The sequence below is a fragment of the Manis javanica genome, chromosome 6 (assembly GCF_040802235.1).
Source record: "Manis javanica isolate MJ-LG chromosome 6, MJ_LKY, whole genome shotgun sequence".
Classification (NCBI taxonomy): domain Eukaryota; kingdom Metazoa; phylum Chordata; class Mammalia; order Pholidota; family Manidae; genus Manis; species Manis javanica.
The window spans coordinates 81,814,848-82,391,563 of NC_133161.1; the positions used below are offsets into that span (position 1 = coordinate 81,814,848).

Below are 576,716 nucleotides of genomic sequence, written 5' to 3' on the forward strand. Positions count from 1 at the left end.
ACCTGTATCTGGATGTATCTAATCAGATGTCTGCATGGAACTCTTTGACAATTTGTCAATGACCATATTAGTTATCATTATTATCTATTTGCGCTGAAGAAATCTACTGGACCAGCCATGGCAAAAATGTTCCCAGTTTTTAAATTCAACATTTGATCATTTATAACATAAGCTCCTTTGTAAGTCCATCTTGTTAATGTGGCATAGTGATTTGCAAAAATGAATTGCAGTATCTTCTGTTTCCAGTAGTAGTACCATTGCCAAGAAAATATTAAATGGAATTCACTAAAATGTATGTGATATTGAAATAATGAATCAGGGTTTGATCTGGACAGAGTATACCCATGCTTGGAAAAACAAACATCATGAGGAGAAAGTTAGGAACAGTAAATGATGAGTTTGGCTCTAGGAAGTTTGAGCATGTCTAAGAGGAACACATGGATAAAAGTATTCTACAGTACTAGTTGTGAATCTGAACCTTAGGAGTGATTGGAACTAAAAAATATAAATCATGTTAATATTTGTGGGATTATTGTAGAGAGTGTGAGAGGTGATAAGATCAAACAAAGATGAGAACATAAGAATGGAAATGAAGTGTAAGAGGATATAGAGGAGAAAGGAAAAGACAAGGGAGACACTTGGAAATATTCCCTTTTAAAGAACAAGAATGAAAATGAAAAACTAGGGAAAGTGGTGTCAGGGATATAATAGACAGACATACATAGCACACAACCTAAGAGCTAATGGGAGTGTTATATACTGAACTGTGTCCCTCCCAAATACATATGTTGAAGTTGTAGCCCCCAATCTGACTATATTTGGAGACAGGGACTTTACAGAGGTAATTAAGGTTAAATTAAATCACATGGGTCTAGCTATAATCCAAGAGAATTTGTGTCCTGACAAGAAGAGACATTACAAGTTATGTGAGCACACAAAGAGGCAGCTGAGGATGCAGCAAGAAGGTGGCCATTTGCAATCCAAGAAAAACAGCCTCAGGAGAAACCAAACCTGCTAACATAATCTTGGACTTCCAGCCTCCAGATCTGTGAGGAAATAAATATCTGTTGTTTAAGCCACCCATCTGTGGTATTTGTTATGGCAGTCTTAGCAAACTAGTACAGGGGGCAAAAGGTATTCTAGGACAAAAGTGCTGCAGAGAAATAAAAAAAGAGGAAAAATGAAGAAGATTATTTTCATTTGAATGTCAAATCCGATAGTTCAAAGAACTAAAGCTGTGGCCTGAGTGGATGGAAATGGAAATAGACCGAATGGAAAATGATTTTATAAAAGCTTGGTGGAGATAACTGGAAAATAAAGAACTCTGGTAAAGGGATACTTCCAGAATATTTGTGAGTAGATAAATGGCGGAATACTAATAACAGAGTAGAAATGACAAATTTTGGCATTTTTGAAGTTTTAATTTGTTTGTACAAGAAATACATATTGAACGAATTTATGTTCTTGTGTGTCTCTCAAACACAATATTACTAGATCTAAAAACCGTAGTAATAATAATGAAACAAAGCATAGTAGCAATAATCCATTTTTTCTAAATAAAATTTATTTTATTATTTATTAGTCAGTAACAATTTAAGATTTAAGTTATATTAAATATTTTTAATTTAATTAGTGCACTTGTGAAGAGTAAATGAAGTAAGTGAATAAAATTTTCTCTTTTCCATAAACAGTAAATGAAGATAATTGTATCACTGCAATCAGGAAGTAGAGTCTTGGAGCCATTCGTCATAGCCATTAATCAGTTAGTTGTTTTACTCTTACTATTAAGAGTATTTAAACATAAAGGTGGAGTTTAAATAAATAAAGTTAGTGGCATTCTTAACTTTTTCTTAACTTTCACTTTCAGTGTAAGCTTTAAGATGGAATAAATTGTGTTTTTCTTCTTCCCCTCTTGATAAATTTAGTAAATATAAATTTAGAAAAAACAGTATCAGAAAAAACTGTGAGACTTTTAAGAGGATCAAAAAATTATTTGGTATCTTCAATGAAAACCTATACATATTCTAATGCATATCCTTCTGCTTTATCTGTTTCTGTGGCATTTATACCACTTTCTTTGAGCTATTTCACAACTCTATGTGTTATATACAACTGAGAGCAATGTAAAGGATACTTGTCTAAAGACATGAAAATAATTCTGTCAAGTAGGGGACAATCGATTTTCCTTCATCCCCCATGTAAAAAGCCAGTTTTGTATCCTGAAAATGAATTCACACATTCTGATTTACTTATATAAGTGTGGTGCTTTGAAATAATTGTAACATTTTACTGATTGACTCACTAATTAATGTGTTAAATAACATGTGATATGTTTGTTTTATATTTGTATAAGAATCATTATTTTACCTTTGAAAATTATCTTTTAATAAAGTTTAGAATATTCTAATGAAAGTAATATGCTGAAATTGTGGCTAGCCATGCAATGACCATAAATGTTTACATATTATTTAAAGAATTATTTATTTTCAGGACAATAAATACAGAGAAATTATATGAGTATAAGATAGACTGACTAATGACCTCCCTAAGATGTCCATGTTTTAATCTCTGGAATCTGTGAAAATGTTACCTATATATGCAGAAGGGATTTTGTAGGTATAAATATGGTTAAGAATCTTGAGATTAGATGATAGATAATCCTTGATTATCCCGGTGTGCCCAATGCAACCAAAAGAAGTCCTTAAAAGAGAGAAGCAAGAGAGTGTGAGTCAGAGAAGGAGAGGTAAAGATGGAAACAGATGGCAGAGAGGAGAAAAATTTGAAGATGCCACACTGTTGGCTTTGAAAATGGAGGAAAGGCTACAAGCTAGGAAATGTAAGCGGAGTCTACAAGCTGGAAAAGGCAAGCAACAGATTTTCCCCGAGAGCCTCCAGAAGAAATATTACTCTGTCAACAGGTTGATTTTAGCCCATAACACCTAGTTCACACTTTTGACCTCCAAAATAAATCTCTGTTGTAAAACGTGAGTTTTTATAAGTCACTAAGGTTGTAGTAGTTTGCTATAGCAGCAGTAAGACGTCAGTAGAAAGCATGACAAGTTCACACAAAGGGCCAATTCCATTGCTTGTGTAAGCACTAAAGTTATTAAAAAATAAATATAATCAAACATAGCATTGTTTGCCTATTATAATTTTAGATGTTTATAAATGACAGCACAATTTATTTCATGTTTTACTGGAGTTCTAGAATTCAGTATCTGTCCTTATTTATACTAATTATTAAAATGTATCAGAAGTCCTTATGATGTTAGTTTTATGTGTCAACATGGTTAGGCTATAACATCCAGTTATTTAACTAAACACCGATCTAGAAGTTCCTGAAGAGGTGTTTTATAGATTTGGTTAACATAAAGACATGGTTTAAATAAAGGAGGATACTTTTATTTTTAATTTTGGTATCATTAATATAAAATCACATGGGCAACACTGTAGCTACTATATTCCCCCCATTATCAAGTCCCCACCACATACCCCATTACAGTCACTTCTGCTAATTAGCATAGTAAGATGCTATAGAGTCACTACTTGTCTTCTCTGTGCTATACTGCCTGCCCTGTGCCCCACCCCCCCATGTTATGTATGCTAATCGTAATGCCCCTTAGTTCCCTTCTCCAACCCTTCCCACCAACCCTTCCCAATCCCTTTCCCTTTGGTAACTGTTACAATTTTTCATAGTATTCTCTCATAATTCTTTGTATTTCTGTGGTATCTGTAGTGATTTTTCCTCTCTCATTTCTGATTCTGTTCATGTTTGCAGACTCTCTTTTTTTCTTGATAAGTCTAGCTAGGGGTTAATCTATTTTATTTATTTTCTGGAAGAACCAGCTCCTGCTTTCATTGATTCTTTCTATTGTTTCATTCTTCTCAATTTTATTTATTTTTGCTCTAATATTTATTATGACCCTCCTTCTACTGACTTTGAGCCTCATTTATTCTTCTTTTTGTAGTTTCTTTAATTGTGAGTTCAGACTGTTCATTTGAGATTGTTCTTCTTTCCTGAGGTAGGCCTGTATTGCAGTATACTTCCCTCTTAGTACGGCCTTCACTGCATCCCACAGATTTTGCAGTGTTGAAATATTGCTCTCACTTGTCTCCATATATTGCTTGATCTCAGTTTTTATTTTGCCATTGATCCATTGATTATTTAGGACTATATTATTAAACCACCATGTGTTTGTGGGCTTCTTCATTTTCTTTGTGTAATTTATTTCTAGTTTCATACCTTTGTGATCTGAGAAGCTGGTTGGTACATTTTCAACCTTTTTTAATCTACTGAGGCTCTTTTTGTGGCCTAGTATATGATCTATTCTTGAAAATGTTCCATGTGTACTTGGAAACATTGGTAATTCCCTTACTATCTAATAGTCAAATTTAGCTCACTTAGTATTCTATTATGAACACAACCTAAAGGTTCTTTGTTTTGTTTTGTTTTGTTTTTCCTCCTTTTTCTTCCTCCTCCATTTTTTTATATGTTAGATACCATATTCTGTACTCCTTGTCTATCCTTTGATTGACTTTGGGTGTAGTCAATTTGATTTTGCATCTGCTTAGTAATTGTTCTACTTTTAATTGATCTATAGCAGTCCCTCCAAAATGTACTGTAGAAGTGGTTTGCAGGAGGTAAATTCTCTCAGTTTTTGCTTATCTGAAAATTGTTTAATCCCTCCTTCAAATTTAAATGACAATCTTGCCAGGTAGAGTATTCTTCATTTGAGGCACTTCTGTTTCATTGCATTAATATATCATGCTACTCCCTCCTGGCCTGTAAGGTTTCTGCTGAGAAATCTGATGTAGCATGACAGGTTTTCTTTTGTATGTGATCATTTTTCTCTCTCTAGCTGTTTTTAATAGTCTGTCCTTTCTTTGCTATTTTAATTATTGTATGTCTTGGTGTTGCCTTCCTTGGGTCTCTTGTGTTGAGAGATCTGTACACCTTCATAGTCTGAGAGACTATCTCCTTCCCCAAACTGGGGAAGTTTTCAGCAGTTACCTCCTCAGTAACACTTTATGTCCCTTTTTCTCTCTCTTCTTCTTCTGGTACCCCTATGATACAAATATTTTTCTGTTTGAATTGGTCACACAGCTCTCTCAATATACTTTCATTCTTAGAGATCCTTTTTTCTCTCTGTGCCTCAGTTTCTTTGTATTCTTCTTCTCTAATTTCTATTCCATTTACTGTCTCTTCTACTACATTCAATCTGCTTTTAAATCCCTCTGTTGTATGTTTCATTTCAGATATGGAATTTCATAATGATTGAATCTCCATCCTAAACTTGTCCCTGAGTTCTTGAATACTTTTCTGTACCTCCATGAGCATGTTTATGATTTTTATTTTGAACTCTCTTTCAGGAAGATTGGTGAATTCAGTTTCATTTGGCCCTTTTTCTGGGGTTTGTGAGATTTTGGTCTGAACCAGATTCTTTTATCATTTCATATTTCTATGTGGCATCTTCTAGTGCACCAAAGCTCTAGTCTCTAGAACTGTTCACCCCATGGAGTGAGGTTCTGGGTCTTAGGAAGCAGCACTGATGCCTTGGGGGAGGAAAGACCTGTTTCCTGTTTTCCGGCTGCAGTGCCTGCCTGCACTCTCAGAACCAGTGGGCCAAGCATACAGGTGTAAGCCTCTGTGCTTTGCATTTGTAGCTGTCATAGGTGGGGCCTCCCTCTGGCTGGCCTGATGCCAAGGCAGTTACTGCTGGTTTGTGTGCCAGGGCTGGCAGGCCAGGAGGAAGTTGCAGCAGGCTGCGTATACCAGTTGGGGGCACCAGATCTGAGTATCCAGCCAGGGGCATGGAGAACTGAAGCTCCTGAAAGTTCCCAACATGCTAGGCAGAGCGGGCCCAGACAACCTTGTGCACCTATCCTTTCTCCCATGCAGCAAGCTCCATGCAAACCTGACCCCTTCAGCAGCCCTGTCACTGCTAGGAAGTCTCAGCCCACCCACCTTTACTTTGTCCCAGAGTGGCCAGATGTGGATCTCTGGCCTCAACAAATGGCTGGAATCTCAGTCTCTCAAGTATTCTGCCTGTCTTAGCTTTCCAACCCCACTAATAACCAGAGCACCATGCAATGTAAGTTTGTGCTCACAAAGCAGAACTTCAGAGCTGGGTGTTCAACAGTCCTAGGCTTCCAACCCCTCCCCGCTCTATTTCTCTTCCTCCTGCCGGTGAGCTGAGGTGAGGGAAAGGCTTGGGTCCTGCCAGATCAAGGCTATGGTACTTTACCCTGTTTTGTGAGGTCTTCTCTGTTTTCCAGGTGTATGCAGTCCGGCGCAGCCTTCTTTCCTGTTGCTCTTTTAGGATTAGTTGTATTAACTATATTTTGTATTATATGTGGTTTTGGGAGGAGTTCTCTGTTTCACCTCCGACACTGCAATCTTGAATCCAATGAGGTTACTTTTTAATAGTGTAGATGGAATCTCATCCAATCATTTGAAGGCCCTATGAGCCAAAACTGAGGTTTCCTGGACAATAAATTCTGCCTCAAGTCTGCAGCACTCATTTCTGGATTTCAGCCTGCTGCCTGTCCTATAGATTTCAGACTTTCTAGCTCCTACAATGCTAAAATGAAGATAATCATCCTTATTCTCAAGAGTATACTTCCCTTATCTTTCAGTGCCATAACATCCTTCACTGAAATGTGTAAAAAATGTTCAGTGTAAGATCAGACTCTCAGACAACACTAAAAGAACAAATGTGTCCAAAGAGAAGTTAGTGTATTTGTTAGAATGTATTGCTAGTAGTATATATTCTATATAGTTTTTCTTTTATTACCCTCTGATTTAATAAAGATAAACAATTTCTACTTGATACTTGATGAAACATCTAATGTAAGCCTGACATTAATTTATGAATTGTCTGAGATGACTAGGAATATATATTTAATTAATGAAATGCATTGCTATTTGTCTCAAAGATATAATTTCTTTGTTCTGATTATTTCTAGAAATTTATTTAAAGGAAATAATATTGTGTGTATGTTTAAATATTTTATAAAACTGTTTATCAAAACATATGTATACATGTCATAGTGGCCAGCAATAGGGAGTTGGTTAAATAAATGATGGTATAGCCATATAAGGAGACATACTGCAATTAATAAAATGAGTTTGTAGAAAAATGCTTAATTACATGGATAGGTGTATATAATATAGTGATAAGGGGGAAAATTAGGTTAAAAAGGAAAACATATTTTAACAATTTGAAAGAAAATTAATACATTATGTATTAAAAATAGTGAAAGAATAGTTTACAGAATGTTAACATTTATGTCTCTAAATGATGAAATGATAGACATTTTTTGTGCTTTTAACTAGTAATGAGCTTTTTAAAGAAAATATGTAACAATTTTAAAATAAAAATTATTTATCAAAGTGTGATAATAAGCTAACAATATTATGAGACATTAATTTCTATTTCCAAATTATTTCCAGAGAGGCTAGACCTTTTGAGTAGCCATGGTATCTTTTAATAACCACATATCTTTCTGGGAATGAAATGTCTTTAAGAGTAAACCATTAATAATTAAAAATCAAAGAGTATGAATACTTAAATGCTCCCTAAACCATATGTGGTGTTTTTTTTTTAGCTCAGATTATTTCCTTTAACTCTCTGCCTTTTTCTTGGTCATATCAAGGTTTCTGTTACTTCCTTATCTTCCCCTATATAACTAAGCCTCTCTTGGAATAAAGCTGAGTTTTGCTGCGCCCTTGAGGCTGACACTGCTTCCTAATGTCTTAGCCATAGCAGATGGCTCAGGGTCAGCACTAGACACAGTCTGGAGCAATCAGAGACTTTTCCTGGATAATATTCTATGTGGAGCTAATTAGAGTATTTTATATATATTCATACATTTTCTTTTTCACTCAGTACTACTTTAAATAATGTTAGCTGCTAATATGATTTTAAGATGATGAAAACCCATGGGAAAAAGAAATGACAGATAAAGAAAGAAAATACAGAGAAAATTCAAGTCCACAGACCAGTGACCAAGCTTCAAGTGGTTGGTATGGTTCCTGTTGATCTGTTTTAATTTGGTGAGGTACCACATTATAGGTCTAATATATATTTTTCTTGCTTAAAACATCTTTAATAGTGCTGGCAAATTAAAATATGCATTAAAATTTTTATCTTAATTTTTAATTTTAAAAATGAGTCCTATTGAAAGTAGAAGTTACAACTGATACCACAGAAATATAATTATAAGGAATTACTATGAAAAATTATATAAGAACAAATTGGACAACCTAGAAGAAATGGATGAATTTCTGGAAATATGCAGTTTCCCAAGAATAAACATGAAAGAAATAGAAAATCTGAAGAGATCGATTACTAGTAATGAAAATGAAACAGTAATCAAAATCTTCTAACAAACAAAATACTCGATCAGATGGTTTCACAGTAGAATTCTACCACACATTTAAAGAAAAGTTAATTCTTATCCTACTAAAACTACTCCAAAAGATTTAAGAGGAAGGAAAGCTTCCAAATGCATTCTACAAGGCCAGCACATCACCTTGATGCTAAAATCAGAAAGACACTACTGAAAAACAAAATTGTAGACCAATATCCCTGATGAATATAGATGTAAAAAATCCTCAATAAAATATTAGCAAAACAAATTAGAAAATATATTAAAAAGGTCATTCACCACTACCAAATGGGATTTTGTGCAGGGATGCAATGACAGAACAATATCCACAAATCAATGTGATACACCACATTAACAAAAAGGATAAAACCAGTATTGTCATCAATCAATGCTAAAATAGTATTTGACAATATTCAGCATCCATTAATGATAAAAACTCTCAACAAAGTTGGTATAGAGGGAACATACCTCAACATAGTAAAGGTCACATATTATAAACCCATAGATAACATCATATGCAATGGCAAAAAGCTAAAAGTTTTTCCTCTAAGATCAGGTGTTGGGACCTTTTGCCTCTTTTAGGCCTGTGATGGCCGCAGACTGGAGGTTTCCATCCTCCCTCATTATTTCTGCATTCATGGCCTAACTAGCTTCCTGTGCACGTGTTCTTGGCCATAACTCCACCTCCCCACCTAACCCGAAACCTACCTAAACACCCTAGTGACAGATGAGATAATCAATTCCCATTGGTTTCTGTTACTTCCTTATCTTCCCCTATATAACTAAGCCTCTCTTGGAATAAAGCTGAGTTTTGCTGCGCCCTTGAGGTTGACACATCTCCTGGCTTGGTGTGGTTCTGCTTTTTCCTGGATCTCAGGGCAGGATGTCCAAGCCGCCAACACTTGCCCTCTCGCTCAGCCCCGGGGATAACAGGCTGGTCCTGCTTGTCCCCCTGCCTTCTTGTTGCTGAAGAGCAACAACTGGTGCCCCGTGTGAGGAACAAGGAACTTCGCTGATGAGCTAATTGGACTATGGGTAAGTGTAATCCCATAAAATATGGGACATTTTTCTTCCAAGTCTGATCACTCTCTTGAATCCCTTAGGGTCCTCCTCTGAAGTAGAGGCCTAGAGCTCTCTGACAGCCAAGCTATCAAAACCTGGGAGACCTTAGTTAAGTTCACCCCATGGCTACCTGGAAGTAATTTGTTTGACTGGGAAACTTGGGACAGGATGGAGCAACTCATACACAAAGCTCAAGTTAATCAGGGTGATATCCCCCCTCTGGGGACCTTCCCCACTTTAGCAGCCCTTAAGAGTTGCTTCCCTCCTTGGTCATCGAAGCTAGCTGCCAAGAACTTCATAGACAGGGAAACCACCAGGTCTGGAGCCCCTTCCCGGGGAGATTCTGATCCCCTTCCTCAGGCTGAGTCCACGCCAGCAGGACAAGAAAGCCATAAAGAGCCAGATGAGAATCATGGCAATGGCGCCCTCGACCCTTTTGATGCTGCCCCCTGGCCCCCCAAACCCACAGCTCCCTTGTACCCACCACTTCCTGGTGCTAGTTCCCCTTCTAACCCTTTCAAATCACCATCAGCTCCCACTCCCCCATACCAATGGGCAGGGGTTTTAGCTCCTCTCCCATATAAGTACTTAGGCTCTCATATTGGCTGCCAACCTCAAGAGAATCCAGAGCTCCACCCACAACCCGACCCAGGGCCATGTCAGCTATTTCCTGTCAATGTTAATCTTGGAGGTAACTGCCCTCCCCCCTGGTACCCTTGGGAGCCGGGTGACCTTAAGGAGTTAAAGAAGGCTGTTCTTGAGGACGGCTCCAATGCTCCTTGGACTGAGACCATCCTCCAGGGACTTGCTCACCATCTGTGCACTGCTACAGATTGGAGGGCTCTTGCCTGGGCAGTTCTCCCTGGCCCCCTTTATATTAAGTGGTGTGCTATGTATAAAGAGGAATGCCAGCAACAAGCTGAGAGGAATCTGACATACTCTTTTACATATATATGGATGATGTTATCTTGGGGGCCACTTTAAAAGATGCCTTTCCCTGCTCAAAAACTACAACTTTCAAATTGCCGCAGATAAAGTTCAACAGATAGCTCCTTTTAAAAGTTTGGGGACTACTTTAACATTAGATGTTGTTTCACCTGTTAAGCCCCAGTTATGTATTCAGGATGCATATATGCTACCACAGCTCCAGAAACTGCTGGGGGAAATCAATTGGATGAGGCCCTAGATTCCTATAACCACAGCTGATCTTATCCCTCTTTTCGACCTATTAAAAGGCTTTAACCTAGCTTCAACAGTGACTTTAACCCCTATACATAGAGACACATTGACAAAAGTTCAACATGCCATTGATAATGCTGCCTTAAAAAGATATAATCCAAACTTGCCACTGATCCTCTATATTATAGTGGGAGAGACCCTCCTCACTGCCTTTTTGGCTCAGAAGGGGGATCCCGTACATTGGATACATCTATCTGTGGGAGGGGCACCCCGAGTGTACTCTATAGTGGATCAAATGGCCGACTGCATTGTTAAGGGACGAGATCTTTCTGTCCGTCTTTTTGGGTGTGAACCCCACTTTTTGATCACCCCTTTTCAGGTCAATGATTTCTCGTGGCTACAGAGAAATAATTCCAGATTGGCAATGGCCATGGAGGGCTTTCCGGGGATAGTCGATTGTCACTATGGTCCCTATAAGTGGATGAGTTCTTTTGGCCAGTTGGCATGGCAGATGCCAAAAATGTTCCTCACTTAGACAAACCCCTCTTTCCCCTCTGTTTTTACCAATGGGGGTAAATGGGGAGCCTCTATGGTAATGGTCCCCCCAGGCACAAGTGAGTGCCCTCCGGCCGTAACCCTCTTTTATGAGGTACAGGGCTCTGCCCAGTTTAAAGAGCTTTATGCTGTTGTTTTAGCTCTATCTGAGATCCAAGGCCCTCTTAATCTGTTTTCTGATAGTCTTTACGTTGTCAATCTACTGCCCAACCTTGTGGGCGCACACATCAGACTTGACAATAATCTCATCACTCCTTTGATGATTCAAGCTCGCAATTTGTTAAAACAGAGACTAGTTCCCCTTTTTGTACAACATTTAAGGGGACATCAAGACTTGCCAAGTTTTTTGTCAAGAGACAATGCTCTTGCTGACTGACTAGCTTCAGCCTACACAGTACAGGAGGCCACCTCTTTTCATCAACTTACACATGTAAATTGGAGGGGACTACACCATTGGTTTCCTCAGGTCCCTGTCAGAGACTTAAAAAAGATCATTAGGACATGTAAGTCATGCCAGCCTTTTCTATAAGTTCCTCCACTTCAAAAGGGAGTCTCCTCAAGGCCTGAGGCCCAATAACCTTTGGCAGACTGATGTCACACATTTTGCCCCTTTTGGGAAGCTTAAATACATATTTCTAACAGTTGATACCTTCTCCCATGCATGTTGGGCTACAGCCCATATGGGAGAAAAATCTAAACATGCCATAAGCCATTTTCTCCAGTGCTTCACCGTTCTTGGCCTGCCAGATCACATCAAAACTGATAATGGTCCCTGTTTTATTAGTAAATCTTTCACTGAATTCTTGAGTAAATGGCAAATTTCCCATACCACTGGAATTCCTCATAACCCTAAAGGACAAGCAATCATGGAAAAACACAATCATACCTTCAAAGGTCAAGTAATAAAACAAAAAGGGGAGCACTCCCCCCCCCATGATCAACTAAAGATGGCATTATTTACTCTATATATTTTAAATTTTGCCAAAGGCGAACACTTGTCGCCCTTCCAAAAGCACTGGACAACAACCGTTTATTATCGGACGATTAGAGCCCGATGGAAGGACGCCCTTACTGGAGAATGCAGGGGCCCAGACCCCTCATTACAGCTGGAAGGGGATTCGGCTGTGTCTTTCCGACCAATGAAAAAAGGCCAATCTGGGTCCTTGCAAGGGATCTCAAGTATTACTCCCCTAAGGAGGGAGAGTTCACTGATGTCAGTGATGACCAAGAAGGCCCCCCGCCTCCTGAGGATATCTCTCTTCTTTCTCTCTTTCAGGGTCTGCAATGAACCCAATGATACTGGTCTTCCTGTTAATGGCAATAAATCTCCCATTAGCTAGGACAGGATTTGGAGATACCGGTCAAGCAAGAGCCATACTATGAAAAACCAACGGAGACCCCTGCACAGCCTGCGCTCACTCCAAGGCCCTTCCCCCCACACACTGTTATACTTCTACCAAAACCTGCCCTAATGGGCAATGGGCAGTTACACTTATGCAAGGGACAGAAAATGGATGCCCTGGGAGAGTTCTCTCTCACCACTGTTGGCCAGGCCCCAAAATATCTTCACATGCCCAAGGGAAATCCCCCTCTGAGTGTCCTTGCACCACTTTTCTTGCCTCTGTACATGCTCAATGCTATCAGGAGGTTATCCCCTGCACTCATCGGAACAAAACATACTGGTATGCAACTCTGATAAAAGGCAAGGATGAATATGCTGACTGTTGAAAGAATAGGGGAGAGAACATCTGCTGGAATAAATTTGCCCCTATAGGTGCCTCTGATGGGGGCGGAGTCCAAGATCAGGCTTGACAATACCAAAATTTAAAAAACTGGTAGACAGGCTGATTGAAGACCCAAATCCCCCGATTTACCACCCTCTTAGCCTCCCGGAGATCAGGGGAGAATTGCTTCTTGATCCTGAAACACAATCAATCATACAGGCTGCTTTTACCTTACTCAATAGAACCAATCCTGATTTAGCGCAGGATTGCTGGCTGTGCCTCAAGCCGAGACCATTACAAATCAATGCTCTTCTTGTTAACCTGTCACAGACCGGGCCCCAGTGCCAGCTGTCACCCACAAGTTCTAGAGTCTATCTAGACCCTCTTTCCCCTAAAGGCCCATGCTTCAAAGCTGACCCCAGTTCTGATAAAACTAGTAGGATAGATGTAGGTCAAATCCACTATTCTTTTTGCCAACAATATATTACTGTGAACAATACTCTTCTCTGTCCCCCTAATGGAACAGTCTTCATTTGTGGGGAAGATGCGTTTGACTTTCTCCCAAAAGAGTGGACGGGGCTTTGTGCTCCAGCTGTAATTTTCCCTGACATTGGAGTGCTCCCTAATAATCAGAGCCTCCCTATTCCTACTTTAGACCACATTGGAGGTTGATCAAAAAGGGCCATCCAAGTTATCCTCCTGCTTATAGGCCTTGAGGTGGCCACCGGAGCTGCCACTGGGGAAGCAGGATTGGGGACCTCTCTGCATTATTATAAAGCTCTTTCTTAACAGATGATCGATGATATACAAGCTGTAGCCAGCACAATTCTTGACCTCCAAGCACAATTGGATTCCCTCGCGACACTAGTCCTACAGAACAGTAGGGGGCTTGATCTCCTCACAGCTGAAAAGGGAGGCTTATGTCCCTTTTTACAGGAAGAATGCTGCTTTTATGTGAACCGCTCCAGCATAGTCCAAAATAAGGTCAAGCAACTTCAAGAAGACCTCGAGAGACGCCAAAAAGAATTACAAGCCAATTTTCTTTGGACTGAGTTACACGGGTGGTTGCCCTATACTCTGCCCTTCCTTGGTCCTATCCTTCTTTTGCTCCTACTTTTCACTTTTGGGCCCTGCATTATTAACAAGATTATCCAGTTTGTCCAAAATAGAATTGAATCAATTCAGTTGATGTGGATGCAGGTACATTACCAGAGAGTTGCCACAGAAGCCAGTGACCCCTACAATCACTGTGAACCTTATGATGAGGCCGTGTCCATTAATTCCCCGTAACTATCTCCCTGTGCGCCCATGATGGGTAAGATCTCCAAGGTGGAGACAACCTAAGACAGGCCACGGAGGATGAGTAAGCTTGGGACAACCGAAGAGCTGCAAGGTACCCAGTGACGGGTAAGATCCCCAGAGGGGGACAACTTAAGATAGTGGCCTTGCCTGCCGGGACATCCCAGAGCATTTATAAAACAAAAAGGGGGAATTGTTGGGACCTTTTGCCTCTTCTAGGCCTGTGACGGCCGCAGACTGGAGTTTCCATCCTCCCTCATTACTTCCGCATTCGTGGCCTAACTAGCTTCCTGCGCGTACGCTCTTGGCCCCAACTCCGCCTCCCCACCTAACCCGAAAGCTGCCTAAAGACCCTAGTGACAGATGAGATAATCAATTCCCATTGGTTTCTGTTACTTCCTTGTCTTCCCCTATATAACTAAACCTCTGATGGAATAAAGCTGAGTTTTGCTTCGCCCTTGAGGCTGACACATCTCCTGGCTTGGTGTGGTTTTGTTTTTCCCTGGATCTCAGGGGAGGGTGTCCAAGCCGCCGACACTTGCCCTCTCGCTCAGCCCCGGGGATAACAGGCTGGTCCTGCTTGTCCTCCCTGCCTTCTTGTTGCTGAAGAGCAACAATCAGGAACAAGACAAGGTTGCCCACTATCAATACTTTTATTCAACATAGCACTGAAAGTTCTAGGCATAATAATCAGTGGAGAAAAAGAAATTAAAGGCATCCAAATTTTTGGACTAGGAAGCAAAATTCTCACTATTTGCAGACTGCATGATACTATCTATAGAAAACCCTAAAGACTCCACCAAAAAACTACAAGAATAAATGAATTCAGTAAAGTCACAGGATACAAAATCAATATACAGAAATCTGTTGTGTTTCTATATAAAAATAAACTAACAGAAAGAAAAGTTAAGAAATCAGTTGCATCTACAATTGCATCAATAAGAATAAAATACCTAGGAATAAATTTAGTCAAGGAGATGAAAGACCTATACTCTGAAAACTGTAAGACATTGATGAAAGAAATTGAGAACCAAATAAATGGAAATCTATTCCATCTTCAGGCATAGGAATGTCCTATGTTAAATTGTGAAAATGTCCAATAACCCAAAACAATCTACAGATTCAGTACAATACTTATCAAAATACCAATGGTGCTTTTCACTGTACCAGAGCAAATAATCCTAAAATTTGTATGGAACCACAAAACAAAACAAATAGCCCAAGCAATCTGAAGAAGGAAAAATAAGCTGGGGATATCATGCTCCCTGATTTCAAATTATACTACCAGCTACAGTAACCAGTAAACAAACAGCATGGCACTGGAACAAGAACAGATACATAGACCATTCACAATAGAGAGCCCAGAAATAAATGCACATCTATATTGTCAATTAATATATGACAAAAGAGGCAAGAATATACAGTGGGGAAAAGACAGTCTCTTCAATAAATGGCATTGAGAAAACTGGGCCACTACATGAAAAAGAATGAAACTAGATCACTGTCTTATACCATACACAAAAGTAAATTCAAAATGGATTTAATACCTAAATATAACACCTAAAACCATAAAACTCTTAGAAGAAAACATAGCCAGTAAACCACTGAATATCAGTATTCGTAATTTTTGTTGGTTATATTTCCCCAGACAAGGGGAAAAAAAGGAAAATATGCAAGTGAGACTATGTCATATTACAAAGTATGCAGCAAAGGAAATCATCAACAAAATGAAGAGGCACTCTACAGAATGGGAGAAGATATCTGCAAATGGTGTATCCGATAAGATGCTCATATCAAACATATATAAAGAATTCATATGACTCAACACCAAAACAACAAATAATCCAATTTCAAAATGGGAAGAGACTTCAATAGACATTTTTCCAAAGAAGACATATGGAGGGCCAGCAGAAACATGGAAAGATGCCCCAAATCACTAATCATCAGGGAAATGCAAATCAAAACTTCAATGAGATATCACCTCACACAGTTCAGCATGGCTACCATCCAAAGGACAAGAAATAACAAGTTTTGGTGAGGATGTGGAGAAAAGGGAACACTTGTCACTGCTTATGGGAATGTAAATTGGTATAGTCTCTATGGAACGCAGTATGGATGTTTTTCAAAAAACTAAAAATAGAAATACTATATGACCCAGCAATTCCATTTCTGGGAATTTACCCAAAGAAAATAAAACCACAACCTAAAAAGTTACATGCATGCCTATATTTATTGCTGCATAATTTACAATAGCCAAATTATGGAAACAACTGAAATGTCCATCAACAGATGAGTGGATAAAAAAGATGTGGTACATATACACAATGAAATATTATTCAGCCATAAAAAAGAATGAAATCTTGCTATTTGTGACAACATGGGTGGGCCAAGAAGGTATTACACTAACTGAAATAAACGGAGAAAGACAAATACCATACGATTTCACTTATATGTGGAACCTAAAAGACAAAACAAATGAACAAACAGAAATAGATTCATAAACACAGAGAACAGAATAGTAGCCACCATAGAGAGAGGGGTAGGGAGGTTGGTGAAATAGGTGAAGGGGGAAAAAAATTGTAAGAAGGTTGATATCTTGATCTGGGCAATGGTTACATGAGCAAATACACATGTCAACATTCATCCAGCTGTACACCAAGATTTGTGCATTTTATTGTATGTATCTCAATATAAACCTTTTAAAATAAATTTTTTTTGCAAAAAAAAGGACTTATTCAATAATATTTTTAAACCAAAGTAATATACAATCATTGACAATTGCCTATTTAATAGATGGGAAAAAAAAACCTGCTTGATCACATAGCAGATAAAAACTTCTCATTACTCTTTTATTCTGCAAAATTAGAAATTAGGGCAAGGAAAAAAAGAGAATACATCTAACATTCATATTTAAGTTTCAAATACAATATTTGTCCATTTCCTCTTCTAATTCAAATGTCTATCCAAATAACTGGAAAATTTTCTTCTGTGGGCAAAAATATAAGTCTAGGTTCTGGTTGGAGACTTAAATCTAGTAAAAAAATGTTTAATTCTCACTTCATATATTACAATTGAAATATACCATTTAAAATTCCTAATGTAAAACTAAGGTAATAAAGGAATAATTTTCTGTTCTAGGATTTTAAAATAAACTCTTACAGGTGACATACATTGGTTGACTTTGCTAGTGATCAAGCAAAAGTAAGAGAGTTTCTCTTTCCTTTTAATTAGGTAACAGCCGCTGTAAATCTGTATTCTTCATTAAAACTCACAAAGAGTTTATAACATGGTAGAAAGGAGAATAAAATAATTCCAAACGACATGCAAGCAAGATTAGATTATGCTATGTTTCCACTAGAATATTCTCAATAAACAATAAAATAAATATCGCTGGGTTTCAGTATAAAATGAACTGTTCCAAAGAGGAACTTAAATGAGTCTCAAATTATCAAGATAGATACCCTGGAGAGATTGTACTGCATCCTGAAATAACAAAAAGCCGCAAACCTTAAAACTAAAGGACACTTTATAAGGAAGTACTGTAGTTTATTCAAAGAAAGATTAGCATACATACTCAAGTACCGTTTTTTGGGTATATTTTTAAAATAATACCTCATAAATATGTCATATTACTGAAACCTGAAACCTCATAAATATAACCCCAAATTTATGTATTTAGGTGAGCCTTATAGTATGTCTAGGTGTTCCTGATTTATAAATAAGAGAGGTTGATTTAGTTTGTCAAAACAATTGCCTTGTAAACTGAGGCAGCTGAAGACCAGGGTATATGGTCTCAATGCTTTTCTCCACTGTCATTGAACATGATCCCCAATGTGTTGGTAAGATCGATGCCACCTAAACAGGATAAAATTTCAAGGCCAGATATTTTATGACACATGGCATAAATTTTGGTCACTGTAATTATTAACAGTTTCCTGCTTAGTTATTGAAAGTCTGTTTCCTCAGAGTCGCATTCTTGGTAAATTGTGTCCTAGCACTTCACACCACTAATTATATCTTCTTTGAGTGCCCTTAGAAAGAATCTGCTCACTGGTGTTTCCTTTATCCCAGGGATTTCCTGATCCCTCAGAAAAGTTATTTTTATCCTCGAGTTTATTATTTTATCTGTTCTCTCAAGTCTTTTTCATTTTGAGTGTTTTGGTTATTCTTTACATCAAAGGTGTCTTAGAAATGAGAAGTACGTATTTTTTTCTCCACTTGAAAATGATCAAACCACAATATTGAGATAAACAGCATATATCTTATGAATAAATATCTCCATATCGATGGCACACAGATGGATATCTGATTAATATTTTTAAATAGCATGTATGCATAAGGCAAAATATTAACAGAAAAATTAATGTATTTGACCCACTACATAATAGGAGTGCTAGTATGTTATTTTTATTTAGTACCATATGTAACCTTTATTTATATACTACCTTGATATTTCACCTTCATATCCAAACATTCAAAATAGCCTATATAGTCTTGACACATTTGAGGGTCCTATTAACAGCTATAAATAACCTTATTCAGCATCCCTGCAATATGTGCTTCAATCACTAAAGTAGGTCTTTTCTCTAAATCAAGAATATTTGGATTTTTGTTTTCAAAATCCTTTTACAGCCTGCTCTATATGCCAGGGGGCACTGTCGTTCAATGCTAATGCTTCTAGTCGATCCCTATCTTGTTAGGATTCAGTTGCTCATGGATTCTCATAGCATTCTGCTTTTCTTTTTCTTTCATGGTGAGAACATCCCTGAGTGAATTTACAGCAATAAAATACAATCTTGTTGATGGGTTGCTTATGTCTTGCCAGTCTATTGCTGTTAGCCAAAGAAAAATACTTCGGTACAGAGAGCATATTCCTGTTACGTAATATGAAAGGATTCTGTATAACTCACTGTAAAATTACTTTTAGTGAGCTACTGAAATTTGTTTTACTCTGAAATATAAACCAGCTCTCTGATTAATCTAAATACTTGGGAGCATCTCTGATTGATATAATACTTGAAAAGTTTGAGCTCTGGTTACTTTTTAACATTCATTGCTAACAGGCTTGTGTTCTATTGCTAAACAAATAGAGAGTCTAGAATTAAAGGCTCCTATTATAGACTCAACATAGTATTAATTCTTAGCTTTTCCCGAAGTTGTTGCATCAAATACCCCATTGGTATAAAAACAAGAGAAAGGTTAAATTAGAACATTGAAAATTACATTTTCAGACCTCAGCCTTAATACTATTGCTATTCACCTGGCCTCACATGTATACTTAATTCTAATGCAACAATTTAAGCTTCTCATATTTTTCTTCTACAGAAAGTATTGGATTGCTGAGCTAAATTATCATTGCTTGGGTGACTGGTAATCCCCTTGTGTAGACTTGGCACTTGGTGGGGTGCTTCTGAAATGCAAACTATCTAGTTTCCAACTTCTCAGTCTTCACTGATGACTACAGTGACCAATATGTCTAAGAGAAAACATCTTAATTTAGCAGTTAGTCTTGGCCAATAGATATTAAATACTACTTGGGCAAAAACTGTGAATTGATTTGATCAGTCTCCATACTTTAGAGTGCCTTCCTGTTTTAGACATGCTGCCAAACTAGAAATTGCATCTCCCATAATCTCTTACACTTAGGATTTTGGAGACGTAAATTAAAATTAGAAGTGTTCTCATGAGATTTGGAAGTGAGGTGAAAAAATATCTGCTGGCATTATTTTGTCTAGCAGCTATCAGATTAGATAATGACATGTGGAAATGACCTGGTACCCAGCCATATCGTAGCAACATGGCCTTCTAATTAGATTTGGAGTATATTCTTCCAAAATAATCATACTCTCATTTTTTTTTACTTCACATCAAAAAGTAACTTTAATAGTTTCTGTGTGAGTATGCAGGTAATATATTCTGTGGCTCATATTCTTTCTAAATATTAAGACACAAATTCATTAAGCCACCATGGTTTTCAATTTTAACTGAGGTTGTGGAGTCTGTGTCATCCAAGACCCTTAGTGAAGCTGAACCAAAATGTTACAAACACTCTGATCATATTTAACCTTATCCTCCAAGGGTGATTTCCCAATTCCAATGCTAGTAGAAGACATACCTTTTCAGTGCTATGAGGCATCAAGTTTGGGACAAAAACTGCTAGGGAGTCATTCAAGTCACTATGCATCATTTCTCACGTTCTGTCCTCTTCAGTTTGTTTGCTACAGTCAGAATGAAAAGCTGAAACTTTGAAAAGGGGAATTACCTTATTAATATATATTAGCTAATGGTGTGGAGAAGATTATAGGTACTGAGTCAGTGGCTGGGACAAGGTTGGGAGAAGGAAACTCTCGTGCCCCACTAGCCCTTCTGTCATTTGAACTCCCTGTAGATGTATGTTGTATTATTTTTAGGAAAGTCTTGTGTCCCTTTTTAATTTTGTAGTGATAAACTATCTTGTCTAAGGCCAATTCTTTTCTTTCTTATTTACTGCTGCTAGCAAATATAACCTGTTTACAGCTTTAATGGGAGGAGGTTGAGTTTGATAGATTATTTGTCCAGTAAAAACAAGGACTGTTTGCTATTTTTGGAAAGCTGACCTAGGAAAAGAAACGGACAGCATTGTTGAACAGACACCATAGGGCAAAGTGGGTGTGAACATGACTCTTATTAAGTGGCCAGACATTCATGGAAATCATGCTTATATAATGTAATAATTTGCCAATCTTTTTAGATTGCATTGGCAGTAAAGAGCTAAACAGATAGTTTCAACTAACAGGTCTATTTTCAGCATTGTATTCTAAAAAAATTTTTACATCATTCTATTTATAATATAAGATATATAGGATTGAACTTTTGTAGAAAAGGGCCTTAGTGGCCAAAGAGAGAAATGAGTATCACTATGAGAAGACACTTGCTTAGAGAAACCAGGACCCAAAGGAAGTGAATTTCTTAGGCACCTGGGCTTTCATATGTAGTTAAATCAAATTAGAACCAGAAGCTTGGTCTGTGATTGGCACTAAATTTAATAAATGAATAATTCTGGGGGTGATCCCACCCTTTGACTGAATAGACTTGGGAGTAGGTGACTTCAAATCCTGTCTGTCATCATATTTAACTAAGACTGAATACATACATAGTTTAGGAATTTTTAGTGGGTGAGTTAATTTAAAGACAGATAATCCTATAAGACTGGAGTTGATGGGAAAGGTTTCTGCTGGAAACATAGTCAGTCGTAATGCAACTCTTTCTAGACTATGTTTCAGAGCAATCTTAACTGGCATTTTTTGCTGAGGCATCTTTCCAATTTCCTACAGTATTTAGGGACTGGTTACCCAAACATCTTTAGCAGACTCTTTGGTTAGGGTTTTAAGATGAAGACAACAAAAGCCAGTCTATTTTAAGCAGAAAGATATTTATCAGAGAATACTGTTTGGCTCACAGAATGTGTAGAGGAGTTAAAGGTGGAAGGGTAGCTAAATACAGCCCAATACAAGGCAGCCAAGGGAAACACTCAACTCCAAGGCCATTCTGGTGGAAACTGTAGGGAGAATGACTCAGGCCACTTGGTACCTATGATAACTGGAACCAGATGCTTGATTCACTGCTTGAGCTGCCACAGAAAAAAAATGCTTCCTCTTATGTGTCTGTGCAATGCACCTATCTTCTCATGTAGCTCGAGTTGTTCCCTCTCTTCTAATTCTCCATTAGAGCTTCTGCCTGGAAGATTCTGAAACAGTGGTCACAAAAATGTTAAATTTACTTTTTTATTTCTATTTTTTTAACACTGCCTCATATTTAGAAAGGCATAATAGGAGGAGATTGAATGGATATTGAAGAATTCAATCTACTAAATTTAGTCCATGTCAGCTTCTCTGCTTATGCAGGGTAGTCTAAGGAGGGAGAATGTAATCAAAATAGTCCACCTAAATATTATAAATATTTTCCAGAGGGAATAAGAACCCAGCTACATAAATTGATAAATTATCCAAACTAAAGTAGACTTGTTTGTGAATATTAAAGCTTAATAATAGTTTTTGCAATGGGGAGTTCTGTTGAATAGATCAAGCTATATTGAAATATAGGTACTTTTTGTATAGGCATGTTAAAAATTACAGGTTAACACATATAAAAATGGTTGAAGACATGAATAAACCATATCTTAAAAAAATTTAACAATTATGAATTCCTTTTAACTGTTTTCTTTAAAATTATAAATCATTCAAGAGATTATTTGTATCTATCACATTAATATTTCCTTCATCAATTGGGATTATACCATTTTCTTAATTTTATGTTTTTTAATCTTTTCCTTTTTAGCCTTTTCACTCATAAGTTTTGAAAGCTTTATTGAATAAAATAAGTGAAAGACCAATATCTACAAAATCTAAGTGAGGCACTTGATAAATGATGAGGGAATGCAGAAAAACACAAGGAATGCAACTCCATCCTAGAAAACTACTTAATACTGTGTAGAAATACCCTTCAGTTTATGTAAAGAGAATTTTATGAAGATGAGTAATACGTTTTTCTGTATTGGTGGTGATTATCTTTTCCCTAGATAACTTTAATATTAAGTTACTGTGGGTAAAATTGCAGTTTTTCCCAAATCTTTAGCCTGGCCTTAGTGCATCTCCATATCAATAGGTGTTTCCAACAGGTGGAGAGAAGTAGTCTATCTCCATATCAATAGGTAACTACAAGGGCAAGTGAGGGCTTATCTGGACCAGAGAGGTTGGGTGGGGTCCCTTCTTCTGGCAGCCAGTCTTGAGAGACTTTGTTTGGTTTCAAAGGTATTTTATCATGGGATTTTATCCCCCCAGAGTTACACCTACTAAAATAAAAATTCATTAGTGTTTATAGTATACAATACACTATGCTAGATGTTGAATATTAGAAGAATTCATATTTAGTTTCACAAAAATGTTAACAATTTCCTTAGATATTGTATCATAATTAATTCCACAGCGTCTATTTTTATTTAATATGTAATAATTGAAAAACATTAGAAGAATGTATATCTTTAATAAGATATTAGATTTAATAAGATACAGCCAATTTTTAATAGACCATATTTTATTAATGATGTATAAAAACATTTTTCTTAAATCATAGAAATTACCTTACTGAAAGTTTTTTCCAAAATATAATGCCTTTTGTCCAAAGAAATGTATACATCAGTCCTTGCAAAAATGAATTTCCATCCTTAAAATTAATTTCAAACTGTGGGTAAACGTGAAATATTTCCAGAATATCTCGCCTGGCTTTAGTATATCTGCATATCAATAGGCATTAAGAGGTGGAAAGAAGTATGGCTTTAGTGCATTTGCAACAGAGGGCTTATCTGTACCTGAGAGGTGATAGGGAGGGCCAGTGTGCTTGCTGCTGGAGCAGAGAAGAAAGACGGCCTGGAACTGCAGTTTGTGAGCAATAAATGGGTTTTAAACTTTATTTCTCCCTTTGACTGATTTTGGTTTTTAGGGGTATTTTGTCCTGGGATTTCCTTTCCCCAGACTTACAATTGGCATAGTCAGCAGGATTCCTATGAACCTGAAATCTGTCATAATGGATGTGACCTTTGGGAGGGTTACCTCTAGAAATGATGGGGAGAAGCAGCGCTTGAGCCGAGGGACATGTGTCTACACTCATGTGGTCGTGGAGGTGCCACCACCGTTGCTGGCCACGCCGACCCCAGCCTGTGGCCCAAGCCTAACGCTACTGCTTCTGCCACTGCTGCTGCTCTTGCTGCTGGCCAGAGCCTGGCCACAACCATGGAAAGGAGCAGAGGTCCAGGTCACCTTGAAGCAACTGGCTGCTATGTACCACACCTTGCTGGCTGCAGAGCCCATCACCAGAACAGCCCCAACCAAGGTAATAACCTCCTATCCCATTGTGGGGTGGGTGCAAGACTGGACCCAAAGGCCATGGAGTGGTGTGGCACAGATACCTCAAAAGACAATCTGGGCCCATTGGTGTGGCTTGTCTTTCACCTTTGAAGAGGTCAGCTGAGCCCGGATGGGGTGCCCTGCACGTTGTGCAGATCAGCAAATCACCAAGAAGGGCCTAGAGCATCTCTCTGCAGCCTACAGTCAGTCACCATTTACTGAGAGTGATCAAGGTACCCACGTTATTGGACATGTGTTGTAAGGAAGGGTAAGCAATTAGGTGTAAAACGGACATGGCCCTGGACATTTCAACACATGGACAGGTGATGGCTGGCTCTTCTGGCACCTTGGGAAAAAGGCCTGGAAGTTGGCCTTCTGTGTATTCCTGTAATAACAGCAAATTGGCCCCAAACAATCACGGTTATTTGCTTCTACAGTCTTTGCATGATGGCTGGAATGGATGAGCTTTGGACTTAATCTGCATGGGACTTTGGACCTAGCTGAATCCTCTGGCTTGAGAATTATGATTGTGTTTCTGTTGTCAAGAAAATAATGTTTAAAGAGAGGCTTGACTTTGTCTAATGTTTGGTAAAAGTTTTGTGAGCAATCTAGCATGATTATTAAGAATGAGTAAACAAGTGTAGAAACGTGTTTTGTTTTTAGTGAGAGATTGTGCTGTAAAGTACATTTACTTAATCTGCATAGGCTGAATCCTCTGGCTTGAGGATTATCAAAATTTTATTGCTGTTGCTATTGAATGTTACTAGATTGGTCGGAAGAGGAGGATCAAGTAAATTGTAAGGCGAGATTTCTGGAAGGGTGGATTGTGGGTAAAATTGAAACATTTTCAGAATATCTCACCTGGCTTTAGTATATCTGCATATCAATAGGCATTCAGATGTGGAAAGAAGTATGGCTTTAGTGCATTTGCATCTTTCCTCAGGGGTGAAGAAGTTCATCTCCATATCAATGGGTAATTACCTGGGCAACAGAGGGCTTATCTGTACCTGAGAGGTGAGGGGGAGGGCCGGTGTGGTTGCTGCTAGAGCAGAGAAGAAAGATGGCCTGGAACAGCAGTTTGTGAGCAATAAATGGGTTTTAAACTTTATTTCTCCCTTTGACTGATTTTGGTTTTTAGGGATATTTTGCCCCAGGATTTCCTTTCCCCAGACTTACACAAACCAAATCTGGTTTGTGTTTGTAAATTATTCCATATAATCTCCCATTTATAACCTAATTTGTCCTTTTCTTACCTTTAAAAAATGTTATTTGTTACTATTGGATAACTGGATGCTTTCTTTTTCTTTCTGAATGAATAAAGTTGTCCAAATCAAATATTTGGTGTGATCAAAATCATAGGTATGTTATTTTTTAGTGAAAATGTACTTAGAACTATTATAGCTCTCTATATATTCCATTTTTAATAATAATAATAAATTCTATTTTAGATCCAACCCATGAGTTCAACAGGCTTCCAGTTTTTATTTAATAGAGATGTGTTTCCAGAAGGACTGATTTTCATGCTGAACCAAAGATGAATGCTCAAACTGGATTCATATTAAATCTACCCATGGATCTTTGTGCACCCAGAAATTCTTTTTTTTCTTCTTCTGCCTGCTCCTCCAGAAATTCTGAATGAATTAGGAAATCAAGGAAATAGTCTGGGCATTAGTATTTTCTTTAAACTTCTTTAAGTGATTATACTAGCAGCCAGAGTTGAGAGACGCTGTTATGGCCATAATCTCAAAAGCTTATGAATATAAAACCTAAAACATCTTTTATTCAGTTAATAAACTTACCACTCATCTATGAATGAACCTAAGCAGTTCTCTCTAAGTTTTAGAATCCAATATGCATTTATTTTCAGCATTTGTCACAACCAATTAACAAATGTAACATTACTATTTAGATTACATAGATGATTTTACCTAATCATTTGGTGGCTTGCAGTTTGGTGGCTGTTGTAGTTGATATAAAATATGTTTTCAGATTTTTATAAAATATTACAGCATCCTGTTTGACTATGGTACTCAAACGTATTCTTTCCTTTTAGTACCTCTTGCACCTACATGTTGGAAAACTATAGACTGCACTTTGCAGATCTCTTTGGAGCTGGGGTTTCAGGTGGGATTTAAATTCAGGCAATAAGATTGGCCTTGCATGATATTTGGCAGGTGGATACAAAGAGAGACCAAGCTTTTGATGCAACTACCATTTCTGCTACCAATATAGATATGGAGGTGTTTAGTTTTGTGCTAGCAAGTGTAGATATGGATGCATTTAGTTTTCTGGAGCAAATGAACAGTGGTTTCAGTATCCAGTCTTACGTTTTGCAAGTATCAAGAGGCAAAGCCTGGAACATCTATCCATTTTACCAGTGTGGTTTATAATAAGCAAGATAGAGTTATATAAATGTCATCAATAGCAGCTGAGTCTTTCTGCTTATGAAGACTGCCTGACTATGTCAGGCTCCAGATTCTGGCAATGAAAGTATAATTCTGGATGTGGTAACTGTAGCAGAAGTGGCTCTGGCCACCTTGGTGACCCAACTGAGTGGGTGTCTTTGGTTGTCATCTCTGAAAAGTAAACATAGAATATATATTTATTGAGTCCTCCCAATGATTTGGTAATGTATTATTTCATTATCTCTAATAAACTTCCTGCTTAAACTAGGTAGCATGGATAATGCATACTAAAATTCTGAGTGATATCTATCTTCCTATATATGACCTATTTTCACACACACACACACACACATCTTAAAAAGAGAAGTAGCATTTGGTTTCCTTAATCTGAAACTTCCTTCAGTTCTATCATACTTTTACTGAGGTACTGCAACCAAAAATTAATGCAGTATCCATGTTTTGGTTATACCACATAACTTTATTAAATTGTGATATAATGCCTCTTATTCCTGAGTAGTAAGCTGGAGGGATAAGGCATGGAGGCAAAATTAGACTAAAGCCATGTCTCCAGATAACAAGTTATAAATGATTCATATGATCCTGCCTTGGTCATAACCCACCTTTAAAATTAACTCTTCAAACTACCTTATTGATTTGAGAGGTTTATCATTCATCCATACTGAAAAGGTTATTACAGTTACTTACTATGGCAATCTAAAGTACATTTGATATAAAACTCTGCTTTTGACTCTAAATTTCATGTCAGGCCAAGACAGGTAAACAGAGAAGATCCTAGAAGAAGCTGCCTAGACACTGATGGCAAAAATAAGCTTCCTCTTCTTCTTAGTATTATTACATTATTAATATTATATAACATTATTAATGATATTATATTATTGAATAATGTTAATAATAACATTCTTATTATTATAAGAAGAAGCTGCTAGACACTGATGACAAGATTCAGGGGCTGTTGGCTGGTTCTAACTGGTCTAATACGTGAGCTCTAGGTAATAAGCTGAGGACTAAACTGGCTGTCAGTGCCAGTTAGGCCTGATGGTAGGGATGCCAGATTCAGAAAATAAAAATACAGGACACCTAGTTAAATTTGACTTTCAGATAAACAACAAATAACTTTTAGTGTCAGCAACATTTGAGACATACTTGTAATAAAATATGTACCACTGTTTATCTGAACCCAAATTTAATTTGGTGTAGTGTTTGCTCTCTGGTAACCCTACCATGCAGCTAGTAACAATAACCAAATCATAAGGACCAGGTTCATATGCAATATCGCCATCTCTAAAGAAAACAGAGTGCTGCAGTTCCATAGAAAATTCAGTTCTCATCAGAATTTCAAAACTACATATGGGAATCAAAGTGTACTCAGTGGTGGAGCTTGGACACTAATGAAGGTAGGGAACCAGGCTAATCATTGCATTTGAAAATTGCTGAATTTTAACAATTTACCTGGATTTTATTTGTTGCCCTGCTCTGGTTTCTCCATATACATGGGTACTAACTATTTCCTTGACTGTTTCTCATTTGTTATTTATTCTGCTACCTTGCAGAATCTTATCCTGAATTTTAATCTTTCCTAGCGACTGTTACCAATAGCCAGGTATGACATCTAGGATATAAGAAATCAAAGCCCATTCATTTATAAATATAGAATGGACATTTCCCCCCTAATTGCACTATTTCTGCTACTTTTTACAAAAAAGCTCATTGGCTATCTTGCACCTGCCCTTCATCTCATATACAGTGTTTTGCAAGATCCAGGGTAATATATTTTCCTGAACTATATTTAAGAGCTTTTAACAGCCTTGAGATCTCACTTTTCATTTCATCTTATGCATCATTTATAAGATTTCTGTATAAAACTATGACAAAGAGTATTGTTTACAGTCCTTAGAGTGTTTTCTACCTTAAAATTCCTCTGTGCATCCCATTGCTTTGATTTTGGCAATAGTCCTCCATAGTCCTTCCTTTCTGATTCCAAGTTTAAATTAGTTTTGGTACAGAAATTTGTCAAAATTTTTGAAAGTCTAAATACATTTCCTCTTTACACATAATTATTTTTCTTTTTAATAAAAGTGGTCTGTTATTTAAGTTAGGCTGTATCAGAAAAAGAAAAAGCTGTATTTCCATTTTTGTCCTCATAAGAAACTAAAAGAATGCATATATGTGGCAAATGTATGTGACATTGAAAAGTCTTAATTGTTTTTAGATCTTAAATCAATCTCCTAATTACTTCCAATAATACATTCCCAGCTTATACCTCTCCCCTGAATTGCAGATTTGTATATAAACTATTAGACTTTTCCTTTTGTATCATAATAGAAATCTCAAATTTAGTATGTCAAACTGAGTTCTTGATATTCATTCACAGCTTGTCTTTTTGAGATGCTCAATGTCAAAAGATTGAAAACATATTTCCCCTTCCTCTAAATCACTATAATTACGTTTTTTTATGGGTGCTGCCTTTTCCAAAGAGTTGATCATATCTGCCCACATCTTCTGTTTCTACTACTATCAACCCATGTTTTATTAAGTTCTTGACATTGAGTTTTTGATTGTTGAGGCATTCATTTCAAAAACCATCCATATTGAATAAACACACTGCCAGCTATATGAAATAGCTACTAGAAAAACAGATAATGAATTAGGCTGCCCCACGCATAGAGTTTCCTCTTTCAGAAAGCCCTGGGTAACCTAGATAATTGACTTTTTGTGTGACCCTATTTCTCCCTTCTTGCACTCTAATTCTTGCACTTATGCTTTAAACTAGCCAGTAAAGAGTGATTCCTCAAAACTCTAAACACCGCTTCCTCAGACTCTAATAAAGGCAGAACCCTGGGTCCATGCTGTCTCTCTACTTATAACCTCATTGTGTGGCCCTTGGACATGCTCTAGGACTTGGGAGTAATTAATCTTGTTACTGAAAGTTGACGGTTTTTGCTGAAGTGGGTTCTGCAGTCACAAAATCTACAAGGGCCTGTCCAGCCACAACATTGGCCCCATGGAGCAGACATCTGTGGATACTAGCTATGAGTAATGGGGGCAAGGTGACTGCCTTAGGCACTCCTAAAAGCATCACCATCAATAGACTAGGACTCAAGCTATACCTGAATGTGGGTCATACTCCACATTCCCAATTCATTTGTATTCATCACCTGTAGGAAGCTTTAAGAACCACAATGAGTTCATGACAACCCACCTCCATCCCCCAACAAATGCTTTAGTAACTTTCATTGCACTTAAACTCCTTTCCAAAGCTGTGCATGAGCTGCCTTTGGTCCACCCCGCCAATAGTAAGCACGTAGCATTTTACCTGTGTGTTCACACTGCTTGAGCCACACTGGCCTCTTTCTGATCTTTAAAAATATAGATCCTTTTACTCCCTTTCAGCCTTGAAACTTGCTGTCCCTTAAGCATAGGATGCTATTGTCCCAGAGCTTTGCAAGGCTGGCTGAATTCTTGTCTTTCAGATCTCAATACAAATATCACCTCTAAAAAATTTCCACCAGTTACATTCTATCTCATTAACCTGTTTATTTTTCTCATTGCCCATATTACAACCTGCAATTATCCTGTTTGCTTACCTGTTTAGTTATTATCTCTATTCTTAAAGAGAACATATGTTCTATGTAGACAGGAAATCATATCTGCTTCATTTACCATATTGAACTCAATCTCTAGAATCCTGTCTTGAACATAATTGAGAATCAATATGTATTTATTCAGACTATGAGTGAATAAATTCTAAAAAATAGAGTACTCTGTGTTGCATACTTAAATGTTCATATGTTTTCTCTAAATGTCAGAAATACTGTAATCAGTAATAGATTAACAAAAGTAGATTAACAATTATTAAATTTTAAAATATATACTTGTATTTAATTGTTAACTATTGTGCAAAAATAATTTTAAAATAACAAAGAAAAATAACTTCAATAAAAATAAGGAAATACAAAAAATTTATATTTCAATAGTAGTAATAAATAAATTCTCTTTAGTTTTTAAAGTACTAAAGTTGATTTTGTGTCTTAAAAAGCACATTTTGTTTTTCCGAAAGTTAAGTACCAAATGCTATATTTACTACCTGAGGTTTCTTGAAATGGAGCAATTTGAATTTAATCTGATATCTTGAATAACTTAATACCCATTTTGTATTAAAAATGTCATTCAAATTTTGTATGACTTCTTTAGGTATTGCCTATGATTCTGTAAATATTTGAGTTCAGTTTATTATGTTCTTAAGTTTCATTTGAGGCTCAAAGCATCATGCACATTTTTAGATATTTTTTTCTTTAGCTTTAAAATGAAATATTTTTTGACATACAAATGTTTTAGTATCATACACTCATTTAATAATTATAAGTAAATAAGGGCAGTAGTTGCCAAAAAGCCATAATTCTATTAATCTCTGAAATACAACCCTTTATGTAAGTGGGATATATATAATTATTATTATCTATTCATCATGAAGAATTATCTTGTATTAACCATATAAAAATATCTATAATCATCTTCTTCTTACACAAAAATATACTTCTAGGCATTTAATTATACTAGTTATATAATTTAAAAGTTATAAATTAAACTTGAGCAGTAAGTATAGGGTTAGTATAACATAATGTAAACAAATACACTTTTCATCATACATTTGTTATACTAGGTTAAAATACAAGTAGTGGTTTTGACATCTGCTTCCTTTAATAGTCAGCAAAATCAAACATATGCTTTAAAATAATGCAAGAAAAAAATGTATATCACTTATGTCTAAAATTTGGCCCTAGCCAGACTCTCAAAATATTTCTTTTGTAGTTGCCAGTGACTCTACATGTCAAAATTAAAGTCCCAAGTGCACAACATAATATATTGTGGCAGAACAATACAGACAATATGATTGGTGAAAAAAGTGGATTATTTAAATGACTAGCTAATAGTTCAAAATTTTAGACAAAGATAAATGGTTAATTGACATCACTCAGCAACTGCTTAAGTGATTTTCAGTCTTTTTAAAACACTCATAGGCCACACATGCATTAATAGTAGTTACTCATCAAGAGAACAGTTCTTCAGGGCATGGAAGACAGACAAGGTACCCTACACAGAACTGAAGCCAGCTCTTCTGGGCAAAGCATAAAATGAAAATAACTATTTTAGTGCTTCTAAACTCTCCACCTATGCTCTATTCCACTTCCCTTCTCTACTGAGTATGACCGTTGATTAACGAGAGGCTCTGTCATATAAAAACTGAGGCTATGATATGTCTGAGAAGTTGAGTCAAATGCAGTAATTTATATGGGTGGTGGATCCTCATGGAAACGAATTGAGGTTTCAGATACAAACATGTCTACTGTACCCAGGGGTAGGAGGCTCTGAAAAGCAAAATTTAAGATGGGCTATGGCAGCGTGAAAGGTATGGATTAACAATGAAATCCTTTTGGAAAATCCCCATATTAAAAAGAAGGAATCCTGCCTGATGGACTGTCTGTGACAAGATCTAAGAGAGAAAATATTTTCAGGTTCAATGTCGATAAATCTCTTATTACTTGTTAAGTGGAAAGGTACTTACGTGAGAAAACAGAACAAATATAAAACATAAAATACTATTAATAAATATATATATATATAAAAAAGAATAACAGGCCCAAACTCTTTTGTGGAATATCCACAAAAAAATGAGGAAAGAAGGTAGTATCCTATTAGAGTGAGGTGATGCTGGTTAACTAGAACAATGGGACAAGTCACAGCACTATGGATATGATCACATCCTTATAGAGACAAAGTAGCTCCTTGCTAACAAGGAGTCCTGAAAGGGTGGCTTGTGTATGGGGCTCTTTAGGAGAATAAAGCTGAAGACTTGAAGAGAAGTGAGAGGGTAATTCCAATAGTGATTCAGATTGGCATAAGAGAAGATCTCAGTTAGTCCTAATGTATTCCCTGAGAGAAGATAAAAAGATCTGTCATGTGCTACAAAATCAGAGGCCTTTGCAGCTAACTGATAAGGAAACATCATTTTTATTCCCATAATAGGGGAGAAATGGAGGATATTTAGTTAACGCTTGATGTTTTGAGTTATACTAGAGAAAGTGCTTAGCCTGTGGTTCATTCCATATTAAGAATAAATTAGGTTTTCATGCTTAAGTATCTATATTTGTCAAACAGAATATAAAGAGCTTTTTAACTTAAAAAAAACTTTTAAACAATCTCATCTCTGATCATAACTTTCTTTTCATAAATTCCTTTTTGCTATTTGTCCACCAATCAAAGTGAAATTTTTAGTTCATGATTTAACTACACTAACATGACAACTTTATAATTCTTTACTTGAAATTCCAAAATCCAAAAAACCTGAAAGCCTTATTTTTTATGTGTTTCATTGATAGCAGAAACTCAAGTAATGTCTCACTTATGAAAAAAGAAAAAAGAAAGAAAGAGAAAGGAAGGAAAGAAAACAAAGAAAGTGGATCTGATTTGGACTGATAGGAGACTTGTTACACATCCTAGTATAAATATTGGTATATTTCACTGTTTTAACTTACAGCAGTGCTTATACCCCTATAAAGAGGTGTTCATAAAATATTATATATAACTTTCTAAAGTATAAAAAATTGAATTTTGAAGCATCTTAAGGTTGAAGAACTAGGGTGTTTGGACCTACTGCTGAAGTGGATTATGGAGAATCAGAATTAAGTAAATGAGAGATTGAGTATTAGATTTAACACATGAATTAATAGCTGGATAATCTGCCTGCTTGCCTTTTATTTCTACCTAAATATTTAGCAAGCAGTCCATCATTGCTAGCCATTTGACATACAACTATAAACAATATGGTCACATTTCATGTCTTAGTGGATCTTAAAGACTAGTATTTAGGTCATTTTAACAGAGTGTATTACATAAGAAGTTATTCAGGTTATAGAAACATATAAGAGAAATACACAACCTAGATGAAAGTGCCTGGAGAGTTTAATTACTTTGCATAATAGAGTGAGAAGAATTTGGAGTTCCTAGGAATAATCAGAGAGGAAAAAATGGAGAAATGGGGCCATAATCATGGTTATTACTTACATAGCACATTATCTATGAAACAGGTACTATTCACAGGAACTCTACAGATAGGTGCTATTAATATCCCTATTTTACAGGGACTTGATAGCATGAAAAAACAGGAAAGATAATGACATATAATATTTCACATGCAAGTCTGTTCTGGCAGTAGCTCTTTCTTCTTGCTGTGTTCTTTTGCAAGGTTAAAGGGTCCTCTCCTACATTAAATTTGATCCACCAAAACTGGATTAAGAGCTGAGTTTCTGAAATGCTAATGAATGATTGTGACTATGATTCCTGACAAGCTGATGTTCTCTCTTTACAAAATCATATAATCAATAGCAAGAGACCCAGAACCATTTGTCTCAAATTGTAATCCTATGTACAATTACTGGAACTGATTTAATGGTATGAAAGTTATAACAATTCTAACACCAATTTGAAGGCAAAGTAACTTTGCTTGTTTTCAGGGGTGGTGATGAGTCAAACACAGTATTTGTTATATTTCTTAGAAACTGATTTTGAGTGTGTAAAAATGCTTGACATTCTTTGGAGATTTTAAGAAAACATAAAAGGGCTTTGTAAGCAACACTGAAACAAAATTTCTATTAAACATGATTGTAAGGACAAATATAAAATCAAATAGTTTAAATAACATTTAAACTTATGATACTTTTATGATTGACTTTTTATTAAGAGAACTCCATTTAGAATCCTATTTGAACTATGACACCCCTACAATGTGTATCATAAAAGGTAACATTGATGCACCCCTATGTTGATTGCTGCATTTGTGCAACAGCCAAGATATAGAAGCAACCAAAATGTCCAGCAATATAGATGAATGGATAAAGATGAGTTACATATACACAATGGAATATTATTCAGCCATAAGAAAGAAAGAAATCCTGCCATTTGTGACTGCATGGATGGACCTAGAAGGTTACTATGCTAAATGAAATAAGCCAGGCAGAGAATGACAAGTACCATATGATTTCACTTATTTGTGCAATCTAAAAACAAAACAAAACAAAATTAACAAAACAGCAGTTGACTCACAGACACTGAGAAATGACTGGTGGTTACCATTGGGGAACGGTTGGGTGGTAAGAGTGAAGGGGATAAAAGGGCACAAAAATCTCAATCATATAAGCTGGTTACAGGGATGGAAGTGGAGCATGGGTAATATAGCCAATGATTCTGTAACATCTTTCTATGTTGACAGTAACTGTACTAGTTGGGGTGAGGATTTAATAATGTGGGTAACTGGTGAATCACTGTATTGTACACTTGAAACTAATATAAGATTATATATCAACTATATTTTAATTAAAAACAAAAGAAAACACTGTTTTATCCTATATAAAATTCATAATACAAAAATTATACTTCTTATAACTACTGAAAGTTAAAGGCACAGTGTATTCAATCTCAGTATTTGATAGTTCTCTTACAGACCTGAGATACAGTTCAGTTCATTGGATTTTATAGAATCAAAAGAGTATTAAAAACCTTATTCACATGTTTTCACAAAAACTATTTTTATAATTAATTGTCAAATACAAACAACTATGTCAACTTTCTAAGTTATTTAGATTTCAGCAGAAGAGAAAGCTTGTATGTAAAAAATGAAAGAGACCTTCCTTGGAATAAAAAATTTCTCTTTTTTAGTATGTATTATGAAAAGCTGGCTGTGTTCTCCTTTAATCTCATTGTATTATATCATACTTAGATGTGGTTCTGAGAAATCATTTACTCTGAAGCCAATTTCTTAAAACACTTTAATAATAAAATCCCATATGAACCATTATATTTGAGATGAGAGAAAAGCCATATGGTTACAATGCATGTTGTCAGTACTCCTTTTAGTGAAGCAAGACAATGCTGATAAAATTCAACCTGACATAAAAAAAAACCTAACAAATGTGTTTCAATGAATGCATTTTCATGATCTGTAGCAAAATTACAAGGATAAGTGTTATATGTAGATAACTATTAAACTTTACTTTTCCTTGTGGTTTGCCAATGAAGTTTTTAAGACAACTTTAGGAGACATTTCTAAGAAATGTCTTTTTCTCTAGTTGCATTTTTTAAATATTTAAATAAAATTATTAGAAATGCATAAAAAATGAATGCATAGTGCATTGATTCCATTTTGCACTGAACTCTATCCACAGGTAGAGTTGATCAATGCTTCTTTTGTGCTACACTTGAATACTTCTATATTTCTTTTTTTCACTGATAAATTTAAATTGCAATTCAGTGGTCTTACAAGCAAATTTCTATTAAATATACTCTTTAAGGATTGACAATATACATTTTTCTTTATCTCCGCCATTGTGTCTAGTATGTAGAAAACATTCTATAAATGTTTGTTTACCTAAATTTAAATCTTTCTTTAGTCATGGAAAGCTGATTGTTTAATAGCAAATACAAGTTGTCCCTTTGCTTCTTGTAGTGCTTTTCTTTTTCTTCCTCCAGGCAGAAATACGCAACAGTAGTCTACAATGAGACCTCTAACTAGGTATGATCACTGAGTCTTGAAAAATCAATTAAAGAGCCATAGCAGAACCAAGGCAATAGCACAGTGGGAAAAATATGTTTACTAAAATAAAAATACTGGCTGGTGATGGATAACATTGGGAAAATCTAAGAGGTGAATTTATATGAAACATAGTTTTTAATTGGTAATTAATCATAATTTCTTTCCTGAGCTCTAGATGTCTAAATTTCCTACTAGATATCCCCACCTGAGTATTTTATAGGTTCTTCAACCTCCACCGCAAGATTTTTAAAACTAAATTCACAATCTGCCTTCCAATTTTGATTCTCCTCCTATATTTCTTGTTTGAGAAATGCTATCACCACTAGGATATTTATTCTCCATCAGAACTCTGGGGAATCATCTTTAACCTATTCAGCTCACTTGACCTCCTGAATATCTCTTTTGTCTTTCTCTTCTTCTGAATATTTCTTGAATTTGCCTTCATTTAGGTCTTTATCATTTCTTGCTTGGCTTATTACACAGTCCTAAACTGTCCTGTTGCTTCAGGTATGATAACTCCCTAATCCATTCACATCATCAAAGCAAAAGTAATCATTCTGAAACTCAAATATAACTCTCTACTTAAAACTTCCCTACCACTATCAGTAGAATCTCAAAATTTATAAAAATATATTCTATCACATTCAAATCTCAAATTTTGTGTACACAACCTTCCATGACATAACTTTCTTAGCTACCTCCACTCCTTTGCTATCTGCAAACATATACTCTATCCTGCAGTCAGAACTGAAGCCACATTTTTGCCCTGGAATGTTCTGTTCATTTTCTGGGAATACAGCAACCCCACATTCTTTCTTCCAACCATCCTTCATCTAGACTCAGCCAAACATCTTTAAAACATCTCCCTTGCTTCCAAAGACACATTTTTCCCCTCACATATGCTCTTATGGAATTTTATGGATGCCTATTATTAAGTTATACTTTATTTAAATATCTGTTTAATTTTATTAGTCTTCTCACTGGAATGAGCCTTTCAAGGACAAGGAATGAAATGTAATTTTTTCATTCACAGTGTTCAGCAAACTGACATTTCATAGATTGACGTCAATGCCTTCAAGATTCATGTTGATGACACACTTTCTTTCTTTAACCTGTATATACTCTTCCTTATATTTCTTTTACATATTTACCATCTACCAAAATTCTACCATTTTACTTTTTTTTACATAAAAACTCTGAAAGCACAAGTGCTTATGTCTATACCTGTGAGAACACAGAATGCAAAACTCACTTAGCCCACACACACATTATTGCATAATAAAAAATTATTTTTGTCTATTACGATTTCTTTTTCCAACTTAAATGCTTCAAATATGTTCTGTTTTTGCCCTTTATTGGAGCTACATAATCAGGGTGTCCATGCAAGGCAGTTTGCCTGGCAAAATAAATCCCACTTTACTTACAATGTCCAAAACTATCTATTAACATCTCTCATTTTTCCTTTCCACTCTCAAAATTGTTCAAGTTTAGATAATAAATAAATTTAATGCAACAATTAATACTTATTTCACTGTTATTTATTTGTGTTTATTAGTTTGGGATATAAATATTTGTAAAATAGGTGAAGAAATTACTTAATCTGTTGGCCTCAGTGTGATACAAGTGCAAACAGAAAGAAAGAAAAATATTCAGAGAAAAAAATGGGTACTAATTGAACTGAACTAGGAATATGAATTTTGGACAAGTCATAATTCTTTAAGTGGGAGTAAGTAGCAATTCAGTGGTGGAACAATTCAGAAGGGTGGAGATAATATGAAGAATGCCTATAATGGTGAAGAATCTCAAATTTTGATAATACCTCTGATTTCAATGACTAGGTATTTACAATAATATGCATATTTACTAAAATTATCTGTGCTTTAATAATAGATTGTAATACACTAATAGTACAGAAATAGTAGTCTCTCATAAAACAAATTAAACTGCCTCAGAAAGCTATCTTTATATTATATCAAGGCTGTGAGGACATTCATTTACCACTTTTGGTTCTTTCATTCTTTTCCACATTAAGTAAGTTTTATATCAAAACTTTGGGATAGAAGAATATAAGTTATATAGACTTAATATTGAGCAAAAGCAAATGATCAAGTTATATAATAATATTCTTTTATGAAAGGTGTAAAGGATATAGTTTACAATTGTTACTTTCTCTCTTTGGTTTCCATATTGCTAAGAAAATATTTTGAGACTTTTAAACTGAGTAGCTATATAGATAAGTGTTTTATAGAAAGCCAGATCTAGCTGATTCATCAGAAAAATCTGTTAACCATAGGACAGATATTTATTTTTAAATAAACTATTTTTTATGGCTCTAAGCCATAAAATGATGAGTAATTTTTGATCAGAAGGAGGTAACTTTCTGCTAGTATAGACTGGTATCTTGGATTCAATAGAAATACTTTCTCTTAGTGGTTTTCTGAAACTTTTCAAAGATTTTCTCTAATATAAGGGATTAACAAATGTATGGAAGCACACTTTTGTTTAATATAATTTTGTCTTGGCATAGATTTCTTATTTTGTGAGAAAAAAATATCTGCATTTTCCATTGTTGTTACACAACTCAACAGTTTTTAATTATTTCAGGATTATCAACTTTACCATTCTACTGCAATCCTCTTCAAGATATGCTCAAAGTATGCATCAAGGAAATGATTAGTAACAGTAATTTAGTCATCTTGGCATGAAATGTGTGTGTGTGTGTGTTAGATTGAGTAATCAACCATTGGAAGTCAGAGAGGAGAGTGGAGAGTGTGCCTTTTCTTCACTCAAGACTCACATCAAAGTCCACAGTATACCCTGAAGCCCCTTGTGGAGTTATTCTAGACTCAAAGGGACATATACTTCTAGATGGTTTCAAGAGGATTTTTCTTAAGACTAGATAATGTTAGTAAATAGAAGTTTTTTCAAAGATCTAGGTGGAGATTAAAATTGAGATGTGTTGAAGTTTATCTCAATCTAGGGGAAAAGTTATACCTTAGCATTCTACAATAAACATAATTCTCTTTTTTTCTCAATGTAAATGAACAATTTGATGTTTGAGGGTATTTTCTTATACACATGTCACTTATAAATCTCAAGTGCACAAGCCAGTCCCATAGACAAGTCAATTTCTATGAACAAAATGATGTTAGGTCTATAAAGCTGGTCCAAAATATTGACTCTGATAAATTAACTGGGGTTATGTTCCTTTCTGAGAGTGGCTAAATTTCCACCTGATATTTTTCTCACATCCCTTTATCACTACTACATCTTGGAGGAAAGACAAGTTTCAATTTCAGCCCTTAAAAAGACACTGTAGAGAACAATGTCTCAGACATATTCTTTAACATATACCTTTCAGATTCTTATTCTCTATGAAAATAGAAAGTACTCCAATTTTTAAGTAAAAGTGGTTTGTATTCCTCATTTCATAAAAATATAACATGAAAGTTGTTAGGACAAGAATAATTTAACCTGTATCAATCCTACAGAACATTTTGCAGGGCTCAATTATTTAATCAGCTCCTTGTATACTGGCTATGAATACTGGCACTGAATGACCATTAGAGTGAATCAAACATTCCTGTATATTCTTTGAGAATCTTTTAGTGCCAATAATATGATTGCTTGAGTTATTCATTCAATCTGAAAAAGATGCAAATATACAGGCCTCATATAAACTAGACCAAGTTGTCCTGTACATTCAGTTACAGTGGAAATATTCCATATGTCTATTAAAATCTACAGATAATTTTCAATTAAGCCTAGGATATCTAAACAATTTGATGAACTTGGATTAGACAATTTCCATTCTTTAAAATCCTCATCATTCATGTATTCTCCTTTCCTCACTGGAGTTTTACCAGAGTGGCACTGCAGTCCCTAGCTTGATTGTCTTTTTCTGTTAAATCTAATTAATAATTAGCATATCAAGCATGAATATCACTTGCCCTATAAGTGAAAAAGAAATTCACTATTATTTAAATGGGAGAATATCACACAGGTAACAAATATAATGCAAAAGTTTATTAAAATTAACTCAACTTTACTCAATTTGCACTGATAAGACCCTGTTCTCTGCTTACAGTATCTACATGTCATGCTAATAAGTATCCTAACCAAAAATGTTATTATAATAGCAAAATGATCTCTCGAGAGAACTATCATTTATTCATTGACATTTAATTATATGTCATTACTGTACCAGCCTTTTATGTACCTAGTTTTTATGCATATAGTTTTATTTAACAATCATTGTAATTCTGTACATTCTATTAGTAAAGAAAAAATTGGGTTTCCAAGAAGTTAGAAATTTTTCCCAAGATCATACAACTCTATTGTGGTTGAGTCAAGAGTAAGTTACAGGACTGTCTAGTCTGAATGAGTGAGATCTTTGTATAGTGGTATATATCCCTCTTTCTGGAAAATAAAATTAAAAGTTGGTTATTGAACATAGAAAATTTGATGTATTTGATAAATACAACACTCAACCCTGAATCAAGAGCATTGTTCCCTACAATTAATTCGATTTCTGATGTAGTTTGTTACTACATGATATCCAAATCACAATAATTTGGAAGTGTGTGTGTGTGTGTGTGTGTGTGTGTGTGTGTGTGTATTTTTGATAGACATGAAGACAGAAACCAATGTGACTTTTTATTCTGTGGTACACTATGAATTTATGAGTGTCTTAGGTACCTGTAGAGAAAGTCATACCCTTTCTCCTCCATAACTACTAGAATGGGGGTAATAATTAAGGTATAAATAGAAGTTAATATCTGTGCCTACTTTTAATCTATCTTCAGAATCCTCAGAGATGTGACATTTAATTGTATGAGATTAGGGAGGGGAGAGGGGTACACAGCTCATAAAAGGCAAAAATGTAATATGCCATTTATGTTTCACCACATTGGCAATGAAAGTAGGCAAATCTTAAAATTAAAACATGTACCCTTTTAGGTAGGGTTTTGACAAAAATGCATGTCTAAGACTCTATTGGACAGAACATGATGTCAAAAGTCTCTTCTCTTATTATCTCAGTCTTTGTGGTCTCAATTTGCTATTATAAAATACTGTTCTAAAGAAAAAGAAATATGAATTTGCTCTGATAAGACTGAAATTAGCTTAGAATCCATGAGTCAGGTTATATATCTAACTAAAATTAATTCTTTCTTTTTGATGCTTTACAGTCAAAAAGGAATACTACCTCCATGTGAGACTTTGGCCTGCCACCACAAGCCATAATTGTAAGAATTAAAAGAAAATTGAGAACTTTCAGATACATTTTTGTAACATTTTATAAATGTGCTACCTTTTTAACGAAGTAGACTAAATATCTACTCTATTTCTAGGGTTTGTTTGTTTTTTGCAGTCTATCTGAGGATTTCTTTCATTGTTTGTTAGCACACACAAGCTCCCCTTCACACACACACCATATACACACATAGAACACAAATATAGTTCATTAGGTATAGCTTCCTAGAACTCTTTTACCATCAAAAATGATTGGACAGGATTACAGATTGGAATATAATTAATTGAATTCAGTGTTTATTGTAGACTGGCAACATTTTAAATAACTTTACTTAAGTCAAAAATCTAGGAAATTGTGGATTAATCCCCCTTTAAATGACTATGACCAATTCTGAAAGTGGACAACAGTAAAAATTATCAAGGAACCTTATATTTTGCAAAGTAAGTCTGTCAACCATAGGTCTTTTCCTGTAACACAAAAATAACATATTTCAAATCACACACACAAACAGGACATATAATAGTTTAGCATCCATCTAAAGAATGTATTCTTCTTTCTATTCTAGGAATTAAACTGCATGACTATAAATATAAAATGGGCATCTGTGTAAATTATTTCTAAACAGCAGTATGGAAGAAAATCTCATAGCTGCTACTGTGTGATATTTGTATATATGTGTTTGTGTGAATGTGTGTTGGGGGGATAAGACAGAATTTTAATACCCATTGCAAATTCCCTGGAAGTAATGTAAATGTTCAGAAAAAGTATTGGAGCAGGAGTTGAAAACTGTTTCCATGTTCTAACCTCGAAGTTTTATGTAATTAGGTGGCTACTTGATCTCTTTGAGATGCATTCTCCAATTGGAAGAGGTCATGTCTGAGATTGTCATCTAAAACTCAACTACGTAAGTTTTATACTGGGGTCTTTTTTTTCCCATAGTTATTTTTGAAGACATTATTGAATAGGGAGAAAAAAATGCATAAAGAGCTTCTGGTAGGAGTTTGAAAAACACAGAAAGCAAGAAGAAACAAACAAGCAAATTAAACAAGAATTATTGACTCTTAAAGAATGGTTACAAATACATGTTCAACTAAAGTTAAATTATCACTTAAAAATGCCACCACTGTTCTAAAATAAAGTTAGTCATAAACTTCCTTCATGACTCTCCTTAAGTTACATTTTGATTGAGTGGGAATCAATCATGAAAAATTGAGAGAAGTTTTGGCCATTATTAATAATAAATGTACTAATGAAACTACAGGACCTTAGAATATAGATATTTCATAGAGTGATGGAAGTTAAAAAAAGTATGGTTGCCAGAAAAATGTGTGTACCTTCCACTCATATTTAGTGATGTAATATTCTTCCCTTTAACTCTATGCAAAGTTTCCACTAGCTGATTAATACTGCTCTATTAACTGGTTCTGTAACATGCAGTAGAAGGAACACTGAACTCTGAATCATGAAAGACTGGGTGGTAGTTGCAGTCAGCTTACTGAAATATAGTTACCTCAATTTTTTTATCTGGATAAATAAAAAAATTGGAGTAGTTAATCTCTATGACCACTATCAGTTAAAATTGTGTAACTGTGTTGCTAAGAAGAAATAGTACTTGAATTCATAAATATCATACACATAGATCCACCTATATATAAGACATGAATATCACACATGTTGTAATATATTAAGTAGATTCTTTTCCAAATTATAAGCCTATTTCACATTTGAAAGACTAAATTCTGTATTATATGGGAGAAATAGACAGTAAAAATAAGTTACAAACACCTTTATACATTATCTCTAATATTAAGAAACACCTTTCTAATGAACGAAAAAATCCATTTTTAGATTTATTTTAAGAATTCTGAACCGTACAATTACAAAGATTCCCAGTTGTACCCAGACTATTCTAAAAAATCCAAGAAGTAATCAGATACAGTACACTGTTGAAAAAGCCAATTCATTGAATTTATAGTTTAATTATGGAATTAAAAAAAAAATAACAGGATACAAAGCCATGTTATTTTTAAACCAGGAAATTATACTGAGATCAATAAATAAAATATTCAAATGTAAATAAATCAACAGAGGTATTTTTAACTTTTTAATTTTTTTCTAGAAGAAAATTAATTATTTTATGTTTAAGTTTCCGAACTTTATTATAGCATGCATTATGGAAACATATTTAAGTGTATGTGTATTATTCAACCAAAAGTATATTGTAATAAACTTCTTATATTAAAACTATTTTGGGCCTATGGATTTATTATGAGGATACTACAGAGAGTTTTCATATATCCCACACCTAATTTTCCCTGTTATTAATATATTCTGCTAGTATGGAACATATATCACAATTAATGAACCGATACTGAGTCATTGTTATAACTAAAATCCTCACTTTATTCATATGTCCTCAGTTTTAGCCTACTGTCATTTTTTGGTTCCAGAATCCTATCCAAGATACTACATTACATTTAATAATCATATCTCCTTAGGCTTCTCTTGACTGTGACATTTTTCAGAAGTTCCTTGTTTTTGATGACCTTGAGAGTTTTGAGGATACTGTTCAGATGTTTTGTAGAATGTCCCTCTACTTGGATTTGCCTGATGTTTTCTCATGAGTACACAGGAATAATGTGTTTTAAGAGGGAGACCAGAGAAGCCAAGTACCATTCTCATCACATCATAAAAGGATACATGGTATCAGTATGACTTACCACTTACCATTTGTTCACCTTGATTACCTAGCTTGAAGTAGTGTTTGTCTGATTTCTCCATGTGAAGTTCTTCCTTTGTTTTCTCACTTTTCATACTGTACTCTTTGGAAGAAAGTCTCTATATGAAGGCCAGACTTGAGTGGGAAATTATGCTCCCCCTCCATAAAAGTGGAGTAGCTAAATAAGTCTTTTGTATGGGTGATTATCTATTCTCCTTTATTAATTAACTAAATAACTAATTAATACATTATTTTATATCATTATGAATTTATGGATTTTTATTTTATACTTTGAGTTATAATTCAGTACTACTTTATGTATTCTTTTGCTCAAATTTTTCCATCTTTGGCCGTTGGGTACTCTTTGGGATGCCCCTTGTATCCCTTTTATATAATCCATCATTGTGGGTTTTTGAATTTTTATGATCATTACCTTAGTTTCTGGCACTGTAAGATGTTTCAGGCTCACCTTGCAAATTTCTTTCCCCAGTTCTAGATTCAATTATTTCTCCAGGAAGCCCTAGTTCCTCTTACTAAAGAATTGTATTACAAACCAAGATCTAGAAGGTAGGTGTCAAGAGAATTAATAAGCAGTGTTAAATATTTTTTTCAAATATTTTTAATCACAAAATTAAAAATAAAGGTTTAGTTTCTATTCATAAACTGCATTTGTATAAATAATATATTCCATAATTATTTCATAATTTTGGATCTCTATAACTTTTACCTTCTCCCTATTTACCTAAAGCAAATCCCACAACAGGGTAAAAAACATCAAAGACCTCTAACTTTTAAAGGGAACTTCTTCAGTTACATAAGGGCATATAGTGCACTTGGATATTCCCCTGGAGTGATGATTTTAGACCATGTTCCAGTGACATGTGCCTTCATTCCACAGATCATGGGAAGCTGTCTATGGCCTCTGTGGACATTACAACCTATCACTCTGAATTAGACATAGGAAAACACTGACAATTCCATAGAATCAAATCCAATTATTATATCTATTCAGAATTTATGCTTAATTCTCTTACATAGTTTTTTTTTTTATAAAAACATTGCCCAAATAAGCCAGGAAATAGCACAGGGGACTTATTTAAAGCAAATAAGAGCCAAATTTAAATAAATCTTCTTCCAATATAATGAATGCAGGAACTTAAAACAATTGTTTTATGAAGTGTTTTAGCAGAAATATTTTATGAAGTATTTTTTCAGAACTAATTAAGAGCTTGTCCATACATATCTGAGTTTACCAAGTTAGTTTCATAGCAAGCATTTCCGAAGGGATTTCGTTATAATTATATGGAACTTGAAAGAACACTAGCCTGGAAATTGGGAGCTCAGGTGTTTGGCCTGGACCTTTGGACATTTTCAAGTTGGGTGGTATTCAACAAATCCCTCAAATCCCTAAATCTCCCCGACAATTTCATCTGAAAAGTGAAGAGGTTGAACCAGATGTCTTCTTTCAGTTTTCAAATGTTATGATAACATTTTCCTGAAAAATTTACTTAATGTTAAATATGTCATTTTATTAATGACATCAAAAGCTACAAAATCCCAAATATACACACACATAGAGGATATTTCCTGTCTCGGTGTAAAAGCTTGACTCCATTTTTGATGTTTTACCATTGACCTACCAACAAAAATCACTCAGGATTCTATGCTTCTCTTGTCCACCACTACACATCCAGTACTTTACCTAAGGAAAACCAGTGTGTCTGCTGATCTGTTGGCACTGGTGGTGTCAATTCTTCAGTACTTGTTCTGCACGTCCCCGCCCTACCCCCTAGCTATCATAAAAGCCTATCTCATTTTCTGATCTTTGAACGTGCCTTTCCACATTGCTTTGTACCTACCCTTCTCTTTCCAAATGTTCCTTGTATGAGCAATAGACCTTCTTTCAAAGTCTCTTGCTGTGTAAAGTGACATCAGTCTCCAAATCCAATCTGTTAATTGGAAGGAGGTCCATTCCAGCTCTGTAGAGAGATCACAAAAGATTTCTTAATAAATATTACTTCATTTATGATACAAGAGCAATTATACTAATCCACATTATGTTCTCAAATGATAGCATTATCTCAACAAATTGAAATGAAACATAATTTAAACTCCTTTTCCATTTCAGAAAAAGAAGGAATTACTTTGCTGTTGCCCTTGAATTGTAGAGTAACTTTGCTTTTGTGAACATTATTCTACTGTTCACTCAATTCCACTCATAGTCAACTTATTCCAAATTTATATTCCTAAAAGATGAAGACAGTGCACTCTTAAGCAGATGCTCTAAATAGAACTCCCCCTGGGAAACTGTCCATGACTTTACAGTCAATGAACAGTTTAATAAATTTATTTGTTGATGCTTTTATTCAAGGTAAGAGGAAAAAAGTAAGCATGAATTTATGCTACATTATACTAGTCTGATTTTTCTGATTCTAGAATGCTATTCCTTAGTGAGAGAAGAAGCACTACCTTATAGTTAATTTTCATTCCCTTAAAACCATTAGAGAGTTGTTCTAAATGTTTATCAACAGTGAGAATTTCCAGGACTTTGGTAAATAACACTCAGTTAGTGTAACTAATGACTTCCACACAACAATTTATACCTACCTCATGGTTCATGTGAAATTCTGATACCCAACTCTTCAGTCAGACCAGAAAAGTGAAAACAACAGGCATTTACTGAACTTTAGATGAAATGTCACAAAGAAGAAAGCAGAGTGAGATAACTTCAAGATGGTGTGAAAAAATAAAAATCCTATGTATCCTGGACTGGAAAGCCAGGGCAAACTGAACATCATGACTGATGATGGTAAGCAAAAATGCTAAAATTTCACATATGTTATTTGTTTTTTTGTATAAGCATTATTATAATAATCATTTAATTTATACTAGTAATTATAAATTGAGTATTTTAATATGTAAGTTATATGACTAAATCATGTAACCATATCTTTTGTTACATTCACTGCTATGATTGCTTGATTATTTAGCCAAAGCTCAAGTACTTTATGGTGATAGCTTCCCAAATTGCAGGTTTGAGATAAAAGAAGGATAATCCACTTGAGTCTGTAATGGACTTGACCTAGACTTTTAAATCAATTCTTCTTGTTTATATATCTATAATCAAAGTTCAGACTCTGTTTTCTCACTTTTGCCTTTATCTCCTATTCTGTTTTAGTTAACTGCTTTAGAGTCTACTAATTCATTTAATTGTACATTATAGTTACTTGTCACAAATTCCAACCTATATTACTTGACTCCCTTTCTTTCAAATCAAAAAACTCAGTTTACTGTCCTTAAGAACTTCAGAATGTTTACTCTTGCATTTACTTTTTATTTGTATTTGATCTTTCCAAGGAATGGAGGAAGAAAAACTTGAGTAGAAGATGTTTTACATTGAAATCACTACAAATGTGCATTTGAGGTGTGCCTACTGTGACCAATACTATGCAGAAGAAAAATGGTATTAATTAAATCTCTTGTTCTTTCCCTTCTTCTCAATGAAACATTCCTTTCTGTCTCTTGATGTTTATCCCTTTGAAGAACATTGATGGACTTTAGACCAACCCTTAGTGCCACTAGGCTTGGCACTTCAACTGACTATAGATGCCTTACATTACACCCTACTTCCTCATGGCTATTTTCCAAAATAACCTGAAATATTTAAAAGTACATTTTAGTACTGGCTATAAATGTTTTGCTTTATGGAAATGAATGAACAATCTTTATTACATAGGTTTATAAGCTAAAAGAGATAAAGGAGACACAAGTAACAGAAGCAGGTGAATGAGAGACAACCAGATGTGCATTTTTGGAATGGGAGTAGATAAGGAGAAAAGGGAAGATTATATTGCATCAGTACCTTCTGACACCAGTTTAAAAATACTTCAGTCAATAAGTGCTCTACTATAACTTAATGAAATTTTTAAAGAACTTTAAAAAAACTTAAAAATAGTTTATTTGAAACATACAACTATTGAAAAAGGAGTGGGAGAGATCAAAGGGAATACAGCATTACATGAAAGAGAGAAACAAAATTCCCCGTCAATACAGCGGCAAATGTACTGTGCCTCCTCTTCTTGGACATGTACCAAGTCAAATACTTACATCAATAAATGGTAGTTAAAGATTGTGCTTAAGTGGTTTATTGTGTTTCAGTGTTGCATAAAAAACATGTTCGTTAGGTTTAAGTGAGTATTAAAGAGCTAACAAAGGTTGGACCTGCCAGTGGAGTCACCTGGTTGGAATTCAGAAAAAGAAAACACAAACTAAGAAAAAAAAACTCCATGTTTAAAATCAAGGGTTTTTTCCTGCCATATTAAATATTCTTAAAATAATTTTAATTATTTTTGGACATATTATGTTTAGCCTCCTAGAGGAAAATATATTCCACTAGACTTAGATGAAATTTATATTTTACAAGCATATGGAAGTCAATAAACAATAGATAATAATGTCTGTGGGTTTAGTAGAACTCACAGCATCTGGGTACATGATGACAATTGGAAAAAATGATTTAATTTCTATAAAATACACAGTGGTGCAAAGTAATATAAAAACTCAAGGTATTATCAGTAAGAACTGAACATAGGTTTTGATTGTTTTGTTTTTTTCCTTAATTATGAAGGATCCCATTATATTATCTTCCTTCAAGGATGGGCCCTAGAAACTTTAGCTGAGATATTCAGATAGTTTAGTTTAGTAAATTTAAATTAGAGCAGGAGAGTTATTTTTCCGCTCAAAGTCAGTATTATTCACAAAGACATTACTTTATGTTATTAAATATGTTTTAAATAAATGATTAATAAAGTAAAGATTATATAGCATGTCATCAGTAAACTGCATATGCATCATGAATTCATTCCTCCACTCAGACAGTAATTCACTCAGTTGATTAATACTGTCTTATAATTCTATCTTTCCTCCCAATCTATGACCCTTTCTTGGAGAACTTGAATCTGTAATCACAACCTGGAATCGGTAAAACTATACACTACACAACTCTTGCGTCAACTCCTTCTAGCAGCAACCCCGATTTCTTCTGAATCAAGATGGTTAGTTTCTGGCTGACTGAGCTACCCAGATTTCCTAACCTAATTATTTGAATGTGGGACAAAAATTTAAGTTCCTTGGCTGTGATGAGTTTACTGTGAGGAGAATGAAGTGTGAGGACTGCTACTTTCAGGCAGCAATAATGAGCTGATCTGCCAAACGAAAGGACAATAAACAGAGAACAGGCATAAAGGAACAGTTTAGATCACAAAGAACATGAAGCCTAAGAGAGAGCAAGTGAGCGAGAGAGAGAAAATCTCTGTATAGTATTCCAATTTCTGTTGGAGTCAACTATGTTTTCAATAATTGTTTCATTACATGCTTTGTATGCTTAAAATGAAATTACTTTTCTAGACCTTCACTAAATGAGTTTTTATTCCCTGGACCCAAACTAAGGCTCAAATACCAAGATAGCTTCATAGTAATAGAACACTGGCTATTGCGAGGCTCATTTGTACATTAACTGCCTGTAGTCTGCTGTGAGTTAAGCAATCAATAGAAAATGGAAACTGATCTTTCTTTTGGCAGTTTGAAGATGTTTAAAACTTTTCTTCATGTAATTAGAAATATTTAAAGATTTAAATCTGATTTAAAGATGTATTTTTAGCAAGAACTGTTTGAGAAATAAAATTGAAGAACAAAAATTGGAGTATATACAATCTATACTAATATGTATTCCTATATTAATAATTCATTATAATTTGGGTGGTTCTATCTAGATGCTCATGCTCTGAGTGCCACCCACCTTCCATAGACCTCAATTCTGCTATCAGATGATGACTGAAGCAGAGACCCTCAGAGTACCTCATTTTCCTGGAGAGCCCCACCAACACTCGCAGCTTTAAGAACAATTATTTCTCTTAATCAGTCTTGTAAATATTCTCCCTGATTTCAGTATACATGGAAATGATGCTTCCATTCCTGTCATAGTACCATTTCCTGATCTACTGCCTGCCAATAATGCTATCCCCAATCCCTTCTCAGGGTTTTACTTCCACAGTCATATGATAGATTTTGCTAGAGATGGCCTCTACCTTCCCAAGACCTACATATTTTTCACTGTTTCTCTCCCCTGTTTTGTTCTTGAGCCCTTCAGACACAGCTTAGATGGCCCACTTTTCTAAGAAGATCCTCGTATGCCTTTTCAACTCTCTTGACAAACTCTGCATACCACCATGTTGACTTTAAAGTCATGACAGCCCAACATCAATTTAACTTTTGCTACTACAAGCAATCAAACTAAATTTCTTAGTTAATTCACTCTCTGACTCTCTGTGATTTAATCTCACAGCTTCTCCTTCCCCCTCAAATATCTATTAAGCCTTCTTCTCTCCTTGCTCTCAGCCCGTGAATTAGCCTCAGAAGCAATCAGAAGAGAAGTGCTACATTCCACCATCTTTCTATTACTTTGATGATTCTTAATACCGATCTAAGAGCAACCTCTCTAATTAGATCTCACTCCTTTCCTGACTACCTAAAGATATCAGTCTTGCAGTTGCCATCTTTCTCTGGAACATCAGGGTTTTTTTCCTTTTCTTTTTTTGATATTTTTTTATTGAAGTATAGTAGATTATGCAATATTATATTGGTTTCAAGTAAACAACATAGTAAGTCAACAGTTATATACATTATTAAATCCTCACCCCAACTAGTGTAGTTACTGTCAACATGCCAAGATGTTACAGAAGTTTTGACTATATTCTCTATGCTGTACTTTCATCTCCATGATAATTTATATTATATTTGAGATTTTGTGCCCCTTTGTCCCCTTGACTTCTTCACCACCCATTCCAACTCCTCCGCCATTGTAACCACCAGTCATCAGTTTTTCTTTATACTGAATCATTCCCCTAAGCCTACAGATGATGTAATATTTTCCATCTTAAATTTAAAAACAAAAAGTGTCCCCCAAAAGTTGAACATGAAATGGCCTGAAATACATTTTAATATAATTCCAAAAAGTTAGTTGAACTGAATTCTTCAAATAATAAAAAATAAGTTCCAGGAAAATAAAGGGCAGACGACTCATTACAAAAATTATTCATAATTCATCTCACCCTACGAACATGTGTTTTCCACATTTCATTCATATACTAACAATATTTTTATAGAAACTAGCACAGAGTGATTTCAAAATCAGCATTTTATAGAAATATAAGGATATCATGAATGTTAGGTACAGATATGATATGAACAATTTACAAGTAATAAAAGTAATAAAATACAATTCTAGTAATCACACTCTAATCCAATGTCTCTTTTTACTTTGTGCAGAACCAAGATTAATGTGGTTTATTACTGTTTTTATTTAGAAACTTTAAATATACTTAGAGTGATGTGTGATGTTAGTTCAGTCTTAGTAAAGCAGTTTTTATTCTTTAAGAGCTGGTGACCTATGTAAACAGCCTATTTTCATATGTCCCCATTAGTCTTGGACAAATTAAATTTTTAAAAAATTGAGTGTGAAACTAAACAGATAAAATCAATACAGAACATAATTCAGCTTCTAGATTCTGAATCCAGAATTAACACCTTGTATTACTTGCTTCCTCTGGTCTTTCTCCTACTTGCTTACTATGTTATTTTGTTCACATACATAATCTTTTTATTCCAAATGTAGCTATGAAGGTGGATATGTATGATTAGTCAGGACACGAATCAGAGATTTTGATTTTTCCAAATCTTATTCTCCAAGGATATTTGAGCTTTAAATAAAGAATATAGAATTCTAGTCCATTCCCATTTTCAAAGGTATTTAAGAGTTGAATCAAAAATTTCTTATAATTTTATATTTTAATGAATTTCCCATATTGAGTGCTGATAATATATAAGGAACACAAATAAGGGTTTGTAAAAGGCTCTAAGTGGACCTCTGGTTTCCAGGTCTGTACATAAGGATCTCACAAGTCGCCATTCTGTCCTAACAGCAATAGAAAGTTGAACAGACTAGTAAGTCAGCAACTTCTGGCTCCCTAAGACAAGTGAGGACAAAGGACAACCTGCTGCCTCAGGACTGGGGAGACAGATGGAGAATACACGGCATTGTGGTTTACCTGGGCAGAGAGCCGTGAGTGGAAACTGCCGTGGCAACCAGTATTGGGGTAGGTAAACATCCGCACTGATGAACTGCTGGATGTTCAGTACGGACACGTCTGAGAACTAAACATTCTAAGGGTTCCAGTCATAGGGGAACCCCCACACTTTCACAGGGATTTACCTGCAGGAGCTTGACCAGGTTCTCACAGTAAATGTAAGAGAAAAATCCCCTCGTGTTTCCAGCAGGAAGAAGGGAAAAGAACCATTTTGAAATATCCCAAAACACTCTGTTCTTCTGAACAAGGCCTGCTCTCAGGAGAAACTAGTTATCTAGAGCCTAACCTGCTGGAGTATTATCAGAGCTTAACTGACCTGGGAGAAGGGAAATATACAACTTCACTCAGCGTTAGCCTTCCACATGGGAAAAAGGAAATAACCCAACTCCAGCCAACTCAAGCCATGCTGCCCCAGCTAAAAGTGGAGAATAAAAAAAAACACTTGGGCTGTTTATAGTCCAAAGGCATAGGTTCCCTAAAATACGAGCCCTAGTCACAGAACAACAGAACACTTCCCCTGCTCCTCCACCTCACCACCAGCTCCTTTGACTTGGTACCTCATATCTTGCTCTCGGTAAAAAATTAAAAGATATATGAAAGGCAAAAAACACTATTTGCAAAGAGAGCAAGCATCAGAACCAGACATGGCAGGGATGTTAGAATTCCAGACAAGGAATTTAAAAAAAATTATCGTTAATATGCTAAGGGCTCTGATGGATAAAACAAATAGCATGCAAGAACAAATGGACAATGTAAGTAAAAAGATGTAAATCTTAACAAAGAATCAAAAGAAATTCTAGAAATCAAAAACACTGTAACATAAATAAAAAATGCCTTTGATGGACTTACTGGTACACAGGAGATGGCTCAGGAAAGCAAAACTTAGCTTGAAGATATTATTAATAGAAATCTCCAAAACCGGAAAGGAAAGAGATCAAACATTGAGAAAACAGAACAGAATATTCAAGGACTGCAGGACAGCTGCAAAAGTGCGATGAATGTGTAATGGGAAAACCAGAAGCAGAAGAAATAAAGAAAGGAACAGAAGAAATATCTGAAACAACAAAGACTGACAATTTCCCCAAAATAATGTCAGACAACAAACCACAGACCCAGGAAGCTCAGAGAACACCAACCAAGATGAATGCCAAAAAAAGACTTAAGAATATCATTTTCAAACAACAGAAAAATCAATGATAAAGAAAAAATTCCCGAAAGAAGCTAAAGGAAAAAGCACCTTAGTTATACAAGAACAAAGATAGGAATTACATCCTATTTCTCCTGAAAAACCATACAAACAACAGAAAAATGAAATATTTAGTGTTCAGAGGGAAAAAAAGAAAATGCTCACCACCTAGAATTCTGTACCCTGTGGAATTACCCTTCAAAAGTGAAGGAGAAATAAAAACTTTCTCAGAGAAAAAACTGAGGGAATTTGCTACTTTAGACTTGCCTGGCAAGAAATGTTATGAGAAGTTGTTTAGAACATGATCAGCATTTTGGAAGCACACCTTCATGCCCCATCCAGTCAGAAATCCTTTTCCTAGAGTAACCACAGTGAGTCCTGACATTCAGCTGCATAGATTCACTTTACCCATTTTTTTAAACATTTTTATGCATGGAATTACACACTATATTGTTTGTGAAATACATAAAGCCATACCTTTAAGATGCATGTACTTTTTTATTTAGTTAATAATATTGTACCAATGTCAACTTCCTGGTTTTGGTGTTTAATCAAAGGAGCTGCAAATTTATTTGCACGTGGAGGTTTATGGCAGCTTTGTTTGTCACTGCCAAAATTTGCAAGCAACTGAATATCCTTCAATATGGTTAATGGATAAACTGTGATACATCCAGACAATGGAATATTATTCACTGTCAAGAGTTTTCAAGCAATGAAAGGACATAGAGGAAGTTTAAATGTATATTACTAAGTGAAGGAAGTCACCTGGAAAGGCTATATACTACATGATTTCAACTATATGACTTTTGGTAAAGTAAAAACTATGGAAACTATAGTTTCCAGGGGTTGGGATCATGAGGAAGGGATGAATAGGAAGAGCACAGAGGATTTTAGGGCAGTGAAAATACTCTGTGTGATATTATAATGAAAGATATACATTTTTGTACATTTGTCCAAAACCATAAAATGTGTAACACCAAGAATCCTAATATAAACTATGGACTTTGGGTGATACGGTGTGTCAGTATAGGCTCATCAATTGTAACAAATGGACCATGTGGGTGGGGGATGTTGTTAATAGGGAAGACTGTGCATGTGTAGAGTTAGTGGTTATATGCAAAATGTCTATACTTCCTGTCAAGTTTGCTGTGAACCTAAAATTGCTCTAAAAAGTGTTCTTTAAAAAAAAGGATGTAGGAAATTGTCTTCATTTATAGGAAATATAAATCCTAACCTTGGCTTTTGCATTTAGTGAATAGGATGTGTCAAAATATGCAATACAGAGCCACTTTTTTTGATGCAGGTTATTATTAAATGTAAAAAAGAAATCTGCTTCTGAAGCATCAGTCAATATATTCATATGCTCATTCTAACACTTTGAACAGTGCAAAATCTTTTCCTCATGAAAATTTCAATAAAATTATTTTTCTTGGCATCTTGTCATTGTAAGTATCCACAGTAGAACCTAACACAGTGTACAACTGAACAGAATAGGATGCAAAAAATTTCCAAGAAAAGCTAAATATTAATATTCAAAATGCCTAAATAAAAAAATCCTAACATGTACAGCTAGAAGAGATATTCAATGTTTATAATCATTTAAAAAATCATTAGTCATTTAAAGTCCTAATTTTGAAGACTGTACATCTCTTTCTGAAGGATTACCTCAGAGTGATTCTCTATATTTAACATAGCATCTTTCTTTAAAGTTTGCACCCTATTCTAGAAAAATAATTTTCCAATTAGGGGCAATGAAAACTTTCATCAAAGAATGAAGCTGTGAGAAATTGTGATGTCTTAAGATGTTTTGGTCCCTTTTCATCACCATATTTTGTGTTGTCTTCTTAATCATACATAAAAACACAATGACTTAAAGATGCAATTTATCTTTTTAAAAATCAAATCCATGTGGGGCTTTATATAAACAAAAGGTAACTATTATATAAATAATCATACTTATGCCAAATAACCTATTAAGTTATTATGTGACATTATTATAAAACAAAGTTTACACAAAAAAATCCTGAACATATTTAAAGCATTGTTATGATTTTCTAAAGGAAAGGCTCCTTATATCACAAAACATTAAAGATATATGCTTGACTGTCTCTGTCAACTAAATAGATTAAGTATATAGTACTCAGTAAGAAATCAATCCTTGCTAAAGCTAGTGCTTCTAATAGATTAAATACAACACAACCTGTATAATTTCCTTTCAAGCATTATTATGAGTTGGCTGGTGGCTTAAAAAGATAAGAAGTACATTTTAACAAAGTTTCAGCATCTATTTTATCTGGATTTCCTTTGAAGACATAAGAATATTTTACTTGAGAAGAGTATATTTATAAAAATGATTTATAGCTCTGATTTAAGTTGATCTTACATATGCATGAGGTTTTAAATATCTTCCAGCTTATCTTGTTAAATATGTATTTAACATTAACATTTAAAGATATTTTAATATTAATATTAAACTAATAGTACCACTTTAGTATATAGATTTTATTTATGTCATTTCTCAATTCATACATATTGTTAATAATGACAATAGAAGCACTGACCTCTCAACCTATAATTCAAATCTCCCTGTATCTACACTAAGGTACTGCATTAAACTAATATCTGCCCTTAACTGGTCTCTTTACTTCTAAGTCCATCCTATCCAATTCTTCCCATTGTCCAAATTATTTAAAGAATTAAATCCATTGGAGAATATTTTGATTGTACTGTTTTCCTGATCAACCACTGGCTCCTTAATATTTATAAATTTAAGTTTAATCTTTGTCATCACAGGTTCCAAAACCTCTCTAACTGAATCAAACTTCAAAAGAAAACCAGGTTTACTATCACCTAAAAGCATATTGCTTTCTCTTCTTTATCTCTTGCTTTTACTATTTCTCTGTTCTAAGTGTTTATACCTTAACCATACCCATTCTTGAAACAAACTCAGGAAAAAAGTTCCTTGCTTTTTCACAAAGCACCTTTTCTCTACTATAATAAGCAGTGTTTTCTCTTTTTCTGGATTCTAAAGGATTACATGAATCTTGCAATGTGCATTATTGTTAATTGTTTTAAAATTTTTTTATCTCTCCACTGTAATTGAAAAGTATTAAGATCAGATGTCTTATATTTCTTCACATCTGCATTATCAAACACAGATTAGAGCTACATTAAGCTTTTTTTGGTATTAGTTAATTATCCAATTAATCTGTATTTTGATGAATCTTTTTTGTAATACACACTATTACATGTGTGATTTGACTTCTAGTGTCATTAATCATATTATTTACCTATACATTATAATTTGCTGAAGAGAAAAGTATTTTGATAATAAAATAAAACTCTAAAATTGAGATTCTTTAGCTTCTTGTGATGATATATACAATGTTTAGTTATTATAAGATAGAGACAATTATTTTATTAACCATTCATTACAACTGGAAACAATATACAGACAGGAATTAAAATAATTCTATGGGAGGGCGGAGCCAAGACGGCGGCGTGACTAGAGCAGCAGAAATCTCCTCCCAAAACCACATTTATCTATGAAAATGTAACAAAGACAACTCTTCCTAAAATAGAGACCAGAGGACACAGGACAACATCCAGACCACATCCACACCTGCGAGAACCCAGCGCCTCCCGGCGGGTGGAGAGGAGTCAGCAGGGAGGGAGAAGGAGCCAGAACTGCTGAACACCCAGCCACAGCCATCCAGACCAGAGTGCAGACACAGTGCATGTGTGGGGTCCTGGATACTAGGGAAACAGGGCAGCAGGACTGGTGAGCAAGAGCCTGAGGCTAACACTGGAGAACAAAGAAACGGGAGCGGCCTTTTTTTTTTCTTCTTCTTTTTTTTTTTTTTTGGCGAGTGCTTTTTGGAAGTCTTAAAGGGACAGGGACCCTAATACTAGGGAAACAGGGAAGCAAGACCGGTGAGTGGGTGCCTGCGACCGGCGCCTGAGGACAAAGAAAATCATGCATATTTCTTTATTTTTTTTAAATTACGTATTTAATTTTTTTTTCTTTTGTAGTTGCTGTTATTGTTTTGGTTTGGAGAGTGCTTTTTGGAAGTCTTAAAGGGGCAGGGCAGGACACTTAGTCCAGAAACAGGGAATCTGGGGATCTCTGGGCACTCTAACCCCATGGGCAGCAGGGAGCACAGAGGCTCGTTACGGAGATAAATAGCCTCCCAGCCGCTCCCCCTCCAATGGGGCTCCACCATTTTGGAGCAGCAGCCCGAGCCAGGCCACGCCCATGGCAAGAGTGGAGATAAACTCCATGGCAGCCAGGCAGGAAGCAGAAGCCCTGTCTGCACACAGCTGCCCAGCACAAGCCACTAGAGGTCGCTATTCTCCCAGGAGAGGAAGGCCACAAATCAACAAGAAGGAAAGCTCTTCCAGCTGTCACTTGTACCAGCCCTGCAAACTATCTCTATCACCATGAAAAGGCAAAACTACAGGCAGACAAAGATCACAGAGACAACACCTGAGAAGGAGACAGACCTAAATAGTCTTCCTGAAAAAGAATTCAAAATAAAAATCATGAACATGCTGACAGAGATGCAGAGAAAAATTCAAGAGCAATGGGATTAAGTCCAGAGGGAGATCACAGATGTCAGGAAGGAGATCACAGAAGTGAAACAAACCCTGGAAGGATTTACAAGCAGAATGGATAAGATGCAAGAGGCCATTGAAGGAATAGAAACCAGAGACCAGGAACGTATAGAAGCTGACATAGAGAGAGTTAAAAGGATCTCCAGGAACAAAACAATACTAAGAGAACTATGAGACCAATCCAAAAGGAACAATATCCATATTATAGGGGTACCAGAAGAAGAAGAGAGAGGAAAAGGGATAGAAAGTCTCTTTGAAGAAATAATTGCTGAAAACTTACCCAATCTGGGGGAGGAAATAATCAAACAGACCATGGAAATACACAGAACCCCCAACAGAAAGGATTCAAGGAGGACAACACCAAGACACATAATAATTAAAATGGCAAGGATCAAGGACAAGGAAAGAGTTTTAAAGGCAGCTAGAGAGAAAAAGGTCACTTATAAAGGAAAACCCATCAGGCTAACATCAGACTTCTCAACAGAAACCCTACAGGCCAAAAGAGAATGGCATGATATATTTAATGCAATGAAACAGAAGGGCCTTGAACCAAGGATACTGTATCCAGCACGACTATCATTTAAATATGATGGTGGGATTAAACAATTCCCAGGCAAGCAGAAGCTGAGGGAATTTGCTTCCCACAAACCACCTCTACAGGGGATCTTACAGGGACTGCTCTAGATGGGAGCACTCCTAAAAAGAGCACAGAACAAAACACACAACATATGAAGAATGGAGGAGGAGGAATAAGAAGGGAGAGAAGAAAAGACTCTCCAGACAGTGTATATAACAGCTCAATAAGTGAGTTAAGTTAGGCAGTAAGATACTAAAGAAGCTAACCTTGAACCTTTGGTAACCACGAACCTAAAGCCTGCAATAGCAATAAGTACATATCTCCAAATAGTCACCCTAAATGTAAATGGACTTAATGCACAAATCAAAAGACACAGAGTAATAGAATGGATAAAAAAGCAAGACCCATTTACATGCTGCTTACAAGAAACTCACCTCAAACCCAAAGACAAGCACAGACTAAAAGTCAAGGGATGGAAAAACATATTTAAGGCAAACAACAGTGAGAAGAAAGCAGGCATTGCAGTACTAATATCAGACAAAATAGACTTCAAAATAAAGAAAGTAACAAGAGATAAAGAAGGACACTACATAATGATAAAGGGCTCAGTCCAACAAGAGGATATAACCATTCTAAATATATATGCACCCAACACAGGAGCACCAGCATATGTGAAACAAATACTAACAGAATTAAAGAGGGAAATAGACTGCAATGCATTCATTTTAAGAGACTTCAACACACCACTGACACCAAAGGATAGATCGACCGGGTAGAAAATAAGTAAGGACACACAGGCAGTGAACAACACACTAGAACAGATGGACCTAATAGACATCTATAGAACTCTACATCCAAAAGCAACAGGATATACATTCTTCTCAAGTGCACATGGAACATTCTCCAGAATAGACCACATAGTAGCTCACAAAAAAAGCCTCAGTAAATTCCAAAATATTGAAATTCTGCCAACCAATTATTCAGACCACAAAGATATAAAACTAGAAATAAATTCTACAAAGAAAACAAAAAGACTCACAAACACATGGAGGCTTAACAACATGCTTCTAAATAAACAATGGATCAATGAACAAATCAAAATAGAGATCAAGGAATATATAGAAACAAATAACAACAACACAAGCCCCCAACTTCTGTGGGACGCAGTGAAAGCAGTCTTAAGAGGAAAGTATATAGTGATCCAGGCACACTTGAAGAAGGAAGAACAATCCCATATTCATAGTCTAATGTCACAATTATCGAAACTGGAAAAAGAACAAATGAGGCCTAAAGTCAGCAGAAGGAGAGACATAATAAACATAAGAGAAGAAATAAACAAAATTGAGAAGAATAAAACAATAGCAAAAATCGACGAAACCAAGAGCTGGTTCTTTGAGAATATAAACAAAATAGATAAGCCTCTAGCCAAACTTATTAAGAGAAAAAGAGAATCAACACACATCAACAGGATCAGAAATGAGAATGGAAAAATCACAACAGACTACAGAAATACAAAGAATTATTAAAGACCACTATGAAAACCTACATGCCAACAAGCTGGAACACCTAGAAGAAATGGACAACTTCCTAGAAAAATACAACCTGCCAAGACTGACCAAGGAAGAAACACAAAAGTTAAACAAACCAATTACGAGCGAAGAAATTGAAATGGTAATCAAAAAACTACCCAAGAACAAAACCCCGGGGCCAAACAGATTTACCTCAGAATTTTATCAGACACACAGAGAAGACATAATACCCATTCTGCTTAAAGTGTTCCAAAAAATAGAAGAGGAGGGTATACTCCCAAACTCATCCTATGAAGCTAACATCACCCTAGTGCCAAAACCAGGCAAAGACCCCACCAAAAAAGAAAATTACAGACCAATATCCCTGATGAATACAGATGCAAAAATACTCAATAAAATATTAGCAAACAGAATTCAACAGTATATCAAAAGGATCATACACCATGACCAAGTGGGATTCATCCCAGGGATGCAAGGATGGTACAACATTCGAAAATCCAACCACATCATCCACCACATCAACAAAAAGAAAGACAAAAACCACATGATCATCTCCATAGATGCTGAAAAGCATTTGACAGAATTCAACATCCATTCATGATAAAAACTCTCAGCAAAATGGGAATAGAGGGCAAGTACCTCAACATAATAAAGGCCATATATATGATAAACCCACAGCCAACATTATACTGAACAGAGAGAAGCTGAAAGCATTTCCTCTGAGATCAGGAACAAGACAGGGATGTCCACTCCCCCCACTGTTATTCAACGTGGTACTGGAGGTCCTAGCCAGAGCGATAAGACAAAACAAAGAAATACAAGGAATCCAGATTGGTACAGAAGAATTTAAACTGTCACTATTTGCAGATGACATGAAATTGTACATAAAAAACCCTAAAGACTCCACTCCAAAACTACTAGAACTGATATCAGAATACAGCAAAGTGGAAGGATACAAAATTAACACACAGAAATCTGTAGCTTTCCTATATACTAACAATGAACCAATAGAAAGAGAAATCAGGAAAACAATTCCATTTACAATTGCCTCAAAAAGAATAAAATACCTAGGAATAAACCTAACCAAAGAAGCGAAAGACCTATACCCTGAAAACTACAAGTCACTCTTAAGAGAAATTAAAGGGGACACTAACAAATGGAAACTCATCCCATGCTCATGGCTAGGAAGAATTAATATCATCAAAATGGCCATCCTGCCCAAAGCAATATACAGATTTGATGCAATCCCTATCAAATTACCAGCAACATTCTTCAATGAACTGGAGCAAATAGTTAAGAAATTCATATGGAATCATCAAAGAACCCAAAAAGCCAAAGCAATCCTGAGAAAGAAGAATAAAGTAGGGGAGGATCTCACTCCCCAACTTCAAGCTCTACTACAAAGCCATAGTAATCAAGACAATTTGGTACTGGCACTAGAACAGAGCCACAGACCAGTGGAACAGATTAGAGACTCCAGACATTAACCCAAACATATATGGTCAATTAATATTTGATAAAGGAGCCATGGACATACAATGGCGAAATGACAGTCTCTTCAACAGATGGTGCTAGTAAAACTGTACAGTTACATGTAGGAGAATGAAACTGGACCATTGTCTAACCCCATACACAAAAGTAAATTCAAAATGGATCAAAGACCTGAATGTAAGTCATGAAACCATAAAACTCTTAGAAAAAAACATAGGCAAAAACCTTTTAGACATAAACATGAGTGACCTCTTCTTGAACATATCTCCCAGGGCAAGGAAAACAACAGCAAAAATGAGCAAGTGGGACTATATTAAGCTGAAAAGCTTCTGTACAGTGAAAGACACCATCAATAGAACAAAAAGGAACCCTACAGTATGGGAGAATATATTTGAAAATGACAGATCCGATAAAGGCTTGACATCCAAAATATATAAAGAGCTCACATGCTTCAACAAACAAAAAACAAATAATCCAATTAAAAAATGGGCAGAGGAAGTGAACTGACAGTTTTCCAAAAAAGAAATAAAGATGGCCAACAGACACATGAAAAGATGCTCCACATCGCTAATTTTCAGAGAAATGCAAGTTAAAACTACAATGAGATATCACCTCACACCAGTAAGGATGGCTGCCATCCAAAAGACAAACAACAACAAATGTTGGCGAGGCTGTGGAGAAAGGGGAACCCTCCTACACTGCTGGTGGGAATGTAAATTAGTTCAACCATTGTGGAAAGCAGTATAGAGGTTCATCAAAATGCTCAAAACAGACCTACCATTTGACCCAGGAATTCCACTCCTAGGAATTTACCCTAAGAACGCAGCAATCAAGTTTGAGAAAGACAGATGCACCCCTATGTTTATCACAGCACTATTTACAATAGCCAAGAATTGGAAGCAACCTAAATGTCCATCGGTAGATGAATGGATAAAGAAGATGTGGTACATATACACAATGGAATACTACTCAGCCATAAGAAGAGGGAAAATCCTACCATTTGCAGCAATATGGATGGAGCTGGAGGGTATTATGCTCAGTGAAATAAGCCAAGTGGAGAAAGAGAAATACCAAATGATTTCACTCATCTGTGGAGTATAAGAACAAAGGAAAAACTGAAGAAACAAAACAGCAGTGGAATTACAGAACCCAAAAATGGACTAACAGGTATCAAAGGGAAAGGGACTGGGGAAGATGGGTGGGTAGGGAGGGATAAGGGGGGGGAGAAGAAAGGGGGTATTAAGATTAGCATGCATGGGGGGGAGGGAGAAAGTGGAGGGCTGTACAACACAGAGAAGACAAGTAGTGATTCTACAACATTTTGCTATGCGGGTGGACAGTGACTGTAAAGTGGTTCATAGGGGGGACCTGGTATAGGGGAGAGCCTAGTAAACATAATATTCTTCATGTAAGTGTAGATTAAAGATTAAAAAAAAAGAAAGAAAGAAAGAGAGAAAGAAAAGGTGGATTACTCCTTGATAGGATAAAACTAATGGTAAATCAACAATTAATGCATTCTTTAAATATCCTTAATTTTGATCACTTAAAGGGTGTCAGATGATCAGTTATGGAGGTACACTTTTCTGATAATATTCCTTTCTCTTAAATAAAAAGCAGTTCCTGTGTGTTGATTTCCAATGAGTTATACACAATGGTATAAAGGGCATATAAAAGTGTGGGCAAAGGGTCTATTTGTTGTACAGAAGATCAAAGCCTAATTTGGCTACCCAGAAAATGAACTAAGATACGATATGAAGAAGAACTTCCAACATCAGCACTCTCTGGAAGACTCATAACAGAAGATGATCATCAAAAATCCTCCACAAAGATCCAGGCGATGCTGCAGTTGTAGCTGCATCCATCCCACCATTTCCTGCACTTGCCATTGGAATGAAGAAGAAGATATGTAAGCTGGCCTGTGCATACAGTAAAACAACAAATTTGACTGGATCTATACTGTTGGAACTCAACCACGAATTAGGAGAAGTGCAAGTTGTAGCACTCCAAAATCTTACGACTACGAACTATCTACGGTTAAAAGAACATATGGGATGTGAACAGTTCCCAGGAATGGATTGTTTTAATTTGTCTGATTTCTCTCAGACTGTTCAAGTACAGTAGGACAATATCCATCATATCATAGACAAATTTTCACAAACACCTAGGGTGCCTAACTGTTTTTTTTGGCCTCACTGGAGATGGCTGGTAATTATAGATGTGCTTTGGTTATGTAACTGTATTCCTATTATGTTAATGTGTGTGTGCAATTGTTAGTAGTTTAAAACCTATACATGCTTAAGTTACTCTACAAGAAGATATGTCAAAGAAGTAATCAATCCTCCCATGTTTTCTTCTATATGCTACCTCTATAACTTTTCTTCTTCCTTCCTAATTACAACCCTTAAATAGAATTCATGCCTCATATCGAATTTAGCAAGTATCATAATTCCTCCAAGTGGTAAAGATACCTCAAGACAAATGCTGGGCATAGAAGCCACAGGACATAAATCGGCAAAGAAGTAAAAAGCTAACCTTTTCAAACAATATGGCTTCTCTCTCACTTACCAACTTTACATCTCCCTGTATGGCCCTGGAAGATGACTGGTTAGCCAGAGATGGGTAAGATTCCTCAAGGGAGGAACAACCTAAGACAGGCACAGTTGCAGGGGGGCCATCAGGTGAGAAATTGGGGATCAAAAGAGGTGAGGCTTAGAACCTCACCCTCCCTGTTTTGAGAGATATCTTCTGCATCTGTGGATGTTTTAATGCCCTTTTCTAGCTTGGATTAACACATAGTCTACAGGCACACACCTGATCATCTATAATTGCTCTCTTACAACACTAAACTATGTTTTCTACCTTTATCTTGCATCAACCTACCATTTCAGCATTTTATTAAAAATAAAAAAAATAATAATAATAAAGGGAGAAATGTGGGATCCACATATAAATCAAGTATAAAAATCAAACAAATATTCATATTTGACCTGATTGTTTATAGTTCATAATGCGTGATCAAAACCGAAAGTTTCTGTGATGACTGCCCTTGTACTGTTCACCATGTAAGAACTTATTCACTATGTAAGAATTCGTTCACCATGTAAGAACTTGTTCATTATGCTTCAGAAGATTGGAGACTGACGAGAATTAGGGTTGAGATGGATTAATGATTGTGCATTGAGCATTGACTCCCCTATACAGAATTTTATTGTTGTTAACAACTGTTTGATCAATAAATATGAGAGATGCCCTCTCAAAAAAATATATATATGTAGATCATTCATTCCTCAAAGAAAAGAAGGAATTATATGACTTCAACAATTGTCAAAGTTAGAAAAGTATTACTAAAAGCAAACTAAATCTAAATGCATCCCATATGTCTTGATTCTAACACCAAGAAAAGAATCCTAAAAAAAAAGCAACATGTTTTATAGATGGCTTCATGCTACAGTACTATTACCCCTTGAGAGTCTACAGTGATACTGAATAATATTTTGGCAAGGACTGTAGGATGAGCTCATTATACTATACAAAACCTAAATCAGAGAAGATACTGAATTTCTTGTTGGTTATAAGTGGCTGTAGTGAATAGATCTGTCTAGAGACATATTCTTTAAAAGTTAAAATTATCATCAATCCAATCATTAATCCATAGTTAACTCAAATATGAATCAAAAACATATGAAGTCATTCATATGCAAAGCAGGATAAAAACCACTGGAGCAAAATTCACTTTCAGTTTCCCAAGCAATCATTTCTAATACCCAGGGACTTGATATATGAATTCTTTTTCCTCTGCCAATTTTGCTTTTGTGTCTTTGATATGGGTTTAATTTTTGATGACTGATTTTGCCTAAACTACTGAAAATTCAAGTAGTCCTAAATATAGCACCTATTAATTTGAGATTTGTTGAGTAGTTAAAATTCATTTGGGGCTATATTTTCTGACAGCTATGTTTTTATTTATATTTTATTTTCTAAATAAGTCTTCAAATTAAGAGCCTTTTCCAGAATACATGAAACCATTCTATAGTAAATGAATCAAGACAATGAACATTTCACTGAAGAACCAGACAACACAGTGATGCTTATCACAACTAATCAATTAAAGTTCTAGATAATTCTTAGGTTGCTGATTCTGCAGATTGGTTTGATAATAAATAAGACAAACAGAAATTGTGTTGAAATGAGGCACAGATTTCCATTGAAAGAATAGACACAGCCAATTTCACCATATATGTTATGATACATAATCTTTAAAACACAATTGCCGGGGGATCATGGGAAGATAGCGGCATGAGTATTTCAGAGGAAATCTCCTCCCCAAAACATATATATTTATAAAAATACAATAAATACAACTTTTCCTAAAAGAGACACCAGTGGATGCAGTACAACAGCCAGGATACATCTACATCTGCAAGAATTCAGCATCACACAAAGGGGGTAAGATACAAGCCGCAGCCAAGTGGGACCTGAATGTTTCCCACTCCAAAACCCGGTGGGAAGAAAGGAGTTGAAGTGGGGAGGGAGTGAAAGCCCAGGACTGCTAAACAACCAGCTCTAGAAATCCACACTCAGAACGCAGACACAAGGTGCATGGGGTGCTGGATATTAGAGAAAAGGTAAAGCAAAAGATGTGGGCAGGTCCCCGCAACCGGTGCCCCTGAAACAAAAGAAAAGCAAGTGCTTTCTGCAAGTCTTAAAGAGACAGTGACTCCATAGCTGGACAAAGTTGTCCCGGCAGCTGGGAATACCGGGGAAACTTAGGCACCCTAAACGGAGGCAGTGGAGCTCTGAAGCCCCTCACAGGACTAGGCAGCCTGCCAGTCGTTCCTCCCAACTGGCGTGGACCCTGACACATGGGCCCAGTAGCAGGAGAGTGGGAGAGTGCGCCAGGGGCGGAAGCGCTGGAAGGAACCGAGAGCAGATCTGTGCGCTGCAGGAGAGGCTTGGGCTAGCCTGCAGTGGTGTGACTGAACAGCATGGGAGCGGACCGAATGCACCGGCGGCAGTGAAGCCAGAGCCTGGTAGAAGCCTGCACGGAAAAGCCCCGCATGCACTGGCAGCAGAGCCAGAGGGAGCAGGCATGCGCCCAGGAGCTGATTGGAATCCCAGTCCAACACACAGCCGCCCAGGCCAGACCCAAAGGTCACTGATGTTACACAGCTGCCCAGCAGGGTCACCACTAGCACGGAGGAGCGAACCTGGCATGCCTGCCACTCCCCGCAGGGCTCCGCTCTGCTCTGATGGACACCCCGCCCACAGCAGTTTAGGAGATTAACCAGGTGGCTGCTCCAGGAGTGCAGGTAGCATTACAGGCAGCAGAGAAGGGCAAGGCATCCAGCAAGCAGGAAAGGACTTTCTTCTCCCAGCTGACACACCCGCAATCTGCATACAGCCACTGCAATCACCATGAAAAGGCAAAAAAATCTGGTCCAGTCCAAGATAGTTACATCTGAGAAAGGATCTGCAGAGGCAGACCTAACCAGTCTCCCTGAAAAAGAATTCAAAATAAAAATCATAAACATGCTGACAGAGCTGCAGAGAATTATGCAAGAGCTAAGGGATGAAGTCCGGAGGGAGATTACAGAAGTGAAACAAACTCTGGAAGGATTTATAAGCAGAATGGATAAATTGCAAAAGGCCATTGATGGAATAGAAACCAGAGAACAGGAATGCATAGAAGCTGATGCAGAGAGAGATAAAAGGATCTCCAGGAATGAAACAATATTAAGAGAACTGTGTGACCAATCCAAAAGGAACAATATCCGCATTATAGGGGTACCAGAGGAAGAAGAGAAAGAAAAAGGGATAGAAAGTGTCTTTGAAGAAATAATTGCTGAGAACTTCCCCAAACTGGGGGAGAAAATAGTTGCTCAGACTACGGAGGCACACAGAACTCCCTAGAGATGGGATCCAAAGAGGTCAACACCAAGACACATAATAATTAAAATGGCAATCATCAAGACAGGGACAGAGTATTAAAGGCAGCCAGAGAGAGTAAAAAGGTCACTTACAAAGGAAAACCCATCAGGCTATCATCAGACTTCTCAACAGAAACCTTACAGGCCAGAAGAGAATGGCATGATATATTTAATGCAATGAAACAGAGGGCCTTGAACCAAGGATGCTGTATCCAGCACAATTATCATTTAAATATGAAGGAGGGATTAAACAATTCCCACACAAGCAGAAGTTGAGGGAATTTGTCTCCCACAAACCACTTCTACAGGGCATCTTACAGGGACTGCTCTAGATGGGAGTACTCCTAAAAAGACCACTGAAAAAAAACACCTTAAAAATGAAGAATGGAGGAGGAGGAAATAGAAGGGAAAGAAATAATCATCAGATTGTGTTTATAACAGCTCAATAAGCAAGTGAGGTCAGACAGTAAGGTAGTAAAGAAGCTAACCTTGAACCTTTGGTAACCACAAATCTAAAGCCTGCAATGGCAATAAGTAAATATCTTTCAATAATCACCCTAAATGTAAATGGACTGAATGCACCAATCAAAAGACACAGAGTAATAGAATGGATAAAAAAGCAAGACCCATCTATATGCTGCTTACAAGAGACTCACCTCAAACCCAAAGACATGCACAGATTAAAAGTCAAGGGTTGGAGAAAGATATTTCATGCAAACAACAGAGAGAATAAAGCAGGTGTTACAATACTAGTATCAGATGAAATAGACTTCAAAATAAAGAAAGTAACAAGAGACAAAGAAAGACATTACATATTGATAAAGGGCTCAGTCCAACAAGAGGATATAACCATTATAAACACATATGCACCCAATACAGGAGCACCAATATATGTGAAACAAATACTAACAGAATTAAAGGAGGAAATACAATGCAATGCATTCATTTTGGGAGACTTTAACGCACCACTCACCCCAAAGGACAGATCCACCAGACAGAAAGTAAGTAAGGACATGGAGGTACTGAACAACACGTTAGAACAGATGGACCTAATAGACATCTATAGAACTCTACATCCAAAAGCAACAGGATACACATTCTTCTCGAGTGCACATGGAACATTCTCCAGAATAGACCACATACTAGGCCACAAAAAGAACCTCAGTAAATTCCAAAAGACTGAAATCCTACCAGCCAACTTTTCAGAGCAAAAAGGTATAAAACTAGAAATAAATTGTAAAAAGAAAGCATAAAGGCTCACAAGCATATGGAGGCTTAACAACATGCTCCTAAATAATCAATGGATCGATGACCAAATTAAAATGGAGATCCAGCAATATATATGGAAACAAATGACAACAATAACACAAAGCCCCAACTTCTGTGGGATGCAGCAAAAGCAGTCTTAAGAGGAAAGTATATAGCGATCCAGGCACACTTGAAGAAGGAAGAACAATCCCAAATGCATAGTCTAATGTCACAATTATTGAAATTGGAAAAAGAAGAACAAATGAGGCCTAAGGTCAGGAGAAGGAGAGACATAATAAAGATCAGAGAAAAAATAAACAAAATTGAGAAGAATAAAACAATAGAAAAAATCAATGAAACCAAGAGCTGGATCTTCGAGAAAATAAACAAAATAGATAAGCCTCTACCCACATTTATTAAGAGAAAAAGAGAGTCAACACACATCAACAGAACTAGAAATGAGAAAGGAAAAACCACGATGGACCCCACAGAAATACAAAGAATTATTAGAGAATACTATGAAAACCTATATGCTAAGAAGCTGGAAAACATAGGAGAAATGAACAACTCTTAGAAAAATACAACCTTCCAAGACTGACCCAGAAAGAAACAGAAAATCTAAACAGACCAATTACCACCAACGAAATTGAATCAGTAATTAAAAAACTACGAAAGAACAAAACCCCTGGGCCAGATGGATTTACCTTGGAATTTTATCAGACATACAGAGAAGACTTAATACCCATTCTGCTTAAAGTGTTCCAAAAAATAGAAGAGGAGGGAATACTCCCAAACTCATTCTATGAAGCCAACATCACCCTAATACCAAAACCAGGCAAAGACCCCACCAAAAAAGAAAACTACAAACCAATATCCCTGATGAACGTAGATGCAAAAATACTCAACAAAATATTAGCAAACTGAATTCAAAAATGCATCAAGAGGATCATACACCATAACCAAGTGGGATTCATCCCGGGGATGCAAGGATGGTACAACATTCGAAAATCCATCAACATCATCTACCACATCAACAAAAAGAAAGACAAAAACCACATGATCATCTCCATAGATGCTGAAAAAGCATTTGACAGAATTCAATATCCATTCATGATAAAAACTCTCAACAAAATGGGCATAGAGGGCAAGTACCTCAACATAATAAAGGCCATATATGATAAACCCACAGCTAACATCATACTGAACAGTGAGAGGCTGAAAGCTTTTCCTCTGAGATCGTGAGCAAGACAGGGATGCCCACTCTCCCCACTGTTATTCAACGTGGTACTGGAGGTCCTAGCCAGAGCAATAAGACAAAACAAAGAAATAGAAGGAATCCAGATTGGTAAAGAAGTCAAACTGTCACTATTTGCAGACGACATGATATTGTACATAAAAACCCTAAAGACTCCACTGCAAAACTACTAGAAGAAATATCAGAATTCAGCAAAGTTGCAGGATACAAAATTAACACACAGAAATCTGTAGCTTTCTTTAACACTAACAATGAACTAATAGAAAGAGAAATCAGGAAAACAATTCCATTCACAATAGCATCAAAAAGAATAAAATACCTAGGAATAAACCTAACCCATGAAGTGAAAGACCTATACCCCGAAAACTACAAGACACTCTTAAGAGAAATTAAAGAGGTCACTAACAAATGGAAACTCATCCCATGCTCCTGGCTAGGAAGAATTAATATTGTCAAAATGGTCATCTTGCCCAAAGCAATATACAGATTTGATGCAATCTTTATCAAATTACCAACAGCATTCTTCAATGAACTGGAAAAAATAGTTCAAAAATTCATATGTAACCGTCAAAGACCCCAAATAGCCAACACAATCCTGAGAAGGAAGAATAAAGTGGGGAGGATCTCGCTCCCCAACTTCAAGCTCTACTACAAAGCCACAGTAATCAAGACAATTTGGTACTGGCACAATAACAGAGCCACAGACCAGTGGAACAGAATAGAGACTCCAGACATTAACCCAAACATATATGGCCAATGAATATTTGATAAAGGAGCCATGGACATACAATGGGGAAATGACAGTCTCTTCAACAGATGGTGCTGGCAAAACTGGACAGCTACATGTAAGAGAATGAAACTGGATCACTGTCTAACCCCATACACAAAAATAAACTCCAAATGGATCAAAGACCTGAATCTAAGTCATGGAACCATAAAAGTCTTAGAAAAAAACATAGGCAAAAATCTCATGGACATAAACATGAGTGACTTCTTCATGAACATATCTCCCTAGGCAAGGGAAACAAAGGGAAAAATGAACAAGTGGGTCTATATCAAGCTAAAAAGCTTCTGTACAGCAAAGTACATCCCTACAGTATGGGAGAGCATATTCATAAATGACAGATCCGATAAAGGATTGACATCCAAAATATATAAAGAGCTCACATGCCTCAACAAACAAAAAGCAAATAATCCAATTAAAAAATGGGCAGAGGAGCTGAATAGATAGTTCTCTAAAGAAGAAATCCAGATGGCCAACAGACACATGAAAAGATGCTCCACATTGCTAATCATCAGAGAAATGCAAATTAAACCACAATGAGATATCACCTCACACCAGTAAGGATGGCTACCATCCAAAAGACAAACAACAACAAATGCTGGCGAGGTTGTGGAGAAAGGGGAATCCTCCCACACTGCTGGTGGGAATGTAAATTGGTTCAAGCATTGTGGAAAGCAGTATGGAGGTTCCTCAGAATGCTCAAGATAGAAATTCCATTTGACCCTGGAATTCCACTTCTAGGAATTTACCCTAAGAATGCAGCACTCCAGTTTGAAAAAGACAGATGCACCCTTATGTTTATTGCTGCACTCTTTACAATAACCTAGATATGGAAGCAACCTAAATGTCCATCAATAGATGAATGGATAAAGAAGATGTGGTACATATATACAATGGAATATTATGCAACCATAAGAAAAAAACAGATCCTACCATTCGTAACAACATGAATGGAGCTAGAGGGTATTATGCTCAGTGAAATAAGCCAAGCGGAGAAGGACAAGTACCAAATGATTTTACTCATATGTGGAGTATAAGAACAAAGGAAAACTGAAGGAACAAAACAGCAGCAGAATCACAGAACCCAAGAATGGGCTAATAGTTACCAAAGGGAAAGGGACTGGGGAGGATGGGTGGTAAAGGAGGGATAAGGGCGGGGAAAAAGAAAGAGGGCATTTCGATTAGCATGTATAGTGTGTGTGGGGCACGGGGAGGGCTGCGCAACACAGTGAAGACACGTATTGATTTTACAGCATCTTACTACGCAGATGTACAGTGACTGTGAAGGGGTATGTGGGGGGGACCTGGTGAAGGGGGGAACCTAGTAAACATAATGTTCTTTCTGTAATTGTAGATTAATGATACCAAAAAGAAATAAAAGCAATGAGTAATACATTAAAATTTAAGTTCATATTCAATAAAAAAACCCCACAATTGTCAATTAGGATTATTAAGAGTATTTTAAAGTCAAAGAAACTGAATGTAAGGAATTTTGAAAACTCTACCATGACTTCAAATCTGGTAGATATCTACTTACAGAAAGAAAGCAGTCTTCCATTGAAAAATGTGTTCAGTTTAAATGCCTCAGTTTATTAAATAGATATCAGCCTTAAGTTGAATATACTCAGCCCATCAGGGGATCTTGTATTTGGAATGTATCTTTGTAGTATCCTCTAAAACTTATTTTATTAAACTGAGCTTGATACTATCTTATCAGCCTATAGTCTAAGATTTTTGATAACCAAGAAAATTCTTGTATTCAGTAGGAGCAAATATTGTTGAAGACATATATTATCCAGCTAGATCATATACACTTTTATCTCACCTTGCCCTCTGAGTTTTTACATGTGGAACTCTATCCTCACTCTTTAGTTCTCATGCTAGACTTAACTAACATTCTTTAATGATGGCCTTAATGGCTTTCTAAAATGGGAGAGCCATGTATTCCCATAGCATACTGCTTAATTTGCACCTCCCACTGAACAAGTAATACATACTCGAAACATTAAGGATTTTCCTCCAACTGCACCTCCATGAAATTTATAGTAAACATTCCACTAGGGAATCTTTCACTCCCTAAACCCTTGGCTCCTGCCCACCTTGAATGATAGAATCATTGTTTCGATGTGAATGTCATTGATGCAAACACATTGTGTCCTTAAGATGGACTGAAACAGATAATAGACCAATAACCTCTCTCAAGCTTATTTAGTTCCACTGGCACCTTTTTACTTTCTGGGTAATCAGTATGGTCTTAACTTCAAAGGCACAACCTGAAAATGCATAATATGTACAGGGTGACCAACCATCTTAGCTTGCCCAGGACAATCTTGTGTTTAGCCCTCTAGTCTTGTGAGCCAGGAAACATCAGTACTGGACAAATCAAGACAGTTGAGTTGACATCTTATTTGGATGGAAAACATTGTTTTGTTTGAATTTGAAACATTTAAAAATCATATGATTCACATTTTTAAAAGTCAGGATTTTTGTTTCTTAGAAAAGGCAGATTTGGCAACTTTGATGGTCACTTTTATGTTTTGATCTGGCTATCCTATAGTCCCCAGTTAGTCAATCGAACTCTAATCTAGGTGTTGCTGTGAAGTAATTTTGTAGATTTGATTAACATTAGCAATCACTTGACTTTAAGTAAAGGAGATCATCATGTATAAACAGGGAGTGCCTGGTCCTTTCAGTTGAAAGGATTTAAAAGCAAAATTTAAGTTTCCTGAAAAGAAATTAAAAGCAAAATTAAGTTTCCTGAAAAGAAATTCTCTCTACAGTATCAGCTGTTGCCAGAGTTCCAGCCTGCCCTTCTTACGGCCTTCCGACAAATGCATAAACCAAGTCCTTACAATAAGTCCCTCTCTTGTTCAATAGATGATAGACAGATTAGATAGGTAGGTAGGTAGAGAGATAGATATAGATGATAGATAGATAGATAGATAGATAGATAGATAGATAGATAGATAGATAGATGATAGATAGATAGATAGATAGATAGATAGATAGATAGATAGATAGATAGATGATAGGTAGGTAGATAGATAGATAGATGATAGATTAGATTAGATAGATAGATAGATAGATAGATAGATAGATAGATAGATAGATAGATAGATAGATAGGTGATAGATTAGATAGATAGATAGATAGATAGATAGATAGATAGATAGATAGATAGATAGATAGATAGATAGATAGATAGATTCTATTGGTACTGTTTCCATCTTGGCTGATACAGCAATACCGGCTGAGCATTTCTTCAATGACTATGAGTCATCTGAAGCATTTCTTCTTTAAATAAGTTGCAAGGTCTGAAATCACCATAATCAGCATCAGACTGGGTTGAGAAAATGAATGTTGAGCCATGCACACAAATTATTAAAAGCCAGGGTGATAAAACAATATCACAGATTATTTCAATACTTCTGACTTTTCAATATTTCAATACTTTTTTGGAAGAAGATAGAAAGGGAAAGGTTGGGTTTACTATTCAAGAAGTTCCTAAGAAAAATTAAGAGTTGATGTTCTCGAGAAAAGGATCGTGCTGCAGTCTTGGAATCAAAAAGGGAGACAGTCTAACCCCAGAGAATCTGATACATATTTTTCTATCCTTAAAAAACTAACAGCCATATAAAAGACAAGAGCAAAACAAAATAAAAAAAAATCACTTGGGAGAGAGGCTTGGTGCTTCTTGGGTACTACATCATATTTAAAAAAATTCATATTCAGGAACAATCATGTAAGCTTATTGCATCTTCAACTGACTAAACCACCAACTCCACAAAACCAACCAAGCCCTGTCCTTTCTCTCTGTATTTTCTCATAAACCTTTCTAATCAAGTACTAAAAATGTTTCAAAAGTCACGATTTACATTTCACAATTATGATAAAAGCTAATAAACAGAGGAGAAAAGCAATGACAATTTTACATCATAATATTATAGTTTCCTTTATGAATTGACATGTTCTCATTAATTATTAATAAAATGTTTATTTAGAACATGAGATTGACAATTTTAAATGGCAAAGTGTGGATTTTTAATATAATTTTCCCAGGAGGACAAGTGTATATATACATGACTTACAAAATTTGTTTCTCTCGAAATTTGACATGACTATTTATTTGATCTAGTAATCCCATTTATAGAAATTTCCTTTACAAAAGTCACATCTAAATATTATGTTCAAGATTAACTTCAAATTTTGTGCAATGACAAAAAATTAAAATGCCCTAAGTATCCATCAAAAAGCAAATGATTAAATAAGTTGTGGTATATCCACATTTTCAAATAAAATGCTATGACCTCAAAAAGTTATATGTAATGAAGTGAAAATTTCACAAAGATACATTTTTTATGAAATGATTATAAAATGACATGTGTAATAAAACCCTGTTTATGAAAAGAACTTGAATTTATGAAATGAAAACATATTTAGATAGTAAGACATATTAAATAGTTGACAATAAACTTTTAGGGAAGAGTGTGGAATTGTGATAATGCAAATAGGTCTTTATATTACTTCTATATTATTTGAATAGTTTTATAATATTCATAAATTAATTAGACTTCTTACAAAATATGTTGAAAGAATAAATATGCTTATGGATAACATTAAATTTTGCTAGAGAAGTATAAGCAAGTAAGTGTAGGCATTCAATATTTTGAGCTAAAATTCAGTTGGTAATCATCACCTTATCCACCTAAATTCAGAACAAATGGCTGATTCAGGTACTTTTCAAAAACAAGTCAATTTGTGTGACATCATCAGCCATGCTGACAGACTGACCATGACTTTCCAAATGGATATTTTGTTATAAAGCCAAGGAAACTCTTCACATTCCCAATTAATGATCCATATAATTTCAGATCCAGTAAAGCCTGGATTTCTGAATGCACAATGAGTCAACTGTCTCAGTTTAACAGGTTTACAAAAATGAAGTTTCTAAAGCCTCGGAAGAAAGAAGATCCAGTGGAGCATCAAAGGAGTCAAATTCCCACACACCTCCTTGTACAAAGGTTTTATCTCCATCAGTGCTTAGCTAAAAGAAGCATCCTTGAAGGCTCAGCTCTCACCTGAAGTTTGGTGATACAGGTAAGAAGGGATAGAAAGTATAAGAAAATGGGAGAAAGGAAGGAAAAAAAATCATAAATCAGGAAAAGTAACAATCATAAGCCAGAATTAAAGCAGGGCACAGAAATCTATCCCAACTTATAGGCATGTGTACTATACAAGGTAGAAAAAAAAGTCAAAGTTCAGACAAAGGGTATGGCAATTTCAAGCAACGGAAAGGTAAGATAAAAGGATTTTCTCCAAAAAGTTGGGAAGGGAGGCCTATAATCCAGTTTCCTAAAATTTTAACCACTAAGCAGCTGAAAAAGTAGACCACAGATTGAATATTAGAAGGCAGGGTCCTCCTAAGAGTGAAAGGCCCACTTGGAGACTGTGGAGGGGATGGACATTAATATCCCACTATAGCTGATTTGAAGCTACCAGTAATTTACATACTGTTTGGTAAATTTCCTGAAAACTAACAATCAGCTTTTGCAAGCTAGTATGTGCTAGATCCAGTATACCATTTAGAGTAGGTGTTCAAAAAATCCTACATACACAAGTGACCCAGGCAGAAGGCACTATGGAAGCTGAAAGGCACTGAGGAATATGTGAAAGGCAGATGCCGATTAACACAGCTGTGTAGACAAAAAGCAATTCCATATCCTACCCGAAAGGAAGTGCAATATGCAAATATTTTCTCTGTTATTTCTTTAAAATTCTATAGGAGAGTATATAGAAGCTTGTAAGTAAATGGTTATTTACCAGAGACTTTATCAAACAAAATAAAAGCAGACAAAAGAGGGTATATATATGTATTCAGTAGTATGTTATTCTGTTTATCTGGAATTTGCTGTAAAATATTTATGAGTCTGTAAATTACTGATTTAAAACAAAGAACAGAAGTGAGCCCTATTAGCAAATTCTTATTTTGAACTAGACTGATGATGACAAATTTCAGAACAGACAGTTGAAGGCCAAGGATAACAGATTGGATTAGACAACAGAAGGTGATTATTATGTGAAAGATATAGACAAAGCACTTGGAATGTGTTATGTGTTCAGAAAGAAAACAAGGTAGTTGACTATCCACGTTATCCTGGACATTATTTTTTCTAGGTTTGCAATACATATATATAAAGAACTTCCATCTCTGCAATACAAATCTTCCTCCTTCTTTTAAGTTGCAGCAAAATATTTAATCATAAGAATGCAATATGTTTAAATTAACCAATAACCTACTGTTGCATATTTTGATTGCCTTTTTTACTAGTATTTTGCTATTACAAAAAAATACCACAAGGTTTGTTCTTGAACTTTATCTTTTGGGAACATATTCATTGGGTAAATGCCCAGCTGTGTTACTGTTGTGACCAAACATGCATATTTTCTAAAATTTGATAAATATTGTCAAAAATGCCATGCAGAAAGACTGCACCAATTCACATTGCACTGCAGACAAGAATGAGCATTTATCCAAAAGTTTTGCTATCACTTATCAAAACTTTCAGCATACTTGTCAGTATGATAGATGAAACCTACTTTAATTTGTATTTAATTATTGGTGAAATTTAAGTATTTTCTTTACATATATATATGTTTGTGTATGTGTGTATATATATATATGTGTGTGTGTGTGTATGTATGTGTATATATACATATATATATATATATATTAGCCACCAGACTCTCTGCTTCTAAAAAGTGTCTGATCCTTACACTGCCCATTTATACTATTGAATTATTTACTTTTGTCACATGCACTTATATGAAATTTTTTATGTATGAGCTATTAATTGAGCTTCTTGTCTACCTTTAGTTATGGGTAGGTTTTTGTTTGATTTTTTGTTTTTGCCACAGAGAGGATTTTTTTAGTTTGTCGCATTTACTTGGATTGATCAATCTTTTTCAAAATTTTTTCTGAGTTTTGCTGTGTTGCTTAGAAGAAATTTCTAGACTGAGAATATGTATAAATGAGAGAGAAGGGATACAGTTATATATGACTAGGTATCCAGACCTGAATATATTTCATGGGTAGAAGTGGAATCAATATTGAGAGACTCTTTAACGTCAAGGCAAGTAAAGTTTATTGTCCCAAAGCACAGAAAGACTTAAGAAAGTTTTTCTATGCATTCAGCAACCAGTGAGCACCACCCATCTCTAGTGTCACTGAGGGTGCTAGGAGTACTAGTACTTCACCAGCAGTTGCCCAGCAATTACCCAGTAGGACTGATAATTAACATTGACTGAAGATTTTATACAGTTTTGTTAAATTAATCTTTCTAGAAAACCATCTTTTCCAATAGCCCAGGGAACACATATTTTCCCAAAATTAGTGGTAAAGCATGGGTATCTAGAGCAACGATGAAGGTGTAATAAGGAAAAGTGCCTGCATTTTGTGAGACTAAAGTAAACAGCATATGATTGCCAGCTCATTAAGTCAGTGTATAGTGGAACACTTTCTGTTCCAACGTATTTTCTTGTTTCATAAATTATTATAAAATATTGTGTTACAAATTATTTCTCCTGTTTTCTCTATTCATTCAGACTTCCCTTTGTCAATCGCCTTTTTCATTTTTACTCACTGGTGTATACGTAAGTCTCTCACTAACCTGCCCTCCCTCCCTCCCTTCCTTCCTTCCTTTCTTCCTTCCTTCCTTCCATCCTCCTTTTCGTCCTTTCTCTATTTCCCTTGCTCTGATATTTTTCTTCCAAGAGAATATTAAAATGTCTGTATAAAGAGTATCACAGGACACAGTAAACTATAGAAATTAACATATATGATAAAAGCTTATATTTGAGTCTAGGGCTCAGTATTTTACTCTTTTTATACCCAATATTTAATCTGAAGCAGAGTGGTATAATAGAAGAAGAATGGATTTTTAGACAAAGTTAATCTCTGGGAATCTATACTGTCTTATTGTAAAATCTGTATTACATCAACTTCTAGACTTTGGGTGAGAATTAAATAATATTTTATAATAGATTGACAGCATTTTTTAAGAATTCAGACCTTGATTCATAGTTATAAATTTATATTGTAAGATATAACTAGTTTAAAAACAAACCTCAATAATCCCCAATTTTATTTTTCATTATGTATAGAAATTATAGAAATTATAGAAAATTATAGAAATATAGAAATTATAGAAAATATAAAAGTTTTCTCATTTAATCAAAGTATTAATTAGTATATTACTTTAGATAGAGGTATTTTTCTAAGTTAAACAGTAAAATATAAATTATATTTAAAATAATGATCAACACTGATTTTTAAAAGGGGTATGTCTATAATAGAAATATCACAATATAAACATTTTCTACCTGTATTTAATTCATAAGTGAGTATCTCAATTTTGTGCCACAGATGTAATGCAATTATTTTTCTAGATAATTATGTTATTTTAAGATAACTGGACGTATATGAAAATTTTTAAAAATCCAGTACCGTCGGTTCCAGAAAAAAACAATGCTAGTTTGGAGGAAAGGTAATTCTTCTTAAAATGGAGAAAATGTTGGCCTTAGCAATTTAAAATTGTTTAGAGGTAAACTTCTATCATTTTCAACAATTTCATTATCCAATTAATTCATGAAAATGATAACAGGCAAACATTACCAAATGAATCCATGGAGTCTGTCTGGATACATTAATAATCGAGTCCCTTTCCCAAGTTCTGACTTCGGAAGGTCGGTCCTTACTATAGAAACCCTCACTGGCACTTACTGGGCAAAGACAAGGAAGACCCACAGTTCATGTTTAATACACAGGTAGACTAGACTTCGTCTTTTCTTCTGAGAATGGAATGAGATGACAATGACAACTGAACCGGAGAGGCTGTGTCTAATATTATTAAACCTAAGCAATAACCCTGTGGGATGAATTATTAGCCTCATTTTTCAAGTGAAGAAAGTAAAGTAAAATAATTTACTAAAGCTAGTTTCTGCAGTTGCCTTCCAAAAACCCTTACAATGTTATCCAGTTACTAAATGGTCCTTTAGTAATTTGTCATCTTCAAGAGTGGTTGAAATTATGAGTAGATATAGATGTAGAATTTTCAGGTGTAGAAATTCTTTTCTTTTTACTGACAGAGTTGTACAGGTATGGAAGGAAAGAAAATATTTTAACAATGCAACATTTGAGCCATGATATTTAGGTAATTTGGAGAATTATAAATGGCAATATTTAAAGACCACTTTTGTATTCCATTTTTTTTATATATGTTCCATTTGATCCAATAGTTCCACTTCTGGAAATTTGTTCTTTGAAAGTAATGATATGAAAATAAAAATCTCAAGATATCCATTATAGCTATATTTGGAAACCTCTAAATGTACAATAATACAAGAATTATTAAAAAATAAATTTTGTATAACTATTTATAAAGAACTGAAGAAAATTTATAATCACATGGATTATTTTGTAATGTTAAGGCAAAAAGTAGGATACAAAGTTATATATATGGAATATAATCACTTAAGCTAAGTAAAATAGCTTTAAACACTATTTTAAAATATGAACAGTGATTTTTTTCTGCTTTTTTGTCATTTTGTAATTACTAAATGTTCTGTAATGGAAAATTGTTATTTGTAAAAGTGGACTTTTTTTTTTCTTTTAATCAAAAGAGTGTCTCTTTTCCTTTATTTTGTAGATTTTGTAAGATGTTTAGGAATTAAAATAAAATCTAACCAGCTTTATTGCCATTCACAGATATAAACTCTGAATTATTTCTTTCAGATATATCCTAGGCAGTATTATTTTCCAAATACATATTTTTCAAATAACTCAACAGTAATACATCACTATAAAGTTTATCCTAACTTGATGATTAATTGAAAAATTTGTTTTGTAACAAGTTTCTCATAGTATAGCAGACTCAATAATCAAAGGAGCTCTTTTAAAATAAAGAATCAGAGGGAATGTTCTTCAGTGTAAATGTTCTAGTAAAAGTCCACACCACCAAAAAGATCCTCAAGATATAGAAAAACTGTGATGACTGTGACTGCATCTGTGAATTTCACATCAGTACATTTTGTGATCTATAACATGAGGTGATACACACCACAAACACACACAGACACTTGTATTCTATTTGCTTTCTTGTTTGACCATGGAACTGTTATTCTTTTTTTAAAGGAAGACTGTGTCATTATTCTTATTCTTTTTAATTTTAACCTATTACTGTTCTGTATTTGAAACAAGATTTCCCTATGATGTGTAAACTTAAAATTCTAGTTTGATAAGAAATCCGTAAATTTTCAAATATGAAATTCTCACTTCAAATATATAGGTCCCTGGGAATAGCTGAAGATGCCTATGATGTCTACAAGATAACTGTGGATTTAGGGAGATAGGTAGATCAAGAAATTAGGAAAGAATTCTCACTGAAACTACTTTCATTACTATTTGAATTCAAAGTCAATAAATAATATATTCCAAAAGAACAAAATTGACTTTCAACATGGCAAATAGTAACAAATGGAACTCAAACTCCCTTTAATTTTTTTAATGTACAGAAGTCATCAATCAGCTTTACAGAGTTATAATTTACACACTATAAATGTACCCCTTTTAAGGTGTATAGTCTGAAGAGTTTTGTCAAATGTGCACTACTAGTAATCCTTAGCATCAAGATATACGACATTTCCATCACTCTAAAGGTTTCCTTATGTCCCTGTCAGTCCCCCGACACTCCCACCCCAGGCATGCACTGAACTGCTTTCCGTGATTATGAATTACATTTGCTTTTCCTAGAGTTTCATATTATTGAACCATATAATACATACTCTTTTGTATCTGGCTTTGTTTATTCAGCATAATTTGGAGATTCATCCAATGTTGTGTGCAGTTCAATCCTTTTAATTGCTGACTGGTATTTGTATGGATATACCAAGTTTTGTTTATCCATTTACTTGTTGATGGACTTTTGAATTATTTCTAATTCTTGGCCAGTATAAATAAAGCTGCTATGGATATTTGTGTATGAGTTTTTCCATGACTGTGGTATTTATTGCTGCTGGGCAAATTTCTCTTCAATTGTAAGGACTGTATGTTTAACTCTAGGAAAAATGTCAAATAGATTTACAAAGTGGTTGTACCATTTTACCACCAGCAATGTATGAGAGTCCAGTTACTACACATCCTGCTCAACACAATTTAACCATTCTAGTGCATATATTATGGTACCTCATTGTAGTTTAATTTTCATTCCTCTGAAAATAAATGATGTATGTTTTTCCTTTTAGTCTTTGGCCCATTTTTAAATTGGTTTGTCTTTTTATTATTGAGTTGTGAGAGTTCTTTATATATTCTAGATGCATGTCTTTTCTCAGATGTATATATTGCAAAAGTTGTCTCCCAGTTGCTTGACTTTTCATTTTCTTAATGGTATGTTATTACGGTTGCAGCACTTGAAAATAATTTGTCATGTTTTGTAGTAATATTTAAGGTGGTGTTAACACATGCTTTAATATTGACCATCAATATCTTTTTCTGAGAAAGGAAGAAAACCAAGCGTTGATAAAAAACTAAGCCATATACAAATCATTTCATTCTAACGATACTATGGGGGCTAATCCTTGATGTAGGAACACCGAATTTTGGCACTGAAGTGAAATATTCAGGTATCAAGTTACTGAGCATATCTTTAACTTGCATAGTACTTGTTATTTGAAGCAACAGAATATCTCACTAGAGAATATTTGCTTTAAGACATAGTCACAGTTCTGTGTTTCAAAGTTACCTGAAATAAACTATTTTCCTGCATATATATGTTGTTAACCGCATTTTTTTCTTTTTTCTTTTTACCTACCAAGTTTGTAACATTTACATGCTTCTAAAGAAAAAATGATACTAAAAATAATTATCAGACTCTTGCTTTCATCCTCATTATCATACATTATTGTTTGTTTTTTCTTTCTTGAGTGCATGTGCAAGTGTTTGTACATGTGGGTGTATGTTCATGTATCCATAAAAATAAACAAATCTCTATATGCCTAATCTTATTTGCCCTTTTTATAAATGAAAGATAGCATTCTACATTTGTTTTGCTGTTCTTGTGCACCTTATATATTTTCAAATAAATATTCTTTCAGTGAGTAAAGACTGGAACAACTATTTTATAATAAAAATAATACAGCATTTGGGCAATTTATGGAATTCACCAACATTGTATATTTTGCTTGATAACACAATGTTGATAACAATGCTTTACAAATTCACTTTATCCTAAAACAACTGATTCTAGACCGATAGAAAACACTTATTTCACAAGAGGACTCAGACAATGCAATTGTAAAGATAAAATAATGAAAGGTAAGTTTTTGAGTGTTCAAATACCACCTGCCATTCTAAATATTTTATGTGTGTTATCTCATTAAATCCTTACATATACCTTGTGAGGCAAATGCTATGATTAAACACATTTTTTAGCTAGGAATGTTTAGTTACTTGAACACGGTCACAATGCAGAACAGAATCTTAAATCTTAACCTAATTGCACTGCTTCTCAAAAAATATTAAGTTACAGAAGAAAGTATATACATATACACATGTGTGCATATATATGTATAAAATATGTAGTAATTGAATGTATATAGTAGTAGATTGGTGGCAACAACCAAAAGATTCAGAATTAAACTAACATCTTTCAAGTATAAACAGTTTACTTTAAACCATTTTGAATTATACCAATAAATGTTTAAGACAATAGCGATAGCAATTAAATTGTGCATAAATCTTACACGTGTATATTTTGTAGAAAGCCACACTCTTTTTTATTAAAGATGGGTATAAATGATCACCTAACCTTTTACACACTCACTATAGCAAGTGCCAAATAGAACCAGATGTAAGAAAACTACATGATCAAAGTTTAAAGAAATAAGAATTCTTAAATATACACAATAAAAGGCAGAACCCAGCTGTAGGCTGTTGCAAAGAAATGAACACAGAAGAATAGTTTTCACTCTACTTTCATATTATTATTAACCCTGTAAGATGAGACTCAGTATTCCACCTTAGTATTTATTTTCTTGCAAGAATAGTACCAGATGGAAGAATTTTATGTAATTGAAAACACTGATTGGATGTCCCTCTGTTAAGATGTATTATCACCAAGACAAATCTACTTTCTTAGTAAATATTTGTATTAAGAAATATTTCTTGGTAAATATTTGCATCTTAGTAAATGTCTTTTTATTTCATGCCATTTTTCTGTTGTTGTTATTATGTCATACTATGCAACCCTTTCAATATAGCCCTTTCATATATTCTGCACATCTTCTCAAGGTTCGAGCCACCTATGAGTCATATGTCCACTGTTAATATCAAATAGGATAACCCAAAATGTTGTCACATGACATAACCAATCTAGCAAGCAAGAAAGCAAAGATAGAGTAAAATGGGAAAGACCTGCTGTCAGATTCTTAAATACATATTTATGGAAAAAAGTTTGGAACAAGAGTATTCCAGAAGTTCAAATGGAATGCTATAAGGAGATAATAACAACTTCATTTAATTGAGTAGAAGGAATATAGGAGGTTGAGGCATTAATACATCAACTAAGGGGTACACAAAGTAGAAGTGGGGGTACATAAGGAAGTATCTCATGAAGCAAAAAATTCAGAATCACAAATCAGCTTCTTTAAACTTCAGATGCAAATGAAGAACAACATTTACAAGTTTAAGAGTGTTGAAAGAACTGTTGGGGATGAAGCATTTATGTACAAGGATACCAGGAAAAGGTTTCATACATGTTTGTGATTATGAAAGGCACAGATAAATTTATTAAAATATTTAACTGTGAATGTCACATAAAATGTACTCCAACAGACAGGACTATATTACATTTAATATTAGCAAATGGAAATAAAAAATCCACACAATACCAATAGTAGCCAGTACTCAGAGATTCAGGGATTCAGACTTCTTGGTAAAAATTAATTGACTAGTAGGAGAGGCTCAAGATGGCAGCATGAGTAGGGTGGCAGAAATCTCCTCCAAAAATCATGTATTTTGTTGAAAATACAACAAATGCAACTATGCCTAAAAGAGAGACCAGAACAGCCAGGCTACATCTACATCTGCAAGAACTGAGCATCTCACAAAAAGGGTAAGATACAAGCCGTGACCTGGTGGGACCCGAGCACTGCCCCCCACCTCAGCTCACTGGCGGAAGAAAAGAATCAGAGTGGACAGGGAGTGGAAGCACAGGACTGCTAAATAACCAGCCCTAGTAATCTGCACTGGGAGGACAGACACACATTGCATGGTGTACTGGATATTAAAGAAAAGTAAAAGTAAAATCCGAGACAGAGACTGCGAGTGGGTTCCCAAAGCTGGCGCCCCTGGGGCAAAAGAAAAGTGGATGCTTTTTTAAGTCTTAAAGGGACAAGGGCTTAACAGCTGGACAAAATCGTCCTGGCACACTCAGCAGGCTGGGAATCCTAAGGAACTTAAGGTGCCCCATCCCCCTGGGGGGTAACTCAGCCCTGAAGTCCCTCACGGTGATTAGCACCCTGCCATTCATTCACACCAGCTGGCTCCGTAAGCAAACCGGCTGAACAGCCATAGTGGCAGAGCAGCCGGAGAGTGGCCCCACCCACAGCAACCACACAGTCTCCTTCCAGTGCTCAGCTAACCACAACAGACCCAGAGGCTGCTGCTGATGTATAGCTGCCCAGCACAGACAGAGGAAGCCAGAGCAAGGTCCAGAAGGCACGAAGGGGCACCATTCTCACAGGAGAATACACCCTACATTCTTGCCACTGCCCCCAGGGCTCTAGGTTATCTCGAGGGCTGTCCTGCCCACAGCAGTTCAGGAGATTGCTCCCTGTCTGTGGTTAACTGACACAGGCAGCAGAGAAAGGCAAGGCAACCAGCAAGCAGAAAGGGACTTTGATCTCCCAGCTGATGCATGTGCCACTTGCCAGCAATCAATTCTATCACCATGAAAAGGCAGAAGAATCTGGTCCACTCAAAAATCATTCAGACAACCCCAGAGAGAGAGCTTGGTGAGACAGATATAACCAATCTTCCTGAAAAAGAATTCAAAATAAATGTCATAACCATGCTGATGGACCATGCTGATGCAGAGAAATATGCAAGTGCTAAGGGATGAAGTCAAGAGGGAGATAAGAGAAATGAAACAATCTCTGGAAGGACTTAAGAGAAGACTGGATGAGGTGCAAGAGACTTGGAAGAAACTGTAAATGGAATAGAAATCAGAGAACAAGAATACAGAGAAGCTGAGGAAGAGAGAGATAAAAGGATCTCCAGGAATGAAAGAATATTAAGAGAACTGTGTGACCAATCCAAATGGAACAATATTCACACTATAGGGGTAACAGAAGAAGAAGAAGAGAGAGATAAAGGGAGAGAAATTGTCTTGGAAGAAATAATTGCTGAAAACTTTCCCAAGCTGGGGGAGGAAATAGTCTCTCAGACCATGGAAGTCCACAGATCTCCCAACACAAGGGACCCCAGGAGGACAACACCAAGACATATAATAATTAAAATGGCAAAAAGCAAAGACAAGGACAGAGTATTAAAGGCAGCCAGAAAGAGTAAAAAGAACATCTATAAAGGAAAATCCATCAGGCTATCATCAGACTTCTCAACAGAAACCTTAAAGGCCAGAAGAGAGTGGCATGATATATTTAATGTAATTAAACAGAAGGGCCTTGAAACAAGAATACTATATCAAGCATGATTATCATTTAAATTTGAAGGAGGGATTAAACAATTCCCAGATAAGGAAAAGTTGAGGGAATTTGCCTCCCACAAACCACCTCTACAGGATATTTTTAAGGGAATGCTCTAGATGGAAGCACTCATAAGGCTAAATAGATGTCACCAGAGAAAATAAAATCACAGCAAAGAAAGCATACCAACCAAACACTAACTAAGGCAAAAAATAAAATCAAATATTCACAAAAGCAGTCAAAGGAAACACAAAGGAGTACAGAATAAAATACCTAACATATAAAGAATGGTGGAGGAAGAATAAGAAGGGAGAGAAATACAGAATCATCAAACTGTGTTTATAATAGCTTAATAAGAGAGTTAAGTTAGACAGTTAGATAGTAAAGAACCTACCCTTGAACCTTTGGCAACCACAAATCCAAAGTCTGCAATGATGAAGAGTACATTTCTATCAATAATCACCCTAAATGTAAATGGACTGAATGCACCAACCAAAAGACACACTCACCTTAAACACAAAGACACACACAGACAAAAAGTGAAGGGATGGAAAAAGATATTTCATGCAAACAATAGGGAGAAAAAAGCAGGTGTTGCAGTACTTGAATCAGACAAAATAGCCTTCAAAACAAAGAAAGTAACAAGAGATAAAGAAGGACATTATATAATGATAATGGGGTCAGTCCAACAAGAGGATATAACCATTATAAATATATATGCACCCATTACAGGAGCATCGACATATGTGAAACAAATCCTAACAGATTTAAAGGAGGAAATAGAATGCATGCATTCATTTTAGGAGACTTCAACACACCACTCACTACAAAAGACAGATCAACCAGAGGCACTGAACAACACACTAGAAGATGGACCTAACAGACATCTACAGAATTCTACATCCAAAAGCAACAGGATACACATTCTTAAGTGCACATGGAACATTTTCCAGAATAGACCACATAATAGGCCACAAAAAGAGTCTCAGTAAATTCAAAAAGATTTAAATTGTACGATCCAACTTCTCAGATCATAAAGATATAAAACTCGAAAAAAATTGTACAAAGAAAACAAAAAGGCTCACAAACACATTGGGGCTTAACAACATGATCCTAAATAATCAATGGATCAATGACCAAATTAAAACAGAGATCAAGCAATATATGGAGACAAAGACAAGAACAGCATAAAGCCCCAACTTCTGTGGGATGCAGTGTTTGCAGTTCTAAGAGGAAAGTATATAGCAAAACAGGACTATTTAAAGAAGAAAGAACAATTCCAAATGAATAGTCTAAAGTCACAATTATGGAAACTGGAAAAGAAGAACAAATGAGACCTAAAGTCAGCAGAAGGAGAGACATAATACAGATCAGAGAAGAAATAAGTAAAATTGAGAAGAATAAAACAATAGAAAAAAATCAATGACACCAAGAGCTGGTTATTTGAGAAAATAAAGAAAGCAAATCAACCCCTAGTGAGACTTATTAAGAGAAAAAGAGAATCTACACACATAAACAGACTCAGAAATGAAAAAGCAAAAATCATGACAGATCCCACAAATATACAAAGAACTATTAGAGAATACTATAAAAATCTATATATTAACAAACTGGACAACCAAGATGAAATGGACAACTTCTTAGAAAAATAAAATCTTCTAAGACTAACCCAGAAAGAAACAGAAAATCTACACAGACCAATTATCAGCAATAAAATTGAATGGATAATCAAAAAACTACCCAAGAACAAAACCCCTGGTCCAGATGGATTCACTGCTGAATTTTATCAGACATATAGAGAAGATGTAAAACCCATTCTCCTTAAAGTTTTCCAAAAAATAGTAGAGGAGGGAATGCTTTGAAACTCATTCTATGAAACCAGCACCATGCTAATACCAAAACAAGGCAAACACCCCATTAAAAAGAAAATTACCAATATCCCTGATGAACATATATGCAAAAATACTCACCAAAATATTAGCAAACTGAATTAAAAAATACATCAAGAGGATCATACACCATGACAAGTGGGATTCATCCCAGGGATGCAAGGATGGTACAACATTCAAAAATCCATCAACTTCATCCACCCCATCAACAAAAAGAAGGACAAAAACACATGATCACCTCCATAGATGTTGAAAAAGCATTTGACAAAATTCAACATCCATTCATGATAAAAACTCTCAACAAAATGGGTATAGAGGGCAAGTAGCTCAACATAAAAAAGGCCATATATGACAAACTCACAGCCAACATCATACTTAACAGCGAGAAGCTGAAAGCTTTTCACCTAAGATTGGGAACAAGACAGTTCCCACTGTTATTCAACACAGTACTGGAGGTCCTAGCCATAGCAATCAGACAAAACAAAGAAATACAAGGTATCAAGATTGGCAAGGAAGAAGTTAAACTGTGCCTGTTTGCAGATGACATGATGTTGTACATAAAAAATCCTAAAGACTCCACTTCAAAACTACTAGAACTAATATCTGAATTCAGCAAAGTTGCAGGACAGAAAATTAATACACAGAAATCTGTTCCTTTTCTATATACTTACAATGAACTACAGAAAGACAATTCAGGAAAACAATTCCATTCACAATTGCATCAAAAAGAATAAAATACCTAGAAATAAACTTAACCAAGGAAGTGAAAGACTTATACCCTGAAAACTTGAGGGAAATTAAAGAGGACACTAACAAATGGAAACTCATCCCATGCTCTTAGCTAGGAAGAAATAATATTGTCAAAATGGCCATCCTGCCAAAAGCAATCTACAGATTCAATGCAATCCCTATCAAAATCTACAACGAACTGGAACAAATAGTTCTAAAATTCATATGGAACCATAAAAGACCCAGAATACCCAAAGCAATCCTGAGATGGAAGAAAAACACTGAGGGGATCTCGCCTCCCAAATTCAAGTTTTACTACAAAGCCACAGTAATTAAGACAACTTGGTACTGTCACAAGAATAGACCCATAGAACAGTGAAACAGAATAGAGAGTCCAGATATTAACCCAAACATATACGTTCAATTAATATACTATAAAGGTGCCATGGATATACAATGGGGAAGTGACAGCTTCTTCAACAGCTGGTGTTGGAAAAACTAGACAGCCACATGTAAGAGAGTGACACTGGATCATTGTTTAACGTCATAGAGAAAAGTAAATGCAAAATGGATCAAAGACCTGAATGTAAGTTATGAAACCATAAAACTCTAAGAAAAAAAATAGGTAAAAATCTCTTGGACATAAACATGAGCAACTTCTTTATGACTATATCTCCACAGCAAGGAAAACAAAAGCAAAAATGAACAAGTGGAACTATATCGAGTGGAAAGGCTTCTGTACAGCAAAGGACACCATCAATAGAACATAAAGGCATACTACAGAATGGGAGAATATGTTCATAAATTACATATCTGATAAAGGATTGACATCCAAAATGTATAAAGAGCTCAACAAATGAAAAGTAAATAACCCGATTAAAAAATGAGCACGGGATCTGAACAGACACTGCTCCAAAGAAGAAATTCTGATGGCCAACATACACATGAAAAGATGCACCACATTACTAATCATCACAGAAATGCAAATTAAAACCACAATGAGATATCACCTCACAACAGTAAGGAAGGCTACCACCAAAAGACAAACAACAACAAATGTTAGCGAGGATGTGGAGAAAGGGGAACCCTCGTATGCTGCTGGTGGGAATATAAATTAGTTCAACCATTGTGGAAAGCAGTATGGAGGTTCCTCAAAACACTCAAAATAGGAATACCATTTGACCCAGGAATTCCACTCCTAGGAATTTACCCTAAGAATACAGCAGCCCAGTTTGAAAAAGACATATGCACCCCTATGTTTATGACAGCACTATTTACAATAGCCAAGAAATGGAAGCAACCTAAGTGTCCATCAGTAGATGAATGGATAAAGAAGATGTGGTATATATACTCAATGGAATATTATTCAGCCATAAGAAGAAAACAAATCCTACCATTTGCAACAACATGGATGGAGCTAGAGGGTATTATGCTCAGTGAAATAAGCCAAGCAGAGAAAGACAAGTATCAAATCATTTCACTCATCTGTGGAATTTAAGAACAAAGAAAAAAACTGAAGGAACAAAGCAGCAACAGACTCACAGAACCCAAGAATGGACTAACAGTTACCAAATGGAAAGCGACTGGAGAGGAGGGGTGGGAAAAAGGGGAAAAAAAGGGGTCATTACTATTAGCAGACATAATGTAATAGGGGGTGGAAACAGGGGGAGGGCTGTGCAACACAGAGAAGACAAGTAGTGATTATATAGCATCTTACTACACTGACGGACAGTGACTGTAATGCGGTATGTTGGGGGGACTTGATAATGAGGGGAGTCTAGTAAACATAATGTTGCTCATGTAATTGTAGATTAATGATACCAAAAAAAAACAATGAGGAAATGTGGTGGTGGTTTGGAAGCATCTTCAAGCCATGTTCTTACTCAGAAAAGTTAAAATATAAATCAGTAAGTATGTCAACTTCTGTGAAGAAATAAACCCAGGTTTGTATTTGCTCGTGTGTACCTATGGAAAACTGAAGCACAGGATGGACAGTGGTCACAGATGTGGGCTGCAGTAGTCCTGGGTGGAGGGACATGGATGGAAGACTTTTCACTGCCTATTTTATTTTTTGGGGGGGCTTGTGAATTGATTTACCAGAAAAGTTTAAATTAGAAATTGAATGAAAGAAAAAAGAATCAGCAATTTCAAATATTCTCAAATGTGATTTATTTTGTAATATATACTGCATTTATATGGTTTGTCATTGGAACTGCCTTAGAAAACAAAATATATACACTAAAAATTTGTTGAATCTGACATGAAGAGAACACATTTTCTAACAATTTCAGGTTTGCTCCTGTCTTCCAGTCTGACTCCTTATTCCTACTATCGCTAGTTGACACTTTCGTCATCATGAGATTTATTACTGGCAACATTTCTTTATCAAGTCTCAATGTTACAGAACCATTCTTCCCTTTTTAGTGAAGCAATTTTGAAAGACACTTCCAAATGCAAGGGGAGGAATCCCCATAAGTCACCAACCCAAAGAACAATACAGGAGTCCCAACAGTTTTGGCTTGTTTTTTCTTTTCTAATGTTTTTCACGAGAAGCTTCCTTCGTTGTTTTTGTCAACTGTGCACTGCCTTATGCGCATACAACTGCCTTTTTAACACCAAGTTCCAGGATTGGCATAAGGCCGTCTTGAGTACAGAGGTTCTTCTGGAAGCAGTTTCATCACCAAACTATTCTCTGCTGATTAACTTATCACAACCAAGTTCTTCTACCAGAGGGTCGATCACTGCAGATGCAGTCAGAGTTAGGATCCCTGTTAGAACATCAAAATCCATCCTCTGGTGATTCCGCGGATGCTCGGCATCAAACTCTTCTTCCAGAAATCTCCCATGGCGTTCAGGCCCCTGCATTCTGACCACAGCCCTCACGTAGAGCTGCTGAAACTGGCGGAGGAACTGCTGGGAAGTCATTTCCCAAACGCTCAACGCGCGATAAACGTCAGGAGGAAACGCAGCCAGGCCGGGGCCGTTCCCGGGCCAGCCCTCTTGACCCTCTTCCTCCGCAGGCTCCGCCACCAGTCGGGCGACCTCCGCCATCCCAGCTGCCCCGGCCGCCGCCACTGGAACTTCCCCGGCCGCCGCCATCGGACCTTCCCTGGGCTCCTCAGGCTGTGCCCGGACCGGCTCCGGCGGCCCGCCGCCTACCTCCGCCTGCGGGGCGTCGCGGTCCCCATCCTCCGCGTTGGTGGGCGGGACACTGCAGTTTGCCGGCAGCTCAGACATTTCAGGCCGCTGGATCAGCTCGCTCGCTCCCAGAGAAAAAGGAATATGGCGGGATTACGGTAGCGCACGTGAGGGCGGTGTTCGAACGTGTGGGCGCGAGCGTGGACCCAATGGCTAAAGCTAGGAGCACTGCGCATGTGTCCCCACCACGCCTGCGAGCTTTCAGTTGCCACCTAGCGGCTGGGAGCGCCAAGACGTCTGAAACCGAACCGGGTCCAAGGAAACGTTGGAGCGGGAGTCATATTTTGCATTTCCACCAGCTTCATGTTTATCAGAGTCTTACAGAATTGTTCCTGTAGGCTCCCCCAGTATTTCATCCTAAAATGTCTCTAAGCTCGTTGTTCTCCGGTGATTAAAATCCCACCTCTATTATACACCAAGGTAAAAAAAAAAGAAAATTAATTGACTATATTTTGTATTTGTTTCTATCTTGTATTCTTTTTCCTCACCTACTCATTTACTTTAGCTAGTATTATTTGCTATAATTTATAAGCTATGATTTACTAAACATTAAAACTGTCCATGTTACCACTCAGAGATTATTATTGTTAGTTAACAATCTGTTATACAGGCCCAAACAAACATATAAATTGCTATTGTATGTATGTACAAATGCACGAATGAATGTTTGCATACACTTATTTCTTATAAAAAGATCATTCTGAAAATATTTTTGATCATTTGAAAGCTAACAGTGTAGCATGCACAAATTTCCATGATAATAAATACAAATCAAAAGCCTTATTCTTTAATAGCTATTTCCATTGCTCAACATAGTTTAAGCATACATTGCATAAAGTTAGAATTAATAGATGTAGAGACATTTTACGGCTGTTGCACACTTTGCTATTTTTGTTTTTGTTATTTGAAAGGCTGCCCTCCACATTATCACCTCACCGTAGGTACAGGAGGAGGATCTTTCTTCTGGATGCTTTGTCACCTCTTAACAACTCTGCCAATAAAATACAAGTGTTTTTGCTTTAATTTGAATTTTGATTATATTTTTAAGTATTTTTTGACTTTGGAGTTGTTTTTCTTTTTCTTTTTGGAATGTTTATTAATGTTTTTCACTCCTTTTAACACCTGTAGCATTTGTCACTTTTCATTTTGGTTTGTGAGCATTTCAGAGACTTTGGAATTATTGTTTGGAATAAATTAAGCAAACAATTTTTCTGGTTTGGTTTTGCACTGTTAGTGTTTTATTATTTTTTTAGATAGACATCTAATATTAATTTTTATCAAGTTAAAGCCATCAATATTTGTGTTAATGGTTCCAACTTGTGCAGTTATTCTTCAAAAGGCTTTCATATGTATACCTCACTTACCACCATCATATTTATACAATTAATTTTATGTTATTAAGTACAAATATATATTATATATAATTTACAAATTATATATAAGTATGTCATTTATATAATTTTATATGTATTATATTCTTATCAATTTACTCAATTTGCTTGATCATGAATAGTCTACTCACTCAGTAGGCTTCTTTAAGTTCAATGAAATGTTTACAAACACAATATTGCCATTCTGTTAATTGTTTATTTATGTCTAATATATACAAGCTTTCTGAATATTGAACATCACATTATTATTATCTCTTTTTTGAACATTTACGTTGTTGACCCACGCTCAAAAAAAAATTCTCTGACAATTGTCATAAGCTAGGAAGTATATCGCAAAATCCCATTTCACAGATAAGGAAACACAGACTCAAATAACTTGAATACTTGAATGAGTCTTGATACCAGGTATATTTAGTGTTGTTTTCTTTACTGCTATGAAATCCTGCTTTTATGCTGTTTTAGTCATTTACTTTAACAAAATCTCAAATTCGTAAAAAAGGAAAATAATTTTAATGATATATCCTAACAATATTTTAGGTTAAGTCATTATATTTTCTTAGTGTAGCACTCTAAGTCCTTTCCTCAAAATACAAAGAACTGCATTGAACACCATAAGCCTACAGTTCCAAGCTAATTTTTGACAGTAATCAAATCTGCCAATAAGTTATTGAACTAGAAAAAATTTCATCCATTATATAATAATTTATCATATACAAAATTAACAAAAATATTGTAAAATTTGTAGGGCATATTTTCACATAAAACCTATTTCTCCATAGGGTGTAGAGTTTGTAAGCAAACAAGATTTGTTAACTCATTGAATATGGAAATGTCAATGGCTTTATTGATTTTCCTGGAGTACACCATTCCAGGAAAACCATATTCAGTTTTGATCCTCCACTTTCAATGCACATAGGTAATTTTAAATGAATAAATTTAAATACCTCATTGTAAATACTAGACACTTATCTATTTGAGACCATTGATCTAATTCCTTTCTCCTTTATATCTGCAAAAGTTCCATCCCTTCTAAAGTTTACATGTTTTAAACCATCCATGTGGGACAGATATACAATAATGTGAAGCAGATGAATCTGAGCACTGTGGGAATTTGCACTGAGTAGAAGAGAGTTGTTTTATCAAAGCAATAATGCACATGAATGTCAGAATACCTGATTTGAAGCTCATAAATGAGAAACACTAAGTAAAGAACTTAGTTTAGAAGTCAGAGAGGGAAAGAGAAACAACATATGATTTCACTTATATGTGCAATTTAAAAACAAAACAAGAAAACATACAAAACAAGGAAGAAACAGACTCACAGACACCGGAAAAAAAAACTTGGTTACAAAGAGTGTAGCAACTGGGAGATGGGTAAGATATATGAGAGGGATTAAAATGCAGAAACTTGCAATTATAAAATAAACCATGGGTATGTAATGTACAGCACAGAGAATATAGTTGCATTAGAATGTAATGTTGGGAATAATAAAATAGGGCATCATACTGTAATAAATTTGTATGGCATATGGTAAGTAGATATACCTTGGGGATCATTTCATAATGTACAAAAATACCAAATTACTAGGATGAACTTAATGAAACATAAGGTATTTTATGTTAATTATACTTCAATAAAAATATTCTTAGTAACTTTGCTTATTATCTGCATAACTTAATTGAGTTAACTTCACTATTCCTTAGATTTTATTTATAAAATTATAATAAAAATATTGCCAATGTCATGGATTATCAGCTTTAAAACATATAATACCTGTACAAATTTAGAACACATCAAGTAATATGAAATTCTAGCCATGATTTAACCTAAGGAAGTTTTTTTAAAAAGGTACATAATTGATATTGATACAAGATGGCAGCATGACAGGTGAGACAGGAAACTCCTCCAAAAACCACATATAGTATGAAAATAGAGTTAATACAACTAATCCTAAAACAGCAGCAGGAAAGAAGTCTGCACCAGACTGTATACACCTGGGAAACACAGCAGACATCATGAAACAGGGTAACATACCAAAGCCTTGATCTGGTATGGCTCAAGCCTTTCCTCCTCCCCAGTTCATAGGCAGGAGGCAGAGAAATGGAGTGGGGAGGTGGTGGAAGCATAAGACTGCTGAACACCCAGCCCTAGAGATATGCTTTGGAGCACAAACCTACATTGTGTGGTGCTCTGGAGGTTGGTGGGGTTGGGGAGGTGGGACAGGCGGAATGTGTGAGACACAGAGATTCTGGCCATTTGTGGAGGACAGGAATCCACATTCGGACGCTCAGGAACAAAGAAAAGGTGGGGGGTCTGAGAGGCTTCCTAGTAGCAAGAGGGCTGATGAAGGGAAGAGGATTGCACGGAGCTTGCTGTGTAGAGGAAGGGATGGGTGGACAAGGTTTTCTGGGCATGCTCTGCCCAGCAGGTTGGGAACTTTCAGGAGCTTCATGTGCTCCATCCTCCTGGCTGGTTCCTCACTTCAAAGGCCCCCCACTGTGATATGCAGACTGCTGTGCCTTACACCTGGCCTTCTGGCAACAGTTTGCAAACCGGCAGTTACTGTGCTGTCATCAGGCCAGCCAGAGGGAGGCCCCGCCTACATAGCTGGAGAGACAAAGCACAGAGGCATATACCTGTGTGTTCACTCCACTGGCTCTGACAGTGGAGACAGGCACTGCAGCCGGGAGGTAGGAAACAGCTCTTACCTCCCACCAAGCACCAGTGCCACACCCCTCTGACCCTCAACATCACTCCAGGGTCTAGAACTTCTGGGCTCTAGATGGTGCCACATAGAAATATAAAATGTCAAAGAAATCTGATTCCCAGCAAAATCTCACAAACCCCAGAAAAAGGGACAAATGAAACCAAACTCATCAATATTCCTGAAAGAGAGTTCAAAATAAAAATCATAAACATGCTCATGGAGGTACAGAAAAATATTAAAGATCTCAGGAACAAACTTTAGAGATTCAATAATTAAAGAATTCCATATCTGAAATTAAACATAAAATGGAGGGATTTAAAAGCAGATTAAATGTAGTAGAAAAGTTGGTAAATGGAATAGAAATTAGAGAAGAGAAATGCAAAGAAGCTGAGGCACAGAGAGAAAAAAGGATCTCTAAGAATGAAAGACTATTGAGAGAACTGTGTGGCCAATCTAAATGCAACAATATTTGCATTGTTCAGACACCAGAAGATGAGAGAGAAAAAGGGATAGAAAGTATTATTGAGGACATAAGTGATGAAAATGTGCCCAATCTGAGGAAGGAGATAATCTCTCAAGCCATGGAGGTTCACAGATCTCCCAACACAAGGGACTCAAGGGAGACAACACCAAGACATATAGTAATTAAAATGGCAAAGATCAAGGATAAGGACAGACTTTTGAAAGCAGCCAGAGAGAGAAATAAGATCACATACAAAGGAAAGCTCATCAGGGTATCATCAGATTTCTCAGCAGAAACCTTACAGGCCAGAAGGGAGTGGCATGACATATTTAATGCAATGAAAAGGAAGGGCCTTGAATCAAGAATATACTACCTGGAAAGGGTATCATTTAAATTTGAAGGCGGGATTAAACAATTTTCAGATAAGCAGGAACAGAGAGAATTTACCTCCCACAAAGCACTTCTACAGTGCATTTTGGGGGTCTGCTATAGATGGAAGTTTTGGAAAGTTAAATAGCTGTCATCAGGGAAAATAAAACCACAGAAAAGTAGAACAATTAATTACTAAGCAGATACAAAATTAAATCAAGTACCCCCAAAGGCAATCAAGGGATAGACAAAGAGTACAGAATATGACACCTAATATATAAAGAATGGAGGAGAAAGAAAAAGGATGGGAAAAAAACCCTTTAGGTTGTGTTTGTTATAGCATACTGAGTTAAATTAGACTGTTAGTAGTAAGGGAATCACCCTTGAACCTTTGGTAACCATGAATCGAAAGCCTGCAATGGCAGTAAGTACTTACCTATCAAAAACCACCCTAAATGAAAATGGTCTGAATGCACCAATCAAAAGACATAAAGTCACTGAATAGGTAAAAAACCAAGACCTGTCTGTATGCTGCCTACAATTGACTCACTTCAAACCCAAAGAAATACACAGACTGAAAGTAAAGGGTTGGAAAATGTTATGTCATGCAACTAATAGGTAGAACAAAGTAGGAGTTGCAGTATTTGTATCAGACAAAATAGTCTTCAAAACAAGTAAATTAAGAAGAGACAAAGAAAGTACATAATGATAAAGGGGTAAGTCCAACAAGAGTATATAACTATTATAAATATCTATGCACCCAACATAGGATCACCTGCATATGTGAAACAAATACTAACAGAATTAAAGGGGGAAACAGAATGTAGCGCATTCATTTTAGGAGACTTTAACACACCACTCACTTCCAAGGACAGATAAACCAGAGAGAAGATGAGTAAAGAGACAGAGGGACTGAACAACATATTAGATAAGATGAACCTAATGGACATGTACAGAACAATCCATCCCAAAGCAATAGGATACACATTCTTCTCAAGTGCACATGGAACATTTTCCAGAAAAGATCATATACTAGGCCACAAAAATACCCTCAGTAAATTCAAAAAGATTGAAATTGTACCAATCAGCTTCTCAGATCACAAAGGTATGAAACTAGAAATGAATTACACAAAGAAGATGAGAAAGTTGGCAAATACATGGAGGCTTAATAACATGCTCCTAAATTATCTATGGATCAATGACCAAACCAAAACAGAGATCAAGCAATATATGGAGACAAATGACAACAATAATTCAACACCACAAAATCTGTGCAATGTAGCAAAGGTGGTACTTAGAGTGAAGCATATTGCAGTACAGACCTACTTTTGGAAAGAAGAAAAATCCCGAATGAACAGTCTAAACTCACAATTAATGTAACGGGAAGAAGAACAAATGAGGCCCAAAATCAGTAGAAGGAGAGACATAATAAAGATTAGAGCATAAATAAATAAAATCAAGAAGAATAAAAAAACAGAGAGAATCAATGAAAGCAGGAGCTGGTTCTACAAGAAAATAAACAAAATAGATGAACCACTAGCCAGACTTATCAGGAAGAAAAGAGAGTCTACATACATAAACAGAATCTGAAATGAGAAAGGAAAACTCACCATGGACACCATAGAAATACAAAGAATTATGAGAGAATACCATGAAAAATTATATGGTAACAAACTGGATAACCTAGAAGAAATGGATAACTTTCTAGAAAAATGCAACCTGCCAAGGCTGATCCAGGAAGAAACAGAAAATCTGAATAGACCAATTATCAGCAAGGAAATTGAACTGGCAATCAAAAACTACCAAAGAAAAAAATTCCTGGACCAAATGGTTTCACTGCTGTATTTTATCACACATTTAGTGAAGAACTAATACCCATCCTAGTTAAAGTTTTCCAAAGTAGAAGAGGAGGGAATACTCCCAAACTCATTCTACAAGGCCAACATCACTCTAATACCAAAACCCCACAAAAAAGAAAATTACAATCAATATTCTTGATGAACACAGATGCAAAAATACTCAACAAAATAGTACCAAACCAAGTTAAAAAATTCATCAAAAATATCATCCATCATGATCAAGTGAGATTTACTCCAGGAATGCAAGGATGGTACAATATTCGAAAATCCATCAACATCATCCACCACATAAATAAAAAGAAGGACAAAAACCAGATGATCATCTCCATAGATGCTGAAAAAGCATTTGACAAAATTCATTATCCATTTATGATAAAAACTCTCAACAAAATGGGTATAGAGGGCAGTACCTCAACATAATAAAGGCCATATATGACAAACCCACAGCCAACATCATACTGAACATCGAGAAGCTGAAAGCTACTCCTTTAAGATCAGGAACAAGACAAGGATGCCACTATCACCACTTTTATTCAACATAGTTCTGGATGTCCAAGCCCCATCAATTAGACAATGCAAAGAAATAAAAGGCATCCAGACTGGAAAGGAAGAAGTTAAACTGTGCCTGTTTGCCAATGACATGATATTGTACATAAAAAAACCCTAAAGCATCCACTCCAAAACTACTAGATCTCATATCTGAATTCAGCAAAGTTGCAGGACAGAAAATTAATACACAGAAATATGTTACATTCCTATACATTAATGATGAACTAGCAGAAAGAGAAATCAGGAAAACAGTTCCATTCGCAATTGCATCAACAAGAATAAAATACCTAGGAATTAACCTAACCAAGGAAGTGAAAGACCTATACTCTGAAAACTATAAGTCACTCATGAGGGAAGTTAAGGAAGATACCAATAAATGGGAACACATCCTGTGCTTTTGGCTAGGAAGAATTAATATTGTCAAAATGGCCATCCTGCCTAAAGCAATCTATAGATTCAGTGCAATCCCTATCACAATACCAACAGCATTCTTCAATGAACTACAGCAAATAGTTCTAAAATTCACAGGGAACCACAATAGACCCTGAATAGCCAAAGCACTTCTGAGATGGAAGAGTAAAGCAGGGGAGGATCTTCCTTCCCAACTTCAAGATCTAGTACAAAGCCACAGTGATCAAGACAATTTAGTACTGGCAGAAGAACAGAAAATTAACCCAATGGAACAGACTAGAGAGCCTATATATAAACCCATGCATATATGGTTAATTAATATACATTAAAGGAGCCATGGATATACAATGTGGAAATGAGCCTCTTCAACAGCTTGTGTTGTCAAAATTGGACAGCTACATGCAAGAAAATGAAACTGGATTATTGTCTAACCCCATACACAAAAGTAAAGTCAAAATGGATCAAAGACCTGAATGTAAGTCATGAAACCATAAAACTCTTAGAAGAAAACATAGGCAAAAATCTCCTGAATATAAACACGGGCAAATTTTTCCTGAATACATCTCCTCGGGCAAGGGAAACAAGATCAAAAGTGAACAAATGGGACTACATCATGCTAAAAAGCTTCTGTACAGCAAAGTACACCATCAGCAGAACAAAAAGGCATTCTACAGTATGGGAGAATATATTTGTAAATGACATATCTGACAAGGACATGCCTCAACACCCAAAAAGCAAACAACCCTATTAAAAAATGGGTGGAGGATATGAACAGACAATTATCCAAGGAAGAAATACAGATGGCCAACAGGCACATGAAAAATTTCTCCACATCACTAATTATCAGGGAAATGTAAATTAAACTCACAATGAGATATCACCTCACTCCAGTTAGAATGGCCAGCATAGAAAAGAATAGGCACAACAAATGCTGGTGAGGATGCGGAAAAAGGGAAACTCTCATACACTGCTGTTGTCAATGTATAATAGTTCATCCTTTCTGGAAAGCAGTATGGAGGTTCCTCAAAAAACTCAAAATAGAACTACCATTTGACCCAGGAATTCCACTCCTAGGAATTTACCCTAAGAATGCAGCAGCCCAGTTTTAAAAAGATATATGCACTCCTATGTTTATTGCAGCACTATTTACAATAGCCAAGAAATGGAAGCAATCTAAGTGTCCATCAGTAGATGAATGGATAAAGATGTGGTACATATACACAGTGGAATATTATTCAGCCATAAGAAGAAAACAAATACTACCATTTGCAACAACATGGATGGAGCTTGAGGGTATTATGCTCAGTGAAATAAACCAAGTGGAGAAAGACAAGTACCAAATGATTTCACTTATCTGTGGAGCATAAGAACAAAGCAAAAACTGAAGGAACAAGACAGCAGCAGACTCACAGAACCAAGAATAGCCTAACAGTTGCAAAGGGAAAGGGACTGTGGGGCAGTTGGGAAGGGAGGGAGAAGGGAAATAAGGAGCATAATGATTAGCGTACATAATGTAGCTGGGAGGCACAGGGAAGACCATATAGCACAGAGAAGACAAGTAGTGATTTTTTAAAAATTTTATTTTGGTATCATTAATCTACAGTTACATGAAGGACATTATGTTCATTAGGCTCCCGCCCTTACCAAGTCCCCCCACATACCTGTTCACAGTCACTGTCCATCAACATAGTAAGATGCTGTAAAATCACTACTTGACAAGTAGTGATTCTATAGCAACTTACTACATTGACGGAGAGTGACTCTAATGGAGTATGTGGTGAGGACTTGATAATGGGGTGAATCTAGTATCCACAATGTTGCTCATGTAATTGTATATTAATGACAACAAATAAATGAAAAAAAGGTACATACTTATAATACGTTTCTTAAAAGATAGGTCATAAAATGTGAACTGGTGGTTCAAGAAAATTGTAGAACATGCAGCAGCAAAAGTCCAATTTTTTGTGCATTTGTTAAGAAATTTTTTCTGATGCAATTCCTGCTATTTCCCTGATTAATGAGCATTTCTTGAGTCTACAGATAGCCAGTTATGTATAACTCTCTATTTGTAGATAAATGAATATATAGATGCTTGATAGATTGATAGATGTAGAAGGAGTCAGAGTTGAGGTTTTCTCTTTTCTTAAGCTTATCCCTACCTAGAGTGCTCTAGTTTTTTAGAATTATTTTAAAAATTATTTTCAAATGTAGTATGTGGAATGTATACTTTCATTTCTTTAAATATGTCCATTTTTACAGGGAAAATAATTGTCTGGTATATGATTCTTAGTTTGTAATATTATGAAGATGCTATTAATTGTGTTCAAATTTTCCTGGTTTCAAATGTGAAGTCTGATGTGAAGCACTGAGGTTGTATTTCAGTCTGCTGCTCTGAAGTGCCCTGGGAGTGATGGTCTGCCCAGAAATTTATTTTCTATTGTTACAGTTCTGTGGAGCACTGGAACACGAGCCCTCTTGGTCACCCAGACCACATGATCAATTGTTATCCCTTGTATGGATAACATACATTGGTAAGCAGGAATACATACACTGTATATGCCCACTGACTTTAACAAGGCAGCTTTTACGAGGAAGTAAAAAAATGGTATCAATGTTCCTGGTTTAAACAATCAAGAGAGGAACAGAGTTGCCATGTATTGATATGAAGAAGAAATTCGGGAAGAGCAAGTGTCAGGGAATGACTAAAGGTTTGTTTTGCTTTTGGATGTGGTAAATTTGAGATCTCAGACATTTACATGTAGATGCGAAGTCAACAGTTGGATATCTGAGCCCAGAATGTATTAGAGAGATGATACCAAATATATTTGAGATTTATAAGCCTTTAGATAATATTTAAAGCTATAAGACTAGGTGATATGAGTTAATGAGTGAACAATGATGGAAAATTTGAGTTTCAAAGACTGAATCCTGTGGCATTGTTAACCTGTGGATATTGGGAAGATGAGAAAATCAGAAATCTTCTTCTGAAGGAGGGGGTATAGTGTAAAGGAAACAGTGTAAAGAAGGAGGGGATGTCAAGGAAAACCAGATTAGTGTTGTGTACCAAAAGCAAAGTGAATAAAAATTTTCAAGAACTTCATTAAATGCTGTTTATAGATCAAAAATGATGAGCACAGATAACTGACCACTGGATTTATAAACATAGAAATCATTGACATCTTTATGAAGACCAATTTGGGTAAAGTGCTGGGTGGGGGGACAGGGGTGAAAGTCTAATTAGAATAGATTTAGGAGAGACTGGTAGCAGGGAAACTGGAGAAAACCAGTGTAGCTGGTTCCTTCAAGGGGTGTTAAAAGGGATCAGAAAAATGTGTCCCATATATTCCTGCGTACCAAGCTCTTCCCATTCTCTACTTTCATATACAATCACACCTGGCATTCACCCAGCCTGCATGACAGTAAATTGTTACTATTTCTATTGTCCTCCTAATCCCCATTTCATCATAACCAATATTCAGATCTCCTTTATATCTTGCTGATCTTAAAAATTTTTAATTGAAAATTTTGAAATATAAATCATGGCATTTTTTTAGAAACAGATTTATGTATTATTATTCTGTAAAACAGTGATTCTCAATATTTTTCTATCTCAATGCACACATACATATGAAATAATTTGTACATCACATTCAGGAACAACCTTTATTTTTCCCCACTTATGGAAACAAATAGGAAATTTGCTAACTTATTTGAAAAATAAAAGTAAGTGATCTCTAAAGATTAGTGTACTTTGACTAGAATTAACTTCCTTCCTCCTTTACATCCAGTCATGACAATCTAAGTATGTGTTGACACAATATGAATACTGCCTTTATTAGTGATGACATTTAGAAGTTAGAAAAATACAATCTGGATGGATAAAACAACCCACTAAAGCTGCTAATTCTGAAAGTGAACAGCTTAAACTAGGACTCAGTTCTCCTAGAAGACAGAGATAGCAGAAGTAGCTGGTAGGTAAATCCTGAAGGAAATGAAATATGCTTGGGAGTCATTTCCTGACTGAAAATTCTTTTTCTTGGAGGGAATTTCTGCGATCTTTAACCTTTATAAAATAAAGTAGCTAACAAAGAACTGCTATACCTGGGGAAGGAAACTGGGTCAAAGTTACATGCTGCAATGTGCTAGAAGCTGGAAATAACAGAAGCTAATATTAGCTCCATAGAATTTTTTAAGTCCCAAGGGAGACTTCAATGTAAAATTATAATATTTTACAGTTTAGTAATAGAGCTTTCTAACTTCCAAAGGCTTTCACTGAGACTATCTTATTTGATCCCCATGGCAAACTATGAAACAGGCAAATTTTTATATTTCCATTTTACCAGTGAGGAAATGAGTCACAGAATATACAACATTTACCTAACATCACAAAACCAGCAAACTGTAGACTGCGACTGAACCCAGGTTCCCTGCTAATAAGTATAGCACTGTTTTCTACTAAATAAAGTTTAAGTCAACACTGAGAAGTGGAAGACTGTCAAGACATTACATTATATATAAATTTTCAATTGGTAAATGATCTAGGGACACTATGTCTGAAGTTTAATTGTGTTAAACTCATTGCCATTCATCTTACCAACAAACAAAAATGATATATCAATTAACATTTTGTGCTTTTTTATTTTCATTCTGGAAGATAGGCTATGACTGCCTAAGTGGTTAACAGGGTACTGTGGATTTTGCGTATCAGTAACATACTTAAAAGATATCTCCAACACCCATTTCCACACTGTTTCACAATAGCTTCATAACCTTGGTTGCATTAACTAATTGTGAATTCGTTTTCTAACTTTAAATTAGAGAAAGTTTTATCTATCATAAACCATGACTGTGAATAATAAATATTGAAAAGTACAATGATTGTTATAAATGTGTTTCAATTTGAATCCCCAGCCACACTATAGTGGCCATACTGGCTTAGCCTTAAATAACATATTTTGAAAACTCTGTCCTAATTCAGCAACACAAATGGTGACTCAATTAGAAAGAATAATATAAAACAATGGAAATTTTAAATTGAGAAACTGGAAAATTAATATAGAAGAAACAGAATTTCAAAGCAGGAAAGAAAAGACAAACCCAGTTAGTGTAACATTAAAATATTTTGAATAATAAAGGGAAAAATCATATAATGTGAAAAAAGCTATTTCATCTTATTAATACTTTTCTAACACCTTCATTCAGAATCTCCAAAAATTCTATAAGGAGATAATAAAAATATATAGAGTTAGGCCTTAGTTGTACTTTAGTCATGAGTTATACAAATAAATAATCCAGGTCCTGATTGTCATGGCTAGGCTTCCAGTACTCTGGAATAAAAGTGGCTAGAGTGGGAACCCTTGTCTTGACCTTAGAGGAAAAGCCTCCAGTTTTCACCATTCGGTATGTTAGTTGTGGGTTTGTCATATATGGCCTTCATTATGTTCAGATACATTCCATTTATACCTACTTTGTTGAGACTTTTTATCATAAACAAATATTGAATTTTATCAAATGATTTCTCAGCATCAATTGAGATGGCCATATGGTTTTCATCTTTCCTTTTGTTAATGTTGTGTATCACATTTATTGATTTGTGGATATTAAACCATCCTTGCATCCTTGAAATAAATCACACTTGAACATGGTGTATGATCCTTCTATTGTATTGTTGAATAATGCTTGTTAATATTTTGTTGAGGATTTTTACATTTATGCTCATCAGGCATATTGGCCTGTAATTATTTTCTTTCTTTGTGTGTGGTGTCAACAAACTGTCTTTATTTTCATTTGTATGAAATACGTTTTTCCATTCCTTCATTTTCAATCTGTGTTTGTCCTTGCTTCTGAAGTCAGTTTCTTGTTGGTAGTATACAGAGGTGTTCTTTCTTTGTTTTGTTTTGTTTTCCAATCCAGTCAGCCACAGTATGTCTTTTAATTGGATAATTTAGTCCACTTACATATAATTATTGATAGATATGCACTTATTATCATTTTGTTATTTGTTTTCTTTCTGTAGCTCTTCTTTGTTCCTTCTCTTTCTCTCCCTGTGGCTTGATGACTTTCCTTCATGTTTAGATTCCTTTCTCATTTTCTTTTGTCTATTTACTATAAATTTTCACATTATGATTACTGTGTGTTTCATATATATCATCCTATGTATATAATGGTGTATTTTAAGAGCATAGCAACTTAAATTTCAACACATTCCAAAACTGTTTTTCTTACCACCCTCACATTTTGTTTTTGATATCACCTTTTACACCTTTTTGTTTTATGTATCCCTTGTTTATTTAACTTTTTTACTAAGCTGAATTATTGTAGTTTTAGTTAATTTTACTACCTTATCCTTAGTAGTGTTTTAAGTGATTAATCTACTACCATAACTATATATTTGCCTTTTCCAGTGAGATTTTTACTTTCATATGTTTTTTAGTTATTAATTAGTGCCATTTCCTTTCAGTATGAAGAAGTCGCTTTAATACTACTTGTAAAGATGATTTAGTAGTGATGAACTCCTTTACTTTTTATTTATATGGAAATCTCTTTTGCCTTTTCATAGGAAGGGGTGAAGCACTGAGGTTGTATTTCAGTCTGCTGCTCTGAAGTGCCCTGGGGGTGATGGTCTGCCCAGAAATATATTTTCTATTGTTACAGTTCTGTGGAGCACTGGAACACGAGCTCTCTTGGTCACCCAGACCACATGATCAATTGCTATCCCTTGTATGGACTGTATATGCCCACTGACTTTAACAAGGCAGCTGGGTAATTCAAGGGGTGAGGCATGCTCACTGGCTTCAGAAAGGCAGTGGGAAAATGTCTTGACTTCACATGCCCATGGGATTCAGTAATACGGTGGTAGGGTGCCTTATGTGTGCACACATGCCAGCTTTAAGCTGGGAGTAGGAGAATGCTACAATCACTTGTGCTTGCCAATCCAGCCAGGGAAAAGGGTGCTTGACTTGGGGCACCAACCCCTTATTCCTCCAGGAGAAGTGAAATTCCTCCTTATTTGTGTCAATGCCAGGAGTAGGCTCTTTTGTGAGGCTATGTCTCTGCCTCTCCTACACATCTGAATGTGGTCCTTTTTGCCTTTGTTGTATAGAGAAGTTCATCTAATTTTCAAATGGAAATGATCCATATGTAGCCATAGATCTGGTGTATCTATAGGAAGAGGTGAGTTCAGAATCTTTCAACACTGACATCTGGGAGCCCCTCCATCTTAATAATTACTTATTCAATCACTACCCTAGTTCAATTCTGTTGCCTACTTACAAAATCAGCAGACTCCTAAGGAGATTCGCAGGCTTTGAGAACAAAAAGATGTGCTTGAATCATGAAGAGGTTGAAGGAGAAAAACAATGGCAAATTTCAAGGGATATTTTAAAACTTGAGAACAACCTGGATTCTGTTATTGGACTAATTAGTCAATGAGAGAAGTTTGATGGGAAAGATTGTTGGTTTTGACTGATGCCTCATTGTTATCTCTATATATATACTCCTGAAACAGAGATATTTTTCCTATAAGATCAAATTCAAAAGCCCTAGTGACATTACCTAGTAACAATACTTAGTGACATTAACAGAAAATGGAGCGAGTAAAAAATGTTAGACAAGTGTTCCTGACATAAAGATCTGAAGTTTCTGGTTTTTAAGTAGCCATAAAACAATTAATGGGGTAGAATAAGTACCACTTCAAGTACCTATTTCAAATTCCACTGTAAGTCACTTAGAAATCTTAGCAGAGATAGTTTACCATTCTGCTTAATCATGAGAAAATGACTAGATAACACCTTAATGTCTTTACCAGAACTGTTATTTCTGTGAAGGAAAATTACACATATCAAATCAAATTTTAGGGTAATAATGAGCTCTTTACTATTATTCTAGTGTTTTATTTTGTAATAGAAAGTTCCTTCCACTGTTAAAAAAATTCATACAACTGCATTTTTCCATAAGGTCTTTGAAGACATTTATGTTTGGACAGTTAACAAGTCATCGTGGAGTTTATCAATGAGAAAATGCACAACCCTAATAGTAAGTCCATGTTACTATAAAGAATGCCTGCTGGTTTAAGGTCATAAGCTGTGAAACTGTGGTTAGTGAAGAAATTAGTCATGAAAACACAGCATAACACAGCAGGGATTTATTATACATGAACCAGTTCCATTTTTTGTTTATTTGAAATGAGCTAGGTTGTGAAAGTGTTGGTATTTCTTCATGGCACATAATTTTAGGGGAGTGCCCCTCTTCTCCTCAACACCTAATGCTGATTGAGATTATTCAGAAGGTATGATCATTCTCTAGAACTAAACATAAAGCAAGGATTTCAAGACATGGGAAATTCCAGATGTGCAAATATGAAAGTTACCCGACCCATAACTAAATATTCAGCTTGTTTTTCTGAAAATTAGCACAGCACACCTTAACATCTGAGTTTTAAGATTAAAGTGGATATACCTCCCCAAACATGAATGATAAATGCTGAATTTGGTGCAAATAGACTTACTCAGAATTAAAATCTTAATGGGGAAATTTGAAAACATGTTCTGTATTCATTCTTCAGAGAAATAATTTTGAAGCTCATTAATACTTTTAACATACTAATAAGCTTTGGAGGAATTTGATAAGGGATTTAAATTTTTTAGAATGAGTTTCAAATAACTGTCTTGATCTTGATGTGTTGTAAAAGCGAGCCTCCTTCCTCCAAATTAACCTTTAATCTAGGAGACATATTCTGTTAAGATACAGATATTATTCTAAAGGTTTCTTTTTAAGTTTAGAGAGCAAATCCTACAAAGTTGGTGACATTAAATCAGGAACACCTTGTGGAAAATTTTCATGAATTTCTTCCTTTTAGTCAAGGCTAGGGCACTAAAAGGACATAGAAGACTAGAAGAGAAGGAAGATTGATGTGGGGAAAGGGTTTTGAAAAGGAATAGAGATATAATATCAAAGACAAACATAAATAAATAAAATAATAACTATATGAATAAATGAAGCTAGAAACAAAAGAGTACTTATTGTTTGGGTTTACTCATATTGAGACCAAAAAGAGGTGAAAGAAGTCTATAGTGATAGAATTTTTAAAAAATAATTAACTTTGGCAAGAAAGATGATGACTGGAAGGAGGCAGTGTTAACATTCTTTATTTATATAGAATGCTATCCTATATCATATTATACAGTTACAAGTAACTGATTTATCTTAAATGCTCTGAGAGCCAAGTATGGCAAACAGACTTTAATGGCCTCCTTTGGTCCCCATTTCCTGCTATGTATGTCCTTGTATAATTCCCTCTCCTTGAGATGGATTGAACCTAGTGACTTGTTTTTAATGAATAAAATACAGCAAATCACTTCTTTGTTTAGGTTACATACATTATGACTTTTGTTTTGCTAGTAAACTTACTCTTTTGCTGATTGTAATAAAGCAAACTGACATGTTGGAGAGGTCCACTGGCATGAAAGAGGGTGGCCTCCAATTTGAGGCATTCAGTCCAAAAACTAAGTTGTGCCATATTCCTGACCTTGTAGGAACTTAGATAATAAATGCATGTAGTCTTAAAATGGTGTTAGGGCAATCTGTTATATAGCAATAAATAACACATCAAGCAAAACATGTCTGCAACCCAAATTAGCCAATGAACTGACAGTTCTGGATAACCAAAAAATATAATGGTATAAAGCAGATTATTTGAACTTAGTTGTTTTATACAATTATGTTCTGACTATCAGTGGTAGGTATGCAATTAGTTATACTATGGGTGTGCCATGGACTAAGGAGTTCCTTAGGATGTGGGTCTTTCAGTTTTAAAAGCAGGATGGTCTTGGGTGAACCAGAACAGTTGGTCACCGTAGGTATAGACTGTAAAGTCATTTTAGCTGTGTGTTTTATTCTTAGAACATAATAGAGGCTTAGTATTTATTATTTGAATTTTCAAAATTATTACTTCTGAGCTAAACTTAAGAGTCAAGAAAGATGATAATAGAGATTTTTTCCTTTTTTCATCTCCTTTTTCTTTTCATTTTCTCTCCTTCTCTCTGCATAAACCAAGATATAAGAAGTCAGTTACTGTAATCCAATAAAATAAAGCTTTGGGAACCTATTTTAAGGGATCTATCTGAATACATTGCTGCTAATGATGGTAAAACTTGCTGAGATGTCATGAATTAAGTCAGTAAAGGTCAGTTTTGACCAGAGATGTCATCACTACTCAGTCTCACTGCAATAATTTCCATTTCAATGACACTTATGGAAGGAAAAACAAATAATGAGCTCTCCAAACAGTTGATCTTATACAGGAAATTGCATATTTAACTGTAAAACTTGTAGAAAAGACTAAGTCACTTTCTCAGATTCACCCTCTTTAACATATAGTCTCTGTCTCTGTTTCTCTGACTCTGATTCTCTCTCCCTCTCCCTTCTCTCTGATGCATGCACACACACACACACACACACACATATACACACACACACACTTCCCAAAAGCCTATTTTTAATTCCACAATACCCTTTTATTTCATGTTATAAATATTGTGCATGTACTTTTGAAATGGGTAGAAACCAAACAATTGTTCAATGATGATTATATATCCTTATATATGGCTAAAGAAATATGAAGTAAATCACAATTACTTTAAATTTATTTCAAACTGCCCTACATATATGGTTTCATATGTTTGTTTAAAGAGTACCATATATTATTAAATATATTGAAGTTGGTGACTTTCTAGGAGAACTAATTAAATCTAATAATGACCACAAATGTGCAGTTGAAGTCCCCTTGTGTCAGATTATTTGGAATGGTACACACTCTAATTTTCTGAAGTAATTTATCCCATTAACCTGAAGATTGTCTATAATTACTATTGCTCTTATCTTAATGTCTTGGATTGTGACATTAGACAACCTAGAAAATTAGAAAGCCCTGTTAAAATGCAGTAAGGAAAATATATTTAGTTGTTAGTATCCATTCACCCATTAGTATAGATAAAATAATCATAAGTTTCTTATTTATATCTTTGAAAAAACAAGCTGAAAGAAAATAAGACCAGTGCATTTTTCTGAGAAGAAAAATCTGAAGTATCAGTGGCTTCTTTGTTGAAGGACTAGATAAGAAGCACCAGGAATAATCTGGAAACTTAAATGGATGATGTATCCCAAGGAAAGAACAATATTGAATATTAAAAATAAGATTTTTGCATTACATTGAACTTGGATTTTAAAGTCATTAATAACTTCCCTTAAATTAATTATTCTGTGATATGGGATTCATGTATGCACAAGTGGGAAAAAAGAAACATAGAATTAAATGCTTACACAGAAATTTCACTTGTAGGGGTTGGGATCTCCTCAAATACGATTACTAGTATTATACATGTTCACAACATCTTGTCAGTATGCATACAACCTCTACTTTTTCTTAACCAAGCAGCAGATTCTCTGATCTTTATGGCAATCTAGTGAAAGGAAATAATTTCCCTATCTGAACTAAAATTCTAGAACACTGGAGTGCACAAGTTTTGCATTTGAAAAACAGGTTTAAAATCCCTGGAGATGAAGAAGTTTTTTAAAAATACAAATGACACTTATATTTCAGTAAGAGCATATCTAAAATAATTCATAATATGATAATCTCAAGTAAATCTTTTGAGTAACTTCCTTGGAGAATGGTGCTTAGCTGTACCAACTGTAAAGATGTCCACATAGCTCACATCTGTCCGGTTTTATGAAAAGCAAATGAGCACCATCATCAAGAAAGCAGTAGAAGACAATGTTTAACTGTGCAGAGTCTGGAGCCACTGCCTGAGTTCAATGCCCAGACTCAGAACATTGTTGTTGTTGTTGTTGTTTTTGTGATCCTGGGAAAATTACTTAACCTCTCAATTTTCTCAACTGTCAGAAGAAACATACTCATGGTTAAAGCTCTGAATAGACTAGGGTGACACCTAGGAAGACCTGTCAACTGGACAAAATGCCTGGTGTATGTGTGTGAAAACTAAAAGTGTGTTCCTAAAATGACTGATAAGCACAAGCTTAAATGGAAAGATAGAGGATCTGAAGGAATGGGCAAAGAAATATATCAGATTAGTGAATTATATTATGAAAGGAGTAATGTGTATAGTTATTGAATAAAGAACTGACAATTAAACACATATCTACTAAATTTTCTAGAGAACTGTACTGCCAACAGAACCACAAGCTGAGACCATAAGAAATTATACCTTAAAATAACCACTGTATCAAGCTTCTAAGTACAGAAAGGCTAAGGGGTTGGTCAGCCTCCAAGGAATTTTTGTTACAGCATAGTCACTTCCCATGTGACTAAAGATGATAAAGGCAAAGAAAAAATCTCTTAATGAGAATGATGAACAAGGAAGCTACTCCAGGGAGCTGTATCAGAGGATTATCAAGGAACATTCCCCATTGCAAGGATGGAAAGTCCTTAAAATATCTACCCAAAAAATTTCAGAATTTTCAATGACCAGTTACTGCTCTGTTTCTCTGATTTTTTTACCATTCCAAGTAAAGTATTTGTTGAATTTTCCTTGTCCCTGTTTCAACATTATATATCAAGTGTGTTGAAGGCAGCACAACTGGTGTCTTTATAGTACGAAGTTCTCTGGTTCAAGAACTGCTGTTATGTGAGCCTGATTTTGAGACTACTAGACATTATCCCTTCAAATGCAAACTGCTGTACATTACCCAAGGATCTTGGACTTTGATCTTGATAATGTGACTCAATGGGGCTTTCTCTTCTTTGAGGAGAGAATATGTGCATTTGGCACAAAAAATGAAAATAGAAAACATGATGCATTGATCAATTGGAAATGGTAGTTTACTAAGTCATGTAGATCTTACAAAGAAGGTTGACATATTTCCTTATACAATATAATAAAACCACATTCTTAATATCTCCACCAATCTCATTAGATAAGTCTTTAAGTATGAGAAAGTATCAACCTCGCAGTGGCAGAACAAATTTCTCCAAATTTTTTTGATTGGAAACTCAAATTTTACCATGGACAACAATCACTGCCAATTATTTCCCTTAAAATGACAGGATCATATCATTTATTTGCAAGAAAATGTCTGCCAAATACCCAAGTCTAAATAACCAGTTTTGCCACTCATTCTTTCAGGAAAACATGTTTTATGAAAAAAAATATCTTTGAGTTTACAACTCAATCATTTAAATGCTTTTCTTCAAGATAACATTTGAGGTTTAATATGCAGCAGAAATGATCTTTGTGTGTTTTCAATTTCATGACACAGAATACTAAAAAAGATATGATCAAGGGTCAAGATTTAGTGAAACAAAAGTTTTGCTGCTTCATCAAGGACATTCTGAATCGAAATTGGCTTGTCTTATTTATCTATTTATTTGTTTTCCTGCTCACTTCATAATCTGGACTTTATTTATTTGATCTGAACTGAGAACCCAAAGTGTAACAGTCAGACAGACTGCTAAAGCCAGACATTAACTTGCCTGCTTCCTGAGAACAGGATGATTGGTGCATTAAGGACTGTCAGCCAAGACCAGAGGAGTACAACACTTCTTAAAACAATACCATCTGCAGTCTTCAGGCGACTGAAGCTATCCTTAATTACCAGGAGGAGTTGCTGTTAGGATAGCTGACTTGTTACTTCTGCATACCCTTTGGAAAATTATCTCGATCATGGAATTATCCAATTAGAATATGTTATATAAAATTTGTCCCTGATTTTAGGTATTACGATCAATGATGGAATACATACAGGTCAGCCTCAACTCATGATCCACACTTGTTTTTGATGCAGGAATTGGTTTAAACTTCTTTATGGGTCAAGGTAGTGTTTTGCAAACATTAAAATATCCTGCTATATCTGGATTAAGGCCTTTGGCCAAGTGGAAACATTTGTACAGAAAATTAAATAGGAAGACATTGGGTTTCTAAGGTAAACTCTAAAGGTTTATGACATTTGTTCAGCTGATTGGATTGATGACCCTGTGGGCCTCACTGAGGTTAACACTGCAGGTTTGCCTCATCCCGCTCTTTGTTGTCATGTTGGTGGAAGCTTTAGTTAAATGCTGTATGAAATATACTAAACAGACTTTGTTCCAGTCTCTTTGTTGATCAGATTAATTATTATGGCTGACATAGTAAGTTAATAAACTATACTTTTTCATCTCTGTGGGGAAGGGAAGGTTTTGGTGGAGGTAGAAGTGGGGGAGCAGGCAACTGACCTAACGTCCTGGGCAGGATGGTGGGTTGCATGCAGATGTCTGATGTAGCTGTGGTAAGAGGTCAGGTTCTGTTCACTCTAATGGTGAAACAGCAGGACTTTTTCACAAAACAAAAGGTGACTCAGGCAGGAGGATGAGTTCTATTGTGGAGAGTTCCTGAGATACTTACTTGGGAGGTGGTAACTCAGGCTGGGATATACCTGGACGGAAGGCATGGGGCATCCAGTGTTTGTGACTGCTGATGGGATACTGCCTCGTAATGGTGGGAATAAGATACTGGCTGGGACTCCCAGGGTGCAGGAGCAAGAAGGAGCCCCAGTCTCAGCCTCTCCCTTCTGAGAAAAGCTGGGTCCACTTGCAGGACACACTGCTCTGAGGGCTGCATCCCCTGCCTTCTCTGCAGAAAAGTCTTTCACAAGCTGTGTTTCTGTGTCTGGAAGGTGAATATCTGAGATCTGGCAGCCGTCATGCTAGAGGTCATTGAATACGTCTTGTGTGCACTGAGGGAAAAGATGGAAGATGGTTCTGTTGAAAAGGACAATACGGTCATGGGGAAATTCACTGAAGGCAAGAAGAAACTATAGAAACAAGTGAAGTAGTTGCTGGGAGTCATTCTCTGAAAGTCTCTCATTTTCTTCACATTTTCTGAGTGAGGCACTTTTTCTCTTTGTTCCAGATTATTTTTTCAAGTATGTTTTTAATGGTGAAAATCCTTGGAAGATACAGGCAGTGATTCCCTCTGAACTTAAAAGAATTCAATGTGATAAACTCAGAATTCCTCTCCTGTTTGTAGCATCATTCCCTGTATGTGCAGGTATCATTTGGCCCTCTTTGCACTGCCTTGTGGGACTTGAGACTGGAGGGACAAGTCTAAGCAAATGCTCATATTCTGCTTTCTATAACTATTGCTCTGAGTAACAAACCACACTTTGTCTCTGATCCATGAGTCTTGTGTCTTCCACTACTTAAAACTGTGACTGGTTAACTTGCTAACTTTCAAATAGGGTGAAAAATCCTAGACTTGTCATAAATTGTGACTGTTATATTGCAGAGCATATATGATGTCATTTGGTAGGGCAAAGCATAATCACCTCATAATATGTTCTGTAACATGAAATTGTGTTTGCTGATTTTATCATTCTATTTACCTAGCTCATATGAACAAATTCATACAGGCAAGGACTAAAACGAAATAATTATATTATATATATGTATAAGTTCAAACTTTATCAATTATTTAATATTCTATATCTTTACAGATTTTTTAAAAATTGTCTAGTATTAGAAATGTTAAATCTACCAATAAGATGTATTTTCATAGTACTCTATAGTTTTGTTAATTATTTGTCATGTTTATTTTGAGACTGAATTAATTGATGTATAAAACTGACACATTTTTATTTCGTTGGTGAATGGAGCCATTTATCATTATGTAGTGACCACCTTTCTTTCTGACTTTAAGTTTAAAATTGCTAAGAAGTTAATATATCTATGCTATCTTTTAGTTAGTATTTAACTGTTAAATATAAAAATATGCACTTAAGTGTATAATTGTGTGTGTAATTATTTTATTCTCAAACTTGGTAATATACATGTTTCTTATAAGCAGCACCATATTGCATTGGTTTCTGTTCTACTTAGTTCTAGTCTAAAATATTTGTATTTTGAGTCATTTATTTGATGTTGTTACACATTAACTTAGATTTATTTCCTAAATCTGTTTTGTTTTGTATTTTTTAGTAAACAACAGAATTTATTTCTCATAGTTCTGGAGGCTGGAAATACAAAATGAAGGTACTGGCAAATCTGGGGTATAGTGAAAGCCCACTTCTGGGTACATAGATGACTGGCTGTCTTTTTTGCTATATTATCACATAGTAAAGGACAAGGGGTCTTTCTGAGGTCTCTTTTATAAAGGCACCAATCCCAATTATGAGGGCTTCACCCTTATGATCTAATCACCTCCCAAGGCTCTACCTACCCCTTAATACCAGCACATTAGGCATTAGGATTTAGCATGTGCATGGGGGACACACACATTTATAGTAAAGAACATTCTCTTATACAATCAGAGAACTCTTATCAAAATCAGGAAATAAGCATTGATAAAATACTACTCTCTAGTCTGTGAAACAGTTGTTTCACTAATCCCTGGTTGATCCAAAGCCCAGTCTGAGATCACATGTTGCAGTCAGTCGTCATGTTTCCTTAATGTCCTTTAACTGGAAGAGTGCCTCAGTCTTACTTTGACTTTCATAATGATACCAATTATACATATACATATATGTACATAATTCTTTTTATTTTGGTAACATTAATATACAATCACATGAGCAACATTCTCATTACTAGATTCCCCCATTATTAAGTCCCCACCACATACCCCATTACAATCACTGTCCATCAGCATAGTAAGATGCTATAGAGTCACTACTTGTCTTCTCCATGATATAATGCCTTTCACGTGCCCTGCCACCCCTATGTTAAGTTTGCTAATCATAATGCCCCTTATTCCCCTTCTCCCACCCTTCCCACTCATCTCCCCAGTCCCTCTCCCTTTGGCAAATATTAGTCCATTCTTGGGTTCTGTGAATCTGCTGCTGTTTTGTTTCTTCAGTTCTTGCTTTGTTCTTATGCTCCACAGATGAGTGAAATCATTTGATACTTGTCTTTCTCTGCCTGGTTTATTTCACTGAGCATAATACCCTCAAGCTCCATCCATGTTGTTGCAAATGGTAGGATTTGTTTTTTTCTTATGGCTGAATAATATTCCATTGTGTATATGTACCACATCTTCTTTATCCATTCATCTACTGATGGACACTTAGGTTGCTTCCATTACTTGGCTATTGTAAATTGTGCTGCAATAAACATAGGGGTGATTATGTCTTTTGAAACTGGGATCCTGCATTCTTAAAGTAAATTCCTAGGAGTGGAATTCCTGGGTCAAATGGTACTTCTATTTTTAGTTTCTTGAGGAACCTTCATACAGCTTTCCAGAAAGGATGAACTATTTTACATTTGCAACAGCAGTGTAGGTGGGTTCCCCTTTCTCAACATCCTCCCCAGCATTTGTTGTTCCTTGTCTTTCCTATGTTGGCCATCCTAACTGGTATAAGATGATATCTCATTGTGGTTTTAATTTTCATTACTCTAATAATTAGTGATGTGGAGCATCTTTTCATGTGCCTGTTGGCCACCTGAATTTCCTTTTTGGAGAAATGTCTGTTCAGATCCTCTGCCCATTTTTTAATTGGGTTATTTGCTTTTTGGGTGTTGATGTGTGTGAGTTCTTTATGTATTTTGGATGTTAACACCTTGTCAGATATGTCATATACAAATATATTCTCCCATACTGTAGGATGGCTTCTTGTTCTGCTGCTGGTGGCCTTTGCTGTACAGAAGCTTTTGATCATGATGTAGTCCCTTTTGTTCATTTTTTTATTTTGTTTCCTTTGCCCAAGGAGATGTGTTCAGAAAAAGTTGCTCATGTTTATATTTAAGATTTTTGCCTATGTTTTCTTCTAAGAGTTTATGGTTTCATGACTTACATTCAGGTCTTTGATCCATTTTGACTTTACTTTTGTGTATGGGGGTCAGACAATAATCCAGTTTCATCCTCTTACATGTAGCTGTCCAGTTTTGCCAACACCAGCTGTTGAAGAGCCTGTCACTTCCCCATTGTATAACCATGGCTCCTTTATCATATATTAATTGCCCTTATATGTGTGGGTTTATATCTGATCTCTCTAGTATTTTCCATTCATCTACGGGTCTGTTCTTCTGCCAGTACCCAATTGTCTTGATTATCGTGGCTTTGTAGTAGAGCTTGAAGTTGGGAAGTGTAATCCTCCCCACTTTATTCTTACTTCTTAGGATTGCTTTGCTTATTCGGGGTCTTTTGTCATTCCATATGGATTTTAGAACTATTTGCTCTAGTTCATTGAAGAATGCCATCGGTATTTTGATAGAGATTGCATTGAATTTGTAGATTGCTTTAGGCAGGATGGCCATTTTGACAATATTAATTCTTCCTATCCATAAGCATGGGATGTGTTTCCATTTATGTGTATCTTCCTTAATTTCCCTCATGAGTGTCTTGTAGTTTTTGGAGTATAGGTCTTTCACTTCCTTAGTTAGGTTTATTCCTTGGTACTTTATTGTTTTTGATGCAGTTGTAAATGGGTTTTCCTGATTTCTCTTTCTCTAGTTCATCGTTAGTGTATAGGAATGCAAAAGATTTCTGTGCATTAATTTGGTATCCTACAACTTTGCTGAATTCAGAAATGAGATCTAGTAGTTTTGGAATGGATTCTTTAGGGTTTTTTTATGTACAATATCATGTCATCTGCAAACAGAGAGAGTTTAACTTCTTCCTTGCCAGTATGGATGCCTTTTATTTATTTGTGTTGTCTGATTGCTCTGGCTAAGACTTCCAGAACTATGTTGAAAAAAAGTGGGGAGACTTGGCCACCTTGTCTTGCTCCCAATCTAAAAGGAAAAACTTTCAGCTTCTCACTGTTTAGTATGATGTTGGCTTTGGGTTTGTCATATACAGACTTTCTTATGTTGAGGTACTTGCCCTCCATACCCGTTTCATTAAAGTTTTTATCATGAATGGATGTTGAATTTTCTCAAATGCTTTTCAGCATCTATGGAGATGATCATGTGGTTTTTGTCCTTCTTTTTGTTCATGTGGTGGATGATGTTGATGGATTTTTTTAATGTTGTACAATCCTTGCATCCCTGGAATAAATCCTACTTGATCATGATGGATGATTGTTTTGATGTATTTTTAAATTTGGTTTGCTAATATTTTGTTGAGTATTTTTGCATCTATGTTCATCAGGAATATTGGTCTGTAATTTTCTTTTTTTGTGGTGTCTTTGCCTGGTTTTGGTATTACAGTGATGCTGGCCTAGTAGAATGAGTTTTGGAGTAATCCCTCCTCTTCTACTTTATGGAAGACTTTAAGGAGGAAGTGCATTAGGTCTTCACAAAATGTGTGATAAAATACAGCAGCGAAACCATCTGGTCCAGGGGTTTGTTCTTTGGTAGTTTTTTTATTACCAATTCATTTTCGTTGCTGTTATTTAATCTGTTCAGATTTTCTGTTTCTTCCTGGGTCAGCCATGGAAAGTTGTATTTTTCTAGAAATTGTCCAATTCTTCTAGGTTATTCAGTTTCTTAGCATATAATTTTACCTAGTATTCTCTTATAATCCTTTGTATTTCTGTGGTATATATAATGATTTTTCCTTTCTCATTTCTGATTATAATTATGTGTGTAGACTCTTTTTTTTTCTTGGTAAGTCTGGCTAGGGATTCATCCATTTTGTTTATTTTCTTAAAGACCCAGCTCTTGCTTTCATTGATCCTTTCTATTGTTTTATTCTTCTCAATTTTATTTATTTATGCTTTTAACTTCATTATGACCCTCTTCTACTGACTTTGGGCCTCATTTGTTCTTCTTTTCCTAGTTTTGACTGCTCATTTGGGATTGTTCTTCTTTTCTGAGGTAGGCCTGCATTGCAATATACTTCCCTCTTAGCATGTCCTTTGCTGCGTCCCACAGATTTTGTGGTGTTGAATTACTGTTTTCATTTGTCTCCATATATTGCTTGATCTCTGTTTTTATTTGGTCATTGATCCATTGATTATTTGGGAGCATGTTATTAAGCCTCCATGTATTTGTTGGCTTTTTTGTTTTCTTTGTGTAATTTATTTCTAGTTTCATACCTTTGTGATCTGAGAAGCTGGTTGGTACAATTTCAATCTTTTTATATTACTGAGGCTGTTTTTATGACCTACCAGATGATCTATTCTTGAAAATGTTCCATGTGCACTTGAGAAGAATGTGTATCCTATTGATTTTGGATGAAGTGTTTTTTAGATGTCCGTTAGGTCCATCTGTTCTAATACGTTGTTCAGTGCCTCCATCTCCTTACTTATTTTCTGTCTGCTTAATCTGTCCTTTGGAGCGAGTGATGTGTTAAAGTCTCCTAAAATGATTGCTTTGCAATCTCATTTCCCCCTTTAATTCTGTTACTATATGTTTCACATATGTAGGTGACCCTGTGTTGGGTGCATAGATATTTATAACAGTTATATCCTCTTGTTGGACTGACCCTTTTATCATTATTTAATGTCCTTTTTGGTCTCTTTTTATTTTCTTTGTTTTGAAATCTATTTTGTCTCATACAAGTACTGCAACACCTGCTTTTCTTCTCCCTATTAATTGCATGAAATATTTTTTCCATCCATTTACTTTCAGTTTTTGTATTTCTTTGGGATTGAAGTGAGTCTATTATAGGCAGCATATAGATGGGTATTATTTTTTAGCCCTTCAGTGTCTCTGTGTCTTTTGATTGGTGCATTCAGACCATTTACATTTAGAGTGATTACTGATGGTTATGTACTTAGTGCCATTGCAGTATTTAGATTTGTGGTTACCAAATGTTCAAGGGTAATTCCCTTACTATCTAACAGTCTAATTTAACTCACTTACACTATTACAAACACAACCTAAAGGGTTTTTTCTCCCTTCTTTTTCTTCCTCCTCCATTCTTATATATTAGGTATCATATTTTGTACTCTTTGTCTATCCCTTGATTGTCTTTGGGGGTAGTTAATTTGATTTTTCATCTGCTTAGTAATTAATTGTTCTACTTTGCTGTGATTTTATTTCCCCTGGTGATAGCTATTTAGGTTTATGAACACTTCTGTCTATAGCAGTCCCTCCAAAATGCACTGTAGTGGTAGTTTGTGGGAGGTAAATTCTCTCAGCTTTTGCTTATCTGGAAATTGTTTAATCCCTCCTTCAAATTTAAATGATAATCTTGCCAGATAGAGTATTCTTGGTTTGAAGCCCTCCTGCCTCATTGCATTAAATATATTGTGCCACAGCCTTCTGGCCTGTAAGGTTTCTGCTGAGAAGTCTGAAGATAGCCTGATCGGTTTTCCTTTGTATGTGATCTTTTTTCACTCTCTGACTGCTTTTCATAGTCTGTCCTTATTCTTGACATTTGCCATTTTAATTATTCTATGTCTTGTTGTTGTGTTCCTTGGTTCCCTTGTGTTGAGAGACCTGTGCACCTCAGTGGTCTGAGAGACTATCTCCTTTTCCAGACTGGAGAAGTTTTCAGCTATTATCTCCTCAAAGATACTTTCTATACCTTTTTATTACTTTTTTGGTACCCATATAATACGAATATTGTTCTGTTTAGATTGGTCACACAATTCTCAATATTCTTTCATTCCTAGAGACCCTTTTTTCTCTCTGTGCTTCAGTTTCTTTGTATTCCTCTTCTCTAATTTCTATTCCATTTACCATCTGTTCTACTACATCTAATCTCCTTTTACATCCCTCCATTGCACGTTTCATTTCATATACGAAATATCTTAATGATTGAATCTCCATTCTAAATTCGTCCCTCAGTTCTTGAATATTTTTCTGTACCTCCAGAAGCATGTTTATTATTTTTATTTTGAACTCTCTTTCAAGAAGATTGGTGAGATCAGTTTCATTTGATCCTTTTTCTGGTGTTTGTGAAATTTTGGTTTGAACCAGTTTCCTTTGACATTTCATATTTGTATGCTGTGCCCTCTAGTGCACAGAAGCTCTAGTCTCTAGAACTGCTCAGCCCCTGGAGTGATTTGGGGTTCACAGGGGAGTGGCATTGGTGCCTGAGGGGAGGAAAGAGATGTTTCCTACTTCCTGGCTGCAGTGCTTGTCTCCAGTTTCAGAACCAGTGGGCTGGCACACAGGTGTAAGCCTGTGTGTTTTGCTTCTGTAGCTGCTATCGGTGGGGTCACCCTCTGGCTGGCCTTATGCCAGGGCAGGAACTGCTGGTTTGTGAACTCATTCTGGCAGACCAGGAGGAAGGTGCCTCAGTCTGTGAATCACAGTGAGGGGCCTCTGAGCTGATTTGCCAGACATGTGCATGGAGTGCCTGAAGCACCTGAGAGTTTCCAAACTTCTGGGAAGAGCACACCCACACAACCTTGTCCACCTAACCCTTCTCCTGAGCAGCAAGCTCTATGCAAACCTCGCCCCTTCAGCAGCCCTCTCACTGCTAGTAAGCCTCCCTGACTGCCTGCCTTTCCTTTGTCCAAGAGCAACCAGATGTGGATCCCTGTCCTCCACAAATGGCTGGAATCTCCCAAGTATTCCACCTGTCTTAGTTTTCCACCTCCACTAATAACCAGAGCACCATGCACTGTAGGTTTGTGCTCCCATAGCAGATCTCCAGAGCTGGGTGTTCAGCATCCCTAGGCTTCCACCCTCTCCCCACTCCATTTCTCTTCCTCCCTCTGGTGAACAGGAGTTTGGGAAGGGCTTGGGTCCCTCCAGATCCAGGCTTTGTTATGTTACCCTGTTTCTTGAGGTCTGCTCTGTTCTCCAGGTGTATGAAGTCTGGTTCAGCCTTCTTTCTTGTTGCTCTTTTAGGATTAATTGTTTTAAGTATATTTTTGTAATATATATGGTTTTGGGAGGAGTTTTCTATCTCATCTCTCGCACTGCCATCTTGAATTGCTTTCTGTTTCATGTGTGTTTTTATTTTCCCTTCTTCTCTATTTCATATTTTCAATTGCTCCTTATTGCTCAGCGTGGTTCCTCATATCCCATAATTCCTCCTACAATCCTTTTATTTTTCCATTATTGAGGGTCTTTTTCAGTGGCAAGCCTTTTTTTGTTTTAGTTGTTTTTTCTTAATAGTCTTTTTTTCCCCTTGTCCTGGGAAGTAAATTTTACAATATATTCAATTTTTGGTAATGGGTGTTTTACCTCAACACTTGGAAAATATTTTCCTTTTTCACCTATATTTTATTTGTGTCAAAAAGTCAGTAATGTTCAGATTCTGGGAAAAGAAAGATGGCACTGTAGGAAGACAAGGCAAAAACCTCCTCCAAAAATCACATAGAACACAAAAATACAGCAAATACAACTAGGCCTGAAATTAGCCTGAAGAATGGAGAACTGACCACTCAAAACTGGGGAAAAGAGAAGACCTCACAGAAAAGGGTAAAGTCACAAAGCCACAATCAAGTGGGACCCAATCCCTTCCCACACCCCATCCCACAGGTGGGACAAAAAGGAACAGAGTGGGGAGGGAGTAGAAGCCCAGGACTCTGAACACCTGGCCCTGTAGATCTGCATGGGGAACACAAGCCCACATTGCATGGTGCCTTGATGATTGGTGGGTCTTGACAACAGACAGGAAAAACACTTGGTGAGGCTGAGATCCTAGCCACCTGTGGAAAATAGGAGTGCTCTACTGGTACCCCTGAGTAAGAACACACCAGTAAGTTTGAAAGACTTCCCAGCAGTAAGAGGGGTGCCAGAGGTGTAAGGAGTGCACAGTGCTCTCTGCTTAGGAGAAAGGTCAGGTGGACAACATGTCCCCAGCCCGTCCTCTCCTCAACAGGTTGGAAATACTCAGGAGCTTCAGACCCTCCATCCCCCTGCTGTCAACACATCCACAGGACTCCTTGCAGTTGTGGGTGGCCTTCCAGGTGGCAATGAAATCAAACTTTACTCCTAGTTAGGCAGCGGGAGAACCCACAGCCTGATCAGCCCTGTTTTGAGACAGCCAGGGGGCTGCATACAAGAACCAGCCCTGTGAGCTCATTCCTCCAAGCAGGCCCCAGTCCTGTTTGACAGCAAATATGCCATCACAGCAGACAGGGCCAAGGGCACCTCCAGCCCCACAGCCTGGTGTGTGGGTGCACTCCAGCCCCTGGAGCTCTTTCTTCCTGGCAGGCACTGGTCCCTCTTGCCTGAACCCCCACCATATAGGCAGGCCAGTGGGAAGACAGCTCCACCCATTGGAAGATACAGAAAGTGTTCTCCCAGATCCCATGATCACCTGATGGCTCACTCAGCATACCTGAAATCAGAACACCATGAGTAAGGCAAGCTGACACCACAATCACTTCACACCAAATGTTGGGGCTCCCATATAGGAAACTGAGCTTCTGGGCACTAGTGGGGGCCTCCTACAAAAATCTATTATCAGATAAGAAACACTAAAAAAATGAAGATACACAGGAATTTGGTCGAACCAACAATTCAAGAAAAAGTGTTAGAAAGATGGCTTAATAAAACTTATATCACCAATCTTCCTGACAAAAATTTCAAAATAAAAGTCATAAACATGCCCACAGAGATAGAGAAAAATATTCAAGATTTCAGTGAGGACTTCAACAAAGAGAAAGAAATTTTGAGTAAAACAGCACCTGAAATGAAACACAATGGAGAAATTTAAAAATAGATTAGATGAGGTAGAGGAGATGGTAAATGAAATAAAAATTAGAGAACAGAAAAACAAAGAAGCTGAGTAGCAAAGTGAAAAAAGGATCTCTAGGAATGAAAAAGTAGTAAGAGCTGTACAACCAATCCAAATGAAACAATAATTTAATTATAGGGGTACCAGAAGAAGAAGAGAGAAACAAAGGGATAGAAAGTCTCTTTGAGGAAATAATTGTTGAAAACTTCCCCAGTCTGGGGAATGAAATAATAACTCAGGTCATGGAAGTGCAGAGATATCCCAACACAAGGGACCCTAGGAAGACAACAACAAGATGTATAATAATTGAAATGGCAAACTAAATAATAACTAAAATCAAAGACAAAGAGAGAGTATCAGGCTATCTTCACACTTCTCTGCAGAAACCTTACAGGCCAGAAGGGGGTGACATGATATATTTAATAAAATTAAACAGAAGTGCCTCCAACCAAGAGTACTCTACCCAGCAAGATTATTATTTAAATTTGAAGCAGGGATTAAAGAATTTCAAGATAAGCAAAAAGTCAAGGGAATTCACCACCACCAAACCATTTCTACAAGATATTTTAAAAGAACTACTCTATAGGAAAATGTTCCCAGGACTACATAGCTGTAACAAGAGAAAATAAACCCACAGTAAAGTTAGTTGACCAATTAAATACAAAATTAAATCAACTACTCACAAAGTAGTCACAGGATACACAAAGAGTACAGAATATGACACCTAACATACAAAGAGTGAAGGAGGAAGAAGAAGAAGAAGGGGAGGAAAAAAAGAACCTTTAGATTGTGCTTATATACAGTAATAAGCAATTAAGAGACACAGTTTGCTAGCAAGAAAGCTGTCCTTGAACCTTTGGTAAAATAAAAGTCTAAAGACTACAATGGCAATAAGTACCTATCTATCAATAATCATCCTAAATGTAAATGGACTGAATGTACCAATTAAAGACACAGTTACTGAATGGATAAAAGAGCCAGACCTATCTTTATGCTGCCTACAAGAGAACCATTTCAAACCCAAAGACTTACACAGATTAAAACTGAAAGGATAGAAAAATAAATTTCATGCAAATAATGAGAAAAAAGTAGGAGTAACAGTATTTGTATTAAACAAAAATAGATTTTTAAACAAGGAAAAAAGTAATAAGAGATGAAGAAGAACATAACAATCATAAACAGGTCAGTCTAACAAGAAGATATAACTATTGTAAATATCTATGAATCCAATATAGGAGAACATACATATGTGAAATAAATATTAACAGAATTAAAGCGGGAAACAGAATGTAATGCATTCATTTTAGGAGAATTCAACATACCCTCACACCAAAGGACAGAATAACCAGACAGAAAATAAGTGAGGCGACAGAGGCACTGAACAACACATTAGAAAAGATACACCTAACAAACAACAGAACACTCTACCCTAAAGCAGAAGGATACACATTCTTCTCAAATGCAGATGGAACATTTTTCAGACTAGATCATACACTAGGCCACAGAAAGAGCCTCAGTAAATTAAAAAAGATTGAAATTGTGCCAACGAGCTTCTCAAATTACAAAGGTATGAAACTAGAAATCAATTATGCAAAGAAAATAAAAAGCCCACAAATACATAGAGGCTTAAACAACATGCTCCTAAATAGTCAATGGATCAACGACCAAATAAAAACAGAGATCAAGCAATACATGGAGACAAATGAAAACAACTCAACAACTGAAAACCTGGGAGATGCAGCAAAGAAGGCTCTAAGAGGAAAGTATCCAGCAGTAAAGGCATACTTCAAGAAACAAGAACAACCACAATGAACAATCTAAACTCACAATTAATAAAACAAGTAAAAGAAGAACAAATGAGGCCCAAAGTCAGCAGAAGGATGGACACAATAAAGATCAGAGAAGAAATAAATAAAACTAAGAAGAATAAAACACTAAAAAGAATCAATGAAACCAGGAGCTGGTTCTTTGGCAGATTAACAAAGCAGATAAACTCCTAGCCAGACTTATAAAAAAAAAGAGAGTGTACACAGATAAACAGAATCAGAAATGAGAAAGGAAAAATCACAATGGACACCATGGAAATACAAATAATTATTAGAGAACACTATGAAAAATTATATGCCAACAAATTGGACAATCTGGAAGAAACAGACAACTTCCTATAAACACACAGCATTTCAAGACTGACTAGGAAGAAACAAAAAATCAGAACATAATAAATAACACCAAAGAAATTGAACTGGTAATCAAAATACTATCTAAGAACAATATGCCTGGATCAGATGTCTTCATGGCTGGATTTTATCAAACATTTACAGAAGAGCCAATACCCATCTTCTTAAAGTATTCCAAAAAGTAGAATGTGAGGTAATACTTCCAAACTCATTCTATGAGGCCAGCATCACACTAATACCAAAACTAGACAAAGACACCACACACAAAAAATTATAGACCAATATCCCTGATGAGCATAGATGCAAATACCTCAACAAAAATACAAGTAAATCCAATTCAGAAATACATAAAAAAACATAATCTATCATGACCAAGTGGAATACCAGGATGCAAGGATGGTACAATATTAAAAAATCAATCAACATCATACATCTCATAAACAAAAAGAAGGACAAAAATCAAATGGTCATCTCAATAGATGCTGGAAAAGCAGTTGAAAAAATTCAACACCTATTCGTGATAAAAATTCTCAACAAAATGGGTATAGAGAGCAGGTACCACAACATAATACAGGTCATATATGATAAACCCACAGCAAACATCATACTTAACAGTAAAAAACAGAAGGCATTTCCTCTAAGATTGGGAACAAGACAAGGTTGGCTACTCTTCACCACTTTTATTCAACATAGTCCTGGAGGACCTAGTTATTCCAATCAGACAAAACAAAGAAATAAAAGGCACTCAAATTGGGAAGGAATAATTTAAACTGCCATTGTTTGCAGACAATATGATATACACAGAAAATCCTAAAGACTCTACCAAAAAACTATTAGAATAACTGAATTCATCAAAATTGCAGGATACAAAATTAATAGACAGAAATCTGTTGCATTCCTCTATACTAACAACAAAGTAGAAAAAAAGAAATCAGGAAATCAACTCCATATAAAACTGCATAAAAAAGAATAAAATACCTAGGAAAACCTAACCAAGGAGGTGAAATTTATAGGTGAAACCCTATAAATTAAAGGACACTCATGAGGGAAATTAAAGAAGATACCAATAAATGGAAATACATCCCATTCTCATGGGTAGTAAGTAATAATATTGTCAAAAATGGCAATCCTGCCTAAAGCAATCTACACATTCAATGCACTCCTTATCAAAATATCAATGGCATTCTTCAATGAACTAAAGCAAATAGTTTTAAAATTCATATGGAACCACAAAAGACTATGAACAGAAAAATCAATCCTGAGAAAGAAGAAATATGGGGGAATTATGCTCCCCAACTTCAAGCTATACTACAAAGCCACAGTATTCAAGATAATTTGGTGCTGGCACAAGAACAGACCCATAGATCAATGGAACAAAATAAAGAGCCCAGATATAAACCCACATATATATGACCAATTAATATATTATAAAGGAGCCATGGATATACAGTAGGGAAATGACAGCCTTTTGAACAACTGGTATTGGCAAAAATGGACAGCTACATGCAAGAGAATGAAACTGGATTATTGTCTAACCCTATACACAAAAGTAAACTCAAAAGTGGATCAAACACTGGAATGTAAGTCTTGAAACCATAAAACTCTTAGAAGAAAACATAGGCAATAATCTATTGAATATAAACATGAGCAAATTTTTCCTGAACACATCTCCTTGAGCTAGGGAAACAAAAGCAAAAATGAACAAGTGGGACTACATCAAGCCAAAAAGCTTCTGTACAGTAAAGGACACCATCAACAGAACAAAAAGACATCCTATACTATGGGAGAATATATTTGTAAATGACATATCTGACAAGGGGTTATCATTCAAAATATATAAAGAACTCAAATGTCTCAACACCCAAAAAGCAAATAATCTGAATAAAAAATTGGTGGAGGATATGAACAGACAATTATCCAAAGAAGAAATTCAGATGGCCAACAGGCACATTAAAAGATGGTCCACATCACTAGTCATCAGAGAAATGCAAATTAAAACCACAATGAAATATAACCTCAGACCAGTTAGCATGACCAACATCAAAAAGACCAAGATCAACAAATGCTGGCAAGGATGTAGAGAAAGGGGAAACCTCCTACACTGTGGGTGGAAATGTCAAATAGTTCAACCATGGTGGAAATCAATATGCATATTCTTGATAAAACTAAAAATAGGAATACCATTTGACCCAGGAATTCCACTCTTAGGAATTTACCCAAAGAAAACAAATTATCAGATTCCAAAAGACATATGCACCCCTATGTTTACTGTAGCACTATTTACAATAGCTGAGATACTGAAGCCACCTAAATGTCCATCAGTAAATGAATGGATAAAGAAGAGGTGGTACATATACAGAATAGATAACTATTCAAATACTACCATTTGCAACAACATGGATGAAACTAGAGGGTATTATGCTCAGTGACATAAGCCAGGCAGAGAAAGACAAGTACCAAATGATTTCCCTCATTTGTGGAGTATAAAGACAAAGCAAAACTGAAGGAACAAAACAACAGCAGACCCACAGACTTCAAGAAGTGACTAGAGGTTACCAAAGGGGACACGTGGGTGAGGGTGACTGCAGAGGGAGGGAGAAGGGGATTGAAGGGCATTATTATTGGTACACATGGTGTGTGGGGGGGGTCACAGGGAAGACAGTGTAGTACAGAGAAGAGTAGTGACTCTGTGGCATTTTACCACATTGATGGACAATGAATTCAATGGGGTATGTGGGGGGGTGGGACTTGATAATATGCATGAATGTAATAACCACAATAGTTTTCATGTGAAACCTTCAGAAGAGTGTATATCAATGAAATCTTAATGAATGAATGAATGAATGAATAAATAAATAAATAAATAAATAAAAATAAAACCAGTGAACAGTAAAAAAAAAAAAAGGATGGATGGAGGATACGAACAGACACTAAGACATTCAGATGGCCAACAGGCCCATGAAAAGTTGCTCCACATTGTTTGTCATCAGGGAAAGGCAAATTAAAACTACAATGTGATATCACCTCATACCAGTTAAGATGACAAACATTGAAAAGACTAGGAACAACAAATGCTGGTGAGGATGTGGAGAAAGAGGAACACCCTAGACTGTTAGTGGGAATGTAAATTAGTTCAAGCATGGTGGAAAGCAATATGGAGGTTCCTCAAAAAATTAAACATTGAAATACCATTTGACCCAGGAATTCCACTCCCAGGAATTCACCATAAGAAAACAGGATCCCAGTTTCAAAAAGACATATGCACCGCTATGTTTATTGCAGCACTATTTATAATAGCCAAGAAATGGAAGTAACCGATGAATGGATAAAGATGTGGTACATATACACAATGGAATATTACTCAGCTGTGAGAAGAAAACAAATCCTACCATTTGCAACAACATGGATGGAGCTAGAGGGTATTATGCTCAATGGAATAAACCAGGCAGAGAAAGACAAGTACCAAATGACTTCACTCATTTGTGGGGCAAATAACAACAAAACTGGAGGAACAATGAGCAGCAGAATCAAAGATTCTGAGGAGGAACTAATGGTTACTATCAGGAGGGGTTTGGGAAGCATGTGAGGGGAGGGAGAGAGAAGGGGATTAAGGCACTACAATTCACAGTCACAATATAGGAGGGTCATGGGGAGGGCAGTAGAGCACACAAAAAACAGGTAATGACTCTGTAGCATATTACTATACTGATAGAGTGGCTGCAATGGAGAAGTGAGGACTTGATAATATGGGTGAATTCAGAAACCATGATGTTGTTCCTGTGAAACCTTCATAAGAATGTATATCAATGATACTTTAATAAACAAAAGAAAGATCAGTAATTGTCATCCATTTCTTTTTATCTATTTTTTTTCTTTTTGATAGTTTAACCTCTTAAGATATTGTCTTTTCCTTTGAGATTTGGTACAAACACTATGATTTCCCTATGGCTGCTTATGTTTGTATGTGTGATTATCTTGCATAGGCATTTGACTTTTATATCAGAATACTGGCATATTTCTTTGATTCTTGAAAAATATCAACCTATACTTCTTTAAATATTGCCTTGCCACCATTTTCTCACTCCAGGCTTTGGAGCACTGATTAAATATTAATATTTGTCACTCTATTCTCCATGTAATTTTGGAAGTCAGAATTCTATGAAAGCCCCAAAATCTTGGTCCATGGGAATCATACACATTCTATATATTTCCATAGGATTATCACTGGCATGAGCAGGTTAAATTGTATGGTAAAGGGACTTCAGGAAGAAAGATTAACCTGAATGAAAGTGACCTAATCAAATAAGCCCTTCAAATTGAATGGACTCTCGGTGGAGCCAAGATGATGGTGTGAATACAGAAGTGGAAATCTCCTCCCAAAACCACATATATCTATGAAAATATAACAAAGACAGCTCTTCCTAGAATAGAGACCAGAGGACACAGGACAACATCCAGACCACATCCATACCTGCGAGAACCCAGCGCCTCATGAAGGGGGTAAGATACAAGCCCCGGCCTGGTGGGAAATGAGTGCCCCTCACCCCAGCTCCTGGTGGGAGGAGAGGAGTCAGAGCAGGGAGGGAGAGGGAGCCCAGGACTGCTAAACAGCCAGCTCCAGCCATCCGGACCAGAGCACAGACACAGTGCATGTGTGGGGTCCTGGATACTAGGGAAACAGGACAGCAAGACCTGGGAGAGGGTCCCTGAGGCTCGTGCCTGGGGACAAAGAAAAGCAAGTGGCTTTTTTTATTTTATTTTTTAAAAAAATTTTTTATGAGTGCTTTTTGGAAGTCTTAAAGGGACAGGGACCCCAAAACTGGACAGAGCATCCTGGGACACTCTGGGCACTCTAAACCCATGGGAAGCAGGGAGCACGGAAGCCCCTCATGGAGACAAATAGCCTCCTGGCCGCTCCCCCTCCTACGACGCTCCACCATATAGAAGCAGCGGCCCGAGCCAGGCCACGCCCACAGCTAAAGTGGAGATAAACTTCATAGCAGCCCAGCAGGAATCAGAAGCCCAGTCTGAACCCAGTTGCCCAGCACAAGCCACTAGAGGTCGCTGTTCTTCCAGGAGAGGAAGGCCACAAAACAACAAGAAGGAAAGTTCTTCCAGCCGTCACTCATTCCAGCTCTGCAAACTATTTCTATCACCATGAAAAGGCAAAATTACAGGCAAACCAAGATCACAGAGGCAACACCAGAGACGGAGACAGAACTAACCAATCTTCCTGGAAAAGAATTCAAAATAAATATCATAAAAATGCTGACAGAGATGCAGAGAAATATGCAAGAGCAATGGGATAAAATCCGGAGGGAGCTCACAGATGCCAGGAGGGAGATTACAGAAGTGAAACAAACTCTGGAAGGATTTATAAGAAGAATGGATAAGATGCAAGAGGCCATTGAAGGAATAGAAACCAGAGAATGGGAACATATAGAAGCTGACACAGAGAGAGATAAAAGGATCTCCAGGAATGAAACAATATTAGGAGAACTGTGTGACCAATCCAAAAGGAACAATATCCATATTATAGGGGTAGAAGAAGAGAGAAAGAGGTATAGAAAGTGTCTTTGAAGAAATAATTGCTGAAAACTTCCCCAAACTGGGGGAGGAAATAATCGAACAGGCCATGGAAATACACAGAACTCCCAACAGAAAGGACCCAAGGAGGACAACACCAAGACACATAATAAATAAAATGGCAAAGATCAAGGACAAGGAAAGAGTTTTAAAGGCAGCTAGAGAGAAAAAGGTCACCTATAAAGGAAAACCCATCAGGTTATCATCAGACTTCTCAACAGAAACCTTACAGGGCAGAAGAGAATGGCATGATATATTTAATGCAATGAAACAGAAGGGCCTTGAAGCAAGGATAGTGTATCCAGCAAGATTATCATTTAAATATTATGGAGGGATTAAACAATTCCCAGACAAGCAAAAGTTGAGGGAATTTCCCTCCCACAAACCACCTCTACAGGGTATTATAGAGGGACTGTTCTAGATGGGAGCACTCCTAAAACTAAACAGATGTCAGCAGAGAAAATAAAATCACAGCAAAGAAAGCAGACCAAACAAATACTAACTAAAGGCAAAAAAATAAAATCAACAACCAACTAAAAGCAGTTAAAGGAAACACGAAAGAGCACAGAATAAAACAACCAACATATAAAGAATGGAGGAGGAGGAATAAGAAGGGAGAGAACAAAAGAATCTCCAGACAGTGTACATAACAGCTCAATAAGTGAGCTAAGTTAGGCAGTAAGATACTAAAGAGGCTAACCTTGAACCTTTGGTAACCATGAATCTAAAGCCTGCAATGGGAATAAGTGCATATCTTTCAATAGTCACCCTCAATGTAAAAGGACTGAATACACCAATCAAAAGACATAGACTATGGTACATATAAACAATGGAATATTATGCAGCCATGAGAAAAAAACAAATCCTACCATTCGCAACATGGATGGAGCTGTGGGTATTATGCTCAGTGAGATAAGCCAGGTGGAGAAAGACAAGTACCAAATGATTTCACTCATATGTGCAGTATAAGAACAAAAGAAAACTGAAGGAACAAAACAGCAGCAGAAGCACAGAACCCAAGAATGGACTCACAGGTACCTAAGGGAAAGGGACTGGGGAGGATGGGTAGGAAGGGAGGGATAAGGGGGGGAAGAGGAAAGGGGGTATTATGATTAGCATGCATAGTGGGGGGGTGGGAGAAAGGGGAGGGCTCTACAACACAGAGAAGATAAGTAGTGACTCTACAACATTTTTCTATGCTGATGGACAGTGACTGTTAAGGCGTTTTTGGGGGGTGACCTGGTATAGGGGAGAGCATAGTAAACATAATTTTCTTCATGTAATTGTAGATTAATGATTACCAAAAAAATGTAAAGAAAAGGGGGATTACTCCCTGATAGGATAAAACTAACTGCAAATTAACGATTAATGCATGCTTTAAATATCCTTAATTTTGATCATTTTAATAGTGTCAGATGATCAGGTATGGAAGAACATTTTTCTGATAATATTCCTTTCTCTTAAAAAAAAAAAAAAGGAGTTCCTGTATGGTGATCTCCAATAAGTTCTTCACAATGGTATAAAGGGCATATCAAAGTGTGGGCAAAGGGTTTGTTTGTGTTTATACAGAGGAGCAAAGCCTAATTTGGCTACCCAGAAAACTAATTAAGATACGATATGAAGAAGAACTTCCAACATCAACATTCTCTGGAAGAGTCATTCCAGAAGATGATCATCAAAAAACTTTAACATAGATACTGGCGCTGTTGCAGTTGTAGCTGCATTCATCCCACTGGTTCCTGCACTTGCCATTGGAATGAAGAAGATATGTAAGCTGGCCTGTGCATACAGTAAAACAACAAATTTGACTGGATCTATACTGTTGGAACTCAACCAAGAATTAGGAGAAGTGCAAGTTGTAGTGCTCCAAAATCTTACAACTACAGACTATCTACTGTTAAGAGAACATATGGGATGTGAACAGTCCCCAGGAATGGGTTGTTTTAATTTGTCTGATTTCTCTCAGACGGTTCAAGTTCAGTTGGACAATATCCACCATATCATAGATTAGTTTTCACAAATGCCTAAGGTGCCTAACTGCTTTTCTTGGTTTCACTGGAGATGGCTGGTAACTATAGGTCTGCTTTGGGTATGTAACTGTATTCCTATTATGTTAATGTGTGTATGCAATTTAATTAGTAGTTTAAAACCTATACATGCTTAAGTTACTCTACAAGAAGATATGTCAAAGAAATAATCAATCTTCCCTTGTTTTCTTCTGTCTGCTACTTCTATAGCTTTTCTTCTTCCTTCCTAATTACAACCCTAAGTAGAATTCGTGCCTCATATCGAAATTACTGAGTATCATAATTCTTCCAAGTGGCAAAGATACCTCAAGACAAATGCTGGGCATAGAAGCCACAGGGCATAAATCTGCAAAGAAGTAAAAAAGCTAACCTCTTCAAACAATATTGTTTCTCTCTCACTTACCAACTTTACATTTCCCTGTATGGCCCCGGAAGATGACTGGTTAGCCAGAGACAGGTAAGATTCCTCAAGGGAGGAACAACCTAAGACAGGTACAGTCGCAGGGGGGCCATCAGGTGAGAAATTGGGGATCAACAGAGGTGAGGGTTAGAACCTCAGCCCCCTGTTTTGAGAGAAATCTTCTGCATCCGTGGATGTTTTGCTGCCCTTGTCTAGTTTGGATTAATACTTAGTTTATAGGCACACACCTGATCATATATATTTACTTTCTTACAGCACTAAACTATGTTTTCTACCTTTATCTTGCATCTACCTACCACTTCAGCATTTTATTAAAAATAATAATAATAATATAATAAGGGAGAAATGTGGGATTCACATATAAATCAAGTATAAAAATCAAATGAATAATCATATTTGACCTGATTGTTTATAGTTCATAATGCATGATCAAAACCGAAAGTTTCTGTGATATGACTGCTCTTGCACTGTTCACCGTGTAAGAACTCATTCACCATGTAAGAACTTGTTCACCATGTAAGAACTTGTTTGTTATGCTTTAGAAGATTGGAGACTGTTGAGAATTAGGCTTGGGGTTGATTAATTATTGTGCATTGAGACCCCTATACAGGATTTTATTGTTGTTAACAACCATCTGATCAATAAATATGAGAGATGTCCTCTCAAAAAAAAAATTGAATGGACTCTCCTTGAAGAAGAGATATAAAGCTTTAGAGATGTTTATATTCAATAAGAGTTTTGCCTATGTTTTCTTCTAAGAGTTTTATGGTTTCATGACTTACGTTCAGGTCTTTGATCCATTTTGAGTTTACTTTTCTGTACGGGGGTAGACAATGATCCAGTTTCATTCTCTCACATGTAGCTGTACAGTTTTGCCAACACCAGCTGTTGAAGAAGCTGTCATTGACCCATTGTATATCCATGGCTCCTTTATTGTATATTAATTCACCATATATGCTTGGGTTAATATCTGGATTCTCTATTCTATTCCACTGGTGTATGGGTCTGTTCTTATGCCAGTACCAAATTGTCTTTTTACTGTGGCTTTGTAGTAGAGCTTGAAGTCAGGGAATGTAATTTCCCCTGCTCTATTCTTCCTTCTCAGGATTGCTTTGGCTATTTGGGACCTTTTGTCATTCCATATGAATTTCAGAACTATTTGCTCTAGTTTGTTGAAGAATGTTATTGGTATTTTCATAGGGATTGTATGGAATCTGTAGATTGCTTTAGACAGGATGGCCATTTTGACAATATAAAATCTTCCTAGCCATGAGCATGGGATAAATTTCCATTTATTAGTGTCCCCTTTAATTTCTCTTAAGAGTATCTTATAGTTTTCAGGGTATAGGTCTTTCACTTCCTTGGTTAGGTTTATTCCTAGGTATTTTATTCTTTCTGATGCAATTGTGAATGGCACTGTTTCCCTGATTTATCTTCCTGCTAGCTCATTGTTAGTGTATAGGAATGCAACAGACTTCTGTGTATTAATTTTGTATCCCATATCTTTGCAGAATTCAGGAATTAGACCTAGCAGTTAGAACTTATTATTTTTAAATGGTGATTTAAAATATTGAAAATTAAACACAAACATGGTAATTTTATTTTTTAAATGTTTAATTCAAAGAGATTTTTATTCTGAATATACAAAGTACTCAGTATTTTATTTTCCAAATAAATTGAAAAAGTATTGTATAATAATAATTGAGTTCACATTTAATCAATACTTAATCTTCCAGGTGCTGTTCTAAATCCTTTAGATATGTTACTTACTTTATCATCATAACTGTATGAGAAAATTTCTTCCATTTTACAGATAAAAACTTAATATTTAAACTTTTTATAATTGTTTATTAAGTAAATTAAGTGAGTGTACCCTCATATTGTACTTATTTTACGCTTTGCTGAAAAATAACATTTCAATCCTATCTCAAGTAGAAAAAGGTCACTAAACTTCAGCTGTTGAAGATTTGGGTGAGAATCTGAGATTGTAACTGTTATTTTTTCTACAGTCAAGCAAAATTGCACATATTTTTCTGTAGTGCAATATTACACAAATCAAAGTAATTCTTCTCTTGTACAAAACGTATGCTAATATTGTATATCACAGTACTGGAAACCAAAGAAACATAGAAAACACATTTCCTGCCCTCAGTGATGATGGAAAAAACTCAAAACAAACAAATGGAACAGTTACATGTGTGTGATGGTGATATCTGTCATATGTGATGGTGTAATCAATTAGCAGATTTGTTCAGAACATAGTAATGTCTGGGTATCTCTGCAAGTGAATTGCGACTAAAGGAAGTGATGTGAAGTCTATGAAGAGATCGTATGTGTGACACAGAAAAATAATTAGTATGCATTACAAAGAAGAGGTAGCCTAGAAGTACTGTGATTTCAATCCCTTAGAGCTCTGGGAAAATAAGGCAAGGCTCCAGTTTTGGAGGCACCAAGAGAAAAGGTCAGTTACTAAGGCAGGAACTAAAGCTTCAGTAAATGGCTAAGAATCTAAGATCCAGATATTAAACCAAGGGATTGCATCACCAGAAAATCAAACTAAACTAAAAGCTCAGAATTGGAATGAATGCATAGTGGGTTTAATTCTAGGTCATCTAATGTTGTGAAATTAGAGCTCCTTAATTAACCAAAGTGAGGAGAAGGATGATAGCATGGAGCCTACTGAAGTGTTCAAGTGTTCTCAGATGTGGTAAATGTAGGGAGTGAAATGTATATTTATTATTTGGGTGTAAAGGAACTCTAAAATTTAGACTGGCACAGAAATATAGGTTTTTGATGAAAGCTTTCTTTCACATGATCTGATAAGAGACAAAATTATGTACTAATATAAAAAGCAGCTCTCATGCATGGAAATTAAAAAGACATAGTTAAGAGGGTTCATATATACCTAATGAAACTGCCCTCTTAACTTTTTAGATGTTCTTTCACAGATATGAAGTTTTAATTAGAAGGAATGGGGTGGGTAGGTTACAAGGGTTATTGAAGCTGCCATTCTATGTACTTTCATTCTCATACTGACATTGTTAATTCAGCTGAATGGTAATTTAGTAATTTCCAAATACACTTTCAGGATACAAAGTGAATAACAGTAGAAAAAGCATGGTGTTTAGGGTCAGAGAGAAATGGGATTGAATCCAGATTTGGACACTTAGTAACTAGATACTGAGTTAGTACCAAGTCGAAAAAGTTACATGACATCTGTGAGACCCACCTTCTTATCTGATTAAGATTAATACTAATATTTCCCTTACAGTTATTTTCTGATGACTGAAAAAGATGATACATGCCAGGCAAAAAGCTCTTTATTAATGAATAGTAGTCATTAATATTACAGAGGGCCAAATTTGAGTTTTCAACTTATTAGATCTAAGTTTGTTTTCTGATTTATATGAAATTTTTTTCCTCCACATTTCTTGGAGTAAACCATATTATTAAATTCTTTTATTTAAAACATATACTCCAGACATCAGATTAAAGACAATGGCATGAGAAGTGAGACAGAGACTTCCTTCTAAAACTGCATATAATTCAAAAATATAATTAATACAACTAATCCTGAAAGAGGAACAGGAAATAAAGCTGCACCAGACTGCATACATCTGGAGAAAAGGATAAATCTCACAGAACAGGGTAACATACCAAAGCTGTGGTCTGGCGAGACCCAAGCCCTTCCTCCAACCCAGCTTACCAGACAGGAGGAAGACAAATGGAGAGGGGAGGGAGTGGAGGCCTGAGAATGCTGAACACCTAACTCTGGAGATCTGCTCTGGGAGTACGAAACTACATTACATAGTGCTCTTGTGATTAGGGGTTGGAATGCTAAAATAGGCAGAATACCTAGAGAGACTGAAATTCCAGCTGCATGTGGAAAACAGGGATCCATATCAGCTGATGCTGCACAAAAGAAAGGCAGGCAGTCTGAGACACTTCAAAACCACAGCTAATATCATACTTAACAACGAGAAGCTGAAAGCCTTTCGCTTAAGATTGGGAACAAGACAAAGATGCCCACTCCCTCCACTTCTTTCAACATATTTCTGGAGGTCATTGCCACAGCAATTAGGCAACACAAAGAAATAAATGGCATCCAGATTTGTAAGGAAGAAGTTAAACTGTCACTGTTTGTAGATCACATGATTTTATACATAAAAAACCCTAAGGAATCTACTCAAAAACTTCTAGATCTCATATCTGAATCCAGCAAAGTTACAGGATACAAAATTAATACTCAGAAATCTGTTTTATTCCTATACACTAATGATGAACTAGCAGAGGGAGTAATCAGAAAAACAATTCCATTCACAGTTATATCAAAAAGAATAAAATACCTAGGAATAAACATAACCAACGAAGTGAAAGACCGATACTTTGAAAACTACAAGATACTCTTAAGAGAAATTAAAGAAGATACCGATATATGGAAACACACCCAGTGCTCCTGGACAGGAAGAATCAATATGGTTAAAATGGCCATCCTACTTAGAGCAATCTACAGATTCAATGCAATCCCTATCAGAATACCAACACCATTCTTCAACGAACTAGAGCAAATCATTCTAAAATTCATATCGAACTACAAAAGACCCTGAATAGCCAAAACAATCCTAAAACGACTAAAGCTGGGGGGATTATGCTCCCCAATTCAAGCTCTACTACAAAGTCACAGTAATCAAGACAATTTGGTACTGGCAAAAGAATAGAAAAATACACCAATGGAGCACACTAGAGAGCCCAGATATATACCCAACCATATTTGGTCAATTCATATATGATAAAGGAGCCATGGACGTATAATCGGGAAATGACAGCCTCTTCAACAGCTGGTGTTGGCAAAACTGGACAGCTACATGCAAGAGAATGAAACTGGTTTATTGTTTAACTCATACACAAAAGTAACCTCAAAATGGATCAAAGACCTGATTGTAAGTCATAAAACCATAAAACACTTAGAAGACAACATAGACAAAAATCTCCTGAATATAAGCATGAGCAACTTCTTTGTGAACGCATCTCCTTGAGCAAGGGAACCAAAAGCAAAAATGAATACATGGGACTATATCAAACTAAAAAGCTTTGTACTGCAAAGGACATCATCAACAGAACAAAAAGCCATCCAACAGTAAGGAAGAATATATTTGTCAATGATATATCCAACAAGGGGTTATCATACAAAATATATAAAGAACTCACATGACTCAACACCCAAAAAGCAAGTAACTCTATTAAAAAATGGGCAGAGGATATGAACAGACAGTTCTCCAGAGAAGAAATTCAGATGGCCAACAGGCATGTGAAAAGATGCTCCATATCACTAATCATCAGAGAAATGCAAATTAAAACCACAAAGATATATCACCTCACACCAGTTAGGATGGCCAGCATCAAAAAGACTAAGAACAACAAATGCTGGCAAGGATGCAGAGAAAGAGGACCCCTCCTACACTGCTGGTGGGAATGTAAGCTATTTCAACCATTGTGGAAAGCAATATGGAGGCTCCTCAAAAAACTAAAAATAGAAATACCATTTGACCCAGGAATCACACTCCTTGGAATTTACTCAGAGAACACAAGTTCTCAGATTGAAAAAGACATGTACACCCCTATGTTTATTGCAGCACTATATACAATAGCCATGATATGGAAGCAACCTAAGTGTCCATCAGGAGATGAATGGATAAAGAAGTGGTGTTACTTATACACAATGGAATACTATTCAGCCATAAGAAAGAAAAAAACATTTGTAACAACATGGATGGAGCTGCAGGATATTATCCTTAGTGAAATAAGCCAGGTGCAGAAAGACAAGTTCCAAGTGATTTCCTTCATTTGTGGAGTATAACAATGAAGCAAAACTGAAGGAACAAAACAGCAGCAGATTTATACACTCCAAGAAGGGACTAGCGGTTTCCAAAGGGGAGGGGTATGGGAAGGTAGGTGAAGAGGGAGGGAGAAGGGTATTGAGGGGTATTATGTTTAGTACGGTGTGAGGGGTCACGGAAAAAGAGTGTAGCATAGAGAAGGTAAACAGTGAATCTGTGCCATCTTAATACACTGATGGACAGTGACTGCAGTGGGATATGGTTGGAGACTTAATAATATGGGTAAATGTAGTAACCGCATTATTTTTTCATGTGAAACCTTCATAAGAGTGTATATCAATAATGCCTTAATAAAAATTAAATAAATAATAATTAAATAAAATAAAACATATACTCTGTCTCTTAAAAACATTCCACTTACACCCACTGCAAAGAGAATAAAGTGCAGAATCTTTTACATGGGCTTTATGAATGTTCAAATTATCTTCTGATTTTAATTACTCCATATTCTCCTATTAACCTATATTTCCTAAAGTGCCCCAATCACTCTGTGACTCTAAATATACCTAAATATTCTTATGACTGTATTGCCATTATCTATCAAATATTTCCAACCTAAATAACAGCAGAACTTTGAAGCTTTTACTGATCTCAGAGTCAATGTTAATTTATTCTCCTTCTATATTCAAACAAAAAATTATTTAAATGAAAAGGCAACTTTATGTCTTAAATATACTTATAATCTGTTCTGCCTTCCATAGTATACAATATACCTCTTGATGAGAGGAAGAATCAGTGCAAAGTTTCAATTTTTTAATTCTTCCTTCAACTTGTACAACAAGATTTCCAATAAACATTTTTTAAATGTAATGGTATAGATGAAATGAGATGCTTATGCATATAATCTCACAAGGTCTTGCAACAGTATTCTAGATCAATTCTATTGTTAATAAAATTAATGAAAAACATTTGCTATCTTTATGAACTTGGTTAGGTAGACAATTCTTAAGGATAAAATAAATAACCAACTGTAAAAGAAATGATTGATAATGAAATATTATTCAACCATAAGAAGAAAACAAATCTTACCATTTGCAACAACATGGATGGAGGTAGAGGGCATTATGCTCAGTGAAATAAGTCAGGTGGAGAAAGACAAGTATCAAATGATTTCACTCATCTGTGGAGTATAACAACAAAGCAAAAACTGAAGGAACAAAACAGCAGCAGACTCACAGAACCCAAGAAAGTTCCAGTGGTTACTAAAGGGAAAGGGGTTGGGAGGTGGGGGTGGGAAGGGAGGGTAGGGGATTAAGGGGCATTTTGATTAACACACATAATATAGGGGGCCATGGGGAAGGCAGTATAGCACAGAGAAGACAAATAATGACTCTATAGCATCTTACTGTAATGATGGACAGTGACTGTAAATAGGGTGTGTGTGGGGGACTTGATAATAAGAGGGAATGTAGTAACCACAATGTTGCTCATGTGAAAACTGAGCATACCCATTTTTTTAAATGTGCAAAAGACTCAAGTAGAAACAATATAAAAGAAGACATCAAATGGATAATCAATACATAAACTATTGTTTACCATTTATTACTTCAAGAAATTAAAAATTAAAAATCACTATGGTACCATTCCATATACAACAGGAGACATAAAACATAGGAGACTTATAATATCAAGTTTTAATGAGGATGTGGAATACTAGACTGTTCCTGAATAATATAACATGGTATAGACCCTATGGAAATCTTATTAGGCTGTACATACTAACTTGACATGTGACTTGGCAATGGCACTCCTAAGTTTATATCAAATATAAATTAGAAAATATACCTACCAATATACAGATATAAGAATGCTCATATCAGTTTCATTCATAGTAGCCCAAACCTAGAAATAATTCAGGTGCTTTTCAACAATCATGATTTCCAACTATCTATTTCTATAAAGTTCAAGAACAGGTAACACTAATTAATATATTGATGATAGAATTAAGAACTAAGACTAAGTATATCTCTTAGGAAAGAGATATATGCTGGAAATATCCCATGACAATCTAACTGGTAATTACACAGGTGTATATGCATTAAAATTCACCAAACTATATGTTTAAGAAATGTGCACATTACTGTATGTACATTATGCCTGAATATAAACATTTTACAGAAAGACTCCATATGTGAAGAACATTTTAAATTTCCACTGTTATTTCAGCCTTGTGTTTTTATAACAAAAAAAATTATTACCTATTATGAGATTTTTAGATATTCTATTGTTTCTCCAGGAGGAGGGGAGACCCAACCTGAAGCAAGTTCCCTATGAGTTTGCTAAGACCAAATTAAGGTAGGGGCAAGAAGTTGGCAGTTTTCAAAGGTGTGCCATGTTTATTCCCACGGCAGTAGGTCTCAGTCCCTCCTGGCTCTGGTGCTGCTCTCTCTTGCCTCCCTGCACGGGCTTGATCTTCTCCTGGAGCCAGGGCTCCACTGTCTTCACCAGCCTCCATTCTCTCCTAGTTCACAATCCAGGCTTTCTTTCTTCACTCTCCAAGCTCTCTGCACCCACCTGCGAACTCCTCTCACGACACTTTACTTATCCAGCCATCATAGCCGGAGAAACTGTGAGCGGAACTCTATGGTGATTGGTGGACACCCAGGCAAATACATACCAGAAACTGAGGAGAGGAGAGGATGTGTGCTTCCTTTCTCTCCACCCATCCCCTGGGCCTGGTATGCCCATGACTGACCAGCTGCTCTGTCGCCAGTAAACATTCCATCAATGTGCAAACAGGCTCTTATATACATGTAATGGACACTATTAAGTCCAGGTGGGAATTCTAGTCAGAAATTTCCATTTTCTCCACATATACTAAACACAAATTTTCAAAAAGATATGACCTTAATATAAAGAAGAAAATAAAATTAAAGATATTACAAAATGTTAGTGTTTAGGGACAATTAATTGGAAGACATGTTGCAGTAATTACATGTTTGAACTTTCATGTGTAATCACCATGAGTGCAAACATTATCAGTGCAAACTGATTTAGCTATGCAAACAGGGAAATGCCATGTATAGCATTGTCTTTAGTGATGTGATCACGAAATGGTAAACCCTGGCAAAGTTCAAAAAAAAGGACAATATTCCTTTCATTACATGATACTGGAAATTTTAGTATATATAAAAACTGCAAAACCTATTTTTTGTTTAAGTGGCAAAGAAAAAAGGGCCCAGGTTCATGTAAGTAAATGAAAGTGACAGTTTCAAAGTAATGTGAAGCTATGCCAAGCATTTACAACAATTCTTGCCTATCTAATCTTTAAATGTCACAATGACCCTGTTCATGCAACCACCCAAAACTATCTATATGTGGAGGCTGAGCCAAGATGGTGGTGTGAGTAGGGCAGTGGAAATCTCCTCCCAAAACCACATATATCTATGAAAATATAACAAAGACAACTCTTCCTAGAATAGAGACCAGAGGACACAGGACAACATCCAGAACACATCCACACCTGCGAGAACCCAGCGCCTCGCGAAGGGGGTAAGTTACAAGCCACAGCCACGTGGGACCCAAGCACCTCTCCCCCCAGCTCCCTGCAGGAGGAGAGGAGTCGGAGCAGGGAGGGAAAGGGAGCCCAGGACTGCTGAACACCCAGCCCCAGCCTTCCAGACCAGAGCGCAGACACAGTGCATGTGTGGGGTCGTGGATACTAGGGAAACAAGACAGCAAGACAGGTGAGCGGGTACCAGAGGCCAGTGCTGGAGAACAAACAAAAGCGAGCAGCCATTTTTTTTTTTTTGGCGAGTGCTTTTTGGAAGTCTTAAAGGGACAGGTACCCCAATACCAGGGAAACAGGGCAGCAAGACCGGTGAGCGGAAGCCTGAGGCCAGTGCTGGAGAACAAACAAAAGCGAGCGGCCATTTTCTTAGTTTGTTTGTTTTTTTGGCAAGTGCTTTTTGGAAGTCTTAAAGGGACAGGGACCCCAAAACTAGGGAAACAGGGCAGCAAGACCGGTGAGCGGGTGCCTGAGGCTGGCGCCTGAGGACAAAGAAAAGTGAGTGGGATTTTTTTTTAAATTATCTATTTATTTATTTTTTGTTATTGTTGTTTTGTTTTGGTGAGTGCCTTTTGGAAGTCTTAAAGGGGCAGGGTGGGACACTTAGTCCACAGGTCTGGGGATCTCTGGGCACTCAAACCCCCTGGGCAGCAGGGAGCATGGAGGCCCCTTATGGAGATAAATACCCTCCCAGCCACTCCCCCTCCAATGCAGCTCCACCATTTTGGAGCAGCAGCCCAAGGCAGAGCACGCCCACAGCAACAGCAGAGATAAACTTCATAGCAGAAGGGCAGGAAGCAGAAGCCCTGTCTGCACACAGCTGCCCAGCACAAGCCACTAGAGGTCGCTGTTCTCCCAGAAGAGGAAGGCCACAAAACAACAAGAAGGAAAGTTCTTCCAGCCGTCACTCGTTCCAGCTCTGCAAACTATTTCTATCACCATGAAAAGGCAAAATTACAGGCAAACCAAGATCACAAAGGCAACACCAGAGACAGAAACAGAACTAACCAGTCTTCCTGAAAAAGAATTCAAAATAAATATCATAAAAATGCTGATGGAGATGCAGAGAAAAATGCAAGAGCAATGGGATGAAGTCCGGAGGGAGCTCACAGATGCCAGGAAGGAGATTACAGAAGTGAAACAAAGACTGGAAGGATTTATAAGAAGAATGGATAAGATGCAAGAGGCCATTGATGACATAGAAACCAGAGAACAGGAACGCATAGAAGCTGACATAGAGAGAGATAAAAGGATCTCCAGGAATGAAACAATATTAAGAGAACTGTGTGACCAATCCAAAAGGAACAATATCTGCATTATAGGGGTACCAGAAGAAGAAGAGAGAGGAAAGGGGATAGAAAGTGTCTTTGAAGAAATAACTGCTGAACACTGGGGGAGGAAATAATTGAACAGACCACAGAAAAACACAGAACCCCCAACAGAAAGAATCCAAGGAGGAAAACACCAAGACACATAGTAATTAAAATGGCAAAGATCAAGGACAAGGAAAGAGTTTTAAAGGCACTTAGAGAGAAAAAGGTCACCTATAAAGGAAAACCCATCAGGTTATCATCAGACTTCTCAACAGGAACCCTACAGGACAGAAGAGAATGGCATGATATATTTAATGCAATGAAACAGAAGGGCCTTGAACCAAGGATACTGTATCCAGCACGACTATCATTTAAATATGACAGCTGGATTAAACAATTCCAAGACAAGCAAAAGCTGAGGGAATTTGCTTCCCACAAACCACCTCTACAGTGCATCTTACAAGGACTGCTCTAGATGGGAGCAAAGAACAAAGAAACAAACACCCAACATATGAAGAATGGAGGAGGAGGAATAAGAAGGGACAGGAGAAAAGAATATCCAGACAGTGTATATAACAGCTCAATAAGCGAGCTAAGTTAGGCAATAAGATACTAAAGAGGCTAACCTTGAACCTTTGGTAACCACGAACCTAAAGCCTGCAATAGCAATAAGTACATATCTCTCAATAGTCACCCTAAATGTAAATGGACTTAATGCATGAATCAAAAGACACAGAGTAATAGAATGGATAAAAAAGCAAGACCCATCTATATGCTGCTTACAAGAAACTCACCTCAAACCCAAAGACAAGCACAGACTAAAAGTCAAGGGATGGAAAAACATATTTAAGGCAAACAACAGTGAGAAGAAAGCAGGCGTTGCAGTACTAATATCAGACAAAATAGACTTCAAAACAAAGAAAGTAACAAGAGATAAAGAAGGACACTACATAATGATTAATGGCTCAGTCCAACAAGAGGATATAACCATTCTAAATACATATGCACCCAATACAGGAGCACCAGCATATGTGAAACAAATACTAACAGAACTACAGGGGTAAACAGAATGCAATGCATTCATTTTAGGAGACTTCAACACACTACTCACCCCAAAGGATAGATCCACTGGGCAGAAAATAAGAGGACATGGAGGCACTGAACAACACAGTAGAACAGATGGACCTAATAGGCATTTATAGAACTCTACATCCAAAAGCAACAGGATATACATTCTTCTCAAGTGCACATGGAACATTCTCCAGAAGAGACTTTATACTAGCCCACAAAAAGAGCCTCAGGAAACTCCAAAATATTGAAATTCTACAAAGCAATTTTTCAAATCCCAAAGGTATAAAACTAGAAATAAATTCTACAAAGAAAACAAAAAGGCTCACAAATACATGGAGGCTTAACAACATGCTCCTAAATAATCAATGGATCAACAAACAAATTAAAATAGAGATCAAGGAATATATAGAAACAAATGACAAAAACAACACAAAGCCCCAACTTCTGTGGGACGCAGCGAAAACATTCTTAAGAGGAAAGTTATAGCAATCCAGGCACACTTGAAGAAAGAAGAACAATCCCAAATGAATAGTCTAACATCACAATTATCAAAACTGGAAAAAGAAGAACAAATGAGGCCTAAAGTGAGCAGAATGAGGGACATAATAATGATCAGAGAAGAAATAAACAAAATTGAGAAGAATAAAATAGCAAAATTCAATGAAACCAAGAGCTGGTTCTTTGAGAAAATAAACAAAATAGATAAGCCTCTAGCCAAGCTTATTAAGAGAAAAAGAGAATCAACACACATCAACAAAATCAGAAATGAGAATGGAAAAATCACAACAGACTCCACAGAAATACAAAGAATCATTAAAGACCACTATGAAAACATATATGCCAACAAGCTGGAAAACCTAGAAGAAATGGACAACTTCCTAGAAAAATACAACCTTCCAAGATTGACCAAGGAAGAAACACAAAAGTTAAACAAACCAATTACGAGCAAAGAAATTGAAACGGTAATCAAAAAACTACCCAAGAACAAAACCCCCGGGCCAGACAGATATACCTCAGAATTTTATCAGACACACAGAGAAGACATAATACCCATTCTCCTTAAAGTTTAACAAAAAATAGAAGAGGAGAGAATACTCCCAAACTCATTCTATAAAGCCAACATCACGCTAATACCAAAACCAGGCAAACACCCCACAAAAATAGAAAATTACAGACCAATATCCCTGATGAATGTAGATGCAAAAATACTCAATAAAATATTAGCAAACCGAATTCAAAAGTATATCAAAATGATCATACACCATGACCAAATGGGATTCATCCCAGGGATGTAAGGATGGTACAATATTCGAAAATCCATCAACATCATCCACCACATAAACAAAAAGAAAGACAAAAACCACATGATCATCTCCATAGATGCTGAAAAAGCATTTGACAAAATTCAACATCCATTCATGATAAAAACTCTCAGCAAAATGGTAATAGAGGGCAAGTACTTCAACATAATAAAGGGCATATATGTTAAACCCACAGCCAACATTATACTGAAAAGCGAGAAGCTGAAATCTTTTCCTCTGAGATCAGGAACTAGAAAGGGATGCCCACTCTCCCCACTGTTATTTAACATAGTACTGGAGGTCCTAGCCATGGCAATCAGACAAAACCAATAAATACAAGGAATCCAGATTGGTAAAGAAGAAGTTACAATGTAACTATTTGCAGATGACATGATACTGTACATAAAAAACCCTAAACTACTAGAACTGATATCAGAATACAGCAAAGTTGCAGGATACAAAATTAACAGACAGAAAATTGTGGCTTTCCTATACACTAACAATGAACTAACAGAAAGAGAAATCAGGAAAACAATTCCATTCACAATTGCATCAAAAAGAATAAAATACCTAGGAATAAACCTAACCAAAGAAGTAAAAGACCTATACCCTGAAAACTAAAAGTCACTCTTAAGAGAAATTAAAGGGGGCACTAACAAATGAAACTCATCCCATGCTCATGGCTAGGAAGAATTAATATCATCAAAATGGCCATCCTGCCCAAAGCAATACACAGATTTGATGCAATCCCTATCAAATTACCAGCAACATTCTTCAATAAACTGGAAAAAATAATTCAAAAATTCATATGGAAACACCAGAGACCCCGAATAGCCAAAGCAATCCTGAGAAAGAAGAATAAAGTGGGGCGGGATCTCACTCCCCAACTTCAAGCTCTACTACAAAGCCATAGTAATCAAGACAATTTGGTACTGGCACAAGAACAGAGCCACAGATCAATGGAACAGACTAGAGAATCCAGACATTAACCCAAACATATATGGTCAATCAATATTTGATAAAGGAGCCATGGACATACAATGGCGAAATGACAGTCTCTTCAACAGATGGTGCTGGCAAAACTGGACAGCTACATGTAGGAGAATGAAACTGGACCATTGTCTAACCCCATACACAAAAGTAAATTCACAATGGATCAAAGACATGAATATAAGTCATGAAACCATAAAGCTCTTAGAAAAAAACATAGGCAAAAACCTTTTAGACATAAACATGAGTGACCTCTTCTTGAACATATCTCCCCGGACAAGGAAAACAACAGCAAAAATGAATAAGTGGGACTATATTAAGCTGAAACGCTTCTGTACAGCAAAAGACACCATCAATAGAACAAAAAGGAACCCTGCAGTATGGGAGAACATATTTGAAAATGACAGATCCCATAAAGGCTTGACATCCAAAATATATAAAGAGCTCACCCACCTCAACAAACAAAAAACAAACAATCCAATTAAAAAATGGGCAGAGGAACTGAACAGTTCTCCAAAACTGAAATACAGATGGCCAACAGACACATGAAAAGATGCTCCACATCACTAATTATCAGAGAAATGCAAATTAAAACTACAATGAGGTATCACCACACACCAGTAAGGATCGCCAACATCCAAAAGACAACAACAAATGTTGGCAAGGCTCTGGAGAAAGGGGAACCCTCCTTCACTGCTGGTGCTAATGTAAATTAGTTCAACCATTGTGGAAAGCAGTATGGAGGTTCCTCCAAATGCTCAAAATAAACTTACCATTTGATCCAGGAATTCCACTACTAGGAATTTACCCTAAGAACGCAGCACTCCCATTTGAAAAAGACAGATGCACCCCTATGTTTATCGCAGCACTATTTACAATAGCCAAGAAATGGAAGCAACCTAAGTGTCCATCAGTAGATGAATGGATAAAGAAGATGTGGTACATATACACAATGGAATATTACTCAGCCATAAGAATAAAACAAATCCTAACATTTGCAACAACATGGTTGGAGCTAGAGGGTATTATGCTCAGTGATATAAGCCAAGCAGAGAAAGACAAGTATCAAATGATTTCACTCATCTGTGGAGCATAAGAACAAAGGAAAAACTGAAGAAACAAAACAGCAGCAGAATCACAGAACCCAAGAATGGACTCACACGTACCAAAGGGAAAGGGACTGGGGAGGACAGGTGGGTAGGGAGGGATAGGGGGGGAAGACAAAGGGGAGTATTAAGATTAGCATGCATAATGGGGGGGTGGGAGAAAGGGGAGGGCTGTATAACACAGAGAAGACAAGTAGTGATTCTACAGCATTTTGCTATTCTGATGGGCAGTGACTGTAAAGGGGTTTATAGGGGGGACCTGGTATAGCGGAGAACCTAGTAAACATAATATTCTTCATGTAATTGTAGATTAATGATAACAAAAATAAATGAATGAATGAATGAATGAATGAATAAAGTAAAAATAAAAAAGAAAGGAAAGGGGGATTACTCCCTGATAGGATAAAACTAACTATAAGTCAACAATTAATGCATGCTTTAAATATACTTAATTTTGATAATTTTAATAGTGTCAGATGATCAGCTATGGAAGAACGTTTTTCTGATAATATTCCTTTCTCTTAAAAAAAAACAGTTCCTGTGTGGTGACCTCCAATAAGTTCTTCACAATGGTATAAACGGCATATCAAAGTGTGGGCAAACGGTCTGTTTGTGTTTATACAGAGGATCAAAGGCTAATTTGGCTACCAAGAAAACGAACTAAGATACAATATGAAGAAGTTCCAACATCAACATACTCTGGGAGAGTCATTCCAGAAGATGATCATCAAAAAACTTCAACAATGATCCTGGCGCTGTTGCAGTTGTAGCTGCATTCATTCCACTGGTTCCTGGAATTGCCATCGGAATGAATAAGGAGCTATCTAAGCTGGCCTGTGAATACAGTAAAACAACAAATTTGACTGGATCTATACTGTGGAACTCAACCAAGAATTAGGAAAAGTGCAAGTTGCAGCACTCCAAAATCTTGAGACTACAGACTATCTACTGTTAAAAGAACATATGGGATGTGAGCAGTTCCCAGGAATGCGTTGTTTTAATTTGTCTGATTTTTCTCAAACTATTCAAATTCAGTTAGACAATATCCATCATATCATAGATAAGTTTTCACAAATTCTTTGGGTACCTAACCGGTTTTCTTGGTTTCACTGGAGATGGCTGGTAATTGTAGATCTGCTTTGGTTATGTAACTGTATTCCTATAATGTTAATGTGTGTGCAAAATTTAATTAGTAGTTTAAAACCTATACATGCTTAAATTATTCTACAAGAAGATATGTCAAAGAAATAATCAATCTTCCCATGTTTTCTTCCATCTGCTACTTCTATAGCTTTTCTTCTTCCTTCCTAATTACAACCCTTAAATAGAATTCGTGCCTCATATCGAATTTACCAAGTATCATAATTCTTCCAAGTGGTAAAGATACCTAAAGACAAATGCTGGGCATAAAAGCCACAGGGCATAAATCTGCAAAGAAGTAAAAAGCTAACCTCCTCACACAATATTGCTTCTCTCTCACTTACCAAGTTTATATTTCCGTGTATGGACCTGGAAGATGACTGGTTAGCCAGAGACAAGAAGATTCCTCAAGGGAGGAATAACCTAAGACAGGCACAGTCGCAGGGGGGCCATCAGGTGAGAAATTGGGGATCAACAGAGGTGAGGCTTAGAACCTTACCCCCCATGTTTTGAGAGAAATCTTCTGCATCCGTGGATGTTTTGCTGCCCTTGTCTAGTTTGGATTAATACTTAGTCTATAGGCACACACCTGATCATATATATTTACTTTCTTACAGTACTAAACTATGTTTTCTACCTTTATCTTGCATCTACCTACCACTTCAGCATTTTATTAAAAAAAATAATAATAATAATAAGGGAGAAATGTGGGATTCACATATAAATCAAGTATAAAAATCAAACGAATAATCATATTTGACCTGATTGTTTTTAGTTCATGATGCATGCTCAAAACCGAAAGTTTCTCTGATGATTGCCCTTGTACTGTTCACCATGTAAGAACTTATTCACTATGTAAGAATTTGTTCACCATGTAAGAACTTGTTCATTATGCTTCAGAAGATTGGAGACTGATGAGAATTAGGCTTGGGGTTGATTAATGATTGTGCATTGAGTCCCCTATACAGAATTTTATTGTTGTTAAAAATCATTTGATCAATAAATATGAGAGATGCCCTCTCAAAAATCAAAAACCGACAAAAAAAAAACAAACAAAAGAAATCACAATCTTAAAGCTTTATGTTTCTATGCTATAGGTTTCGAGATTTTACCTCTTCTGCTTTATTAGGTAAAAATATTAAAACCGCTTTTCTTTTGTTTAAAAAAACTATCTATATGTATTAAAAAGTCTGCCTCAGAACGATGCAACCTACTGAGAACGACTGCTTTACTAGTCAAATGCCATGAGTGTTTGGACATTGAAATATTACTGATAAGGGAAAGATTACAAAAAATGTGTTAGCTTCTCAATATCATGTGAAGTATCACACAATAAAGAGACTTAATAAAAATTAAAAGTCCACAGTCATCCTATATTATTCTCCCAAGAGTAAACTCCCTAATGACATATATGGCATACAAAAATAATTTCCTGAGACTAGAATGGTTTAAATGATCTGTAGGCTAATGATAAGTAAAAAAATATAAATACACTAAACAGAAAAAAGTGAAAGTATTATGACAAGTGAAAATGTATTTCAAGTTTTTGTCCTTAAAATTGGTACTTAAAAAGTCTTTCGGTTAAATATTTTTATATCACAAAGTTTATCAATAAGAAACAGTGAAATTAGATGATGCTATTCTTCACATTTCATATGAAAAATTTATATTTTACAATGTTGATATATTTTAATGCTTAGAAATATTCTACAGATATTTTACTTAAATTTTTCTTATAAACATTTTACAGGACTTTTTTTTTCAAATGACTAAATTTGAGCATCCACATGACATATGTTTTGAGTCATTTAACTCAACAATGCAATGTCAAAATCTATTTTGACAAACCCATTTTGATATGTGGCTGTATATTACAGTAAATATAACTGCAAAAGATATGTGAAAGGCAAAGAGCTTCTATATCTCAAACTATGGTATTATAAAGAAGATATCAGTTATGTACTATGTTTAAAATTTCTTCAGAAACCAGTATCTCTTTGAATAGAATCTAAAGGTATAACTTTAACCCCACATGTGCACACCACATGAGCAGGTAGATGAAAGAGTGATTGGGGAAATGTGATGACATTTCTATGAGCCAAATCAAATCACTCCAAAATGTATTTCTGCAACTGTTATAAATCTAACTTTTCTTTTAACTAGTACCTTCAAGATATTTCAGCAAATCATTTATGCATCTAAAAAAATGTAATCTTTTTGATTTCAGCATACCTTTTGAATATACACACAAAGCTACATGAAGATACACTTTTGCATAACATTTCATCTATGCAACCCAAATAATTAACTTAAAAATATATTAACTAAGACTATAGATGGTGGGAATATTAGCAAAAATGTATAAGAGTGTGCCAATTCTATATCACTGTCGCTAGTGCTGTAACTACCTTTATTTTATTTGCAGGTAGCCATAACATTAAACATAAACTTATTTCAATACATCACACAATTTGATTCTAAAGCTACTTGAATAATTAATTGTTACTCAATCATACAGTTTTATTTCTTATAACTGAAAAGGTTTATTTCTGCCTTGCAATCTGCTGGTGAAGATTTGCTTAGCTTATCCAGTCAAATTAATCCTGTGAAAAGCTGCCTTGGTTTTTTCAGTAAATAATAATAATAATAATAATAATAATAATAATAATAATAATAAGCAGTGCCAGCTTCTTTTTTTTTCTTGAATGAAAAGGTCTTTAATTATTTAGTAGATATTTTAAAAATCTCTGTTATGGACTGAGATTATAGAATCTTCAATGTTTTAAAAAGCTGTGTTATCCTTGAGTTTAATAAATCCTGTTAGTTGTAACACAGAACATCTAGTTATTGAATTAGCGGTAGCTCTCATTTATTTTTATTAGGTAAATTGTGAAATTAGCTACTTTCTGTATAACAAGTTGGCATAACATAAAGGAAAATACAGCCTATTATTTCTATGAAAAATTACAATATTTTTCTCACATCATTTAAAAAATGACCCATTTCTTATAGATGCCATTCGATATGACCCTAATGATACGAATATTCCCTGTAGTATTGTCCATTTGAATAAGGAAAAGAGTGAACTTGAATTATATTAATTGAACTGTGAATGCATACAAAATCACTCACCAAGTAGACCTCTTTCAAACTGAATGAAATGTTGGAGATTTCATTGGTTCCTTATAAAAAGTGATCCGTACTTAAAAAAAAAAAGCTATTACCAATTATAATCAGTACAAAACATGAACTGTGTGACTAAAATAATTCAAATGCATAATATCCACAATATATTAGGTCTGGAAAAATACTAATTACTTCAGACAATATATAATTAATGTAGTTGTTTAGCCTGAATTCATAGCCTGATAACATACAGCTAATAAGCAAATCTTTCTAATAGGTAAATCTTTCTCTCTCTCTCCTTTCCTATATATAAATACATAAACAGATGTACATATACACACAAAAAAACATGCACATATATATATTGGTACAAATATATATATTTATATAAAATATGTATATCTTAGATATTCTGGAACAAAAATTAATAAAGCTCTTTTTTAGGTTAATCAAGATGTTTCCCTTATGATATTAATAATTAATTATATTGTTATTATTATTAAAGACTACAGGAAATAATTTTCAATGAATTTCTGGGAACCAGCCTGTATCAGATTTTATAATAGGTGTTGAGAGAGGAATGCTTTTAGAAATAATACATAAAAAATGGAAGTAACCAAATTGACAGTATAATTTAAAAATCAAAAGACTTTTTGAATGAACCATATTACTAATTTACTTTATAAACTTGGATCTGTAAGCCAATATGCTTTAATACATTGATTACAATCTAAAGAAGATATCCTATGGCTTGGAAGTGGTAGCTGTATATTCTGAAAAATTATGTGGAGAGACCACTTTGACTGAAACAGAGAGATTCTCTATTCTAGAACTATATTGATCATGTTTGGAAACTGGTGACAGCTGTAAAACACTGATTAAAATATAAATGCAAATAAGTATATTGGTTGCAAAAGAGTGTGATCCTATCAAATTCAAAATCAATGTATGCAATACACATATACATTTGCTTTACTGATGTGCTTCACTAAAAAAAATCAAGAAAGACCAGAAATAACTAGTTCCTGCTGCTCTGTTGTGTCTCTTGGCTAATTCACAAAGGAGTGATGACATACTTGAATGTATTTATACCTGGGAAATACACAGTGGAAAATGAATAATGAAAGCAAAGTGTCCCAATTTCTGCCATTGTAACCAATGAAATTCAAGCCAACTTGGAGCTAGGTATACTTGTTTTTTCAGACCCTACAGAAAACCAAAAGCAGAGCTTCGGGTCCTTTTTGAGTAGTAAACAGATTTCACAAGGGACAGGTGGAAAACTCAGGACAATCTGATGTAATGATAGTATTTATGAAATATGTGCTTACTTTAAAATTTTAAATTGTGTTAAAGAAGAAACTAGGTCATTTTCACAATCTCCTCCCCCTTCAGAACACAGCCTAGTAAATATTTGTTGAATAAATGAAAAAAATAATAGAAGGAACCAAACAAGTCAAGAAGAACCAGTCTTCTCTCACTGACTATTTCTTCATTCAGTCTTGCAAATGTCTCCAGAGTTCTATTGTCAGGTCTTTTCTCTTTCAGTTCCCTCCATGAGGGACTTATTTTATTGCCACTACTTCAACTTCCTCTTATATGGTGATTTCTCCCAAGTTTATTTATCAACTTTGGCATATCTCTTATGTGTCAAACTCATTCGAATGTTTCTGCTATAACACAATATACATATGACCGAACACACCTAATATTGTGCTTTTAAAATCATGTACTAAATCTAAACATGCCATAAGCCATTTTCTCCAGTGCTTCGCCATTCTTGGCCTGCCAGATCACATCAAAACCGATAATGGTCCCTGTTTTATTAGTAAATCTTTCACTGAATTCTTGAGTAAATGGCAAATTTCCCATACCACTGGAATTCCTCATAACCCTAAAGGACAAGCAGTCATGGAAAAACACAATCATACCCTCAAATGTCAAATAATAAAACAAAAAGGGGGAACAGTCCCCCCCATGATCAACTAAAGATGGCATTATTTAAATATTTTAAATTTTGCCAAAGGCGAACACTTCTCGCCCTTTCAAAAGCACTGGACAACAACCGTTACTTATCGGATGATTAGAGCCCGATTGAAGGACCCCCTTACTGGAGAATGCAGGGGCCCAGACCCCCTCATTACAGCTGGAAGGGAATTCGGCTGTGTCTTTCCGACCAATGAAAAAAGGCTGATCTGGGTTCCCCGCAAGGGATCTCAAGTATTACCCCCCTATGGAGGGGGAGTTCACTGATGTCAATGATGGCGCAGAAGGCCCCCCACCTCCTGAGGATATCTCTCTTCTTTCTCTCTTTCAGGGTCTGCAATGAACCCAATGATGCTGGTTTTCCTGTTAATGGCAATAAATCTCCCATTAGCTAGGACAGGATTTAGAGATCCCAGTCAAGCAAGAGCCATACTATGAAAAACCATCAGAGACCCCTGCACAGCCTGTGCTCACTCCAAGGCCCCTACCCCCACACACTATTATACTTCTACCAAAACCTGCCCTAATGGGCAATGGGCAGTTACACTTATGCAAGGGACAGAAAATGGATGCCCTGGGAGAGTTCTCTCTCACCATTCTTGGCCAGGCTCCAAAATATCTTCACCTGCCCAAGGGAAATCCCCCTCTGAGTGTCCTTGTACCACTTTTCTTGCCTCCGTTCATGCTCAATTCTATCAGGAGGTTATCCCCTGCACTCACCGGAACAAAACATACTGGTATGCAACTCTAATAAAAGGCAAGGATGAATATGCTGACTGTCAAAAGAATAGGGGAGAGAATGTCTGCTGGAATAAATTTGCCCTTATAGGTGCCTCTGATGGGGGCAGAGTCCAAGATCAGGCTCGACACTACCAAAATTAAAAAAACTGGTAGACAGGCTGATTGAAGACCAAAATCCCCTGATTTACCACCCTTTTAGCCTCCCTGAGATCAGGGGAGAATTGTTTCTTGATCCTGAGATACAATCAATCATACAGGCTGCTTTTACCTTACTCACTAGAACCAATCCCGATTTAGCTAAAGATTGCTGGCTGTGCTTGAGGCTGGGATCATTACATTACAAGCCAATGCTCTTCTTGTTAACCTGTCACAGACCGAGCCCCAGTGCCAGCTGTTAACCCCAAGTTCTAGAGTCTATCTAGACCCTCTTTCCCCTAAAGGCCCATGCTTCAAAGCTGACCCCAGTTCTGATAATACTAGTGATACAGGTGTGTAGGCTGAATCCACTATTCTTTTTGTCAACAAAATATTACTGTGAATAATACCTTTCTCTGTCCCCCTAATGGAACAGTCTTCATTTGTGGGAAGACGCGTTTGGCTTTCTCCCGAAAGACTGGACGGGGCTTTGTGCTCCAGCTGTAATTTTCCCTGACATTGGAGTGCTCCCTAATAATCAGAGCCTCCCTATTCCTGCTTTAGACCACATTGGAGGTTGATCAAAAAGGGCCATCCAAGTTATCCTCCTGCTTATAGGCCTTGAGGTGGCCACTGGAGCTGCCACTGGGGAAGCAGGATTGGGGACCTCTCTGCATTATTATAAAGCTCTTTCTCAACAGATGATCGATGATATACAAGCTGTAGCCAGCACAATTCTTGACCTCCAAGCACAATTGGATTCCCTCGCGACACTAGTCCTACAGAACTGTAGGGGGCTCAATCTTCTCACAGCTGAAAAGGGAGACTTATGTCTCTTTTTACAGGAAGAGTGCTGCTTTTATGCGAACCACTCCAGCATAGTCCAAAATAAGGTCAAGCAACTTCAGGAAGACCTCGAGAGATGCCAAAAAGAATTACAAGCCAATTTTCTTTGGACTGAGTTACACGGGTGGTTGCCCTATATTCTGCCCTTCCTTGGTCCCATCCTTCTTTTGCTCCTACTTTTCACTTTTGGGCCCTGCATTATTAACAAGATTATCCAGTTTGTCCAAAATAGAATTGAATCAATTCAGTTGATGTGCGTGCAGGTACATTACCAGAGAGTTGCCATGGAAGCCAGGGACCCCTATGATCGCTGTGAACCTTATGATGAGGCTGTGTCCATTAATTCCCCCTAACTATCTCCCCGCGCGCCCACGATGGGTAAGATCTCCAAGGTGGAGACAACCTAAGACAGGCCATGGAGATTGAGTAATCTTGGGACAACCGAAGAGCTGCAAGGTACCCAGTGACGGGTAAGATCCCCAGAGAGGGACAACCTATGACAGGGGCCTTGCCTGCCGGGACATCCCAGAGCATTTATAAAACAAAAAGGGGGAATTGTTGGGGCCTTTTACCTCTTTTAGGCCTGTGACGGCCGCAGACTGGAGGTTTCCATCCCTCGTTACTTCCGCGTTCTACTAACTAGCTTCCTACCTGCGCGCTCTCGGCCCCAACTCCGCCTCCCCACCTAACCCGAAAGCTGCCTAAAGACCCTAAGTGACAGATGAGATAATCAATTCCCATTGGTTTCTGTTACTTCCTTATCTTCCCCTATATAACTAAGCCTCTGATGGAATAAAGCTGTGTTTTGCTGCACCCCTGAGGCTAACACATATCCCAGCTTGGTGTGGTTTTGTTTTTCCCCAGATCTCAGGGGAGGGTGTCCAAGCCGCCAACACTTGCTCTCTCGCTCAGTCCCGGGGATAACAGGCTGGTCCTGCTTGTCCCCCCGCCTTCTTGTTGCTGAAGAGCAACACCTCCCAAATAAAGAAATATCTCAGAAAATATAGAATTTGGCTTTAAAAATGGTAAAGGTAATTTTATAGTAGTTTAAGAAGGTTTGAGTCTGCTGAATAATGCAGATATGTAAAAATAAACAAAAGGAGGAGAGAAGTGTTTCTAAGGAAGAGCATGTGACCCAAAGAAGCATGGAATAAATGAATTGTATATATAACAATGCATTTAGCTGAGTTAATGTGTGTGTGTATTGGAAAGTATTAATATGCTGGGAAAAGTTGCTTATGAGCTGAAGCAAATTTGCATAGTATCCCATAAATCCTACTAAGCAATAGAGCGAAAGCCAATTTGACTTTAAGAAGCAGTTGTAACAGAACAGGTAGGATTTCTTATTGTTTATGACAACAATTTCTAACTAGATATTGTGTACACTCCTTAAACTCAAATGAGCCCAAGGTAAAACTTACCCATCCGCTTTAGACATGCTATTCTACATATACCACTGCCTGAGATAATGGCATTACCACCATTTAGGCTTTAAATAGTGCACTAGCCAAAAAGTAGCTATTTGAGAATCTATGGAGTTAAACCAGGGTTGACTCCCAACAATACCACTGTTCAATCACTGGGAAATCATATAACTCTCAATCAAAATCCACGCCTACTAAAATGGAAGGATAAGATGAGATAATCAATTCCCATTGGTTTCTGTTACTTCCTTATCATCCCCTATATAACTAAGCCTCTGATGGAATAAAGCTGAGTTTTGCTGCACCCTTGAGGCTGACACATCTCCCAGCTTGGTGTGGTTTTGTTTTTCCCTGGACCTCAGGGGAGGGTGTCCAAGCCGCCGACACTTGCCCTCTCGCTCAGCCCCGGGGATAACAGGCTGGTCCTGCTTGTCCCCCCCCCCCTTCTTGTTGCTGAAGAGCAACAACTGGTGCCCCGTGTGAGGAACAAGGAACTTCGCTGACGAGCTAATCGGACTATGGGTAAGTGTAATCCCATAAAATATGGGACATTCTTCTTCCAAGCCTAATCCCTCTCTTGAATCCCTTAGGGTCCTCCTCCGAAGTAGAGGCCTAGAGCTCTCTGACAGCCAAGCTATCAAAACCTGGGAGACCTTTGTTAAGGTTGCCCCGTGGCTGCCTGCAAGTAGTTTAACTGGGAGACTTGGGACAGGGTGGAGCAACTTGTGCGCAAAGCCCAAGTTAATCGGGGTGATATCCCCCCTCTGGGGACCTTCCCCACTTTAGCAGCCCTTAAGAGTTGCTTCCCTCCTTGCCCATTGAAGCCAACTGCCAAGAACTTAATAGACAGGGAAACCAACAGGTCTGGAGCCCCTTCCCAGGGAGATTCTGATCCCCTTCCTCAGGCTGAGTCCATGCAGGCAGGACAAGAAAGCCATAAAGAGCCGGATGAGAATCGTGGCAAGGGCGCCCGCGACTCTTTTGATGCCGCCCAAATCCACGGCTCCTTTGTACCCACCACTTCCTGGTACTAGTTCCTCTTCTAACCCTTTCAAATCATCATCAGCCCCCCGTCCTCCATACCAATGAGCAGGGGTTCCAGCTCCTCTCCCATATAAGGACTTAGGCTCTCCTATTGTTGTCAACCTCAAGAGAATCCAGGGCTCCACCCACAACCCTACCTAGGGCCATGTCAGCTATTTCCTGTCAAAGTTAATCCCGGAGGTAACCGCCTTGCTCCCTGGTACCCTTGCAAGCCAGGTGACCTTAAGGAATTAAAGAAGGCCGTTCTTGAGGACGGCCCCAATGCTCCTTGGACTGAGACCATCCTCCAGGGACTTGCTCACAATCTGTGCACCACCACAGATTGGAGGGCTCTTGCCCGGGTGGTTCTCCCTGGCCCCCTTTATATTAAGTGGTGTACTTTGTATAAAGAGGAATGCCAGCAACAAGCTGAGAGGAATCTGACATACTCTTTTACATATATATGGATATTATCTTGGGGGCCACTTGTTCCCGCAAATTAGATGACCTCTTTAAAAGGTGCCTTTCCCTGCTCAAAAACTACAACTTTCAAATTGCCCCAGATAAAGTTCAACAGATAGCTCCTTTTAAAATTTTGGGGACTACTTTAACATTAGATGTTGTTTCACCTGTTAAGCCCCAGTTATGTATTCGAGACACATATATGCTACCACAGCTCCAGAAACTGTTGGGGGAAATCAGTTGGATGAGGCCCTGGATTCCTATAACCACAGCTGATCTTATCCCTCTTTTCGAACTATTAAAAGGCCTTAACCTAGCTTCAACAGTGACTTTAAACCCTATACATAGAGATACATTAACAAAAGTTCAACATGCCATTGATAACACTGCTTTAAAAAGATATAATCCAAACTTGCCACTAATCCTCTATATTGTGGCAGGAGAGACCGTCCTCACTGCCCTTTTGGCTGAGAAGGGGGATCCCATACATTGGATACATCTATCTGTGGGAGGGGCACCCCAAGTGTACTCTATAGTGGATCAAATGGCCGACTGCATTGTCAAGGGACGAGATCTTTCTGTCCGTCTTTTTGGGTGTGAACCCCACTCTTTGATCATACCTTTTCAGGTCAATGATTTCTCGTGGCTACAGAGAAATAATTCCAGATTGGCAATGGCCATGGAAAGCTTTCTGGGGATAGTGGACTGTCACTGTGGTCCCTATAAGTGGATGAGTTCTTTTAGCCAGTTGGCATGGCAGCCGGCACAAGTGTTCCTCACTGAGGCAGACCCCTCTTTCCCCTCTGTTTTTACCAACGGGGGTAAATGGGGAGCCTCTATGGTAATGGTCCCCCCAGGCATAAGTGAGTGCCCTCCGGCCGTAACCCTCTTTCATGAGGTACTGGGCTCTGCCCAGTTTAAAGAGCTTTATGCTGTTGTTTTAGCTCTATCTGAGATCCAAGGCCCTCTTAATCTGTTTTCTGATAGCCTTTACGTTGTCAATCTACTGCCCAACCTTGTGGGTGCACACATCAGACTTGATGATAATCCCATCACTCCTTTGATTATTCAAGCCCACAATTTGTTAAAACAGAGACTAGTTCCCCTTTTTGTACAACATCTAAGGGGACATCAAGATTTGCCAAGCTTTTTGTCAAGAGGCAATGCTCTTGCTGACTGACTAGCTTCAGCCTACACAGTACAGGAGGCCACCTCTTTTCATCAATTTATACATGCTAATTGGAGGGGACTACACCATCGGTTCCCTCAGGTCCCTGTCAGAGACTTAAAAAAGATCATTAGAACATGTAAATCATGCCAGCCCTTTCTACAGGTTCCTCTGCTTCAAAAGGGCAGAGTGAACCCTTGAGGCCTGAGGTCCAATAAACTTTGGCAGACTGATGTCACACATTTTGTCCCTTTTGGGAAGCTTAAATACATATTTCTAACAGTTGATACCTTCTCCCATGCTTGTTGGGCTACAGCCCATATGGGAGAAAAATCTAAACATGCCATAAGCCATTTTCTCCAGTGCTTCGCCATTCTTGGCCTGCCAGATCACATCAAAACCGATAATGGTCCCTGTTTTATTAGTAAATCTTTCACTGAATTCTTGAGTAAATGGCAAATTTCCCATACCACTGGAATTCCTCATAACCCTAAAGGACAAGCAGTCATGGAAAAACACAATCATACCCTCAAATGTCAAATAATAAAACAAAAAGGGGGAACAGTCCCCCCCATGATCAACTAAAGATGGCATTATTTAAATATTTTAAATTTTGCCAAAGGCGAACACTTCTCGCCCTTTCAAAAGCACTGGACAACAACCGTTACTTATCGGATGATTAGAGCCCGATTGAAGGACCCCCTTACTGGAGAATGCAGGGGCCCAGACCCCCTCATTACAGCTGGAAGGGAATTCGGCTGTGTCTTTCCGACCAATGAAAAAAGGCTGATCTGGGTTCCCCGCAAGGGATCTCAAGTATTACCCCCCTATGGAGGGGGAGTTCACTGATGTCAATGATGGCGCAGAAGGCCCCCCACCTCCTGAGGATATCTCTCTTCTTTCTCTCTTTCAGGGTCTGCAATGAACCCAATGATGCTGGTTTTCCTGTTAATGGCAATAAATCTCCCATTAGCTAGGACAGGATTTAGAGATCCCAGTCAAGCAAGAGCCATACTATGAAAAACCATCAGAGACCCCTGCACAGCCTGTGCTCACTCCAAGGCCCCTACCCCCACACACTATTATACTTCTACCAAAACCTGCCCTAATGGGCAATGGGCAGTTACACTTATGCAAGGGACAGAAAATGGATGCCCTGGGAGAGTTCTCTCTCACCATTCTTGGCCAGGCTCCAAAATATCTTCACCTGCCCAAGGGAAATCCCCCTCTGAGTGTCCTTGTACCACTTTTCTTGCCTCCGTTCATGCTCAATTCTATCAGGAGGTTATCCCCTGCACTCACCGGAACAAAACATACTGGTATGCAACTCTAATAAAAGGCAAGGATGAATATGCTGACTGTCAAAAGAATAGGGGAGAGAATGTCTGCTGGAATAAATTTGCCCTTATAGGTGCCTCTGATGGGGGCAGAGTCCAAGATCAGGCTCGACACTACCAAAATTAAAAAAACTGGTAGACAGGCTGATTGAAGACCAAAATCCCCTGATTTACCACCCTTTTAGCCTCCCTGAGATCAGGGGAGAATTGTTTCTTGATCCTGAGATACAATCAATCATACAGGCTGCTTTTACCTTACTCACTAGAACCAATCCCGATTTAGCTAAAGATTGCTGGCTGTGCTTGAGGCTGGGATCATTACATTACAAGCCAATGCTCTTCTTGTTAACCTGTCACAGACCGAGCCCCAGTGCCAGCTGTTAACCCCAAGTTCTAGAGTCTATCTAGACCCTCTTTCCCCTAAAGGCCCATGCTTCAAAGCTGACCCCAGTTCTGATAATACTAGTGATACAGGTGTGTAGGCTGAATCCACTATTCTTTTTGTCAACAAAATATTACTGTGAATAATACCTTTCTCTGTCCCCCTAATGGAACAGTCTTCATTTGTGGGAAGACGCGTTTGGCTTTCTCCCGAAAGACTGGACGGGGCTTTGTGCTCCAGCTGTAATTTTCCCTGACATTGGAGTGCTCCCTAATAATCAGAGCCTCCCTATTCCTGCTTTAGACCACATTGGAGGTTGATCAAAAAGGGCCATCCAAGTTATCCTCCTGCTTATAGGCCTTGAGGTGGCCACTGGAGCTGCCACTGGGGAAGCAGGATTGGGGACCTCTCTGCATTATTATAAAGCTCTTTCTCAACAGATGATCGATGATATACAAGCTGTAGCCAGCACAATTCTTGACCTCCAAGCACAATTGGATTCCCTCGCGACACTAGTCCTACAGAACTGTAGGGGGCTCAATCTTCTCACAGCTGAAAAGGGAGACTTATGTCTCTTTTTACAGGAAGAGTGCTGCTTTTATGCGAACCACTCCAGCATAGTCCAAAATAAGGTCAAGCAACTTCAGGAAGACCTCGAGAGATGCCAAAAAGAATTACAAGCCAATTTTCTTTGGACTGAGTTACACGGGTGGTTGCCCTATATTCTGCCCTTCCTTGGTCCCATCCTTCTTTTGCTCCTACTTTTCACTTTTGGGCCCTGCATTATTAACAAGATTATCCAGTTTGTCCAAAATAGAATTGAATCAATTCAGTTGATGTGCGTGCAGGTACATTACCAGAGAGTTGCCATGGAAGCCAGGGACCCCTATGATCGCTGTGAACCTTATGATGAGGCTGTGTCCATTAATTCCCCCTAACTATCTCCCCGCGCGCCCACGATGGGTAAGATCTCCAAGGTGGAGACAACCTAAGACAGGCCATGGAGATTGAGTAATCTTGGGACAACCGAAGAGCTGCAAGGTACCCAGTGACGGGTAAGATCCCCAGAGAGGGACAACCTATGACAGGGGCCTTGCCTGCCGGGACATCCCAGAGCATTTATAAAACAAAAAGGGGGAATTGTTGGGGCCTTTTACCTCTTTTAGGCCTGTGACGGCCGCAGACTGGAGGTTTCCATCCCTCGTTACTTCCGCGTTCTACTAACTAGCTTCCTACCTGCGCGCTCTCGGCCCCAACTCCGCCTCCCCACCTAACCCGAAAGCTGCCTAAAGACCCTAAGTGACAGATGAGATAATCAATTCCCATTGGTTTCTGTTACTTCCTTATTTTCCCCTATATAACTAAGCCTCTGATGGAATAAAGCTGTGTTTTGCTGCACCCCTGAGGCTAACACATATCCCAGCTTGGTGTGGTTTTGTTTTTCCCCAGATCTCAGGGGAGGGTGTCCAAGCCGCCAACACTTGCTCTCTCGCTCAGTCCCAGGGATAACAGGCTGGTCCTGCTTGTCCCCCCGCCTTCTTGTTGCTGAAGAGCAACACCTCCCAAATAAAGAAATATCTCAGAAAATATAGAATTTGGCTTTAAAAATGGTAAAGGTAATTTTATAGTAGTTTAAGAAGGTTTGAGTCTGCTGAATAATGCAGATATGTAAAAATAAACAAAAGGAGGAGAGAAGTGTTTCTAAGGAAGAGCATGTGACCCAAAGAAGCATGGAATAAATGAATTGTATATATAACAATGCATTTAGCTGAGTTAATGTGTGTGTGTATTGGAAAGTATTAATATGCTGGGAAAAGTTGCTTATGAGCTGAAGCAAATTTGCATAGTATCCCATAAATCCTACTAAGCAATAGAGCGAAAGCCAATTTGACTTTAAGAAGCAGTTGTAACAGAACAGGTAGGATTTCTTATTGTTTATGACAACAATTTCTAACTAGATATTGTGTACACTCCTTAAACTCAAATGAGCCCAAGGTAAAACTTACCCATCCGCTTTAGACATGCTATTCTACATATACCACTGCCTGAGATAATGGCATTACCACCATTTAGGCTTTAAATAGTGCACTAGCCAAAAAGTAGCTATTTGAGAATCTATGGAGTTAAACCAGGGTTGACTCCCAACAATACCACTGTTCAATCACTGGGAAATCATATAACTCTCAATCAAAATCCACGCCTACTAAAATGGAAGGATAAGATTTGTAATTTGTTGTTGTTAGCATTAAGTACAATGGTGTTCGAAAACATTTTGGCACAATGCCTAACACTTATGCTCAATAAACAGTAACCAGTATTAGGACTATCTTCAGTTTCACTTTATTGTTTCTTCCGTTTGAAGTGCAATGTGTCTTTCACCCTAATTCTATTATCACAACTATAATACATTCGTCATTATCTGTCTTCTAAAAAAATCATTAAAATAGGTTCCTAAATTTTCTTGCCATACTGATTTCCACCATTACAACATATATTTTCAATATTTTTTTATTATCCTTAAAATAAAAACCAACCCAACCAAGGAATTCCCTTGCTCACATTATTTTACACAATATTAAGATCATATTCTTGACACCAAACATCTGGACTAAATTGCAAATGTTTTATTTCAATTGTTATATTTATTTGCATCATTTTTTACTTTGTTAAGTCACTGGAAAAAAATGGTAGTTTTTCAAGTATTCTTTCATGCTTTTAAAATCAGAGTAAAACAATAATTTATTCTAAGAGCAAGTTATTAAAATTTAATTAAAACTTCCAGAAGTCGATTGAAATTTAAACAAGATGGTTTTGAAACATGTGTAACCATAATTAGTTTCAAATTTCTCTTTTATTGTTTCATTAGTACTATCCATGAGGAGACCCAATGTTTGAAAACATAGACTCAATAGGGTATTGAAATTGACTCATGAAAATATGTTCTACTTTCTCCTCTTTATCTTTCAATTTTGATTCCTTCCAACATATTCATATGTAAGCTGGTATTCACACATTAATCATATATACATTGTTTCAATGCGGAAAAACATAACTCTGATTATAAGACATAGGAGTATTTGCTCTCTAGAGCACAGAATTAACCAGGTAAACTCTAGTAAATTACAATGTGGGATACTATCCATGAGCATAAGGAGATAAAGTGGCCTATCTTCTATTCATTCCTAAGAATTAATGGGACTTTCGGAAATAATGTTAACTTGTGCTCACTAGATTATGTTTTAGTAAGCATTTAAGTAAAATTGGAAAGAATCAAGTGAAAAGAAACTTTTTTTAAAGTTGAAATATGTATGAGTGAACTTTTATGATAAAATAAATGGACAATATGGTTTAAATTAAATTTAGGTATTAATGTTTGTTTTTCATATGTGGTTCTTGTAAATATTTACTCTATTGGTAGATGGATCAAATGTAGAATTTGCCATTATGTATTATATTAATTTCTTAGTATGTGCATCTCTATTAGCAGACTTTGATTTCTTCAACAGTTATGAGTATGTTTTAATTATCATTATGGCTAAAACAAAACCTGGAGTAAAGCTTCAATTTAGAAGTGTTTACTGAGTAAGTGAGTAAATGAGTAAATGGAAAAACAAAATCATCTGCTATCCTAAATGGGTGTATTACAGATTTCTTTATATGTGAAACTTTGGCAGAGTTTTACTTTCTTATATCCAAATATAATTTGTTTTCTAATGCAAGTAGGTCTGTCTCTCCTTTTGGGATTACTCAGAGTTTAAAGTAGAAGAGGAAATGGAAATATGTATAAGCAATTTGCTAACTAAAGAAAGTGTGGGCTTAAAATCCAAATACTCCAAATACAAAATAAAGGCTCTCCACAGTATCTCTATTATGTTCTACCTAGAAGTAGAACATAATATGAGGTTATATTTTAAAATGGCTACTAAATTATGTACAATCAAGGGTATCTGCTGTTACTATTCTTTTTTAGAGCCCTGTCAGACAAACAAGACCAGGTAGTAAAAATTACAGGAAAGCAGTACCTGATTTTAGTCCAATTTTGTTCAAGATTGCACAGCCAAAATTTAGCATAGTATGTGACATACAGTAGATGTTTAAAAATTGTTTTTATATTCTGCAGGATCCTCTATGCTAAAGAGAAGTAAAAACCTCATTAGGAAATTCTAATTCCAGCTGGAACATATAAGTTTAGAAGTCATCATTCCTATTCGTACAAGTAAAAACTTGGAGAGACCCCACACCCACCAGACACCCCACACTGGAAGACAGAAGCAAATCCAGAAAGTCACAGATCTACTTATCTTGGGCAGAAGACACTATACACTGGCAGGAACACTCAATGGGAATTTTGATGACTTGCTGAAGGTTGAGTTTGGACTACTATGAGAATGAGAAAGTCCTGGGGAATATGCCTTGAAAAGATGTCCTCACACTTTCATAAGCTTTCTTTTCAGGAATTTGACCATGTTCTCACAATGAGTATCTAAAACAAATCCCCTGGTAGGTTTGGCAGGTGATAGGGGAAAAGTAATCCTTGTGATGGAGGAGGAAACGTTTAAAAACACCAATGATGATCACAACCCAAGATTGCAGGTCACTAAAAGGCTGAAATTTAATCATAATCATATAAATGCTTCCCCTCCCTACACCTGACCACCACACCAATAAGGGTACAGTACAATAATAGGTATACTGTTATTACAGATGAAAGAGATGCAGGACACAGACTTTCTTTCAGTAGGTGAAACCTGAAATCACCAAGGAAGGAAAAACAAGAATAGCAGGGAGACATTGAAGCCTCTGGAAATAGCTACAGGAAACATTAAACACAGTCCAAATGCTAGCATTAACATAAGACCTCAACCAAAACCTATTTACCTCAGTTCTTATTACTCAATACATTGTATCTGACTTTCAAAAAAATAGTGCAAGGAATGCTAAAAGATGAGAAAAAAAGCATGGTCTCAAGAAACAAAGCAAATGTATGAACAAGACTTAGATATAAAGACATATATAATTTTCATTTGTCAATTGTACCTCGAGAGAAAAAGATATGCAAATGGCAAATTAACACATTAAAAGATGTTCAACATTTTATGTCATTAAGGAATTGCAAATTAAAACAATATGGCAATACTGCTACACACCTATTAGAATGACCAAAATGCAAAATTCTAACAATACCTAATGCCAGCCAGAATGTGGAAAAAACAGAAACTCCCAATCATTGCTAGTTGGAATACAAAATGATATAACCACTTTGGAGGATACAGTTTGCTCTTTGGTATTTGCTCAAAGGAGTTAAAATTATGTTCACACAAAAACCTGTACACAGTTGTTCATATAGCTTTATTCATAATAGCTAAACATGGAATCAGCCAAGCTGTACTTCAGCAGATGAATAGAAAAATAAACTATGGTACATATAGACAATGGAATATTATTATCAAGCCATGAAAAGACATGGGAGAAATTTAAATGTATATCACTAAATGAAAAAAAAACTAATCTGAAAAGTCTGAATGCTATATGATTCCAACTATATGACATTCTAGAAAAGACAAAACTACAGAGAGAGTAAAATGTTCAATGTTATCAGGGATTAGGCAGTAGGAAGGGATGAACAGTCAGAACACAGAGATTTTAGGGCAGTTAAACTAGGACATGAGACAATAGGAACTCTCATTCATTGCTGACGGGAATGTAAAATGTTACAGCCGATTTGAAAGACTTGACACTTTCTTACAAGTTTTGTCATACAAACCAGTAGTTACTCTCCTAGGTTTTTACCCAACTGATTTGAAAATTTATGTCTATACAAAACCTGCACATTAATGTTTCTAACAATTTTATTTATAATAACCAAAAACAGAGCAATTAATATGTCCTCAACAGGTGAATGAATAAACAAACTGTAGTAAATCCATACAGTGCAGTGTTATTTGTCAATAAAAAGAAATAAGCTACCAAGCTACAAAAAAGACATGGATAAATATTAAACAAATATTGCTATGTAAGAGAAGACATACAGCCACATGTTTTAACTGATGCTTACATGGTTTAACTTTTCCTTCCTTTTACTTTCAACCTTACTGTATCACACATTAAAGTTGGCATGTATTTTTAATATAAGTAGCACATTTTTAATCAAGTGTGAAATACTTTATTTGGAACAGTTCCTCTATATTGAATGTAATTACTGTGTATTTGATTTAAATATAACACCTTATATGTGCACTGTATTTTCTCACCCTATATGTCCTGGTTTTCTTTTTAAATAATAAGGTACTTTTTTATCATTCTATTCTCATTTCTTTTTTGTTTGGAAGTTATAAGCATTTATCTTTTAGCAATAATCTTAGTTATCATAGCACATGTAAGTATTGTCAACTTATAAAGGTCTACTGTTAATCTTTACTTTGTTTTCCTTTTTACAGGAAAATGTAAGATCCTTAGAAATACTTTCATTCAATTCATCTCTTTGCTAATATAGATGGCATGATTGAGGGAATTTTATTTGACATAGTTTAATCACCACATTAACATTACTGCTTTATACAGTCAAGGTTTGTTTTTATTTACACATTTTTACAATTTTCTGTGCTGCCTTTTTCCTTGATACAACTTTGTTCTCCTATTCTGTTAAGTTTGCTTATGTCTAAGAACACCGTTCACAATTTCTGTGATGAATATTTGCTACTTGTAAAATCTCTCAGCTTTTATCTTATTTTATTTTGGTTTCATTTTTAAAGAATATTTTTGTGATTTGAAATTACAGGCTGGCTATTACTTCCTTTCTGTAACTTGAAGCTCTTTTCTACTATTTTTGTTTTCCATTATTATTTTGAAAACTGTCTGCCAGCCTATCCTCCTCTGAATTTTTTTTTTTTTGGCCCTCTTAAGATAGTTTCCTTGTGTTACTTTTCTGTAACTTTATTGTGATATTTGTAGACTTGGATTTCTCTTCTATATCCTGCTCAGGGATATTTTTGGCTTCCTGAATATTTATGGGCATGATGTTTTTCATCAGTTAGGGAATTAATTAAATAAACCATTATGTCTGCAAATATTGACTCTGCCTTCATTTTCTTTCTTTTCTCTATAATCCATTAAATATATATTCTATATCCTCAGTGTATCATTGATGTCTCTTATCCTCTTTTGTATATTCTACATAATTTTGTCTGCACACATCTTTTGACATATTTTCCAATTCACTAATTCTCTATTTAGCTGGGATAATGTTTTAACACTCTTTTTATTGTATTTTTCAATACAATTTCATTTGCTATTCATTCAAATATGCAATGTTTCTTTCTACAATTTTCACCTGAAAGTTTAAATTTGCCTTTCACCTCTATGAACACAAAAAGTTAGTTTAAACAATCTGTGTCTAATGAAATAATCTGACATTATTAGAGGTTTATTTCTGTACTAAGCCTGAATTATGTCTTTTCTTTGCCTCATGGATATAATTGTATTTGTTTGCTATAGTGTTTGAAGAATGACTTTGAGGCATAATTTGAGAACTAAGATGTTTTCTTTCTGAGAGGACTTTTGCTTTGTCAGGTCCCAGAGGTCTCTAACAGTCCAGAACCAAGGCTGGACTTTGGTTCCTAAATTCAGACTTAACCATGTCACACTTTCAGAATGTAAAAACTGTTTTATCAGGAGCCTTCTCACTGGTAGCAGATGATTTTAGTTCATGTCCTTCCAGCTTGTTAGTAACTCCACCTCTATATTGGCAAAGACTCATGGGAAGAAAAAAAAAGCTATTCAGGGGCTGAAGGTGGGAGGGGAGCTCTTAGGAATACCTGGCAAGAATGGGAAGAAAAAGGGTTGGATCCTGACCTGTCATGGCATTGAACTGCATCTGATCTCAGTCCAGTAGCCAGCCCCCTGCAGTCTGATGAACTCTTCGATGTCATCAAGAAATGTTTAAAAGAGAGAAGTGTTGATGAGATTACTTAGTCTGAAGCTGATAGTCTAATCAGAGTTGCTCTTCAAATGACTATTTAATCCCTCATGTTAGACTACCACACTACTGACTCCATTTGGAATTGGTCTTTGGCCCTCCTTCACATAAAAATTCCTGTGGACAGCAAGTTTCCCTCATTATCAGTCCCATCACTGTGGGCTGAGTGAAGACTAAGGTCACCAAGTACAATACAGAATATGTCTAGTTAAATTTGACTTTCATACAAACAATGAATATTCTTAAAAATGTATTAAGTCTGACCCAAATACTGTGCAGAACATACTTATATTTAAAATTTTTTCATTGTTTATCTTAAATTCAAATTTAATTGAGTGATAAATTCTAAATCTAATAAATCCTTTATTTTTATTTGCTAAACCTGACAACCTTAGTAATGGCTGACAGGATAAAAGTTTGTTTCAGTGAGAGGTGTTTCTAGGAAATAACAGAAGTTAAACACTTCTTTAAATTTAATACAGCAATTAGATTTACATCTCTGTATAACATATGTTTAGGTCCCTCAGGTTTGTTTCAAGTGGAATTAAATAATCACAGCATAACAAAAATGAAATAAAACTAATACAAACTATTTATTTATCTTCTCAATAAACCATTTTAACAACCAAATCCAAGGAGTTCTGGATAGATATAAAAATGCAGATATGAAAAAATTGATACTATTTTTTAAATGCTAAAATAATTCTAAAGCATTCCTTGTTATTTTTGAAAAAATAATATTGAACCACATTGTAAAGTGCATCAAAGGGGCTTTAACAAAATCACCTTAAGAATCAATCATAAGAACCCAAATCATCCTCCTCTAAACCATTCAGTACTAACTGAAAAAGAATGCTTTCTGATACATGTAACGTTTGGAATTTTCTAATTGTGCTTATTGCCTACTATCAACCTCATTGAAAAACATACCCCTTTTTTATACACAGTCATACATATAATGATTATATTCATTAGTGGAATTATCTTGGATAGTATAACATCTGCTAAAGGACTATATTCTCAAGGAGATATGTACATGTAGAAATAATAATTTAGGTTATTAATTCTAGGGCAGTTTGACTTTATAATTAGCTAATATAATTTCAATACAGTCAGGATTTAAAGGTGACACTTTGATCTTTTTTAAATGTGTTTTCATTTGTATTTTAAATCAGAGTTTATTTCATATCTTGTATTCTTTTGTTTAATCTCTCTTTTACCACATGACGATGTATTTTCTCTACTACGAAGATTCTAACCTTTCATTCACTTTGCCTTACTTTCACTTCAGCCTTGATCTTTCTGTATCATCATTGAATTAAACATATTCACAGCTGGTCTCCATGTCTAGATCACTTATGTAGATTAGAAACAAACGAAGAGCCAAAACCCAGAAACCTTTTCAATATTTTCTTAAAGTCTGACATGCTTCCTTTGAAATGTATTCTGCTTTATGTTTTAGAAAGTTCTTTTTCTGTTGCCATGTTTGCCCTTAACAATTCAATTACCCACCTCCCATTTCTTTGTTTAAAATCAGTTGTTATAACAAAGATGAAAACATAATTGAAATGTTGCCCAAGATACAGGAAAAGAGCTCAAAAGGAACAAAGTTCGATTTCAGCCCACTTCTTGATTAAAGTTTTTTCCAGGTGATAAAATCTCTAAATATTCTTCAATGAATGATGAAGAAAGGTTTGTTTTTTGTTCTCAAGTACAAGCACTTGATTATCATTAAATAATTGCAATGTCCTTAGATCCATTCAAGATGACACTATCTGAAACTGTAATAGAGTACAGGTTTCAGCTTCTGTAACAAAAATGAAAATATTACAATATTTAAGACAAATTTGTTTTACTCTGATGTTAAAATCTGAGGTAAGTAGGCCATGCCTAACTTTTAACTCCACAATATTAGGAAACCTAGTTTGTTTAATTTTTACTCTACTCTTCTCTAAAGTGGCTTTCATTTTCTGTTTCAGGAGGTGTGTGCCACTGGCAAGGGAAGTATATGTCCTTTCCTTTTAAGGGCTCATTCTAGATCTTATAGATCTACTGCTCAAGGTCATTGGCCAGAACTTAGTCATGTGGACAAACCTAGTTATAAGGGAGTCTGGGAATGTCTTTACTTGACAGCCATGTGCACAGCAAAATTAAAATATTCCTACATGAAAGAATGAGGGGGGAAGAGGATATTGAGAGATAAGAAACAATCTCTAGATTTGTCATCATACATCTTTTTATATCCTTACATTTGTCAAATATTTACTATTTTATTTTATGTGCTTGGCACTGCAGCAAATAGCTAAAAAACAGGATCACAAAATAAGGTTCCCATTCCCAAATGGATGTTGTTTCTATCTAGTCAATAAAACAAACCGTAATTAAACAGAAAAGCAAATAAATTGTGCTGTAGACTAAAGTGTATAGGTAAAGATTATAATAGGGGTATTTCATAGAGTCTTAAAGAGTTAGCTTGGCCAGAGAAGAGGGGAAAACATTTCCAATTAATTAATTTTTCCTTTGGCTAGTTGGGGTATTCTGTGATTCTCTATGAATTTTAGGATTATTTTTCTATTTTTGTAAAAATGTCACTAGGATTTTAACAAGGATTTCATTGAACCGGTAGTTAGATTGGGGAGTATGTACCTAAAAAAATTGAAGATACAGATAAATAGATAGCTGAAGTTCATAAATTGGGAAATTAAAGAAGATACCAATAAATGGAAACACATCCCATGCTCATGGATAGGAAGAATTAATATTGTCAAAATGGCTATCCTGCCCAAAGCAATCTACAGATTAAATGAAATCCATATCAAAATACCTACAGAATTATTCAATGAATGAGAGCAAATCATTCTAAAAATCATATGGAACCATGAAAGACCCCAAATAGTCAAAGCAATCCTGAGAAGGAAGAATAAAGTGGGGGGATTATGCTCCCAAACTTCAAGCTCTACTACAATGCCACAGTAATCAAGACAATTTGGAATTGGCACAAGAACAGACCCATAGACCAGTGGAACAGACTGGAGAGCCCGGATACAAACTTAAGCATATATGGTCAATTAATATATGATAAAAGAGCCATGGATATACAATGGGGATATGACAGCCTCTTCAACAACTGGTGGTGGCAAAAATGGACAGCTACATGCAAGAAAATGAAACTGGATTATTGTCTATCCCCATAAACAAAAGTAAACCTGAAATGGATCAAACACCTGAATGTAAGTCATAAAACTATAAAACTCTTAGAAGAAAACATAGACAATAATCTCTTGAATATAAACATGAGCAACTTTTTCCTAAACTCATATCCTTGGGCAAGGAAACTAAATCAAAACTGAACAAATGGGACTACATCATGCTAAAAATCTTCTGTACAGCAAAGGACACCATCAGTAGAACAAAAAGCCATCCTACAGTATGGAAGAATATATTTGTAAATGACATATACGACAAGGGGTTAACATCCAAAATATATAAAGATGCTTCAACACCCAAAAAGCAAATAACCCTATTAAACTATGGCTGTAGGATATATGAACAGACACTTCTCCAAAGAAGAAATTCAGATGGCTAACAGGCACAAGAAAAGATGCTCCACATCAATAACTATCAGGGAAATGAAAATTAAAACCACAGTGAAATATCATCTCACATCCGTTAGGATGGCCAACATAGGAAAGACTAGGAACAACAAATGCTGGGGAGGATGTGGAGAAAGGGGAAACCGCCTACACTGCTGGTGGGAATGTAAAATAGTTCATCCTTTCTGGAAAGCAGTATGGAGGTTCCTCAATAAACTAAAAATAGAAATACCATTTGACCCAGGAATTCCACTTCTATAAATTTACCCTAAGAATGCAGCACTCCAGTTTGAAAAAGACAGGTGCACCACTATGTTTATTGCTGCACTATTTACAATAGCCAAGATATGGAAGCAACCTAAATGTCCATCAGTATATGAATAGATAAAGAAGATGTGGTACATATACACAATGAAATATTACTCAGTCATAAGAAAAAAACAGATCCTACCATTCGCAACAACATGGATGGAGCTAGAGGGTATTATGCTCAGTGGAATAAGCCAGATGGAGAAAGACAAGTACCAAATGATTTCACTCATTTGTGGAGTATAAGAACAAAGGAAAACTGAAGGAACAAAACAGCAGCAGAAGCACAGAACCCAAGAATGGACTAATAGTTACCAAAGGGAAAGGGACTGGGGAGGATTGGTGGGAAAGGAGGGACAAGGGTGGGGCAAAAGAAAGGGGGCATTATTATTAGCATGTATAGTGGGTGGGGGGCATGGGCAGGGCTGTGCAACACAAAGAAGATAAGTAGTGATTTTACAGCATCCTACTACGCTGATGGACAGTGACTGTGAAGGGTTATGTGGGGGGAGACTTGGTGAAGTGGGGAGCCTAGTAAACATAATGTTCTTCATGTAATTGTAGATTAATGATACCTAAATAAAACAATAAAAATAATAAAAATAATAAAAAAAAGGAATGCAGGGAGGCGGAGCCAACATGGCAGTGTGAGTAGGACAGTGGGAATCTCCTCCCGAAAACATATATATTTTTGAAAATACAAAAAATACAACTAATCCTAAAAGAGAGACCAGAAGACATAGGACAACAGCCAGAGTACATCCACATGTGCAAGAGCCCAGCGCCTGGTGAAAGGGGTAAGATACAAGCCCCAGCCTAGTGGGACCCGAGCATGCCTCCCTCTAGCTCCTGGCGGGAGGGAGAGGGAGCTCAGGACTGCTAAATACCCAGCCCCAGCCACCTGCACCAGAGCGCAGACACAGTGCATGCGTGGAGGGCTGGAAACTAGGGAAACAGGGCAGCAAGACCTCTGAGCAGGTTCCGAAGCTGATGCCCCTGTGACAAAGAAAAGCGAGTGCTTTTTGAAAGTCTTAAAGGGACAGGGACATAACAGCTGGATGGAAACAACACAGGTCACAGCCCAGTGGCTGGAAATTAGAGGGAAAAACCGGGTGCACTAACCCCCTGGGCAACAGCTCTGAGACCCCTCATGGAGGTAAACAGCCAAACAGCCCTCTGGTCCATTAGCCTCTGGGAGCTGCAAAAGCAGAGAAGCAGTCTAAGGCAGGCCCTGCCCTCAGAAAGGGAGCTTCCTCCATATCAGCCGGACAAGACACAAAGACCCAGTCTACACGCAATTACCCAACACAAGCCACTAGGGGTCGCAGGTGTCCCAGTAAAGAAAGGCCAGTAGCAAGTGAAAAGTTTGGCCCTCCCAGCCAACAGTCAATAACACCTGTCAACATAAAAAGGCAAAAAAATATGATCCAGACAAAACTAACCCAGACAGTTTCGGCATCTGCTACATCTTCCCCTGAGAAAGAACCTGGGGAGATAGATTTAACCAGTCTTCCTGAAAAAGAATTCAAAACAAAAGTCATAACCATGCTGATGGACTTGCAGAGAAATATGCAAGAACTAAGGAAGGAGAATACAGAAATAAAACAAGCTCTGGAAGGACTTCAAAACACAATGGATGAGATGCAAGAGACCATTAATGGACTAGAAAACAGAGAACAGGAATGCAGAGAAGCTGATGCAGAGAGAGAGATAAAAGAATCTCCAGGAATGAAAGAATTCTAAGAAAGCTGAGTGACCAATCAAGACAGAACAATATCCACATTATAGGGGTCCCAGAAGAAGAAGAGAGAGAAAAAGGGATAGAAAGTGTCTTTGAAGAAATAATTGCCAGAAAACTTCCCCAAACTAGGGGAAGAAATGGACTCTTAGACCACAGAGGTACACAGAACTTCCATGACAAGGGATCCAAGGAGGGCAACACCAAGACACATGATAATTAAAATGGCAAAGATCAAAGACAAGGACAAACTATTAAAGGCAGCCAGAGAGAAAAAAAAGGTTACCTACAAAGGAAAACCCATCAGGCTATCATCAGACTTCTCAACAGAAACCCTACAGGCCAGAAGAGAATGGCATGATATACTTAATGCAATGAAACAGAAGGGCCTCGAACCAAGACTGCTGTATCCAGCATGAATATCATTTAAATATGAAGGAGGGATTAAACAATTCCCAGACAAGCAAAAGTTGAGGGAATTTGCCTCCCATAAACCACCTCTACAGGGCATCCTACAGGGACTGCTCTAGATGGGAGCACTCCTAAAAAGAGCACAGAACAAAACACTAAACATATGAAGAAGGGAGGAGGAGGAATAAGAAAGGAAAGAAATAAAGAATCATCAGACCATGTTTATAATAGCTCAACAAGTGAGTTGTTAGACAGTGAGATAGTAAAGAAGCTAACCCTGAACCTTTGGTAACCACAAACTTAAAGCCTGCAATGGCAATAAATACATACCTTTCAATAATCACCCTAAATATAAATGGAGTGAATGCACCGATCAAAAGACACAGAGTAATAGACTGGATAAAAAAGCAATATCCATCCATATGCTGCTTACAAGAGACTCACCTCATACCGAAAGACATGCACAGACTTAAAGTCAAGGGATGGAAAAAGATGTTTCATGCAAACAACAGAGAGAAGAAAGCAGGTGTTGCAATTGTGGTATCAGACAAAACAGACTTCAAAATAAAGAAAGTAACATAAGATAAAGGAGGAGATTACATAATGATAAAGGGCTCAGTCCAACAAGAGGATATAACCATTATAAATATATATTCACCCAATACAGGAGCACCAACATACCTGAAACAAACACTAACAGAACTAAAGGAGGAAATAGAATGCAATGCATTCATTCTAGGAGACTTCAACACACCACTCACTCCAAAGGACAGATCCACCAGACAGAAAATAAGTAAGGACACAGAGGCACTGAACAACACACTAGAACAGATGGACCTAATAGATATCAACAGAACTCTACATCCAAAAGCAACAGGATACACATTCTTCTCAAGTGCACATGGAACATTCTCAAGAATAGACCACATACTAGGCCACAAAAAGAGCCTCAGTAAATTCCAAAAGATTGAAATCCTACCAACCAACTTTTCAGACCACAAAGGCATAAAACTAGAAACAAACTGAACAAAGAAAGCAAAAAGGCTCACAAACACATGGAGGCTTAACAACATGCTCCTAAATAATAAATGGATCAATGACCAAATCAAAATGGAAATCGAGCAATATAAGGAAACAAATGACAACAACAACACAAAGCCCCAACTACTGTGGGAAACAGCAAAAGCAGTCTTAAGAGGAAAGTATATAGCAATCCAGGCATATTTAAAGAAGGAAGAACAATCCCAAATGAATGGTCTAATGTCACAATTATTGAACTAGGAAAAAGAAGAACAAATGAGGCCTAATGTCAGCAGAAGGAGGGACATAATAATGATCAGAGAAGAAATAAACAAAATTGAGAAGAATAAAACAATAGCAAAAATCAATGAAACCAAGAGCTGGTTCTTCAAGAAAATAAACAAAAAAGATAAGCCTCTAGCCAGACTTATTAAGTGGAAAAAAGAGTCAACACAAATCAACAGTATCAGAAACTAGAAAGGAAAAATCAAGACAGACCCCACAGAAATACAAGGAATTATTAGAGAGTACTATGAAAACCTATATGCTAACAAGCTGGGAAACCTAGGAGAAATGGACAACTTCCTAGAAAAATACAACCTTCCAAGACTGTCCCAGAAAGAAACAGAAAATCTAAACAGACCAATTACCAGCAACGAAATTGAAGTGGTAATCAAAAAACTACCAAAGAACAAAACCCCCGGGCCTGATGGATTCACCTCAGAATTTTATCAGACATACAGGGAAGACATAATACCCATTCTCCTTAAAGTTTTCCAAAAAATAGAAGAGGAGGGGATACTCCCAAATTCATTATATGAAGCTAACATCACCCTAATACCAAAACCAGGCAAAGACCCCACCAAAAAAGAAAACTACAGACCAATATCCCTGATGAATGTAGATGCAAAAATACTCCTCAAAATATTAGCAAACCGCATTCAAAAATACATCAAAAGGATGATACACCATGACCAAGTGGGATTCATCCCAGGGATGCAAGGATGGTACAACATTCGAAAGTCCATCAACATCATCCACTACATCAACAAAAAGAAAGACAAAAACCACATGATCATCTCCAAAGACGCTGAAAAAGCATTTGACAAAGTTCAACATCCATTCATGATAAAAACTCTCAGCAAAATGGGAATAGAGGGCAAGTACCTCAACATAATAAAGGCCATTTGTGATAAACCCACAGCCAACATTATAGTGAACAGCGAGAAGCTGAAAGCTTTTCCTCTGCGATCAGGAACTAGACAGGGATGCCCACTCTCCCCACTGTTATTTAACATAGTACTGGAGGTCCTAGCCACGGCAATCAGACAAAACCAAAAAATACAAGGAATCCAGATTGGTAAAGAAGAAGTTAAACAGTCACTATTTGTAGATGATATGATACTGTACATAAAAAAACCTGAAAGACTCCACCCCAAAACTACTAGAACTGATATCGGAACACAGCAAAGTTGCAGGATACAAAATTAACACACAGAAATCTGTGGCTTTCCTATACACTAACAATGAATCAATAGAAAGAGAAATCAGGAAAACAACTCCATTCACAATTGCAACAAGAAAAATAAAATACCTAGAATAAACCTAACCAAAGAAGTGAAAGACTTATAGTCTGAAAACAACAAGTCACTCTTAAGAGAAATTAAAGGGGACACTAACAGATGGAAACTCACCCCATGCTCATGGCTAGGAAGAATTAGTATCATCAAAATGGCCATCCTGCCCACAGCAATATACAGATTTGATGTAATCCTTATGAAACTGCCAGCAACATTCTTCAATGAACTGAAACAAATAATTCAAAAATTCATATGGAAACACCAAAGACCTCAAATAGCCAAAGCAATCCTGAGAAAGAAGAATACAGTAGGGGGGATCTCACTCCCCAACTTCAAGCTCTACTACAAAGCCATAGTAATCCTGGCAATTTGGTACTGGCACAAGAACAGAGCCACAGACCAATGGAACAGACTAGAGAATCTAGACATTAACCCAGACATATATGGTCAATCAATATTTGATAAAGGAGCCATGGACATACAATGGCAAAATGACAGTCTCTTCAACAGATGGTACTGGCAAAACTGGACAGCTACATGTAGGAGAATGAAACTGGACCACTGTCTAACCCCTACACAAAAGTAAACTCTAAATGGATCAAAGACCTGAATGTAAGTCATGAAACCATTAAACTCTTGGAAGAAAACATAGGCAAAAACATTTTAGACATAAACATGAGTGACCTCTTCTTGAACATATCTCCCCGGACAAGGAAAACAACAGCAAAAATGAACAAGTGGGACTAAATTGAGCTGAAAAGCTTCTGTACAGCAAAAGACACCATCAATAGAACAAAAAGGAACCCTACAGTATGTATCTAGCTTGGATTAATACTTAGTCCATAGGCACACACCTGATCATCTACATTTGCTCTCTTACAACACTAAACTATGTTTTCTACCTTTATCTTGCATCTACCTACCACTTCAGCATTTTATTAAAAATAATAATAATAAAGAGAGAAATGTGGTATCCACATATAAATCAAGTATAAAAATCAAATGAATATTCATATTTGAACTGATTGTTTATAGTTCATAATGCATGATCAAAACCAAAAGTTTCTGTGATGACTGCCCTTGTACTGTTCACCATGTAACTTATTCACTATGTAAGAATTTGTTCTCCATGTAAGAACTTGTTCGTTATGCTTCAGAAGATTGGAGACTGACGAAAATTAGGCTTGGGGTGGATTAATGATTGTGCATTGAGCATTGACTCCCCTATACAGAATTTTATTGTTGTTAACAACCATTTGATCAAAAAATATGAGAGATGCCCTCTCAAAAAACAAAAACAAACAAACAAACAAAAAGTACAGACTTCCAGTTGTAAAATAAATAAGTAACCGGGATGTAGTGTATAGCATAAGGAATGTAGTCAAAATATTGTAACATCTTTGTATGGTGATAGCTGGTAGCTAGAATTATCATGTATATAAATGTTGAATCACTGTGTTGTACACCTGAAACTAATGTAATACTGTGTGTCAACTACCCTTCAATAAAAATAAAAAAAAAAAGGAATGCAGGATCCTAGTTTCAAAAGACATATGCATGTTTATTATAGCACTGTTTACAATAGCCGAGAAATGGAAGCAACCTAAGTATCCATCAGTAGATGAATGGATAAAGAAGATGTGGTACATATACACAATGAAATATTATTCAGCCATAAGAAGAAAACAAATACTACCATTTGCAACAACATGGATGGAGCTAGAGGGTATTATGCTCAGTGAAATAAACCAGGTGGAGAAAGACAAGTACAAATGATTTCACTTTTCTGTGGAGCTTAAGAACAATGCAAAAACTGAAGGAACAAAACAGCAGACTCATAGAACCCAAGAATGGACTAACAGTTGCCAAAGGGAAAGGGACTGGGGAGGGTGGGTGGAAAGGGTGGGAGAAGGGGAATAAGGGGCATTATGATTAGCAAACATAACATAGGAGTGGCAGGGCACTTGAAAGGCAGTATATCACAAAGACAAGTTGTGACTCTATAGCATCTTTCTATGCTGATGGACAGTGACTGTAATGGGGTATGTGGTGGGGACTTGATAATGGCAGAATCTAGTCACCAGAATGTTGCTCATATAGTTGTGTATTAATGATATCAAAGTAAAAATAATAAAATATATTAAAATACACTTGATAAAATAAATAAATAAAATAAATGGCATCTATTTTCACTTTTTTCCCCCTGAGATTCTGAAAAACTTTTAAGCTTATGATACATGAAGATATCTAGAAACTGAGTATTCAAAGCATAAGATGGTTTACCTCTAATATTTATTAGTTTTAATTACTTAGTTACCATTTTGTACCAATGCACAACACATTATGTTACTATTGACTGATGGAAAATACCTCTTGGTTTAAAAGGGAAAAAAATCAACAAAATTTTATTTCAATTTTCTAACTTTAAAATTACACAATAATGATCCTTTTTTAAAAATTAAACTGTATATCCTAGAAAGGTATTTGACATTCTTGTGACACATTAACTATTTAAAAAATTTGGAATATGTAAAGAATAATATTCAATAAATTGATCTTCAACCTCATTTTCAATAAGTATCTTAATAATAAAATATATTCACTAATATATGAAAATTGTTTATTACAAAGATGGAGAGTAATGGATATGTTCTCTAATTGATAAGTGTTTTCAGTGATTATTTAATATAACCTAATTCCATGTTTCATCTAATTTAAGAGGCAGACTTTTTTTCATATTTTAATATCTCTGAAATAAAGGAGGTGTCACCAGTTTGCATCTACACACATATATGTAAAGAGAGGAAGGGAGAAGGAGGATTTTAAAAATCTATGTGTAAAAAGTCTAAAAGACCTTTTAAATAAATATAAGATAAAATGTCTGAGAGATATGAAAGCATTATGCCAGAAGTATAATTGACAAGCATTTTTTTTCTTCTTTAGTGAGACATAGAACACCACTATGTCTTTGGTATAGCAGACACTTTGGGTGTCCATCTCTGTAACTCCTTGACAGACATAGCTGCAGCTATGGTAGTGGTTCCTGTGCTCACTGACAACATCCAACCTAAAGATACCAGGCCCTAAAGACCCCAAACTAAGAGAGATAATATCTTAGATTTGATTAATTATGATGAATGAAATGAACACCTCTTTTTTCTCCAATATAAAGGTAGATACAATTTATAATAAATTAATGTCTGACAATTATTCATTCAAATTACTCTTTACTTATAACATTCCTGTTAACATAAAAATATTAGAGCAAGCTGCAGGAACCTATTATTCCCACCCTTCTAAATGCCAAAGTGTACTTAATATCTGACAACCAGTATCTCCAATTAATGGAATACAGGAGTGATCCCTAATTCAAAACACTTGAACTTTATATAGTAATAGAATGCAGGTTTTAAAGAACTTTATATAAGTTACAATCACATACAGACTTCAACATAATAAAAAGTGCCTAAATTTGTGAGTGAGAAGTATAAATTCCTAGGCATTGGACATTTTCTTATATACTTCTATTCTTTCATACTGGCTAAAATGGAAGTCAAAGACTGCTTCAAACATGCTTACCAGCAAATTTATAGTACACATATTTACTCACAGTAACATGACAAAAAACACATACCATGCCATTCTCATAGTTTTGCTTAAACAAATATTAACATTAACAAATTGTTATTACACACATATCATGTTCAATGTACTGTTTGCTACAAACCTTCTAAAAAATGAGGAAGAGGCAGTCATTATGAGCACTCATATTGCCCACTGTTGGTAAATGGCATAAAATCAGTAAAATACAACTCTCAAAATATAAATAAAATGTTATAAAAACATTTAAAATGAAAGTCCAATGAAGGAATAAACAATATCTCAGTATATTAAGTAATCTTTTCTAGAGACTGACATTTCAGTAGAAGCTTAGAAAAATAGTAGAAACCAGGCAGAAGGACGAAAATTTGTGCTAGAATGACGTGAACTGTGAGCAGGGAACCGAAGATGATAACAACATGCTGGTTCAGCAAACCAAAAGCTGTTCAGTATCTCTAAGACATGAAGTAAAAGGGATTATGGCGTGGTGATGAGGACCTGTCGCAGAGGCTCTGCATGTGAGGCCTAAGGAACGGACATGGCCAAGATGAACAACACGGTAGGTTAGGAGAGGGAATGCTGGGATGATGCAGGATAGAAGATGTCAAAGGAAGGAATTATTTGAAGAGGAAGATGATAACGTCAAATTGCTGCAGGAAAAACTGAGGATAAAGACGTCTGACAAAGGCCACTGGCTTACAATGTCAGTATCCTCTGAGAGTGTAATAGATTGTGGAATTTTTAATTCAGGGTAAAAAGAGAGAAACCACCAACAGAGAAAAAAATCACTCTTGCAAAAAGTTTTGAGAAGGAAAAGGAAGAAGGCTAAACCTTGCATTTCTTCATTTCTTAATATTTTGCTGATGGACTTTGTCATTAAGAAGTACTAGCATCCTTTCTAAAATACAATATGAAATTATGTCTTCTCCCCACCAGAGTTTCACTAATAACTAAAAACAATTTGTACTTTGGTTTGATAGTTATTATATGATTTCTCCAGCACCAAGGACTCTATTTGTGGTTTCCTCTAGAATAAAATGAAAAATATTCAACAAGTGGTAGGAGTTAAATTTGACCAATTTTCAAATTTACAGCTGCTGACTACATATCTTTGACTTACAATGGGGGTTATGTCCCAATAAACCCATTATAAACTTAAAATATTGTAAGTCAAAAATACATTTAATATGCCTAATCTACCAATCACATGGATGACCGGGAGCTGGGGCTTGCTGGCCTGCCCAGCACCGTTAGCCTGAGAAAGAATCAAAATTAGGCATCTGAAGTATGGTTCCTACTAAATGTCTATCACTTTCACAAAATCGTAAAGCTGGAAAATCCTAACTTGAACCACTGTTTTCTTTAATAACAAATAATAAAATAAATAATAAAGGTTCATTATAGGAAAAGAACACATAGGTTAAAGGAGTAAGAACAAAACATTCATAATCTAAAAATCCAGGGAACACTAACATTCTGAGGTATAGCCTGTCATTCATAAATAGGTATGTGCAATTTTTGAATCCTACCTTTGTCACTTAATGTGTCATCTTTTGCAAATTATATAACTTCCCAGAGCCTCAGTTATTTTATTTGTAAAATGGAAAAATAATGCATAAGAATGCTGTCAGAATTAAATGGAATCATACACATAAATTTCTTACACCAATACTTAACACATTCTACTCAATGGAGGTTAATTATTTTGTTATGAATATTATGAATATGCATGTTTTTGTATACATGCATAGGTCACAGGAAAGAAAAGAGGATCACATGATACAAATGGTGCATTAAACTACAAATATATTTATATTTCTATGTTTATCAAGAGAAAGGATTGGCAAACTTTTTTTACAAAATACCAGGAAGTTCATACTTTAGGATATGTGTCATATTGTCTCTATGGCAGCTACTGATCTCTGCAATTGCAGCATGAAAGCATCCATTGACAACACTTACACATATTCATGTAACTATTTTCCAATAAAACTTTATTTCTAAAAGCCAGTGGTGGGTAAGATTTCGTCCACAGGCAGTAGTTTGCTGACCTCTTACCTGGGACATTGTTTTATAGCTGTGGAATATTTGTAATTTACTTTGTCAACATCCAATACTTGAACATGAACATTTTTTCCCAAAAAATTTGCTTTCACATTCTAGAGTATTTCTTTACATAGGTAGATTATTTCTCCACATTAATTTTTATTATGTTTGCCTTTTATTTTTATTATGAAATAATAAGCTTTTATTATGTTTGCCTTGCCATCCAGAAAATCTATGCCAAAGTACTTTCATACTACAGTGTTTGAGAGGATCACTTTCCTAACACTACCTAAAATGAACATTTGGGGGGCATTTTCTTCAATATTCTAATCTTGCTAAATGACCATTATTTTCTTCTTTTAAAATCAAAGTCATAAGTACTGATCATTTTTATTTTAAATTTAAATGCTATTTATGCACAAAGTACTTCCATTTATTTCTAAGGAAAGGAGCTTTATTATATTATTTAAATATCTTCTTATAAATTAAAAATGGAAGAAAAGGAAAAATGATCTGAAACTCTATTTTCTTTTTGATAGCTAGAATGTTTTCTCCTGGAAAGTATGTCTTTTCATTTATCCCAAATATTATTCAACACCTAGTACATGATATCTAATGACATCAGCTGAAAGAATAAATAAAATTAATTTTAGTGAACATTCTTTTGTAGATATCTTAATACATACATATGTACACAAAGATACATTTAAAATATTTGCTCAGATGACTTTTTCCTCCCAGCATATTGTTCCTGTTTAGAATTGAACCTAGCTTCATGGCCTGGTTAAGTGTATTCATATGCACATACTGAGGGCTAAGATTATTTAACAAAAGTACTTTTCTATTATATACAATTTTCAGCTTTTCTTTTCCTTTTTTAATGTAGCAAAACAAATGTTAATCAATACTTTTACTCTCTCATAAATTACACAAAGAGCTTAGAACACTGACTGTATTTAGTTCTTTTCTATTTATTCCCACTACACGCTGATGTTTTATGTATCTGTTGTTCATTTAAATTCCCACATACACACAACACTTAATCATTATGCTATACACCTGAAACTAATGTAGTGTTATATGTCAATATCTCAATTTAAAAAATTAAATTAAAAAAATCACATATATGCACAACTTTCTTGGATACTTATTCCTTCCTGCATCTCCACAACGTTGCCCAGGAGTGGATGGTGGGGATATCTTTACTTCTCATTCTCCCAATATTGTCACTTTGCACAACCCCAGCAGGCAACATAGACAAAGAACACTATATGAACACTACCCTTAGAGCCATACTACCCCAGGCATGGATTCATCCTGAAATCTTTGCTTATCAGTTTGTAGTGGACCTCTTATTTGTCTTTTCCCAAGCCTTACCTTCTGAACTCTCTCTTAGAGTCAGCTAAAACTAAAGTACATAATTAAATGCCCTAGAACCAAAAGAAATTTTTATGCACTGGGGCTTCTTTTAACTCTGAGATTTTATTTACATTGGTGTTTTGGCTTAGCAAAGATTATAATCTTGCCACCTGTTTGATGACTTTAATGATATGTATAAAATGGTATTTACAAAATGCTTTAAATTCATCCTGATTCTTGCCTTCTTTCTTCATCTTCTCCCCTTTTATTCCCCATCACCCTTAACTACTAGATGTTGCTTTAAATTTACTAGCATTAGGTTATCATTTATTAGTTTTCCCTTGCAATTAATTTTCACTTGAATTTCAAGAATCTTTATTTACAATTATAAGCCAACAATCACTTTATATTATTTATTTAGATGTCTTTGAAAATAAAATATTGAATTACCAAAATATAATATTCATGAAACAAATATCAAAATATATTGTCTTAAAGGATTATAATATCAGTTTCTTTCATTTTTTAAGAAGTAAATAACACAGGCAAGTTTGGAATCCCTGTTATGACCTTCTGAGGTCTAGTTGCCTCCCTCTACTTTCAGAACATCTGCTATCATTAATTTGATATATACCCATTTTTTTTTTTACTTTATGGGTATGTACCCATAGATAATATTTGGCATTGTGTTTTATGAGTATCATATACTATGTAACATTCTTGAATCTGTTTTTTTTCTTTTTTACTCAACATTATTATTTGAGCTCTAGACATGTTGTTAAATATAAATCTTATTATTCATTTTAATTGCATTAAAATGTTCTGCCACACAATACACTATGAATTATACATTCATTTCCTAATTGATTTGAAATGTTTCCCATTTTTCACTATTATGTGCAATAAGTTTGCACATATGCCAGAATTTTTCTTGGGAATAAACCAAGGAGTGAGATTGCTGGATCAGAGTATTGCACATTTTCAGCATCTACACAAATGCCAGACTGATGCCCCTAGCCCATACTCAGTGCTGAAACATCATGTTTCCCAATCCTCACTTTACTTGGCTTAATTTTTGAAAGTCTAATGAGTGTGAAGTGTTTTGTTGAGCATTTTTCAAGTTAATTATCTTCAGATTTTCTCTTCTATGAACATCTAGTCATCCTCTATAGTGAGTTTGAGATATCTAAATTATTTCCTAATTATACATATTTAAAAATTATCTTCAATGGGTCTATAGTAAATGGATCTTGAATCTATATATTTTGTCTTAGTCTGTTTAGGCTGCTATAACAAAATAACACAAACTGGGTAGCATACAAACAACAGAAATTTATTTCTCAGTACTGGAGGCTGGGAAATTCGAGATCACATTGCCAGCATGGTTGTATTTTGCTGAAAGTTCATTTTCTGGTTCACAGTGGTGCCTTTTTACTGTGTTGTCACATGATGGAAAGGAATAGGGAAATCTGTGGTTTCTTTTTTTTTATTATTTTGGCATTATTAATGTACAATTACATGAGCAACATTATGGTTACTAAACTCTCCCAATTATCAAGTCACCACCACATACCACATTACAGTCACTATCCAACACCATAGTAAGACACTATAGAATCACTACTTGTCTTGCCCATGCCCCCCCCCGCTACATTATGCATGCTAATCGTAATGACCCTTACTCCCTTTCTCCTGCCCTTCCCACCCACCCAATCCACAGTCTCTTTCTCTTTGTCAACTGTTAGTCCATCTTGGGTTCTGTGAGTCTGCTGCTGTTTTGTTCCTTCAGTTTTTGCTTTGTTCTTATGCTCCACAGATGAGTGAAAGCATTTGGTACTTGTCTTTCTGCACTTGGCTTATTTCACTGAGCATAATACCCTCTAGCTCCATCCATGTTGTTGCAAATGGTAGAATTTGTTTTCTTCTTATGGCTGAATAATACTCCATTTTGTATATGTACCACATCTTTATCCATTCCTCTACTGATGGACACTTAGGTTGCTTCCATTTCTTGGCTATTGTAAATAGTGCTGCAATAAACATCGAGTGCATATGTCTTTTTCAAATTGGGCTCCTGCATCCTTAGGGTAAATTCCTAGAAGTGGAATTCCTCGGTCAAATGATATTTCTATTTTGAGTTTTTTGAGGCACCTCCATACTGCTTTCTACAAAGGATAAACTAATTTACATTCCCACCAGCAGTGTAGGAGGGTTTCATTTCTCCACATCCTCACCAACATTTGTTGTTGGTTGTCTTTTAGATGTTGACCATCCTAACTGGTGTGAGGTGATATCTCATTGTCGTTTTAATTTGCATTTCTCTGATGACTAGTGATGGGGATCATCTTTTCATGTGCCTGTTGACCATCTAAGTTTCTACTTTGGAGAAGCATCTGTTCAGATCCTCTGTCCATTTTTTAATTGGATTATTTCCTTTTTTGTTGTTCCATGGTGTATTTTTGCATCTATGTTCATCAGGGATATTGGTCTGTAATTTTCTTTTTTTTGTGGTGTCTTTGCCTGGTTTTAGTATTAGAGTGATCATAGAAAGAGTTTGGACGTATTTCCTCCTCTTCTGTTTTTTGGAAAACTTTAAGGTGAATGGGTATTATGTCTTTTCTAAATGTCTGATAAAAATTCAGATGTGTGAATTCTTTGTATATTTTGGATGTCAACCCTTTATTGGATATGTCATCTATGAATATATTCTCCCATACTGTAGGATGCCTTTTTGTTATACTGGTGGTGTCCTTTGCTATACAGAGGCTTTTTAGTTTGATATAGTCCAACTTGTTCACTGTTGCTTTCGTTTCCCTTCCTGGGGAGATACGTTCATGAAGAAGTTGCTCATGTTTATGTCCAAGAGATTTTTGCCTTTGTTTTCTTCTAAGAGTTTTATGGTTTCATGACTTACATTCAGGTCTTTGATTCATTTTGAATTTACTTTTGTGTATGGGGTTAGACAATGATCCAGTTTCATTCTCTTACATGTAGCTGTCCAGTCTTGCCAACACCAGCTGTTGAAGGGGTTGTCATTTCCCCATTGAATGTCCATGGCTCCTTTATTGTATATTAATTGACCATATATGTTTAGGGTAATATCTGAACTCTATTTTCTTCCACAGATCTGTGGATCTGTTCTTGTGCCAGTACCAAATTGTCTTGACTACTGTGGCTTTGTAGTAGAGCTTGAAGTTGGGAGGCGAGATCCCCCTGCTTAATTCTTCTTTCTCAGGATTGCTTTGGCTATTTGGGTTCTTTTGTGGTTCCATATGAATTTTAGAACTATTTGTTCCAGTTTATTGAAGAATGCTGTCGGTATTTTGATAGGGATTGCAATGAATCTGTAGATTGCTTTAGGCAGGGTGACCATTTTGACAATATTAATTCTTCCTACCCAAGAGCATGGGATGAATTTCCATTTATTAGTGTCTTCTTTACTTTCTCTTAAGAGTGTCTTTTGGTTTCTAGGGTATAGGTATTTAACATCCTTGGTTAGGTTTATTCCTAGGTATTTTATTCTTTTTGATGCAGTTGTGAATGGAATTGTTTTCCTGATTTCTCTTTCTGTTGGTTCATTTCTGTTAGTGTATAGGAAAGCAATCGATTTCTGCATATTAATTTTGTATCCTGCTATTTGCTGAATTGGTATATTAGTTCTAGTAATTTGGGAGTGGATTCTTTAGGGTTTTTATGTACAATATCATGTCATCTGCAAACAGTGACAGTTTGACTTCTTCCTTACCGATCTTGATGCCCTGTATTTCTTCATTTTGTCTGATTGCTATGACTAGTACCTCCAGTACTATGTTGAATACAAGAGGAGAGAGTAGGCATCCTTGTCTTGTTTCTGATCTTAGGTGAAAAGTTTTCAGCTTCTCTCTGTTCAGTATGATGTTGGCTGTGAGTTTATCATATATGGCCTTTATTATGTTGAGGTACTTGCCCTCTATTCCCATTTTGCTGAGAGTTTTTATCATGAATGGATGTTGAATTTTGTCAAATGCTTTTTCAGCATCTATGGAGATGATCATGTGGTTTTTGTCTTTCTTTTTGTTGATATGGTGCATAATGTTGATGGATTTTCAAATGTTGTACCATCCTTGCATCTCTGAGATGAATTCCACTTGATCATGGTGTATGATCCTCTTGATATATTTTTTAATTTGGTTTGCTAATATTTTGTTGAGTATTTTTGCATCTATGTTCATCAGGGATATTGGTCTGTAATTTTCTTTTTTTTGTGGTGTCTTTGCCTGGTTTTAGTATTAGAGTGATCATAGAAAGAGTTTGGACGTATTTCCTCCTCTTCTGTTTTTTGGAAAACTTTAAGGTGAATGGGTATTATGTCTTTTCTAAATGTCTGACAAAAATTCAGTGGTGAATCATCTGGCCCAGAGATTTGTTCTTGGGTAGTTTTTTGATTACCAATTCAATTTTGTTGCTGGTAATTGGTGTGTTTAAATTTTCTGTTTCTTCCTGGGTCAGCCTTGGAAGGTTGTATTTTTTGGGAAAGTTATCCATTTCTTGTAGGTTATCCAGCTTGTTAGCTTATAGATTTTCATAGTATTCTCTAATAGTTCTTTGTATCTCTGTTTTGTCTGTCATAATTTTTCCTTTTTCATTTCTGATTCTGTTTATTTGTATAGATTCTTTTTTTCTTGGTAAGTCTGGCTAGGGGTTTATCTATTTTGTTTATTTTCTCAAAGAACCAATTCTTGGTTTCATTGATTTTTTCTATTGTTTTATTCTTACCAATTTTATTTATTTATTCTCTGATCTTTATTATGCCCCTCCTTCTGCTGACTTTGTACCTCATTTTTTCTTCTTTTTCCAGTTTCAATAATTGTGACATTAGACTATTCATTTGGGATTGATCTTCCTTCTTTAAGTAGGCCTGGATTGCTATATACTTTACTCTTAGAACAGTCTTTGCTGCATCCCACAGAAGTTGGGGCTTTGTGCTGTTGTTGTCATTTGTCTCCATATGTTGCTCAATTTCTGATTTAATTTGATCATCAATCGATTTTTCAGAAGCATGTTGCTTGTGAGCAACATGATCATGTGCTTGTGAGCCTTTTTGTTTCCTTTGTTCAATTTATTTCTAGTTTTATACCTTTGTGATCTGAGAAGTTCATTGGTAGAATGTCAATCTTTTTGAATTTGCCGAGGCTTTTTCTGTGGCCTAGTATATGGTCTATTCTGGAAAATATTCTGTGTGCTCTTGAGAAGAATGTGTATCCTGCTGCTTTTGGGTGTAGAGTTCTGTAGATATCTGTTAGGTCCATCTATTCTTGTGTATTGTTCAATGCCTCTGTTTGCTTACTTATTTTCTGTCTGGTTGATCTGTCCTTTGGAGTTAGAGGTACATTAAAGTCTCCTAAAAAGAATGCATTTGCATTCTATTTCCTCCTTTAATTTTGTTAGTATTTGTGTCACATATGTCTGTGTTCCTGTGTTGGGTGCATAGATATTTATAATGCTTATATGCTCTTGTTGGACTGACCCCTTTATCATTATGTAATGTCCGTCCTTCATCTCTTGTTACTTTCTTTGTTTTGAGTCTATTTTGTGTGATACAAGTACTGTAACACCTTCTTTTTTCTCCCTATTGTTTTCAATGAAATATCTTTTTTCATCCCTTCACTTTTAGTCTGTGTGTGTCTTTGCATTTGAGGTGAGTCTCTTGTAAGCAGTATATAGATGGGTCTTGCTTTTTCATCCATTCTATTGCTCTGTGTCTTTTGATTGGTTCATTCAGTCCATTTCCATTTGGGGTGATTATCAATAGAAATGTACTCATTGCCATTGCAGGCTTTGGCTCTTCATGGTTACCAAAGGTTCAAGGGTAGCTTCTTTACTATCTGTCTAACTTTAACTCACTTTTTATGGTATTATATACTCAGTCTGTTGATTCTTTATTTCACTCCCTTCTTAGTCTTCCTCCTCCACTCTATATGTTAGGTGTTTTATTCTGTACTCTTTTGTGTTTCCCTGGACTCCTTTTGTGGATAGCTGATTTTATTTTTTTCCTTTAGTTTGTATTTGGTTTGTCTTTCTTTGCTGTGATTTTATTTTCTCTGGTGACATCTATTTAGCCTTAGGAGTACTTCCATCTAGAGCAGTCCCTTTAAAAATACCCTGTAGAGGTGGTTTGTGGGAGGGAAATTCCCTCAACTTTTGCTTATCTGGAAATTGTTTAATCCCTCCTTTAAATTTAAATGATAATCTTGCTGGTACAGCATTCTTGGTTCAAGGCCCTTCTGTTTCATTGCATTAAATATATCATGCCATTCTCTTCTGGCCTGTAAGGTTTTGTTGAGAAGTCTGATGATAGCCTGATGGGTTTTCCTTTGTAGGTGATCTTTTTTCTCTCTCTGGCTGCCTTTAATACTCTGTCCTTGACTTTGATCTTTGCCATTTTAATTATTATATGTCTTTGTGTTGTCCTCCTTGGGTCCCTTATGTTGGGAGATCTGTGGGCTTCCATGGTCTGAAAGACTATTTCCTTCCCCAGTTTGGGGAACTTTTCAGCAATTATTTCTTCAAAGACACTTTCTCTCCCTTTCTCTCTCTCTTCTTCTTCTGGTATGCCTATAATACAAATAGTGTTCTGTTTGGATTGGTCACACAGTTCCCTTAATATTCTTTTGTTCCTAGAGATCCTTTTATCTCTCTCTGCCTCAGCTTCTCTGTATTCCTGTTCTCTGATTTCTATTCCATTAACAGTCTCTTGCACCTCATCCAGTCTGCTCTTAAGTCTTCTATTGATTGTTTCATTTATCTCCCTCCAGACTTCCTCCCTTAGCTCTTGCATATTTCTCTACAGCTCCATCAGCATGGTTATAACTTATTTTGAATTCTTTTTCAGGAATATTGATTATGTCTATCTCACCAGGCCCTCTCTCTGGTGTTGTTTGAGTGATTTTGGACTGGAACAGGTTCTTTTGGCTTTTCATGGTGATAGAAGTGATTGCTGGCAAGTGGCATGTGTGTCAGCTGGGAGAGCAAAGTTCCTTTGTGCTTGCTAGTCGCCTTGCCCCTCTTCACTGCCTCTGCCAGTTACCCACACATAGGGAGCAGTCTCTGGGTTAATCAACTGAGCTGTCATGGGCGGGGCAGCCCTCGGGATAGCCTAGGGCACTAGCAGAGGTCGCAGAAGTGCGGCGTGTATTCTCCTGTGAGAACGGTACTCCTTCGTGCCTTCTGGACCTTGTGCCAGTCTGTGTTGGGCAGCTGCACATAGGCAGCAGCCTCTGGGTCTGGCCTGGTTAGCTGTGCTGGGAGAAGACTCTGTGTGGTTGCTATGGGTAGGGCTGCTCCCCGGCTGGTCTGCCGCAGTGGCAGGTCAGCCAGTTCACTTGTAGTGCCGGCGGGCAGGTGTGGGGGGGGATTGAATAGCAGGCTGCTTATCACCATGAGGGGCTTCAGAGCTGCATTGTCACACAGTTGGTTAGGGCGCCTGAAGTTCGTTAACATTCCCAGCCTGCTGGGCTGAGTGTGCTGAGACAATTTTGTCCACCTGTTAAACCCTTGTCCCTTTAAGACTTTTAAAGCATCCACTTTTCTTTTGTCCCAGTGGAGTCAGCTGTGGGGACCTGCTCACAGTCTCCATCTTAGATTTTACTTTCCCATTTCTCTAATATCCAGTACAACATGTGATGTGTGCCTGCTCCTGATGCAGATTACTAGGGCTTGTTTTTTAGCAGTCCTGTGCTTCCACTGCCTCCTCACTCTGATTCTTTTCCTCCCACTGGTGAGCTGAGGTGTGGGGACTGCTTGGGTCCCGCCAGGTCACAGTTTTGTGTCTTACCCTTTTCATGAGATGCTGAGTTCTGGCAGATGTAGATGTAGCCTGGCTGTTGTACTATATTTGCTGGTCTTTCTTTTAGGAATAGTTGTATTCACTGTATTTTCAAAATGTATATGGTTTTGGAAGGAGATTTCTGCTGCCCTACTTACACCACCATCTTGTGCGCCCCCGTCTCCCCAATTCTGTGTGGTTTCTTTTATAAGAACATCAGTCTCATTCATGAGGGATCTACCTTTCTAACCTAAGCACCTTCCAAGGGCCCCACTTCCTAATACTACCATATTGGGCATCAGAATTTCAACATATGAATGTGGTGGGGAGGCACAAACATTTAGACCATAGCATATGCTTTTGCAATATCATACATTAAACAGCTGGAAAATAATGATTCTCTGAGTTATATTCATTTTTTGCTATGTCAAAGCATTTCATTATATAACAGAAAAGAATCATACTATTAAATTGTCACTAATCATAACAGAAAAGATTTTAATTGTTGAGAAATTCTAGAGCACAAAGTAGCAGATAGATGTTTTCCAATTTCTAGTTTACAGTTGAAAGCTTAAATGTTATCATTGGCAAAAATGTCAACTGTTTTCCCTAAAAGGACAGGTGTTCTTTGTTCATTTTTGAATTTTGCAGAAATGTCCGCTAATATTCACATATGCCTATCAGTCATTTTTTCAAGTAAATTTTGTGTCAATGAAAAAATGGGTGGTTGAGATGGAACTCAATCACAAATGTGCTTCTCCTCAGTACAAACATTGTACTTGAACAGCAGAAAGGCTCTATGTGTACTTCTTATTCTCACACAGAATATTTAAAAGACTTGTACTCCAGCATTAAGACAGAATAAGATTTTTTTACTGTCTCATAAAGCATCTTCTTAACTGAAAATATTCATTTGTATTGTGAATCCATTATACTCATGAAAACAATGACAAGCCCAGTTTGGTACTCTTGTAGTTTTACCTTTCATAGCTTGACTATCACCAGTGTATATATCAACAGAGAAAAAAGGCAAATCACATGTTCACATTGTTATGAAAATAGTTTTAACCTAATGGATGTCCTGACTGTATCCATGGAATTCCATGGAGTATATTATGAGAATCACTGTCTTAGGTTAAACAACTCCTTTTATTGATATTTCTATTAATATATTGGCTTTCCAGAGAATACCTTATGAGAAAATTGGTGAAATCTCAGAGAAAAATCTCCAGTTGTAAATTAAATTTCTTGATTTTTTAATGACTTTCCTTCTTAAAAAATACAGTGTTGATAAACTGAATCTCTCATTCCCAAAAAAAAGGCTATTTGCTTATAATTTCTGTTTACTTCTCCCTAAGTACTGAAGGAGATTTAGCAACATAGCAACATAAATAAGTCCTCTTCTCAAAAATCTTTAATTTAGGAATCTTACCACCTTGCTCTTTTGATATGTTTGCCTCCCTTACATTTTTTGGGAAGTTGAATTCCTTTCTTTTCCAAAGTTTGCGAAAGAAAAAAACCAAAAGATCTAATAACACTTTGTACATTGTAGGTCAAATGAAATTCTTTCATGAGACTATTTATGAGTAACTTTTATCTTGATATAGCAACCTCTTGTTTATAAAAGATTAATTTTAAAAAGGACAGAGGTCATCTATTCATTCTGTTTGCTGGAATGGGAGCTCAGAAATGCTCTGCAGAATTTTGGCCATAAATGGTAGACATTCACCTCTGACATCTAATTCCCATCACTGGAAACCAAGCCATTAGAAACCTTGGAAGCCACTGGAAACCTTGGCTCATTAGACAACTGACACTTCCAACTGTGAAGCAGGTGGCTGAAAATTAAGGTCTACATATTGTTCAGAATTTGTGATTCAGAAAGAGAAGAACTCTTTAACAGATCTTGGACTTTTGTATCCTGAGAATCCATTTCATTGTAATTAAACACATACATCACAGTCTGTCCTAAGAAGGGCAGACCCTAAAATAACAGAACTTTGCAGAATTGGGAAAGAGCATAAGCAAAGATGTTAAACAGTATTTTCTTTTTAGTTAAGGCAGTGCTTTCAAGGTGGAATTTTGAATATGAAATCTGCCTAATAGATGAATTTACTTCATAGTTTACTGGTGTTACTCCTAGTTAAAATTTTGATAATGTGTATTACTTTTGTTCTGGAATAAAAAAGCATCATTTTGGAAAATAACCTTTGTAAACTTCATTCTATTTTTTTCCCTTGATTTCTGTAGAGTTGGTTATTACATTGTATGGAAAATGTAGTTTGAGTAGTTAGGAGAATCACAAAAGAAAACAAAAATATTTTACTGTTATTTTGCCTAGTGGGTCAGGTCATCAACTCTAGTTTATTTTTATATGAATTTTAAACATGCATTTCATAATAGTTGATGTGACATAACTCTATTAACAGTTCAATAGTCAGGGTCTTCACCAGGGATTGGTTGGCAGACAACATGGCTCATTCTTAAAATCTTACTACTACTTGGACAGACAGAAGAATCCGCAGGGCTGATAACACATTGGCTATGGCTGGGTGCAGACAGGGTGAAGTCAATGGCTGTGAATTTCACTGTAGTAAAAAAAAAAAAAACACACACAAGAGAAACCAGTGTCGCAAGAAAATGAGATCACTTTAGGGCATACTGAATTTGAGATCCTTATGAATATCCAAGAAGAGCTGTCCAGAAGATAGTTGGAAATGCAGGTCTATTGAATATCTTGCTAGCTGCTCATGCAATATCCTCTCTTCCTTCTTTTTCCTAGCAGAAGCCAACTTTGATGTGCCCATTAAAACACCCACTCTCCTAGATTCTCTTGCCCGTCTTCCCAGACTCTGTTTGGTCACGAAACCCAGTTCTGACCAATAAGCTCTAAGTGGACATCTCTAGGAGGAGGATCCGGAGAAGCTATTGTTCTTCTGATAGCAATGGAAAGGCCCACCCGGCATTTGTCTGCAGCTGCTGTCCTTCTTCCTTCTTCCTACTTAAATAGAAGTTGTCATACTTAGACAAGATGCAGCCATTTTGTGACCGTGGAAGTTAAAGGCCCTACACTAAGTAAGGCAGGTGGACCAGAAAGATGGAAGGATTCTGGCATTGTGAAGCTCTTGTACTGCCCTGGGCTCTCTACCATCTGAGAAAAATAAACCCGAATTTACTTAAAAAAACAAAAACAAAAACAAAAAACTACTACTACTGTGAAACCCCATTAGCCATAAAATGGTCCCATTTAAATAATATTAAGAGCAGTCTAACAAGGCTCTATGCTGAAATCACCATCATCTTCTCTTTTAAAAGATGATCTCCAAAAGCTAGTATTAGAAATATTTATGCTTGTGTGTATGAAGCTAAATGTGTGTGTATTCAATTCAGAGTCAGCCAGCTGCTTTCTACAGAAGTAGAGACCTGAGATTACCTTACAATCTTGGAGTGAATCATCTGCATCTTCAAAAGCAATGTTATTCAAATGTAAAGGAAGAGGAGCTGAAAACCCATCAGTAGGGCATGAAACTTACTACCCATATTTTTAATGTGATGTAAAATATTAAAAGACATGGGAGACATCCTTTAAAAATATTTGAAAAAAATTACTCTACAGGACCATTTTAGTATTCATGTACAAATAGGAAAAGGCGTTCATTATCCCAGGACTCAGTAGTAATAAAACCTTTTCATTTATGCCCCTTTCTACTTGCAGAGTTCTAGAAAGGAGGCAGACCTGTAGCATAATGTCATTCTTCTATGTGGGATATAACAGAATCTTAATTCTGTTTCCTAAATTTGGGATGGAATGTGATGATAATGAAGGAGAAAAACTAAAATCAAATGAGGACAGTAAGAATGTGGACTGGAGATTAGTAAACCACGTTCGATAAAATTTACAAATCCTAAGGGCTCTGGGGTAAGTTGGACTTGGCAAAATAGATGTCTAATGTCAAAAGAACTTTTGGCCCCTTCACTCTTGTGTATATCCATTTATTCAACAAACATTTATTGAGTGCATCATTTCTGTCATGGTGCTACTCATACTGATGGGTAATGCATATATAATCCTTGTTTTCAGAGAGCTTATTCTCGTGTGGGGGATATAGACACTAAGCAACTTGAAAAGCAAATAGTAATAAAGATAAACAAAATCAGTAAGAACATAGTTGGAGGAATAGGTGTTATACTAGTAGTGTTGCCTAGCCTTTCTAAAGAAGTCATATTTAAAAGTGGCTTAAGGCAAGAATTTGAAATATATGAGATCAAACATGAAAAAAAAATATTTAGGTAATATTGCTCCTGGTAGAGAACAGTATGTAGATAAAAGCTCTGAGATCACAAGACTAATGAGGGAGGAGAATTAAAATGAGACAAGTATTGGTAGAACTTAGTGAGAGAGATGAAAATGCCTGGAGATTGATGGAGACCAGACCATGTATACAACATGTATAAATACATGAGCTTCTTACCAGGAACTATTCTGTGAGGGTACAGCAGTGAGCCAAAGACCAAGTTCCTAAGGTTCTTCTTACAGAGATGGATATAAAATAAATAAACAAAATAATGAAATGCAACCTCAAGAAGTAATAATTGCATTTAAGGAAGCAAAGTAGGTTCTAAAGATGAAGTGTGATGGGATTTAGCTTAAAATGTATTGTTTGGAGCCACCCACCCTGAGTATATGTTTAAAGAGAGACATAAACTGAGTTATCCATGAAAATACTATGAAAAGAGATTTCACCACAAAGAGTACAGCAAGTGCAAAGGAAATAAGCTAAATACAGACTCAATGAGAAACCACAGGAAGACTTGAGTGGCTAGAATCTAAGAGTTAGTCAAGGCCAAATTAGATATGGCCCTAAAGGCCATAGCAAAGACTTGTTTTTTATTTTAAATGTGTCTGGATGCCCTAGATAGTTTTAAGCAGAATAGTGAATGGTGTGATTTATATATTTTAGAAGTATCACTCAGTTACACAGTTGAGGATGGACTGCAAAGGAGCATATGGTCGAGCCAACAGATGATGGCAGCTTAGACCACAGTGATAGTGTGGAGGTCAGAAAGATAAGTATGTATCTTATCTGGGTATGTATCTGAGATGCATGGCAATAAGATTTTTTGATATGTTAATATAAAGTGTGAGAGAGAGAGCAGATGGTACCAAATTTTAGACTTGAGTAACTGAAAGAAAGGAAGAAAGCATCACTTAGTTTGGAAAAACGTGGGTAAGTTCAGATTTATGATATTTGTGGCACAGAAAAGTAGTACTGCTTAAGCCAAAGGAGATACTGAATCGTGATGAGGAAATGATTCAGGAGTTCAGAAAAGTGGAGAGTCTCAGAGATACAAATCTGAAATGTATAGATAGTATTGAATTTCCATGACTGGATAGGAGAAAAGCTCTGGGAGAAATTGGGGATGATAAGAAGTGTCCACAAAACAACCTGAGAAAAAGGCCACCCGGTCAGTGGAAAATCAAGAGAGCATCAGGCAAAAGAAGAAAGTTTTTGGAGAAGATAGAAATGATTAGTTAAGTCAAATAAGGTAAGAATTGGAAGTTATTAATTAAATCTGAAAAGTAGAAGTTATTGTCTATAAAGAAAAATTCAATTTTTATTGTTTTAAATTCATGAGTTTTATTACTAATGGACCCTTTGGGAGAAAGTGAAAACAAAGGGCATTCAAATGTTTGCCGACTCATAAGTAAAGCCAATCCATTTAATTATGAACGAGGTAAGAAAAAAAAAAGTAATATAGACTATGAATCTATATTATAACTTCCTGTAAAAAAATTTATACAATCTAAATGAAAAAAATAGTTTTTACAGGATATATTTTAACAAAAGTAATTTCTTGTAACAAGCCTTAACAGTTTCAAAGTTGACATTCACAGTCTTGAGAAACTTTGAATTAACCCTCTTAGCATTACCTGAAAGCCCTTTGCCTTCCTTAGCATATAAACTTAGAAACTCAACTCTATAAAGATACAGAAAATATAAACTTAACTTAAAATTTATGGATAAAAAGGTATCCAATGGTTTACTAAACGTTTTCCTTATCTACTTAAACCAAATATACAGGTTAAGAAGGACTCTGTCTTCTCCAAGCATCTGTGTCAAGATTTTTCAAATTCTATTCGAGGTTCCTCCAATAAAAATGTTAACTGAAGTTTGTTTTCTGTGGCTTCAATTGTAATCTCTTATCAAGGATAATGAATATTATAACTTATACAAATATTTTCCCACATTGGAGAATTTACCAAGAGAAGATTCAGTAGAGCAGTGTAAGCAAAAGCTTAATTAGAAAGGAATCTAAAGAAATGAAAGAGAGGAGGTAGAGTCAACAATTACACTTTTTTAAGAGTTTAGTTTTCAATAGGAGCAAGGGAATGTAGAATCAAGGGAATTTTTTGTTATTTCATTTTTCTTGAGATGGAAATATGACAACATGTTAATGGATTAATCATATAGAGGTGCATATAGGACAAGGACAGAGTGGCTAAGTGGAACAGTCCTTTCGTAGACAAAACAGGATGGGTTTCAGTGGGCAAGAGGTTGATTTAACCTTAGTACAGAAGTTTATCTTTGATCAAACAAAACTTTGTAGACAGCATAAGGAGTTCGAATTTAATGAACCAAAAATCAGGACCAATTTTAAGAAAGGATCGAAAAGTGAGATCTCAGTTCTGGAAAATTAAGTTATGATGTAGCTTTTGGTAAGCACAAGTTCCAGAAAGTAACAATCATGGAAGCGGTTGAGAGAGAGAGTGGAAGAAAATGTCATTGAAAAGGGGAAATAAAGAAAGTGGAATGTCAGGTGCTGAATGGGCCAGTCACAGGGATATTGATATTGCCAAGAATTTTGTTGTCTAGGCAGGTAGAGCATGTTTACAAGACAGAAGTCTTACAATTATAATTAATGAGTGAAATAACAATGACGATTGGTAGGTGGATATAAAGGCTGAGAGGTTAAGAGAGTTAGTTAACATAGAAACCTCAATCTGATGGGAATGTTTCAAGATAGAGGAGATGGAATGTTATTAAATACTCCTCTGGCTATGAGGTCAGGGGTTGATCTTTGAAAAAAAAGTCTAGAGCACAGTGGTGTAAAACAGTTGTAGCCTTGGTGGGTAGATTGGAGCACTTCTGTATTATTGACAGATGTATGAAACAACAGGAGCATGTGCTCGTATATGAAACAGAGTCCAAACTACTTCCCAATGCCTGATTTTACCAGTTAATAGGCAAGGCAGGGAGAATCAAGTTTTGTGATAGGCTGGTCAGACCACCTGTGGATGGGTAAAGCTGTGGGAGTCTTTGGGGTGAAAGGAAACATCAAGAGACGCTTCCTTCCTGTTAACAGAGCAAATGCAATCTTTAATTGTTAACTGATCTAAAAAAGGTACATTTACATGTGTCTTTTCATAGCTTTTCAACACTCTTTTATATAGATAAGTACATATATAATGTTCAAATATTCAACTCATTATCTATCAGGTCATTCATCAAAATGCCATTTATTACTTTTATTTTTATCAGTTTATCTTAAAGACATATCCCAGTTGTTGTTTTTTATTTTTTATTTTTATCAAGCTTAGGTATTACTTATGTCAGTTTAAGCCATTTGTTACTAAGAATATCTGTCACTTCTATTTTATTGCAAATGTTCTTTCAATACATCTTGGGGAAAATACATTATGCATATGCTATGAACTGCTGTTCTCATTTCTAGAGAATAACTATTTTTTGGCTTTATTTTGACATAACATACCCCCCATGCTTCAATTTAGAATACTTTACTATTCTGTAATAATAGAGTAGTTCCAAATTGAACATAACCTCATTATTTACCAAGAATAATATAATTAAATTAAAAAATGATACCCCACCCCCACCCCACTGGAGGAACAATGCTATTACTTTTGCTGGCTTCTAATGTAAGATTTTAAAATTGACTTCAAAGTCAAGTACAGACAACTGTGAAGTAGATGTAACTTTGTACCATCCAAGCTTTGAGAATCAAAATTTTGCTTAGCATTACCTCATTGATAGCGTAGAATTAAGAACAACCCTTAGAGTATTATATTTCCTTTAGGAAGCAGATTTTGCCTCTGCAAACTTACAAAGGTTGGTTTTCACATTTTCTTTTCTTTGTGTAATTGTTTAAATTTACCTAATTCTTCCACATGTGAGGAGCAATTTGTTATTGTTCAACAAACATTTGTCACTCACTTGCAGAAGATGCAATAAATCCTTTTCATCACACTCCATTTTTACATTAAATCCTCTGACCTTGAGTACCTAAAGATTAAGAACCCTACAGAACGTAGATTAGGGTACAGGGATTCAGGAAAGCAGGTGCTTGGCCATTCATTTTTCTGAGCTTATTTTGACAAGTTACCTTTAAATTTGGGCCATGACTCAAACCCAGATGGGGCTTCTGCTCCTTTCTTGTCAGACATAATTTGTCTCCTAGTTTCCTGCTGTTCTAGTCCTTAGCATCATATTTGATAATATCCAGTCTTCCTCCCTGGTTCACCCATTTGGATGTAATCTATTGTCCTGAAAGTTTAGATTCTCAGATTCTCTCCTTTCCCCTACAGTTTGTCTTTGGCAGTAACTCAATTGGAACAATACCAACTTCACTCCTGGCTCTTGTGCTTGGCAAACTTGAGTTTCCTGCTCTCTATAGATAGCTTTTCTGAAATATGACCCTGGCTTAAGGTGCAGACTTTGTGTTTATAATTATTGGAAGAGTTTGCCCTCAGTAAGGTGTTCTCCTGGCAAACCATGCAATAGCCCAGCAGACTTCCAGAGTTGGGTGTATTCCTCTCCAATTGACACTGTCCTTATTTCTGGGCCAGACTCATCAGGATGTGACCAGATGCCTGCCATCTACAGGGTGTAAAAAACAACTTTATTCATTTTCTGTGAGTGTGTGTGAACTTAATTCAGAATTTATACACTGATGGACAAAAGAGAACTCCTTTTAAAACTTCTAATATACGAACACCACACAAGTTTATAGTATCTCTCTGCTTCTTTCCTCCACATTCACCCTTTCAACTCTGCAGTTCATGTCATTTTGATGAAACTGTATTCCACAAAGCTATTAATGATGGCTTCTCAGAATATATAACAGATGATTCATAGTTCATAGATTACTTGACTTCTTGATAGTATTTGCCAACATTGGCCATTCTCTCTGCTATGATCTGAATGTTTCTGTTCCCCCCAAATTCATATGTTTAAATCCTAATGCCAGATGTGATGGTACTAGGAGGTGGGGACTTTGGGAGGTGACTAGGTCCTGAGGGCTTCACCATCATCAACGGGATTAGTGCCCTTATAAAAGAGCCTCACTGAGCCCCCTAGCACCTTCTGCCATGTGAGAAATATAAGAAGTCTGCAACCAGGAAGAGGGCCCTCTCTCAACCATACTGATACTCTGATCTCAAATGCCCGATCTCCAGACCGTGAGAATAACTCATTTTTATAAGCCACCAGGTCTGTTGTATTTAGTTATAGCAACCCAAACAAATTGAGATGACATCTTTTTTAAAAACTACTTTTTTTTTTGAAGATTGTCATCACAGTTTCCTAATTTTCTTTCTATTCCTCTGGCATCTCGTTAAAGGTAACTTTTCCTCTTTCTATTCCTCAGTTATTTGAATTCTTGAGTTCTATTTGAAGTTTTCTTCCGTTCAAATTTTGGAAACACTCTCTTGAGTAATCTTACCCATTCATATGCCTTAAATTACCATAGCTTTGTTAAATGTGCATCTTCTCCCAGACATTCTCCAAAGGAAATCTATATATCCAAATGCATTCTGAACATCACTACTTGAATGTTTACAAGGATCTTTGACTAAACTCGTTTTTTCTTCACATAACCTCAGTAATGACATTACATGCTACATCTTCTTTACTGTCTTCAGCACTAATAGATCACCAAGTGATGCAAATAGTATTTCCTCAATGCCTGAAATCTACCTCCCTCCCCTTCCTTGATTTCTGTACACTGCCAAACCTAGACTCCCACTATATTTTGCCTGAATTACTCCAACAATCTGATAACTGCTTTCCCTTCTAAACAGTAATTTTGTACCCAAGTTGATCTTTCAACATTAAAATTTTGAAACACTCATTTTTCAAGTTAAAAGCTTTTGAGTATCTGGTAACCTAAGGATACAGTACTTAATTAGGGAAATAAAGGCCCTTCCTGCACATCCTCCAAATTTCAAAACACTCTATCTTGCTTTCTTCAATATGTATCCTATCAAAGGTGTACTTTCCAACATAATGCACTACCTGGCACTCAATTCTCCCTTTACAACCAGGTATCTTAGACACACACATACACACACACACACACACACACACACACACACACACACACACACACACACATCTGCAAGAACTCAGGGGCCTCTCTCCCTCCATCTCACTGCACTGGTTAACATCTACTGACCTTTCATTCTCAACTTATATGTGACCTCCCTTGGGAAAACATTCCTTGATTCATTAGAAGACCCTCCTACGTGCTAACAAAGTACTCTCTAATGCCCTTTTCACAGAACTTAGTTAATTATGCTTCTTTTAAATGGTCAGCTTCCAACTAGATTTTCAGGTCAGTGAGGGAGGGCACTCTTCCTTTTCACTCTCATGTTTTTGGTTTCTAACTCCATTATAAACACTTTGAAAGCTTAAAGCTACTATTTTTTTAAGTAAATGGGAGAATTGATATATGTTTCCAAATCAAAAGATTTACATAAAAGCCCCCAAATATCTTCACTTACTGAGGATAAAAAAGTCCTTAAGTTATATTAACCTACATGACTCTACATCATCTGGTTCTGCACTGTTTACCTCTAGGAATTCTTTCCTTTGCTCATTCCCAATGTCGCCTTTTTGTCTTTCTTAAATACACTAGGCATTGCTTTTATGGTGGCCTGTTGCTCTTCCCTCTGACTATAAAACCATTCCCATAGATGTCCATATAACTTTCTCCCTCAACAACTTTAGATCTCTGCTTACAACTTATCTTCTCAATGAGGCATTTTCTGGTCCACTGTTTAAAATTGCAATTCAATCCCATCAAAAACATAACCAAAACATATGTGATGTCCCTGATTTATTTTCCTCCCTAACAATTATATACCTTTAATGTATTATATTTTGCCTGTGTGTCTTATTTATTTTACATATACTCTCACCTCCTTTGAAATGTAAGCACCATGAGGGAGTCAATTCTGTTTCTTTTTGTTCATTACTATATCCCAGGTGTCTACAATATGTTTGCCCTTGTTGAATAAATGAATAAGTTAACAATAAATTAATGTGCCAGTAAAATAAGTTAACAAGTTGGTAAAACTTAGAATATATAATTACAGGATAGTTTCAGTCTGTATATAAATACGTTCTTTAATACTTTTCACTTTAAATAAACTACAATTTGTGCTATTTGACTATTTCAGGAAACATAATTTCTCACCGTGTTCTAGTTTCTACTATTTATTGTTTTATGACCATTAGACAATTTTTAATCTACTTTCTTTTATCAATAGATCACACTGAAATGCAAAAAATAATTTTATTCAGTGTAGTTTACTTAACATCATGGTAAAATGCATTCTCAGTGAGTATCACTGTCTGAGAATGATTTGTGCTATTATTCTCTTATTTCTGAAAATCTGGCTTACTTATACATAATTTCCTCTAGTTAAAAGACATTTTATTAAAATGGTTTTACATAGAAGCAAAATAAATAATTTATGAAGATACAGTATCATGATTTTCCACTTATTTGTCACCAAATTACTTCCACTTAAATTGTCCATTCATGAACTTGTCTATTTTTAATATGATTTGACATGATTATGTCTATTAGTGTTACTAGTAGAATAGAGGTTGATCAGCTTTCTCTTCTTCCTCATAATGAACATATAGAGTTCATCTTTTCTTTGGGATCTTCTATATACCCATAGACCGTCACGGTGGAGCAAAAAGAGCCAAGTATATTTCAGTTGTACGAATCTTGCTCTTTACTCTGTTCCACAAAAGGCAAGCAAATAGAGCAATGGGTTTCTAGGTCTTGATGAAACATAATTTATTGAGCAATAGTTTGCATGAATTCAAGTTTACGGCCAATGACACAAAGAATTGTCAACAAAAGATATCCATAGACCCACTAGTATATATCATCCTTGAGGAACAGTAAGTAATAATGTAGTGTTTCAAAGACTATGAGTACTCCAAAGCATCTAATTTAGTCCATTATGCTATTCAATATGCATTTGCAGTTTGCAACTCTGGATACCTTTGACTGCTGCAACCGGTGCCACTCTCTTGCCACATCACATCTGCTTAGCTGATGTTGTCATCAACATTCCACTGGAGTCAGTGCTACCTCAGAATAGACTTTCTGGGTGCAACACAGCAGGTGTGTTCCACTTAACTACTGCCATACATACATCAAGAGATGAAAGATTAATGATTGGACACCCAGATGGCTTTTAAAATGTGTTTTAAATAAATCTGTCTCTTACCTTTGGCTGTGGCACCTCACAGAATATAGGTGTTTAATTAGCAGGCATCAAAAGAGTCCGAATTTCCATAGGCCCATATGAAGTGTACTACTTATAATATAGCCTACCTCCTTGCTTAGTATTGAAACATGTAACATGCAAATCCCCTCACTAGCCAAAATCATGTTACAGACATATCCACAAATGTTAACTTTTATAATGCAAGAGGTAACTTTGAGGATTTCTGTCTATTTGACAGGGTCTACATAGACAAGCATATTTTTCTGCTCTATTTAGTTCCTTATACTGGAGAAAAATTATGAAATTCAAATTGCAGCACTATACTCTTTTTCTCTAAGTTGATCCAAGGGTCAACTGCATTAAAATCACCCCGGGGTGCATCATAAAATTTTAGATTTCTGGAACCTACTCAGTATTTACTGAATCCCTAGAGTTTAAGTCCAAAACCTAACATTTCTACCTGTGCCAGATTATTTTAAGGTATATTTAAGCATGAGAAACTTGTTTCGACATGCTTACTGGAGACTTTATATAAGGTTTTCCACTAGGTATATAAGTTTATAATTGTAACTCGTTTTTGCTACCATTTCAAGGTACAAGAAAAGGACCTCCAAACAAATTGCTCTTTATTTCAATAAGGAACTGTGCAAATACCATTGTGAAGATTCAAGAGAACATTTTACTAATGAAGGTAGTTATCTCATGACCCCATACAATGTGGTAAATATTATTTTGGATAATTTTTCATAGTCTCCCTTAAGTGTTACAGTGGCTTCAACTGTTCATTAGTGTTGATTACTGCTATAAAAATCATTTTCTGCTGCTCAAATTCATGTGGCACACCATTTGAAAATAGACATGCATATGCTTGCACATGTATAGGTCCTTGTATAACTATACATGTACATAAGAAAACTCACACATGCATAGATATGTTGATACCTTTACATATATACACATGCACACATGCATACCTACATCTGCACAAATGTGTGTGTGAGGATATGTTCTTTTCCTACATACATACACACACACACACACACACACACATATATGTTTCTAATGTTACTAGTAGAATAGAGGTTGATCAGCTTTCTCTTCTTCCTCATAATGAACATATAGAGTTCATCTTTTCTCTGGGATCTGCTATACATCCATAGATCGTCATGGTAGAGCAAAAAGAGCCAAGTATAATACATATATATATTATACACAGCAGTAAGAGTAGTATAACTCCATTCAGGCCCCTGGACCTGATTCCAATATGTTTAAGTATGTGGGAGGGGGTCTTTCCACACATAATACCAAGCAATTCTCGAATGCCAGCAGGGTGTTAGAGAACTCAACTCAATTCTGATGCTATCTGCCCAGAGACAGCACCATTATCCCCCAGGTTAAGGGCTCTGTCCTACAAGACTGCCCTCCACTCCCCTAGAGGTTGGTGCAAGGCCCAGGCAGTTACCTGTGCTTCTGACCTACTGGCTACAGATTGATGATTCCCATAACCTTCACCTCAGGTTCAATTAATTTGCTGGAGAGGCTCAGAGAACTCAGGAAAACACTTATGTTTACCAGTTTAATAAAGGGTAGCATAAAGGATACAAGTTAACAGCCAGATGAAGAGATACATAGGGCAAGGTTCCAAATAAAGGAGTTTCTATCCTCCTGGAGCTTGGAACCTGGCTCAGTGGCACATGAAGGTGTTCTGGTTCCCCAGGCTTAGAAGTTCTCTCCTATGGAGAAGCAGAAACCAAGAGAGCAAAGAGCGATAAGCTCTTCTCAGGGGTTTTGTGAGGGCTTCACTGCATAGTCATGACTACCTAAATTATTGGCCATTGGCTGATTCAGCCTCCAGCCCCTACCATGTATGGGGTCCCAGAGTCTTTCATTAACATGAAAAAACACCATTTCACCTTTAAGACTCTGCAGTGTTTTCAGGAACTGTGGATGAAAACCAATATACCTGGGAAATATATATTTGGTCATATGAATGACCAAATATGTTTTTCTTATGACTCATTATATTGCAGCATGTATATGAATGAAAATGTGCACACAAAAAACATATGTACACCCCCTTGTACAAATACATGTGTATGAATATTCATACACACATTTGCAACACTTGCATGTTGTACTGGAAACTCTTAAGACTACTATGGAAACCAATGTTTATTTATCATTCATAGTTTTCTTTCTACAGTAAATTGTGACTCTTCCTTCAAGTCTAGAAGACTTTATAATGTTAGAAATGTCTGCTTATACCATAGTTGTTTAGCTAAGACCATTAATAACTTTATAGACTATATATCCTACTTTGAACATGATGATGATAATACTCTAGCAAATGTCTGAATACTAGGAACAACAAAACAAGGGGCAGAATAGAATGAGGAAACGAGTCAGTGAACTGGAGGAAACAACAGTGAGGGAAATAAGAATAATGAATATCAAATTGTACAGGCTTAACACCAAAAGCAACAAAAAGCTCACAAAGAATTCCTGTTAAGTGGAAACTTAGAGAGTGGAATTTAACAATTGCACAAAACTTTGATTTTTTTTTTTTGGAATTAGTTCTCTTTACTTTGGATAATGATTTTTGAAATATGTCATTTTTATAAATACTCCAAGAAGATTTTTTCAAGTCTCCTCATTGAAACATGTGCTTCATTCATTAAGATTAAAATACTATATCATATTGTGTGAATTTATTTTTCTTTCCCTCTAACTGCTCTCAACCTAGTGTAAAGGTGAAGAAGGAAATGGCTTCTTATTGCATATACTTTTGCTTTTCTTTGATGAATTCTTAAAAATACTTACACATATTCCTATGAAAAATTTTAGATCTGAATACTTAACTTAGGAGGTAAAATTCCAGATTTGTCATTCTTCTATAATTTCATAATATGTAAACTTTGGCTGAAAAATTAAGGACAATCATATATATTAATTCAACTTTACTGTATTGAAAAATGCTATTATTTTAGAAAATTAAAATATTTCCATATTTACATTAATTTTTTACTGTAAATTTTAATTAAAAGGAGGCCTACAGACAAGAAATCTTTTGGAAAATTTTTAAATAAAAATGAAAAAACTGTTGGTATCAAGGATGATTTTAAATCTCCTTCATTAATATAATTTCCTCATTAATATAAACTTGACATATCAGTAGTCTAATTTAGTAAAGGTAGTTGTGGTGTAAACGGAAGTTTTCACCCAGAATTTCCAGAATCTCCCATCTGGCTTTCGTCCATTTACATACCAGTGGATGTTTACCGCAGCGGAGCCTCCGGTAGACCTGGGGCAAAGGTGGAGAGAAAACAGCCATTCTCTCCTCCCCTCCCTTCTGGGTACCTAAGTGGTTTGGTTTTTGCCAGTCACCAGGGATGTACCCCTGCCCATGGAGTTCCTTCTGGAAGGGGAAGACAGGGAAAGGAAGCATGTGCCATGGCTGGAGGGGACAGACAATGTGGGGCCTGGCTAGCAAACCCAAGCAAAGTGTGAGAAGTAAATCCCTCTAACCCAACCTGTCCTTCCCTTTGTCTTAATTTGGTTTCACCAGATTCACAGGGAACTTATTCTGGGCTGGGAACCTCCCTTAGTTCCTGAGCTACAGTAGTCTAAAAGAAACCAATTCTTGTTAGCTTCATAACACTTTTACAATGAAGACAGTACTCAGTTACAAATTATTGTAAATGAGTTTTCCATTTCTATTTATTTGTTTTGGTACATTATATTTTGATATGTATTTTAAGACCTTTCATACAATTTCAGAATTAATTTTCACAATTGGTTTGCCATAGATTAATTTTTTCTTTTCTTTTCTTTTTCTTTTTTTTTTTGCCTGCCTTAGACAATTTGTCTAGCAAACAGTAACAGAATGCTATTTGGTTAGTTTTATTTTAAAGGATACAGTAATACCAGACTATAGATTTTCTTCCTTTAATTTTACATTCCTATTATTTTTTATCATTTATCTACCCTAACAGTTATTTATTTTTTTGTCAGGCAAAATATATCTAGTAAGTACTAGCAAGTCTTATTAAGACATCTACATCTAGTAATCTGTCCCAATACAGAGAATTCCATCCATAGGGAAGCTCTCCCAGGGCAAACAGCAACCAACTGTGGAGAGTTTGTTTATACCTCTCACTTAACTTCCTCTAATGTTAACATCTTGCACAACTACTATACAATTATTGAAACTAAGAAATTAACTTTAATACATTATTAACTAAGCTACAGACTTGTTTCAGTGCACCAGTTTTTCCACTTTTTCCATTCTGAGATTCAATCCAGGATCCCACAATAAATTTAGTTTTATTGTCTTCTTAATCTATCTAATCAGTGACAGTTCTTTAGTCTTTCCTTATCCTTAATGACCTTACCACTTTCAGAGAGAAATGGCCAGGTATATTGCAGGTTTTCTTTCAATTTGTGTGTGTCTGATGTGTTCTCATGATTAGATTTGAAGTTATGTGTGATGTCCCTCTTCAGCATCAAATTGGAGGATCAGGATACATATATAACACGGGTCATTTATTACTTGGTTGAAGTAGTATCTGCCAAAACTTTTCACTGTAAAGTTAGTATTTTTCCCTTTGTAATTAATAAATATTTGAGGTGATATATTTTGAAGCTATAAAATACCATTGTACCTGAAACATTTGTCCCCTTATTTTAGCATGCATTGATGATCTTGCCTGAGACAATTATTACAAAGCTCTAATGCTGATATATTTCCCTTATTATTTTCACATTTATTAATTGGAATTCTTCTGTAAAGAAGAGTTGTCCTTTATCCCTCACTATTACCTTTAAAAAATTAAGTGATAAGAAAAACATGTTCCCCACATGTTTATTGTTTTGGGCATTCTCGCTTTTTTGCATAGATCCATGTTTCCATACAGAATAGTTTTTCTTCTGCTTTAAGAAAATCCTTTAACATTTCTAACAATGCAGGACTGAAGATAACACATTCTTTCAGCTTTGTTGGTCTAAAGAAGTTTTTATGTGGACTTAATTTATTAAAGATATTTTCAGTGGGGAGAGAATTCTGGATTGACAGTTTTATTTTTTCAGCCTTTTAATATTTTTCCCATTCCTTTCTGGCTTACATAATTCCTGGAGAAAAGTATACATGAATACTTATATTTATTCCTTCATACAAGAGGTAAATACTTCAGGTTTTGTGGGATACATACTGTCTCTGTTGCATATTCATCTTCATAAAAAAATATAAAACATTCTTAGCTTTCTGGTCATACAAAATAAGGCGACAGACCGGGTTCAGCACATGGACCATTGCTTAATTACTGCTATTTTATATGACTTTTTCCTCCTCCTCCTCTTCCTCCTCATTATTATTATTTTAATAGTTTAATTATGAATTGCTTTGGTGTAGGTTTCTTCTTATTCCTTCTTGGTGTTTGTTGAAGTTTTTGGGTCTGTGGGCTTACATTCATCAAATTTGGGAAAAAAAATTGGCCATCATTTCTTTAGATTTTTTTCTTAAATCTATGGTCTTCATTGGACTCTAATTTCACACATATTAGACTACTTAATCTTGCCCTATCTGTCTGTCTCTGTGATTCTTTCCAGATTTTCTATCTCCCCACTTTATTTTGGATGGTTTTTGATACCATGTTTTTGATACTGTTTTTCTATAGTCTTATCTGATTCTACTCCTATCTAGTGGATTTTTCATTTCAGACATATTTTTCTTTGTCATAAATTCCATTTGGTTATTATGTATATTTTCCATTTATCCTCCAACTATGTTCATATTTTCCTTTAAATCTCTGAGCATTTTTATAATTGATTTTATAGTCCTTGTTGAAAAATTACCCCATTCCTGTCATTTTTGAGAATGCTTACATTGATGGATATGTCACTTACTTACTGGCCTCATTTTCCTGCTTCCTCACATGTGTGTGACTTTTTTCTTAAAGCAGATCTGGAACAGTTTTTCCTCTATAGCTAACTTAGCCTTACCACTAAGGCATGATCCTTCCAGAGTCTCTACACAGTACCCATGTTATTAATGAGTCTCCAGGCTGGATGATTAGGACTTGAATAACATTTTTTTCTGTTCTCTTTGGTAACTGTTTGGCTTACAATTCCCTAGTAATTGCACTTTCCTTAGTCTGCTTGCCCTTTGGAGTTTTATTTTTAAGGTGTACAGACTGGAATTCCACTAAAAACTCAGAAGACCCTTATGTAGATTACTGAAACTACTTCTCTGTGTAGCTCTCATCTCATGTTTTCTACCTTGTAAATTCTAGCCTTTTCAGCATCTTAAGTCCAATCCTCATGTTGTCAAGCCAGCAAAACTGATTTCTGTTGGGGATTCCCCCCACTGTACTGCATTTTGGAAATTTTCTCCAAGCATAAAACCACTGTCATTTATTTTTCTAATTCCAGTAATAATCCATACTTTCTGATGCTTAACATTTAAAACTGCTTATTTCATATAAGTTGGCTAGTTTTCTAGTTGTTCATGGGAGGATAGGGTCCTATTACAGGTTCTATTGTACCCCTGTCCTAATCAGTGGATAGTTTTTAACAGAGAGTCATGCAATTAACGAAGCCTGACCCTTGCTCCTTAAAAATGTCTCCTCTCCATGTAAGTCAGTGACATCCAGTACTTTCTGCTTTGTTTATGCCCAAGTGCTTTTCTGTCACCCTTTCTTTCCCTATTCTTCAGATTATAACTATTACCCAATATTTTACTTCTTTGTGTTAAAGAGAGCTCTCAGTCACACTGCTCTCTATTTTTCTCACTTTCCCTGTGACAAATATATGCAATATGAAACAAAAGCATATATGAATTGCTGAGTTTTTATAGCATCCCATGAAATTGATCATCTTAACCCTTATATATGTGTACTAAGACTGACCCTGAAAGAACTTAGCCAAAAAGATTTATCACCATCATGTAATGGAATTATGTCTGGAATTCAGTGATAAATATTTATCTGCAGAATGAATGAATTAATGCCTACAGTGATTTTCAGGCACTGAAATACTACTTCTTAGTTACAAACCATAATTTTCTCTGATTTAAAAGAGACCTAATGTTTTTAATATCACATTCCCTTTCTCAAGTGCAGTTGTGGAATGAACCGGACCTACAAAATTCTTGGTATGTAACCTAGAAGGTATTTTCCCATTAAAGCATCCTATCTTATTGTAGTATAGTGTACCTATTCACCCAGATGGACTCTAAAATTGCATTGCTGGGAAAAAGGAAGGAGGTGAGGAGAGAGAGAGAGAAAAGTTCTTTGGTGGATAGAGCTACAGGTTTAGAGAAAACATGAATTTTTTTGTCTTGTCCTCTCTTTGAAACAATTTCATTTTCTGAATTCTGGTTAACATGTTTTTTCCCACTCTGAATGGTTCAGAAAGCAGTAATCCTTACAGTCTCAAAGCCAAGCTTTTAAGTAATGACATCTGTCTTTGTGAGTTGAGGTACCCACAAAATTGCAAAGTTAGACACATGAATGAATAGAGGCACTCACACTTTCCACTCATAAAGATTAAGGGCAAGTTGACATTCTTTATACTCCTTTATTTATCCTGAAAGTCTCAGGAATTTTCCAGTTACAGGTTTTAGACCCTTAAAATAGTAAGCATGCTCAGCACAACATGATTCCAGTATTTCTGCTTTTAGTTTTATTTGTTTATTTTACAAACATTAATTTCTTGTCCAAAGTATATTATTTTGTCTCTGTTTAATCAGAAATCGAAAAGTAATGATAAAATATACAATATAAATTGAATATGAGCTTATTCACTGTAGTCACCATTGAATAGCCAATGCACATTTATTATTACCTGCTAGTCACTTAAGACAGTTATGAAACAAATTATTGTAAAAAACATTATTACTGAGAAAATCCTGACCCCAAATCAATGCTACTATACTAATAAATAATTAAGCAGGATCATTATTTTGCTATAACACTGACTTTCAAACATGAGAAAGATGTAATATATATATATATATATATGTATATATATATATGTATATATTCACAGAAATACATACATACATATCAATAACAAATGTCTTATTGTCATACTATATAGGAATTTTCAGTCAAAATGTCTTTATATTTAGTAGTATGAATTTCACAGACCACATACTTATATATTTTTTCTATATCAGTTATTCTGATCAGGAATTTAGCTTTTAATGTTTAAGACTCCTTATCATGCAAACAGATTAATATACATGTGAATATATACACACACATATCTGAATATAGAATATATATTTATATTGTATTATATACACACACACACATATATATTTATATGTATGTATATATATATATATATATATATATATATATATACACATACACATACGTATAACTTAATTAATAATTCTACCTGGTAGCAGAAACCTGAAACTTATAAAAAATAATAGCCCCTTTGAACTTTTCCCAGTAAATTTAGGGTCTTTCTTGTCCACCCCCGAATTGGTGTAAGTTCTAAACATCAGAGAATATAAGTAGCCTAATGGAATGCTGTGAAAATGGGTAGTAAGAACCTGGTCCTTAGAGTGCATCTACCCATTGCTGGCATCTGCTGAGAACAACTAGTAAAAATAAAAATAGTTAACATTTATGGAACATTTATACAGCCCTATGCTAGGTGCTTTATTTATAGATTAATTCATCTTATATCTTCAAAACAGCCCAATGGAATTAATACTGTTATTACTACCCTTGCTTTGTAAATAGGAAAATTGATGCAGAACAGTTACAAATAACTGGAGCCCACTAAAGGGCAATACAAGGGAAGTAAAATGATGGGGCTCCTCACTTCTAGGATCTACTGGAGCTTACATGGACTCTGGCTTTGTGTCCATCAAGCAAATATCTCCATTTAAACTCAAAATCATGGTTTAAGGAATTTCCCAAGTGTTAATAGTATCCCAAATGGGAACCTGCTTTTTCTCTCAATCTGTGTAGGGGTGCAGCAGCCTGAATAATTTTCACTTCAAGAAGACATTAGTCCATGGCTTGCTTTCTTTTTTCCCTATCATGCTTCTTCATGGAGATTTACCAGGTAAGAAATAGTCTTTCTAATAGAATATTTTTTTTTCTACATTAGTTATTTTGATCAGGAATTTAGCTTTAAATACTTAAAAGACTCCATATTATGGAACTCAAAAGCCTTTTCTGTCAAGACTATTATGTCTCCCTTCAATTCAAAAGCATATTCTGAAATTTAGGACACAAGAGCTGACTTATTTCTTAAATTATTTTTTCTTGCTAAATCTACCCTTTCTTGAGCAGTAAACCTAAAATACTCTTACTTTCTCTAAAATAGGGAGAAGGGTCATATGGGGAGAAATTCTAAATTAAAAACACATTGGTAATACTTCAAAATATTTTTCTATCATGATTTTGAAGCTCTATTTTTAAAAAGTTAAGAATTATCTTTATGGCTATCTTCAGACATTTTATATAAAAGCCACTTAGTGATCTCTTCCTTTTAAAGAGTTTGAGGGTCCTGGTGGAAATTCTAAGAAACCTAAACAATCATAATTCCTCCTCTGCCTTTTAAGAGGTAGAAGGAAAAGTAGAAATATTAGAGAGGAGCCAGAACCCTGCGGTTCTGGTTTCAACTCGGTCAATAACTAGTTGTTCTGCCAAAGACTAATCGCTTAACCCATAGTCTGTGAATTACCTAACTAACATTTTTAGAGCATCATCTATGGGTTGGACACTTAATATATGCTATTTGTTTAATTATCAATAGCACTCAGAAAGTTTAAGTAACTTGTCTAAGATCTTAGAGGAATTAACTGGCAAGATTATGACTGAAGGAAGCTATGTGTAATTCTAATATAACACCTGATATGTAAAATTTCATCTATGTCAAAATACTCTATAATTCTAAGGGGGGGCTGGCAGAAAGAGAAAGGCTCAGTCGAAGATTATTTTTGGAGGCTTTAAATATCATGTATTTTTTCTTACTGTGACCTGTGGAAAATACTACTTCTGAATGACAAAGCTGGATGCTCACTAGCCAAAACATTTTACCCCAGGAGGTCTTCTCTCTTCTTTGTACCTCTTATTTTATATGTAATACCTGTACTTTATCGTGTATTTTTAAAATTCTTACACATATAAGGCTTGCTAACCTCTCTAAAATTTGTTAATCATATCCATTCCTAGTGGTAGTTGTCAGGGACTCAAAAGGGTGGAATTTATCTTTCGCTATCTCCTCCAGGGCTAACATTCACATTAGGCAATGTATAATGTTTTCTCACCATGAATACTGTTAGGCTGACATCAACAGTGAAATATGTGAACTAAATCTTACCCCTAGCTAACATGATTTTTGCATTATAAAAATGTCATTTTAAAAAGGACAGTATACAATGACAAACAGTGTGTGGGCTTGTGTTGGAAATTAAATAATATAAAGGTTTTTCGGGTTCCCTTGGAGAATTAAATTAACTATAATTACATTTGCTTTTGCATGGAAATACTGGGTTGATTTGCAAATGTTAGTGAATTATTTTCCAGAAGCTCTGAATGATGATTTCTTGACTAATTGATAGGTGGAGAGGTATTGCACATAATTTAATTTCCTGAAATAGAGCTTACAGCTTTGGTAGTTTGCATTTGGAAACATTCTTTTTTATTTAAGTGATTGAGATAAAAAGTGTAGTCGTAAATTCTGTCAAAAATACTTAAGATTCATGAGTCCTCTACCTTGTGAGGTAATTTTCAGGCCCATTTTCATTTTTTTAACCAAGATTTTCTCATTTCATGGGTCTCGAACAATACTGGAGAACCCTAGCAAAAGTCCATTCTTCCCACTATTCACAAGCTTTAAATAAATAATAAGCATAATAATATGTTAAGGTTTGAAAGTAATTTGTGCCCACATTGTGAAGAGATTGTGACAACATAATAGTCACTAATTTCACAAAAGCATGATTTCCAGTCTTCTTTAGTTTTCTTCCTTTGGAGCAGTGGGTCTTAAATCTGGTTACACATTAGAATCATCTAGAGAGATTTAAAAATTAGTCATGTAACCAGAAACTGATATAAAAAGCATTGCCTGGGCACCTGGAGCACAAAAGTCTCCCAAGTGATTCTAACATGGAACCAAGGCTGAGAATCACAGATTTGTGCCTCTTTGTAAATTCTCAAGACATGCTCACTCGTGTTTGGGCAGCTGATTCAACCACCTTTTCCAGCTGGCTGCCTCACTATCCTTTTGCTTTAGGCAGTAAACCATGTGTCATTCCCAAGGCAATGGTGCTCTTATTCTGAGTCTGTTGCAGCTGATTTTCTCTTTAAGATATGGCATATGCATCACTGGTGCTTACATCTATAGCATTACTTTTTGCCGTGGACATTTCACTAATAGGCTCATAACATGTCTGTCACTGCTTACATTTTTCCCATGCTCCTGGTTTCTTTGCAACCTCTATCCAGGCAAGAAGGCTGGTAACAAGTCAGTAGAAAGACTTTCTTTTTTTCTCCTTATTTATCATAACAAGCAAAAAACTAGAGGACCCATCTAGAGTTCATTCAGAGGGGTAAAGGAATGTCTTGGATCATTTAAGATTTACATAGAACCAGAAAGAATTTAGTATAGTAAAGGCACAGGGGGATGATTGAAATAGAATACAAATAATTAGAAGAAAATGAATCTGTTAACTTTCTCTGAGTTTCTGAAGCTCTTGAACTAGGGAGATTTGTTAAATGAGTGAGGATAATATCCATGACAAAGCCAAAGGACTTCTCTTTATTTAATCAGTCTATTTCTGTTTTGTTTTCTTTTGCTTTTTTATATTCCACATGTAAGTGAAATTATATGGCATTTGTCTCTCTCTGTCTGACTTATTTCACTTAGCATAATACCATCTAGGTCCATCTTAAATCTAGGTCCTTGCCATGTTGCGAATGGCAAGATTTCATTCTTTTGTATGGATGAGTACTATACCATTGCATGGACATACAACATTTTATTTACCCATTCATCTGTCAATGGATATTTAGGTTGCTTCCACATCTTGGCTATTGTAAACAATGCTGCAATAAACTTGGGGATGCACATATTTTTCAGATTAATGATTTTTTTTTTCTTCGAGTAAGTATCCATAAGTGGAATTACTGGGTATTTTATTTTTAATGTCTTAAGGAACCTCTATACTGGCTACATCATTTTACATTTTACATTCCTGCCAACAGTGCATGAGGGTACCCTTTTCTCCACAATCTAACACTTACTACTTCTTGTCTTTTTGATACTGATATGATATGATATCTCATAGTGGTTTTGATTTGAATTTCCCTGCTAATTAGTGATATTGAGTATCTTTTCATATTACTGTTGGACATCTGTATGTTGTCTTCTTTGGAAAATGTGTATTCAAGTCCTCTGTTCATTTTTTAATTGGATTATTTATTTTTTTGGTGTTGGGTTGTATGAGTTATTTACATGTTTTGGATATTAAATGCTTTATCAGATATATCATTTGCCAATATATTCTCCTACTCAGTAGGTTACCTTTCCATTTTGTTGATGGTTTCCTTTGCTTTGCAGAATGTTTTTAGTTTGGTATAATTTCACTTGTTTATTTTTATTTTTGGTTTCCCAGGGGAGATAAATGCAGAAAAATTTTTTTTGCTAATGCCCATGTTCAAGAGATTCCTGGCTATGTTTTCTACTAGGAGTTTAGTGGTTTCAGATCTTACAGTTAGGTCTTTTATCCATTTCAAGTTTATTTTTGTGTATAGGGTAAGATAGTGGTGCAGAAAACAAACTGTTGGTTGCCATAGCAGGCATAAAGAGGTACAAACTTCCAATACAAAATATGTCACAGTGATGAAAAGTACAGCATAGGGAATATAGTCAACAATACTGTAATGTAACATGGTAACTACACGTATCATGGTGAGCATTTTGTATGTATATATAATTGCCAAATTGCTATATTATACACCAGAAACAAATATAATATTGTATAGCAACTATACATTAGTAAATTTTTTTAAATAAATGAAACAACGTCAACAACAAAAAGCAAAAGGGATAAAGGGCTTCAATCTGTTTCTGGATTCTGGGAAAAAATGATCTCTTTACCAACTGGCATAGAGAAATTTGGCAAGATCGGCCAGATTGAAAAACAAAAAAAGTGTGTGGGAGATGTGAGACATGTAACCTTGCTCAAGCCACTTTCAGTTCCTGGGTGACATGAGCTCTGGGGACTGAAAAACTGCTTTAGGGCGCCCAGGGGATAGCATAATGACCTCACAGCACAGCGTGGGGTCAGGCAGTTGATCGTGGGTCAACAGTTTGCAAGAACTGAGTGGAAACCACATCAACACAAGAGAAATGCCCAGTACTTCCTAGTACTATTGACTGAGCAAAATAAATAAAACATTCGTTCCTACACCATCATAGTCCAACACTGCTTGCAGAAATGGACAAATGACCAGCAACAACTCAGACCCAAGGATAAGCATGAGAGCCACTTTCCTGACTCTACAACTACCTCTACAAGGACAAGTCTCTGCACTCCCTCAGGGATACATTCAGATACCACCTATATGCAAATCAGAAGACAGAAACATACAAAAGACTAATTAATACAAGATAAACTGAAAGGATTGTTGAAAATGTGTGATTCTGACTAAGATTTCACAGGATTAGATACTTTGTTTTCCAAGTAACAGCTATGTGTAGACTCAGGAAGATCAGCTTGATAGTATTTTTTAAAGCACATTATACGTTATATACAATCACTGTATAAAGATGGAACCATATTGAGAAAAGCCACCAAACAGGAATAATCTTATGAACTCCCCTCCCAAACCTGGGTCTCACCCATCTTTACCCATTTGCTTATTATGATGGGAGGCATATCATCTTATCCCCTGAATCTTACTCCTTATTTTCTCTTCCCTATAACTTCATCCTTTCATTTTCTATAGGTTCTTTCACAATAGCTTTAAATATGTACAAACATTTCCAGCCATAAAATCATTAAGCAAAATGCAGAAAAAAAAACACAACCTTCCTCAGTTCAACATATTTTCAGCTACTACTCTATTTCCATTTATAGCTAATATAATTACATTAGTTCACACTAATTGTTTACACTGGATTTCTCCACCTATCACTTTGAAAATATTTTTGCCAAAACATCTGATCGATTCATTCCTAAATTCAAAGACTCTCTGTAGTCTTATCTTGGTTTCCCTCTGCAACATGCTCTTTATTTTGCATTCTGTAATGTTTTTTTCAGCCTTGCTTTCCTTTATCTCTCTGGCCACTTTGTTTTATCTTCCTTTATTATCTCCTCTTTAGACACTCCTCATAAATTCTGTCTTATATATATCTGTATTCTTATTCCCTGGTAAGTTCCCCAGAAAGAACCAAAATAAATGGATATTAAACAAATGAAGGGATAAACAGGTACCTATATTCCAAGATTCTGTAATCAATTTTATGTATTTGTTATACACTAATGTGAAAGAGTACATGAGAATACCTATGCATCTTAACACGTTTCTATCAAGAGTCCAACATAAACCTTTAGTCAAATATCATCCCCACATCTTTTTAAGAATGTCAAAAGCAAGGACCTCTGGAAAAATCCTTCCCAAAACAAAAGAAGAAAATACAGCAAATATAACTAAGTCTAAAAATGACCTAAAGACTACAGAGCAGACCACCTATACCTGGGGAAGAAGAAAAGACCACACAGAAAAGGGTAAAGTGGCAGAGCCAAGATCGAGAGGGATCCAAGCCCTCCCCCTACCTCAGACTACAGGTGGGAGAAAGAGGAAATGAATAGACGGATAGGGGGTTAGGAGCCCAGGAGTGCTGCACACCTGGCCCTGGAGAACTGCTCTGGGAGCATGAACCCACATCACACTGAGTTCTGTTGATTAGCGAGGCTGGACACCAGGAGTGCTCTGCCAATCTTGAAATCCAAAACAGAGGATGCAGTTTGAAAGACTTTCCAGCATGGGAAGGGGAACTAGAGGGACGAGGGATGGATGGAACTTTCTCCTCAGGAGAAAGGGCAGGTGGAGGATACCCACCTCACCACCAACCCTTCCTCAGCCCAACAGATCAGGAACTCTTGGATACCCCAGACGCACCATTCCCCTCACCAGCAACCCCAAGGCACCTGCATGCATGCACTGCCAGGAGACAAACCACTTAGCCTAGCAGCAGTGTCAGACTTTGCTGCCTGGCAGGCAAAAGTAGACTATCCCAGCATCTGTGGCTCTGTTCAGCCCAATAGGGGAGGTGTCTACAGAAGTCAGCTCCAAGGACTCCTTCCTGCCTGCAGGTGTCCAAACCTGGTGCTGTGATCTGGCCCTGGCAGAGCCATACATCAGCCCGTCCATGCCATTATCCCTGCAGCCCTAACATTGCTGCAGACCAGGCAGAAGGGAGTCCTATTCAAAGGAAGCTCAACAGAGACTCCTGAGCTGATCACAAAGGTGATGGCTGAAGCAAACTGTCAACACAGACAGAAATATGCCCCAACAGCTGGGGTCCTGAAAAATAGAACCAGGCACTAAAGTATAAAGAATCTTGAGCTTCTGGGCACCAAAGAATGCCTTCTACTCAAAGCTGTTATTCTATAGGCCAGAAGCATAATAGAGCCATCTACTACAAAAGAAGAAACACAGAAATCATAAGAAAATGAGTCGGTAGAGGCACATGATCCAAACAAAAGTACAGAACAGAACCCCAGAAAGAGGACTAAATGAAACAGAGATCACCAATATTCTTGACAAAATTTCAAAATAAAAGTCATAAACATACTCATGAATTAACAGAAAAGTATCCAAAAACTCAGGGAGGACTTCAACAAAGAGATAGAGACCTGAAAAAGAGCCACTCAGAACTGAAGAATACAGTATCTGAAATGAAACACACAATGGAGGGATTTAAGAGTAGATTAGTGCAAGTAGAGAAGATGGTGAATGAGACAGAAAACAGAGAACAGAAAAACAAAGAAGATGAAGAACAGAGAGAAAAAAGGATCTCTGGGAATGAAAGAATGATGAGAGTTTTGTGACCAATCCAATGAAGAAATATTTACATAATAGGGGTACCAGAAGGAGAAGAGAAAGACAAAGTGATAGAAAGTCTCTTTAAGGAAATATTATTGAAACTTCCACAATCTGGGGAAGGAAAGAGAAACTCAGGTCATGGAAGCTCAAGGGTCCCCTAACAAAAGGAACCTGAGGAAGACAACACCAAGACATATAATAATTAAAATGGCAAAGATTAAGGATAAGGATAGAGTGTTGAAAGCACCAGAAAGAGAAAAATATTACTTATAAAGGAAATTCCATGAGGCTTTCAGCAAACTTCTTGACAGAAACTCTAAAGACCATAAGGAATAGCATGATATATTTAATGCACTAGTGACCTCCAACCAAGAATCTTCTACCCAGTAAGAATATCATATGAATTTGAAGCAGGTATTAAACAATTTTCAGATATACAAAACTTGAAGGAATTTGCCACCACTAAGCCAGCTCTACAGGATATGTTAAAGAGACTGCTGCAGATGGAAATGACCCTAAGGCTAAATAGCTTTCACCAGTGGAAAAAAACCCACAGTAATGGCAGTGAACCAACTAATTACCAAGCAAGTAGGAAATTAAAACCAAACAAAAGAAGCAAAATCAACTATAGTCAAGGCATACACAAAAAGTGCAGATTATGACATCTAATCTGAAAAGGGGAAGAAGAAGAGGATGGAAAAAATATACCTTTAAATGAGGCTTGAAATAGGGTAATCAGCAATTTAAGATAGACTATTAGTAAAGAAGCATTCCTTGAACCTTTTGTAATGACAAAACAAAAGCCTACAATAAATACACACACTCAAAACTAAACAAATTGAAAAAAAGAAACAAATCCATTACAACACTAAAGAAAACCATCAATTACAAGAGAAAAGTGTAAGAGGAAGAAAGGGAGACGAGTTATAAGACACACACAGAAAATAATTAAATGGCAATAAGTACATACCTATCAATAATCACCTTAATGTAAATGGACTGAATACACCAATCAAGACAAGAATGGTAGAATGGATTAAGAAACAAGATCCATATATATACTGTCTGAAAGAGACTCATTTCACATAAAGACAAACACATACTAAAACTGAAGGGATGGAAAAAGATATTCTTTGTAAATGATAGGGAGAAAAAAGCAGGATTAGTACTGCTTATGTCAGACAAATTGATTTCAAAACAAAGAAAGTAACAAGAGATAAGGAAGGACATTAGTTACGATAAAGGGATCAGTACCACAAGAGGACATAACCACTATAAATATCTATGTACCCAAAAAAGGATCACCTACATTCATGAAACAGATACTAACAGAATTAAAGAGGGAAAAAGATCACAGCACATTCATTTTAGTAAACTTTTGCACATCACTCACATCAACAGAAAGATAAAACAGACAGAAAATAAATAAGGAGTCACTGAACAATATATTAGATCAGATGGTACTAGTACATCTACAGAATACTTCACCCGAAAGCAGCAGGATGCACATTTTTCTCAAGTGTATATGGACCATTATCCAGAATAGATCACATACCAGGCAACAAGAAGAGTATCAATAAATTTAAAAAGACTGAAATTGTATGGCAGATTCTCACACCACAATAGTATGAAACTGGAAATAAATTACACAAAGAAAACAAAAAAGCCTACAAACACATGGGGGTTAAACAACATGCTTCTATATAACCAATGGATCAGTGAACAAATTAACAAAGAAATAAAGCAATCCATGAAGAAAAATGAAAACAAAAACACAGCCCAAATTTTGGAAAGCAGCAAAGGCAGTTCTAAGAGGAAAATACAGAGCAATGCAGACCCACCTCAAGAAACAAGAAAAATACCCCCAAAACAGTCAAAAGTTACAATTAAAGAAACTGGAAAAAGAAGAACAAATGAAGTCCAAAGTTAGTAGAAGGAGGGACATTATAAAGATCACAGCAGAAATGAACAAAATAGAGAAAAAAAATATGAAAAATCAATGAAACCATGAGCTAGTTCTTTGATAAAATAAACAAAATAGATAAACACCTAAACAAACTTATCAACAAAAAAAGAGAATGTACATACAGAAACAGAATCAGAAATGAAGAAGGAATAATACAACAGATACCAAGGAAATACAAAGAACTATTAGAAAATACTATGAAAAATTATGTACCAATAAATTGGACAACTTAGAAGAAATGGACAACTTCCTAGGAAAATACAACCTTCTAAGACTGAATCAGGAAGAAACAGAAAATCTGAATAGAACAATTACCAGCAATGAAACTGAACCAGTTATCAAAAAACTCCCCCAAAATAAACAACAATTGCAGATGGCTTCACAACTGAATTTTATCAAACATTTAAAGAAGAGATAATACCCATTCTTCTTAAAGTATACCAAGCATTAGTATACTAATACTTTCCAACTCATTATAGGAGACAAGCATTACAGGAGACAAGCATCATTTAAATTCCAAACCAAGATAAAGAAACCACATGAAAAACAAAATTAAAGGCCAGTATCTCTGATGAACATAGATGCAAAAATCCTCAAAAAATATTAGCAAATGGAATTAAAAAATGCATCAAAAAGATAGCCCACCATGACCAAGTGGGATTTACTGAATGGATGCAACAATAGTACAATATTCATAAATCAATCAATGTCATACACCACATTAACAAAAAGAAGGCTAAAAGCCACATGATCATCTCAATAGATGCTGAAAAAGCTTCTGACAGAATTCAACATTCATTCATGATAAAAACTTTTAGCAAAATGGGTAAGAGGGTAAGTACTACAACACAATAAAGGCCATGTATGACAAACCCACAGCCAACATCACACTTAACAGTGAAAAGCCGAAAGGTTTTCCTCTAAAAGTAGGAACAAGACAAGGATTGCTATTCTCACCACTTTTATTTAATGCAGTATTAGAGGTCTTAGCCATGGCTATCAGACAACACAAAGAAATGAAAGCATCCAGATTGGTAAGGAAGAAATTAAACTGTCACTGTTTGCAGATAACGTGATATCATATGTAAAAAAACCCTAAAGATTCCACCAAAAAACTACTAGAACTAATAACTGAATTAAGCAAAGATGCAGGATACAGAATCAATACACATAAATCTGTTGCATCCCTATATACTAACAAGGAACAACAGGTATATCAGGAAAACAAATCCATGTACAATTGCATCAAAAAGAATAAAATACCTAGGAATAAACCTAAACAAGGAGGAGAAAGACTGAAAACTATAAGACACTTATGAGAGAAATTAAAGAAGACACTAATACATGGAAATCTATCCCTTCCTCCTAGACAGGAAGAATTAATATTGTCAAAATGGCCATCCTGCCCAAAGCAATCTACAGATTCAATGCAATAACTATTAAAATACAGACAGCATTTTTCAATGAAGTAGAACAAATAGTTCTAAAATTCATGTGGAACTACAAAAGAACCTGAATAGCCAAAGTAATTTTGAGAAAGGAGAACAAAGTTAGGGGTATTACACTCTCTGACTTCAAGCTCTACCATAAAGCTACAGTAATCAAAACAATATGGTACCAGCACCAGAACATACCTATAGATCAGTGGAACAGAATACAGAGCCCAGATATAAACTATGCATATATGATCTATTAATATATGATAAAGGAGCTGTGAATATACAACGGCAAAAGATAGCCTCTTCAACAACTGGTGTTGGGAAAACAGGACAGCTACATGTAAGAGAATGAAACTGGATTATTGTCTAACTCCATTCAAAAAAGTAAACTCTAAATGGAACAAAAACCTGAATGAAAGTCATAAAACCATAAAATTCTTTAAAAGAATTTAAAAATCTCTTGAATATAAGAATGAAAAAATTTTTCCTGGACACATCTCCTCATGAAAGGGAAACAAAATAAAAAATGAACAAGTCAGACTACATCAAACTAAAAAGCTTCTGCACAACAAAGGACATCAGGATAAAAAATGGACATTCTATGATTTGGAAGAATATATTCACAACTCACTCATCTGATAAAGGGTTAACATCCAAAAGCTATCAAGAACTCATACTCCTCAGCACCCCAAAAACAAATAACCTGATTAAAAAATGTGCAGAGGGCCTTGGCAATTCAAGAAGGCAGCATGAGATGTGTGACACAGAACCCATCCTAATACCACATATATTATGAAAATACAGTTAATACAACTAATCCTAAAAGAGTAAAAGGCTTCAGGCTGCCCTAGACTGCATACACCTGGAGAAAAGAGCAGACCTCACAAAACAGGGTAATGCACCAGAGTCTTGATCCGGTGGGACCCAAGCCCTTCCCCTACCTCAGGACACTGGCAGGAGGTAAGAGAAGTAGAGTGGGGAGGGGGTGAAGCCTAGGACTGCTGAACACCAGCCCTGGAGATCTGCTTTGGGAGCACAAACTTACATTGCATGGTGTTCTGGAGATTAGTGGGCTTGGAAAGCTAAGCAGGTGGAATACTTGGAGAGATTGAGATTCCAGATGTTTGTGGAGGACAGGGATCCATATCTGGCTGCTTAGGGACAAAGGAAAGGTGGGCAGACTAAGAGGCTTCCTAGTAGCAAGAGGGCAGCAAAAGTGGTGGGGTCTGTAAGGAGCTTGCTGCTCAGGAGAAGGAATAGGTGAACAAGGTTGTCTGGGCATGTTCTGCACAGCAGGGTGGGAACTTTCAGGACCTTCAGGTGCTCCATACCCCTGGCTGGCTACTCAGCTCCAAGGTCCCCACTGTGATATACAGCCTGCTGGCAATGGCTCGCAAACTGGAAGTCCCTGTGATGGCATCAGGGCAGCCACAGAGAGGCCTCACCTATGGTAGCTAAAGATGCAAAGCACAGAAGCTTCCACCTGTGTGCTTGGCCCAATGGTTCTGACCGTGGAGATAGACATAGCAGTCAGGAAGCAGAAAATAGCTCTTTCCTCCCCCTAGACACCAGCACTGCTCCCCTGCAATCTGCAACATCACTCCAGGGGTTGAGCAGTTCCAGAGACTAGCACATCTGGGCACTAGAGGGCTCCACATACAAATATGAAAAGTCAAAGGAACCTGGATCAAACAAAAATCTTGCCAACAGAAAAAGGGCCAAATGAAACTGAACTCACCAATATTCCTGAAAGAGACTGCAAAATAAAAATCATAAACATGATCATGGAGGTACATAAAAGCATTCAACAACTCAGAGATGAATTTAAGATGGAGATTCAATCATTAAGAAATTCCATATCTGAAATGAAACATACAATGGAGGCATTTAAAAACAGATTAGATTCAGTAGAAGAGATGATAAATGGAATACAAATTAGAGAAAAGGAATACAATGAAGATGAGGCACTGAGAGAAAAAATGATCTTTAGGAATGAAAGAATATTGAGAGAACTGTGTGAAAAATCTAAATGGAACAATATTTGTATTATAGGGGTATCAGAAGAAGAAGAGAGAGAAAAATGGACAGAAAGTGTATTTGAGGAAGTAATTGCTGAAAACTTCCCCAATCTGGGGAAGGAGTCCCTCAGGCCATGGAGGAGCACAGATCTCCCAACACAAGGGACCCAAGGAAGACAAAAACCAAGACACATAATAATTAAAATAACAAAGATCAAAGAAAAGGACAAACTTCTAAAAGGAGCTAGAGAGAGAAAAAAGATCTTATAAAAAGGAAAACCCATCAGGCTATCATCAGACTTCTCAGCAGAAACCTTACAGGCCAGAGGGAGTGGTATGCTTTGTTTAATGCAATGAAGCAGAAGGGCCTTGAACCAAGAATACTCTATCTGGCAAGACTATCATTTAAATTTGAAGGAGGGATTAAACAATCTCCACAAACCATTTCCACAGTGTATTTTGTAGGGGCTGCTATAGGTGGAAGTGTTCCTATGGCTAAACAGCTGTCACCAGGAGTAATAAAACCACAGCAAAGTAAAATAATTAGTTACTCAACAGATGCAAAATCTACTCAACTATCCTGAAGTCAATCAAGGGACAAAGAGTACAGATTATGATACCTAATATATAAAGAAGGGAGGAGGAAGAAAAAGGAAAAAGAACTTTTTGGTTGTGTTTGTAATAGCATGCTAAGTGAGTTAAATTGACTGTTAGATAGTAAGGGAATTTACCCTTGACACTTTGGTAACCACGAATCTAGAGCCTACAATGGCAATGCCTACATAACTTCCAATAATCACCCAAAATGTAAATGGTTTGAATGCACCAATCAAAAGACATAGAGTCACTGAATGGATAAAAAAACAAAACCCATCTATATGCTGCCTACAAGAGACTCACTTTAAACATAAAGAAAAACACAGACTAAAAGTAAGGGATGGAAAAAGATATTTCATGCCACTTATAGGGAGAAAAAAGCAGTAGTTGCAGTACTTGTAAGATCAGACAAAATAGACTTCAAAACTAAGAAAGTCACAAGAGACAAAGAAGGGCACTACATAATGATAAAGGGGTCAGTCAAACAACTGGATATGACTATTATAAGTATCTATGCACCCAACACAGGATCACTTACATATGTGAAACAAATACTAACAGAATTAAAGTGAGAAATAGAAGACAATGCATTCGTTTTAGGAGACTTCAACACACCAGTCACTCCAAAGGACAGATCAACCAGACAGAAAATAAGGACACAGAGGCACTGAACAACATATTAAAACAGAATGACCTCAAAGACATTTACAGAACACTTCTTCCAAAAGCAACAGGATACACATTTTTCTCAAGTGTACATGGAACATTTTCAAGAATAGATCATAAGCTAGGCCACAAAAATAGCCTCAGTAAATTAAAAATGATTGAAATTGTATCAACCAGCTTCTCAGATCACAAAGGTATGAGACTAAAAATAAATTAACAAAGAAAATGAAAAAGCCCACAAACACATGGAAGCTTAATAACATGCTCCTAAATAATCAATGGATCAGTAACCAAATAATAACAGAGATCAAGCAATATATGGAGACAAATGACAATAATACTTCAACACTGCAAAATCTGTGGGATGCAGCAAAGGTCTGCTAAGGGGGAAGTATGTTGCAATGTAAGCATACCTGAGGAAAGAAGAACCATACCAAATGAACACTCTAAACTAACAATTAACAAAACTAGGAAAAGAAGAACAAATGAGGCCCAAAGTCAGTAGAAGGAGGGACATAATAAAAGTTAGAACAGAAATAAATTAAATCAAGAAGATAAAACAATAGAAAGAATCAATGATAGCAGCAGCTGGTTCTTTGAGAAAATAAACAAAATAGATAAACCCCTAGCCAGACTTATCAAGAAAAAAGAGTCAACACATATAAAGAGACTCAGATATGAAAAAGGAAAAATTACTACAATCACCACAGAAATACAAAAAATGATGAGAGAATACTATGGAAAAATATATGATAACAAACTGGATAACCTAGAAGAAATGGACAACTTTCTAGAAAAATAACAACCTTCCAAGGCTGACCTTGGAAGAAACAGAAAATTTGAAGAGACCAACTACAAGCAAGGAAAATATATTGGTAACCAAAAACCTACCTAAGAACAAAACGCCTATACCAGATGATTTCACTGCTGTATTTTATCACACATTTAGTGAAGACCTAATACCCATCCTCCTTAAAGTTTTCCAAAAAGTAGAAAAGGAGGGCATACTTCCAAAGTCATTCTATAAGACCAGCATCAATCTAATACCAAAACCAGGCAAGGACTACACAAAATAGAAAATTAAAGACCAATATCTCTGGTGAACATAGATGCAAAATACTCAACAAAATATTAGCAAACTGAATTTAAAAATACATAAAAAAGATCATCCACAATGATCAAGAAGGATTTATTCCAGGGATGCAAGCATGGCTTAACATTCAAAAATGCATCAACATCATCCACCACATCAACAAAAAGGACAAAAACCACACGATCATTTCCATAGATACTTAAAAAGCATTCGACAAAATTCAACACCTATTCGTGATAAAAACTGTCAACAAAATGGGTATGGAAGGTAAGTACCTCAACATAATAAAGGCCATATATGACAAACCCACAGCGAACATTATACTTTAGAGTGAGAAACTGAAGGCTTTTCCTTTAAGATCAGGAACACAACAAGGTTTCCCACTCTACCCACTTTTATTCAACATAATTCTGGAGGTCCTCGCATGGCAGTCAGACAACACAAAGAAATAAAAGGTATCTAGAGTGGCAAGGATTAAATTGTCCCTGTTTGCAGATGATATGATATTGTACATAAAAGACCCTTAAAGAATCCACTCCAAAACTACTAGATCTCATATTTGAATTTATCAAAGTTGCAGGATATAAAACTGATGCACAGAAATCTGTTGCATTCCTCTACACTAACAATGAGCTGGCAGAAAGAGAAATCAGGAAAACAGCTCAATTCACAACTGCATCAAAAAGAATAAAATACCTAGGAATAAACCTAACCAAGTAAGTGAAAGACCTACTCCCTGAAAACTACAAGACACTCATGAGAGAAATTAAAGATGATACAAATAAATGGAAACATATCCTGTGCTCTTCAATAGGGAGAATTAATATTGTGAAAATGGCCATCCTGCACAAAGCAATATACAGATTCAATGCAATCCCTATTAAATTGCCAACAGCATTCTTCAACGAACTAGAGCAAATAGTTATAAATTTCATATGAAACCACAAAAGATCCCGAATAGCCAAAGCAATCCTGAGAAAGAAGAATAAAGTGGGGGGAGATTATGCCCCCAACTTCAAGCTCTACTAGATGATTTCACAGAAACCAAGACAATTTGGTACTGGCACAAGAACAGACCCATAAACCAATGAAACAGACTAGAGAGCCCAGATATAAACACAAGCATATGTGGTCAATTAATATACGATAAAGGAGCCATGGATATACACTGGGGAAAAGACAGCCTCTTCAACTGCTGGTATTGGTAAAACTGGACAACTACATGCAAGAGAATGAAACTAGATTATTGTCTAAACCCGTACACAAAAGTAAACTCAAAATGGATCAAAGACCTGAATGTAAGTCATGAAACCATAAAACTCTTAGGAAAAAACAGAGGTAAAAATCTCTTGAATATATACATAAGCAACTTTTTCCTGAACACCTCTCCTTAGGCACAGGAAACAAAATCAAAACTGTACAAACGGGACTACATCATGCTAAAAGTTTTCTGTGCAGCAAAGGATACCATGAGCAGAACAAAAAGGCATCCTACAGTATGGGAGAATATATTTGTAAATGACATATATGACAAGGGATTCAACATCTAAAATATATAGAGAACTTACACACCTCAACACCCAAAAAAGCAAATAAGCCAATTAAAAAATGGGCAGAGGAGCTAAACAGACACTTCTCCAAAGAAGGAATTCAGATGGCCAACAGGCACATGAAAAGATGCTCCACATCAATAATTATCAGGGAAATGCAAATTAAAACCACAATGAGTTATCACTTCACACCAGTTAGGATGGCCGACATAGAAAAGACTTTTAACAACAAATGCTGGCAAGGATGTAGAGAGAGGGGAACCTACATACACTGCTGGTGGGAATGTAAATTAGTTCAACCATTGTGGAAAGCAGTATGGAGGTTCCTCAATAAACTAAAAATACCATTTGACACAGGAATTCCACTCCTAGGAATTTACACTAAGAATGCAGGAGCCCGAGGAGCCAAGATGGCGGCGTGAGTAGAGCAGTGGAAATCTCCTCCCAAAAACACATAGAGCTATGAAAATATAACAAAGAAAAATCTTCCTAAAATAGAGACCACAGGACACAGGACAACATCCAGACCACATCCACACCTGCAAGAACCCAGCGCCTTGTGAAGGGGGTAAGATACAAGCCCCAGCCCGGCGGGACCCGAGCGCCCCTCCCCCCGGCTCCCGGCGGGTGGAGAGAAACCGGAGCGGTTTTTTTGTTTTTTTTTTTTGGCGAGCGCTTTTTGGAAGCCTTAGAGGGACGGGCCCCCGTTGCTGGGGAGGCAGGGTGGCGGGACCGGTGAGGAGGTGCCTGGGAACGGCGCCGGAGGACAAAGAATATCCCGCGTTTCTCCCTGCGAGACCTGGGGGCGGGTGCCTGAGACCGGTGCCTGAGGACGGAGGAGGTCGCGCGTTTTTCCCCTTTTTTTTTTTTTTTCTCTTTTTGGCAAGCGCTTTTTGGAAGCCTTGAAGGGACGGGGACCCCAGTGCTAGGGAGGCACGGTGGCGGGACTGGTGAGCGGGTGGCTGGGACTGGCGCCTGAGGACAAAGAATATCCCCCGTTTTTCCCTGCGGGACCGGTGGGCGGGTGCCTGAGACCGGCACTTGAGGACAGAGGAAATCGCGCGTTTTTCCCCTTTTTTTTTTCTCTTTTCTGCGAGTGCTTTTTGGAAGCCTAAAAGGGACAGGGACCCCGGTGCTAGGGAGGCAGGGCGGCGGGACTGGTGAGCGGGTGCCTGGGACCGGCACCTGAGGACAAAGAATATCCCGCATTTTTCCCTGTGGGACCGGTGGGTGGGTGCCTGAGACCAGCACCTGAGGACGGAAGAAATCGCGCGTTTTTCCCCTTTTTCTTCTCTCTTTTTGCCGAGTGCTTTTTGGAAGCGTTGAAGGGACAGGGACCCCGGTGCTAGGGAGGCAGGGCGGCGGGACTGGTGAGCGGGTGCGTGGGACCAGTGCCTGAGGACAAAGAATATTGAGCGTTCCTTCCCTGCGGGACCGGTGGGTGGGTGCTTTTTGGAAGCCTTGAAAGGACAGGGACCCTGGTGCTAGGGAGACAGGGCAGCAGGACCAGTGAGCGGGTGCCTGGGACCGGCACCTGAGGACAAAAAAAAAAAAAAAAAAAAATCGCTTGTTTTTTCCTTTTTTTTCCTTTTTTTTTTTCTCTTTGTTTCTGTTCCCTCTCTCATTGTTGCTGCTGTTGTTTTGGTTTGGAGAGTGCTTTTTGGAAATCTTAAAGGGGCAGGACAGGTCACTTAGACCAGAAGCAGGGAATCTGGGGATCTCTGGGCACTCTAACCCCCTCGGCAGCAGGGAGCACAGAGGCCCCTTACGGAGATAAATAGTCTCCTGGCTGCTCCCCCTCCAACGGGGCTCCACCATTTTGGAGGAACAGCCCCAGCCAGGCCGAGCCCACAGCAACAGCGGAGATAAACCCCAAAGCAACTGGGCAGGAAGCAGAAGCCCTGTCTGCGCACAGCTGCCCAGCACAAGCCACTAGAGGTCGCTATTCTCCCAGGAAAAGGCTACAAACCAACAAGAAGGGAAGCTCTTCCAGCGGTCACGTGTACCAGCTCTGCAAACTATCTCTATCACCATGAAAAGGCAAAACTACAGGCAGACAAAGATCACAGAGACAACACCTGAGAAGGAGACAGACCTAACTAGTCTTCCTGAAAAAGAATTCAAAATAAAAATCATGAACATGCTGACAGAGATGCAGAAAAAAATGCAAGAGCAATGGGATGAGATGCAGAGAAAAATGCAAGAGCAGTGGGATGAAGTCCGGAAGGAGATCACAGATGTCAGGAAAGAGATCACAGAAGTGAAACAATCCCTGGAAGGATTTATAAGCAGAATGGATAAGATGCAAGAGGCCATTGAAGGAATAGAAGCCAGAGAACAGGAACGTATAGAAGCTGACATAGAGAGAGATAAAAGGATCTCCAGGAATGAAACAACACTAAGAGAAATATGTGACCAATACAAAAGGAAAAACATTCGTATTATAGGGATACCAGAAGAGGAAGAAAGAGGAAAAGGGATAGAAAGGGTCTTTGAAGAAATAATTGCTGAAAACTTCCCCAAACTGGGGGAGGAAATAATCGAACAGACCATGGAATTATACAGAACCCCCAACAGAAAGGATCCAAGGAGGACAACACCAAGACACATAATAATTAAAATGGCAAGGATCAAGGACAAGGAAAGAGTTTTAAAGGCAGCTAGAGAGAAAAAGGTCACATATAAAGGAAAACCAATCAGGCTAACATCAGACTTCTCAACAGAAACCCTACAGGCCAGAAGAGAATGGCATGATATACTTAATGCAATGAAACAGAAGGGCCTTGAACCAAGGATACTGTATCCAGCACGACTATCATTTAAATATGATGGTGGGATCAAACAATTCCCAGACAAGCAAAAGCTGAGGGAATTTGCTTCCCACAAACCACCTCTACAGGGCATCCTACAGGGACTGCTCTAGATGGGAGCACCCCTAAAAAGAGCACAGAACAAAACACACAACATATGAAGAATGGAGGAGGAGGAATAAGAAGGGAGAGAAGAAAAGACTCTCCAGACAGTGTATATAACAGCTCAATAAGCGAGCTAAGTTAGGCAGTAAGATACTAAAGAAGCTAACCTTGAACCTTTGGTAACCACGAATCTAAAGCCTGCAATGGCAATAAGTACATATCTTTCAATAGTCACCCTAAATGTAAATGGACTTAATGCACCAATCAAAAGACATAGAGTAATAGAATGGATAAAAAAGCAAGACCCATCTATATGCTGCTTACAAGAAACTCACCTTAAACCCAAAGATAAGCATAGACTAAAAGTCAAGGGATGGAAAAACATATTTCAGGCAAACAACAGTGAGAAGAAAACAGGGGTTGCAGTACTAATATCAGACAAAATAGACTTCAAAACAAAGAAAGTAACAAGAGATAAAGAAGGCCACTACATAATGATAAAGGGCTTAGTCCAACAAGAGGATATAACCATTCTAAATATATATGCACCCAATACAGGAGCACCAGCATATGTGAAGCAAATACTAACAGAACTAAAGAGGGAAATAGACTGCAATGCATTCATTGTAGGAGACTTCAACACACCACTCACCCCAAAGGATAGATCCACCGGGCAGAAAATAAGTAAAGACACACAGGCACTGAACAACACACTAGAACAGATGGACCTAATAGACATCTATAGAACTTTACATCCAAAAGCAACAGGATATACATTCTTCTCAAGTGCACATGGAACATTCTCCAGAATAGACCACATACTAGCTCACAAAAAGAGCCTCAGTAAATTCCACAATATTGAAATTCTACCAACCAATTTTTCAGACCACAAAGGTATGAAAGTAGAAATAAATTCTACAAAGAAAACAAAAAGGCTCACAAACACATGGAGGCTTAACAACATGCTACTAAATAATCAATGGATCAATGAACAAATCAAAATAGAGATCAAGGAATATATAGAAACAAATGACAACAACAACACTAAGCCCCAACTTCTGTGGGATGCAGCGAAAGCAGTCTTAAGAGGAAAGTATATAGCAATCCAGGCACACTTGAAGAAGGAAGAACAATCCCAAATGAATAGTCTAACATCACAACTATTAAAACTGGAAAAAGAAGAACAAATGAGGCCTAAAGTCAGCAGAAGGAGGGACATAATAAAGATCAGAGAAGAAATAAACAAAATTGAGAAGAATAAAACAATAGCAAAAATCAACGAAACCAAGAGCTGGTTCTTTGAGAAAATAAACAAAATAGATAAGCCTCTAGCCCAACTTATTAAGAGAAAAAGAGAGTCAACACAAATCAACATAATCAGAAATGAGAATGGAAAAATCACGACAGACTCCACAGAAATACAAAGAATTATTAAAGACTACTATGAAAACCTATATGCCAACAAGCTGGAAAACCTAGAAGAAATGGACAACTTCCTAGAAAAATACAACCTCCCAAGACTGACCAAGGAAGAAACACAAAAGTTAAACAAACCAATTACAAGCAAAGAAATTGAAACAGTAATCAAAAAACTACCCAAGAACAAAACCCCGGGGCCGGACGGATTTACCTCGGAATTTTATCAGACACACAGAGAAGACATAATACCCATTCTCCTTAAAGTGTTCCACAAAATAGAAGAAGAGGGAATACTCCCAAACTCATTCTATGAAGCCAACATCACCCTAATACCAAAACCAGGAAAAGACCCCACCAAAAAAGAAAATTACAGACCAATATCCCTGATGAATGTAGATGCAAAAATACTCAATAAAATATTAGCAAACAGAATTCAACAGTATATCAAAAGGATCATACACCATGACCAAGTGGGGTTCATCCCAGAGATGCAAGGATGGTACAACATTCGAAAATCCATCAACATCATCCACCACATCAACAAAAAGAAAGACAAAAACCACATGATCATCTCCATAGATGCTGAAAAAGCATTTGACAAAATTCAACATCCATTCATGATAAAAACTCTCAGCAAAATGGGAATAGAGGGCAAGTACCTCAACATAATAAAGGCCATATATGATAAACCCACAGCCAGCATTATACTGAACAGCGAGAAGCTGAAAGCATTTCCACTGAGATCGGGAACCAGACAGGCATGCCCACTCTCCCCACTGTTGTTTAACATAGTACTGGAGGTCCTAGCCACGGCAATCAGACAAAACAAAGAAATACAAGGAATCCAGATTGGTAAAGAAGAAGTTAAACTGTCACTATTTGCAGATGATATGATACTGTACATAAAAAACCCTAAAGACTCCACTCCAAAACTACTAGAACTGATATCGGAATACAGCAAAGTTGCAGGATACAAAATCAACACACAGAAATCTGTAGCTTTCCTATACACTAACAACGAATCAATAGAAAGAGAAATCGGGAAAACAATTCCATTCACCATTGCATCAAAAAGAATAAAATACCTAGGAATAAACCTAACCAAGGAAGTGAAAGACTTATACTCTGAAAACTACAAGTCACTCTTAAGAGAAATTAAAGGGGACACTAATAAATGGAAACTCATCCCATGCTCATGGCTAGGAAGAATTAATATCGTCAAAATGGCCATCCTGCCGAAAGCAATATACAAATTTGATGCAATCCCTCTCAAATTACCAGCAACATTCTTCAATGAATTGGAACAAATAATTCAAAAATTCATATGGAAACACCAAAGACCCCGAATAGCCAAAGCAATCCTGAAAAAGAAGAATAAAGTAGGGGGGATCTCACTCCCCAACTTCAAGCTCTACTACAAAGCCATAGTAATCAAGACAATTTGGTACTGGCACAAGAACAGAGCCACAGACCAGTGGAACAGATTAGAGACCCCAGAAATTAACCCAAACATATATGGTCAATTAATATTTGATAAAGGAGCCATGGACATACAATGGCAAAATGACAGTCTCTTCAACAGATGGTGCTGGCAAAACTGGACAGCTACATGTAGGAGAATGAAACTGGACCATTGTCTAACCCCATATACAAAGGTAAACTCAAAATGGATCAAAGACCTGAATGTAAGTCACGAAACCATTAAACTCTTGGAAAAAAACATAGGCAAAAACCTCTTAGATATAAACATGAGTGATCTCTTCTTGAACATATCTCCCCGGGCAAGGAAAACAACAGCAAAAATGAGCAAGTGGGACTACATTAAGCTGAAAAGCTTCTGTACAGCGAAAGACACCATCAATAGAACAAAAAGGAACCCTACAGTATGGGAGAATATATTTGAAAATGACAGATCTGATAAAGGCTTGACGTCCAGAATATATAAAGAGCTCACACGCCTCAACAAACAAAAAACAAATAACCCAATTAAAAAATGGGCAGAGGAACTGAACAGACAGTTCTCCAAAAAAGAAATACAGATGGCCAAGAGACACATGAAAAGATGCTCCACATCGCTAATTATCAGAGAAATGCAAATTAAAACTACAATGAGGTATCACCTCACACCAGTAAGGATAGCTGCCATCCAAAAGACAAACAACAACAAATGTTGGCGAGGCTGTGGAGAAAGGGGAACCCTCCTACACTGCTGGTGGGAATGTAAATTAGTTCAACCATTGTGGAAAGCAGTATGGAGGTGCATCAAAATGCTCAAAACAGACCTACCATTTGACCCAGGAATTCCACTCCTAGGAATTTACCCTAAGAACGCAGCAATCAAGTTTGAGAAAGACAGATGCACCCCTATGTTTATCGCAGCACTATTTACAATAGCCAAGAATTGGAAGCAACCTAAATGTCCATCTGTAGATGAATGGATAAAGAAGATGTGGTACATATACACAATGGAATACTACTCAGCCATAAGAAGTGGAAAAATCCAACCATTTGCCGCAACATGGATGGAGCTGGAGAGTATTATGCTCAGTGAAATAAGCCAAGCGGAGAAAGAGAAATACCAAATGATTTCACTCATCTGAGGAGTATAGGAACAAAGGAAAAACTGAAGGAACAAAACAGCAGCAGAATTACAGAACCCAAAAATGGACTAACAGGTACCAAAGGGAAAGGAACTGGGGAGGATGGGTGGGCAGGGAGGGATAAGGGGGGGGAAGAAGAAGGGGGGTATTAAGATTAGCATGCATGGGGGGGAGGGAGAAAGGGGAGGGTGGGCTGCACAACACAGAGAGGACAAGTAGTGACTCTACCACATTTTGCTAAGCTGATGGACAGTAACCGTAATGTGGTTGTTAGGGGGGACCTGATATAGGGGAGAGCATAGTAAACATAGTATTCTTCAGGTAAGTGTAGATTAAAAATTTAAAAAAAAAAAAAGAAAGAAAGAAAGAAAAGGGGGATTACTCCTTAACAGGATAAAACTATTGGTAAATCAAAGATCAACGCATGCTTTAAATATCCTTAATGTTGATCACTTAAAGGGTGTCAGATGATCAGCTATGGAGGTACTCTTTTCTGATAATATTCCTTTCTCTTAATTAAAAAAAAAAAAAAAAAAGCAGTTACTGTGTGCTGACCTCCAATGAGTTCTGCACAGTGGTATAGAGGGCATGTCAAAGTGTGGGCAAAGGGTCTGTTTGTTTCTACGCAGAAGATCAAGGCCTAGCTTGGATACCCAGAAAATGAACTAAGATACGATATGAGGAGGAGCTTCCGGCATCAGCACTCTCTGGAGGACTCGTGCCGGGGGATGATCATCAAAAAGCCTCCACAGGGATCCAGACGATGCTGCGGTTGTGGCTGCATCCAGCCCACCGTCTCCTGGACTTGCCATAAGAAGGAGAAGGGAGATGTCTAGGCTGGCATGTGCATACAGTGAGACAACGAATTTGACTGGATCTGTACTGTTGGAACTCAACCAGGAGTTGGGAGGGGTGCAAGTTGTAGCACCCCAAAATCTCATGACTATAGACTATCTATGGTTAAAAGAACATATGGGATGTGAACAGATCCCAGAAATGGGCTGCTTTAATTTGTCTGATGGTTCAAGTACAGTTGGACAATATCCATCATATCATAGACAAATTTTCACAAATGCCTAGGGTGCCTAAATGGTTTTCTTGGCTTCACTGGAGATGGATGGTAATTATAGATTTGCTTTGTTTATGTCACCGTATTCCTATTATGTTAATATATGTGTGCAAATTAGTTAGTAGTTTAAAACCTATACATACTTAAGGTACTATACAAGAAGATATGTCAAAGAAATAATCAATCCTCCCAAGTTTCCTTCGTATGCTACATCTATAGCTTTTCTTCTTCCTTCCTAATTACAACCCTTAAATAGAATTCGTGCCTCATATCGAATTTACCGAGTATCATAATTCCTCCAGGTGGTAAAGATACCTTGAGACAAGTGCTGGGCATAGAAGCCACAGGGCATAAATCTGCAAAGAAGTAAAAAGCTAACCTTTGCAAACAATATGGCTTCTCTCTCACTTACCAACTTTACATTTCCCTGTATGGCCCCGGAAGATGACTGGTTAGCCAGAGACGGGTAAGATTCCTCAAGGGAGGAACAACCTAAGACAGGCACAGTCGCAGGGGGGCCATCAGGTGAGAATTTGGGGATCAACAGAGGTGAGGCTCAGAACCTCACCCCCCCTGCTTTGAGAGAAATCTTCTGCATCCGTGGATGTCTTGCTGCCCTTGTCTAGCCTGGATTAATACTTAGTCCATAGGCACACACCTGATCATCTGATCATCTATATTTGCCTTCTTACAGCACTAAACTATGTTTTCTACCTTTATCTTGCATCTACCTACCACTTCAGCATTTTATTAAAAATAAAAATAATAATAATAATAGGAGAAATGGGGGATCAACATATAAATCAAGTACAAAAATCAAATGAATATTCATATTTGACCTGATGGTTTATAGGTCATATTGCATGATCAAAACCGAAAGTTTCTGTGATGAATGCCCTTGTACTGTTCACCATGTAAGAATTTATTCACTCTGTAAGAATTCGTTCACCATGTAAGAACTTGTTCGTTATGCTTCAGAAGATTGGAGACTGACGAGAATTAGGGTTGAGATGGATTAATGATTGTACATTGAGCATTGACCCCCCTATACTGAATTTTATTGTTGTTAACAACCATTTGATCAATAAATATGAGAGATGCCCTCTCAAAAAAAAAAAAAAAAAAAAAAAAAGAATGCAGGAGCCCAATTTGAAAAAGACATATGCACCCCAATGTTTATTGCAGCACTATTTACAGTAGCCACAAAATTGAAGCGACCTAAGTGTCCATCAGTAGATGAACGGATAAAGAAGATGTGGTACATATACATAATGGAATACTATTCATCCACACGAAAAAAACAAATCCTACCATTTGCAACAACAAGGATGGCACTACAGGGTATTATGCTCAGTGACATAAGTCAGGAGACAGACAAGTACCAAATGATTTCACTCATCTGTAGAGCATAAGAACAATGCAAAAACTGAAGGAACAAAACAGCAGCTGACTCATTGAATCGAAGAATGGACTAACGATTACCAAAGGGAAAGAGACTTTGGAAGGTGGTTGGGAATGGAGGGATTAGGGGATTAAGGGGCATTATGAGTAGCATACATAATGTAGGTGGGGCAAGGGGTAGGAAGTATAGCCCAGAGAAGGCAAGCAGTGTCACTATACCATCTTATTATGCTGATGGACAGTGACTGTAATGGGGTATGTGATCGGGACTTGATAACAGGGGGAATGTAGGAACCACAGTGTTGTTCATGTGAAACCTGAGCATAAGATTGTATATCAATGACACTTTAATTTTAAAAAAAAGAAAGAAAAAGAAAATAAAGTTTTCTCCCACTTTATTTCTCCCTTTAACTGATTTCAGTTTCAAAGGTATTTTGTACCCAGAGTTACATACATTTACAGGAGCCACTTCACATGTTGTGTCATCTATAGTCACTCGTTTATTAGCTCTCAATTACTTAGTGCACAGTCTTTTTAAGAATACTTTTATTCCAAATTTGCTTTAGAGACATATGGTACTCCAAGAAATTACATTAAAATTACAGGAGCATTGTTAACTCCAGAGGGACATTATTTTCCCAGCCCAAGGCAAAATACCTTTGATTTGAAATCAGTCAAAGGGATAAATAAAGTGGGAGAAACCCATTTATTGCCTAGAATCAATTGTCCACTTCTGTTCACCTGTGCCCCTGGAGACTAGGCTATTATAAAAGGACCCCACCCAATATCTTTGTTCCAGATAAGTCCCCTCTGGCCTTTGTAATTACCTATTAATATGGTGACAGACTAGTTGTCTCCACCCTTTGGAAACATCTTATTGATATGGATATGAACTAAGGCCAGGTAAGAGATTCTGGAAATGTTGCACTTTTACCCACAAGCATGTAGGAAGTTAACATTTATTCTTTATTTAAACAATGATTTTTTAATACATCTGTTCCATTCAAAACTGAATCTTAAATATATATATAATACTAACTTTAGAAGATTAATTTCTTGTTTATAGGATTTAAAAAATATTTGTGTGTTACAATATTATATGAAAGAATTATATTACAAAATAATATGTTCAGTGGCCATATCTAATGTAAGTAAAGCCTGAGGTGAGGTTAAAGGCAGGAAAACCCAGTTGGAACAGCTATTCCAGAACAACTGGCTTGTTCCAAGACTTTCTGAAGCAAGCCAAGATTTATGATCACCCTATTTAAAAATAGGATTGGGAGGGAAGACAGAAGAGGGATGCTAAGGAAGATTGTGGAATGAATTTGGTCCACTTGAGAAAGGACTAAGACCACTTCCTACTGGCATAATACTAGTGGCTGCCCACAGACTGTTTTTTTTTTTCTTTTTTTCTTTGTTTGTTTTATTTATTGTTTTTTTCTTTATTTTTTAAAATTTTATTTTGGTATCATTAATTTACAATTACATGAAGGACATTATGTTTACTAGGCTCCCCTCTTCACCAAGTCCCCCCCACATCCCCATTCGCAGTCACTGTCCATCAACAAAGTAAGATGCTGTAAAATCACTACTTGTCTTCTCTGTGTTGCACAGCCCTCCCCATACCCCCCCCACACTATATATGCTAATCATAATGCCCCCTTTATTTTTTTTCCTGCCCTTATCCCTCCCTTCCCACCCATCCTCCCCAGTCCCTTTCCCTTTGGTAACTATTAGTCCATTCTTGGGTTCTGTGCTTCTGCTGCTGTTTTGTTCCTTCAGTTTTCTTTTGTTCTCATACTCCACATATGAGTGAAATCATTTGGTACTTGTCTTTCTCTGCCTGGCTTATTTCACTGAGCATAATACCCTCTAGCTACATCCATGATGTTGTGAATGGTAGGATTTGTTTTTTTCTTAGGGCTGAGTAATATTCCATTGTGTATATGTACCACATCATCTTTATCCATTCATCTACTAATGGACATTTAGGTTGATTCCATATCTTGGCTATTGCAAATACTGCAGCGATAAACATAGGGGTGCATCTGTCTTTTTCAAACTGGAGTGCTGCGCTCTTAGGGTAAATTCCTAGAAGTGGAATTCCTGGGCCAAATGGTATTTCTATTTTGAGCATTTTGAGGAACCTCCATACTGCTTTTCACAATGGTTGAACTAATTTACATTCCCACCAGCACTGTAGGAGGGTACACCTTTCTCCACAACCTCACCAACATTTGTTGTTGTTTGTGTTTTGGATGGTAGCCATCCTTACTGGTGTGAGATGATATCTCATTGTGGTTTTAATTTGCATTTCTCTGATGACAAGCGATGTGGAGCATCTTTACATTTGTCTGTTGGCCATGTGAATTTCTTCTTTGGAGAACTGTCTATTCAGCTCCTCTGCCCATTTTTTAATTGGATTATTTGCTTTTTGTTTGTTGAGGTGTGTGAGCTCTTTATATATTTTGGATGTCAACCCTTTATCGGATCTGTCACTTTTGAATATATTTTCCAATACTGTAGGATACCTTTTTATTCTATTGATGGTGTCCTTTGCTGTACAGAAGCTTTTCAGCTTGATATAGTCCCATTTGTTCATTTTGCATTTGTTTCCCTTGCCCAAGGAGATATGTTCAAGAAGAGGTCACTCATGTTTATTTCTAAGAGATTTTTGCCTATGTTTTTTTCTAAGAGTTTTATGGTTTCATGACTTACATTCAAATCTTTGATCCATTTTGAATTTACTTTTGTGTATGGGGTTAGACAGTGATCCAGTTTCATTCTCTTACTTGTAGCTGTCCAGTTTTGCCAGCACCATCTGTTGAAGAGACTGTCATATCCCATTGTATGTCCATGGCCCCTTTATCGAATATTAGTTGACCATATATGTTTGGGTTAATGTTTGGAGTCTCTATTCTGTTCCATTGGGCTGTGGCTCTGTTCTTGTGCCAGTACCAAATTGTCTTGATTACTGTGGCTTTGTAGTAGAGCTTGAAGTTGGGGAGTGATACCCCTCCCACCTTATACTTCCTTCTCAGGATTGCTTTAGCTATTCAAGGTCTTTGGTGGTTCCATATGAATTTTTGAACTATTTGTTCCAGTTCATTGAAGAATGCTGTTGGTAGTTTGATAGGGATTGCATCGAATCTGTATATCGCTTTGGGCAGGATGACAATTTTGACAATATTAATTCTACCTAGCCAGGAGCATGGGATGAGTTTCCATTTGTTAGTGACCTCTTTCATTTCTCTTAAGAGTGTCTTTTAGTTTTCAGGGTATAGGTCTTTCACTTTTTTGGTTAGGTTTATTCCTAGGTATTTTATTCTTTTTGATGCTGTTGTGAATGGAATTGTCTTCCTGATTTCTCTTTCTATTAGTTTATTGTTAGTGTATAGGAAAGCCACACATTTCTGTGTGTTAATTTTGTATCCTGCAACTTTGCTGAATTCTGATATTAGCTCTAGTAGTTTTGCAGTCTTTAGGGTTTTTTATGTACAATATCATGTCATCTGTAAATAGTAACAGGTTAACTTCGTCTTTACCAATCTGGATTCCTTGTATTTCTTTGTACTGTCTAATTGCTGTGGCTAGCACCTCTAGTACTATGTTGAATAACAGAGGAGAGAGTGGGTATCCCTGTCTTGTTCCTGATCGCAGAGGAAAAGCTTTCAGCTTCTCGCTGTTCAGTATGGTTTGGCTGTGGGTTTATCATATATGGCCTTTATTATGTTGAGGTTCTTGCCCTCTATACCCATTTTGCTGAGAAGTTTTATCATGAATGGATGTTGAATTTTATCGAATGCCTTTTCAGCATCTATGGAGATGATCATGTGGTTTGTGTCTCTCTTCTTGTTGATGTGGTGGATGATGTTGATGGATTTTCGAATGTTGTACCATCCTTGCATCCCTGGCATGAATCCCACTTGGTCATGGTGTATGATCCTTTTGATGTATTTTTGAATGCGGTTTGCTAATATTTTGTTGAGTATTTTTGCATCTACATTCATCAGGGATATTGGTCTGTAGTTTTCTTTTTTGGTGGGGTCTTTGCCTGGTTTTGGTATTAGGGTGATGCTGGCTTCATAGAATGAGTTTGGGAGTATTCCCTCCTCTTCTATTTTTTGGAAAACATTAAGGAGAATGGGTATTATGTCTTCTCTGTATGTCTGATAAAATTCTGAGGTAAATCCTACTGGCCCTGGGGTTTTGTGCTTTTGTAGCTTTTTGATTACCGCTTCAATTTTGTTGCTGGTAATTGGTCTGTTTAGATTTTCTGTTTCTTTCTGGGTCAGTCTTGGAAGGTTGTATTTTCCTAGGAAGTTGTCCATTTCTCCTGTTTCCCAGCTTGTTAGCATATAGGTTTTCATAGTACTCTCTAATAATTCTTTGTATTTCTGTGGGGTCCGTCGTGACCTTTCCTTTCTCATTTCTGATTCTGTTGATGTGTGTTCACTCTATTTTCCTCTTAATTAGTCTGGCTAGAGGCTTATCTATTTTGTTTATTTTCTCAGTGAACCAGCTCTTGGTTTCATTGATTTTTTGCTATTGTTTTATTCTTCTCAATTTTGTTTATTTCTTCTCTGATCTTTATTATGTCCCTCCTTCTGCTGACTTTAGGCCTCATTTGTTCTTCTTTTTCCAATTTTGATAATTGTGACATTAGACCATTCATTTGGGATTGTTCTTCCTTCTTTAAATATGCCTGGATTGCTATATACTTTCCTCTTAAGACTGCTTTTGCTGTATCCCACAGTAGTTGGGGCTTTGTGTTGTTGTTGTCATTTGTTTCCTTATATTGCTGGATCTCCATTTTGATTTGGTCATTGATCCATTGATTATTTAGGAGCGTGTTGTTAACCCTCCATGTGTTTGTAAGCCTTTTTGCTTTCTTTGTACAGTTTATTTCTAGTTTTATGCCTTTGTGGTCTGAAAATTTGGTTGGTAGGATTTCAATATTTTGGAATTTACTGAGGCTCTTTTTGTGAGCTAGTATGTGGTCTATTCTTGAGAATGTTCCATGTGCACTTGAGAAGAATGTGTATCCTGTTGCTTTTGGATGTAGAGTTCTGTAGATATCTATTAGGTCCATCTGTTCTAGTGTGTTGTTCAGTGCCTCTGTGTCCTTACTTATTTTCTGTCTGGTGGATCTGTCCTTTGGAGTGAGTGGTGTGTTGAAGTCTCCCAAAATGAATGCATTGCATTCTATTTCCTCCTTTAATTCCGTTAGTATTTGTTTCACATATGTTGGTGCTCCTGTATTGGGTGCATATATATTTATAATGGTTATATCCTCTTGTTGGACTGAGCCTTTTAGCAGTATGTAATGTCCTTGTTTATCTTTTGTTACTTTTTTTATTTTGAAGTCTATTTTGTCTGATACTAGTATTGCAACACCTGCTTTATTCTCTCTGTTGTTTGCATGAAATATCTTTCTCCATCTCTTGACTTTTAATCTGTGCATGCATTTCCGTTTGAGGTGAGTCTCTTATAAGCAGCATATAGATGGGTCTTGCTTTTTTATCCATTCTTTTAATCTGTGTCTTTTGATTGGTGCATTCAGTCCATTTACATTTAGGGTGATTATTGAAAGGTATGTACTTTTTGCCATTGCAGGCTTTAGATTTGTGGTTACCAAGGGTTCAAGGTTAGCTTCTTTACTGTCTACCTTAACTCGCTTATTGAGCTATTATAAACACAGTCTGATTATTCTTTATTTCTCTCCCTTCTTATTCCTCCTCCTCCCTTCTCATATGTTTAGTGTTTTGTTCGGTGCTCTTTTTAGGAGTGGTCCCATCTAGAGCAGTCCCTGTAAGATGCCCTGTATAGGTGGTTTGTGGGAGGCAAATCCCCTCAACTTTTGCTTGTCTGGGAATTGTTTAATCCCTCCTTCATATTTAAATGATATTCATGCTGGATACAGCAGTCTTGGTTCGAGGCCCTCCTTCTGTTTCATTGCATTAAGTATATCATGCCATTCTCTTCTGGCCTGTAGGGTTTCTGTTGAGAAGTCTGATGATAGCCTGATGGGTTTTCCTTTGTAGGTGACCTTTTTTCTCTCTCTGGCTGCCTTTAACACTTTGTCCTTGTCTTTGATCTTTGCCATTTTAATTATTATGTGTCTTGGTGTTGCCCTCCTTGGATTCCTTGTCATGGGAGTTCTGTGTACCTCTGTGGTCTGAGAGGCCGTTTCCTCCCCTAGTTTGGGGAAGTTTTCTGGCAATTATTTCTTCAAAGACACTTTCTATCCCTTTTTCTCTCTCTTCTTCTTCTGGTTCCCCTATAAATCGGATATTGTTCTGTTTCGATTGGTCTCACAATTCTCTTAAACTTCTTTCATTCCTGGAGATCCTTTTATCTCTCTCTGCATCAGCTTCTCTATGTTCCTGTTCTCTGTTTTCTAGTCCATTAATGGTCTCTTGCATCTTGTCCATTCTGTTTTGAAGTCCTTCCAGAGCTTGTTTTATTTCTGTATGCTCCCTCCTTAGTCCTTGCATATTTCTCTACAAGTCCATCAGCATGGTTATGACTTTTGTTTTGAATTCTTTTTCAGGAAGACTGGTTAAATCTATCTCCCCAGGTTCCTTCTCAGGGGAAGATGTAGCTGATACCAAAGCTGTCTGGGTTAGTCTTGTCTGGATCAAATTTTTTTGCCTTTTCATGTTGATAGGTGTAGTGGAGTGCTCTTGACATGTCTATCAGCTAGGAGAGTCAAACCTCTTTCCACTTGGCTCCTGGCCTTTCTTTACTGGGACAACTGCGACCCCTAGCGGCTTGTGTTGGGCAATTGCATGTAGACTGGGTCTCTGTATCTTGCCTGGCCGTTATGAAGGAAGCTCCCTTGCTGTGGGCATGGCCAGCGCTCTATGCTATGGCGGGGCCCCAGAGGGGTAATGGATGGGGACTGTTTGGCTGTTTACCTCCGTGAGGATTCTCAGAGCTGTTGCCCAGGGGGTTAGTGTGCCCGGAGTTCCCTGGAATTTCCAGCTGCTGGACTGTGACCAGGGATGCTTCCATCCAACAATGGGGTCCCCATCCCTGTAAGACTTTCAAAAAGCACTCACTTTTCTTTGTCCCAGGAGCGCCAGCTTCGGGACCTGGTCACAGGTCTTACTGTCCTGTTTCCCTAGTTTCCAGCACCCCATGCATGCACTGTGTCTGTGCTCTGGTGCAGATGGCTAGCACTGGGTGTTTAGCAGTCCTGGGCTCCCTCTCCCTCCCCACTCTGACTCCTCTCCTCCCACCAGGAGCTGGGGTGAGGGGCCTCAGGTCCCGCCGGGCCGGAGCTTGTATCTTACCCCTTTCACCAGGTGCAGGGTTTTCGTAGGTGTGGATGTAGTCTGGCTGTTGTCCTGTGTCTTCTGGTCTCTCTTTTAGGATTAGTTGTATTTGTTGTCTTTTCAAAAATAGATACATTTTTGGGAGGAGATTCCCACTGTCCTACTCACTCCACCATCTTGGCTCTGCCTCTCCCACAGAACGTTTTTTTTATGGTGTTATTTTCAAATATAATGGGAGAGCCTCTAGAAAAGAATTGGTCCACTTGTGAATGAACCTGTGAGAAAAATGCACGTAGTTATTGACACAATAAGTGCCTTTAAGAACTCTAAATATATGTCATACACGCTGTTTATGGTTCATACTGTCTGATGCTCTGATTCCAAGTTGTGATGCTGAATGGTCTGTACTTGCATGTAGACATTACAATACAATCTGTTTGGCTTCAGTGAAGCTATCATTCTGAATCTAGGAAATATTCTGAAAGTATTGTGTCTTTTATTTGCTTTTTCCCTCCTCAGATATAACCTAGAATAAACCCAACTCTGCTGTGGAAAAATAAGGAAAAACTCCTAAATCAAAAAATGGAAACTACATGGAATCCAGGAAACAAAATAAATAGCAGTATTATTTATTCTGTTTACATTAGCTTTTTGCTTCTCTACTAATTTTTAATGACATGATAATTTTGGCACATGTATACATGATTTTCTGTAGAGAATTTTTGGGGAAAAGAAATCTCATGTTGATAAAGCACACATTTGTTGAGATAATCAAGATGAGTTTTACCATTTAATCATAATGGATTTCTATACTCAAAGTTGAGTTTGTCAAACATTTTTTTCCCACGTCAGAGCATCCACACATTATAATAAAGCACAAAAAGAATGTCGGGTGTTAAGTGGTACATGTTACTTCCACTTCCACTGCAATGGCCATGAATCAGTCATATGGCAAACCTAACCATGAAGTTGCTTGGAAAAGAAGTGTGGTTGTAAGACCAGGAGTAAGAGGAAAGAGTGATAGAGGAGACTACTTTCAGTAAGCTGGAAGTAAGGAACAATAGACTTGGACCAAGATGGGTAGGGAAATGTGTAGGAATAAATAAATGGATAATATTTGAAAAGATTAACTGGTAGTCGGTAATTGGTTCAACATGGGAGTCAAAGTGGAAATGAAGACATTAAGACTTAGAGATTGCAACTATGGCTAGATAGTAGATATTAAATTAAGACTCCAATTAATCAATAATGACTCCCAAGCAAAAGTTCTAAGACCACTTGAGTAAAAGTAGAATACACACACACACAAATACATACATGTACATATATGTTTACATAATACTTGTGTTTTCTGTTTTAAGAAGAAAGTCATTATGGAAAATTATTTTAGCTCGTGGATATTGAAGAAGAACAGATGCATTTAAAAATGGATTTCTAATAATATTGGCAATGTTCCTAAAGTTATTTCATTTAAATTCCTTTTTCCCAATGCAAAGGTTAAAGTTCCCCTTTGCAGTTAAGGTGAGTATGAAGTAAATCACAACTGAACCTTGAAAACTGGAATTGCAAAGTTTATATACCTAAGTGACTGTACCTTTAATGAGAACACACCTTAACTTTAACTCCAAAAATATTCTGGCAAGCTACTTTCAACAATATTATCTCTGGCAAACCACACTTAATTTCAAATTCAAAGACTTTATCTTTGGCAACATACACCACAGCTAACCACCTATAAGCCATTACCTCTGGTAGTGTTCATACAATCCAAATTTTGTAACTTCATCTTCAGGGAATTGATTTTAAAACACCATAGAAATCTTTAATTGAGCCAGCAAATAATGAAAATAGAAATGTGCACATTTATTCAGCTTTAATTTCTGGTTTTTCTTTTACTGATTTTTGTTTTGTCTAAAATAAGCAACATCACAAAAATTAAAGGGGAAATAAATCCAGTTTCCTTAGTATGAACATTAGAAAACAAGTTGAGTTTCATATTTTATGTGGTTAAATAATTTTATTAGTTTTGTGAATATAATGGAGAGGATACAGAACATATCAAAATAATTAAAAATGTATTTCTATTAATTGAAAAAAAGAACCAGAGTAAAAGAGTAAAAATTAATTTATTACTTCTGATTGTGCAGCCTCTTTACCACATGGCTATGTATCCTGAATTTCTTGGATGAGAGATGTCTTGAGTAATATCCAAAGTAATTTCCAAATCTTGGACTCTATTCCAAAGCTCAACAGATGCAGTCAGCAATAATGCAAAGAACTTAAAACAAACACAAATTTCTTGAGAAACAATATCTTGGATTAAATCAATCTTTCTCTATTTCTAGACTCTTCCTTTTTGCTTTTTTAATTTGAGGATCTTTAATTTTTCTTTAAAGTTCACTGCAGATTATCAAAGACATGCAAATTTAACTGACAGCAAATTACAATTTTTGCCTACATTTTGAAAAATCATCCAAAAATTCCTAACACAATTGAGGTTGATATTCAGGTAAATTTCTGGTACATACATTGCTGCTAACAATTTATTCTATAGCAAGCTATTTGGGAAATATTCTATCTCCCACTTCTCAGCTCAACAAATAACATTCGTGCTTATTTAAAAGTATAGATGACCAAGAATTAACCTACATCACAATAAATAAATTTGTCTACATCTATTGTATTTTGCCTTTCATCCTGGTCAAAACAGATAAACTCTCAGCTTCCATCTAAAATCAACCCCTACACTAACCTACAGTTCATATCTTTTACTATTTAATTCACTTTATTTAGCTCAATTTATTTTGCTTGTATCATAAATTTTCCTTCATTATTATTACCAACATCCTAGTTTGAAATGTCTATCTTAATATAAAGTCCCCTATACTCTACATGTTCCTTTAGTTAAAACCTTCTGTATTTAAAACCGATTTAGAAAAAAAAAATCCTTAAAGGGGTTGTCTATAGTTTTTAACTCAAATTTTTCACCTTCACATTTCTCTTCTGCTTAATCTTAAAAAAGTTTTATTCAAAACATTTTACTGAAATTGGTCTTGACTGGTCATTGAGGTTATCAATGATCTCTCTCCATATTGGATTGTCAATTCACAGTTCTCTTATATAACCTATCACCACTATTCAATATTGTTGATAATTCTTCCTATTTGAATGATTTCATAAATTTATTTCTATGATTCCACACTCTACTAGGTTTCCCCCAACATCAATGTTTACTTTTTCCATCTCCTATGCTGATTCAACTTTTTCCCACTTTAAAATGCTGGATTTCCCTCTGTAATAGTCTCTTCTCTCATTTCAAAGCCAGTCCAATGACTTTACAAAACTCCTAAACTTAAGAGTTCCCAAATCTTAGGTCCAAACATGAATATGCATATTTCTTCTCCGTTGGTTTGGGAAGGTTGAAGAATGGGGAAAAGAAGGGTATGGGAGAAAAAAGGGAGGCAAAAGAACCATGAAAAATACAGTCTCCATTGCTGTGGGATAAGATACTCAATTCTCACTACAAAGTTGTTTGTGTCTCTGGGATACAATACCTCCTTCCTCCCTTCCCCTGAATCATTCACAAGTCTATAACACAAGCACAGTTTTGAATGAGGGAGGTTAACTTTGTAAACAGTAAAATGTACATCTGGGTCCCTGTGAGCCTGAATACAAACTAAATTTTGGAAAAACAAGATAATCTATAAACTAAACTAATTAAGAAGTAGAAAAATGGAATCAGAAGAGACCTGATGATGTAAACTCCTTTTGGGATCTGTCAACATGTGAAGAAAGAAATGATACAATGTGCTATAAACCATTAGGGATAGTGATGATAGCTAATTTCCAGATTATGCATGTACAATCCCATCTGCAGGCTATTATCAACAAAGAGGCATGATATGGAAATATGAGGTGAAAATCTGTGGTGAAATAAAATATTTATTTTAATTACTTTCTATTCAATACCTGGGCAAATAAATTGAATCTGAGTATGAAACTCAATAGGGAGAACAGGACATAATTTTTTCATTGTCTCTTTTAACTGGTAAGTAATAAAATGTCTTATACAACCCAGAGTGCCAAAAAAAGGGCCCTATGAATAAAAATACATGGCCTCAAATAGATTCATACATATCTATTTACATAAATTGAGACACTTGAATTTAATGTTGGAAGAGAATATGAAACTATGAGAAATAATTCATGTGAGATTTTAGAACTGAGTGTATCTAGAAATTAATCAACTTATAACCTACTTTAGAGTTTGCTTGTATATTTTAATTTCATGAATTTTTCATAAGGTAAATGAATGTCAAGTTAATAAAGTGGCCTGAAATTCTTTATCAAAATCACATATATATATGCAATGTGTCAAAGTAATACAGTTGTCAAATAAGAAAACTAGAGTTCCCTTCTTCCTCTATTCCTGTCATCCAGAGGACAGTGACCAAATCTTGCATTCCTTAGCTAGTAAACTATTTGGAGTTGGAGATGTTTACCAACCACAGACTTGAATTTGTAAAGTCAGCACTACAGAGGCTATTACTTCATACATGTACTTATCTAGATTTGGGATTGCAGCCAACAAATGCATGGGGATGTCTTAGCATTAGTTTCAAACTTCTCCAATTCATATCTTATTTGCATTGGAAAAGCCTTATTGCATTGGCTTTTCCTACACAAATGGAATTCTATATTAGAAAAGTGAAGTAAATTTAAGAAAATATGACAATCCTGAAGAAAAGCAGTAAGAGTAAAAATACATAAATTAAAATGTGACATAGTTATATATTTTCTTATCAGTAAGTGAAGTTTTTTATTTTAAAATACATAAATACACTCAATGTGGACACTGTTCTGTAGTGTGACAGGTGCTCTTAATACTTCTGGATTGTCAACTGATATCACCATATCAGGATCACTGTATAAAAATCCTTTTAAAGTTTTCTGTTATCTAATGTCTTTTTTCTAATACTATCTTTTTATTATTATTATTATTTTTATTAAGGTATTATTGATATACACACTTATGAAGGTTTCACATGAAAAATAATATGGTTACTACATTCACCCATATTATCAGGTCCCCCCATATAACCCATGGCAATCACTGTCCATCAGTGTAGTAAGATGCCACAGTCACTATTTGCCTTCTCTGTGTTACACTGTCTACCCCATAATCCCCCCCACACCATGGGTGCCAATCATAATATGCATCAATCCCCTTCTCCCTCCCTCCCCAACAGCCCTCCCCCACCTCTCCCCTTTGGTAACCACTACTCCCTTCTTGGAGTCTGAGTCTGCTGCTGTTTTGTTCCTTCAGGTTTCCTTTGTTGTTAAATTCGACAAATGAGGGAAATCATTTGGTACTTGTCCTTCTCTGCCAGGATTATTTCACTCAGCATAATATCCTCCAGCTCCAACCATGTTGTTGCAAATGATAGGATTTGTTTCTTTGTTTTGGCTGAAGAGTATTTCATTGTATATATGTACTACCTCTTCTTTATCCATTTATCTACTGATGGACACTTAGGTTGTTTCCATATCTTGGCTGTTGTAAATAGTGCTGCGATAAACATAGGGGTGTATATGTCCTTTTGAATCTGAGAACTTGTTTTCTTTGGGTAAATTCCTAGGAGTGGAATGCCCAGGTCAAATGGTATTTCTTTTTTAGTTTTTTGAGGAACCTTCATATTGCTTTCCACAATAGTTGAACTAACTTACACTCCCACCAACAGTGTAGCAGGGTTCCCCTTTCTTCACATCCTTGCCAGCATTTGTTGTTCTTAGTCTTTTCGATGCTGGCCATCCTAACTGGTATGAGGTGATATCTCATTGTAGTTTTAATTTGCATTTCCCTGATAACTAGTGATGTGGAGTATCTTTTCATGTGCCTGTTGGCCATCTGACTTTCTTCTTTGGACAATTGTCTATTCATATCCTCCATCCATTTTAAAATCAGAATATTTGCTTTTTGGTTGTTGAGATATGTGAGTTGTTTATATGCTTTGGATGCTAACCCTTTGTGGATATGTTGTTTACAAATATATTCTCGAATACTATAGGGTGCCTTTTTGTTCTGCTGATGGTGGCCTTTACTGTTCAGAAGATTTTTAGCATGATGTAGTCCCATGTGTTCATTTTTGCTTTTGCTTCTCTTGCCTGAGGAGATGCGTTCAGGAAAAAGTTGCTCATGTTTATATTCAACAGATTTTTGTCTATGTTTTCTTCTAAGAGTTTTATGGTTTCATGACTTACATTCAAGTCTTTGATCCATTTTGAGTTTATGCTTGTGTACGGAGTTAGACAATAATCCAATTTCAGTCTCTTTCATATAGCTGTCCAGTTTTGCCAACACCAGTTGTTGAAGAGGCTGTCATTTCCCCATTGTATATTCATGGTTCCTTTATCATATATTAATTGACCATATATGCTTGGGCTTATATCTGGCTCTCTAGTCTGTTCCATTGGTCTATGGTTCTGTTCTTGTGCCAGTACCAAATTGTCTTGATTACTGTGGCTTTGTAGTAGAGCTTGAAGTCAGGGAGCATAATCCCTCCAGCTTTCTTCTTTCTTCTTAGGATTGCTTTGGCTATTCGGGGTCTTTTGTGGTTCCATAAGAATTTTAGATCTAGTTTGTTGAAGAATGCTGTTGGTATTTTGATAGGGATTGCATTGAATCTGTATATTATTTTAGGCAAGATGGCTGTTTTGACAATATTAATTCTTCCTATCCATGAATATGCGATGTGTTTTCATTTATTCGAATCTTCTTTAATTTCTCTCATGAGTGTCTTGTAGTTTACAGAGCAAAGGAAGTCTTTCACTTCGTTCATTAGGTATATCCCTAGGGATTTTATTCTTTTTGATGCGATTATGGATGGAATTGTTTTCCTGATTTCTCTTTCTGCTAGTTCATCATTAGTGTATAGGAATGCAACATATTTCTGTGTATTAATTTTGCATCCTGTAACTTTGGTGTATGCAGATATTAGACCTAGAAGTTTTGGAGTGGATACTTTGGGGATTTTTATGTACAATATCATGTCATCTGCAAACACTGACAGTTTAACTTCTTTTTAGCAGTCTGTATGCTTTTTATTTTGTTGTGTTGTCTGATTGCCATGGCGAGGACCTCCAGAACTATGTTGAATAGCAGTGTACAGAGTGGGTACCCTTGTCATGTTCCCAGTCTTAAAAGAAAAGCTTTCAGCTTCTCGCTGTTACATATGTTGTTGGCTGTAGGTTTGTCACATATGGCCTTTATTATGTTGAGGTACTTGCTCTCTAAACCCATTCTGTTGAGTTTTTATCATGAATGGATGTTGAATTTTGGTGAATGTTTTTTTGGCATCTATGGAAATGATCACGTGATTTTTTTCCTTTTTGTTGATGTGGAGGAGGATGATGATGGATTTTTGAATGTTGTACCATCCTTGCATCCCTGGAATAAGTCCTACTTGATCATGATGAATGATCTTTTTGATGTATTTTTTAATTCACTTTGCTGATATTTTCTTGAGTATTTTGGCATCTTATGTTCATCAGGGATATTGGTCTGTAATTTTCTTTTCTTGTGGTGTCTTTTCCTGGTTTTGGTATTAGAGAGATCATGGCCTTATAGAATGAGTTTGGAAGTATTCCCTCCTCTTCTACATGTTGGAAAACTTTAAGGAGGATGGGTATTAGGTCCTCAGTAAAAGTTTTATTAAATTCAGCAGTGAAGCCATCTGGTCAAGGGGTTTTGTTCTTGGGTAGTTTTTTGATTACTGATTCAATTTCATTGCTTAATTGGTCTGTTCAGATTTTCTGTTTCTTTCTGGGTCAGCCTTGGAAAGTTGTATTTTTCTAGAAAGTTGTCCATTTCTTCTAGGTTATCCAGTTTGTTAGCATATAATTTTTCACAGTATTCTCTAACAATTCTTTGTATTCTGGTGGTGTCCATAGTGATTTTACCTTTTTCATTTCTGATTCTGTTTATGTGAGTAGATTCTATTTTTTCTTCATAAGTTTGGTTAGGGGTTTACCTATTTTATTTATTTTCTCGAAGAACCAGATCCTTCTTTCATTGATTCTTTCTATTGTTTTGTTCTTCTTGATTTTACTTATTTATGCTCTAATCTTAATAGTCACTCCTTTTACTGACTTTGGGCCTCATTTGTTCCTGTTTTTGCAGTTTCATTAATTGTGAGTTTAGACTGTTCATATGAGATTGTTTTTCTTTCCTGAGGTAGGTCTGTATTGCAATATACATTCCTCTTACCATGGCCTTCGCTGTATCCCACAGAATTTGCACTGTTGAATTATTGTTGTTGTTTGTCTCCATATACTGATAGATCTCTGTTTTTATTTTATCATTGACCCATTGGTTATTTAGCATGTGTTTGTGCAATTTTTCATTTTCTTTGCATAATTTATTTCTAGCTGCATACATTTGTGGTCTGAGAAACTGGTTGGTACAATTTCAATCTTTTTTGAATATACTGAAACTCTTTTTGTGGCCTAGTATATAATCTATTCTTGAAAATGTTCCATGTGCACTTGAGAAGAATGTGTATCCTTCTGCTTTTGGGTGTAGGGTTCTGTAGATGTCTGTTAGGTCCATCTTTTCTAATGTGTGGTTCAATGCCTCTGTCTCCTTACTTATTTTCTGTCTGATTAGTCTGTCCTTTGGAGTGAGTGGAGTGTTGAAGTCTCCTAGAATTAATGCATTGCATTCTATTTCCCCTTTAAATTGAGTTACTATTTGTTTCACATATGTAGGTTCTCCTGTGTTGGGTGCATAGATATATATAATGGTTATATTCTCTCATTGTGCTGACCCTTTTATCATTATGTAACGTCCTTGTCTCTTGTGATTTTCTTTGTTTTGAAGCCTATTTTGTCTGCTACAAGTACGGCAACTACTGCTTTTCTCTCCATATTAGTTGCATGAAATATCTTTTTCCATCCCTCACTTTCAGTCTGTGTATGTCTTTGGGTTTGAAATGAGTCTCTTGTAGGCAGCATATAGATGGGTCTTGTTTTTTTATCCATTCAGTGACTATGTCTTTTGATTGTTACATTCAGACCATTTACACTTATGGTGCTTATTGATAGATATGTACTTATTGCCATTGTAGGCTATAGATTCATGAGTACCAAAAGGTCAAGAGTAATTCCCTTACTATCTAACAATCTAATTTAACTCAATTAGTATGCTATTACAAACACAACCAAAAGGTTTTTTTTTTCTTTTTTCCTTTTCCTCCATTCTTTATATGTTAGATATCATATTGTGTACTCTTTGTCCCTTGATTGCTTTTGGGGGAAGTTAATTTGATTTTGTAGCTGCTTAGTAATTAATTGTTTTACTTTGCTGTAGTTTTATTACTCCTGGTGACAGCTGTTTAGCCTTAAGAACACTTACATCTATAGTAGTCCCTACAAAATATACTATGGAGATAGTTTGTGGGATGTAAATTCTCTCAGCTTTCCCTTATCTGGAAATTGTTTAGTGCCTCCTTCAAATTTAAATGATAATCTTCCCAGATAGGGCATTCTTGGTTTGAGGCCCATCTGCTTTATTGCATTAAATATGTCATGCCACTCCCTCTGGCCTGTAAGGTTTTTGCTGAGAAGTCTGATGATAGCCTCATGTGTTTTCCTTTGTATGTGATGTTTTTTCTCTCTCTGGATGCTTTTAATTGTCTGTCCTTATTCTTGATATTTGCTATTTTAATTATTATATGTCTTGTTGTTGCGTTCCTTGGGTCCCTTGTGTTGAGAGATCTGTGTACCTCCATGGTCTTAGAGACTATCTTCTTCCCCAGATTGGGGAAGTTTTCAGCAATTACCTCTTCAAAGACACTTTCTATGCCTTTTTCTCTCTCTTCTTCTTCTGGTACTCCTATAGTATGAATATTGTTCCATTTGGATTGGTCACACAGTTTTCTCAGTATTCTTTCATTCCTAGTGATCCACTTTTCTCTCTGTGCCTCAGCTTCTTTGTATTCCTCTTCTCTAATTTCTATTTCATTTATCATCTCTTCACCATATTTAATATACTTTTAATACCCTCCATTGTGTTCCTCTATAATTAGATTTTGTCCTAAATTCATTCCTGAGTTCTTGAATATTTTTCTTTACCTCCAGGACCATGTTTATGATTTTTATTTTAAAATTTCTTTCAAGAAGATTTATTAGTTCACTCTCACTCAATCCTTTTCATGGTGATGTTGATATTTTGCTTTGAACCAGGTTCCTTTGACATTTCTTATTTTATGTTGTTCTGTGCAGGGCCTAGAAGCTCTAGTCTCTGGAGCTTCTCAGCCCCTAGAGCAATGTCAGGGGTCACAGGGGAGTGGTACTGGTTCCTGGGGGAAGGAAAGAGCTGTTTCCTGCTTTCTGGCTGCTCTGCTTGTCCACTGCCAGAACCAGTGGGATGAACACATAGGTGTAAGCCTCTGTGCTTTGCATTTGTAGTTGCCATAGATGGGGCTTCCCTCTAGCTGGCAGGGCAGCGGCTGCTGGTTTGTAAGCCAGGTGCAAGCTGGCAGGGTGGAAGGGGCAGCAGGCTACATATTAAGGTGCAGGGCCTTGCAGCTGCACAGCCAGCCAGTGGGATGGCATGCCTGAAACTCTTGAAAGTTCCCAACCTGCTGACACAGTGAGCTAGGACAATTTTCTCTACCTGTCCTTTCTCCTAAGCAGTAAACTCAGTGCAATCCTTGTCCCTTTAGCAGCCCTCTCACTGTTAAGAAGTCTCTCAAACTGCCCACCATTTTTTGTCCCAGAGCAACTGGATGTGGATCCCTGCTTTCCACAAGCAGCTGGAAGCTAAGTCTCTCCTGGCACTCCACCTGTCCCAGCTTTCAAACCCCACCAATCACCAGAGCACCATGCAATGCAGGTTTGTGCTCCCAGAGGAGATCTCAGAGCTAGGTGTTCAGCAGTCTCAGGCCTCTACTCCCTCCCTACTCCATTTCTCTTCCTCCTGCCAGTGAGCTGGGATGGGGGTAGGGCTTTGGTCCTGCAGGATCAAGACTTTGGCATGTTACCCTGTCTTGTGAGGTCTCCTCTTTTCTCTAGGTGTATGCAGTCTGGCAGAGCCTTCTTTCCTGTTGCTCTTTCAGGAGTAGTTGTATTTATTATATTTTCACATTATATGTGGTTTTGAGATGAGGCCTCTTTCTTACATCTCAAGCCTCCATCTTTAATCCTGTCTAGGAAACTATGTAATGTCTTATTAAAGACTATTTGTAACATAAAATTGTTATGAAGCAAAATAATATACACTGATGATGCAAGTACTCAATTTGAGAAGAAGAGCATTATTACTAACATTCTAGGTACTACATGACCCTCCTGTATCCCAGTCCCTTGTTCCAATGCTGTCCCCTTGGAGAAGGTTTTAAATTTTGGATTTTTCTCTATCATGTCTTTCTTTTTAATGAGGTTTAACAAAATAGGAATTTGTTCCTAAACATATATTACTATTATTTTTCAGGAGATTCTATACAGTATGAAGTAAAAAACAAGAGATAGTAAGAGTGACAGAGACTGTCAATATCATCTAAGTTACTAAATATATTGGCAAAAAGTTATTCCTAATATTCCTTTATTACATTTAATATACCTCTAAAATCTGTAGTGATGTCATCATCATCATTCCTCATATTGATAATTTGTGGATTCTCCCCATTTTTTTCCTTTATCTGTCTAGCCACCTGACTAAAGATTTATTGATACTATTGATCTCAAGGAAACAACTGTTTTCATTGATTTTTCTCTACTATTTTTCCATTTTCTAACTTTGTTTTCCACTCTCATCTTTATTTCCTTCCTTTCGCTTTATGTTTAATGTGTTCTTCTCTTTCTGGCCTCTCATTTAAGCTAAAGCCACTGTTTAGAGCCCTTCATTCTCTTCTGCATAGGCATTTGGTTCTATAAAACTTCCTCCAAGTACTACTTTAGCTGCATCCCATACATTGATACTTGTGTTTTCATCTTTGTTTAGTTCAAAATACTTGGTAATATCCCTTTTGAATTCTTCTTTGCCCATAGTGGTAAGTAGTATGTTTTGTAGTTTTCAAATTTTGGGTGGTTTTTCAGATAGGTTTCTTATCAGTTTTATAAGGTAATTCCACTGTGATCACACATTATGACTTATTGTTGAGTTTAAATTAATTTAGACATCTTTTATGGCCCCAAATATGGGTATCTTGGTAAATATTTTATGTACAATTGAGAAGAATATGCATTCTGTTTAAAATGGAGGTTCTAGAAATGCCAATTAATTCAAGTTGGTTAATAGTGTTCTTCAAATATCTATATTCTTACTAATTATTTCTTTAATTGTTTTATCAACTATTCAGAGTAGATTTTTGGTATCTTCAACTATAGTTGTGTATTTTACATTACTCCTTGTGACTGTATCAGTTTTTCCTTAATGTATTTTGCAGTAATATTATCAGGTATGTAAATATTCTCTTTAAAAATGTGCTTGCTTATTATTAAATAGGGCCTGTTTAGTCTATGGTATTATTATTATTATTAATCTATGGTATTCTTTTTATCTATAGTTTATTTTTTGCTGTAAAATTTGTTGATATCATTACACTTTCTTTAATAGTGTTAGCCTAATAAATCTGCCTCTACTGTTGCACTCTGAACTTATTGCTGTCACTTGAAGTGGGTTTATTGCAAGCAGCCTACAGTGAACCCTGATTTTTTTTTTAGCCAGCCTACAAATATTCCCTTTTGAATAGGTGTATTTGGACTGTATATGAAGTACAACTATTCATACAGTATGGTTTAAATCTATCATCTATTTCTTTTCTACCTACCTCACATTATTCTTTGCTTTCTATCTACCTCCCACATTTTCCTTTTTTTGTTTTCCTTTGGAGTTATGAGTATATTTACTTAATTCTGTTTATCTCTATTGTTTATTAACACTAATGGTTTGTTAATTCTATGATTGCTTTAAGGTTTATAGTATGGAACTTTAATTACTTACAATCTACCTTCAAGTGACACCATATACTTCCAAACCATATTAAAAAGGTTACAAAAGTTGTACTTAAACATTTTTTCTATCTTAACCTCTGTGCTCTGTTACATTTTCCTTTCTCGCATGTTAAAACCCCACAGTGCATTTTTTTAGTCTATTTTCTTTTAAAAATGTTTAAATATTAAGAAAAAAGTTTATCATAATTACCTAGGTAAGTACCAAAATTTTTTATTCTTTTGTGTGTATCTAAATTTCCACCTAGTATCATTTCCTTTATGCCCAAAAAACTTCCTTTAACATTGATTTTCATTTAGGTCTTCTGCTGAAGCATTTTTTAAAATGTTTTGGATACCTTTTTTGGCCTTGATTTTTGAAATGGGTCTAGAATTCTAAATTGATGTTATTTTTTCTTTCAGTAATTTCACTGTCTTCTGGTTTACATCGATTTCAAGATATGCTATAAAATCCTTGTATTTGTCCCTTAGCATGTAATAAGTCTTTTTTTTTCCTCTGGTTGCTTTTAAGTTTTTCTCTTTATCACTGGTTTTAAGCAACTTCATTATTATGTGCTTTGGTGGATATTTCTTTATGTTTCTTGAAGTTAACATTAATTGAGCATCGTATATCTGTGCATTTATAAAAACTAGAATAGTTTCTGTAACTTTTTCTACTTTGTTTTCTGTTTTCCTTTCTCCTTTCCTTTTGGGGGTGCTAATTACATATACACTAGTGTGATTGAAATTGTTCCTAGTTCACCAATACACTTTTTTTAAAGTCACTTTTTTGTGTGTTTCCTTTTGGAGAGCTTCTACTGTTATGGCTTCAAGTTCACTAATCTTTTCTTCTGTATGTGTAGTATGTTCTAATATGTCATTATCAGATCCAGTGTATTTTAAAACTGCAGATATCATAATTTCCACTTTAGATATTTGATGTGTGCATTCTATCTTCCAGGTAACTATTCAACAGTTCATTATTTCCTCTCACTTGTAGAATATGTGAATAAATTTAAAACTGTCACTATAACCTTGTATACTTTTTCTTTCATCCCTTGTAAACTTTTTCTTTAATCTGTTTTAGTTATAGATCAGTTTCAAATAATTCATTTTTCTCCTCATTATAGGGTAAAGTTTCCTGTTTTTTTGAATGCCTAAAAATTTTTATTGGATTTTTACTGGAAGCCAGACATTTTGAATTTTACCTTATCTTAGGTGTTAACATATTTGTATCTCTATAAATATTCTCAAGCTTTGTTCTGTATAATTCATATATTACATTGAAAAAAATTTAATCTTTTGGGCCCTTTACTTTTATTTTTATCAGGATTGCAGACATGTTTAGCATATTGCTAATTTTTCCTACTCCTGATGTAAAACTCTTCCAGGTACTCTAGCCAACGCCCCATGAATTATGAAGTTTTTGTGTTCTACCTGGTGAGAACAGGAACATTCCCAGTTCTGTAAAATAATCAAGACTATTTCCTCTAATCTTTTCAAGTAGTCCTTTCCTCAGCCTTTTCTAAGCTTTTTCACACATATGGACTGATCAATACAATTTTCTTCATATATTTTTTATTAAGGTATCATTTATATATACTCTTATGATTCTTCCTATCTTTTTTCTGGTATTTAGTTGTTTCAGACTAGCTGCCAACTTTGGTATCTTTGGCTACTGTACATCTTAGCTAGAATAACACATGTCTAAATATATTTTTATGGACAATTATCCAAATATGATGTATTTATTTTACTTTGGTTTTCAGGTAAAACCTAAGATTCAACTATAGCACAAAGATCAATATATCTCAAGGTCATTAATAGTGTAGTACATGATATACAAACTGGAGAACGGGTGATTTCCTTTGTAATATGACAGACACTACACTGACATTGAGGAACACATTCACAATGACACCAAGGAACTGAACTGAAATGTGTCACAAATGTGACAATAGTCATGCATGACTTTCTCTTGGAATTGACTCACCATCTCTAGGCATCAGTATGGGGAGAATTACAATTCTTTAAAAAAATTAAAAATTTATACTTTTGAAATTTTACAGAAAATTTTAAGGCCAAACTATTGTGGTTTGTTTCTCTTAAATACCAGGGATCAAATCCTATGCTTTACTTAAAATTACATTAAGCTTCTAGTTTAAGTCTCATCCCAACTTTATGACCTCTGACTAAAATGTTCTCATCATTTTAAGCTGACAGGTCTGACTCTTTGTTGAAAGATGAGTATACCATGTACATTCAGGCTGGCATTAGTTATCTTACCAAATTCAGAAGTTCCACAATCCAACTTTATTTAGCAGTAATGCAAATTTGGGTGTTGTCACTAACCAGCAGTCAAACAAGAATTATTAAAGTTTCAATTTTCTCATCAACTTTCTTATAAAAAATTTCTAAATTTTGTGCCATCATTCACATCAGTATGCATGCAGAGTCTGCAGACTTGTGCCCCAGAGTGAAATCACTCTACAGTAGTTTGGATTTGCCTGTGTCAGAACTCCTTTGATAGCCATCAAGCCAATGTTCAAAGACCAGCAGAACCAAGCCATAAATCATTGCCCTCGAAAAAATCTTTGTCAGCATTGTTACCAAGACTGACACAATCCTGTTTATGGGAAGCCTTCAATTTTCTGTGTTTGGTACAAATACTATTTCAAGAGTTATTTGTAACCCTTTAGTCAATTCTTTCTCTGGAGTGATTTCTGTGACATAAAAATTGTCCCTATTTCATTTTTGGGTGAAGATAAGTATATTCTGCCTGTGCTAGATAAGACTATTCAGCAGCAGTTAGCTGGACCATCCTTGGTGAGAAGGAGACCACAGTATTAGGCCATGCATAGTACCAATCCCTGTCCCTGCAGATGGAGTCATTGCTCAAGCACTGGGGTGGCTGAGCTGGCAGACATCTTATGGATGAGTCTTATTTCCCACCTTTTGCTGAGTATAAACTCTCATGATGAGACACAAAAATACACAGACTTTGCACCCACCTCCATAAGTTCATCCTTATGCCTCTTCCTGGGACCACTTTGTCTCTAATTTTCCTGTTTCTATGCCCTTGTTGGACCAGCCAATACATTTAATATGCTTTAGGAGTCTGTATATATATTCATGTCAGGTTACTTCTTTTTTTCATATAAACAAAATCATTGATGAACAATGAGCTGTTCAACTAACAGCATTTTGTTTAAGCATTATTCTTGACACAATCAGCACCATCCTGTAGGGAGGGACTCCTGTGAGTGGTTATAGTGTTGCATCAGTCCATTGTATCAGACTAATACATACATTAAATTAAACCTGGTATTTCTGCTTCTCTGACAGTTGATCAAAGGGACTCATCCCCAAGATCACTGCTATAATATTAGTGAGAAGCATAGGTGAAGCAAAGATTGGTGATTTCAGGGTTTGGGCCACCTATGAATGGAATTTACTTAAGTCTTCTACCAAACAGCTTGGGCCTGATCTCAAATGATTTATTTCCATCATGAAATACATTCCTGCTCCTTATAACTTGGTGGATTGGACAATATCTAGGTTATGATGCATTGCTCTGCTTTCACAGTCACATGATAGAGCACAACAGTAGGAGCTCAACAGCATATAAGTAACTAATTTGGAATGATTAGTAGTTCTCTGAGACAGAAGGCCTGTTCTTATTACAGAACCCATGTGTCCATACTGCCATTTCCTGTAATTTCTCACAGACCCTTATAGAACTCTTATCTATTTATCCTCATCTACCAAGGATACTTTCAGTTCTTTAAGATCTATCATATGGCAGGGAAGTTTACAGTGCTGCCTAGACCTGTTGAAGAGCCCTCTCTTGCTCAGTTTAACTCAAGATCAGTAGTCTTCAGAGTCATACAGTAAACAGGTCACAGAAGCATTTTCAATTAGAGTATAAGTCAGTAAAATCCAGAGAGATCCAAAAAGCACTGTGTTGTCTTTTTTAGTGGTAGGAGATTTAGTATACAGTAATTTGTCATTTACTTGTATGCCTCTGATCATTTGGTCCCTAAAAAATTCATTAATGTGGCAGGCCCCTGTATCTGTGTAGGGTTTTTGTATCCTACACTCTGACATTATCTTATTAGCATACTTAAAGCACTTGGTATTTCTAGTCTACCTAGTATTAATATAGTGGATTAGGTTAATCTTCTGCAAAACATAAAAATAATAAAGTTCTCTTGACTATATAGTGAAAAGAGGAGGATGATTAATAAAACTCTTGGACAAACACAAAAATGCATACTGCTGCCCTTCTCAGAAAAAAACAAACTGCTTCTGATCTTTTTTCTGATTTATTAGATCAAATAAACCAAGTGTGAGATGCTGTGCTGATATAACCCAGAAAAGATGGTATGTCTGGCATAGCACCTGCAACTGAAACTAACACTTTATTAAATTTAGGGTAGTCTGTTATCATTTTCCATATCCATCTGATTTCTTCCAGGGTGAAATAGGTGAATTGTTCACTAGTATGATGAGGACAACCACTCTTGTATTTCTTTGAGGATGGTACCAATCTCTATAATTCCTCCTGATTCTGATTTACTATCTTAAGTAGTAAATTATTCCCACAGAGGGAATTTTTTTTTTTTTTACTATACTAAAGGTTTTTACTCCACAGGCTAGGGATGCAATGTGAGCATTGTGTCTACTGCTTAATATAACCTTCCCAATTATATACTTGGGATGTAAGTACAGGATGTAAATGTGGATGGGAAAATGGCCACAGGATGAGTCCACCATCTCCTTGAAACCATGATATAATCAATTTGGGAGAGAACTCCATTCATCACCTGGCCTTTATAATACCCCACTCAAACTGAGGAGCATTAGGTAGGATGTCAGGTCCACAGGCAGTGTCAGATAAAACCTTGTAGGCCAACACCCTCAAAAGATCTGGGTTTCTATACTCCCAAGACATCTTTATTCTAGTTCCTCTGGGGAGGGTTTTGAGGGAATATTGTGTAAGCTTACAGTTTTGAAATAAGATTGTGAAGTCCTTCTTCAAAGGAACCCATATTTCTTTGAGAATAATAGGTTTTTGAGTTTGTTACTGGGTCGAATGTAGAAATTGGGCAAGAGATTATGATTCTCCATTGTGGCAGTGGGTATAGGTCTTTTATTTATGTATCTTGATATTTTTCTTGTTACACAAGGTTTTTATTTTTCACTTTTCTTCTGGTTACACAAGTCAAACAGCACTCTAGTTGGCAGCCCATCTCTCTCACTACTGGGAATAACATGATCTATTGGTAATTCAGTACAGATTCTTACAAACTGAAATACCCAGCAGTCCTGGAGTTTGGATTTACTACACCCTCACATCAGACAGGGGAATTTTTTACTATATTTGGTTCTACTTGTAACTGTTATGGCATGGGGGAGGTGTGAATTTTACTATGTTAATGAATATATAATATATTTGGAGGTGAAGTCAGAGTCAACTTCTCCATTTTAGAACTAGCCAATTTTGACCAGTTTGTTATCTTATACCCTCAATTCCTATCCTGTGGGAACAGCTTGTGCAGAACGTGCAGAATGTAAGCAAGCATCAGCCACTGAACTCCCCTTACCTCTCCCTGCTTACGTCTAGCTATCTACCTATGCTAGCAGTTATGTACCACCACTTAGTTTCTCCTGTTATGGAACTTATTAGCTCTATCATTAGTAAGTTCAGTTCCAGGATAGCATCTCTTACTATAGATGACAACTAACATCTTAGTGGGTTTGGAACAGGGCACAATAATTTGTGTTTCTAATAAGTTCCCAGGTGATGCTAATCTGCTAGTCCAAGGACTGCACTTTGTTGTAATCACACCTGCTTCTTCCATTTGTATTTCATTTAACCCAATACAAGTAAGAGTCTTAGGAAATGTAAAGCTGAAGAATGCCACAGGTTCTCACCACCCCATTTACAAGGTTCATTTATACTTTTTGCCATCTGACTGATGAATGATCCAATCCTTAAGTCCCAATTTAAAGGGATGCTTTGTAGACTCTAAAGGACCAGCAGTTCCAGTTTGGGTTTCCTCTGAAAGAAAATCTTGAGACAAGGACTTGGAAGTATATTGGAAGTTTATCAGAAAGGCAATCTCAGAAAATAGGAGTAAGGACATGGGAAAAGCAAGATGAGTAGAAGTTAATTGACAGTAAAGACTGTGTTACCAAGTTGGTAACTACCTTGAGCAATTGAGGGACTCTATTCCTTTGGTGATCATCTGAAGAACTTGCCACAAAATTAAGCCCCCAAAGGATGGGGAGGCTGGGGAACCTAAATCCCCTCTAATCATCCCTCATTATTTGAAGATTGTGCCAGCAACATTAATTCTTGGCATTTTGTGATTGTGCAAGCTCATGGGGGAATGAATGTTTTGTGGAAACAGTAGGTACATGTGAAACACTGGCAAAAATGCAAATAAATGTCCATCAGGTAGACCAATGTGATGAGACATGGTGACTCATAAGTGCCTGCTACAGTATATTATTTAGATAAATGGAAGTGAATACCAGAAGAAACAGGTAAAAGAGTTGAAAATACCTGGATCTGGGGAATACTACTTAAGGACTTGGGTACTGAGAAGGAAGGTGGGGACATTAAAGTACTTCAGTTTGTTACTTTAAGCTCTTGAGAAAAATTTGACATTTAAAATTATGTATATGCATTATTTTAATTAAAAAATTAAATTGCATAGTTGACAAATGCATGAACTGTGGACTAAAACATAGAGTTTGGTATTCCTTAAAAGTTGAGCTATTGTAGCATCTACTTCTTAATTTTCCCTTTAATATACTTTTTATTCTATTTTTCCTCATTGCTTCAGCTGAGACATAATAATCTAGAAAGGACAGGCTCTTTTTAATTTTTTAACAAATGCTCTGGGTTTATTTGCCAAAGATCTGCCCAGGAATCCTCACTCACTGAAGAAGGGTGGAGACTTCTCTGAGCTAAGGAAGGTTGTTTTCTCTTCCCCCTCTTCTGAGGCAGCTCCTGCAGCCAACCCTTAAGGCCATAATCAGATAACAGGAATTCAAAACCTGACTTCACTCAGAGCTATAAGGTCCAAGACCTCCAGTATCTGCAAGTTTCACTCAGTTACTAATAGTCTAAGAAGTAAACAATATATCACATGAAATTTCTTTCTTTCTTTTAAGAACCCATGTGCATATTTAATCCTGAAGATTTTTAGTTGATGGCAAAAATCCAAGTCCTGAGTCCAGGAATAATTTGCCATATTATTATACTGCTCTGTAATAGTCTACACATTCTTCTTTGTGTGCAGCTAAGACTATACATTCCAGAATGGTTACATCACCTCTTTCATCTACGCACCATTTTCTATCACTACAATTATTGATAATTAATGTCTAATAATATTAATATCTAATATTTTTTCAGGAATAGTAATGTTAACAAACGATGATGTTTTAAAGATAAGAACCTTGAATTCTTGTCCTCATTCTGATATAAAATTCTATACCTGTATTTTAACAAAGCCCATTGGCAGAATGTTTTTTAAAATGTGTTTTTATTGTGAGAGTTTTAAGCCAGCAATATGGTTGGGGATATGGAGGGAAAAAATATTCTGTGCAAGTGGAACTGTTACATTCCTCATGAATCACACCACAGTGGGCGTACTCTAGATTGGCCTCACTGATCATCACTGCTGTCTAGCAGGATCGCTTTGATGTAATCACATTCTTATATATACTTCTGTACCATCAGTTCCAATATATGTCCTTCAAAGAAGAGACTGAAATAGTTGTTTCACTAAATATCTGCTACATATATATCACATTCATAAAATTTCCAAATTGAAAGGAAATTTAAGACCATTAAATCTAACCATTTAGTTTTTAAAATTTAATAACCATAGCCCATTCAGAAAAATAAAATAAATCTCCCAAGAAAACATGGAGAATCAGATGCAGGGTTGATACTTGAAATGGCTTGCCTGATGTTTTAAAGCTAGCTCTGTTTATAACCCACTGATATACTTTGATATGCTTGATATCAAAATCAAAATGGCAATGATCAAGGATAAGGACAGACTATTAAAAGCAGCCAGAGAGAGAAATAAGACCATATACAAAGGAAAGCCCATCCAGATATCATCAGACTTCTCAGCAGAAACCTTACAGGCCAGAAGGGAGTGGCGTGATATATTTAATGCAATGAAGCAGAAGGGCCATGAACCAAGAATACTTTATCCAGCAAGATTATCATTTAAATTTGAAGGAGGGATTAAACAATTTCCAGATTAGCAAAAGCTGAGAGAATTTAGCTCCCATAAACCATATCTAAAGTGTATTTTGGAGGGACTGCTATAGATGGAAGTATTCAGAAGGTCAAATGGCTGTCATCAGAGGTAATAAAAAGAGATAGACAAAGAGTATAGAATATGATACCTAATATATAAAGGAGGAGGAAAAAAAGGAGGGAAAAAAACAAGAACTTTTAGATTGTATCTGTAATAACACACTAAGTGAGTTAAGTTAGACTTAGATAGTAAGGAAGTTACCCTTGAAGCTTAGGTAACCATGAATCTGAAGCGTGCAATGGCAATTAGTACATACTTATCGATAATTTCCCTAAATGTAAATGGTCTGAATGCACCAATCAAAAGATGCAGTCACTGAATGGATAAAAAAACAAGACCCAACTATATTCTGCCTACAAGAGACTCACTTCAAACCCAAAGACATGCACAGACTAAAGGTGAATGGATGGAAAAAGATATTTCATGCAACTAATAGGGAGAAAAAAGCAGGTGTTGCAGTACTTGTATCAGACAAAATAGACTTGAAAACAAAGAAAGTCACAAGAGACAAAGAAGGACATTAACATTACATAAGGTTAAAGGGGTCAATCCAACAAGAGGATATAACCATTATAAATATCTATGCACCCAACACAGTAGCACCTACATATGTGAAACAAATACTAACTGAATTAAAAGGGGAAATGCAATGTAATGCATTCATTCTAGGAGACTTCAACACTCCACTAATTCCAAAGGATAGATAAACCAGACAGATAATAAGTAAGGAGACAGAGGCATTGAACAACACATTAGAAAATATGGACCTAACATACATCTACAGAACTCTACACCCAAAAGCAGAAGGATACACATTATTCTCACGTGCACACAGAACATTTTCCAGAATAGACCACATACTTGGCCACAAAAAGAGCCTGAGTAAATTCAAAAAGTTTGAAATTGTACAAATCAACTTCTCAGATCACAAAGGTATAAAAATAAAAATAAGTTGTACAAAGAAAGCAAAAAGGCTCACAAACACATGGAGGCTTAACAACATTCTCCTAAATAATCAATTGATCAATGACCAAATTAAAAGAGAGATCAAGCAATACATGGAGACAAATTAAAACAACAGCACAATGCCCAAACTTCTGTGTGAGGCAGTGAAGGCAGTTCTAATAGGGAAGTATATATATATAGCAATCTAGGCCAATTTAATGAAGTAAGAACAATCCTAAATGAATAGTCTAAAGTCACAATTCTTGAAACTGGAAAAAGAAGAACAAATGAAGTCCAAAGTCAGCAGAAGGAGGAACATAATAAAGATCAGAGAAGAAATAAATAAAATTGAGAAGAATAAAACAATAGAAAATAATTAATGAAACCATGAGCTGGTCTGTTGAGAAAATAAACAAAATAGATGAACCCCTAGCCAGACTTATTAAGAGAAAAAGACATTCTACACACATCAACAGAATCAGAAATGAGAAAGGAAAAATCATGACGGACCCCACAGAAATACAAAGAATTATTAGAGAATACTATGAAAATCTATATGCTAACAAGCTGGATAACATAGAAGAAAGGGACAATTTCTAGAAAAATACAATCTTCCAATACTGACCCAGGAAGAAACAGAAAATCTAAACAGACCAATTACCAGCAATGAAATTGAAATGGTTATCAAAAAACTACCCAAGAACAAAACCACAGGGCCAGATGGATTCACCACTGAATTTTATCAGACACTTAGATAAGACATAATAGCCATTCACCTTAAAGTTTTCCAAAAAATAGAAGAGGAGGGAATACTCCCAAACTCATTCTATGAAGCCAGCATCACTCTAATACCAAAACCAGGCAAAGGCAACACAAAAAAAGAAAATTACAGACCAATATCCCTGATGAACATAGATGCAAAAATACTCAACAAAATATTAGCAAACCAAATCCAAAAATACATCAAAAAGATCATTCATCATGATCCAGTGGGATTCATTCCAGGGATGCAAGGATGCATCAACATTATCCACCACATCAACAAAAAGGACAAAAACCACATGATCATCTCCATAGATGCTGAAAAATCATTTGACAAAATTCAACATCCATTCATGATAAAAACTCTCAACAAAATGGGTATAGAGGGCAAGTACCTCAACATTATAAAGGCCGTATATGGCAAACACACAGCCAACATCATACTTAACAGTGAGAAGCAGAAAGCTATTCCTCTAAGAGAGGGAACAAGGCAAGGATGCCCACTTTCCCACTTTTATTCAACATAGTTCTGGAGGTCTTAGCCACAGCAATCAGAAAACACCAAGAAATAGAAGGCATTGTGATTTGTAAGGAAGAAGTAAAACTGTCTGTTTGCTGACTACATGATATTATACATAAAAATCCTTAAATAATTCACTCCAAAACTTCTAAATCTCATATCTGAATTCATCAATGTTGCAGGATACAAAATTAGTTCACAGAAATCTGTTGCATTCCTATACACTAACGATGAACTAGCAGAAAGAAAAATCATGAAAACAATTCCATTTACAGTTGCATAAAAAAGAATAATATATCTAGGAATAAACCTAACCAAGGAAGTGAAATACCCATACCCTGAACTCTACAAGACACTCCTAAGAGATATTAAAGAGGATACTAATAAATGGAAATTCATCCTATGCCCTTGGGTAGGAAGAATTAATATTGTTAAAAGACCATTCTGCCTAAAGCAATCTACAAATTCAATGCAATCCCTATCAAAATACTGACAACATTCTTCAACAAAATGAAACAGATAGTTCTAAAATTCATATGGAAGCACAAAGGATCCTCAAAAGCCAAAGCATCCCTCATGAGAAGGGAGAATAAAGCAGGAGGGATCTCACTTTCCAACTTCAAGCTCTACTACAAAGCCACAGTAATCAAGACAATTTGGTACAGGCACAAGAACAGACACATAGATCAATGGAAAAGAATAGAGAGCCCAGATATAAACCCACACATATATGGTCAATTAATATATGATAAAGGAGCCATGGATATATAAAGGGGAAATGACAGTCTCTTCAGGTGTTGGCAAAACTGGACAGCTACATGCAGGAGAATGAAACTGAGTTACTGTCTAACTCCATATACAAAAGTAAACTCAAAATGGATCAAAGACTGAATGCATGTCATGAAACCATAAAACTCTTAGAAGAAAACATAGGCAAAACTCTCTTGGACATAAACATGAGTAACTTCTTCATGAATATATGTCCCTGGGCAAGGGAAACAAAAGCATAAATAAACAAGTGGGACTATATCAAATGAAAAAGCTTCTGTACAGCAAAGAACACCATCAGTAGAACAAAAAGGTACCCTACAGTATGGGAGAATATACTCATAAATGACATATCTGATAAGGGGTTGACATCCAAAATATACAAAGAGGTCTTGCACCTCAACAAATAAAAAGCAAATAAGCCAGTTAAAAAATGGGCACAGGATCTGAACAGACACTTCTCCAAAGAAGAAATTCAGATGGCCAACAGGCATATGAAAAGATGCTCCACATCACTAATCATCAGAGAAATGCAAATTAAAACCACAATGACATATCACCTCACACCAATTAGGATGGCCAACATCCAAACGACAAACAACAACAAATGTTGGTGAGGGTGTGGAGAAAGGGGAACCCTCCTACACTGCTGGTGAGAATGTAAATTAGTTCAACCTTTGTGGAAAACAATATGAAGGTTCCTCAAAAAACTCAAAATAAAAATACTATTTGACCCAGGAATTCCACTCCTAGGAATATACCCTAAGAATGCAGTTTCCCAGTCTCAAAAAGACATGTGCACCCCTATGTTTATCATAGCACTATTTACAATAGCCAAGAAATGAAAGCAACCTAAGTGTCTATCAGTAAATGAATGGATAAAGAAGGTGTGGTACATATACACAATGGAATATTATTCAGCCATAAGAAGAAAACAAATCCTACCATTTGCAACAACATGGATGGAGCTAGACGGTATTATGCTCAGTGAAATAAGCCAGGCAGAGAAAGCAAGTATCAAATGATTTAACTTACCTGTGAAGTATAAGAACAAAGAAAAAACTGAAGGAACGTAAGAGCAGCAGACTCAGAACCCAAGAATGGACTAACAGTTATCAAAGGTAAAGGGGCTGGGGAGGATGGGTGGGAAGGGAGGGGATAAGGGGGCAAAAAGGGCATTATGATCAGCACATATCATGTAGGGACATGACACAGGGAAGGCAGTAGAGCACAGAGAAGAGAAGTAGTGATTTTATAGCATCTCACTATGCTGATGGACATTGACTGTAACGGGGTATGTGGTGGGGACTTGATAATGGGGGGAATTCAGTAACCACAATGTTGTTCATGTAAGTGTATATTAATGATACCAAAAAAAAAGGTTTTAGATATACAAGACTAAGTATCCCTACTGGCTCTGTTCATTCATTTTCAGTTTGAATGACTTCCCATTTCTTTCCTAAAGGTCATGGTGTTATTTATTCATGAATACTTAAATATTTAAAGGTAAAAATTACAACTAAATAGCTAACATATTACTTGATTTTGTCAAAATATTGAGATAACTCAGTGAATGACATGTAATTTGTGGGGATTTTTTTGTTTTGTTTACTTTTGGAAGATAGTTACAGCTCTCCTTAGTTACCTATTCAAGAACTTTTTAATGATTTGAAACAAAGTAGATAGTAAGTAAAGTACATGGGAGATAATTATAAGGCTGGAATTTGTTTTACCAGTGCCATTCAGATGCCAGCAAATAAACAGATGCATACCAGAATCTACACATGGATGTGGCAGGAGTCTTGTGAGGATTAGAAACTGATATCCACACAGTGCAGAAAAAATAATGTACTGTTTCAATATCAAGTAGCTCACAGAACTGATGGATAGACCTGACAATGTTTTAGTAAACAGGTATGCATCAAGAGAGGATACATAAAAGGGAGTACAGCGAAGGCTAGGCCCAGGAATAGTCTAATCAATATGCTAGCAGTAGCAGCAGAGGTGACATTTCTGTCATTGGGCACTCTCTCTCATCACCGGGCTCACAAGGCTACCATCACTGTCAATCCTGCTATATACTATTACCATCATCACTGTCATGAACGGTTTTGCAAATGTTTGTACACCCTAGTACAAGGGTCTGGTTGGCCAAGTCTAGGGCACATGTGATGCCCTCGTTTGACAAGGTAAGGAAGAGACTGTATTTGTCTCCATTGTCCTACTTATTTGGATAAAGAATATTTCTTCTCACCAATAGTCACACTGGAGAACATCCTCTCCAAATTGGACTGAACATGCTTGGTATATACAAAAACACAAATGCTTGCCAAGTGTATCTTTTTTAAGAATTATAGCTGAAACTTCATAAATTTCTATCAATATAACTGTTTTATCCTATGGCATTTATTATATTATTTTTTCATATGATTTATAAGCTCTTCTCTTGATCTATGCCACTGATGAATAGTCTTCATTTCTACTAATGAAAATTAAGGAAATTTAAATATGTTCATAACTCAGTTTTTAATTAAAAATGAAATTAGTTTTACTAAGCTTTATAGAGGAAGCATAAGTATGTTTTTACATGTTTATAGCATGGCAAGATGTCAAGGAGAGTATCTGTAGTATTTGAAGCCATTAAATATTATCTCTGTATAACTGAGAAACAGCAATGGAGATAATTATGCAGACATAATGTATATATGTAGCACTTCAAACATATAACATACATGTAGTATTTTGAAATTTCAAAGTGAGTTTAAATACATTATAAATTCTTGTCATTGAGACAAACTGGAAAGGAAACTGAAGCTCAAGGACATAACAGTGTTAGCATCAGAGCTTAGTCAACAAAGATTCCATTGTATCACTTCACATACTTTGTTGGATATTACGGAAGTGGAGGTACATCAGATGCAATTCTTTTACCTAAGTTATATTTTCAACTCCTTATGCTGTAGAGTGTTCATTTTCTGAATATTTCAGAAAAGTTCAAAATGGGAAGATAACCAGGGCCCAATGCCAGCTACTCCTGAAATTTAGAGGCCTTTCTGCTGTGAACTTTTGCCCCAGCTCCAGAAGTGAGATTCTGTCCTTCCCATGAAGTGATATCCTTCATCAGTCCTCAGCCTTTGTTTCTAGTCAGCTGGAAGTATGTAGGCTAAATAAAAAACTGTGGTTGCCATGGAGGTTCTTCTTTTATTTTTAACTTTCCCTAATCTCTCTAATGTGAATGATCAAAGAGAGCATTAGAAATAAAATTTTCAATCATAACATGAAGTTAGATAGGTTTGAAAGCTTCTTGATGGGCATCACTATTCTAGATTAGGACCACAACTGCCCTCCTCATGTCCAAATGAAATTCAGAATCAGGCCTGTGATAGATGCTGTGGGCTGGCTGAACCTAATATTCCTACTCCAGCTTCCAACTTGATTCTCAAAGTCTTTTGCAGCCTGGAATAGTTACATGATATGCTCACCAATCATCAACTGGAATATGGTTGGGAGCTGTGTAAAAAGTTATTTTTCTAAGGGTAAAGAATATATGGCATATAAAAGGAAGAGAAACTTCAGATCTTCCTTTAAAGTTTGAAACAAACTCTCTCTCAAACTAATTCTTCTATAGTTGAAATTGATACCATAATTCTTGATGTAAGCAAATAAGCAATCTCTAGGGATGAGGAGTGACTACTATAATTTTAATGGAGGCAAAACCTACAAGCCAATATAATAGTAAATCATATAAACACCTTGCACTGATGACTGTTATTATTGCTATTCAATTCAGTCAGGAATCTAGGGCTGTGGTAAGGATCAAATCCATGAATGCATCTGAAAGGTCTTGGAGAACTATAAGCCTTGAAATAACCTTATTATCTTAAATTCTAATGACCTTTAACCTTTTATCCTTAAGCATTTTGCTTTCTTTTGCCACCAGGATTTTTCTTAGTAAACACTGACAATTGATGGATTTCCACTTGTTCTAGGAGTACAGAGCATCTACCAGTGACTCTACTTACCATCCTGTACCTAGATCACTTCTGGAAGAATTGTCAACTGGGCAGGATTTGCATGGGGAGCTCCCACTCATCTGCAATCCCATATTGTACCATTTGCCAAATCATTAACTGGAATATTAAAAGTTTGTTTCATAAGGACTTAAGCTGTAAACTTTTCAGAAGCAACAGTCAGGACAATAATAAAAGAGGGTGGCCAACTGATAAGCAGTCAGCAGCTTCTAAAGCTCACCATCTAAGCACCCAGCCCCTGTGCTGCCCAGCCAGCCCTGCCTGTAGGGAAGCACTGCTGAGGCTTGCTTTTGAACCCAGTCATTGAAAATTCCTATTCAACAAACCCCTTACTGTTCGCATTTCCCCTAAGGAGGAAGCAGCTTGTGGACTCCTGAGATTTAAATTCACCATTAAAATGAGGTTCTTTTTCCCACCCTTGCTGCCAATTACTTCATGGTGGCAGGTTTGGCACATTTACCAGCCCGACAAGGCATACAAATGGGTTTTCCATGGAGATGAAATTCATCATTGTTGTCATTCCAAAAATATATGATTTGAAAAGAATGTGCTATGTTCTGTGAATACCTCTCCTACTGAAACAAGTTTATATCTTTGCTACTGGAGCTTGAACCTTTTTCTTTTTTTTCATCAACAAAGACACATAAAGTATAAGTGTCTACCTCTGACACGTCTGCCTGCAGACACAGCTGAACTGACCTTTATTTTTTTTCTACTTTAATGACACATCAACAGCTGGTCTCCTAAAGGGATGGGCGAACCCGGTCATATTTTAAGCCGGATAACTTTTCAAAAAATTTGTCAAGTATTTTGCCAAATGCTCAAACTTCTATGTCTTTAAGCCCTTGTGTATTTGAAGGAAAAATTTAATCCACATGTTTCTGAATAACTTGTCTTTAACTAAGCAAAATGTTTTATCAGAAAAAAACTATCATATGAAAGGGCATATGATCTTGTTCCTTCAATTAATTTGTAAAATAAATTCATATATTATTTTATAAAATTCTATTTGAGGCTCAAGTTGTACTTAGTTAAAAGAAGTTTTAAACTGAAAGCAATACACTGATTTGAATGAAAGGCACTTTTAATTCTGAGGGGAGGGAAGTGATACGATGATGCATTTATGCAAAATTTAAAGCTTTTTCCTGACTTCCTTCTTTTCTTTTCTCTTTTTCATTGGATGAAAGTGGCATTTGTTATGTTATCTAATTTGCTACAGTGCTACATAAGTTACATAATTTCTGGGAGGATATTCCCATTCTAGCCCATATATGCATATACTGCATTTCTTCCTGGAGTTGTGTAGCAGCATAACCTGCAAAGTCCTGAAATCTATACCCAGCAGAAGCTGCTCATATTCTAATTTAGTGTAAAACAGTAATGAATGTTAATTCAGACTGAACTTACCTTTCTAGTAAATAATAAACTTGTAATAAATGAATAACATTATAACGGATATTGTTACTAGATTTGAGACTATTTCAAAGGAAGACAAAAGTCTCAGTACCAAAGACATTATAGCTGTTCTATTTCTCTCTTGAAAAGAATGTGGAGGAGAATAACAATTAACCTCATGCAGGAAATCTTGTTTCAGGCAAAGAAGAATTTTTATCTTATTGTTCAAACATGCAGTGAAAGAAAAGTCAAGAAATTCCACAGAAAATCCTTTTAGGCATAAATTGACCTTTGACACTGAACTGCCTTTTATTTTTCTCTAAAAGAGGGAGAAATAGAATTTGAGAGTCAGCTCTAGTTGCATCGTAAGAGCCGCCTTTTCTTGGCAGCTGTTTTCTTTGGCTGGTAGTGCACAGCTTCTTGTAGAAAACAAATCCCTTGGTAGTGTTTGTCTTTCTTGTATGTGTGTGGGACTATTTGGCTCGAAGCAAGTTCAAACGAAATCAAAAGTTCCAGTGTGTGATGAACCTAAGCAGCCTTTACCTTAACATAAAGAACATGGCCCATCAGTTCAATTGGCCCTTCCAGCATTTCACCAGAGATGCATGTAGAAATCCATCACAGAGGAATGTGTCACTTCATTTGACATGGGTTCTTGCCCAGAAACTTCCTAAAACCTCAGTCCAAAAATTCATTCAGGATAGTATTTGATAAGAAACAGGTATTAGTGAATATGAAAAGAAGACAGGGAAGTTAAGCTTACTGGAACTGCCTTAACTTGCCCTCAGTTTATGCTTTCCTATAAAAGATATTATGTTGCTTGAAGTATTAAAAGTAAAATTAGCAACCACTAGAACTAATCATGAACCCAAACAATGATATACAGGCTAATAATGAAAACAGAAGACACATGAAAATAAATAAGACATCACAGTGTCCCACTGTTTTTAAAAGTAACTTCTTTCTAGATTCACAAAACAGATCTTCATGTGGAAATGGAAGTTTGTATGGCAATGAAACTACGGAAATATTTCAAATGCATTATAAATTAGGAATATGAAGCAGGGAACATTTTTTTTTGAGAGGACATATCTCATATTTATTGATCAGATGGTTGTTAACAACAATAAAATTCTGTATAGGGGACTCAATGCACAATCATTAATCAACCCCAAGCATAATTCTCAACAGTGTCCAATCTTCTAAAACATAACAAACAAGTTCTTACATGGTGAATAAGTTCTTACATAGTGAATAAGATCTTACATGGTGAACAGTGCAACGGCAGTCATATCACAGAAACTTTCGGTTTTGATCACGCATCATTAACTATAAACAATCAGGTCAAATATGATTATTTGTTTAATTATTATACTTGATTTATATGTGAATCCCACATTTCTCCCTTATTATTATTATTATTATTATTATTTTTTTAAATGCTGAAGTGGTAGGTAGATGGAAGATAAAGGTAGAAAACAGTTTAGTGCTGTAAGAGGTCAAATGTAGATGATCAGGTGTGTGCCTAGAGACTACGTATTAATCCGAGCTAGACAAGGGCAACAAAACATCCACGGATGCAGAAGATTTCTCTCAGAACAGGGGTGAGGGGTGAGGTTCTAAGCCTCACCTCTGTTGATCCCCAATTTCTCACCTGATGGCCCCCCTGCAACTGTGCCTGCCTTAGGTTGTTCGTCCCTTGAGGAATCTTACCCGTCTCTGGCTAACCAGTCATCTTCTGGGGCCATACAAGGAAATGTAAAGTTGGTAAGTGAGAGAGAAGCAATATTGTTTGAAAAGCTTAGCTTTTTACTTCTTTACACATTTATGCCCTGTGGCTTCTATGCCCAGTATTTGTCTTGAGGTATCTTTACCACTTGGAAGAAGTATGATACTCAGTAATTTCGATATGAGGCACGAATTCTACTTAAGGGTTGTAATTAGGAAGGAAGAAGAAAAGCTATAGAAGTAGCAGATGGAAGAAAACATGGGAAGATTGATTATTTCTTTGACATATCTTCTTGTAGTATAACATAAGCATGTATAGGTTTTAAACTACTAATTAAATTGGGTGCACACGTTAACATAATAGGAATACAGTTACATAACAAAAGCAGACCTACAATTACCAGCCATACCCAGTGAAACCAAGAAAACCATTTAGGTACCCTAGGCATTTGTGAAAACTTATTAATGATATGATGGATATGGTCTAACTGAATTTGAATAGTTTGAGAAAAATCAGACAAATTAAAACAACCCATTCCTGGGAACTGTTCACATCCCATATGTTCTTTTAACAGTAGATAGTCTATAGTTGCAAGATTTTGGAGTGCTGCAACTTGCACATCTCCTAATTCTTGGTTGAGTTCTGACAGTATACCTCCAGTCAAATTGGTTGTTTTACTGTATGCACAGCCAGCTTAGATATCTCCTTCTTCATTCCAATGGCAAGTCCAGGAACCGGTGGGATGAATGCATCTACAACTGCAATAGCACCAGGATCTTTGTTGAAGTTTCTTGATGATCATCTTCTGGAATGACTCTTCCAGAGAATGTTGATGTTGGAAGTTCTTCTTCATATCATATCTTAATTCATTTTCTGGGTAGCCAAATTAGGCTTTGATCCTCTGTATAAACACAAACAAACCCTTTGCCTACACTTTGAAATGCCCTTTATACCATTGTGAAGAACTTATTGGAGATCACCACACAGGAACTGCCTTTTTTTTTTTTTTAAGAGAAAGGAATATTATCACGAAAATGTACTGCCATAGCTGATCATCTGACACCATTTAAATGATCAAAATTAAGGATATGTAAACCATGCATTAATCGGTGATTTGCAGGTAGTTTTATCCTATCAGGGAGTAATCTCCCTTTTCTTTCTTTTTTTTGTTATCATTAATCTACAATTACATGAAGAATATTATGTTTACTAGACTCTCCCCTACATCAAGTTCCCCCCACAAACCCCTTTACAGTCTCTGTCCATCAGTATAGCAAAATGTTGTAGAATCACTACTTGTCTTCTATATGTTGTATAGCCCTCCCCTTTCTCCCCCCCATTATACATGCTAATCATAATATCCCGTTTCTTCTACCCCCCTTATCCCTCCCTACCCACGCATCCTCCCCAGTCCCTTTTCCTTTGGTACCTGTTAGTCCATTATTGGGTTCTGTGATTCTGCTGCTGTTTTGTTCCTTCAGTTTTTCCTTTGCTCTTATACTCCACAGATGAGTGAAATCATTTGGTATTTCTCTTTCTCCGCTTGGCTTATTTCACTGAGCATAATACCCTCTAGCTCCATCCATGTTGTTGCAAATGGTAGGATTTGTTTTCTTCTTATGGCTGAATAATATTCCATTGTTTATATGTACCACATCTTCTTTATCCATTCATCTACTGATGGACACTTAGGTTGCTTCCAATTCTTGGCTATTGCAAATAGTGCTGCGATAAACATAGGGGTGCATCTGTCTTTTTCAAACTGGAGTGCTGCATTCTTAGGGTAAATTCCTGGGAGTGGAATTCCTGGGTCAAATGGTAAGTCTATTTTGAGCATTTTGAGGAACCTCCATACTGCTTTCCACAATGGTCAAACTAATGTACATTCCCACCAGTTGTGTAGGAGGCTTCCCCTTTTTCCACAACCTCGCCAACATTTGTTGTTGTTTGTCTTTTGGATGGTAGCCATCCTTACTGGTGGGAGGTGATACGTCATTGTGGTTTTAATTTGCATTTCTCTGATAATTAGCGATGTGGAGCATCTTTTCATGTGTCTGCTGGCCATCTGTATTTCTTTTTTGGAGAACGGTGTGTTCAGTTTCTCTGCCCATTTTTTAATTGGATTATTTGTTTTTTGTTTGTTAAGGTGGGTGAGCTCTTTATATATTTTGGATGTCAAGCCTTTATCGGATCTGACATTTACAAATATATTCTCCCATGCTGTAGGGTACCTTTTTATTCCATTGATGGTATCTTTTGCTGTACAGAAGCTTTCCAGCTTAATATAGTCCCACTTGTTCATTTTTGCTATTGTTTTCCTTGCCCGGGGAGATATGTTCAAGAAGAGGTCACTCATGTTTATGTCTAAGAGATTTTTGCCTATGTTTTTTTCTAAGAGTTTTATGGTTTCATGACTTACATTCAGGTCTTTGATCCATTTTGAATTTACTTTTGTGTATGGGGTTAGACAATGGTCCAGTTTCATTCTCCTACATGTAGCTCTCCAGTTTTGCCAGTGCTATCTGTTGAAGAGACTGTCATTTCCCCATTGTATGTCCATGGCTTCTTTTTCAAATATTAATTGACCATATATGTTTGGGTTAATGTCTGGAGTCTCTAATCTGTTCCACTAGTCTGTGGCCCTGTTCTTGTGCCAGTACCAAATTGTCTTGATTACTGTGGCTTTGGAGTAGAGCTTGAAGTCAGGGAGCATGATTCCTCCCACTTTATTCTTCCTTCTCAGGATTGCTTTGGCTATTTGGGGTCTTTGGTGTTTCCATATGAATTTTTGAACTATTTGTTCCCATTCATTGAAGAATGTTGTTGGTAATTTGATAGGGATTGCATCAAATCTGTATATTGCTTTGGGAAGGATGGACATTTTGACGGTATTAATTCTTCCTAGCCATGAGCATGGGATGAGTTTCCATTTGTTCATGTCCCCTTTAATTCCTCTTAAGAGTGACTTGTAGTTTTCAGGGTATCGATCTTTCACTTCTTTGGTTAGGTTTATTCCTAGGTATTTTATTCTTTTTGATGCAATTGTGAATGGAGTTGTTTTCCTGATTTCTCTTTCTGTTGGTTCATTGTTAGTGTATACGAAAGCCACAGATTTCTGTGTGTTAATTTTGTATCCTGCAACTTTGCTGTATTCTGATATCAGTTCTAGTAGTTTTGGGGTGGAGTCTTTACAGTTTTTTATGTACAATATCATGTCATCTGCCAATAGTGACAGTTTAACTTTTTCTTTACCAATCTGGATTCCTTGTATTTCTTTGTTTTGTCTGATTGCCGTGGCTAGGACCTTCAGTATTATGTTAAATAACATTGGGGAGAGTGGGCATCCCTGTCTTTTTCCCAATCTCAGAGGAAAAGCTTGCAGCTTATTGCTGTTCAGTATGATGTTGGCTGAGGGTTTATCATATATGGCCTTTATTATGTTGAGGGACTTGCCCTCTATACCCATTTTACTGAGAGTTTTTATCACGAATGGATATTGAATTCTGTCAAATGCTTTTTCAGCATCTATGGAGATGATCATGTGGTTTTTGTCTTTCTTCCTGTTTATGTGGTGGATGGTGTTGATGGATTTTCGAATGTTGTACCATTCTTGCATCCCTGTGATGAATCCCACTTGGTCATGGTTTATGATCCTTTTGATGTATTTTTGAATTCGATTTGCTAATTTTTTGGTGAGTATTTTTGCATCTATGTTCATCAGGGATATTGGTCTGTAGTTTTCTTTTTTGGTGGGGTCTTTGCCTGGTTTTGGTATTAGGGTGATGTTGGCTTCATAGAATGAGTTTGGGAGTATTCCCTCCTCTTCTATTTTTTGGAAAACTTAAGGAGAATGAGTATTATGTCTTCTCTGTGTGTCTGATAAAATTCCGAGGTAAATCCGTCCGGCCTCGGGGTTTTGTTCTTAGGTAGTTTTTTGATTACCATTTCAATATCTTTGCTCGTAATTGGTTTGTTTCACTTTTGTGTTTCTTCCTTGGTCAGTCTGGAAGATTTTATTTTTCTAGGAAGTTGTCCATTTCTTCTAGGTTTTCCAGCTTGTTGGCATATAGGTTTTCATAGTAGTCTTTAATAATTCTTTGTATTTTTGTGGAGTCTGTCATGATTTTTCCACTCTCTTTTCTGATTCTGTTGATTTGTGTTGATTCTCTTTTTCTGTTAGTAATTTTGGCTAGAGGCTTATCCATTTTGTTTATTTTCTCAAAGAATCAGCTTTTGGTTTCATTGATTTTTGCTATTGTTTTATTCTTTTTAATTTTGTTTATTTCTTCTCTGATCTTTATTATGTCCCTCTTTCTGGTGACTTTAGGCCTCATTTGTTCTTCTTTTTCCAGTTTCGATCATTGTGATGTTAGACTATTTATTTGGGATTGTTCTTCCTTCTTCAAGTGTGCCTGGATCGCTATATACTTTCCTCTTAAGACTGCTTTCACTGCGTCCCGCAGAAGTTGGAGCTTTGTATTGCTGTTGTCATTTGTTCCCATATATTCCTTAATCTCTATTTTAATTTGCTCGTTGATCCATTGATTACTTGGGAGCATGTTATTAAGCCTCCATGTGTTTGTGAGCCTTTTTGTTTTCTTTGTAGAATTTATTTCTAGTTTTATACCTTTGTGGTCTGAAAAGTTGGTTGGTAGAATTTCAATATTTTGGAATTTACTGAGGCTCTTTTTGTGAGCTAGTATGTGATCTATTCTGGAGAATGTTCCATGTGCACTTGAGAAGAATGTATATCAAGTTGCTGTTGGATGTAGAGTTCTATAGATATCTATTAGGTCCATCTGTTCTAGTGTGTTGTTCAGTGCCTCCATGTCCTTACTTATTTTCTGCCCAGTGGATCTATCCTTTGGGGCATGTTGAAGTCTCTGAAAATGAATGCATTGCATTGTATTTCCCCCTTTAGTTCTGTTAGCATTTGTTTCACATATTCTGGTGCTCCTGTGTTGGGTGCATATATGTTTAGAATGGTTATATCCTCTTGTTGGACTGAGCCCTTTATCATTATGTAATGTCCTTCTTTATCTCTTGTTTCTGTCTTTGTTTTGAAGTCTATTTTGTCTGATATTAATACTGTAACCCCTGCTTTCTTCTCCCTGTTGTTTGCCTGAAATATGTTTTTCCATCCCTTGACTTTTAGTCTGTGCATCTTTGGGTTTGAGGTGAGTTTCTTGTAAGCCGAATATAGATGGGTCTTGCTTTTTTATTCATTCTATTACTCTGTGTCTTTTTATTGGTGCATTCAGTCCATTTACATTTAGGTGACTATTGAAAGATAAGTACTTATTGCCATTGCAGGCTTTAGATTCATGGTTACCAAAGGTTCAAGGTTAGCCTCTTTAGTATCTTACTTCCTAACTTAGCTTGCTTATTGAGCTGTTATATACACTGTCTGGAGATTCTTTTCTTCTTTCCTTTCTTATTCCTCCTCCTCCATTCTTTATATGTTGGTTGTTTTATTCTGTGCTCTTTCTTTTCCTTGAACTGCTTTTAGTGGGTAGTTGATTTTATTTTTTTGCCTTTAGTTATTATTTGGTTGGTCTGCTTTCTTTGCTGTGATTTTATTTTCTCTGGTGACATCTGTTTAGTTTTAGGAGTACTCCCATCTAGAGCAGTCCCTCTAAAATACCCTGTAGAGGTGGTTTTTGGGAGGCAAATTCCCTCAACTTTTGCTTGTCTGCGAATTTTTTAATCCCTCCATCATATTTAAATGATAATCATGCTGGATATAGTATCCTTGGTTCAAGGCCCTTCTGTTTCAGCATTAAATATATCATGCCATTCTCTTCTGGCCTGTAAGGTTTCTGTTGAGAAGTCTGATGACAGCCTGATGGGTTTTCCTTTATAGGTGACCTTTTTCTCTCTAGCTGCCTTTAAAACTCTTTCCTTTTCCTTGATCTTTGCCATTTTAATTATTATGTATCTTGGTGTTGTCCTCCTTGGGTCCTTTCTGTTGGGAGTTCTGTGTATTTATGTGGTCTGTTTGATTATTTCCTCCCCCAGTTTGGGGAAGTTTTCAGCAATTATTTCTTCAAAGACACTTTCTATCCCTTTTTCTGTCTCTTCTTCTTCTGTTACCCGTATAATATGGATATTGTTCTATTTCAATTGGTTACACAGTTCTCTTAAAATTCTTTCATTCCTGGAGATCCTTTTAGCTCTCTCTATGTCTGCTTCTATGCATTCATGTTCTTTGGTTTCTATTCCTTCAATGGCCTCTTTCGTCTTATCCATTCTGCTCATAAATCCTTCCAGAGTTTGTTTCACTTCTGTAATCTCCTTCCAGGCATCTGATATCTCCCTCCGGACTTCATCCCTTAGTTCTTGTATATTTCCGTGCATCTCCATCAGCATGTTTATGATTTTTATTTTGAATTATTTTTCAGGAAGACTAGTTAGGTCTGTCTCCTTCTCAGGTGTTGACTCTGTGATCTTTGTCTGCCTTTAATTTTGCCTTTTCATGGTGATAGAGATAGTATGCAGAGCTGGCACGAACGATGGATTGAAGAACTTTCCTTCTTGTTGGTTTGTGACCTTCCTCTCCTGGAGAACAGCGACCTCTAGTGGCTTGTGCTGGGCTGCTGCACGCAGACAGGGCTTCTGATTCCTGCCTGGCTGCTATGGAGTTTATCTCTGCTGTTGCTGTTGGCATGTCTTTCCTTGGGCTGCTATTCCAATATGGTGGAACCGCGTTGGAGAGGGAGCGGCCAGGAGGCTATTTATGTCCGTGAGGGGCCTCCGTGCTCCCTGCTGCCCAGGGGGTTAGAGTGCCCAGAGTGTCTCAGGACGCTTCTGTCTGGTTTTGGGGTCCCTTTTCCTTTAAGACTTCCAAAAAGCACTTGCAAAAAAAAAAAAAAAAATTAAAAAAAAAATTAAAGGCCACTTGCTTTTCTTTGTCCCCTGGTGCTAGCCTCAGGGACCCACTCACAGGTCTTGCTGTCCTGTTTCCCTACTATCCAGGACCCCATGCATGCACTGTGTCTGTGCTCTGTTGCGGATGCCTGGGTCTGGGTATTTAGCAGTCCTGTGCTCCCTCTCCCTCCCCATTCTGACTCCTCTCCTCCTGCTGGGAGCTGGGGTGAGGGGTGTTCGGGTCCCACCAGGCCGGAGCTTGTCTCTTACCCCCTTTGCAAGATGCTGGGTTCTGGCAGGTGTGGATGTAGTCTGGATGTTGTCCTCTGTCCTCTGGTCTCTATTCTAGGAAGAGTTGTCTCTGTTATATTTTCATAAATATATGCGGTTTTGGGAGGAGAGTTCTAGTGCTCTACTCATGCTTCCATCTTGGCTCCAGCCCACTGCAGAGAACATTTTTTTTAAACAGCTTTTTAAAATTTTATTTTGATATCATAAATGTGCAATTGAACATTATGGTTACTAGACTCCCCTATTATCAAGTCCCACCTGCCACATACCCCATTACAATCACTGTCCATCAACATAGTAAGATGCTATAGAATAATTACTTCTCTCTATATACTGACTTTCCCATGTCCCCCCACTGCTACAGTATCTGTGCTAATCATAATGCCCCTTTTGCCCCCTTATCCCTCCCTTCCCACCCATCCTCCCCAGCCCCGTTACCTTTGGTAACTGTTAGTCCATTCTTGGGTTCTGAGTCATCTGCTGTTATGTTGCTATAGCTTTTTCTTTGTTCTTATACTCTGTAGATGACTGTAATAATTTGATACTTGCTTTCTTTGCCTAGCTTATTTCACTGAGCATAATACCCTCTAGCTCCATCCATATTGTTGCAAATGGTAGGATTTCTATTCTTCTTATGGCTGAATAATATTCCATTCTTTATATGTACCACATCTTCTTCATCCATTCATCTACTGATGGACACTTACGTCGCTTCCATTTCTTGGCTATCGTAAATAGTGCTGTGATAAACATAGGGGTGCATATGCCTTTTTTTCAAACAGGGCTCCTGCATTCTTAGGGTATATTCTTAGGAGTGGAATTTGTGGGTCAAATGGTATTTCTATTTTGAGTTTTTTGAGGAACCTCCATACTGCTTTCCACAAAGGTTGAACTAGTTTACATTCCCACCAGCAGTGTAGGAGGGTTCCCCTTTCTCTATAAGCTCACCAACATTTGTTGTTGTTTGTCTTTTGGATGTTGGCCATCCTAACTGCTGTGAGGTGATATCTTACTGTGGTTTTAATTTGCATTTCTCTGATGATTAGTGATGTGGAGCAACTTTTCATGTACCTGTTGGCCATCTGAATTTCTTTGGAGAAGTTTCTGTTCAGCTCCTCTGCCCATTTTTTAACTGGCTTATTTTTGTTTGATGAGGTACATGAGCTATTTATATAATTTGGATGTCAACCCATTATTGGATATGTCATTTATGAGTACATTCTCCCATACTGTAGGATGTCTTTTTGTTCTACTGATGGTGTCCTTTGCTGTACAGATACTTTTTAGTAGTCCCACTTGAAGTAGTCCCACTTGTTCATTTTTGCTTTTGTTTCCCTTGCCCATGGAGATATGTTCTTGAAGAAGTTGCTCATGTCTATGTCCAAGAGAGTTTTGCCTACATTTTTTTCTAAGAGTTTTATGGTTTCATGACATACATTCAGGTCTTTGATACATTTTGAGTTTACTTTTGTGTATGGGGTTAGACAATATAATCCAGTTTCATTCTCTTATATATAGCTGTCCAGTTTTGCAAACAGCAGCTGTTAAAGAGGCTATCATTTCCCCATTGTATAACCATATAACCATGGCTCCTTTACCATATATTAATTGACCATTAATTTATATCTGGGCTCTCTATTCTTTTCCATTGGTCTATGGGTCTCTTCTTGTGCCAGTACCAAATTGTCTTGATTACTGTGGCTTTGTAGTAGATCTTGAAGTCAGGGAGCATAATTCCCCCTGCTTTATTCTTCCTTCTCTGGATTGCTTTAGCTATTTGGGGTCTTTCGTGGTTCCATATAAATTTTTGAGCTATTTGCTCTAGTTCATTGAAAAGTGCTGTAGGTATTTTGATGGGAATTGAATTGAATCTGTAGATTGCTTTAGGCAGGATGGCCATTTTATGATATTAATTCTTCCTAGCCAAGGTCATGGGATGAATTTCCACTTATTAGTGTCCTCTTTAATTTCTCTTAAGAGTGTCTTGTAGATTTCAGGCTATAGGTCTTTCACTTCCTTGGTTGGGTTTATTCCTAGGTATTTTATTCTTTTTGATGCAATTGTGAATGAAATTATTTTCCTGATTTTTTTCTGCTAGTTCATTGTTAGTGTATAGGAATGCAACAGATATCTGTGTATTAATTTTGCATTCTGCAACTTTGCTGTATTCAGGTATTATATCTAGTTTTGGGGTGGATTCTTTAGGGTTTTTCATGTGCAATATCATGTCATCAAGCTGGGATCATTTTTGATACCATAAATCCACATAAGGATTTTCATGTGTGATTGTACCTAGGTCTGAAAATGGAAAAGGAGACAAAGCCCATCTTAAGGTGATTTATCCACAAGCATAATAAAAGAAAGACTGTATTACAAGCTTAACAATAAAATAATAAATGTTTAATGCAATATTTTCCTTTCCTTCAGCAAATATTATTTTTATATAGCAAATTCATTTTACAACATATTTCAAGTCAGAAGGATAGGATGGGAGGCACATTTATGGTCTTCATTATTATACCATATCCAGGATAAATTTAGAAACAAAACCTGTGTGAAATAAAAGTTGGTTACAAATAGATCATAGGTACTTATAAGTCTTCTTAAAATGCATATATTTGAAGGACTCTATAGGTTACATTTTTGGGGATTATGGTATTAACTACTGATGTGGTAAATTTTTTTTCCATTTATAGGAAACAAACTTCTGATATTTTATAATATCTTCCTTTGTTCAAATTTGAATTGGTAGTGCAATTGGTTAAAACATGTGGCATAGGAAGACTTGAATAAACTAGGAATTTAATAGGATTTAAAAAGAGAGCTCTTTGGTTTTCTCAGGAAGTCTCAGAAATCTGCTTCCCCTTCTAGTGTCTCTGTCTGCTGCTTGTGGTTTTAAAACAAAGCAGAATTCTAATAGGACTCAATGAAAGGAGAACCATTAAGTTAAGGCTGGTTTTCCCAGACCTAGTTTCTTAATACCTTCTAAAGTCTTCATGTGTTTCCTGTATAGAAAACACCAATTATCTCTTTAGAAATAAACTCTCAGTTCACATAACCCTCATTTGCTGAGTTTTTAATGTATATCAAGATAGCAGTATTCAGAATGAATAAGCACACAGCTCAAGTATTAAAATGTATTTCCTCTAGAATCCTCATCAGTTCAAAGAGCTGTATAATTATTTCATGTTGTAGAATATTATCAAAATAGACTAAATATTGGTTGTGTTCTAATTTAAATTTAGAGAAATCTCAAGCACTATGTATATCGGTTTAACTTGTTTGGATAACATTTAAAAGCTCTTGCATTTTTAGGTTTTGGAGATATTCAGAGTACCCCAGTTCAATGTATTATCTTCAGTCCTTGAGCAGGTGGTTTAATCATTATTCCTTAGTTTGCATTTTGCATTAGGAATGATCATTTAAACTGTTTATATAAAGTTAACCAATGTTTGCTGTGAAGTTAAAATGTGAGAATAACAGTGACAGGCAAAAGTAAGTATGTAAGTAGGAAGTTCGTATGTCTGATTAATGTATGACAATGTGGGCAAGAAAGTATTGAGGTTTATGCACATGATTATAATATTAAGGTTGGCATGGTTGAGGATATTTTCTCACTTAAAAACTATAAAAATGCTTATCAAAATGATGTGAATTTGCTGTAGAAGACCTTGACAAAATTTTTCAACTTTTAGAATTTTGTTCTGATTAAACAAGTTGATTAAATGGAAGAACTAGTAAATAAAACCTACGTTCTACAATTTATAAATATGTGTCTATGTAACTGAGAATTACCCCTGTTTGAGATATGGTTGTGGGTACACAAGACATCACTACCAGTGTCCCTCCTCTTCAAGTTTAGAGGATGACAGGAGAGCCAGTTAAGGAATGTGAAACACTAAAGTAGGAGAAACTGGTAATTAGAACAGGATGCAAATAGGGGAGGCAATATTCCTGGCCAGTTTTTTGTAGACTATATGATGACTATTGACTTGGTACAAATGGTATATTTTATGGTGCCTTAGAAGACTACTGATGTTCATTGATTTGTAGTAGAAAACTTCATGAACTACTAGCTGTTTTGACTGCTAGATAAGAAAGGTATGCTAGACAATGCTCTCATGGAAAAGATGGTATGGCAAATAGATCTGAATTTGAATCTATGTCTCCTTTTTTGTTATCTCTTACCTTGGTCAAATAGTTTAATACCACTTAGCCTGTTTTGTCCTTAGTAAAAGGGAATTAACAATACTCGCTGACTTTTTGTGAAGCATGAATGAAATTTTACATATCTATCTATCTATCTATCTTATCTATCTATCTATCTATCTATCATCTATCATCTATATAGATATGCACTAAATATCAGTTAAGTACATAGGATATATTCAGAATATGTTGATTATTATCATTTATCTATTTAAATCTGCTAACTTGTTTATATCTGTTATATTTTCTCTGTATATAAAATGTGGTGTTCTGAATTTATTAACTTGGAACTTTATTTTGGATTTAGCCTTCATACATGGTAAGGAAAAGAGAAACAGACTTAAACCTTGCGGGTCTAAAACAGTCTGAGGCTTGATTTCTCCTAGCCACTAACTCAAAAGTATAGAAGTAGTTCTCCCCTCTCTCTTCCTTCAATGTATGCTACAGTTGTTATTATTTTTTTATGTATAACTGACATATAACATTATACTAGTTTCAAGTGTACAACAAATGATTCGGTATTTATATATATAGCAAAATGATCTTAATAAATCCAGTTAATACCCATTACCAGAGTTACACTCTTAACAATAAAGAATTAAATAGCTGAGAACAAGAGTCCACTACTCCCAATATCTAGAGTGCCCTGAATAGCAAGCAGTGTCTTGTAACCCATGTAAGAACACAGACAACAGGTGATAATCTGATGATGCTCATAACAATGAAATGTTCATTATGGTAAGAATGACTTTAACTCATCAAGATTCACTTTTGATGAGTTTCTTTATTTCACTTTTCTTTTGCTTATTTATACTTATATCTCTATTATTTGGCTCTATCAATCTTCTCATTTTTGCTAGTTCTTGATGTCTCTTAGCTGACCATAACATGGAATTGCAATATATTTTAAAACTGTTTAACACATATGTTAATGATGTTTTTATTACTTGCAGCATCAATTAATACATTTTAACTGAATTATGTGAGGAATTTTTTTTTTTTGTATTTGAGCCAGAAAATTGAAGGAAAAATATCCCCCTAATCTAGAACACAGGTTTAAAGTAATTTTCCAGTGATAGATGATGGGTACTTTCACTTCTTTCATTTAAGTGAAAATGTTTACTTAAGTAAGAGGCTTTCCATGTTTTCATAGTGTGATTCAGAAGGAAAAAATGTGTATATTTTGTCATTTTGTACCACACCTTCATATTTTAAGATCATTTAGAAAAGCAAAATACTTCTGCTAAAACATAGAACTAGAAGTCTTCCAACCAAAAGCAACCACAGAAGATCATTTATGTTAACTCTTTGCTTTAAGAAGGTATATTTCATTATTTCTATATCAAAATGAGGAGTCTGAAATTATTGTCTATTGGCTTTGCACAGTAATAAAAAATAAAGCCAATATATTCTGACAGTCTATTATCTTATAATATCTTGATAATATTTGAGGCTTGAGCATTCAGTTTTATCAATTCACAATGCATCAGATGGTTTAGTAAATAAAGTGTCAGCTTTTGGCTGAACCCAACTGTAGTTGGTTGAATGATGGTGCCTTAAAAGGTAAGTCTACCAGAACCTGTGAATGTGACCTTATTTGGAAAAAGAAAGTCTTTGTAGATACAATTTAGTTAAGGAACCTGAGATGAGATCATACAGGTTTATCCAGGTGTACCCTAAACACAATGGCAAGTATCCTTATAAGACACAAATAGAGAAAAGAAGTCCAAGCCAGAGATGCAGAGGAGAAAGCTATGTGAAGACACAAAGGGTAAGGCCATGTGAAGAAGAGACAGAGGCTGAAGATATGCATCATAAAACCAACAAACACCTGAAGCCATTGGAAGCTGAAAGAGGTAAGAAGGGCTTTCGACTAGAGCATTTAAAGGGAATGTAACCCTGCTAACTCCTTGATTTTTGACTTCTGGCTTCCAGAACTGTGAGAGAAATAACTTGTTTGGAACCACCAAGTTAGTGGTAATTTGTTACAGCAGTCTTATTAATCTAATATACACATCATTTGGCTTCTCCAAATGTATGCTTAAAGAGCTAAATGAACATGATAAGTAAAGCTAGAAAGCTAGCTACTTCCAATTTAAATATATATATATTAATAGTAATAAACTTCAAATCGATATGCAATTCTAACCAGAAATCCTAAAATGTTTCCCACTTCTACACACCAAGAAGAGAATTCACATCTTCCCTTTAAACCTCCTCATTCTTGCCTTTAGCTTCTCTAGTTATCTATATTCATTCTTTGAAAAATAGAAGACATTATCTCAAATTTCTATGTCTTATCACAACCTTTAGACATACTTGCATCAACAGACCTTTCTTTTTCTTTCCAATCGTGACAATGGAGGAAATGGCCCATATCCACCACCTTTGTACCAAAGAACAATTTATCCACATCATCTCAGGACTCACTCTACTTTTGTCTTGCCAGTGAATGAAACATAATTCAGGCTTTTGATCTCTTCTGAAGCACTCCAGTCAGCACACACATATTCCAATATAGGCCATCTTATAAAAGCCTCCATCGACCTCATATCTGCCACAACTCCAATTCTACAACAGTTTTCATAGAAAAATAAGAATTTCCTTATACCCTGTTAGTCTTCCTCCTTGCTCTGTGGTTCCTCTTTTTCTATTTGAGTTCTTAATTTTGATGCTCTTCATTATTCAGTCCTGGGTCTCCTCTCATAAAAAAAAAACTTTCTTTTTAGGTGATGCCATCCATACTTGCATCTTTAAATCACTGAAAATCTAATGCACAGATGTTTATCAAGCTTAGGCCTAGTATCTGAGTTGTATTCCATCTATCTGTGTGCCTGCTAGACATCTTCACAAAGTCTCACAGAACCACCTCCAAATTTTAACTCATTTACAATTTTCCACACTTCAATAAATGACATTACTCTCCATCTAGCTGTTAAAAGTAAATATGTACAAATCATCATAAATTCCACACTTCCCCTCACCCTCCAAATCCGATCCAGCATGAAATCTTGTTCATGATACTTATAAAATATTTTTCGAACTTGTCTAATTCTGTTATTTTCCTAAACACAGGCCACCACTATCTTTTACCACTATCTCTTACTAGACCAAACACCTCAGACTGGGATTCCCACTTCAATTCTTTCCTTTCTCCAATTCATTAAGTCATGTCATTTCTTTAATAAAAGCCTTTCGATTATTTTTTCTTATGCTTAGAATAATATTGAAATTATTTTTCCATGGCTATAGACCCTTCACCATTGTAACGATTCCCTATCTCATTTGGGAAAAGTACTGTGGATATTTTTCAAGTACTTAATGAAAATAAGAAAAATACTTAAAACTCTTGTGTTCAGTCTATTTAAGACAAAATATAACTATTCATTGGTGCTTGGTAAATTCTCATTTAGTTTTATGTGGTACTAATAATAGAAGAATGTTGCAAACTTTATTAATTTGTGTATCTCGTAAGATATTTAAAATTAAATTCTAAATAATTCATGATTTTATTGTCATTTTATATGAATATTTCAGCTTTTATAAATTACATTCTTTAAATACCATTTCAAGATATTACTAACTTTACAGGCTATTTTCCTATTTGCTCATAGCTTTTTAAAAGCTTCAAGACCAGAAATCTGTAGCCATGAAATAAATATTTTACTCTCCACACTAAGTGTAGCTGTCTATAGAAAGTGATAAGCTAATCACAGACGGTCTGATGGACTGCCTGTATCAGCCCATCTGTGGTCTTCCCAGTCTGGAAAGATAGTACATTTGAAGACTACAACAAAAGATCATGTAGTCACTATGCTTTGTTCTTTCTTCTTTCTATTACAGGTACTCTAAATGGCTAAAATTAGAGAAATTCAATGGCTGGTATAATACACCAATGCAGTGGTTTACAAAAGGCTATGTTATTGTGGAACCAACCTCTCAGGACTTTATCATTGATTCGAGAAGCCTTCAGGGAAAGGAAAAAGCTCTAGCCAGATGGTGCTTAAATAAAAAAATATCTGAAGCTCTTTCACATAAATCAGCCAATTAATATGCTAAGTCACAAAGGTAAATCATGGAACTGTTCTTTCCCAATTCTAAAGTTGTCTTTTTCTGATAGTTCCTCAGTTTTGAAGCTACTTTTCAATTTTTCTAAACTATAAGTTTAAAATACAGAAATAAAATGATTAAGTATAAAAAGAAATGTACAATTATCCCAGATTTTGGCTCTCTAGTCTAGCGGTAAGAACACGTAAATTAGGAGTCTCATTTTCACCTGGCTTATACTGCTTAAAACTGAATAATTCACATTACCTAAGAATTAGTTTTCTGATCTCTATGGAAGAGTGGGCACTATCTACCTCAGAGTTGTTTAAAGGATAAATACAATAGAGGTTTCACAGAGTAAGGATTCACAAGTAGAACTTAAGGTTATGTTCAGCTGATTTGCAGACATATCCAGACAAGTCTTCAGAGGACTGGTGAAGATGACCTGCCAGCAATTTACCAAAAGGCACATGCGGCAGCTTTATGGGAAGAAACTCATTCTTAAGAAGGAGAGAGAGAAAAGCATAAAAGATGCCAAAAAAAATCTTAGTTTCCTAGAAAGAAAGTTAATTCTGAGTCCAATATAGTGATGGCCATTCAAATAGATTTTCTACCCTAGTCAATGAACTCATAAGCAAATTCTAAGAAGGTAATGTACAAAAGAAAACAAAGAAACAAAACCCAAACCTGACAATAAACTGTTTCATTATGATTTTGAAGACACTGGAGAACAAAGTAGTAATTTTTGAACTGTAACAAAAATCGGGCAATTTGGATACTTTCTTATACACCTTGGCATAGTTATGTGCATGTAGGGCAGGCAAATGAGAATATCACTCAGCTCTGTAATATCAATAATTTTAGGAGACTACAAATACCACCGCCAATGAAAGAGATAGCTGGCACCCAGACAGCAGCAGCTATAAATATGGGACTCAAAAGGCCTTCACTTTAGTGGCCTCCAGAACTAAGAATACCATTAATATCTGAATGGGGAATTTAAATCGAATAGCCAGCTGCAGGGCGGTATCCATGTAGAGTTGCCATATCACTGAACAAGTGTAAAGTAGGACACAAGAAAATGATTACTGGATATTCTAAGTCAGAGGACAGCAAACTTTTTCTGTAAAGGGGAAAGACAATAAACATTTTATGTTTTGGGGTTCATATGATCTCCATTGCAACTACTCAACTTCATTGCAACTAGTCAACTACCAGTGTAGTGAGAAAGCATCCACAGACAATTGCTACATGAATGGGTGTGCCTGTATTTGAGTAGTATTTATTCACAAAAACAGATGGCAGACAGGATTTGGTCCTCAGGAGAGTTTGCCCTGCTACAGACTAACTGAGAAAACTTGCTAGTAAATACAATAAAATAATCCTTGAAGATTATTAGAAACAAATGAGGAAATATTTCAACAGAAAATTTAGAAATTGCAAATGCACTGGCAGTGAGTGTCAAAAAAATAATGTTAAATACTTTGATGTGATATCTCTTTTTGGGCCCAAAGGAATTGTAATTACCTACTCAAACTTCTTCACACATAATAGAAGGCAAAAAAAACTATTCTCTCTGTCTTTATATATATACATATATCTTCCTGAAGAGAAGTCTCTGAATCTGTACTTTCTTTCCTAACAAGAGTTTCATTGTGCTAAACCCTACTTTTTCTGATAATATAAATAATTATAGTGGTTACTGCCAACCTAATATTTTGCCTAAGTAAATGGCACCATCCTTTGATTTCAACTAAGTTCTGGGAATGTAGGATGCTTTAGGATTCAAGAAAAGTCATAAGGGTAGCTTAAACAATAAGATCATTAATAATTTTACTTAACAACAATATGGAACTAGAGAGTTTGCAAAATGGAATAATTTAAAAGGATGAGGGTAAGAATGATTATTTTTTAAAGTAATTTTGTCATAATTCTGACCCATAAATCATAAAAGAAAACTGGCTGGGCACTACCAGGGAAGGATTTCCTTATTAATGAGAAAAAAAAAAGATTTCCTCTTTCTTCTCTACCATTGTCAACATGTTACTTGTCCTCTTCTGCAAATATTTTCATAGCCCTAAAAATAATGTTATACTTCCAGGCCTCTTTGAAGAAAGAAAAATGGAAATGTGCTTGGGTCCTTTTTAAAAATGGGGAAAGCCTTCTGAGAGTGTCTCTGGTCATTTTATATCTAAAATGTTATGGAAATGTAATACATAACAGAACTGCAGCATAAAGGGAGAATGGTGAAAGGGCCTATATGGTTGTAAGGCTACATTTAACTTGAAGTAAAAAATTATCTCCAAGTAGAATGCAAATTCTAACCCACTATAGTGATGCATAAAAACTGAAGAAAGTGAACAACTCAATAGCTAAATTAAATGAAATACTAAAATAATGTAAATAATCAAAAGAAAATAGAAAGGAGAAACATAAAAAGAAAAGCAGACTGTACAAACAAAATTAGTAATAAAACGGTGGCTCTACATCCAATGATATTAATGATTACATTAAATATAAGTACTCTAATACACTGTATTACTAGGTAGAAAGATAGACATCTGCAGCCAGGTAAAGGGAAGATAAGGTTCAAGAAGTAAAAAACTGCCCAGTTATGGGGTCCCACTTGAAGATAAAAAAGGCTTTGCAGGGAGATAACTTCCTTGCCCATTGCAACCAGGCCAAACTGGTCCCAACCAGATCACAACGCAGGCACAATGGGGCAAAACTAAGAACCATCCAAACCACACCTTATTATATTAGCACTTTTATATTTCGCTCCTCTCCTACCTGCCTGATTTTCTGTTTACATTTCAGGAAGACATGCATACCAAGAGGAATAGGTACATAAATAGAACTGTCAATCAAATGACTTCACCCTGTTAATCAAAGAGGCACCTCCCAGCTAGGACGTGATAAATAGATCCTCCCCAAAAAGACTGGAGCCTTTGTCTACCTTGACTCTGGCCCCCTCCTCTCTTAAAGTGCATTTAAAATATTCAAATAAAACTTTCACTCTGCTTTGCTATTTTGTCTCTGTCTTTCAATTCTTTATTTTAGTGGGGACAAGAACTGAGAACAAACTTAACCTGTAACAGTACGAAAAGAGATCGTCATATTTAATTTTTAAGAGACCAAAATGCATGCTCTCTTCAAATATAAAAACTTAAAATATAATGATGAGAGATTAAAAGAAAAAAATGAACAAAAAATACATCAAACACTAATGAAAAGATGCCTAGAGTGGCTATATTAGTATATAGCAAAGTAGACTTCAGAAAAAAGCCAAATTAGCAGAAATAAAGAAGGATATTACATAACAAAAGTGTCAATCTATTAGAAAGATCTAATAACACTAAACGTGTCTACATCTAACTATAGAGCTTCAAAATACATAAAGTGATAACCAATTGATCTAAAAAGGAAATAGACAAATCCACAACTTCAGTTAGAGACTTCAACACTCATTTCTCAGTAATTGATAGAATAGGTAGACAGAAAATCAGTAAGAATATAAAAGACATGAAAAATACTGCCAACCAACTTGCCATTTATAGAACTCCCAACCCAACATCAGGAGAGTATATATTCTTTTCAAGTACAAAGGTAGCATTCACCAAGATAGACCATATGCTGGGTCATGAAACAAAATGTATTAAATTTGAAAGATTTAACTTATATTCCTTGGCCATAATGAAATACAAACAAAATTTTAAAAAATAATTTTAAAAAATGAAAGCCACTGTATATAAACTTTTTAATGATTAAAAAAAGTACATAAATCTTTAAAATAAACTGACAGAAATGGAAGCTTTATATAGTTTTTGAAATAATTACACTTCTTGAGATATTGTGTTAAGATAATAGACTTTGGAGCAATGATAGCTGGGTTCAAATTATAGCTCTGCCACTTATTGCTCTTTGACCTTGGACAACTGACCTAAGCTCTCTGAACATCAGTATCCTCATCCATAGAATGGGAATAATAATAGTTTCTACCTCATAGATTTGGGGGTTAGTATTCAATAACAACTTAAAATATTGACTGATGGATTATAAATACACATGAAAATTAGCTGATTTTTATTGTGAATGCCACAATTTATAATACATACCTTTAATATTACTGTTTGAACTGGAAGAATTTGAAAGATACAATATGTTAAAATTTCAACAAGCTTTAATAAAATTTTAATAAAAATACTGTTGCATATTACTAAATATATCATACCTCATAATTTTGTGTCATAATTATGTTGAGAGATTTTCATGAAACTCAGCAACTTCTGCATCTCCCACTTCTTATATCATGAATACTTCTTCATTTCAGTAAGTTTGTTATAAAACATTCCTTGAATGGGCTGTTTTAATATACAGATGTTGCAAATCTATTTAACTGATAACCCACTACTGAGCATTTACAGCATTTCCAGGTTTACAAAACACTTATCTTTTCTATAGAATTAGTTTTACTAAGTTGGGAGATTTTGACTATTCCTTCTTCAAGTCATTTTGTCAACATCTTTTTCAAAAATCAAAGCCCTATCATGTTACAGCTGCTAGTTACTGAACGTAGTTAGCAAGAATTCCCATTCTACTCTTAAAAACAGTATGAGGAGATAGTGTGATGAGTTTTTTGAGAGTAAACATTTATGTTTTCAAGAAGCACATGTAGTATATATAAAACACACACACACACACACACACACACACACACACACACACACATATATATATACATATATATATATATATACATACATTCCAAATAAACAAAGCATTGTCCCTTGTTCTACGCTTTCTGAAGAATGAATTTGTAACTTTATCTTGAAAAAGCAATCTCAGGCTCTGTCCTTTGCTCATTCACCTTTGATTCCCAGGTCACAATCTAGACAGCTATGGAAAATGAGACACCTGCTCTGAAAGGAGACTCTTCTTCCTAGGTGGTAGCATCATCTCTATTATTTGTAGTGGCACAGGTCAGGTCTACACCATGAATCAGTATGAGAACATGTGTCAAAACAATTTGAGTTATAGCTCATTGGTTAAGAATATGAGTTTTTAAGGTGTTTTAATTGCACAATTACTAACTGTTATCTAAGGATAGAAACAAAATATACTATCTAATAATATATATTTTCCTTACTAGACTACAAGCTCTTCAAAACAGGAACTTTACCTTACTTATTTCATAACTATAAAACATGCATAATGCTCAAATATTTATTAAAGAAATGCCTTGTGGAGGCATTTTTAAAGATATATATATGTGTATATATATATATACACACACATACATATAATAAATGCTTATACTTCTTACTTGTAGGAAGATGGAATAAAAATCTTCTAACCCTAAAACTTCACTTTGCTCTATAAAAATATGATCATACAACCATATAATTAAGGACCTGTTCAAATAAGCCACAGACTCCTCATTTTTCTACCTTGTGGCTGCAATGCAATGTTACTGTTGTTCTTTGTTACTTACAATGAAATATATATATATATCTGTATGTTTATGTGTGTGAACTTCTACAAATACTAAACAAGAAGGAAAATACACTAACCTGAGGGAGTTATTACATTTATACATAGGTAATTAATCATCTACATTAAGCAAAATGTCTGTTTTCTCAGTTAAAAAATTTAGAATTCTCTTATTTGCTCTTGTGGCATTTTTAAGTGTGTAATTTAGGGATTAGGTAAACTCTACTATCTGACATTAATTAAAGAGCTACAAAGAAAACAGATGAATAATTATAATATAACTGTTCTCTTGTATAAACCCTATTTTTGATAGTTATGTAGATTTCCAAAATTCTGAGTAGAGAATAATAATCATTTAAGGTTAATCTGGCAATCAAAAAAAAATCTTAAATCTTTTTTTTATATTTGTCAAGTGATTGCATGCTAAGGACAATCATGAAAACTGAGCAGGAATTTTTTGGGAAGCATAATACCATAAGTTTACAGCTGGGCTTAAGCTGGCTAAGAGATTGATGACCTACTTGTAAAAGTGGCAGAAATATTCACAGGATATACTGAGTTACTTTACTGTGGGTAGTTTGATGTGCTTTATTTTGTTGGAACTACTCTATTTGACCTCTGTTTGGTGATGCATTAAAAATGTAAAGTATTGTAATTTCTTACAAAGCAGATTCAATGCATTTCAACCCCATGCTGGTTGTTACCCAAAGCAAGCATGGTTAAATTATATGCATCTCTTGGTTTTAAAAGAAGGGAAAAATAGGGGGAGGAGACACATTTCTCATGGATTAGCATCCTCTGATTTATTTTTGCAACTAACCTAATACAAAATCAGTACATCATTTTTTTCAGAGTTGAAAAGAAAAATGCTTTATATGTAAGTTTTTAGTGTTGAACAAATCTGAAAAAAAATTTAAGTCCTAGCCAATCAAGTGTTCTCTTTAAATGTTTCATACCATTTGAGCACAAAAATGATATTTATTGAAAAACTAAGATTCTTTCCTCGTGTTTTTAAACTACCTCATATATTTATATCCTTCAACATACACATACACATACACATGGACTCAGTATTTTGTTCTACACTAAGTTCCCAATGATTCAGAATCATTTAAGTTCATTCTATATACAGATCTTGTCTCCATCCCCCATAGTATTACATAGTCTTATATTTAAACAGTAGATTCTAAATAAATGATAAAAGCATAATGAATGCAAAAATGAAGAAATAACTTGAGTAACTTTAAATCTACCAATCTATGTGGCCATTCTGAGTTTTTACTTATATTAAAAAATATTTAAATATACACTGTGAATATGAAAGGGGTAATGTGTTTTGGGGGAGAATGGTAAAGTACATGTTTTACATAATCAATAAATATTTTATTGAATTTGAATAGTATCTTTAAAGTTTAAATTAATTTTTTAATTGTTTAATTTTAAATTAAAGAATGACAAAATAATGATTATTAGTGATTGCTACAAGGTCATTACTGAACATATTTTTGTTATAGAAATGTAGGTGATACTAAAATCTGATCTGCTCTGGCTATCAGAAATGCAAGGTATGCTTTGGTTTAAACCAATAGATTGGGATGAAAAGAGCAGAAGTGATAAACAACCTAACAGTTCTATCACTTTAGAATATTTCCATTTCATTAGTTATTTTTTAAAATTGTTTCCTTTTCCTTTTTTATTCATGATTAAAGCATATCATTCAGATTGAAATTATTATTCATGAAGCCTGATTAAATGTTTATTAAACATGTTAGCATCTCAAGTTCTATTTGTTTATTAAAATGTTTTCTCAGATGCATTTGTTTCCAGGCTTGGAAAATGATAAATTCCTCCTGGCTTCAGTTAACATTGAAACTCATTTTCAAATTGACACTTAGAGTAAACTATAAAGGATACATTCAGACTCTGTGTGAGCTACTATTCTTAGAAGCTAACTGAATGTAAAGCCTTATTTACACATCTAAGTTGCTCAATATTTTAAGTATAGTGTTGTATAGTCCCATACATGAACTCCTGAGACTAAAGTTTCTATTGTACTTTTCTATTTTTCTTTGAAATTTGAGAGGAGCTATTGGAAAAGCCATTGAGTCATTCATTTGGAGAAAACACAAAAAATGAGAAAAAATGAAAAATATTAATTCTTAATACATGTCATTGTTAATTTTAATTTATTTATCCAACATATTGTTAACTAAAATGTCATGTCTTGTGGAATCCTGTAATTTCCAGGGTGACCTCTGTGAGAGTGGTGGTGTTTGTGGTTAGATGGTATCATAAGAAGCAGAAAAGAAACTTAGAAGTTCACTGGAAAATAAGAAAATAAATTGGACTTGCAAGAAATGCTCTGCTGCAAAATAATTAGGATTATTTAAAAAAACAACAAATCAGGAAATAGAATGCTGAATACAGTATTAATTTTCAAAATGAGCTTGAAAATACTAGATGTTTGAGATTCCCATTGTGTTGTTGATATTAAAGAAAGATCAATAATATTTACATAAAGCTTTAGCCTTTTAGGGTAACCAGGAATTTTTTTAATGTTAGATAAGAGTAGTACTTCTAAAAATATAATTATCCATAATAACCTTGATTAACAAGTTAACTCTCAAGTTTTATTCTGGGGCTTAGTAAAATGAACCACACATTTCCCCACATCAAATGTGGGCTTGCTTCTCCTCCATTCCTTTCTTTTTCTTGGCTTCATTTGTGGTCGACTTTTCCTTCTTCATTATTTGTTTCCTATCTCTTCTTTTGGTCTAAGTTGGTAACCTAAGCATTCCTTTCTATTTTATACTTCGGGGGTGATATGGAATATTGAGTTTTCAGAAACAAATGAGTAACCATTGCATAAAAATGTAACTAATAGTAGAATAGCTCTCTGTTTGCTTTCAAGGCAGCTATTCAATAGTGGTTATTCATTAACAAGTTCTCTTCCAGAGTAAAGCACTTGGAAAGAACTGATTCAGAATGTGGTCTTTGTTTCCAAGTCTTCCTTTTATCTTGGTTTGTTCCCTATGTCCTCATGCCTGAAGCAGTCACTCTGCTCTTGTTTGTCAAACTGCTACAATTACCTTCACATTCTACTGGAAAAGTCATCACTCAAAAACTCCCACTCAGTGTTTCTGTGTCACTGGGAATGAAGCAAGTTGACATGATTTCCCACCAATTTAGGATTGAAGTCAGAAATAGAGTGCATGGTTGTAAAGTCCCAGACCTGAAGCCACGCCTGTTGAAGGATACAAGTACAAGGACTAACTACATGTACAACAGTTTTGTTAATATTTGGAGCCCTGAGAATTTAGGCAAAACAAACACACACGATAAAAATGTGCTTAAAGAAAGATGTAACAACCAGTTACGGCAAAACTGGAGATAGTTATTTATTAATTCAGCTATTAAATAACATTTTTTCACTGAAGATTAAACAATATGTATGTGACATTGAACCATACTTTGAGATTTTTAACAAGACTGTATTAACATGAATATATAAAACATTTCGAACTTTCGTTTTAAAAATTGAATCTTTTTAAAATTAGCAAATAATAAAAAAGAAAAAGAACAATACTTGGAAAGCAAAAATGTCAGGCATACCTTCTGTTATAGATTGAGTTATGGTCCCCCAAAATTCATATGTTGAAGTCCTAACTGCCAGTACTTAAGAGTGTGACCTTATTTGGAAATAAATTTTTTGAAAATATAATCAGTTAAAGTAAGAGAAGGTCATTAGAGAGGGTCCTAATCTGATATAACTGATGTCCTTACCAAAAAAAAAGGGAATTTGGACACAAGGGCATGAACACAGGGAGAACACCATGTGTTGAGGCATTGGAAGAATATGCCCATCTACAAGCCAAGGAAAAGGGCTACAACAGATGCTTCCATCTCATCTGTCCAAAGAAGACTACCCTACTGATACCTTGATCTTAGACTTCTAGCCTCTAGAACTATGAGACAACAAATTTCTGTTGTTTAAGACACATATTTTGTGGTACTTTGCTACAGGAGCCCTAGCAAACTAATGCACCTTCATCACCCAGAGATAATCTCTATTAATGTTTGTTATCAATTCTTTAACCTGTGACCTATTTCTGTTTGTCAGTATGTTTTACGTTTTCACATAAAAATAAATTGGGAGCATTTTTTTTTTAGGTTATGTCAGTGAATTTTTGTGTCTTACACTGAAATGTATTATTCCCTCCTCCCACTAACAAGACACAAATGGCAGTGCCTCAGCTAAATAACATTTCTCAGGCTTCCCTGGGGTTAGGGGTACGTATTTGTCTATGGTCTGGACAAGGGATATTAGCAGAAATGTTGTGTAAGACTGTCAAGAACTGAAAAGTTTCTGAGATTTTATACTTCTGCAAGCAAACAAGTTAGTGTACCATACAGTCTCCTAGAAGCTAATAGAAGATAGGAAATTCTGAGGTCAGAGATAACAGACTTTATTTCTCACAGCAATTGCATTAATCAGAATATCAGCATTAGATTTTCTTAGTTTTCCAATTCCAAGCCCTTCAATAGCCAATTCCAAGCCCTATGAGAAGAAAACCAGGCAACATCTGCCTTTACAGTAGTGTGAAACTTTTATAATGGTCAGTAAGTCAGCACACCCACTGCCTAGGAGGGAGACACTATCTGTATCTTCCAAGCCTGCTTACTCTTAAAAAGACAGATCAGCAGCCATCTTCTGAGCCTGACAGCCATGTTTTTAGAATGACAGCAGGAAGGGAAGAAATTAAACTCCATAGTATCCATTATTGGCCTGTCTGCCCCCACACTTCTTTTATGCATGAGAAATTAAATACCTATAGGTAAACCACTATTCCTTCAGAATTTTCTGTTTCATGATCCAAACCTAGTCCTAACTGATATGCAGTCAATAAAACTTGTATTTAAAACATCTTTTTTCATAAATTTTCACAAAGGTAAAGGAATTCACCATATAGTGATATTATTTATTTATCTAATCCCTTTGTATTGCATCCCTTTCATTCTGTTTTCATTTTTCTTTTACTCCACACCGCGAAGTTTGATACATATTATCCCTGCATATTTTCGTTCACTAAAATCATTTCCTCAAGACTGGCTAATGCTTTTCATTTTTGTTGTGGATTTTGTTTGGTATATTTTTGTTTTATGTAAATACATCCATATGTAGACAAAATAATAAAATCTTACCATTTATATACCCTTTATATAATAAAATCACCATTTTCATCTCTGCCTATACTCTTACCTCTCTACATATATACAAGATTTAAGTCATAGAGGTAATAACATTTGTATTTTTCCACTCACAGTTCTGGGGATCAAGTGTATAGTTCGAGATGATATGTGTTTATTATGATATCATAGTTTAATACACTTAATCCATGTATGATGAGATCCTACAATGAATTTAAACTAACTTATTCACAGAACTCCTCTCCTTTCTCTGTCCTCTTATGTTTGTCCAGAACATAGGCAAATTTGGTTACTTGCTAGTATATCTGTCTTATTTTTTATTTTTCCCTTCAATGCCAATTGCAAATGCTTGTAAATCCAAGCATTATTTGGATATGACATTATTTGAATAGAAAAATATTGATGGGCTCTATTACTGAGGTTAAATAATACAACTGCATTTATTATTTTAAGAGTATGTTGGTATGTTTGATATTGTGGAAAAGACCAGATTATATCCTCTCAGTAACTTCTATCTCAGTAATTCACAATGCTTTTAGCTCTTAAGATAATGATTCACGAAAGCAGTATATTAAAGGTAATGTATCTTGATAAATATGCTGCATAAAAGGCATATAAAATTTATTTTAAGGATTAATATTCATAAGCATAATTCATATCCATAAAGTTTTTCTTTATCTTTCATGAAATGGTAAGTTCAGGTCTATTGCTGCCTATAGTTTCTCTGAACATAGCTCTACTTACAACAAGCAGATAAGTAGTAGAGATACCATTTGTGTGTGTGTGTGTGTGTGTACATGTCTGTATGTTTTGCCCACCTGTCCTAACAGCTGCACAAATGCATTGAGGCACCAAGAGATAATTATCTAGGAAACAGATCAAGGAAAGTAATAATTGTGCATTATATTTGCTGATATGCTAGTACTAATAGTATAGAGAGGACCAAACTAGGTCTGGAAATAAATTGCAAATGCCTAAGAAATTAAAGTGGGGGTATAGACAACATTTCAGAAAGGTTCGATCATTTTAATTTGGGAAAAATATAATTCCTTGAGGCTTCTATGTGGCCAAAGTTTAGAGGCAGGAATCAAAACCAACAAGAGACAGATAGTGAAATGGGTATTGCTTCCTTTTTGGCTTCCCTTAGCATTGAAATGGTCTTCCTATGGTTTGGCAGTCTGACACTTTGTGAAGCTTGGTGAAGTCTTTCCTCTGAAACTGAAAAGGGCCAGATTCCTGTTTTCATAAGCTCTTGGCAGCTCAGACACAGACATGTGGACTCAGCCTGAGCTTGGGATCTCTGCCCTACCAGATTTGTCTGCCCTGACAGTTTACAAATCCTCTGGAACATTGTGGTGGAAGTAAAAATAGCCAGAGTTCAGTGACCACAGAGACAACTGCATTGAATTCCAACATAGAAGCAGGGCATGTCCAGTGGTTCCGGCACCAGAGGCACTTTTCTGACCAGACTGAGATGGTCAGTGATGGCTGCGTCTTTGGTTGCCTGGTCTCCCTTGCATCCTGATCTTCTTTCTCAGCCCAGTTCAGCAGCCTGCCTGCTGATTTTGGGTACCAAGTACTTTTCTAATAATTCATTTTTTTCTGTTAAATTAATCCAATGTGGTTTCACTTGTTTGAAATTAATAACCCCTCCTTGATTACATTAATGGCACTCAAGATAACATGATTCTAATCTCATTTGTAATCCTGATGAAGTAAAAATGATACCCAATGGCTTATATAGTCCATATTAGTCTAAACTTTTAGTAAAGAAATCAGAACTTTTAAAGCACACCTGAAATCTACAGAGAATTAGTACATCAGGTGTTAAAAGGAAAGTGAACTTAATCTAAATCACTTGGAGAATTTTGTATTTCTGAATTCTTCAGAATGATATGTTAAGAAATTGTTGCTAATAAAAATCCCTTAATTTGAAGGAGAATAAATCATTTTCATTTTTATCCTCAGAATATATAAATATGCATGTGAAGAATATATTAAATACATAATCTTAAGTAACAATTGTGTACATGTCATCAAGAATACATGAAACAAATTATAAAAGAGAATAAGTTGAAGTATTCTCAATCCTTTTTTAAAATCCAATACAACTGAGGAATCTAACTTTCTTATTAATAACAATAACTGACTATAAGCAAGACTTTGTTCAGGTCTGTTTGATATTATTGTTTTGGTTTGATTAATATGGATCTGCTACAATGTAGAGTTAATGGCTTTTTTTTTTTAATATCTCACAATGTATGAACAGGCTTCCCTGGCATTAACCCATTGACCTTAATTTCAGCCCCACTTATCCCTGGCTTCTGATGCAGATAACCTGAGCCTTAACATATCTGTGATCCCAAGAAATGGCAATTACTGCTTAGGGTTAAGTAGAGTGTGTGATTTAGTAAAAGCCTGAGGAAGTCAATTTTACACATTTATTTCTTAGTAACTTTAAAAGCTTTATTTTTTCTTTAGCATTTAGTTAAAATGGCCATGTCAAAATTGCAGTACAACATATATCATGGGTCATGATTGTGGTTCCTGGAGAATGGGAGGCAGGAAAACCTGAGGACACCACAAGAAGGAGACTATTTGTAAGCTTAGAAGAGAGCCTTCTAAGAATCTGACCAAGCAGGCACCCTGATCTTGATTTCCATGCCTCCAGAACTGTGAAAAATTAATTTCTGTTGTTTAAGCCACCCAATCTATGGCATTTTGTTATGACAGCCCAAGCCTAAGATACCTACATGTTAGAATTTTAATTGTGGACTTTTCAACAACTCTTTCACTGATAAACATTCATCCTTTTTTTTAAATAACACTAGTGTGTTTGTTTGAAAGGGACTAAAAGAACAAGATCCCAAGATCCTTGTGTTCAAGAAGCTTAGAACTTGGAGAAAAATTACATGCACAAATAAGCTGCTGTAGAGCAATTCTGAAGTTATATAAGTATACAAAATGCATATATACATAAATACTATATGCAAAGTGATGGAAGGATCAGCATGGGCTGGGTCAGTCCAGCTTCCTGGAAGGAATTTGGCCAAATAGTTTACAATTCTGGTGGGATAGTTTAACCTTTTTGGACTTCACTGACCACATCTGTGAATATGGGGCTTGGTTTCAGTCTGTTTCCAGTTCTCATGGTCTGTGAAGTCATGATTCTCAGCTTAACTCCAGTAAAGTACAAGCCATATATTGGCAAAGAGAAAGAACATGCCTTTCTTGAAAGACGAGCACAAAGTTCACTAGTTAGACATTTGTTCAACAGATTTTATGAGACAGGTCTCAAAGGAGATTTGAGGAAATGGGCCTATAATTGTATATTTGTTGGCTGATCAGACCGACTAAATGAGTCAGAAAATCTGGAGTCTTTATGTTTACACATTATGTTAATATAAACTGTCACTTATTAAGTATCTGTCATATGCCAAGCATCCTACATATTTTGTCACTGATCTTTACAATAGCTACTACTACTAAGCACAACTATACTCCTGTTACAGATGATGAAACTGAGATTCAGAGAACTTAACTTGACTAAAAGTGAAGAACTTGGATCTAAGGACAAATCTGACTGGTTCCAATGCATGTTCCCTTTCCACTTGCAACAACACAGAGATCTCAAACATTTAATGAGAGTTTATGGGGGTCTAATTCTAAGGATTTTGCAGGTATAAATTCATTTAATTCTCCAACAAACCCATGAGATAGGTATACTTTTTATACCTATATAAAAATTAAGGAAACTGAGGAACAGAAAGGTTACAATTACACAGCTAGCAAATGGCAGAGTTGGGATATACTGTCATGAAATTTCCCCTATATAATTCTATGTAAATATGGGCTAGATGTGTATTATCATCGCTAATAGTATTAAATAGGGAAAAAAAACATTTTATCATATCTCAGTTATTTGTTGACCATTGGGTGAAATTAATAAAATGACACACAGTAAAAGGTCTGACTAAATATTAGGTAAATCATTTGACCCATTAAGAGTCAAAGCTGTTACTTGTGGAGAAAGCCTAGTAAGTTTTCTAATCATGGTGATATTATTGCTAATAAACAGAGCCAAAATTTATTTGCAGTTGTTACAGAGCTCAAGATTGTAGTTGCATTCAGTTTCTAACAGTAATTGCCCTATAGTGGCAGGGGGTATATTTTGCAAATAAATTACATTTTATGTAGATACCATTGTCCCATATGAGATCAGTCAAAGAAATTCTTTCTCATTTTATCACATAAAAGAGAAAAGGAAGGTCTTGGAATGTTTTTAGATAATAATGAAATAAGAAAAGTGGACAATTTTTTATCTCACCTTTAAATTTTATTTTATATAAATCTGGGGAGAAAAACAGTAGTATGTTCAATAGCATAAATATGAGCTTTCTGTCACAAAGAAATAAACAAAAAGATACATATGAGGCTTCATTCCTAGGGAACTTTCCTCTTTATTCAGGCCCATAAAACAGAAAAATTACATTCTTTCCACATCCCAGATCTAGATGTCAGGATAATGATATTCTCTGTGACTTTTATTAAAAACACTACTGTATTTTTACTATAATTTCATGGTGGCTAAAAATTTATAAAAGTACTCAGAAATATAGGTCTAGGGACTTCTTTTCATTATAAATTTACTACAAAATTTCTGAAGAGATTTTTATTCAAGTTTTGCAATTCAAGTAAAGGAATATGTGATTGAAATATATAAAAGAGAGAGGCAAAGAGGGAAAAGGAAGAGAGTAAAGGGGACAAAAGATTATAAATACTCATGTAAAAATGGTATTTTACCCAGAGAATCATGCCAAATAGAAGAAAGCCCTTAAGTCAGAGTTTGGCAAGCCTTTTTCTGTAAAGAGTAATATACAATTCTAGAGTTTTGATCCTTATAGTCTCTCATAACTATTCAATTCTGCCATTGTAGTGAGAAAATAATCTTAAATAACATGTGAACAAATGGATGTGGCTATGTTTCAAAAGAAACCTTATTTACAAATACAGGTGGAGGGACAATTTGGCCTCAGGCTCTGCTCTATATCATAATGCTAAAATTATATCCAGGGTGCTTTCTGATGGAACTTAACCACTTTGAAGGAAATGTTCTGTCTTTGTACTGCCCAATAGGGTACCCAATAGTCACAAGTAGCTATTGAGCACTTGAGATGTGTCTAGTGAATGTGAAGAAAATTAAATTTATTTAATTTTAGTTATTTTACATTTAAGTAGTCATGTAACTAGTGGCTACATTTTAGACTGCAGAGCACAATTCTTCTATTTTTTTAAAACTGGTAGTAGAACTTCAGAATTTCCTTTTATTGTTAATAAAGAGAAACTTTTTATATTTTGAAGATTTTCAAAGTGCAAAATTTTAAAAGGTAGAAAAACCTTCACTATACATGTAAAGAGACATTTTAACTTCACTTTAGAGTAAATAATATGCATATATGTAAATGTAAATACATAACATGCATCTGTAACATATTAAAGGCTCTCTCACTTCAAGAGAAATTGTGAAAAAGGTTGCAGATGTAAGAAAAATATGGATAAGATAAAATATATTTTATTTTGCTCTTATACATTTTCTTCTGATTAATAAATAAACAAATGAATTTTATGTCACTCTAGGTAGGAGTTTTGAAAATGTATGTAGTATCATTATATTGTGAAGATTTTTCTAAAAGGACAGTGCTATTGAATGAGTAACTGAGCTATGTAATAAAGTCTTCAAGATCCAGCTTCATTAGTTACTAAATGAATAACATTTCCAATATATTCATTTCTTGAAGTCTTAGTTTTACAGATTCCTTTGTCAGTAAGAGTGGGATAAACACATCACTTACTATATAAAAAGTTGTCATAGCAAGTGCTGGGCATAGAAGCCACAAGGCATAAATCTGCAAAGAAGTAAAAAGCTAACCTTTGCAAACAATATGGCTTCTCTCTCACTTACCAACTTTACATTTCCCTGTATGGCCCCGGAAGATGACTGGTTAGCCAGAGACGGGGAAGATTCCTCAAGGGAGGAACAACCTAAGACAGGCACAGTCGCAGGGGGGCCATCAGGTGAGAATTTGGGGATCAACAGAGGTGAGGCTCAGAACCTCACCCCCCCTGCTTTGAGAGAAATCTTCTGCATCCGTGGATGTCTTGCTGCCCTTGTCTAGCCTGGATTAATACTTAGTCCATAGGCACACACCTGATCATCTGATCATCTACATTTGCCTTCTTACAGCACTAAACTATGTTTTCTACCTTTATCTTGCATCTACCTACCACTTCAGCATTTTATTAAAAATAAAAATAATAATAATAATAGGAGAAATGTGGGATCAACATATAAATCAAGTACAAAAATCAAACGAATATTCATATTTGACCTGATTGTTTATAGGTCATATTGCATGATCAAAACCGAAAGTTTCTGTGATGAATGCCCTTGTACTGTTCACCATGTAAGAATTTATTCACTATGTAAGAATTCGTTCACCATGTAAGAACTTGTTCGTTATGCTTCAGAAGATTGGAGACTGATGAGAATTAGGCTTGAGATGGATTAATGATTGTACATTGAGCGTTGACCCCCCTATACTGAATTTTATTGTTGTTAACAACCATTTGATCAATAAATATGAGAGATGCCCTCTCAAAAAAAAAAAAAAGTTGTCATAGGGTTTGTGGAATTTAAATTACATGTACCCACTTTATATACCATAAACTCATACACAGGTGTCTGCTTTTGTTATTTTTTGTAAGAGAAAGGATAAGTATGTATTTCACATGCACTCTCCCTGAAAACGTCTGAAAATCAGTCATGTTCATCCCTCCCACCAGTGAACAGTGCTAATTCTTCGATTAGCAATCTCCGCATTTGCTTCTGAAGAGACTGTTACTGAATCAAATAAATTCAGGGAAAAATGTTTCCTTAGTATTAAGCTTTTTAAAAATCTCTTATAGTAAATTCCCTTCAGCAGGGGATGGATGATAAGAGAGGAGTTTCTTAAGATAGTAAAAGAAAATCAATTATGGCCCAAGTAGGTTGGTTAAAGAATGGCTAAAAACAAACAAATAAATAAATAATTCTGCTTTACATTTATAGAGCAGGCCCACTCTCATCCTGGAGAGAAGTCAATGTTGCTGTGAGTGGAGAGTTTTTGACCCATTCATGAGCACTCTGCTTTCATGACCTAATCACTTCCCAAAGTCCCACTCTAATAACATCACCTTGGGCATTAGGTTTTCAACATAAGAATTTAGGGTGGGAGGCACATACATTCAGGCCATAGCATTGTCCAAATAAGTACTTTAATACCTGGCTAATTTACTCTAAGGAATCTGTGCATCAAGTTATTTTGCATCTAGATTTTAATACAGTGAATATAATTTCTTACTAATTGGAAGTTATTAAATCCCACTACAATCAAGCTATACTGTAGAAATATTTTCAACAAAATTATTTTTCTATAGATACAAGTGGCTATAACCAGTGGGTATACTATCTGGAAGATACATATATATCCTTTGCTCTTTCCTGCATGCAGTGAAAAGATTGTGTAGTGAGATGGTTTACCACTAAAACTGAATGTCAAAACTCTATCCTTACAAAGAACTGAAATGCACACACAAAAACATAGAAAAGTATTAAAAGATATCAACTTGAAGTCAATCTGCAGTAAATAGTCATGTCTATACAGAAAGTATGAGAAACTAACATTTCCTTTTTCTCTTTTCAGTTATTCAAATTTTTTATTTTTTATATTCTTAGGCTGTTAATGGTGTTCACTTATCAACAATATAGTTTCCCTATCTAGTTCATAGTTTCTTACCCCTATAATTCAGCTTATCCCTAGTTTTCCTTTTCCAGAGCACTGAACTAGCAATGTTCATGAATACTGAACTTAATAGTTCTCCAACAACTTATTTAAAATTCTTGATGAAGAAATTATCTGAATGAGTTTTTCCGAGTCAGGTGTTTACCCCCAGCCCATTAGCCACAGCCAGGAAAAATAATATGTAGTACAAATCTAACCACCTAGACTCATTCTTTTAGTAAATGGTGATCTGGGGAGCATAAGAAACATACATGTTACAATGGGCATGGAATCCTTGTTCATCAGCAACCAAATGATTTCTGGAAGATGAATAACCATACATATCAGGCTTGTATGAGTGAATCTGGAATGTAAGCGGCTTATATCCAGTCAAAATACAATCCTAGAGATATAGTTTCTGTAAGATTCTGAATAAAAGAAAAATGTTGAAAATTCAATCTAAAAATCAGAATAAGAGTCTTAGAAATGTCTTTTGCTTATCTAAAAGAAAGATATAAAATGAGCAAAGTCACACATATGCTGTACAATTCTAAGATATATATAAATTTTTATTTGAGGCATCTTTTGTGACATATAAAATATTTTACATGGAAGATAAATATCCAAAGTAAAACTATCTAGAATAAACAGTTCTGGGCAAGTCTGTGCATTAAAAAAATTGTCATTTCTTAAAATGAGAATTTCAAACCCTACAAATTAACTATGGAAATAGATGTCATTTTGATCACTTTTTCACTAATCACTACATACAAAGACATATTTCTTCAGTTCCATAGATATATCATAGACTTGTGATTAAAGAATTAGTTAATTTTCTTTCTATATTTTTTTTCCACAAGAACTAGAATGCTATTCAGCTGTTGGCTCTAAACTGATTGCATGTGGATTATCAAAGCAGCAGTTTTGGGGGGAAGAGTTTATGAGATAATTTTAACTGTGGGACAATGTAGGAAATCTGACAGCTGGTACATATATGTCCTCCACAAATAATGTTTCATAAAGAGAAATGCATGTAAACTGAATATTATTAAGAGTTTTATATTCAAAGATCAATTCATGGTAAAATATTTATAATAAACACTATATATGACTTCACTTAATGAAAAAGAACTTGTTTCAGAAAACAACACATGGAATTGTTTAAATTGAGATGAAATGATCACTGACTGACATGTAAAAAGTTTATATATTTTCAGAGGATAAAAAAAGGAAATAGTAATCCATGTACCACTGTTTCTTATACTTTTGAAGTTCTAAAGAGTTTATGTTTAAATATAGAATATTTATAAAACACTGAAAAACAATTTCAATACTCATTAGAATATTTTAATATTCGTTCATCTATTTATTACACAAATATTCACTGACAGACTAAGCTCAAAATATTATGCTAATGTTATGTCAAAGCTCATTGAATGTGTGTTGAAAAGATGCTGGAAGCACAAAACTCCATATTTAGCATACATGCTAAGTCACTTGTTTGTTACATTGTTTTGAGAGTTTACATCACCTACTATTTTAGATTCTATTTACATTCTAAGAGAAAGTCACCCGAATATATTAGCTTCTAATTTTTTAAAAATTATTTGTCTATGAACTTACAAGTTTTAGAATTTTAAAAAGAATTAGTTTAAAAAACAAGATAGGCAATTACATTTTCAGGTTACTTTTAAACAAACAAACTATATACCCACATTCTTCCACTGAATCTCTCAACAAAGGAGAAATTTCCTTCCAATTACTCCTCTTGTTCCATTATAATTCCATGCTTTCTGTAAAATATAATTCACCTGACATGTATCAAAATCCATACTAATCTTTATTTTTTCAGAATTGTTAAATCATTTGTGCTGAAATACATATTTTTTTCCTTTCATTGTTCTTTAATTATTAATGTGGTCTTGTCCCTTCACTAAAACTTTCTCAATAACATTAAACTGTTGTTTTGACTTATATATAATACTTCTTACATAGATAAGTGGTGACTTATTTACTGAGCTGGAAGTGACTTAATAGCTTCACGTCCCCAAATGAGGTTGTATGAGATGAAATAAAAAAATTCAACACTGTAGATTAAGGAGGTGTTTTTTAAAGTTTCTGTTTGTTGTTTTCTTTTTATGTCAACTCTCAGAAAGCAATAACTTCATGATACTCCAGTATACACAGACATTTGTACCTTAAATATATAACTGAAACAAAAGACTTACAAAATAATACTCAACCTAAATAAATGCAGGGCATTCTGATACTATTTTTTATGTTTATTAAAAAAATCTTAGTCACAAAATATTACATTGATTTCATAACTCACTTCTAAATTTATTAGCCCCCAAATTTAAAACATATGAAATCATTCTCAGTGAATAAAAGCACAATGATGGTGGCAGCAGTGCAAAAATTTGTTTGAGTTTCGTGCTGGTTTTTCTGGCAGTATTATTCCCAAGGACTGGTGGCATTTTGGACCAGATAGTCCTGTGTACCACAGCAGTCTCCTCAGCAATTTGGGGTATTTACCACTCATGACTCTTGCACACTAAATGCTAGAAGTACCCTTTACATACTGACAACAAAAACTGCCTTCACATATTTCTAAAGTTTGAGAGGAGCAGTAAGTGCTGTGTTATCGCTGTTGGCTGAGAATTCATGAAACAAGGGCCAAGTACAAAATTTGGTATATACTATTTATGTATGTTATTTGTAAAAATCAAGCCAGAAATACTATGGAATATGAGAGGGTAATTATAGCAATAAAGATTAAATCAATTAATCCACTTATTATGTATTGCCAAATAATTATGTTCAAGAGCCTGTTAAAAGCCTGCTTGCTCCTCATTTTGAAGAACTGAGAGAAGTCTGAATTTCAGATCCGTCATTTACTGACCTTAAATTCCTCATCTGTAGTGTGAAACTAGCACCAAATTCTCACCAACAATGTCATTGTGGGAATTACATGAGAAAACGCATTTAAAATATCTGGCACAGTACCGGCACATAGTCGGTGCTCAATATATGTAAGGAAGGAAAAATACACAGGAGAAGAAATATCTAACTAAGGAAAAGGAAGCATGCCACTAGGCTCAACAGTCCTCTAAAGAGTAACAGTGGTCCATGGCCAAAGTAGTGGCAGGCCTGTGAGGTGAAGGAAAAAAACTATTTTGGATAAGTAGTTGCCTAAAATATGTAAAGAGGATTACTTCCATTTTCTTTTTTCATTGTTAAAGAACATGGCTAGGAACAGCACCTTGCTTGCCCCTTTCATCAGATGTTTATTCAAAAGATTATTAATGTCAAAAAGCATAATAAATCTAAGTTATTATTTTGGCCTCATGGAAAAATTAAGTGAATAATAATTAATTTTCTAAGGAAACTATTTGCAACTGCCTCTTTCTCTCTAAAAACTATTTTTGAAAACTCAAGTTCATATACATATGATGTAACCATACGACTTAGTTAAATGAGAAAAAACCCTCAAATATAAATCGTGTGAAGTTAGTCTTATGTCCAGTTATAAACAAAAAACTGGAATGAAGTATGGTTTATGAAATAAATTGTTTTTCATAATTTCAAGTTAAGAGATCAATAACTTGATCATAAAGATCATATTAAGAGACCAGGGTTTTTTTTTAAATGCCTCTGAAGTTTGTAGACTGCTAATTTGCTCTTATGTCAAGGAGCACACCATCTTATTTACTAATATAGGATGTCTCTAGAAAATACAAGCAACAGTAGAAAATGACAAGAAAAGTACATGGTCTAATACAGCTCCTAAAATTACTATCAGCCTATGTTTCTTTGGGGAAAAAAACCTAATTCCTAATATTCCCTATAACATGTCAAGCATATTTTTATTAATTATTATTATTATTATTATTATTAAATAAGGAAATTTGAGATCTGCTAGGCAGAAAAAATAATATGTTAAGTTCTTAACAATGATCAAAGCTTTTGCACCAATGAATTCTGCCTCTATAGATTTTTTTCACTATTTTACTTCATTTAATAAAATGTTTCCAACTACCTCTACTGTTCCAGTTTTAAGGTGTTTTACACTTTATTTAGATAAAAAAGCCATAAATGTATTACACCAGCAAATAATACTTTTTCAACACAAAATGTAGCATTTTATTTCCAGGAGATTATTGAGGCCTGTGTTCACAGAAAGTATCTCTAATATTAGTGAATTCAGATTATCTCATACAAAATCATTCCCAACAAAACATTACTATTACTCCTGTGTATTTCCACTGATTTATCATTTTTACTCATATCACTGTTCTATTGATCACACATCATTCAATATAGTTCTAAGGTATTTTCTCTTAATGTGTTGCAAAAGCAGGATATTCTTTCTGCTCCATGTAGGGAATGTCAGAGCCAGAAATTGAGAGAGGTCTCACAAATCTCAACTATCAGATCAGGTTTCAGGGCCTTTCAGATAAAGGACAGATTTAAGTGGATCTTAAGGTTTTTAAGAAGTAAGTGAATACTTGTCTCTCCTTTGTGAGGCTATTCCATTCTACTGTCACACAAACAGGAAAAAAAAAAACACTAGGTAAGGCTTGTTTTGTGCTAAGAAATAAACTATAAATGTGATTTATATTAAGCCATACATATATTTTTCTTTTCTGTGTAACATATATAAAACCTTGTGAAGTATAAATGAAAAGTTAATAATTGCTTTATGTATAATAGAAATGGACAGAAGGTATATTTTCAAAGGCACACATGTTAGAGTACCTTTGAAACTATAAATGATACATTTTCAGCACATAAAAATTAGTAAAAATATATTTTTCATGGCTTTTTAATTTTTAAACTTTTGCTAGCAGGACAGACAGGTATCTTATAGAATTTAGGGGTTGTCTTAAAGCACAGCTAGAAGTAGAGCAGTGGCAGAAAGGATGACAAGGCAGTGGGGGTAGTGTAGAGGTCAGAGTATTTTGGTCAGGCAAAACAATCCTCTTTGGGAGAGGAAAGCTGATCCAATGCTCCTAACAGATATACTGATACACTGATATGTCCCCAGAGCATCCTGCTTACAATTGTCAGAGTCATTTGGGAGAACCTCTAGGAGCACTTTTGATGTATTTCCCTATGGCATGGATACACTTATTAAATCCCTTCTTCTTTTTTTATCCTTATTAAATGGAGAAATCCTGTTGAAAGTCTTAGGTCAGAGGAAAATATTTCAGAAGGTCATTGCTAGGTATAATCAAACTCTTGATTTTATAAAGAAAAAAAAATTGAGCAAATGCATGGGTAGCAGATACTTTACATATCCTATTGCAGCTACATATTTTATCTCTCCTGTACAGGAAGGATCTGGGGGGAAAGAGATTTACAATAATTTCAAGTTTAGAGAATTTCTGTCTGGAATACATTCCTAGTCTTAATTTATATATGTTAATACCAAGGGAGGAAAAGAGGTAATACTTTGAAGGTCTCAGGCAAGGTAAAGGAGATGGAATCACACACCCTTTGGGTGCTAAAAAGATTTTGGGTTGTAGTTTATGGAAGATAACTGAATAATTTAAGACTCAGAAATAATTTTTCAAAAAGTAGTCCTTTTCTCCCCTCACAGATACATCAGAGAACAACTGCTCTCAAGGAAATCTGCTAACTAAAAATAAAGAAAACCGTAATCACTTTCCCATGGATAAAAGACTACAACGAGTTCTTATTTGGCATAAGATCTGAGGATAATGTATTATGCTAATCAAACCCCAGATAAATTGCACTGTGTCTTGCCAATGGGTTTCAGCCCTAGGCAAGTTCGCTATGGATTCAATGTGACCAAAGAAAATGACAGCAAATGTTCTTTGGAGTGAAAGGGTTTATTACCAGGCTTGTTCTCCCGGTGGTAGGTCGAGCACTAGTGTCTACCTCCACCCAGAGTACTGGGCGAGCTCTCTAAATAGTGCAATAATAGCTTATTGCCTAAAGGTGTGGAAGTGGTAGCCTAGCAACAGGCCAGTTACATCATCAGGTGTTTTAAGTTCAGTGAGGATCCTGGCCATAGGCACCCCAACTTCCCCACACCCCACCCCACCAGTATTCTTGCCTTATAATCTACATGCTTTCAATCTTCCACAATATTCCCTGTGCGAGAAAGCTGGAACACTGTAACCATATTCCACAACAGCAACAGACAATAATAGGAATTTACAGATGATAACAATAATTGAGATACAGCAAGATTTTGATACATGTAACAAAAATTATCAAAATCCTCAAGCCAGAGGAGGTTCCTAATAACAAAAAATTATAATAATCTTCAAGCCAAAGGAAGATCCCAATCCACAAAGACTTTAGGAGCGATAAAATACATGTTTTAATGACACCAACATAGCAAATCTTGTCCATCAGGTAGGATGCATGCAAGAGAGGGGTCCTGTGATAGGACTATAGCAGGAAGGGGGTCCCTTCCAGGTCTAGTATACCATACTTTCACTCCTTTCCCCATGGGGAATGCTGAAGGGTCTATATATAGTGCTACTGGAGGTGCATGCACTGGCCATAATGATAAAACAAAACTCCCCGGTAAAATGCTCTTACCTTCTGGCCATTCAGGATATACTACTGTGACCTTTGGGGGCCACTCTGCCATTATTCCAGAAATACACAGGAGGCCAGCTTCCAGGCCTTGTCCCCAAGGTGCCAGGAGAGCCAGCCATTGCTGATCCATGTGTTGGAAGGTCCAAGGCTACATCCATTCAATGGAGTCTCCAAGGTTCAGTGTAGTTGGTGCTGGCAGCAAGATATTATTCTGGAGGCCGAACCCTCAGCTTCAGTGATTCTTCCTTGGTTTGTACCTGCAGTTGTATAGGAGAGGCAGCCATATGTGTCAACATATCTATGGGGCTCAGGATCTCTCGTTCAAATGCCATAGCACAGTCTATAAACGGACAGACCATCCTCCCAGACTATTGATATCTGACTTCAGTCCAGATTTTAACAAGCCATTGTGCCTCTCTATCATGCCTGCTGCCCGATACAACAATTTTATCCACCTCTAAGTCCCACAGATGCAGGAGCCAAGCTGATATTGACTCTGAGGGCTTCTGCCTAAATCAGGAGCCCAAATTCACCAGCTCAGCCTGAGTATATGGGTGGAGCATAGAGTGCTCCATGACCTGGGGAGGGGGCTGCTCTTCTCCTTGGGGAACTTTCAGCTGCTGGGTCTTTATTTTCTTTACCACCACTGGGTATGCTTTCAGTACAGGAGGGGCCAGTGCCTCCAGCACCACCCCTTCATCTTTCCCAAGCTCCTCCATTTCTGGGATGGCAACCTTTCTCTCCCCTCCCCCAAGTGCCTCTTCTGCTACATTTACCTTTCTACTGTGCCTCGCAGCAATGCTAATTCAGTCTTCAGAAGCTCTCTTACCTTCACCTCAATGCTTGGCAGCTGTTCTCGTGCCATCTCCACCTGTGCTTTGTCTTTTTCCTTGATGGCCTTTTCCTCCTTCAGAGCACCTGACAGTGCTGCCATCTCATTCTGTAAGGAATCATTTACCTCTTCAACAACACCTTGCTACTGGCGTTCTCGTGCTGCCTCCTCTTACATCTGTCATTTACTTCTTCAGGGAATCCACAGTAGTTTGCTGCTTGCATTCTCATGCCACTATTTCTTGGGTATTTTTCAGGAGCATGTCCTTTTCTTCTGTAGACTTTTTTAATACTGTGAGAAGCAGCCAACCCACAGTCCTCACTGCCTCACGGGCACTCTGTCTCTCAAAAGACCTACTTATTATATACCAAGGGCCATCCATACTGCCTCAGGTATGACTTACACTTGCCTCCAGTCCTGGGGTGGGATCCAGTCCTCTAGGAGGCAAGCCACCTTAGACCACATACCTATTAGGGGACAATCCACTGTCTCCCCAATCACAGGGGCATCCCACTGAAGCACCCCCTCCCATAAGGGCAGCCTGTCTTTTTCCTTGGTCATCAATGAACCCTGCCAACTTCGCCAATTGTCTTGCCAATGGGTTTCAGCCCCGGGAAAGTTTGCTATGGAAAATGAAGCAAACGTTCTTTGGGGTGAAAGGGTTTGTTACCTGGCTTGTTCTCCTGGCAGTAGGTCGAGCACTAGCATCTCTGTCTCTGTCCAGAGCACTCAGCCAAGCTCTCTATATAGCGCAATAATAGCTTATTGCATAAAGGCATGGAAGTGGCAGCCCAGCAACAGGCCAGTTACATCATCAGGTGATTTAAGTTCAGTGAGGATCCTGGCCATAGGAACCCCAACTTCCCCACACACTGGAGCAGAATAGTTTGAAATGTTTTCTCTTCAAAGACTACAAACTCCAGTTTCTCCTTTTATCTTCTCATTTTGATGACCTTCAGTTAAAACCCGCTCCCTGCCCATGTTCCACAGATACTACCAAATCAATAAGAAAAACTTTCTTTTGTTTCCTTACTTCAAAGAAGAGCAGTCCTATGCACTCTACCCCATGTAAAACTTGGAAGTTCATCCTGATTCCTTTTATTTATTTTTTTTTGGCATCTCCTACACGTACTGTTTACAATTTTTGTGGATTCTAACTCCAAAATATTTCTTGAATCTCTATTTTTCTCAAAATGCTCTGCTACTACCGTAGTTCATGCTCCCAGCCCCCATTTTTTAACCTCTGAACAACTCAAAAGTATTCTCTACTTCAAAGATCACCTTCAGTGTAATCCAGTAGTTGCTAAACTTTACAGAGAACCAAAATTTTTATTAGCTTTGTTAAAATGCATATGCACAGACCTGCCTCCTACCTCACCTCTTGAGATTATGGATTAAGTAGAGTAAAAGTACCTGCATTTTTAAATAAGCATCTAGATAGTTCTGACATAAGAATAGACATGAAGCAAACACAGTGAAAGGGTAGTAACTACTAAATAAGTCATGAGACTGAATTAGAAAAGCCTGTGTCTCTTTGAGGATTATAGTAATTTGTGAGTCCTCAAATGAGCAGGAAGTAAGAGAAAAAAGTTGTGTAGCTTCCATTTAGAATTAGTCAAAGAGGATAATGGTAAATAAATATTGAAGAAAGACCTCTCTCAGGAGTATCATATCCTATTTAGGGAAACTCCTGATCCCCAAGGCAAGAGGCCTTCACAGTAATCTCAGAATATAGCTACTGTTGACTTATTTTTGACTCCCGTTTTTCCTTTTCAAGTGGGACTATTTTTGTATAATTATGGTTTTTCTGCCCCTGTTCTATCTATCACATGGGTGTGTGTGGGGAAGTTGGGGTGCCTATGGCCAGGATCCTCACTGAACTTAAACCACCTGATGATGTAACTGACCTGTTGCTAGGCTACCACCTCCACACCTTTAGGCAATAAGCTATTATTGCACTATATAGAGAGCTCAGCTCAGTGCTCTGGGTGGAGGCAGAGATGCTAGTGCTCCACCTACCGCCGGGAGAACAAGCCGGGTAATAAACCCTTTCACCCCAAAGAACATTTTACTGTCAGTTTCTTTGGTCACACTAAATCCATAGTGAACTTGCCCGGGGTTGAAACCCATTGGCAAGACAATTGGCTAAAGTCAGCAGGGTTCACTGTTGACCAAGGAAAAAGACAGACTGCCCTTATGGGAGAGGTGCTTCAGTGGGCTGCCAGTAGATTGTCCCCCAATGGGTATGTGGTCTGAGGTTGCTTGCCTCCTAGAGAAGTGGGCCCCACCCCAGGACTGGAGGCAAGTGAAGGTGATACCTGAGGCATAGGGGAGGCTCTTGGTAGAGTGAGCAGATCCTTTAAGAAGCAGAGTGCCCATGAGGCAGTGGGGACTATGGGTTGGCTGCTTCTAACAGTCTTAAAAAGGTCTACAGAGGAGACCCAAGAAATGGTGGCATGAGAACGTGAGCTGCAAACCAATGTGGATTCCCTGAGGAAGGAGATGGCCTTGATGCCAGAGGAGGCAGCACGAGAGCACCCGCAGCAAGGTGCCATTGGAGACGAGATGGCAGCGCTGCCAGGTGTTCTGAAGGAGGAAAGGGCCATCAAGGGAAAAGACGAACTCCTGAGGGAAGCACAGCAGAGGTGGCACGAGAACATCAGCTGCAAAGCATTGAGGTGAAGCTTCTGAAGACTGAGGTAGCATTGCTGTGAGGCACAGTAGAAAAGGTGAAGGTTGTAGCAGAAGAGGCACTCGGAGGAAGGGAGAGAAAGGTGCCATCAGCCCCAGAAATGGAGGAGCTGCAGAAGGATGAAGGGGTGGTGCCGTAGGAACTGGCGCCTCCTGTTTTGAAAGCACGCCCAGTGGTTGTAAAGAAAATAAAGACCCAGCAGCTGAAAGTTCCCCAAAGACAGAAGCAGCCCCCTCCCCAGGTTGTGGAGCTCTCTATGCTCCACCCCTATACTCAGGCTGAGCTGGTGGTGTTGGGCTCCCGGTTTAGGCAGAAGCCCTCAGAGTCAATATCAGCTTGGCTCCTGTGTCTGTGGGACTTAGAGGTGGATAGAACTGTTCTGTCAGGATCAGAGATGGGAAAGCTGGCTTCCCTGACAGTGCAGCCTGCCTTGAGGCAGCGATTACAAAATGCACATCAGACCCCAGGGAGTCACTCCCTCCTCGATTGGCTTTTGGCTGCCCTTCGTGGTGTGTGGCCAATCCGGGTGATCTGCCATCCTCTCCTGTCAGATGGCAGATGTATGCTAAACTTCAACAGGTGCTATGAGAGCTAGGCAGAAGAAATGCCATTTATAGTCCAGAGAATTATGGCTCAGATGAAGAGATTTTCACTACTGGGATGATAAATATTGTACTTCAAATGGCTCCTACATCCCTCTTTGGGTCTCTAGTGGCCATTCTTTCCCCTCACTTAGGGCATCCCATAAGCAAGGTGACACATACAGCAGCAGACTTAGGAGAGGCTGAAGCAATGAGAATCTGGAAAGAAATAAGACCTGTTACTCACAAGAAGAATTTACAGGGCCCCATGAAGGTTATGAGGACCCAGATGTGGGTTAATTTAATACAGGCAGGAGCAGATGGAAGGAAATTATATGGGAAGTCCAATAGGATCTTACTAGAGCTATGGCAACAGCTGAAACCAGAGCAGCATTTCCAGCCATTAACACCAAAGAGGCAGATGTCAGAGACAGAGCCACAAGTCCGGCCTGTGTGTTTGCAAGAATTCCTGCTGGAGAATGAGCCAACCTCACTTGAGCACACACAGGAAGGTGATTGGGGAACATGATTTGACTGAGGGAAAGGTCAAGGTATCTGCCCTGAGGGACCAGGGAGTGACCGGAAGCCACATGTTGAAATAGCGATCCGTTGGTCCCCAGTGAACATACAATGTGTCCTGGCTCTAGTGGACACTGGGGCTGAATGTTCACTAATTCATGGTAACCCTGAGTGATTCCCTAGTACCCCCACTATCATAGATGGATACAGGGGGAAGGCTATTGGAGTGAAAAAAGCCCAAATTCTTTTGGGAATAGGGCATCTACCCCCAAAAGAGTATACTGTGTATATATCTCCTATTCCTGAGTATATTTTGGGGATTGATATCCTGCAGGGTCTATGGGTGCAGACCACTGCAGGTGAGTTCAGACAGAGAGTACATGTGGTAAAGGCAGTTCTGAGGGGACATGCTAGGCACCCACCTATAACTTTGCCTGTGCCTCAGCGGGTGACTAATACCAAACAATACAAACTGCCTGGAGGCATAAAGAGATTGGAGAAACTCTCCAGGAGCTGGAAAAGGTGGGTATTATAAAGCCCACCCATAGTCCTTTAAATTCCCCAGTGTGGCCAGTAAAAAAGCCAGATGGCTCCTGGCCTATGACTGTGGATTACAGAGAACTGAATAAAGTCATACCCCCTATGCATGCTGCTGTCTCCTCTATTGCAGCCTTGATGGATATGCTCAGCCATGAACTAGGAACATACCATTATCTGGTAGATCTTGCTAATGCTTTCTTTTACATTGACATAAGCAGGAAAGTCAGGAACAGTTTGCTTTCATGCAGGAAGGACGGAAATGGGCTTTCACCACCCTCCCACAGGGATACCTCCATGGCCCTACCATCTGTCATGGACTTGTAGCCCAGGACTTGGCTACATGGGAGAAACCGCCAATGGTGTGGCCATACCATTATATTGATGATGTCATGCTCATGTCCGATTCTCTTTCAGATCTAGAAGGTGCAGCACCTAGGCTGCTGCAACATTTACAGGAGAAAGGATGGGCTGTGAACAGTACCAAGTTTCAGGGACCTGGTTTGTCTGTTAAATTCTTGGGGGTCGTCTGGTCAGGAAAGATCAAGGTTATAGAAGAAGCAGTTATAGACAAAGTCCAGGCCTTTCCTACCCCCACAACTGTAGCACTGCTACAGGGGTTTCTGGGTCTTCTAGGCTGCTGGAGAGTGTTTAAACTGCACTTGGAACAAATTCTGAAGCCCTTATACCTGCTGGTACGAAAGGGCATCAGGTGGGACTGAGATGAGACATATGCATCTGCCTTTAATACAGAAAAACAGGAAGTCAAGGCCATGCAGGCCTTGAGTGTGATAGATCCATCAAGGCTGTGTGAGCTGGATGTTCATATCACTGAAGACGGTTATGGCTGGGGTCTCTGGCAGCAGCTTGAATGAACTCGCCAACCTGTTGGATTCTGGTCACAACACTGGAAATGGGCAGAGGTACGACACACTTTGATAGAAAAACAACTGGCTGCCATGTATCATGCCTTGCTGGCTACAGAACCCATCACTGGAATGGCCCCAATAAAGGTAATAACCACCTATCCCATCTTGGGGTGGGTACGAGACTGGAACCAAGAGCCATGGAGTGGCACAAACACCCACACTAGCCAAGTGCGGTGCTTACCTACAGCAGAGTAGTGCCCTCTCTAGTAGCCTCTTGAGTGAAGAACTCCAACGCTTGTTGGGGCCAGTGACATATACTAGCTAAAAGCAGGAAGAACTTACTTTTTCTTTTTTTTTTTTTTTTTTTTTAGAGGGCATCTCTCATATTTATTGATCAAATGGTTGTTAACAACAATAAAATCCTGTATAGGGGACTCAATGCACAGTCATTAATCAACCCCAAGCCTATTTCTCAACAGTCTCCAATCTTCTGAAGCATAACGAACAAGTTCTTACATGATGAACAAGTTCTGACATAGTGAATAAGTTCTTACATGGTGAACAGTGCAAGGGCAGTCATATAACAGACATTTTCAGTTTTGATCACACATTATGAACTATAAACAATCAAGTCAAATATGGTTATTTGTTTGATTTTTATACTTGATTTATATGTGAATCCCATATTGCTCCCTTATTTTGTTATTATTTTTTTAATAAAATGCTGAAGTGGTAGGTAGATGCAAAATAAAGGTAGAAAACATAATTTAGTGCTGTAAGAGGGCAAATGTAGATGATCAGGTGTGTGCCTGTAGATTATGTGTTAATCCAAGCTAGACAAGGGCAATAAAACATCCACGGACGCAGCAGATTTCTCTCAGAACAGGGGGGCAGAGGTTCTAAGCCTCACCTCTGTTGATACCCAATTTCTCACATGATGGCCCCACTGCAACTGTGCCTATCTTAGGTTGTTCCTCCCTTGAGGAATCTTACCTGTCTCTGGCTAACCAGTCATCTTCTGGGGCCATACAGGGAAATGTAAAGTTGGTAAGTGAGAGAGAAGCAATATTGTTTGAAAAGGTTAGCTTTTTACTTCTTTGCACATTTATGCCCTGTGGCTTCTATTCCCAGTATTTGTCTTGAGGTATCTTTACCACTTGGAAGAATTATGATACTCAGTAATTTTCGATATGAGGCACAAATTCTACTAAAGGGTTGTAATTAGGAAGGAAGAAGAAAAGCTATAGAAGTAGCAGATGGAAGAAAACATGGGAAGATTGATTATTTCTTTGACATATCTTCTTGTAGGGTAACATAAGCATGTATAGGTTTTAAACTACTAATTAAATTGTGCACACACAAAAACATAATACGAATACAGCTACATAACAAAAGCAGACCTACTATTACCAGCCATACCCAGTGAAACCAAGAAAACCAGTTAGGTACCCTAGGCATTTGTGAAAACTTATCAATGATATGATGGATATTGTCTAACTGAATTTGAATAGTTTGAGAAAAATCAGACAAATTAAAACAACACATTCCTGGGAACTGTTCACATCCCATATGTTCTTTCAATAGTAGATAGTCTATAGTCACATGATATTGGAGCACTGCAACTTACACTTCTCCTAATTCTTGGTTGAGTTCCGACATAGATCCAGTCAAATTTGTTGTTTTACTGCATGCACAGGCCAGCTTAGATATCTCCTTCTTCATTCCAATGGCAAGTCCAGGAACGGGTGGGATGAATGCAGCTAAAACTGCAGCAGCGCCAGGATCTTTGTTGAACTTTTTTGATGACCATCTTCTGGAGTGACTCTTCTAGAAGATGTTGATGTTGGAAGTTCTTTTTCATATCGTATCTGAGTTCGTTTTCTGTGTAGCCAAATTAGGCTTTGATCCTCTGTATGGACACAAACAAACCCTTTGCCCACACTTTGATATGACCTTTATACCATTGTGAAGAACCGATTGGAGACCACCACACAGAAACTGCTTTTTTTTTAAGAATAAGGAATATTATCAGAAAAATGTACTTCCTTAGCTGATCATATGACACCCTTTAAAAGATCAAAATTAAGGATATGTAAAGCATGCATTACTCGTGGATTTGAAGTTAGTTTCATCCTATCAGGGAGTAATACCCCTTTTCTTTCTCTTTTTTATTTTATTTTATTTTTGTTATCATTAATTTACAATTACAGGAAGAATATTATGCTTACTAGGCTCTCTCCCATACCAAGTCCCCTCCACAAACCCCATTACGGTCACTGTCCATCAGCATAGCAAAATGTTATAGAATCACTACTTGTCTTCTCTGTGTTGTACAGCCCTCCCCTTTCTCGCACCCCCCACATTATGCATGATAATCATAACAACCCCTTTCTTCTCCCCCCACTTATCCCTCTCTACCCACGCATCCTCCCAAGACCCTTTCCCTTTGGTACCTATTAGTCCATTCTTGGGTTCTGTGATTCTGCTGCTGTTTTGTTCCTTCAGTTTTTCCTTTGTTCTTATACTCCACAGATAAGTGAAATCATTTGGCATTTCTCTTTCTCCACTTTGCTTATTTCACTGAGCATAATACCCTCCAGCTCCATCCATGTTGTTGAAAATGGTAGGATTTGTTTTCTTCTTATGGCTGAATAATATTCCATTGTGTATATATACCACATCTTCTTTATCCATCTACTGATGGACACTTGGGTTGCTTCCAATTCTTGGCTATTGCAAATAGTGCTGCAATAAACATAGGGGTGCATCTGTCTTTTTCAAACTTGAGTGCTGCGTTCTTAGGGTAAATTCCTAGGAGTGGAATTCCTGGGTCAAATGGTAAGTCTATTTTGAGCATTTTGAGGAACCTCCATATTGCTTTCCACAATGGTTGAACTAATTTACATTCCCACCAGCAGTGTGGAGGGTTCCCCTTTCTCCACAACCTCTCCAACATTTGTTGTTGTTTGTCTTTTGGATGGTAGCCATCCTTACTGGTGTGAGGTGATACCTCATTGTAGTTTTAATTTGCATTTCTCTGATAATTAGCGATGTGGAGCATCTTTTCATGTGTCTGTTGGCCATCTGAATATCTTTTTTGGTGAACTATCTGTTCAGTTCCTCTGCCCATTTTTTAATTGGATTATTTGTTTTTTGTTTGTTGAGTTGGGTGAGCTTTTTATGTATTTTGGATGTCAAGCCTTTATCAGATCTGTCATTTACAAATATATTCTCCCATACTGTAGGGTACCTTTTTGTTCTATTGATGGTGTCTTTCGGTGTACAGAAGCTTTTCAGCTTAATATAGTCCCACTTGTTCATTTTTGCTTTTGTTTTCCTTGCCCGGGGAGATATGTTCAAGAAGAGGTCACTCATGTTTATGTCTAAGAGATTTTTGCCTATGTTTTTTTCTAAGAGTTTTATGGTTTCATGACTTACATTCAGGTCTTTGATCCATTTTGAATTTATTTTTGTGTATGGAGTTAGACAGTTGTCCAGTTTCATTCTCTTACATGTAGCTGTCCAGTTTTGCCAGGACAATCTGTTGAAGAGACTGTCATTTCCCCATTGTATGTCCATGGCTCCTTTATCAAATATTAATTGACCATATACATTTGGGTCAATGTCTCGAGTCTTTAATCTGTTCCACTGGTCTGTGGCTCTGTTCTTGTGCCAGTACCAAATTGTCTTGATTACTATGGCTTTGTAGTAGAGCTTGAAGTTGGGGAGTGAGATCCCCCCCCACACTTTATTTTTCTTTCTCAGGATTGCTTTGGCTATTCGGGGTCTTTGGTGTTTCCATATGAATTTTTGAACTATTTGTTCCAGTTCGTTGAAGAACGTTGCTGGTAATTTGATAGGGATTGCATCAAATCTGTATATTGCTTTGGGCAGGATGGCCATTTTGACAATATTAATTCTTCCTAGCCAAGAGCATGGGAAGAGTTTCTATTTGTTAGTGTCCACTTTAATTTCTCTTAAGAGTGTCTTATAGTTTTCAGGGTATAGGTCTTTCACTTCCTTCGTTAGGTTTATTCCTAGGTATTTTATTCTTTTCCATGCAATTGTGAATGGAGTTGTTTTCCTGATTTCTCTTTCTATTGATTCATTGTTAATGTATAGGAAAGTCACAGATTTCTGTGTATTAATTTTGCATCCTGCAACTTTGCAGTTCTAGTCATTTTGGAGTGGAGTCTTTAGGGTTTTATATGTACAATATCATGTCATCTGCAAATAGTGACAGTTTAACTTCTTCTTTACCAATCTGGATTCCTTGTATTTCTTTGTTTTGTCTAATTGCCGTGGCTAGGACCTCCAGTTCTATGTTAAATAACAGTGGGGAGAGTGGGCATCCCTGTCTTGTTCCCAATCTCAGCGGAAAAGCTTTCAGCTTCTTGCTGTTCAGTATGATGTTGCCTGTGGGTTTATCATGTATGGCCTTTATTATGTTGAGGCACTTGCCCTCTATACCCATTTTGTTGAGATTTTTTATCATGAATGGATGTTGAATTTTGTCAAATGCTTTTTCAGCATCTATAGAGATGATCATGTGGTTTTTGTCCTTTTTGTTTATGTGGTGGATGATGTTGATGGCTTTTCGAATGTTGTACCATCCTTGCTTCTCTGGGATGAATCCCACTTGGTCATGGTGTATGATCCTTTTGGTATACTGTTGAATTCTGTTTGCTAATATTTTATTGAGTATTTTTGCATCTACATTCATCAGGGATATTGTTCTGTAATTTTCTTTTTTGGTGGGGTCTTTGCCTGGTTTTGGTATTAGGGTGATGTTGGCGTCATAGAATGAGTTTGGGAGTATTCCCTCCTCTTCTATTTTTTGGAAAATTTAAGGAGAATAGGTATTATGTCTTCTCTGTATGTCTGATAAAATTCTGAGGTAAATCTGTTTGGCCAGGGGTTTTGTTCTTGGGTAGTTTTTTGATTACTGTTTCAATTTCTTTCCTCGTAATTGGTTTGTTTAACTTTTGTGTTTCTTCCTTGGTCAATCTTGCAAGGTTGTATTTTTCTAGGAAGTTGTCCATTTCTTCTATGTTTTCCAGCTTGTTGGCATAGAGGTTTTCATAGTAGTCTTTAATAATTCTTTGTATTTCTGTGGAGTCTGTCATGATTTTTCCACTCTCATTTCTGATTCTGTTGATGTGTGTTGATTCTCTTTTTCTCTTAATAAGTTTTGCTAGAGGCTTATCTATTCTGTTTATTTTCTCAAAGAACCAGCTCTTGGTTTCATTGATTTTTTCTATTGTTTTATTCTTCTCAATTTTGTTTATTTCTTCTCTGATCTTTATTATGCCCCTCCTTCTGCTGACTTTAGGGCTCATTTGTTATTATTTTTCCAGTTTCAATAATTGTGATGTTAGACTATTCATTTGGGATTGTTCAGGAAGAACTTACTTTTGAACCATTAGTAGCAGAGTGTCCCAATTGGGAAGGAATAGCCCCATACCTGAATATGCATGGTACACAGATGGCTCCAGCCATGGGTAGCCCCCAAAATGGAGGGCCATAGCTTTCCATCCTAAGACTGAGACAATAGATGGAAGATGGTGAAGGGAAGAACAGCCAATGGGCAGAGTTGTGGGCTGTATGCCTTGTGATCAGCCAGGAGCCCTCCCCTATAGTTGTCTGCACTGACAGATGGGCTGTCTATCGGAGCTTGACCCTGTGGCTACCAACCTGGTACCATGCCAACTGACTGGTTGGTCACCGACCCCTTTGGGGGCAAGAATTGTGACAAGACTTATGGGCCTGTGGTCAGACTAAAATAATTAGTATACCATGTGACAGGTCATTTGCCACTAGCATCCCCAGGAAAAGATGAGGCAGGTAAATTGGTCCAGATATGTTGGTTAGAAGGAAAGCCTGTGTAGCCCAATGGCTACATCAGCATTTGTTGCATGCAGGGCAAAAGACAATGTGGGCTGTAGCCCATCTGTGGGACTTGCCTTTGACCTTCAAAGAAGTTAGTAGAGCCCAGCAGGAGTGTGTCTTATGCTCCAAAAGGGACTTACACCAAGTTCCATAGCAACATGGGACAATAGCTAAGGGGCCTATACAACTTGTCAGGTGGCAGATAGATTACATTGAGCCTCTGCCTGTGTCAGAAGGATATTGGTATGCAATGACTTGTGTGGATACAGCTACTGGACTTCTGGTTGCTTTTCCTACCCGTTGTGAAGACCAGCAGACAACCAAAAGAGGCCTGGAGCATCTCTTCGCTGCCTATGGTAGACCACAGGTGATTGAGAATGATCAGGGCACCCATTTTACTGGACATACACTGCAAGAATGAGTGTGACAGCTGGGAATCAAGCGGAAGTTTTATGTGCCATACAATCCTACCACAGCAGGCATGACAGAGAGGCACAATGGCTTGTTAAAATCCGGACTGAAGTCAGATACTCTATGGGGATGGTCAGTCTGCTTATGGACCATGCTATGGCCTTTGAATGAGAAACCCCCAAAAGGGAGCTCTGAGCCCCATAGACATGTTAACACATATGGCTGCCTCCCCTCTACAACTGCAAGTACAAACCAAGGAAGAATCACTGAAGCCGAGGTTCGGCCACCAGAATAACCTCTTGCTGCCAGCACCAACTGCACTGAACCCTGGAGACTCCATTGAGTGGATGTGGCCTTGGACCTTTTGACACATGGACGGATGGCTGGCTCTCCCAGCACCTTGGGGACAAGGCCTGGAAGCTGGCCTCCTGTGTATTTCTGGAATAACAGCAGAGTGGCTGCCAAAGTTTATAGTAGTATATCCTGAACGGCCAGAAGGTAAGAGCATCTTACCGGGGAGTTTTGTTTTATAATTATAGCCAGTGCCTGCACCCCCAGTAGCACTATATATAGGCCCTTCGGTAATCCCCAGGGGGAAAGGAGTAAAAGTATGGTATACTAGACCTGGAAGGGACCCCCTTCCTGCTACAGTCCTATCACAGGACCCCTCTCTTGCATGCATCCTACCTGATGGACAAGATTTGCTAAGTTGGTGGCATTAAAACATGTGTCTTATTACCCCTAAAGTCTTTGTGGATTGGGAACTTCCTCTGGCTTGAGAATTATTATAATTTTTGTTATTAGGAACCTCATCTGGCTTGAGAATTATTATTTTTATTGTTACGTGTACCAAAATCTTGCTGTATCTTAATTTTTATTATCTCTAAGTTGTTGTTATCCTCTGTTGCTGTTGTGGAATCTGGTTACAGTGCTCCAGCTTTCTCACACAGGGACCATTGTGGAAGGTTGAAAGTAGGTAGATTGTAAGGCAAGAATCCTGGAGGGGTGGAGTGTGGGGAAGTTGGGGTGCCTATGGCCAGGATCCTCACTGAACTTAAACCACCTGATGATGTAACTGGCCTGTTGCTAGGCTACCGCTTCCACACCTTTAAGCAATAAGCTATTATTGCGCTATATAGAGAGCTTGGCTCAGTGCTCTGGATGGAGGCAGAGGCACTAGTGCTCGACCGACCGCCAGGAGAACAAGCTGGGTAAGAAACCCTTAACTCCAAAGAATGTTTTGCTGTCAATTTCTTTGGTCATATTGAATCCATAGCGAACTTGCCCAGGGCTGAAACCCATTGGCAAGACAGTGTGTATGGGACAGAAACCCTGTCCACTTAGTTCTTTGGTCTCAAGGACACAAGGAGCCACACAGAATTACTGCTTACCATCTGGAGATTCTGGACTTTGAACTGCATTTGTTCAGGGAATGTTACCTTTAGTTGTCTCCAAAGAAAATCAATACTACACACATTTGCTGGGAAAATTGGGGTTCCTATGGCCAGGATCTTCACTGAACCTAAACCACTTGATGATGTAACTGGCCTGTTGCTAGGCTATTGCTTCCATACCCATAGGCAATAAGCTATTATCAACTGAGTCACTATATAAAGAGCTCAGCTCAGTACTCTGGACCAAGGCAGAGATGACGGTGGATTACAGACCTGCAAACTGTTGGATGCAGACGTAACTCTAGTGCTCAACCTACCACTGGAAGAATAAGCCAGGAATAAACCCTTTCGCCCCAAGAATATTCTACTATCATTTCAGCAGTCACATTGAATCCATTGCAGACGCCCAGGGCTGAAATCCAGACAACTAGGGTAACAGTAGTATCCCTCTCAGAATTGGAAAGATGAAATGAGTTCATATACATAAAGTACTTGTAACAGTTCCTGGTACATTAATAAGTGTTTGTGGATAAAGTGAAGATTCTCGCCTGGTCCTAGTTGGCTAGCTCACTACACACATGTGGGCAATACATTGTTATTGACTCTATATAAAGAACTCCACCCAGTGCTCTGGGAGACACGATGGCACAGCTGCAAGGCTGCAGGAAAGCAGAGCAAAGGACAGAGCCTGGGACGGCTGTATGAATAGAAAGGCCCAGAGGCAGAGACCAGCTTGCTGCATGCAGACTCGCTCTGAGTGGACTGGATTCTAGTGATTGACCTGCCACCTAGGAATTAAAGGTATAAATGCTTTCACCCCAAGAACATTCTAGTGTCATTTCTTTGGTCACACTGATTCGATAGTGGACTTGCCTAGGGCTGAAACCTATTGGTAAGACACATTACTATCCACAGATTCCTTGAGTTGAGTGTGAACTAAAATTTAAGAATCACTGCCACAGACAAAAAGATTACAGAGCTCCCAAACGACTTTTCAATTCTTATCTTCCCTACTGGTACAGATAGGCCCTGTGATCTCATCAAGCTAAGATGCTCCTTGGTCTCTAGGGTTTTATCAGTTGAATTTATCAGAATTAGTGATGGCAAAGAATTTTTTTTAAGAGGATAACTAGCTTAATCAAAGAACAAAATTATCTGATAGATATTGGGTTCATATAACTTGTGACAGATCACCCACAAGAACTACCAAGAATCCAAACAACAGAAATAATTAGTTTGTACCAGGGAATCCAGAGAAATGAAAAAAAAAATGTTTCCTGAGCAAAGATGCATAGAAGGCCATAAATGTATTTAAAAGAAAGGAGAGATTTAATTAAGGAAAGAGAGAAGCTGAGAAATTGGCATTCATGGTCAAGTTAGATAACAGATTAAGTGGGTGTGGGGAAATGGAAAAGAAAACAAGACAGGAAGTTTTGATTATATGTGCCAAGTACTAGGCTTGAGTTGTTGGATGTGGATACACTGATGAGGTCCAGAGTGGGCTACATTGCTGGGTGGTCACTTTAGAGTGAAGATAAGTAAACGTCAGTTATTGAGGAGGGTAGGATGTCTCGAACTTGAAGAGTTACACTGATAGCCAACATTAGTATGGAAATCATGAGAATGAGGTCAGCTAAAGTTGGATAGAAAACATATATATAAACAATCAACTGAAGTTAACAACAGAGATAGAAGGAAATCATGTAGGGATAAATGACAACAGTCATGAATTGAAGAAAGTTGTAGATTCAAAAAGAGTATAGCATTCAAATAAAAATAAAAGGGAAGTTTGGGACTCTCTTTCAAAAGTGGTGCTGAGAAGGAAATACCACAATATATTTCATTTATGCTTTTGTATGAGTGTATGAAAACTAATTAATTTAGTCCAACTCTATTATCACACAATGGAAAAGCCTTTTCTAGAGACACGATACACAGACAGAGAAATAGGTATCTGGAGTAAACTCTTTTATCATTATTATGTCAATTATTGATCAAAGACATACTAAGTACTAAATTTTGTACTTTTTTATCATAAAAGTTACCTTTTTAAAAATCAAATGAGGCATATAAAATATGAATATTCTGATCCTCTCCTTACCACAACCACTACCAAACAGCCATACATAACTCCCCAAGAATCTTCACAGTTAATGATTTTGTGTATTTGGATTTCACAAAGCAATAGCTTTGTGCTTGTTTTGTAGCAACACAATTACTGTCCCTTTATATTTTATATATACTAAATATTGTACAAGATATGAACACATTTATAACTCAGTCAAGAAAGAAAAACAATGGTGCTTTGAGGACTTCAATTAATGCTTTAAAAATAAACATTTCAAGGCGAAATATTAGAAAAGATAACCCACCAAATATTGACACAGGTTATCTTGGGAAACAAAGGTGAAAAGATAAAAGTTGTCTTTAAATTTTTAAAGTAATCCATTTATATAAAATCTGAACTCAAGTTATATTGATTTTATTTTCATAGATTTGAATACTAGACCATATTAATAAAAAAAATTGTTCATGAGAAAACTGGAGATTGAGAAAGTAATTGTATATTTTCAAAAACTTATGGCATCTAATGCATTTTCTTGATTTTTATACTGGCTCAAATACATTATTTGAATTGTTCAAGAAAAAATTATTCTGATACAAATGGTAAGGAAGACTTTTTATTTAAGACTGCTGCTATAGCTGTCAAGATTATGACATTATCTCCTAATCATTATCAAGATTATCTCCTATTGAGGAGAGAACATTTGAACTCAACTCTAAATATATCAAGGATGAGTGGGGATTTATAGCCAATAAACAGGTTTGGCAGGGGATCAGGGAGAGCAGGGATCAGTGGATGAATTATGAGGAGGCATCAAGGGTGGAGGGACTTTTGCTAAACCTATTTAATAGGACTCATGGTGAAGGCAAACCACAGTGATCAGATATTCAGGATAGAGATTCTCTGTAACCTAACTTGGCAGGATTCTTGCTACAACTGGGGTAGGCAGTCTCAAAAAAGGCCCAAGGAAAGGCCTAGTTAGTCTACAAAAAGGGCTCAACAGAGTCTGACTAAAATTTAGTCAAAAAGAGAGATTTTTTGTCAGAACTACCACACTATATTATAGCTATAATTTTAACTGGTATCAAGTTTAAAAATGAAGAGTTTAAACTACAAATTTCTAAACACTACAGGTCTAATAATAACTTTAATAATGATTAATAAGCTTGCATGTTTCTATGAGCCTAATTTGATGTTAAGCAGCAGCTATTTTATTACTTGGACCATTTTATTGCTTCTTTACTCCTCAATGCAGGACAAAGTATAAAAAGCCTCAATTTTGTATTTTGTTGTTAACAAGCTACTAAATTTGTGTTTCCCATATAATGTTGCTAAGTTTGATGTTTGCTGGGAAAAAATTGCAGTCATTTGTTCTTAACAAGTCATAAAATTTATGCTCTACATGGCCAATTTGAGGCAGGAATGTTAAGTAATATGTCTTATCCAGACACCCGATCAAAATTAACACTGCAAATTTTTTGTTTTTGTTAAATGTACTAAATCATTTTCTGGAAACTTGTTATTATTGACTCTGAGTGATTTACTTGGTACAAACCCTGAACTAAAGTTTAATAATTACATGCAGTAAATCACCTAGGAAATGACACAAAACTATTCTGAAGTGACTAATCTCATTTTCTAGGTACCACCAAAATACAAAACAAGAGAAATTACGTAAATAATTCTCAGACTAAACTTCCTACATTTACATCACTTTAATAGGGATATACATCATACTTGATCTGCAAGTATTATTAACACAGATGAAGCAAACCAGAAACAGTTGTAACCCATTCTCATAATGTGGTGTGTACATATTTAGATTGCTTTCTACGTTAAAAGATAACGTTGAGTTTTTAATCAGATGATGTTAAAATATATTGTCTTCTGTTTTCCTTAGGTATGACCCCAGCCTACCTTTAATTAAATGTATTATTTTAAGTTGCAAGTTCTTTGCCTCAAAATTGAAAAATAGTAGATAATGGCATAGCACCACAAATATATTTATAGCATTATACTGAATTCATAAAAAATTTTAACTATCATCTAACTTTCAAATAATTAATTTCATTTTGCTACAGGGCTTCTAAGAAAAAAAGTAAAGCAATCATGTAGTTTTAATTTAGTGGTCATCTGAGTCCCAAGAATACTTACGCATTTATATTTTAATACTTAATATCCTCTCATTCAGGAAATTAATGTGGCTTTACTAGTTTTTTGAAACTGAGGACCTGAGAGTAAGAACTTCACTTTAAACAAAAAACTCTAAATCCCTGTAATCTATGATCCCTATTCTTACTTTATCAGGATTTTGTTTTTCTCACTTCTATCTCCATTCCAATGAGACACCAACAGATCGCAAGCATAGCATTTCACTTATCCTTTGGGAAGATGAAGAGAGTTGACATGTAAGAATGGGATGTATAAGATTTACCAATGAGCTTTCAATATAAGAATTAATGCATTATTTAGATGTGAAGTTCAGAATCTGAGGGGTCATTTTACGAGACAACCATTATAAAATTGAAAAAGAGTTTACTCAATAACATTTTGGCTTTGCTCTCATTTCCTCCTCAATTTGTAAGTATATGACATCTTTAAAACATAGTTCCTAAATTCCAATTTTAGGAATAAATATGAACGTGGTACACACAGCCAGGAAATATCATGAAAGATTTCAAAATGAGCAAAATGATTACTGGCTATCCTAACTCACTCCTCCAGTTTGTCTCTACCAATTCATAGCACTGCACATTATTTTCCATATGCAAATGATTCTCTCTAAGGAAGGGACAATTGATTTTGTTCCTTTCTTGGGGAAAAAAGTCAATTTCACATTTACTTGTAAATTCCTTTTAATTCCTTTGAACCAGTTGTAACACCTTACTGTATCATTCATTAATTAATGAGTTAAATAAAATATTTGACACATGTTCATTTCATATTTGTGTGTGATCTTAAAAATATCTTGTGCAAAACCCAAATACAGTATTTATAAATGTAGCCAATGTAAAGTCAAGTTACACTTAAAAATTTCCTGAGAAACAACTGCCATCACCTCCCAATTCGTTCTTCATTCACTCCAAACTCTCCTATTCCCATCCATTTTTTCTCATTCCTCTTTCCCTCTGCTTTCAGGTTATATTCTCTTATCTCTAATTTACTTTGTATTTTAAACATGGAGTCTCTGTTTCTCACACTACTACAACTCACTTTTTGCAACAGTTGTCCACAAAAAAAAAAAAAATCCCTCCAGTTAATCTAATAGAAAATTCTTTGTTGAAATCAGAGAGGTGAATTTATGCTTATCCATGCATTGGTTACTAATACTTTTCTGCCACAGTGCCAAAAAAAAAGTGTTGGAAAATGAATAGGATATAAAAGTTACAGATTATGATATGGTTGCCAAGGGCAAGGGCACACTAAAGGTGGAGAACAAACAGGGTTGTCATGGGAATTGAAAATCCAAATACAGCAATCGTGCTGTATTTTCAAAACTTTTTGGTCATATGAAGATATTTAGAACAAACTGGTAAGAAAATGAAGTTCGTTTTGGTGAACCTCTATTTTCCCTACAAATTCTATTCTATTTTACCGGTGGTACATAGAGAATAATAGAGTAAGGTAGCCTTTCATTTTTCCTTTCTATAAATTCACTATCTGATGCACTTACTGCTTATTTAATTTTACCTAAATTATTCAAGTCTCTCCAAAATCAGGAAAGCATTGTTTTCATAAGTTAAGTATTTTTAATGCCATGTGCTCCACTTTGAAAGTACTGTGTTAATTAATCCTACTCCACAGAAAGTTCATGTGGAGTCCAATCAATAAGTTTATTCTGGAAACACCTCATCATTTAGACATTTAACTAATTAACCAGATATTTCTTCTGCTGCAAACCTTCCCCATCCTCCCTCCTTCCTTACCCATGGTCTATTAGGCAATGTCTAGATTAATAGGTTATTTTGTTCAGTTAGCTCTGGGGGTTTGGAGTCCAAAATAATAATCTTCACAGGAGGAAAGAAAGTTTAATATATGAAGGAAAAAATCTCCAGTGAAGCTAAACTAATCCTATTTGATGGCTAGTTTCTAGCATTAACTTCCTGAACTTGATGTTGCTTCTCTTTATATAATTGTATTCTACCTGTATATGTTTTCATGGTCTTCACATAGCCAAAGGCAGTGTTTAATAGCTAGTCATCAAGCAGAAACATAAATCTTTCTTTAGTGTTTGCCCATGTGCATCTGTATGTCAGCGGTGGAAGAAGAGGAAAGAGAACAGAGCCGGCTTATGTGGCAGGAAACAGACTAGTATAAATATGCGTTGCTGTGTGGTTAACATTGTTTACATGAATGAGAACAAAATTACTGCGACATTTGTCTCTAAGATCTCTGAAATCACAGTCTGGGGAATACAGAATGGTAGCATGCTAAAGTGAGACACTCAAAAGTTAGATTTCCATTTTTTCTTACATAACCTAAAAGGTCCTTATTCGAATCATTCAAAAATACATCAACTGGACTCCCTTTACTTTCATTTGTAGTCACCTTTACATGGGTTTTTCTGACTATGGGCTATCACAATTTAAACCCTTTCTTACCATCTTCTTTGTTTTCTATTTTTCTTACTACTACTACTACTACTACCACTACACACACAACACAACACACACACACACACACACACACACACACACACACACACATACACATACAATGAAATTCAACTACTCTAAAACAAATGTGTGATCTGCAAGGAATCCTACTCCTGTACTCCACTAGACTTAGTGGCTTCACCATTACAACTGAACACATCAAACATGCATTATCTTTAGCAAGGTAGGCATCTTCCTTACAAGACTTTCAGCAACTTAAAAGCAAAGAGTTATTATTTATTTTGCTACGTCAACTCTTCCACAACTCCTCATTCTGTAATTGTGTAAGTAAAATTTCACTAAAATGACTATGGGACATTTAAAGTAACTTATCACATTTAAAATAATTCCACCATGGGCCAAATGGATTTACCTCAGAATTTTATGAGACATACAGAGAAGACAAAATACCTATTCTCCTTAAAGTTTTCCAAAAAATAGAAGAGGAGGGAATACTCCCAAACTCATTCTATGAAGCCAACATCACCCTAATACCAAAACCAGGCAAAGACCCCACCAAAAAAGAAAACTACAGACCAATATCCCTGATGAACATAGATGCAAAAATACTCACCAAAAAATTAGCAAATCGAATTCAAAAATACATCAAAAGGATCATAAACCATGACCAAGTGGGATTCATCACAGGGATGCAAGAATGGTACAACATTCGAAAATCCATCAACACCATCCACCACATAAACAGGAAGAAAGACAAAAACCACATGATCATCTCCGTAGATGCAGAAAAAGCATTTGACAAAATTCAACATCCATTCATGATAAAAACTCTCAACAAAATGGGTATAGAGGGCAAGTACCTCAACATAATAAAGGCCATATATGATAAACCCACAGCCAGCATTATACTGAACAGCGAGAAGCTGAAAGCATTTCCTCTGAGATCGGGAACAAGACAGGGATGCTCACTCTCCCCACTGTTATTCAAGATAGTACTGGAGGTCCTAGCCACAGCAATTAGACAAAACAAAGAAATAGATGGAATCCAGATTGGTAAAGAAGAAGTTAAAGTGTCACTATTTGCAGGTGACATGATATTGTATATAAAAACCCTAAAGATTCCACTCCAAAACTACTATAGCTAATACCGGAATTCAGCAAAGTTGCAGGATACAAAATTAACACACAGAAATCTGTGGCTTTCCTATACACTAACAATAAACTAATAGAAAGAGAAATCAGGAAGACAATTCCATTTACAATAGCATCAAAAAGAATAAAATACCTAGGAATAAACCTAACCAAGGAAGTGAAAGACCTATACCCTGAAAACTATAAGACACTCTTAAGAGAAATTAAAGAGGTCACTAAGAAATGGAAACTCATCCCATGCTTCTAGCTAGGAAGAATTAGTATTGTCAAAATGGCCATCCTGCCCAAAGCAATATACAGATTTGATGCAATCCCTGTCAAACTACCAACAGCATTCTTCAATGAACTGGAAGAAATAGTTCAAAAATTCATATGGAAACACCAAAGACCCCGAATAGCTAAAGCAATCCTGAGAAGGAAGAATAAAGTGGGGAGGGATCTCACTCCCCAACTTCAAGCTCTACTACAAAGCCACAGTAATCAAGACTATTTTGTACTGACACAAGAACAGAGCCACAGACCAGTGGAACAGAATAGAAACTCCAGACATTAACCCAAACATATATGATCAATTAATATACGATAAAGGAGCCATGGACATACAATGGGAAAATGACAGTCTCTTCAACAGATGGTGCTGGCAAAACTGGACAGCTACATGTAGGAGAATGAAACTAGATCACTGTCTAACCCCATACACAAAAGTAAATTCGAAATGGATCAAAGACCTGAATGAAAGTCATGAAACCATAAAACACCTAGAAAAAAACATAGGCAAAAATCTCTTGGATATAAACATGAGCGACTTCTTCATGAACATATCTCCCTGTGCAAGGGAAACAAAAGCAAAAATGAACAAGCGGGACTACATCAAGCTGAAAAGCTTCTGTACAGCAAAGGACACCATCAATAGAACAAAAAGGTACCCTACAGTATGGGAGAATATATTCATAAATGACAGATCCGATAAAAGTTTGACATCTAAAATATATAAAGAGCTCATGCACCTCAACAAACAAAAAGCAAATAATCCAATTAAAAAATGGGCAGAGGAACTGAACAGACAGTTCTTCAAAGAAGAAATTCAGATGGCCAACAGGCATATGAAAACATGCTCCACATTGCTAGTCATCAGAGAAATGCAAATTAAAACCACAATGAGATATCGTACCTCACACCAGTAAGGATCACCACCATCCAAAAGACAAACAACAACAAATGTTGGTGAGGTTGTGGAGAAAGAGGAACCCTCCTGCACTGCTGGTGGGAATGTAAATTAGTTCAACCATTGTGGAAAGTAGTATGGAGGTTCCTCAAAATGCTCAAAATAGAAATACCATTTGACCCAGGAATTCCACTTCTAGGAATTTACCCCAAGAATGCAGCACTCCAGTTTGAAAAATACAGATGCACCCCTATGTTTATCGCTGCACTATTTACAATAGCCAAGATATGGAAGCAACCTAAATGTCCATCAGTAGATGAATGAATAAAGAAGATGTGGTACATATACACAATGGAATATTACTCAGCTATAAGAGAAAAACAGATCCTACCATTTGCAACAACATGGATGGAGCTAGAGGGTATTATGCTTAGTGAAATAAGCCAGGCAGAGAAAGACAACTACCAAATTTCACTCAACTACCAGATTTCACTCATATGTGGAGTATAAGAATAAAGAAAAACTGAAGGAACAAAACAGCAGCAGAATCACAGAACCCAAGAATAGACTAACAGTTACCAAAGGGAAAGGGACTGGGGAGGACGGGTGGGAAGGGAGATATAAGGGCAGGGAAAAAGAAAGGGGGCATTATGATTAGCATGTATAATGTGTGAGGGTGTTACGGGGAGGGCTGTGCAACACAGTGAAGACAAGCATCTTACTACGCTGATGGACAGTGACTGTAATGGGGTGTGGGGGGGACTTGGTGAAGGGGGGAGCCTAGTAAACATAATGTTCTTCATGTAATTGTAGATTAATGGTAACAAGATAAATAGATAGATAGATGGATAGATAGATAAATAAAAAATAAATAAATAAAATAATTCCAACTTTTTATATCTCCATTGACAATTCACATATTTGGTGAACTCCAAAAAGTACTTTTTCTTCAAGTACATTTCTATGAACATACTTGAAACAGCTTTTTCCAGAACTATATTTTATTTGTATATATTTTTGGAGGAAAAAACAGAATGAGAATACCTGGCAATACTCACACTAGGGACATAGTTTTAAAGCTAAGATCCTATTAAAGAGCAACCCTTTATTGAAAAGAGAGACTGAAGATGAATAGTTAGTACAGTGACCTTTGACTCTTCTTTCACTGTTATTATTGGCAAGTCATTTGTTGACAATATAACAATTGTACCTGAAGAGTATCAAGCACTTAAGCAAAGTGTAATTTATGTTGTTGATGTTTTTCCCTTTTACCACTTCTCCTCATTCTCATGCAGCTCTAGATCACTTTCAAGATGGGAAAAGTAGTACCTTACTCTTTTTTTTTTTGTCCCCTCCTCCACACACACCTAGGAAGTCCTTTACACAGAGTTTAGCTGACACTAAAATAAGAACAAATTGAATATATGGATTTTTATATTTAATAATTATGTTGAAAAAATACTGGAACCACAAACTGCATGCTTAATAAATTGGGGGTAAACTGGATTAATTACAAATGTGTGATATAAAAAAACTCAATTATGACATGAGGGGAAAGGATGGGAATTAATAAATGAAAGGATTATTTACAAAAGTTCACTAGAGAAATAAAATTTAAAGAGAGGAGAACCTGACTTGATTAGATTAAGATATACAACCTCAACAAAAATATGCAGAATTGCTTAATATATACAGTTCTGTATTATTATAGTTATAATAAACACAGTTCTGAACATTGAATGAGCTAAAGTGTCTCTCTGAGTAGAAAAAAACATGTAGCTTAATATAAACTATGGTGCCATTTATAGAATATATTTGAAAATAATGTATCCTTTCCCACTGACTTACAGATTTATAGCCATTTGAGAGTGTATCCATAAATATTTAAAAATCTTTTTTCCTAAAGCTCTTACTACTCCTTCTACCTAATAGATTGTTTTTGGTTTCAATAATATTATTGAAATATTATTCAATAATTCATGAGCAGCCTTGCTGGGTTACATGCATGTGCATCTGGGAGAAAAAAATTAGTATCATTTATTTGAGTGTTTTATTAAGTGTCAAGCGCTATGCCAAGAAGCCTTGGAGATAGATGCAAAAGCACTAGCCGCTATTAATGAACATTTTACCTAGAAATAGGAAGGCTGAGCATTTGGTGTTAAGGTCTCTTAGTAAACATACTGCAAACTTTTATTAATTTAAATCATTTCCCCAAGTTTATCACGTTATTTTTACTGCACTTGCATTTGCTTTAAAACAGAAAACCAAGAAATAATCTTCAAAAATGGCAAAAACAGTATGATTCAATGAAACACAAGTTGAATTAGTATACTCTAAATATATACATATATACAACTTGAAGGTTGATAATATTTACACAGTGTCTCCAGGATTTCTCTGAGACAAGCCCTGAGACAACTATCCGGTTGGAAAGGGACTGAGGCTCGAAGATTCAGGAGAATAACAAGTATATCACATTTTAGGATGTTTGGGAGGGGGGTATTTAAGGGAGAAGGCTGATGGAAATTACAGGGGAGATTAATCTTCTCATTCAAAAATAAAGTGGTTAAAGTTCAGACTTAAAAAAAAAAGCAGGGGGCCCTCAGCCTGGGCTCGGGTCCCAGATGGGTGTGGGACCCGGGCTGGGGCTGGAGCCCCAGCCTGTGCACAGTGGGAGGGGGAGGCCACTTGTCCACGGGCCTCGGGTGGCCTCGCCCACGCTGGAGGCAGGGTCCTACCTACTGGCAAGTGTGACGGCTAACATGGCACAACCCTGCCTCTGAAGGGATTATAGGTCTTTTGTTGATAGCGCGCCCAGACCAGAATCTAGTCAGGCTCTGAAACCAGTTAGGTGGTACCGGGTATTTTAACACCGCAAGGATGAAGCAGAAGGCTAAAAACAATGGTAAACCCCAGGGAGGATCCCTGATGACGATAAACAGGAGGAGGCACAGGAGAACGGGAACCCAGCGAACCCTGCCCGGCGCTCACCTGCTCGGCCTTGCTGTCATGGTGAGCCTGCTGAGGTCGCTCAGCACCAGTGTGGACAACATTTCCTTGGCCGGTTGGCCACCAGGTGCCACCCAACGGCAGAGTGCACTGCACCCCCAGGAGCCGGGAATGATGGCCTCGCTCTGCACCCCCAGCCCCGGCGCTCGACTGAATGCAGGGGGAGATAACGCCGCTGCTGGAAGGAAGCGTACAGCAGCTGAAGAGCAAAGACAAGGCCAGGATCTCAGTTTCCCATAAGCCTACGGGCTTCTCTAGAAAATTCCTTCTCTGCGTTGGGGCTGTGCAGCTGATAGGTTTCCATCTGACTGGAAGGTCGGAAAAGGAGGAGGTTTCAGCAGCGTTTTTTAGTCAGTTTAAAATGTCTCTTTTCACGATTGCGGACAAAACGAGTCAGCTTTAAACATAAAGCAGGAATGCCTGAAGCCAAACTAGAGTTCGCGGATTATCTGAAGAGACCACCGCGCTTCCTTCAGGTTGGCGCCACAATTCTGAAGGGCGCGCTGTCGTTCCGCGCGGTGGACGGCTGCGGGAAGACGCCCCTCGCCTAGGTGGCAGCCACGGGGTTCCCATCGCCCTTCCTGGCGAAGGCCGGCTCGGGTTCACGGAGGTCAGCCGGGCCTCGGCGCTGCCCATCTGTGGCCTCCTCAAGGAAGCCTGTGCTGGGCTCCGGCACTGGGTACACCGACGAGCTCCATGCCGCAGCCAAGAAACGCCCACCTTCCTGTCGCGGGTTCTCAACCAGTTTCTGGTGGGAATGGGTGGAATGGGCACCATCGACCATGCCATCGTCCCGGCGTCCACCAAGCGAGCTGACACACAGCCCTCGGCTGAGGCCGGGCCGACTGGGCTGCCTTCCTTGACCTTGCCATGCTGCAGGAAAGACAGGAGATTTTCGAGCGGTTCGCGAAAAGCTGAAGGGGTACCAAGCCAGCACTTTTACTCGCAGCGTCCGTAGGAGTTGACGCGGGCGGCTCGGGGGCGCCGACAGCTCCTGTATCCGCAGCGCCGCGCAGGACGGCGCACTACGTCCTCGCGCACGTTCCCTGTCGCTGTATCCCGGGAACAGGCTTCAGCCCTTCGTCGTTGCAGCGCCGGCTGCCCCAAGAAGGTTCTTTCAGACCCCCGAAGGCGGTTGCTTTTCCTCAGTCAGGCCACGCTCCTGTTGGCTGGCTGCTGGAATACTCTGAGGCCAGGATGAAGGTCTCCATCGCACCGCAGACAAACACCGCTCTGGGCTTTGCTCTGAGCTCCTGAAAAACCAGCCCCTCTTCACCAGGGCACTGCTGTTTGAGGGGATGTGCATGGCCCTGGCTGTCTGCACATCAGAACCCATTTCTGTCAACAAAGTCACTTCCCAGTGGCAGGACTGCCCAAGGAAAGTTCCCCACAATGCTCACTCCATGGTGACGCAGTTTGGTATGAAGCCAAGCACCGAGCCCATCTCTTTCCCCAAAGCACTTTTGCCCTTCACAGGTGTCAGTGCCTGTTCCACCAGGGTCTCTGGCAGATGATGGACCACAAAGCAAAACTTGGTTGCTAAGGCCTACAGGCACAGAGAAGATGCCCCAGGACAGCATGCACAGGCTGTGGGAACTGGTAAACGCCAGCCTGGAAGAGAAAGTGATTAACTGGAGGACATGGAAGCTCATCGGTCCTCCTTCTGGCGGGCCTAACTAAAAGACACCTCAGAAGTGAAGTGACGCCAATCTCAAGAAACAAGAAGCTGGGGAGGAGGAGGCACTCATCTGGTCCAATTGAGGAGGATCTTAGAAGGAAGAGCCATCTTGACCCAAAATAGTTGGATCCCTTTGAATGTGGTGTTTCCACTGGGTAAGTCAACATCTTCCTTAACTGTTCCCATCTCTTTTCACTTAAGATTTGTACCTTCTTTTTTTAGTCGTTTCTGGTCTCTACCAAAGGGCTTCTGAGATCTATGTGTTGATATTCCTATGAATGACTAGTAAATGTCTTTACAGAAATGATAAAAGAAACAAACATGGCTCTAAAATTACTGTTCGCTATGGTCCTTCTGACCCACTTAGGTTTCTCACATGTCTTTCCATAAGACATTTTGAGATTCTATCTTCCTCCAGAGAGTAATGTGTCATAGTGGACTGAGTTCCTCAGAGTGTCATGTTTGTCTTTACCTAGGAATCTTCCTGAACAAAACTCCCTGTTTGGAACACTAATGACTATCCATCATCACTCCATCTCTGCCATGTTTTACATAGCTAATAGATTCATATGAATCTATGTTCAATTTAGATATCAGTATCTCTTATAAGCTCACTAAGTTAGGTACCCTTCCAGTTAATAAATGAATGTGTTTCTTTTTACATTTCACATTATACTGAAACAATTTATACAACTATTTAATTCCCCATTTTCTATGAGTTTCTGGAATGAGGTGCTATGTATTTTAAACCCTTTAATAAGTGAACTAAATCCAGTGAGGTTACAGATGAGAAATGGCTCTCTCTCTCTCTCTCTCTTTTTTCCTCCTACGAACTAGTGCCTTAAAACATTTCTGATACTCCCTTCTGAGTTGTGGATAGAATCTTTTGCTGTAAATTTCAGTTGTAAGAATAGGTGTCATTTTTGTAGTTGACACCTTTCAGTATTAAAAAGTCCAGTGCTGTTTAAAACTTACAACTTACATGCAATGCAAACCTTCTCCCCACCTGCCAGCACAGCTTTGACCTCCCTTTGCTTGGGCACTGGTAGTGGGAAGGCAAATATGGTTTCTTCTTTCTCTCTTTCTTTTCTACTCACCATTTGCTTCTGGGTCTCATTTGCTTCTTCAGTGTATTTTGACTCAAGATGGAGAAATAGCTTTTGTGATTGGTTTTGTTATCATCTGAGCACTCTGTTTTTCAGGCCTCAAATGCTAATTCTTTCACTGATTTTATTAATGTGTTCTTGTAAGGCTTCTATGGATACCTTCAGGTATCACAGTTCCATTCAGTTCCTATCTCCTGGAAGTAGTGTCATAGAGTTCCTTTGCTGGAGTCCTTTTGCCTGAGAGAACACCCTCTTGTATAGGATGCTGTCCAGATTGTTTGAGCCTGGCCATTTGTGCAGCATTTTCACTGGGCCAATGGGGAACTCCTAAATCCTTGCCACATGTCACTTGGGATTCAGGGTGCTTGCGCTGCATAGCTTTCTCCCTTATGCCATACTGTGTATCCAGATAAGTGACAACAGATGCTTTGTTCATAAATATTACCCACATTTTGGAGATGTATGTCAAGCTTGCTCAAGAATTGTCTCAATATGCCTTAGCCTAGTACCCCCAGAGGTGGCCTAATGAATGTTTGCTATTTAGAAAGCACCCAACAGTGGAGTGGGTAGCATGATACCCATCTGGAACTCTACTCAGTTGTACTGAGGTGGCAGCTAGGCATAGAAAGGGAAATATCACAGCACTCTGACTGCTGATTATTCACTGCCTCAGTAAATTATGGATTCAAGTTTCTAGTCTTCTCATATATTGTGGATATGGATGAACTATGTTTGCTTCTTTAGTAAGTCCAACTTGGATGTAACTAGAATATTTATTATGTGAAGGGTTCTCAGTTCCTGTTGTTTTCAGTTTTGAGGCATCAGTCAAATTCCCAAGCATCAGAAAATGTCCAATTTAAAGTTAACAGTTAAGATTATAGACTCTTGTACCACACCAACTGGAGTTGAAGTCCGGCTCCACTCTTTATTAGCTGTGCGACCATACGCAGGTAACTCGACCTGTCTATGCCTTAGTTTGCTCATTAGAAACACAGAGATGACAATAAAAGTAACTTTCTAGAATACATAGTATCCTCATGGAATTAACAGGATTCAGTTAATTTGCTATATGTAAAGAACATGTGGCAGTGTTGCTGTGTTGGCTATTTGCATTATCTACCCCATTCACTATTGCTTTTCCTGACTCATAGTGGGCTCTTCATCATTACTTATTCAAAGGATGTTGTGGGGGAACCTGCAATATTTCCAAAATCTCCCACCTGGACTTAGTCCATACATTTCAGTAGGTATTTCTTCCCTCAGCCTCTGGGGAGAGAGGCTGTTCTCTCCTCCCCTCTGCTGCGTAATTCTTCAGGCACCTGTTAGTAACAGGGAATCCACCTGTGAAGTTTCTCTCTGAGATCGGGAACAAGACAGGGATGCTCACTCTCCCCACTGTTATTCAAGATAGTACTGGAGGTCCTAGCCTCCAGCCATATTACTTATGGCTGAGTAATATTCCATTGTGTATATGTACCACATCTCTTTATCCATTCATATACTGATGGACATGAAGGGGTTGGTGGGGAAGTGAGTGCATACCAGGACAGGAGAGATGTTGGGGTGAGAGCCACAGCTAGAGTTGATGAACGGAGCCAGGCCCCTGTGAGCAATAAAAGGGTTTCTCCCAATGGAGCTTTTTGGTCACACTCATTTATTTGCCTGGACCAGGAACATGCTTGCCCCAGAGCTACAGATGTCTTCACCAGTGTGTGTAAGCAACAGGTATTAGTCAAGTGATACCACTAATCTAAATAAAGTATGTTTTAGAAGTTAGACATATACAGAATCAACCAAATTGCATCTAAAATATACCAATAGTGTGTTAGAAAATGAGAAACACTATGGAGGTTTAAAGTTATTTTACATATCAATTTGCAACCAAATCACAACACTCCAGGAAGTTCGAAGTTGCACATTAAATAGTTTGAGCCAAGTAATAATTTTTTTTTTACAAGAAATGTAAACCCAAGAGGAAATATAAAAATGTTAACATACATACAGATGCAGTTAGTTCATGGGTATGACAACTTACTGAATAAATTGATTTTCCATTCGCTTCCTCCAGGAATGGGCTATCACATTCAACAATCTTATTTTTCCATTACAGAGTTATAATTCAGCCCTGACAAGCTGTCCAGTCTTGAGCTTTGTTCTGTAAATGCTAGTGTTCATTCTGATTAATAAGAGTTTATACCATTCTGGTTGTTGAATATTTTTCATATTACCACCTTATTATAGGAAGAAATGTCAGGTATTCAATCAAATTTATTTTGCTTAAAATGGGAACTATTAATAGAGCTATCTGAAAAGTAACAAATATGCCTTTATTTTAAAATTCTTTTTTGAAAAATTGCCAAATATTTAAATTTATCCCATGGAAACTTAGGTGTTTTTTTTTCTTTTAATGTCCTATAAAATTGGGTTTAACACTTATCTGTATAATCAAATACAAATACATAAATTTTTCCCATTTAATTAGAGCTTTTTTTTAAAATTTTATTTTGGTATCATTAATCTACAATTACAGGAAGGACATTATGTTCACTAGGCTCCCTGCCTCACCAAGTACCCCCCAAATACCCGTTCATAGGCACTGTCCATCTACATAGTAAGATGCTGTAAAATCACTACTTGTCTTCTCTGTGTTGCACAGCCCTCCCCGTGCCCCTCCTACACTATACATGTTAACCGTAATGCCCTCTTTCTTTCTTCCTGCCCGTATCCCTCCCTTCCCACCTGTCCTCTCCAGTCCCTTTCCCTTTGGTAACTGTTAGTCCATTGTTGGGTTCTGTGCTTCTACTGCTGTTTTTTTCCTTCAGTTTTCTTTTCTTCTTATACTCCACATATGAGTGAAATCATTTGGTACTTGTCTTTCTCCGCCTGGCCTATTTCACTGAGCATAATACCCTCTAGCTCCATCCATGTTGCAAATGGTAGGATCTGTTTTTTTTCTTATGGCTGAGTAATATTCCATTGTGTATATGTACCACATCTCTTTATCCATTCATATACTGATGGACATTTACGTTGCTTCCATATCTTGGCTACTGTAAATAGTGCAGCGATAAACATAGGGGTGCATCTATCTTTTTCAAACTGGAGTGCTGCATTCTTGGGGTAAATTTCTAGAAGTGGAATTCCTGGGTGAAATGGTATTTTTCTATTTTGAGCACTTTGAGGAACCTCCATACTGCTTTCCACAATGGTTGAGCTAATTTACATTCCCACCAGCAGTGTAGGAGGGTTCCCCTTTCTCCACAACCTCGTCAACACTTGTTGTTTGTCTTTTGGATGGTAGCCATCCTTACTGGTGTGAGATGATATCTCATTGTGGTTTTAAGTTGCATTTCTCTGATGACAAGCGATGTGGAGCATCTTTTCATGTGCCGGTTGGCCATCTGAATTTCTTCTTTGAAGAACTGTCTGTTCAGCTCCTCTGCCCATTTTTTAATTGGATTATTTGCTTTTTGTTTGTTGAGGTGCGTGAGCTCTTTATATAGTTTGGGTGTCAACCCTTTATCAGATCTGTTATTTATGAATATATTCTCCCATACTGTAGGGTGCCTTTTTATTCTACTGATGGTGTCCTTTCCTGTACAGAAGCTTTTCATCTTGATATAGTCCAACTTGTTCATTTTTGCTTTTGTTTCCCTTGGCCGGGGAGATATGTTCATGAAGAAGTTGCTCATATTTATGTCCATGAGATTTTTGCCTATGTTTTTTTCTAAGAGTTTTATGGTTTCATGACTTACATTCAAGTGTTTGATCCATTTCAAATTTACTTTTGTGTATGGGGTAGACAGTGATCCAGTTTCATTCTCTTACATGTAGCTGTCCAGTTTTGCCATCACCATCTGTTGAAGAGACTGTCATTTTCCCATTGTATGTCCATGGCTCCTTTATCGAATATTAGTTGACCATATATGTTTGGGTTAATGTCTGGAGTCTCTATTCTGTTCCACTGGTCTGTGGCTCTGTTCTTGTGTCAGTACAAAATAGTCTTGATTACTGTGGCTTTGTAGTAGAGCTTGAAGTTGGGGAGTGAGATCCCTCCCCACTTTATTCTTCCTTCTCAGGATTGCTTTAGCTATTCGGGGTCTTTGGTGTTTCCATATGAATTTTTGAACTATTTCTTCCAGTTCATTGAAGAATGCTGTTGGTAGTTTGACAGGGATTGCATCAAATCTGTATATTGCTTTGGGCAGGATGGCCATTTTGACAATACTAATTCTTCCTAGCTAGAAGCATGGGATGAGTTTCCATTTCTTAGTGACCTCTTTAATTTCTCTTAAGAGTGTCTTATAGTTTTCAGGGTATAGGTCTTTCACTTCCTTGGTTAGGTTTATTCCTAGGTATTTTATTCTTTTTGATGCTATTGTAAATGGAATTGTCTTCCTGATTTCTCTTTCTATTAGTTTATTGTTAGTGTATAGGAAAGCCACAGATTTCTGTGTGTTAATTTTGTATCCTGCAACTTTGCTGAATTCCGGTATTAGCTATAGTAGTTTTGGAGTGGAATCTTTAGGGTTTTTATATACAATATCATGTCACCTGCAAATAGTGACACTTTAACTTCTTCTTTACCAATCTGGATTCCGTCTATTTCTTTGTTTTGTCTAATTACTGTGGCTAGGACCTCCAGTACTATCTTGAATAACAGTGGGGAGAGTGAGCATCCCTGTCTTGTTCCCGATCTCAGAGGAAATGCTTTCAGCTTCTCGCTGTTCAGTATAATGCTGGCTGTGGGTTTATCATATATGGCCTTTATTATGTTGAGGTACTTGCCCTCTATACCCATTTTGTTGAGAGTTTTTATCATGAATGGATGTTGAATTTTGTCAAATGCTTTTTCTGCATCTACGGAGATGATCATGTGGTTTTTGTCTTTCTTCCTGTTTATGTGGTGGATGGTGTTGATGGATTTTCGAATGTTGTACCATTCTTGCATCCCTGTGATGAATCCCACTTGGTCATGGTTTATGATCCTTTTGATGTATTTTTGAATTCGATTTGCTAATTTTTTGGTGAGTATTTTTGCATCTATGTTCATCAGGGATATTGGTCTGTAGTTTTCTTTTTTGGTGGGGTCTTTGCCTGGTTTTGGTATTAGGGTGATGTTGGCTTCATAGAATGAGTTTGGGAGTATTCCCTCCTCTTCTATTTTTTGGAAAACTTTAAGGAGAATAGGTATTATGTCTTCTCTGTATATCTGATAAAATTCCAAGGTAAATCCATCTGGCCCAGGGGTTTTGTTTTTTGGTAGTTTTTTGATTACCTCTTCAATTTCGTTGCTGGTAATTGGTCTGTTTAGATTTTCTGTTTCTTTCTGGGTCAGTCTTGGAAGGTTGTATTTTTCTAGGAAGTTGTCCATTTTCCTAGGTTTCCCAGGTTGTTAGTATATAGGTTTTCATAGTACTCTCTAATTATTCTTTGTATTTCTGTGGGGTCCGTTGTGATTTTTCGTTTCTCATTTCTGATTCTGTTGATGTGTGTTGACTCTCTTTTTCTCTTAATAAGTCTGGTTAGAGGCTTATCTATTTTATTTTCTTGAAGAATCAGCTCTTGGTGTCATAGATTTTTGCTATTATTTTGTTCTTCTCAATCTTATTTATTTCTTCTCTGATCTTTATTATGTCCCTCCTTCTGCTGACCTTAGGCCTCTTTGTTCTTCTTTTTCCAATTTTGATAATTGTGACATTAGACCATTCATTTGGGATTGTTCTTCCTTCTTTAAATATGCCTGGATTGCTATATACTTTCCTCTTAAGACTGCTTTTGCTGTATCCCACAGTAGTTGGGGCTTTGTGTTGTTGTTGTCATTTGTTTCCATATATTGCTGGATCTCCATTTTGATTTGGTCATTGATCCATTGATTATTTAGGAGCATGTTGTTAAGGCTCCATGTGTTTGTGAGCCTTTTTGCTTTCTTTGTACAGTTTATTTCTAGTTTTATGCCTTTGTGGTCTGAAAAGTTGGTTGGTAGGATTTCAATCTTTTGGAATTTACTGAGGCTCTTTTTGTGGCCTAGTATGTGGTCTATTCTGGGAAATGTTCCATGTGCACTTGAGAAGAATGTGTATCCTGTTGCTTTTGGATGTAGAGTTCTGTAGATGTCTATTAGTTCCATCTGTTCTAGTGTGTTGTTCAGTGTCTCTGTGTCCTTACTTATTTTCTGTCTGGTGGATCTGTCCTTTGGAGTGAGTGGTGTGTTAAAGTCTCCCAAAATGAATGCATTGCATTCTATTTCCTCCTTTAATTCTGTTAGTATTTGTTTCATATATGTTGGTGCTCCTGTATTGGGTGCATACATATTTATAATGGTTATATCCTCTTGTTGGACTGAGCCTTTTAGCAGTATGTAATGTCCTTCTTTATCTTTTGTTACTTTTTTTATTTTGAAGTCTATTTTGTCTGATACTAGTATTGCAACACCTGCTTTATTCTCTCTGTTGTTTGCATGAAGTATCTTTTTCCATCCCTTGAAGTTAAGTCTGTGCATGTCTTTGGGTTTGAGGTGAGTCTCTTGTAAGCAGCATATGGATGGGTCTTGCTTTTTTATCCATTCTATTATTCTGTGTCTTTTGATTGGTGCATTTAGTCCATTTACATTTAGGGTGATTATTGAAAGATACGTACTTATTCCCTTTGCAGGCTTTAGATTCGTGGTTACCAAGGGTTCAAGGTTAGCTTCTTTACTATCTTACTGTCTAACTTACCTCGCTTATTGAGCTATTATAAACATGGTCTGATGATTTTTTATTTCTTTCCCTTCTTATTCCTCCTCCTCCCTTCTTTATACGTTGGGTGTTTTGTTTTGTGCTCTTTTTAGGAGTGCTCCCATCTAGAGCAGTCCCTGTAAGATTCCCTGTAGAGGTGTTTTGTGGGAGGCAAATTCCCTCAACTTTTGATTGTCTCGGAATTGTTTAATCCCTCCTTCATATTTAAATGATAATCGTGCTGGATACAGTAGTCTTGGTTCAAGGCCCTTCTGTTTCATTGCATTAAGTATATCATGCCATTGTCTTCTGGCCTGTAAGGTTTCTGTTGAGAAGTCTGATGATAGATGATGAGTTTTCCTTTGTAGGTGACCTTTCTTTCTCTCTGCCTGCCTTTAGTACTTTGTCCTTGTCTTTGATCTTTGCCATTTTAATTATAATGCATCTTGGTGTTGCCCTCCTTGGATCCCTTATCATGAGAGTTCTGTGTACCTCTGTGGTCTGAGAGGCCATATCCTCCCCTAGTTTGGGGAAGTTTTCAGCAATTATTTCTTCAAAGACACTTTCTATCCCTTTTCCTCTCTCTTCTTCTTCTGGTACCCCTATAATGCAGATATTGTTCTATTTCAATTGGTTACATAGTTCTCTTAAAATTCTTTCATTCCTGGAGATCCTTTTATCTCTCTCTGTATCAGCTTCTCTGCATTCCTATTCTCCGTTTTCTAGTCCATTAAAATGGTCTCTTGCATCTCGTCCATTCTGTTTTGAAGTCCTTCCAGAGCTTGTTTTATTTCTGTATTCTCCTTCCTTAGTTCTTGCATATTTCTCTGCAAGTCCATCATGATGGTTATGACTTTTGTTTTGAATTCTTTTTCAGGAAGATTGGTTAAATCTATCTACCCAGGTTCCTTCTTGGGGGAAGATATAGATGTCGAAGCTGTCTGGATTAGTCTTGTCTGGATCAAATTTTTTTTCCTTTTCATATGGATAGGTGCAGTAGTGAGCTATTGACTCGTCTGTCAGCTGGGAGAGCCAAGACTTTTTCCACTTGCCCCTGACTTTTCTTTACTGGGACAATGTCGACCCCTAGTGGCTTGTGTTGGGCAATTGCGTGTAGACTGGTTCTCTGTATCTTACCCGGCGGTATGGAGGAAGCTCCTCTGCAGTGGGCATGGCCAGCCTCAGGCTGCTTCTCTGCTATGGCGGGGCCCCTGAGGGGTAATGGACCAGGGGCTGTTTGGCTGTTTACCTCCGTGAGGGGTCTGTGAGCTGTTGCCCAGGGGGTTAGTGTGCCTGGAGTTCCCTGGAATTTCCAGCTGCTAGACTGTGACCCGGGATGCTTCTATCCCGTTGTGGGGTCCCTGTCTCTCTAAGACTTTCAGAAAGCACTCGCTTTTCTTTTTCCCAGAGGCGCTGACTGCGGGTCCCGCTCACAGGTCTTACTGTCCTGCTTCCCTAGTTTCCAGCACCCCACATATGCACTGTGTGTCTGCGCTCTGGTGCAGATGACTAGGGCTGGGTGTTTAGCAGTCCTGGACTCCCTCTCCCTCCCCGCTCTGACTCCTCTCCTCCCGCCAGAAGCTGGGGTGAGGGGCGCTCGGGTCCTGTGCCTCCAGGGCTTGTATCTTACCCCTTTCACCAGGCACTGGGTTCTCACAAGTGTGGATGTAGTCTGCCTGTTGTCCTGTGTCTTCTAGTCTCTCTTTTACAGATAGTTGTATTTGTTGTATTTTCAAAAATATGTTTTTGTGAGGAGATTCCCACTGTCCTACTCATGCCGCCATCTTGGCTCAGCCTCTAATTAGAGCTTTTTGAGGTATTGTTTCAGAATTCAGAAAATATACTTTTTATACACCTATAACCTATTTTAATGGCCTTTCTAAGACAATTTAGTTGCTAGATAGTTTTTTAATGTTTTTATAGATATATTAACAAAATCTGTTTTACATACAGATTAATTTTTAAAATAAAGCTCAAAATGAGAATAATGATATTGTAGACTACATTTAACTGATTTTCTCTTTAAAATGTAATTAACATTCCACAGATAACATGAGTAATACCATCCAAAGAAATTGCTTTAACAGACATTACAATATAGATTTGTGGAGCAGTCGGTCTGTAGGGAAGTTGCCATTCAAAAATAATGTTCATAGTTCTCTTTTAATTACATTTGATCTATTTTCAGGCCTGCTAAAATGGAGTACTACTGTTTTACCATCAGATAATATTTATGTTAAAGCAAGAATTTATGTAGTGCTTTATTAAACTCATAAACTTTTTTATTTTCTATTCTCTGAAAATATCATAAGACTGAGGAAAAAATGGTACACACATGGCAGAGCTCTCATAAGAGAAATTAAATTTTCCCATTATAGGCCTAAATTCAAGTTTAACCATATTGAAAGAATACTTATTAGCTAATCCATTATATGGTTCATTAGTGATAAGCAGCCAAGGTAAAATCAAACAGAACAAAGCTGCAGAGATCTCTTCAAGGAGCATGACTGATATACCACCTAATATTTATATATTCCAAACTAGACATGTTATTAAACATCATCACACCTTCCTAGCATATGTAAACTTACACAATTCTAAAAGGAAGTATTTTATAAATAGATAACCAACTTCTGTTTGGACTTATGCTCTGACACTACCCAAATTTAGGAAATGGCTCTTTACTCATCTATGTTACTGATTCTAATAATATCAGGCCATTTCTGACTTTGGTACACTGAACTATTCTTTTAGGTTATTATGATCAAATGCTTTAGAACGTTTTTTCATTTAAATGCATCACTACACTTTTAAACCTTTAAAAAATGGAGTACAAAGAATGTCTACTTTTTATTTTTACATTTAGTATGGTGTATTACTTAATAGAATTAGAAGATTTGACAATTTTTATATCACTGGAGAAAATATAATGCACCCCTAAATATTCTGGTTTCAAAGATCTAACAGTGTGACTAATCCTTGACATAAATATCACCAAAAAATTAGTGTAAATTGTGGAAATAATCTGAAATATATAGTAATATATCCTGGTGGTGAAAGATGAGGGACCTGGGGATCCAGGTCAGGGAAAAAATGAACAAGACTCCTACGTGAATATGTGTAATTACTTGAGAAAAATTTTACAAAGTTCATGGTGCTACAAAGCAACTGCGTCATTCTGTAAAGTTTGAAAACAAAATTGGAAGAACAGCAAAGTTATTCCAAATACCATTCTGTAGTTGTCTAGACGGGAAATAGCAAACTCAAGAAGTAAAAGATTGGCCCTTCATCAAATGATAAATTCTACAGAGAGTACACAAATCATATCTTTAGGAGTTTATTGAATAAATGTATTTGGGCAGACTTGGTGTCAAATGCCTTATTAATTGACCAATATGTCTGCTTAAGAGTAAGAGGATCAAAAGTGAATTTGTCACCACTACTGAAAAGCATGTGCTCAAAGCAGATAACTACACTGAATATAGTGAAGTTTCTTGGAAATAGAGGAATTAAATAAACATTACAAGTTACTATTTGTACAAAATAAAAGTAGTGCTGTAACCTCTTACTACCCATTTCCAAAACAAATTGTTATTTGCTGTTTTAAAATGAGCTAATTTATTTTGTAACTACGAAATTCAATTCTTACTGGTGACAGGTTCTTGGTCTCCTTTCAAGAGAGAATTCAAGAATGGACCCCCAAATGGTTGAGCTTTAGGAGTTTATTGGAAAACTAGAGTTTAAAACAAAGCAAAACTACACACTCCAGAGTTGAGCACGGGCAGACTCAAGGGTGAGGTGCCCCAAGGATACAATAGGAAACTTTTTTATGTAAAGGGAGATCAATATTTACTAAGTGAGGACAGGTGTCAAAGGGAACAGGTAGAGTCTTCTAGGCATTCAGGCTTATTCCACCCTCACACTGGGTGGGGGAGGTTTTTGGCTGTATTTGATTCTCCCTGAAACCGTCATGGAAAGCAGAGGTGTGATTTTTACTGTGTTAATGAGCGTATAATGTATTTTAGGGTGAAGTCTGGGCCAACTTTTTCTCCATGTTGGAACCAGTCAATTTTGGCTGGCTGCTATTCTTTCTCCACATATCCCTCAAGAACAGCCTACATGGAATATGTAGAAGTAAATAACAGCTGGTTGATGTCCCCATTCCCCTCCCTGCTCATATCTGGCTGTCTACCTACTCTAACATAGTGAAAAAGATTCATACCTAGGAGACTTGGATTTCAAGTTTATTTTAGTTATTACCTGTTGCTTTGGTAATAATTGACTCAAACTCTGAATCACTTTTTATGCTGTCTTAAAAAATGATTAAGTGATACAGTGTTTATGAAATCATCTTTTGAATGCTATCCTTGATCTAGGTATAAGAGATGGGTTTTCTTTTTACACTTATTTCACTAGAATGTGATTTGTAGTGGGTTCACATGAAGAGGTCCTTTAGATCCTTGCTTCTCATGTGTGGTCCATGAACCAGAAGCATCAGCATCCCTGAAAGTTTGTTAGAAAATGTAACATCTCAGGCCCCACCTTAGAATACACTTTAACAAGATCTCCAGATGAGTCATATGCACAGTAATATTTGAGAAACACTGTTTAACATACTCATTGTGATGTTGGCAGGACCACTTCTTTTATATCAATCGTTTATTTTCAAGGCCGCATTTCAAGTGCTATCATCTATCCGTTGAAATGCCTTTAGAGTAATCGCTTTAGTAGACACATGCTTTTATATGTAATTAGTTCCTCTGATATATTAGTTATGTTGTTTAATTTACACCATGCACATGACTTTTTCTGAACACTAAGACCAATCACTAAGCAACAGGACATAGTAAGAGTTAAATCTATAATGAAAAAAGTACAGAAAACAAGCACAGTACAGAATGAGGCAACAAAAGTGTTGCAATAAAAAGATCACACTTTTCCAAATAATAGGTGTAGAAAGTCAAGGCATAAATGTAAAGACAAAGAAAAAATCGAGAAATGAAAAATGGAAAAATGTTTAGCTTTAGTCATTATAGAAGTAATAATTTAACTTCCAAATCAGTATCATTTTTAAAGCCCACTTCAAAATGGAGGAGATTATTATTTTACATTTGGGTAAAAAAATATGTTTCAGTTTCTTGAAGAAAAAACATAACTCTCACATCTTGGAGCATTTTGGCTAAATCGTTTTTCTAATTCATAAATTGCTTTGATTGAGGATAATGTTATAACTTACTTCATAAGGATTTATTGTGATCTTAAACATTGCTATTCCTGTTTCCTATTGTGAACTGTTCATTGCTCAGACTGATTGATTGATTGATTGATTGATTGATTGATTGATTCTGCTAGATTGAATTTATTTTGTGTTACCAGGTAAACTTTGAAATAAGAAACGAATCACTGTGGTAAACTAAATCAGATAATATAAGCATAAGCTTTGGATTTATTTCCTTCTCATCTCCCTCTTACTTTACCTCCCTTTTTGCTTTTCCTTGCTTGCTTTATTTGTAAAAGCTACTTAAAAAAGCGACTTATCCTGAAGGAATCAGAGCGAGTAACTAAATTATAAAAGATTTTTGTGAAGGACCTTTGAGAAATCTACCCTATTCGTTTTGATAAAACAGCTGGATCTTCCTTAATAGAGTATTTGAGAAAAAAAAAGTTGTCAGCAAATATATTTGCTATATATAGCAACTATTTTAGGGTAAGTCTAAAAGGATACACTAATTCCAAGAGGTAATAAGGTATCAAATTATTTTTCATATAGTTACTTCTGAAACTATCTTCAGCAATGACCAAAGTAAAAGATAAGGAGGAAATTAAAGAATATTCTTGGCTCTACTTCCACAACATTGATCTCATTCTTAACTAGATTTGCTCCTACACTTGCTATTAAGAGGATTTCATTGCACCTAAACTGTTTCTTCATGTGACAGCATAACCCATTGCAACTTCCACTGTTTTTTTCTTTGTCATTTCATACTCGGAAATTATCAGGAAATTAGAGTCCAAAGTAAAAAATATGTAATTTTCTAATTTTTGATGACACTACAAATTAAAAAAACACAGAACATGAGCAACTTCTTAGAGTGTTAAACTGTTCAAGAAAATAAAGTTAAACATACTATTAATGATATAAAATGTCCCAGTACATAGGCTTGATTTTTATTCTGTCTCTTAGGCTTCTAAACAGAGAGCTCAATAAAAATCTTATTTAGGGTGGGAAGTATAAAATGAAATTTTAATGTATTTTTGTTATGAGAAGTACATCCTGGCTCATAAAACAAATAGTACAGAATTTAATATAATGTTTAAGAAAGGAAAGAGATCAAACAACCACTTTAATAAAGACTGTATTTAGCACTTTTCTCATTTTTAGAAGTCATTAAAATAACAACGGGTTTTAAAAAAGGAAAGAAATCATATCCCTAAATATAAATTGTGACAGTCACTTCTAGACAAGCTCCATTTTTCATCATGTTTTAAGTACATTAATTAACTTGAATTTACACTGTCAAAAATTAGTGATTTAGCAGGTTAAAGTAAAAAATCAGTTTAAGAAAACAAAAAGCAAATGCTATTGAAATTATTCTCCAAACTTGACTACTACCTAGTTTTTTCAATAAATATTTCTTGCAGGTTTGATGAATGAATGAAAGTATGAATGAATAAAGCAAGTCAAACAAAAACATTTGGGAATTCTTTGCTTATCTTACATAAACTTACACAAATTAACCATATCCATATAAGATACATTTCATTAATTTGTACATTTTCCATAATATAAAAACTAATTCACAATTAACCATGGTGAGGTAGCCAAAAATTGAATATATGCATAGTAAATTCTAAAATTTTAATGATGTCAGGTCTCATATGAGCTGTGTATGAAAATAAATAGAAACTATTTATCTGCACTTTGAAAAATGCCATATTTATACTGTCTTGTGTTCATTTTTATCTGGAAATTTTTAATATAGACCTTTGATTAGCCAATGTGTCAAATAGGATCAATATTATAATTTTTTACAATGAGTAACACTAGAAATAGAATGGAGCTTGGGACTTCTAAATTTTTTACTATACTGTACTCTGGTTTTTAAAAATTGTTTAAAAAGTACTTATAATTGCAACAATTTTATTTGATTTATAATATGTAATTGCACTTTTGCCTTTGTTCCTATCAGCCTTTCCATGAATCTGTTCTTTCATCATATTGATAGGTAGCTATCATTAGCATACACTGCATATTATTGTTTCCAAGTTTTTCCACACACCTACAAATGAAATCAAATTTTTTAAAAAGTATAGAAAAGTGAATCCAAGTGTTCTAATGGTTTTTCATGAGGATAATTACCTAATTTTTAATAGAATTGTTTTAATCGGTTGAAATATCAGCTTTGTAAAAAAAATGATATATTAATACTTGTTACATTTACTTAATAAATAAGGAATAGGTTCAACAAATTTTATGAGATGTGTTTAGTTCTAAATGTCAACTTTCCCAAATAATTACTACAATTTAAAAGATTTTTTTTTACAACTTTTAGTATATTCTAAGGGAGTAAAAAGATTGTACTTAGATTAAGAACATAGTTATAAAGTGAATTTAAATCAATAATATAGACATTTCTAAATAAAGGTCTGATATAGCAAAGTCTCACATGATTAATTTTATCATTTATATCATAAATCTTGCAGCTTATGTATATTGCTGCTATCTTCGTTCCACTTCACAAAATACTTCTAAAAGGCTTTTTGGAAAGTTTAGAAAATGATGTTGGATTATATTGTAATACTACAAAAACTATCCTAAAAGTACTTTTGTAGGAAGAAACTATAATTTCATATATAAAGCATAAACACACACACAATTCAAGTCATGGCAACAAAAAGGAAGCAGTTCCATCAGTATCCCAAGAATGTGTACAACACAGGAAAGCTAACTTAAACCTTAGACAGTTTACTATGGAGAATTAGTCACTACATTATCTGATTCTTTTTCATCACTTGGGAAAAAAAGACAAATTATCTAACATTTAAAAAAAAGTGTCTCTGAATACTTTCTAAAGAATCTTCATATACATATGATACTCAAAACACTATTGAATAGTTTAAAAGTAGACATTAATTTTCCACTACATGTACAATTTTTGTTTTAAGTTTTAAATGGAAAACAATATAAACTCTTTAGTTAACTTGGGTCTACAATCTAGTTTATTCAGAATATTACATTATATTAACATTAAATCTCTGAATAAAAAAGGGAGTCGTTTTGAGTGGTTGTATTTTTCAGTGTTATAGTACGCATTATAACTTGGTAAAGTAAGACAACATATTATTACCCTGTAGAAAACAATGTTAACTTTCTACAGAAACATGATACCACATCTGTACCTCAGTTTTTTAAAGATTTTTCTTCATGGAATATAGTTGTTGTTATAAGTGCACCTTATTGGAAAGCCTTTTGGTCAAAAAGTCACTTTACAAATATTTAGGAGTGTGGAGAAATATTTCAATTAAAAATTTATCACTCACCATAAAAAAAAATAAAACGTTTCTCAATTATTTTTTTTAACATTCTGCACTTTGCACTTTAGACAAAATCTCTCCTCCAAACTGTCTTATTTTTCTCCTTATGATTTTTGGTATGTTCTGTGCCAGTAGAGCAAAATTCTGCAAGGATATCCATTCCATTGCTGTTTCTGCAAGCAAATGAAAGTTTGGTTTCTACTTTTAATCCAGAAGATTAGAAGATTTAAAGATAGAAATGTCATTGAGAAAAAAAAATACCAGTGCATTGAAAATACACCAGTAGGTCAAATTTAATGCAAGTTTAGGAGGTCTTTATTGAACCCGTACTCTCTCCTCTAAAAAAATTGAAATATTTGATACACTGTTTGGTTTTGTTACTGCCCCTCCATATATGTATATTATATATATAAAATCTCAAACTGCCAAGAGTTTACTCCTTCTCTCATGTAGGTTATTTCTTTTCTTTAGGTATAACTACATGGAAGGGGAAATTGGCCATTCTTAAGTTGTCATTTTAATTATGCCCCCTTTCTTATGTTTGCAGCAAATATATCAGCATCAGCTAAAGAGGAAAGGGCAGCAAATGAGGGGTACTGCATATTTGTCTCTGCAAACATTAGAAGGCAGCTGAGAAACTGTTTTGGCCAATTGCAAATGATTCAGGCCCACCGTTCATAAAAATTTGGTATTTTAATAAGCGAAAGACAAATTTTAATAATGACATGGTGAAGGATGCCCTTTTATGACACAATAAAATAGAAAATAAACAGTACCTTACTAGTTGTTCACAGATAAATGTTGCTAATGTCCAGAATTTCTCTCAGGAAATGAGGTTCATTGTGGTGCAAATTTCAGTCTAGGGGGTTTTATGATGAAAGAGAAGTTCTGGTTGCCAAAAACTTCAATTACCATCCCCACCCACCTACCTCTACTACCCACACAGTCTAAAATAAATAAGAAATAAAGAATAAAAATAGATGGGAATGGGATCTAGATAGGTTACTTGTCTCCTTTTATTCCTCTTTCCCATAGCTTTACCGAGCAAATAGCCTATTCTGATTAGGGAAAAAAATATAGATGTATACACACACATACATTTAGAGGCATAAAGAGAAATTTGCACTTTCATATTGTATTGCCCCTTAAGATCAAAGACTTTAACACATTCCTAAATGCTCACTTAACAGAACTATCTCATGCCTTCTGATCACCACTGAGAAAGAACTATGTATATCCCTCAGAACTTAAAAAAAAGAGAAGGAAAGAAAAAAAAGGAAAAAAACAAGCAAATTGTTGGCTAATAAAGAATAACAAAGGTTAAAATCTGACCCAGAATTCAACATGAATGTTTGAAATCAAAGCCTTCAGTAAGTCTTTCATGATGGAAAAAGCTAGAGGCTGTTTTATTTGACTGAATTCAACTCTGATATATTTTGCTAACCAAAAAAATGTTTCTTCTCCTTTATTTTAAAACGATTAATAACATAACCCACTAGTTCATATATTTCAGGATGTCAATAATTCCCTGTGGGTCAACAATGTAAATGTTCAAAAAGATATTGAAAGGAAAGGAGCGACACACAGCAGCAATTCACCGTAGAGTTCCGCTTTATTAGGAAAAGGTGCTGGGTTATATAGGAAGGGGCATAGGGTGATTGTGGTTACTTCTACGGGGCTGGTGGCTGTTGGCTAGGTGCTGGGATTGGGAGGGGGGCAAGAGGTGATTGGGCTTCAGGTGGCACCAGCGGGAACCGAGGACACCGAAGAGAAGCCGGAAGTTTGCCATCTTACTGGTGGGGACCCTTCATTCCCCCCTTTCTCCTCTATGGGTTTGTGGACATTGCTTTCTCTCTGACTGCTTCTTGCTGAACAGGAGCGTAGAAGAGAGTGAGGGTATGAGGATTGGGAGGAAAGGGTTGATAGGATTCCCCACAGTAAGGATGAGTAGATGTGGACTTCTTCAGGTTGGAAATCAATGAAGGTTCCCTGTAACCAAAGGTCGAGGACCTGTTGATTCCAATGGTGCCAAGAGGATATGGGTGTCAGGAGCCAGGCGTCTGTGGCCATTGTTTCCAGGAACAGTTTCCAGTGGAGAGAGAGGTCCATCTCAGCATGTGGTGAGGAGGTCACGTGACGGTGAGGGATCTTCTGTGGCCGGAAGCTGGTAGTTCCTGAGTAAAAGCTGGTTGAAAGCTTGATTAGAGATTTTTCCGACTTGGGATTTGATGAACTTTATTATACAGGGTAAGAAGAGACAGATGAGAAGAATGACTATTATGGGGCCTGCAATGGGCCAGACGCAGGTAAGGAGGGGGTTTGTTAGTATTGAAGAGAATGGGTTGGAATTGGAAGCAGAGTGGAGACTGGAGGCAAGGTCGGTGAGTTTGGTGATGTCAGTTTCTACAATGCCGGATTCGTTGATGTAATAGCAGCACTCTTCCCAGAGGAAGACGCAGGTGCCACCCTTCTCGGCTGTAAGCAGATCTAGGGCCCGCCGGTTTTGAAGGGTGACTTTAGCTAGCGAAGTGACCTGTCTTTGGAGAGAGGCTAGGGAATCGGCAGTGGATGTCAGGGCTCCCTCAAGTTTGGCGTCGAGATCTCTAACTGCCCATAGAGAGTGACCCAAGGCTCCTCCCTAAAACCCTGCCCCAAAGGCTGAGGTGATCAAAGAGATACCGACCATGATGGGACGGAAAGCAAGGGAGGTTGGAGCTCAAGGAATTCTGCCATGCTGTAAAGTGTAAGCTGTGGGATTAGGGTGACGATAATGCAGGGTGTATCGGAGTTGAGAGGCAGTGAGTTGAAAAGACTGCCATTACACCAAAAGAAGTGTCCCGGTTGTGTAAAAGTCTTAGAGCCGGAGGTAGGAGTGTAGATAGAGAGGCAGTGAAGTGTGCTGGAAGGGGGGTGGAGTTGGGCCTACACAGTGGTGGATGGTGAGATTATCTGCGTATTCTGGTTCCCATAGGGGTATGTCTGCCAGGGGGCAGAGGGGTTGTCCTTCTGCATGGAAAGAGTAGTTGGAAATATTGAGGGGCACGGCGGCCAGCAGTGGGCGCTGTAGTGATGCGCACAAGAAACAATTGGCGGTGTTGAGGGTGTGGTTGAGAAAGATGGTGGTGTCTTGAATGAGCTGTAACCAAGAGTAGGAGGAATAAGAAGATGAAGAGGTGCCATCAAGAGTTTGGATAATGACTTTCTCAGAATGTCTGATATCTGATGCAACTTGAGAGATCTGGGAGCGAGAGGGAACATACTCTCGAGAGATATGAAGGGTATCGTGGGGGGTTGAGGACCCCCCGTAGTAAACTGAGGCTGTTACTCCAGCAGCCCATCAAGAGTCCCAGGGATCTGGGATTGATAAGGAGAATGAGCCGTTGGGATATTTCATGGAATGGTTGGAGGAGTAATACTGTGGGTACTGGAAGTCACCCATGTAGTGAATGGCGCAAGACCAGTAGTGACATCCCCCGTAGGTGTCTTGCCATCACTTGCAATAGGCTTGCCTTTGGTCATAGAGGAAGCAGAGGTAGGGAGAATAAAGGTAGCTGTAAATGAATACTTTGGTGGAGGGAGGAAAGTGGAGGTACAAAGGCTCAGAGCAGCCTTTCAGAGGGCAGTCTGATGTGGCAATGAGGGCAGTAAGTTTTGTTTGATGCTGTGTGTAAGTCTGCCTGACTTTGAATCGCCATACAAAGGAGGGTGGGGCGGCGGGGAAGACAATAGGAATGAGGGAAAAAAGCGAGAGAGCAGTAAAGGAGGAAAAATCATGATTTGGGTATGGATGGCAAAGGGGGTGCACGGGAGATGCGGAGCTTCAAGGGATCAGAGGGATGAGGCATGGTAGAGTAGACAGCGTCTTGGGCTGTATCCAAAGGACTCTGGATTGTTACTGATGGGTCTTGGGTGTCCAGAGAAGATGGGTCTTGGGTATTTGGTTTCAACCTGGAGATATGAATCCAAGGGGTGACAGAGTTATCAGGCAGTGAGAGCTTGGCAGCCGAGGGGGTGAAGAGAATAACTGGGTGTGGACCTTCCCATTTCGGGGTGAGAGAGGGCCAATCCTCTGGTGGTTTATAAAACACTAGTTGGCCCGGCTATAAGACAGGAGGATTTTGGGAGGCGGATGGATCAGGAAGGAGCCAATCCTGATATTTCCACAATTCAGTGCAGAGGAGAGAGAGTAGTGGAAGGGCTATATTGGGAGGAATTGGTCCTTTGTGGGAAGGGAGCCCCAGTGGTAGAATCGGGCGGCCGTACATGATCTCAAAGGGTGACAAGAAGGAAGGTTTCTTTGGGAGGGCTCGAATGCGGAGTAGAGCTAAGGGAAGTAAGCGAACCCAGTCAAGGTGTAGTTCTAGAGATAGTTTGGTCAGGATGTCTTTTAGAGTCCTATTGGCTCTTTCTACTTTTCCTGAAGCTTGTGGTCGATAAGGACAATGTAAATGCCAGGGGAGCGAGAGAGACTTGGAGAGGTTCTGGATAATTTGGGCAGTGAACTCAGGGCCGTTATCTGATTGGAGGGAAGTGGGCATCCCAAACCTAGGAAAGATCTGGGTGAGGAGGATAGAGGCAACTGCGGACACTCATTTGTTAGTGGTGGGGAAAGCTTCGACCCATCCTGAAAATGTATCTACTAACATGAGTAGGTATCTGGTGCGTCGTACAGGGGGCATGTTAGTGAAGTCTATTTGCCAATCTGCAGTGGGGACATTACCCCTTGCTTAATGAGCTGGGAAGGGTCGGGCTTTGAGGGGGGTATTAGGGTTAGTGCATTGGCAGATGGTGCACTTGCAGGTGATATGGTTAAGTAGGGTTTTGTCTTCAGGAGAGAGAGGAAAAAAGATTGTAAAAAATAGATCAAGGATTGGGGGCTGGGATGGAACAGATCATGTAAGAGGCAGAAGAGAGACTCTTTGTCCTGGGAGAGGAGGGTGTCTTGTGATAAGGCTAAAACCGCAAGGGCAGATGGATTGTTGTCTGGTGTGTCTTCTGATAGGGCAACTGACCGGGCTACTCTGTCGGCTTTGTTGTTACCTCTTGCAATGGGGGAGTCATCCTTTTGATGTGATTTGCAGTGGACTATGCCTAGTCGGTGTGGGAGTTGTGAAGCCTCTAGAAGTTTAGTAATTAAGGCTGAATTAGTTATGGAATTTCCTTTTGTGGTGAGGAGGCCTCGTTCTTTCCGTACTGCCGCGTGAGACAAGAGAATGTGGAATACGTACTTGGAGTCAGTGTACAATGTGAGAGACATGTCCCGGGCCAGAGTGCAAGCTCTGGTGGCTGCAATGAGTTTGGCCTGCTGATTGGTTGTACCAGGGGTTAGGGCTCATGCCTCAATGACATCTTCGAGGGACACTACTGCGTATCCTGAGTAGTGGGTGCCCTCATGTTTAAAGGAGGACCCATCAGTAAACCAGATGAGGTCGGAGTGTGAGAGGGCTCCTTCAGAGAGCGTGGAGTGGTACGGAAGGAAGTTGTGAAGGGCTTCTAGGCAATCATGCGAGGGAGTATGAGGAGAGTAGGGTAGAGGAAGAAGAGTGGCCGGATTCAGGGGCTGGCAGGGGAGGAAAGAAATGTTTGGATTTTGGAGGAAAGAGGATAGTAAGGTCAGGAGTCTGGAGGGAGGGAGTCTGTAAACTTTTGTAGGTTAAGAGATCTTTTAGGTGATGTGGGGACAGAATGGTAAGGGGCGCTCCGAATGTTAGTTTATGAGCTTCTTTTTGCAAAAGCTGTCCAGCGGCTAATGCCTGTAGGCAGTGGGCCCATCCCCGAACTGTGGGGTCTAATTGCTTGGAGAGATAAGCTACAGGGGCAAAGGATGGGCCATAATATTGGCCTAGGACTCCTAGAGCTTGACTGGACCTCTCATGAATGTATAATGAGAAGGGTTTTGACAAATCAGGGAGATGGAGAGCTGGAGCTTCCACAAGGGCTTGACGGAGCTTAATGAAGGAGTGTCGGGGTGAGGATGATAATGGTTCTTCAGGGGGGCCCTTGCTGAGGTCGTATAGGGGTCTTGCCAACAGGGAGAAGTTAGGGATCCATGCTCTAAAATACCCAGCCAGGCCTAGAAAGGAAAGGATTTCTGTCTTGGTTTTGGGAACGGGCAGGTCAGAGAGGAGTTGTTTTCTGTCTAAGGTAATGGACTTTCTTTGTTGAGACAGAAGGAATCCAAGGTAAGTGACAGAAGGGGAAGAGATTTGAGCTTTGATGGGGGATACCCGGTAACCTCTGGAAGCTAGAAGGTTAAGTAGAGACACAGTGTCAAGTTGAGACTGTTCCCACGAGGGACTGCAGAGTAGAAGATCATCTACATATTGTAATAAAGTGGACTCGGGGTGATCATGATGAAACTGAGGTCTTGAGCTAGGACTTGTCCAAAAATATGGGGACTATCTCAGAAGCCTTGTGGCAAAACTGTCTAAGTAAGTTGTTCAGAATGTCTGGTGTATGGGTCCATCCAGGTGAAGGCGAAAAAATCTTGGGAGGAGGGGTCTAGAGGTATAGAAAAAAATGCATCCTTGAGATCTAGGACTGAGAAGTGGGATGCTGAGGCAGGATCTGTGATAAAAGGGTGTGTGGATTTGGAACTAAGGGATGGATAGGGACAACGGCCATGTTGATGAGGCGAAGGTCTTGGACAAGGCGGAAAGATCCGTTGGTTTTTTTAACAGCTAATATGGGGGTATTAAATGGGGAGTGAGTGGGTCTGAGGTAGTTTTTGTTTAAGAGATCTTGAATGATGGGTTGGAGGCCTATGAGGGCTGAAGTGGTTAGGGGGTATTGGGCCTGACAGATATACTGAGAGGGGTCACGTAATTTGATAGAGGCAGGGGGACATAGGGCCACGGAGGGGCTTGTAATGTCCCAAACTTTGGGATTTACAGGGTGTATGAGGGCGGAACCGGAGCTTTCATTGGGTAGAGGGGGGTTGTCGGCTATGAAGGCCATCAGAAAGGGAGTACTGGGGGCTGTGGGAGTGGATATAGTTATGGAAACGTGGAGGAGGGAAAGGATTTCCCGTCCTAGTAAAGGGATGGGACACTGGGGCATAACTAGGAAGGAGTGGGAGAAAGGTATGGGATTGTCTAGGATTGTGCATAAAAGGGGGGGGGTTTAATGGGAAAATCTGTTTATCTCCTACCCCAACTATAGGAGTAATGGCTGGCATGGTAGGGCCCTGGTATTCTCGCAAGACTGAGAAGGTGGCTCCTGTATCTAGGAGGAAGGAGATGGGGCGACCGTCTACTGTTAAAGTAACCCTGGGCTCCTGTTTAGTGATGGAAATGGTCAGGTGAGAAGCCCCCGGGCCCCGTCAATCTTCTTCTGCCAGCCCCACTATGGCGGGCTTAGGATGGGGGTTGTTCGTCCAGCCTCCCCTTTGGGTGGTTGGGCAATCAGACCCCCAGTGGCCCTTTTTGTGGCATCTGGGGCATGGGGTGGTAGTATATCTGGGGGAGGGGCACGCCCTTGACCAATGTCCCTCTTTTCCGCACTTGAAACAAGCTCCTGCGGGGGGCTTGTTTGTAGAGGGGCGCCCAGGTTGTGGTTTTATCAGCTGGGCCAACATCTGGAAATTGGCCTGATCAGCCTTTTGTTTACGGCGTTCTTTCTCCTCCTCCCGGTTATGGAAGACTTTAAAGGCCACTGTTAGGATCTCAGTCTGTGGGGTAGCGGGGCGCTGTTCTAACTTTTTGAGTTTAGCTTTAATGTCGGGGTAGCTTTGAGCTAGGAAGTATGTCATAAGGACATGTCTTCCTTCAGGTGTTTCTGGGTCCAGGCTGGTATACTGTAATAGGGCTTGGGTGAGTCTGTCTAAGAACTCGGAGGGGGTGTCGTCTCTCTTTTGAATTATGTCTTGGAGCTTTTGAAAATTGACTACTTTACGAGCTGCCTTTTTTAGACCTGCTATTAAGCAGGAGGCAAAAATATCTCGAGAGTGGAGACCCACGGCGGTGTTATAATCCCAGTGTGGGTCTTGTTCGGGGACAGCAGTGGGGCCAGAGGGATAGGTGGGGTCAGTCCTGTGGGTCTCGGTAGCATGCATTTGGCTGAAGTCCCAAACTCATCTATGCTCTTCAGGGAGGAGAGTATTGGCCAGGAGCATGAAAATGTCATGATGTGTGAGGCTGTAAGACTGGAGGGTCCATTGAAACTCCCTGATGTATGTTGTGGGATCAGTGGAAAAGGAACCTAGGCGTTTCTCTAGTTGGGCTAAATCTCCTAAGGAGAAAGGGACATGAACGCGCACGATACCTTCAGATTCTGCTACCTCCCAGAGGGGGGCGATAATTTTGGGAGGCCCTCGGGACCGGGTCTGAGGGGGACTGAAGGGTTCTGGCTCAGTCTGTGCGGGGGAAACAGGTGATGGGGGCAAAGCTGCGATAATTTTGGGAGGCCTTCGGGATCGAATCTGAGGGGGCAAAGACGGAGGAGGCTCCTGGAACTTAGTTAGAGGGGGGCTGAAAGGCTCAGGCTTGATCTGCAGGAGGGGGGGAGGTGAGGGGGACTGAGGGGGTGAGGTGGGGGAGGAGATGGGGGTGCAGGGAGGGGAGGAGGGGGAAGGGAGAGGACGGGAGGCTTCTGCACGGGTGGAGGCAGCAGCGGTGGCGGTAGAGGAAGGGGGAGGGGCTATTATAGGAGAAGGGGAAGGGAGAAGACGGGAGGCTTCTGCCGTGGGGAAAGAGGCAGTGGTGGTGGTGGTAGAAGAAGGGGGAGGGGCTGTTGTAGGAGGAGAAGGGGAAGGGAGAGGACGGGAGGCTTCTGCCATGGGGAAAGAGGCAGCGGCGGCGCGGAGGGGGAGGAGCCGAAGGGGGAAGTCTGTATGGCGGAGGCTCCTTGGCCAGGTCAAAGGTAATTGTAGAGGGACTGGGAGTGTGTGGAGGGGAGGGAGATGGCTTGCAGGCTAGGAGAACTTGGGGCGGGGAGCAGGTGGTGCAGAGGCTGGGATTTTGAGCTAGGAGGTGAAAAGCTTCGATATAGGGAATCTCCTTCCATTTTTTCAGGCGCTGGCAGTAGTTAAAGAGATTGCGAGTGATGTTAGGATCAAGAGTTCCCCCTGCAGGCCATTGGTTGTTATTGTCTAGGGGGTATGTCGGCCAATCTTGGGAGCAATATTTATGGAGAAGTTTTGGTTTTATATCAGGCGTCAGGGAGAGGGTAGCCAGATGCTTAAGCAGGCATTCAAGAGGTGAACTTTCAGGGATGGATGAGGAGGCTCCCATGGCTAAAGGACAGAGAAGGAGACAAACAGGGGAAGACGAACGGGGATCCTCGGACTGGAAGCAGACTGCAAGGAGACAAAGGGCATCCCCGATGATCCTTGGTGGTCTGCGGAAACTTGTACACGAGTCGGAATTTCTTAGGAAGTGTGGGTCATCACCCAGACTTCCCTAAGAAGGCAGTTTGCCGGAGTCACAAGGTACCTAGCGCTAGGAGTTTTCGGCAGACAGAACAGATTTCGGCGGACGGAACAGAAGGGGGGGGAAGGGAGCATTCTCATCCGCAAAGGAGTCACCTCGTTTATGGCTGTTGGAGGGGGGGCCTGAGGGCCTGTCGCAGCTGTGAAGGCCTGAGGCGGGGATTTATGGCTGCTGGAGGAGGGGCCTGAGGGTCCGCCGCAGCTGTGAAGGCCTGAGGCGGGGAGAGTTCCCTCCTCGTCCCCAAGCGTCAGGGCTTTGCCGGACGATCACGGTCAATGGCACTGCGATAGCTCAGGGAAGAGTGGCCCACTGCGGGGGGAAACTTACCTAAAGGCCAGAGAGGAGTGGTGAGTGTGATGAGCCAGTGCCGGAAAAAGAGGATGAGGGCAAGCTGCTGCTGGTGTCGGGGGGAAGACGGGGCCCAGTTGGGGTGTCCCGCCTCCCGGGTTTCGGCACCAATGAAAGGAAAGGAGCGACACACAGCAGCAATTCACCAGAGAGTTCCGCTTTATTAGGAAAAGGTGCTGGGTTATATAGGAAGGGGCATAGTGTGATTGTGGTGTTACTTCTACGGGGCTGGTGGCTATTGGCTAGGTGCTGGGATTGGGAGGGGGGCAAGAGGTGATTGGGCTTCAGGTGGTGCCAGCGGGAACCGAGGACCCCGAAGAGAAGCCGGAAGTTTGCCATCTTACTGGTGGGGACCCTTCAGATATAATAATGTGATGTTCAATATCCAGAAAGCTTGTATATATTAGACATAAATAAACAATTAGTAGAATGGCAACATTGTGTTTGTAAACATTTCATTGAACTTAAGGAAGCCTACTGAGTGAGTAGACTATTCATGATCAAGCAAATTGAGTAAATTGATAAGTAAGAATATAATACATATAAAATTATATAAATGACATACTTATATATAATTTTTAAATTATATAATATATTTGTAGTTAATAACAAAATTAATTGTATAAATATGATATGGTGGTAAGTGAAGTATACATATGACAGCCTTTTGAACAATAACTGCACAAGTTGGAAACATTAAGGCAAATATTGATGGCTTTAACTTGATAAAAATTAATATTGGATGTCTGTATTTAAAAAAAAATAAAACACCAACAGTGCAAAACCAAACCAGGAAAATTGTTTGCTTAATTTATTCCAAACAATAATTCAAAAGTCTCTGAAATTCTCACAAACCAAAATGAAAAGTGACAAATGCTCCAGGTGTTAAAAGGAGTGAAAAACATTAATAAACATTTCAAAAAGGAAAAAAAAAAAAACTCCAAAGTCAAAAAATACTAAAAAATATAATAAATTCAAATTACAACAAAAACACTTTACTTGTATTATATTGGCAGAGTTGTTAAGAGGTGACAAAGCATGCAGAAGAAAGATCCTCCTCCTGTACCTACCATGAGGGAATAATGTGGAGGGCAGTCTTTCAAATAACAGAAACAAAAATAGCAAAGTGCTACAGCCGTAAAATATCTTTTGATCTACTAATTCTAACTTCATGTAATGTATGTTTAAACTGAGTTGAGCCATGGAAACAGCTATTAAAGAATAAAGCTTTTGACTTGTATTTATTATTATGGAAATTTGTGTATGCTACACTGTTAGCTTTTAAATGATCAAAAATATTTTCAGAATGATCTTTTTATAAGAAATAATGGTATGCAAACATTCATTCATGCATTTGTACATACATACAATAGCAATTTATATGTTTGGGCTTGTATAACAGACTGTTAACTAACAATAATAATCTCTGAGTGGTAACATGGACGTTTTTAATGTTTAGTAAATCATAGATTGTAAATTATAGTAAATAATACTATCTTAAGTAAATGAATAGGTGAGGAAAAAGAATACAAGATAACAAACAAATACAAAATAGAGTCAATTAATTATTTTTTTTTACCTTGGTATGTAATAGAGGTGGTATTTTAATCACCAGAGAACGAGCTTAAAGACATTTTAGGATGAAATACTGGGAAAGCCTACAGGAAGCAATTTTTTAAGACTCTTCTCATAAACATGAAGCTGGTCGAAATGTAAAATATGACTCCCCCTCCAATGTTTCCGTAGACCCGGTTCAGTTTCAGATGTCTTGGCGCTTCTGACCACTAGGTGGCACCTGGAGGCTCGCAGGCATGGTGGTGACGCATGCGCAGTGCCCCTAGTTTTAGCCATTGGGTCTACGCTCGAACCCACGTGTTCGGACACCGCCTTCACCGGTGCAGGAACACGCACCGGCCGTCACCCGCGCTACCGTAATCCCGCCATATTCCTTTTTCTCTGGGAGCGAGCGAGCTGATACAGCGGCCTGAGATGTCTGAGCTGCCAGCAAACTGCAGTGTCCCGCCCACCAACGCGGAGGATGGGGACCGCGACGCCCCGCAGGCGGAGGTAGGCGGCGGGCCTCCGGAGCCGGTCCGGGCACAGCCTGAGGAGCCCAGGGAAGGTCCGATGGCGGCGGCTAGGGAAGTTCCAGTGGCGGCGGCCGGGGCAGCTGGGATGGCGGAGGTCGCCCGACTGGTGGCGGAGCCTGCGGAGGAAGAGGGTCAAGAGGGCTGGCCCGGGAACGGCCCCGGCCTGGCTGCGTTTCCTCCTGACGTTTATCGCGCGTTGAGCGTTTGGGAAATGACTTCCCAGCAGTTCCTCCGCCAGTTTCAGCAGCTCTACGTGAGGGCTGTGGTCAGAATGCAGGGGCCTGAACGCCATGGGAGATTTCTGGAAGAAGAGTTTGATGCCGAGCATCCGCGGAATCACCAGGGGATGGATTTTGATGTTCTAACAGGGATCCTAACTCTGACTGCATCTGCAGTGATCGACCCTCTGGTAGAAGAACTTGGTTGTGATAAGTTAATCAGCAGAGAATAGTTTGGTGATGAAACTGCTTCCAGAAGAACCTCTGTACTCAAGACGGCCTTATGCCAATCCTGGAACTTGGTTTTAAAAAGGCAGTTGTATGCGCATAAGGCAGTGCACAGTTGACAAAAACAACGAAGGAAGCTTCTCATGAAAAACATTAGAAAAGAAAAAACAAGCCAAAACTGTTGGGACTCCTGTATTGTTCTTTGGGTTGGTTACTTATGGGGATTCTTCCCCTTGCGTTTGGAAGTGTCATTCAAAATTGCTTCACTGAAAAGTGAAGAATGGTTCTATAAAATTGAGACTTGATAAAGAAATGTTGCCAATAATAAAACTCATGATGATGAAAGTGTCAACTAGCGATAGTAGGAATAAGGAGTCAGAGCTGCGTTATCAGACTGGAAGACAGGAGTGAACCTGAAATTGTCAGAAAATGTGTTCTGTTCATGTCAGATTCAACAGAAATTTTTAGTGTATATATTTTGTTTTCTAAGATTGTTCCAATGACAAACTATGTAAATACTGTATGTATTACAAAAATAAATCATGTTTGAGGATATCTGAAATTGCTGATTCTTTTCTCTTTCATTCAATTTCTAATTTAAACTTTTCTAGTAAATCTATTCACAAGGCCCCCCCAAAAAATAAAATATGCAGTGAAAAGTCTTCCATCCGTGTCCTTCCACCCAGGAATGCTGCAGCCCCCATCTGTAACCACTGCATCTCCTGTTCCTTCAGGTTTCCTTAGGTACACACAAGCAAATACAAACCTGGGTTTATTTCTTCACAAAAGTTGACATTATACTTACTGATTTGTACATTAACTTTACTGAGTAAGAACGTGGCTTGAAGATGCTTCCAAACCACCACATTTTCTCGTTTTTTTTATATCATTAATCTGCAATTATATCAGCAACATTGTGTTTACTAGACTCCCCCCATCGTCAAGTCCCCCCAACATACTCCATTACAGTCACTGTCCATCAACGTAGTAAGATGCTGTAGAATCACTGCTTGTCTTCTCTGTGTTGCACAGCCCTCCCTGTGCCCCCCCCCACATTATTTCTGCTAATCATAATTCTCCTTTTTTTTCCACTTATCCCTACATTCCAATCCATCCTCCAACTCCCTTTCCCTTTGGTAACTGTTAGTCCATTCTTCTGTTCTGTGAGTCTGCTGTTGTTTTGTTCCTTCAGTTTTTTCTTTGTTCTTATACTCCACTGATGTGTGAAATCATTTGATACTTGTCTTTTTCTGCCTGGCTCATTTCACTGAGCATAATACCCTCTAGCTCCATCCATGTTGTTGCAAATGGTAGGATTTGTTTTCTTCTTATGGCTGAATAATATTCCATTGAGTATATGTACCACATCTTCTTTATCCATTCATCTACTGATGGACACTTAGGTTGCTTCCATTTCTTGGCTATTGTAAATAGTGCTGTGATAAACATAGGGGTGCATATGTCTTTTTCAAACTGGGCGGCTGTATTCTTAGGGTAAATTCCTAGGAGTGGAATTTCTGGTCAACTGCTATTTCTATTTTGAATGTTTTGAGGAACCTCCATACTGTTTGCACAGTGGTTGAACTAGTTTACACTCCCACCAGCATTGTAGAAGGGTTCCCCTTTCTCCACATCCTTGCCAACATTTTTTGTTGTTTATCTTTTGGGTGGTAGCCATCCTTACTGGTGTGAGGTGATATATCATTGTGGTTTTAATTTGCATTTCTCTGATGATTAGCGATGTGGCGCATCTTTTCATGTGTCTGCTGGCCATCAGAATTTCTTTGGAGAAGTGTCTGTTCAGATCCTGTGTGCCCATTTTTAATTGGATTATTTAATTTTCATTTGTTGAGGTGCATGAGCTCTTTATATATTTTGGATGTCAACCCTTTATCAGATATGTCATTTATGAATATATTCTCCTATACTGTAGGATGCCTTTATGTTCTATGGATGGTGTCCTTTGCTATACAGAAGCCATTCAGTTCAATATAGTACTGCTTGTTCATTTTTGCTTTTGATTCCTTTGCCATGGAGATACATTCATGAAGAAGTTGCACATGTTTATGTCCAAGAGATTTTTGCCTATGTTTTTGTCTAAGAGTTTATGGTTACATAACCTACATTCAGGTCTTTGATCCATTTTGAATTTACTTTTCTGTATGGGGTTAGACAATGATCCAGTTTCATTCTATTACATGTAGCCATCCAGTTTTGCCAACACTAGCTGTTGAAGGGGCTGTCATTTCTCCATTGTATATGCATGGCTCCTTTATCATATATTAATTGACCTTATATATCTGGATTAATATCTATTCTGTTTCACTGGTCCGTGGGTCTGTACTTGTTCCAGTACCAAATTGTCTTGATTACTGTGGCTTTGTAGTAGAGCTTGAAGTTTGGAACCAAGACTTCCCATTCTTTACTCTTCCATCTCAGGATTGCTTTGGCTATTCAGGGTCTTTTGTGGTTCCATAAGAATTTTAGAACTATTTGCTGTAGTTCTTTGAGGAATGCTATTGGTATTTTGATAGGGATTGCATTGAATCTGTATATTTCTTTAGGCAGGATGGCCATTTTGACAATATTAATTTTTCCTAGCCAAGAGCACAGGATGTGTTTCCATTTATTGGTACCTTCATTAATTTCCCTCATGAGTGTCTTGTAGTTTTTGGAGTATATGTCTTTCACTTCCTTGGTTAGGTTTATTCCTAGGTATTTTGTTCTTTTTGATGCAATTGTGAATGAAACTACTTTCTTGATTTCTCTTTCTGCTAGTTCATTAGTGTATAGGAATGCAAGATATTTCTGTGTATTAATTTTGTATCCTGCAACTTTGCTGAATTCAGATATGAGATCTAATAGTTTTGGAGTGAATTCTTTAGGGTTTTTTATGTACAATTTCATGTCATCAGCAAACAGGCATGGTTTAACTTCTTCCTTACCAATCTGCATGCCTTTTATTTCTGATTGCTGGGGCTAGGATCTCCAGAACTATGTTGTATAAAAGTGGGGAAAGTGGGCATCCTTGTCTTTTTCCTGATCTTAAAGGAATAGCTTTCAGCTTCTCACTGTTAAGTATAATTTTGGCTGTGGGTTTGTCATATACGGCCTTTATTATGTTGAGCTACTTGCCCTCTATACCCATTTTGTTGAGAGCTTTTATCATGAATGGATGCTGAATTTTGTTAAATGCTTTTTCAGTATCTATAGAGATGATCATGTGGTTTTTGTCCTTTTTGTTGATGTGGTGGATGATTTGATGAATTTTCGAATGTTGTACCTACCATTCTTGCATCCCTGGGATGAATCCCACTTGATCATGATGGGTGATCTTTTTGATGTATTTTTTTTAACTCGGTTTGCTAACATTTTGTTGAGTATTTTTGCATGTATGTTCATCAGGGATATTGGTCTGTAATTTTCTTTTTTTGTGGTGTCTTTGCCTGGTTTTGGTATTAGAGTGATGTTTGCCTCATAGAATGAGATTGGGAGTATTCCCTCCTCTTCTAATTTTTGGAAAACTTTAAGGAGGATGGATATTAGGTCTTCACTAAATATGTGATGAAATTCAGCAGTGAAACCATCTGGTCCAGGAATTTTGTTCTTAGGTAGTTTTTTGATTACCAGTTCAATTTCTTTGCTGGTAATTGGTCTATTCAGATTTTCTGTTTCTTCCTGGGTCAGCCTTGGAAGGATGTATTTTTCTAGAAAGTTGTCCATTTGTTCTAGGTTATCTAGTTTGTTACCATGTAATTTTTCATAGTATTCTCTCATAATTCTTTGTATTTCTGTGGTGTCTGTAGTGATTTATCCTTTCTCATTTCAGATTCTGTTCATGTGTGTAGACTCTCTTTTTTTTCTTGGTAAGTCTGTCTAGCAGTTTATCTATTTTGTTTATTTTCTTGTAGAACCAGCTCCTGCTTTCATTGATTCTCTCTGTTGTTTTATTCTTCTCAATTTTATTTATTTATGCTCTAATCTTTATTATGTCCCTCCTTCTACCGACTTTGGGCCTCATTTGTTCTTTTTCCATTTACATTAGTTGTGAGTTTAGACTGTTCATTTGGGATTTTCTTCTTTCCTGAGGTAGGTCTGTATTGCAATATACTTCACTCTTAGCACAGCCTTTGCTGAGTCCCACAGATCTTGCGGTGTTGAATTATTGTTGTCATTTGTCTCCATATATTGCTTGACCTCTGTTTTTGTTTGGTCATTGAACCATTGATTATTTAGGAGCATGTTATTAAGCCTCCATGTATTTGCCGGCTTTTTCATTTTCTTTGTGTAATTTATTTCTAGTTTCATACCTTTGTGATCTGAGAGGCTGGTTGGTACAATTTCAATCTTTTTTAATTTACTGAAGGTATTTTTGTGGCCTAGTATATGTTCTATTCTTGAAAATGTTCTGTGTGCACTTGAGAACAATGTGTATCCTGTTGCTTTTAGATGGAGTGTTCTGTACATGTCTGTTAGGACCATCTTTTCTAATACGTTGTTCAGCCCTCTGTCTCTTTACTTATCTTCTCTCTGGTTGATCTGTCCTTTGAAGTGAGTGGTGTCTTGAAGTCTCCTAATATGAATGCATTGCATTCTATTTCCCCCTTTAATTCTGTTAGTATTTGTTTCACATATGTAGGCAATCTTGGGTTGGATGCATAGGTATTTATAACAGTTATATCCACTTGTTAGACTGACCCCTTTATCATTATGTAATGTCCTTCTTTGTCTCTTGTTTTGAAGTCTTTGTTTTGAAGTCTATTTTGTCTGATACAAGTACTGCAACTCCTGCTTTTTTCTCCCAATTAGTTGCATGAAATAACATTTTACATCTCTTTACTTTCAGTCTGTGTATTTCTTTGGGTTTGAAGTGAGTCTATTGTAGGCAGCATATAGATGGGTCTTGGATTTTTATCCTCTAAGTGAATCAATGTCTTATGATTGGTGCATTCAGGCCATTTCATTTAGGGTGATTATCGATAGGTTTGTACTTATTGCCATTGCAGGCTTTAGATTTGTGGTTACCAAAAGTTCAAGGGTAATTCCCTTACTATCTAACAGTCTAATTTAACTCATTTACTATGCTATCACAAACACAGCCTAAAGGGTTTTTTTACCCTCCTTTTTCTTCCTCCTCCATTCTTTATATATTGGTATCATATTCTGTACTCTTTGTCTATCCCCTGAATGACTTTGGGGGTAGTTGATTTGATTTTGCATCTGCTTAGTAATTAATTGTTCTACTTTGCTGTGCTTTTATTTTCCCTGGTGACAGCTATTTAACCTTCTGAATACTTCAATCTATAGCAGTCCCTCCAAAATGTACTGTGGATGTGGTTTGTGTGAGATAAATTCTCTCTGCTTCTGCTTATTGGAAAATTGTTTAATCCCGCCTTCAAATTTAAATGGTAACCTTGTCAGATAGAGTATCCTTGATTCGAGGCCCTTCTTTTTCATTGCATTAAATACATCATGCCACTCCCTTCTGGCTTGTAAGGTTTCTGCTGAGAAATCTGATGATAGCCTCATGGGCTTTCCTTTGTATGTGATCTTATTTCTCTCTCTGGCTGCTTTCAAAAGTCTGTCCTTATCCTTGATCTTTGCCATTTTAATTACTATATGTCTTGGTGTTGTCTTCCTTGGGTGCCTTGTGTTGGGAGATCTGTGAACCTCCATGGCCTGAGAGATTATCTCCTTCCTCAGATTGGGCAAGTTTTCATCACTTATCTCCTCAATAATACTTTCTATCCCTTTTTCTCTCTCATCTTCTTCTGGTGTCTGTATAATGCAAATATTGTTGCATTTAGATTGGTCACACAGTTCTCTCAATATTCTTTCACTCTTAGAGTTCCTTTTTTCTCTCTGTGCCTCAGCTTCTTTGCATTCCTCTTCTCTAATTTCTATTCCATTTACCAACTTTTCTACTATATCTAATCTGCTTTTAATTCCCTCCATTTTATGTTTCATTTCAGATATAGAATTTCTTAATGATTGAATCTCTAAAGTTTGTTCCTGAGATCTTTAATATTTTTCTGTATCTCCATGAGCATGTTTATGATTTTTATTTTGAACTTTCAGGAATATTGATGACTTCAGTTTCATTTGTCCCTTTTTCTGGGGTTTGTGAGATTTTGATGTGAATCAGGTTTCTTTGATGTTTCATATTTCTATGTGGCACCATCTAGAGCCCAGAAATTCTAGTCCCTGGAGTGAGGTTGGGGGTCACAGGGGAGTGGCGCTGGCACTTGGTGGGAGGAAAGAGCTGTTCCCTGCTTCCTGGCTGCAGTGCCTGTCTCCTGTGTCAGAGAAAGTGAAGTGAGCACACAGATATAAGCCTCTGTGCTTTGTGTCTCCAGCTATGTAGGCAGGGCCTCCCTCTGGCTGGCCTGATGCCAGCACAGTGACTGCCAGTTTGCAAACTGCTGCCAGAAGGCCAGGTGTAAGGCACAGCAGTCTGCATATCACAGTGGGGGGCCTTTGAAGTGAGGAACCAGCCAGGAGGATGGAGCACCTGAAGATCCTGAAAGTTCCCAACCTGCTGGGCAGAGCATGCCCAGACAACCTTGTCCACCTATCCCTTCCTCTGCACAACAATCTCCATGCAACCCCACCTCTTCAGCAGCCCTCTCACTGCTAGGAAGCCTCTCAGACCCCCCCACCTTTCCTTTGTCCCAGAGCAGCTGGATGTGGATTCCAATCCTCCACAAATGCCAGGATCTCTGTCTCATGCACTCCACCTGTCCCACCTCCCCAACCCCACCACCCTCCAGAGCACCTCACAGTATAGGTTTGTGCTCCAAAGCATATCTCTAGGGCTGGGTGTCCAGCAGTCTTATGCTTCCACTGCCCCCCACTTCATTTCTCTTCCTCCCTCCCATGAGCTGGGGAGGAGGAAAGGCTTGAGTCCCACCACATCAAGGCTTTGGTATGTTGCTCTGTTTCATGAGGTCTGCTCTGTTCTCAGGTGTACACAGTCTGGTGCAGCCTTTTTTCCTTTTGCTGGTTTAGAATTAATTGTATTAACTATATTTTCATGCTATATTTTGTTTTGGGCAGAGTTCTCTTTCTCACCTGTCATGCCATCATCTTGCATAGATCTCAATTGTGTACCTTTTTTTTAAAAAAAACTTCCTTAGGTTAAATCATGGCTAGAATTTCACATTACTTGATGTGTTCTAAATTTGTACAGGTATTATATGTTTTAAAGCTGATAATCCATGACATTGGCAATATTTTTACTATAATTTTACAAATAAAATTTAAGGAATAGAGAAGTTAACTTGGTTAAGTTATGAAGACAATAAGCAAAGGCACTAAGATTATTTTTATTGAAGTATAATTAACATAAAATACCTTGTATTTCATCAAGTACATCCTAGTAATTTTGTATTTTTATACATTATGAAATGATCCCCAAGGTAAGTTTAGTTACCATCTGCCATACAAAGTTATTACACTATTACTCCCTATTTTATTATTCCCAACATTATATTCTAATACAACTATATTTTCTGTGCTGTATATTACATCCCCATGGTTTATTTTGTAATTGGAAGTTTCTGCATTTTAATCCCTCTCATATGCCTTACCCATCCCCCAACCGCTACACTCTCCATAACCAAGTTATTTTCCTGTGTCTGTGAGTCTGTTTCTTTCTTGTTTTGTATGATTTCTTGTTTTGTTTTTTAGATTGCACATATAAGTGAAATTATGTGGTATTTCTCTTTCTCTCTCTGACTTCTAAACTAAGTTCTTTAGTTTTTCTCATTTATGAGCTTCAAATCAGGTATTCTGACATTCGTTTGCATTATTGCTTAGATAAAACAACTCTCTTTCACTCATTACAAATTCCCACAAGGCTCAGATTCATCTGCTTCACATTATTGTATATCCCTACCACATGGATGGTTTACAACATGTAAATTTTAGAAGGGATGGAAATTTTGCAGATATAAAGGAGAAAGGAATTAGATCAATGGTCTCAAATAGATAAGTGATCTAGTTTTTACAATGAAATATTTAAATTGATTCATTTAAAATTACCTATGTGCATTGAAAGTGGAGGATCAAAACTGAATTTGGTTTTCCTGGAATGGTATATTCTAGGAAAATCAATAAAGCCATTGATGTTTCCATATTCAATGAGTTAACAAATCTTGTTTGCTTACAAGCTCTATACCCTATGGAGAAATAGGCTTTATGTGAAAATCTGCCCTACAAATTTTACAATATTTTTGTTAATTTTGTATATGATAAATTATTATATAATGGATAAAATTTTTTCTAGTTCAATAACTTATTGGCAGATTTATTTGATTACTGTTAAAAATTAGCCTGGAACTGTAGGTTAATCAAAAGCTTCTTATGCCATATTGCCTTTCAAGAAGTCATGTTCCAGTAAATATATTTATCAATTTAATACAGTTTATTAACAAGGGTGGAACCTGAGCAAAAGAAAGAAAGAAAGACAGAAAGAAAGAAAGAAAGAAAGAAAGAAAGAAAGAAAGAAAGAAAGAAGGAAGGAAGGAAGGAAGGAAGGAAGGAAGGAAGGAAGGAAGGAAGGAAGGAAGGAAGGAAGGAAGGAAGGAAGGAAGGAAGGAAGAAAGAAAGAAAGAAAGAAAGAAAGAAAGAAAGAAAGAAAGAAAGAAAGAAAGAAAGAAAGAAAGAAAGAAAGAAAGAAAGAGGGAAAAAGTGTCAGGTTTTGTCATCTAAGTACCACAAGCATGAATTTCTGAAGTAGCTATTGAAATAAGACTGCCTTAATAAAGAGGGAACTGCTAGTAACTACACATCATGTCTAATCATTGAAAATATTTCAAGAACTTCCTATGAACTGAAAACATGTTTAAATACTTGCTATTTTCTAAACAGAACAGCCAAAGCAAAATGGAAAGAGATGAAATTGGGCTTACCATGCAAAAGATTTCATTAGTACACACTATAGTGACCTCTATCATAATTTTTCCCTCCTTCCAAATCTTCATAATGGAATTACTTGATAAAACCTCATTGTAGTTATGTATGATAATATAATGCTTACAACTTAATATGTATTTAAGGCAGTGGTTCTCATGTGGGCTGAGGATCCTGGAAGTACCCACAACACTTGTAGTATGTCAATGCTCTTTTCATAATAACACAAAGACATTATTTACTTTTTTCACTGTTTACAGTAGTATCATCAGGGTGAAAGCTATTATGAGTAAAATTTCTGGTGCTATAGCATGAAGCAAGGCAATGGCACCAGATGGTACTAGTAGTCATTATATTCTTTGCTGTCACGCCCTTATAATTAAGTAAGTGCTTGTTTCACTTAAGAATATCCTAGATGAAGTGATAAAATTGTTATAAATTTTTTTAAATATTGACATTGGAACACACAAGTTCTTAGGTGCTTTGTTAAAAAATGGGGAGTTCACATAAAGAACTTCTACTGCACACCAAATGAAACACACTTAAGATATTGTTTGTGTTACCAACTGAATTTTATAGAACACCATTTTTTATTGAAGGAGAACTGATAGACTGACTAGTTATTCAAACAAGTATCTGGCAGACTTTTCTCTTTTAATCATCAAAATGAGCTTGTCTCTTCAAAGTAAATAACCAACATTCTTCATCAATAGTAAAATTCAGGCTTTCAAGAAAAAATTAGAATTTTATAAATTAGAATTTTGTATCTTCCACCATGGCTGCCCAATACCTATAGATTTTTCTGTTGAAAATGATGGCAGTATTATCAAATAGGATTTTTGATACTGGATATTTTTAAGGGCCTAATTGTGTCTCCTCATTATTTTGAACTCCTAACCCCTGTTAACTCAGAACCAGACAGAGGATAGCCAACTAAGGCCAAGAAAGGCCTCAGAGGAAACCATTCCTGCCCTCATCTTGATCTCAGATTTATAGTTTCCAGAATTTTGAGAAAATAAATTTCTGTTGTTTAAGCCACTCAGTCTTTCCTACTTTGTTATGGCATTCCTAACAAGCTAATTCAGTAATGAAGCATGTCAACATTTTGGGAGGTCTACAAATCTCAGTGAGTCAGTATTTTTCAATAAAATCCAGTAACATGAGCCAGTATTTTAATGTAACAGAGTACGAAATATTTTTCTCTCAGTTTACTTAGTTTCTTCACTACTATGAAACCTTTAGGTAGATTGCAACTAACATGTTAGAAACCATTTATGGAGCTTTTGTGTGGTATCAAGAAAAGAATACCCACCATTACCTAAAAGGTCATTAAAATATCCTTTTTGATCTATTTGTGTGAGGCCACACAAATTCTTCACTGACTTCAACAAATAAAACATCACAGCAAATTGCCTTTTTCAAATTGTTTTGGGAATACATTTTTAGTACATATTATTTCTGTTAATATTTAACAATTTATTCTTATTTCAAATGAATTTTGTGAAATTTTCTCAACTAATTTTTAAAATATCAACATCTATGATTCACATAACATTATTTAGTATTCAGTAATTTTTAACACTGCAAACAGGTCTTGAGAGTAAAAAGTTCAAGAATTGTTGATTTGAGGGAAAAAACAGTAAGTAGAAGCTATTCCCTGAGGGATTTGTATTAATATTCCAGCCACCCGCTATGCATTTCACATGTGCTTTATCAGCTTATCAGTGCAAATACTTGCAAGATTAACATGGTTACCTCCCTTGAGAGATAAGGATTTTGAAGTTCTATATGATTTCATAATTTCTTTTAAATTTTATAGCCAGTGTATGTCCCATACTGAAAAACAAACCCAGATTATAAAATTTGTAATTTTTTGATATGCTATTTGGTTTCATTACTACCCCCTCTATATGTATGTTATATATATAATCTCAAACTACTGAGAGTTTATTCCTTTTTCCATAGAGGTTATTTCCAGCCACTTGCTATGAAATGACATTTGATGAATTAGACCAAAAACTCATTTAATAAGCAAAGAGTATGTTAAAGGAATTATTTTAGCAATAGTTAATCAGATGGGGATTTGTCAGGATTTCTGCAAGAGATTTAGAAACCAGTGGCTACTAGAATCTCTAGTCTATAAATGATTCTCCATCTGAACAAGAAAAGCTTTTAGGTCAAACACCTTGGTAAAGCATACTGTATGATGCTTTTTAGTATGCTTCACCAAATACTCAACTTGAATATTGAGATACTCAATATTCATAACTTGAGGAAACTATATCTTTCTTCTATGATTCTCAAAGACATACTATAACAAACTTGAGTGTTAAATAGATTCAAGTAGACAGTAGGAATAAACATCTCTCCTTTTTAGTAATGGAATTGTCTAGACTCTCTTACTGCTTAATGCTACCCTTAACCCAGATAGTACCAAATATACCTATATTGGACAGATTTTTCTCAAGATTATCCAAGCTAGCACAAAGCTTATACAAATTTAAATGCAGGTATTTCTGATCAAAATTATAATACAGCTATTAGAGGTGATCAATGATTATCCATTTGTGTCTTAAAATTAATTTTAACTATTATTAAAGATACTTTATTTCCTATCTACTTTTTTCTACTTATCTTGCAGTAGAAGATGGAATATATTGTGAAGTACCCACTGCATCAATTTGACCAGGGAAAGGTGAAAGCAAAATGCCTGATAATAATTCAAAAATTCTGAAAATTTGATGATCATTAAAAACTAAGTTCCAAGCATACTTACTCATTATATAAATGTCACTGTATCCTCTGACATTCTTGTATTCAGTTTATTTTTCTCAAATTTCATAAATTTGTGCCAACAGTATTTTTCACTAGAAATTTATGTCCTTATTGTCCTATATGCCGAGTGCTTCCAAATGAAATACTGAGGAAAAAATTGAGTTAAAACTGATTTATGTTATTTATTTAAATTGTATCTCCAAATAATTTCTTTGATTAGGCTTTTAAAATAATTTTTTAAATATAAGTATTAGTAGTAAAAATTTATAAAGCTTCCAAGTTTCTAAAATTATTTTTTAAAACTTTTAAACATTCTGGTCTATGTGCACAAGCTCTGCAAAATAATTATAAAATTTTGCAATATGAATATAAAATTTTGTAACAAATTTTGTTTAGAAACAGTTTCAAGATTTTTAGGCACAAAACTATGATGGTTATTCAAAATTAAAACCACTGCTCTTTTGCAAAAGGTAAAAAAAAGAATGTGAGAGTGAAAAACAGAAAGGAATGAAAATTGTTCGTATTAAAATTGTGTTTGTAGTGGAGAGATTTTGAATGGATACTGCATAAGAGAGAATGTTTCTGTATCCTTGAAACTAAAGTATCAGTTATAATTAATTGTGTAAGTCAATCCAAGTCATAAAATTGTATCCTGGAAGTTCAGAAGTGAGATTGTACTATCACACTAACATTAACCTTTCTTGATTTGAGAAAATAAATATATAAACTTTTAAGCACGAATGTGATTTAAATTCAATCAATGTTATATATTTTATTGTCAGAACATTTAAAATCTAACTTTGGGTATGAATCCTTATTCTGTATTTAAATAACTATATTTTTTCTTAAATCTTACTTTTCTTAATAGGTCACAAACAATTTGTGTGTTATCATTATGTTAAATTCTTAAGCTCCTAGAAGTTCTACCTGTATGTTGGATGATTTCATGGTTTTGATTCATACAAAGGTTATGTCTCCAGAAGACATCATTTTTAACTGAAGTGAGGGGGACAGGGTTAAGTGTAAGGGAGGTGTAAATTCAGGCAATGAGATTTATAGCACAATGCCCTAACTATGAGAGAGACCCTAAAATCTCTTTTGGAGAGCTTTTAATAAGAGGCTCAGTTATTTACTTTATTTTCCTCTTTAGAGAACACCCTGCCTGAAGAGAGGGGTTGGCCAGCTCAATGAATTTCAAATATTATTCTGAGTAACACCAGTAGAACTTTTCACTCAAAATACTCTTTTAAATTAATTCATTTCTTTTAACTTTAGCCTTTAGTCATCTTAAGCAATGATACTGTACCAGCGAAATAATACTATGATGGGCTAATTATATTTTATTGATGTGCCCTGAAATATAGTATAAAAAAATTCATCTTTGTTGTGTCCTCCAAAAAAAAAAATGTTCAAGTCTTAACCTTCAGTACCTGTGCATGGAACCTTCTTTGGAAATAGAATCTTTGCAGATGTAATCAAGTTAAAATAGGTCATGGTGAATTATGGGTCCTAATCCAATGACTGATGACCTTATAAAAAGAGGGAAATTTGGACACAAACACATACACAGGGAGAATATCATGTGACAATGGAGGCAGAGGTTCAAGTGATCTGTCTATACTAAAGGACCACCAAGGATTGTGAATTGCCATCAGAAGCTAGAGGCAAAAAAGGATCCTCCTCTAGTGCCTTCAGGGAGAGAGCATAACCCCACCGACATGGTAATTTCAGACTCCTGGCCACCAGAACTATGACAGAACACATTTCTGCTGTTCTAAGCCACCAAGTTTGTGGTAATTTCTACAGCCTTAGAAAATGAGTACACCAAAGTACCACCTAAACTCATCCCCATCCCAACAGTGGGATGCACTTAACACTTGGGCAAATGCTGAGCTGGGTGCTCTGTGAAGGTCCTTTTCAGTCCTGTGGTTGAATGATAATGGCTTTCATTATATCAATCATTTTTACACTCAGCTGTGATGTAAGAATCAGCACCCCTATTTCTAAAGATGACAAAAAGGCAGTTTTAAGTTTGAGCATATAGGTCTCATCAATTCTGAAAGGCACCCTGATATATGCATTTGAACATCCTGTTCATTTTTCTCCCCCATGAATTACAGGCTCTTTAGAGTCATGGCTACTGCTTAGTGAATTGTCTTGATAGATGTCCACCCAGGCAGCCTTGGAATAACTTACTGGAATATCTTAAATCTTACTTTGTAAATGCATTCCTTTCAGTATCAGTATTGAGATACTATGCACATAACTCACATTTTGATTTATTATGTAAATAAGTATTTACATGATATTTAAATACGTGAATAATGAAATGTAGGATTTAATTATTTTCATTAGATTCCAGATTAGCAGAAATCAATTTTTGTATACTTAAGTACATGTTTATTGATTTTAAGAACATTAAGAAAATATTTTTCCCAATTTTCTAACAATTTGGGAATTATTACCAATCACCCTAAAACTAAAATAACATTGTATAAAAAAAAAGCAGTTATGTCTTATTTAGAACTATGTTTCAAAAATTTAGGAAAGAAAGAATGCTTGTGTTCCTTTTTTTCTGTCCACAAACTAAATACAGATAGATGATTATTATCAGTGTTTTTTTACTTTGCATTTCTTACAATATAAAGTTGGAAATTATTTCTTAAACATCATTAATAAACTCTAAAATGGGTATTTCTGTATTTTAAAAAATTAAAAATATTATCCATTATAAAAAATCATGGCAGTTCACACATAAAGCTGAACAACCACATCTTTCTTTATCCTAGTGTATGTGGCTGCACACTCATGGAAATTAATAGGGAGCTTTGCTTTATCAGATATTTCTTTCATTTCTCTGACCTATAATTTAGAAAAAGGTAGAGTTCATCCTATATTATCATTTAGGAATATCTTATCCTAATTAAGAGAATAACTTATGTTTTCATGTTCTGTGCCAGCAAATAAGATTAATAGACTACAGTCTGACAGAATTCTAGGATTTCAATTCAGTGGTAATACTTTGGAATGTTCACCTATACTTTATTTCACAGTTAAACCTCTAGAATTTTATTCTGTAAATTTAAATGTAATTATTTTACACTGAAAATTTTTATAAATTATTTTAAAGGGTGAATAAAGTTTTCTTACACATTAGTCATAAAACTATTCCATATAACATATTCACCAACTGTTTAGATGACTTAATATCAAAGACTGTAATGAGCTTGACCTCTCACATTTGAACTGAAATTTCAGCAGCAAAATAGTTTTTTTGATTGATTTGAATTCTAGCTTTATTACAGTAATTCATACCATTAATTTAGTAAACTCTAGATATTTGCCCTCATGGTTATATATTTTTTAAGGACAAAATCCTTCTATGTTCTCAATTCCTACTCTATATATTGTCTTTCCTTAAAGCAGAAAATACATTATTTAGAATTTGTAATACAAATCACAAAGCAGATTACTAAAAATCTTAATGGCATGAAAACATAACTGTACATCCCTTTAAATGTGATTTAATCTGAGGACCCTCTTAACTATGCAGAAACTGGAGCCCAATTTTTAAATGCTCTTCAATAGTTTGTTGATATTTATGGACTCCTGTGAGGTCTATAAAATTGAAGTAAGTTTTTAGGAAATGAAGAAAAGATACAACCCTTGTTCCTAAAGTGCTTACAGTTTAGCAAAAGCCAGGTGTTAGAAGAAGCCATGAAAATGAATAACATCATGCGGGGAGATAGTGTTCCAGTGGGCTTTACTGTTTATAATAATTCTGACACCTAAAAACTATTAGAAAAGGAATTAGAAAACAACTTTTCAGGGCTCACCCAAGTATCCTAGAGTTTTTAGAAAGTGTCTGTGATCTTTAGGGAATGTTGCATTTTCATCTATATATCAGATAATACACCTATCTACTTTCTTCAAAATGTCGTGGCAAAGATAGTTCCTGCAGTGCATATTAATTTATTTACATGAAATCATATTGCCATGCACAAAGATTTTGTAAATAGGCCCATAGATAGTTGCATGCTTAAAACCTGGTCATCTCAACAGATATCATTAGAGACCCTCCTTCACTCTTAAGCTACCCTTCCCAGTGTGATTTCAAACATAGGAATAGTAGTTGCATGGATACATTTATAGAATGAGCTGATAAGAAGAATGATTCCACAAATAGAAGCAAAAGCTTTCAGATGTTAGGATATGTTAAACCTGGGGAGAGGGGAGATCAGAGTTAACATTTGTGATAATAGATACCCAGTAGTTCAGATAAAATGTAATACTAAACTACAGATCTGTTTCATAATAACCAAAAGAAGGTAAAACAAAACAAAAACCTACAAATAGGAGCTTTAGCTACTGATATTCGAAATTTGCAGTAGAAGAGAGAAGAGTTATAGGAAAAAATCTTATTCTGGTTGAAAAGGAATTTGTGAATTTGAGACAACTGCAAATAATAAATGAATGCAATATATATGAATATATAATTTTACATATATATTTACTTTTTTTTCAGGGAGAGGAATGAATGTTCAGTTGGGAAATTTCATCTGGAAATAGCTTCTTTCTTTATTCTAATTTTATTTTTCAATATTTGAAGTATTTTTTTCTCTCTCATTGGACTATAAAATTATTGAGTACAAGATTAAGTCTTACTCATCTTCCCATCTTTCTCCTTAGTCAAATAAAAAAAATTCCCAGCCTTGTTCTAATTTCTCATATTGAAGAAGAAGAATAAAACAGGCCAACTGCCAACCACATCTTAGCAAAAGGCTTTCATAGAAATAAGTTTAAAATGGAAATGGACTTTTAAAAGGATAAATGTCTTCATCGCATTTATTACATTTCATTGTCTACAACCTGGCAGAAGTACACTGGATATGAAAATGAAAATTCATGTTACTAAGCAAAGATTGTTTGAGTAAACAAGTCTTTTTTTACTTAAATTTTATTTCACCCAAAGAACCTATTATATTTCTCCAGAGGACCTAAAATATAGAACATAAGACTAGAATGTGATTGTTGATGTGTTGTTGAAAATTTCTTAATCCCTAATCTCAAAACAATAGGAATATCATTTTATTAATCCCTCTCAATGTTTTTTCTACCTGTGAAACTATGCCATGAATCTTTGTCTGAATCAAATCAATAATGTTTCCCCAATGTTTTATCTCTGTACCTAACTCATCTAGATAAAATGGTAATTGTGAACTTGTGTCGGTGTGAATTAAAGTACTATTTTGATTCATATTAAAGTCCTCAGTATGCTAATTGAGTAATGTAAACTTTTATTGAATTTTTACTGCATTCAAGAGATTGTGCTAGCCTTCTGGAGTGTAGAAAAACAAGATGTAGTTCCATCCTCAGAGGGTTTTAGATATAGAGAGGCACACAGACATAAGAAAAATTTACCATAAACTGCCTAATTCTATAGGTCCTAAAATAAAAGTGCCAATAAAATGCTTTGGGAGTTTAGACTAGCAAAACAATATTGATTTTAAATTGCTTCCATCAGCATCAAAGTCTAAATAAACAAAGTGACAAATAAAAATCATTCCTCATGTTTTCTTTGCATTATAAGTCCCTTTGAACTTCCTTACATCATAAAATGAATACATGTTTATATTCTCCTAATTATTCTTGGCTTCTTAAAGTTTTTCCTGGAGGGGTTATTATTCTGTTTATAATATTACAAAGGTATAGTATCATAGTTAGATGATTTAATCTGGAATTTTTTAAAGAAGCTGACTTCTTCATTATTTATTATTTGTTTTGCTAATTGATTTCAACTGGCCATCTGGTACTAGAATTTTTAAATCTTAAAATTTGCTTTTAGCTTTTTATTACCAACCCTGCCCTGCAATATCATATATCAAATTTTAGTCTCTAGCAAGTAAAAGAATCTAAGAGCAATATTTCTTGCTTTCTCTTGTTCATCTCTTGCATTTGTTGTACTATCTAAATCCTAGTGTTATTAAGCTAGTGAGTTTAAATGTCTTGTGTACAAAATAATGCCAGCACTAAAGTCATGCTATTATTCTATTTTATGTTGATTTGACTGTTACTGATTACAAAGAGATGGTCTTATCCTCTGTGAATTCTGTCACGATTTTAAAATCCATTTTCGGTATGCAAAAATGAAATCTTTTGGCAAGAAAGATGGAATCTGTTCTTGTGAAAATTATTTCAGCCAGTTTGGGGAGAAGGATGGTGGGAGAGACGGAAGGAAGGAGAGAGGGATGGAGGGAGGGAGGAAGTTACCTAACTAGGCAAGTCCAAGGGAAGTGCATAGTTCTGCATTAATTATTCTTTAATCTCACCTCACAAATTTTTCTACTTGTGTCACTGTCACCTTTCAATCTAAATGCCCCCATCCTTATAAAAAAGGTATTGTGGGTGGAATACTTTAACCCAGTTACAGGAGCCAAATTCCTGGGAATAATCCCAGATTCATCTCTCTGTTTCAGTCCTTATACAAGGTCAGATGAATCACCTCATCATGTAAATTCTACCTTCCAAACTGCTCTCCTATCTACCTACTCTATTCCATACCCCAAGACCTTCCTTATCCAGGGCAGTAACATCTCTCACTTAAAGCCATCAGAAAATTAACTGTACCATCTGCACCAAGTTGGTTGTCCCCCACTCCAAGTTACATCAAGATTACAAGATGCCAATCTGATCTTATTTTTTCTAATGTCTTCCACTGCTTTTAGTTAAAATTTAAACTAGTCAAATGGCTTTCAAAACTCTCCCCCATTATCTCTTCACCCTTCTACCATCCTCTGGAACCTACACATTTCTTCCATTGGACTATAATTTCTCAGCTAATTCTGGAACATATTGTCACATTTACAGTAATTTTACCTGTAGGTGAAAGTATCTGACTGCCTCATTATGTCTTCTAGTACAATAGTGACTGAGATTTAAACCCTTAGATACACATTATTTTGTGACAATTTACTTTCCTTTGATCCTTTCTTTACAGAACAGTTAGCAAATATTGTTGATCTTTTTTTAGACTATGGTTTTAGGTAAGCTATTTTACCTATGATTTTCATTTTGGGGTATTAGGGATATTATAAAAAATATGTATTTTAAGAGGATTTACAGTCTGCCAAATAATTCTCTGGAATTCACATTCATGTATCTGAACAGAGCTTGGGAAAACAGAAATCTGTGCCTCTGTTTCGATTCATTATTGTTGGTATGATTGTCCTATGCATCTTGACTCTCTTCATACTCACCCCCAGCCCTGCTAACGTTTGGTTAACTTTTCTTTCTCCCTGGGCTTATTAATGCTAATTGGTCATGGAGCCACCCTGACTACACCCAAACAAATTGCTAGGGGCAAGGCAGACAGTCAAAAGGAATCAATCAAGCATCAATGCATAGTTTTATTAGTATGCTTTAGTAGTGAAATGTTTAAGGTGCTATGGCAATATATTGGTCCTTCCAGACAGATCAGAAATCAAGACTAAACAGTTCAAGCTGAGTTTGAAGAATTATTTATTTGGAGTTCTTAATTTATGGATTGACTAATTTATTCCACGTCACATTTCAACAAAGTATTTGTCTTAGATAGAATTTGTAGGAGTCATAGAGGTACGCTCTTCATTTGCTCCTTAGGAGATAACTTGCCAATCAGTAGCTTTCAGGATCCACCACAGCATTTGTGCTTATGTTATGCTCTTCCTGGGTAGCCACTAGTCACCAGTCAATAACAGAGCATGGCACGGCCACAGGGGCCTCACCATTTCTGCCCAATATGTCCCTCCACTTAAGGCAAGCTTTATGTCAGAGCTCCTCTTCGGGCTGTTCAAAACTTACTCATAGTTTAACTGTACCCAATCCTCTCTTAGTTCTTTCTCTCCTTTTAGTAAAAGAAGTCAGGTCTGTAATCCAGGCTGAAGGCTCCCTTTGTTCACTTTCTCTATCCCATTTATATTTCATAGGCATTGTCCATGGAAAAACTCTGTCTTCTTTGAAGGTTTTGCTTTCTGTTTTTTTCTAATTTTTAAACTATTTACTTATTTGTTATTGAAGTATAGTTGATATACAATATTAATATGGTTTCAGGTATAACATAGTAATTCAACAGTTACCTACATTACTAAATACTAACCCCGACTAGTGTAGTTACTATCTGCCAACACAAAATTACGCTACAGAATTACTATGTTCTCTATGCTGTGCTTTCAACTGCATGATTAGTTTATATTATGATTGATATTTTGTGCCTCCTTACCGCATCACCTGTTTCACCTACCCACCTCAACCCTTCCCCCATGGTAACCACCAGTCACTACTCAGTGTATACAGATTCCATTTCTGTTCTGTTCATTTGTTTTGTAATATGTACTCCTATGTTTATTGCCATGTTATTTACAACAGCCAAGGTATAGAAGTAACCAAAATGTCCATCTATAGATGAATGAATAAAGATGTGGTTCTTGTCTACAATGGAATATTATTCAGTCATAAAAAGAAGAAGTAAATCTTGCCATTTGTAACAACATGGATAGACCTGGGAGTCGTTGTGCTAAATGAGATAAGCCAGGCAGAGAAAGACAAATACCATAAGATTTCATTTATATGTAGAATCTAAAACAAAACAAACCCAATAAATTTCTTGTACTTCCAGCTCCATCTACCATTGGTTATATGAGCACCAACCTACAACAATAATGTTGACCAATGATCTTCCAATCAAAATAGCATATATATCAGCTCAGCATCTTCAAAGGACAAGGTTAGTAAGAAGTTTCTGGAAGTTCATATGGTTGAAACCTAAGTATAGTTTTGGAAAAGATGTCAAAAATGGGACTAAAGAATTACGGAGAAACTTTTTAAAAAATTGATGATCAAATGATTATGATTTAATGCAGAAATACAAGGAGCACTATTTAAATTTTTAATGTGGATATTTAAATGACAAGAATCGTGTTTTAAATAAAACAACGGATTTTTCAAAACATTGTTTAGAAGTTGAAAGACAGTGCTATGAAACAAGGAATCAAAAGAAATTAATCAGTAGTATATAATAACTTAGATGAAATGGTGATGCATAGACCTATGGCATTCCTGCCAATGAATAGCTGAGAAAGTAAAATCAATATGATAAGGATCAATTAGTTAACAGAGAAGGGAGGTTATATGGCACAGGGAAGCATAAGGAATTAATTATCTCAACTGTACAGATTGGTGAATTAGTCTCTGAAGTTACTGGTTACTAGGATTTGGATATGTGGAGAGAAACTGATGTTCTTTGGGCACTCAAAACATCAGTATGGAGCTCTAGAAATAAGAAGGGATCAAGGATAAGAATTTATTATTGAGAAATTATATTATTTTTGAAGTTGCTAATTGATTAAATTATCTACAAAGAAAGCACAGAAATACGCTCATAAAGGGAGAGTAATATCAGTGTTTTCAGTGGGCTTTTTATGAGTTGTTCATTGTAATAATTTGCAAGGTCAGAGTGAAATGAAATGTGGGGCTTTTGTTCAAAATGTTCTAAAGGTTTTAATGTAGTGACAACTGATGATTAAACTAAGGGTTAGGGCCTTCTAAGCACAGGGTTTACTGTGAATATATAGGTCCATGCCTGTGCATATGTGTTCCCCTGTACACAACGATTTCATACACTATAGCACAGTGGTTTCCAGCCATCCTGGACTCAATATTCCTTCTGTATGATGAGTATTGTATAATCCTCTCTTTACCTACCCATAAATAATAGATAAAACTGATTATTTATTCTACCCAATATAGAGTTACCATTATGCCTCCAGTGAAATATACAGGAAAGCTAAAAAAAGGTAATTATTAAAAATGTACATTTAAATATATATTTGGTTACAAGCACATTAGAATATATAATGAAGTAAGCTCATGCTTACACTTATTTAAAATAAGTAAGTTTAGACGGGCAGAGCCAAGATGGCGGTGTGAGCAGGACAGCGGGAATCTCCTCCCAAAAACATATGTATTTTTGAAAATACAGCAAATACAACTAATCCTAAAAGAGAAACCAGAAGACACAGGACAACAGCCAGACTACATCCACATCTGTGAGATGCCAGCACCTGGTGAAAGGGGTAAGATACAAGCAGCAGCACAGTGGAACCCAAGGCCCCTCACCCAGCTCCCGATGGGAGGAGAGGAGTTGGAGCGGCGAGGGAGAGGGAGCCCAGGACTGCTAAACACCCAGCCCCAGCCATCCGCACCAGAGCGCAGACACAGTGCATGCGTGGAGGGCTGGAAACTAGGGAAACAGGACAGTAAGACCTTTGAGCAGGTCCCAAAGCCGGTGTCCCTGTGACAAAGAAAAGCAAGTGCTTTTTGAAAGTCTTAAAGGGACAGGGACCCCACAGCTGGAAGGAAGCATCCCAGGTCACAGTCCAGCAGCTGGAAATGCCAGGGAACTCCGGGCACACTAACCCCCTGGGCAACAGCTCTGAGACCCCTCACAGAGGTAAACAGCCAAACAGCACCCCATACCTTAGCCCTCCATTGACCCGCTATAGCAGAGAAGCAGCCTGAGGCTGGCCATACCCACAGCAAGGGAGCCTCCTCCATACCAGCTGGGCAAGATACAGAGAACCAGTCTACATGCAATTGCCCAACACAAGACACTAGGGCTCACAGCTGTCCCAGTAAAGAAAGGCCAGGAGCCAAGTGAAAAGTCTTCGCTCTACCAGCTGACAGATGAGTCAATAGCTCACTTTGCATCTATCAACATGAAAAGGCAAAAAAAATTTGATCCAGACAAGACTAACCCAGACAGCTTTGACATCTTCTACATCTTCCCCTGAGAAGGAACCTGGGGAGATAGATTTAACCAGTCTTTCTGAAAAAGAATTCAAAACAAAAGTCATAACCATGCTGATGGACTTGCAGAGAAATATGCAAGAACTAAGGAGGCAGAGTATAGAAATAAAACAAGCTCTGGAAGGACTTCAAAACAGAATGGACGAGATGCAAGAGACCATTTTAACGGACTAGAAAACAGAGAACAGGACCTCAGAGAAGCTGAAACAGAGAGAGATAAAAGGATCTCCAGAAATGAAAGAATTTTAAGAGAACTGTGTAACCAATTGAAATAGAACAATATCCATATTATACAGGTACCAGAAGAAGAAGAGACAGAAAAAGGGATAGAAAATGTCTTTGAAGAAATAATTGCTGAAAACTTCCCCAAACTAGGGGAGGATATGGCCTCTCAGACCACAGAGGTAGACAGAACTCCCATGACAAGGGATCCAAGGAGGGCAACACCAAGATGCATAATAATTAAAATGGTAAAGATCAAAGACAAGGACAAAGTATTAAAGTCAGCCAGAGAGAAAAAAAGGTCACCTACAAAGGAAAATCCATCAGGCTATCATCAGACTTCTCAACAGAAACCCTACAGGACAGAAGAGAATGGCATGATATACTTAATGCAATGAAACAGAAGGGCCTCGAACCAAGAATACTGTAACAAGCATGATTATCATTTAAATATGAAGGAGGGATTAAACAATTCCAGACAAGTAAAAGTTGAGGGAATTTGCCTCCCAAAAACCACCTCTACAGGGCATCTTACAGGGACTGCTCTAGATGGGAGCACTCCTAAAAAGAGCAGAGAACAAAACACCCAACATATGAAGAAGGGAGGAGGAGGAATAAGAAGGGAGAGAAATAAAGAACCATCAGACCGTGTTTATAGTAGCTCAATAAGTGAGTTAAGGTAGACAGTAAGATAGTAAAGAAGCTGGCCTTGAACTTTTGGTAACCACAAACTTAAAGCCTGCAATGGCAATAAGTACATACCTTTCAATAATCACCCTAAATGTAAATGGACTGAATGCACCAATCAAAAGACACAGAGTAATAGAATGGATAAAAAAGCAATACCCATCCATATGCTGCTCACAAGAGACTCACCTCAAGCCCAAGGCCATGAACAGACTTAAAGTCAAGGGATGGAAAAAGATATTCCATGCAAACAACAGAGAGAGAAAAGCAGGTGTTGCGATACTAGTATCAGACAAAATAGACTTCAAAATAAAGAAGGTAACAAAAGATAAAGAAGGACATTACATAATGATAAAGGGCTAAGTCCAACAAGAGGATATAAACATTATAAATATATATGCACCCAATACAGGAGCACCAACATATGTGAAACAAATACTAACAGAATTAAAGGAGGAAATAGAATGCAATGCATTCATTTTGGGAGACTTCAACACACCACTCACTCCAAAGGACAGATCCACCAGACAGAAAATAAGTAAGGACACAGAGGCTCTGAACAACACACTAGAACAGATGGACCTAATAGACATCTACAGAACTCTACATCCAAAAGCAACAGGATACACATTCTTCTCAAGTGCACATGGAACATTCTCCAGAATAGACCACATAGTAGGCCACAAAAAGTGTCTCAATAAATTCCAAAAGACTGAAATCCTACCAACCAACTTTTCAGACCACAAAGGCATAAAACTAGAAATAAATTGTACAAAGAAAGCAAAAATGCTCACAAACACATGGAGGCTTAACAACATGCTCCTAAATAATCAATGGAACAATGACTGAATTAAAATGGAGATCCCGCAATATATGGAAACAAACAACAACTACAACACAAAGCCACAACTACTGTTGGATACAGCAAAAGCAGTCTTAACAGTAAAGTATATAGCAATCCAGGCATATTTAAAGAAGGAAGAACAATCCCAAATGAATGGTCTAATGTCACAATTATCAGAATTGGAAAAAGAAGAACAAATGAGGCCTCAAGTCAGCAGAAGGAGGGACATAATAAAGATCACAGAAGAAAAAAATAAAATTGAGAAGCAGAAAACAATAGCAAAAATCAATGAAACCAAGAGCTGGTTCTCCGAGAAAATAAACAAAATAGATAAGCCTCGAGCCAGACTTATTAAGAGAAAAAGAGAGTCAACACACATTAACAGAATCAGAAACGAGAAAGGAAAAATCACGACGGACCCCACAGAAATACAAAGAATTATTAGAGAGTACTATGAAAACCTTTATGCTAACAAGCTGGGAAATCTAGCTTCCTACAAAATAAATCTTCCTACAAAAATAAAACCTTCCAAGACTGACCCAGAAAGAAACAGAAAGTCTGAACAGACCAACTACCAGCAATGAAACTGAAGTGGTAATCAGAAATCTACCAAGGAACAAAACTCCTGGGCCAGATGGATTTACCTCGGAATTTTATCAGACATACAGAGAAGACATAATACCCATTCTCCTTAAAGATTTCCAAAAATTAGAAGAGGAGGGAATACTCCCAAACTCATTCTATGAAGACAACATCACCCTAATACCAAAACCAGGCAAAGACCACACCAAAAAAGAAAACTACAGACCAATATCCCTGATGAACGTCGATGCAGAAATACTCAACAAAGTATTAGCAAACCAAATTCAAAAATACATCAAAAGGATCGGACACCATGACCAAGTGGGATTCATCCCAGGGATGTAAGGATGGTACAACATTCGAAAATCCATCAACATCATCCACCACATCAACAAAAAGAAAGACAAAAACTACATGATCATCTCCATAGATGCTGAAAAAGCATTTGACAAAATTCATTATCCATTTATGATAAAAACTCTCAACAAAATGGGTATAGAGGGCAGCTACCTCAACATAATAAAGGCCATCTATGACAAACCCACAGCCAACATCATACTGAACATCGAGAAGCTGAAAGCTACTCCTTTAAGATCAGGAACAAGACAAGGATGCCACTATCACCACTTTTATTCAACATAGTTCTGGACGTCCAAGCCCCATCAATCAGACAATGCAAAGAAATAAAGGGGCATCCAGACTGGAAAGGAAGATGTTAAACTGTGCCTGTTTGCCAATGACATGATATTGTACATAAAAAAACCCTAAAGCATCCACTCCAAAACTACTAGATCTCATATCCGAATTCAGCAAAGTTGCAGGACAGAAAATTAATACACAGAAATATGTTGCATTCCTATACACTAATGATGAACTAGCAGAAAGAGAAATCAGGAAAACAGTTCCATTCACCATTGCATCAACAAGAATAAAATACCTAGGAATTAACCTAACCAAGGAAGTGAAAGACCTATACTCTGAAAACTATAAGACACTCATGAGGGAAGTTAAGGAAGATACCAATAAATGGAAACACATCCTGTGCTTTTGGCTAGGAAGAATTAATATTGTCAAAATGGCCATCCTGCCTAAAGCAATCTACAGATTCAGTGCAATCCCTATCACAATACCAACAGCATTCTTCAATGAACTACAGCAAATAGTTCTAAAATTCACAGGGAACCACAACAGACCCTGAATAGCCAAAGCAGTCCTGAGACGGAAGAGTAAAGCAGGGGAGGATGTTCCTTCCCAACTTCAAGATCTAGTACAAAGCCATAATGATCAAGATAATTTGGTACTGGCACAGAACAGAGCCAAAGACCAATGGAACAGAATAGAGACTCCAAACATTAAGCCAAACATATATTGTCAACTAATATTCAATAAAGGGGCCATGGACATACAATGGGGAAATGACAGTCTCTTCAACAGATGGTGCTAGCAAAAATGGATAGCTACATGTAAGAAAATAAAACTGGATCACTGTCTAACCCCATACACAAAAGTAAATTTGAAATGGATCAAAGACCTGAATGTAAGTCATGAAACCATAAAACTCTTAGAAAAAAACATAGGCAAAAATCTCTTAGACATAAACATGAATGACCTCTTCTTGAACATATCTCCTTGGGCAAGGGAAACAAAAGCAAAAATGAACAAATGGGACTATATCAAGCTGAAAAGATTCTGTACAGCAAAGGACACCATCAATAGAACAAAAAGGTATCCTACAGTATGGAAGAATATATTCGTAAATGACAGATCCGATAAAGGGTTGACATCCAAAACATATAAAGAGCCCACACACCTCAACAAACAAAAAGCATATAATCCAATTAAAAAATGGGCAGAGGAGCTGAATAGACAGTTCTCTAAAGAAGAAATTCAAATGGCCAAAAGATGCTCCACATCACTTGTCATCAGAGAAATGCAAATTAAAACCACAATGAGATATCATCTCACACCAGTAAGGATGGCTACCATTCAAAAGACAAACAACAACAAATGTTGGCGAGGTTGTGGAGAAAGGGGAACCCTCCTACACTGCGGGTGGGAATGTAAATTAGTTCAACCATTGTGGAAAGCAGTATGGAGGTTCCTCAAAATGCGCAAAATAGAAGTACCGTTTGACCCAGGAATTCCACTTCTTGGAATTTACCCCAAGAATGCAGCACTCCAGTGTGAAAAAAACAGATGCACCCCTATGTTTATCACAGCACTATTTACAATAGCCAAGGTATGGAAGCAACCTAAATGTCCATCAGTATATGAATGAATAAAGAAGATATGGTACATATACACAATGGACTATTACTCAGCCATAAGAAAAAAACAAATCCTACCATTTGCAACAACATGGATGGAGCTAGAGGGTATTGTGCTCAGTGAAATAAGCCAGGTGAAGTAAGAAAAGTACCAAATGATTTCACTCATATGTGGAGTATAAGAACAAAAGAAAACTGAAGGAACAAAAGAACAGCAGGAGTACAGAACCCAAGAATGTACTAATAGTTACCAAAGGGAAAGGGACTGGGGAGGACGTGTGGGAAGGGAGGGATAAGGGCAGGAAAAAAAGAACGGGGGCATTACGATTAGCATGTGTAGTGTGTGGGGGCACGGGGAGGGCTGTGCAACACAGAGAAAACAAGTTTTGATTTTACAGCATCTTACTATGTTGATGGACAGTTACTGTGAATGGGGATTGGGGGGGACTTGGTGAAGGGGGTGCCTAGTAAGCATAGTGTCCTTCATGTAATTGTAGATTAGTGATACCAAAATAAAATTTAAAAAAATAATAATAATAAATAATAAAATAAAATAAGTAAGTTTAGATTTAAGAGAACTAAGAGCCATTCCACTGTAAAGATTTAGACAGCTGAGAGTGCTGTGTTATGGACAGGGCAACACTAGAGTATAAGCAAGTGATCAGTTAAAACTAGATTTATTTGCACATGGAAGATAAAGAAGAATGATCTTAGTTGAAATAGGAATATCACATCAGGACAAACTGCAGACTGTCAAAGAGGCAATAAAGTAAAGACACAGTATTCTCACAAACAAGATCTAACTTAGAAGTGTAGTGTCAAAATAATTCCCAACCTTATGACCCTTGACAGAATGGACTATCCTGTATTGAATATATTCTTATATATGCCTCATGCCAAAGTATACATTTTATCTCTAGTGCCTAGAAATGCCTTGAGTACATTAGATTTCATAGATAAATTGGAAAATAGGGAATGAATTAGAAAAATAAATAGTACTATAGGATATGTATGGTATGTCTCTAGGGATAGTATCAGAATACTACCTGAAAAATTGTGGGTAATCCAAATATAAATATATTTTCAATATAGATATTTATTCAACATATATTTATGATCATTGTTATAAAACATTTATGCAATATTATGGAATATTTCTAAAATGATTTTTATTAACCAAATTAGATGGCATCATTGTCTATTTAGTCTATTTTTTAGTTTAATAATATTTTCCCTATGCCTGATGAAAGTTGCTTCAAGCTCCTCTATTACACATTTGCTATAGATTATACTGATTTTGCAGTGACTGTCTTACTGTATTGGATCTCCTTTTCTACCCCATATTAGGCATTATCTGACTCTGGCTTTCACATCCATTGATTTTATTTCCAGCTCCCAACCTTTAGTAAAGTTTTTTCCTACCAAGACTTTCCAGAATTCCTCTTAAAGGGCCCACTCTAAAAGGACATATACACCATAGGTTCATGATTCATAATCACTCATGTGAGTTTTCTCTATACCCCAAGTGTTTAGCACAGAAAAAAATATTAAAAATTAGTGGTGTGGAATGTCAAAGGGGCCAAATAGAGCCCTATCAATCATGAATATTAAACAATCAAATAGAGCAATTGCATCCCTTGAATCAAGTTAAGCAGGAATAGTCAAATGGTTAGCAAATATATGATTTAATAGCGTTTTACCTTTTCAGTGATTTTTGCATTTTGAAAAGTCAAAAAATGTTTTTAATTATTTTGAATATATTCAAATATATTCAATTTTTGAAAATATTACTAGAATGAAATAAATTAATAAATATACCACTGTAGTAGTCTGAAAGAGGATAGAAAGAAATCATTTTGAGACCCAGCATTTTTTGTCACTGTATGGATGACTTCCAAATTATGATTGTGATTATTTTAATGCATTCAAGCCAGCTTTGGCAAGCTCTCCTGCATACACATGCAGGAACACAGATTTTGAATTTTTTATTTAAAACTTTATTAATAGAAGACTATAAATCTACAATGATTGACATCAAATATATATAATATTACACACCACAAGCTATCATCTAAATGTACTGTTATTATAAAAACATGCTGTATATCATATGCAATATTTAAATTTCATCTGTCTAGGATGTTTTAACTATGAATAACCAAACAATATCCATCATAATTACATCTAACACTTACCCAAAATAGTTTATTTTCATCCTCTAAAATATCATGGAGACAAAACAACCTTATTTCAGCTATAGAATTTTTTTTGGTTCTTATCTCTTCAATTAGAGTAATTCAAAGATTAAAAATAGAACAGATAAGGGCTACCTAACCCAAGGTCAAAGTTAGAATCCTCATAACTATTTTAAGGACTGTAAGTTTACATAGGCTAAATTCTTACCTGGGTAAGTGACAAAAATGATCATTTCCTAAAGCTACCATTTCCTTCTTTATAAAAATTAACATGCCTATCTACACCCCTATGACCTCGTGAATGGGAATGAAGCAATTTCCAAAAAGCAGGTGAGGAGGAGGTAGTTGAAAACAGGACCAATAACTAAAAAGCCCACAGTGAGTTCTCTTAAGATAAAAGCAGAAATATAAGTGATTGTCTGCCAAATACATATTTTAAAAGGAATCGAAGAATAGGCTAATATTAGATTAGGACAATCTAGAAAAAGAAATAAAAGGGGTCATCAAATTTATAGAGTGAGTTAGGAACTATGGCTTATAGGTTAGTTGGTAGAATTTGAAATAACAAACATCTCAAATAACAGCAATTCAAACATGGTTAAATATAATACATGTAAATGGACAAGGTAAAGTTTAGATTAGAAGTGAAAACAAACAAATACAAAGTATTACCGTATCAACAGCAAAAGACTGGAGAATTCTGAGCTGGATCTAGACTTTGTTAGAAAAAGGGTTATAATTCATTGCAGTGTTTTTCATAGGGACTTTTAGAAGGCAATGACGATAACATGTTATGTTTCTGTCACTCCTGATTTTAAAAGTGCAGAAGATGTAAAACTTAACCTAAGAGTAAATATGAAAAACAAAATTAAAATACTAATAAATGAAACATACAAGCAAAAGCAAAAACATCTACAACAAAAATAATTTTAACCACAGGACAGTGAAACTTAACCATCTGATTTGATGTACAAAATAAATAAAATCTTGGCTTTCATTAATAGAAATTCTAGTCCAGAGTATACTTTAATTGTGTTATTTGCATATCAGCTGTTTCACTGTATGCTCTATATCTGAAGAAAATTCATATATGAGTGTAACAAATATCCTTTGTGAAATAGTTTTTGCCCTGGGAAAATTATTTGTTAGTGTGTTTATATGTGTACTGAAAAAGTGAAAATTTAGAAGCTCAAAATAGCTACCTTCAGGTATTACGGAGCAGAGGGTGAAATTATGTAGATATGGGGCAAACCTTGGGCTAATGGATATAAGTTAAGAGTTCTGTGACTTGAATTTGTTAATTTATTATAGACATTGAATAACCATTATACATGAGGACAGAATGGTTGATAAATACAACAGATCAGTTGTGCAACAATAATAAATTCCTTGGAAGAAGTGAGGGCCCTGCCCCATTCATTAAACATCATATGACCTCTTTCAGGGTATTTTCTGCTAAATGAAACTAGACTTTTAAAATCACATCCCAACCTAAAATTCAATTTTTAAAAAGATGTATTTACTAAATATAAATATATGTGTTATATAAATATAATATGTAATGTAAACATGTATTACTATGAGCATATAAATAAAGATATATCCATGACACATATGTGTAAGATATACTTTAAGTGTTTCATATTGTAGGAAATGGAATTATAATTACGAGAAAATATAAGAATGTAGGAAATTATAAAAATAAGAAATATAAAAATATAGGAATTTAGTTTCATCAATAATCATTTTACAAATTCTTAATGGTATTACAGAACTGTCATCCCTAAATTCTTATGTTCAGATGAAATACTTGATCTTACTTTAAAAGGATTCTATATATCATATTCATAGGAGACATATACTCTTGGCTTCATTTTGAAAAACAGTGAAGTATGAAATGGATCAAACATTACAAAAAAATATTTAAAAAATAATCATTTTATAGTTTTGGAAAAACCTAAGCTTCCAGGGTTTTACTGTCCACAAACAGATGTGGAATACAAAATTTAAGGCAGCACCACGTAATAAATATCTGAGTTATCCAAGCAAAAGTGATTGTGGATTTATATGGAAGTTTTTCACTTAAAAACAATACCTCTGTCCTCTTCCTCACATATACTGTCAAAATGGAGTTTGAGGTTTATCTCCACAATGCCAAACCACTTTTAGATAGCAACTATAAACTTCAGTGGAACATGGTAAACTGGCTGTTTGGCTGAATTTAACTCACACTGGGATAAAACAACCAGTTCAATTCTATTTGAATTGTAAGAAAGGATCAATTTTTCTTAAAAGAAAATTCATTAAAGACAAATCATCATTAAACTTGTATATTTGAAGGAGGAGCCAAGATGGTGGCATGAGTAGGACAGTGGGAATCTCCTCGCAAAAACAAACATATTTTTGAAAATATAATGAAACAACTATCCCTAAAAGAGAGACCAGAAGACACAGGACAACAGCCAGACTACATCCACACCTGCAAGAACCCAGCGCCTGATGAAAGGGGTAAGATAAAAGCCGCAGCCTGGTGGAACCTGAGGCCCCTCACCCCAGCTACCTGCAGGAGGAGAGGAGTCAGAGTGGGGAGGGAGAGGAAGTCCAGGACTGCTAAACACCCAGCGCTAGCCATCTACACCAGAGTGCAGACACAGTGCATGCATGGGGTGCTGGAAACTAGGAAACCAGGGCAGTAAGACCCGTGAGCAGGTCCCGCAGCCAGCGCTCCTGAGACAAAGAAAAGCAAGTGCTTTTTGAAAGTCTTAAAGGGACAGGGACCCCACAGCTGGAAGGAAGCATCCCAGGTCACAGTCCAGCAGCTGGAAATACCAGGGAACTCTGGGTGCACTAACCCCTTGGGCAACAGCTCTGAGACCCCTCACAGAGGTAAACAGCCAAACAGCACCCCATCCATTACCCGTCCAGGGACGTCATAGCAGAGCAGCAGCCTGAGGCTGGCCACGCCCACAGCAAGGGAGCTTCCTTCATAGCTGCTGGGCAAGATACAGAGAACCAGTCTACACACAGTTGCCCAAAACAAGCCACTAGGGGTCGCAGTTGTCCTAGTAAAGAAAGGCCAGAAGCAATTGGAAAAAGTCTAGGCTCTCCCAGCAGACAGACATGTCAATAGCCTACCACTGCACCTATCAACATGAAAAGGCAAAAAAATTTGATCCAGACAAGACTAACCCAGACAGCTTTGACATCTTCTACATGTTTCCCTGAGAAGGAACGTGGGGAGATAGATTTAACCAGTCTTCCTGAAAAAGAATTCAAAACAAAAGTCATAACCATGCTGATGGACTTGCAGAGACATATGCAAGAACTAAGGAGGGAGAGTACAGAAATAAAACAAGCTCTGGAATGACATCAAAACAGAATGGACGAGATGCAAGAGACCACTAATGGACTAGAAAACAGAATAGGAATGCAGAGAAGCTGATACAGAGAGAGATAAAAGGATCTCCAGGAATGAAAGAATTTTAAGAGAACTGTGTAACCAATTGAAATAGAACAATACCTGCATTATAGGGGTAGCAGAAGAAGAAGAGAGAGAAAAAGGGATAGAAAGTGTCTTTGAAGAAATAATTGCTGAAAACTTCCCCAAACTATGGCCTCTCAGACCACAGAGGTACACAGAACTCCCATGATAAGGGATCCAAGGAGAGCAACACCAAGATGCATAATAATTAAAATGGCAAAGATCAAAGACAAGGACAAAGTACTAAAGGCAGCCAGAGAGGAAGAAAGGTCACCTACAAAGGAAAACCCATCAGGCTATCATCAGACTTCTCAACAGAAACCTTACAGGCCAGAAGAGAATGGCATGATATACTTAATGCAATGAAACAGAAGGGCCTTGAACCAAGAATACTGTATCCAGCACGATTATCATTTAAATATGAAGGAGGGATTAAACAATTCCCAGACAAGCAAAAGTTGAGGGGATTTGCCTCCCACAAACCACCACTACAGGGCATCTTACAGGGACTGCTCTAGATGGGAGCACTCCTAAAAAGAGCAGAGAACAAAACACCCAACATATGAAGAAGGGAGGAGGAGGAATAAGAAGGGAGAGAAATAAAGAACCATCAGACCGTGTTTATAGTAGCTCAATAACTGAGTTAAGGTAGACAGTAAGATAATAAAGAAGCTGGCCTTGAACCTTTGGTAACCACAAACTTAAAGCCTGCAATGGCAATAAGTACATACCTTTCAATAATCACCCTAAAGGTATATGGGCTGAATGCACCAATCAAAAGACACAGAGTAATAGAATGGATAAAAAAGCAAGACCCATCCATATGCTGCTTACAAGAGACTCACTTCAAGCCCAAGGCCATGAACAGACTTAAAGTCAAGGGATGGAAAAAGATATTCCATGCAAACAACAGAGAGAGAAAAGCAGGTGTTGCGATACTAGTATCAGACAAAATAGACTTCAAAATAAAGAAGGTAACAAAAGATAAAGAAGGACATTACATACTGATAAAGGGCTCAGTCCAACAAGAGGATATAACCATTATAAATATATATGCACCCAATACAGGAGCACCAACATATGTGAAACAAATACTAACAGAATTAAAGGAGGAAATAGAATGCAATGCATTCATTTTGGGAGACTTCAACACACCACTCACTCCAAAGGACAGAGAGACCAGACAGAAAATAAGTAAGGACACAGAGGCACTGAACAACAGACTAGAACAGATGGACTTAATCGACATCTACAGAACTCTACATCCAAAAGCAACAGGCCAGAAGAGAATGGCATGATATACTTAATGCAATGAAACAGAAGTGCCTCAAACCAAGAATATTGTACCCAGCACGATTCTTCTCAAGTGCACATGGAACATTCTCCAGAATAGACCACCATATCCTAGGCCACCAAAAGAGCCTCAATAAATTCCAAAAGATTGAAATCCTACCAACCAACTTTTCAGACCACAAAGGCATAAAACTAGAAATAAATTGTACAAAGATAGCAAAAAGGCTCACAAACACATGGAGGCTTAACAACATGCTCCTAAATAATCAATGGAACAATGACTGAATTAAAATGGAGATCCCGCAATATATGGAAACAAACGACAACAACACAAACCCCCAACTACTGTTGGATACAGCAAAAGCAGTCTTAACAGTAAAGTATATAGCAATCCAGGCATATTTAAAGAAGGAATAACAATCCCAAATGAATGGTCTAATATCACAATTATCAAAATTGGAAAAAGAAGAACAAATGAGGCCTCAAGTCAGCAGAAGGAGGGACATAATAAACATCACAGAAGAAAAAAACTAAAATTGAGAAGCAGAAAACAATAGCAAAAATCAATGACACCAAGAGCTGGTTCTCCGAGAAAATAAACAAAATAGATAAGCCTCGAGCCAGACTTATTAAGAGAAAAAGAGAGTCAACACACATCAACAGAATGAGAAACGAGAAAGGAAAAATCACGACGAACCCCACAGAAATAAAAAGAATTATTAGAGAGTACTATGAAAACCTATATGCCAAGAAATGGACAACTTCCTAGAAAAATAAAACCTTCCAAGATTGACCCAGAAAGAAACAGAAAGTCTGAACAAACCAATTACCAGAAACGAAATTGAAGCCGTAATCAAAAAACTACCAAAGAACAAAACCACCAGGCCAGATGGATTTACCTAAGAATTTTTTATCAGGCATACAGAGAAGACATAATACCCATTCTCCTTAAAGTTTTCCAAAAAATAGAAGAGGAGGGAATACTCCCAAACTCATTCTATGAAGCCTAAATCACCCTAATTCCAAAACCAGGCAAAGATCACACCAAAAAAGAAAACTACAAACCAATATCCCTGATGAATGTAGATGCAAAAATACTCAACAAAATATTAGCAAACCGAATTTAAAAATACATCAAAAGGATCATACACCATGACCAAGTAGAATTCATCCCAGAGATGCAAGGATGGTACAACATTCAAAAATCCATCAACATCATCCACCACATCAACAAAAAGAAAGACAAAAACCATATAATCATCTCCATAGATGCTGAAAAAGCATTCGATAAAATTCATAATCCGTTCATGATAAAAACTCTCAACAAAGTGGGCATAGAGGGCAAGTACCTCAACATAATAAAGGCCATATGTAATAAACCCACAGCCAACATCATACTGAACAGTGAGAAGCTGAAAGCTTTTCCTCTGCAATCTGGAACAAGACAGGGATGCCCACTCTCCCCACTGCTATTCAACATAGTACTGGAGGTTCTAGCCACAGCAATTAGACAAAAAAAAGAAATACAAGGAATCCAGATTGGTAAAGAAGAAGTTAAACTGTCACTATTTGCAGATGATATGATATTGTACATATAAAACCCTAAAGACTCCACTCCAAAACAACTAGAGCTAATATCAGAATTCAGCAAAGTTGCAGGATTCAAAATTAACACACAGAAATCTGTGGCTTTCCTATACACTAACAATAAACTAATAGATAGACAAATCAGGAAGACAATTCCATTCACAATAGCATCAAAAAGAATAAAATACCTAGGAATAAACTAACCAAGGAAGTGAAAGACCTATACCCTGAAAACTATGACACTCTTAAGAGAAATTAAAGAGGTCACTAACAAATGGAAATTCATCCCATGCTCCTGGCTAGGAAGAATTAATATCGTCAAAATCGCCATCCTGCCCAAAGCAATATACAGATTCGTTGCAATGCATATCAAATTACCAACAGCATTCTTCAGTGAACTGGAACAAATAGTTCAAAAATTCATATGGAAACACCAAACACCCCGAATAGCTAAAGCAATCCTGAGAAGGAAGAATAAAGTGGGGGGGGGGGGATCTCACTCCCCAACTTCCAGCTCTACTACAAAGCCACAGTAATCAAGACAATTTTGTACTGGCACAAGAACAGAGCCACAGACCAATGGAACAGAATAGAGACTCCAAACATTAAGCCAAACATATATGGTCAACTAATATTCAATAAAGGGGCCATGGACATACAATGGGGAAATGACAGTCTCTTCAACAGATGGTGCTGGCAAAAATGGATAGCTACATGTAAGAAAATAAAACTGGATCACTGTCTAACCCCATACACAAAAGTAAATTTTAAATGGATCAAAGACCTGAATGTAAGTCATGAAACCATAAAACTCTTAGAAAAAAACATAGGCAAAAATCTCTTAGACATAAACATGAATGACCTCTTCTTGAACATATCTCCTTGGGCAAGGGAAACAAAAGCAAAAATGAACAAGTCGAACTATATCAAGCTGAAAAGCTTCTGTACAGCAAAGGACACCATCAATAGAACAAAAGGTACCCTATAGTATTAGAGAATATATTCATAAATGACAGATCCGATAAAAGGTTGACATCTAAAATACATAAAGAGCTCATGCACCTCAACAAACAAAAAGCATATAATCCAATTAAAAAACGGGCAGAGGAGCTGAATAGACAGTTCTCCAAAGAAGAAATTCAGATGGCCAACAGACATATGAAAAGATGCTCCACATTGCTAGTCATCAGAGAAATGCAAATTAATACCACAATGAGATATCGTACCTCACACCAGTAAGGATGGCCACCATCCAAAAGACAAACAACAACAAGTGTTGACGAGGCTGTGGAGAAAGGGGAACCCTCCTACACTGCTGGTGGGAATGTAAATTAGTTCAACCATTGTGGAAAGTAGTATGGAGGTTCCTCAAAATGCTTAAAATAGAAATACCATTTGACCCAGGAATTCCACTTCTAGGAATTTACCCCAAGAATGCAGCACTCCAGTTTGAAAAATACAGATGCACCCCTATGTTTATCGCTGCACTATTTACAATAGCCAATATATGGAAGCAACCTAAATGTCCATCAGTAGATGAATGGATAAAGAAGATGTGGTACATATACACAATGCAATATTACTCAGCCATAAGAAGAAAACAAATCCTACCATTTGCAACAACGTGGATGGAGCTAGAGGGTATTATGCTCAGTGAAATAAGCCAGTCAGAAAAAGACAAGTACCAAATGATTTCACTCACATGTGGAGTATAAGAACAAAAGAAAACTGAAGGAACAAAACAGCCGCAGAAGCACAGAACCCAAGAATGGACTAACAGTTACCAAAGGGATAGGGACTGGGGAGGACGTGTGGGAAGGGAGGGATAAGGGCGGGAAAAAAGAAAGGGGGCATTGCGATTAAGATGTATAGTGTGGTGGGGGGGGTGGCACAGGGAGGGCTGTGCAACACAGAGAAGACAAGTAGTGATTTTACAGCATCTTACTATGTTGATGGACAGTGACCATGAACGGGTATGTGGAGGGGACTTGGTGAAGGGGGGAGCCTAGTAAGCATAGTGTCCTTCATCTAATTGCAGATTAATGACATCAAAAGAAAATTAATAAAAGAAGTTGTTTATTTGAAGTCATTTATACTATTTTGCTCATTTTGAAATTCACATCAAACCTTTCTTAAAGTACAATCAGAAGATTAATCTTTCCAGTCCAGTTATAAGTTGAACATATGATTGCAATTGCAATATTTAAGATTTAAATTCATATTTATCCACCTTAAACACTGATATGTTTATATTTTATTTATTAATCTCACTGTTAGACAATAGAAATAAATATATCAATGGCACATTCCTGCCTTTGAAGAATTCATAGCTTTAGAGAGCTGCTAATTTAGGAAAAACATTGTTATATAAAGATAATTCACTGAACTTTGCCTTTAAGATATTTCATTATAAAATTTCAGTGTTTCTATCACCACCACTACCTTGTTTTTATCTCCCTCGAGTTTGCACCTCTCTGCTTTACTACATCCATGGGCTCTCCTTAAATGTTATATATAACACTTGCTCTTTACTATTGTTCAGGGTTTGGAAGGTGAAATGGAACAAGTTGTATGTACATATTTTTCTACTGAGTTCACATACAGACAGCCATTTGCAGATTTATAACTTGTGTGGAGCATGATTGCTAAGCAACAGCATCCTCTCCCAGTCTCATGATAATTAAACACTAAGGTAGAAACGTGGACTCCAGATATACTGTCATCCATCTCTACAACAAGAGCCAATAGAGAAAATGTCGGTGTGCATTATGTCAAAAGACAGCACTAGTCTTTTGATAGTTTTTTTCCAGTAAGAAAATTGCAGAGCAGAGGAAAACCAAAGAGCATTAGCTAAGAATTTAAATCAACCAATAAAATGTCTTCTCAGAGAATTTCCTCACACTCTATAATACTTCCAGTTTTACTAGGTTGACTTTCTGTTGACCTAAAAATTTTATTTAACTTAATCCTTAATTAAAATTTTCTATTTTAAATGCAATTCTTGCCTTATTTTGCTCATTTCTGTATTTTAAAATAATCCTATCAATGTGAAGACTCTGAGACATTCATTTCTTTCCTGACTTGCATTTTATTTTCTTTATATTGAGCATACAGATTCCTTAATAAATAGCTAGCTGAGAGTCATAGTAACTAAGACTGACTATAACTACACATTTTCTAATATTTTAGGAAAGTACATTTATCTTGCCTATTTTAGTTTTTTCATTTCCAAAAGGGATATAGTAATAATTGAACTTCAAATCTTAAAGGATATTGGATAAGATAAAAGGGAGATGAAACACCTTAATTCGTGTAAATAAAAGCTCCTTCATACACTTTCCTTAAAGTTTTTTTTTAAAAATCTATTTTCAAATGTGAAATCCCTTGGAGCTCTAAGATCACAAACTGACTCCTTGAAGCCTCTAGTCATTTTTCCTGAACCTCACTGAGCAGTCTTACCTATGACCTCTGGCTATCCAGCACTCAGCACTTAATTTTAAGGAGGAAAGCGATCTGCATTTTTCAAGAGAAAATACATGAAATTGCAAAGTTTATAAAATATATGGACTTGAATGTTTATAATTATGTTAAAATTATATTACAATTGAATCAACAAAAATCACACCAGAAAACCAAACTCTACTGCCTCTAAGCAGACCCCTCCTAAATTAGGCCAAGCAACTGGATGGCTCTCTGTATTGTGTTAAAGTTTTCCAAAGTTAAAGATATGGCACTGTACAGTGGTTGCTTACACCAGTGTTGACTCATTCTTAAAGGTGATGATTTTTCCTAACATATGGCATATTTGGTAGATTGTCTCATTTGTTTAGTGCTATTCATTTGCTTCTTTCTTGCCATTGCTCCTCTACATGTAGACTGTACTAGGCTGGTAATGGCTCCCAAAGATATCAGCTCCTATTCACTGGAACTGAAACAGTATATTACTTTAAAAATAAATAAATAAATAAACGGTCTTTGAAGATGTCATTAAATTAACACTCTTGAGATGGGGAGATCATCCTAGATTATCTGTGGGCCCTAAATGTCATGTATTCTTATAAGAGGGAAGCAGAGAAAGAGTTGATGCATACTTAGAGAAGAGGAATCAGTGTGAAAATATAAGCAAATACTGAAGCGATATGGCCACAAGTCAAGGGAAGCTGGCAGACACCAAAAGCTGAAAGAGACAAGGAACAGATTCTCCTTCAGAATCCCTGGAGGGAAGAACTGCCTGGGTAGTATTTTGACTTCATCCCAGTTACACTGATTTCAGGCTTCTGGAATTTCAGAATTTTCAGAGAATAGATTTATATTGTTTTAAGTCACCCAGTTTGTGGTAATTTGTTAAAGCAGCCACGAAAACTATAAACTATTTTCCTGCCTCATAGATTTGGGATTTTGCCATGTACGTTTTCTGGCCACTCAAATGCAAGCAGACATAGATATCATGTTGAAGCAGAAGCTTTAAATGCACACTTTAAGCAGTCCATTTTGCTCCTGTCACCCATAATAGCACACCACCCCTACCAAGATAGGAGCTCTTCTTTTAGTCTAGCTTCCCGAAAAGTCACAGAGACTCAATCCCAGTAAAAGCATAGTCAAACATAACCTCATGGGCCCAGCTAAGTCAAACCATGCTTAGCTGAGCCTAGCAGAATAGGGCCAACTTGCAGTCCTTACCTAATGTAAGCAAGAAATAAATAGTACAAACCATTGAGATTTGAAGATTTGTTGTTCAAACCAAAGATGAAAGATAATGCATGTGATGAGCCATTGATGAATAGTTTGCCCACTCTTTCATCTTTTGATTTTTTTGTTATTATTGTTTCTTTTATTTTCTTCTATTAACAGAAAGGTATTTCTTCTAATTAAATAGTTTTTCTGTTAAACTTCACTAGGAGATAAATATTCAGCATTCTCAGGATAAATCCTTAGGTGTTTGAGAAGGATCAATAATCACTCCCTAGTCTTTCCTTCTTTATCACAACTGATATCACCTTTTAAGTGTTTCCTAATTCCAATAGTGTTCTATTATTTGATATTCTGGGAAGGTAATATCCTTTTAGAAACATGGAAAATGTTCTATAACATTTATGACTATAATCGAATAGCTTAGTTCATGTTCAAGGAAATCTTTTCTTTTTTTTTGGTATCATTAATCTATAATTACATGAAGGACATTATGTTTACTAGGCTCCCCCCTCACCAAGTCACCCCACATCCCCGTTCACAGTCACTGTCCATCAGCATGTAGTAAGATGCTGTAGAATCACTACTTGTCTTCTCTGTGTTGCACAGCTCTCCCCATGCTCCCTCCACAGTATACATGCTAATCGTAATGCCCCCTTTCTTTTTTTCCCGCCCTTATCCCACCCTTCCCACCCATCTTCCCCAGTCCCTTTTCCTTTGGTAACTATTAGTTCATTCTTGGGTTCTGAGATTTTGCTGTTGTTTTGTTCCTCCAGTTTTCCTTTGTTCTTATACTCCACATATGAGTGAAATCATTTGGTACTTATCTTTCTCTGCCTGGCTTATTTCACTGAGCATAATACCCTCTAGCTCCAACCATGCAAATGGTAGGATTTGTTTTTTTCTTCTGGCTGAGTAACATTCCATTGTGTATATGTACCACATTAACTTTACCCATTCATATACTGATGAACATTTAGGTTGCTTCCATATCTTAGCTATTGTAAATAGTTCAGCAATAAACATAGGGGTGCATCTGTCTTTTTCACACTGGAGTGCTGCGTTCTTGGGGTAAATTCCAAGAAGTGGAATTCCTGGGTCAAATGGTATTTCTATTTTGAGCATTTTTAGGAACCTCCATACTGCTTTCCACAATGGTTGAACTAATTTACATTCCCACAAGCAGTGTAGGAGAGTTCCCCTTTCTCCACAACCTCATCAACACTTGCTGTTGTTTGTCTTTTGGATGGTAGCCATCCTTACAGGTGTGAGGTGATATCTCACTGTGGTTTTAATTTGCATTTCTCTGATGACAAGCGATGTGGAGCATCTTTTCATGTGTCTGTTGGCCATCTGAATTTCTTCTTTGGAGAACTGTCTATTCAGCTACTCTGCCCATTTTTTAATTGGATTATATGCATTTTGTTTGTTGAGGTGTGTGAGCTCTTTATATATTTTGGATGTCAAGCCTTTATTGGATCTGTCATTTACAAATATATTCTCCCATACTGTAAAATACTTTTTTGTTCTATTTATGGTGTCCTTTGCTGTACAGAAGCTTTTCAGCTTGATATAGTCCCATTTGTTCATTTTCGTGTTTGTTTCCCTTGCCCGGGGAAATATGTTCAAGAAGAGGTCACTCATGTTTATGTCTAAGAGATTTTTGCCTATGTTTTTTTCTAAGAGTTTTATGGTTTTATGACTTACATTCAAGTCTTTGATCCATTTAAAATTTCTTTTGTGTATGGGGTTAGACAGTGATCCAGTTTCATTCTCTTACATGTAGCTGTCCAGTTTTGCCAGCACCATCTGTTGAAGAGACTGTCATTTCCCATTGTATGTCCATGGCCCCTTTATTGAATATTAGTTGACCATATATGTTTGGCTTAATGTCTGGAGTCTCTATTCTGTTCCATTGGTCTGTGGCTCTGTTCTTGTGCCAGTACAAAATTGTCTTGATTACTGTGGCTTTGTAGTAGAGCTTGAAGTTGGGGAGTGAGATCCCCCCCACTTTACTCTTCCTTCTCAGGACTGCTTTAGCTATTCGGGGTCTTTGGTGTTTCCATATGAATTTTTGAACTATTTGTTCCAGTTCATTGAAGAATGCTGTTGGTAATTTGATATGCATTGCAACGAATCTGTATATTGCTTTGGGCAGGATGGCGATTTTGACGATATTAATTCTTCCTAGCCAGGAGCATGGGATGAATTTCCATTTGTTAGTGACCTCTTTAATTTCTCTTAAGAGTGTCTTATAGTTTTCAGGGTATAGGTCTTTCACTTCCTTGGTTAGTTTATTCCTAGGTATTTTATTCTTTTTGATGCTATTGTGAATGGAATTGTCTTCCTGATTTGTCTATCTATTAGTTTATTGTTAGTGTATAGGAAAGCCACAGATTTCTGTGTGTTAATTTTAAATCCTGCAACTTTGCTGAATTCTGATATTAGCTCTAGTGGTTACAGTGGAGTCTTTAGGATTTATTATGTACAATCTCATGTCATCTGCAAATAGTGACAGTTTAACTTCTTCTTTACCAATCTGGATTCCTTGTATTTCTGTTTTTGTCTAATTGCTGTGGCTAGAACCTCCCGTACTATGTTGAATAACAGTGGGGAGAGTGGGCATCCCTGTCTTGTTCCCGATCGCAGAGGAAAACCATTCGGCCTCTCGCTATTCAGTATGATGTTGACTGTGGGTTTATCATATATGGCCTTTATTATGTTGAGGTACTTGCCCTCTATGCCCACTTTGTTGAGAGTTTTTATCATGAATGGATGTTGAATTTTATCGAATGCTTTTTCAGCATCTACAGAGAAGATCATGTGGTTTTTGTCTTTCTTTTTGTTGATGTGGATGATGTTGATGGATTTTTGAATGTTGTAACATGCTTGCATCCCTGTGATGAACCCCACTTGGTTATCGTGTATGATCCTTTTGATGTATTTTTAAATTCGGTTTGCTAATATTTTGTTGAGTATTTTTGCATCTATGTTCATCAGGGACATTGGTCTCTAGTTTTCTTTTTTTGTGGTGTCTTTGCCTGGTTTTGGAATTAGGGTGATGTAGGCTTCATAGAATGAGTTTGGGAGTATTCCCTCCTGTTCTATTTTTTTGGAAAACTTTAAGGAGAATGGGTATTATGTCTTCTCTGTATGTCTGCTAAAATTCCAAGGTAAATCCATCTGGCCCGGTGGTTTTGTTCTTTGGTAGTTTTATGATTACCGCTTCAATTTCGTTGCTAGTGATTGATCTGTTTAGATTTTCTGTTTCTTTCTGGGTCAGTCTTGGAATGTTGTATTTTTGTAGGAAATTGTCCATTTATCCTAGGTTTCCCAACTTGTTAGCATATAGGTTTTCATAGTACTCTCTAATAATTCTTTGTATTTCTGTGGGGTCTGTCATGATTTTTCCTTTCTCGTTTCTGATTCTGTTGATGTGTTTTGACTCTCTTTTTCTCTTTATAAGTCTGGCTCGAGGCTTATCTATTTTGTTTATTTTCTTGAAGAACCAGCTCTTGGTGTCATAGATTTTTGCTATTTTTTTCTTCTCAATTTTTTATTTCTTCTGTGATCTTTATTATGTCCCTCCTTCTGCTGACTTGAGGCCTCATTTGTTCTTCTTTTTCCAATTTTGATAATTGTGACATTAGACCATTCATTTGGGATTGTTCTTCCTTCTTTAAATATGCCTGGATTGCTATATACTTTCCTGTTAAGACTGCTTTTGCTGTATCCCACAGTAGTTGGGGCTTTGTGTTGTTGTTGTCATTTGTTTCCATATATTGCTGGATCTGCATTTTGATTTAGTCATTGATCCATTGATTATTTTGGAGCGTGTTGTTAAGCCTCCATATGTTTGTGAGCCTTTTTACTATCTTTGTACATTTTGTTTCTAGTTTTATGCCTTTGTGTTCTGAAAAGTTGGTTGGTAGGATTTCAATCTTTTGGAATTTACTGAGGCTCTGTTTGTTGCCTAGTATGTGGTCTATTCTGGAGAATGTTGCATGTGCACTTGAGAAGAATGTGTATCCTGTTGCTTTTGGATATAGAGTTCTGTAGATGTCGATTAAGTCCATCTGTTCTAGTCTGTTGTTCAGTACCTCTGTGTCCTTACTTATTTTCTGTCTGGTGGATCTGTCCTTTGGAGTGAGTGGTGTGTTGAAGTCTCCCAAAATGAATGCATTGCATTCTATTTCCTCCTTTAATTCTGTTAGTATTTGTTTCACATATGTTGGTGCTCCTGTATTGGGTGCATATATATTTATAATGTTTATATCCTCATTTTGGACTGAGCCCTTTATCAGTATGTAATATCCTTCTTTATCTTTTGTTACTTTCTTTATTTTGAAGTCTATTTTATCTGATACTAGTATTGTAACACCTGCTTTTTTCTCTCTGTTTTTTGCATGAAATATCTTTTTCCACCCCTTGACTTTAAGTCTGTGTATGTCTTTGGGTTTGAGGTGAGTCTCTTGTAAGCAGCATATGGATGGGTCTTGCTTTTTTATCCATTCTATTACTCTGTGTCTTTTGATTGGTGCATTCAGTCCATTTACATTTAGGGTGATTATTGAAAGGTATGTACTTATTGCCATTGCAGGCTTTTATTTTGTGGTTACCAAAGGTTCAAGGCCAGCTTCTTTACTATCTTACTGTCTACCTTAACTCAGTTATTGAGCTATTATAAACACGGTCTGATGATTCTTTATTTCTCTCCCTTCTTATTCCTCCTCCTCCCTTCTTCATATGTTGGGTGTTTTGTTCTCTGCTCTTTTTAGGAGTGCTCCCATTTAGAGCAGTCCCTTTAAGATGCCCTGTAGAGGTGGTTTGTGGGAGGCAAATCCCCTCAACTTTTGCTTGTCTGGGAATTGTTTAATCCCTCCTTCATATTTAAGTGATAATCGTGCTGGGTTCAATATTCTTGGTTCAAGGCACTTCTTTTTCATTGCATTAAGTATATGATGCCATTCTCTTCTGGCCTGTAGGATTTCTCCTGAGAAATCTGATGATAGCCTGGTGGGTTTTCTTTTGTAGGTGACCATTTTTTTTCTCTTTCTGCCTTTAATACTTTGTCCTTGTCTTTGATCTTTGCCATTTTAATTATTACGTGTCTTGGTGTTGCCGTCCTTGGATCCCTTGTCATGGGAGTTCTGTGTACCTCTGTGGTCTGAGAGGCCATTTCCTCCCCTAGTTTTGGGAAGTTTTCAGCAATTATTTCTACCAAGGCACTTTCTACCCCTTTTTCTCTTCTTCTTCTGGTACTCTTATAATGCGGATATTGTTCTGTTTCAATTGGTCACAGAATTCTCTTAAAATTCTTTCATTCCTGGAGATCCTTGTATCTCTCTCTGCATCAGCTTCTCTGCATTCCTATTCTCTGTTTTCTAGTCCATTAATGGCCTCTTGCATCTTGTCCATTCTGTTTCAAAGTCCTTCCAGAGGACTTGTTTTATTTCTGTACTCTCCCTCCTTAGTTCTTGCATATTTCTCTGCTAGTCCATCAGCATGGTTATGACTTTTGTTTTGAATTCTTCTTCAGGAAGACTGGTTAAATCTATCTCCCCAGGTTCCTTCTCAGGGGAAGATGTAGATGTCGAAGCTGACTGGGTTAGTCTTGTTTGGATCAAATTTTTTTGCCTTTTCATGTTGATAGGTACAATGGTGAGCTATTGTCTCATCTGTCAGCTGGGAGAGCCAAGACTTTCCACTTGCTCCTGGCCTTTCTTTACTGGGACAACTGTTAACCCTAGTGGCTTGTGTTGGGCAACTGTGTGTAGATTGGGTCTTTGTATCTTGCCTGGCCGGTATGGAGGAGGCTCCCTTGCTGTGGGCGTGGCCAGCTTCAGGCTGCTGCTCTGCTATTGCGGCCCCGGAGGGGTAATGGACGGGTGGCTGTTTGGCTATTTACCTCAGTGAGGGGTCTCAGAGCTGTTGCCCAGGGTGTTAGTGTGCCCAGAGTTCCTTGGAATTTCCAGCTGCTGGACTGTGACCTGGGATACTTCCATCCAGTATTGGGGTCCCTGTCCCTTTAAGACTTTCAAAAAGCACTCGCTTTTCTTTGTCCCAGGTGTGCCGGCTTTGGGACCCTCTCAAAGGTCTTTCTATCCTGTTTCCCTAGTTTCCACCACCCCACGCATGCACTGTGTGTGTGCTCTGGTGTGGATGCCTAGGGCTGGGTGATTAGCAGTCCTGGGCTCCCTCTCCCTCCCCGCTCCAACTCCTCTCCTCCTGCCGGGAGCTGGGGTGAGATGTCTTGGTCCCACTGGGCTGTAGCTTTTACCTTACCCCTTACACCAGGCGCTGGGCTCTCGCACATGTGGATGTAGTCTGGCTGTCATCCTGTGTCTTCTGGTCTCTCTTTTAGGATTAGTTGTATTTGTTTTATTTTCAAAAATATATGTTTTTGGGAGGAGATTCCCACTGTCCTACTCATGCCGCCATCTTGTCTCCACCCCCACTCTCAAGGAAATCTTAAAGTCATTAGAAGAGGCATTTCTTCATTCCCTAGGATTTACTTTTCTCCCTTCATTATTTTGTCCATTCTGTTTTCTTCCTTCACACCCCCACATCCAAAATTCTGCTTTTTCCCAGTGTCTATTTTCCTTTCTATCAAAATCTGCTTTTCTGTTCCTAAGGTGGATTCCAAGTACACAATTCTATTTTTATTCTTAAATTTCCACAGTAAAACCTTTCATCCTTTTTTGATGACTATACCTTGTGAAATATATGCAAATGATTCTTTTATTGAACTAGTTTTACACTACTTATATATATATATTGTATATGTATTTTGGCATCACTAACAGTGGAATTATTGATGAGGGCAATTATTTTTAAAATTATCTCAAATATTTATTCATTGCTTTTAGATACCTATCCAGGGAAGACCAATTTCAGAAAGCTAAGCAAGGAGTCAGAGCTCCCACACAGGGTTGTGCAGTTCATCTCTTGTACAGGAACCCATGGCTGCTAAAAGAGGAAAATGGCAGCTGCAATTCAGCTTGCCTGCCACTTACCAAGCCCTAACCTTTACCATGAGGTTGCAGCCACATGGTGGGAGAAGGGGTATAATTTTCTATTTTCCGTAAATGTTCCATGCAGTCACCAAGATGTGGCTCTGTGGACTATATCCACTTAGAAGAGGTACCAGAGAGAGCAGTTAAGCAAGGCTCTGTAAGCCGAGTCAGACAGACTTGCCTCTGACTCTGTGATTTGGAATGTACAAACCAGCACTTCAGGACTGGTTGGTTGACTCAGAGTAACTGATACCTGAGTTATCCTTTACATTTCCCGCCAGGTGCAGGTATTCTGTGCTCACGGTGCTCATTATAGAATGACTTCAGTCAGAAGTCCATTGTTGAGTCTTGCTTCAGACTGAGTCAGAAATAGCAATTTTAGGATAATCTCTGAAGTCTCCTGGATGTCTTGTGGGTGAGGGCATAAATGGGCCAGGACATAGGTCCATGAAATAGATGAGATCATAAGTGAAGTTATACCAGTGAGTATTCTTACAGGTAGGGAAAATACCTGACCTTACCTCTCAAGGTGAATATCAGATCCTCATTCTCAACATTCTCATGTTTATAGCCTTCTTATTCTCCCTTTGTAGTGTAGAAGACACATGGTTTTCCTCTGGCAACAGTGGAAAAATGTCTGGTTTTCAGTCCCTGTGGCTTCTCAACATCACCATTTCTCTTCACAGTTTTCTATTAATTAAACATTATTGCTGTGCTCAGAGATTCCTTTATAGTGTCCCTCTTCACTGACCACAGTGTTGGCCTCAAGGACCATTGCTAAAATTCCCAAGGTTAGATACTTCAAAGACTACCCTGCTTAGATGCCTCTCAAGAACCCTCAGTGCCCCGTATTCATTTTTTAGGATTGGCTAAATCCTAAGAGTTAATGAACAACCATCTCAAAAACTACCATGGATCACGTTAGTCTCTTTCCAACTTGAAAATCAAATGGCCTATAACCACTGCAGGCATTATCCAACAGTACAGCCTCAGAAGCTTAGATTCCAAATTAGAGACCTGGGAAGGATGTCTTCAAGGGGTGATTTCCCCCATTTAGCCACAAACACATACAATTTCCAACTAAGAGAGGAAAGCCCAGAACTTAGGTACATTGGGTTATATGTAACAATTGCATTTTTATTTTTTGATTAAAAAACTATCATATTCCATAATAATAGCATTATACCCCCCATTAAATTAAAAAAAACTGCTAAAGAATAGAAGGATAAAATACCATCCAAAATAAGTTTTGCTAGTGATGTATGTGGGTGCATGTGTTTGGGTTTGAAAACACTGTGTTTGTAATTGGGATTTTGAATTTTTTGAAACTCTGCCAAACAAGTAAGTCCGGTTCTATGACAGAACTCAGCATAAGTTCCAAATTAAATTTAAAGTCAAGAGCAAGATAATATACTAGGCATATTCATCAAAATGGTTAGCTTCTTTTGAATTCTTTTGCAATACTAAGCCACAGCAATTTCTTTAACAATTTAGAATTTTGCATTGTGGAAGTTTGAAGTGTGTTCATAATTTATCTAGAAATAGGGTGGCTGAAGTGAAGAAATTTCACACAGAACACCTGTGTTGAATTTCACTTGAATATGTGTTGGATTTATCATTGCTTTTTGCTAAATTCAGTAATGTGTTCACTGAGTAAAGCCAGTGACAGAACCTTGAGTCTGTGGAGTAGCCAGACTGGGAGTGGCCAGGTACTGGATATTAATAAATCCCTCAGAAGCTGATAGTGGATATAAGTGGTTAGTACAGGTTTCAGCAGCAGCAAGTACAAGTAAATTGAACAAGAAAAACATGTTCTGTCAAGGAGACTCACACCTCAGTGACAAACAGCATCTCTGAGGATGGGACAAAGGTCACAGACAGAAGTTTCAGATGGTCCAGGGCTTTAGGAAGCAGTTTCAGAAGCCCAGACAAAATTATCCTATGACTAACATTAAATAATCATTATAGTAATTTCTCTTACTCTGTGCAGAGAACTCTGAAACAATTAAAAACCAATGAAGTTGGTGTGATTATTATCATTTTATAGATGAAGAAATTGACATTTAGATAAGTAAAGTAATGTGTTCACTACACACAAGTAGTCAATGAATGGGCTTATGCTTCTAATTTAATCTGATCCTTTTGAAAACTGTGAGTTGAAGACTCAAAGGGACTAGGACAGCAGGTATGAAATCAACTGAGGGTTTCAAGTAAAAAGTATAAGGTAGGGATGTGGTTACCGTATATGAAATACAAGGTAGAAGGGGGATTATTTCATAAATCCCAAGACCCTTTATGCTAAGCATTTTTAGGTTAATTTTCTAGCCAACTAGGCTCATCAGTCCTTTTCTTTCTCAGAGGTTTCAGAAACTCTGTTATATATAAGCTTAATATTTTTCCTTTTTCATGCATTCATTCAAGGTACAAATAGGGATAAGATTTACTCAACTTCTGCCTTTAAGGAGGTCATTTTCTGGCAGGATACGCAACCTGAAGTGTAGAGCGAGATTCTCCTCAGCTCTCTTTACCTCTCCCTCCTTTCCTCCCAAGGCTATGCTTCTTTTCAATAAGCATAGAGGCCCCTTCCATTTTAGAGTCTTACTATTAGAGAAACAGATGGAAGAACAATCGTTGCCAAGTTACACATGTGTTTCCTGAGTGTGTTTTAATAAGGTATGTGTAGGCATCCTATGCTCTGTTCTTACTCCTGAGTAGGGTAAGTGGAGCATCTCTCCTGAGTGAACTTAATAAGCACAATGGCAGCCTCTCCTCACTTCTGTACTGAAAGAGAAAATTTCAGTATAAGGAAGGAGGCTCACAAGTAGCACACTGACATCACTGAGAACTAACAGCCCAGGACCAGTGGAAATTAACATTTCACAAGACTTCTGCACCCAACCTGCACCCCCGTAAGAGCCCCTTATATGCGTTTGCTCACTCCAGTGGGAGCGAACAGCAGAAAGCCTGACTTGATGCTGGGGCATGAGTCTGCCTTCATTTGTTTCTCCAGCTTGGAATGGCCTGAGGTAGAACTGAATCTGCAGGTGGAATTCAAGTGCCCCCAGATGTGAAGGCTGGAAGGCTGGAGGGGCAGGGAGCTAGGTTTCCACTGTATATATGATCCTACAAATAGTTTTCTAGGATAAAGTCTTAATTGCTAAGCATTTCCTTCCAAATTAATGTATTGAGAAGTTTTTTAAAATTTGATTTACTTATAAAAGTTCATATATATAAACAAAATGTATTATAGAAGAACATTTTAGGAAAGTTTTAAGGTGATATTTAGGCCTTACTAATAGCATGAATATAATGACAATGTTATATTATCCTCTTTTTTTCAAATTTATCAGAGGGACAGTTTTCTTTGCTTCTACCCTTTGGACTAACTTCTGTCTTCAGGTGTTGTCTCCCATTTGAACACCTTCTTTTATTTGTCACATTCTCAGAGAAAGATTATTTTTCTTCACATTTTAAAAAGTACTTAGTTATTTGGAAACCTTTCAGAATCAGTATTTTTTAAGCCCAGATAGATGAGATTGTCAAATATTATGAATAGCTTAAGAAAAGAAATTCTTCAAAATCTTGCATTATATAGCATTGTGGACTTCAGACTCTCAAAACATTATTTTATGGTACAGCTTGTGTTTTGCTTCTGTGTAAATAACAAAGGAGACTGGCATTTGTATATACTTATTCATGCTACCTCATTTGTTGTGTTTGTAGATTAGTATTAACTACAATTTTCAGAGCAGGCCAGCATAATATAGTAAGCTGGTGGCAAAAAGTGAAAGACTTATTTTCTTTAAGTAGTTCATTTATTTAACTTAATTCATTCACACATACATATCATTTAAGCCTCACAACCACTATGCCTCATCTACGTTAAGTGATTTATACAAGGACCAATAGAAAGCAAATACAGCTGGAGTTCAAAAGCAGATCTTCTGAGTCTGTGTGTGGGGTAAACTGCAGAATTTCCAGAATCTTCCACCTGGCCTTACTCCATTTACATATCAGTAGGTGTTTACTGCTACAGCTTCCCACAGCCTCTGGGGCAAGGGTGAAGAGAGGATGGCCATTCTCTCCTTCCCTCTGTTCCTGGTATGTAATTGGTGTGGTGTCTGCCAATCACCAAAGACCCACCAATATAGTTCCTCCTGGAAAGGGCAGATGGGAAGTAGTGAGCATGCCATTGGGTGTGTAGAGCATGAGTAGCAGCAGAGGAGACAGAAGGGACCAGGCCTAGCTGATGAATTTGAGCAAACTGTAAGAAATTAAAAGTCTTTCTCCCAAATTACTCCTTCCCTTGACTCATTTTAGTTTCACCAGTATATAGGGGATTCATCAGGAGCACCCTTTCATCTGGAGCTATATTGTGCCTGTTATTTATTTCAGTATAACCGTTTTTTAAAGCTACCTACCTACAAAACTTTGGATACAAAATCAGGACCAAACATGATGTGTTCAAGTGAATCAGAAGGGAGTGAGGAAAGAGGTGCAAGAGAAGAATAGCATCCCAGGAGATGGAAGCACAAATCATGGAGCTTCCTGATAATGCAAATGCTCAGATGACTCATTATGCTTTGAAGGTATCAGAAGAGTATGCTTTCTACTTCTCAGACTGGGATAAGTCCTCCTCCTTGGGCATTCTACTATGTTCCAGGGGACAAGAAATATTATAGGATAAAATATAGTAAAGGACATAAACAGACAACTTATCAAAAAAGAAATACAATGGCTTTTAAATGTATCAAATGGTACTCAACCATGTTCTTAATGAAGAAAACAGAAATTACAGCAATAATAAGGTGTCATTGTTCACCTCTAAGATTAGGAAAGGTAAAAGTTTTCTAATACAGTATTAGAAATAATGTAAGGAAATTCTGAGTGTAGCTTGATACAACACCTTTGAAAAAAATTGACAGTATTTATCAGAACATTAAGAGCATTTGCTATTTGAATTCTACTTCTATTATTATTCACTTATTTGAACTCTAGTACATAAACACATGCAAAATGACATAAATTATGAAAATATTTACAATAATAAAATAGAAAATTTATTTCTGTTAATATAAGACTAATAAAATAATTGATGGTTCATCTGTACAATGGAGTAATACTACAAGTATATATATATATAAGCATACACATACACACACGCACACACATATATTTGGTACATATGTATGTGTTGCTAATGATATACCTTGGAGATTATGAAGTGAAAAAAAAGCAATATGTTTCAGCACATAGATGTATACAGTACTCTAGAACATATATAAAAATCTTCTAAAATATCATTGCCAATATGCAGGGAGGGAGACCACAAGTCAGTGGTGATAGACATATTTTCATTACATACTTTTTTGTCTTTTTATCCCTGCTTTTATATGTATTTTAATAAAAATAGCCAATGCGAAAAATTTTCAAAATGAACAAATATTTATTGTTGTGCTAGCCAGGATTCTAAGGTGGCCTCCAAGCTTCCTGCTTCCTATGTACACGTCTTGTATAATCTCCAACTCTTGAGTGTAGGTGAGGCCTACCAGGATGATGGATTTCACTTTTGTAATTTGGTTATATTATATGGTAAAGGTGATTTTGCAAATATAATCAAAAGTCCATAATCAGTTGACTTTAATCAAATGTGACATTTCCTGGGTGAGTCTGACCTAATCAGGAATGCCCTTTAAAAGAGGGTTTAGAGGTCATAAAGATATTCCTGGTTGCCTTGAAGAAGTAAGCTTCCATGTTGTGAGGGGACCTTTGTGACCAAAACTTTAGGGCAGCCTTTATTGACTGAGAACTGTCTCCAGCTGACATCCTGTTTGTACCCATATGAGGCTCTGAGCAGAGGACCTAGTTAAACAATGCTGGACTCTTGGGCCATAGAAACAGAAAATATATTTGTATTTTTGAGTTGCTAAGTGGTAATTTTTTATGCAGTTATAAAAAGTGAATACAACTGAGTACTTACTATGCACCAAACAAATACGTTTAAAGACAACATTGGTAAAGAAAATTTTCTCTTATTGCCAAATAAGCAGAATCAAATTACATAAACTAATTTCTCACAATATTGCAACTGTGTGTATCAGGATATAGTGACCACCACAGCATCTGCCAAAATAGAAAATGGGCAGTGAAAGAGTAAACTTGCCTTGCGTATTTCAAGACAGATGGTGATACATAACGTCTCAGAGAACATTTGTATGTATGTAATCTGCTTAGATATTACTGCAGAGAATACCCCCCTTTGAAAGGGACTGACTTGATTGCATAGACAGCAGAAGGGACAGGTGTCAGGCTTACTCTAACCATAGTTATTAATAGTATTTTGAAATTAAAAGTATTATCAAAACTATTCTAAAATGTTATTTTTTCCTAGCACTTTGGTGTTTTATGATTAAATAACATTTATGCACATAAAAACTTTTTGTGCATGTTTTGGGTTAGGCAGAGGGCATTGAGCCCACCACAGTCCCATAAATGAATCAGGATTAGTCTAAGCCATCGTTTACCTTTATCAGCAAGAATGATTTGTCTATTATTTAAATGGTTACTCCGGGAACTGTATGAACCTAAATAAATTGATTAATTAAAACAGTTATTCATTTTCTCATGCTTTGTTCATATATAAGGTGTAAGTACATAATATCTGCCACACAGAGAGATGTGTTGGATTTGTCAGCAAAGTATTGCAATGCCATCTATTAAGTGCATGTAGAAACTGTCTATATAAACTTCAGTGGTGCAAAAGAGGAGGTGAATTCTAAATGTGGGAATTAAGGGAAGTCTTCACAGAGGAAGTGAATTAATTAGCAAAGATAAGTTATGTATATTAGTGAAGACATGCCTCTTAGAATCTGTGAAATTTGAATTAATTAGGATGGTTTTGATGGCAAAGAACAGAAGACCCATCTGAAATGTCCTTAAATAATGTGAAAATGGTCATCTCATATAACAAGACTGGAGTTAGAGTCAATCCAGAGTTAATTCAGTGGCTTGAGGATATCATTAAGGAACCGAGTTTCTTTTCTCTTTCTGCTCACAGTTAGCTTTTGTCCCTAAGTTGTTCCCCACAAAGTATTTAAAGTGTCACATCCTCCCAAAACATAAACCAACAGTAGGAATAAAGAGAAAGTCCTACCTTGTCTTGTTTCTTTAAGAGGGGAACTCTATTGGGAACCTTTAGAAGACTGTCCCTCTGGCTCAGAGGCTCACATGCTAATGCTAAAAGTGACCGCTGGCAAAAGGAGTGGATAGAAGAAGACAGAAACATCACAATGGATTAAACTAATACTGATTCATCTGTGGGACTGTGGTGGGCTCAGTGCCCCCTGCCTAACCCAAAACATGCATTATGGAGGAAGCAAAAAATCCAATAATTGTTTGGGTTTTGTTTTACAAGGGAAAAGGGGATGAGGATGACTGGTGGAGGCAGACAGAAATTTCTGGCAGTGTGTAAATTAATGGAATTTTAGCAAGTATGCACATTTGGGATACTGCAGCCAAGTCAGTATAACTGAGACCAAGCTGAGTCAGACAGGGCATGGATTGTGGTGATTCTCACATTTATCCTGTAAAGAACTAAGAGACAGGAAACTGAGAACATTATGAAGTTCAGGTGAAGGATAATGCCCTAAAGAACTGGCTCTATATTTTAGACAAAAATGTCTCATTCTGAAGGTACTTGAGAGAGAAAATGAGTAAGGTTTAGTCACCAAATACATGGTAGGAGGGGTGGTAGTTAAGTCAAGACCAATCTCAAGTAGTAGTATTTCCTTCATTGTATATATTTATACATTAAAAATTGTGCAATAAGAGGTAAAATCTGGGCAGAGCTGATAAAAAGCTGAGTGAAATATTTTCAAAGATGGTAAAGGATAAATGCATTTAGTTTGTGGCATAAATAAGTCCATTTCTAAAATTTACCACATATGGATATAATTTTTTTAAATTCTTCTAAAACTATTGATCAATTCTTTGTTGACCATCCTAATTTTAATGTCTTATACCAGAAATACTTTACTTATTTTAGACCAAGACTATCTAGTCTACTTTATATAAACACAAAACTTTAAAATGCATTCTAGTTAAAAAAGTTGTGTTATTTTTTTAAGGTTGATTTGCATTAACAATTAAAACTCTAAAGAATATTGAATTCCATTTTTTTGTGGTTGGTTTTCTTTACATTTTGGCAGAATATATTTGATGTAGAAGAGTATTTATATATTGTTCATTGGGGGATACATCAGGTTTATACAGAGCCTGGTCCCTCTTATGGAAATAGCTTCACACTTGGAACTCAGCTGGCAGTGGCAGAGTAAAGCTGTAATCTTTGTCTTTGTTACAGAGCTTTCTCTGTGTGAAGCAAAGTGATCTGTTCAAGTATCAGATTCATGACCTTTGCCTCGCTGGCAGCAAACTCCAACCAACAAGCCTAGCAGCTGAGAGTAGAATGGAAGAACTCCCCCATAAATGGCTGCATTAGAGCTTGATCCAACAGAAAATACTCTCTGGCCTCCTGAGCTGGAGCACAGTCCCTGTGAGAGATCAATTAAGTCACACGAATTGTCTTTTGTGAAAATCTGCCTTTCTAAATCTCAGAAATAAAAATCTCTTCCAAACAGTCAAACAAGGTCGCCAAACAAGACCTACAAGTGGAAATTCATACATCCATCAGGGCAATTATTTAAAAGTTAATTTCTTTAAAGGTTCTTTAACTTTTAATGTTATAGGCTTTTTTTCTCCCCTTGAAATGTTAAAGAGGGAAACCCCCTTTTCATTCATTATTTGTTGAATTTTTCTAAAAATGTTTAGTTACTATGTTAACATCATAACAACTATTTAGATTACTCGAAACATGTTTTCATATCAGATTCAGTATCCTTTGAGATTACTGAAAGTGAGCATTTTGTAGGGCAGACAGACTTCATTAACAGCTCTGCAGTTTTTACAAACTTCTCTCCATGCTCCACATCCAAGAGCACACATATGAAACAGTTATGCTCCATTGTTTCTTTAGATCTCATCATTCTAAAAGAAGCTAGTTAAAGAAGCAAAACCTCAGACCACAGTTAAAAGTATAGAAATAGAGGAAAAAGGTATTTGTGTTAAATACTGAAATACAGCTGCTTCTGTAGTTTCATCTCAAGGTTTGCTATAAAGTGAAACCTGGTTACCAAAACAATTATAGTTCAGTTGTTATCTCATGTCTATAGTTACCATTTACAACATTATGTATCAGATTGCTCATAAGTTTGCTGAGAAGCTGATATGATAAAAGAGAGACATTGTGCCGTTATCTTTAAAATGTATTTAAAGGTTTTTTTTTCCTGAAATGGAGGCCTAACTTGTGTCAACTTATTGGCAACATCTGATTTTGCATGTTCCACATTAATTATTTTGACTTTTCCAACTACCTTTGGATTAGAGTATGTCTGACTACTTGCTAATAATAATAATACCTACATATGTTAATCTTAAATTTTACCCTTTTTTATGTAACTGAATAAAATGAAAGTCCTTGTTTGCATGGATTTGCTATTTCTTTATGCTTTAATAAGGGAAATCATTTTTTCTAAATGATAAAAAAGAGGTTTGAGAGTCTTCATTAGTATATAGCTTTACAGAATACAATTTCACATTTTGTAACTATAGAAATAGTTAACAAATTATAAAAATGTGTAAATATCATTTGGGATCTACAGTATTTTAAACTTTCTATTCCTGATATGTTTTGGTTATATCTTTTCTAAGATCATTTCAATTTTTCCTGCATTACCCTTTAGCTTTTACAATTAGATAAATGCTCCCTTCTCCAAAAGGTTTGATTCTGGTTTCAGAGGACTAGGTGGGTATATAAACCCAGATGTGAAGATGACCAAAATCTATAACGTCACTTTATATGATTTCCATACTATCTTAGGAAAAGACCAAGAAGATAGATTTTTGCAATTGACTTGGTATCAGGTGGAGTTTGAAGCCAGGTTTCATCTTTGACTTTATTACAAGAACTTATTTAAGTTTCCTGAGCTTTGTTTCTCTCTATATAAAAGGAAACATAATTTTTACCTCAAAATCTCATAAAAGTGCAAGAGCAAGGGGAAGAATTTTATATGAAATAATGATTGTGTAAAAATTATCAGAGTGCAATGTGCATACTAAGAAGTGGTAACTATTTGTGAACTCTGTCCCATGCAGGAAAAATTTTAAAGCTCAAACCTATCTAGATCTAACATTTGGCTAGATATTCACAAGAACAATTATGTGATTGTTCGATCTTAAGTTAGATTACAGATTTAGGAATTAGGAAAACAGTATTCACAACTGCTTTTACACAAAAGACAGGAGGATCTGAAACACCTATATTTGTGGATGAAGACCTCTCTTGTCCTTTGCTGTTTATATGGAGTGAAGCTCTCAGCTTAAGGGGGAGCTAGAATTCCACAGAAGGCTTGAAGTTGCCAGGAATCACCATATTCAGAGGCAATGATGGCCATTTTGGAGACTAAGCTTTCAGTGCCTTTTTCAAAGGATAAGTACAATGATGTTTGGGAACTTCCTGCATGTTAAAGGGGGAAAGAAAGTGAAGAAAATAAATCTATTAATGTAAACAAGTTATTAATAATATTTATAGCTAATATACATTAGCACTGTGGGAATACCTTTTGCTAAGCATCAAAACCAAGTAGGCAGTTAAAGATGGCGGTGTGAAAGGTGAGACACAGGCTTCCTTCTAAAACTGCATATAATAAGAATATATAATTAATATGACTAATCCTGAAAGAGCAACAGGAAAGAGGGCTGTGCCAAACTGCATACACCTGGAGAAAAGAATAAACCTCATGGAACAGGGTAACATATGAAAGCTGAGGCCCAGTGGGACCCAAGCCCTTACCCCACCCCAACTCACTGGCAGAAGGAAGAAAAATGGAGTGGGGAGGGAGAGGAGGTGCAGGACTGTGGAATACCTAAGCCCAGAGATAAGCTCTGGGAGCACAAACCTACATTTCATGGTGCTTTCATGGTATTCTTCTGATTAGGGGGTTGGAAAGCTAAGAAAGGCAGAATACCTGGTGAGACTGAGGTTTCAGCCACTTATGGAAAGCAGGGATCCATATCCAACTGCTCTGGAACAAAAGAAAGGTGGACAGTCTGAGAGACTTCCTAACAACAAGAGGGCTGCCAAAGGAGCAAGGATTGCACAGGACTTGCAGCTCAGGAGAAAGGACAGGTAGACAACATTGTCTGGGTGCACTCTGCCTAGCAGGTTGGGATCTTTCTCCATCTTCAGGCGCTCCAGCTCCCTGGCTTGCTACGTAGCTCAAAAGACCCCATCCATGATACACAGCCTACTGTGCCTTTCTCCCAGCCAGCCCCACCTGGCTCAAAAACTGGCAAACCCTATTCTGGTGAAAGGCTGGCCAAAGGGAAGCCTCATCTACAGCAACTACAAATGCAAAGCATAGCGGCTTGTACCTGTGTGCTCAGCCCACTGGTTCTGGCAGTGGAGGCAGGCATAGCAGCTGGAAAGCAGAAAACAGCTCTTTCCTCCCCTAGGAACCAATACTGCTCCCCTGCAACTCTTGACATTGCTTCAGGGGCTGAGCAGCTCCAGACAGTAGAGCTTCTGGGCACTAGAGGGTGCCATATACAAATACGAAATGCCAAAGAAACCTGGTTCAAAGTAAAATTATAAATACAACACCTGAGAAAGATTTAAATGAAATCAACTTCATGAACATTACTGAGAGGGGTTTCAAAAGAAAAATCATTAACATGCTCATGGAGGTACAGAAAATTATTCAAGAATTCAGGAATGAATTCCAGTCAGAGATCCAACCATTGAAGATCACAATGGAGGGTATTAAAAGCAGATTAGTTACAGTGGAGGAGAAGAAATTAGAGAAGAGGAATACAAAGAAGATGATGCAGAGAGAGAAAAAAGGATCTCTAAGAATTAAAGAATATTGAAAGAACTGTGTGACCAATCCAAACAGAAGAATATTTATATTATAGGGGTACCAGAAAAAAAAGAGAGAGAAAAAGGGATAGAAAGTGTCTTTGAGGAGATAATTGCTGAAAATTTCCCCAATCCAGGGAAGGAGATAGTCTCCCAGACCATGGAGGTACACAGAACTCTCAACACAAAGGACCCAAGGAACACAACAGCAGGAATTATAATAATTAAAATAGCAAATATCAAGAATAAGGGCAGACTATTAAAAGCAGACAGAGAGACAATAAAGATCACATACAAAGGAAAATCCACAAGGCTCCCCATAGGCACCATCACTGCTCCCCTGTGACCCCAGACCTCACAGCAGCATCTGAGCAGCTCCAGAGATTAGAGCTTCTGGGCAGTACAAGGTGCCACATAGAAATATGAAATGTCAAAGGAACCTGGTTCAGATCAAAATCTCACAATCCCCAGAAAGAGGACTAAATGAAACTGAACTCACCAATCTTCCTGAAAGAGAGTTCAGAACAAAATAAACATGCTCATGGGGGTACAGAAAAATATTCAAAAACTTAGGAATGAATTTAAGATAGACATTCAATCATTAAGAAATTCCATATATGAAATGAAAAAATACATTGGAGGGATTTAAAAACAGATGTAATGTAGTAGATGGTAAATGGAATAGAAATTAGAAAAGGAGATAGTCTTTCAGTCCATGGAGGTGCACAGATCTCCCAAAGTAAGGGACCCAAGGAAGACAACACCAAGACATATAATAATTAAAATGGCAAAGATCAAGGATAAGGACAGACTATTAAAAGCAGAGCCAGAGGGAGAAATAAGATCACGTACAAAGGAAAGCCCATCAGGCTATCATCAGACTTCTCAGCAGAAACCTTACAGGCCAGAAAGGAGTGGCATGATGTATTTAATACAATGAAGCAGAAGGGCCTTGAACCAAGAATACTTTATCCAGCAAAATTATCATTTAAATTTGAAGGAAGGATTAAACTATTTCCAGATAAGCAAAAGTTGAGAGAATTTACCTCCCACAAACTGTCTCTACAGTGTATTTTAGAGGGACTGCTATAGATGGAAGTGTTCCTAAGGTTTAATAGCTGTCACCAGAGGTAATAAAATCACAGTGAAGAAAATAGAACAGTTAATTACTAAGCAAATGCAAAATTAAATCATCTATCCCAAAAGTCAATCAAGGGATAGACAAAGAGTACAGAATATGATACCTAATATATAAAGAATGGAGGACGAATAAAAAGGAGGAGAAAGAAAGAAACTATAGTTTGTGCTTGTAATAGCATATTTAGTTAAGTTAGACTCTTAGATAGTAAGGAAGCTAACCTTGAACTTTTGGTAACCATGAATCTAAAGCCTGCAATGGCAATAAGTACATACATACTGATAATCACCCTAAACATAAATGGACTAAATGCACCAATCAAAAGACAAAGAGTGACTGAATGGATAAAAAAACAAGACCCATCCATATGCTACCTACAAAAGACTCACTTTAAGCCCAAAGACACACACAGACTGAAAGTGAAGGGATAGTAAAATATATTTCATGCAACTAATAGGGAGAAAAAAGCAGGAGTTGCAGTACGTGCATCAGACAAAACAGACTTCAAAACAAAGAAAGTAACAAGAGACAAGGATGTTATGTAGTGATTAAGGGGTCAATCCAATAAGAAGATAAGCATTATAAATATCTAAGTGCCCAACACAGGAGCAACTACATATGTAAAACAAATACTAACAATTAAAAGGGGAAATAGAATGCAATGCATTCATTCTAGTAGATGTCAACACTACACTCACTCTGAAGGACAGATCAACCAGAAAGAAAAAATAAGTTAGGAGACAGAGGCACTGAACAACACATTAGAACATATGGACCTAACAAACATCTACAGAACTCTACACCCAAAAACAGAAGGATACACATTCTTCTCAAGTGCACATGGAACATTTACAAGAATAGATCATATACTGGGCCACAAAATGCCCTCAGTAAATACAAAAAGATGAAATTATACCAACCAGTTTCTCAGAACACAAAGGTATGAAACTAGAAATAAGTAATGCAAAAAAAAGAGAGAAATCCCACAAACACATGGAAGCTTCACAACATGCTGTTAATTAACCAATGGATTAATGACCAAATAAAAACAGAGATCAAGCAATATATGGAGACAAATGACAACAATAATTCAACACCAAAAAATATGTGGGTTGAGGTTAAGGCTGTGATAAGAGGAAATTATATTTCAATACAGGCCTACCTCAGGAAAGAACAATCCCATATGAACAGCCTAGACTCACAATTAACAGAACTAGAAAAAGAAGAACAAATGAGGCCTAAGGTCAGCAGAAGGAGGGACATAATAAAAATTAGAGCAGAAATAAATAAAATCAAGAAGAATAAAACAATAGAAAGAATCAATGAAAGCAAGAGATGGTTCTTTGAGAAAATAAACTAAATAGATAAAACCCTAGCCAGACTTATCAAGAAAAAAAGAGAGTCTAAACACATAAACAGAATCAGAAATGAGAAAGGAGAAATCACTATGGACACCACAGAAATACAAAGAATTATTAGAGAATACGATGAAAAATTATATGCCAACAAACTGGATAACCTAAGAGAAATAGACAACTTTCTAGAAAAATACAGCCTTCCAAGGCTGACTCAGAAGAAACAGAAAATCTGAACAGACCAATTACCAGCAACGGAATTAAATCAATAATCAAAAAACTACCCAAGAACAAAATCCCAGGACCTAATTTGATCAAACATTTACTGAATACCTAATACCCATCCTCCTTAACATTTTCCAAAGAGTAGAAGAAGAGGGAACACTTCCAAACTCATTCTATAAGGCCAACATTGCTCTAATACCAAAACCAGGCAAAGGCACCATAAAAAAAAGAAAAATACAGACCAATATCCTTGATGAACACAGATGGAAAAATACTCAACAAAGTATTAGTAAACCAAATTCAAAAGTACATCAGAGAGATCATCCATCATCATCAAGTAGGAATTATTCCAGGGATGCAAGGATGGTACAACATTCAAAAATCCATCAACATTATCCACCACATAAACAAAATAAGGACAAAAACCATGTGGTCCTCTCCATAGATGCTGAAGAAGCATTCAACAAAATTTAACATCCATTCATGATAAAAATTCCCAACAAAATAGGTATAGAGGTAAAGTACTTCAACATAATAAAGGCCATATATGACAAACACACAGCCAACATTATGCTTAACAGTGAGAAGCTGAAAGCTTTTACTTTAAAATCAGGAACAAGACAAGAATGCCCACTCTCCCCTCTTCTATTAAACATAGCACTGGTGGTCCTAGCCATGGCAATCAGACAACACAAATAAAAGGCATCTAAATATGCAAGGAAGAACTTAAACTGTCCCTGTTTGCAGATGGCATGATATTGTACATAAAAAACCCTAAGGAATCCACTCCAAAATTACTAGATCTAATATCTGAGTTCAGCAAAGTTGCATGATACAAAATTAATACACAGAAATCTATTGCATTCCTATACACTAACAATGAGCTAGCAGAAAGAAAAATCAGGAAAACAATTCCATTCATATTAGCATCAAAAAGAAATAAAATACCTAGGAATAAACCTAACCAAGGAATTGAAAGACCTATACTCTGAAAACTACAAAACATTTGTGAGAGAAATTAAAGAAGATACCAATTATGGAAGACTTATACCAGAAGATGATCATCAAAAAACCAAAAAACCTCAACAAAGATCCAGGCGCTGCTACGGCTGTAGGTGCACTCATCCCACCAGTTCCTGGACTTGCCATGGGAATGAAGAAGGAGATATCTAAGCTGGCCTGTGTATACAGTAAAACAACAAATTAGACTGGATCTATACTGTTGGAACTCAACCAAGAATTAGGAGAAGCTCAAACTGTAGTGCTCCAGAATCTTACAACTACAGACTATCTACTGTTAAAAGAACATATGGGATATGAACAGTCCCCAGGAATGGGTTGTTTTAGTTTGTCTGATTTCTCTAAGACTGTTCAAGTTCAGTTGGACAATATCCACCATATCATAGATAAGTTTTCACAAATGCTTAAGGTGCCTAACTGGTTTTCTTGGTTTCACTGGAGATGGCTGGTAATTACAGGTATGCTTTGGTTATGTAACTATACTCCTATTATGTTAATGTGTGTGCACAGTTTAATTACTAGTTTAAAACCTATACATGCTGAAGTTACTCTACAAGAAGATATGTCAAAGAAATAATCAATCCTTCCATGTTTTCTTCCATCTGCTACTTCTATAGCTTTTCTTCTTCCTTCCTAATTACAACTCTTAAATAGAATTCGTGCCCCATATTGAATTTACCAAGTATCATAATTCCTCCAAGTGGTAAAGATACCTCAAGACAAATGCTGGGCATAGAAGACACAGGGCATAAATATGCAAAGAAGTAAAAAGCTAACCTTTTCAAACAATAAGGCTTCTCTCTCACTTACATTTCCCTGTATGGCCCCAGAAGATGACTGGTTAGCCAGAGACAGGTAAGATACCTCAAGGGAGGAACAACCTAAGACAGGCACAGTCACAGGGGGGCTATCAGGTGAGAAACTGGGGATCAACAGAGGTGAGGCTTAGAACCTCACCCCCCCTTTTCTGAGAGAAATCTTCTCATCTGTGGAGGTTTTATTGCCCCTGTCTAGCTTGGATTAACATATAGTCTACAGGCACACACCTGATCATCTACATTTGCTCTCTTACAACACTAAACTGTGTTTTCTACCTGTATCTTGCATCTACCTACCACTTCAGCACTTTATTAAAAATAATAATAATAAAAAGAGAAATGTGGTATCCACATATGAATCAAGTATAAAAATCAAATGAATATTCATATTTGAACTGATTGTTTATAGTTCATAATGCATGATCAAAACCGAAAGTTTCTGTGATGACTGCCTTTGTACTGCTCACCATGTAACTTATTCACTATGTAAGAATTTGTTCTCCATGTAAGAACTTGTTTGTTATGCTTCAGAAGATTGGAGACTGATGAAAATTAGACTTGGGGTGGATTAATGATTGTGCATTGAGCACTGACTCCCCTATACAGAATTTTATTGTTGTTAACAACCATTTGATCAATAAATATGAGAGATGCCCTCTCAAAAAAAAAAAGTAAAAAAAGAGAAAAGAAGATATCAATTAATGGAAACACATCCTGTGCTCATGGTAAGAAAGAATTAATATTGTCAAAATGTCCATCCTGCCTAAAGCAACCTACAGATTCAATGCAATTCCTATCAAAATGCCTACAGCATTCTTCAATGAACTAGAGCAAATCGTTCTAAAATTCATATGGAGCCACAAAAGACCCCCAACAAGCCAAAGCAATATTGAGAAGGAAGAATAAAGCTGGGGTAATTTTGCTCCCCAACTTCAAGCTCTACTGTAAAGCTACAGTAATCAAGACAATTTGGTAGTGGCACAAGAACAGACCCATAGACCAATGGAACAGACTAGAGAGCCCTGATATTAACCCAACCATATGTGGTCAATTAATATACAATAAAGGAACCATGGACATACAATGGGAGAAATGAAAGCCTCTTCAACAACTGGTGTTGGCAAAACTGGACAGCTACATGCAAAAGAATGAAACTGGATTATTGCTTAACCCTATACACAAAAGTAAACTTGAAATGGCTCAAAGACCTGAATGTAAGGCATGAAACCATAAAACTCTTAGAAGATGGCACAGGCAAAAATATCCTGAGTATAAGCATGAGCAACCTCTTCCTGAATGCATCTCCTCGAGCAAGGGAAACAAAAGCAAAAATGAACACATGGGACTACATCAAACTAAAAAGTTTCTGTATGGCAAAGGACACCATCAACAGAACAAAAAGGCATCCTACATTATGGGTAAATATATTTGCAAATGACATAATCAACAAGAGGTTAAAATCCAAAATAAAGAACTCACATGCCTCAACACCCAAAAAGCTCATAACCTGATTAAAAAATGGGCAGAGGACATGAAGAGACAATTCTCCAAAGAAGAAATTCAGATGACCAACAGATACATGAAAATATGCTCCACATCAGTTATCATCAGGGAAATGCAAATTAAAACCAAAATGGGATATCACCTCACACCAGTTAAAAAGGCCAGCATCGAAAAGTCTAAGAACAACAAATGCTGGCAAGGATGCAGAGAAATGGGACCCCTCCTGCACTGCTGGTGGGAATGTAAGCTAGTTCAGCCATTGTGGAAAGCAACACGGAGGTTCCTCCAAAAACTAAAAATAGAAATATCATTTGACCCGGGAATCCCTCTCCTTGGAATTTACCAAAAGAATATAACTTCTCAGACTTCAAAAGACATATGCACCCCTCTGTTTATTGCAGTACTATTTACAATAGCCAAGATATGGATGCAACTTAAGTGTACATCAGTAGATGAATGGATAAAGAAGAGGTGGTACATATACACAATGTTATGCTATTCAGCCATAAGAAAGAAACAGATCCTACCATCTGCAACATGGATGGAGCTGGAGGATATTATGCTCAGTGAAATAAACTAGGCAGAGACACACAAGTGCCAAATGATTTTCCTCATTTGTGGAGCATAACAACAAAGCAAAACTGAAGGAACAAAATAGCAGCAGACTCACAAACTCCAAACAGGGACGAGTGGTTACCAAAGAGGAGGGGTGTGAAAGGACTGGTCAGGAGGGAGGAAGATGGGGATTGAGGGCTATTATGTTTAGTACACATGGTGTTGGGGTTCACGGGGAAAACAGTGTAGCACAGAGAAGGCAAACAGTGAATCTGTTGCATCTTACTACACTGATGGACAGTGACTCTATTGGGGTATAGGTGGGGACTTGATAATATGGGTAAATGTAATAGTCACATTGTTTTTTCATGTGAAATATTTAAAAGAGTGTATATCGATAATACCTTAACAAAAAATTGTTTTTAGAAACCAAGTAAGCAACTACTCTTTCCTCTCTGAATGGAGATGCCAGTTCACTGGAACAGGAATTTATTATAAATATTTATCTAATTTCTGGAAAAGTATTATTGTTACTAGCAAGAATGTGATATTGAGTGATAGAAGCAAGACTTATATGAAATCAGGAACCAACAAAACTAATCTCAAAGTGACTGACTTCAGAAGAGTAGTTATCTTTGTGGAGGGGATTTAATGATGGGAGAACCACAGGGGAGCCTTCTGGAGGCTGGAAATGTGGTAATTATATGGGTGTGGACATAAGTAAAAATTCATCAAGATATAGACTTAAGATTTATGCATTTTAGTGTTACATATATTATACATAAAAAATTTTAGGTGTTTGTCACACTGTTTGGAACATCTAAAATGTGATATGGTCTTTACTTTTCCTTTATAATGACACAATGAATTTTACTCCTAATTACATTTTCTGAGACATAAATGTGATTATTTTCTCTGTGGAATCTTGAGGAAAACATTTCAGGTGCTTGATTAGAAAGCAGGTTAACAATAAGATACTTTCTTATGAAGGTAGATTTTGCACCATTTTCTTTGCCCTACAGATATTTTTTTCTACCTAAAAGGATTCATTCATTAAACTGTAACACCTTAGTCCTTGACCATGAAGATAAGAAGAAAAAAGAGTTGATATTGGTGTTTCATTGTAGAACAGTGCTGTCCAATAAAACATTCTGTGAAAACAGAAATATTCTGTCCATAATGTCCAATATCATAGCCACTAGCCACATGTGGCTATTAGTACTTGAAATGTGGTTACTGTGACCAGTAAACTTAAGTTTAAAAATATTTAATTTTAATGAACTTAAATTTAAATAGCCACATATGGCTAGTGGCTACCATGTTGGAAGCACAATTCTAGGGCTTAAAAAGATACTTTTGGTGGAGCCAAGATGGTGACGTGAGTAGAGCAACAGAAATCCTCTCCCAAAGCCATATATATTTTTGAAAATTCAACAGATACAACTATCCCTAAAAGAGAGACCAGAAGATACAGGACAACAGTCAGACTACATCTACACCTGCAAGAACCCACCACCTCACAAAGAGGTAAGATACAAGCCGCAGCCCAGTGGGACCCAAGCACCCCTCAACCCAGTTCCCGGCAGGAGGAGAGGAGTCAAAGCAGGGAGGAAGAGGGGGCCCAGGACTGCTAAACACCCAGCCCTAGCCATCTGCACCAGAGCACAGACACACAGTGTGTGGGGTGCTGGATACTAGGGAAATGGTACAGTAAAACCTGCAAGTGGGTCCCTGCAGGGTGCCCCTGGGACAAAGAAAAGGGAGTGCTTTTGAAAGACTTAAAGGGACAGGGACCCCACAGCGGGACACTTAACCCAGCAGCTGAAAATCCCAGGGAACTCAGGCACCCTAACCCCCTGGGCGGCAGCGAAGCTCGGAGGCCCCTCATGGAGATAAACAGCCTTGCACCCGTTTCCTGTCCAACGCAGCTCTGCCATAGTGGAGCAGCAGCCTGAGTCAGCAGGGCAGAGCTTCTTTCACAACGGCCAGGCAAAAATTAGAAACCCCACCTGTGTGCAGCTGCTCAGCACAAGCAGCTAGGGGTCGCTTTTCTCCCAGGAGAGAATGGCCACAACTAGCAAAAGGGATGTTCTCCCAGCCAACATATGCGCCAGCTTCCCACAACTACCTTTATCGCCATGAAAAGGCAGGAGAATTTGATACAGACAAGACTAACCCAGACACTAAGGGATGACATATAGAAGGAGATTACAGAAATGAAACAATCTCTGGAAGGATTTATAAGCAGAATGGATAAGATTCAAGAGGCCATTGATGGAATAGAAACCAGAGAACAGGAATGCATAGAAGATGATGCAGAGAGAGATAAAAGATCTCCAGAAATGAATCAATATTAAGAGAACTGTGTGACCAATCCAAACAGAACAATATCTGCATTATTGGAGCACCAGAAGAAGAAGAGAGGGAAAAAGGGATAGAAAGTGTATTTGAAGAAATAATTGCTGAAAACTTCCCCAAACTGTGAAATGAAATAATCGTTCAGACCATGGAAGTACACAGAACTCCCAACAGTAGGGACACAAGGAGGACAACACCAAGACACATAATAATTAAAATGGCAAAGATCAAGGACAAGGACAGAGTTTTAAAGGCAGCTAGAGAGAGGAAAAAGGTCACCTATAAAGGAAAACCCATCATGTTATCATTATATTTCTCAACAGAAACCTTACAGGCCAGAAGAGAATGGCATGATATATTTAATGCAATGAAACAAATGGGCCTTGAACCAAGAATACTGTATCCAGCATGATTATCATTTAAATATGAAGGAGGGATTAAACAATTCCCAGAGAAGCAAAAGTTGAGGGAATTTGCTTCCCACAAACCACCTCTACAGGGTATTTTAGAGGGACTGCTCTAGATGGGAGCACTCCTAAAGTTAAACAGATGTCACTAGAGAACAGAAAATCACAGTAAAGAAAGCAGACCAACCAAATACTAACTAAAGACAAAAAACAAAATCAACTACCCACAAAAGCAGTTAAAGGAAACAAAAAAGAGCACAGAATAAAACAACCAATATATAAAGAATGGAGGAGGAGGAATAAGAAGAGAGAGAAATAAAGAATCACCAGACAGTGTTTATAATAGCTCAATAAACAAGTTAAGTCAGGCACTAAGATACTAAAGAAGCTAACCTTGAACCTTTGGTAACCATGAATCTAAAGCTTGCAATGGCAATAAATACATATCTTTCAATAATCACCCTAAATGTAAATGGACTGAATGCACCAATCAAAAGACACAGAGTAATAGAATGGATAAAAAAGCAAGACCCATCTATATGCTGCTTACAAGAGACCCAACTCAAAACCAAAGACATGCACAAACAAAAAGTCAAGGGATGGAAAAAGATATTCCATGCAAACAACAGGGAGAAAAAAGCGGGTGTTGCAATACTAATATCAGACAAAATAGACATCAAAACGAGAAAATAACTAGAGATAAAGAAGGACATTACATATTGATAAAAGGCTCAGACAAAGAGGATATAACCATCATAAATATATATGCACACAACACAGGAGCACCAGCATATGTGAAAGAAATACTAACAGAACTAAAAGAGGAAACAGAATGCAGTGCATTCATTTTAGGAGAATTCAGCACACCACTCATTCCAAAGGATAGATCCACCAGACAGAAAATATGTAAGGACACAGAGGCTCTGAACAACACAGTAGAACGGACGGACCTAATAAATATCTATAGAACTCTACATCCAAAAGCAACAGGATACACATTCTTCTCAAGTGCACATGGAACATTCTGCAAAATAGACCACACACTAGGCCACAAAAAGAGCCTCAGTACATTAAAAAAGACTGAAATCCTACCAACCAACTTTTCAGATCACAAAGGAATAAAACTAGAAATAAACTGTACAAAGAAAGCAAAAAGGCTCACAAACACATGGAGCCTTAACAACATGCTCCTAAATAATCAATGGATCAATGACCAAATTAAAATAGAGATCCAGCAATATATGGAAACAAATGACAACAACGCAAAGCCCCAACTTCTGTGGGACACAGCAAAAGGAGTCTTAAGTGGAAAGTATGTAGCAATCCAGGCATATTTAAAAAAGGAAAAACAATCCCAAATGAATGGTCTAATGTCACAATTATTGAAATTGGAAAAAGAAGAACAAATGAGGCCTCAAGTCAGCAGAAGAAGGCACATAAAGATCAGAGAACAAATAAATAAAATTGAGAAGAATAAAACAATAGAAAAAATCAATGAAACCAAGAGCTGGTTTTTTGAGGAAAAAAACAAAGTAGATAAGCCTCTAGCCAGCCTTATTAAGAGAAAAAGAGAATCAACACCCATCAACCGAATCAGAAACGAGAAAGGAAAAATCGTGACGGACCCCATAGAAATACAAAGAATTATTAGAGTATACTATGAAAACCTATATGCTAACAAGCTGGAAAATGTAGAAGAAATGGACAACTTCTTAGAAAAATACAACCTTCTAAAACTGACCAACGAAGAAACACAAAATTTAAACAAACCACTTACCAGCGAAGAAATTAAGCCAGTAATCAAAAACTACCCAGGAACAAAACCCTGGGGCCAGATGAATTTACCTTGGAATTTTATAAGACATACAGGGAAGACATAATACCCATTCTCCTTAAAGTTTTCCAAAAAATAGAAGAGGAGGGAAAACTCCCAAACTCATTCTATGAAGCCAACATTACCCTAATACCAAAACCAGGTAAAGACCCTACTAAAAAGAAAATTACAGACCAATATCCCTGATGAATGTAGATGCAAAAATACTCAATAAAATATTAACAAACTGAATTCAAAAATATATCAAAAGGATCATACACCATGACCAAGTGGGATTCATCCCAGGGATGCAAGGATGGTACAACATTTGAAAATCAATCAACATCATTCACCACATAAACAAAAAGAAAGACAGAACCCACATGATCAACTCCATAGATGCTGAAAAAGCATTCGACAAAATACAACATCCATTCATGATAAAAACTCTCAGCAAAATGGGTATACAGGGCAGGTATCTGAACATAATAAAGGCTATATATGAAAAGCCCACAGCCAACATCATACTGAACAGTGAGAAGCTGAAAGCTTTTCCTCTGAGATCAGGAACAAGACATGGATGCCCACTCTCCCCACTGTTATTCAACATAATACTGGAGATCCTGGCCATGGCAATTAGACAAAACAAAGAAATACAACCCATCCAAATTGGTAAAGAAGAAGTTAAACTGTCACTATTTGCAGATGACATGATATTGTACATAGAAAAACCTAAAGACTCCACTCCAAAACTACTAGAACTGATATGGGAATACAGCAAAGTTGCAGGATTCAAAATTAACACACAGAAATCTGTGTCTTTCCTGTACACTAACAATGAACTAATAGAAAGAGAAATCAGGAAAACAATTCCATTCACAATTGCATCAAAATGAATAAAATACATAGGAATAAACCTAACCAAGGATGTGAAAGACCTATACCCTGAAAACTATAAGATACTCAAGAGAAATTAAAGAGGTCACTAACAAATGGAAACTCATCCAATGCTCTTGGCTAGGAAGAATTAATATCATCAAAATGGCCGGCCTACCAAGAGCAATATACAGATTTGATGCAATCCCTATCAAATTACCAACAACATTCTTCAATGAACAGGAACAAATAATTCAAAAATTCATATGGAAACACCAAAGACCCTGAATAGCCAAAACAATCCTTTGAAGGAAGAATAAAGTGGGGGAATTATGGTCCCTGACTTCAAGCTCTACTACAAAGCCACAGTAATCAAGACAATTTGGTACTGGCATAAAAACAGAGCCACACACCAGTGGAACAGAATAGAGACTCCAGACATTAACCCAAACATATATGGTCAATTAATATATGATAAAGGAGCCATGGACATACAATGGGGAAATGACAGTCTCTTCAACAGATGATGCTGGCAAAACTGGACAGCTACATGTAAGAGAATGAAACTGGATCACTGTCTAACCCCATATGCAAAGGCAAATTCGAAATGTATCAAAGACTTGAATGTAAGTCATGAAACCATTAAACTCTTAGAAAAAAACATATGCAGAAATCTCTTAGACATAAACATTAGTGACTTCTTCATGAACATATTTACTCAGGCAGGGAAAACAAAAGCAAAAATGAACAAGTGGGACTATATCAAGCTGAAAAGGACAGCAAAGGACACCATCAATAGACCAAAATGTTACCCTACACTATGGAAGAATATATTCATAAATGACAGATCTAATAAAGGATTGACATCCAAAATATATAAAGAGCTCATGCACCTCAACAAACAAAAAGCAAATAATCCAATTAAGAAATGGGCAGAGGAGCTGAACAGACATTTCTCCAAAGAAGAAATCCAGATGGCCAGCAGACACATGAAAAGATGCTCCACATCACTAGTCATCAGAGAAATGCAAATTAAAACCACAATGAGATATCACCTCACACCAGTAAGGATCACCACCATCTAAAAGACAAACAACAACACATATTGATGAGGTTGTGAGGAAAGGGGAACCCTCCTACACTGCTGGTGGAATGTAAATTAGTTCAACCATTATGGAAAGCAGTATTGAGTTTCCTCAAAATGCTCAAAATAGACATACCATTTGACCCAGGAATTCCACTTCTAGGAATTTACCCTAAGAATGCAGCACTCCAGTTTGAAAAAGACAGATGCACCCCTATGTTTATCGCTGCACTATTTACAATAGCTAAGAAATGGAAGCAACCTAAATGTCCATCAGTAGATGAATGGATAAAGAAGATGTGGTACATATACACCATGGAATATTATTCATCCATAAGAAGAAAACAAATCCTACCATTTGCAACAACATGGATGCAGCTAGAGGGTATTATGCTCAGTGAAATAAGCCAGGTGGAGAAAGAAAAGTATCAAATGATTTCACTCATATGTGGAGTATAAGAATAAAGAAAAACTAAAGGAACAAAACAGCAGCAGAATCACAGAACCCAAGAATGGACTAACAGTTACCAAAGGGAAAGGGACTAGGGAGGATTGGTGGGAAGGGAGGGATAAGGGCAGGGAAGAAGAAAGGGGGCCTTACAATTAGCATGTATAATGTAGGAGGGGCATGGAGAGGACTGTGCTACACAGTGAAGACAAGAGATGATTCTACAGCATCTTACTACACTGATGGACAGTGACTGTAATGGGGTGTGGGGGGGACATGGTGTAGAGGGGAGCCTCGTAAACATAATGTTCTTCATGTAATTGTAGATTCATGATAACAAAATTTTTTTAAAAGGTTCTTTCATACATTTTTTCATGTCTTGGAGCAAAACCTGTGCCTTTACTTTGCTAAGAATGGCAAAGGGATTTGATTTTAGCAAGATCTGACTGGCAGAGTTGAAATTGGAATTCTTTTGTAATACACTTCACAGATTCTCTGGCTATACCATGGTCTCTCTCGTCTTCTGTCCTTTTACTAGTTACTCTAAGAAAACAACAGCAACAACTTGCATTAAAAATGAGCAGAATTCTCTTTTTCCTCTCTGCGCTTTGTTCTTATTGCTAACTTCTTGACGTAAGGAAATACATCTCCGATAGTTAACCTCCAAGTATACTTTCTGTCAAGGTATATGTGGAATATTGTAACTCCCTGTGGTGTCTAAATATGCATTGTTTCCTGAGCTTCACAGTTGCCAAATGACACATGAATAATCCTATAGTCAGGACACTACCCTTAATAAAAAATCCATTAATTTCAAATTACTCCAAACAATGCCCCACCTGTAAGAACCTAGCTTATGTGTGTAGACTGAGGAAATGCCTGTCCATGATGCATTTTCTAATTCTCTAATAAAAATTATCTTTTTCTAATTACTTTTTATACCCCTTTCAAAATTGCGTTTTATTCTGTTTCATTGTTGCTCTCTGCAGCAATGGCGCGAAGGAGATGAACAGGACCAGCCTGTTGCTCCCTGGGGCTGAGTGAGAGGGCAAGTGTTGATGACTTGATCCTCCCCCTCCTTCTGAGGCAGGGGGAACACAAACCACACCAAGTCAGGAGATGTGTCAGCCTTGGAGGTGCAGCAAAATTCAGCTTTATTGCATCAGAAGCCCAGTTATATAGGGGAAGATGAAGTAGCAAAAGCCAATGGGAATTGATTATCTCATCTGTCACTAGGGTCTTAGGAAGGTTTCAGATTAGGTGGGGAGGCAGAGTTAGGGCCAAGAGCGCACACGCGGGAGGCTAGTTAGGCCATGAAGGCGGAAGTAACGAGGGAGGATGGCAACCTCCAGTCTGCGGCCATCACAGGCCTAAAAGAAGGAAAAGGTCCAACAATTCCCCCTTTTTGTTTTATAAATGCTCTGGGATGTCCCGGCGGGCAAGGCCCTTGTCTTAGGTTGTCCCCCTCTGGGGATCTTACCTGTCACTGGGTACCTTGCAGCTCCTCGGTTGTCCCAAGCTTACTCATCCTCCAGGGCCTGTCTTAGGTTGTCTCCACTTTGGAGATCTTACCCATCTTTGGCACACGGCAAGATAGTTAGGGGGAATCAATGGGCACGGCCTCATCATAAGGCTCACAGCAACTGCAGGGGTCACTGGCTTCTGTGGCAAGCCTCGGGTATTGTACTTGCATGTTCATCAACTGAATTGATTCAATTCTTTTTTGGACAAACTGGACAATTTTGTTAATGATGCAGGGCCCAAAACTGAACAGTAGGAGCAAAAGAAGGGTAGGACCAAGGAGGGGCAGAATGTAGGGTAACCATCCATGTAACCCAGTCCAAAGAAAATGGGCTTGTAATTCATATCTGTGTCTCTCAAGGTCTTCTTGAAGTTGTTTGACTTTATTTTGGTCTATGCTGGAGCAGTTCGCATAGAAGCAGCATTCTTCTTGTAAAAAGAGACATAAGCCTCCTTTTTCAGCAGTGAGGAGGTCAAGCCCTCTATGATTCTGTAGGACTACTGCCACGAGGGAATCCAACTGTGCTTGGAGGTCAAGAATTGTGCTGGCCACAGCTCGTAGGTCATCGATCATCTGTTGAGAAAGGGCTTTATAATAATGTAGGGAGGTCCCTAATCCTGCTGCCCCTGTGGCAGCTCCAGTGGCTACCCCAAGGCATAAAATCAGGGGGATAACCTGAATGGCCCTTTTTGATCTACCTCCGATGTGGTCTAGAGCAGGAATAGGGAGGCTCTGATTATTAGGGACCACTCCAATGTCAGGGAAAATTACAGCTGGAGCACAAAGTCCCGTCCAGCCTGTTGGGAGAAAGCCAAACGCGTCTCCCCCACAAATGAAGACTGTTCCATTAGGGGGACAGAAAGAGTATTGTTCACTGTAATATTTTGTTGGCAAAAGGAATCGTGGATTCGACCTACATCTATCCCACTAGTATTATCAGAACGGGGGTCAGCTTTGAAGCATGGGCCTTTAGGGGAGAGAGGGTCTAGATAGACCCCAGAACTTGAGGGCAATAGCGGGCACTGGGGCTCAGTCTGTCACAGGTTAACAAGAAAAGCATTGACTCGTAATGGTCCCGGCTTCAGGCACAGCCAGCAATCTTTAGCGAAATCAGGATTGGTTGTGTTGAGTAAGGTAAAAGCAGCCTGTATGATTGATTGTGTCTCAGGATCAAGAAGCAATTCTCCCCTGATCTCCTGGAGGCTAAGAGGGTGGTAAATTGGGGGATTTTGGTCTTCAATCAGTCTGTCTATCAGTTTTTTAATTTGGTGCTGTTGAACCTGATCTTGAACTCCACCCTCATCAGAGATGCCTATAGGGGCAACTCGATTCCAGTAGGCGTGAGCTCCCCTATTCTCTTGACAGTCAGCATATTCAGTCTTGCCTCTGTCAGAATTGCATACCAGTATGTTTTGTTCTGTTTAGTGCAGGGGCTAACTTCCTTATAGCATCAAGCCTGAACGGAGGCATGAAAAGTGGTGCAAGGACACTCAGAGGGGTGTTTCCCTTGGGTGGGTGGATATATTTTTGGGCCTGGCCAACACTTGTGAGTGAGAACTCTTCCAGAGCATCCATTTTCTGTCCCTTTCATGAGTGTGGCTGTCCATTGCCTATTAGCACAGATTTTGATAGAAGTGTAACAGGTTTTAGGGGGAGGAGTTTGGGTGAAAGAGCAGACTGTGCAGGGGTCTCCAATGGTCTTTCATAGTATGGCTCTTGCTTGACTGGGATCTCCAAATCCTGTCTTAGCTAATGGGAGATTCATCACTATTAGCAGGAAGACCAGCATCATTGGGTTCACTGTGGACTCTGAGAGAGAGAAGAAAGATATCCTCAGGAGGTGAGGGGCCTTCTGGGTCATCATTGACATTAGTGAACTCCCCCTCCATAGGGGGGTAATACTTGAGATCTCTTGCGGGGACCCAGATCGGCCTTTTTTCATTGGTTGGAAAGACACAGTGGAATCCCCTTCCAGCTGTGATGAGGTGGGTCCGGGCCTCTCCATTCTCCAGTAAGGGGGTCCTTCCATCAGACTCTAACCGTCTGATAAGGAACGGTTGTTGTCCAGTGCTTTTGGAAGGGTGAGAAGTGTTCACCTTTAGCAAAATGCAAAATATTTAGAGTAAATAATACCATCTTTAGTTGATCATGGGGGGGAGTGTTCCCCCGTTTTGTTTTATTAATTGACATTTGAGGATATGATTGTGTTTTTCTATGATTGCTTGTCCTTTAGGGTTATAAGGAATTCCAGTGGCATGAGAGATTTGCCATTTACTCAAGAATTCAGTAAAAGACCTACTGATAAAGCAGGGACCATTATCGGTTTTGATTTGATCTGGCAGGCCAAGGACGGCAAAGCACTGGAGAAAATGGCTTATGGCATGTTTGGATTTTTCTCCCATATGGGCTGTGGCCCAACAAGCATGGGAGAAGGTATCAACTGTTAGAAATATGTATTTAAGCTTCCTGAAAGGGACAGAATGTGTCACATCAGTCTGCCAAAGGTTATTGGGCCTCAGGCCTCAAGGGTTCACTCCATTCTTTTGAAGCGGAGGAACCTGTAGAAAGGGCTGGCATGACTTACATGTCCTAGTGATCTTTTTTAAGTCTTTGATGGGGACTTGAGGGAACTGATGGTGTAGTCCCCTCCAGTTAGCATGTGTAAATTGATGAAAAGAGGTGGCTTCCTGTACTGTGTAGGCTGAAGCTAGTCGGTCTGCAAGAGCATTGCCCCTCGACAAAAAGCTTGGCAAGTCCTGATGTCCTCTTAAATGTTGTACAAAAAGGGGAATGAGTCTCTGTTTTAACAAATGCCGGGCTTGAATTATTAAAGGAGTGATTGGATTATTGTCAAGTCTGATGTGAGCGCCCACAAGGTTGGGCAGTAGATTGACAATGTAAAGGCTATCAGAAAACAGATTAAGAGGGCCTTGGATCACAGATAGAGCTAAAACAACAGCAGAAAGCTCTTTAAACTGGGCGGAGCCGTGCACCTCATGAAAGAGGGTTACAGCCAGAGGGCATTCACTTGTACCCAGGGGAAACATTACCACAGAGGCTCCCGGCTTACCCCTGTCAGTAAAAACAGAGGGGAAAGAGGGGTCTGCCTCAGAGAGGAACATTTTAGGCGGCTGCCACACAAACTGACTAAAAGAACTCATCCACTTATAGGGGCCATAGTGACAGTCCACTATCCCCAGAAATCCCTCCATGGCCATTGCCAATCTGGAATTATTTCTCTGTAGCCACAAGAAATCATTGACCCAAAAAGGGACGATCAAAGAGTGGGGTTCACACCCAAGAAGACAGACAGAAAGATCTCGTCCCTTGACAATGCAGTCGGCCATTTGATCCACTATAGAGTACACTCGGAGTGCCCCTCCCACAGATGTATCCAATGTAGGGGATCCCCCTTCTGAGCCAAAAGGGCAGTGAGGAGGGTCTCTCCCGCCATAATATAGAGGATCAATGGCAAGTTTGGATCATATCTTTTTAAAGCAGCATTATCAATGGCATGTTGAACTTTTGTCAATGTCTCTCTATGTATAGGGGTTAAAGTCACTGTTGAAGCTAGGTTAAGGCCTTTTAATAGGTCGAAAAGAGGGATAAGATCAGCTGTGGTTATAGGAATCCAGGGCTTCATCTAATTGATTTCCCCCGGCAGTTTCTGGAGCTGTGGCAGCGTATATGTGTCTCGAATACATAACTGGGGCTTAACAGGGGAGACAACATCCAATGTTAAAGTAGTCCCCAAAATTTTAAAAGGAGCTATATGTTGAACTTTATCTGGGGCGATTTGAAAGTTGTAATTTTTGAGCAGGGAAAGGTACCTTTTAAAGAGGTCGTCTAATTTGCAGGAACAGGTGGCTCCCAAGATAATATCATCCATATATATGTAAAAGAGTATGTCAGATTCTTCTGCTAGTGGAGATAAGATTTTAGACATGTAGTCTTGACAAACAGGGGGGCTATTAGCCATCCCTTGGGGCAACACGGTCCACTCATAGCGCTGGTCAGGTCCCTTATAATTTAGGGATGGAAGAGAAAAGGCAAACTTCTCGGTGTCCTCAGGATGGAGGGGGATGGAAAAGAAACAGTCTTTGATATCTATTACTATTAGGTGCTGGTCACTTGGGATGGCAGGCACCCAGGGTAGCCCCCTTCTGGGGGGGTTCCCAAAAGCTTCCATTCTTTCATTGATTTTTCTTAAGTCTTGGAGAAGTCTCCATTTACCATTAGGTTTTTTGATCACAAAGATGGGAGAATTCCAGGGACTCATTGACCTTTGGAGGTGACCCAATGATATTTGTTGTTTAACTAAAAGATGTAGTTGTTGCAGTTTTTGTGAAGGCAAAGGCCACTGCTCCACTCAGACAGGGGAGCCCGGAATCCATTTTATTTTTGGCGCCCCTTCTTTAACTCCTTAGAATTGGGGTTGGGGATGGGGGTTTGAATGAGGTTGGCCCCCTTCTGATCATTTTGAAAGAGGGGTCATCTCTATAGTCAGGGTGACATCTTTGGCCCCCTTGAAATTGTTGTGGGTATCCCTCCTCATCCAGGAGATCCACATAAAGGGCTTTACAATCAGTAGAAATATACACCTCGGCTTCCCCCAGGACATCTTGGCCCAGTAGATTGGCTGTAAGGCCTGGAGCCACAAGGGAGTGCACCTCTCCCATATTCCCATCTGGGTCAACCCACGGAACCCATTCAGCAGTTTCTTGGGAGCTAGTCTGTCCACCCACCCCCAGGAGGAGAGAGTCGGGAACCAATCTCCAGTGGAGGGGAATTTGTTCTTTTCTGAGGACAGTCCTGTCCACCCCGGTATCAATGAGGCATTTGAAAGCTTTCCCCCCAATAGTGAGTATCATTTTAGGTCTAACCCCAGGCCACAGTGGAATTGTCCAATGAGCCCATGTGGGGGGACTCCCCTTGTTTAATGGGGCTGGGGAGTGCTCCCTTTGGAGTTTAAAGGTCTACCCTGTATATCAGTCTTAGATCTACAATCTTTGGCCCAATGGAACCCCTTCTGACATTTCAGACAAGGAGTGCAAGGCAAGCCAGGAGGCTGGGGCCTTGCTGGAGTAGGAGGTCCCTTTTGTTTATGAGGGCATTCTCACTTAAGGTGTCCCTTCTGACCACACCCAAAGCAAGTACGGCCTCTACCAGGGAATGCCTGCTGTAGAGCACATACCAGGATGGTCATATCATCATTGTGAGAGGCTTGCAACATGGAAGCTATGGTTTGGGTCTGATGGGAGTGGATACCTATATCTTTGGTGGCAATGATCCACTTTTCCATGGATCTATCCTTTAACCCTGTACATGCCATTTTATGTTCTTGATTCATACCTTCCCACACCATCATCTTAACAAAATGATCTCTGAGATCCCCAGGGGGGAGCTTTCTCTTGATGCTCCCCTCAACTCTATTAATGAAGCTAGCCAGATCTTCGTTGGCCCGTTGGTTTATCCCTGCACTTGGGGATTCCGAGGGGCCTTCCTCAAGCTTCCTCCATGCCGCCAGACCCAGGGCTCGTATTTGGTCATGATAGGGAGGGGGGATGGCGGCCTGTTGGAGTCCCGAGGAAAATTGTTCAGAGGTCCCCACAAGCATTCCCATGGTGATAGGGATTACAGGGTTGGCACCTTGATTCCTCTCAGCTTGTTGCTGGCGTTGCTCTTTATACAAAGCACACCACTTAATATAGAGGGGGCCAGGGAGAACCACCTGGGCAAGACCCCTCCAATCTGCAGCAGTGAATGGATGGTGAGCAAGTCCCTGGAGGATGGTCTCAGTCCAAGGAGCTTTGGGGCCATCCTCAAGAACGGCCTTCTTTAACTCCTTAAGGTCACCTGGCTCCCAAGGGTACCAGGGGGCAGGGCGGTTACCTCCGGGATTTACATTGACAGGAAATAGCTGACATGGCCCTGGGTCAGGTTGTGGGTGGAGCCCTGAATTCTCTTGAGGTGGACAACCAATAGGAGAGCACAAGTCCTTATATGGGAGAGGACCTGAAACCCCTGCCTGTTGGTATGGGGGAGGGGGAGCTGATGGTGATTTGAAAGGGTTAGAAGGAGAACTAGCACCAGGAAGTGGTGGGTACAAGGGGGCTGTGGATTTGGGAGGCTAGGGGGCAGCATCAAAAGGGTCAAGGGCACCACTGCCACGATTCTCATCCAGCTCTTTATGGCTTTCTTGTCCTACCGGTGTGGACTCAGACTGAGGAAGGGGATCAGAATTTCCCCGGGAAGGGGCTCCCGACCCGGTGGTCTCCCCATCCACTAGGTTCTTGGCAGTCGGCTTCAATGGTCGAGGAGGGAAGCAAGCCTTAAGGGCTGCTAAGGTGGGGAAGGTCCCCATAGGGGGGATATCCCCCGATTAACCTGGGCTTTGCCTACGAGTTGCTCCACCCTGTCCCAGGTCTCCCAGTCAAACAGATTACTCAGGCAGCCGTGGGGCGACCTTAACTAAGGTCTCCCAGGTCTTGATAGCTTGGCTGTCAGAGAGCTCTAGGCCCCTACTTCGGAGGAGGACCCTAAAGGATTCAAGGGAGGGATCAGACTTGGAAAAAGAATGTCCCATAGTTTATGGGAATACACTTACCTGTGGCCCAATTAGCTCATCAGTGAAGCGAGAGATCCTCACACAGGGCACCATTTGTTGTTCTCTACAACAATGGCATGAAGGAAATGAACAGGACCAGCCTGTTGCTACCTGGGGCTGAACAAGAGGGCAAGTGTCAACGACTTGATCCTCCCCCTCCTTCTGAGGCAGGGGGAACACAAATCACACCAAGCCAGGAGATGTGTCAGCCTTGGAGGTGCAGCAAAATTCAGCTTTATTGCATCAGAAGCCCAGTTATATAGGGGAAGATAAGGAAGTAGCAAAAGCCAATGAGAATTGATTATCTCATCTGTCACTAGGGTCTTAGGCAGGTTTCGGGTTAGGTGGGAGGCGGAGTTAAGGCAAAAGCACTTTCACGGGAAGCTAGTTAGGCCATGAAGGCGGAAGTAACGAGGGAGGATGGAAACCTCCAGTCTGCGGCTGTCACAGGCCTAGAAGAGGCAAAAGGTCCCAACATTTCATATGATTTTCCATTTTATATATATATATTTTTCTCCTCTTTGAGATGGTGTGATACTTTATGATATGAAGAGCATCTTACTTATTTTTTGTACTTCTCTTCAAAGTCCCTAGCATAGCACATTGCAGTAAACATTTGTAGAAAATCAGTAAATATTTGTAGAAATTAATCAATAGGTTTCCATAGTGAATACCTGTATGATTTAAGGAAAATATTTAGAATATATAACTTATTTAAAGTATTTAGAAATTCCATTTTAATTTTTTCCAGTATATTTATCTCTAAACAAATTAAAAACTCTAACCTCTTCAAACCATGTCTCCTTAATTATCTCAATTATCTCTCTTCTTAGTACAATGCTGTGCTGAAAGGGATTACTTTAACACAAAGTATTCTTTGGCAGTTATATCCTGCAGCATTATTTTGATTTCTATAATAATTAAAAATAAAAATTTTCCAGACTTCATTTTTTTTCATTAAAATTATACTGTCTTGGATCTGTACTTCTTGTAAACTGATTTTATAACTGAATGTCATTGTGTTACATAAGAAATTCCTGTCATCAAAAACTTGAAGTAAGACAAGTTCACATGCCATGAGATTGATGTTAATTCCATTTTAATTTTATCAGCACAGTTTAATGAAATGTTGCTATAAACTATAACACATTTTAATGGTAGTGGAAAATATCATATTTAATATTACATAAAAGAAAAAAGGCAATTATTTGTCATCCCCAAACTTCAAATGCTTGATGGTTCTTAAAATGATTCCTAAACCTCTCTTCATAGCTTACAAAACTCCTATCAACAAAACATCACTTATCTCTAGTGTTACACCTCCTTATTCTTGGTTGAACCTAGTGACTATTGAATTGTTCTTTATGCTTCCCAGAAGGGTCTCCTCTCAACACTTAGTATGGTTGACTTCTCTCAGCTTAAATATTGCCTCCTCAGAAAGATAGTCCTTGACCACCAGCCAGTCTGAAGCAAAACCTGCACTCTCCCCAGTTCTCCCTTCAACTTCTTTTCTAATACATCAAACAATTTAGTGGTTTCATTTACAGTGTTTCAGATGAGTAACAGCAATTAGGAGTTAGATTGATTCATACAAGTGTGATCATTGCTTATGTAACAAATATCCAGAGGCAGGAGTAATCAGCATGCTTCAACAGGAGCCTTAGTGCTCTGTTGTCTCGACCACATAGAGCAGATGGCAGCAGCTGCTAGAGGAATCACACAATAGGCAGAAAGAGGACATTTTGTCCCTTTCTCTTAAAAAGTAAGGCAACTTTTTTACTAGAATTTTATCATAGTCTTCTCCTCATGTTCCATTGGCTACAATTGTGTTCCATTGCCATTCCTTAACTAACATCTAAGCTAAGCTGAATGCAAAAACTACTTTAATTAGGTTGGGTTGCTCAATGAATTGTTTGCAAAGAAATGGGATTACTTTTAGAACAACTATGTTCATTCCCACCACTAGGGGAGACATCAGCTTTCCCAGAAGTATATGAGCTACATGGGGAAAGAGAAAACCTCCCAAAATTCAGAGCAAACAGATGATGGGGAGGCAAATGTAATGTGCACTACAACCCGGTTTTAGTTCTTCATAGCACTATTGCCATCTAAATTTACTTATAGGTTTTTATTTTTTATTTATTTTTCATCTTTATTTTTATTAAGGTATCATTGATATGCAATCTTATGAAGGTTTCACATGAGCAACATTGTGGTTACAACATTCACCCATATTATCAAGTCCCCCCCACACATCACTGTCCATCAGCATAGTAAGATGCTATAGAATCGCTACTTGCCTTCTCCGTGCTATACTGTCTTCCCATGACCCCCAATGTTATGTTTGCTGATCATAATGTCCTTTAATCCCTTTCTCCCTCCTTCCCCATCCACCCTTCCGAACCCCTTCCCTTTGGTAACTGCTAGTCCCTTCTTGGAGACTGTGACTCTGCTGCCATTTTGTTCCTTCAGTTTTGCTTCATTATTCGTTATTATTCTCACAAATGAGGGAAATCATTTGGTACTTGTCTTTCTCTGCCTGGCTTATTTCACTGAGAATAATACCCTCCAGCTCCATCCATGTTATTATAAATGGTAGGATTTGTTTTCTTCTTATGACTGTATATAATAGTTTTCCATTGTGTATATGTACTACATCTTTATCCTTTCATCTACTAATGGACACTCAAGGTGCTTCCATTTCTTGGCTATTGTAAACAGTGCTGTGATAAACATAGGGCTGTATATGTTTTTCTGAATCAGGGATCTTGTTTTCTTTTGGTAAATTCCTGGGAGTGGAATTCCCAGGTCGAATGGTATTTCTATTTGTAGGTTTTTGAGGAACCTCCATATTGCCTTCCACAATGGTTGAACTAATTTACATTCCTACCAACAGTGTAAGAGAATATATAGATTTTTAAGTTGATTTTATTTGTCACTCCAAACAGCTTATAAATCAATGAGAATAGGGATCTAGTATCTTTGGTCCATTGCTGTGTCCTCAGAGGTTAAGTCTGACACATGTCATAAGTATCTATTGTCAAAATAAATAAAGGTTACTCCATCACCCCACTTGTGCATTTTCCTAGTGAAATTCTACTTATCCTCTTAATCTTTACTTTGACACATCACTTTCTCTACTAAAATTGTACTAATCTACCAAACTAAGCATCACACAGCATCACACAGTATGTGTATTTAATAATCTCTGTTTACCATGAGACCATAAACAGAGAGGCATTAGTCTCTTTTTCTAACTTGGTCACTGTTATATTCCTAACATTGAACAGTATTTCTACAACACAACAGGTATTCTCTCTACATTAATTAAAAAATAAATGAAGGAAATGATACTTATAGTTTCTATTTTAAAGTGTTCTTTCTTTCAACTAATGTTATCTTTGAAGGGAGAAAAAGTATTGGAATCATCAGTTTAGTATTTCAAAATGACAACCCTGTTATAGTTTAAGGTTCAAAAAACCTATAAGTCACCATAAATAATACATATAAATTAAGAAGTGTGTAGCAAATAAGGAAATGAATGCCACTACTGGTGTCCACACTAAAGCCAACTGAAGTTTGGGCCTCACCAAGTAAAACACTGATTTTATGATCTGGCCTTGAGACTTAAAACAGCTTTCAGTGCTCAGGAATAAAAAGGTCTTCAAAGAACTGACACAAGTATGAGACTTTACTAATTTATGTAAGAAAGCACTATGATATGAATCAGATGAAGTCTAAACTATCACAGCATCCTTCCCTGAGTGATACTTACATGGGAAGTTGAGCATCAGAAGATGGCAGGTGTAAATTTAAAACACAGAACAAACAGAAACAGTATCTGCTTAGGTGAGTTTATATGTGTGTATTCATCTATATCCATCATTTATATGCCGTAGATAAGAAATAGTGAATCTCTTCCTCTTAAAATTTATATAGGTAACTTTGTTAATCATATGAATACAATATAAAAGTCCATTGACCAAGACATATTTTATCCAAAATAACTTGGGAAAATATATACTATATGCTATATATATATATATATATATATATATATATATATATATATATATACACACACAAATATATACTATAGTGAGTTCTACTCACTATATAAAAAGCTTTGCCAGTTCAACCAGAATATTTAAATACAAAGCCAAGATATTACAAAATTGTTTGAATATCCTCTTGCTGTTTTTTCTTTAATTGATGATCCCAAGCTTATATTTCACTTTACATTATTATGTAAATACTATTTTTTTATGTCATAGCTTAATTACCAATGAACTTGCCTGTTCCTACAACAGATATCTTGATCAGAGAGAAAATTTTCATCATATTCAAACTTTTTGTCAGCTTAGTCTTTTAAGGCAAGATAATTTTTCTTTAAGTGTAAATTTTGTGGTTAAAACTTTAATGTAAACTAAATATATTTCATTTGTGCCCAAACGAAGTAATAGTGTAACATTCTATTCCACTTTATTTTCTACACTTTATTTTGTCAAGATATCTAATCAAGTTTGGAAGCCCATAAAACTGATGTCAACTCATATTACCAGCCACTTTTTCTTATGCTTTATTCAGCTGGATTTGTTGTCAACTAGGACTTCTGACAACTGTGAAAACACTTCTTTGGTTTCTTTAAGTAAATTCAGCAAGAGGTGGGTTAATTTTGCTTCATAGTCCTTGATGTTATAAGTCATGTTCAGTATGTCATTGCTCTTGTAATGACAAGTCATCTTGTTGTACAGAGATGAACTTTATTTCTAAATAAACCAATGTAGCATAATCAAAATAACAACAACTACACAGAGGGATTACTGACATACTTGCCTTAGTTCTCCCAAGAGTTATGGATGTGCTTGTCATTTGAATATTTTAATGGAAAGTTAATATGTTTTTATATTATACTTGGGGGTGAAAGTACATTTCTATTTTAAATAAGATAATGTCTTCTCAAATTTAACTGTAAAATTTAGGAAACCATTCAAAATGAGTTTATTGTTCAAAAACAATGACAGAGGATGGCACAACTGGATTGTATAATGATAGTTGGTACTGGAACAGAATGCAGAAAACAGGATTGTCTTCCTTCCTTTCTTAGGCTTTTTAGGAGTGAATGAGGGTGGTCTTCTCAACTGTGGCAAGATTAATCAGAATAGTTTTCTTATCCATGCTAGTTAGGGGTAATCACCTGAGTAAGGAATACTTGTAGGTTAATATCAGAACCAAGTACATGCACATATACACACACACACACACAAAGACTGAGCAGGTCTTACCTAATTATGTATAGAAACATGTAGTGCCCCATGTAAGAGAAACTGAATCATGAGCACCCCTTAGGGAGCTCATTGTTAAGAACACTTATTTTTGTTTGCATACACTACATTGATACACTACTCAGCAATGAATGAACAGCTGCCACTAAGACTGCCACTTCTATCCCCTGTTTCCCATCAGTCTTAGACTTCCTGGAACCCTGTCATCATCTCTACCAAAATAAGTTGAATGAAGAGTAAAATATCAAACAACTCTACATCCATTAAAAACAGGGGAAGAGTATCAGAAGGAAGATAAAAGGAAAGAAAATGAATAAAGAAAGTCAAATGTAACCTGATCACAAATCCAACGAGACTGTGGATACAAATTGATGTCACACAAGTGCTGGGCATAGAAGCCACAGGGCATAAATCTGCAAAGAAGTAAAAAGCTAACCTTTGCAAACAATATGGCTTCTCTCTCACTTACCAACTTTACATTTCCCTGTATGGCCCCGGAAGATGACTGGTTAGCCAGAGATGGGTAAGATTCCTCAAGGGAGGAACAACCTAAGACAGGCACAGTCGCAGGGGGGCCATCAGGTGAGAATTTGGGGATCAACAGAGGTGAGGCTCAGAATCTCACCCCCCCTGCTTTGAGAGAAATCTTCTGCATCCGTGGATGTCTTGCTGCCCTTGTCTAGCCTGGATTAATACTTAGTCCATAGGCACACACCTGATCATCTGATCATCTACATTTGCCTTCTTACAGCACTAAACTATGTTTTCTACCTTTATCTTGCATCTACCTACCACTTCAGCATTTTATTAAAAATAAAAATAATAATAATAATAGGAGAAATGTGGGATCAACATATAAATCAAGTACAAAAATCAAACGAATATTCATATTTGACCTGATTGTTTATAGGTCATAATGCATGATCAAAACCGAAAGTTTCTGTGATGAATGCCCTTGTACTGTTCACCATGTAAGAATTTATTCACTATGTAAGAATTCGTTCACCATGTAAGAACTTGTTTGTTATTCTTCAGAAGATTGGAGACTGACGAGAATTAGGCTTGAGATGGATTAATGATTGTACATTGAGCGTTGGTTCCCCTATACTGAATTTTATTGTTGTTAACAACCATTTGATCAATAAATATGAGAGATGCCCTCTCAAAAAAAAAAAAATCAAACGAATATTCATATTTGACCTGATTGTTTATAGGTCATAATGCGTGATCAAAACCAAAAGTTTCTGTGATGACTGCCCTTGTACTGTTCACCATGTAAGAATTTATTCACTATGTAAGAATTCGTTCACCATGTAAGAACTTGTTCGTTATGCTTCAGAAGATTGGAGACTGACGAGAATTAGGCTTGAGATGGATTAATGATTGTGCATTGAGCATTGACCCCCCTATACAGAATTTTATTGTTGTTAACAACCATTTGATCAATAAATATGAGAGATGCCCTCTCAAAAAAAAAATTATTGCATTAAAATATTTATCTTGATGCCTGAAAAAAAAAATTGATGTCACAGTGACACTATTACTGAAAGTTTGCTAGTTTGTCCTCCGTAGGATGACCCAATATCCCCCCTTCCAAGTTTCTTCACTGTATGTCATGTTCTTCCATCTACTGTCCTGAGTTCCAAAACACATGGGGAGGACACTTCACTATTGCTGTGGTATCTGTACCTCCTAAAAGAATGTTACCATGCCTGGACTTTACTCTGCTGGTGCCCCAAAGTTGCAAGTCACTCAAAATGACAGTGACCAACATTATGCTTTTAGTTTTCTCTACTGGTAACAGTGTAGGCACTGCAGATTGGCTGCCTGAGACAGCTATAAACATGGTAGTGAGGCAATTACATTGAACCCCACATTCCTCCTTTTGCCTTAGAACTGGACAAATACCTACCAATTCTAGCTATGCTTGGAGCAAGAAGTTCAATTACTTAACCTCTCCTCTAGCTCTAGGGCATTTATGTATGTGTCTCAGTTGGATCTTTCTTCTTAATGGTGAAGAACTCAGCCTTGGTATCTTTGAAAATCATACTCTTCTCTCCTCATAGAAGCTTTGTGATGTAAAGGGCCAACAGATTCCTGGTGGCCAGTTGTTGTCTCATGGTTTCAAGACTGACTGACATGCCCATTTTTGCTTTGGGTCCTCCATTACTAAGTAGATCCTAGGTATTAACAACTGCCACCACTGTAAGACTATTGTGTATTTGGTGAAAGGTATTCTGTCCTCAGCAGTTGCCCACTGCATCTGCTTCTCTGTTCTTAGTTTCACTATGAACCACCACACACTTAGCAGCCAGGTCAGGACCTGAGGCTTCTGACTAACTATCATTCTTTCTTAGAGCAGCAATAAAAGATGGGGAACTCTAGGATTTCCTCTCCCTGTATCTAGTGCGAGACTTTATTCTCTGGCTCCTTTGTGATTCAGTTCAATACAGGAAGGAAGAAGTACAAAGTCCCATTTGGCTCTACATTCAAATTACATTCTGCAATTCAGTTTTACCTATTAAAGTTAATATGTTGGTTCTTTTCTCATGCCAGTATCAATATCTTAGTTTAAAATCTAAATGGTAGAAATGGTGATAAGTAAATTTCTTTAAACTGCAAGGTGAGATGGTAGCTTTTTCCTCTTTCTCCCATTCTCTCTCCTCTCCTCTGTGACAGTTCCATCCAATTCTTAGTCATTTTCTAAGTGAAGTTGTATAGAGCTTTCTCTTTTTCTTACCCAAACCATGGTGTTAGAGTGTCATTTTTCATTCTAAATGGTTTATCAGTGTGTTTTGTTAAAAAACATAAGCTCCTCGATAAAAGCAATTTTGAATTCGTCTGTGATTATTTTCTCTTTTCACTCTTATGAATCTTAGTCTTGTCTTATTCATTTGCTTAATGCATGACTGGTAAGTATTGATGCTTCATTCCTTGGTACCTCTGAAAGAATAAATGAATATTTTACATAATAAGCAAAATGTCTGAGCTATGTAGTGCTTCAGATTCTACTTCAGCTTTTTGTTCTCTACCTGAAAGTTCCGTGTATACATTCTGGAGGGAAAACTAACCAACAAGCAAACCAGAAATCAAAACAATACATAGCAAAACAAAACAGCTCTTCCACTTTTTCACTTTACTGCTTCAGCTCATTAACTGGAAAAGTTTAACTGGTGGGTAAGTGTCTTCTCTTCTTCTACCCCTCATTAATTCTTTCACATTGGAGGAGAAAATGACTTCTTTAATCTGAAAAATTAGGTAGAGCCTCTGGGTGACACATCAAGGCTACCTGGGATTCACTTTTAGAACCAACTTGCCCACAGGCCACCTTGTTCTTCACCTTGGTGCTTCCGTGATGTAACCTCAACAAGACAGAGCTTCGCTTACTGTGGGATGTCACCATTGTCCAGCTCCTCCCCCTGTGAACATTTGGTTTAGGTCAGTTCAGGAGGGAAAAAGCAGAAAGTCCATCCAGCTCCAAATTCAGTCCTACAAACCAGCTCTACCTCCAGGTAAGTCGATATTTTCCTTGTCTATTGCCTGTATTTATTTTTGAATTGGTACAGAATATAAATGGGAGAACTGATGAGAATTAAGGCTATTTCAAACTGTAACATATTCTTTTCCTGGGGTTTATATTCTCTCCATCTGAGTCTATGGAAGGAATATTTAAACTCATTTGTGTTGACTGGATTCTTTGAAATGACAAGGAGCTGAAAACTGATGCTTAATTATTTTTGTATATAGACACAATGTTAAGTTTTGTCTAGCAGTAGTTACCAAAAGAGACCAAGAGTAGCTTGGAATTATTAAAGCTTACTGCTGAATGTGTACCCCACAAATTCACATGTTGCAGCCCTGACCCCCAGTGTGATGGTATTTGGAGATGGGGCCTTTGAGAGGTAGTTTGATTTAGATGAGGTCATGAGGGCATGCTTCGTGGGATTAGTGCCCTTATAAGAAGAGACTCCAAAGACTTGCTCTTGCTCTCTGCCATATGAGCACACAGCAAGAAGTGGTCTACAAGCCAGGAAGAGAGCTCTAACCACATGCTGTTGACATCCTGGTCTTGGACGTCCAGCTCTAGAATTGTGAGAAAATGAATGTCAATGTTTAAGTCAACCAGTGTATGATATTTTGTTACAGCAGCCCAAGCTAAGACAGTTATTTAAATTAAATAAGCAGAATTCTGTCTCCATGAAAGGAATTCTCATCTCATATTTTTTTATGCACACAGAGGGATATCAGGCACCAAGGGAATGTTAGGAGGTGGGATGTATCTACATCCTCTGTGAGAGCTTTTTGTGTGTGTTGAGGGAGGGATGTTTAGTTTATTATTATTATTATTATTATTATTATTATTATTATTATTATTATTAAGGTTCCATTGATATAAACTCTTATGAAGGTTTCACATGAAAAACATTGTAGTTACTACATTCACACATATTATCAAGTGCCCCCAATAGCCCACTGAAGTCACTGTTCATCAGCATAGTAAGATTCCACAGTCACTACTTGTCTTCTCTGTGCTACACTGTCTTCCCCGTGACCCCCCATACCATGTGTACCAATCATAATACCCCTGAATCCCCTTCTCCCTTCCTCCTAACTCATCCTCCCACTCCCCTCCCCATTGGTAACCACTAGTCCCTTCTTGTAGTCTGCTGCTGTTTTGTTCATTCAGTTTACTTTGTTGTTATACTCCACAAATGAGGGAAATCATTTGGTACTTGCCTTTCTCTGCCTGGCTTATTTCACTGAGCATAAATAATACCCTACAGTTCAATCCATGTTGTTGGAAATGGTAGGATTTGTTTTCTTCTTATGGCTGAATATTTCATTGTGGGTATATATATATGACATTTTCTTTATCCATTCATCTACTGAGGCACACTTAGGTTGCTTCCATATCTTGACTATTGTAAACAGTGCTGCCATAAAAATATGGGTGCATTTGTCTTTTTGAATTAGGGACTTTTTTTATATCGTTAATGTACAATTACTTGAACAACATTATGGTTACTACACTCCCCCTATTATCAAGTCTTCCCCACATACCCCATTACAGTCACTGTCCATTAGCATAGTAAGATGCTATAGAATCATTACTTGTCTTCTCTGTATATACTGCTTTTCCACTGTCCCCCACCCACTACATTTTGTGTGCTAATTGTAATGCCTTTTTTCCCCCTTATCCCTCCCTTCCCACCCATCCGCCCCAGTCCCTTTCCCTTTGGTAACTGTTGGGCCATTCTTGGATTCTGTGAGTCTGCTGCTGTTTTGTTCCTTCAGTTTTTTCTTTGTTCCTATACTCCACAGATGAGTGAAATCATTTGATACTTGTCTTTCTCTGCCTGGCTTATTTCACTGAGCATAATACCCTCTAGCTCCATCCATGTTGTTGCAAATGGTAGGATTTGTTTTCTTCTTATGGCTGAATAATATTCCATTGTGTATATGTACCACATCTTCTTTATCCATTCATCTACTGATGGACACTTAGGTTGCTTCCATTTCTTGGCTGCTGTAAATAGTGCTGCAATAAGCATATGGGTGCATATATATTTTTCAAACTGGGCTGTTGCATTCTTAGGGTAAATTCCTCCTCGTGGAATACCTGGATCAAATGCTATTTCTATTTTGAGTTTTTTAAGAATGAAAGAATATTAAGAGAACTGTGTGACCAATCCAAACAGAACAATATTCATATTGTAGGGGTACCAGAAGAAGATGAGAGAAAAAAAGGGATAGAAAGTGTCACTGAGGTGGTAATTGCTGAAAACTTTCCCATTCTGGGAAGGAGATAGTCTCTCAGGCCATGGAGGTGCACAGATCACCCAACATAAGGGACCCAAGGAAGACAACACTAAGACATATAATAATTAAAATGGCAAAGATCAAGGATAAAGACACATTTTTAAAAGCAGCCAAAGGGAGAAAAAAGACCACATACAAAGGAAAACCCATCATTCTATCATCAGATTTCTTCACAGAAACCTCACAGGACAGAAGGGAGTAGCATGATGTATTTAATGCAATGAAACAGAAGGGCCTCAAACCAAGAATACTCTACCCGGTAAGGTTATCATTTAAATTTGAAGGAGGGATTAAACAATTTCAGATAGGCAAAAGCTGAGCGAATTTACCTCCCACAAACCACCTGTACAGTGCATTTTGGAGGGACTGCTATAGATGGAAGTATTCCTAAGATTAAATAGCTATCACCAGGGGAAATAAAACCACAGCAAAGTAGATTAATTACTAAGTAGATGCAAAATCAAATTACTTATACCCAAAGTCAATCAAGGGATAGACAAAGAGTACAAAATATATCTGATAGGTAAAGAATGGAGAAGCAAGAAAAAGGAGGGGGAAAAAAAGAACCTTTAGGTAGTGTTTGTAATAGCATACAAAGTGTGTTAAATTAGACTGTTAGATAGTAAGGAAATTACATTTGAACCTTTGGTCACCATGAATCTAAAGCCTGCAATGGCAATAAGTACTTACCTATCAATAACCACCCTAAAAGTAAATGGTCTGAATACACCAATCAAAAGACATAGAGTCACTGAATGGATAAAAAAACAAGACCTGTCTATATGCTGCCTAAATGAGACTCACTTCAAACCCAAAGAAACACACAGACTGAAAGGGATGCAAAATGATACTTCATGCAACTAATAGGGAGTAAAAAGCAGGAGTTGCAGTACATGTATCAGACAAAATAGAATTTGAAACAAAAAAGTAACAAGAGACAAAGAAGGGCATTACATAATGATTAAAGGGCTCAGTCCAACAAGAGGACATAACCATTATAAATATCTATGCACCCAACACTGGAGCACCTACACATGTGAAACAAATACTAACAGAATTAAAGGGGAAAATAGAATGCAATGAATTCATTTTAGGAGACTTCAACACACAAAACACTCCAAAGGACAGATCAACCAGACAGAAATTAAGTAAATGCACTGAATAATGTATTAGAACAGATGGACCTAATGGATGTCTATAGAACACTCCATCCAAAAGCAACAGGATACACATTCTTCTCAGTGCACATGGAACATTTTCAAGAATAGATCATATACTAGGCCACAAAAATACCCTCAGTAAATTTAAAAAGATTGAAATTGTACCAACTAGCTTCTCATACCACAAAGGTATGAAACTAGAAATAAATTATGCAGGGAAAATGACAAAGCCCACAAACACATGGAGGCTTAACAGCATGCTGCTAAATAATCAATGGATCAAAAACCAAATAAAAACAGACAACAAGGAATATATGGAGACAAATGAAAACTATAATTCAACACTGCAAAATCTGTGGGACGCAGCAAAGGATGTGCTAAGAGGGAAGTAAACTGCAATAAAGTCCTGCCTCAGGAAAGAACATTCCCAAATGAATGCTCTAAAATCACAATTAACAAAACTTGAAAAAGAGGAACAAATAGGCCTAATGTCAGTAGAAGGAGGGTTAAAATAATGATTAGAGCAGAAAAAAATAAAATTGAGAAGAATAAAACAGTAGAATCAATGAAAGCAGAAGCTGGCTCTTTGAAAAAATAAACAGATAAACCCTTGCCAGACTAATAAAGAAAAAAAGAGAGTCTACACACAAACATAATGAGAAATGAGAAAAGAAAAATCACTCCAGACACCAGGGAAATACAAAGAATTATGACAGAATACTATGAAAAATTGTATGCTAACAAACTGGATAACTTAGAATAAATGGACAACTTTATAGAAAAGTACAACTTTCCAAGGCTGACCCAGGAAGAAACAGAAAATCTGAATAAACCAATTACCAGCAAGGAAACTGAACTGTTAATCAAAAAACTATCTAAGAACAAAAGCCCTGGAGCCATTGGTTTCACTGCTGAATTTTATCAAACATTTAGTGGAGACCTAATACCTGTCCTCCTTAAGTTTCCCAAAAAGTACAAGAGGAGGGAATACTCTCAAACTCATTCTACAAGGCCAACATCATTCTAACACCAAAACCATGCAAAGACACCATAAAAAAAGAAAAATACAGATCCATATCCCTGATGAACAATGATGAAAATTCTCAATAAAATATTAGCAAACCAAATTAAAAAATACATCAAATAGAGCATCCACCATGATCAAGTAGGATTTATTCAAGGAATGCAAGGATGGTACAAATTTGAAAATCCATCAACATCATCCACCACATCAACAAAAAGGACAAAAACCACATGATGATATCCATAGTTGCTGAAAAACTATTTGACAAAATAATACATGCATTCATGATAAAAACTCTCAACAAAATGGGTAAAGAGGGCAAGTACCTCAACATAATAAAGACCATATGTGAAAGACACACAGCCAACATTATACTTAACAACGAGAAGCTGAAAGCTTTTCCTTTAAGATTGGGAACAAGACAAGGATGTCCACTCTCCTCACTTTTATTCAACATAGTTCTGGAGGTCCTAGCCACAGCAATCAGACAACACAAAGAAATAAAAGGCATCCATATTGTCAAGGAAGAAGTTAATCTGTCCCTGTTTTCAGACGATATGATATTGTACATAAAAAACCCTAAAGAATCCACTCCAAAAGTACTAGCTCTAATATCTGAATTCAACAAAGTTGCAGGATACAAAATTAATACACAGAAATCTGTGGCATTCCTGTGCACTAACAATGAACTAGCAGAGAGAGAAATCAGGAAAATAATTCCTGTCACAATTGCAGCAAAAAGAATAAAATACCTAGGAATAAACCTAACCAAGGAAGTGAAAGACCTATACTCTGAAAACTACAAGACACTCATGAGAGAAATTAAAGAAGATACCGATAAATGGAAACACATGCCATGTTCATGGATAGGAATAATTAATATTGTCAAAATGGCCATCCTAACTAAAGCATTCTACAGATTCAATGCAATCCCTATCAAAATATTAACAGCATTCTTCAATGAACTTGAGAAAATAGTTCTAAAATTCATATGGAACCACAAAAGACCCCAAATAGCCAAAGCAATCCTGAGAAGGAAGAATAAAGCAGGGGGAGATTACACTCCCCAACTTCAAGCTCTACTACAAAGCCACAGTAATCAAGACAATTTGGTACTGGCACAAGAACAGATCCATAGACCAATGGAACAGATGAGAGAGCCCAGATATAAAGCCAAGCATATATGGTCAATTAATGTATGATAAAAGAGGTATGGATATACAACAGGGGAATGATAGCATCTTCAACAACTGTTGCTGGCAAAATTGGGCAGCTACATGAAAGAGAATGAAATGAATTATTGTCTAACCCCATATAAAAAAGTAAACTCAAAATGGATCAAAGACCTGAATATAAGTCATGAAACCAGAAAACTCTTAGAAGAAAACATAGGCAAAACTCTCTTGATTATAAACATAAGCAACTTTTTCATGAACACCTCTCATCGTGCCAGGGAAACAAAATAAAAAATGAACAGGTGAGACTACATCATGCTAAAAAGCTTGTGTACAGCAAAGGACACTATCAGCAGAACAAAAAGGCTTCCTACAGTATGGGAGAATATATTTGTAAATGACATGTCCAACAATGTGTTAACATCCAAAATATATAAAGAACTCACACACCTCAACACCCAAAAAGCAAATAATCCTATTAAAAAAAAGTGGGTGGAGGATATGAACAGACACTTCTCCAAAGAAGAAATTTAGATTGCCTCCTTCACTGCTGGTGGGAATGTAAAATAGTTCAACCATTGTGAACAGCAATGTAGAAGTTCTTCAAGAAATTAAAAATAGAAACACCATTTGACTCAGGAATTCCACTCCTAGGAATTTACCCTAAGAATGCAGTTTCCCATTTTCAAAAAGACATATGCACCCCCTTTTTATCACAGTGCTATCTACAATAGCCATGAAATAGAAGCAACCTAAGTGTTCATCAGTAGATGAATGGATAAAGACGATGTGTTACATATACACAATGGAATATTATTCAGCCATAAGAAGAAAGCAAATCCTACCATTTGCAACAACATGGATGGAGCTAGAGGGTATTATGCTCAGTGAAATAAGGCAGGCAGAGAAAGACAAGTACCAAATGATTTCACTCATCTGTGGAGCATAAAAATAAAGCAGAAACTGAAGGAACAAAACAGCAGCAGACTCACAGACCCAAGAATGGACTAATAGTTAACAAAGGGAAAGGGACTGGGGAGGGTGGGTGGTAAGGGAGGGAGAAAGGGAATAAGGGGCATTATGATTAACACACATAATGTAGGGCAGGGGCACAGGCATGGCAGTATAGCATAGAGAAGACAACTAGTGACTCTATACCATCTTACTATGCTGATGGACTGTGACTGTAATGGGGTATGTGGTGGGGACTTCATAATGGGGAGAATCTAGTAACCACAATGTTGCTCATGTACTTGTCTATTAATCATACAAAAATTTTAAAAAATTGAAATTAAAAAATGAAATACATCAATAAGTTCATAAAATTTAATTTATATATACATGTACAAAATTATAGGAAAGCTTTGCTCATATATTAAACTTGTATACAAACTTTCCTTATGTATATAATTATAGAAAATCTTTGCTCATATCATTACCGGGACTTCTATGACCTTGTTGGAAAAAATTTTTATGTGTACATAATATATATGTCCCTTAAAAATGACTAAGCAACCGTTTACAATAACAGTGTATTTTTACATCTTTTTGTTTAGCCCAGGAAAACTGACATGGATTTTTTACATAATATTTTATGAATATATACTCTTTACATCTTATTATGTTCACTTTGCATGTGTGTGTGCATGTGTGTAGTCACATTTTGTCCTTATGACAGTAATTTGTGGAGTAGATATTATTATCCCCATTTAACTGCCTAAGTATCTACAGATATCTATTCTCTCCTTCCTTACTGAAAAATAGTCTGTTATTTTGTTCTGAGTGGCCATGAACCCAGCTGAAAATGCTTGGTTTCTCAGATTTCTCTGCAGCTAGAATTGGGCATGTATTATTCTAAGCACCAGATGTGCACAAAAGTAATTGGGTAGAAAAGTATATTAAAAGGAAAAAATAGCTAGTGTGTAACTGTTAGGCCTATTGTTTTTCTCATTTATTCTTAAATTTGAGAAGACTGAAGTTTAGAAGTGCTCAGTAATTCCTTTACTTTACATAATATGAAGTCATAGTTTTAAATCTCTGTGTGCCAGATTTCAGAGCTCATGTTTTAAATTCTCACAACACAATGGAAGAATGAAAGAGCAAACTATAGTTGTGATTTAATCAAATTCTATAAACATATACTTTCTGAGGGTCTATTAGGTGTCCAGGATTTCTTCTGGCTTTCTTAACTTCCATCAGAAGACCTATTTTTCTGCTTCTAAAAATCTAGAAATTTTTTTGCTTACATGGTGAATATAAAGAAACCAACTGTTAAGACTTTGTTAAATTAGCACTTGTTAAGCAGAGCCCTGAAATGTCAAATAGTGAGCCATGGTTCAACAAAAGACCATAAGAGAAACTGAAATAGGCTTATCACTCATAGACCCTTGAGGAAGTACACGGCATGTCTCAAGGGGCCACACAGGGAAGTCAAGGCAGGGTGCAGGCAGAGAGACGGAGGCAGGACCTGGAAACATGCCTTTATTAGGATCCATGGGTGAAGTGCTTTGGGTTCCCAGGCTAACTCTGGATTGGTCAATTCAGACCAAAAGGAATGGGGTTTTGGTAAACTCCATGGGGATCTTCTTTAAGGGACACACAAAAGGAATTCCCTGTGAGACAAGAGAGACTATTGATTACCAGGGCTGCTGGGAAAGTCACATTAGGGACTTATATTTACCTGTGACCCTGCAAGCTGTTATCAAGGGCATGTGCTTACATGAATTGCCTAGTATTTAAGGCTCCCTGCAGGCCAATTGACCAAGCAAAATAGATGTTGAGGTAGCAATGGTGTAACTTAGTCAAACTCTCAATGCCAACTGTATATTTATGTATCTGTGTGCATGTGATTATGTATACATGTGTATATAAAACAAGAACATGGAAAGAAATTTTGTTTATAAATATCTTTAGAAAAGTAAAGTAATATTTTACTTTTATTTTAGAAAAGAAAAATATTTCAATAATACTTTAACATTTTTAATTAAATTTATATAGTTATCTAATCTGTATAAAAGTGAATAAGCTTGTGAGTTAACCTGGGCAGTAAGTTGCATTATAAAATAGTGTCCTACAAAAATTTAACTGATTGAAATCTAATTATTTATCTAAATTTCTCAAGAATATAGTGCTGATGGAATACAGTTGTATTACACAGAAAACCTTATAAATTTTTTCCTTTCCCACCTCAACCTATGTGATCGTTGCTTCTCCCTCATATTCCTTCTTTCACTTCCCCTGTTTCTCTCTCTCTCTCTCTCTCTCCCTTCCCTTCTACCTCTCTCTCTTTCTTTTTCTTAAATCTCCCATACTCATCTGTTAAATCTCTTCATAAGCTCTTTCTTCCCACCCTCTCCCCATTTTTTTCTTGGATCTATCCTCCTTTGCTTTCTTTCGTCCTGCTCTCCACCATTTTCAATGTAGAAATCCTCCGAGACTCCCTCATCAATGGCTACCACCTCCACTTCCGGATGGACCTGAAAGAAAGGCCAGGATTCAGGGGGAGGGAGATAACCTATTTTGTGGGACAGATTTCCTTTGGTTTGATGGGTATGCGACCAAAGTCCATAAATACTTGTCCATTTTTGTTCTAGTCAAAGTGAAGCCATGCATACAATATACTATAACATTTACATATATAGGACCATCCATAATCTTCCATATTTTTTTTCATTTGCTAAGTACATTGTGACCTTTTTTCTGTATTGTTACATATCTCTATTATTAGTTTTAGTGACTATTATTTAATTATATCCCTGTACCAAAATATGTTTATACCTTCCTATAAAGCTGTTTTTCCCTCCAATTTTAAACTAACGATCATTAATGTCAATATATTTGGTCTCATGTCTCCAGGAGTGGGACTTTGGACAAAAGAGTCATTTTTTGTGTCATATTTTATTTGAACACATACAATTTTCCCTGCAAAAATGCATCTGATTTTCAATCTCTGTAACAATATAGGAAAGAGTTGTTTTTCCCTGCAATACTAGGTATTAATGATAGATCTAGTCCTATTTTTTCATTGCATTTATTTGTTTTTTTGCCAAATAGGGTTAGACATAATCTCTCATTTTAATTTATATTTGACTAAGCTGTTACATACTTGCACTACTGAATTTTAAAAATATGATTTCCATAAAAGCCTTGATTAGTTTCTCTGCAAACCTGGTTCCCATCTTTCTGAATATTTCCTGGAAGTGCTATTAATTCTGTATGATTCTATCCCCACTCCTCTATGTGTTTATGTTCATAGATTGGGTAGATTTCATGTTTTTGGTCATTAAACAAAAACAGGAATCATTAAATCTAGTCAAACATAATTCTGAGAGATCACAAACCAACTAAATTCAAGCCTAAAACCTCATGAAAGATTTTTCTGCCAAAACAGGAATTGGGGAGTGTTCTGCATTCCTCAACTTGTTATGGTGAAATCACTAGCACGGGAAGTTCAAGCACACGCAGAAACCTTGTGCAGATAAAATTGGTTATGGAAAATGCAAAACAGTTAGCAGATGGAAACATTTCCATATTGGCTTACTCCTAAGAACAATCCCCATGCTACAGCATGACCTTCACACAATGATTACTACACTGAATTATAAAGAAGGACACTTATGTAAAAGAGATGAACTCCAGAACTGTGTCAGAAGATAGAATCCCTTAACAAAACACCCCCTTTAAAATATAAAAATCCTCATGAAATTTTGTTCATTTGTTGTATGTTATATACTTTGTCATGGATGATTTTCTAATCTCTATTTCTTGTCCCCATCTCGTCCTGAAATTCCAAATGTGCCTTAAACATTCTCATATGGCTGTTATCCTTTTACACCAATTCATCACGCCTGAAAAGAGACCCACAATTCTTGCCCTCCACCTCTGATCTACACTGCCCCCAGCCTCGCCCTTGCTATTCAGCATTGTTGTCCCTTTTATTGTTGTTGTTTGCCAATTTCTTTCCCTCTAGCCTTTTCTTATCCATCCCAATGATAATCATCCTAATTTTGACTGTCATTACCCTACTCTTTAACAAAAGAAAAGAAAGGAAAGAGTTCTTAAAACTGGTCGCCTTGTCCCTGCTACATAACCTGTCATACTTTTCAAGTAGCTATTTTTGTATCACCCTCTTAAAATGGTGGAGGAGAGGAAATTATTGGCCCTTCTCTTGCTAGTGATTGCACTTACCAAATACAGTACAAATATATGTGGTGTGATATTCAAACCCCTATTATCTATTTCCACATTAGCTTTCCATATGGCTACCTACTACATACCTACTTAAGCCAACCTAAAATACTATCAATATCTGTAATGTTCTTTATATTATACAGTCTTTTTACCTTTTAAGCCTGTCTTCTTTCTGCCTATAATAGTCTTCCAACTGTTCTTCATATATTAAAGCTAAATTCAAAATCAGTGTCATCTAAAATGATAAGTAACATCTCTGGGAAAAATCTCTATTTAGCCACCTACTGACTAATCTACCTGCCTTAAAATTCAGATATATACTATGTCCCTTTAAGCTAATGGTATCTGGGTCTCCATTACAGGAAGTATTATCCGTATAACTTTAGGACCACAGGCCCATGCTCTAGTATACCTGTCTTCCTAAGACTGGGATTCCTATCTTTGAAGCTGTTTCCTCCATGAGCAGGCAATGGAAAGGGTATTAGAACTGTTTGTCTTTATTACATCTCCCATTTAAGAAATTTTAAAGAGCAAATGTTAAATTTAAATGTCTCTTACTTTTTTTATGCATATAGAGGTGAAAAACATTATTAATATTTGAAAACATTTACTGATAAATGTAAATAGTTACCAGATAACTTGAAGGGTTAGAGTTCCAGAAATTCTGAGAACAGGAAGGAATCAGCAATAGGACCTAATGTTTCATGGTTACTCAGGTACCTACAATATATAAATCATTATCAAGATAGGGGTTGTTTTAGAAAAGAAAGACATTTTGCAAAAAACTTGTTTATTTTTTAATTCTAGAGAATATCATCATATTTAACTTTTGTCCATATTTACCTAAAAACTCCAAATGAAGAAAAGAATTGAGAGGAAATACAAGTTCAAGTAAGGATTACCTACCCACAGCTAACAAATTGTGAAATTATCAATTAACCACACAAAATCTTAGGTAAGACCAGAAAAAAATGCATGAAAGCAGAAACATTTGCACTCAACATTGCTAGATATATTAAGCAATTTACAAAGACATTTCTAAACAAAAGATCATTATAGGGTAATAGATATTTATGTGAATGGAACTCGTAACTACAATAACTGTAGTTAAAAATTGAACTACAGTATTGGTATAATAACTTGGTTTGCTTATAATTTTTTGTAGTATGCCTGTACTGCTTATATTTACATTGAGTAATCATCTCATGAAGTTCAAGTAACAGGATTCTACATGAAAAATAACAAAGATTACAATTTATAGTTGTCTTTCTGTTTGGCAATGAAACAAATACACTGTAAGTTTATGACACAGATATTTTCTGAGATAACATGAGGCAGTCACATACTAACTAACTTCCCCTATTATCTTCGAAGGAATCAGGTAAGTCTTGAGCTGTTATACTTAAAAGTACATTAACAGCAATACATGTAAAAGTGACACACCGTTTGACATATTACTTATCAGAATGATACCCAAAAACACTGTGGGTTCAGCTGCAAAATTGTGACTACTCAAGATGACAACATCCTGTCTTAAAGTAAGATGTCAGATAAGATGTCCAAGCCTCATGCCTTCAATGTAAAAGAAGTCCTATGGAAAAGTATGAACTTTACCAAACCATACTGGAGTATGGAACAGATCTGCTCTATGTCATCCCTAAACTCTTCCCCAATTATTCTTCAGTAGTAAGTACAGCTTGATGAAGGCTTGTAAAAACTTAATGCCTTGCTGCAGGCAGGGCCTGTCTTTTGGGTAAATGTGATCTGAATGTTGATGGGAAGATTCCCTTCCAACAAAATAAGCCTTTCCCTCTTTCTCACTATTGTCATTAGAGATTTATGACATAATCCAATAGTTTCTTCTTTATGAATGCTAACATAACATATATAAATATTTTCACTCATTATGGAGTTAGCGTTAGTTTAGTATACCTTTGGCATGATATAACCAAGAGATTATCAAAGGTTACATTGAAACACTAAAAAAAAATAAAATAAAAGCAAAGTTGCTGAAGTTCTCTCCACAGCCTTCCTTCCACCCTGTGTGTTAGATAAATACATCCCAACCCCTGATGGAAACTAGCTAGTTCTAAATTGCCCCCTTCCCCAAAAAAAAGAAAAAAAAGATTTGGGTACAGTTATGCAGAGGCATCAGTTAAAGGCATGATAGTTGATTTTGTCAAAAGAAAACAAGAGAAGTTAAAAGATAATCTCGGGCACTATATTTAGGAATTTAGAGAGGCCCCAGCATCAGCAAATAAGACAGAGAAAAAAAAGAGAAGTTGGGAGAAAATAATAAAAAAAAATCAGCATCATGAAGCCAGAAATGAAGGGGCCAATTCCAAAAGCTATCAAAGATATTGAAAATAATTCACAAAGAAAAAGGACTGCAAAGAACACAAATGATTTTCAAGTAAATTTCAAAAAGTGATATAACGGAAGCAGGAGAGTTAGGTTAAGCAATTACTTAGTACTGAGTATATGAAAACAAATTTTATAAACACAATGTTTAAAAACATTAATTTTTTAATTAATGGGCGTATCGGAAGAGGTTAGACTAAAAGGAGGAAACCCCTTTTAAAATCACAGCAAATGATAAAAGCATGGACACATTTATAAAAACAGTCTTGGAGGTAAGAAGAGAGAGAGAGAGCTTTCGGAAATTTCATGTATAGAAATTTTCGGCAAAGTAGGAGGCAGGCAGTGAGTAATGGGGATTAGGGTGGGAGAATGATTGGAGGAGAAAATTTTTTACGTGAACCCTGTGGAGAACTAAACAGTGCTAGAAAACCAAATTCTAAGATGCGCTGACTATTCCAAATGAAATACAAAACCTCATTCAATATAAAATTTAAAATACTTATGTTTTTGACATATCTTTCTGAGTATGTTTTCTTCTCAAAAATCACTTTGTGTTTAATCATTAATATTTCATATTATTTATATTCTTTTGGAGAAATACTTATATCACTTAAGACTCAACATAGCTGCTAAGTAACTTATGGAATATGGAAAAACAATGCTCAATTGCTGTTATTCTTGTAGTAAAATACTCTTGTGTTCCTAGAAAGTCAAGACGATTAATAAATAATATTCCATTTATAGACAATCTTATTCACCTAGTCCTTTTTAAATTACATCGTATTTAAACAAAATAGGACAATAAAATTCTGCTTCTATATCTAATTTTTGAATCAGCTTTTAGCTGAATGCTAATATGGCTAGTTTTCCTATTGCCAGCTCAAGATTGGACCTAGCAATGACAGATCAAAACTATTAGCCTGATCAGAAGATCAGTTAAAGTAGGAAGTCTCTCGTCATAATCCTTGCAACAGCTGTCATTAAATTCCTGCTGCTGAGTGAAAAGCTGGAACAGCTGGAAATGGAGAAAAGCATTTGGGAAAACAACTGGAGTTTGATCAGAAATGTTTCCTTGCTTTTGTCTACTGCCTTTTGACAAGGAGTACTGCTGTGAACACACTCTATGTAGACCATGAGCTGTCAATGCTTTCCTCTCAATGTTTTTCTTTGATACTGAATGAATATGCAGTGAGAAAAAAGGTCTCATTGGAATTTGAGCACAGTAACATTCAGCTATGTAGATAAAAAGCTGTCTTCACTCTTCTCCACCTGAACTCTGAACAACCTAATTACACTTGGCAATACTTTGCGATGGAATGGGAGTTAACAGAGAATGGACTGCTGATGAAAGGAGAATTGTGTTTTATTCCAGGTTCACCTGCTATTAAGTGTGTGACCTGAAGAGAAGTATTTAATCTTATGTCTTAGTTCATCATATTACAAACTCAGGTAACACTAGGCACATCATACGATTGTTGGGAGAAGGAAATAACACAAATGAATCAACCATCTGAAACACCATAGGCACTCAATAGACGTATGTCTCAAGAACTGCCTCTTTTCATTCATGTTTAGAGGAAGGACTCAGACTGAGTTTATTAGACATAGGTGTTCTGCTTTCAGCGCTGTATTTACTTCACACATAGAGTGTTTAAAAAAGGAAATGTTGGGCGGAGCCAGGATGGCGGCATGAGTAGAGCAGTGGAAATCTCCTCCCAAAAACACATAGAGCTATGAAAATATAACAAAGAAAAATCTTCCTAAAATAGAGACCACAGGACACAGGACAACATCCAGACCACATCCACACCTGCAAGAACCCAGCGCCTTGCGAAGGGGGTAAGATACAAGCCCCGGCCGGTGGGACCCGAGCGCCCCTCCCCCCGGCTCCCGGCGGGTGGAGAGAAACCGGAGCGGTTTTTTTTTTTTTTTTTTTGGCGAGCGCTTTTTGGAAGCCTTAGAGGGACGGGCCCCCGTTGCTGGGGAGGCAGGGTGGTGGGACCGGTAAGCAGGTGCCTGGGAACGGCGCCGGAGGACAAAGAATATCCCGCGTTTCTCCCTGCGGGACCGGCGAGCGGGTGCCTGAGACCGGTGCCTGAGGACGGAGGAGGTCGCGCGTTTTTCACCCTTTTTTTTTTCTCTTTTTGGTGAGCGCTTTTTGGAAGCCTTGAAGGGACGGGGACCCCAGTGCTAGGGAGGCAGGGTGGCGGGACTGGTGAGCGGGTGCCTGGGACCGGCGCCTGAGGACAAAGAATATCGCACGTTTTTCCCTGCGGGACCGGTGGGCGGGTGCCTGAGACCGGCACTTGAGGACAGAGGAAATCGCGCGTTTTTCCCCTTTTTTTTTTCTCTCTTTTCTGCGAGTGCTTTTTGGAAGCCTAAAAGGGACAGGGACCCCAGTGCTAGGGAGGCAGGGCGGCGGGACTGGTGAGCGGGTGCCTGGGACTGGCACCTGAGGACAAAGAATATCCCGCATTTTTCCCTGTGGGACCGGTGGGTGGGTGCCTGAGACCGGCACCTGAGGACGGAAGAAATCACGCGTTTTTCCCCTTTTTTTCTCTCTTTTTGGCGAGTGCTTTTTGGAAGCCTAAAAGGGACAGGGACCCCGGTGCTAGGGAGGCAGGGCGGCGGGACTGGTGAGCGGGTACCTGGGACCAATGCCTGAGGACAAAGAATATCGAGCGTTCCTTCCCTGCGGGACCAGTGGGTGGGTGCTTTTGGGAAGCCTTGAAAGGACAGGGACCCTGGTGCTAGGGAGACAGGGCAGCAGGACCAGTGAGCAGGTGCCTGGGACCGGCACCTGAGGAAAAAAATAAATTTAAAAAATCGCTTGTTTTTTCCTTTTTTTTTTTTTTCTTCTTTCTTTCTGTTCCCTCTCTCATTGTTGCTGTTGTTGTTTTGGTTTGGAGAGTGCTTTTTGGAAGTCTAAAAGGGGCAGGACAGGTCACTTAGACCAGAGGCAGGGAATCTGGGGATCTCTGGGCACTCTAACCCCCTGGGCAGCAGGGAGCACAGAGGCCCCTTACGGAGATAAATAGCCTCCTGGCCGCTCCCCCTCCAACGGGGCTCCACCACTTTGGAGGAACAGCCCCAGCCAGGCCAAGCCCACAGCAACAGCGGAGATAAACCCCAAAGCAACTGGGCAGGAAGCAGAAGCCCTGTCTGTGCACAGCTGCCCAGCACAGGCCACTAGAGGTCGCTGTTCTCCCAGGAAAAGGCTACAAACCAACAAGAAGGGAAGCTCTTCCAGCGGTCACTTGTACCAGCTCTGCAAACTATCTCTATCACCATGAAAAGGCAAAACTACAGGCAGACAAAGATCACAGAGACAACACCTGAGGAGACAGACCTAACTAGTCCTCCTGAAAAAGAATTCAAAATAAAAATCATGAACATGCTCACAGAGATGCAGAGAAAAATGCAAGAGCAATGGGATGAGATGCAGAGAAAAATGCAAGAGCAGTGGGATGAGATGCAGAGAAAAATGCAAGAGCAGTGGGATGAAGTCTGGAAGGAGATCACAGATGTCAGGAAAGAGATCACAGAAGTGAAACAATCCCTGGAAGGATTTATAAGCAGAATGGATAAGATGCAAGAGGCCATTGAAGGAATAGAAGCCAGAGAACAGGAACGTATAGAAGCGGACATAGAGAGAGATAAAAGGATCTCCAGGAATGAAACAACACTAAGAGAAATATGTGACCAATACAAAAGGAATAACATTCGTATTATAGGGATACCAGAAGAGGAAGAAAGAGGAAAAGGGATAGAAAGTGTCTTTGAAGAAATAATTGCTGAAAACTTCCCCAAACTGGGGGAGGAAATAATCGAACAGACCATGGAATTACACAGAACCCCCAACAGAAAGGATCCAAGGAGGACAACACCAAGACACATAGCAATTAAAATGGCAAGGATCAAGGACAAGGAAAGAGTTTTAAAGGCAGCTAGAGAGAAAAAGGTCACCTATAAAGGAAAACCAATCAGGCTAACATCAGACTTCTCAACAGAAACCCTACAGGCCAGAAGAGAATGGCATGATATACTTACTGCAATGAAACAGAAGGGCCTTGAACCAAGGATACTGTATCCAGCACGACTATCATTTAAATATGATGGTGGGATCAAACAATTCCCAGACAAGCAAAAGCTGAGGGAATTTGCTTCCCACAAACCACCTCTACAGGGCATCCTACAGGGACTGCTCTAGATGGGAGCACTCCTAAAAAGAGCACAGAACAAAACACACAACATATGAAGAATGGAGGAGGAGGAATAAGAAGGGACAGAAGAAAAGAATCTCCAGACAGTGTATATAACAGCTCAATAAGCGAGCTAAGTTAGGCAGTAAGATACTAAAGAAGCTAACCTTGAACCTTTGGTAACCACGAATCTAAAGCCTGAAATGGCAATAAGTACATATCTCTCAATAGTCACCCTAAATGTAAATGGACTTAATGCACCAATCAAAAGACATAGAGTAATAGAATGGATAAAAAAGCAAGACCCATCTATATGCTGCTTACAAGAAACTCACCTTAAACCCAAAGATAAGCATAGACTAAAAGTCAAGGGATGGAAAAACATATTTCAGGCAAACAACAGTGACAAGAAAGCAGGGGTTGCAGTACTAATATCAGACAAAATAGACTTCAAAACAAAGAAAGTAACAAGAGATAAAGAAGGCCACTACATAATGATAAAGGGCTCAGTCCAACAAGAGGATATAACCATTCTAAATATATATGCACCCAATACAGGAGCACAAGCATATGTGAAGCAAATACTAACAAAACTAAAGAGGGAAATAGACTGCAATGCATTCATTGTAGGAGACTTCAACACACCAATCACCCCAAAGGATAGATCCACCGGGCAGAAAATAAGTAAAGACACACAGGCACTGAACAACACACTAGAACAGATGGACCAAATAGACATCTATAGAACTCTACATCCAAAAGCAACAGGATATACATTCTTCTCAAGTGCACATGGAACATTCTCCAGAATAGACCACATACTAGCTCACAAAAAGAGCCTCAGTAAATTCCAAAATATTGAAATTCTACCAACCAATTTTTCAGACCACAAAGGTATAAAAGTAGAAATAAATTCTACAAAGAAAACAAAAAGGCTCACAAACACATGGAGGCTTAACAACATGCTACTAAATAATCAATGGATCAATGAACAAATCAAAATAGAGATCAAGGAATATATAGAAACAAATGACAACAACAACACTAAGCCCCAACTTCTGTGGGATGCAGCGAAAGCAGTCTTAAGAGGAAAGTATATAGCAATCCAGGCACACTTGAAGAAGGAAGAACAATCCCAAATGAATAGTCTAACATCACAATTATTAAAACTGGAAAAAGAAGAACAAATGAGGCCTAAAGTCAGCAGAAGGAGGGACATAATAAAGATCAGAGAAGAAATAAACAAAATTGAGAAGAATAAAACAATAGCAAAAATCAACGAAACCAAGAGCTGGTTCTTTGAGAAAATAAACAAAATAGATAAGCCTCTAGCCCAACTTATTAAGAGAAAAAGAGAGTCAACACAAATCAACATAATCAGAAATGAGAATGGAAAAATCACGACAGACTCCACAGAAATACAAAGAATTATTAAAGACTACTATGAAAACCTATATGCCAACAAGCTGGAAAACCTAGAAGAAATGCACAACTTCCTAGAAAAATACAACCTCCCAAGACTGACCAAGGAAGAAACACAAAAGTTAAACAAACCAATTACAAGCAAAGAAATTGAAACAGTAATCAAAAAACTACCCAAGAACAAAACCCCGGGGCCGGACGGATTTACCTCGGAATTTTATCAGACACACAGAGAAGACATAATACCCATTCTCCTTAAAGTGTTCCACAAAATAGAAGAAGAGGGAATACTCCCAAACTCATTCTATGAAGCCAACATCACCCTAATACCAAAACCAGGAAAAGACCCCACCAAAAAAGAAAATTACAGACCAATATCCCTGATGAATGTAGATGCAAAAATACTCAATAAAATATTAGCAAACAGAATTCAACAGTATATCAAAAGGATCATACACCATGACCAAGTGGGGTTCATCCCAGGGATGCAAGGATGGTACAACATTCGAAAATCCATCAACATCATCCACCACATCAACAAAAAGAAAGACAAAAACCACATGATCATCTCCATAGATGCTGAAAAAGCATTTGACAAAATTCAACATCCATTCATGATAAAAACTCTCAGCAAAATGGGAATAGAGGGCAAGTACATCAACATAATAAAGGCCATAGATGATAAACCCACAGCCAGCATTATACTGAACAGCGAGAAGCTGAAAGCATTTCCACTGAGATCGGGAACCAGACAGGGATGCCCACTCTCCCCACTGTTATTTAACATAGTACTGGAGGTCCTAGCCACGGCAATCAGACAAAACAAAGAAATACAAGGAATCCAGATTGGTAAAGAAGAAGTTAAACTGTCACTATTTGCAGATGATATGATACTGTACATAAAAAACCCTAAAGACTCCACTCCAAAACTACTAGAACTGATATCGGAATACAGCAAAGTTGCAGGATACAAAATTAACACACAGAAATCTGTAGCTTTCCTATACACTAACAACGAATCAATAGAAAGAGAAATCAGGAAAACAATTCCATTCACCATTGCATCAAAAAGAATAAAATACCTAGGAATAAACCTAACCAAAGAAATGTAAGACTTATACTCTGAAAACTACAAGTCACTCTTAAGAGAAATTAAAGGGGACACTAATAAATGGAAACTCATCCCATGCTCATGGCTAGGAAGAATTAATATCGTCAAAATGGCCATCCTGCCCAAAGCAATATACAGATTTGATGCAATCCCTCTCAAATTACCAGCAACATTCTTCAATGAATTGGAACAAATAATTCAAAAATTCATATGGAAACACCAAAGACCCCGAATAGCCAAAGCAATCCTGAAAAAGAAGAATAAAGTAGGGGGGATCTCACTCCCCAACTTCAAGCTCTACTACAAAGCCATAGTAATCAAGACAACTTGGTACTGGCACAAGAACAGAGCCACAGACCAGTGGAACAGATTAGAGACTCCAGAAATTAACCCAAACATATATGGTCAATTAATATTTGATAAAGGAGCCATGGACATACAATGGCAAAATGACAGTCTCTTCAACAGATGGTGCTGGCAAAACTGGACAGCTACATATAGGAGAATGAAACTGGACCATTGTCTAACCCCATATACAAAGGTAAACTCAAAATGGATCAAAGACCTGAATGTAAGTCATGAAACCATTAAACTCTTGGAAAAAAACATAGGCGAAAACCTCTTAGACATAAACATGAGTGATCTCTTCTTGAACATATCTCCCCGGGCAAGGAAAACAACAGCAAAAATGAGCAAGTGGGACTACATTAAGCTGAAAAGCTTCTGTACAGCGAAAGACACCATCAATAGAACAAAAAGGAACCCTACAGTATGGGAGAATATATTTGAAAATGACAGATCCGATAAAGGCTTGACGTCCAGAATATATAAAGAGCTCACACGCCTCAACAAACAAAAAACAAATAACCCAATTAAAAAATGGGCAGAGGAACTGAGCAGACAGTTCTCCAAAAAAGAAATACAGATGGCCAAGAGACACATGAAAAGATGCTCCACATCGCTAATTAGCAGAGAAATGCAAATTAAAACTACAATGAGGTATCACCTCACACCAGTAAGGATAGCTGCCATCCAAAAGACAAACAACAACAAATGTTGGCGAGGCTGTGGAGAAAGGGGAACCCTCCTACACTGCTGGTGGGAATGTAAATTAGTTCAACCATTGTGGAAAGCAGTATGGAGGTGCATCAAAATGCTCAAAACAGACCTACCATTTGACCCAGGAATTCCACTCCTAGAAATTTACCCTAAGAACGCAGCAATCAAGTTTGAGAAAGACAGATGCACTCCTATGTTTATCGCAGCACTATTTACAATAGCCAAGAATTGGAAGCAACCTAAATGTTCATCGGTAGATGAATGGATAAAGAAGATGTGGTACATATACACAATGGAATACTACTCAGCCATAAGAAGTGGAAAAATCCAACCATTTGCAGCAACATAGATGGAGCTGGAGAGTATTATGCTCAGTGAAATAAGCCAAGCAGAGAAAGAGAAATACCAAATGATTTCACTCATCTGAGGAGTATAGGAACAAAGGAAAAACTGAAGGAACAAAACAGCAGCAGAATTACAGAACCCAAAAATGGACTAACAGGTACCAAAGGGAAAGGAACTGGGGAGGATGGGTGGGCAGGGAGGGATAAGGGGGGGAAGAAGAAGGGGGGTATTAAGATTAGCATGCATGGGGGGGAGGGAGCAAGGGGAGGGTGGGCTGCACAACACAGAGAGGACAAGTAGTGACTCTACAACATTTTGCTAAGCTGATGGACAGTAACCGTAATGTGGTTGTTAGGGGGGACCTGATATAGGGGAGACCATAGTAAACATAGTATTCTTCATGTAAGTGTAGATTAAAAATTTAAAAAAAAAAAAAAAGAAAGAAAGAAAGAAAAGGGGGATTACTCCTTAACAGGATAAAACTATTGGTAAATCAAAGATCAATGCATGCTTTAAATATCCTTAATGTTGATCACTTAAAGGGTGTCAGATGATCATCTATGGAGGTACTCTTTTCTGATAATATTCCTTTCTCTTAATTAAAAAAAAAAAAAAAGCAGTTACTGTGTGCTGACCTCCAATGAGTTCTGCACAGTGGTATAGAGGGCATGTCAAAGTGTGGGCAAAGGGTCTGTTTGTTTCTACGCAGAAGATCAAGGCCTAGCTTGGATACCCAGAAAATGAACTAAGATACGATATGAGGAGGAGCTTTCGGCATCAGCACTCTCTGGAGGACTTGTGCTGGGGGATGATCATCAAAAAGCCTCCACAGGGATCTGGACGATGCTGCAGTTGTGGCTGCATCCAGCCCACCGTCTCCTGGACTTGCCATAAGAATGAGGAGGGAGATGTCTAGGCTGGCATGTGCATACAGTGAGACAACGAATTTGACCGGATCTGTACTGTTGGAACTCAACCAGGAGTTGGGAGGGGTGCAAGTTGTAGCACTCCAAAATCTCATGACTATAGACTATCTATGGTTAAAAGAACATATGGGATGTGAACAGATCCCAGAAATGGGCTGCTTTAATTTGTCTGATGGTTCAAGTACGGTTGGACAATATCCATCATATCATAGATAAATTTTCACAAATGCCTAGGGTGCCTAAATGGTTTTCTTGGCTTAACTGGAGATGGATGGTAATTATAGATTTGCTTTGTTTATGTCACCGTATTCCTATTATGTTAATATGTGTGTGCAAATTAGTTAGTAGTTTAAAACCTATACATACTTAAGGTACTATACAAGAAGATATGTCAAAGAAATAATCAATCCTCCCAAGTTTCCTTCATATGCTACATCTATAGCTTTTCTTCTTCCTTCCTAATTACAACCCTTAAATAGAATTCGTGCCTCATATCGAATTTACCGAGTATCATAATTCCTCCAGGTGGTAAAGATACCTCGAGACAAGTGCTGGGCATAGAAGCTGCAGGGCATAAATCTGCAAAGAAGTAAAAAGCTAACCTTTGCAAACAATATGGCTTCTCTCTCACTTACCAACTTTACATTTCCCTGTATGGCCCCGGAAGATGACTGGTTAGCCAGAGACGGGTAAGATTCCTCAAGGGAGGAACAACCTAAGACAGGCACAGTCACAGGGGGGCCGTCAGGTGAGAATTTGGGGATCAACAGAGGTGAGGCTCAGAACCTCACCCCCCTGCTTTGAGAGAAATCTTCTGCATCCGTGAATGTCTTGCTGCCCTTGTCTAGCCTGGATTAATACTTAGTCCATAGGCACACACCTGATCATCTGATCATCTACATTTGCCTTCTTACAGCACTAAACTATGTTTTCTACCTTTATCTTGCATCTACCTACCACTTCAGCATTTTATTAAAAATAAAAATAATAATAATAATAGGAGAAATGTGGGATCAACATATAAATCAAGTACAAAAATCAAACGAATATTCATATTTGACCTGATTGTTTATAGGTCATATTGCATGATCAAAACCGAAAGTTTCTGTGATGACTGCCCTTGCACTGTTCACCATGTAAGAATTTATTCACTATGTAAGAATTCGTTCACCATGTAAGAACTTGTTCATTATGCTTCAGAAGATTGGAGACTGACGAGAATTAGGCTTGAGATGGATTAATGATTGTACATTGAGCGTTGGTCCCCCTATACTGAATTTTATTGTTGTTAACAACCATTTGATCAATAAATATGAGAGATGCCCTCTCAAAAAAAAAAAAAAAAAGGGAATGTTGGTTTTCTTGAGGAATGACAGAAATGCCCATCAAGTCTCTTTTTTGTACACCAATTAATTTACTTAAAACTCAATTAGCTCAATATAAAAAAGTCTTTCAAATTCCTCATCTTCTTTGGGAAAAAATTTCTATTTTGACCCTAAATTTTGTTCATACTATAGGATAGCTTACATCCTATAGTTCTTATCCTAAAGGATTCAGAAAATTCAAAACTGGTTTATTAAAGAAGTCATGAATTTTGTTTTTTGAAAGAACTGTTCTCTGAAAAGTGAGTTTTCTTATTTCATTCAATAAGGAAAGACAATTATCTTCAAATATTTATAATTACCTTAAATCTAGTGTGCATATGAATCAGGATCTTTAATAATTCTACAAGATGAATTAGTAGGAAATATACTGAGTTTTTATAATACCAAAATGGAAAAGTGAATGTGTCTTCAATTATATTTCAGTGAGTAGAGCATGCTATTTCTTTATGGGTAGTTTCAAAAGAATTACAAATACATTCTTCAAATGTTTTCTCTGAAGGCCAGATTTGTTTTAGGGAAATGCAACCTTTATCTTTAAATAACTGATATTAAATTCATTAGTTTGGTACATAAAAAATCATATAAGTAGAAATTATTAAATTAAAATTTGTCAAGAAAGCTTGATTTCATATCATGGCATCAGAAAGCAGATTTTAAAGTGGAAAGATTGGGAGTGGTGCATTATGAGATAAAGTGATTTTGAAAGAGAAATAATGCATGTTTCACACTAATCTTCAAGGTTAACCATGTTAATTCTATTTCACCTTTTATCACTAGCTTTTTCTAATGATTGACATGGTACAACTTGCATAAGCTTCTGTTTATCTTAGTTACTGCCTTTTTCAGTTCTAAAATTTCTACTTTTTCCTCCTTGTGCCATCTACTTTTTGTAGAGACATTTTATTTTTTCATCTGGTGTGTGCATGTCCATAATTGCTTGTTGAAGCATCTTTATGACAACTGCTTTAAAATCTTTGTTGGGTAATCCTAACATCTTTGTTACATCAGTTTAACATTGGTTAACTGATTGTAACATACTTTTGGGGAGGAGGAAGAATTAATCTACCTAGATTATCTTCTGATACTAGGTTGAAAGTCAGGCAATGCTGGGCAAAGATTATCTTTTTCTTTTAGGTGGTGAGAGAGGTAGGTTGTAAACCACCCTTCCACTATATTGTTCTTCCAGTCCTGGGGTCTCTAATCTTAGTTTTCCTCATTAAATTTCAAAAATTGTCTTTCATCTTTCAAAATTCTCCTTTGTTTGCCTCTTACGTTATTTCTAGGGTTATAGTTGTACTTAGCATGGAGAAATGGATTTATATCACCTTTTCTGGACTGAAAGCACCGCGCTTGCTTTTTAAAAGAATGAATATCCTTTGTTTTTTAAGTTAAGCACTTTAAAAAATAAACATATAATACAAAAATCACTTCATTTGTTATTTTATTTTGTAAGCTGGATTTCTATTCAGTACAAATCATAAAGTGAGAGAACTATAATCTGTTTTGTTTAATGTTTAAACAGATAAAGATGAAAATGTAGAGACTATTCACCTAGAGTAGTTTTAAAATGCTTAAAATGTAAAAAAAAAACCTATTTCTTTGTGCTAATACAAAGATTGTCTAAAAATAAAAGCAAAAAAAGAGCATACAAATTAAAATGGAATAATATATCTGCATCTCATTTTTACTGCACAACCATTATCCATGTTTCAGTTTGCTGCCATCCCTGCTTTCTTGATCATAAATTCATATCATGGCATCAGAAAGCAGATTTTAAAGTGGAAAGATTGGGAGTGGTGCATGATGAGATAAAGTGATTTTGAAAGAGAAATAATGCATGTGTTCATTTTATTGGGGGATTTTGAGGTTTGAAGCAAAGACTCCATTTGTTTACAAATACTAAAAACGTGTGTTATGTGGAAATCACTTACAAATATGTTTTATAAAGTTGACTTTTGGTGTAGTGACGTATTGCAATATATTCATTTACAACCTTATAACTTAATACATATCACATATTTTAAATTCCCCTAGTACCTCTTAGAGTAATGGACTGTTTAAACCTATGAGAAAAGCCTCAGGATCTATCTCAGTACTTTTCAAAACAGACCTGATTATACATCATTTCAATAACCTGCTTTAACTCAGACTTCTAGTGAATGCTGGAATAGGATGTATTTTGCTCAAACTTGGAGAATATTCCTAAGAGAAAATATCAACAATAAAATTTCTTGTTTTAAAATTTAACTCTATCTATGAGGCAAGTTGGCTAAGCTTTTCCATGTTTTTATTATAAACTGCATGCCCTATTTATTATGATACACATCAGGTGCCCTAATTACAGTTCATTATATCATAAATAAAGCAAGGAGTAAAACAATGACTTTTGGAAAACTTGATGGGGGCAACAATTTTGCTTAATGAAATACCTATTAAGCCTAATATTTGCCCATAAGAAAATATACACTTATGTCAAAAAAATATTTTAAGAGAAAAATTGTCTTTAGACCACTAAATAGTTACATTGAACCCTTCCTTACCTTTCAACTAGGGGGGAAAGGAAGTCCATCATTAAACAATCTGTTGGGCAATGCCATGTTTAACTATTCTCATTGTTTGATTTTAATTACATGTTTGTATCAGGAAACTGATTCATATCCTCTGGATGCCATCTAAAATTACAGCCTAAAATCTATGTGTATTTGTCCTCAAACACTAAGTACCATGTAGAAAAAAAAGGAAAGGTGCCCGCCACAAGAATCGTTAAATAGGTTTTTTTCCTTTTTTGGATGAAATGTTTCAAATGAAAAGGTAAAATCACCAACTCTAGTAACAGTCGTAAAGGTTTACCCATCATGGTGACCATTGTTCCATGACCATTACCAAAATTTGTACTTGCAAACACAAAGTTAACCTGTTTGGAAAAAAATTGTAATCTGAGAGACACGATACCTGGAACATTTCTCATTGCGCTTTTGGGGACATGCCTTGTGGGTTTTTTAAATCTCATTAAATAGTGTTTCTATAGGTTTGAACTTACATAGGTCTGCTCTTGATTTATGGAATGAATAATATATTCACTTTGTTAAAAAATATAAAGTCACTTTGATCATTGCTATTTCAGCGAGAGGTGAGAGGAAAAGAGCAGATGTCTAGAGCCAGTGCTTCCCTCTCTGTATTACACAAGGCAGGGTGCACACATCATTTCTATGTGACTCCAAAGCACATGCTTCTTACATGCTTACATATCCAAATGCACTAGCAAGAAATTTATTTTGTTTTGTCATCTTTATAAATATACTTTCTTCCAAAAAGCCCTTCAATAACCCAGGATTTAAAGAGAAAAATTACTATATTTAGTGTACCATCCATTACTTTTGGGATACTGGACTTCCCTCCAACTATAGGAATACTAAATAAGTTATAGTACACACGAATTTTAGGTAGCAAGCCTATAATAATAGGGTATTGAATTTAGAAATTGCATCGACTTAGTAGTACAGCTAGCCTATTCAGGCAAGAATCTCTGCTGTACCAATTTTGATAAGTGACCCCTTGCCATTGTAGAAACATGCCTTCATTGAAGTAGAGCACACTCTTTTTGTGAAGCTGGCTCTGATTTAAATATTCTTTAATTAAACAAAAATCTCTTTCTTCTTAGTATATACTCAGTAGCTTTAGTTTATGTCTTCCAGAGTTGTGCTTTCCTAAAGGCTTGCCACTAGACTTATGTGGCAAGCTTCAACTATTCAAGTTTAAATTAATCAAAAATAAATGTATTAAGGGGTGGAGCCAACATGGCGGCGTGAGTAGGACACTGGGAATCTCCTCCCAAAAACATATATAGTTTTGAAAATACAACAAATACAACTTATCCTAAAAGAGAGACCAGAAGACACAGGACAACAGCCAGACTACATCTACACCAGCAAGAACCCAACGCCTGGTGAAAGGGGTAAGATACAAACCCAGGCCCAGAGGGACCCAAGCACACCTCTCCCCAGCTCCTGGCGGGAGGGAGAGGGAGCCCAGGACTGCTAAACACCCAGCCCCAGCCACCCGCATCAGAGCGCAGACACAGTGCATGCATGGAGGGCTGGAAACTAGGGAAACAGGGCAGCAAGACCTCTGAGCAGGTGCCAAAGCTGATGCCCCTGTGACAAAGAAAAGCGAGGGCTTTTTGAAAGTCTTAAAGGGACAGGGATTTAACAGCTAGACAGAAACAACACAGGTCACAGCCCAGTGGCTGGAAATTACAGGGAAAACCGGGAGCATTAACCCCCTGGGCAACAGCTCTGAGACCCCTCACGTAGGTAAGCAGCCAAACACCCCTCCGTGCATTACCCCTCCGGCACTGCAAAAGCAGAGAAACAGCCTAAGGCAAAACACGCCCACAGAAAGGCAGAAAGGAAAATTCCTACACTTCAGCCGGGCAAGACACAAAGACCCAGCCTACACGCAATTACCCAACACAAGCCACTAGGGGTCGCAGATGTCCCAGTAAAGAAAGGCCAGTAGCAAGTGAAAAGGTTGGCCTTCCCAGCTGACAGTCAATAGTACCTGTCAACATGAAAAGGTAAAAAAAAATGTGATCCAGACAAGACTAAACAAGACAGCTTTGGTATCTGCTACATCTTTCCCTGAGAAGGAACCTGGGGAGATAGATTTAGCCAGTCTTCCTGAAAAAGAATTCAAAACAAAAGTCATAACCATGCTGATGGACTTGCAGAGAAATATGCAAGAACTAAGGAAGGAGAATACAGAAATAAAACAAGCTCTGGAAGGACTTCAAAACAGAATGGACGAGATGCAAGAGACCATTAATGGACTAGAAAACAGAGAACAGGAATGCAGAGAAGCTGATGAAGAGAGAGATAAACGGATCTCCAGTAATCAAAGAATTTTAAGAGAGCTGAGTGACCAATCGAAAAGGAACAATATATGCATTATAGGGATACCAGAAGAAGAAGAGAGAGTAAAAGGGATAGAAAGTGTCTTTGAAGAAATAATTGCCAGAAAACTTCCCCAAACTAAGGGAAGAAATGGCCTCTCAGACCACAGAGGTACACAGAACTCCCATGACAAGGGACCCAAGGAGGGCAACACCAAGACACATAATAATTAAAATGGCAAATATCAAAGACAAGGACAAAGTATTAAAGGAAGCCAGAGAGAAGAAAAAGGTTACCTACAAAGAAAAACCCATCAGGCTATCATCAGACTTCTCAACAGAAACCCTACAGGCCAGAAGAGAATGGCATGATATACTTAATGCAATGAAACAGAAGGGCCTCGAACCAAGACTACTGTATCCAGCAAGAATATCATTTAAATATGAGGGAGGGATTAAATATGTCCCAGACAAGCAAAAGTTGAGTGAATTTGCCTCCCACAAACCACCTCTTCAGGGCATCCTACAGGGACTGCTCTAGATGGGAGCACTCCTAAAAAGACCACAGAACAAAACACCCAACATATGAAGAAGGGAGGAGGAGGAATATGAAGGGAGAGAAATAAAGATACATCAGACCACGTTTATAAAAGCTCAACAAGCGAGTTAAGTTAGACAGTAAGATAGTGAAGAAGCTAACCCTGAATCTTTGGTAACCACAAACTTAAAGCCTGCAATGGCAATAAGTTCACACCTTTCAATATTCACCCTAAATGTAAATGGACTGAATGCACCAATCAAAAGACACAGAATAATAGAATGGATAAAAAAGCAGGATCCATCCATATGCTGCTTACAAGAGACTCACCTCAAACCCAAAGACATGCACAGACTTAAAGTCAAGGGATGGAAAAAGACATTTCATGCTAAGAACAATGAGAAGAAAGCAGGTGTTGCAATTCTGGTATCAGACAAAACAGACTTCAAAATAAAGAAAGTAACATAAATAAAGAAATAAAGAAGGACATTACATAATGGACAAAGGGCTCAGTCCAACAAGAGGATATAACCATTATAAATATATATGCACCCAATACAGGAGCACCAACATACCTGAAACAAATATTAACAGAACTAAACGAGGAAATAGAATGCAATGCATTCATTCTAGGAGACTTCAACACACCACTCACTCCAAAGGACAGATCCACCAGATAGAAAATAAGTAAGGACACAGAGGCACTGAACAGCACACTAGAACAGATGGACCTAATAGACATCTAAAGAACTCTACGTCCAAAAGCAACAGAATACACATTCTTCTCAAGTGCACATGGAACATTCTCCAGAATAGACCACATACTAGGCCACAAAAAGAGCCTCAGTAAATTCCAAAAGACTGAAATCCTACCAACCAACTTTTCAGACCACAAAGGCATAAAACTAGAAATAAACTGTACAAAGAAAGCAAAAAGGCTCACAAACACATGGAGGCTTAACAACACGCTCCAAAATAATCAATGGACCAATGACCAAATCAAAATGGAGATCCAGCAGTATATGGAAACAAACAACAACAACAACACAAAGCCCCAACTACTGTGGGACACAGCAAAAGCAGTCTTAAGAGGAAAGTATATAGCAACCCAGGCATATTTAAAAAAAGAAGAACAATCCCAAATGAATGGTCTAATGTCACAATTATCGAAATTGGAAAAAGAAAATCAAATGAGGCTGAAGGTCAGCAGAAGGAGGGACATAATGAAGATCACAGAAAATAAAATAAAATTGAGAAGAATAAAACAATAGCAAAAATCAATGAAACCAAGAGCTGGTTCTTTGAGAAAATAAACAGAATAGATAAGCCTCTAGCCAGACTTATTAAGAGGAAAAGAGAATCAACACAAATCAACAGTATCAGAAATGAGAAAGGAAAAATCACGACAGACCCCACAGAAATACAAAGAATTATTAGAGAATACTTTGAAAACCTATATGCTAACAAGCTGGGAAACCTAGGAGAAATGGGACAACTTCCTAGAAAAATACAACCTTCCAAGACTAACCCAGAAAGAAACAGAAAATCTAAACAGACCAATTACCAGCAATGAAATTGAAGCCGTAATAAAAAAACTAGCAAGGAACAAAACCCCTGCGCCAGATGGATTTACCTAGGAATTTTATCGGACATACAGGGAAGACATAATACCCATTCTCCTTAAAGTTTTCCAAAAAATAGAACAGGAGGGAATACTCCCAAACTCATTCTATGAAGTTAACATCATCCTAATACCAAAACCAGGCAAAGACCCCACCAAAAAAGAAAACTACAGACCAATATTCCTGATGAACGTAGATGCAAAAATACTCAACAAAATATTAGCAAACCGAATTCAAGAATACATCAAAAGTATAGGACACGATGACCAAGTGGGATTCATCCCAGGGATTCAAGGATGGCACAACATTCAAAAGTCCATCAACATCATCCACCACATCAATAAAAAGAATGACAAAAACCACATGATCATCTCCATAGATGCTGAAAAAGCATTTGACAAAGTTCAACATCCATTCATGATAAAAACTCTCAGCAAAATGGGAATAGAGGGCAAGTACATCAACATAATAAAGGCCATCTATGAAAAACCCACACCCAACATTATATTGAACAGTGAGAAGCTGAAAGCTTTTCCTCTGAGATCGGGAACTAGACAGGGATGCCTACTCTCCCCACTGTTATTTAACATAGTACTGGAAGTCCTACCCACGGCAATCAGACAAAACAAAAAAATACAAGGAATCCAGATTGCTAAAGAAGAATTTAAACTGTCACTCTTTGCAGATGACATGATACTGTACATAAAAAACCCTAAAAACTCCACCCCAAAACTACTAGAACTAATATCAGAATACAGCAAAGTTGCAGATACAAAATCAACACACAGAAATCTGTGGCTTTCCTGTACACTAACAATGAACCAACAGAAAGAGAAATCAGGAAAACAACTCCATTCACAATTGCATCAAAAAAAATAAAATACCTAGAAATAAACCTAACCAAAGAAGTGAAAGACTTATACTCTGAAAACTACAAGTCACTCTTAAGAGAAATTAAAGGGGACACTAACAGATGGAAACGCATCCCATGCTCGTGGCTAGGAAGAATTAATATTGTCAAAATGGCCATCCTTCCCAAAGCAATATACAGAGTTGATGCAATCCCTATGAAACTACCAGCAACATTCTTCAATGAACTGGAACAAATAATTCAAAAATTCATATGGAACCACCAAAGACCCCGAATAGCCAAAGCAATCCTGAGAAAGAAGAATAAAGTAGGGGGGATCTCACTCCCCAACTTCAAGCTCCATTATAAAGCCATAGTAATCAAGACAATTTGGTACTAGCACAAGAACAGAGCCACAGACCAATTGAACAGACTAGAGAATCCAGACATTAACCCAGATATGTATGGTCAATTAATATTTGATAAAGGAGCCATGGACATACAATGGCGAAATGACAGTCTCTTCAACAGATGGTGCTGGCAAAACTGGACAGCTACATGTAGGAGAATGAAACTGGACCATTGTCTAACCCAATATACAAAAGTAAACTCAAAATGGATCAAAGACCTGAATGTAAGTCATGAAACCATTAAGCTCTTGGAAAAAAAACATAGGGAAAATCCTCTTAGACATAAACATGAGTGACCTCTTCTTGAACATATCTCCCCGGGCAAGGAAAACAACAGCAAAAATGAACAAGTGGGACTATATTAAGCTGAAAAGCTTCTGTACAGCAAAAGACACCATCAATAGAACAAAAAGGAACCCTACAGTATGGGAAAATATATTTGAAAATGACACATCCAATAAAGGCTTGACATCCAGAATATATAAAGAGCTCACATGCCTCAACAAACAAAAAACAAATAACCCAATTAAAAAATGGGCAGAGGAACTGAACAGACAGTTCTCCAAAAAAGAAATACAGATGGCCAACAGACACATGAAATGATGCTCCACATCACTAATTATCAGAGAAATGCAAATTAAAACTACAATGAGGTATCACCTCACACCAGTAAGGATGGCTGCCATCCAAAAGACAAACAATAACAAATGTTGGCGAGGCTGTGGAGAAAGGAGAACCCTCCTACACTGCTGGTGGGAATGTAAATTAGTTCAACCATTGTGGAAAGCAGTATGGAGGTACATCAAAATACTCAAAACAGACATACCATTTGACCCAGGAATTGCACTCCTAGGAACTTACCCTAAGAATGCATCAATCAAGTATGAGAAAGACCAGTGCACCCCTATGTTTATTGCAGCACTATTTACAATAGCCAAGAATTGGAAGCAACCTAAATGTCCATTGATAGATGAATGGACAAAGATGTGGTACATATACACAATGGAATACTACTCAGCCATAAGAAAAGGGCAAATCCTACCATTTGCAGCAACATGGATGGAGCTGGAGGGTATTATGCTCAGTGAAACAAGCCAAGCGGAGAAAGAGGAATACCAAATGATTTCACTCATCTGTGGAGTATAAGAACAAAGGAAAAACTGAAGGAACAAAACAGCAGCAGAATCACAGAACTCAAGAATGGACTAACAGGTACCAAAGGGAAAGGGACTGGGGAGGATGGGTGGGTTGGGAGGGATAAGGGTGGGGGTAGAAAAAGGGGGGTATTAAGATTAGCATGCATGGTGGGGTGGGAGAAAGGTGAGGGCTGTACAACACAGAGAAGACAAGTACTGATTCTACAACATTTTGCTATGCTGATGGACAGTGACGATAAAGGGATATATAGGGGGGACCTGGTATAGGGGAGAGCCTAGTAAACAAAATATTCATCATGTAAGTGTAGATTGATGATTAAAAAAAAAGCAGTTTCTGTGTGGTGACCTCCAATGAGTTCTACACAATGATATAAAGGGCATAAAAAAGTGTAGGCAAAGGGTCTATTTGTGTTTATACAGATGATCAAAGCCTAATTTGGCTATCCCAAAAATGAGCTAAGATACGATATGAAAAAGAACTTCCAACATCAGCACTCTCAGGAAGACTCATGCCAGAAGATGATCATCAAAAAACCCCAACAAAGATCCACGCACTGCTACAGGTGTAGTTGCACTCATCCCACTGGTTCCTGGACTTGCCATGGGAATGAAGAAGGAGATATCTAAGCTGACCTGTGCATACAGTAAAACAACAAATTTGACTGGATCTATACTGTTGGAACTCAACCAAGAATTAGAAGAAGTGCAAATTGTAGCACTCCAAAATCTTACACCTACAGACTATTTACTGTTAAAAGAACATATGGGATGTGAACAGTCCCCAGGAATGGGTTGTTTTAGTTTGTCTAATTTCTCTCAGACTGTTCAAGTTCAGTTGGACAATATCCACCATATGATAGATAAGTTTTCACAAATGCCCAAGGTGCCTAACTGGTTTTCTTGGTTCCAGTGGAGATGGCTGGTAATTACAGGTATGGTTTGGTTATGTAACTGTAGTCCTATTATGTTAATGTGTGTGTGCAATTTAATTAGTAGTTTAAAACCTATACATGCTGAAATTACTCTACAAGAAGATATGTCAAAGAAATAATCAATCTTCCCAGGTTTTCTTCCACCTGCTACTTCTATAGGTTTTCTTCTTCCTTCCTAATTACAACCCTTAAATAGAATTCGTGCCACATATCGAATTTACCGAGTATCATAATTCTTCCAAGTGGTAAAGACACCTCAAGACAAATGCTGGGCATAGAAGCCACAGGGCATAAATCTGCAAAGAAGTAAAAAGCTAACCTTTTCAAACAATAAGGCTTCTCTCTCACTGACCAACTTAACATTTCCCTGTATGGCCCCAGAAGATGACTGGTTAGCCAGAGACAGGTAAGATTCCTCAAGGGAGGAACAACCTAAGACAGGCACAGTCGCAGGGGGGCCATCAGGTGAGAAATTGGGGATCAACAGAGGTGAGGCTTAGAACCTCTCGCCCCTGTTCCTTGAGAAATCTTCTGCACCCGTGGATGTTTTATTGCCCTTGTCTAGCTTGGATTAACACATAGTCTACAGGCACACACCTGATCATCTACATTTGCTCTCTTACAACACTAAACTGTTTTCTACCTTTATCTTGTATCTACCTACCACTTCAGCATTTTATTAAAAATAATAATAATAAAGAGAGAAATGTGGTATCCACATATAAATAAAGTATAAAAATCAAATGAATATTCATATTTGAACTGACTGTTTATAGTTCATAATGCATGATCAAAACCGAAAGTTTCTGTGATGACTGCCCTTGTACTATTCACCATGTAACTTATTCACTATGTAAGAATTTGTTCTCCATGTAAGAACTTGTTCGTTATGGTTCAGAAGATTGGAGACTGATGAGAATTAGGCTTGGGGTGGATTAATGATTGTGCATTGAGCATGGACCCCCCTATACAGAATTTTATTGTTGTTAACAACCATTTGATCAATAAATATGAGAGATGCCCTCACAAAAAAAATACATATAGATATAGATATAGATATAGATATAGATATAGATATAGATATAGATATAGATATAGATATAGATATAGATATAGATATAGATATATACACACACACACACACATCCAATTGTAAAATAAATAAGTAACCGGGATGTAATGTATAGCATAAGGAATATAGTCAAAATATTGTAAAAACTTGGTATGGTGATAGCTGGTACCTAGAATTATCATGTATATAAATGTTCAATCACTGTGTTGTACACCTGAAACTAATGTAATACTGTGTGTCAACTATCCTTCAATAAAAATAATTATTTAAAAATAAATAAATAAATAAATGTGTTGAAATTAATTTAAACTAATTAAAAGTAAATTAAATTCCAAATTCAGTTCTTCAGCCACACTACTGAGCATATTTAAAGTGCTCAGTAGCCATATGTAGCTAATGGCTACAATACTGGACACTATAGAGAACATTTTCATTATTGAGAAAATTTCTATTGTACATTACTAAATCTAGAGCAAAACAGATTAAATCTATTAGTTATTAATTGCCCTTCTAACATCATAATGCTTTTTTTTTGAGAGGTCAGTTTAAAAGTCACTTTAATTCAGTTTAAAAAAATGAACTTAGTATTTCATGCTCTATGTTAAGAATTTAGGATAACCAGTGAACAAAACAAAGATTCTTGTTCCTATGGAGCTTTCGCCTTAGCAGAGACAGCCAAAAACAAACAAAACCAAACAACAGCCATTATAAATAAGTAAAATATGTAGTTTGTAAACATTGACAAGTCCTGTGGAAACAAGAAATGCAGGGTAAGGGAATAAGGATACAAGAACAGTGGTGGTTTGCAGTTTTAAACAGAGTGATCAGAGTGGGCTTTATTGACATAGTAATTGAGCAAGGACTTGAAAGAAATAAAGTAATTAGCCATGTGACTGGCGGAAGAAAGAGTGTTACAAGTAGAAAGAACAGCCAGGACAAAGGGCACAGCAGAGTGCCAGTGTGGTTGGAGCAGAGTGAGCCAGGAGTGGTAGAGTAGCAGACGTGGCGATTAGGTTGCTGTAGAAGAAGGCTGCACACAGCTTTGTAGACGCTTATAAGCACTTTATGGAGCCATTGCAGGGTTTTGAGAAGATAGATGAAATTTTATGACATTTTCAAAAGCTCAATTCTTCTGCAATGTTGAGAACAGGCTCAGCAGAGGATAGCATCAAATGCATGGGTCAAGGAATGGAGTTATATCTATCACTGTGGATGGTTTATAAAATTATTTCCTGACCCCTTATCATACTGAATTTCCATTGTATCCTCTACTTGGCATGATCCAGTTTACTAATGTCCCTCTTAAAATGTAGCTTCAAAAATAGAACACAATACCCAATGATACAAGAAGAGAAGCACAAAAGACAATTACTTCTCATGATATTAACACTATTTTTCTTATGCTACAATTCAAGATTTTGTTAGATCTTTTAAATAGCCTCATCTTTTGAAGGTTTTGATCAAGTGAAATCCTCTGATAGTTTTATTGGCTTTGTTACCAGATGCTTCCTAAATTATGCAATTTGTTATTTTGAAAGAAAATACAAATCTTATGTTTATCCTCCTAAATTTTACCATAGTGTTTTTATCTCAGTGTTTCAGATTAATCATTTTCCTACCTTATTTAAACTTTACATCTAATAAGTTCTATTCATTCACTAAAAGTATCAATATATTTTTTGACAAGACAAGGATAAGAACAGACCTCTATGGCATTCTACTGCCTGGAATTTCCATTAAGCTGGAAAAATTACAACTCAGGTGAAAGAACAGAAATAATACTCATTTTCCACATTAATACTGAAAGATTATTGTCATTGAGTATAATTCAAGCAGTATTAAAATCAAAAACTTTATTATGAAAAAATTTAATAGAGATATTTTCAAAACCCTTAATATATCCATAAGTCTCTACTCAGTCTGCCCTCAAGCATTACCTCTTTGGTCATACCTCCTATTACTCACCCCTTTCTCTGCTCTTGCCACATAGGACCCCTTCATGTCCCTTATACATGCCAGGCACGATCCCTCCTCAAGATCCCTTCATATCCTGTTCCCTTCTGTCTAGAATGCTGCTCTCTGACCAGATACCTGAATGGGTTGTACTAAAACTTAATTAAATGTTTCCTGAAATATCATCTCTTAGAGAGGCCTTCAATCTCTATTCTATATAATATTCAGTATGCCTCAATACTTCCTATCTCTTTGCCCTCTTTATTTTTCATCATATTAATTTACATTTTCTAACATAATATAGTATTATTGTCTATGATTTATACCTTGTCACTGGATCATACAATCCATTGGACAGGGGCTTCCGTTTGCTTTAGTTTATTTCTGTATTTCCAACACTTAGAATTAAATTTTGCATGTAATAGGCAATCACTAAATATTTGTTGAATGAATAAATGAATAAATCATCCTAATTTGGAAGTATTCCCTTCAATAATTTGATTTGGTTGGTTACCTGTGGAAATCCAAGAAGAATAATCAGTGAAGAAAATCACCAAAATCTCATATATTTGATGAATAAAGCCAAAGAATCTACTTGGTTCCATGAATTGCAACTGACTTGTCACCACCAAAGTCCACCCCTATCCACATAATAAATGTAAATCATGAATATTTTAAAAGATGATTTTCAAATATTAATCTGATTATAGATTTTAGTATAGTTTTCCTATAAACATCAGATATAAACAGGAATTGGAATTCATTTATTTGATTATTTTTTTTCCTTATTTCTCTGATACTACAGTGCACAGAACTAGAGCCTGAAAATATAAAAATTGAATAATCATTTGGTATATAATTTAAGTTAAAACCCTTTTGAGAAAAAATTTTTAAAAGAAAGCAATTTGTTATTCATTGTTAATCTTACTGACGCCTTAGTGGTAAAGGGTGTGGTTATGGGGAGAGTTCATTCATTTGAAAATGAACAGGGCAATCGCTAGGTCAAAATATTTCAATAAATAAAAGTCAGACAAGCTTTTCAGATAAATACCCACAACCTTATTTCTTTGGAGAGTTAACTAGTTACTTCCAAAAAAAAATATCAGTCCCACTCATGAATTCCAAATATAGTATAAAGATGATTTGTACCAAAACAAATGATCTGATACCAGTTACGCCTTCCTCTTTCACACGGCCAACACTGGAAACTAAAAGCCATTGTTGATAATTTCTGCAATCTTGCGACCAATGGAAAAGTTTCTGCTTTTAATCTATTTTTCACTGATAGTAGGTGGATATCTTCCATGCCCCTTTATTAGGAACACCTACATTCCATATTTTATTACCTGGAGTATTCCAAATCTTAGGAAGCTCTAACTAAAGGTTCAAATATTGACATGGGGATTATTTCCTAGTTGGGTCTTTGCTTTTTAATAACTTAAACATTTAGTTATATCATTTTCAATAGAAACAGTGTCGAAGAGAGTGAAAATGTTATGAATGAACATAAAGAATTTGTTAATTATATATGCTTTCCTTAGTCTTGTGTGGGCATCAGCAAAATACTTGTGAATAAACTAAAATAGTATGTTAATTTATAAGTATGATTTTTTATCTATATTTGATAACAGTAATGATTTAATGTGTATATAACACTTGTTGATGAACTGAGGATTAAATTAGAATAATGCATGGCTATTATTTTGTTCCTTCAAATATATACTAATAGGATCCATATCAAAGTATTTTAGTTGACTGAAAGCACATGATTTAAACTGCATTTCCAAAAGGAGCTCTTGTAAAATGCTAATTTTAGTGATAGGTCATCCATCTACGCTGCAAACTTTAAAATGTATTCTTCTATTCCATATAGTAGTATATTCACATTTTAACTATGGCATCTGAAGCACATAGATATAGTTACATTCAGACACAACTGTCTACTATGAAACATAGAAAAAATAATTTTTATCACATCTAGACATTTGACATGAATATCTGAATAATTGAAAAATAATTATTTAATTTTCTCTTTAGTCCAAATGTTTGGTAACATTTAAAAGCAATCACAATCTAAATTTTGTACAAATTGACTTATGTGTAACAAAACTCATTGATTTAGGGTATAAATTATCATGCAGTCACTTGGGAATTTACTTAAATGTGCAAAACAGTAGGTATGAGTTTTACTACCTATTACTGGAAGCTACAGTTACTGATTGTACTTACTTACTTTTTCTGGTTTTTCAAGTCTTGACAACAGAGAAAAGTAAAATAGAGAGTTGATAGTCTTGGTATGGAGACACACACCAAATAAACTGGAAAAGGTCCTAGAAAAGCCATTCACATCTTCATGTGCACCAATGTCATGAGAAAAATGAAATGTTTTTTTCCAAACATAAATTTTGTAAAAAAATGGTTTTTAGTTGGAAAACATTTTTGTGTTCTAATTTTTCTTTCTCACTAAGCACCTAAATTGAATTTGTAATTAAAGACTTTAATGGAACAGTAAAAGGAAGAAAGCAATCTCACTGATAATGATAAATCTCACTGATAATAAAAAATGCTTAATAAAATTTGTCAAAAATCATAAAAGGATATTTTCGAATAATGCATGTAACTATTTCAAATATAATCTTTAGAGAACACAGAATCTGCTACATTTCAGGAGCTCAATAAACATTTGGAAAATAAAAGGATCAGTGAATCAATGAAGTTTAAAAGAACTTAATCTACTTTACAAATTCTCATCTTTTGTTCTCATAAATTAGTGCAAAGAAAAGAAGTAAAAAGCTAACCTTTTCAAACAATATTGCCTCTCTCTCACTTACTAACTTTACATTTCCCTGTATGGCCCCGGAAGATGACTGGTTAGCCAGAGACGGGTAAGATTCCTCAAGGGAGGAACAACCTAAGACAGGCACAGTCACAGGGGGGCCATCAGGTGAGAAATTGGGGATCAACAGAGGTGAGGCTTAGAACCTCACTCCCCCCTGTTTTGAGAGAAATTTTCTGCATCCGTGGATGCTTTATTGCCCTTGTCTAGCTTGGATTACCACTTAGTCTACAGGCACACACCTGATCATCTAAATTTGCTCTCTTACAGCACTAAACTATGTTTTCTACCTTTATCTTGCATCTACCTACCACTTCAGCATTTTATTAAAAATAATAATAATAAGGGAGAAATGTGGGATCCACATATAAATCAAGTATAAAAATCAAACGAATATTCATATTTGACCTGATTGTTTATAGTTCATAATATGTGATCAAAACTGAAAGTTTCTGTGATGACTGCCCTTGTATTGTTCACCATGTAAGAACTTATTCACTATGTAAGAACTTGTTCACCATCTAAGAACTTGTTCGTTATGCTTCAGAAGATTGGAGACTGACGAGAATTAGGTTTGGGGTGGATTAATGATTGTACATTGAGCATTGAGTCCCCTATACAGAATTTTATTGTTGTTAACAACCATTTGATCAATAAATATGAGACATAGCCCTCTCAAAAAAAAAAATTAGTGCAAAGAGTGTATGATTGATACACTTGGAAATCTGGTTGCATTAGTCTATACAACAAAGACAAATAGATCAAAGGGAGACCTACAGCATTATCTGAAAAGTTCACAATCATTCAGTTTAGTTCAAAAGACCAAACTGTAAACCAGTGGAATATAGTACTATGTATAAAGAAATAATCAATTTATTAAATGAACATTTACTGAACATCTACACCACAGTAGACACAGTGAAAATCAGAAAGGGATCAGAGGAATTGTAAACATCTGTGGAAACAAAAAAAAGGAAGTATTTCAGAAAATACTAAAAATTCTCAACATGTCATGAGGTAGTGAGATTATCATTCTAAAAAAATACATCCTAAAAGATAGCTGTATCATTAAACAATTAAAATTCTAATCACAGAATTAACTCCCCTGTTCTATTTCTGTACTTACCACAGTTCTGACTTTCAGAGGTGGATTACCCACATAACCTCAAGAGAAGAATGATCTATTTATCAGTAAATTTAACAATATGAATTATTTTTTTTAATATTTACCTCTTAACTTTTTTTTAAAACTCCCAATTTTTTTTTCAAAAAGGCTATACCAGTTCCAGCTAGAAATGTACAAGAGGTCCAGATGACCCACATCCTTGCTGATTCTTGGTATTATTAGACTTTCAGATTTAGTCACTCTAATGCATGTGTAAAGGTATTACACTGTGATTTTGATTCGCAGTCTCCTAGTACCTAATAATGTTGAATATCTTTTTGTGTGCATATTTTCAGTCCATGTTTTCTTTGGCTAAATGTCTGTTCAGTCTCTGCTTTTGTTCTAATTAGGTTATCTGCCTTGTTGGTAATGAAGTGGAAGAGATTTCTGTTTGTCTGTTTCACAAATTCTGTGTACAAATACTTTATCAGAACTACTTATTGAAAATATTTTCTTTAAGTTTGTGCCTTTTCATTTTCTTAGGATGTCTTTTGAATATCAAACTGTTTTAATTTTGACAAAGGCCAATTAATTAAATTCTATTTTATAGTTTGTAGGGTTGCTTTGTCCTATTTAAAATTTTTTTGTCTAACTGAAGATCACCAAGATTTTCTCTGTTTTTATCTAGACATTTTAACTTTAGTTCTCAGATTTAGCTCTATGATACATTTCTAAATATTTTTTGGTTAAAATTAACAAAATGGTATGAGAACAGTGTCTAAGTTCATATCCAGTTGTTCTAGCCCTGTTTGTTGAAAAGATGTCCTGTTGAACTACCTTGGAAACTTGGTCAAAATTCAATTGACCATATGTGTGTATTCTGTTTCATTAATCTATGTGTTTATCTTCATGCCTATATAATAACACTATTTTCATTACTTTTAACTTTATCTAGAGGGTTGAACTTGGGTAGTTAAGGTACTTAAACTTTGTTCTACAACTGATTTTCATATATTGACTTTATATCCTGTGACCTTGTTATTAGTTATTAGTTATTCTAGTTATTAGTTCTAGTTGCCCTTTATTAATTAGGAGTAGGTAATCATATTGTCTACAAACAAAAACAGTTCTGTCTCTTCCTTTTCAATCTATTTGCTTTTAATTATTTTTTTTCTTGCTATATTGCACTGACTAAATCTCCAATACAAAGTAGCATAGAAGGGGTAAGGATAGATATCTTTACCTTCTTCCCAACTTAGGGGGAAAACATTCAGTTTTTCACCTTTAAATATCATGTTAGCTTTAAAATTGTCTTATATGCCCTTTATCTAGATGCCTTATAGTAAGCTATTTTTTTTATTTCTTTTACTAAAAGGTTTTCTTCTTTCTTGATGCGTTGAGTTTTGACAAACATATTTTTTCATGCATCTAATGAGATGATCCTCTGGTTTACTTATTTTACTATATGAGTAATAACAGAATACTAGGATAATATAACCAACTCTTCAGATACCTCTCTATGAACTCATTTGACCTCACTGGGCAATAGTTCTCAGTGCTTGGGGGGAGCTACTACTTTTAACTTTCATGGTATAAAAAATATATGTCATATATATTACCAGAAATTGTCACCAACTGATGAAATAATATATATATATATAAATTACTTTATCTTAAGTTTATATGGTACATTCAACAATTTTTACTTTAATTTTTTATTACATGCAGTTAAAATGCACAAAAGAAAGAAAATTATACAATGACCCTCATATGGCCATCAGCCAGATTTAGCAATCCCCAAAATTTTGCTATTTGCATCTGTTAGTTTTTATATTTTTCCTTTCTCTGGCTGAATTATTTAAGGCAAATTTAAACACTTTACACTTCAAAACTGTGCATGTTAGTATGCATATTTAATCATATAAAATAGTCCTTTGAAAGTGGATAATTTATTATATATTTAGAATAAAATTATCATGCCCAAGAAAATTTTAAAGACACTTATTAATATCATTTAATATCTTGGTTCTCAAAGTATAGTCAGCAAACCAGCAGCAGCAGAATTTGGTAGCTTAGTAAAAATGCAGCACCTCATCTTCACTGAGAACTGCTGAATCAGATCTTCAGTCTATATATAATCCCAACATGCTTCGCATTAAACCAAAAATTTGAAATCTAATACATTCAATCACATTTCCCCAGTTGCTTAAAAAATGTATTTTTTACAATTGTTTTTGAATAAGTCTTCAAACAGTTTTTACATGTGACATTGGTGTTTTATGCCCCTTAAGTTATTTTATATAAAACATCCCCCACCCATTTACTTTTTTGCCTTGTGCTTGTTGAAAAACTGGTACAGTTGATTAGAAGAATGTCTCCAAATTCCCTGTTTGCATTTCCTGGTGTCATTTAAATTGCTTCTGTCCTTTCTGTATTTCTTTTAAATTTAAATGAGCTCCAAAGGCTTGATTAGACTCAAGATCAACTTAATTGAATATTGGTGATTGTGTGCTTCATATTACATGACATCAGGAAGTACATGATGTGCTCTTCCACGATTTTTAGTGATACTAACACTGATCATGGGCTCCTATGAAATTACACAATACTTCTATCATTTAAAGTTCCACCAGTTTTTTTCTCTCTTTGTTTATCCATTGATGGTTAGTGCCTAAATCACTAACTTCATTAGAAGTAGCAAAATGGTAATTATTTTCATTCAAATATTTTAACTATTGGTGGAATATTTTCGTAAAGAATTACTTTCTGTCATTCATCATCCGGGGTTATTTGGATAGTGTTAGTTAAAAATCATATAAGAAATGTAGAATAAATACTTGATTTTAGTTGCTGATTTCAGGAGTAAGGAATTGGTGTCAAGCTACTTCCAGTGGTGAGATCAATGAGTCTCTTTACCCCTTCAGTTCTGTCTCTCTTTTTTCAGTTTCCCTTTCACACACACACTCTCTCTCTCTCTCTCTCTCTCCCCACACATTAAAAACTCAGAAAACAGTTTAAATCTGCCTTATACAATTACCTTTGATCATTCTCTTTTATGTTCAAATTATCCAATATTTGGAAATATGTTGATCTTTCTGTCCTTTTACGTAAAATAACACATTTGATAAATGATTGTTGGCCCTTTGAAATTCTCCATGTTCATTATTTATTTTCTGCCTCATGGCTAAAGTCCATATTCTTTACAAAAGCCATAGTTTCTTTTAATGGGAATCACATCATGGTTTGAGGGCCATATCATGGGTGAATAGTGTTTATTCCTATTGGATTGTTATTGCTTATAGGTATTTTCAGTGAACAGATCTTGGAAATAATAGTAATAATAATAGTTATATAATTGTATATTATAATTATTATTCTACTATTTTAAAGTTTAAACACTGCTTTTAATTTAGATAATAGCACATATAATAAAATAATAATTAGTAAATGTATATGTGGGAACTCTGTTTGAGATAATATAGCTAACCAGCTGACCCACTGTAAAGCAGTGTATAAAAATCATATATGTATCCATGAGCTGGCAAAAAGTAAGAAGTCAGATTAAAACAAAGGACACTAAATTTAGCTTTTCCTGAGGAATTTTTCTGAATTCGGTTAATTTCAGCATCAGCATGAAGTTTTGCAAATGTGCAGAACTTGGGACAATAATTCAAATTCAGAGCCTAAGTTGATGGGTATAATTGAAGATTGCTATAAATCTGATCCCCCAGTGAAACAAGTTTTCATCTTATTTTGTGGAGACAAGCTAGAAATATCCTTTCCAAAACTGGACAGTACTAGGCAATTGGCTGTCTTGAAGCTGACAAAAAAGGATTTAAAAAAAAAATCGCTTATGAGAATTTGATTTGTAACCATAAGTGACAGTCTGAATTCACATTATAAGATGTTCAAAAAACCCTCAAGTCAAGAATTTAGTTTAAAATACCTAGACCCACTACTCTCAGATGACTGGCAGAATTAAATACACATTCTCTCTGAAAGAACCCAAATTCATCCCAGGCTGAAAATATTTCCATAGAAAAGGTCCCAATGAGCAGACTTCATTCAAATGTCACAATGCATATATATAAGGAACCATGAGCAAGAACTAGCAGAAAAAACATACAATTCAATTATACTGCTTTGTATGTGTATGTATATATAATTTACAATAGGATAAACAATATAGATGACCTAAAATTAAACCTAACAAAATATTTGCACAATATCTGTGGAAACTGTATAAAGCTATAGTAAAATACATGAGAAACTTAAATAAATGGAGATAAATATTATGTTCATGGATTGAGAGACTCAATATTATAACAATGTAATTTTACACAGTTTGATCTATAAATTCAATGCAATCCCAATCAAGATCAACTGTTTTTGGTGGAATTTAGATGTAAATTCTAAAATGTATGTGAAATTCAAAGAGTTAAGACAAGTCAACATACCCCTGTACCAGAAGACAAACATGGTTGGACTCGCTTTATCAGATATCAAGACTTACTTTGAAATAATAACAATTAAAACAGTGAAGCAATGGGAACAAAAGAACAGAATATCGTACCATCAAACAAATGGATACATATAGAAACTCGATTTTAAACAAACTAAGTCTCAGATCATTGGAAAGAGACATTTCAGTAAATGGTGCTTTGACAACTGGCCATCAATATGTTAGCAAAATCTTTCACAGTGTTTTCCTTAAAAAATTTTCTTATGTATGTTTTTACTGCATATTCAGTTCACCTGAAATACACCTGGGAGATTTGGGTAATGAACAATGTCTAAAAGCTACAAAATAGGTGATCAGATTTCCCAACAGTAGAATAGTTTTATATGTAAAAAACACTTAAGTGAAATAAATGTTAAACTTGACCCAGTTTACCCTAAATGAAAGGAAACAGTGGGAACAAATCAAATAATTTGAATTGAAAATCAGATAACATATATAACAAACCCTTCGTTCTAAGAACAAATAAATCAAAGGCAAGAAAGTATCTTACCCAACCCAAACCAGTCTGTAGCAGGAAAGCAAGGATTAGATTTTGAGTTTTCTAATTCGCATGCAATTCTTTCCACCACAGAACAAAATCCATAGGAGGTTAAATAATGAAGTAATGGAGACAAATGATAGTTGGCACATTAGAAAATTTCAAATGAATGGCACAGGAAACATATATAGAAGTTGATAAAAGACTAGATTTATTTTCATGGAAGACTTGAAAAAGTGTTTATAAACTCTGTGGAATGATTTGATTACATAATACCAAGTTAAATTAAAAACAAAGGTGAAAAAGAAATGGAGTGATTGAGTCATAGTTTTACTCTGTCATGAGTATATAAGTCAATAGAGAGTCAGCACTGTCCACATATACAAACCATAATAGCGAACAAGTTGTTAGGTCTGAAAATGTAATCCTTTCTCTTCCTGACTTTCCTAGTTGTTGCTATTTATAGATTTAGTGCTTTTATTTGAGATATATTTATGAATCTCTACAATGCTAACAGCTTTCAATGTTTCTGAAATATATAGGAATTTGTAGCTACTAATCAGTTATTAGAGAATGGACAGATACATTCTTCATAATAAAAATATTATAGCAGTATGAAATTTTATATACATATTAAAATGTTTACTCCACAATTTCAAAATAATGTTTCTCACTGAAAATGCTTAAAGTTCATGAAATCAAATTTTTTGAAAGTTAGACACTACTTTTTAGGAAAATGCAGCCCAGATGCAATAAGTAGAAGTATAGATAAGTTCCCTATAAAGCATCTGAATATCATCCTGTTGAACTCTAAATTTAATTCAGTGGTTTGGTTTACATTTAAATTGATATTAGACCTACTCCTAATAAATACATAAAATAGAGAATATACATTTAATTTTATAAATTCAAAATGTAGTTTCACTCAAAAATGATTTACAGGATTTTGAAATCATTTCAATAAGTTCCTTTTCACTGTCATAATCTTTTTGGCAACAGCCAGCTGTTTATTGTCCCTTGGCAAAATAAAAGTGAAACTGCCTGTCCTATGGTAACAGTTCTTGAGCCCCACGATCTGCAGCAACTCACCTCCTGGAACTCTCTTAGTGCCATTGAAGCTTTCACTATTCATTTGTCCACAGCACAACCCTGTTTCTTGCCTCTGCCGTAGCTGAAAAACTCGTGAGTTAAATATTTCAGGTCTTTCATGGATCACAAAGAAAATTCCTGTGTACTGTGATCAGTATATTCTTTACATTCTAAATACTGACTATATATTGACATTTTTGCTATTATATGCAAATATGATCTATTCTCAGGGATTTCTTTCCATTTCAGTTATTATTATTTTAGAAATGAGGATAACCATTCCACTGCCTTGGGTTGCTTATTTAAAGGATTTCACACATATTATAAGCAAACATTTTTTCCTTTTCTTTTAATAGCTTTCAGCAATGCTTGTTAAATCACTCAGATTCTGTCACTCAAAACAATGTATAACTCTTGAATGATCAAAACCAACTTGCCAGGAATTTCCCAATGGCTACAATAGAATAAGTTTGGCTAACTAATAGTCCTGGCTGAGAACAACTAAAAGACATAAAATTACAAAGGGGGAGGGTATTTGCTCGAAGTCACTGGATTGTTGCTGAGCCTATCAAGACCTGTGGCCAAGATCCCAAAAAGGATACAACCAAAAAGAGGTGAGCTGACGTTCTTTGCGCAAGTTTCATTCTTAGAGCATTTGCTGATTCTTAGAATGAAGAGAGAAACCAAGAAACCAGGCAGAAGACAATAGCTATGAGACAAAAGAAAAGAAAGTTTTGATTAACACATAAAGTAAATATGGAAAATATGGTAGGATTGAGAAACAAAAATTGGAATAAGGTATCCAGAATTTAAGAGGCAAAATCAAAAGCAAGGGATGCAGAATGAATTGACCATACTTACACTGCAATTGTTCAATTCTAGCACAGAGAAAGTCATAAAAACTAAGCAGAAAGTAGAAACCATTTAAAAGCTAGGACTAGTATTTGGAAATTCCTTAGTGCCAAGGAGATAAGAATTGAAATCAAGAACCTGTTGAGGAGGAAGGATCCTAACACCCTAGGTCTGAGTTGGTGCCCCAATGAATAACATCGTAGGAGCATAGGATAAGACGGAAATAAACTGAACCATACAAAAATTGCAATCCAGCTATGTAAGTGCTGATATACTACTGTCTTCCCCTCAGTTCAAGATCTCCACCAGAGGAAAGGGTAGACCCTTTCAGGAGATAATAATAATACAACCCACAGCTTCTATAATATTTTCTTTAAAGAGCTCCAGCTTTCAAGCAAAAACAGACCTACAGATCACCCAGTTAAGTTGGGAGCCACAAACTCAACAATATGTTAACAAATAAATGAAAATCTAGCTCAGTATACGGAATATCTGAGAAAAGAATGAAATAGAGAGTCTAGAATTAAAAACTATAATAATTAAACTTTAGAACTTAAGTGTTTTTATTTCTCTTTTTTTATTGATGAATACTTGATACACACGCTTATATTAGTTTCAGGTATACAACACGGTTCACCAGTTACCCACATTATTAAATCCTTACCTCAAGCAGTGCAGTTACTGTCAACATAGATGTTGACAGAATCATAGGCTATGTTCTCCGTGCTCTACTACCATCTCCATGATCAATTTATGATCGAGAATTGCTGTATACATTTATTCCTCTCCCCCTCCCCACCCACCCTTCCCAACCCATCGCCTATTGTAACATTTTCCCCCTTACCCTGTGACAAACACCAGTTATTTCTCAGTGTTTCTGAGGCTACTGCTATTTTATTCATTTTGCTCTGTTTGGTTTTTAGATACCACAAATAAGTTAAATGATACGGTAGTTGTCTATTTCCACCAAGCGTATCTCACTTAGCACAATACCTTCTAGGTCCATGCATGTTGTTGCAAATGGCAGGACTTCTTTTTTATGGCTGAATTCCATTGTGCATATGTACCACCACTTCTTTATCCATTCATCTATTGATGGACACTTAGGTTGCTTTGATATCTTGGCTACTGCAAATAATGCAGTGATAAATATAGAGCTGTGTATGTCTTTTTTTTTGTATCGTTAATGTACAATTACTTGAACAACATTATGGTTACTGGACTCCCCCTATTATTAAGTGCCTCCAACATACCCCATTACTGTCACTGTCCACCAGTGTAGTAAGATGCTATAGAATCATTACTTGTTTTCTCTGTATGTACTGCCTTTCCCATGTCTCCTCCCTAGCCCCACTACATTATGTGTGCTTATCATAATGCCCCTTTTTCCCCCTTATCCCTCCCTTCCCACCCATCATCCCCAGTCCCTTTCCCTTTGGTAACTGTTAGTCCATTTTTGGCTTCTGTGAGTCTGCTGCTGTTTTGTTCCTTCCGTTTTTGCTTTGTTCTTATACTCCACAGATGAGTGAAGTCATTTGATACTTGTCTTTCTCCGCCTGGCTTCTTTCACTGATCATAAGCATATGTCTTTTTGAATCAGGGACTTTGTTTTCTTCAGGTAAATTCCTAGAAATGGAATTCCTGGGTCAAATGGTATTTCTATTTTATCTTTTTGAGGAATCTCCATACTGCTTTCCACAGTGCTGCACCAATTTACATTCCTACCAACAGTGTAGGAGGGTTCCCTTTTCTCCACATCCTAACCTGTACTTGTTATTTCTTGTCTTTTTGAATAGTGGTCATTCTCACTGGTGTGAGGTGACATCTCATTGTGGTTTTGATTTTCATTTCCCTGATGATTAGCTATGTGGAGCATCTTTTCATGTGCCTGTTGGCCAACTGTATTTGTTTTTTGGAAAAATGTATGTTTAGGCCCTGTGCCCAGTTTTTAATTGAGTTATTTGTGTTTTTGGTGTTGAGGTATATGAGTTCTTTATATATTCTGGATGTTAACCACTTTTCAGATTAATGACTTCCAAGCATAATCTCCCATACTCTTTGTTGCCTTTCTGCTCTGTTAATGGTGTCCTTTTCTGTCCAGAAACTTTTTAATTTGATGTAGTCCCAATTGTCCATTTTTTTATTTTGTTTCCCTTGCCTGGGAGATGTGTCCAGAAAAAATTGTTCATTTTTATATTCAAGGGATTTTTGCCTATGTTTTCATCTAAGAGTCTTATGGTTTGTGTCTTACATTTAGGTCTTAATCCATTTCAAGTTTACTTTTGTGTATGGAGTTAAACAGTAATCTAGTTTCATTATCTAGCATGTAGCTCTCCAGTTTCCCCAACACCATTTATTGAAGAGACTGTCTTTTCCCCATTGTATATTCATGGCTTATCATATATTAATTGACCATATATACATGACTTTATATCTGGGTTTTCAATTTTCTTCCATTGATCTATGGGTCTGTTCTTGTGTAAGTACCATACTGTGCTTTTGATTACTGTAGTTTTGTAGGCTGGCTTGAAAGCTTGAAGTCAGGGAGTGTAATACCCTCTGCTTTGTTCTTCTTTCTCAGGATTTTTTTGGCTATTCAGGGTCTTTTGTGATTCCATATGAATTTTAGAATTACTTGCTCTAGTTCATTTAAAAATGTCATTGGATTTTTAAAGGGATTGAATTGAATCTGTAAATTGCTTTGGGTAGGATGGCCATTTTGACAATAGTAATTCTTCCTATCCATGAGCATGGGATAGATTTCCATTCATTCATATATTCTTTAATTTCTCTCGTGAGTGCCTTATAGTTTTCAGAGTATAGGTCTTTCACCTCCTTTGTTAGGTTTATTCCTAGATATTTTATTCTTTTTGCTGCAATTGTGAATGGAATTGTTTTCCTGATTTCTCTCTCTACTAGTTCATTGTTAGTGTATAGGAATGCAACAGATCTCTGTGTTATAATTTTGTATTCTGCACCTTCACTGAATCCAGTTATTCTGTTAGTTTTTTGGTGGAGTCTTTAGGGTTTTCTATGTATAACATCATGTTATCTGCAAATAGTGATAGTTTAACTTCTTCCTTATCAATTTGGATGCTTTTTATCTCTTTATCTTGTCTGATTGGCACAGCTAGAACTTCCAGTATTATGTGTTGAGGAAAACTGGTTAGAGTGGGCATCCTTGTCTTGTTACTGATCTTGGAGGAAGAGCTTTCAGCTTTTTGCCATTGAGTATTATGTTAGCTCTGGGTTGGCTGTACTTGGCCTGTATTACGTTGATGTATGTTCTCTCTATACCCATTTTGTTGAGAGTTTTTATCATGAATGGATGTTGAATTTTGTCAAATGCTCTTCAGCATCTGTTGGGATGGTCATGTGGGTTTTTATCCTTTTTGTTAATGTGGTGTATGATATTGATGAATTTATTAATATTATACCATCCTTGCATCCTTGGAATTAGTTCCATTTGGTCATAGTAGATGATCTTTTTGATGTATTTTTTAATTCAGTTTGCTAATGTTCTGTTGAGGATTTTTGCATCTGTGTTCATCAGGGATACTGGGCTATAATTTTCTTTTTTTGTAGTGTCTTTATTTGGTTTTGGAATTAGAGTGATGCTGACCTCATAAAATGACTGTGGGTGTATTCCCTCCTTTTCTGCTTTTTGTAATTCTTCAAGAAGGATGCATATTAGCTCTTCTTTAAATATTTAGTAGAACAGCTGTGAAGCCGTCTTGTCCTACACTTTTGTTTTTTGGGAGTTTTTGGATAACCAGTGCAATTTCATATCTGATAATTGGTCTGTTCAGATTTTCTGTTTCTTCTTGGGTCAGTCTTAGAAGGTTGTACTTTTCAAGGAATTTGTCCATTTCTATTAGGTTGTCCAATTTATTGGCCCATAATTTTTCATAGAAATCTAACAATTGTTTATATTTCTGTGCTGTCAGTTTTAACTATTCCTTTTTCATTTCTGATTTTGTTTATTTGTGTACACTCTCTTTTTCTCTTGAAAAGTCTGGCTAGGTGGTTGTGTATTTTGTCTATTCTCTTGCATATAGCTGTCCAGTTTTGCCAACACCAGCTGTTGAAGAGACTACTCCTTGGAATTTACCCAAAGAATACAACTTCTCAGATTTAAAAATATATTTGCACCCTTATGTTTATCACTGCACTTTTTACAATTGCCAAAAAATGGAAGCAACCTAAATGTCCATCAGTAGATTAATTGATAAAGATGTGGTACATATATACAATGGAATACTATTCAGCCATAAGAAAGAAACAAATCCTACCATTTGCAACAACATGGATGGAGCTGGAGTATATTCTGCTCAGTGAAATAAGCCAGGCAGAGAAAGACAAATGCCAAATGATTTCCATCATCTGTGGAGTATAACAATGAAGCAAAACTGAAGGAACAAAATGGCAGCAGACTCAGAGACTCCAAGAATGAACTAGTGGTTAAAAAAGGGGAGGAGTGTGGGAGGGCATGTGGGGAGGGAGGGAGAAGGGGACTGAGGGGTATTATGTTTAGTACATATGGTGTGGGGGATCACTGGGAGAACAGTGTATCACAGAGAAGGGACATAGTGGATCTCTGGCAACTTGCTGCTCTGATGGACAGTGACTGCATTGGGGTATGGGTGGGGACTTGATAATATGGGTAAATGTAGTAACCACATTGTTTTTTCATGTGACACCTTCATAGGAGTGTGTATCACTCATACCTTAATAAAAAAAATTTTTAAATAAATAAAAAGAACACATTTTTTAAAGAAATTCAAGAATAATGCAACCTATAATTAAAACAAAGAAGATTGAATTAATAATCTGAACTTCAGGAACTGTGAAGGAAAAACAAGCCTGATATTCACAAGGTAACTCCAAAGAAGAAACTTGTAGTTTCACTATATAACTTACTGTAGGCAGTACATCATTATCTGAAGCCACCATCTTGGTTTTACAAGAAATACTATGATATAGTTTCACATATATGCATAATAATAATTTTCAGAAGTTCAGTCATCCAATTTATTAAACCATGATCTTCTATGTATTCTTTCATTCAAAAATATTTATCAAGCACCTTCCATTTGTCATGTTCAGTATTATCTACTGGACAGATAGACAGTTGTGAAAATGCAGATATGAGTCATTACTTTTGTAATACTTAAAGTCTAGAGGAGATACATAATAATTAGCAATCACACAAATAATTATATAATTTTAAACTGAAATTTAAAGTTCTATCATTGAAATGAACATACTATTAAAGAGAAATTAGAGAGATCAAATTTAAGTTGGACAGTCAAGGAAGTTCTTTCTGAGGAAGTAAATTCAAGCTGTTATCTGAAGGATGAGAAGGTAAAGAATAGAGTTTAGACTATTCTGACAAGACCAACATCACTGAAGCCCTTGGAGTAGGAGATTGAAAGAGGAGCAGTGTGGCTGGGGCATGGGGACTGGGTCAAATGGAGACGTGGGTTTGGAGGGGTCATTTGATTCTTAATGATGAATCTGGTGCTTTCTTTAAAGGCATTGGAAACATTGAAAGGTTTTAAGATAAAAAACTTTTTAAATATAAAATTTAACATTAAGTAATAGACTTCTTACTAAACAATATGAATGGTTGGTTAGAGGGAAAAATAGTGGATTTGATGCTTCTAACTATGAAGTGTCTGCATGGTTCCAGGTAAGCAAAGAGAATAGCCTGGATGAGGGTGCTGACAATAAAAATGGAGAGAAATTAACAGACTTAATTTGGGGGAAGTTAGATTCTTTGAACTTCATCTTCCTCTGTGGGAAATGAGGATAATAGTATGCATTTCATAGGCTGTTATAGATACCAAAAGAAATAATTGTGACTGTTGTTTTTAATCAGGAATAAATAACTGTTTAACTGGAAATATAAGGATGGTCATATACCATCCTAAACTGTCCAAGAAAATGACTGACCTCTGGCTCAGCAGTGAATAGGTCTTGCTGTTCCTGGTTTCTCAGAATTCAAGGTAGTGTTGGAGCAACATATCACAAATTTGTCTTCACTTCTGTGCTAGAGAACAGTTCTTTTACCTTGATTTTCCATGGAACAGTGTCACTTCTTACATATCTTTTCATTATGGACTCACAAGGGTATATATATTAATGTTTATTGAGCTTTTACTATATGCCAGACACTCTGCTGGATAGTTTATTTATGTTTAGTATTACTATTCCTACTTTCAGGATAAACTTGGCTTAAATACATTAATTAATGTGCTGAAAGCACACACGGGATTAAATTCCAGGTCTTCCCAATTTCAGTGCTCATGCTTTTTTCACAATATCTATCCATTTTTATGTTTAGATTTTCCATTTTCCATAATTCCTACAGCAATTGGGTTTTATTTTAGCTACAGTAGCCTGGTTTTTGCTTCATAATCTTTTCTCATAGCTGAATCACCCACTCTTACATCTCATTCTCCCATCCTCCTGGGACCATTTACCTATCCACTTCCGATTGTCAACTCCACTTCCACCAATATTATATACTAAGTATTAAATATTATATACTAAGTAGTTAAATACTGGCTGATATACTTAACAAAATTTCTGTCATCTGTATGCATCTTTGAGATTCATCTGGTCCCAGATTTATACTTTGTATTCCAATACCCATGCATCTGTCACCCGAGCAATGAATCACCACCTGTTTTCTCTATGTGTACCATGTGCCTTTCTCTGTCTGAGAGTAGGAGAATCCCAAAATCATCTCATTTCTTTCAAAGCCACTGAGCCTCTACTGTGACACTTCCTTTGAAGCCTGCACCATTGCTCTAAATTGTCAGCCTATCTAAACTTATATACTAGTTTCACTATCATAAAAGCACAAACAAAAAATATGCTTTAGTTCAGTAACTGCTTACTGAGAATCCATTATGTAAAAGACGTTATGCAAAAAAGTGGAAAGACAGCAGCACCCTTCTCCCTGGTTCTTGACAATGTCATCTCTAAAATAGAATCTCTCTATTAGTTCAACAAACTGAGTTGAATGTATACCATGGGGAAGGAATTTTATCTATGTATATGCTAATTTAAAAATAGAGGGATAACAGAAAATAAATAGCCTTAATTTTAAAAATATTATTTGATTAAATTTGTCAAAATTACAATAAAACACCTGAACTTCAAGAAAATAGCCCCAATTATTATTAATGTAGTTTAAGAACTAGGAAGTGACACTTGTAGCAATTTATCTATACTTAAATGTGTTATGCTGATACTTTCAAACTGAATCCCAAGTCCTTAGATTTGATTGGAAACATCAGGCTACTGTAAGTTAGAAGAGTGAATACATTGTCTGCTGGAGAATGAAGGGAGTGGCTCCAGTCCTGGTTAGGTCAGCCAAGAGCTAAATGGAGGAGAAGGAATTGAACAAGAATCAAAAGTTATTAAACCATATTGTATGCATTTAAAAAGCATATTTTATGTTATTTCTTCTAGGTAGAAAGAAGAAAAATCTGGTAACAATTTACACTGATATTTAGACACCCATCCCTAGCAGTGTTAGTTAAATTGCAATAATAATAAATGTATCACATTTTTACTTATCTTATAAAATTTTATGAATATAAATTTTATTTTTGGATTGTGATATGGGGCTCAGTTTCTTAAACCACATGGAACATGGGCTCAGGCCTCACTATGCAACCACATGAAGGGTGTTGACGTTAATACCCAAATCTCCATGCTCCAAGAACCATCTCGTTTGTCTACAAGAATATTGGTGCTCATGAACCACTTTGAATTATAATTAGCCCTTGGGTGAAGCATCCCTGGATTGGGTTGTCCATGTCCCCTGCAGAGCTGCAGATACAGTGCTTCTCTAAGGTCATCTCAACAGGACATTGGATGTTGGTAAATCCTAGCCACCACCTTCTGCCTTCTTCCTACTCTTATAAAATAAGAAGAAACATGTTTTTTCCATGTTATGCCCATTTATGACATCCAACAAAAGCTTGCTTAAGACAAAATATAGTACAGGAATTATTAAAACTGCTTTTAGAATTCTTGCTTGGATAGCTGAGCCAGAACTGTGAAGCCAGTCCAAATTTCCAAACCACAATGTTTATGGTTTCCAGTGCACCTTCTGAAGCCATAACAGTTACCCAGGAGCTGGTCAAGTTGCTAGTGTGCCACTCTGAGGTGGATTTGGAAAACTACCTTTGGACCTTTAAGCAGATAAACAATATCTCTGCTCTGATGAAGTGAGAAAACAGCTATCCTATGTAACACTGAACTTGGTAAATAGGTAGCATGCTAAACCAAATTTGCTTCTATTTAAAAAGATTATAGCCCTGAGCATATCTTTCAAATTGTGCAGAGAGACTCTATTTTACAGCACTGAAATATGGTGCCAAGGCAGCTGGGTTAGAATTAGCATATCTCATGAACCTACACTTGGACTTTTTGCTCTGCCAGCTGTCCCTGTGTCTGTATCTGGCTCACTATCCTGATCCCTTCGTTTGGTTGAGTTTTTAGGAAGCCCTTTCTTTCTCCATGCCATCTGTACTCCACAGATATAAAAACAGTCCTTGGAAACATTTTAATATATTTGTGTCACAGTAATTACAGTAACTCAGTTTATTTACCCAGGAGGATCAGTAGTCCCAGTATAAATTAGTAGATATAAATAGCCAGAAGTGGGGAGAGTACCTCACTTACCTCCAATGAATCATAAGAGGACATTGGTATGAGTGTGATTGTCAGGAGGATTGAAGAGGTGTAGTTGCAATGCCAGGGTAGATAATAAGAAATCACAGAAGCTGAATACTAAAGATGACATATTCAAATGTGTGACAATAAAGAAAAAGATGTTTGATAACAAAACACATAGAAACAATATAGAATGAATTTTCATTATGTCATGTGCAAAAACATAGAATTTGCTATTTTAGAATGTGTAAATGTGGAAAGTGTTTCGATATACCTTTCCAAAATATCTAGTTTAACAGAAATTTTTGGCTTCTTTGACCTGTGGCTTAATCAGTATTAATTTTCAGAAGATGACTTTCAGTTCTTTTTGTTATATTTATATTCTGCTTTTCATTAGAATGTTAATGGATTATTTGATAGAGATAACACCTTCATCAAAGTAAAACAAGATCAGCTGAGAGAAATGAGTTAATTTCTCACTATGGAATATTGAAGTGGAATAAAATATATCTTCAGACTATTTGGATCCATTTGAATTTTTACCGGCATATTTTTTTCTTTTAGAATCTTACAGAACCATAAGAAAGAAAGTAAAGACTATATTATTTTTAGAGATGACAATTTTTAAAATTTTTAACTGAATGTATGTGACATACAATACTATATTATCAATTTAATTAAATATAACCTAGGAATTAGGTTGACTGTGAATTCTTTTATTAGAATAGAGGCAATTACTCAAAATTCTTCAGGTCAAAATATTTGTCATGTCAATACAAAAAAGGAAAACCATGTCATGTCGCATTTCATTTATACTTTGTTGTTATACTAATTCAAATGCACCTGTGTTTAATAGATTATGGAGACATCCTGCTGTGTAAACCAGGAAGCTGCATCCTTTCCAAGTATACTACTACTGTTATTAACACTAGCTAGAATTTATTCAGTGCCCTCTATGTGAAGTACTTGTATAAAAGTGAGTCACATGAACTTGCCTCTTCTATAGGTCAAAAGATGGGAAATTATATAGTAACAATTATATTATTAAAAAATATAACAATGTAACTGACCTCATTTTATTCTTAGAGTAAATCTATGGATTCGATATTAATTCCATTTGTAGATGAGGAAACAGGAAAAGTGTTGAGGTAGTGCCTGAATCTAGGTGGTCTGTCTCTAGAGTCCATGCCCCTAAGCATTATGCCATCAAGCACTCTATTCCACTTATTAAGTATCTTGTATAGTAAGTCAGTACCAGTAAGTTGATGCTCATGATATGTAGACACTGTAAAATTACTCTCCACAACTAAGATCTCAGAAAGTTGCTATTTATTCTTTAAGTATGTTTTAAAAATGCTCTGGTTTCCTAAAATGTCTTTTCTTAACACCTTTATTAGAGCTATTATAAGATAATGTAATATTCAAATGTATATTTTATTTGTGACCTACATAAAGTTCACTCAAAAAAGTTGTTCATATTAAACAGTATTGCATGCCTTGATAATTATGGAATGTATTAAATTTTTACAATATACTACCCACTGTTCTAGCATTTAAAAGTTCTTTAACTCATTTAATTCTCTGTCATATAGGTCATATTTTTATCTTCATGTATGTAACTAAAATGTAGAGAAGACAAATAACTTGTCTATTTCAGACCCAATGTTTTCTGGCACTATGTTACACTCAGCATCTTCTTCAATAGGCAATCAGTCCTTAATATTGGAACATGGCAAAGTATATATGTTTAACTAGAACCATCAGAAGGAAAGTAAAAATTATGTATTATTTTTTAGATAGCAATTTTTAAAATTTTTGATTGAAATATAGTTGACATGCAATACTATTTAGCAATTTAATTAAACAAACATAACATGGGAATTATGATAATTATGAATTCCTATATTAGAGGCGATTATTCAAAATTGTTCAGGTCAAAATATTTGTCATGTCAATAAGCAAAAGTTTGGATTGTTAAAAGTGGTTTGGATTGCTAAAAGTGGATAATTATTTATACTTTAAAAAATTATTATGTCTAAAATAGCTCCCATATTTTACCATTGCACAAAATAGAGTTCAATAGATGAGCTATGGAATTTTGAGTAAAGTTGTCTTCAGTTTTAATGAAGACTGTGTTACTTGGGTGAGATAATTTCCCTAAGCTGTATGATTACTGAAATGGAGATCATAACAGTACCTAGTTTACAATAAAAGTGATAATTTATATAGCACTCATAACATTCTGGGCACAGTTAAAGGGACTCTGTATCTCACAATACATGAAAACACAGGAGCCCTGTAAGGTAGATTATTTAACCAAACGAGAACTGAACAGAGGCAGTCTGACCTCAAGTCTGTATTTGCAAATAATACACTCATCTGCCTCATTGCATGTTTTCTGGGTCAAATGCAAAAATGTATGTAAAATGTTGAGATACTGCACACAGTAAAAGCTCACTAAGTGTTAGTCAATGTTAAATTTGTAGATTGAAGCATTCATCTAAATTTTTGACCTACTGAAAACTGAGCACTGTGGCAACTTTTGACATTGTTCTCTAGTATATTGCAGAAGCCATAAACCCAGTCAGTACTCAAGTCTGTACGTTAAACTGATCATGTTTAATAAGCATGGTAGATTGCAAAACTAGCCACAGATTATTCCCCTCCCTGTATCCACATTTTATTTCCTTGTAATTCTGAGTGTCCACCCACTCTGATTCTGGGCTTGGCCGTGTGACTTGTTCAATTTGCTAGTGCAAATAAGAGTCAAGCAGGGAATTAAACAGTGCTTGTGCATTGGACCTTTTCCTTTTCTTGCTGCTCCTGGAACTCTGCAACCACAATATAAGTAAGCCTGGGCCAGACTGCTGGATGAAGATATATACCCATGACCCAGTCACCCCTGTTGTAGTAGCTCTCTGCCAGCCATCCACCAAAGTAATCATTCCAGACCAGCTAGCTCCAGTCAATCCCCAGGTGAGCCCTGATGTGTAAGTGAGATTAGCTGAGGCCTGTGGAAAAACCACCCACCAAATTCAACCCATATTGCAGCTTGACGAATTGAGAACTGATTCAATAGCTGTTGTTTAAATCCATTAAGTTTTAGGGTGATGAATTGCTCCCCAAAAAGACTAAGAAAATTAAATTTCAATGAATCTTTCTTGATACTATACTATGAAGGGAAATTATGTGTAAATTTGGCAATTAATGGATTAATGTGATCACATATATAGACAAATTGAGGAACTCAGATCAGTATTTTGATGTGCACTATCTACTTTGGCACATAGGAGCATGTCATGTGTAAATTATTAATTCACAGGTGACTGCTCCTTCCTGAAGTTATTTAAGGTCATCTAGCTTTGTATTCAGTCTCATTTCTGAAGCTGGCATAGCTAGAGTTGAACGTAAATTAGCAACTGAAAACTATTAGCTTCCAAGTCTCAGAAGGATTTTATCTGACATAAATTCTCAGTCCTATTCTCAGAGTGAATGAGAAAAAGGAATGTCATAGGAAATCCTGCCACTCTGGGGGAGTGGATACTTTTCAGTATGAATATCAACTCTGGGTGTTGGGTGGGTCATCTTCCTTTGTATATATCCTCATTTTCAGATGGGTTCTTGCAGACTCTAAAATGTGACTTCTGTTTAACAGCAAAATTGAAATCAGAAAGATTTTTGTATTGAACTAGCCAACACTGTCAGCATTTCTAATCTTTTACATATTTGAACCATATAATGAGTATATTTTTCTAGGTGAACAGGTGATCCTTTTTACTAATGTTAGAATAAAGAATTCTGTATAACATAGCAATATCAAAACAAAACACAGTAACTTTTACTTTAATTAATCTAATTCATACCAGTCTAGAGAAAGTTGGAGCAAATAATTTCCTCTGAGTTCTAAAACATCAATTGCACATAACAAAAGCCTGATATAAAAATTATCTCTTAGACAGACTTAGTCATCTCCCTCATTCTAATACCCATAAAAAACGTGTAACTTGGTAAAACATTTTTGAATGATTTTCTGTTTTAGTTTCCATTGTGAAGAAATATTTTTTCAATAGACTAAGGTGTTAACTGAGTATTCTATAACTTGAAAACATTCCAGAATAATATAGCATAATATGCATGATCAAAAAAATGTTCAGTACCATAAATTTTTTAATAGTCATTTATATTTTATTTATACATATCAAGTACCTGTAGTAGCTTTGTTTATTAAAGACAATTACATGTATTTGTTGAGCATAGATATAGAATGGAGTCTCTTTGACCTGGGAACTGGATGACATAGGAACTGTTTGGCCATGGGAATTGCAATTGTCAGTTGGTGACAATATATTTACCATCTGTCATCTACTGTGTTTGTGCTTGGCACTGCCCACTGGAAAGTTTGGAGTGGCTTTTAAAATTAAAATTCTCTCCCAGTTTTGATCTCCCCAAGTCAGTACTTTTCCAGCTATTACAATGCATATCTGTTAAATCCATTGTTCTTGCTGCTGTAGCTTTGTCTGATGGGAGGCGAAGGACTCGGACAGGTCAATTCATACACAGAAGAGAATGTGCCAGCAGCAGATAGGTGGGGCCATTGTTGCCAGTATGTTTAAAATAAACAAAATTGGTGGAAGACTTTTTTTAATGTTTGGGGAAAAATAGAGGTTTGGGACCAGCTTTCCAGCCACTGAGTTATTGAGTATTGAAAGTGTAGTAATAATAGCAGCCACATTTTTAACACATAGAATTAATATAAATGTCCATGAATTAATTTGAGTCTGTTTATTTTTGCTCATCACCATGGATACTTTCATAAGTAACAATGTTTATATTTCATTGTTAACATTGCTCAAGGGAAGAATTCCAAGAAGTATTCAGAACCACTGACAGAAAATTATTTGTACTACATTATGAACCATCTTCTGTGGGCTGTACCATATGCTGATTCTATTTTTAATATTCTCTTTTAGGGTTTCCTCTATACTTTCATTAATCCTTTAAAAATATTTTCTTAAATCATATTTAGAAATCATAATGTAAATATGTAGTCAAGATAATATATGTAAAAATAGTGTAAATATATGGTCAACATAATATAAGTGGATATATGAAACATTACATTATTTATAATTTTTTCTGTCACACAGAGAGCATTACAAACAAATTTGGCTAAGACTAACATTATACCTGATATAAATTCATAGATTATTGTTTATTCATTCAAAGTGAAAGTAACCCATTTACTTAGGTGCCTTAGTGGTTGACACCAACTAACATAGCCAACTTTATTATTTTTGTGATGCCAAATGATGCCAACATAAATATGAGAACAATAAAATTCATCACACTGATTATACTCTTCTATAGCTATTTCTGAGAAAAAATTCAGTTACAGCACACAAAAAGGTAAAGAATTAAAACTAATGTTTGTTTTTATGAGGAAACTCAGTTAAAGACACTACATGGGAAAAGATTATTTGAATTATTTACGTATTAAAATATATTTTTTTCTCCATGTGTCTAGATATCTCAGATGACATTAAAGTTGGAATTGCATTAGAAACCATATCACATATTCTGTAACAAAGCTGTCTGGATTCAAATCTCAGCACTGATACTTGATTTTGTAACCTTGGGAAAGTTTCCTAGTTTTAGGTCTTCATATCCTCATACATAAAATATTACTACTTACATCTAAGATTTCTGAGATGGTTAAATGTAAAGTGCTTAGCAGAGAGCACAGAGCATGCATTTCCTAATGTCTGTGAAATGCAAATATTCATAGGATGAATGTGTTCCAGTGAATTAGCTATTGCCTTAGATCCCATTTGTATACTTCTCTCGCCCATTTGTTCTGATTCACCAAATAACCTCAAGGATACTTTATGTCTTGGTGTTTCCTAATTTGCCTCAACAAACTATTTGTTTCCTTTCCTGCAATGCTTTTCTAATATCATAATATGCTCACTCCTCTACTGAAGTTTCTTTGTAATAAGTTATTATTTAAATATCAACATTATTTGTCACTTACTATTAACTCATTTATCATGTTTTCCTCATTTTATTCATGATTGTGTTCCCAGTCTAGAAGAGCACCCACTATAGAGTTCGCAATCAATGAATATTTGTAGAATAATTAAATGAATACATGTCCATGTCCCCTTGTTACCTGCTCAACCCCAACTCTTATACATTCACTGCTATTTACATCTTTACCATGTTTTCTTTCTGTGTGAATATTTGAATTGGGTGAATGGAAAATCAGCCTCTTCCATATAGCACTTGCTTCTTCATCAGTTTTCCCAACATGAAAGAAGTTATATTGTGTATTACATTATATGATGTTATGTTTCCTGTATTTTATATATGCAGGACTTTATGGTGATTTCCTTATATAAAGAATTTTAGGTGTTTCACTTAACTGTAATCAGAATTTAAGTGTCTGCTCAACTGGTGGGTTGCATCACCCAGGAATATTTGCACTATTTGTTATTCTTGGATATGAGTTTTATTACATGGATTTGAAGTAAAATTGTGGAAATGCATACTAGGATTTACCCCTTTAAAATTATTAAGCATCTACAATGTTATATTAATGCTGGAGACTGGGTCCTTTGCTACCCAAATTCAGAAAATCCAGTGTTCTGCACTTATAAATAAACAGTTTAGGGGGCGAAGAAAAACAAGTACTGAAAATGAAATCACTAACTACCATGACTGAAATATAGAAGACTATGGTAACATAAACATGGAAATCCTAACACATTCTAAAAGTCAGGAAATACCTTCTGTTGTTTATCCTTAAACCTAAAGGGTTAAGTAGGGGTAGCCTGAACATACCTTACCAGTACCCAGGGCTAGGTCTAACCCATCAAAACTAGAGGGAGCTATATTCAGGAGGGGCTCCAAGCTTTAATTGTGCTGCTTTGGAACACAAACGACAGGACTTAATGGAGAAGGAGACATCATCCCCGTATGGTAACTCTGGAGCCTAACAATATCCTTTTAAAAAATCCTGGGAAATTGCCAGAGACCAGGTGCCTCCCCTTAGGACATTGCCTGGCAGTATCGATTAACAAGGCTGAAGTAAAAGAATCTGAGAGCTCCTAAGACAGAAATAACTGGCCAACATTTTCAGACATTGCACACTAGGAGGGAGAGCGATACCTCGCCATTAAGAGAGCCTGTGGAAGTTAGGCATTAATATTTATGAATCCTTATCTGAACCCACAGGCTGGCAAAGCTGGCAGACCTGGGTCACTTGCTGTAACAAAGAGGATGTATTCCTATGACACTTTAACTTGGGAAATCCCTTCATACAAACTTTAATTAACACACCTTAATTTGGGATGCTTTTTAACATCTAGAGTTCTCTACAGCTCCTCAACTTTAATGCCTCAGAGGAATCACTAATCTCCAGAGCACTTTCATTTTATGTAGGCTGCAGCTCTGTGACCTCTTTCCTAAAAAGAGGCTCACAGGTCCCTCTGAATTATTTTCAATTCAGGAGCCCAGTAATACTTTCACAACTCTTAAATTATATGGATTGTGAAAAGAGCAATATAAGCCCCCTTCGTGAATGAATTATGTACTGCTTCTTTGTCCTCTTTGTCCACTACAGCTCCAGGCCAAGCAAACAAAAAACCTGAAGCTCTTCCAGTCTCTATCACACACAGATTGATTTTGCCAAAGTATTATAACTATATTTTCAGATGAATTGCTAATCAAGATGTCACTGAGATATGACTTTAATAATATGTTCATGAAGTAGGATCTTAAAAACAACTGTGCCTTTTAGTTTCACTGCTGTTGGGTTATCTGTGTAGTCCGTTCAGTCTTTGTAAAGACATACCAAAGTTTCCCTATCATGTTAACAAGAGGCTAATCCATAAACAAAGACTGGTTGCCATCACTGGCAGCATGGACAGCACTCTTCAAAGGATTTAATTCATTTAATTAATATTTATCAAGAGCCCAGACAGAACCTGGCAGTCTATGAAGTGTCAGCCCCTCCCACTCTCACTGCCTTTTTTTGCCATCTGCTGCACATGAGAATGGTAGGCAACCAGCCACCTCAGGATGAGAAAAGGTTGTGTCTCCAGGTTGTCTCTCTTCTGCTTCCAATCCCTTGGTTGTCTACTTTTTTACATGGCCTGATGTTACTAATGATTTATACTCAAAGGTACAAGATTCAAAGTTCTAAATATGTTCATCTACAGCATGGTTTAGAGTTTTCTTTCTTTCCTTTGGAGCCTGGTGAATCCTAGATTTACTATAAAAGGGTTTGCATGTTTCTAATGATTTATGAAAACATTTTCTCACAGAATCTGATAGAACTTTTTATACAGACCTTAATGCATGCAAAGGTTCTTCTCCTGGCATCTCGCTGAGACATCAAAATCAAAAGCTTTATGTCTTTTCAAGTTGTTTAAGCAGTCACAAAGTTCTGTTCTAAATCAATGTCCCAGTTGGTTCCCTCCCATTCTTCTCTCTCTACTCCATGGATGTTCCATACAGAAACAGTATACACACAGCCTGTGGTATCCCAAGCATGGAAATGCCCACCCCTCAAATGATCATCATAGGTTTGAATATAACCTGGTATTGTCAGTACCCAAATAATGGTCCTCTTACTTCTTGGTTTTCTGTCACTTGTCATGTGTTAGCTGCCAAATGGTGCCTTTAACCTGGGTATGTGCACACTGCGATTCCCTGGGTTAGAGTCCATCTCTGCTGTCTGCTACAGTAATAGCCTTTCTCATCATTCCTAATGGTATTTGCTCACAGTTCTGCTGCACCTTGAGGAGTGTCTCCTGTGGAAAGACTAGGGTTCTGCCTCCAGCAGGGTTACTCTCCCCCATTGCCAGATATACTTTTTCCCATGGCTTTAATGGGTGCTCTTCAAGATTATTCCACTTGGGCCTACAGCTCCTTCTTGCCATTACTTTTCCTAGGCTTATTCCTGTTTTTTCTGATGAATTATGCTTGATGGGAAACCTGCTTGCAGAGTTTATTGTTCTTTTACTACTGTTCTTAGAAAAGAAGATCTGAACAAATTGAATACTCATTAACATAATCACCATAGGATTTATCTGACTCTCTGCTCCAAAGAGGGAGGAGTTTCTAAGGTTGAGTGGATTTAAAATTGAGTGTAATACAGTTTTCCTTTCCCAGTCTTACAATTTCACCCTCAACCTCTCTCAGGATTCTAGCAGATTTAACTATGGCACTTAGGGAGGTAAGGAACAATGCCTGGAATTTTTTCATGAGAAAGGGAAACATAGCAAATTCCATCCATTTTTATTCTGCCACTATTGGCAGATTCTGTTTTAGCCCATCCTGACCCTTTGAATCACTCAGTTTTCTGTGGAAAGGAAGTGCTCTTAACCAAAATCATTCTTGCTCAGGCTTCTAGGAACCTGTGTAAGTGGTTTTATATCACCTCATTTCCTTCCCTGGCTTGCCTCTTTCTCAAGAGTCAGACTTTCTAGTCACATGAAAAAGTTTTCACTAAAACTCAGTTTTCATGTTTTCAATCATTGGTTGAGTGGTGAGTAACCTTTATTTCACTGTTACATCCAATGCAATGTTAATCCTTGTGAATAATTCCTCAGAGTATATTAATATGGTGGAAAAGGCATTAATTGCTTATTCATTGGCATTTATGATAGGAAAAAAATTCATAAAAATAAGTTCATTAAATTTCTATAAATATTATGAAACCAAGAGAATTACTATGATTATTATGTAATCATTTGGGATGACTAATGCAAATGTCTAAATGATTATAAGATACTTATATTGATCTTATTCAATACAAAATTTGAAATTAGAATGAAGTAACTATCTAAAAATTTTCTCAAAACTATAAATAATAAATAAAATAACCACAAATTTTCTCAAAACTCAGACATGCAAACTACTAAAAGATGTGCTGGAAATGGTACATTAAATAAGATGCTGTTCATTATTTTTTTAATCTAATTTGATTATGTCTCATAAAATATTTTATATGTAACGGAGTGCAGAGAGCATCAAGTCAGGAAAAAGAACTAATGACACTTAACCTGACTGCCTAGAGCGAGAGCCACCCAGTCTTTTCTTGTGTAAATTACCCGAGGCTTCTGAGAAATGCACCTACCCTAAGTTAGATAACTAGAAGTGGGCAACAGCCTGGGAACGTGGGGATGTAACCCGTGATAAGTCACATAGACATGCTTGGGTAAGCAAGAGATAACAATTGAAGCGGGCAGGCAACTGGCTCATTCCCTAAAAAGGTTACAATGTTTCCCATTGGTTATAGAGTGTGTTTTAAACCTATTAGTTGTAGAACTGCGCGGGCTTTGATGTAACTGCTGTGAAGATCCTATATAATCAATACCCAAAGTTGCTTTGGAGTCGGCAGCTCGGACTCGGCCTGCATGTCAGGGGAGGTGCTGTCGACCCCAGCTTGCTGGCTGAATAAAGACTTTGCTTAGATTTTCATCTCCGTGTCCATGTGTCTTGTTCTCTGGAAAACCCCGGAGTCCTAGACCCTAACATTTGGGGACTCATCTAGGATCCATGCAGCTTCCCTGAGAACAAAAGACGGCTGGAGGCAAGGTCTAATTGTCCGGACGGGGCAGTGCAATTTGAGAGTCGCCCCCTCATGTCTGCATAAATCCATTATAAAGTGGGAGTCGCCATGCGGTGTATGGTCTCGGGTTAGTGACCCCAAGTGAGAGAGTCCGGGTTGGTAGTCCTGGCCCCCAGGTTAGTGACCCTGGGTGAAGTCCAGGTGACTAATCCTGGCCCTAGGGTCTGACTGACTCAGCCTTAGGAAAGCAAGTCCGACCGGCAGGAACCTGGCGCCCAAGGAGGAAAGGATCGAGCTCGTCACCCTGCGGCAGTCCGAGTGGATGCCTTTCGGGAGAATCACGAGAGTTTTTGAGGATCCTGAAAGTGGTGAGGGTGGTGAACAGCAGAGTGAAAGAAGGACCGGTCCAAACGAGTGCGATCAGATGTGGTGTGTGTGCTTGGTGTTATCATTGATTGTTTTATTGTGTTTTGGTTTCAGTTTATATTTTTTTTTGCACTTCTCATTTTAAGTTTCCTTGTTCTAAGGTTCTCCTGCTCTCTCCGTTCCTCCTTTCTGCCACTACATCATTCCCCGCGGGCACGGGTCGGGCAATTAAGAGCCATTAGGGCGCCCGCCGCTAGAAGACTCCTGTGACAGGATAAGGGGGTCACAGCCATGAATCCCAGATAAATTCGCATCCCCCACAGAAGAAAAACTGTGCAACGACAGGCACCCATTCACAAGCACATACAACAGTCATCTTGTTTGAAGTGGCATCTTCATCCTTCGCCTTTGTCTCCCTCATATTCTTTTTCTTCTTCTTTTCCACTATGGGTCAGACTCAGGCTACTCCTAAGAGTCTGATCCTTTCCCGTTTCCCAGAGGTCAAGGAACAGGCCTTAAATATGAGCCTTGGCATCAAGAAGGGTAAGCTCGACACCTTTTGCTCAGTTGAGTGGCCTTCCTTTGGAGTAGGCTGGTCAACCCAGGGGTCTCTTTCCCTGGACCTTATTGGCAAAGTCAAAACCATTATCTCCTGATCAGACCCTGAGGGCCACCCTGACCAACTCCCCTATATCTTGGTCTGGGAAAATCTAGCCAAGAACCCTCCATCCTGGCTGAGGCTCTTTTTGGTGGGGAAACCTCATACTGACCCACTAAAGACCTCTGTCCTAGTTGCTCAGGAAAAATTAAAGCCCTCTGATCGCAGGGCCAGAAATTCTCTGCGCCCGAGTGCGCCACCTGTCCTTCCCGACAGTTCTCCTCTCTACCCCCTTCTGCCGTTTGAGCAGCCACCCCCGTATGCAGAGGAGAGGGGTGAAGCTGCCGGGAGGATAGAAAATGAGGCTGAGGAACCCAGCGGGAACCAGGCAGCCGCAGCTTCCCCAGACTCTTCAGCAGAGAGAGGCAGGAGGCCGGAAAGAGCTTCCCCACACTCCCCCGCCCTGGCCCCACGCTGGGCTCCAGGTAGAACAGGAGGAATGCAGTTAAGGCCTCGGGGGACCAGGGAACAAGAAGGGAAGGCTCCCTCCTCCACCTCAGAAGGAGCACTGCCGGTTCTGCCTGTGCATGCCATCGGTACAGGCATCGCTCAACAATATCAATACTGGCCCTTTTCATCTAGTGACCTCTATAATTGGAGGACTCAGAATCCTCCCTTCTCAGTGGACCCCAAGTGTCTTATAGGTCTAGTAGAGTCCATTATGTTTACCCATCCTCCCACATGGGACGACTGCCAGCAATTGCTCCACACTCTCTTCATGACGGAAGAGTGAGAGCGTATCCTCAATGAGGCCAGGAGAAATGTCCTTGGAGAGAATGGAAGACCCACTACCCTCCAGCCCATCATCGATGAGGTGTTCCCACTTACACGCCTGGATTGGGACTTCGGAACTGCAAAAGGTAGGGAGCGTCTCCGGGTCTACCACCAGACTCTGATGACCGGTCTCCGGGTGGCCGCCAGACGGCCCACTAACCTGGCTAAGGTAAAAACTATTGTTCAGGGGGAAATGGAAAGCCCAGCTGCGTATCTGGAAAAGCCATTTGACGCTTACAGGCAGTATACCCCCATAAACCTGGAAGCAGAGGAACATAGATCAGCTGTAGTCCTCTCATTCATCAACCAGGCAGCCCCCGATATCCAGAGAAAACTCCACAAGCGGGAGGACGTGGGGGAGATCTCTATTAGGGAACTGCTGCAGCAGGCGGAGAAGGTCTTCAATGCTAGGGAAACTCCGAAAGACAGAGAAGAAAGGGTGAGGAAAGAGAAATGGGTAATGCAGGAGAAAAATAAGAAGGAAGACAGAGAATTTCAGAAGAGGGAGAACAGGAAGCAGAGAGAGGAGATGGCCAGGATATCCCTGGCCGGGGTGAAGGAGGGCCCTAGGCCACCTCGAGAAACAGTACCCCGCCAATCCCGACTAGGACAAGATCAATGCACCCTGTGTAAGAGATATAGACATTGGAAGAGGGAGTGCCCCCAAAGGGGGGAACAAGGAAGAGGGAACCCTGTTAAGACCCTGCACCTAGGAGAGGAGGATTGACGGGGACAGGGCTCGGCACCCCTCCCTGAGTCCTGGGTAACCCTGTGCATGGAGGGGACTCCCATTGGGTTCATGGTAGATACTGGGGCACAATATTCAGTTCTTAACCAGGCCTACGGTCCCCTGAACCCAGGACGCACAAGTATAGTCCAGGGAGCGACAGGGTCCAAGAAATGTGCCTGGACCACTAGCAGAAAAGTGGACCTAGGAAGGCATCAGGTCTCTCACTCATTTCTGGTCGTACCTAAGAGCCCCGCACTGTTGTTAGGTAGAGACTTACTAACCAAGGTTGGGGCGCGCATTCATTTTGAACCCGAAGAGATAAAAAATCATGGACAAAGAAGGGCAGCCCCTACAACCGGTGCATGTGTTAACTCTGTCCCTGGCCGACGAACATCGTCTGTTTCAGGCAGATCAAGAAAAGGGGGGCCGGGGAGAAATGTACTCTTGGTTACAGAGGTTCCCTTCCACATGGGCTGAGATCGGAGGAATTGGTCTCGCTAAACACCTATCCCCGGTCGTTGTTCAACTCAAAGCCACGGCTCTACCCATCTGGGTCCGGCAATATCCAATGCCAGAAGAGGCTAGGAAAGAGTTAGCACCCCATATCCATAGACTGTTGGAGACAGGAATCCTTAAAACCTGCCAATCTGCATGGAATACACCCCTGCTTTCAGTGAGGAAGCCTGGCAGTAGAGATTACAGACCAGTACAGGACTTGCAGAAAGTCGATGAGAGGGTAGAAGACATCCATCCTACAGTGCCCAAGCCTTACACCCTACTCAGCCACCTGCCACCCACGCATGTGTGGTATACTACTCTGGACCTGAAAGATGCCTTCTTTAGTATCCCATTCTCTGAAGTTAGTCAGCCTTTCTTTGCCTTTGAGTGGCAAGAGCCAGTGGGGGAAAAAAAGGGCAGCTTACCTGGACTAGACTACCACAGGGCTTCAAGAACTCTCCCACCTTATTCAATAAAGCCTTAAGCCAGGACCTGAAGCCCTTTCGCAGGAGCCACCCCTGTGTGACACTGCTGCAGTATGTAGATGACCTGGTGCTGGCCACAGAAACCCGTGAAGAGTGTGAAGAAACCACGGGGAACTTGCTGGCTGAACTGGGCGAACTGGGATATCGAGCCAGTGCCAAGAAAGCCCACATGTCAGAGGTACAAAATATCTAATGGGGCCAGGTGGCTAATGCAGGCTATGAAACAAACTATCCTGACTATCCCCGTCCCTTCCTCACCCCGGGGACTGAGAGAATTTCTTGGCTCAGCCTGGTTTTGCCGGCTCTGGATTCCAGGGTACGCAGAAATAGCCCAACCGCTATATGAAGCGACCAAAGAAGGGCCGGGCTGGCAATGGACTCAGGAACAACAAGAGGCTTTTGACAGACTAAAAGAAGCTCTCCTCCGGGCCCCCGCCCTATCTCTGCCAGACCCAGAAAAACCCTTTATCTTGTTTATACATGAGAAGAAGGGAGTGGCTAGAGGAGTCCTGACTCAGCAGCCGGGCCCGTGGAAAAGACCTGTGGCCTATTTGTCCAAGCGGCTAGACCCAGTGGCCTCCGGGTGGCCACCTTGTCTGCGTATCCTAGCAGCTATCACTCTACTAGTAAAAGAGGCAGACAAGCTGACTTTTGGCCAGAACCTGAGAGTAACAGCCCCACATACCATAGAGAAGATTCTCAAGCATCCTCCAGGAAAATGGATGACGAACGCAAGACTCACCCACTACCAAGGGCTCCTACTAGATTCTCCACGAATCGCCTTCTCTGACCCGGTAACCCTAAATCCTGCCACCCTTCTGCCGGACCCAGATCTGACAACCCCCATCCATGACTGTAGAGACATCCTTTCCGAAATTATCCACGTGCGAGCAAACTTGAAAGACACCGTTACCAAACTGTGAGCTAAATTGGTATACGGATGGGAGCAGCTTTGTGCAGGAGGGGATCAAGAGAGCAAGGGCAGCAGTAGTAACCCACAAAGGAGAAGTTGTCTGGAGCGCAACTCTGCCCCCTGGCACCTCAGCACAGAAGGCGGAACTTATTGCTCTCACTGAGGCCCTGGAAAGAGCAGAAGGCAAGCGGGCCAACATTTACACAGATAGCAGATATGCCTTTGGCACTGTCCATGTCCACAGTGCCATCTACCAAGAAAGAGGATTCCGTTCCGCAGAAGGGAAGGGACTGAGGAATCTGCAAGAAGTCCAAAGACTACTAGCTGCTGTCGAAAAACCCAAAGCGGTAGCAGTTATACATGTACCGGGCCACCAATCAAAGAAGACACCTGAGGCCATCGGCAACAGCCATGCTGATGCAGAAGCTAAGAGGGCAGCCCTCTCATACTCCCTTGTACTTGCAGCCCTCGAAATACCCATACCTGAACTGCCCGCCTTGCCACCCAAACCTGAGTATTCCCCCCAGGATCTTAAGTGGATTAAGAAACAAGTCTTGGGGAAAGTGTTTGGGGAGGGAAATTGGAGTAGGGACCAAGAAAGTTGGTTGATCCTGCCAGAAGCATTGGGGCAGTACATGCTTGCTAATCTGCATAAGTCCACCCATCTAGGCTGGAAAAAGCTGCTCAGCCTTTTCCATTCTGCGCAGTTGGTGTTTCCCCACCAGAATGAGGCAGCTCATCAGATCACGAAAGAATGCAGTAGCTGTGCAATGCTAAGACCAGCCCCAAGAGGGCTGCACCTGGCAGGTACCTGGGAAAGGGGGAGGGCTCCAGGGAGGAATTGGGAAATAGACTTCACTAAAGTATGAATACAATTATTTGCTGGTTATGGTAGATACTTTCTCTGGGTGGGTGGAGGCCTTTCCAACCAAGCATGAGACTAGCCAGGTAGTAGCAAAAAGATTAATTAAGGAAATCATCCCCAGATATGGGGTCCCTGAAGCAATAGGTTCCAATAACGGCCCGGCTTTCGTTAGCAAAATCCTGCAAGGACTAGCCCTAGCTTTGGGAGTAGATTGGAAGTTACATTGTGCTTATAACCCACAAAGCTCTGGGCAGGTAGAAAGAATGAATCGGACCCTGAAAGAGACCCTTTCTAAATTAGTATTGGAGACTGGCGGGGACTGGGTGACCCTCCTTCCCTTAGCCATCTTCCGCGCTCGGAACCCCCCCTATGTACATAGTTTAACTCCATTTGAGATAATGTACAGGGCCCCTCCACCCATAACCCGGGGAGTGCAGCTTCCCGGTGCAGAAGACCTATCCCCTGACTATCTGAATGTGTTGCAAGCTCTTGCTAAAGTGCAGCAGGAAATCTGGCCACTGATCAGAGCATATTATGAAGGCAGGAAAATTCCGAGCCCGGAACATGGCATAGTCCCAGGGGATATAGTATGGGTCAAAAGACACCAAGTGAGGACTCTTGAGCCCAGGTGGAAAGGACCTTAACGTTGTATTGTTTACCACCCCCACTGCTCTCAAGGTTGATGGTATCACTCCATGGGTGCACCACACCCACGTTCGGATCCTACCTCGTAACAATCCAAGGAACTGAAAAGAAGAGTGGAAGGTGCAGCAGCATCCTGCCAATCCCCTAAAACTACACTTAAGCCGAAGATGAAAGAGATCCTGCTAATAAGCTCCTTAGTATAGATCTTCACGGGAGCCACATCTGTGGGGATCAGAGGCACCAACCCCCATCAACCAAGGAACCTGACCTGGATGCTGATTGATAGCGACAATGGAGAAGTCATCAACTCCACACAACACAGTGCGCCAATCGGAACCTGGTGGCCTGACCTGTATTTCTGCTTTCGGCAGATCAACCCCGTTTACCGATCCATCCCTCCAAATTTGGCTCGCTCCCATGGGTTTTATGCTTGCCCAGGAACAGGTAAAGGAAGGCACTGTGGGGTGGGGCATGACTTCTTTTGTGCCAGCTGGGACTGTGTAACCTCGAACGATGGGGATTGGAGATGGACAGTTACAAAAATTGATTCTGTCAAATTTACTTATGTCAACAAGGGCATCCCTCGTCACCAGCCTATGACCCTTTACAAAACCAAGGCTTGTGACAAAACGGACCAGGATTGGGTAAGAGTTCAATTCACCGAGATGGGCAAAAACACTGAGGTATCATGCTAGATAAATGGACTGGCATGGGGAATAGTGTATTATAAATATAGGGGGCATGCCGGCTCGACCCTCATCATTAAATTAACCGTGTCAACTCCCACCGCCACCGTAGGTCCCAACCTGGTTATAAATCCACAGAAATCTTCAATCCAGGACAAGGGCCTGAGCAAAAAAGATGAGAAAATGCCGACCAGAACGCTTGCTCCAGAGCTCACGAGAGGACCGGGTCCATTGACCTCTGGGTTATGGGCCCAGCACACTCCCTCCGGGTTAGATAATCCCATGTGGGAAATGGTGCAGGCAGTAGTAGAGACTCTTAACCACACCCCTTCCTCCCTCACTGATCCCTGTTGGCTATGCTACCCAGGTTCACCCCCCTTCTATGAGGCAATCAGGATAAATGGCTCCTACACTATCAACAACTCCCATCCCACTTACTGGGACGGGAGACCGTGGGGACTTACAATTGCTCAAGTCTCAGTCATTAGTACGTGTGTAGGCACAGTCCCGATGACCCAGAGCCAGTTATGCTCCTCCTATAATAACACTACGTGGGAGCAGGGAAAGTGGATTATACCCTCCTCGGGCTGGTGGCTCTGCTCAAAGACAGGCCTCACTCCGGCCCTATCCACCTCTGTGTTCAATGCTAACAGTGAGTTTTGTGTGCTGGTGGCCATTCTACCTCGCCTAATGTATCATTCTCATGAATCTCTCCTTTCTTATTGGGAAGAAAGGCTGAGCCCCCACTGGAGCAAGAGGGAAGTTGTTACTGCCCTGACCACTGGGACCCTCTTCTCCCTAGAGATAGCAGGGGCAGGCACTGGGGTTGCAGCCCTTGTGACGCGGGAAAAAGGGCTCACAGCCCTGAAGCTGGCAGTCGACAGGACCTAGAACAGCTCCGACAGTCAATATCAGACCTGGAGCAATCCCTCACCTCCTTGTCAGAGGTGGTCCTACAGAACCGAAGAGGCCTGGACCTCTTGTTCTTAAAAGAAGGTGGGCTATGTGCAGCCCTAAAAGGAGAATGCTGTTTCTATGTAGATAAGACAGGTGCAGTCAGAGATTCCTTAGCCAAACTAAAAAAAGATCTTGACAGGCGGCGTAAAGAATATGAAAGCAGCAGCAGCGAAGGCTGGTTTGAGTCTTGGTTCAAGACACAAGCCATGGTTTGCTACCCTCCTCTCAGCCGTTGCAGGGCCACTGGTCATCCTGCTGTTTTTGCTTACCATCGGTCCGTGTATAATAAACAGGCTGCTTAAGTTTGTGCAGGAGAGGTTTGACACGGTCCAACTCCTGGTCCTTCGCCAAAAATATCAGGCGCTAGACACCACTGCGGAAGATTCCTTAGTCTGATCAAGAAAAGGGGGAAATGTAACGGAGTGCAGAAAGCATCAAGTCAGGCAAAAGAACTAATGACACTTAACCTGACTGCCTAGAGCGAGAGCCACCCAGTCTTTTCTTGTGTAAATTACCTGAGGCTTCTGAGAAATGTGCCTACCCTAAGTTAGATAACTAGAAGTGGGCAACAGCCTGGGAATGCCTGGGGATGTAACCCGTGATAAGTCACATAGACATGCTTGGGTAAGCAAGAGATAACAATTGAAACGGGCAGGCAACTGGCGCGTTCCCTAAAAAGGTTACAATGTTTCCCATTGGTTACAATATAGAGTGTGTTTTAAACCTATTAGTTGTAGAACTGCGCGGGCTTTGATGTAACTGCTGTGAAGATACTATATAATCAATACCCAAAGTTGCTTCGGAGTCAGCAGCTCAGACTCGGCCTGCATGTCAGGGGAGGTGCTGTCGACCCCAGCTTGCTGGCTGAATAAAGACTTTGCTTAGATTTTCATCTCCGTGTCCCTGTGTCTTGTTCTCTGGAAAACCCCGGAGTCCTAGACCCTAACATACATACAGAAGAAAAATGATCTGTATAATCAGTATGAATAAAGAAGAATTTTAAATATAATATGGGTAATTGGAATAGAGGAATGTTTCTCAAGAAGGATGATTTTTGCCCTCCAGAGGATATTTGGGAACTTTTGGAGACATATTTGGTTGTCACTTTGGAGACTTTTGGCTTCTAGTATCTAGAAGTCAGGATTACCACTAAACATACGAAAATACACAGGACCAAGGTTGAAAATCCCTGTAATAGATAATATTTAAGATTGCATTGTATGCCTGTGATATAAACAAATTTTTACCAAATGACCAGTTTAGGTATCACATAAAGTAGTTTAATCAGTCACTACATATGCGTTGTACCAGTTAATTTAAATGTCTGTGTTGTACCAGTTAATCTGAATCAGTAGTATAACTCATAGTCTTAAACTAAATACAGGTATTCCCTGCTTTTCAAAAGTGCACATTATGCCACTTGACTTTTATCAAAGATGTATATTAATGCTTGTTTTTGCTAACTGAAAGAAATCTGAAGACAATTTGTGCTTTTACAAATAAAGGGAAAAAATGAAAATAGTGTTCAGTGTTAGTTTTGCAATGAGCTGCATCCGAGCAACCAGAGTGGCCCAGCCAAGCTCCTTCCCTGAGAACTATATTCAGTATCTCAGCATCAAGCCCCCATAGCTTTGAACTGTGTCTGTGAGCATCTGTGCTATATCTTGATTTATTTTGTGCATCCATTAGCAAGATGTGTTGTAAAGTATCAGAAAATCTTAAGACAGGTTACTTTTGGGGCCTGGGAACATTTGCATGAAATAAATGATACAAAAAATTTTAAGAGGAATTTTCCACTGACTCTTCAAAACTTCCCCAAAAGTAATATTATCTTGAGAACAGTGTTAAGAATATGATGTAATAGAATTTTCTCTAGGTGACAAAAAAAATGATATCATCTATTTATATTGAGTTTTTTTCATCTTTTACTTCTTTTGAACCATTTCTTTCCTTTCCTTGTTGGGAAAAAAGTTAAATAATAAAATAATAATGAAAGAATTTGAAAAAAAAGGTCTTGAAGAAAAATACAATGTCATACATAAAAAATAAGAAAAACAAAAATTTTCCATAATTATTCTCCCAGCATTTCCAAGGAATTTGGAGGTTATATATTCACACACGTAGACACACACACAAGCATATTTGACCAACACACACACACAAACACACACACAGATTTAGGTGTTTCTGACTTTTTCCTTCTTTCCAACTGAATTTAGTACAGGTTTCTGAAGTTAACTTGTAAAGCTAAAAGTCTTTATTAACAGAATGGTTATGTTTGTGCAAATTCAGTGAAGATTCTTAAAAATCAAAACAAACAAAAACAAAGAAATAAAAATGTGTGAAACATGAGTTAGGTATACAAAATAAACTGAGAGCAGGAAATGTTTCTTAAGAAACATTGCCCAGTGTTCTTGCACTTCTTAAGTTTAGCATTGAGTTAAACCCATAAATTTAAAATATGTGTTCCTTTTTACTGCTTTTATGAATAATCCCAAATGTTGGATTGACTTTAAATTCCTATTCTTAGATGAACCCCTTCCATGCAGACAGCTCAGTACAGCTACTTTAAAGAAGAGGTAGATGGAGAACCAAGACTCCAAAATTTGAAATGTAAAAGCAGTTAAGTTGCCTTAAATATGCTAAAATTTATGTTTAACAAATGCTAAAGATACCCTAGGTATCTAAGATTTGTAAATAGATTATGATAATTATTGAAACATAACAAAAATGGACTTGTTAATACATAGCATCAGTTTTAGCTCTTTAAATTTATTCTCAATGCAGTTTATCTGCATATGCAAATTGTATATACTCACAATGCAGATTAGGATTTTCGGTTAATTTTTTTGGAAAAAAGTTATTCAAGAGATAAGACAGTAATTAATAAAACCAGATAGTAATTTACAAAACTAGTTTATACTTAGCAGTTAACTTATCCCTGTGGAGACTACATTCTCATAGGTTATGCAATTTTAAAATCTCATGCATTTCAAAACACTGCATTTTCAAAAGATGACTAGCAACAACATACATATTTGTAATGTATATTCAAATACACTTATCTAGTAAAATAGTTTTCCCTCATATCCTAAGCACATTAAGAACCTTAAAAAAGTGTTCTTATTAGATAAAATAAACATGTTACTTTTATTATTTTTATTTATTGGTGTTTATACAACCACTAAAAGTAATTCAAACAGATGTTTTTCTACAATCTACTGGTTATTTGGCAATTTTTACTTTTCCTTGCTGCACATTGTGTTTCTGGGTTTACATTTGCATTGGCTCATAAACTCCTGAAAAATAAGTCTATAAAACAAGGCATAACCACAATCTATACCCCACCCAATGAAGGAATTTTTAATATCATGGCTTTAAAGTGCTTAGGGCTTGACTTCGCCATCATTTTAAATTGTTGATATATAAAACTGAATATGCTATTCTTTTGAAGAGCTATAAAGAACCATCAGAATAGTGGATCAACATTGGTATCTCTGCATCCTCTAGGAAATGTGGCTGGTGTCTCAATAACTTTTTTTTTTTAACCTCATCCTCAAGAGCATGCTAGAGCAAACCTTAGTAAATCTTAGAACATCCAATGTGGTAACCTGGAAAAAGCTAGCAATGGTGGTGATTGAAATACAGTTGAAAGAAAATGGCATTCAAATAACTCTATGTGATAAAACCCCTAATTACCTTGGCCTGCTTATTCATAGGCAATGAGAAAAAATGGACCCATAAAAAGGCAGAAGAAGAAAAATACCTCAGGAAATACTACAAAGATTCCATCTCCAAATTATGTCAGCAGGAAAACCAATGGATTCATCATTCTCTACTACTTGCCTGGCATAAGAGGAAAGCTTATAATGGATAATAGCCATTTCCAAAGTTAACTGGTGAGAAGGGAATCAAACATTTGTTTGTTCATTTTAGTTTATTTTTGTTTACCCCAGCTTGCTTAAATTAAACTCTAAAATTCAATGTTCCTTAAAAAGAGAGAGAAGAAGCCTATGGAGAATGTATACTTGATTCCTGAGAAACTATACTCTCATTGCCTTTATAGATTGTATGGCAGGATTTAAAACAGTCATTTGGAAGACAAAGTCTGGACTAAAAAAATAGTTCACATAATCCAAGAAAAACCTTCAGATCCCATAGTTAGAGATTCCAGTGGGGAGATGGCAAGAATATGAGATCTGGTGCCTCATGACTGACTAGTAAATAAGACCTACACAGAAACAAAGAAACCCTCAGTAGTAAGTGAAAAATACGCCACTGCTCCTCCGTCTTCAATTGGAATTCATTAATACACAGATCAAATCCACATGCAGTACTATGATTTGAAGCCTCTCTTTTTAGTAACACTGAGACCATCCATTATACTTCAGCTGAATCTAATGGCTTTAAGGCAAATGTTACTGACATACACATACATGATTTTAGAGTCCCTTCAAAATCACAGAATATTTGATAATAAATGGCAACGGGGTTGTAACAGTGTGTTTTATATATCTTTGTGCATTTGTGTGTGTTTTATTTCACCCATTTTCCTATATATTTTTAAGAATATTTAATGATATTGTATGCCTACTTGTTACCATTTCTTACTTGGAATTATAACAAAATGCTTTTATTTTGCATAGCCATAGGAAATGTTTCATTTGTAAAGGTTTAATATTAAAACATGATATTATTGGACATTTGCACCATCATTTATATTTTGTTACTGGAAACACTACCGCACTAAACATTTTATACCATACAACTTTTTTCCCCCACCATATTTTAAAGTCTTTTGCCATAGATTAGTTTCTGAGAAGAAGCATATTGGTGTCAAAGGGCATGTACATATTTGATGCTGTTGATATCATAATGACCAAATTTCATTACACAAGGTTGTACAAATTTCACCTCCCACCAGAAGAAATACATGAAAATGCCCATTTCAGTGTACCCTCATAACGCAAAGTATCATGGACAGGAAAGGTATTGACTTGAATTCACTGAAAACAAAATTCAGAATGTAATATTCACGTGACATTCTTTTGAAAGAATGCATGGTTTTCCAAGTAATTTTTTGAATGATAGCAATAATTGAAGTATTTTAAATAAAGCATTCCTCTATTTATCCTTGGTAGTAAATATCAAAGTTTTTACATATATTTGGAACTTGGATCTTAGACTCTAAAACTTTAGCTCTTAGATTCCTGAGTGATTATAAATTGATTAGTGATGGGCATGTTAGTAGTATGCATAGAAATGCAATAACTCTGATTAGGATTTTAATGTTGCAATTAAAGAAGCACCTCTGCTCCTCCAAGTTCACCCCTCCACTACTCTTCCAGCCCAGCTCTCATCTCACTCTATGAAGTTGTCCTAAAATTAGCCCTAATTTGTCCTACTTCATAAATGTCTATATCATGATTGGATCATTCCCAAGAAATAAAAATACCTTAAAATCATCCTTTTAAAAATAAAGTGTTGTCTTGACAACAATTACCTGACAACTTCTTTAGAGGTTACCCATTCTTACTTAAGTGCCTTCACATTATAACCTTCCATTTTCTTCTCGGCTCACTCTGTTCATGCTTTTGTTCTAATACTTTTCCATAATGACTTAGATAAAGGCCATTAAAGATTTCTGTATTGAGAGAAATTGTAATTTCTCTTTTCTCATCTTAAACTTTCAGCAGAGTTGACAAGTTAAAAAAAAAAATTCTATGTTGATTCTGAAATCCTTATCTCCTTCTACCCAGCTTTTCTCTGTGTCTTCTTTTCCTCTCACAGAACAAGTGATCTTTTACATGCATATGTGAGGCAATATTGCTCACTTGCTTTAAAAAAGTGTTAATGGTTTGACTCTGAAATTAGAATAAAGTTCTAAATCTTTGAAGAAGGGGGGTAGAATTTCTTTCTACCAGTAGTAGATCGTACTACCCTCAATCCCACCACATGGATCTTAAGTTTCTTCTAGCCAAGTCATATTTTTATTTCATGCTTTACCTAAAGTGGTTTTAGCAGCCTTTCCTTTTCTCTATGCTGTGTAGACCCCCAATCATGGAATATTCTTTTCTTGCGATTTCTCAAATCACATTTACACAAGGATATTTTGTGTAGAAGAATTTTACTAAAATATCAGAACTAGAGGTTGAAGCATAGAGTGGGGTGGAGGGAATACTTTAAAGTGCATAGAGCATAGCGAAATACAACTAGCTACCATGCTTACATTAAAAATTGGACACATATGTCTGGAAAATTTGAACCACACCCACAGTTGAGACTATCTCACAGCTGACTATTTTTCTTGGACCCCATATCTTGCTGGACCTTTTCCTTACCTGCATTCCTAATCAATTCCTGCTGCTTCAGGTCCCCAGTCAATAATGTCATTCTCTTTATGAGCAGCTTTGAGAAACCCTGAATTATTCTAACTTTATTATGGAGGAGAATTTAGTTTTCTTACATAAATCCTACCACTTCTCAATCTTGTAACCCAAAACTTATCTTACCTAACTAAACAGAGCTCGTAGAAGTAGTGCTCCCTAAATAATTCTGTCACTAGCCCTTAAACTATTTTTCATGGCTACATATGCAAGTATATTTTTTGTCATTGATGTCTATGAGATAAAAATTGGTTCAAGTAAAAGATGAAGCAAGAATGCCCCTGTAGAATAAGTACTGTGTACTAAAAGAAAAAAATATTTGTTTACAGAAATTAGAGTTAATCTGTTTTCTGGGGTCATATCACCACAAAATCATAAATTATCCAAAAAAGTTAATGTTTGCAACTAATCCAAAGATGCATTTATTCCATCTTCTACCTCTGCCTCCCTTCCCTAAAATGGTGGTTAGACATTAAAAAGAGCCTTTCAGTGCTTTGGGTTTGAAATTGTGCTGGCAGGTTTTGTTCCTTGCTTTGCTTAAAAATTCAGCTCACTTGTTTATTTTTTATTATTTATCATGCCTGTGTGTGTAACAAGTTCCAGACTTGAGATCTGGCAGAAGTTTCAAAACAATATTCAGTAGTGAGTGATACTACTATGAGACACTCTCAGATTTAGATTCTATGGAATGTGTGCTTTGTCTTTTAATCTAGGTGTGTACTCTGAGTAATTCTGCACCATTATGAATCCTTTAGTGGAAGCAGTTATAGAATATAAATTTGGAAAAATGTATGTGAATAGGTACATATTTATATAAGTTTAAATTAATGTATAGCCATTGGGCTTGATGATCTATTCCTATAGAAACATAATTCTTGTTTTAATGCTGAACAAGCACTATAGGAACAAAATGAAGGGAAATAAGACACCATTCCTTTGAGGACAAAATAATTCCAAGGGAAATTGGGAAATTTTTTTATACAAATCCTAAACATTTTTTCTATTTTAGAATTTCCTGTTAGTGTGTTAGGTTTCAACTATTTAATATTCTTGATAATTACATTTACCACAAGCCAACTATTATAAATTTTTGTTTGGTCTCATTTGGACAATTGCAATATGTTCATGATAACAAATTTGCAGTCAAGATGGGTGTAAATTTATTTTTTGTAAAATAGTGTATTTAAAGAAAATCTGTTTACTTTTCAGTACAATGAAGTGGATTGAAATGAGAACAAGTAGTGTCTGGTCACCTGGTCCTGGTCCTGTTTCCCAATGGATCTAGCTATTTCAACTTGAGAAAATTCATATAAACTGCTTTCAAATTAAATTATATATAAATTGAAGGAGTTAGATAAAATAATCTGTATGTTAGTTGGTTTAACAAAATTATTTTATTTAAATTCAGAATTAATTTTTAATTAATTTTTTAATTTAAAAAGTCTATATTTTTTTATTGAGGTATAATTAACATTTAACATTGCATTAGTTTTAGGTATATAATATGATTGGATATTTGTAAAAGTTGTGAAATGATCACCACAATAAGTCTACTTCATATCTATCACTATACATAGTTAATTTTTTTCCTTGTGATGAGATTTTTAAGATCTAATCTCTTAACAAGTTACAAATATAGAATTAGGCTATTTTCTTTTTTCCACTCCAATCCAGAATTTTCAGTGTCTCTTTTTTTCTCTTTTTCCACTTGTTTGCCATTTACTTTCCTCTCAGTCTAGGCATGTAATACCCACCTTCCAATCTTCGAACTAAAACATTTACTTTGCAAGATTTATTTCTGAGATCATATCTCTAGGCCTTTTTTTCTAAATCATCTTTTATTTACTAAAAGGAGTGATAATCTGACACATAAAGGTATAAATGATTATATAACATCCTTTCCAGTGTGTTTTTTTTCAATTTCAAACACCCAAACAACTTACAGAAATGAACCACTACTAGATATTTTTAAACAACTTCATGAAACAGAGTTGAGAGGGATGATTTCCAACATTCCCTAAAGGTCAAACAGATTTTTGTCTAATAATGGCAAATTATATAGCTCTTCAGTTTTTTTTTCAGATGTAATGCAAAATTCAATAAGAAGACACAATTGCTTCTGCCCAAACAAGTATTATAAAAAATAACATTCAAATTGAAACTATATCATCTTGCTTTTTAAATAATAACTGAAAAATTAAATCCTGTTTATTTGGAAATGAACTTTATCTTTTCCTTTAGTAGACACTTTCTTGATTAAAGATACTGGAATGGTTTTCTCAACTGCAAATAGCATGCTGCATGGTCAAGTTTTCAGAAAACAGTAGTAGTTAAGTAATTAGATATACTTACATATGCCAACTCTTTAAATAGAAAGTTTTCTATATAATATTTACTGCTACCTCATATAACTATGCTTAAGTTGATTACATAATAAAGTATTTATTGGCCCTTTTCACAGTGACTTCATCCTAATTGTTCCTTTTGTTGTACTTGTAACTTCAGGAGATTCAGAATACTTTAATTATTCCTGTTACTGGAAATCTGGAATCAGAAAACTCTATTGAACAATCAGCCAAAAATTTGGATGGCTGAAAACTTAGATATAAATTACATACATTAGTAAAATGTTGAAATAAAAGTTTTTTTTTCTATCTAAGAGTGCTACTCATTTCCATATCGTAAATGTATGAATAAAGAAGCCTGTGCATATAAAAAAGAAATATATTAAATTACTAAAAATTTTACCATAAACCTTATCATTAGTCACTGGCTGAAATTAATATTCTAAGTCTGGTACAGCACATGTCATTGTATTATTCAAAATCTGTTGAATAAAAGCACTCCTTTAGTTATTTTCCAAATTCCTCTTAGCAGATTTTATTTTCTAAACAAATCTTACAAAAAAAATTATGAATAAAATAAAACATTAGAAAAAGAAATCAGCTCTCAAGAAGAAGAGAGATGAAACTCACCAACTCTTCATCACTTCATCACTCAACTTCTTCATCACTCTGTGCTGCTGTTTGTGAACCATAACTGGGACCCACTAAGTCTCTAAGGAATATAATTTTTAAAAAATCACTTGTCGATGTCAATAATGTCATACTGGCTTATATAAAACTAATTATCCTGCAGAGGACAACTAAATATGGACAAATTTTATTCCAAAAGGAAAAAAGCAATTGAAAGCTGTGGAGACTGATACAAACCAGGCAGATATTTAAGGGAAGCTGACCCTTGAAAAAAGGAACTTCACTGAATATGATTTATATTTGTATGTTTTTCCCCCTGAGCATTATCCAGTCCACAGAGTTAGAGAAAAACTTCAGAGATCAAGTAGGAAGCTTCAGTGTTATTGGATTAAGGTGTAGTGTCAGAAGACAGAGTTTGGGTTCACCAGAAGGCAAGAAATTGAGGAGATAAATGCCAAAAAGCAGGGAGCCCCAAACATGGAAACATGAATTTCCACATAAGTTCCCTCAGATCCTTGGCTGACCTATTAACTATGCATGAACAAGAAAGACTGCAAGAAATACTACAGGAAGCAAAAATTGAAAAGCATGAATTGTTGAATGAGGCTACAACTGCTGGCCACCATAAAGGAGTTAGAATGTGAAATTTGAAATATACCATGTTAGAGGGGTCTCCATTGAAACTGAAGAGGGCCCACACCCTCACATAGCTGTGTATCTTAGAACTAAGAATTTTAAGACTAAGAGCAAAACCCAAACGGAGCCTCTGTAACTAAGTGCAAAAATAACCTTCTACAAGTTCAAGGTACCAGTCAATAATTTAACTACATACCAGAAGAGAAATTACTATTTTTCAGAGAAATATAACAGACTCCAATATCTGTACAAATAACAACCACAGTGTTCACCATACAGTTAAAAAAGTTAAATGTCTAAAAGAAACAGCAAAAAATGATCTATAATTAAGATAAAAGGCACTCAATAAAACCTGACCATTAGATCACCCAGATATTGAAATTATCAGACTTGGACTTTAAAACAGCTAATAGATATGTTCACAGATTGGCTTAAAAGAAATTATTATTATGATAAATGAAAAAGAGAAAACTCTCAGAGAATAAAAGGAAATTGTTTTGAAAAGAATCAAAATGAAATTCTAAAACTAAAAATTAGAGTATCTGAAATTTTAAAATCCATCATATGATCTTAATATTATATCAAAGATAGCAGACAGGAAGCTCAGTAAACCTGGTGGGAAAATCGATAGTAACTATCTTCATATGAAGAACAAAGATAGGAAAAAATGTTTGAAAATTAAATGAACAGAGTAAATGTTATCTGTGATACAATATCAATTTGACTACTGTACATGTACTTGATGTCCAAAAAAGAGAGTATAGAGAGCTTGGGAAAGAAAAGTATTTGAAAATATGCTCTAAACGTTAACACTAACTTACAGAATCATGAAGCTCAGCAAAACCCAATACAGATAAGTACAAAAAAAAAGCACACATACACCATCACAATCAAACTGCTGAAAAACAAAGGTAAAATGAAAATGTTGCAAGCAAGCAGAGATGAAGGAATTCATACAGACAACAATGACAAGAATGATGGTTAACTTGTCATTAGAAATAGCAGAGGACAGAAAACAATGGAAACACATTAATTAAATATTGGGGAAAAGAAAGCCAACTCTATCCAATTAACCTTCCTCCAAAAATGAAGGCAAGTGTGACATCAATGGAAATGATTGAGTAGAAAAATTCAAAACTCTGTCCCTATACAAAACAATAAATAAGCTAGCAAAAAAAAAACGTAAAAATGAACTTTCAGGGAGAGAGACAGAAAAATGACAGTGTGAGTAGGGTTGCAGAAATCTCATCCCAAAACCATATATATTTTGAAAATAGGGCAATTACAACTATTCCTAAAAGAGTGACCAAAGGTTACGGTACACCAGCCAGTCTACATCTGCGAGAACCCAACATCTCATGGAAAAGGGTAAGATACAAAGCCATGACCTGCTGGGACCCAAGCACTGCCCCCAACCCAGCTCACTGGAGGGAGGAAAAGAATCAGAGTGGGAAGGGAGTGGAGCACAGGACTGCAAAATAAATAGCCCTATTAATCTTCCCCAGGAGCACAAACACACATTGCACTGCGCTCTGGATATTACAGGAGAGGAAAAGCAAAATTCAAGACTAAGGTTGCGAACAAGTTCCCACAGCCGGCTGCCCTGGAACAAAAGAAAAGCAGGTGCTTTAGCAGTCTTAAAGGGACACGGTTTAACAGGTGGACAAAATCATCCTGGCACACTCAGCCCAGCAGGCTGGGAACTTCAAGGAGCTTCAGGCATCCTATTCCCCCGGTCAGCAACACAGCTCCAAAGCCCCTCACTGTGATAAGCAGCCTGCCATTCCTTTCTCCCTGCTGGCACCTGCAAGCAAACTGACTATCCCCACCATTGCTTCTGACCAACTGGAGAGCAGCCCCAACTACAGCAACCACACAGCTTAACACAGATGCTTCTCCCTGCACGCAGCTAATGGGCCAAGACTCAGAGGCTGCTCCCTGTGCATGCTTGGCCAGAACAGAGACTGGACATGGGTGCAGAGACAGGGAGGCACAAAGGCACTTTGTTCTCATAGAATAACACAGGCCACTTGCCTGCAACCCCAGCCAGTGCCCTAGGCCATCCCAAGGGCCATCCCACCCATGGCAGTTTAGGGGATTAACCCAGAGGCTGCTCCCTGCACATGGTTGACTGGCACAGAGAGAGGAGAAGGGTGTGGAGACTGGAAAGCATGAAGGGGCTTTGTTCTCACAGCAGAACACGCGCCATTCATTTGCAACCCCTGCTAGTACCCTACAACATCCCGACAGCTATCCTGCCCATAGCAGCCTAGGGGATTAACCCAGAGGCAGTAACTCTGTGCACAGTTAACTGCCACAGACAGCAGAAACAGGCAAGGGAACTGGCAAGCAGAAAGGGACTTTGTTCTCCTAACTGACACATGTGCCACTAGCTGGCAACCACTCTATTTGCTCCAGGACTATGAAAAGGCAGAAAAACCTTGTTCTATCCAAAATCTCTCAAACACTAGAAAAAGGACATGGTGAGACTGAAATCACCAATTTTCCAGAAAAAGAATTCAAAATAAAAATCATAAGCTTGCTGATGGAGCTACAGAGAAATATTCAAGAACAAAGGGATGAATTCAGGAGGGTGATAACAGAAATGAAACAAACAATGGAAGCATTTTAGAGCAGACTAGATGAGGTAGAAGAGACTGTTAATGAAATAGAAATCAGACAACAGGAATACAGAGAAGCTGAGGCAGAGAGAGATAAAAGGATCTCTAGGACTGAAAGAATATTAAGAGAACTGTGTGACCAATCCAAATGGAACAATATTTGTATCATAGGGGTACCAGAAGAAGAAGAGAGAGGAAAAGAGATAGAAAGCATCACTGAGGAACTAAATGCTGAAAACATCACCAATCTGGGGAAGGAGATAGTCTCTGGGACCATGGAGGTGCACAGATCTCCAACATAAGGGACCCAAGGAAGACAACACCAACACATAAAATAATTAAAACGGCGAAGATCAAGGATAAGGATGGACCATTAAAAGCATCCAGAGAGAGAAATAAAATCACATACAAAGAAAAACCCATCAGGCTATCATCAGACTTCTCAGCAGAAAACTTACAGGCCAGAAGGGAGTGGCATGATATATTCAATACAATGAAACAGAAGGGCCTCAAACCAAGAATAGTCTATCCAGCAAGATTACCACTTAAATTTGAAGGAATGCTTAAACAATTCCAATATAAGCAAAAGTTGAGGGAATTTACCTACCACAAAGCATCTCTACAGTGTATTTTAAACAGATTGCTCTAGATGGAATGCCTAAGGCTAAATAGCTGTCACCAGAGAAAATAACACCACAGCAAAGGAAGTAGAACAACTAAATACTAACAAAATGCAAAATTAAATCAGCTATCTACAAACTCAGTCAAGGGAAACACAAAGACTACAGAATAAAACACCTAACATATAAAGAGTGGAGGGGGAAGAAAAAGAAGGGAGAGAAACAAAGAATAATAAGACTGTATTTATAATAGCATAATAAGTGAGTTAAATTGCACAGTTAGATAGTAAAGAAGCTGCCCTTGAACTTTTGGTAACCACAAATCCAAAGGCTGTAATGGCAATAAGTACATATCTACTGATGATCACACTAAATGTAAATGGACTGAATATACCAATCAAAAGACACAGAGTTACAGAATGGATAAAAAAGCAAGATCTATCTATATGCTGCCTACAAGAGACTCATTTCAAACCCAAAGACATACACAGATTAAAAGTGAAGATATTTCATGCAAACAATAGGGAGAAAAAAGCAGATGTTACAGTACTTGTATCAGATAAAACAGACTTCAAAACAAAGAAAATAACAAAGAGGGACATTACATAATGATAAAGGGGTCAGTCCAACAATATCTATGCACCCAACCTACATATGTAAAACAAATAGTAACAGAATTAAAGGAGGAAATAGAATGCAGTGCATTCATTTCAGGAGACTTCAACATAACACTCACTTCAAAGGACAGATCAAACAGACAGAAAATAAGTAAGGAGACAGAGGCACTGAACAACACATTAAAACAGATGGACCTAACAGACATCTATAGAACATTCCAAACAGAAGCAGCAGGATACATATTCTTCTCAACTTCACATGAACATTTTCCAGAATAGACCACATACTAGGCCACAAAAAGAGCCTCAGCAAATTCAAAAAGATTGAAATTGTGCCAATCAACTTCTCAGACCACAAAGGTATGACACTAGAAATAAATTGTACAAAGTAAAGAAAAAGGCTCACAAACACATGGAAGCTTAACAACATGCTACTAAATAATCAATTGGTCAATGACCAAATTAAACCAGACATCAAGCAATATATGGAGACAAATGAAAACAACAGCACAATGCCCCAACTTCTGTGGGATGCAGTGAACACAGTTCAAAGAGAAAAGTATATAGCAATCCAGACCTATTTAAAGAAGGAACAACAATCCCAAATGAATAGTCTAAATTCACAATTATTGAAACTGGAAAAAGAAAAATAAATGAGGCCCAAAGTCAGTAGAAGGAGGGACATAAATGGAGAAGAATAAAACAATAGAAAAAATTAATGAAACAAACAGTTCGTTCTTTGAGAAAATAAACAAAATAGATAAACTCCTAGCCAGACTTATTAAGAAAAAAAGAGTATCTACACACAAACAGAATCAGAAATAAGAAAGGAAAAGTCATGACAGACACCACAGAAATACAAAGAATTATTAGAGAACACTATGAAAAATTATATGGTAACAAACTGGATAACCTGGAAGAAATGAACAACTTTCTAGAAAAATACAACCTTCCAAGACTTACCAAGGAAGAAACAGAAAATCTAAACAGACCTATTACCAGCAATGAAATTGAATTGGTAATCAAAAAAATACTCAAGAACAAAACATCTGGATGAGATTAATTCACCACTGAATTTTATCAGACATTTAGAGAAGAAATAATACCCATTCTTCTTAAAGTTTTCCAAAAAGTAGAAGAGGAGGGAATACTTCCAAACTCATTCTATGAAGCCAGCATCACTCTAATACCAAAACCAGGCAAAGGCACCACAAAAAAAGAAAACTACAGACCAATATCCCTGATGATCATAGATGCAAAAATACTCAGTTAAATATTAGCCAATTGAATTCAAAAATACATTAAAAAGATCATCTATCATGATCAAGTACAATTTATTCCATGGATGCAAGGATGGTACAATATTAGAAAATCCATCAACATCATCCACCACATCAACTGAAAGAAAGACAAAAACCACATGATCATCTCCATAGATGCTGAAAAAGCATTCAATAAAATTCAACATCCATTCATGATAAAAACTCTCAGCAAAATGGATTTAGTGGACAAGTACCTCAACATAATAAAGGCCATATATGACAAACCTATGGCCAACATTATATTTAACAGCGAGAAGCTGAAAACTTTTCCTTTAAGATCAGGAACAAGACAAGGATGCCCACTATCCACACTTTTATTCAACATAGTTCTGGACATCCTAGCCATGGCAATCAGATAACAAAGAAATAAAAGGCATCCAGGTTGGTAAGAAAGAAGTCAAACTGTCACTCTTTGCAGATAACATGATATCGTACATAAAAACCCTAAAGAATCTACTCCAAAACTACTAGATCTAATATCTGAATTTAGCAAAGTTTCAGGATACAAAATTAATACACAGTTATCTGTTACATTCCTGTACACTAATGATGAACTGGCAGAAAGAGAAATCAGGAAAACAATTCCATTCATGATTGCATCAAAAAGAATAAAATATCTAGGAATAAACCTAACCAAGGAAGTGAAAGACCTTTACTCTGAAAACTACAAGACACTCATGAGAGAAATTAAAGAAGATACCAATAAATGGAAAGACATCCTGTGCTCATAGATAGGAAGAATTAATATTGTCAAAATGGCCATCTTGCCTAAAGCAATCTACAGATTCAGTGCAACCCCTATCAAAATACTGACAGCATTCTTCAACGAACTGAACAAATAGTTATAAAATTCATATGGAACCAAAAAGGACCCCAAATAGCCAAAGAAACCCTAATAAATTATAATAAAAGATGGGGGAATCTCACTCCCCAACTTCAAGCTCTACTGCAATGCCACAGTAATCAAGACAATTTGGTACTGGCATAAGAACAGACCCATAGACTAGTGGAACAGAATAGAGACTCCAAACATTAACCCGAACATATATGGTCAACTAATATATGATAAAGGAGCCATGGATATGCAATGGGGAAATAACAGCCTCTTCAACAGCTGATATTGGCAAAGCTGGACATTTACATATAAGAGAATGAAACTGGTTTATTGTCTAACCCCATACACAAAAGTAAACACAAAATGGATCAAAGACCTGAATGTAAGTCATAAAACCATAAAACCCTTAGAGGAAAACATAGGCAAAACCCTCTTGAACATTAATATGAACAAATTCTTCATGAACATATCTCCCTGGGCAAGAGAAACAAAAGCAAAAATGAACAAGTGGGACTATATCAAACTAAAAAGCTTCTGAACAGCAAAGGACACCAGCAACAGAACATAAAGGCATCCTAGAGTATGGGGGGAATATATTCATAAATGACATATCCAATAAGGGGTTGACATCCAAAATACATAAAGAGCTCACATACCTCAACAAAAAAAAGCAAATAATCCAATTAAAAAATGGATATAGGATCTGAACAGACACTTCTCCAAAGAAGAAATTCAGATAGCCAACAGGCACATGAAAAGATGCTCCACATCACTAGTCATCAGAGAAATGCCAACTAAAACAACAATGAGATATCACCTCATACCAGTTAGGACAGCCAACATCCAAAAGAAAAACAACAGCAAATCCTGGCAAGGATGTGGAGAAAGGGGAACCCTCCTACACTGCTGGTGGGAATGTAAATTAGTCCAACCATTGCAGAAAGCAATATGGAGTTTCCTCAGAAAACTAAAAATAGAAGTACCATTCGACCCGGGAATTCCACTCCTTGGAATTTACCCTAAGAATGCAGGAGTCCAGTATGAAAAATATATATGCACCCCTATGTTTATCGCAGCACTATTGGCAATATCCAAGAAATGGAAGCAACCTAAGTGTCCATCAGTAGATGAATGGATAAAGAAGATGTGGTGCATATACACCATGGAATATTATTCAGCCATAAGAAGAAAACAAATCCTACCATTTGCAACAACATGGATGGAGCTCGAGGGTATTATGCTCAGTGAAATAAGCCAGGTGGGAAAGACAAGTACCAAATGATTTCACTCATCTGTGGAGTATAAGAACAAAGCAAAAACTGAAAGAACAAAACAGCAACAGACTCACAGAACCCAAGAATGGACTAACAGTTAGCAAAGGGAAAGGGACTGGGGAGGATGGGTGGGAAGGCAGTGATAAGGGGAATAAGGTGCTTTATGATTAGCACAAATAATGTAGGTGGAGTACAGGGAAGGCAGTATAGCACAGAAAAGACAAGTAGTGACTCTATCGCATCTTACTACGCTGACAGACAGTGACTCTAATGGGGTATGTGGTGGGGACTTGATAATAGGGGGAATCTAGTAACCATAATGTTGGTCATGTGATTGTATATTAATGATACCAAAATAAAAAAAATGAACTTTTGGGGAAATATTGAATCTAATAAAAATTTCACAGCAACCCAGAAAAGTGCCTAATGAAGGAAAAAAAAACTGCTAAATTTTGTTAAAAGAGATCTGTGACATTGTTATTTACCCAATGCATTAGATTCTGCATTCATGGTACAGATTGCTGGGACCAGTGGAAATTTACAGTCCCTATTCTTAACAAATTGTGGTTATGTGTTTTCACCTATTTTGGGTAGTCTGAAGTATCAACTCAAGTGCTTGTTGTACTTGTTTACGGCCTTGGAGCTTTCCAGTGGTTGAAGGAATTTCCAAGGTGGCAGTTTGAAAGCCTTCAAAGGCAAATTATTGGCCTCTGCTCTCAGGGTCAAGGGATAACAATCAGGAAAAGTAACTGATAGATCAAAAGGCCTGGGAAGAAAGAATCTGAGGAAGGAAGGAGTACTTGGCATAATTCGGGCTTGGAGAAACACAGCTCTAGTATTCAGGGAATCTAAAAGGCTACATATATGCCCAGGCAGTATGAATGTACAGAAAACACCTGAGAAAACCCGAAGCTCTCATTTCTGGGTGACCTTTATACTTGCACAAGCAAGAAGTGAAGGCTAAGACAGATTTAAAAGTACCTGGCTGTGCATTAAAGGGTATCTCAACATAAAGCCGATCTACAAAGTCTTAAGAGTGTTTCCTTGTTTTTTTTTTTTTTTTGTGTGTGTGTTTTTGTTTGTTTCAGGCATTTAAGGAAATCTCTGTAAAATCACTAGTTAACCCTAAGCTAATAAAAAGACACTTCAGAACTCTACATGGCAAAGAATACAGACTTCAAAAAAGCAAAATAAAATCTCTTCAGATAAACAAAAGCTGAAAGAATTTGTTTCTAGCAGACCTGTACTACATACAAGGCATGCTAAAAGAAGTTGTTTGGTCTGAAAGAAAATACATAAATAGAAAATCTATCTACAAGAGGTCGTGAGGAGCTCCAAAAATGTATTTATGTGGATAAATATGAAAGGTTATGTTTTTTCCTTAAGTTATTTAAAAGTTAAATGTGTAATGCAACAAATTCTCTCAGCTTTTGTTTACCTGAAAATATCTTTATTTTGTCTTTATTTAACACAGAAGGCACAAACAATAGTTGGGGGGGGTGCGGTGTATTTATTCTTGTGTTAGAGTTCCTCAAGATCACTCCCAGGTTTTATAATTTGCTAAGAAGTCTCATAGAACTCAGCATATAGTCATACCCATGCGTATGTCTTATTAAAGTGAAAAAATACAAAGCAAAGTCATCAAAGGGAAAATATGAGTGGGGCAAAATCTGGAGGAACCCAGGAAGAAATTGTCAAGTGTCTTCTCCAGTGGAGTCACACAGGACACCAACAATGAAATGTGACAACATACATAAAATGCTGCCAACCAGTGAAACTCACTATAGCATCAGTGTCCAGGGTTTTTATTGGATGCTAATCATGTAGGCACCACCTGCCTGGCATGTACTGAAATTTCGAACTCTCAGAAGAAAAGATAGTGTTCAACATAAACCATATTACTGTGTAAAAAGTTTCAGCACAGGGTGCTATTCTTAACAGTTAATCATGGGAACTGTCCCAAAAGTGGTTTCCATATGCCAGCCAAGTACCAAATGTGTAAACAAACCTTTCAAAGAACAGTAGTAAGACCTGTTATTTTTAATGCTTTTCTGCACAATACTATAGGGCATTCTTTTAGTTCATGTGATGTGGTATAATTTCAACTCTAAGGAGACTGTGATAAAAATGTATGTTATATTCTCCAGAGTAATCACTTAAAATACAGTTTACAGTGGAAAAGCCATTTGAGATATTAAAGTGTAATACAAAGAATACTTGATTAACCCAAAGTAACAACTGAGACAGATAGAAAATAAATAGTAAAATGGGTTAGATCTAAAGTAAAACATACCAAAAATGCACCAAATGAAAATAGACTAAACATCCCAATTAATTGGCAGAAATTATTAGACTGGATGAAAAATAGCTAAGATGTAAAAAAAAAACATAATACTTAACTACATTCTGGTATACAAAATATGTTCTTTAAACATAAAGACACAAAGAGATTGTGAAATGATAGAATGGTTCATTCTTTACAAAGATAAAGCAAAATTTGACAGAACTAAAGGTAGAAAGTGACAAATCCAAAATCATATTTGAAGATATTGGCGCCCATCTCTGAGTAAATGATTGTTTAATAACTACCTACCTACATAAATAAATAAAGGATTTTACTAATACTATCAACCTCTTTGCCCACACACCTTAGTTGCAGAATAAACATTAAGTGCACACGAAGTGTTCTCTAAAATAGGCAATATGTTCAGCCATAACGTGTTTCAATTAATTTGAGAGACTTAAATCTCACAAAGTATTTTCTTTCACTACAGCAAAGTTAGATCAGGATAGATATGAAAACCACACAAGTGACTTCTAAACAAATTAGTCAATACAAATATGAAAGGAGAGTTTTTAATTTAATTTATTTGAGTAATTGAAGTAATACTTTTTAAAACTGGGTATATATTCAGGATTTACATGAAGAAACTAAAAATACAAAATTTCTTTCAACAATTCTTTATCACTGTGCTTTTTAATAATTTGAGTGAAATATTTTCTTCAGATAAAATAATTCACTATTTGAAAATTGAAAATACGGTAAACAGTTTTGAGTTCCCATTTAATCACCAAACTGCCTAGATTGGGCTGCTGAACCAAGTTATACATTTAGTTTAATTTTACTTCCTTAATATTGTTAAGAGCCCCAAGGTCAGGGACCATTCCCTTCTGATCCTTAGCAGTTAGTTTTATGGCTTGTAGGTGTTCAATAAATATTTGTTGGATGAATGCCTATGTTCTTAGTTCAGAACATGACAAACATTTATAAAAGAAAATGAAACACAATGTAAATAATAAAGGAATAAATTTAGAACTAATAGAAAGTTTAAGGGAGAATTATATTAGCCAGAATAGAGAAATATTTTTTACTTACAACCTCTCATTAAATGAAATAATAGACTATCCTCAGGTTCTTCATTCCATTTGGAGCTCCAGTCTGCAGATTTTTGGATCATATTAGAAAACAAGCCTACAATAAAAATACGAATATTTATTTTTAAACTTTTAGGTTCCAATTTATAGTATAAAGTCTGGTTTTGGAAAGTATCTATAAAATCATATTTTAGCATTCATATTTTGTTTTTCTTTATATCATGAGACTTAAAGAATAATCCTTTGTCTTTTCCTAAACTAGGTGATAATTGAAGACCTTAGAACAAATAGCTACACAAGAAAGTAATTCCTTTTACTTTATAAATAAGAAAAGAAGATGTATACCATAGCCTTTAGGATAGAGAAATTCTCCAACACACTATTATTCTCTCTTCTCCCTTTATCTTATCTTCTCCACCAAGTATCTCTCTCAAACATACTCAGTCACTATTTAGTTCAATAAATTATTCTTTAATTATACACCAGGAAAGTTCTATTTGTAACCTTTATCTCTTAGCACTTTGTCTTCCCAACAACAGCTCTCCTGTGTTTTCATCCATCTACTCCCCACTGTGATGAGGTGGAGAACAAAAGCAGTTATTAGTTTGGAAACAGAAGCACAAAGAACAAAGCAATTTATCAAGAGCATGTGCATTACCAACAATGATGGAAATAAAGCCTAAAATACACTCTTTCCCAATCCCTGGTTTCTCATGGTTTTCAGTTGAAAGTTGAAAATTACATTTAAAACAAAAGGAGTCTTCTAGAGGCGTGAAATGAATTGTTTTATAAAGCATATACTCTATATTTAATATGGATATCATAATTTTTTGTTAGTAATATATTTAGTCCCAAGTAAATAAACAATTTAAAATAGAATAACATAGCATGATTTTAATTATTCAAATTGTTCTGACCATCCTGGTTTTTTGTTATTTGGTAGAAGTAAATTAAATGGGAATGCAGAAATCTAGGTTACAGCCAAATAAAACACTGTTTGACCTTGAGAAAGTAATTTCAGTTTCCTGAGACTCAATTTATTTATTTATAAAATAAAACTTTAACTCTCTAGGTGGCAGCTCAGGGATTTGAACTGGGAGTGTATGCTTGTGTTTTCAGTCTGCACCTAAGGAAAGAAAGCAAAGAAATAATATTGCATGTTTGGTAGGTAGATGGATAAGCAGAGTGAAAGTTTGTTTTTGTTATTGTTCTGGTGTGTTATTTTGACAAATTTATATCTAAAACATAGTGAGCTTTTATTTTCCTGGATCCATCTAAATAAGAAATCCAAGTCATTATGAATAAAGGAAAATGGTGGAGCTATATAACAGCTGATTACTTCTGCCAATTGAATGGAATATTTTTGAAATTTTTAGTGGAAAATTTCTGTTGCTTATATTCTTATAATTGTTGCTGAATATTGGTTCTTCTCTAGGAATATCTTTATCTTTTAATGATCATTCTAGATTTTGCAGGAAAGCAAAGTAATTTGTAAAGACTGATAGATGGCTATTAACGGATGGATAGATCGCTTAACCCGGAGACCAAGGACCTAATGTGGGGTTGTGCCAACTACCTATTATTTCCCTTCTATTCTAACTGCACATTCAGGAGCTGGGTAATAACCATTCAGTGGGTTCTATCATCCCAGTTGCCATCAGCGAGCCTAGTTCTGTAATGGCTTCTCTTTCTGTCATCCCTGGCTTACAGAGCCATCACTGAACCCATCTTTTGATAAAGGTGTATCATCTGTCCCCTCCCGTAATGGGTATTCTCTACTCTCAAATGACCTTTTCTCTTAGTCTAGCAGGCATCTCAACCTCAGCACAATTGATATTTGGCCAAGTGTTTTGTAGGATGTCAAGCAACATCCCTGAACTCTACCCAAAAGACGACACTAGCACCAAAATTGTGACAACTTAAAGTGTCTCCAAACATTGCCACTTCTGGGGAAGGGAGCAATGGTAAAGTCATCCCCGGTTGAGAACTATTACTTTATCTATGGCAACTTTGGAATTGTAAGCTGACTTAGCATGGGCCCTAATTTTATGCTTTCTTCTACAAATATTCTAGTACCAGGTTTACACTATGCTAAAAAATGCTGGGGGAATGTGGGTGGAACTTAATCCTGAGGGAGCTAGAATAAATGCAGAAGATTCTTATTTTATGTTGGACTAGATTTATTGATATGGTTGTCCTTAGCATAGATATGATTCAGAGTACTAACATATGGGACTGGTAGTGATTTAAACTATTTGCTTACTTGGTTGACTGAAAGCAGAATCCAGTGGAGGGCCACTCCAAATAAAGCTGAAATGTTAAACTCACAAGGCTCAGTTCAAGAGAAAGCTCTCCAAGTTATCCAGTCTTAAGTTTAAGTAGCCTTATTCCTGGGTGTTTATGAACTAGTATGATCCAATGGAATTAAAGTACTTAGCCGTTTGTGATCCTCCCAATGGACTGAGCTTGGAGAAGTGTAACTGGTCATTCACTTTGTCACTATGTGTGTGAAAAAAAGGTAGCTTTAGATTAGAATATACATAAAATCATGGGTAGGGACAGTGGCTTTCTTGGCAGATCAGGGATCTAGAAGAAGGAAGAACAGTATCAAAGACAAGGCATTCTAGAATAGAGATGTGGAACTGTACATATGTAAGTGGGAATGAAATATAAAAATCTGTGTATCACACACCCACCAGGAAGGATCCACCATAAAAGAGGAACTAAACTCAGCACATAAAATGATTTGTTCAGTTGCAGTTAGTCAGAGCTTCATCATTGACCACTTTAGTGCTGATGCAGTGAGCACTGAGTAAGGTGGCCATGGAGGTGAAAATGGAGCATAAATGCATAGGCCCCACAATTCAGTTTCCCAAAACAGAGACTAATGTTGAGCCCTTTATATAGCATAATCCTTTAAGGACTGTGCAACAGGACAGTGGGTAGCAAACTGACTACAGTGGACCTCTTCTATCATGGAAGGGACAACCAAAAATTCACTCTGACAGGAATATACAGGTACTCTGATAAATTTTTGGTTTTCCTGCCTGCTGGATTCACTTACGTGAGACTCTACGTGAATATGACTGAGAAGGCAGACTCATATTAGAGCAAAGGAGATTCCAAAGTGGGACTGAGATTTCAAAACTGTGTTAAATTAACTGGAATAAAGACATTCAAATATCAAATTCAGCAATTGAACATAGACATATATTGCCTTTTAGCTCCAAATCCGTATTTAATTACCTGCTTTGCAAAAATGTAGGTGGGCCCTTTAAAGACTTTTCTTTCAACAGCTGGCTTGATGGTTAAACAGTAGAGGGGGATGGAAAGGTATTGGAGGTGAGAGCTTTCTTTGGTGCTCTCTTGGATCCCTTCTACTACAGTGCACAGCTTCCCCAATGCCTGGCTACTATAGTGAGGGCAACTTCTACAACATCCAGTTCTAACTGCATGCAGCTTCCCTAGTGCCCAGCTTCTGCAGTACAGGTTGTGTATTAACCATGTGTTTTATTTTCTATACTGATGATTTGACATACTGGGGTTTCACCAACACTGGAGAGACTGGCCCTTCCAGGGTAAGCTAATTCCTATAGACAGCATACAGATTGCCAGCAAGAGCTTTTTTCATATACATACTAACTGAACAAAGAGCCCATATCCCCAGCCATCTCCTTTATCAGGATCTCACATTCTGGGTCACTATCCACCTGCCCTAATCACCACAAGGCTAAGTACCAGACAACTATGAGAGCCGCTCAGTGTTTGTCACTATCCAGACCAACCAATCACAAGCCTACTTACTTAGCCTTGCCTTTTCCTTCCCATGACAAATACAATAAAGGCTCTTGGCTGTGTTTTCCCCTCACTCTCTTTGCATTTCAGCTGATAGCTGTTTCCCCATGAGCTTCCCACCATGGCACAACCCCTCCTTTGGGATGTGTGAGTATAACAAGCTGTCTTTTAAAAGCCAATCATCTCCTGATCTATTGTCCTCACCATACCTGAGTAATAAAAGCTACATTTTAAAACAGGTAGCTTTTCCAGCATTAGGCTTCTGTAGTGTGTAGTACAAGAATCAGCAGCATTCAGGGACTATCAGCTTCCCCCAGCACATCCCATTCAGTGGTTTCCTAGTAAGTCACCTCTGCTCAGACATTTTCCCAAGAACATCTTTCCCCAGACACCTAGCAAGTGATTTCTGGCAACTCTGAAGGAAAATTTCTGGCAACTTCCACCACAGCAGTTTCTCTGTCTTTCAGGGAGCCAGGATTATCTTCTATCCAACAAAGTCTGAATCTCAGGTTTGGGGGAAATGAGACTATTAACGTTCTCCCAACAGGTGAGCTCAGGGGAAGTGCCAAGATCTGTGAGTATTTTCTGCAGAAAAAGTATCAGTTCTTAATCATCCCCTCTCTCCTTTTTCTGGAAGATTCACAGTATATGATTAGAATCAGTATTAAGTTCTATAAAGGAGTTAGAAGATAAAGATCAGGGATCAAACTTAATAAGTTTTGTTAATTTTCCAAATTATTTCTTCTATTGACATTCTGTTTCCCCATAGCTAATTAAAAGTAAAAAATCCTTTAAACAAAGAGGGAAACGTCAAAATATGGAAAGACAGGTGTTATATGATTTTAAGATTGTTTCTCTATGTGTGAAACAACAAACTGTTGAATGCTTTGTTCATCAACACAAGGTTTTTCCCTTCCTTCACACTACCCCATAAATATAAGATTCCTTTTTTCATAGCTTAGAAGCACTCCATTTTGTCCCTTATGTATGCTATAACCTACTATAAAAGGAAACACTTAACAGATGGCAATGGGGAAATAAGTAGGTTTTGAAAGATAAGATCCCTGAATTCTAATTCTAGATCTGCTTCACTTACTGTACTACTGAATTTCAATTTCCCTACATTGTGAATTAAGAAATCTTAGGTCATAACATACGAACCTGAAAAGAACACCTTTAAAAGGTATTTTCCCATAATGTAAAAAATAATTTATAATTAACTAGAAGAAATGTTCTTTCTTATAATTCCAAACACATTGTCTTAGTCTGTCTGGGCTGCTCTAACAGAATACCATAGACTGGGTGGCTTATAAGCAACAGAAATTAATTTCTAACAGTTCTGGAGTTTGGGTAGGCCAACATCATGGTACCAACATATTCAGTGTCTAGCAACCGCTGGCTTTCTGATCCACAGACAGCAGTCTTCCCCCTGTGTTGTCACATGACAGAATGGGAAGGGAGAAGAGAGCTCTCTGGGGTCTCTTTATAAGAGCACTCATCCCATTCATGAGTGCTCTCCTTGCATGACCTAATTGCCACTCAAAGGCCCCATCTCCAAATACCATCACATTGAGAGCTAGGATTTAACATACCAATTTGGGGGGAACACAAAATTTCAGTCTGTAGCACATGTGATAACTCCTTCCAACATTAGATACCCACTATCACATTTTAAGGTGTGAATGTTGAAAATGAATATTTGTTACAGTTATATACATTTTACTCAGCCTTAAAAGAAAGAAAACGAACAGAATATTCCAAATCACATATTCCCATTTTCCTCTCCAGTCTTTAATGTATTTATTTGTTTAGAATTTATAGTGATTTCCTTTCTTGGCCAATATTTGCTTGTAATATCAAATAAGCATTAGGTCTATGTTATTGTACTGTGGATAACTCACAGTTACTACAGTCCTTCCCTTCTGATAATGTTTTACCCATATACAAGGACCACCCACTGAGGTATTTGGAAAATTCAGTTTTCCAACTCATTCTTTCTTCATGACTTAAGGGAACTCTCAATTTACTATCTAAATCCTGGGAATTCTTTAAGATGTTTACTAAGGAAGCAAAGAAGAGAATAATTGGTAAGGGGAAAAAGCAGTGTTTAAAGGTTTTGTGAGGGAAGCAAATAATTCATATCCTTTGATACATTAAATTGGATTGTGCAGGACACTTGAGGAGAAAGGATAGGAAGCAGATTTGTGGTCTTGAGAAGAGGAAAAGTGATCTAAGTGGTCTTTTCCATTTCTTGTTGATGTGATGAAATAACCTGATCTTTGGCCTTTTTACTAACTTTGCTGAAGAAGAAACCGATTGGTGGCAATTAGGACATTGACTTTACCACGTGGACACCTGCTCTAAGAAGCTGAACAGAGAAATGATTAATTTCAAGTATGTCAGTAGCTGTCAGCTGGTAACAATTTCAAGTCACTTCTAATGTAAACTGGAAGCAAACCAGGGGTATGGGTAAAATTGTTTAAGAATTCATGGATACATCAGATTGCTATTACCTAAAAATTTGGTCACTTCTTCATTTTAGTTTTAAAAATTGGGGTCATTCTAGACTTTAATTAATGGATTATTTATAAAAGGACTCTGGTTTGCCATTTTATCAGGTATATTGTACAGTCTCCAAATGTCAGCACAAACTATGCTTTTGAATTTCATGGGTCCTTTAACAATTCCCATGTTTGCTCTTATTATGAATGCTTAAAACCTACATATCCTGTGTTCTTACTTACCAATGATATTGAGTCTTTTTTCTGCGTGTATCACTCCATTTAAAACTCCTCTTTGGCTTCCCTGTGATCTTAAGGTGATAGGAAATCTCATCACAAGGGATTAGTATCAGGCTGGCTGTGGTCTCCATCTTTTTCTCCAACTTCATCTCCCAGCACATACCCCATTTCTTTTTAAACTACTCTGCTCTTTCGGGTCTTGAACCAGTCACGTTCCTTTCTATGGCAAAATCTTTATCTGCGATGTTTCCTCTGCTAAAACACTCCTTCTTCCTTCCCTTCTTCAAGAAATTAATGTCTGCTCATGATTCAGAGTTTAGTACAAGATCACTCACTCAGGGAAAGTTCCCTGAGATCTGTCCTTAGGGCAGTGCCCTATTTTAAGCTCTTACAGTGCCTCTTCATCCCCTGTCATATTCACCTGGGCTATTGTGGGATATTGCCTTTCTGCCCAGTTTGAATCTAAGTTCCAGGAGAGTAGTGGGCTGGCTGTCCTTTGCTCACCACTATATTGTTAGCTCCCAGAAGAGTGGACAATATATAGTTGTTAAACAAATGAACAAATTAATTATAGGGAAGTAAGCAATTGAACTTCTTTACAGAAATCAAATGGTATGTGTGAGAAAATTGCACTTGGATCTGATATTTATCAGACTGTCATTTTAGGTAAGCTTAAGCCAACATGGCCAACTCCAATTTCTCTCACATTATTTGGGTAATACTGTTTTATGTGGGCAATTGTTATTTCCTATATCGTGAAGCAAATATGCAGTAAATTTGCAGAAAAAAAAAACTCACAATAAAACAAAATCAACAAAGAAAAAATTACTTCTGAGGTGAAAATACCAGACCCTCAAAGAAGAAATAACATCAGAGTAAATAAATAGAATATAAAATGATGTTATCACAGTGAAACAAGAATCCTTCATTACTATTAAGATTAGTTGTCATGGTGAAATGAGAATCCCTCATTACTATTAAGAACAGAATATATTCTATTGAAATAGAGAAGAATAGATTTTTCTAAATCTTAAGCAAAACTCAAAAATTTTTAAAGGAGAGGATAGGTGAAACAGTAAGGAGACTGACATATGCAACAGTGGGCTTACACTAAGAATATTAATAGGCTTGATTGGAAAGCTGTGCATGTGTATGCATATTGTGAATTTTGTGCTGAGAATTTCATTATCCTGGGAGGAATGTGGCACCTCCATATTATTTTCGTTAAAGGGGATGACAATGTAAAATAATTCTCATAATGATTTATCTAGAGAAAAAGAGGCAAAATTATTGGAAGCAGAGAAACCATGTTTTGCAATAATGCAGACAGATAGCCAGGACTATGTCATTTACAGTGGGAATGAACATACTGGGAAGATATAAAGACATTTTGAAGGAACAATTGTCAGAAGTCGATAACTTATATACATAGTTAAAGGAGAGGAGAAGGATCAAAACAATACATGTTCAAAGACCTGTTGAAAGGCTAACTCCTTTGTAAACACATCTAAAAGGAAGATGCTTTTAGTCTCGGCCAACCTACCTATTTTCAAACCTTAATGCTTTTAGCTTTTGTGCAAAAACCTAAGTGATACTCTTGGTATACACATACATACAAGAATGCAAATACTTTTAGGAATTACAAAAAGGCACTTTTGCACTGGTGTGAGGACTGTGTCTCAGGATGAGTTTTGATCCCCTTAGAAACTGGTCATATAAACCCAGATTATTTCAAATTTTACTAGATAAAAATACAGCAGTATAGCATGAAAGAAACTAAGCTTAAATACTGTGCTTATTTTTCTACATGGTCCTTTAACAAAGAAAAGTGTTACAGAAGATATGCAAAGTACATTTATCAAAATATCTGCCAATAATAAACCAATACAGCAACAAATTTAACAGCCAATTTTTTAATTTTTTAGACTTCGATGTTGATTCTTGTTTTAAAATCAATGCTGCTTAGTTCAGTGGTTTTCAAAATGTAAACTTAAGTCCTGTTGTGGTATCTAGGGTGTTCTAGAGCCAATTAATTAGAATTTTAAAAATTTTAAATATATTTTAACTCTTCAAAAGTTATAATGAGAGAAAACATCCACAGCACATGTATTTTGTTTTAAATTGCAAACCTGTAGAACCACTAGCACATTAACTTGCTTCTCGCAGTTAACTCATCTTATACAAATCTTAATGTGCCTCCATCCATTTCCATGCATGTACTTGAACTACTCGTAAATGTTGTCATCAATTAAGAAAGTACAATTCAGCACTGTGTTTCCCTTTTTCCTTTTAAACAAAATTCAGGCCTGAGCATATCCATTAATACAAGTCAGTACAAATGAGTGTATTACTCAGAGACTTTTACCCATATCAAGCCCCAATTAACAAAGGCAAGGTTGCATTGACTCAGCAGTTGCATATGTCAGGATAAAAGTACAAATGGCTAAATGACAAATGAACAACATATATTTATAGAATATTACCACTAGCCAATTTGGAGGTTTCTTTTTCTGATTTTGTATTTACAATAACTGTGCTTCATTTTCTATTACCATTCATCCACCAAGCCTTAATAGAAGATTATCCTAAAATTGCAAGATAAATTCAAAAAAAGTTATCTTTGCAAATATCCACCTGTATCAATAAATATGGTCCAAATATGGTACAATCAAACCAAAATAGAGCAATAATGGATATTATTTGTAACTGTTGATTTCAGTTTTTAGCATCTTTAAGACAACTAAATTTTTTTCATTGACATACATTAGATAAGTTAAAGTTTTTCATATGAATTGAGTTCATCTATGATTTACTTCGAAGAGAGGGGTTTTGGTGAAAAATAAAAAAGAAATAACCTGAAAAATACATGTGCCACTGTTTGAGTAATACACTAAAGATGGATGTATTCAAGAATGGATTTGTTTTTTTAAGGACATGGAATCCTCCATTGCAGGAAGATGCACAGTGAAAGCTGAAGCTGCATGATTCCATGGTCTACATAATGAGTTAACCAGTCAGAATAGCTTAATACCTTGATCACTTCTAGTGGATATCAATTTATTTTATAGTATGTTTGAGTGTGAGAAGCACTGAAGTTTACAGAGCCAAGCTGCCTGGGCTCACATTCAGTTCCAGCACCTAATTCCTGCATAGTACAGGCAAGTGACCTACCCTGTCTGTGCCTGGGTTTCCTCATCTGTGATTCAGGTTGGTTGGAGGTCAAAGTGAATCATTATCCGTAAAATGTTTAGAACAGCACCAGGCAATTGGTAATTAGTAAATAAAAGTCACCTTTTAACAGTGTCTTTAAAAGTTAAACCATGTCACCAGAAATAAAATTCTAATTTCATATTTATTTGTAGAAGTACTAAAATGCCTCAGTAGACATTATATTTTCTTTTTTACAACCATTGGTTGAACCCAGATTTTCTCAAAATTATTTTTGGGCAACATCAGAGAGAAATTATATGATTCTCATAGTGCTAAAATGATTTCATTTACCCCCCTCATCCTCATTTACTTGAGTTCCAGATTGCACACCCTGATTGGTTTATAACAGACAGATAAGTTGATACACACACTGACATATTCCCAAAGTTTAATGTTCCACATCTGACTTCATATGAAATGAGCCTTTCACTGCATATAAACAACAAACCAAAAAAGTAGAAAACCACTTTTTTTTTTTAGTCTAATTGCCAGTTTGCAGAAAGGTAAAAGAAGTTCAGAAAAATATCATGACCCCACTTAAGGTCACAAAATTTGTAAGTGAAAATGCACACACAAATCCCCTGATCCCCAGATCCATGCTTTTGCCAGTATAATTTCCTTTTAAAATGCTCAACTCATCTCTTAATTTGACTATAAAGTTGACTATAAAGAGGGCTATTTGTGAAAGTGACATATTTTTGGAAGTCTTAACAAATCATGTTTCCATTGATGGAGACCTTTCTATTTGTCATATCCTAAATTTTCAATATTTGACCTATATAGGAAATCATGTTATGGGTGTACAATCTCAAGGGATTGCTTTGATTGTCTCTATGTATAATGGGATATCTGGGTGACAATGGGTTTGACAACTACTAGTTACTAGGGAATACTGTTTCAGAGTATTTACTTCACAAATGCTCCAACACTTTCATCCAAAGGATGATTTCAAGCTTTATGTGCATTTGCTAAGGGTCTGATTTTTCTTCTATTATTTGATATGTCATATTATAACCATTTCTTTTGAATGTGTAACACTGTCAGCCACATGATTATTAAGATACCAGTGCAAATCAGTCATTTAACTTCCTAATCTATCAATTCCACTTATATATTAGGTTTCTCTCACAGTGCCATTTAATACTTCCAAGATTTCATCAAATAGTTCAGACATATGTAGGCTTATTACATTTCAAAGACATTACGATATTTATTTTTTGGTTTCATTTTGGAAACCACTGAGTAGTCTCCAAAAACTATCATCAATGAGATTCCAAGCCATATGCTGCATTTTGCTACCAACTCCCATTGAAAGGAAATATCTTAATTCCTTACATTGTATTTTTTACTTTAGATTTGTAGTAAACAACTTTGTCACCCTTAGACTTGCACAGCATTTTTATTTGATTTTATTATTGTCTTATTTGGAATTTTAAGTTTTTTGGTCAGATCATATTCTGACCAGTTGATTCCTGGAAGTCATTTGCACATGGTTTGAGGCAAAACAATAGATTTTATAAAAAACCCTGTTACACCCAACTTGTTATCCCATCTGTGACTATTTTTTTATTAATTTTTTTTATTAATAAGGCAGTTTGAATTAGATAAGTTATTTGAACAGAATGTCATCTTGCAATAGACTTAAATTTTAATGCATTTCAAAATGCCAGTTATTTTTCAACTTATGGACACATTTTATATATATATTTACTTACACAGATATAATTTTAAGGATTGAAATGTCATACTTTTCAATAAAAGTGATACTTATAGAAATATGAAATATAGAAGACAATAATTAAATTCTTCAAAAGTGAAAAAACCCTCAAAAAGTAAAAAAAAGTTATTTGCAACAAATTACATAATAGAAAAACACTATTTTAAGTAAAAATAATTTACTGTTCATGTACTGTTTGTGTACAGAGTTATAGGACATATTACTGGAAAAAAACTATCCTGCAATTGAAGTTTGGATGATCTAATAGAAGAAATTGTCCAATATCTAAAGTAAACAGACTACAAAGTTGAACATGTTATAATAAACCTTTTAGTTAAATAAAACTGAATACAAATAAGTGATAATCAGAATGTGAAAGTGATAAGAATGGGATTACTTTGGATGGTCAAAGAAAATATCATATAGATGTACTGTCAGAGAAGGAAGTAACAAAGAAAGCATGTTTTTAGAATAAAAGGTGAGGAAGATGGATGAAGAATTGCAAGCATTACTGTGCAAGTGAGCTCATTCAGGGGATGCTACAGGATGTCCAGAAGTGCAGGATTATGGCGGTTGCCCTACTGTGCCATGTACTGTTTCTCCTCTGCTGTGTGTTTGCACTTTCTGTTCATTCATATTTTACCCCTTCCCTCCTCATTCTTTTCCTCACAATTCCTTGGCAAACTTTTCCTCTCTCAAATGTCACATCAGGAACAACCTCTTCTGTAAGTTCTTACCTGGCCTACCTGGAAGACTTGGAGATTTGTTTCTCTAAATTCTAGTTGGTTCTGATTAGAATCACAGTTAAACCACTCATTCTCAAGTTTGGCTGCACATTGGAATCATCTAGGGAGTTTTAAATGTACTGATGCCTTGACCCCTTAAATTACTTGCCCAAAGAAATATCCTTAGTAAGTTAGGGAGTTAGAATTCCAGCTCAACCGGTCTTATAGTAAAGCCTCTGCTTATTAGCAATATACAATCCAGGTTTCCAACCAGTACCATGAGGACAGAGAGTCTCTTCTGTGCAAATCTACAGAGTCACATAGAATATGGGGGAAGCCTTATATGGACAACTCAGATACCACAATTGCTAATACACATACTGGTGGTGCTCAAACTTTGCTGAATTTTAGAATCACTTGGGACTGGAGATTTTTTTTTTTTATTCCAATGGCCAAGGTATTCCTATACCACTTAAATATGTGTTTCTGAGGGACCTCTACATGCTTCAACTTTCACATGAGTTCATTGGGATGATCAAATGAGATGTAATATATATAAACATTAACAAGGAGACTAACACAAAGGCAACTTTAAGTATCTATTATTGTTATCTACATTATAAATTAATGGATTGTTTTATGTGCCACGAACTATTCTAAGAGCTTTAATTTCATTGATTTTAATAACAACATAAAGTTTTAACAAAATTATAAATATTTTATAGTCTTATTTTACATATGAGGAAATTGTGGCACAGAGAAGTCAAATAACTTGACCTAGAAAACTGCAGAACGTCACATGTTTAGTTAAGAATATTTGAAACAAGTTAGTCTAACTCCTGGCCCTGTGATTGGTATCACTGTACTTTACTAAAAAAAGGATGAAAGTAAAACTATTTCTGAAAATATACTGTACTTAATTGTATGTAATAAGTGCCACATAAGTGTTGGAAACAAAGTATTTTACATGTTTAGGAGGGAAGAATTATTTATATCCAAGAGCACAAGAGAGGCTTCATGGAGGAAGTGAAATTTGAGCTATGTTCCTGGAATATTGCCAGTATTGTGCATGGCAGTTTGTATACAAACATACACACAATCAAACCACTTTATTTAAAATATGCATAACAGTTACTCATAAGTTGAAGCATTTTGGGTGAGATGCA

General features: G+C 36.8%; 2 protein-coding genes across 2 annotated transcripts; one reads left to right on the forward strand and one right to left on the reverse strand.

The window, feature by feature from the left end:
• Positions 1-91,396: 91,396 nt before the first annotated feature.
• On the reverse strand, positions 91,397-92,778 carry LOC108399425 (EP300-interacting inhibitor of differentiation 2). Its single transcript, XM_037021719.2, has one exon. It carries the CDS (start codon positions 92,440-92,442, stop codon positions 91,891-91,893), a length of 552 nt encoding a protein of 183 aa, XP_036877614.2. The 5' UTR covers positions 92,443-92,778; the 3' UTR covers positions 91,397-91,890.
• Positions 92,779-377,195: 284,417 nt separating this feature from the next.
• On the forward strand, positions 377,196-378,551 carry LOC118973012 (EP300-interacting inhibitor of differentiation 2-like). The gene has a single exon (XM_037021693.2). The coding sequence runs from the start codon at positions 377,443-377,445 to the stop codon at positions 377,992-377,994; it is 552 nt and encodes a 183-aa protein (XP_036877588.2). The 5' UTR covers positions 377,196-377,442; the 3' UTR covers positions 377,995-378,551.
• The last annotated feature ends 198,165 nt before the right edge of the window (positions 378,552-576,716 follow it).

What these genes read in the sequence shown, in the direction of transcription:
- LOC118973012 (XM_037021693.2), top strand. Translation starts at nt 377,443, where the DNA reads ATGTCTGAGCTGCCAGCAAACTGCAGTGTCCCGCCCACCAACGCGGAG.
- LOC108399425 (XM_037021719.2), bottom strand. Translation starts at nt 92,442, where the DNA reads ATGTCTGAGCTGCCGGCAAACTGCAGTGTCCCGCCCACCAACGCGGAG.